At 37.5% G+C, this 576716-nt stretch overlaps 7 protein-coding genes and 1 non-coding gene across 17 annotated transcripts; 2 read left to right on the top strand and 6 right to left on the bottom strand.

The window, feature by feature from the left end:
- Window positions 1–13757: 13757 nt before the first annotated feature.
- Awat1 (acyl-CoA wax alcohol acyltransferase 1) lies at window positions 13758–19594 on the bottom strand. The gene is made up of 7 exons (XM_005339988.4): window positions 19519–19594; window positions 18502–18609; window positions 18180–18250; window positions 16875–17079; window positions 16184–16355; window positions 14142–14341; window positions 13758–13926 (listed from the first exon to the last, which is right to left on the bottom strand). Exons 1-7 carry the CDS (start codon window positions 19592–19594, stop codon window positions 13772–13774), a joined length of 987 nt encoding a protein of 328 aa, XP_005340045.2. The 3' UTR covers window positions 13758–13771.
- An 18047-nt stretch (window positions 19595–37641) lies between these two features.
- On the bottom strand, window positions 37642–56792 carry Dgat2l6 (diacylglycerol O-acyltransferase 2 like 6). Of its 2 annotated transcripts, XM_021719931.3 has the most exons (7): window positions 56664–56792; window positions 44194–44304; window positions 43740–43810; window positions 43178–43382; window positions 41443–41617; window positions 39056–39267; window positions 37642–38336 (listed from the first exon to the last, which is right to left on the bottom strand). In XM_021719931.3, exons 1-7 carry the CDS (start codon window positions 56746–56748, stop codon window positions 38182–38184), a joined length of 1014 nt encoding a protein of 337 aa, XP_021575606.2. In that variant the 5' UTR covers window positions 56749–56792; the 3' UTR covers window positions 37642–38181. The 2 variants fall into 2 exon arrangements, with proteins under 2 accessions (XP_021575606.2, XP_077890781.1); XM_078034655.1 differs by lacking the exon at window positions 44194–44304 and having other exon boundaries at window positions 56664–56771.
- Window positions 56793–68148: 11356 nt separating this feature from the next.
- On the bottom strand, window positions 68149–94865 carry Igbp1 (immunoglobulin binding protein 1). The gene is made up of 7 exons (XM_013365045.4): window positions 94625–94865; window positions 94036–94453; window positions 93391–93684; window positions 84863–85058; window positions 83003–83085; window positions 82098–82210; window positions 68149–68639 (listed from the first exon to the last, which is right to left on the bottom strand). Exons 2-7 carry the CDS (start codon window positions 94224–94226, stop codon window positions 68491–68493), a joined length of 1026 nt encoding a protein of 341 aa, XP_013220499.1. The 5' UTR covers window positions 94227–94453; window positions 94625–94865; the 3' UTR covers window positions 68149–68490.
- On the top strand, window positions 89978–90049 carry Trnaa-agc (transfer RNA alanine (anticodon AGC)). The gene has a single exon. It is a non-coding gene; the product is annotated as a tRNA-Ala (tRNA).
- Window positions 94866–133135: 38270 nt separating the features above from the next.
- On the bottom strand, window positions 133136–133457 carry LOC101958153 (protein dpy-30 homolog). Its single transcript, XM_040288534.2, has one exon. It carries the CDS (start codon window positions 133455–133457, stop codon window positions 133158–133160), a length of 300 nt encoding a protein of 99 aa, XP_040144468.2. The 3' UTR covers window positions 133136–133157.
- Window positions 133458–155364: 21907 nt separating this feature from the next.
- Otud6a (OTU deubiquitinase 6A) lies at window positions 155365–158146 on the bottom strand. The gene has a single exon (XM_005340169.3). The coding sequence runs from the start codon at window positions 158085–158087 to the stop codon at window positions 157212–157214; it is 876 nt and encodes a 291-aa protein (XP_005340226.1). The 5' UTR covers window positions 158088–158146; the 3' UTR covers window positions 155365–157211.
- Window positions 158147–199780: 41634 nt separating this feature from the next.
- On the top strand, window positions 199781–210430 carry Awat2 (acyl-CoA wax alcohol acyltransferase 2). The gene is made up of 7 exons (XM_005340168.4): window positions 199781–199924; window positions 207849–207959; window positions 208312–208382; window positions 208621–208825; window positions 209041–209215; window positions 209854–210053; window positions 210276–210430. Exons 1-7 carry the CDS (start codon window positions 199840–199842, stop codon window positions 210428–210430), a joined length of 1002 nt encoding a protein of 333 aa, XP_005340225.1. The 5' UTR covers window positions 199781–199839.
- Window positions 210431–212539: 2109 nt separating this feature from the next.
- Eda (ectodysplasin A) lies at window positions 212540–531427 on the bottom strand. Of its 9 annotated transcripts, XR_013431785.1 has the most exons (9): window positions 530813–531427; window positions 288084–288189; window positions 228240–228263; window positions 223754–223933; window positions 222270–222304; window positions 221252–221303; window positions 218308–218432; window positions 217526–217759; window positions 216365–216500 (listed from the first exon to the last, which is right to left on the bottom strand). XR_013431785.1 is itself a non-coding variant. In XM_040282098.2 (8 exons), exons 1-8 carry the CDS (start codon window positions 531206–531208, stop codon window positions 216249–216251), a joined length of 1167 nt encoding a protein of 388 aa, XP_040138032.1. In that variant the 5' UTR covers window positions 531209–531423; the 3' UTR covers window positions 212540–216248. The 9 variants fall into 9 exon arrangements, 8 of the variants coding, with proteins under 8 accessions (XP_040138032.1, XP_040138021.1, XP_077890776.1 ...); XM_040282098.2 differs by lacking the exon at window positions 217526–217759 and having other exon boundaries at window positions 212540–216500; window positions 218302–218423; window positions 530813–531423; XM_040282087.2 differs by lacking the exon at window positions 217526–217759 and having other exon boundaries at window positions 212540–216500; window positions 218302–218432; window positions 530813–531422.
- Between the last annotated feature and the right edge of the window lie 45289 nt (window positions 531428–576716).

Here is a 576716-nt window from a genome sequence, read left to right as displayed (position 1 = left end):
AATTAGTCCTATTCAGCACCTCTTATATCCCACTGTAAGGACTATTTACTATCTGACCAGTTTGTAAAGGCTAATCTGGATGGTGGTGGGGAGAGGTGGCATATCCGAACTTTCATTTTTCTCATATTTTCTATTCATTCATCCTACAATCTACAGATGGTTAGGCAAAGTTATTTGATTTCTCTGAGCTTAAGTTTCCTCACTGATAATCTTGTATTAGGAATATCTGCCTGACAGGACTATGGGGAAGAGTCAATAGAGCAATAAATGCAGAACCATCACTCACAGTCCCTGTGTGTGGAAGCCCCTTTTATACTGTTTTAAAATTTAATGTAGTTGAATGAGCAGCCAGAATTCTAGATTTGGATCTGGTTGCTTAGAAGTGATAATTTAAAATCCTAACAAAGAACGAATCCCTTGGGATTGTAAATTAGAACAGCCACTATGGAAATCTACTCCTTAGTATTTTTCTAAAAGAATTAAACCCAGTGCATTATAGCAATACATACGTACCCATGTTTATAGCAGTATAATTTATGATAGCCAAGTTATGAAACCAGCCTAGGTGTCCATCAATGAATGAATGGATAAAGATAATGTGGTGTATACACACAATGGAGCTTTGTTTAGCCATAAAGAAGAATGGAATTATATCATTTGCAGTAAAATGGATGGAACTGAAGAGTATGATGTTGAGTGAAATAAACCAGGCTCAGAAAGTCAAGGATCATATGTTTTCTCTCATATGTGGAAACTAGAGAGGAAGAAATAAAAAGGGACCTCATGACAATAGAAGGAAGATAGAATTGAGGAAGCGTATTAGGGGAAGGAGAAGGAGGAGGACAAGGGGAGGTACTGGGGAACAGATTTGATCAAATTATGTTACATGCATGTCTACATTTGTCACAATGATTCCTACTATCATGTATAATCATAATGTTCTGATAAAAAATGAAAAAAAATGAATCCTTGATTGTGAGAAGTGGAGGGCTGACAACTGACCAATTAGAGATGACTAAAGCAATGGTTTGGGAGGAAACAGATTAGGAATCTGGCATTGCACCAAGGGAGAAGAATATTAGAAAGAGGGACTTATAAAAATTGGGTTTTCAAACCAAATATTTGAATGGAAGAAAACATGAGGAAAGTAAACATGAATATCAAAATTATAATTTTTGAGAGGATAAGACACTTAGAAACACTTAATAAAAATTACTTGATTCCCTGCCAGTCTGGATTGATGCATACAAAAGATATTAGCCATGACATTGACTAAAGAAGCCAACCTCAAATAGCTTTTGTAACGAAGATCTGTCTATGTGCGCTTATACTTCTTTTTCATTTTGAGTTCCTATTTTCTCCCACATCTTTCCAAAATTTTCAGACTAACCCATAGAATGAGTTACTTGCTATAACCTACAGAGCCAATATTTCTCCAGTACGAGCTGAGATATGTAATCTCATGAAATCAAGTGCAAAAATACCTGAGTGCAACCCAAGAGCCTGTCTATCTAGGAAGCAGGCACCCTGGTGTATATTTGGTCACCAGAGCTTATGTATTTGGATCACTATGTGGAAAGAAGACAGATGATTCATCCTTGAGCTAAAATGTCAATAACTAAATGGTAGAAACTATCCAAGAGAAAGAGGTAAATGAAATACTTCTTGGGGGATGGCTAATTATTACTGTCAATTATGTACCACAATTTGGGGTCCCAATGATGTTCTTGGATCTACTCATGGGAAGGAGGAACCATGTGTACTTGGAAAACTCAAAAGAGAAAAATCAATTGATGTCCCCACAGGGATATCAGTCTGATACCACCTGTTCAATTTGTTACTTCTCACTGATTTCCATTCCTTTACTACACTAATACCCTCTATATTCAACATGAATAAAACATTATTTTTACCCTCTCTTAATCTTGCTAGATTTCCTTCTGGAGGCTAGCCATTGTTCTTTTTCTTTGAGGATTTAAGCTAGTTTGATTTGGAAAGTTTTTGTCTTTATTCACTTCGCTAGTGATGTTTCCCTAAACATATTTTCCAGGATAGTTATTGGTGCTACTAAGTTTTTAAGGCACTGAGTTAACAATGTTAAGCATGTTTCTTTACTGTAGGATTAATGTTCACTGTTAATTTCTAAGAGGAGAGAGTTATATATACTTAGTCTCTCCTATTGCTATAACCAAACACAAAAGACTGGGTAACTTATAAAGGAAAGAGGTTTATTTTGGTTCATGGTTCTAGAGACTGTGAAGTCCAAGAGTATGACACTGGCAAGGGTCTTATTCCTTTTTTCAACTCATAGCAGAACATGAAAGGGAAAACAGGGACATGAGACAGAGACAAAACACAAAGTGTAGGTTTGCTTTAATAACAACTTGCTCTCAAGGTACCTAATGCCTTCTAGAATTAACCCATTCCTTGAAGAAAGGCATTAATTATCTTTAATGCACTTAACACTTTATAAAGATCTCACCACCTGGCTGGGCATTGTGGCACACACCTGTAATCCCAGCAGCTCAGAAGGCTGAGACAGGAGGATTTTGAGTTCAAAGCCAGTCTCAGCAAAAGTGATGCACTAAGCAACTCCTTGAGATCCTGTCTCTAAATAAAATACAAAATAGAATTGGGGGTGTTGCTCAGTGGTAAGTGCCCCTGAATTCAATCCCTGGTACCAAAAAAAAAAATCCCACCACTTTTCAATACTGTTACATTGGAAATCAAATATTAACATGAATTTTGGAGGGGAAAAACTATATCCAAACCATAGCATATAGTATTCCCCAAACTTATTGACCAAAGAACATTTCCCCCAAGACATTTTCCAAGAACATTCTATGCCAAGATGTGTTTTAGGGGACACTACTCTAACAAGGGGAACCTGCTCTCTTGAAACCGTTTAGTCAAAGGGCAGGAGTTACCAAATGTTTCCTGTTCCCTTATATTTCTTTCTTTTCTTTTGGTGCTGGAGATTGAACCCAGAAGTGCTTTGCCAATAAGCCACTTCTTTAGCACTTTTTTTTTTAATTTTTAGACAGAGTCTCACTAAGTTATTGAGACTTTTGCCAAATTGCTGATGCTGTTTTTAAACTTGGGATCCTCCTGCCTCAGCCTCTCAAGTTGCTGGGATCACAGGCATGAGCCACAGCACTAGCCTCACCAAAAAACAAACAAACAAAACAAAACAAAACAAAACAAAACTTGCTGGAGGCAAATCTTCAGTGCAAAAGAATTTCCAATAATTTATTAGATGCTCTATCTTCAAAGAGGGGAGCCTAACTGCCAATTCCTTAAAGTGGACTCTGCATAGAGACTTCTTTCCAGAGTACAGTATGGAAAGCAGGGAGAAAAAGTGACTCTACAGTGGAGAAACCTAATAAACACTACTGCAGCCTGTGATCAAGGTCAACATCAGCAGTGATGCATCATGTTGATAGTATGTATCCCAGCTATGATGTGGTAAAAATGGCCCTTCTGTGGGCTTCCTTCTAAAACCCATAGCCCTAGTCTAATTGTGATAAAAACCAAATTCTAAAAGAAAGGCATCCTACAAATGTACTTGACCAGCACTCTTCAAAATTGTCAAGGTCATGAGCTGGGACTGTAACTCAGTGACAGAGCACTTGCCTAGCATGTGTGAAACACTAGGTTTGATTCTTAGCACCACATAAAAATAAACAAATAAAATAAAGACATTCTGTTCACCTACAACTACAAAAAAATTTAAAAATTGTCAAGGTCATAAAAAACAAGGAAAGTCTGAGAAATTACTACAGCCAAGAGGAGCCAAAGGAGACATAAGACCTAAAGAAAATGTGGTATCCCGGATGGGATCCTGGAGCCATAAAAGTGAGCCTGAATAAAGGAATAGTTCATAATGTATCAATATTGGATCTTTAAGTGAAACAAATACATCACAAAAATGTAATATGTTAAAGATGGGGGAAATTATGAGGCACATGGAAATTCTCTGTACTGTCCTTACATTTTTTCAATAAATCTGAAATTATTCCCAACAATAAAGTATATGAAAACATAAACAAAACTTTGCTTATGGAAAGAGACCAGTAACATATAAATACATACATGAATTTATTGAATATTATATAATATTGCATCATATGTTATATATTAATTAGCACTTTCACCTTTTAAGCTTTTAAGGTAGGGATATAATTAATCACCATCATCTTATTATTCTTTTTCTTTTCCTCCTCCTCCTTCTCCTCCTCCTTCTCTTATTTTTGCAGTACTGGGGATGAAACCCAGGGCCTCTCATATGCTAGGCAAGTGCTCTACTACTGAGCTACACCCTCAGTTCCTTCCTCTTTTCTTATAAATAAAATATTTAAGTAATGAGTTTTTCTCTTGGTACTTATTTGGCAGCAAGTTATGCATTTTTAAAATAAATTGTTTATTTTAGAATAATTTTATATTTACAAAAAAACCTGCAAAGATGATACACAAATTTACAGTATTCTTCTTCCTCAATTTCCTCTAATATGAATGTATTTTTTAAAGATACTGGGAATCAAACCCAGGGATGCTCTGCCACTGAGATATATTCTAAGCCTTTTTGATTTTTATTTTGAAACAGCATCTTGCTAAATTGCTGAGGCTGGCCTTGAACTTACCATTCTCTTGCCTCAGCCTGTTGAATAGCTGGGATTACAGATGGGGACCACCATGCCCAGCATATTAATACCTTATATAACCACAGCACATTTATCAAAACTGAGATATCAAGATTGATTCATTATTATTGATTAAACCCCAGACTTTATTCCAATTTCACCAGATCTTCCACTAATATCCTTTTTCTCTTCCAGGATGCAACTCAGGATACACATTGTATGTATTTGTCATGTTTCTTTAGTCCCTCTGGTCTGTAAGAGTTTCTTAGTCTTTCTCAGTTTTCCTGATTTTGAAGAGTACTACTCAGGTATTTTGTAAAATATTCCTCAATTTGGGCATCTCTCATGTTTTCATCATAATTGGTCTCATAACTAAGTTTATGGGATTGGAAAATTGGTGAAGTGCCCTTCTCACCATGAGACAGCAACATGACCTATCACTTGTGATATCAACCTTGATTGCTGTGTTAAGGTTGTGTTTTCCTGGCTTCTCCCCTATAAAGTTATAGTTTCCCAATTTCCCCTTCCCACACTCTGTTATTTGAAATTGGGCTGCTAAGTCTAGCCCATACTTGAGGGTGAAGAGGGGATTAAGCTCCACCTCCTGGAGGGGAAACTAGCCATATGTATTTGTAATTCATCTGTAAAGAAGACTTGTCTCTTAGCCACCATTTATTCATTTATTTAATAATTTATATCAATATAGATTCATATTATAACAACATTATTTTATTATAACATTTAATTATATAGAAAGTAATTTAATGTATTGTTATAACAATATTATAACATGCTATAATATATATGATAATTATAATAATATAATATATGATATAAATAATATAACTATAATATAATTAATTTTATAATTTATGACTATATTATAATTAAATTATATAATAATATGAATAAGTAATAAAATCATGGTGTTATTTACAAAAAGCATATTTATTATAACATTAATAATACATCATTTATATTATAATAATACTATGATAATATTGTTTATGATAAACCATAAACTCAATATAACATTATAATTATTTGTATTCTAATCCATACTTTGGATATACTATATTTTGGATTATAATATAATATTACATTATTATCTTATTGCTTAAATTGTTCCATCTTTAGCTATTGCAAGTTTTTCAGATTGCTCTTATATCCCTTTGACACACCCTTAATTTTGCTTTTTGGGCACTACTTTGCTCCATTTCTAGATGTTCCAGGTTCATTTTGAATTTCTGTACATTTGGGGGGAAGGGTACTCAGGGCACTCACCCACTGAGCCACACCCCCAGCCCTATTTTATATTTTATTTGGAGACAGAGTCTCACTGAGTTGCTTAGTGCCTCACTTTTGCTGAGGCTGGCTTTGAACTCGCAATCCTCCTGTCTCATCTTCCTGAGCCGCTGGGATTATAGGCATTTCCATACATTTTTAACATGCATAGCTACATTTTATTCATTTCTCCCATCATATTCTATATCCTCTAAATTTCTTTTATGAGCCAGCTGTCAGGAGAATATTTTTAATTCCCAGACAGTTAATGAGCTCTAATTTTATATTTACTGTTTATTTCTAAGTTTACTATAGTGTATCCTGTGACTATAGTAGAGATTCTTTTTTTATTTACCAAGTGTTTTATTTCCATCTACATAAATAATAATTATGAGTGGTGGGGCTGAGGGCTCCAGAGAGATTAACCAAGGTTCTGACCCAGAACAGCAGCCGATTTGGATTCCAGAGAGATTAACCAAGGTTCTGACCCAGTGATTGTCTGGAGTCGGGGGCCTGTTTGTGTGTTTCCACAGGGAGAACAGCAGCTGATTTGGATTCCGGAGAGATTAACTAAAATCCTGACCCAGTGATTGTCTGGAGTCGGGGGTCTGTTTTTGTGTTTCCACAGGGAGAACAGCAGCCGATTTGGATTCCAGAGAGATTAACTAAAGCGATTTCTACAGACCAAAAAGAAGATGATTTAGCTCAAATCCATAATAGCTGATATCCAAAACTCCAATTTGGCTATCCTTACATCTGCTACAGAACCAGGATGCTTTTTTCAATATCTATTTTATTATTGCCCTTTCCCATATCATGAAGTTCTATTTTATTTTTTTGAGCTCATACAGACCTAGGTTAATGTTTTGCTGATCAGTTCTATTTTTTTTTTGACTATAGAGTTTTTAAACATTGCAATAGAGATTTTACCTGTAAAAAGTTATAAGGCCTTTACTATTATGTTATGTGTTGTATGTATTATATTATGTGTGCACACTTGTGTTTTGTGTTATATGTTTGAATGTACGTATGTCCAATGTACGTATTTCCATATATCATATATGATGAGCGCTCATGAAAAGATGGATCCAAATATTTTTTTTTTATTCACGTGATTTAAATGGTTTAATTTAAATTGGGTAAATAACTGTTAAGAATTGTTTTAATATGTAAACAAAAAAGGAGGTTAACAGATCTGTTTGTTTACTCTCACCTTTCGTTTTCATTATATTTAATAATTCTCTTCACTATAATGTAAATTGTTAAGAAAATTGTTTTCTTTTAGTGCCTTCTGGAATGTTACCTAATTTTTTCTTTAGCCATTATTGCCAGAATTTCTATCTTCAGATGAAGATAATATAAATTGTTAAGAAAATTGTTTTCTTTTAGTGTCTTCTGGAATGTTACCTAATTTTTTCTTTAGCCATTATTGCCAGAATTTCTATCTTCATCCCAGTGCCGATGAAGATAATATAAATTGTTAAGAAAATTGTTTTCTTTTAGTGTCTTCTGGAATGTTACCTAATTTTTTCTTTAGTCATTATTGCCAGAATTCCTATCTTCATCCCTGTGCCAGTGAAGACAAAGATAAAACTAATCTACAGTTTCTGCAATAGCCATCACTGAACTGCTTACAGAACTTGCACTGAACTGCTTACAGAACTATGTGTCACTTGTATGCATTGTGAACTATCTGTTGGTGCAGCGACTTGTGGTAGTGTTGGGGTATTTTTGCTGATGATATCATCGGTGGTACAATTTTCCCAAAAGGAGCCGTCAATTGACTTGGTATATCTTCCTCCCTTCTGCTTGTCATGATCATTCAGCTAAAATTTGGGGGTCAACAGAGGTGAGGCAAAGAACCTCACCCCCCCCCCCCCCGCTGAGACCTCTCCACAGGTGTGGCTGTATACTGGACCGGTAGTCAATGACGGGTAAGATCCAATTACAATGGTACCAACCTAAGACAGGAGGCTGACGCCCTGAGGTCAGCTCATCCGAAGACGGGTAAGGACCATATGTAGTATTGGACAACCTAAGGCAGGCACGGTCCATAAGCCACATGCTTGTTGTTTAAACAGAGAGGGGGAGATGTTGAGAGCCACAGCCAAAGGGGCCCCAGCAAACTTCCAGCTGCCGGCTGATGATCCAGCTGCCAGCAAACTTCCAGTTGCCGGCTGATGATTGGCTCACAGTGGCCCCAGCAACATCTAGCTGATTGGCTCCTCTGCGGTGATGTTCATTGGGCTGTTTCCCTGCCCTTCAGACTGCCAGCTGATGATTGGCTCACAGCGGCCCCAGCAACATCTAGCTGATTGGCTCCTCCACGGAGCTGCTCATTGGGTGACTTCTTTGGCTCTGCCCACGCAACCCAGCCAATCGGCCTCAAGAGCAGGAGGATTGTGGGAGGTTGAGAGGCTGGTGTGGGGGAGAGAGGCTTGTGGAAGCTGGTGGTGGCAGTTGGGGTGGCTCAGTGGTAGAGTGCTCACCTAGCATGTGTGAGGCCCTGGGTTTGATCCTCAGCACCACATAAAGATAAATGAATAAATGAATTATGTCCATCTACAACTAAATATATATATTTAAAAATTGTGAGTGGTTCATATACATTTGTAAAGAAAGTATAATTCCTTGTCCTTATCCACTATATTCTTATCATTTGATAGCCTAGTTTACAGTGTTTGTTGTATTATTCATCTCCATAGTTTCTCATTTGCAGAGTTGGAGGTGGAACTGAGGGCCTTGTACATGCTAGGGAAGTGCTCTACCACTGAACTACACCCCCAGTCCTCCATACATTTTTGTCTTGAGACAGTGTCTTGCTGTGTTGCCTAGGTTGGTCTCCAATTCCTGGGCTCAAGTGATCCCTTCTTAGCTTCCAGAGTAGCTGTGACTGTCAACACTTGCCACCTTACACCACTCTCACACTTTTTTTTATTTTTAAAAAACTCTTTTCAAATTCAGCTTTCTTGTTTTTAATTTGTTCCTTTTAGATCTACGTGACAGTAGAGTGTATTTTGACATATATACATGTAGCATAACTTATTCTAATTAGGATCCCATTCTTCTGATTGTACATAACTTTTCTATGTGTGTGTGTGTATGTGTGTGTGTGTGTGTGTATATATATATATATATATATATATATATATATATATATATATATACATTTTTTTTTGGTATGAGGGATTGAACCAATGGGCACTTAACCACTGAGCCACATCCCCAGCCCATTTTGTTGTTGTTGTTGTTGTTTATTTTTGAGAAAAGGTCTTGGTAAATTGCTGAAGCTTTGAACTTGTGGTCCTCCTTTGTTAGCCTCCCAAGCTGCTGGGATTACAGGCATGTGCCTGGGCTTCCAGCCCACACCTTTTTAAAGTCATGTTTTTGTCCACTATATTTGCTATATTCCAAAAGCAGAGTGTTAAGGTTTCCATTTATGTTATATAGCAGATCCTTATTGTGTGAGAAATACATCCCAAGACATACATCCTGAGACTCTATGATTTCCATATGGTAAGAACCCAATTCCTTCCTGCCCTTACTGTGCTTAAACCATGCATAGAGAGTGACTAAACAAAGTTTAAATATTTTTATGGTTTAGGTCATCACTAGCTAAGTTACTTTCTTTAGAAAAAATTAGAAATTGCCAATATCATGGGTATTTGGGATTCATTCATTCAACAATTAATTCTTAAGCATCCACAATGAGTCAGGTACTGTGCTAAAGGGTGGGAATACAGAGATGAGCTACACACTTATAGTTCCTGTGTTCAAAGAGCTTCAGTTATAGAAGTTTGCTTGCAGATTGCTGAGGCTATATTATATCTTCAGTTTTCAAATATTTATGATAAGTTTAGATTTCTCCAGTCTTCTACCAGGTTTTCTTTTATGTAGCTTTTTTCCCATCTGATTTAGCTTATTAGACTTTTGTTATCTAGCACATTTTTGACCCAAATGTCCTGATTTTATCTCATTAATGCTTTTCTTCTATGAAATCTCTTATGAAGCTCCTTCTATTCCTTCCTGATAATACATGGAAATAGATATAGTGGCTCACATACCAGGCCCTACTCTAGACATTGGAAATGCTTCAATAATTATGGCATAGTTTTTGTTCTCAAAAAGCTCTCAGACTAGAAGGATAGACTGGCCTATGAGCAAATAATTATGCTATAATATAATATAATATAATGTATCCCATAGTAGATACAACACATTATAGAAGAATAAAGAAAGGATAATTTTGCTTGTTGAAGGCTTCACTGAGAAGGTGATATTCAATGTGGATTTATAATATTAGTACACTTTACCACATAGAGAGAACATGAGCAGAAAAAATGAGATGTGAATATGTTTAGAAAACGTGATATTGTCCAAAGTACTACTTCAGATCATGATGTCAGAGGTAAGTCTGAAAAGATTAATAGGGACCAGATTATAAGGGACTGTCAACGGCCTTCATGATGGCCCAATCAACATTATGACCCCTGTGTGTAGGGAGGTATTGAACTCTCTGATTGATTGCCTGGTTCTAAAACCATGGCAAGTACAGCTCTCCCCTCTATGGGAGCCCTCTGGACATCACTTAAGTTGTCTGCTCACTTTCTGCCTCCACCATTACCTAGTGGCCACTAGGGGGCACTATCCTGGCCAATCATTGGAAATGTTCCTTTCAAATTACATTCATTCCATGATTAATCCTTTGCTGGTGTTCACAAAGGAATTCACTGTGATATTTAGAGTATGGAGCAAATGTTTGAAGTATTAGGGTATCTCAAAAACATTACAGAGATGTGGAGAGAGGCAGAGGGAGACAGATTGCATTGTGGGGGAGAGGATGTGGATGAAGAGAAAAGATATGGGGACTGAATTTTTGAGGAGGAGAAACTGGCTGATGCTATTAAGAAAGCAAAGGCTTTAACTGCCATCCATCTGTTCTTTTACTTTTCTAGGAAGCAATGACCATGAAACCAGATAGCCTTGTTCCTATGTGTGCTCTTGGGACTTTTCTGGAAAATGCTTCTCTCATTTATCCTTCCTGGAAGAAACAACCAAAACAGGTGGCAATGATTCAAATCCAATTTCCATTTTAATCAGTTACCTTCTGAGCATTTCCTATGAAGTTTTGATTTGGTCTATGAATACAACAACTCCTAAAAAGGCATCTCCCAATCTGATAGGCTCCCAAACCAAATCAGCCACCTTTCCTGTAGTAACAGCATCTTTCTCTGCCATACTGAAGAGTTTGAACTTTATCCTATAGAGCAGTTTTTTTGAGACTATATCTATAGGAACTCTAAATGTTCCATGAGATTTTATTTGAAACAAGGGTTCCATTTTCAGATACACTGGGAAATAGTACATTATCCCTTTTGGAAAATCACAATGTCCATTAGTATAATAAAGACTATGAAATATAGCCTGAGGTTGTAGCTCAGTGGTAGAACACTTGCCTAGCACATGTGAGGCACTGGGTTTGATCCTCAGCACTGCACAAAAATAAATAAGTAAAATAAAGGGATTGTGTCCATCTACAGCTAAACAAATTTTAAAAGACTATTAAATACATTAATAAATATATCTAACTTTATTTAATCCATCAACCACCAAATTTAATCTTACCAATATTTTTTTGTGTGTGCATTAATCATTAATGACTAAGGAATGTTATTGGTACATACAGCACAATTTAGGATATTCTGGTAGAAGCATTTTAGGAACAATAATGTATTTTAAGCAGCAAAGTGACGTGTTGGATTTAAGTTTTAGCAAGATTACCCTGGAAGAAGTCTGCTGGATGGTGAGATTAGAGTGAAATTTACTAGAATAGAATAAAAATTGTCAAGGAATTTTGGTGAGGGCCTTGACTAGGTGGTGAAGCAGAGAAGGAGAAAGGGCACTGGTTTGATTAATATTTTGGGAGTGGGTACCAGGGATTGAACTCAGAGGCACTCAACCACTGAGCCACATCCCCAGACCTATTTTGTATTTTATTTAGAGACAGGGTCTCACTGGGTTAGCTTAGCACCTCGCTTTTGCTGAGGCTGGCTTTGAACTCACGATCCTCCTGTCTCAGCCTCTAGAGCCAATGGGATTATAGGCGTGTATCACCACACCCAACTGGTTTGATTAATATTAAGGTGGTAAATTTGACAGGACTTGACGATAAGATAGAAAGTTGGGAGGAGAGATGATTTACCTGGTATTGGGTACACTGAGAGTCAGGTGTTTGATCCCCAGCAATTTTGATCAAATTACTAAATTGGATATATTGGGCTATTGCTTACAAGGTAAAACTGGATTAGAAATACATATTTCAGGGGGCTGGGATTGTGGCTCAGCAGTAGAGCCTCGCCTAGCACAGGCGGGACCCAGGTTCGATCCTCAGCACCACATAAAAATAAAGGCATTGTGTTGTATCCATCTACACCTAAAAAATAAATATTTTAAAAATACATATTTCAGACCTGAGGCAATATAAAGTGAGAGAAGAGGGTGAGATCCCACCAAGGCCCAATATTAGAGAGTTAAGTGAAGAAAAAAAAGGCTAATAGTATAAATGGTCTCTGAGCATTTTGTCATTTGCATTTGCAATGTGCCTCATATGGTTGCCTTGTGAAGGAAGAGACATCTATGTTTTTATTTACTCTTTTTATATTGTAGAATGTAGCCTTTAGAAACTTTTTAACAGAATTTAGTAAGGACTAAAAACGTACATATCAAGTGGATGGTTGCAAATACCTTGAGATTATGAAGTCAAGGGATCATAATAAGGACAAGGTGACCTATGCACATGCCTATGCCAATTGAAAAATGATCCTGAGTAAGGTACCTTTTATCTATCCAAAAGGCATGCTTGGTAGTGATGCAGGCATAAAGTAAGACTTGGTATTTTTTTGGTACTGGGGATTGAATCCAGGGTTGCTTAACCATTGAGCCACATCCCCAGCCCTTTTTTATTTTCCATTTTGAGACAGAGTATCACTAAGTTGCTTAGGGCCTCACTAAATTGATTAATCTAGCTTTGAACTTGTGATCCTCCTGCCACAGCCTCCTGAGCCGCTGGGATTACAAGTATGTGCCTCCACTCCCAGGAAGACTTCATATTTGAGGACAGTAGATTCTCACACAAAAACTTGTACATGAATGTTTATACTAGCACTATATATAATAGCTAAAAAGGTGAAACAGCCCAGATTTCCATCAACTTCTGAATGGTAGTCAAAATGTGGTATATATGAACACTGGAATATTATTCAGCCATAAAATTTATGCAGTGACGTGGAGGAGTCTTGAAAAACAACCACAAAAGACACATATTGTATTGTTCTATTTATATGAAATGCTCAAAATTGGCAAGTTTATAGAGACAGAAAATAGATGACTGGTCATCAGGGGCTGGGGGGAGTGGGCATTGACTACTAATGTTTACTGGCTTTTTTGAGAATGCTGAAAAAATTCCCAAACTAGATAATGGTGGCAATTATACAACTCTGAATATACTAAACACTGCTGACCTTTGCACTTTTAAGCAAATAAACATATGATATGCAAATTATATCTCAATTTTAAAATTGTATTAAGATTTTTATAAATGGAATAGGGGCTGCATAGCCTTCATTTGAGTTCTTCAGAACCTGGGGTGTCAGGCTCAGAGAGGAGAGCCAGGAGAATAAAGTGAGGCTCCTCAGAGTCAACTCCTGAGAAGGCAGCACTGTGGCTAGGATTCCTAATGCCCTTCCCTAGCACACACAGCCTTCCTTCCATTTCTTATGTTAGCAGCAGGTGAGTCCCGTCTCCAAGGCAGGTGCTCTTACATGCACTCAGGTACATAGTCTCTTCAGTTACAAGAAAAGCAGCTTCTGTGCATCTGAGCAGCCATATTGGGTCTTATGCTGGTCAAAAAGTGTGTGCAGTGCATCCATATAGAGTGCGTGGTATTTGTCCACTATCTCCTGGCTTGGCTTTTCAATTTGGGGAAGTGGCAGAGGCTCACCAACTGCCAAGAGAAATGGGAAAAGAGAAGGGTGAATATGCTAGAATCTTCTCTTCCTTTCTCTCCTTTCCTGGGCCCCACCCTCTGGCACTCCAAGTCAACTCCCAGTTTTTCCACCACTACCACCAGAGGAAGCAGGTGGAGGCTGGGTGGTGGGGAGGCTGATGTAGAGGTTGCAAAAGAGGTGTAGTGACCTTGGAGCTGAGAGCAGAACTCACCCACTGTGACAATAGGCCGGCTGTATGGTAGGAGCCCAAGGGAGCCTTGACGGAAGCCTTGTCCATAGAAGACACAAAAATAGAAACCAAAGATACGGCGGAAGAAGCTCTGGAATTTGTACATCCTGCTGTCCTGATGGAATACCACCTGGTCATACACCTCAGTTTCTCCAAATGTGAAGGTTGGGACCAGATGAGCCCTGTAGGAAAAACCCAATTTACTTCCCAAACACAGACCAGGATGGGAGTCTCCCTGAAAGAACATTTATTCATAGCCAGGCTCCCATCTTTCTTGGGGGGTACTGTGGTATCCAGGGGCAATTTACCACTAAGCTACATCCCCAGTCCTTTATTCTTTTTTTGAGACGAGGTCTCAATAAGTTGCTAAGGTTCTTGCTAAGTTGCTGAGGCCTCAAACTTGAGTCCTACTACCCCAGCCTTTGAGTTGTTAGGACTACAGGTGTATGCACTGCACTTGATGGGCTCCCATCTATTATGATAAAATCCCAGTGACTTAAAACAATCCTGTTTGCACTACACATATTTATGTGTAGTGCAAACAGGACTTCAGGAAAAAAAAAGATATTTAGTATCTTTTTTTCCTGAAATTTTTGAGGCCAGAGAGAGTGTTTTCTTTGGGCTAGTATTACAAGGACAAGATATGGGGATGCAGGGAGGGAAGAGGAGTTTGGTAGAGATCCCCAGAGACCCACACTGTGAAAATCTTCTAGGAGGTGCCAAGGAGGGGAACACCTGACTCTTTCGGTTAGAAATCATAGAGAAGATGAGGGTACCTTTGCATAGATACACATATATGATATGTTCCTCACTCAAGGGGACTATGCATAAGATATTAGATTGTGGGATTAGAGCAGAGAAAAATTGTTTCCCTTCCAGAGAATATGATAATCTACCCTGAACAGTGCCCTAGGTAGAGAATCAGGCTCCTTAAGTTCCTTAAATGAGAGAAGAATAAAAAAAAAAAAAACACTCTTTGTTGTACACATCTTCGTGAGTTACTAATAGCAATCTCTCAGCACCTTGACATATGTTACCTTACTGGCTCCTCATAGCAAAGACAATGGAGGACACAGTGGGGGATCCAGGGCCCATTTTCAAAAGGGAAAGTTCATTCAGACAGTCGGGGTATGGCAGGACTTCAACTAGAATCCAGGACTCCCTGTTCAAGCTCAGAGCTCTCTCACCTGCATCCTATTCCAGTCTGATGGCAGGTTCTTGGGTAAGATCCTTAGATACACTTCCCTCTTCTCTTCAGTGTACAATAGGATAATCATCCCTCTCTCTGGGGAGCTGGATGCTAAACTAATGGAGGCACCCTATACCTTCAGCATCAGATTCCTTCTGTGTATCTCTTAAGTCAGAGTGGCTTACATGTCACTTATTATATGCCAGGCACATGGTAGGTGCTTTATGTGGATGAATTTTTTCAAAGCCCACAATCACCTATGGAACAGTGACAATGATTAGTAGTCACATTATGAAGATGAAAGCATGAAGCCTCAGAATGGTTAAGTAACCTACCCCAGGGTGCACTGTATGTCATGGAGTCAGGATATGATTTATTAATTATTATTATTTGCAGTGCTGTGGAAAGAACCCAGAGCCTTGTTCATACTAGGCAAGCTGTCTACTACTGAGCTACACACCAGCCTGTGCCACAAGTATTTTAAATCAGCTCCTACACACAAACTCACTCAACTGTAATGCCTTCTGCACTTCCCATTAATAGACAGATGAAGATTATATCTATCAGTCATTATAGAGATCACGTGGGTATCATCAGTATACTAAGGCAGCCCTAGCCCCTGACATTGAACCTGGGCTTATGGTTTGGTTTCTGGGAACTGGTCCAGCTAGCTCAGAAAGAGTGGATGACATAAACCTTTTGGAAATTCTACACCCATTTTCCTACTCATTTGTAAGTTCCTTGAGGGAAAGATTGTATGAGATTCATCTTGGAATAACCTACAGGGTCATGCTTCTCAGGCAGGGTGACCCACTCCTCTGAGGAGGACACCTACCCATGCTGGAGGGCTGTACGAACAAACCCCTTGCGCTTCTGGAGGATGAGAGTGGTGGTGTTGGGCACACTTTGCAGGGCCTCTCCCACTCCTCCCACTACAATGCCCACGAGGTTGCCAGTGCCATGGCTCAGCAGGTAGTCGATGGCTGGCTGGCTCACAGAGCACACACCTGGAGAGAATCAAGCAGAGACAGGAGCAAACTGATTAGGAGAGAAGAGGGCTGTGGGCACATTTCACTTTGAGGCAATATATCCATTTTGAAGGAGGCACTGGGTGGAAGCTGCAGCAGAAAGATTTTTAGTGGGATAACCAGAGGATTTGCAGAATCCCAACTTGGATTCTATTATTTTCGTGATAACAGCAGCTATTGTCTGTTGAGCACATACTCTGTGCCAGGCATTATATTGAATGCTTCACTTACAATTTAGTCACCATACCATGTCTGTGGTCAGATTATTACTATTAGCACCATTTTACAGATGAGGATACTGAGGTCAGCAGAGATTATCTAATTTGTGCAAGATCACACAGCAAGTAACAGAACCAGGAAGATTCAAACCCAGGTAGATTAGTTCCAGAAAATATGCTTTGGACTACTGTGCTGTGATTATGGGGAAAGGGGGCTTAAAAGGGATATTTCTAAGCATGAAAATGGATCAGAAGCTCCAGTGAGTGTTATCAGAAGCACCTTTGGCCATGAGATAATCCCTGATAAGGGGGATCTTGAAAAACCAGGACAGAGTGGCCAAATGAGGAGTGATGCCCGGGAAGGTCTTCGAGAAGCCTGTGGCCTCTGTGCAGAAGTTACAGAAGGCACCGAAGGTCAGGAGACCATGAGGGTGAACCCCCATGAGGTAGTTGTGCTGGGGTGGCAGGTCTTTAGTCTTCAGGATCTGTAGTCATGGAGAGAAATGCCAAAAGATTGGAATGAGCTCACATGGAAAAACCAAGGTGAAGACATTCAGGAATCTAGGTGCTTTCTGAAACAGCTTTCCAATAGATAGAGCATATATGGGTTTCATGAGGCCCAGGTGTTGGGCTTCTCTTTCCTGGGGCAACAGGGCAGAATCTAGGCCAGCTAGAACTCCCAAGTTTCTTGCCTGTGGCCATTAAGTACTCTCAGCCATCTATGTCAGTGTTCTTGATACATGCTGTCATTTTCTTTGAGTGCTGTAACCTGATGCAGGCCAGGAAGCTCTGTTCTAAAAATTGGGGCAGAATTCATGAATCTCTGTTCAAATAAATTCCTTTTTAAAAATTTTTTTATATTTGTAAATTTTTTATAGATGCCTTTACTTATTTTTATGTGGTGCTGAGGATCGAATCCAGTGCCTCATGCATGCTAGTCAAGTGCTCTGCCTCTGAGCTACAGCCTCAATCCTCAAATAAATTCTTTAGAATTAGAAAATAAATAAAAATAAAAATCAGAGCAGTCATCATCCTCTGCAAAGAGTGCCCAGAGAATGAGCAGAACAGTACATTTCTGGAACCTCTTCCTGGTATTGTCTCCCCACAAAACCTTTTAGTATTGACCTAGGTGACTTTTATTGAACCTTGAATACCCTGTATACATTTTGCCATCTCTGGGAAACCTTTTCTTAGTATCCTCCATCTGAACTACTTCTATGCCTTGTAGCAAACTGTGATTATATATGCATCTGTCTTTCCCATTAGATGTGAGCTCCTTGATGGCAGAGAATTGCATCCTATCTACTCCACTTTACCCCAAATAAGCGAGTCAGAAGAAGATTTAGATTCATGTTTGTTAAACTGAACTGAACTCTATTTGCCCTCCATCTGTGTCATCTGGCAGGTTATGCCAAAGGTGTCCAAAATATCCTAGCAGAGTGCAGAGGATCCTGAGGTTATCTAACATGGACTGAAACTCCTCTAAGATGCTTATCTTCCTTATGGACAACCCTAGTTATTTGGTATAAATAACAAATACTGGAATTTGGGAATCTGTATAGGACATTGAATAAGAGACACTTACTGTAATGGGGAAATAGTCCCTGATGTGAGTCCAGACACACCAGTTCCTTACCCAGGCTGAACGCCTGCCACCTGAGACAAAAATGCCAGAAGGAGATGATATCAGTATGTGCCACCCCATAACTCTCACTTACCCAGGCTTCCCAGGCAGCTTGGAAGGGTCATGGCTCTGCTAGAGAGGTGGGAAGGAAGAGACCTAGGAATGTCCTGGCTGGTGTCGCTCTTGTGGCTCTGAGAACTTGGAGGAAGGTATGATGTGCAGGAGTCAGCATGCAGGGGTATAGGTTAAGATGGAGCATTTCTTCTAGGTCCACTAGTCTTACCTTGCTCTGGGGTCTTCCAGTCCAAGAACAACCAGACAAAGTAAAATGCTGGCAGTGGCCACAAGGATGTAAACAGCAGGTAAATGAACAATGGCTGCAAGATCCAAACTGACGAGGGATCATGTCAGACCAAATTTGTAGTGCCCGCAGAACTTAACCATGTCTAGTCCCATTACCAGCTCTTTGTACTACCCATAATTCTGGGACTGGCCCTCAGCATATTCCAGGCTCTGACCATCCATCATCCATGGCTACCCATGCTTCAAAAATTTCTTCTATCATTTACCATATACAAGTCTTACTTCTCTTCCTATTCCTTGTCCCTTTCCCTCTACCTCCCTACTCAGTCACCATCCCATACTCCTGATCTCTTCTTGCCACCAGCTTTATTTTTTTTTACTTCCACCCCCATTAGGAAAACATTTTTTTCTTCTTGTCTCCCATCTCCCTTCCTACCCATCATCCATGAACCCTTGTTAAGCCACTAACCCACTCTCCCTTACATCTATACTATCTATCTCTCTATACCTGCTCCACCTAACATCTCCATCTCTCTGCTGTTTCCTACCCACCATTCTTGTCCTTTTGCTCATTTACCAGTCCTTCCATTCTCCTCCCTCATGCTACCACCCCTCTCCCAGAGTAGAAAATTCTGTGGTTCAAACACAGACTATACTTCTCTAACTCTGTAATACTAAGGGGTTCTCTGTCCCACTCCATATTATTGTAAGGGAGCACTCCCTGGGTCTCATTTCTCCTCTCTAGATAGGGAGGGTTAAGAAGTAACTGAAATTACTTGGATAACTCATGTCCATCATGACCCTGTGCCACCTCCTCCCCTTCTCTCACTAGGCCCTGGGGCTGTATCTGTTCCTTCTCCAGAGATTCCTTGACTCTACTCTCTAGTACCATCTCAACTGATCAAAAGTCTGGAAATGAGACTTCCCATGAAATCACCCAAGATCTGGCCCTGTCTTCTGACTTGGGCTTCTTGCTAGGTCCTAGGTCAGTACTTACAGATGGCAAGGTAGCTCAAGGGCCAGTGCAGAAGACTCAGACTCTGGAAGTGATTAGGCTGCTTAGAACAAGGCATGATGCCCAGGAGCCTAAGGGAGACAAAGATCCCAGAGCAGTGTTCCAAGGAAAGGTAGAAAGGTGAGTCTCTAGAAGCTCACTCAATAGTGAATGTATATAATGACTATGAGGAGTTGGTGCCTGCCCTCTCCCCTCCTTGTCCTACCTCACTCCCACCCACTGTAGGGGCAGGCTCTAGAGTACTGAGGACTGCCCCATCAGGTCAGGCCCTGCCCATTTGCCCTTTGACTCTCTTTCCTGAGATTATTAGGACATCAGACTGGAGAAAGGGGAGAATAACTGCCATCTTGTCCAATTGACCCAAAGACCCAAAAAGGGGAAAGCCCCTTCAAAGGGCACTCAGAGACCATAGGGGTTATGAGTTTAGGGAGATGATTGGTGGGGAAAAAGTTCTGAAGAAGTCATGGGGGTGAGGAACACCAGTGATTAGGTCTCTGCTGCCCTGAAGTAGTCCAGTTTTGGTATACCCTACCCCCATTACTTTTAATATAAAAATTTCCAAATATACACAAAACTAGACAATGCAACAAAATTTCATGTTCGTCTTCAGCAACTACTGTTCAATCCTAGCACTGAAAAAAAGAAAGAAAGACCAAAACACAAAACCTAAGGAAACAACAACATAAAAAATATATATTAAACTTTTGTCATACTGATTTCATCTATCTCCCCACCTCCAACCTTTTTGGGGGAGTATTTTGCACAATTCTAAACCATCAGATATTTTATACCTAAGTACTTCATTATGCATCTACAAAAATACAGATATTCTCTTCCATAATAATACCACAACTATCACCTTTAGCAAATCTTAACAGTTTCCTAAAGATTTAGATTTGCTAAAGGTGATAGTTTCCTAACAGCATCTATACCAAATCTGTGTTCAAATGTCTTTATAGTTCACTCTAAAGAAGGTTCATTGGTTATCTTTGGATGTTATGCATCTCTCTTTCTTGTTTTTTTTTCTCTTTCTCATTGTAAAATAGAACTTAGAGACAAAATAAAAATACTTACAACAAATGTATAGCTTAATAAATTATTTTTTAAATATTTATTTCTTAGTTGTAGTAGGACACAATACCTTTATTTTATTTATGTATTTTTATGTGGTGCTGAGGATCTAACCCAGGGCCTTGCATGTGCTAGGCGAGCACTCTACTGCTGAGCCACAACTTCAGCCCCTTAATAAATTATTATTAGATTAAAAAACCTTATAAGCTGGGTGTGGTGGCACACACCTGTAATCCCAGCTACTTGGGTGTCTGAGGCAAGATGATCACAAGTTTGAGGCCAGCCTCTACAATTTAGCAAGACTCTGTCTCAAAATCAAATTTTACATGGTGGCACATGCCTATAATCCTAGCAGCCTAGGAATCTGAGGCTGAAGGATCATGAGTTTAAAGCCAGCCTCAGCAATTTAGCAAGGTCCTAAGCAATTCAGCGAGACCCTGTCTCTAAATAAAATATAAACAAGGGCTGTGAATGTGGCTTAGCGGTTGAGTGTCCCTGGATTCAATCCCTGGTACTAAAAAAAAATATCAAATTTTAAAAAGGCTAGGGATGTGGCTGGGGTTGTAGCTCAGTGACTGAGTTCTTGCCACTGAGACACTGGGTTCAATCCTCAGCAGTTCCACATTAAAAAATAATAATAAAGTCAAAAATATTCTATCTACAACAACAAAAATAAATAAAAAGGCTAGGAGTGTAAATCAGTGGTAGAGTACTTGCCTAGCATGTGTGAGGCCCTGATTTCAATCCTCAGTACTACAAAGCAACAACAACAAAAACCTACCTAGTAATCACTGCTAAGTAAGGAAGTAGAAATTTCCTAACCACTCCAGAAAGTTCTCCATGTGCCCCATTCCATCACAACCATCTTCCTCCCAAAGTAATTTTTATCTTGACATTTAAAGTCATTATTTTCTTATTTTTCTGTGTTTTTTTCATATCCATATATACTTCCCTAATGGTTTGTTCTTGCCCATTTAAAAAAATTTACCTGTCCTTTAAATATTCTTTTTAATTTTGAAATAATTTTAGATTGATGAGAATGGTTGCAAAGGTAATATAGAGAATTCTCTGTACCTTTCACCAGCTTCCCCTTTATCTTAACACATTATGTGACTATGTTGTGTTTATTGCAACTAAGAAATCAATATGAGTGCATTTTTATTAACTAAACTCCCCAGATTTTATTTGAATTGCACCCGTTTTTTCACACATGTCCATTTTATGTTCCAGAACCCCATTGGGATTCAACATTGCATTTAACCATCATATCTTCTTAGTGTCTTCCAATCAGTGACAATTCCTTGTCTTTCTTCATTTTGGCACCTTTGAAGAGTTCAAGTCTGTTTTAATGTTCAGGTTCCCCCCTCCATCTGTTCCTTACCTTCAGAGTTAGCTGTTGAAGAACCCTCAACATTTGACCTTTAGAATTTCCCAGTCTGGATCCACATGTCCTTCTATATTTCCCGCAGATTGGCAACTGGATTCAAAGACTGGGTAGGATTTGGGTCTGATCCCTTTGGCAAGATCTTAATTTGCTTTTATTATAGAATGATTTCCTTTCCTAATATCCTTTTTTTCTTCATGACTTTGCCTTACTAAAGACTGTTTTTCTTTGGAGTAGATCAGTCTTCTAGGCCTCAGCACCAGATCCATGATCAGGGGTGGGTTATGGAGCCTGGTCCCTAGCTGAGTTCTGAATATAGGCCAAAGTAAATAAGAAGGACAAAATCCTCATTCATCTCTGATTCCGGTCACTTACCTTGTAACTTTATGCCCATTAAGGCAAATCAGGCTGTGTGTATATTTGTGTGTTGTTTTTTGCTTTTCACACCTGAAGATTGTATGAACCTAAATTAATTGGGACCATATCGTATTTGTCACTGTAACTGTTCTTACTACCTAGAAAATCCTAGGCCCTCCATGTTGAGTGAATAATCAGTGAGTATTTTAGTTTTGAGGGCTGTGATCAGATGGTTTCTTACATGTAATGAGATTACTGGAGTCCTATGAGAGAGTTTGTCCTGAGACTTCAGGGGACAATAGGCTGTACAGTAATAGAGGTCAAAGGGCTCATTACAAAAGGGGAGAAGAATGAATGAGAAAAAGGAAGCAGGTGTTGACGTTTGAGGCAGTGTGGCAAAAAAGAAAGCTCCTCATACTTTGCCTCTCTTACCCCCAAGTGCTTGCTGATTAGAAATCAGTCAGGCCCTAGAGCAAGCATTAGCACTCAGACATTGCAGCACCACTGCCCTGCTGATGTGTTGACATCCCTGTAGTTGAGGGCAGGGCCTTATCCCTGGCAATACAGGGAAACTTAGCACTCTGTCTTTCCGGGAGAGAATGTTGTGGGCCTGCACCAACTCCCTCTCCACACGCTCTCATCCTTGTAAATTGTCATCTCCAGGAAGCAAGCCTCCTTGGTTAAGTTTTAATAATGTGTGAATTATCAGTTTTTCCCCTCTATTTCCCCCTGCTCTCTCCCCAGAAAATGGAGGTAAGTTGTTGAGAAGTACTCAAGCTACAGAAAGTTGATCTAAATATGAATCACTCGGTTTAGCACCAGATTCCAGCCCTTGCTTTAGTATTTTAATGTTTAAAATGTCAAGGACCTCCATATAATAATTGTATTCTTATCTCAATTGAGGAATATATGATAAATCAAAGCTATTGTGTGTATATATCGTGACCATATTTGCATACATTCAGAAAATATTATTTATTCATTCTAGACAACCAGGTGGCAATTTCTAGAGTACTTGTAATCATTAAGATATTTCCCCACTCTCAGAAGTTTGCTATCTACCCACTAGGAACAATGGCTTATTGTTTTTTTTTTTTTTTCAAAATGGAAATTGGTTTCTTCTTTTTCCTGGTTGTGAAAATATCCAGATAAATCATGCAACTTTCAGAGGAAATTATAAAGGGAATAAAAGTCACTCATAATCTCACCACCCAGAAATAAACACTGTTAACTGTTATGTTGGTGTCCATCTTCCTTGACTTTTTTTTTCTTTACAGACATAGCCATATATATGGTATCACTGTTAAAGAGTTTGGGCTCTTGAACCTAACATGTCTGAACCTCAGCTCTGCCACTTAAGTAGACTATGGCAAATGACTTAACCTTAGTGCCTCAGTTTCTATGAAAAGCAAATACTATGCATATCATAAGATTTTTCACTTATATAAAATAATTCATATAAAACACTTTTTTGTGCTTTGCTTGCATACATGCTCATTCAAACTTCAATAAATGTTAGTCCTAATTAATTAAAACCTGATTCTTTATCCCATTTCATAATCTGCTTTTTCACTTAATGTTATACTGGTGCATTTTTCTGTCAAATTTATTCTATAGCATCATACATAGCATTTCATTGTACAGAGATGCCATAATCCATTTAACCAATCTCCTGTTGTGGAGGAAGCACAAAGATTTAGACAAGTCTCTTCCATACAAAGGATATATTTTTGAGTCTTTTAGTGGTAGGTAAAATATCATTGATCTGAGAATGTCCTTTACTTATAGGTCTTTCAGTAACACCACTCAATGTCCTCTCCCCCAGCAGTTTTTAGGAGTTTGGGGTAGAGAAATTAGAATGCATTCTTAAGCCTCCATGATCCTAAGTGGGGTACAGGGACCAGGGAGCCAAATCAGTAGAGTCCATCTTTCTCCAAGGAGAAGACTGGGTCTGAGAAGGACTTGACCCTCTTTTCCAAACATCTGGGGGAGCAGGTTTCATGATGTTCCCCCATATCCTACTAAACCTGGCAGGGATATTGATTAGATTCACCTCAGCATGAGCTGAGGAAATGTTCAAGTGCCAGCCAAGTCCAGTGCTGGGGTGTAGCCTGGAAATAGGGGCTAGTAAGTGATGGATAAATGAATTCAGTCTGTACCTAGGATAAACTATGGTAAGAGACCTGTGTTTTATCAGTGTGCTGGTTTCTGTGTTTTCAGGTTGTTTTCTTTTCCTTTTGAGAAAAAAGAAAATGAATCTAGTATTACCTGAACTAACGGTGAGAGTGTCTTGCAATTTCCTAGGCCAGAATATCTGGGGCATCCAGGGTCTTTCTTGGTATGTGGGTGTACCTGGCCATCCTGAATTGTGTCAAGGCAAATGAAGTAATAATCTTAGGAAACTTGAGGATGTAGAGTCCTGCTTGTTAACAAAGTATACTGATCTTTCCTGCTCCTTCTTCTTGTTTTTTTTTTTTTTGGTGTGTGTGTGGAGGTGGGGGTGCTGGGGGTAGAATCCAGGGCTCACACATGCTAGCCAAACACTCTACCACTGAACTACATCTCCAGCCCCTTTCATTTATTTTTATTGTTGTTTTTATTAACATAACCTCATAGAATTGTGCTAAACATAATCCTGGGTTGATGACATAAATTGCTTTATGGATGTCTTTTTTTCTATTATCTATCTATATTTATTGATCCATATTTTTCTAGTAAGAATTTCTCTCTTGAGCATTCACATGAAAAGTATTGTCTTGCCCCTAAATCACAGTTTAGTAGCTTGTTGTCTGGCCTTGGCCTTCACTTCCTTCTCTGAGGGCTGAATGTATCTCCTTGATGGCACAGCTTTAGAAATAGAATTCTTTGCTTTATCTTCAGTCACCAGCCTATAACTATTCATCAAAACAGCAACAAACTCTCAATTGAGTTGTGTCACAAGAGGATGTGGGCAACAATAGCTAAAGTAGGTCACAGAGAATGATGTATAGTGTCAACACTCTCCTAAGCCAATTCCTAGTCATGTGGAGATCTACATATTAAAAAAAAAAAAAAGTAAACTTAAGTCTTAAGATCTGGGTAGGTCAGCAAGGTGGGGAAGTAAAGGCAAAAACAAACCAAAACCAAAAGGCAAGTTCATTTTAAAAGGTGACAAAGTCAGTGGAAATCATCTAGGTCTAGTCCTGGATCAGAGGTTACTGGAGCTCTGTCAGTCACAGTGGTGCACACTTGTAATCCCAGCTTCTTGGGAGGCTGAGGCAGGAGGATCACAAGTTTGAGGACAGCCTGGGAATTTAGTGAGACCCTGTCTCAAAATAAAAGTAAAAAGGACTGGAGGTAGAGTACCCCTGGGTTCAATCCCCAGTATTCTTCTGCACCCCCCCACACACATACACAAAGGTTACTGGAGCTCAGAAGAGCAAGTGACCTTGATATCTCTGTTCATGAGAGTAGAATAATCAGATAGGAATCTTGCCTTGTACCCACCTGCTTTGGCATGCTGGGCCAGCCTGCTATGAAGTGTTGCTGGTCAACTTCCTCTTATTTCAAGTAACCCTGCCTGCCTCTGGCTATCTGCCTATTTCTTCTAAGCTTGTTTTGTATGATTAACAATTGGATGAATTCATTCAGTATGGTATGTGCAGAAATAGCCAAGTTGGGGGTGGCAGAGACTGAGGATTTGTTCAGTGCAGTGTGATAGTTGCAGGAATGAAAACCATAGTTTGCAAAGAAAGAGCCTGTCATGTGAGGGAATATGCCTAGGCAAATACTAACTAGGAAGCTGTTTTATTTTCCCTGAGGTGATTGGACTGTGAGGAATTAAGGGCAATTAGTCTTAAGAGGAAGTATATTGGCTGCAAACTCTCTGGGGCCTATGTACCCTCTAGGGACTTGTAGCTTACAATTCAGGAGTGCCCATTCAAGCACAGAGTCATTCATCTCAGACATTATATTCTTGACACAGTAATTTACTCCATTGGCCCTTTGATGCTTCTGAATTAGCTTAGTTTCCCACCCCTCCCACTCTTGATCCCAGAGAGACCACAAGTCATAAAGAATCATAAAAATCTTCATCTAATCTTGTGGGAGAAGCTAGCCGGTGTGACATGACTTTTTCAAAGCCCCACCTTTATCTTGTAAGATATAGTACACCTGCCAAAGTTATTATAGCTTCTGGGAGTGGGTGGAGAGGGCTGCCTTTCACTCTAGGATAGTGGGGAAGTACATCAGTAGATGCTCAATAATATTTGTCAAATGAATTTTCTTTCTCATAGTTTGTAGATTGTTTTTTAACTTTTGTTATTTGCATTCGGGGGTCTCTTTATTGTAGCATTTAGTCTTTGACCTTAACTGATATGGAAACTGGTACTAGAAGGGTACTGGTACTATCTTAAAATCTACATTTTCTAATAGCCAGGCAACATGCAGTTAGAGAAAAGCAAGTGGACAAAAGTAAAGAGTTTATTTTTTGCTCTACTTGTGAAAAGACATCATCAGAGATATGACATGATGGCACTGAAGTTTGTTTGTTTGTTTGTTTGTTTTTGTGTGTGTGTTTGCTAGCTTTGTCTTTTTGGGAATGATCAACTCTTAATAATTTGAAATACATATTTTTATGTGTTCTTTTTAGTTATTCATGGCAGAAGGGTCAATTTTGACATATGTATACAAACATGGAGTATACCTTATTCTAATTAGGAATTAGAACTGTGGACTTGTGCATGATATGGCAATTCATTGTGGTGTATTCATATATGTATATAGAAAACATGTCAGATTCATCCCACTGTCTTTCCTAGTCCTATCCCTGCCTTTCCTTCATTCTTCTTTGTCTAATCCTCTGAAGTTCTAATCTCCCCACCCCTTCCTTATGGTGGGTTAGCATCCACATATCAATGAGAACATTGGACCTTTGTTTTGGGGGGATTTGCTTATTTCACATAGCTTGATAGTCTCCAGACCCATCCATTTACTGGCAAATGTCATTAAAGCCATTCTTTTTATGGCTGAGTAATATTCCATTATGTATACATACCACATTTTATTTATCCATACATCTGTTGAAGTTTACTTTCTTTACAGATTTAAAATCCTCAACTTTATTTATTTATCTATTTATTTTAAAGAGAGAGAGAGAGAGAGAGAGAGAGAGAGAGAGAGAGAATTTTAATATTTATTTTTCAGTTCTCAGCAGATACAACATCTTTGTTTGTATGTGGTGCTAAGGATCAAACCCAGGCCGCACGCATGCCAGGCGAGCGTGCTACCGCTTGAGCCACATCCCCAGCCCCAAAATCCTCAACTTTAATGTGGTTGACTATCAGTTCTTTCTTTTGAAGTTTGCACTTTTTGTGTGTTGTTTAATAAATCCTTTCCTCTTGGAGGCTAGTGAAGATATTTTTCTACACTGTCTTACAAAGGTTTAATAATTTGATATTTTTAGCACAATAGTCATAACATTAGGGAAAATAAACGGCTACAAAAATAGGTTTTTATAAAAAAAAAAAAAGTAAGCATCCACAAAAGTTGGCCCAAGTGCTTCTCAGTTGGTAAATAGGGCTGAGCTAAGCCTCTTGGCTCCTCTCCAAGATCTTTTTCCCTTGTTTTTAGTCTTAGAGTCAAGTTTCCCATCATTGCCTTCCCTACTACTTCTGCCTCACATCATTTCTAGCTAAGATTGTGAAGTAAAGTACTAGTAGAAGGACTTAAGTAAAAGATACTTTATATCCAATCCATCCATTCAACAAATACTTCTTGTGTGCTGGCTGTGTTTCATGCAGTGTATGAAGTGCTGTGGTTACAGAAGTGAACTAAATAAAATCTCTGTCCTCATGATGTTTACATTGCAGGGAGGGAAGAGTACAACAAACAGATAAATGTATAATATACAATGCCAAGTGGTATTGAATTCTGCATGGTACAATAAATCAGAGTGAGGCGAACAGGAAATGGGTTGCAATTTTAGATAGGCTGGTTAGAGAAAGCATGTAGCTCTCAAGGCAAAGAATCATTGCAAACAGAGAAAGCAGTAGGTGCAAAGGCCCTGAATCAGGAGCACACATAACTTGTTCCAAGAGCAGCAAGTGGGACAGTGTGGCTGGAGTGTAGTGAGCAACATGTACAGAAAACAGTGGGAGTCAGAGAAGTGGTGGTAGGATTAGGCTTGGCAAGTCTTTGAAGAAATGATTTACCTTGGGTCAATGATGACTGCTTCCTGAGTAGAAATAAGGCCAAGGACTGGCTTTCTATTCTGTTTTCTCATCTCTTGTTTCTCTTTCCTTCACTGCCATTTAGTGTTTTGAAAATTCCTTTTGCACTGGTCATCTCCAGGGACTATTATTTATAAAATAAAGGCCAAATGTCCCACCCTCTAAAACCTTACCCATGTTGTTCCCTTTGCCTGGAATACCCACTCACCTCTTCTTTGCCCAGGTTCACATAACCAACTCAGTCAAGACAAGAAGTCAATTGTCTTAACTCCCTATTGTAATGATAAGAGCACGTTAGAACTAGATTGGTTTATATGAGTTAATATGTAGGTTCAATACACATGACAGAGATCCAAATGAAAATGTGGCTTAAATAAGATAAAGATTTATTTGGTGTCTGGCTACTATGGCAGCTCTGCTCAGGGACCCAGACACCTCCATCCTTAGGATGTTGTACTTATTTGCATAATCCAAGCTGGTTCATTTCCATGGCTACCTAGATTATTGTAATAGCTTTTCATTCTCTTTCTCCTCCTCCTCTGTACTGGGGATTGAACTCTGGGATGTTCTACCTATGAACTACATCCCCAGCCCTTTTTATTTTATTCTGATACAGGATCTCACTAAATTGCCCAAGCTGACTTCCAACATGTGATCCTCTTGCCTCAGCCCAAGTGGTTGTGCTACTGTGGCCAGAAGAGCAGCTTCATTTTTATTAATTTTTAAATTTATATATGACAACATAATGTATTACAATTCTTATTATACATATAGAGCACAATTTTTCATATCTCTGGTTGTATACAAAGTATGTTCACACCAATTCATGTCTTCATACATGTACTTTGGATAATAATGTCCATCATAATCCACCATCATTTCTAACCCCATGCCCCCTCCCTTCCCTTCCCACCCCTCTGCCCTATCTAGAATCCATCTATTCCTCCCATGCTCCCCCTCCCTAACCCACTATGAGTCATCCTTCTTATATCAGAGAAAACATTCAGCATATGGTTTTTTGGGATTGGCTAACTTCACTTAGCATTATCTTCTCTAACTCCATCCACGTAAATGCCATGATTTTATGCCCTTTTATTGCTGAGTAATATTCCATTGTGTATATATGCCACATTTTTAAAAATCCGTTCATCTATTGAAGGGCATCTAGGTTGGCTGCATAATTTAACTATTGTGAATTGTGCTGCTATAAACATTGATGTGACTGTGCCCCCGTAGTATGCTGTTTTTAAGACCTTTGGGTATGTTCTGAGCAGCATAGCAGCTTCTTAATGGCTCTCTCCTTCAGAATTTGCCCTTTTAAATTGTGTTCTTTACAAGGCAACTAGAGGAAGGCTTCCTAAGTTAGTTTTTGCCATTCCCCTGCTTGGAACCCTTCCAGGCATGAGGAGAATCTCTAAACAGGGATGTGGAGGGATTTCCAGGACACATTTAAGTGAAAAAAGCAAAAAAAGAATAGCATATATTTTATATGAATATATAGGAATAGTAAGGCTTCCTTTGTGCTAGAAGGGAATACCAAAAATACATATACATGTATATACATATATATATATATATATATATACACATACATATATTTGTATACACACAAATATACATATTTGTTTATACATATATGCATGTACACACACGTGCGTGCACACAAATGCTTCTAATTGCAAAAAAGTCTAGAAGGAAAAACTCACAAATTAGCAAAGGAGCAAAGGAACACCTTAGAAGGGTATAGTTGCAAGTGAGATTTTTCTGAACATACTGTTTTATATCAGCTAATAAGCATGGAGAGAATGATAGAAATAGAAAAACATTATTGTACAACTCTGATGAAACAATAGTGTGGGGAATGGTCATCAGTGACTGCTAAAACTATGAGGTAAAAGGTTGACATGGTATGTCACAATGAAAATATACAAATGGCACTGTCTGTACTTCTGATCAGAATCTTAGAACCACTAAAAGTAGGACAACTTAATGTGAAGTCCTACCTATAAAATACTCTTGTCTCCAAAATTGAACTTGACTCTAACCAACTCTAACCTCTAAGCTTTAGGCTAACTTCCAGTTTACAGGAAATAGGAGGAATTTAAAAAAAAAAAAACAATTTAAGAGACATCACAAGTAGGCAAACAGAAAAGTCCAGAGTATGGGACTTTTTATAGGGCAATGATCTAGTTTCTTCAAGAAATCACTGAGGGCTGGGGATGTGGCTCAAGTGGTAGCGCGCTCGCCTGGCATGCATGCGGCCGGGGTTTGATCCTCAGCACCACATACCAACAAAGATGTTGTGTCCGCCGAAAACTAAAAAATAAATATTAAAAAATTCTCTCTCTCTCTCTCTCTCTCTCTCTCTCTCTCTCTTTCTCTTTAAAAAAAGAAATCACTGATATGAAAAAGTGTAGAGAGAAGAACAAGAACTACTCTAGATTAAAATAATATATGGAACATCATAAACCAGACAGAACAATGGCATTTTTAAGTCGATGAGGACAATTTGACTATGAGTTGAATATTAGATCATACCAAGGAGTTATTATTAATTTTGTTAGGTGGAATAATAGCTTTATTTTTATGAAAGAAAGTGGGACTTTTATATTCTTGGCCATATTTTAACTACTTAATTAACTAATTAATTAATTGTACTTGGATGAAACCCAGAGGTTTTTTGAGCTATACCCTCAGTTCTTGTTTTTTTGTTTGTTTGTTTGTTTGTTTTGTTTTTGTTTTTGAGACAGGATACTGCTGAGTCCCTAAGGCTGGCCTTCAACTTGTGATCCTCCTGCCTCAACCTTCTGAGTTGTTTGGAATACACATCTGTATCACTGTGCCAGAATATTATTTTTTTAGTAATAAAAGAACATTATACCCTCCAATAATTACTCCTCTCATGTGGGAAAAATATTCAGTTATCCCCTTTACTGGATCTAGTCTCTATCTACCTCTCTCACCTCCTCTTCCATTCTTCCCCTGTTCATTCCACTTCAAGCAGTAACTAGGCCATTGTGCTGTTCCCTTAAAATGCCAAGTAGATTCTGCCACAGGGTTTTTGTCTGTATAGATCCCTCACCTTGGACTGTTCATCCCCTGATATTAGCATGATTGACTGCCTCATTTCAATCAGATCATTATTCAGGTAACACATTTCCAGGTGGGGGGGACTCCTTCACTCCTTCAGCTGACATGGAAATCATCATAACCAGCTGAATCCTTATTGGCCTGATTTTTCTTAATGTCAGTTGTCACTACGTGATGTTGTTATTTGTTTCCTTGGTTGCTTCCTTGACTGACTCCCCCAACTAGAATGCAATCTCTGGGAGGGCAGGGTTTTTGTTTTATTTGGCACTGTGATCCCAACATCTGCACCAGTCAGTACCTGCCACATAGTACAAACTCCAGAGCATCTGTTAAAATAAGGAAAGGACAGTATATCCATAGCTTGGAAGCACAATGTGATGTGTGTCAGACTGACGCATTTGCTGAACTGCTAATCCTCCAGGAATACCATGTGCTGTCATGACCTGTATATGTCATATGGTGTGAAAGATGTTGGGGATAAATATGAGGTATCTCCCTGACTCTGCTTGTCTTCAGGGAGGATTTGTTTGCACAGATGTTACCCGGCTCCCACCCTGGCAATTGGGTTTGTAAAAGGGGCGGAGTCCTCCTCCAGCTATCTGCTGGACTGCTTTGTTTTCTGACTCACCAGTTCCCTGTCTCAGGCCATCCCTAAGCTCTGTTTGTTGCCAGTTACTGAGGAAAATTGGTTCTTGAGAATCAAAACCTCTACCAGGTCTTGAAAGTCAGAGTTTAGGGCCTTAAAAGATCTTAGTTCTTCCTCAAACATTGTGCTTTGAGACTTGTAGTTTGTATTGTGGAAGCCCCGAAAGGGCATGTTCCCTGTGACAGTCTTGGGCCTAAGGGCAACAGTCAATCTAAAGATCCCTCCCAACCAGGAAGCTTCCTCTGCTACTTTCCCTCCGCCTCTCCTCACTGTCCATCTCAATACTTTCTTTTGTGCATCAACAGGATAGAAGTGAGTTTGGGTTTGTGGTACCTGAAGGAAATCAGCCCGTGAATGCCTGGGCAGAGACGCCATTCCATTATTTTTCAGCTCCACAAATACTTTTCTCTCTTTCTGTGATACTGGGAAATGGAACCTAAGGCCTCATGCATGCTAGGCAAATGCCCCACCGCTGAGCTACATCCCCTGCTTCAGTTCCACACATTCCAAGGGACTGTGACCACTGATTTTGCTGCATACTCAGATAATAGTGTTATGTTATTGGATTGGGGTATTGCTTTGGCTTAGAAACCATCAGGGTCAAAGAAGAAGAACATTGTAGGCCCCAAGGAGAGCCCCTCCATTTTCTCCTAGGGGAAGACACCACAGGGAACTGCAAGTGGAAGGACTTAAAATTCAAAGCCTGTTTTCTGAGGGCCCTTTCATTTTCTTCTACTACTTTTATGGTTTGATCATTCAAATGAAGTGGTTTAATCTAATTAGGATACATTTAGGTAAACAGTATGAGATGACATTCCTCTCCCCAAATAGTAGCTTATTTCCCCTATAGTATCATGCAATGAACAATCCACCCCCTCCCTGTTTGTGAGGCTTCTTTTCTCCTGTGTTTAGTGTGTGTGTGTGTGTGTGTGTGTGTGTGTGTGTATGCATGTACACATGCACACGTGCACACATCCATTTCTCTGTTCTGATCCATTGATATATACATATGTGTGTGTGTGTATATATATATATACATATATATGCATATTTTTGTATCAGTACTATTCACTATTTAATTTTAATGTTTGGACACTTATAATGTGTTTTGTTATCTAGTGAAGCTAGCTCCTCCTCATTATTGTGAGTTTTTAAAAAATGCCATTATTTTTTCTCCCATTTTTATTAGTATATTATAATTTTATAAAATAGTGAGTTTTTTGTTACATATCTGTATATGCATACAATATAAAATATAATTGAGTCAATTTCATTCCCCAGTACCTCCTCTTTCCCTCCCCTCCTGTCTTTCTCTGGTCCCCTTCTCCTATTCTACTGGTTTTCCTTCTATTTTCATAAGACCATCCCCACCATTTTTTTTCCTTCCTATCTTCCACATATGACAGAAAAGATATGACCTTTGATCTTCTGAGTTTGGCTTATTTCCCTTAAAATAATTCTCTTGATTTCCATCCATTTCCCTGCAAATGACATAATTTCATTCTTCTTTATTGCCTAGTTATTTTTTACTGTTTATTCTTTTCAATGAATTTTAGAATAACTTTCTCAAGTTCCAAACAAAATCCTACTAGTTTTTTAATTGGAAGCAAAAATACCTTTCAATTTAATTTGGAAATTAACATTGAGTTTTCTCACCCAGGAACATGGTATATCTTTCCCTTTATTCACACAATCCTTTATATATCTCAGCAAGTTTTTGTAGCACTTTTATATTTTCTACTTGGTTGCTATTGGTAAACAGAAAAATATATTTGTGTTGATTATCTTGTATTAAGCACTACTTGAATGAGATTTCTTATAAATTCTAACAATTTCACAATTTTCTCAGTTTATAATCTTAAGGGTTTTGTTTTTCTTTGTTTTATAGTACTGGAGATTGAACCCAGTACTTGTATCACCAAGCTACATCCCTAGACTGTTTTATCTTGAGACAGGGTCTCATTAAGTTGTTGAGGCTGACCTTGAACTTGCAATACTCCTGCTTCAGCCTCCCAAGTAGCTGGGATCACAGGAGTGAATCACCATGCCTAACTATCTCTTGCATTTTAAAAGTGAACAACTGTATTGTTTGCAAATAACTTATAGCCTATATTAGCTCCTGGGTGGAATCCAAGCATTAAGCTGTCATAAGGTAAACTTATATATTATTGGTGCAATATAATAATACATTATAATTTGTTCCTTAAAACTCATCTAACCCTGTGAAAATATCAAATTGACAGTGAAAATAAGGAAAAGGAAAATCCAAATATATTAATTTTAAAACCCTTATTAACTATGTAAAGCCAAATACTTAATAGAAATTCTGCATCATAAGATGTCTTAAAATGCACACCTATTGTGAATATATGAAAAAAAACATTGAATTTTTCACTTTAAAGAGGTAATTATATGGTTTGCAAACTATATCTCAACTTAGAAAAAAAGTCCTAAAGTTAGAATGAGATGTGATACATTTTTTTTCTGCTAAATATCACTCAAGTAAAAATAGGCATTCTTTGTTACCCTCAAAACCTTCCAAGAGCATTAAATTTTTTGAATGCTATGCTTTTGTTTTTCAGAAGCAAAAACGACAAGTAGCAACTTAACCTTGTAAAAGACATTAAAAACATCAGAGTAATAACTTGTCTATCTCACTGAAAAAAATAGTGCAAGAGAGACTATTACACAGCTTTTAATGAAAGTTCTATTGAATAAATCTCAGAATAATTTATAATTTTAACTAAATTCACAAGTCATAAATAATGACCATAGGGCTGGGTCTGGGGCTCAGTGGTAAGAGTGCTCGCCTGGCACATGTGAGGCACTGGGTTCGATCCTCAGCACCACATAAAAAATAAAATAAAATAAAGCTATTGTGTCCATCTACAACTAAAAAAATACATATAAAAATAATGACCATAAGAAAAAATTATAGAACTTATAAAATGGTATATGAAGAAAGAAATGGGATCAACTCTCTGGAAATTTACTATTGTCAATGAGATATGTAATGAAACATGGTAAATATTTGGAGCTGGGTAACTTCTATGGTAACTCTATCACTGATCCTTTCTTTTCCTATTTTAATCAAACCCCTTTAGGACTGAGCTCCTTTGAGAATCTAATAATTTAATCACTTGTGTTTTATAACTCGTCCTCGATTTGTATTTCTCAGCTTGTTGACTTGTGACAGTAATATATTACAGAGTCCAGTCTTGTTTCATTGATACTGGACATGAGTTTGCAAATAGTAGACTTTCTCTTTGCTGATTTTGGATAACTTTGCCAGAATTTCTTCATTGCTTTTGCTCTGGGACCTGCAGGTACCCCTCCCTCAACTCTGATGTTACCAGCATTCACTTATTTTCCTGTAGCTGTTAAGCAAGGTGCCTACTTTGTTCAAGATGAAATGTATTCCTTTGATATCTTGCTTTACCTATACTTATTTTTAATATATTTATTTGCAGCACTGGGGATTGAACCCAGGGGTGTACTACCCCTAAGTCACACCACTAGCCCTTTTTATTTTTTTTATTTTGAGACAGGGTCTCACCAAGTTGCTGAGGCTGACCTCAAACTTGTGATCTTTTTGCTGCAGTGTCCCAAGTCACTGAGATTGGAGACATGCACCACTATACCTGGCTTAAAATTGTTCTTTTAGTCATTGAGCTGTAAGAGTTATTTACATATGCTGTCTACTAGATTCATATCAAATACACGATTTATGAATATTTTATCCCATTCCATGGATTATCTTTTCACTTTCTTTTTAAATTTTTTTAGAGTTGTAGATGGACAGAATACCTTTATTTTATTTGTTTATTTTTATGTGGTGCTGAGAATTGAACCCAGTGTCTCACACATGGCAGGCAAGTGCTCTACCACTGAGCCCCAGCCCCTAGCCCTATCTTTTCACTTTCTTAACAATGTGCTTTGAAGTTCAAAGTGTCTCATTTTAGTGGAGCCAAACTTATCTATTTTTTCTTTTGTTGCTGTGCTTTTGGTGTCATATCTAGGAATCATTGCCTACTCAAGATCATGATATTTTATACCCATGTTTTCTTCCAAGAGTTTAATAGTTGTATCTTTCTCTTTAGGTATGGGATCCATCTTGAGTTAATATTTACATATGGTGTTAGGTTATGGCTCAACCTCAATTTCTTTCTCATGTGGATATCCAGTTATCCCAGCATCATTGATTAAAAAGATTATTCTTGCCCCCACCAGATTGTCTTGGCTCCCTTGGTGAAAATTAATTGACCATAAATGTATGGGTTTGTTTCTGTATTCTTGATTCCATTCTATTTGTATAAAAAATTTTGGGTGGGGGGGTACTGGGGATTGAACTCAGGGGTACTTGATTTCACTTGAACTTACACAGGACACTGATGTACAGTGCATGGTACTTGTCCACATTCTCCTTGTTAGGAATTTTAATCTTGGGGATTGTTGGAGGTTGCAGGGAGTTGCAAAAAGGAGTGGTTACATCCTAGCCCTATTTTGTATTTTATTTAGAGACAGGGTCTCACTGAATTGCTTAGAGCCTTACTTTTGCTGAGGCAAGCTTTGAACTCGTGATCCTCCTGCCTCAGCCTCCTGAGCCACTGGGATTACAGGTATGAGCCACCAAGCCCGGCATAAATAGTATTTTAATGAAGAATTTTCCCTGAGCCTTAACCCGGGAAAACCATGAGTAGAATCATGCCATTTTTGCCCTCGTTTATGACTAAATTTGGTGGAGCCCTGTAGGATCTCACTTAGGAATAAGAAGCAGAAAAATGGTTGTCTAGGAAATCAGGAATGGGATCTGTAGTGGCTCATGGAGAGAACTTAGGTTTGGAATTAGTAAGACCTGGATTTGAATGCTAGTTCTATCCAAAATTATATGGCTTTGTGTAAGTTTCTTAACCTCTAGGAACTTCAGCTACTATGAAATGGGGATGATGGCAATGTCAATCTCAGAGGGCATTAACATTAAGAGACAAAAGTTGTGAAAGTGATGACATGGTCCCTGGTCCCTAACAGTAGGTATTTGACATCAAGCAAATTTATAGCTGATTCATGGTCTTGTGGATCCCTCCCATCTGACTCAGAGTGGTTGTATGGGGTTAGGAAAGGTGGGCTATTCCATGGTAACCTGTGCCAGTTCCTGTGTTTCTGCTTCTGTCTCCTACACTTATAGCAGCTATAGTTCCATTCCCTCACCTCTTTTGTCAGGTGTGGTGTAAAGGGTGGATGATAAAGAAGAAGGAAATAGCTTTCTACACACCAACTTTCTGGTCAGAAGAATAAATTTTAGATTTGACGGATGCCCAGTAGTGAACTACAGTGTAATTAGGAAATAGTTGTATACTGTTTTATATATCTAGAACTTTATTTTTATAGAAGAAACACGTAGTTTCATGGTGGATCTGGAACTCTGTCATAGGTGAGGGAATCCTGTCTGCATGAGCCACAGTTCAGGCCCCTTGTTTACCTTGTGGCAGTCCCCAAATTGTAAGGAAAGAACCTGAGATGAAACAAGCTACCTTTCTTCTACACAAAGCTTCTCATTTTAACCCTAAATAGTAATGGTATTGCTAAGGTTTAGGAGGACAGGGCACAGTGTTTGTTGGCTTCTCGTTACTTCAATTAGTTGGTTAGAGTGACTCATAAGACTCTAAACAGGGTTGTTGCCCTAAAACTGTTTCCTTTCTCCATATTTGACTCTGTCACTTGGGAGGGGATACCATTTCTGGAACCCAGATTCAATAAGTACTTTTGGCTTGGTTGTCATCACTTCATATCCTTAAGATCCAGCTCCTCTCCACATTCTTCCTTTATTATTTTCTCTATTTGGATCCTTTGTGACTTTGTGGGTTTAGTAACAGGGAATCTGGCTTCTGTTATATGATTGTCAACTCCTGAGTCTCAGGAAGGCCATATTCAACTTTGTGTTGGTCAAACAACTTGCGCAGGGCACTGATGTAGAGTGCATGGTACTCGTCCACAGTCTCCTTGTTGGGCATTTTAATCTTGGGAATTGGCAGGGGTTCCCCAACTGTGGAGAAGGAAAAAAGAGAAGCATCAGAGTTCCCACCCCAAGTCACACTACCCTTCCCTCACTGGGGCCACATACTGACAGTATCTGGGCCCTTCCCCTTCCTTCATGCTTTTTTATTGTTGTTGATCTTTCTTTCTTTCTTACTTCCACCCTCCCTCCCTTCCTTCCTTCTCTCTCTCTCTCTCTCTCTCTCTCTCTCTCTCTCTCTCTCTCTCTCTCTCTCTCTCTCGGGATTGAGCCCAGGGATGCTTTATCACTGAGCTATATCCCCAGCCCCCCCCCCTTTTTAAATGTTACTGCTGAATTGCTGAGGCTGTCATTTAACTTGTAGTACTCCTGCCTGGGAGTGCAGGCATGCACCACTGCACCCTGTACTTTCTTCATTTTTCACCCCTCTACCCCTGCTCCAGCACTATATTGGCCCTCATGCTCTGGCCACCTAATATCAACCATATTGCAGAGAACCAGAGTAAACACAGGAGGGAGCTGAAGGAGTGTGTATGAATAATGATGTACTCATGACAGCTGTTGAACTCTCTCACCTGGGAATGGCCACAACTGTTATCTGCTTAATTGTCTTCCCCACCCTACTCTAAACCACACCTACTAGAATTCCTTTTGTCCCATCCTAGCTGTTAGTCTGATCTCCTAGGACTTGATGACTTGAGGTGGGGGGATCAAGGACCCACTCTGCCCAGGGAATGCAGGAAGCTCACCAACAGTGTTAATGGGCCGATTGAAAGGCAGTAAGCCCCAGGATCCACGAGTGAGGCCCCGGCCATGGAAGGTACACAAATTTATTCCCAGGACTTTTTTAAATGCTCCCTGGATGATTTTTTGAAAGAATCTTAACCATGTGCCTTCAGGGAACGTCTCCTGATTGTGAACTTCATTCTCACCGAAGGAATAGGAAGGGACAAGGTATGCCCTGCAAAGAGAAGGGCAGGGTATGAAATCCCGGAGGAAGCAAATCCTCCCCAAGCAAAATCTCCCCCGGGAAAACTCCATCCAAGATCAGAAATTTCTCCAATATCCTCATTATAGGTCAAAAATTTAAGCATTCAAGTATACCTGCCAGGTCCCACCCTCCCAAACGAACTGTGACAGAATGAAACTAATCTCGGACACCTAACTGCCTACAGTGAATCCAGCATCCAGAATGATCTTCCTAAATTGCATATGTGGACATATCACTGCTCTCACTGAAACTCTTCCAGAACTCCTCACTGTGTACTGTAGGGCTTAGCATGGCCTTTGTGCTCCAGCTCTCCCTACTTGGCTAGCTCCCCCTTTCCCTGCTCCTTCCTTGAGCCCTGTTTAGCCATACTAAGTGTGCAAAGTTCTCTCTCATCTATGTGTTCATGCTGCTCCCTCTGTCTTTTTGTGGCAAATTCCACTTTGCCTTTCAATTCTCAGTTCTGATATTGTCCCCTAGAAGAAATTTTCTTTAGCTACCTCCAATTCCCCACCCCCTACAGTGGCTTTGGTGCCCCTCATCTACTGCTGACCTGTCTCTTGTCCTCTCACTCCCTAGCCCTGCGTTACAGTCATCTCCTTTCCTGTCTGACTTCCCTAGGAGATGGCAAGCCCATCAAAAATGAGAATAGCATCATATTCACCTTTGAATCCCAAGGGCCTAACATGGTACCTGATATTTCATATATCCTCATGGAATGCTTGAATTCTTTCTCCCTTTTCATCTGACTCGAATCTCCTACTATTTAAATTCACAGTTCAGATGTCACTGAACTATGAAACCTCTATTCTGGTTTAAAGTCTTTCCATGGAATTGACGCTCCCATAGCAATTACTATACATCTCCCTTATGCACTTGGTTCATTCAACAAATATCTCTTGAGTTCTTTCTATGTGCCAGCATTGTTCTAGGCCCTCAGAATATATCAGTGAACACATTGGATCAAAAAAAAAATCTCTGACCTCATGGAACTTACTTTTTTACTTTTACTAAAATACCAGGTAAATAAAATAGATGATATATAAGAAGATGATAAATACAATAGGAAAACAGTAAAGCAGGAGAGTCAGGATAGAGCCATTTGAAAAGAGATGTTTCAGCAAAGGCTTGAAGGATGTACAGGAATGGACCAAGCAGCCATGTGGAGGAATAGTGCTCCAGGCGGAGGGGACATGAGGGCAAGACCCTAAGGCAAGAGTATATGTACTTGGGAAACAGCAAGGAGGCCAGTGGAGTTGTGAAGGCACAAACAAGGGGAGGAAGTAATGGGTGATAAGGTCAGGAAGGAGAGGTGGCTGAGGACTAGATGAGACTTAGTGTCTTTTAGACCCTTTTGAGGATTTTGGCTTTTGTTCCAAATAACATGGGAGCCACTGGAGCATTTTGAGTGTGAGATGATCTGACTTATATTGAACAAAATTATTCTGGCTATAGTTGTGAATGGACTCTTGGAAATAAGGGAGGGAGACAGAAGCAGGGAGAGTAGATAGAAGTATTATATGATGGTAATTTAAACTAGGTGGTTGTGTGAGATGGTAAATGATTCTGATTACATTTTGTAATGATATGTGTGTGGGTCTGTCTTCCACAATGGACTGTGGGTTTGTGAGGACCAGGTCTTATTTATTTCTAGAGTCTCAGTGCCTAGTCCTATGCCCTACACATAGTAGGTATTTGATAACTGCTGAATGAGTGAAAATATATATTTAAAAAATATATTTTTTCAAACCAGATTAGATGTTCTTCGGCTTTGTGCCTTATTCATCTTGGCAATCCTCGTAGCACCAGGGCTAGTGCCTTCCTTGACCTTTGGAGATTCTCAGGGTCTCCCAGTGAGTAGATGGATATAGAATGAAGCCCCACTTCCCTAGACCCCCAGCTTACCAGGCTAATGGGCATAAGGTGCAAGGTTTCCTATAATTCTTTCACCAACTTCAAGTGAGAAAGTTGTCCACTGTAATATGTCTGGAGGTTCAAACATCCCCAAGTCACAGTAGTAAAGGGGTAGAAGGAAACAGAGTGAAGAAGGCCCCCCCTAACAGGTTTCCCAGAGAGGACACCATTTTGGAGAGGGCTACAGAGGTCCTGTGTCATTATGAGAAGAGAGCCCACAACCCAGGGACCCACCCTGTCTTCAGAGCCAATTTCACAAAACCTTTGCGATTTTTTAGCAAGATGGTGGAGGCTCCTGGGCGGCACAAGAGGGCTTCTGCAGCTCCACCCACCACAATAGTCACAGCATTTCCTGAGCCTTTCTTGGTCAGCAAGTACTCCAGGGCCAACTCACTCACTGGGCATATACCTGTGAAACCAGAGTCAAGTGGTAGAAGAAACTTGGTGCAGGGTTTTTCCAGACTCTTTCTGTTGGAGACAGTTTTGTCTCCTGCTTATTGCTGTTCCCACCCTCTGTCTTTGGCCCCCATATCCTGGGCTAGACTTAGCCTGAGGTGGATCCTTAGGCCTACATGCTTAACTTGGGGGTCTGTGCTGATACAATTGGGACTATACTGAGTTCCTCTGCCTTCTTCCATCCAGAGCCTACTACATTCTAAATCAACATTCTTTGAAACCCATGAACTACAGCCATCTTCCACTCTTCTCAGGCTGACACCACTGAAGACCCTCCAGAGTTCTTTTCTCCATGGGTGATCAGGACTAGAGCCACCATCAACATGCTTCTTCCCTAAGGGAAACCTGCCAAAGGGGAGCCATTGGCTGGTGGTTTTAAAGAGTAGGCAGACCTGGCAGGCTATCTAAGCCAAACTGAAATGAACAGTGGAAGGTGGATGACACCTTGTTGTTCAATGTTAGCCAGAGTCTTTCATCACTTCTGAATCCTGTCTTTGCCCTTCACTCACCTTCTACTCTCTACTGCGATGACAAAAATTGACTCCAGGATCCAGCTTTGGAGAGAGATCCTGCACCAGGGTCATGTCAACCTCAGAGGGAAGCAGAAGCATCCCCTAGGATTCTAGTAATTCTACTTGTCCCCTTCAGATAAATGTATCTTACCTCTGGTGTCCAGAAGGATGAATATTCATCTAGAGAGGACATCTGTCAGGCTGCCCTGGCTTAAAGCCTGGTGTGGGGAAGTTGTCCTGATGACATCTTATGCAAGGGCAGAGGTGTTCCAAGGAGATAAAGTTCATGAACCAAAAGTATACTAGCTGGTATGAGAGACTCTAAAATGTTTTTAAGCTACCCTTGGATGAGAGCTGTATGGATGACTGGCCATAAGAAAGCAATTGACATCCCAGAAAAGAGTCTGGTGAATCATTTCTGATTTTTGTTTATGATTCTGTTTAATACTTGGCTTTCAACTTCTACTTTCCATTTTGGCATTGATCCTGAACTCAGCCTTCTGGTTCCCTCTGTGAAAGGAATCCTGGCAAATCATATGAATGCCTGTAACTTCCCCGGTTGCCCAACCAAATCCTGCCTCCCAGATCTCAGATGGAATCATATGCTTCACCACATACTCCTGACACTGGCCCAGTGTGTTCTAGATTCAATTTTTACCAAGTTCTTTTCTATGAGGGAATGACTGTCAGTGCTTATCAGTGTTGGAGCCCTGAGATACATTCTAAAATGGAATAATTGTACCAAAAAGAATTTCAGTTGTATGTATACATAGAAAATACTAATCAAAAGTAAATAAATGAAGGAATGTAAGGAAGATCATTAGAGGAGAAGAGGGAGAATGGGGGAGGGAGGAGGGAAAGAAAAGCAGGGGGAATGGGGATTTAAATCAAATCCCTTGCATATGTTATTTTGCCAAAATGAACCCAAGTGCTATGTATAATTTTAATGCTCAAATAAAAAATAAGCAAAATTTAAAAGTTGAATGATTTATTATACTCACCCATTGACATTACATATTCTCGCACAATTGGGATCCAGAAGATCCCTTCCAAGGTCGCTAAAACGGGAGTGATGGATGGGAAAATCTGAGCAAAACCACTGGCCTCAGTGGCAAAGTTGATGAAGACACCATAAGAGAAAATTCCATGGGGGTGGCTGCCAATGATGTAGTTGTGTTTGGGAGAAAGGTCATGTGTCTTCACCAGCTGTTAGAGGGAGAATGAGTCAGAGCATTGGCTAGGCAGAAGAAAGAGGGGATGGGTAGACTCAGACCCCAATGGGTAGCCTATGTTTCCTTCTAGGAGCCTCAAATCTTTGCTCCTTGGGATGCCATCATTGACATAGGCTTGCCAGGAATCGTAGTGGTCAAAGAGGCTAAACTGGGTTTTTCACTGTTCATCTGTTCCCCCACCTGCCCATCCATCTTGGGTCTCTGCTCTGCAGTATACCTCTGGGCCTTGACCTTCACTGATGGCCACCAGCACTCTTGAATAAATGGAACTGGATAGGGGGTCGGAGTCTGGGCATAAAGGACCAAGGGCATCCAGAAGAAAGATAGTCACCTTTACTGGGAAGTAATTTTTGAAATACTTCCAGAGGGTCCAGTTTCGTACCCAAGCTGAATGCCTACCACCTGTGGATAGAAAAGGGAAGGGAAGAGCAGTTGGAGACTTGTCAGTCCCTTTAGCTCTCCCACAGGTGAAGAGTTCTGTTGGAAGTACTCATGCCCTTAAAGGATTCCACACCTTAAAGCTCTAAGTACCATCCCTAACCCAACTCCCAAGACAGGAAGCCCCTATTCCTCTGGAGCCATCCAAAAAGTTTTTGGGACAACATCTCAAGGCTGGGGGCACCTTCTCAGAAACTCCAATCTCTTAAATCTTTCTGGGCAGCCTGGCAAAGCCCTCTGTCCCCTTCTTTCCCCACTGTATTTCCCCCTCCCCTTCATCCACTTCCTTCACCTTGAGGTTTTATCTGTGGCACAGGCAGGACCATCATTCTGCCCCCATCACTTACCTTGACTGTGAGTATTCCAATCATAAGCAAGCCAGGCTAAGGCAAGCACAGCCAAGTACCAGAATCTAGTGAACACCATGAAGTAGGGTATACTGATAATGGAAATAGTTCCTGAGGAGACACATGGGATCATGCACTTCAGTTTCTTTCCAGTTTCAGCACACCTCCCATAACTCCCATCTCCACTCCACACCAAAGGAGCAGCACAAAGTCAGAGTGGCCTCTTCTCTCCTTCTCCCCTTGTACTCTTGCCTAGCTCTTCTGTGGTCCAGGAAGACCTCTGAAATATTGGATCTGGAGCTCTCAATGGCTGAGATTTTAACAGCAGAACCATGAAGTGCTCAGAGCAGACCTTCATAAGGGGTCCAAGGACAGCAGTACTTTTTAGAAAATAGAATATCATGTTGGGCTGGTGGCTGATTATTCCCATTCTGGAACTTCAGGAAATTCTTTCTAAAATCTTGACCCTCCTTTCTTTCTTTTCTAAACCACTAAGTCTGCGCATTCCAGAGCTTGCCTGCAGTATACAGGCTATTTGATTCTGAGGGAAAAAATGCAGAATAGAAATTGCCTGACCATGTTCTGTTTTTTCCCTTTCACAATGTTATGAAAGTTCAAACGGGGAAAAAATTTATCTCTGTTAGCAAAGGAACACAGCAGGCTATGAAATGCAAACAATACTTCTTACAGTTCTGGGAAATGAATGCCATTTTATTTTTATGTAGTTTTTGCCATGTTGGGGATTGAACTCAGGTCCTTGTGCATTACATCTGATACAAGTGCTCTACCACTGAGCTACATTCCATTTTTAAATCTGCATTCATGGAAAAGATGGGCTAAATACACATATTGTGAATTAAAAAAAAAGACCTAGCTAAGGGAATGACATTTTTAACAAGCTGCCACATCATGGTAGATGAAATTTTCAGAGAAACAAAAGAAACTCGAGTTGCCAACAGGCTTGTCTCTTGCATTTGAGACATAAATGAAAATACCAGTAAAAAAGACACAGTGGGCATTTCTTTTAAAACTCAGGTTATGAACAGGGCATGGTGATGCCCACCTATATTCCCAGCAATTTTGGAGGCTGAGGCAGAAACATCATAAGTTTGAGGCCAGCCTTGGCAATTTAGCCAGACTCTGTCTCAATAATAATAATAAGGCTAGGGGTATGGATCAGTGGGAGAGCACTTGCCTACCGTGTGCTGGGCTCTGGGTTCCATCCAGTATTGCAAAAAAACAAAAACAAAAATTTCTAATTAAAGGTGGTCTAAATGTATCTTGCTTTGAAAAAAATTTTGTTGAAATCTTCAGTATTTATAATAGTGCCTGGCATATAGTAGGTCAACAAATATCTAGACTGGCTGAAAAATAAATAAATAAATAGATAAATAAATATTTTCTCTTTAAAGTCAACTTAAGTGATTAATGTTTAGTTAGCATGTGCAATGCTATTTAAATATGACATTATTTTAAAAGTGTAGCCAGATTGTGTGCCTTCTTACATATTTGGTTTATCTACCAGTCCTCAGGTAGCCTAGGTGCCCTTGCCTGGATAAACACCATCTTGTGGAATTTATTGGAACTGCAGGTGTGGCTCTGCAGGAAACCAGAAGTGCAATCTGAGAACAAGCCTTCCAGATCCAGCCTATTTGAATATCATCAGTGTAACGGGCGAGTTGACAAAAGTGGGATTGTAGGATATCGTGAAGATAAAGGGAAGATCGGTAATGTAGAAGAAGGAGACTGAGAGGCAGAGTAGAGGGATGGGTTAGGGGAGGCAATGCAGAATGAATTCTTTAAAAAATATGTTATCTGCATATATAAATATACCACAGGGAACCTCACCTTTATGCATTAGTAAAAAGAACCAATTAAATATAACTAAATAGCTAGGTGTGGTGGTGCATGTCTGTAATCCCAGTTACTCGGGAGGCTGAGGCAGGAGAATTGCAAGTTCAAGGCCAGCCTCTGCAGCTTAGGGAAACCCTAAGCAAGTTAGCAAGACCCTGTTTCAAAATAAAAAGTAAAAAGGACTGGGGATGTGGCTCAGTGGTTAAGAGGATGGAAAGGAAGTCTAGTAGAGTAGAGCTTCAAAATAGAATGGAGAGGGGAGGGAGAACCTGAGGAAAAGGGGAAGATCATGAACTGAAATTGAATTCCATGCATGTATGACTTTGTCAGGAGGAACCCAACTACTATGTACAACTATAAAGCTCTAATAAAAGATAAATAAATAAAAATAAAGAGAATAAACAGAGGCCCAAAGTAGAAAAGCTAAAGATCACAAAACAAGGAATTTCATGACATAAAGCAAAGGCATCTGGGGAAGGAGTGATGAAAAATAAGCACTTGTGTGTATGTGTGTGTGACACTCCCTTAGGCATGACATTGAGACCAGGAGACAGTTCCAACATCTTGTTCACAGTCAAGTGAATGAATGTGAAGAGGATTATCAAGAATGAATTTCAGGGCTGGGGATGTGGCTCAAGCGGTAGCGCGCTCGCCTGGCATGCGTGCGGCCTGGGTTCGATCCTCAGCACCACATACCAACAAAGGTGTTGTGTCCGCTGAAAACTAAAAAAAAAATATTTAAAAAAATTCTCTCTCTCTCTCTAAAAAAAGGAATGAATTTCATATACATAGGTTACTTTTTCAAAAAATTGCAGTGCTGGGGATTGATCCAGAGTCTCAGGTATTCTAGGCAAATACTCTATCACTGAGCCATATCCCTAGCCCCACAGGTTTCTAATTTAGTTTGTACTGAGGCTGACCAAGCCATTCTAAAAGATGTGCAGTTGTAGCTCATCATCATTCTAATTTGCATTTCCCTGATTGCTGATGATGCTTACCAGCTTTTTCTTTGCTTATCTGCCTTCTGTGTTTCCTCTTTAGTGAAACTTCTGTTCAAATCTTTTGCCCATTTTTCAATTGGGTTATTTGTTTTTTTACTATTGACTTTGGGAGGTGCTTATTCATTTTAAATACAAATCTGTTCTGGTATGTGATTTGCAAATATTTTCTCCCAGTCCTTGTCTATCTTTTATTTCTCTTAATGGGGGGGGGTCTCTTTCTTAGTGTGAAACCTTTTGACTTTGATGAATTTATTTTTTCCTTTTGTAAGTTGTGCTTGTGTATGTGTGTGCATGTGTGTGTGCATGCATGTGTGTGTGTGAGAGAGTGTGCATGTGGTACTGAGAACTGAATCCAAGACTGTTCTACCACTGAGCTGCATCCCCAGCCCTTTTATTTTTTTTGAGACAGGGTCTTATTAAGTTCCTGAGGGTAGCCAGAACATATGATCCTCCTGCCTCAGCCTCCTTCCTGGCTGGGATTATAGGGGTACACCAACATGCCCAGCTTTGGTGAATATTTTTGATGTGCTATTTGATTTGGTTCCTTCATATTTTGTTGAGAATTTTTGCTTCTTCTATTTTCTCATTAGGATTATGGACCTAGTAGTTTTCTTGCCTGCCTTTTATATCAGGGTAATGCTGGCCTTGTAAAATGAGTTTGGAAGTGTTCCCTCCTCTTTAGTTTTTTTGGAAGCATTTAAGAAATGTTGAGTGCCAGATACTGTGGAACACACTTGTAATCCTAGCTACTTGAAAAGCTGAAGCAGGAGGATCTCAAGTTTGAGGCCAGTCTTAGTAAGATCCTGTCTCCAAATTAAAAATAAATAAATAAAAAAGGGCTAGGGATGTAGCTTAGTGGTAAAGCACTCTTGGGTTCAGTCCCCAGTATTGCAAAAATTATTGATATTAATTCTTCTTTGAATGTTTGGTAGAATTCAGTCATGAAGCCATCTAGTTCTGGGCTTTAACTTGTTGGGAGATTTTTGATTATTGACACAATCTCCTTACTCATTATTGGTCTGTTCAGATTTTCTAATTCTTCATGATTCATTCTTGGTAGGTCATATATATCTAGGAATGTATCCATTTCTTCTACGTTTCCAATTTACTGGCATGTGATCATTCATACTAGTCTTATGATCCTCTGTATTTCTGTAGTATCAGTAGTCATGTATCCTCTTTCATGTTTTATTTTATTTGATATTATCTCTCTTTTTCTTGGTTAGTCTAATTAAAGGTTTGTCAAGGACTGGGGTTGTAACATAGTGATAGAGTACTTGTCTTGCATATGTGAGGCACTGGGTTAGATCCTCAGCACCACATAAAAATAAATAAAGATATTGTGGTCCATCTACAACTAAGAAAAAAAATTTTAAAAAGGTTTGTCAATGTTATCTTTTCAAAAAGCCAACTCTTGCATTTGTTGATCTTTTCCATTATTTTTTCTAGTCTCTATTTCATTTATTTATACTCTAATCCTTATTATTTCCTTCCTTTTGCTAACTTTGGACTTAGTTTATTGTTTTTATAGTTTTTGAACTAAAAATTAGTATGCTTGAGATCTTTCTTTTTTCTTTATGTGTTTATTGACATAAATGTTTTTATTGTATTTATTCAGAAGTATTTCACTCTTTGATGATATTAAAGGGGTACTGTGTTTTAAATTTCTACTTTCAGTCGATCCCCTATTTTGATGCTGTTCCTTTATTTTGAATACTATCTCCCTAACTTTCTGCTTATCAAAATTTCCTCAGCTTTCTAGACTTAGCTTAAAGTACACTAACTTGGTGATATCTTTGCTAATCCCCTGGATAGAATTAAAGCTTTCCTCCTCTGCATCCTTCTAACATGCTGTGTTCCTGTTTGTCCCTGTTCAATTTAGTCTGCTTGTGTAGCTAGTACCTCATGTCTGGCCCTTTCCCTGTTATACATAACTTTGAAAGTAGTCATTAGCTTGGGGCCAAGCACAGGCAGATGACTCATGATATGTATTTGTTACATTGAATTGTAGTACAGGGAGAAGTTCAATTTCAAAATTATCCAAGTGGCAGGTGAAAGTTAATAGGAAGAAAAACCACAAGTGCCCTTCTTCCAAATAAGGAAATGGCATCAGAGGTGTGTGTGTGTGTGTGTGTGTGTGTGTGTGTGTGTAAGGCCGTGGGTAACCAGTTATTTCCAGTATAAGCTGGAAATGAAGGGTGAAAACATTATGTTTTAGAGTAATGAATGAAAGTTTTGGCAACACCTGTCAAATGGAGTCAGTTGGCCCAACGCTTGCAGAAATCCAAGAATGCAGCTGGTTTGTCAAAGAGGATTTTCAGTGGCTTTAATGATTACTTATTGAAAAGCAATTAACTATAAGTGTAAGAAACTATAGTAGTAGAAGATAATGTAATAATTCAGCAAACATTGACTGGAACTGCCAGACACGTGGTGCTTATCTGTAATCCTGGTGGCTCAGGAGGCTGAGGCAGGAGGATCGAAAGTTCAAAGCCAAACACAGCAATTTAGTAAGGCCCTAAGCAATTTAGTGAGGCCTTGTCTCAAAATAAAAAATGAAAAGGGCTAGAGATGCAGTTCGGTAGTTAAGTGTCCCTATGTTCAATATCCAGTATAAAAAAAAAATACATTGACTGAGATTGCCTCATATGAAATTGCTGTGCTCAAAGTCATGGGGAGATCATTGGGGACTGGAAAAAAGAAGAAGGGAGTAAGCTTTGAAATAATGAAAATAATACAAATTTGCTCCTTGATCCTGTGTATTGAGCATTTGCTACGAGATAGCAGTCTATTCAGTACCTAAAGTGAAATTATCTTATCTAATCCTCACAATCCTGATAAGTAATTTTATTATTACCATTTCAAAGATGAATAAACTGAGGCTCAGAGAGGTCATATATCTTCACTGCAAACTTTGGAAAAAAGAAATTAGTTGGCATTTATTAAGCATTATGTACCAAGAGCTATTTTGAGCACCTTTGTGCATTAACTCATATTAATATATGTAGAAAACGAAGTTCCTGCTTTCAGGCACTCTAGGCTTCATGTGAATGTTAATATTTAAAGAAGAAGGGTAGGAGTTTGACTGATTGGTGGAGGATAGGCCTTCCATGCACAGGAAGTGCTTGAACAAATTCCTGGAGATGATAGAGTCCAAGGCCTTTGAGTAACAGTACAACCTGCAAAACTACAAGAAGCATGAGGAAGCCATAGAACAGGAAGTGAAGCTGAGAAAGAAGCTGTAGGCATTAGAGCTGAGGAGTAGTGAGTAAAGACTATTAAGCAGAGGAATGGCTTAATCATATCTGTATTTTGGGAAGACAACTTGGAATAACTGTGGGAACCATAGAAACTGTAGGCAGGGAGCTGGGGCTGTAGCTTACATGCCTAGCATGCACGAAGCACTAGGTTCAATTTCCAGGACTGAAAAAAAGGAAAAAAGAAAGAAAAACTATAGGGCTGGGGATGTGGCTCAAGCGGTAGCGCGCTCACCTGGAAAGCGCGGGGCGCTGGGTTCGATCCTCAGCACCACACACAAAGATGTTGTGTCTGCCGAAAACTAAAAAATAAATATTAAAAATTCTCTCTCTCTCTCTCTCAAAAAAAAAAAAAAAAACTGTAGCCAAGGAGATCAGCTAAGAGTTTTAGTGATTCAGGTGAGAAGCAATGGGAACCCAGAATAGGCTACTCTATATCAAACCAGTTTGAAAGATGCCAGGGGAAGTTAAAATTTCAGCCCAATGCAGTTGTAGGGAGGATGGAGAGGGAGCAGGGAAGGATGTCTTGACGGGGCCTATGGGGGATGCTGGGAATGCATTATAGTCCTTAATCTGCTTAATTTTCTAGGAACTAGTTATATTTTTTCTTCCTGAAGGTGCAACGAAATTAAAGTCTATGGTATCTACCTTGGAAGTGATTGTCATGCATCTGTGGGTCAAGTGCATGGTTGGCAGTCTCATGATGTGGTACTATGGTTTGAATGTGTCCCCAAAAATTCATGTGTTGGAAACTTCATCTCCAATGCAACAGTTTTGAGGGGTGGGAACTTTAAGTGTTTAATAGATTCATGCTGTCATTACAGGAGTGGCTTCCTGATAAAGGTGAGCATGGCTTCCTCTTGCACCTCCCTGTTGCGTGTACTCACTCTCATTTCTTGCTTTCTGCCTGCCATGGAATGATGTGGCAAAAAGACCCTCTCCAGATGCTGGCACCTTAATATTGGATTTTCCAGCCTCCAGAACTATGAGCTAAAAATACTTCTATTGTTGATAAGTTATCTAATCTGTGATACTCTGTTATAGCAGCAGAAACTAAGGTAAGGTGGTTGAACTCCGAGTAACATTAATTTCCATGATAGAAAGGAAGAAAACCACCATCTGTTGAGAATTTTCTCACTTCATTGATGATCAGGATATTTTTTTATGGTGGTGGTGGGGTTACTGGAGATTCAACTCAGAGGCACTTTACAACTGAGCCACATCTGCAGCCCTTTTTATCTTTTACTTTAAGACAGGGTCTCTCTAAGTTGTTTATGGCTTCTGTAAGTTGTTGGGGCTGGCCTCGAACTTGAGATCCTTCTTCCTCAGCCCCTTGAGCTGTTTGGATTATAGGTGTGCACCACTGTGCCCAGGTTAGGACATTCTTGAGAGACTGGCACTATGTATGCTTTGTTTCTACTATGGTGGAGTGCTCAAGATCACATAAAAAAATAACTGAGAGTTACTTGCACAAGGTCTTGTAGCAGTAGATGGCAGAACTCTGGCTGATCCCCAAGACTATATTCTATTTTTTTGTAGTATCAGAAACTAAAATTTAGAGGGCAGACTCCCCCATGTATATCAGAAGGATGTGTAAAGAGAAAAAAGAACAAGAGTTGAACTTAAAGATTTCTGCTTAGGAAGAAGGAATATGGACAGACCATCAATTTAGTTTCAAGTTCTTCAAATATAACCTATAACCCCCCCCAAAAAAATAGTGTCAAGCTAATTCATGTCCTATTTAACCACATCATTTCTTTCCTTTCCTGACTCTCCTGATCCACTCAACCATTTGTAATATTTTTTCCTTGACACCCTAATATCACTTTATCATGGCTCTTTCTTTTGCTTACCACAGCCTATCTGACATTATAGTGATTTGTGTATGTGTCCAGCACTGGCATATAAACTATGCACAATGTTAGAATGAATGATTCATTTATCTCTGTTACTAGATAGTAAAGAACATGTAATTAACTCATTTGTAGTCTCAGAAAAGGCAGCCCAAGGTCTTACTTATATTTAGTGCTCGCTCTATAACTATTGGAGAACAGATTTTAATCTCTGTAGACATCACACCTTGTAGATGACATAGCTAATTTGGTACTCGCCAAGACCCAGGATTCTTCTAATATCTAGAATAATTACTAAATGAACAGAATCAGGATGTTTAACATCTAAACTAGTAGAAAAAGCCAAATGGAATCATAATAAATCTAAAAGAAATCAAGAGCCAGGCATGGTGGCACATGCCTGTAATCCCAGCAGCTCAGGAGGCTAAAGCAAGAGGGTTGCAAGTTCAAAGCCAGCCTCAGCAATTTAACGAGGCTCCAAGCAACTTGCAAGACCCTGTCTCAAGTTAAAAAATAAAAAAGGCTGGGGGTGTAGCTCAGTGGTTAAGGGGCCCTGGGTTCAATCCTGGGTACCTAAATAAATAAATAAAGAGCACATGAAAAGATGTTTAGCATCACTAATCACTAGAAAAATGCAAGTCAAAACCACAATGAAGGGCTGGGGTTGTGGCTTAGTGGTAGTGGTAGAGCTCTTGCCTAGCATGTGTGAGGCACTGGGTTTGATCCCCAGCACCACATATAAATAAACAAATAAAATAAAGATATTGTGTCCATCTACAACTAAAAAACTATTTTAAAAAACACAAATATCATTTCATACCCATTAGCATGGTTATAGCTGCTTGTGGTGATATGTACCTGTAATCCAAGTGTCTTGGAGGCTAAAGCAGGAGGATCACAATTTCAAGGCCAGCCTTGGCAACTTAATGAGACCCTAAGCAACTTAGTGAGATCCCTGTCTCAAAAAACATAAAGGTCTGGGGATATAACTCAGTGGTAAAGTGCTCTTGGGTTCAATCTCCAGCACCAAAAAAAAAAGTGCTGCTGAGGATGTGGAGAATTAAAATTGAAAGCAGAAAATCAGAATCTTCAGGAGATTTTTATGTACCTATGTTTTTTTTTCCCCCTTCAATACTAGAAATTGAACCCAAGGACACTTCACCACTGAGCTACATCCCCAACCCTTTTTATTTTTTTTTTTTTAATTTTGAGCCAGAACCTTACTAAGTTGCTTAGGATCTCACTAAGTTGCTGAGCCTGGCCTTGAACTTGCAATCCTCCTGCCTCAGCCTCCTGAGTTGCTGGGATTACAGGCATGTGCCATCCCACTCAGTTTAAGCAGTCATGTTGAGAGCAGCATTATTTAAAGTAGCCAAGAGGCAGACGTATCTATCAATGGATGAATGCATAGACAATATTTAGTGTATGCATATAAGGTAATATTATTTAGCTTTATAAAGGAAGGAAATTCTCTACTTGGGAGGCTGAGGCAGGAGGATCTTGAATTTGAGGCCAACCTTAGCAACATAGCAAGAACCTGTCTTAAATTTTTTAAAATATTTTTTAGCTACACATGGACACAATATCTTTACTTTGTCTATTCATTTTAAGTGGTACTGAGGATTGAACCCAGTGCCTCACATGTGCAAGGCAAGCGATTTACCACTGAGTCACAACCCTAGCCCCTTAATTTTTTTTTTAAAAAGGAAATTCTGACATATGCTACCATATGGATGAATCTTAATAACATTATGCTAAGTGAAGTAAGTCAGTTAAAAAGATGAATACTGTATGATTCCACTTACATGTGGTACCTAGAATGGGCAAATTCATATACAGAAAGGAGAACAGTAGTTGCAAGTAGTGGAAGGAGAGGAAATTGGGTTATTAGTGTTTAACACATGCAGATTTTCAGTTTGAGAAAATGAAAAATTCAGGAGATGATTGATGGTGAATGTACTGAACATTACGGAACTGTAAACTTTAAAATGGTTAAAATGATAAATTTGCTGTTCTGTGTATTTTATCACAATAAAAAATAACCTTTAAAATGTAGGCAAAAGACAACATTCACATTTATAATTATGTAATTTCACTGATGACACAACCATGCCATCATGTGTCCCTAACATGCTCACTCCGGTCCTCCAGCTCTTCCAGGACCACTGGAAGCTGGAGAGATTTAGCATGAAGAAGGCTAATCCTCACCTTCTTGGTCCCTTACCTATTCAGTTGCCTGATAGTCCCTCAGTTCTTTCCCTGCCCAGAGACAGTGTCCTTTGAAAGGGGAAAAGGAATATAAGAAAAAGTACTTTAGAAAGTACTGATTTTTCTGGGAGAAAAATAAGACCATTTTAATAAGGAGAGCCACCCCAGAAGACCAAGATAATCTGGGCATTTGTGTTCAAGTATTATATTAAGGCCTTCGTGTGTAGAAGAGACCATGAGCCTAAAAGGATCCACAGCTCCTCCTCTCTCCTATTTTTAACTTTTATTTTGTTTTGAGGTGCTGGGGGTTGAACCTAGGGCAAGTCAGGCAAGTGCTCTGCCACTGAGCCACGCCCCCAGCCCTCAGCTCTTCCTCTCCTGACCTCTTTCCCTTGCTCTCTCGCCTCTATTTGTTCACTCTTTTGGGGTTCCAGACTTGAAATGATGGCTGCTAGTGCTATACCAAGTCTCTTAGGAAATTCCCTTGCCGCTCACTTTTCTAGCTGAGGACTGGAACTTAGCAAAGGGGTCTCTTTGAGGAAGTTAAGGTAGAATGCAAAGGAAAACAAAAAGAAACTGAAAAACTATAAACAAATAAGTTTACAAAAATTAACTTTCTTTTCTTTTTACAGCTAGAGTCAAACCATTGATGAGTTCAGGCATGATTCCATTTTACTGTCTATCTGTCTATCTATCATCTATCATCTATCTATTTTATTTTTGTGGCACTGGCAATTGAATCCAAGGGTGCTTCTACTATCGAGTTACATCCCCAGCCCTTTTTATCTTTTATTTTGAATTAGCATCTCCCTAAATTGCCAAAGCTAGCCTCAAACTTTTTATCCTCTTGCCTTAGCCTCCCAAGTAGAGAATTTCCTTTTTAATAAGGTATAATAAATCTTTATCTTTTGGGGATGCCATGGACCTCCCTGAAAACCTGGTGATGCTTATGGACTTCTTCTCTGAAAAATATTTTTAAATGCACAAAATAGGGCTGGGGTTATGGCTCAGTGGCAGAGCGCTTGCCTAACAAATGTGAGGCACTGGGTTCAATCCTCACCACTACATAAAAATAAATAAAGAAGGGGCTGGGGCTGGGGCTCAGTGGTAGAGCGGTCACCTAGCACATGTGAGGCCCTGGGTTTGATCCTCAGCACCACATAAAAATAAATAAATAAAATAAAGGTATTGTGTCCACCTACAACTAAAAAATAAATATTTAAATAAATAAATAAAGGTATTGTGTCTATCTACAACTAAAAAAAAACTTTTAAATGCACAAAATAAGGTTCACATACATACAAAAGTAGCCCATTATATTAAAATACAGTTATCACAATATTCCTTCAAAATATGATATTAGTAACCAATATGGATTTCTTGGTTTATGCATAAATAACAGATCTATCAGTCTTTCTAATAACTACTGGAATTTTGAAGCAGTCATGGGCATAAATGAAATTTCAAGATGCCTGTAACAACTTTAATATGAAATGCAAATCTCTGTGGTGTCTGCTGTTTACAAAGTCACAGGGGCTGCTGACACTTCTGGGGTTTATTGCCTACATTCATCATCAAAGGATATGCTCCATTTCCACTAGAGGTTAGTGAAAGGAAAAATGTATTTCTTTCAAGCCAAATTCAAAGTCTTGTAATTACCCTCAAATTCTTGGTCTGCAGACCCCTGGTTAAGATCCTCTGTTCTAAGGGGTCATATAGCCTCCCATGGATTGGAGCCAGCTGTTTTCTACCTGTTTATCCTTCAGAATGACATTATTTTTTCTCATCCTGTGTCCAGGCTTGGCCCTCTAATTGATATCCCACAAAGCCCTGGTTTCTAGCTGGCCAGAGCTTGTGTCTGTCAGCCCATCTGTTCCGCATTGATGACTATTGTGCCCTCAGTCCACCAAACAATTGGTCCTTTCTCAAAATTCTGTTCAATGAGTTACTAAGGTAGCCCTGGGTTTTTCACAATTCTCTCTCTCCAGTCTCATACTAGAAAATCACTTCATGTCTTCCTAGTAATATCAGCTTTGCAAACCACCACCACCTCTGTCCTATGCCCAAATGTGATTCTTTTCAGCCTGCTTAATAGGGGACAGCTCCTAAGAAGGCTGAAATACTCTTTAAACAAGAAAAGCCATAGCCTCACTCTTGGCCTTTGTGCCACCAGTCCAGTCCTTCCCCCCATGATGGGGCAGAACAATCAGATAATCACATCGGAACCCTCCTCATCTGGGGGTGTCTGACTTCTTGATGTGCTCCCAAAAGCTTCCCAGCCCTTGGAATTCACTCACCTAAAATAAAATAGACTGGAATCCACTGCATAACAGAGAGGGTTTGGAGGCCCTCCTGAAGATTTAGCCTGGAGAAAAAGGTCATGGTCACAGTGCTGTTCTGTTGTGGCAAGAAGCCCAACAGGAAGCTCTGAACTTCTTAAGCTGAGTTGATTATAGATGCTTTGCTATAATCTCTTATCACTTAACTGCAGGAGTTTTGTCAGCCTTGACCACACCTTTCCTCCAGTTCACTACTTATTTGAGGCCCCACCCCAACTTCCTACACATGTCTGGTTGCAGGTCAGACTATCTCATCTCTCCAATAGGTTTCCTTTCTCCATGTATGCCCAATTTAAATGTGGCAGAAATGGCCTTGGATGGCTTTATCTGTGGTGAGGTCATGTGTGATAAATGAGTGCACAAAGACCAGATTAGGCCTCAATCAAGGACTTCTGAAAAGAAGCCCACCATCTATCCCTGCTTCAAGAAAGGGACCTGGTAGTTGGGCATGGTGGTGCATGCCAATAATATCAGTAATTTGTGAGGCTGAGTCAAAAGTATTGCAAGTTAAAAGCCAGCCTTAGCAAGTTAGTGAGACCCTCGACCTCTTAGCAAAACCCTGTCTCCAAATTTGAAAAATGCTTGAGATGTAGGTCAGTGGTACAGTGCCCCTGGCTTCAATCCCTAGTACTGCAAAAATAAATATTTTTTTTTTTTTTTTTTTTTTTAAGACAAGGGACCCGGTAGTCATATTTGTTTCTGCCCTAGTGGCTGCTATGGTTCTTCTGCTGAGAGCTTCCTAGTCTACCTAAGACTGTTTTTCTGCACAAATAACTAGACTTCTCCGATCTCTCTTTGTGCCTCCATTCCCAGAGGCTATGTATCAGCAGCCAGATCCAGTATGGCTGAGTGGGAGGAGCATTGCACAGAGAGCAGACTAGCTTCCAGGCCTAGCTGCACCTGTGAAAATTCCCTTTGGAAATTGGTCTCTCTCTCTAACGCTCCCTGTGAGCATTTGCTGTTGAAAGGCAGCATAGAGGTTAGGATCATGGAGTCTAGAGCCAGACAGCTAGAGTTCAAATCTCAGCTCTGTCACTTACAAGTTGGTGAACCACTATGCCTTGATTTCCCCCATCTATAAAATGGGGATAATTACAATATTTACTTAACAGGGTTTTACTAAGGATTAAATGAGTGAATGAATGTAAAGTGCTTAGCACAGAGCATGGTACACAGGAGGCACTATATAAATTCATTTAATTTAATTCATGGCTAATGAAAAACTACTATGTTTCAGGTTAAAAGGCTTTATTCAGCACACAAGACTTTGGAAAATCAAAGATGGCTCCCAGGTCCCAGTCCTTTGGATTTACTTTTTTTTTTTTTTTGGTCTCTATTTATTGAGTGACTACTGTTTGCAAGGCACTGTTACATATTGAGGATTAAATGGGGGATGAAAACAGACATGGCTCCTTCCTTTATTGAACTTACAGCCTAGTGGAGGAGACAGACATTAAAACCAAAAAATGAAAGGGACTGTGGATGTAGCTCAGTGGTAGAGAGCCCTTGAGTTCCATGTCTAATATCAAGAACAAAACAAAGCAAAAATCACAACAAAATGTCTACACACTGGAGTTTGTGATGTGTCCTACAGAAGAGGCCAGTGTTCCCAGCCTAAGGCATTAAATAAAGACAGAACTAAAAAAAATTGTTAAATGTAACTGAAAGGGTTACTGAGAAAATCAAATGGAAAAGTAATATCAAGTGTTCTTTGAGTGCAAGGGACATTGATGCCTTATCCCTTTCCGGGAAAAATAATCACAGTTCTATCTTGTCATCTCCCACTCTGGTTTGGCCTCCCTGATTAGAATGATTAACATGACTCATCAAAATTGAGCTTAGAGAACTTTTTGGTATGTCAAGGTGTTCCATTCCCCCATGTACCTTAGAAGGCCACCTGACATGCCATGGCTTCCTCTCTTCCTCTTGTTTCTTTTCTCCCTCCTGGGCTAGCTGGGGTTCTCAAGCTGCTTCTTAGTGCTACATAGAGAGAGAGATGTGTTGGGATATGTCTGCTCAGAATTTTCAAGGGAGACAGGAAAGAGGTAAGAGAGGAAGACCTGGGTCTTCTAGGAGAAAGCAGATATGGAGGGGCCTGGAATACCCAGGACAGACCTACGATGTCAAGAGCTCCAAACTCCTTACAGAACAGGTTTCCCTTCCCCTCCACTTTCAGGGAGGCAAATGGGGGGAGATCTAGAAAGGGCTCAAGGTCACACTTGGAGCCAGAGGCAGGGCAGGGCCGGGCCAGACTGTTTTCTGTCTCTGTTTTCCTAATATTGGGCTCAGGGCTTGGTGCAGAGAAGATGCTCAAGTAATTTCTTGTGGAACCGATAAGGGAGATCAGAACTCCTGGTGCCCCAAACATGCTGGCTGAGCTGGAGCACTCTTAAGCCTGATGGACAAGTGTGACATAAGCAGCAGGGAAAATAGAGCAGGAAGAAGAGAAGCAGAACCACAGAGAAACCCTAAACCTCTAGCACTCAGGATTTTCCAATTTCATTTCTACCAACCAACCAAAACTTGACAAAGTAAGCAGAAATGAAAGAAAGGTGGCCATGAAGCACAAAGATCTGTCAATTTCATTTGCAACTGTTTGAGGATGACATGATTTGCATCTCGAAGAAACTCACAATTCAGCCAGGTTTGGTGGCGTACACCTATAATTCTGGACTCAGGAGGCTGAGGCAGGAGGATCAAAAGTTCTAGGCCACCCTTGGCAACTTAGCAAGATCTGTCTCAAAATTTTAAAAATAATAAAAAGGGCTGGGGATGTAGCTCAGTAGTAGAGCACCCCTGGATTCAATCCCCAGTACCAAAAAAGAAAACAAAGAAACCCACATACTAGTGTGGGAAGTAGATGGAAGAGATACACCTGCTCAGGGTACTGTGGAGTGCGAAGAAGAAAGAAGCACCCACCAGCTCCAGGGTAATCAGGGAAGACCCTGTGGAAGAGACAACACTGCAGTGGGGTGAAAAGGTCTACAGAAGGACAGTTCAAGAAAGATGGCAATGATTTGGTCAACTGGAAGGAATTGCAACTTGGGATAAGGTGGACCACAAAGAAATTTTGAAGGAGCAACAGCCAAACAAAAATAAGAAAGGAAGAAAGTAGAAGGAAAAGAAGACTAAAGGATCAGGGAGGGGGCTGGGGATGTGGCTCAAGCGGTAGCGCGCTCGCCTGGCATGCGTGCGGCCCGGGTTCGATCCTCAGCACCACATACCAACAAAGATGTTGTATCCGCCAAGAACTAAAAAAAATAAATAAGTATATATTTAAAAAAAGAATTAAAAAATAAAAATAAAAAATAAATATTAAAAATTTTCTCTCTCTCTCTCTCTCTCTCAAAAAAAAAAAAAGAAGATATCCTTAAAAAAAAAAAAAAAAGGATCAGGGAGCTCAAAATGCCTGGGAGAAGTAAGGGTAGCACTGAATAGAGAAACCCCAGGATTCTTCTTCCTGGATTCAAGGTCAGCCTTCTGAATGATTCATTTCCAGAAAACATTGAGTAGCTGAGGTTGTGCCATAATTTGTTTTCTTCTAATCTGTTCCCTCTGTCATACCCTTATTGGTCTAGATATTGTAATTTCAGCTCAATTGAAGAAGTTAGCCAGGTGTGGTGGAATATGCCTGTAATCCCAGCAACTCAGGAGGCTGAGGCAGAAGGATTGTGAGATCAAATCCAGCCTCAGCAACGGCAAGGTGCTAAGCAACTCAGTGAGACCCTGTCTCTAAATAAAATACAAAATAGGGCTGGGGATGTGACTCAGTGGTTGAGTGCCACTGAGTTCAATCCCCAGTACTGCCCCCCAACAAATAAAGTTAAAGGAGAATCTATTTAATGCCAGGTACCAGGCCAAGTACTATAGAAGGTCCATACATAATCTCTTCATTCAACACATTTTTATTGAGGCCCTATGCACCAGAAGTCTGGTATTGTATTAGGTTTACAATTGTGTGTGTTTTGGGTCATGGGCATAGGAAGATAAAGAAAGAAGTGTACACATCATCTATATAAGGATGGAGGTCATTAGAGAATTACAAAGGAAATGGAAGAGAAAGCTGTGTGACCTTGGAGGTCTAGGTATTGTAATTTCAGCTCAATTAAAAAAGTTTGGTTTCCTTGTCTTGTAAAAGAATCTATCATATTTGTTTGCTGCAAGGATTAGTGATAATGTCTGAGAAGCCTCTCAGCCTGTGCAAGGCCTACCCACTGGGAGTTATTTCATGGTACCAGTATTTAGCTGTGGGAATGGGATTGACAATGAACTCCAACAGGTTCAGGAGTGGGAAACATGCCATTTTCTTTGGGGCCCCAGCACACACAAAAGTCTCATTTCCACTCAATTTCATACCACATCAGATACAGTCTCTATACCCAACCAGGAAATGTCCTTTCCTCTTCTGGGCCTTAGCCCAAGGCAGTCTCTTAGCCTGACTGACTCCAATCCCTCCTTCAAGACTCAGTGAAAATGTCACTCCCTGAGACTCTGCTCTCTCCTCTAGGTTCTCAAGGTACATTATCTATATTTTTGGGAGAGCACATAACAGGGAATTAAGTCTATAGCCAACTTTAGGGCAACACATTATAGACAGGACACTTTGGGCATATTTTTTATAGGCAGGATATCCACATGATTCAGAATTTAAAAGGGTGAAAAGTCTTCTTCCCTGGCCTGGACCAACCCAACATTCCTACTCCAGGGATATATTTTTTTTTCTCTTTCAGGTTTATTTTATCTGTACTCAAGCAAACAAGGTCATTTATTTTGTTAAAAGAATAAAGAAGCAAGGAGCAAAATCAAGGAAACAATCTAAGTGTTCAAAATCTGGGTCTGATTAAGTAAGTGATTATATAACCACATTATAGACTAATCTGCAGTCATTAAAAGTCACTAAAATTACTGTAGGGCAGACTGAGAGTTAAAAGCCAAGCTTTAAAAGCAGAATCTAAAGCAGACTTCTACTGTGAATATGCTTGGTGAAAAAGTGGTCTCTTCAGTGAGAGACTGAAATGATCTATCAGTCTGAGAGAGAAATGACTGGTGCTTTAAGGTGAAGGGATTCTGAGTTTTCTTTTATGTAAAGTTGTTTGAATATGAAAAGAAAGAGGCTGGATTATTGTGAATCTGCCTGATGAAGAAGTGTGATTCATAATGGGACTCATTCATTTGGTCATTCATTCAGCAAACATTTGAATGCTTGCTTTGTCAGGAGGAAGAAACCAGAAACAATGCTGAGCTTTTCAGGATGAGCACCAAGAAGGTGATTGGGACACAAGAAACTCTGATGGAGAGAGAGGGCTAGGGTGGGATGAGTTCATTTTAAGACTGTTGAATTCGAGTTCTGTTTGTTCATTAAGAGAAATAGGATAGCAGATGGTAGGACCTCGGGGGGAAAAGGTCAGGTCTAGTGATTGCACACACATGATCAGGAAATCTGGAAGCAGGATGGAACTCACCCAGGGAGAATGTAGCCAAGGACAGGGGAGGAAAGATTAAATAAAGCAGGTGAGGAAGTCTATCTGAAAGTCTATCAATGCCTCTGTGCCTCTGAGACAAGGCACCAGGGTAGCAGAGGCCATATCTGCTGCTGAGTGTCAAAGGGCCTCAGAGTTCAGGCAGAAACCCTTCCTCCCAGCCTCTGTCCCCCATGCCCCACATACTCATGGTGTGAGTCTGGTTTTAGTTGTCCTAGAAGACCTGGTAGATGAAGGTAGGCTAGAAAATAAGCAGGGATTCCTGAGTGAGAGGTTGAGATAGAGAGCCGTAAAGATTTACTTGAACAAAGATCAGCTAGAGGAGAAAAATAAAATAACCCTGGAGGAGAAAAGAGATATTCCTGGAGCAGGAGGAATGTTGGGATGTTTCAGGCCAGGGTGAGAAGACGACTTTTCACCCTTTTGAACTCTGAATCATGTGGATATTCTGGCTACACAAATATATATACTGAAAGTGTCCTGTCCACAATGCATTGCCCTAAAGTTGCAGGTGGGTTTGGTACTGGGGCATCCCTGTAGAGCAAAGAATGACGGTGCAGGAAGTTTGGGTTTTCCCCTAGTGAGTGGGTCTCAGATGTGTCCCTGAAGGGCCCAGCAGACAAAGCTGATAGAATTGTTGCTCACAAAGTGGGCAGAGAAAGAGGACAGGTTATCTAACCCTAGAACACTGTGCCACCAGATTATATTCCACACTTTCATATGTACTTTGTGCCTCCTAGAGATGCAACATGGCCAACTGAAAGAGGCTCTTGGAGTTGGGCTGACCTGGAATCTAGACCCACTCAAAGCTTTGAAAATCACTTTGCTGAGCTTCAATTTCCTCATTTACAAATTTGGGCTATGGCAACATCTACCTTGGATAGTTGTGAGAATTAGAAATATCTTATGCAAAGATCCCAGTATATAGCAGGTGCTCAATATATAGCAAGGATTTAGACTCTTCACTATCACCTGCAAATGTCTGATGGGTAGCTGAAAGCAGAATTAAAGATTGGTGTCTCTGTGTCCATTTGCCTCTGTATCATTTAATCTAAGTCACCTTGGATCCCAGGAACAACAGGTCTGATCTACAAACACCTTGTGATGAATCCAGGCTACTCCCTAGGCAGCAACAACTTTCTTATCCCTGTTATTACACCACACGAAGCTGGCCTAAGAAATCACTCAGTTCTACTTTCTGAGGTATATGTTACCAGATAGGACAAGAAGCTGAAATCTCAGACTTTGCTCATTATCTTTTCTTATACATTTGCCAAGCGTGGTGTGGCAGACTGATTTGTAAAACCCAGTTCTCAGATTACACTACACACACTTCTCTCCTTTGCTGATCATTTCACCAGACAAAGAAAATCATACCCCAGACCCTTTGGCTGGTGGTGGTAGATAGAATATAGACTGAGAAAGCATTAGAAGAGCTGGGTTACAAAACTATGATTCCGGGCATCATCTCTTTTGATCTATAAATATTTCAGAAGATCTTTTAAAAAGATCAAAACTTGCCTTTAAAAATATAATCCCAAACTGTGGGCCAGGGTTGTGGCTCAGTGGTAGAGTGCTGAGTTTGATCCTGGGAACCACATAAAAATAAACAAAATAAAGGTATTGTGTCCATCTACAACTACAAACATATTTTATTAAAAAAAAAATATATATATACTGTTCCCAAGCTGAGAACAGTAGTGTACACCTGTAGCTCCAGCACTGAAGCAGGTTGATGGCAAGTTCTAGGTCAGCTTCAGAAATTTAGTGAGACCCTGTCTCAAAATAAGAAAGGGCTAGGGATGTGGCTCAGTGATTACGTACCCCTGAATTCAATCCCTTGTACCAAAAAAAAAAAAAAAAAGAGGAAATAAAAAAGAATCCCTTCCTCTATCCCCCTAGCTTACCAACAGCCTACTACTCTTATGGCTCATTCTCCTTCCTGTGGTCTTTTATAACTGTTCAAAGTGCTTTCACATATTTGATTTCACTTGATCCCACTTTAGCCTATGAAGAAAGTAGGACAGCTATTGGCTGTGTCATAGAGCTGCTACAATAGTGACAGAGCTGGGACTAGAGCCCATATCTCCTTGTTATGGAACATGAGTGAACTGTGCCGGGTTGAGTTGAGCCTTGGCTTCAGTGGGTTGAAAGGAATCTGTGAGGAAATGCTGTGTAGGTGTTGATGACAGCTGTTGTGCAAGGAGAGAGTGTTAACAATATGGTATTGCAGTAGGGTACTTGACAGAGATGGGGGCAAAGTGCCTGTAGGGCTCATGAGCTAAGTCCAGGACTTTCTGGAGTTCAGATAACAGAGAGGTGGCTTTGGTTTCAAAATTTCCCCTCTTTTGAAGTTGTTTATATTATACTATTATTATTATTTCCCCTCACCCCCACTAGTTGGGATTGAACACAGAAGTGCTCTATCACTGAGCTACATCCCCAACCTTTTTTAGTTTTTGTTTTGGAACAGGATCTCTCACCACATTGCTGAGGCTGGCCTCCAACTTGCAATCCTGCTTCAGCCCCCAAGTTGCTAGGATTACAGACTTGTGTGTGACTCCACCCCTGACCTCAAACTGTTATTTAAAACAGAAGTGCAGTCTTTGCTCAGGGTCACCCAGTTTGGGAGTGGCATATCTGGAGAACTGAGACTTTAAATCAGGACTCTTTAACTCCAGTTTTGGAGGCTTTAAAATGAAATTAAATAAATAAAGCCTCACATTCAACTTTTCCAAATCTAATTCTCACCTCCAGGCCAGAGCACAGAGTGCACATATTTTGACTAAACTCATATGTTTGCATGCTCTACTTAGCTCTGTGACTGAAGAATGTCACTGACTTCATGTCCCAGATCCAGTTTCTCCCTCTGGAAAATGGAGATATCATATATAACTAGCCTCAAGAATTGTGAGAATGTATTAGGCAGCATGTATAAAATCATAAATGCAGATATGCCAATAAGTATGCATAATAAGCAGCTTTGAAAGCTTCACACTAGCTATGAAGTTCTGTTGAAAGCTTTGAGGAATCCATGAAACCCAGCTCACTCTAGGACCCTGAAAGGACTAGCTCTGGTGGGAGTAGAGAAGGTGGTGCTTTTTTGGTTTCCAGCAGTCAGGCCTCTGGGCAGACGGAACTGGGGAGAATGGAGGGAGCCAGGCTTGCTCACAGCCTCCTCAGCATCAGAGCCCCCAGCTGAGGGGGCAGGGGCGGGGGAGCAGGGGCGGGGGAGCTGGCCTAACTGGTTTTCCTTTGGTGAGTCAGCTCCTGAGGAATTTGCAGAGCTCCTGTGGTGTAGAAGTGGTGGTTTTAGTTGGGATTTTTAAAGCACTCCCACTTGGCTTTAAGAGACATAACTAAAAGCACAAGCAATTGGAAGACACATGGAAAATGACGGAAGCATAGTCTTGCAGTGCGAACTTGAGGAAATCACTCAGCTTCTCTGAACTGTTTCTTCGAAAAATTGGAATAAGGCTACCGCCTTTGCAGGGTCATTGTATGAATCAGTCATTGAGCTGATACCAACAGGAAGCACTTCAGTTACCAGAGTTTATTATAAAGATTACCATTATTCATTGAATTCTCACAGCCCCATACATGCACCCAGGAAAAGATAGTTCTGAGTTGTTTTTGTTTTCTTCTTTCTTTCCTTTTCCTTCTTTGTGGTACTGGGGATTGAATGCTCTACCACCAAAACATACCCCCCAGTTCTTTTATTTAAAGTTTATTTTTGGGGGGGCTGGGGTTGTGGCTCAGTGGTAGAGTGCTCGCCTAGCATGTGTGAGGCCCTGGGTTTGATGCTCAACACCACATAAAAATAAATTAAATAAAGGCATGTGTCCAACAACAGCTAAAGAAATATTTTTAAAAATGTATTTTATGAGACAGGGTCTCACTAAGTTGTCCAGGCTGGTCCGGAATCTACTATGATCCTCCTGCTTCCTGAGTAGGTGGAATTTCAGGCATGCACCACCATGCCCCATTATAGCACATTCTTGAAATAACAAAGCTATAAGAGATGGAGACTAGATTTAGTTATCAGGATTCCAACCCACCTTGTCCAGTTTTCCTCTTTGGTATCAGAATGTGTGAAAGGGTTTAATTAAGATGGACCTTCTGGAAAGCCCAATCTTAAATGGACCAAAGGGTGATCCCAACCTGGCCCGGTTTGGAAATGAACTCAGGGGGAAATTTGAGAGCAAGAAATAGTCCATGGCTAAAGGCACACTGACAACTGGAAAAGAGCTGAAAACACTGTTTGCTTTGTAGATCCACAGGGGATTGAATCTGTGCTCTACCACTTTCAGGAGCTTGTGTGTGAGGGTGAGATGAGTCCTTTATTAAGCAGTATACAAATATATTACTGGTAGTCTTCTTGCTGTCACCACCCACGAAACACAACCTCCTCCTCATCACCTGACAGCACTCTACTTGCCATCCTATAAACAAAAGGGAACTGAATCTCCTTTTCAAACCCCTCTCCTAAGCTAGACTGCTGAAGCTAGAATAGGAGGGCTGAGTCATGTTCCTCTCCAAAGAAACTCTAAGTGTACCAAAGCCACAGAACAAAAGTATGTTTTCTATGCAGATCATTTGTTTCAACATATGGCTGCTTTTATAGGATATCAACCCCAGAGCTGAGGACACTCTTTTTTCTCTACCCGGAGTCAATACCTTTCAGTGTCATCTGTGCCCTTCCGGTCCTCCACACCCAGTTACCAGCAGGACTGAAGGTACCTCTCTAAGCAGCCCAAACCATCATGGTGCATTTACTAAGCTGCCAGTTTCAATGGCAAGAAGGGTCCAAATGGTCTAAGGCAGCTAATTTAAGAGCTGGAGTATAACCTGAGGCTGCTCTTTACCCTTTTGAACTTTTGAGCTCAAAAGTTCAAAAGGGTAAAGAGCTGGGTAATTCCCTGCCCAGAATAGACAAGATGACCAGGATCCCTTCATAAGCCAGGAGATCCATAGATGTACCTCCCTATCCCCACCCCCCACAAAAGAGAGCTGATACCCACATTTCTGCACAGCCTCATGTGAAAGAATGAATTTTATTACATTTAAGGGTTAGATCTGTTTCCATGAGAGGAAAGGCCCTGGCTTCATACACATGCAAGAATGACTTGTTTTTGTGGTTGTGGGAATTGAACCCAGGAGTGCTACCTATCTACCTTCCCTTTTTGAGACAGGGTCTAAGTTACCTGGTCTGGCCTCAAACTTGGTATCCTCCCATCTCAGCCTCTCATTTTGATTTTGTTTCTGGTACTGGGGATTGAACCCAGGGGCACTTTATCATTGTGTTACATCCAAAGTCCTTTTTATTTTGAGGCAGGATCTTGCCAAATTGCCGAGTTTGGCCTCAAACTCAGAAACCTCCTGCCTCAGCCTCTCTTCATTGCTGGGTTTACAGAAGTGCACCGCAACACCTGGCAGAGGATGACTCTTTATACTGCTTTATCTATAGGTAAATAAAGTAGGTAGGATTAAGATTCTAATCCTTATTTTTGAACTGTAGATTGAGCACAGGGGCACCTAATCACTGAACAACATACCCAGCCCTTTTGAGACAGGGTCTTGTTAAATTGCTCAGGATGGCTTTGAACTTGCAATGCTCCCATTTCACGTAATTAAGTTGCCGGGAATTACTGGTGTGTACTGCTACACCCAGCAACTCTGACCCTTTATGATCCATTCACCTACAGCTCTAATTCCTGAAAACAGTGCTATGTGGTACAGAAAGTCTTGTTTTGTTGTTGTGTTTTTGTGCCCTCTCCTAGTAGAATGTTAGATTATTTCACATCATGTACCCAGTGGGAAGGAGAAAGTTTGGGCAGCTCTGATGCTGGGAAATTCCCTGCCCAGAATAGACAAGATGACCAGGATCTCTTCATAAGCCAGAAGATCCACAGATGTACCTCCCTGTCCCCCTTCCCCCACAAAAAAAGGAGCTGATACCCACATTTCTGCACAGCCTCATGTAATAGAATGGATTTTATTATATTTAAGATAATTCATTACAGCATTGATTATACAGAGCCAATTCTCAGTGCTCTTTTCTGTCCACTTAAGAAATCGGAATACACCATGATGAGAATTAGTAATGTCAAAACAAGATCACTGGTCATTATCTAGGGTACAAATACACACTTAATTGTTTGACACTTTATTGAACGCAAAGCAAGATTCAGCATCTTTGCCTTCGTTGCACACAGCCGAAGCAGTAGCCCAGGGAAGGGAAGGCGGCACAGTTTTCCTTGGCAGAGAAGGCACGTGCCCCAAAGTCCTGTTGTGTCCTGGGAAGATTAGCCCATATTCTGTCGGTTGCCATAGCCCCTAGGATGGGTATCCTTCCAATCATCCCACTCCCTTGCTCTGTGGATTGTTTTCTCATCATCCTCTTCTTCCTTTTTTTCTTGATCTTCCTGTTGCTGAGCTGTCCTTTTGAATTCAGCTGAAGTGGGATTACAAGAAATGGGGAGGTAAGAAATTGAGGGAGAATGTTAATAAATGGTGTCAGGGGGCTCAATTCCGCTCTGAACACAACCTCAGACAAACAAAACAGGAATATAGCTAGCTGCCTGCCATGGGCCCAGAAGTGGGGAGAATACTTCTATTGCTCAATTACTTCTAATATATGCTAAATAACAGCAAGAAAAAGTCGTTTCCACAAGAAGCTGAAACTGAGGCTGGACACAGTGGTGCACACCTGTAATTCCAATAACTTAGGAGGCTGAGACAGGAGGACTGCAAGTTTGAGGCCAGCCTCAGCAACTTAGCAAGGCCTTAAGCAACTTAGCTAGACTCTATTCTCAAAATTTAAAATAAAAATGGCTGGGGATGTTGCTCAGTGGTTAAGCATCCCTGGTTCAATCCCTAATACAAAAATAAAAAGTAGAACTATAGACGCCCTGAACGAATTCTATTTTTTGAAAGAATTCTTGCTAAAATAGTCAATAACCCCTGTCGTCAAACAAAAATACCACCACCAACACCAATAAAACTCCAGCAATCCAAAAGCACTAAAGTAAAACATGTTTATGATTTGTGAAAGTCTAGGCTGCTCTGATGCTGGGTAATTCCCCGAACAGACAAGATGACCAGGATCTCTTCATAAGCCTGGACTTCAAAAGTCAGACTGCATGGGAATTTTTCTCCTTCCCTCATTTCTTTTTTATAGTTATACAATTTTGGACCCTCCAGAAAATACTGCCTATATGTTGTTTTACATATTCTTGGGAAAAGTTCTGAGATCCAAATGGCACTTATGCAGTGTACACCCAAAAGAAATTAAACTAATATACATCTCTCTTTTGAATTAGCTTTTTCGTTTGTGGGGTAAAGCGCCATTTTCCCGGCTACCCTGAGTTTGCCCATGAGAAATATTCTCTTGGCTATGACAAAGAATGAAATATGTGGGGATCTGATCTACTGGCTTAGAATAGAAATCTTGTGTTCTGTTCTTAACCTCTTCATTGTAAAATACCAGAAACCACAAAAATGTGTGTAAGAGTAAAGCTTTTATAAGGAGGTCTTACAACGTCCACTTGGTCAAGATATAGATTTTTTGTAGCCATCCCCAAAGTCTCCGTGTTCATCATATAAATCACAACCCCCCCCACACACAACAAAAATAACCATCATACTGCTATTCTACTAATAACTTCCGAGAGTTTATTATAACTTTATTACCCAAGTGTGCATCCCTATACACCAGTTGTCCATTTGTACTACATTCATTTTTTACTCAATGATTTTTAGTAGAGTTGTGCAACCATCATAGCAATCCAATTAAAAAAGAATTTCTATCATCCCCCAAAGATCTCTTATACCCAGTTACAGTTAATTGCCACTCCTTCTCTCGCTCTAGCCCCCAAAACCACTAATCTATTTTTTGCCTCAAATAGATATGCCTATCTTAGATATTTCATATAAACAGATGATGTCATCTGACTTCTTTCTCTTAACACAATGTTTTGGAGGTTAATCTTGGCTACTTAAAAATATTTTGAAAACTTTTTTTATCTTCAGATTACCCATCTTTCCCTTTCCAAGGTATCTATTTGAGGAAGCTGGGTGCATCTGATCTGTAGTTTCCCAGAGCCTGGATTTTGCTGAATGCACACACATGATAGTCTGAAGTTTTTTGGCACTTCCTGCAGATTGGCAACTGGATGTAAAGATTTGAGACATGTTAAATCCTTTTGGCATGATTATAAGAGGTGTTACATTCCTTCATCAGGAGGCATATAACATCTGTCTCCTTTGTTGGATTGTTATGGTTTGAATCTTTTCTTTATTCCACATTTTCTATTGGTGCCTTATAGTTGTACGTAATGATGGGATTTGGTGTTACATATGTCCCCCAAATGTTAAAGGCTGGGTCACCAGCCTGTGGTGCTATGGGATGTGGTGGAACCTTTAGGAAATGGGGCCTAGTGGGATGTCTTCAGGTCACGTTGTGGCATGCACTTCAAGGGGACAGTGAGACCCTGGCCCCTTCCTCTTTGTTTCCAGGACACCACAAGATGAGCAGCTCTGCTCCATCACATGTTCCCTGCCATAAGCTGCCTCACCACTGGCCCAAAAGCACAAGAGTCAACTATATGAACTGAAACCTCTGAAATCATGAGCCAAAATAAATTTCTACTCCTTTTCAATTGATCATTTCAGGTATTTTGTCTCAGCAACAGAAAGCTAACTGTGCCAATGCCTAGATCCATTACTTTACTGTGGTTTTAGAAAGGTGTTATTATTTAACATTTCTTTTCCACTGGCTAGAATTTTTTATTTTTTATTTTTTTTGGTACCAGGGATTGAACTCAGGGGCCCTCAACCACTGAGCCACACCCCAGCCCTATTTTGTATTTTATTTAGAGACAGGGTCTCACTGAGTTACTTAGTGTCTCACTGTAGCTATGAACTCTCAAAACTCTCAATCCTCCTGCTTCAGCCTCCTGAGCCAATGGGATTTACAGGCATGCACCACTGTGCCTGGCTGGAATTTTTTTAAAGAGAGACTTTCCCTCATTTATTACTACGTAATTACCCAGTAGGAAAGAAAAATACTTCTTTCATCTCCCACAACTCGAGAAAGTAAATGGGTTCCCTATCAGCCTCTAAATCTGAACAATCATTTTTTGTTTAAATTATGAACTCGTGGATTTAAACATATTGGATGGATTTCAACTGCATAATTTTTTTTTTTGATACTGGGAACTGAACCCAGGGGTGTTTTACCACTGAGCTACATCCCCAGTCCTTTTTATTTTTGGAGACAGGGTCTTGCTAAGTTGTCCAGGCTGGCCTCCAACTTGTGATCCTCCTGTAGCTTCCCCTATAGCTGGTATTACAAGTGTATACCACTGTGCCCAGCTATACTGAACTTGTTTTTGATGACCTGGGCAGTTTTGGGGGAATACTGCTCAGATGTTCTGAAGGATGTTCTTCAACTGGTATTGCCTGCTTTTTTCATAATTTGACTAGGGCTATGGGTTTGAAGGAGAATAACACAGAAATGAATTACTCTTCTCACCATATCCTACCAGGGGTAATATATACATATAAGGATCACTAATGATAATCCTTTTCTTTGTATATGTGTGTTGCTGGGGGTTGAACCTATGCTGCACACATGCTAGGCAAGAGTTCTACCTACCACTGAGCTATATCCCCAGCCCACTAATTATCTCTCTCTCTCTCTTTTTTTTTTCAGGGCTGAGACCTGAACTCAGGGCCTTGCACATGCTAGGCAAGTGCTCTGCCACTGAGGTAAAGCCCCAACCCCTGCACTAATAATCTTGATCACTTGATCAAGGCAGTGTCTGCAGGGTTCTCAATTGTAAATTTGCTCTTCTCCACACCTTATCCTCTGTAGTCTTTGGAACCAAAATGCTAAACATAGTTCACACTTAAGTAGTGAGCAGTTAGGCTCTACTTCCTTAAAGCAGGAATATCTATACAAATTATATGGAAGGGTTTTTTTTTTTCCTAGTAGGGGAAATTCATTTCTTTTCTTTCATTTAATCAATAGTAGATCTGTATCACTATGGACTATTTATTTTAGTCCAAATGAGATAATCTCACACTGTTATTTATTGTCCTGCTCAAACATTTTCAGTTTTGGCCACTGATAGTGCTTCCAGCGGCTCCTGTGTCCCTTTAACACCATCAATATTCTTTTCTTTTGAGCTCTTCTTTATTTTTTAGTACTATAAGATGCTCCAAGTTATCTTGTATATCCCTTAATCCAGGCCTAGAATCAGCCATTTCTCCAAGGAGCCCTAGTTCTTTTGTTGAAGAATAGTATTAGAAAACAGTCTTTGGAGTGCTGGGGTTGTAGATCAGTGGTAGACCACTTGCCTAGCATGTGTGAGGCACTGGGTTTGACCCTTAGCACTGCAAATAAATAGACAAATAAATAAATAGTCCATCAACAACTAAAAAATATTTTTAAAAAAGTATTTGAGGGGCTGGGGCTGGGGCTCAGTGGCAGAGCGCTGGCCTAGTACATGCAAGGACCTGGGTTCGCCCCTCAGCACCACATAAAAATAAACAAAATAAAGGTATTCTGAAAAAGAAAAAAAGTATTTGGAATACCTATCAACATACCAGTGATATTCTTCACAGAACTAGAAAAAAATAATCCTTAAATTTGTATGGAAACACACACACACAAAGACCAAAGCAATCTTGAGTAAAAAGAACAAAGCAGGAGGCATTATACTACCTGATTTGAAAATATACTGTAGTAAAGCAACAGTAATCAAAACAGCATAGTTTGGCATAAAAAACACATACATAGACCAAAGGAATAGAATACAGAATACTCTCTAAGTAAATCCACAAAGCTATAGCCAAATGATTTTTGCCAAAGCTGCTAAGAACATCCACTAGGGAAAAAGATGTTCGTTCCAATAAGTGATATTGGGTAAATTGTATATCCACATGCAGAAGAATTCAACTAGACACCTATCTCTCACCAGTTTCAAAAGTCAACTCAAAATAGATTAAACACTCAAATGTAAGACCTGAAACTATGAAATTACCAGTAGAAAATATAGGAGAAACAGTGAAATAGACAAGGACTTTTGGATAAGACCCTAAAAGCACAGGGGGAAAAAAAGCAAAAACAGACAAATGGGATTACATGGATCTAAAAAGCTTCCACATGGCAAAGGAAACAAGAGTGGAGAGACAACCTATAGAATGGGAGAAAATCTTTGCAAATTATACATCTGATAAGGGACTAATGTCCAGAGTATAGAAGGAACTCCAAAACAAAAAACCAAGATGAAACAAAACAACAATCCCTCACAAATAATCCAATGAAAAAATGGGCAACAGGCAGGTGTGGGTGGTGGGGGCATGCCTGTGATCCCAGTGGCTTGGGAGGTGGGGGCAAGAGAATTGCGAGTTCAAAGCCAACCTCAGCAACAGTGAGGCGCTGAGCAAGTCAGTGAGACCCTGTCTCTAATAAAATACAAAATAGGGCTGGGATATGGCTCAACGGTCGAGTGCCTCTGAGTTTAATCTCTGGTACCAAAAAAAAAAAAAAAAAAAAAAAAAAAAAAACGGGCAATAGGCTTAAGTAGACATTTCTCAAAAGACACACAAATGACCAATAAGTATATAAAAAATGCTAATATCACTAATCCTCAGGGAAGTGCAAATCAAAACTACAATGAAATATCACCCCGTTTCAGTAAGAATAACTTACCAAAAGATAAAAGATAATAAGTGCTGGTGAGAATGTGGAGAAAAGGAACCCTTGTTTGTACACTGTTTAACAATGTAAATTAATACAGCCATAGTGGAGAAGAGTGGGGAGGGTCCTTAAAAATTAAAAACAAAACAAAACAAACAAAAAACAGCTGCCATATGATCTAGCAATCCCACTACTGGGCACATATCCAAAGGAAATGAAATCAGTCACTGAAGAGACATCTACATGTTTATTGTAGAACTATTGACAATAGCTAAGAAAATGGAAACCAAATGTTCATTAACTGAGGAGTGGATAAAGATAAACACAACAGAATACTATTTGGTAATAAAAAGGATGGAATCTGCCATTTGTGACAACATGGATGGAATTGGAAATCCCTATGTTAATTGAAATAAATAAGGCACAGAAAGACAAGTGCTGCGTGATCCCATTCACATCTGAAATCTAAAAACATTGCTCGCACAGAGGGTGAGAATAGAAAGGTGGTTACCAGAGATGGTGAAGAGTGGGAGAGAGGGAGGGATGGGGAAAGGGTGATCAGTGGGTACTAAGTTACAGTTAGGAGAAAAAAAAATTCTGGTATTCTATTGCAGAGTAAGGTGACTAGATAATAATGTACAGTATATTTTAAAAGTTAGAAGAGGCCTGGGGTTTCGGTTCAGTTCAGTTGTAGAGCATTTGCATAGCATGTGCACTGCCCTGGGTTCAATCCCCAGCACTCCCCCCAAAAGCTAGGATTTTGAATGTTTTTAATCACAAAAAAAGGACAAATGTTTGAAGAGATATGCTTATCCTGATTTGAAAAATGTACAATGTATTCATGTTTTGAAACATCATGATACCCCATAAATATGCATAATTTTTGTGTCAATTTAAAAAATTAAGCATATTTTTAAAAGAAGAAATCAAGATTTGCATGTTAAAAAGTACTTATTGCTACTGTCAATTACCTTTTTTGTGTTTGGTACTGTCTGTGGCTGGAACCCAGGGCCTCACACTTAAAGCAGATGCTCTACTACTGAGTTATACCCCCCCCCCATTTTTCTTTCCTTTTTTTTTGGAGGGGGGGACAGTGCTGGGGATTAAATCCAGGACCTTGCTCATGCTATTTCTGCTGTACTACTGAGCTACACCCCCAGCCCCCAACTATCCTTTTTGAAGCCATACTAGCCAAGTGGAAACAGCACCAAAGTGCATACTGAGTCCTTTTGATATGACCTTAGTGGTAGTCTTTGAAGGTTTCTTCCCTATATATTATGATAACATGCTCCAAGTTTGTCTCATATATTTCTTGCCTAGTCATGGAATTACTATTTCTCTAAGATATCCTGATTTCTTTTAATAGGAATGGTATTTCAATACCACAATCTTGGTTATTAGGTATATTCATTGCTACTGTGTTATTCCCTGTTTGTAAGCCTTTTTAGTGGATAGAGCAAAGGTATGTGCATTTATATTTAAATACAATTTTTCATGAGTTTATATTCAGGATTATAGTTTTTTTTAACCCAACTCTTGTATTATATCTGTATCCTTCCATACTAAAAGTCCTAATTCTCAAAGACTGAAGATAAAATTAATACTCATTTACATTAGCTCACATTACGTAAACACTCATTTACATTAGCTCACATTAAATAACCTTGGAATAATTGCACTAACATTTCCACAAATATAATTACTGAGAACAGTTAAATTTTTCATATATGCTTTGTCTATTTCTTCATTTTTAAAAATGGCTGTACTATTCCTACATTATCTGAACATATAGGTATTATACACTCTACTCTCTCCCTTTTAACTCCCACTGTTAATTCTATAAGTAATTAAAGTATTTACTACTCACACTAGTCCTTGTCAATGTTTCTCACTACTGTGGCTGTCTGAATCTCATTCTCTAGCCAATTCCCCAGAAAGGGCCCATTGGAACAGTATTTCCTGAGTTCCTCTATGTTGATAAATGTCTATACCCTTTATACTCGAAAGTCAGGTAGATACAATTCCCTGGCTCACATTTTCTCCCTTTGAGTATCTTAAATATTTGCCACTGTTTTTTTGTGGCGTAAAGTGTGGTTGTTGAAAAGTTTGAAGGAATGTAAGATTCTTTCCTTTATAAGTACATCACCGTTTGAGTACTGGGGAGTGAACCCAGTGGTGCTCTACTACTGCGCTACATTCCCAGCCCTGTCCCTTCATTTTTTTTTTCTTTGTTGTCTTTAGTATATGTCATTCTATCTCAAACCCTGATTATGCTTCCTTAAAAATTTTTCCTTTTTATCTTAGTTAGGCATTTTCTGTTTATTCATTTTTGTTTAGAAATTGTCTTCCTTTTTTAAATGATTCTTTTCCAGAAGTTGTCACCACTTTTTATTTTTTGATAATGGGGATTGAGCTCAGGGGCATTCAACCACTGAGCCACATCCCCAGCTTTATTCTGTATTTTTATTAGGGATAGGGTTTCACTGAGTTTCTTAGTGCCTTCTCCATTGCTGAGGCTGGCTTTGAACTTGTGATCCTCCTGTCTATGCCTCCTGAGTCACTGGGATTACAGGTGTGTGCCACCATACCTAGCTGTCACATTTCTAATCCTGATTTATATCTCCTTTGATATCTGATATCCTTTTATTTTCTATCTTCTGACTCATTTAAATATATTATGATTCAGATTTGGTTCTTTTTGAGTACATATTTCTAGAGTGTTTTTAATTCTTTTCTCTCCTTAAAATAATTTTCTATGGGATTTGACCTTGAAAATTTTCTGTTTATTTATTTTACAACTTTGGTATATTTTATATATTATCAAATTCATCCACTTACAGTGTACAGTTCAATGATTTGAAGTATATTCAGAGTTGTACACCTTTACCCCACTCTTGTTCATTTTCATGTAAAATAAGTATTTTTCAACTTTTAGAAAGATGTGTGGTTCAGGGTGGCTAATCCAACTTCACAGAGGCTACATTTCTGCTGTTTTTACAGAAGCTAAAGAAATATGGTACCTTGCTTGATTAGAGCTCCTGATTCTAGTTCTCTTTCCCACTTTTACCTGGACTTTCTTCACTATTGCTCCTGTCCTGCTTTAATTTCAATTCTACTCCAAGCAATTTCTCTGCAGTGTGGGATCCTGTCCCAGAAAGGAAACCTGGTGGATTAATTTCAATAGATCTTAAGGACTATCTGCTCTGCAAGATTCAACAAGATTTGCCACTTAACAGCTGAAGAACTATAGTTACTTTAACCTTTTTGCTACATAGTAGTCTACTATGTGAATATATAAAATGTCTTCATCCTTTCTAGTATTTATGGGCATTTGAGTAGTGTTCACTCTGAGTTATTACAAAGAACAATGCTATAAACAGTCTTGTATAATATTGTAAACATATGGTCTTATTCCTCTCATGTACATAACGGGGAGTAAAATTATAAGGTCACTGAGGTATATGTACGTTCAACTCTTATGGATCACTATCACCTACCTTCATCACCCACTAGATTCCTTATCTTTCTTGTTTCCTCTATTTACTTTGGGCTTACTTTGTTCTTTTTTTTTCCTGATTTAGGAAGGTAGAATCTTACTAAGTAGTTGATTTTTTTCTTCCTTTTTTCTAACTTAAGGGTTGAGAAAGTTATATGTATTTCCTTCTGCACTACTTTAATCTCTATTCCACAAATGTTGATATTCTTCCCTCATTATCATTTAGTTCAAAGCATTTTCTATTTTTCCTTGTGATTTCTTTGACTCATGGGTGATTTAGGTGTAAGTCAATTTTTAAATATCTGAGTACTTTCTAGGTATATTATTGATTACTAATTTAATTCCAAAATCCCATTATAATCTGATTACTGTGACTTCACATATGCAAATTTACTGAGATTTATTGATGGCCCATTAATATGGTCTACCTTTGTTGAATGTACCATGTACATTTGAAAAGAAGGTGTACACTGCAGTTGTTGGATATAGTTGTTCTATAAATACTAAATATATTGAGGTGGCTGAGAGGTTAACCAGTTCTTCTTCTGTATCCTGAATTTTGTTCACTACATCTATGAATTACTGAAAAAAGAGGTACTAAAATCTCCAAACATAAAGGTAGATTTGTCTGTTTCTCCATTTAATTTTGTCAAATATTTTATTCATGTATTTTGAAACTTGCTATAGGTATAAACACCCTTATCATTGGTATATTCCTGATCAACTGCCCCTTTATCAGTATGAAATCTTTCTCCAGTAATACTTTTTGTCCTTAAGTCCACTGAACTGTACACTGTAATATATCTAATATTAACATAGCTACCACAGCTTTCTTATCTCCTGTTAGCATGGTGTATCTCTCTCATCTTTTTATTTTTGACTAACCTATGTCTTTGTATTTAGAAAAATATCTCTTATCAATAGTATGCAGTTGGACATGATAATCTATTCTTTAATTCTAATCTGAATGCTTATTCTATTTATATTTATGGTGTTCTGAATTTGGCCATTCTAATAGGTATGCAATAGTATCTCACCATGGTTTTAATTTGCATTTTCCTGATGTTATATGACATGGAACATCTTTTTATATACTTATTTTCCATGTGTATATCTTCTTTGGCGAGGTGTTTGTTAAGGACTTTGGCCCATTTTTGATGAGACTTTCATTTTCTTACTGTCCAGTTTTAAGCCTTCTTTGTACATTTTAGATAACAGTTTCTTATCAGAAATATCTTTAGCAAGTATTTTCTTCCAGTCTATGGCTTATTTTCTCATTGTCTTGATGCATCTTTAAAGTGGTTGTTTTAGGAAATACAATCTTCATCTCTAACTTTCCAGTCTACTCAGAATTAATATACCCTGTGGTAGGCAGCCTCAAAGATGGCGCCCAACAATCCAACTCTCCTAGAATTCAGGCTTTCCCACAATATATCAGGGTTGTTCTATGTGAACAAAGAACATGGAAGAAGTCATAGAACATCACTTCCAACATTAAGTTATAAAAGACACCAAGGCTTTTGATCTTGGCTCAATCTCTCTCTCAGTTTATTCTGGGGAAAGGAAGATGTTTAATTGTGAGCAACTCTGTAGAGAGACCTCCTGCTATCAACCATCATCAGTGAGCATGGCAACAGATCCTCCAGCCCCAGTCAAGTTTTCAGAAGACTGTAGCTCCAGCTGATAGCAACTTTATGAGGGGCCCTGAGCCAGAACCACTCAGGTGTTCCTGGATTCTTCATCCTTAGAAACTATGTGATACAATGAATGTTTATTATTTTAAGCTATTAAATATCAATTTGTTACACAGCAACAGTTAATATGTACCATATAAAACAGAAGAAATCTCACATATAGTCCCATTTACTGTTTGTATTTTTTTTTTGCTACCGCTGTCACATACATTACATCTGTTACATTATAAACCTAAAAAGACAATACAAAACAATTTTTTGCTACAAGAAGCCATATATACTTTTAAACAATTAGTTATGTAGGCAGGGAAGAGTAGTAGTTACCACTTAATTACCATTTCTGCCGCTCTTCACTCCTACTTGAATATCCAAGCTTTTATCTGATATCTTTCCCTTTAGCCTGAAGAACTATAACATTTCTTTAATGCCAGTTTTCTAGTGAAGAATCCTTTTAGTTTTAATTTACCTAAAAATGCCCTAATTTCATCTTTAGTTTTATGGATATTTTCAATGGATATAAAGTCATGGTTTGGCAGTTCCCCACCCCCAGGCACTTCACTGTCTCCCATTGTTTTTAATGGGAAGTCAGCAACAATGTATATCATTGTTTCCCTATACATATCATTGTTCTCCTATACAGAATGTATACTTTATCCCTGTTTGCTTTCAAAATTTCTTCTTTTGTTTTTTTAGCATTTTAACCATGATGTGCCTATGTATGATTTTCTTCATATTTAATAAACTGCTTGGGGCTTTTCAAGATTTCTGAATCTATAAATGTGTTTCACAGATTTGGGGAAATGTGCAGCAACCATCTATTTCTTCAAATATTTTTTCTGCCCCCATCTCCTTCTCCAATTGCATGTACATTAAACCTTTTTACATCGTTCCACAGGTCACCAAGTTACTGTTTACTTTTTTCAATCCTTTTTTTTCAGAGTAGATAATTCTGATTGATCTTTAAGCTGATACTTGATTCTGTCAGCCAGTCTGCTATCAAGCTGATTTAGACATTTTTACATTTCAGATATTATTTTTCAGTTCCAGAACTTTTTTTTTGGTCCTGGGGATTGAACCAGGGGAGCTTTACCACTGAGCTACATCCCCAGCCCTTTTTATTTTGAAACAGGGTCTCATTAAATTGCTGAGGCTGGCCTCAAATTTATGATCCTTCTGCTTCAGCCTCCCAAGTCACTGGGATTAAAGGCATGCACCACCAGGCCTTGCTTAGTTCCAGAATTTTTTGGTGTATAGTGTCTATTTCACTCCTGAAATTTCTTAGCTTTTCATTCATTATAAGCTTATTTCCCTCTCTGTCCTTTTTAACTCCCTGTCTTGATAAATTCCAACACCTGAGGTTGATATTCTTTGATTGCCTTTCCTCTTGAAAATGAGTCAATTTCCTGTTTTTTTTCCCATGTCTAGTAGCTTAAGACTGAATCCTAAACAATATGAATTGTACACAGGTGGTCCCTAACTGATGATGGTTCAACTTACAATGGTACAAAAGTGATATGCACATAACTGCAACTGTATTTCAAAATTTAAATTATGATCCCCCTCCCCAAGGCTAGCAATATACAGTATGATTCTCTTGATGCTGAGCAGCCAGTCACACAATCACCAGGGTAAACAACCCACATTCTACTGCTGTGTTGCTAAGCTGTGTTGTTTAGTAGGCTAGCTCTATTTTCCACTTTTCATGTTTTAAATTTATGATGGGTTTAACCAGAATGTAACCCTTTCTCAAGTTGAGGAATATCTGTATTATAAAGATTCTGAATTGTTTAATTCCTCTGAAGAGTACTGACTTAAATTTTACAAGGTGACTAACTTGTCTAGGACCAAAATGCCAAATGCCACCTCCCTTGGACTGTGAAATAGTTGAATTTTCCACTAGCTATTAAGGTGCTTGAAGTCCATTCTGTACATGAAGAGTTTAGGAGTTATCCACAGATTTCTTCAGGGTTTATATGCAGAATCAAGGAAACTTCACTTTGGTTTTCTCCTTTCTGGGATACCCTCCCCCTCACTTTTCAGATTCTTTAGTTACCCTGGACTCAGTTGTCTAATTCCTCAATGAACAAGAAAGCAGTTTCTATCCAGATTTTAGCTATTCCACATCACAGAAACTGCAAACTGCCCACAGATGAAGAGCTATGAAAAATATAGGAAACCCTTTCAAATGATCACTATTTTCTGTGCTAGAAAAGAACAGCACTATGGCTGGGATTTGGAAGGCCTGAATTTAAATCCTAGTTTGACCACTATCATATGGTAATTCAGTTTATAGAGACCATGTCCTCATCTTAAAATGGGGATAAGAATGTCTACTTCATGGGTTTGTAAAAAGAGGGTTAAATGCATTAAGAAAAACCGAGGCTCTGAGGGGCTGAATGATGTTCCATCTGTTAAGTGGCAAGTGTTGGGTTGGTCACCCCAGGTCTCTCCATCCTTATTCTGCTACACCATATGACTCTCACCTTTCTGAGGGCTACTCTCTCCATCTTTGGATGCCAAAGAGACTGTTCAAGTTGGGCACCAAGAATATATGAAGTCAAAGTCCCTGTTCTCAACAAATTCCAAGTACCAGAAGTGTTGTCTGCCTTCCAGTTTATGCCTGCTTCTGATCACTCTCCAGTGCCTTCAGGTAATTTTTAAAAAATATTTTGTTCAGTTTGTAATTGTTAATGTGTATGCAGGGCTGGCCTGATACAACCTGCTCTGCCATTATAAAAGATGAATTGCTGTCCATGGATTCTTGGTTTTTCTATCTTTTTGCTGTTTTTAATGTCTTGATACCTGGAGAAATTGACAAATTATACTGCTACTATCCCCATCCTCCCAGAATAATCTGCTATTTATTTTAATTATAAACATGACATTGCCTAAAATCTTTCTATTACTTAGAATCTTTGCCCAGATTACTCCTCAAAGGGCAACAACTTCTCAGAATTTCATTACCAGAGAGTAAGGGATCAGTAATGCAGCTATTTTCCCCTCACTCCTACATACCTGATGTTGCTTTGGCTATTCCTTGATCTGGTAATGCTCCATATTTTCGATGCTGCTCATACCAGTCACTTACTGTCATAGTTGCCAGACTTGGATAACCAGCTCCAAATACTCTGCAAAAATCACATTGCACTTAGAAAATAAAATAACAGCATTAATAAACCTTTTTACTTTAATGACAAGGTCGTGTCTGCTTCAATCTTATTCCCCTACCCAACTCTCTTCTGAGGACTCGTACAACCAACCATGAAGATACATAAAAAGAGGCATCCCAGAAGGCACACTGAAATCAAGAGCTTGCATGAGAAAATAAACAGCTCAGGATCATCTCCCAATAAGCCAATGCCCCACAGAGCAATGATCACACTGTGGAATGAGAATTTACAGTTGGAGGCCTCTGGAAGACCACCCTATGGAATAGCATCAATAACTCAGAATTAAATTATAGAAAAGTCCTTTTGAGAACTGCAGTTGAAGGCAGGAAAAATAGGAATGATGGAAAACTTCTAAAAATAATAATTCTCCATTAGATTCCTTTTTCTTCCTGCTTTATTTCCTTCTTTTTAAGTTCAATGTGAAGGAAATGACTGAGAAAGACACATAAAGAAAGTATCAAAGGCTGGGATTGTGGCTCAGTGGTAGAGCACATGGCTCGCATGTGTGAGGCACTGGGTTCAATCCTCAGCACTACATAAAAATAAAGGCATTGTGTCCATCTACAACTAAAAAATAATATTAAAAAAAAGAAAGTATCAAGAGAGTTAACATCCCTTTGATGAAAGAATGGCTTCCATAAGTGAAGACATGACTTTCCACAATGCCCATTCTGGGAATTACTCATGCACTGCCATGGAGCCATCAAAACAGAGGACTATAAAGGTAAACCACTTTCCAGTACTACCTACTTGGCTTGGGCCTTGTTCCGAGTAAGTACGAAGGGTTTCATTGGAGGCCTCTCCTGAAGAGACTCTGGGTGAGAAGTTGATGCCTAAGAAGAAAATAAATTTCAGAGGTGCATTTGCCACTTTACCCACCTATCATGCAGACTCTCAAGTCTTTTGGTGTTAGAAAAGCTCGGATTAAAAATTCACCCACTTTCTGTGTCAGTCTTAAAGATATAGCTCTCAAGGGGACTTGACTACCTTGCTAAAAAGAGAAAGTTGAGAACGTTCTCCAGAAATCTTCTTACCACTAGAAAAAAAAATTACTATATTTAAAAACACCACCTCCAGTCAGGCGTTGTGGTGCACACCTGTAACTCCGGCAACTTGGGAAACTGAGATAGGAGGATCGCAAGTGCAAAGCCAGCCTCAGCACTTAGCAACACCATGTCTCAAAAACAAAAGGGCTAGGGATATAGCTCAGTGGCAAAATACCCCTGGGTTCAATCTCCAGTACCAAATAAATAAATACCCCCCCCCAAAGGAGATTTCAAAGTCCCTTCCATGTTCCATCTAAATTCCTTGAGCTGAATTTGAAGCCCTTTTCCTCAGCTTGGCCTTCAGTGGAAATGCTGAATGAATTATTAAAGTCCCTTCTAAAACTCCTTCCAATATAATTATGCTAATATTTATCAAAAACCCCTAGGGTGTTTTGAAAATGGATGTTTACAAATGAAAGGGGAGAGGATAGGCAGAAGTTTTTGTGAAAAGGTATACAGAAATGTTTCAAGGAACCTTGGCTTTCTAGGGATACAAGGAAACAAAGAATGGTTAAAAAAAAATGGTGCTCATTTTGTTCTAGCTTCATAATCTCAAAAGCCAATCCCAATACTACACGAGAAAGCATAAAAAAATTAAATAATAAAAAAAACACCCACCAAACAAAGAGAGGGACAGGCAGGATCCAGAAGAGTCTAGCCTCAAAATGCTTGAAAACCACTCATTTGGATATGCCCAAAGGGCCTTATGGCCCCTTAGAATACTAACTGCTTATTCTTTGATCTTTTAATAGGAAGAACTAGGTTGATATTATCCTGAGGCAAGAGGTCCTGGGATAATTAGCACAAAACAAATTAGGAAGAGATTTTCTCTCAGGACTTAAGTAAATGCCTGTAACCAGCTGATAAATTCAACTCAATTCATGTTGCAGCTTGTACCAAAGAACAAGTGACAGCACAGCCTATCCTTTTGAAGCAGCAGCTCCAAAACAGGGTTAGGATCTTCAAAGACAGCCAAAGCTGAGTTATACCAGGTTTTCTTTACCATTATTCTGGGCATTCTATGCATGGAGATGTCCTAGCTCTGGTGTCTCCTATTTGGGGGAACTAAAGGTGTGAGAGTGCATCTCTGTGTAAGGTTAAGTTCTAATTCCTCCCCCAACCTAAACACACTCTCTGGTCTTTTGTTAAATTTTCCTCTTTTCTCTCTCTTCCCAGTTCTGTTTTTCTTTCCCATTCCCATCCTATTCTTTCCCTTTATCACAGTCAAGCAGATTTTAAAGGCCTCCCTTCCTATGCCTGCTTTAAGCAGCTATGACTTGCCACAGCCAAAAATCAATTTTCATTTCAGGGAAGTCTCTGTCCCCCATGCTATGTCATAAAATTATAAATAACTAGAAGTGTGTTACAGAGTAGAAAGCTCTGGGGAATGCTATTACAAGCTAAAGAGAAAGCTACCCTAGTGAACCACCAGCTTTTTTCTACTTATCCTATTAAGAACAATGATTTTACAGACTTACAAGGATTTTAATTGATTAATCTCTTGTAGAATATTCGACCTTCTCACAGCAGCATTTTGAGGTATGTGGTCAGTGACCAGGCTTACCTCTCTTGAAGAGTCTTTTTCTCTCAGGATCTTTATTTCCTGGTCAATGCTCTCAATCTCTTCTAAGCTGATACCAATCCACCTCCGAAGCTGAAGGAGGTTATATTCACGAACACGTTCATCATCTGCTTGACCACTTTCCACAGCAGATTTCAGTGTAGACAACCTATGCTCCACCTCCTTCTTCTGCTTGTATCTGTTTCACAGAAAAGCATTATACCCATGAACTTAAAAATAAAGAGGTATTCCTTCAAAAGAAGGCCACCCTAAGTTTTTACCTTTGCAAATGTCCAGGTAGTAAGTACACAGATTTCCATCTTGACAGGAATATAGATTCTATAACCCAGAGCCTGCCACCAGCCAGTTCCCTCAGACTACAAAGCAAGGAAGGGCCTAAAAGAGGCTGAGAAATAACATTCTGAAGCCAGAAAAATATAGATGTAACCTGATCTTGGCACGTCCTGCCATAATCTCTAGGGAGAGTGTACTTTAGTCATCTGATTATATCAACCCTGAATTGACTGTGTGCTTAGTGTCACACAGTGCTTCCCACAGGGTTTCCAATTGAGAGAAAAAAAAATCTTCAAAGAATCATAGAATGTTAGGGGTCATTTACTTGCTATTGATATAGGAATTCCTTGTAAAACAGCCTAATAAATGATCATCTCTTTTCTTCGAGGCAAAACATTACCAGCACTTCTGACTCATAATTATCTAATTCAAAGACTCATAAACACCTAGCTGCCTTTTTCAGAATATATTCTAGTGTATCTATCATTCATCCAACAAATATCTCCAGAGTGCCTATTGTGTGATCAGCACTGTTAGTGCTGGAGATACAGTTTATAAAAGAAATTCTTTGCTTTTGTGAAGCTTTCATTCTAGTGGGAGAAGACAGACAAAGAGAGAGATGATGAGTCAGGTCTAAGTACTGTGAAGCAGTAAAAACCAAGGTCAAGTGGATTGAGTGATGGTGTGAAAGTAGGAGTGCTATTATATACAAAGTGGTCAGGAGAGACATCTCTGAAAAGATGGCATCTGAGCAAAGCTTTCAAGCAAACAAGCAAGCAAGTCATACCGATATCTGAAAACCGTTCTAAGAAAAGAAAATCAAAGGCTCAGGAAGAGCACCTGGCCTGGCATGTTTGGGAAATAACAAGGTGGCCATTATGGATGGAATGTGAAAAAGAGTGATAGGAAATGAGGTCAGAGAGCAAGCAAGCCAGGGCATAATGTGTAGAACCTTGTAGGCCTTGATACCCCCAAATACCAAATACCATGGTATTTTGAGTGAGACGGGAAAGCCACTTGAGGCTTTAAATAGAATACATGACATGAATAAACAGAGAGACATGAAGACTTTTCTAAAAATATATGGGGCATTCTGGTGTTGTGTGGAGTCAGGGCTGGGAAACAAGGGTGGAATCACAGGGAAAGCGATTCAGAGAATACTGCCACAATCCAGGTGAGAGGATATAACTTGAAAGAGGGAGATGGAGAGGGTGAGATATAGATGTATTTAAAATGTAACTTGAGGAGCTGGGGTTGTGGCTCAGCAGTAGAGCGCTCACCTAGCATGCAGGAGGCACTGGGTTCAATCCTCAGTACCACATAAAAATAAAATAAAGGTTATTGTGACAACCTACAACTAAAAAACATAATTTAAAAAAATATATATATATATATAACTTGATATATTTATCAAATTATCACAGGGGTCCAGGATTCATGAAAAAAATCAACTCTGGAAACACTCTTTGTTATCAAAAATTTTAGGTTCTTCTGCTCTTTTTACCCAATAAACTGTCATTTTAAACAATTGTCACAGACCATGATAGCTAGACTACTAAATAAAATACTACAAAGGTCAATTCCTAGCTCATGAATGCTACTAGCGATATGATCTGAGAATGTTTAACCATTCCTACTGCTACCCCTACCTTCTTTCCTGGAGGTACCTATGTCACAGGAAACACACACACACACACACACACACACACACACACACACACAAAGACCTTAGAATGTATATAATCCAGGATAAAATCTGGGTTAGTCTAGTGTCCTCTGACTAAGGTTCTTTTGCTTCTTTTCCCATTCTCCTTATGTGTACAACCCCAAACTTTTTGCTCCCTTCCTTCTTTTCCACTTCCTTGCTTCTGTGATTTGGCTCTTTTTCATTTTTTAGATTTCTGGCTGCTTATCACCTGCTCTTTTAGACCAGTGTTTTAAAACCATTTTGTCTTGGCAATAGAATCCTATCTTCTAATGAGAGCTTATATGGAAACCCAATAATTTATGAGCAAATAAAATCTGCCTTAATGGAATCAGGAAAGTTCCCAACATTACTCAGACACTGTGGTGAAATCTTAGGGTCTTGAGGAACAGATTGAAAACCACTGTCCTAGACTTCATCACTGTTCTAGAGTTCCCATAGTGGGCCATATAACATAGAAGCAGTCCCTAAAACCTTAAAATTCCCTACCTGTGACCTTTGACTCTGGGAAACTTTCACCTTTCCCTTGTTGTTTCTAAGCTAGTGAACAGATCTAAGGAATTAAACATTTGTCAATGGATTAACTACAAACCCTTATTAACCAGTTTTAGCTTTTTGTTTATCCTCTGAAGAGACTTCGTCTCCTAATCATGCTTGCCAGATAGCCAGCCACTGTAGAATCCAATTTCCCTTTTCACCTTAAAATCTCTGCAGATCCACTCTTCCTCTTTTACTCTTGTAAATTTTACTCTCGTCATTGCCATTCCACTTTCCCTATCTAGTCCCCGAACACATTCCTCCAGGCTTCACTCTATCAATCACTTTCCCTGCCATTAGCAGCTATTATTTTTTTACTCTATTGGTGCCTTTTCCATTTTGGAAACACTTTCCCTCAACCCATTTTCTACCCTTTCAAATGATGCACTCTTTTCTATTGTACAGATTAGGACTAGGAATTTAACAGGATCAGGACTAGGAATTTAAAGACCTGAGTTTAAATCTTAGCCTGCCCATGTATGCGAGCTATGTAATTTTTGGCAAGTCAATTCTCAGAGCTCATTTCCACAGTTCCCAAATGGGGGTCTATTTCATGGGGTTGCTAAGAGGATCAAACAGAAAAATGCACACAAAAATGGGAAAAATACACATAAAAATGCTTTGTCACAAATTTTGTCAGTGATGAGGAAATTGAGGCTATAAGGGTAGAAAATGGTCAGCCCAGGTCTGATTCCAAATAATCTCTTTCTAATACACCGTATTGCTTCCATCTTTCTGAATACCATTCATATCTGTTCCTTTCTCTACAAATACTTTGATACAATTACTGAATGGGCACCAAGAGATACAATGATACAATTAGGATAGTAAAATACAATTACTTATGGTCTCTGAGCTTGTAGAGTTCCAAGTCTAGAGATTAAGTGTCATGCTGTGATAAGTAATATCAACTAAGTGCTATAGTATCAGCAGGAAAGGGAGGGAAAGGCTTCAAAGAGGACATTACATCTGTTCTCTTGGTAAGTTCTCCTTTATTTACCTTGTTGAGTCTTTTTCCTTTGATTACTCTTTCCCTCTTTTTCTTTATTCCTTAACTTGCCTCAAGGTTTTATCCTTGGCTTTTATTCTATTTGTTTTTCCTTGGAAAACTCATGCATAACAGAAACTCACCATAACAGAAGACTCCTAATTTTTTGCATCAGCCACAAAACAATCTCATAAATTTTAGTTGCACATTTCCAAGTCTATGGAAATGGCTATCCAGTTGTCATTTTAGGACCTAAATTCAGTAAATCCCAAACTAGAGTCATTACTTACCCAGCTTCTACTTCTTCAGTTCTGTCAAAAGAATGGAGGTGCTGTTAAACAACCAGACTCACACTCACTCCTCAAAGATGGGAATTAGAGAACATACGTGAAGAAACAGGTTTGAGAGAGGAAAGACATACCATTTAGATGTTTTATTTAGGTTGGCCTCATTGCCTGAAGTCATTGATGGGGAACTTATAGAAAGTAAAGAAGGATCTGAATAGTATGTATGTGTATGTGTGTTGCTGGGGATGAAATCCAGGGCCTCATGCATAGTAGGCAAGTGCTCTACGATTGTGCTACACCCCCAGCCCTGAATAATCTGTTTTCTAATCCTAACAATGCTTCTTATAAAAGTAGTACCTATGATATCTATAACTTCATTTTTATTACTTCATCCTATTTAGAATTCTTTTGTCTTTCTCATTTCCCTTTCAATACTTTGTACATATCTATTCCTTACGCAGAACTCTGTCCATACTATACTTAACTTCTTCCAAACCAGGCTATTATCTATTCCCTGTACCTGTAGATTAGCTTAATCTACCTGCTTTTGGGCTTTTGCTCACGTCATTTCTCTTGCTTGTCAACAGCAAATATTGCTTGAGCACCTTCTATGTGCCAGGCCCTGTGCTAGGCATGCCACAGTGAATGAGGAAAATGGCTTCTGCCCTCATGGAGTATACATGTATACATGTAGTAGGGGAGAGAGACAAAAACCCAGAAAGACAGAAATAACTGCATGTGAGATAAATGCCATGAAAGAAACAAACATGGAGCAAAGAGACAGAATGACAGACATTAACTTAGATGGTCTGGAAAGGCCTCTCCAAAAAGAGACATTTAAGACCAAAAAGAATGAGAATTTGCCATATAAAGAGCATTCCATGCAAAGAGAACAGGATGTACAAAAATTCAACAAAGGAATCATGTCTGTTAAAGAACTGAAAGGTGACTATTACAGCTAGAGTCTATTCAATGAGGGGAGAATGTACACAATGAGATGGGAGCGACAGGGACCAGATCATGCAGGGCCTTGTAGTTAGTAGTTCAGCTATTTCAGATGAGAGATTCCAGTGGCTTAGACTGAGGTATGCTAGTGAAGATGAAGAGAAATAGGCAATACCTTTTGTGGCTAGAATTGAAAGGCCTTGCTGATAGACTACATGAGGAAATTCAGAAAAAGGAGGAATTGAAGCTAACTCTTAGGGTTCTTGCTTACATACCTGGCTGAATGGTGGTGTACTTACTGAGATGGTGAAGACTGGGGCATGGGAGTACACTTGGGGGTCAAAAAGCCAAGGGTTTGGGCTTGGGCTGTAGCTCAGTGGTAGAGTGCTTGCCTAGCATGCACGAGGCCCTGGGTTTGATCCCCAGCACTGCAAGGAACAAAAAATAAATACATAAATAAATAAATAAAAGAAAAAGCCATGGGCTTGGGGTATAGCTCAGTGGTAGAGTGCTTGCCTATCATGCACAAGGCCCCCAGTTCAATCAATACCCAGTACTCCGGCGGGTAGTGGGGGAGCCAAGAGTTCAATTTTATCACATGTTAAATTTGAGATGTCTATGAAACACCCACAAAGTGTGCTGGAAGTATGGATCTGAAGGTCAAGAGGCGTCTGGGCTAGTGATACGAAAGTGGGAGCTATTAGCATAAAGATAGTGTTACTATCTCATCTTTCAGACACTAGAGTATTTGCCTAGTGCATATAAGGTCCAGCGCCAAAGGGGGGAAAAAAGAAAGAAAAGAAAAACGTCAAAGATCAAGCTTGTAGGCCAGAGAAATGCAGACCCAAATAATAAGATACCACTTTCTATTTGCCCAATTGGACTTTCTAAGTGCAGTGGGACATACTCTGAAATTCTGTTATTGTGGGCAGTAACAGTTACCCCATAAAGAACTTTAAAATATTCAAATATTTTAAATTTTGACCTAATCACTGGTCCTTCTAGAAATCTATCCAAAGGAAACAGAGATAGATGTGGCTAAAGATATTTGCATATAGTATTAAATAGCAAAAAAAATCATAGTCTAAATATTTGACAATAATAGTTTAAATAATCATGTTACAACTATGCGTGGAATATTACATAACCATTAAATGTCATGGTTTTGAAAAATATGGGGAAATGCTCACAATATAATATTAGGTTAAAAAAACAGGATAAAAGCTATATTTACAGTATTATTCCAAATTTATTAGCTAAAATAACTATATATCTGAAAGAAAATACATCAGAAGTTAACAATGACATCTATGAGTACTAGGATTAAGCTTATTTTTGATTTTTAATCTTGTTCAGTAAACTTTCTACAATGAGCATTGTTACTTTTACATTCAGGAAAAATCTGTCATTCCTATTTTCTTTTAATTTCCATTTTTAACCATCCTTCAAGACTCATCTTACATGCTGTTACATTCTGGAATTTTTTCCTCATTCCTCCAACTACATGAGAGCACTCCCTCATCTCTCTCCACAACACTATGTATCTATGGCATTTAGTCTTTTTTTTTTTTGGTATAATTATTGGATAAAAGAGTCACTGTTTAAACTACCTGGCATATGCCAATGGGCTGCTCCCCAATTTCTTACAAAAAATAGGATAATATTTTATCCTATTTTTTGTTAAGAATATCCCAGGTTATTATTCCTTTTTTTTTCTTACAAAAAACGAGATAATAACCTCCTGCCAAGCTCCACTTTGTTATCAGTCTATCCCACATCTCCAAAATATCATTCACTGTCACTCATTATCCCCTTATCAGAGTATATTATTCTTCATAGCCCTTACCAACTAAAATTACATTATTTACTGGCTTATTGACTGTCTCCATTAGAAAAATAGCTCTGTGATGGCACTGGAATTGTCTGGTTCTCCAGTATCTAGAACAGTTCCTGGCACAAAGGGCTCAATAAATATTTGTTGAATAAATTAATCAATTTTCAGCTATCTAGGCCAAGCCTCTTTTCTGAACTTCAGTCCACCAGATACCTCTACTTGGATGTCTTCTAGGTATCTTAAACTCAAAATATCTCCCCTGTTGTCTTCTATTCCCCATCTCAATGAATTCCAGAGCAACACCTAAATCAGAAACATGGACATCTTCCTTGCTGCTTCCTTTATCCTACCTCCTACGACCAATTAATCACCAGGTTTTTCTATAGATTTAACCCTCTTGAGTAAATATATCCCTTATATCCCTCTGCCAATGCCCTACTGAGTCATCACTTCTATGACCAACGTGGGTCTAATGTATTAGTTAAAATGCATATATGACCATGCAACTCTCTTAAAAAATTCTTCAGTTGATCCCAGTCCCCAAAGTAAGCTCTTTAGCTGACCTACCCAAAAAGGCAGCTAAAAACTTATGAAATATGCGCCAGATGTTGTGCTCTTCTATGTGTTTTATTTCACTTATGTTTAACCCTATGAAACAGGTATCATTAGTATTTAGATTTCACATAATAGGAAACTTGAGGCTCACATAGGTTAAGTAACTCACCCAAAATCCAATGACTAAAAATAAAGCTAGGACTTAAACCCAGATTTGTGACTCTGCAAACCTACCCTTAGCCACAAATATATAATCCTCACTGACTCCGAGTGCTTACTGTGTCACACTGTGCTAAGCTAAATACTCTGTCACTTCAATCCTCATACCTACTCTATGAGGAAGGACCTATTATTATCATCTCAATTTTGCAGAGGGGGAAATTAGGTAACTTGCCCCAATCAGAGTAATTAAATGATGGAGCTGAATTTAAACACTTTCCAAAGTTCTTAGGAACAAGGTTGCTCCTTCACTTTCCTCAGATCCCAAGCTTATTTGGTATGGATCCTAGATTTTCAGCATCATTCCTTTCCCCTTTTCTTCACTCCCCTTTTGTTATAAGCATCACTTATGCTTGTGGGTGCTGTTCCACCCTCACACATCCCCACCTTGACACTGTTTCTTTGGCTTAACAAATGTGGTTACCTCTGCTGGCTAATGCCCTTCTCTCCTCTTCTTCAGGATAATATTCTTATTAATCCTTAATAAACTCTGCACAGGAATCACCTTTTCCAGGGAGTCTTCTCTCTTTAATTCCCTCTTTGGCTAATGCCCTCCTGTCTGCTCTCACAGTACCTTATACATCTCTTTGTGACATCACTTTATATTGTTATTGTTTCTCTATTTCCTTCACCATATTTCAGATAATCAAAGACAAGAACCCCTCATACAGTTTGTATCCAAAATGCCTAGCATACTTTCTAGACGTTGTGAGCACCCATTCAATGTTAAAACAAACAACAAAAAAAACTAAGAGTAAGCAACTTTTTCAAAGTCACATCATGAGGTTGTGTTCAGGATGTTACACATCCGATCCAGTACTATTAGAATTGCTCAACAACAGAACATAGACTCCAACTCTGAGACACTGTGCCCTTCAGAGATATTTACCCCATACGAATATTATGCTATGATGTGGAAAAAGTTGGGAGCCACTGAAAAACTACATTGCTGCTCTCAGCAGTAGGGGTCTAATGGTTAGGTATGGTTACCTCAATAAAGGCAGAGGCTTCTCAAAAAAGCTTTAAAGTCTGCTCTCACCAGGATCTATGCTCAATAAAAACCAAAAGATTGACATACACCATTCTGTCCTCCACACACACAAAAGCACATGCACCCCCCAATAATGCTGCCATTGGGCAGTCCTCAAATTACAGCTATTGACCCACCTCTCTATTTTAGCCTGTCTTTGAGATGCCATAGCAACGAGGCTAGGATAGGCCATGGAGGAACTAGCAGTATTATTTTCAGCTGAGTTGTTCTTGGTTTTGGGCAGCTGAAACCGTGCCACATGATAGTAATGGCACTGGGTTAAGAAGTTTATAAAGTGTTCTCGAGCTTGCTGTAAATGCTCTAGACGCTTGCTGGGGTTCACTTGTTTCATGGTGAGGGCTCCTTGAAACGCTGGCACCATCAGGTACTTCAAGTCGGTGGAAGCAATCTCTTCCAAATCTTCATTTCGGCTGGAAAGAGCAAAGAGCAAAAGAGGCTGTGAAGCCTGGCCGAGCACTCAAACCATGGCCTTTGCTTCCCGGGGAAGAGGAGGGCTAGGAAATAGTGGGACAAAGGCGAGAGCAGCCAGTTTCTATATAAGGAGCCCAGCACTCACGCCCAAAGCCTAAGCAGTCAGCCGACAGAATCCAGAGTTAATCATCTCGGAAAAGAGGCGGACAATGTAAACATACACACGATCGCAGCGAGTAACAACTTAAGGGTCACAGTCGTAAAGGTCCTTTCCACCAAAGCGCAACGGCTCCACCCTTGGCAACCATTATTACTTTCGTTCTCAGCCGTTATTACCCTCTCCCCCATACCTGAACAAATCAAGCTGTGATAACATTTCGGTAGCCTTCTCAAGGAGGTCCAGTGCCTTTAACACCTTATCTTGAACCATCCGGGAACCGCTGGGTTCAATCGCTACTTCCACTTCATCCAGAAGCTTCCGGCTGGTTTCGAACAACTCGGGAAGCCGGGGCAGCTCTAACTCGTCTTCAGACGCAGCCATCTTGGGGGAGGGAGGAACCCGGAAGACCTCACTTCCGGGGTCAAAGGCAATCTTTGTAAAGGAGAATTCCGAGAGCCCTTACGACACCGGAAGTGGCGTCGCATTGGCCAGTCGCTTAATTGTTACAAAAACGTCAAGGGACTTCCGGGAGCCGCCGTTTGCCGGCCCTGGCAACGGAGTTTCCATAGAGCCATTTTGCCAGGCAGCGTGTTAAAAGTTGTAGGCATCTGTTAAAAATAAACACACAAACAAAACCCCAGGCGCTGTTTTAAGATCTGCTCCTCATGGCTGACACTGGGCTAGGGAGTTCGGTGGGCTCTGACGCCCAAGGGAGGCAAGGCTGAATTCAGAGAGTGGGTGAGAGCTAGGTTTAGGAAGCGGTCAGACGCGCGGCTTACCTCGCAAGTTGCTCCCCAAGTTGAGGAGTCCGGGCAGCCAGTTGCTCAGGTCGCCGTGCCACAATCACGGTTCGCCGGACCTGTGGCGTGAGTTTGAAGTCCAAGTGGCGCCCCCCTCCGGCTTCCGTCAACCACCAGATGGAACTCCGGTTCCTCCCAACCAATCCTCGTTCTGCCCTGTTCCACTTCACATGAACCCCCTCCTCCCCACACACTCCTACACGCTTGGGGTAGACACTGGAGCCTCTCTCCCTAGGACAGATAATTTGGTAACCTGCAACTCCAATCTCCCCACAGCCGGCTTCGTTTGGTGCCACTTAGTTCCCAGGTCAAATGTTACTTCCTTTGTGCAACCTTCTTTGACTCCCCCCCCCCCCACCCCCCACGAAGTCTGGGTTTCTTTGTGTGTATCCCTAAAGTAGCACCTACCACACTGTATAATAATTCGTGATTTACAAATCAGCCTCCCTTTGTTGGACCAGGACGCAAGAAAAGACCACTGACTCCAATTAAAATCAAATTAAAGCAAGCTTATTATTTGGACCGGCGGGCCTGCCTTTTCCCTCCCAAAACGGTGGGAACAAGACAGCAACCCCACCTTTCCTACAGCCCAGCTTTATAGTCCAGAAAGTTACACAAAAGGGGGGGTTACAGATAACAGAACTCTGACAAGCATCACACTAATGGTAGTTTACTTTTTTTTTTTTTTTTTTTTTACTGGCCCCAACATCAGAATGTATGAGGACCATTAGAGCCTCAGAGAGGGTCCTTGTCTGGCCAGGGAAGGCCAATATTTATGAGGTGTCACTAAAATTTCAGAGAGGGCTGCTATCTGGTCAGGGAGCCAGGCATGGGTGAGTTCAAGGCACAGGCATGCATTCCAAGCAGGTTCAGAATTTGCAGTAATTTATAGTAAAGCCGAAATTATCTTTTCATGGCTTTGTGGCAAGATGGCTCCCAATTTTAATAAAAGATCAGGTTGGGTCTATCACCTTATCAGAATGAGTCTTATGGGTCTTTGCACCCCTCTGGTTAGCCTGAGTACTTATTAAGTGCCCAGTGTCATTATATGAGTAGAAAAATAAGTGATCCGTTTGGAAAGCAGCCCAAATGCAGAACCACGCTGTTAAGAGGTTACTACTGATCACTTAAAAGTGGCTATTTTAAATTGAGATGCGTTGTAAGTGTAAACTACACAGCAGATTTCAAGAATATAAAATATCTTAATACTTTTCACATTGACAAGATGTTGAGGGGATAAATATTTTGGAGATATTGGGTTATTTAATTTTGGTACTGAGGATTGAACCCAGGGGCGCTCCACCACTGAGCTTCATCTCCAACACTTTTTAAACTTTTTATTTTAAGACACAGCTGGCTAAGTTGCCAGAGGTTTACCTGCAACTTGTGATCCTCCTGCCTCAGCCTCCCAAATTGATGGGATTACAGGCCTGTACCACTAATCCTAACTGAGTTAAAGATTCTTAACATTAATTTCATTTCTTTCATTTTTAAAAAAGTGCCTAGTAGAAAATTTTGGATAAATCCTGAGTTGTCCTAGGAGACTTAAGTGGTTAAAGGTGTAAGACTTATGATCTGAAGAGAAACCAAAGTATTAGGAGGCACACAGTTTGCTCCCTAACATTTTAAACTCAATACTGCTAGAAGAAAAGTTTTCATATGTAAACAACTAGAACAGTGTTGTATTTCACAGGCTGTTGGAAAACCAAGAAATGACAATTCATTCCATGCTAGGAGCAGTTCAGAAGGCTTCTTAGACATGACATGCCATTTGTTTTTGGATTTATTATTCTAATTTGTTAAATATGACAGCATAATGCATTATAATTCATATTACACATATAGAGCAAAATATTTCATATCTCTAGTTGTACACAAAGTAGAGTCATACCATTCATGTCTTCATACATGTAATTAGGGTAATGATGTCCATCTCATTCCACCATCTTTCCTACCCCCATGCCCCCTCATTTCCTCTCCCACCCCTTTGCCCTATCTAGAGTTCATCTAATCCTCCCATGCCCCCCATTATGAATCAACATTCTTATTTCAGAGAAAACATGTGGCATTCATTTTTTGGGGGGGATTGACTAACTTCACTTACCATTATATTCTCCAACTCCAACCATTTACCTGCCAATGCTATGATTTTATTCTCTTTTACTACTGAATAATACTCCATTGTGTATATATACACCACATTTTCTTTATCCATTCATCTGCTGAAGGGTATCTAGGCTGGTTCCACAGTTTAGCTATTGTGAATTGTGCGGTTATAAACATTGATGTGGCTGTGTCCCTGTAGTATGCTGTTTTTAAGTCCTTTGGGTATAGACTGAGGAGTGGGATAGCTGGGTCAAAGGTGGTTTCATTACCACGTTTCCAAGTATTCTTCATACTTCTTTCCATATTGGCTGCACCAATTTGCAGTCCCACCAGCAACGTATAAGTGTGTCTTTTTCCCCACATCCTTGCCAACACTTATTGTTGTTTGTATTCTTAATAGCTGCCATTCTGACTGGAGTAAGGTAAAATCTTAGAGTAGTTTTTTTTTAATTTGCATTTCTCTAATTGCTAGAGATGTTGAGCATTTTTTCATATATTTGTTGATTGATTGTGTATCATCTTCTGAGAAGTGTCTGTTCGGTTTCTTGGACCATTTATTGATTGGGTTATTTGGTTTTTTTGGTGTTAAGATTTTTGAGTTCTTTATATATCCTAGAGATTAGTGCTCTATCTAGTGCTGTGGTAAAAATTTGCTCCCAAAATGTAGGCTCTCTACTCACCTCACTGATTGTTTCTTTTGCTGATAAGAAGGTTTTGAGTTTGAGTCTACCCATCTATTGATTCTTGATTTTAATTTTTGTGCTATAGGAGTCTTATTAAGGAAGATTGAGCCTTATCTGAAATAATGGAGATTTGGGCCTAGTTTTTCTTCTATTAGGTGCTGCATCTCTGGTTTAATTCCTAGGTCATTGATCCACTTTGAGTTGGGTTTTGTCCCTGGTGAGAGATAGGGGTTTAATTTCATTTTGTTGCATATGGATTTCAAGTTTTCTCAGCACCATTTGTTGAAGAGGCTATCTTTTCTCCAATGTATGTTTTTGGTTTTTTTGTCTAATATAAGATAATTGTGATTATGTTCTCTATTCTGTACCATTGGTCTACAAGTCTATTTTGATGCCAATACCATGCTGTTTTTGTTACTTTAGCTCTATAGTATAGTTTAAGGTCTGGTATAGTGATGCCACCTGCTTCACTCTTCTTGCTGAGGATTGCTTTAGCTATTCTGGGTCTCTTATTTTTCCAGATAAATTTCATGCCTGCTTTTTCTATTTCTATGAGGCCTTGCACTTGTGAAGCCAGCAGTGTACTGCTGAGTCATAACTCCAGTCCCTAAGGTGTTCTTTCATTTCTTTCTTTTGTGTTATGTAGTTTTCATTGTAGAGGTCTTTCACCTCCTTTGTTGAATTGATCCCCATGTATTTTATTTTATTTTTGTGAGGCTATTGTTGGGGTAGTTTTTCTCATTTCCTTTCAGAGGTTTTGGATATAACATACCATTTTAAAATTTCAAAACTGGAAGGGAATCTCAAACATTAGAGGAAAAATAGATGGGAAAGGTGAAGGGACTTGCCTAACCAATTTGTGACAAACCTTAGAGTTCTCTGACTTCAATGGTTTCTACTCCATTGATCTTCAGCTGAATGGGATTTAGAATGATGAAGAAGATCTTTCATGTGGGACAGAATGAAGCCTTATGATAGAACAGTGTTTTTCAAGAGGGAGAGGAGTTTGGGGCCTCAGTGAAGTTTGAAAATTTCCCTTGGCAACCCTTAGTTTTCAAGCTGAGGAGGAAGAGAGGCTCTGGCGAATTACCCATTTGATTTTCTGGCACCTCTCGTCACTCTAGCAAACTAAACTTTCAGTGTTAGCTTTGGCCAGCAACACACAGAAGAAAGATGGTATTTGTGGAGGAGACTTGCAGACTCAGTAATTGTGAGACTAAAGATAATTTGATAATTTGCATTTACTTGGATTAAGAATGTCTTTTTTTTTTTTTTTTTTTTTTGTACCAGGGATTGAACCCTGGGTCACTTAATTACTAAGTTGCAGCCGCCCCTCCCCTTTAATATTCTTTTAAAATGTTTTAAAATTTTTAGTTGTAGATGGACATGATACCTTTATTTTATTTTATTTTTTTATGTGGTGCTGATAATCAAACCCAGTGCCTCACACATGCTAGGCAAGTGCTCTACCACTGAGCCACAACCCCAGCCCAAGGGAGCTTTTTAAAGAGGTGAATGAAAGGCTATATTCCATGAGTTCTCTGTTGGAGTTGCAATTCACTTGTTTATTTGGGAGAAAGTAATTTCTGAGATCTTCTGGCACCATCTCCAAAATTTGTATTACTTCATTCATACAGTGGGTGAGTGAATGCTCAAGGACAGATAACTCTACCTATGATGGGGAAGAAAGATAATCCTGTTTCCTGACATTAGGGAGAGCAGGGAGATTAGGGAGGAGCAAGGAGAGAAGAAGAGAAAGAAACATGTCCATTTTAAAAATCAGTTGCAGTGGCAGAGCAGCAAGGGCTACATTTCAAAGCATAAAGTGCACCATTGTAACAAGATTTGCCAAAGGCAAATCTCAGGGAAGTGGGAGCAAGTTGAAGTGGCTTATTGGGTGCTGCTAAATAGGAGGTTGTGAGCTAATAAACTTTGTTCATTTACTGGTGACAGCATGAACATTAATTCCTCAGGACTCTAAGCTAGTATTTAATATTTGAAAATTCACCTGTTGCCCCAGGCCTATTCCACATGTCCAGAAGATTTTAAGGGTTTTGTTTGTTTGCTTCTTTATTTGTTTTTGGGTTTTTTTGTTTTGTTTTCTACTGGGATTGAATCCAGAAATGCTGTATCACTGAGGGACATCCCTAGCCTTTTTATTTTTATTTTGAGGCAGGGTCTTGCCGCAGTCTGGCTGGGCACAAAATCACGAGCCACTCACAGCCTTGTAGATTCAAACAGCAATTCTTTATTCCCGAACTCCCATCAGCACTCTACACACTCGTTCTGGGAAAATTCACACTCTCCACTGGGCTCTGCATCCCAAAGGGAACTCAAGGAGTGGCGCCTGGAGGCAGCAGGATATGCCCTATTCCCAGCAGGATACACCTTAAACCTGGAGCTGCCCTAAACCCGGATCCGCCCTGGTCCTTGAGCAGGGTCACCTTTCTCAAACATTCATGCAATGTCACTGCAAATGACCTGGGTCCAAGGCAAGCCCATTTCCACAATGGAGAGTCCTCCCTCTAAGCAACATGGGGTAGGCTGACAAGGAAATTGCCATGCGTCATTCTTACTTGGCTATGGCTCTCAGCAGGGTCTCATTAAATTCTAGTGGCCTTGAACTCACTATCCTCTATCCTCAGCCTCCTAAGAGGCTGAGAATACAGGCCTACACCACTGCATCCAGAGGATTGTATATTTTTATAAAATTCATAAACAAGAGTTAAAAGGATTTTAAGAGAAGATGATATTTTCCTGATTTGTACCACTTTATGTCATGTGTTTATATGGCTTTAAGGCTTCTGTGGTTGAATGCTTCTGGGTTCAATCCCTGGTACTCAAAAAAAAAGGCTTTCAGTGTACTACTATTTCCATTTTTTGGTCATGGAAAAAGGCTCACAGTGTAAGGTCCTTGCTTAGCATCTGGAAAGGCATCTTAATTTACAGTCGCCATTTTAAGCAAAAGTTTCACTTTCCCAGAGGCCTTTCTGAGAAAGTCTCACCACTCCCTCATACCTTTCCCACCCTTGGGCTACCACCACTCTCTCACACCAACCCCACCCTTAACCTCCTGCATGAGGACCTGCCCCATAAAAGTCGTGGAAGCCGAGCCTATATTGCCTCTCTCCATCTATGGAGAGATGGCCTTTATTTATTTGTCAGCTCTGACAAATAGAGTCTCATGTGCATCTCTACCTGCTCTCTGTCTTTCACTTCTCACTCGCCCATCTCCCAGTTCCTCGCTTTCCTTTCCCACAGGCTCACAGAAACAGAAACAGTGATTTTACCTAAGACTCCCGAGATGGGAAATGCAGAGCAAGAATTCAATGTCAAGCCAATATGGACACAAATCCTTGCTCCTTCACTGTGTCACTGTCTATTGCTGGGAAGAAGGGGAGGAGGTAGGAACTGAGAGGGATGAAGTTCTTGGAGTCCAGGTTTTAAGGAACACTTGTCTGCCTGGACAAAATATTTTTTGTTTCTTTTTGCTCCTGCCAAAAATGTTTGTCTTACTTTTCCTGGAGGCAAGTTTGGATTGAGGTATACTATAGTCTGAAGGACCCCCCAAAATTTGCTGATGCAATCTCTGTGGTGGTAAGAAGACGTGGGACCTTTGGGGAAGTGATTGTTATGAGGGTTCTGAAGGAAAACGAGGAATGAGGGCCAGAAATGAAAGACGAGATGCACATGAGACTTTGTCAGAGCTGACAAAAAAAGGCCATCTTTCTACAGCAGAGAGAGGGAAAACAGGCTTGGGTTCCAGGACTTTTACGGGTAGACTCAGGAGGCAGAGCCAGGCGGGTCCTAATGCTGGCTGGCGGTTAGGGGCTGGGTTGGTATGAGGAAGCAATGAGTCTTTCTCAGAAATGCCCTTTGGGTGGGAAAGCAAAACTTTTTCCTTAAAATGACAGCTGTCACTTAAGATGGCTTTCCAGATGCTAAGCAAGGACCTTATAGGCTCCACCCTCTTTTTTAAAAGTTATTTTTTAGTTGTAATTGGACACAATACCTTTATTTTATTCATTTTTATGTGGTGCTGAGGATGGAGCCGAGGGCCTCGCATGTGCCAGGAGAGCACTCTACCACTGAGCCACAACCACGGCCCAGTTGCAGCCCTTTTTTTAATGTTTTATTTTGAGACAGTGTAGTGTAGGGACTCAGACCCAGGAAACAGATTCGGGGTTCAGCAGGTAGAAGAAGATGCCAGATGCAGTTAGAATAGTAGAGATGCTTTATTCAGAGGTGGTGACAGCCTCCAGCTTCAGCTTTTACCCTCAGCCAGGTCCATTTTTCCTTTCATTTTGCCCCACTTTGTCCCCATTAGACAATTTTTGCCTGAATCTTTTCCATAGGCTTCTTTTGCATGCAGGCCAAACAAAGAAGGCACACACTGCCAACAGGTTACATACAGAGGCACATGCTCACAAGTTAATGTTTATGACCTGGATCAGTGTTTCTGTCTTTGACTAACCATAACATAGCCAGTTCTCAGCCATGGCTACACGCTAACAATAACAGAGTCAGCAGAAGTTTCATTGAGGGAGCCTAATGACAGCCATTTTGGCCTCATTAAGTTGCTGAGGTTTGTCTTGAGCTTGCAATCCTCCTGCTTCAGACTCCCAAGTTGCTTGAATTACAGGTGTGTGCTATACCATGTCTTTATTGTTGACTAAGAGGGAAAAAAAATAAGCAGAATTTGAATTTTATCCTGAAATTTGTAAGCCATTTTCAAAATGACATCTCTGTGGGAGTTGCAAATTACTTTTTTTTTGAGAGAGAGAAAGAGAGAGAGAGAGAATTTTAATATTTATTTTTTAGTTATCGGTGGACACAACATCTTTGTTTGTATGTGGTGCTGAGGATCGAACCCGGGCCACACGCATGCCAGGCGAGCGCGCTACCACTTGAGCCACATCCCCAGCCCAAGTTGCAAATTGCTTTCAGAGTGAGTGTTATATAGAGGAACTGTCATTTAAAGTATTGTGGGGCTGGAATTGTGGCTCAGCAGTAGAGCGCTCGTCTAGCATGTGTGAGGTCTTGGGTTTGATCCTCAGCACCACATAAAAATAAACAAACAAGATAAAGATATTGTGTCCAACTACTTCTAAAAAATAAAAAAAAACGTATTGCATTTCATCTGTTTGAGATGATACCATGATTTAAAAGAAATTTTAAAAAGGAATAATAAACACCATTTGTTTGTTGTCTTTCTGTGCATAAACATTGAATTTGTTGGGTATAAAAGAGTTTTAAAAATCCTAGTTTAGGGGCAGTAGAAGGGCATTGGAAATCCAGTAAGTATAATGGTACTTAAAATTTGTGTAGTGGCAAACCACTTTTTTAAAAAAATTTATTTATTTTTTATTATTTTTTTTTATTGTTGGATGTTCAAAACATTACATAGTTCTTGATATATAATATTTCACATTTTGATTAAAGTGGGTTATGAACTCCCATTTTACCCCATATACAGCTTGCAGAATCACATCAGTTACACTTCCATTGATTTACATATTGATATACTCATGTCTGTTGTATTCTGCTGCCTTTCCTATCCTCTACTATCCCCCCTCCCCTCCCCTCTTCTCTCTCTCCCCCCACTACTGTAATTCATTCCTCCCCCTTGTATTATTTTTCCCTTTCCCCTCACTTCCTCTTGTATATAATTTTGTATAACCCTGAGGGTCTCCTTCCATTTCCATGCAATTTCCCTTCTCTCTCCCTTTCCCTCCCACCTCTCCTCCTTGTTTAATGATGGTCTTCTTCTCGTGCTCTTCTTCCCTACTCTGTTCTTAGTTACTCTCCTTATATCAAAGAAGACATTTGGCATTTGTTTTTTAGGGCTTGGCTAGCTTCGCTTAGCATAATCTGCTCTAATGCCATCCATTTCCCTCCAAATTCTATGATTTTGTCATTTCTTAATGCAGAGTAATACTCCATTGTGTATAAATACCACATTTTTTTTTATCCATTCATCTATTGAAGGGCATCTAGGTTGGTTCCACAGTCTTGCTATTGTGAATTGTGCTTCTATGAACATCGATGTAGCAGTGTCCCTGTAGCATGCTCTTTTTAGGTCTTTAGGTCTTCTTTAGACCGAGAAGGGGGATAGCTGGGTCAAATGGTGGTTCCATTCCCAGCTTTCCCAGGAATCTCCAAACTGCTTTTCAAATTGGCTGCACCAATTTGCAGTCCCACCAACAATGTACAAGTGTACCCTTTTCCCCACATCCTCGCCAGCACTTATTGTTGTTTGACTTTGTAATGGCTGCCAATCTTACTGGAGTGAGATGGTATCTTAGGGTGGTTTTGATTTGCATTTCTCTGACTGCTAGAGATGGTGAGCATTTTTTCATGTACTTGTTGATTGATTGTATGTCCTCCTCTGAGAAGTGTCTGTTCAAGTTTTTGGCCCATTTGTTGATTGGGTTATTTGTTATCTTATTGTCTAATTTTCTGAGTTCTTTATATATTCTGGATATTAGGGCTCTATCTGAAGTGTGAGGAGTAAAGATTTGTTCCCATGATGTAGGCTCCCTATTTACCTCTCTTATTGTTTCTTTTGCTGAGAAAAAAACTTTTTAGTTTGAGTAAGTCCCATTTGTTGATTCTAGATGTTAACTCTTGTGCTATGGGTGTCCTATTGAGGAATTTGGAGCCCGACCCCACAGCATGTAGGTCGTAGCCAACTTTCTCTTCTATCAGATGCCGTGTCTCTGATTTGATATCAAGCTCCTTGATCCATTTTGAGTTAACTTTTGTGCATGGCGAGAGAAAGGGATTCAGTTTAATTTTGTTGCATATGGATTTCCAGCTTTCCCAGCACCATTTGTTGAAGATGCTATCCTTCCTCCATTGCATGCTTTTAGCCCCTTTATCAAATATAAGAAAGTTGTAGTTTTGTGGGTTGGTTTCTGTGTCCTCTATTCTGTACCATTGGTCCACCCGCCTGTTTTGGTACCAGTACCATGCTGTTTTTGTTACTATTGCTCTGTAGTATAGTTTGAAATCTGGAATCGCTATACCACCTGATTCACACTTCCTGCTTAGTATTGTTTTTGCTATTCTGGGTCTTTTATTCTTCCATATGAATTTCATGATTGCTTTCTCTATTTCTACAAGAAATGCCGTTGGGATTTTGATTGGCATTGCATTAAACCTATAGAGAACTTTTGGTAATATCGCCATTTTGATGATGTTAGTTCTGCCTATCCATGAACAGGGTATATTTTTCCATCTTCTAAGGTCTTCTTCAATTTCTCTCTTTAGGGTTCTGTAGTTTTCATTGTATAAGTCTTTCACCTCTTTTGTTAGGTTGATTCCCAAGTATTTTATTCTTTTTGAGGATATTGTGAACGGAGTGGTTGTCCTCGTTTCCATTTCAGAGGATTTGTCGCTGATATACAGGAATGCCTTTGATTTATGTGTGTTGATTTTATAACCTGCCACTTTGCTGAATTCATTTATTAGCTCTAATAGTTTCTTTGTAGACCCTTTTGGGTCTGCTAGGTATAGAATCATGTCATCTGCAAATAGTGATAATTTAAGTTCTTCTTTTCCTATTTTTAGTGGCAAACCACTTTTTAAAACCAAATTTTAGAGAAGCCTATAATTTCTTTTTTTAAAATGGCATTGATTTTTAATTTTATTTATTTTTATTTCTTTATTAGTTACACATGAATTACAATGATCTTGACATATCATACATTTGAATCAAATTGGGTATAATTTCTCATTTTTCTGAGTGTACAGGTTGCAGAATCACATTGGTCATATAGTCATGTATATACATACAGCAATACTAGTGTCTATTTTATTCTGCTGCCCTTCCTATCCCCCCTTCCCCTCCCCTCCCATCACTTCTCTCTACCCAATCTAATGTGACACACTTCTTTTTTTCCCCCTCACATCATCATACATGTATTTTGTATAGCGATGAGGGTCTCCTTCATTTTCCGTGCAATTCCCCTTCTCCCTCTCTTTCCCTCCCACCTCTCTTCCCTATTTAGTGGTAATCTTCTACTCATGCTCTTCCTCCCTATCCCATTTTGAGTCACCCCTCTTATATTAGAGAAGACATTCAGCATTTGTTTTTAGGGATTGGCTAACTTCACTTAGCATAATCTGCTCTAATGCCATCCATTTCCCTGCAAATGCCATGATCTTGTTATTTTTAGTGCTGAGTAATATTCCATTGTGTATAAATGCCACATTTTTAATCCATTCATCTATTGAAGGGCATCTAGGTTGGTTCCACAGTCTAGCTATTGTGAATTGTGCTGTGTGAGAAGCCTATAATTTCTAAAAGGACTGATATGTTTGAAGAGGATATACAGATATATAGATGCCTGCCAACGCAGTGTTTGGGCCATTTTTTCTCAACCTGCTTACTGGCACCACAGATACCTCTGAAGGATTTGAGGCTAATCTAGGCCAGTCCTGTCATTTTGCTGATGAAGAAACTGAGGATCTGAGAAGGTAGGTGACTTGCTCAAGGTCATACAACTAATATTAAATGGACAACAGTATATAGATTGAGTTGAAAAGGAGAAAAAAATAGAGTCTAGGGGGATAATAGGAAGCATTTTATGTAATGGATGACTATAGAAATGAGATGACCTTTCAAGTATTTTGTGATGTGACTCCCTGATAGAGATGATGGCTATCCATTTGTCATGTTGGATCTTACCACAGATGTTGAGAGCCACAGCCGAAGGGGCCCCAGCAAACTTCCAGCTGCCAGCAAACTTCTAGCTGCCAACTGATTGGCTCCTCTGCGGTGATGCTTATTGGGTTGTTTCCCTGCCCTTTCAGACCATGGAGCTGCTCATTGGGGGACTTTTTTTGGCTCTGCCCACGCAACCCAGCCAATCGGCCTCAAGAGCAGGAGGAGTGGGGGAGGTTGAGAGGCTTGTGGGAAGCCGGTGGTGGCAGTTGGGCTCTGAGGGTTTTCCTGAAGAGCTGTGTGGTGCGGTGTGTGTGTGTTCTAAAAATAAAGTTCATTTCTTTTGACAAGTGGCTCCTGAATTGTGCCCAGTCAGACTGCGGCACATAGATTTGTTATCTTAGAAAACAAATGGTGTGATTTATGAGGAATGTTGCAAGGTAAGCCTTTTGCTGCCTTTCTGAATTGATGTGGTTGGAAGTTTAGACCTTCTTTGGCCAGCTTTAGAGAGTCCATTGCTGTTTGTTCTTAGATGGGTAATATTCTGATATTTGTACCCGTAATGCCAGCAGTAGTATGACATGAAATCAAATTGTGTACAGTGTAATGCCAAACGCCGCCAGGCTGTTACTTGCCAAAATATATTATTATTTACTCCTTAGTGTTCAAAATCTGTTCACAAAGTATTTGGCTTGTAGCAAGATGTTCATGAAAGAATCCAGTACAATGAAGATTGCCTTAAATGAAATAGTTCAATTTCTACTTCTATTTATCCAATTATAAGGAATGTGATACAGCACTCAAAAATATCCTTGACATCAGCATTTGGGCAGCAGTACCTCTGCTCCTGAGTAGCTGTGTTACTTGGAGAAGTCCGTCCTCCCTCTCCCTCCCTCCCTCCTTCCTTCCCTTCCTTCCTTCCTTTTCTTCTTCTTTCTATTTATTCCCTTTCTTCTCTTTCTTTTGGGATTGAACCCAGAGGCACTTAACAACCAAGCCACATCCCCAGCACTTTTTATATTTTATTAGACTGCTGAGTTGCTTAGGGCCTCACTAAGTTGCTGCAGCTGCCTTTGAACTTGTGATCCTCCTGCCTCAGCCTCCCAAGCCTCCGAGATTATAGGCATGCACCAATGGTGCTCAGCCTTTCCTTCTTTCTATATTTGTTATGCTACCTGAATGCTAGGCACAAGGAATTCAGAACAACACACTAGGTTTGAGCCCTTAAAGGGGCCAACAGTTCAATGGAAGAGGCAAGTGAACAAATAGTATTTTGACAAGTATTATAATAAAGGCATGTTTAGGGGCTGGGGTTGTGGCTCAGTGGTAGAGTGCTTGCCTAACATGTGTGAGGCACTGGGTTTGATCCCTGGCACCACATAAAAAATTAACAAATAAAATAAAGGTATTGTGTCCATCTACAAATAAAAAATATTTAAAAAATAAAGGCATATTTAAAGTGTTACAAGAATGGAGGGAAATATTTTGGACCTAAGGGGTATTCTGCTAAAGGTCAAACTCCCTAATAGGACTTACAGAATCTTTTCTGATCTGTCTGCTGATATCCTTTTCCTTTTGTTCCTTCATGGATCCTAAGCTGCACCCTTAGCAAACTTGCTTAGTTCTCCAAACCTATCATGTTCTCTTAGGCCTTCAAACATTTACATGGACTGTGCCTCTACCTGGAATGTCTTTCTCTCTTTTGTCTGCCTGGCTAATTTCTATTCATTACTCATGACAAGCTCAAAGACATTTCTTCTAGGAAGCATTTCTAGATCTTTTCCCTGCAGGTAAGTTTCCCTTTCCTTAGCTAAGGCATCCTATTTACCTCCTTATGATGGTACTGTGGTTATCTTTATCTCTCACTAGATCTGGATCTCCTCCAGGCCAGGGAAAGTGTCTTAATCTTTGTCTACTATAGCACAGTGTCTGGCACCTGTTAGGGACTCAGTGTTGAATGCATAACTTTGCATAATAATAATACCTAATCTTTTGGGCAGGATCTCTTCCCACCTGCAGAATATGCTAAATACTTCATATGCATTTTCTCAAATGCCATAAGAAATGGGTGCTATTATATTCCTGTTTTACAGAGGAGGACATTGTGAACCAGAAAGATTAAAGTAACTGGTCCAATAGTGTTACCTTCAGTTGGGATTTGAACCCAACCCTGTTGGATGCAGATCTGATTCCAAAGCCCATGCTCTTAACCACTCACTATATTCTACTACAGAACTGGGAGATATCATAGGCCAGTTGAAGGATAAAAGAGGAAAGGAATATGTACTAGGTATGTAGAAATTTTAAGGAAACATTAGAATTAGATAGGAAGTCAGTATAGATAGGTAAATTGAGTCAGGTCAGATGAGGCAGGCCAATTTTGAGTGAGTCTGGCAAGTTGGAGACTGTCTCCTGAAGGATTGAAATGTTAATTCCTTCAGAGCCCTTCCTCCACCCTTAGAACCTGCCCCTGCTCCAACCTGTCACTGGGGAAACCTGTCCCAGGAATTGCTCCTCCCTACAGGGAGCTATAAGATTGTTAATGTGTTTTGGGCTACTCTATCCTGCACTTTCCCCTTCAGCCCACCATTTTCCCACCTTTTTGGCCCTCCCACCGAGCATTCCAGGGCCTAGTTACCTACACAGGAGGGATAAAGATAAGGGGAAGAGGGCAGGTGAACAAAGGAAGCCTAAGATATATAAAAGGGCAGAACATCTCGTTTCTTGGGATACCATGATACCAGCTTCTCCTGGGAGAAGTCTATATTACCCCTTTTTAAATAAACCCTGCTTTATATGCTTGCTTTGGTGTGCTTCTCTAATATTATACTTCAACATGTGAGGACACAGAACTCACAGGCAGTATCAGTAAGACTGAATCATCAGGCTAGCCCATATTATGAAGGATGGACAGTCAGGAGAGTGCAGACTTGATATGCTATAAGAAATAGGGAGCATTTAGTTCAATTAAATATTTATTGAAGACCTTTTATATGCTAGGCACTGTGCTGGGATAGAAATATGCCTAGTCTTTCTCCTGAGGCTCTGTCAGCTAGATGAGGAATAGAGACAAACAAGTGATTTCAATATCATGTAGCAAATGCTGATATAGTGATACCTAGAGGGTATCATGGAGGAGAGTACCCAGGAGGGGAACAGAGCCAGGGGTTCATGGAAGGCCTGTCACAGGAGACTATACCTAAAGTGAGTCTTGAATGGTGACAGCATAGGCAGGGAATATGGAATATTTTAATTTTTAAAAAATATTTTTAGGGGCTGGGGATGTGGCTCAAGCAGTAGCATGCTCACCTGGCATGCGTGTGGCTCGGGTTCGATCCTCAGCACCACATACCAACAAAGATGTTGTGTCTGCCAATAACTAAAAAATAAATATTAAAAGATTCTCTCTCTCTCTAAAATAAAGGTGCAAAAAATTAAAAAAAAGATTCTCTCTCTCTCTCACTGTTTTAAAAATATTTTTTAATTGTAGATGGACATAATACCTTTATTTGTTTATTTTTATGTGGGCTGGGGATCAAACCCAGTGCCTCACACATGCTAGGAAAGGGCTCTACCACTGAGCCACAACCCAGCCCATGCATTTTAATATTATTGGAACTTAGAATTGAAGGCAGCAAGAAGTGGGTGATTAATTCATTCAACATATTTATTGAATGCTGTCTAGAAACAAGACACTGTTCTAGGCCTGCAGTGAATGGGGCAGACAAAATTCTTGCCTTTATGGATCATGAAAGGCAAGCTTGGGCTACAGTATGCCTCCTCTTTGTAGAACAGTTGTTTTCAAAGAGCTTAGATAAACAACAGCTCAACTGCTCCTCACAACAGTTTTAAATATCTATAGCAGATACACTGGTTCAGTTTATCTCCAAGTGTGGGGGCACACTGGTGACATGAAAGATGAATTTATGCAGTACATGGAGGAGCATTTAAAAAATTTAAATAGGTCTAAGAGAACCCCTAGCAGCCCTGTAGTATCAGAGATATAAAGCTTCACTGCCAGCTGCTCCCTGGGTGACTCCAGCCCTTCCCTATCTGTTGCCATGGAGATAAGTGGCTTCATTTCACCAATTTTCCTACCCCCACCCTCACGTGAGCCTCAGAAAGCCCCCTCCTCATCTATGTGGAAATAACTCCATGCTCCCCAACCTTCCTTCCAAGTCACATCTCTGTTCTTCAGACTGTCACCATAGAAACTGAATGCCCCTCTCCTCTAGTCATCTCCATGGTGACCCTCTCGCCTTACCCCAAGGATATCACCAGGTTCAATTCTACTAAAGGTCCAGAACACAGGGAGGGTCTGAAGGTGAGGGTGGCCCCCTGCAGTGGTAGCTTTTGTCTTCTCTGTCACTCCCAGCGGTGAAGGCTTAGCAGTTCCTCTCTTAATACAGGAGATAAGTATGATTTACAAAGTACTGATTAGGTACCCTGCACTGGGCTAGGTACCTTACAACATCAAACTCAGAATTGGCAGTTTTACAGAGTTGAAGGAAAAGCGGCCCACAGAAGTGAAGGCACTTGGCCTTGTTCCCCGTCCCTCAGCCCCTTATCACCCTCATGGAAACTGGGAACCAAGTGTATTTTATTTCTACCATCCTCCTTTGCTATGTGACCTTGGACAAGCAGCCTCATCTCATTTCTCTCAGCCTCATAAAATAGAATGTTGAACTAAGGGTCATCCTGCATATCCCCTTATTAAAGTCAGATCAGATTGAGGAACTGATTTTTCATGTATGAGTGCCAGCGGATCTGTTAAGTTTTGTTTCCTCCCCTGCCCCCCATTTTTTATTTTAGTGTTGGGATGAAACCCAGGGCTTCATTTAAGATATTCAAGTGCTCTACCACTGAGCTACATCCCCAGCCCTATTTGTTTGTTTGTTTGTTTTTGATACCAGGGATTGAACTCAGGGGCCCTCGGCCACTAAGCCACATCTCCAGCCCTATTCTGTATTTTATTTAGAGACAGGATCTCACTGAATTGCTTAGCACCTCACTTTTTCTGAGGCTGGCCTTGAATTTGTAATTCTCTGAGCTTCCGGGAATACAGGTGTGCACCACTGTACCCCGCCTAATTTGTTTTTTTAACTGACATGGTAGAGTTCTCCAAACCCTTTTGATTAACATTCTATTTATTGTTTGAATCTCTCATGATTTCTTCCTGGATTTTTTATTTTGAAATATTTCACAAGGGCCAGGGCTGGGGCTGGGGCTCAGTGGTTGAGTGCTTGCCTAGAATGTATGAGGCACTGGCTTGGATCCGTAGCACCACATAAAAATAAATGAATAAAATAAAGGTATTATGTCCATCTACAATTAACTTTTTTTTAAAAAAAGAACTTCCAAAATATTTCACATAAAGTTGATGAGAGGTCCTGTGTACTTTTCACCCTCCTGCCAATGCAGCCATCTTGTATAACTATAGTACAATATCAAAACCAGTCAACTGACATTGACAAAATCCACAGAGCTTATGCAGATTTCACCAGTTTTATATGCGTGTGTGTGTGTGTGTGTGTGTGTGTGTGTAGTTTTAAGCAGTTTTATCACATAGGGAGAGTTACGTATCTACAACTTCAGTCAAGATATGGAACTGTTCAATTATCATAAATATTCCTCATGTTGCTCTTTTACAACTACACTTGCCAAACTCCTTCCCCTTATTCCTAATCCCCAGAAACCAAAAACTGTTCTCCATCTCTATACTTGCTATATCCAGGTGTGGTGATTCACACCTATAATCCCAGTGACTTGAGAGGTTGAGGCAGGAGGATCACAAGTTTAATGCTGGCTTCAGCAACTTAGTGAGATACTGTTTTAAAATGAAATAAATAAATAAATAAAAATGCTGAGGATGTAGTTCAGGGGAAGAATGTCCCTGGGTTCAATCCCTAGTACCAAAACAAATGTGCTACAAAAGAAATCATATAGTGTGTAACATTTGACTTTTTCACTTAGTATAATTCCCTGAAGATTCACTTAAGTTACTGCATGTGCCAATATCTCCTTCCTTTCCCATGATATGGATGAAGGACATCTGGGTCATTTCAAGCTGCTATAAACATTCATGGTTTCATGTGAATAAAACATGTCTTTCACAGACAAAATATTTTAATTTCTTTGAAATACAATTTATAAATTTTTCTTCTTATGAATTTTGCCTAATCCTAGGTCTCAAAGATTTTCTCCTATTTTTTTTCTGCTAGTTTTATTTTTATTTTGAAGTCTGTGATCCATGCTGAGTTCATCTTTGTACAAGGCATGAGGTTTAGAACAAGGTTTATTATTATTATATATATTTTTTGTCTATGGTTGTCCAATTGCTCTAGCACCATTTGTTGGAGAGACTGTCCTTCCTCCATTGAATTGCTTTGGTACTTTTGTCAAAAATCAGTTGGGAAGATCTGTGTAGTTCTATTTCTGGGTTCCCTTTTCTGTTCTATTGGTCTATGTGTCTATTCCCATCAGTACCACAGAGCACAGCCTTTGAGACAGAATGCCTAGCACCACTTGCTATATTTGATGTTGCTAGGCAAATTACCCACCACGACTTCCCATTTTCTCAGTATATAAAACATGCCTCCAGAGCCAGCTCCCTCCCTGCCCCATGATCTAACCCCTTCTTCCTTCTCTGTTGTTCCTTTCCTATTGCTCTTTCCCTTCTTTACTCTTCTCCAGCCACAATGGCTTCATGCCTGCTTCTTGGTCTCATTACACATGCTTCCACCTTCAGGTCTGTTTCCTTATTGTGGACCCCACTACCCACAGAAGTCTTCATCATTACCTCCCTTTACCTCCTTCAAGTTTTTCTCAAATTCCATCTTCTTAGTAAGGCTTATTTAAAATGGAAAGCTTCTGTCTCTCCCCTTTCCTTGCTTTTTTTCCCCATAGCACTCATCAACATCGAACACATAATGTGATCTACTTATTTTGGTGCTAAGTGGCCTTGTGCTGAGTGCACACTCTATCACTACTGAGCTATGCCCCCAGCAATATATATATAATAGATAAGAGAAAATAGAGTAAGAAAGAGAGAAAGAGATGGATGGATAGATGGATGAATGAGTGAAGGAATGCAGTGATATATATATATATAATCTCCCCATTTTGCTGGTGAGAAAAATAAGACTTACATATTTCTGTTTCCCATCACTACAGTGTGAATTTAATGAGAACAGGATTTTTTTTTAAAGAGAGAGTGAGAGAGGAGAGAGAGAGAGAGAGAGAGAGAGAGAGAGAATTTTTAATATTTATTTATTTTTTAGTTCTCGGCGGACACAACATCTTTGTTGGTATGTGGTGCTGAGGATCGAACCCGGGCCGCACGCATGCCAGGCGAGCGCGCTACCGCTTGAGCCACATCCTCAGCCCAGAACAGGATTTTTTATTTTGTTCACTACAGTATTTCTAGTGCCTAGAGTACAGTACAATGTACCTTTATTGAATGAAGAAATGAATGAGCTGGGCATGGTGATGCACGCCTGTAATCTCAGTGATTCAGGAATCTGAGTCAGGAGGATTGCTGGTCTGAGGCCATTCTCCACAACTCAGTGAAGCCCTAAACAACCTAACAAGACCTTGTCTCAAAATAAAAGGACCAGGGATGTAGCTCAGTGGTAAAGTACCCCTGGATTAAATTCTCTGTACGAAAGAAGGAAAGAGAGAGGAAAGGGAAAGAAAATAGAGGAAGAAAGAGAGAAAGAGATGGATGGATAGATGGATGAATGAGTGAAGGATGCAGTGATCCAGGGTTCAGTTCACTTGGTTTGTGCCCTAAACTTACAACCCTAAACTTGCCTCTCTAAGGCTGACCACCAGGTGGCAGTTGGAGTCTGAACTTCTGCCTCATTTGCTCCCCCTTGCCTTCTCCCAGCCGCCTGTCAGTCTTGCCCCAGACTTTTTAAACTTTCTCTGCCTAAACATAGCCAGGGAATTTTGTGTGAGCTCTTGAAATAGGCAGCATGAGCATGAGCACCTGAAGCTTTTCATCTTTTTCTCCTTTCTAGGAGAAAAACAGTATCTTCTTTACTGCCCCATCCTGATCTCTGTCTCAAATGAAAGATGCCACAGATACTGCCCACTGGGCAGCCCCAAGGTAACTGCTAGCAGTTCCTAAGACATTAGGACACATGGCCCTAAGGAGAAAACATTTCCCAGTGTTACTGTGCCTCTCAATGGGGTAAAGAGTAAGTAATTTAGTACCATGGTTAAGCCTTTTGAGTCAGCCTGGGTTTGGACCTTCATTGTGCCATAAATTAACCTTGGATTCTAGGTGATGTGGGGCAACTGACCTAGATATTTATTTATTCTATAATTTTTTATAATTTTATTTTTATTTTTAGGTGGATACAATATATTTATTTTTTTATTTTTATGTGGTGCAGAGGATCGAACCCAGGGCCTCACATGTGCAAGGCAAGTGCTCTACTGCTGAGCCACAACCCCAGCCCCCCTAGATATTTAAGTCTCAGTTTTCTCAGCTGCAAAATGGGGATACTTATGATACCAAAATCCCAGAGTGGGTGTAAAGAGTCAATGGGATAATATGTACAATATAGTCAGAGTGCTTGGTACAGAACAAGGTTCAATTAAAGAAAACTCAGAGGAAAGGATGGGGATCAACAAGATTAGACCTGGCAAGAACAGGCCATGGAGTATAAGGATGGTGTCAAATAAGTGACTAGAAGGCTGAAGCCAAGAAAAGATGGGAGGTTAAGGAAACAAAAGAGATCACCTTTTAATTGTAGCTTATAGGACAGGTTGAACTATGCTAGACCATTAAACTAGAAAGAGCAATCCAGGAAGAAAGACTATAATAATAAAGAGAGGTATAGCCCGGTGGCCCATGCCTGTAATCCCAGAAGCTCGCAAGGCTGAGGCAGGAGGGTCATGAGTTCAAAGCCAGCCTCAGCAAAAACAAGGACTAAGCAACTCAGTGAGACCCTGTCTCTAAATAAAATACAAAATAAAGCTGAGGATGTAGCTCAGTCATTGAGTGTCCCTGAGTTCAATCCCCAGTAACCCCTCTCCCCAAAAAGAGAGGTGTAAAACAGTAACTACTTATAGTTATTCTAATAACTTTAAGTAGTTGAGTATGACTGAAATGCAAGTTTCTTGTGTGCCGAGTGACAAGACATTAAGATGACAGATCAGCAGGGGCCAGATCACAAAGGGCTTCATGTGCCAGGTAAAGGAGCCTGGGATTGACCTGATAGGTCGTAGAGAGTCATCAGAGATTTTTAGGCAGAGAAGTAGATGGTTAAAATTGATATCTTGGAGGCTGGTAGTAGATGAGCTGAGCATAGATTAGAGATGTTACAATGGGGATGGAGATGAAAGGATGAAGTCCACCAATATTTTTTCAGAGAATGAAATCTACAATATAATTTTTCAAGAGCTCTCCTGAAAAAGGAAGAGCCAGAGCCAGAGAAAGAAGTATGGTTGGACTGGGGCTGTAGCTCAGTGTCAGAGCAGCTGCCTAGCATGCGTGAGGCACTGAGTTTGACCCAGCACTACACGCACAAAATAAATAAATAAATAAATAAATAAATAAACAAATAAATAAATAAACAAATAAAATAGAGGCATTCTGTCCATCTACAACTATAATTTATTTTTAATGGATAAGACTTGAGGTTCTCCTATTCCCCATAGGACCTGGCACTAATTAATTGAGTGGAGGGAGGGGTGCCTACCACAATACTTGCCAAGCTTGTCCCAGTTTCGGCCTGGCTCTTGACCCTATGTATGACTCCCCTGTCCTTTCTAAGCCAGAGCCCAAGATACAGGGGCTGAGAAAGCTGGACTTTTTACTCAGAGCTTAGATTTCCTTTCCAATGGAGGGGTTTCCCTACAATAGCCCCAAATACTGAGGGAAATTTACAGGCTAGCCAGGGAAGGCATCCAAGTCTGTTAATTTCCTGATACCCCAAGATACAACTTCTGTTAGAAGAATCCAAGAACGTTCTTCTGTTTATTTCCTTCTCACTTTCAAAGGCCTTTACTTCCTCCCTGTCTTCTCTTTCTTATCTTTCCCTGGGGAAAACATTGGTCCTAGCTTTTATTCATCCTTAGGGACGCTTCCTGCCTTGGCATGGGCCTATTTAAAAGTACCCAAGGCATAGTTCACCGTTAGGGAGAAAATGAAGGCCCCAACAGCATGACCCAACCAAAACGTTGACCAGCTGTTGGCCTTGCCATCTCTGCAGCAGGAGAAATTTGTCCCTTGGTCCCAAGGTTGCCTCTGCCCCAACTGTTGGGGACCTTTGCCTTCTTGGCCCAGTCTGGCTCAGTCTGGCCCAGTGAAAATATGGGAGTTTCTGGTGGATAAGAAAGGGACAAATTGTTATACATGCATAATTTGGTTAAATGCTTTATATATGTCATCACACTGAATCTCCATAACAAACCTGTGAGGGAGGTATTGATATTACTGTTTAAAGATGAGGAAACTGAAGCTGCCTTTCCCTCCTTTCTTCCCCTTCATCTGGTGAGCTCCTGGGGCAGAAGGTGAGCAGCAAGACCTTCGGTTTGCTGTCCTTTTAGACAAGTGCCTTCCCCTCTCTGAGCCTTTTGTTGTTCTAGCTATAAAACAAGAGAGCTGTCAGAGAGAAATGGTCTCTGAAGTCTGTTCCAGCTCTAACATTCGAGGACTATATTAATTGTATTGTATTGTAGGATCGCCTGATTCATTCATGGATAGAAACAAATTTCCTGTTGCCATAGGGAACAGGGGCTTTTTGAACCAGAAAAAGATATACTTAAGGAAGCAAGATAAATAGTAGAAAGGGCACAGGCTTTGAGTCAGCCAGACTTGGGTTAAAATCCTGTGCACTGGGCAGGTCACTTCGCTTCTCCGAGCTTCTTTCATCATCTATGAGGCAGGAACAGCCACCCTTACATCTTCCAGTGAGGTAACATGTATGCCATTCCATGGGAGGTACTCGAAGCTTTTCTTTTATAGTGAATGGGGTACAGCTCATTCTCCTCAGCTCCACCCAACTCTTTCTCTAGCTCAAGAACACTCTTCTTTCTCCCTGACCTTACTAATGTCCAGGGTGAGTAATCCCTTCTGGGGCCTCAGCTTCCAAACTTTTCTGGCAAGAATCCTGTGGAGTGTGGAACAACTTGACCTCTCTCAGAACCTTCTAAAAATGCTGGGGGTGAGGTGCAGCTGAGGCCAGACCAAGGCTTCAACACCTGGACTTTTGGGGCAAACAGCTGGAAGTTCTGGTCTCTAAGGCCCTTCACCAGATTTAATGGCTCTGCTCCCTCATCCTGGCATCTAATCTCCTAGACCATAATCACCTGGCTAACCAGAGAACAATCCAGTTCTTGTGTTACCTCTACGCTCTGAACTTCTCAACTGCCTTCATAGTGACATGATTACTTACTGGGTATCCAAACTTAGCACTTTAGAGAGTCTAAATTTCTCAATTACATGGTTTGCTTGGCCTGGATCACCTTCAGATACTTCCTGTAGTGGGGATTAAACCCAGGGTTGCTCTACCACTGAACTACATTCCCAGCCCTTTTTGTTTTAATTTATTTTTAAGTTTTGAGACAGGATCTTGCTAAGTTGTTTAGGTTGGCCCTGAACTTGTGATAGTCCTGACTCAGCTGGGGCACCTTCTTAAGTTTCCTTTTGCTGTTGGACAGTCTTTGCTGGTTTGCCCCTACTATAGGAGCTCACCTTGGCAGGAATTCTCTTCAGTGAATTTGTGCCTTCCTCCCTAACCTGTGGCAGTTCCACTTGAGCCCTAGTGTCCTGCAGTTAATTGCAGCTGAGGAGTGGGATGGACATATCTGTCTCAGGTATTACACATGAGTCATAACTAGCTCCTGAGTACTTTCCAACTTTACCCCACCCCAAACCATCTTCTCCAGTTTAAACTCTCTGAAAACTACCTCTGTGCACTGGGCACACTCTCTAAAACCAACTCCCCCATCTCCAGCTTGGGGGGTTGCTAACTGGGATCCTGGGGTGACTAAGTGGAGTCCACTGGGAAGGGCCATGAGAAGACATCCAACCTGACTGACATTATCTTGGCATAGCCCACTCGACTTAAGTAGGAACCAACTGGCAACATTTCCAAGAGACTTCCTGGCTAGGCTTCTTGCCTTTTAGTACCTCAACATGGCCTGGAACTGTCTCCAGAATGTGACAGTTCACTGCCTCATGGCATCACCAGTTCTAAGTCTAGTTCCCACTTCTCCACTGTCTCTGTCCCTGAAATATTTCAATCTTCAGGGTAATCTTATCTTTGCCTGTCTAGTTTTTTGAGATTATACCCAGGCTGGAGGCTGTGAACCTGGGGGAATGGCAGGTAACCCCGCATTGGGAACATGGTATATGGGAAGAGCCTTTCAAAGGCACCACCTTCCCCAGGCCTTCAGGACAGCCTTTCTAGTGAAGCATCAGAGACTTCAAAGGAACAAACCCAGGAACTTAAATTCAGGAGGCTTCCCCTGCCTGGATGTCTCTATCAACATAAGGCTGACTTTAACCCCAGGGACCTTTTAAGGCCTATAGTTCTTGCAGAACTCTATAGTTTTAAGGCCTATAGTTCTCTGTGGGGCAATGGGATAACCTCCTGCCTGCAGAAGTTCAATGCCTTGGGCAGTTCTAACAAGCTGAGCAGCCTTCTCAAAGGTCTTGGTTGCTTCCTATGTCAGGTCTGGATCTTGCTACAATGGCCTGAAGGCCATGCCTGGCCATCTCACACACCTGGCCATTTCTAGCAATTTTCTCCACTGCTGGATGTTTTGCTAAGGGCAATTCGAATGTGCCAAACTTAGAGAAAGGCCAAAGTATGTATGAATCTTGGCAGTTGGGAGGGCTTCCAGGCCTGAAAAATGGGTGATCACAAGCTACCCTGTATGAGGCATGAGGGCCTCTGGGCTTAGCTTCATGGACCTTGCTGGTGATAACTGGCCTGTTAGCCTCTGCCCTGGCCTGAACACCCTGAGAAACAGCTTTTGTTTGGCTCTTGGCCTGCAGTTCCATAGCAATAAGATTAGCCCTGGGCCTGAGCAGGCAACTGGGGGCAAGGCTGTGAATGGGATTCTTTTGCAAAGTATGTCCAAAACCTGTTGGGAGGGGGACAAGAGAATCAGGAAATATATGTGGGAGGATGCACATGAGTAGGTCACAGGGGTTTCTGTACACAGAGTCGGTCATGTTGATCACTGAAAACTGAAGGGCCATATATGGGTCTTTGAGCCAGTGTGCAGCCAGAAAATGGAGATACACAGTCCCTCAGAAAGAACTACAAGAGACCTTTAGGAACATCTTTTTCCCCTCCTCCCTTCTTGAGTGGTAATTCAGCCTCTTCTTAGATAAGTCTGACTCCAAAGACAGATGGTTTTCTTTTTCTTTTTTTTGGGGGGGGGAGGGGGCGGGTGGGATACTGGGGATTGAACTCAGGAGCACTCAACCACTGAGCCACATCCCCAGCCCTATTATTTTTGTATTTTATTTAGAGACAGGGCCTCACTGTTGCTGAGGCTGGCTTTGAACTCACGATCTTCCTGCCTCAGCCTCCCAAGCCACTGGGATTATAGGTATATGCCACTGCACCTGGCCAGATACCTTTTTCTTTTCATGAAGTCTGGATCTGTTTCCAATCTTGAGTTCAAGCTCTGCCTTCAAGGAATGTGACTGGGAGTGGATTCTTTGTACACGTACATCTATTCTTTTGGATTCTGACAGAAGCTTGAAGACGAGAATCCCTTATTCTTTGACTCTTCTCCAGGCTAGACAGGCTTAACTCTTTCAATCCATCCTCATGGTATTAAACTATTACCAAATGTAACTTTGTATCTCAGTTTCTTTACCTGTAAAATGGGGTTTAAATAAGATAATATTCTAAAAAATATGCAAAAATTTTAGAACATTCTTTGGCATATTATAAGCACTCAATGAATGCAGTTATTATTAAACTCCTCAACTGAGCTCCTTGGAGTCAATAGGCTGTGTCTTATTAATCTGCATGCTCAGTACTTAGTTCAGTGCCTGGAATCAGGCAGGCATTTAATTCATATCAACAGATTTGGAGACAGTGACATCCTACTCACTCTTCCTCCATCCTACTTACTTTTCCCTGGACATATTCTAACTTGTTTCTCTTAACCTATGAGGCTCAGAACTGAGTACTATCTGATCATTTCAGGTTCAAGTGTGTTACTACTATAAAATCTCAAATCCTGCATCAAGGAATGACCTTCAAAGTCATTTGTCTACCCCTTTAGTTCACCTTCATCCCCATCACTCCCCCATCTGTCGGTGGATACCCCAGAAAGTTATTAAGCACTTCATAAATATCCCAGTGAGTCAAGCTCTGTGGAATCAGCAGCTCCTGTGCATACTGGAGCTCTGAGGCCTCAACACACATCAGGAAAGGAATTAAGGAGGCTTGGGTTAGTATCCTATCTGAGGTTGACATCTGTGCTCTAGGACATTTCCTTCCTGGTAATTTCCAAGTGAAGTTATCTTTTTAAATTTGTGGGTTTGTCAAAGGGGAAAAATGGCAGTTTTTGTATCTGCATGGAGTGAGCAGTGACAAGTGAGTGAGAGTAAAGAATGGCAAGCCACACTGACAGAGGAGAAAGAGAGAGGAGAGATTGAGCAGAGAGGACACACAGAGATAGAGACACAGAGAGGTGTGGGGTGGAAAAGAGATGAAAAGAGATATCGAGAGGGAACAAAGAGATTGAGACAAGTCATACAGAAATGGCAAGTCAGAGAGGAGGGGAGAGGGAGTGAGAGACAGATAGACAGAACCAAGTCAGCAAGAGGAAGTGTGACATTTAGTCTGTCTTTGGAACACAAGAGTGCTTTCTTGCCTGAGTGGTTATCCTGAAGCCTTTTGGAGCAGACCAGAATTCAGCAATTTCCCAGTGGGAAGAATTCCAGAGGTCAGTCAGTCCAGATCCTATAACTAATTAGTCAACTTTTGGTTTCCCTCCTATCAACTGTCCCTCCCTGTGTGATTCCATCAAGTCTTAGTCAGTGAGCACCCAGGAAGTCCCTTCTCCAGCTACTTATGACAGGAATATATATGCTAACATCTCTATTGATTTTGACCTATGAAGGACATGTGAATGTTTCAGACCAGGGTGATGCCAATGCACTTAGACCCACCACTCAGATAGGAAATGACTTATGCCTAAATTCTCAGGAATCTTGGATTCATTGTTACATCATTGTCTCAACAGACTCCTGGCTTGGCTTACAGCTCCCTGATTTTTCAAAAAATCTTTATTAAGCACCTGGCAGGGGTGGGGCTACAGTGAGCCCCACAGAAAAAGGAATCCAAGGCCAAGCCTGCTCTCACCAAGGGATACCTGAATGAAACAGCCTAGTGGTTCCTCAGGCATAAAGGGCATGTGATTAACCAGCGAACAGGTAACCAGGGCAGAAATGCAGAACTGACAAACACATCTATGTAATGCACAAGAATAAGGATAAGTGCATCCCTGACAGCAGAGAGTGAACAGGAGACTAGGCAGGGCAGAGCTAGTGAATTGGCTACTCTTCTAACTAATCAGGAAAGGTTCTCTGGAAAAGGTGGAATTTCAGTTTGCTGAGCATGTCTGCCCTCTCTGTAATGTGATTAAAATTGGTTTAGAAATTTGTGCTATATTTCAAGTGAGTGCTGTGCTTAAAATGTAATTGCATTTGGCCGTGTATTTGACATTCTTGAAATTAGAGCAGCTTGCATGCAATAAGGAAATTTGTCCAGAATGGAATTTGATTTTTAAGCCAATGCACAGAAGAGCAGTTGCAATCTGAGCCTCTGAAGGATGGTTCCTTCAGGGCTGCCTCTCTTTGTACTTCCTGTTCATTCTGGTACTCTTCTCTGGCGCTCAGCAGGAGGGAAGCTTCTTAACCCCCAACTTTAGAATCCACATTTTTGGTGGCAGTCAGAGCTGGAGTCATCTTGAATCCCCAGTTTAAGCCTCTGATTACATATGCCAGACTGAGGTAGTTAGGGACTTGGTCTTTGTCACCCAGGACTTAGGGCCCCTTCTCTGGGATCTGAAGCCCCCAAAGCTGGTGCTCTGTTCTTATGGCTTTTCTCTTCTTTGTCAGAATGCAAAAGAGCTGTCAGGATTGCTGGATAATTCTTCCTCTTTGTTCTTATGCAGGTCAAATGACTACTCAGAATTCTGTTGCTACCTCAATGGTAGTGAGAAAGAGAATGAAAGGGAGAGGGAGGAAGGGAGATAATACCTTTCAGAGTATCCTAAGACTTCTCAGACTGGACTCTGGATGGTTAGCTATGGTCCTTCCATTGAGGGTTACAGAGGAACAGCCTGCCTGTGTGACCCTGGTCTTAGGGATGAATGAGACTGCCAAGGGCATATAGTCAATCAACAAATATTTTGGGTACATACCATATACCAGGAGCTGGGGGTTGTATATATGAACAAAATAGGTACTATTCCTCTCTCAGGAGCTTCCAGTCTAGTAGAGAAATAATTTCATTAATTTTAAGAGTACAAAGTACTGAGGCAAAATGTAAGTATCCAGTCAAGTTTAGTGGTATGGAAGGCTTCCCTGCAGAGATGATATTTAAGGTGTAGGCCTGAAGGAAGAGAAATTGGCCAGGTGAAGGGATGGGGATAGGAAAGGACCAAAGAAGGAAGTCTGTGAAGGCTCAAGGCAGGAGGGAGCAGAGTTCAAAAAATTTCATGGACTAATTAGCTTCACACAGAAAAATTGTTCCTCAGGCCAGCTGTCTTGCAAATCACTTCTTTTGGTCACAAGAATACATACACACACACACACACACACACATACACACACACACACACACATATCCACAGAACATATGTAGAATGAATGAATATATATTATATAATATAAATCATTATATTACTAATTACTAAATATAATATATTGCAATTTTGGGCTGGGATTGTGGCTCAGTGGTAGAGTGCCTGCCTAGCTCGGGCGGGACCTGGGTTCAATCCTCAGCACCACATAGAAATAAAGGTATTGTGTTGTGTCCATCTACACCTAAAAAATAAATATTAAAAAAATATAGGGGGAAGGGCCGCGTGGGTGATGTTTGTGGGAGTTTTGAAATAAAGTTGGTTCCTGCTTAAAAAAAAAATATAGGGCTGGGGATGTGGCTCAAGTGGTAGCGCTCTGGCCTGGCATGGGTGGGGCCCGGGTTCGATCCTCAGCACCACATACAAACAAAGATGTTGTGTCCACCGAAAACTAAAAAAATAAATAAATAAAAATTCTCTCTCTCTCTAAAAAAAAAAAAACTTAAAAAATATATATTGCAATTTACTAAATATAAATCATTATATAAATGTTAATATAGTATATATTCATTCATATATATTATATATTATCTCCACTGGCAGGTGGGCTGAGAGCTTTACCTAACCTTTTTCTGGTCTTACATTTGTTTCATCAGCATGGCATCTAGAGGCCTCTGATTTGACACCTGTCCAAGGGATACAGCAGCCTTTCTGACTCTCCACTTTCCTTAGGTAAACATATTCAGCCAAGTTGAGGGATGGGAAGGAACACTTATAAGGCACATGCTGTAACAAGTGCATTCATAATTACCTCATAAAATTCTTACAATATATAATCAAGAGGTAGGTACTTCTTTGTTTTTGCAGATGGGGAAGCTGAGGAACAGAGCAGTGAAATTACTCTCTCAGGGTCTCAGTGCTAGAAAGTTGGGGTAGCCAGAACTCCAACCTAATCAGACTGTCAAAGTAAGCTTTTCCCAAAATTCAGCACAGCCTCTCTGCAACAGCTATGACATTTCTATAAAAGAGCAGTCCGCTGGGAACAGACACCACTGGGTCCTATCATTTCTCTACCCTGGGGCTAACCTTCCTGCCCAGCTGGGGCTGCCATCCCCATCCTTGTCATACCTGTGACAGGCCAGCTGGCAGAGGCTTTGGCTCCTCTAACTTCTAATTGGCCAAAGGCTTGATCCAGCACAGAGGTGCATTTTAAGGGAAAGCCTATTGAGAGATAGGCCTGTAGGGGTCACATTAGAGCCACTTTCAGCAGAACATGTTGTAGGGTATGAGAGCTACCACCCTTTTATGCATCTAGAACATTCTGTGAGAGGGATGATGGCCTGGAGCCTCGGATGCAGCTCCTCCTACCTTTGGGGAGACAGCTAGTTCTCAGAACCTTTCCTCTCCTTGGAATCCTTGTTTTTTTTTCCCCATGCATGGCTTATTTGGCTCTGTGTCCAGACTGCGTGCAATGAACGGATACCCACTCTTGAAAGTTAGCACAGTTCCTTCTGGGGAAGTATTTGTGCTTCCGTTATGAAAGAGAGCAAGAGAGTATGAGAAAATGAAGCACAATGTCCTGTCTCTTCTGTAGAATAAGCTAGCTTTTACTCTCCAAAGTCACTTCCCAAAGATACCAAGGGGGCTGGAGTGGGGTTTCCCTATTATTCATTATAAACCAGGACTTAAGTATTTTTCCCCTACCATCATTTTCCTTACTGGTTGGACCTGTTGTGGAAGGATCCTCAACCTGGGATTTGTCCTATCATCTACCACTCCAAAATGACAGAAAACCTGGTGTGTATGTGTGTATATGTGTCTGTTTGGTAGAGGGAAGGCTTAAGATAAATTCACCCTTTGCTAGTTTTGTTGAAAAAAATATGACCTCTTTGTTTTGAAGGGAGAAATTTGAAGAAAGTGCCAAGGAGGCCCTTACCAAGGCAAGGGGGTGGGGGCCAATAAGGAGATCCAGGGCCCAAGAAGTAGAGAGGCACCTGAAAGAGCAACTGGTTTATCCTTTCATTTCCCTTTCAGAATCACTAGGTTTCCCTTACCTATTTATGCTAATCAGACAGGCATTTTACAACTTGGCCATGGCACAATGAATGATAATCACAATGAAAACTACTACTGCAATAACACTCTTGTTATTTACATAATGATTTAGACCCATGAACCAACAGCATCAGTATCACCTGGAGCTTGTTACAAGCACAGAATCTCGGGGTCCTGAATTAGAATTTGCATTTTAAGAAAATCCATGAGTGATTCAATGCACATTAAAGGCAGGAACTAGAAAAATATATCCCACTTTGTAGGTAGTCTGGGTAGTAGAGAAGAGATCATAGCTGTAAAAGAGAAATGGAATTGCAGGGACTCGGAAGGCCAAGGCAGGGGATCACGAGTTCAAAGCCAGCCTCAGCAACTTAGCAAGGTACCAAGGAACTCAGTGAGACCCTGTCATTAAATAAAATACAAAAAAGGGCTGGGGATGTGCCTCAGTAGTTAAGTGCCCCTGAGTTCAATCCTTGGCACCAAAAAAAAAAAAAAAAAAAAAAAAAGAAAAGAAAAAAAAAGAAAAAAAAGAAAAGAAAAAAGAAAAGAAAGAAATGCAGATTTCTCCCCCAAATCCATTCCTTTTACTTATTTTTAGATGTGACCTGGTTACCAGAATGTTAAAGTGGCCTGTGAAAGCCCAGGGCTAGGAAAGCCAAGGGTTATGGAATGAAATCAGGATGCTGAACACAAGAGAACAAGTGTTTTATTTATAAAATTTAACTGGATATTTAAATATGCTCTGCTATAAAGTTGCCATCCAACCTCAGCTTGCACTCCTCCAGAGACAGGCAGCTCATCACCTTACAAGACATCTAATTTGACCTTTAGAAAGTTGATTCCTTATGTTGAGCATGAAACATGTCTTCCTATGGTTTCTAACCACTTTTGTTTCCTAGTTATGCCCCTTGGTCACTCCTTACACCCCATCTGCTCTTGATGCCTTTAACACCCTTCAGAGGTACAGAAACCACACTTGAGTCTTCTTTACTCCAAATTAAATCACCCCAGCTCCTCCATCTGTTTCTCATGGATCCTAGGCTCCAACTCTCTCTCCAACCTATCCGTGTCCCCCTTAACTGGAACATAGGGCAGGATTCAATTGCAAAGGTGCATACACAACAAGAGGCTAAGCAGCACCGTGGCCCCATGGCTAAAGGTAGGGCTCCAAGTGCCTGCCTAGGAGGCTCACCTTAGAATCTAAAGTCTTCAGTCAGATGAATAAAAAGGACTTTTGCTCATTTGAAAACATTTTTAGAATCTGATGCTTCTCATTAGAAGCAAAAGAAGGTAGGTTTTAAGCAGTTAGCTTGGGTTGTAGTACTACTTCCAAAGCTTCTCTTTTGTCAAGTCTTTCTTGAGTACTTCAGTCTCTTAATAAGTAGTATGATCTCCACATAGGGAGGGCCTAGCAATAGTTTTATGTCTATCTCCCCATAACTCCTATTTCCCCTTTCTTCGGTTACTTTGCTGGACGTAATTTCATACTGTGACTTTTCCTGTCAGTGACTGTCTTTACCAATCAAGGACCCTAGTCAAAACAGCAAAGAAGTGGTACAACTCTCAATTTAGCTCCCCTTTCTCATTCTGAGCTGATCACAAGACTTTTTTTCCACTTTCTGGGTGATTTTCATCAATCTGCTGAATTGCCTAATCTATTCTTCATAGATCATAATTTCAGTGGCCATGGGCTGCCCCCAACAATGAGGAATAATAAAAATAGTAATGCTTATAGCTAATATTTATTATTTGTTATGTTTTTTAATACTTTACATGTATCAACTTATTTGATTTTCACTTTTTTTCATATTATTCTCACTTTATAGTTTTAGTACACGTTTCATATCTTTAAACAATATTCAGATACGTTTTGAATGTTTTTGGACCTTGTATAAACAGCATCATGTTGAATATATACTTTCCTCATGACAGTTTTATGAAGTGGATACTATCTATTATTAGCCCCATTTTCAAGATGAGAAAATTAAGGCACAGAGATGTTAACTCATTTGACAAGAGTTGCACAGATAAAACATTCTGGTATTTATAATCTGGCTCCAAAGCCCACATGTTTACCCACTGTCATCCTAGAAGCAAAATTTCCTAGGTGTGGTACACAGAATAACACAGAATAATATTAATATGTACAATTAATGAGTTAATACATATAAAAAGTAATCTACATTCAAATGAAACAATAAAAATCAAAATAAAATGTCCCAGTTCCTTGGGAAAACTGTCCCTCCATGCTCTTTCTTTTGTTTTTTGTTTTTTTTTTTTAAGAGAGAGAGAGAGAAAGAGAGAATTTTTAATATTTGTTTTTTAGTTCTCGGCGGACACAACATCTTTGTTGGTATGTGGTGCTGAGGATCGAACCCGGGCCGCACGCATGCCAGGATGCTAGGTGAGCACGTGACCGCTTGAGCCACATCCCCAGTCCCCTCCATGCTCTTTCTTACAGGGTCAACCATCTTCCCTTCATTCTCTGAGGTTTATGGATCTCAGATGCCAGTTTATTTCTCAAAGTTAAGGGTTATCAGGCCAGGAAGGGTGGCACATGCCTATAATCCCAGTGGCTTGGGAGGCTGAGGCAGTCTCAGCAATTTAGTGAGGCTCTAAGCAACTTAGTGAGACCTTGTCTCTAAATACAAAATAAAAAGGGCTGGAGATGTGGCACCCGCCTGTAATCCCAGTGGCTTGGGAGTCTGAGCCAGTCTCAGCTACTTAGTGAGGCTCTAAGCAATTTAGTGAGACCTTATCTCTAAATACAAAATAAAAAGGGCTGGGGATGTGGCTTAGTGCCTCTGGGTTCAATCAAAAAAAAAAAAAGTTAGGGGTCATCAGAATTACCTTTAGAGTTTGTTAAAAATCCAGGCACAGGGACTGTACATCAAGAGAGGTGGGACCCAGAAATTAACAACTGCCATCATTTTAACTGATAAACACTGAGAAGTCCTCATTGGGGATTTTCTCCATTTTTCTTTTCTCATTCCTGGACGCCTCATCACTCAGCAAAAGTGTGGTCTCACTCTGCTTTCTTCTGCGCAGATCTCACTTCTCTTCAGATCTTAGAAGGTGCCTTTGTCTTGGACAAATCTGTACCATCCTGTTCTTGTCTCCTTGGAGAGGACTAAGTTCTTTCTTTTTCCTTCTCTTTCTCAGGTGTCTCTTCTCAGACCACAAATGCACTCTGCCCACAATAGAAGAACAATAAATAAACAAACTGATTTCTTTTTTCTTTTTTGCAGTACTGGGGATTGAACCTAGGAGCATCCAACTTCTGAGCTACATCCCCAGCCTTTTCTTTTAAATTTTTATTTTATAGTTTTAAAGATTAAACACAGGGGTGCTTTACTACTGAGCTACATTCCTACTCCTTTTTAAAATCTCTCCTCCCTTTATCACTTTGTTTTAAATTTTTTTGAGACAGGGTGTCACCAAGTTGTTGAGGCTGGCCTTGAACTTGCAATTCTTCTGCCTCAGCCTCCCTAGTCGTTGGGATTACAAGTGTGTGTTACTACACCCAACTAACTTCCTTGCTTTCTGCATGGATTACTGATCTCTTTTTATAAACTTCTTAAAAGAGTAGTTTATTTGAAAGACTAGTAACCTTCCTTGTTCAAGGTGTCCCCTAAGAACTCATGTGTGAGACAATGCAAGAAGGTTCAGGGGAGAAACGATTGGGCTGTAAAAGTCTTAATCCAATCAGTGAATTAATTCCCTGATAGGGATTAACTGAGTGGTAACTGAAGTGGTAGGGTGTGGCTGGAGGAGGTAGAAGTTGGGGGCATGGCTTTGGAGCATATATTTTATATCTGGAGAGTAGAAACTCACTCTTTCTGCTTTCTGATCTTCATGTGAGCAGCTTCCCTGTGCCACACTCTTCTGCCATGATGTTCTGCCTCACCTCAAGCCTGGTGGAATGGAGCCAGCCTCTTATGGACGAAGACCTCTGAAACTGTTAGCCCTCAAATAAACTTTTCCTCCTCTACAATAGTTCTGGTTGGATCCTTTAGTCACAGCAGCAAAAAAGCTGACTAAAACTGTATACCAGCTTCCTTACCTGTAAGATGAGGATTATACTAGTACATAACTCATTAGATTAGGGAAGATTAAATTTATTAATATATGCAAAAGGTTCACTATAATAATTAATATACATACATATGGTAGTCATTATTATTATAACTGTTCATAATATCCAACAACTTAAGGCTCCATAATCACCCTGAAATTCTGTAACATTCAACTCCAACTTCTCCCTTTTTTGTTTTTAATAGTATTTATTGAAATATAACACACCTACTTAGAAAAGTGCCCAATTTGTAATGGTCCAGCTCCATGAGTTTTCCCAAATCCATGCATCTTTATTACCAGTGCTCAGATCAAGAAATAAAAATTTCATGAGTATTCCCCAACTCTCACCCCATAAGCCCCTTAGTCCTGTCCCTTTGGTAAAAATTTATTTTTAACATGTATAGTTTTTATATAATACCTTAAAATGGATGAAGATAACAATTGCATTGTAAATTGCCTATTTGCTTGCCTACCTTGTTTTACAAGTTACTTTGTACTTTCACTTTTCTAATAAGTCTTTAAAATATGAAACTATTTTTTAGGAAAACATTGAAAATTTTAATTTTTTTTGGTTCTGGGGATTGAGCCCATGGATGTTTAATCACTGAGCCACATCACATCCCCAGCCCTTTTTAAAATTTTTTAAAAAAATTTTAAGCCAGGATCTCAGTAAATTGCTTAGGGCTTCACTAAATTGTTGAGGCTGGCTTTGAATTTGTGATCCTCTTACTCAGCCTCCTGAGCCATGAAAAAAATTAATTTTTGTATTATTAGTTTTATTAATTTTTAGGTTCTTTTTTGAACCAGGGACTGAACCCCAGGCTGCTTAACCACTGAGCCACATCCCTAGCCATTTTTATTTTTTATTTTGAGTTAGGGTCTTGCTAAAGTGCTTATGACCTCACTATATAAATGAGGCTGGCTTTGAACTTGCAATCCTCCTGTCTCAGCTTCCCAAATCGCTGGGACTACAGGCCTGTGCCACCAGGCCTGGCTAATTTTCAGTTTCAAGGGTGATTTTAACATTTTATCATGTTTGCTATTGTGTATAAAGTTAGCATACTACATCCCTGAAATGTCAAAAATTCTAATGTTTAAAGAAAGCCTATTTGAGGAAATCTTTATTTATTGAACAAATCAAAGATTATTGTTTTTCTCTTGAGAAAAAGGAAGTGTTTGCTATTTTAAATGTTTTTTTTTCTTAGTGAAAGAAAAGTATTTCATTTTCAGGAAAATGCTATAAAATCTTTTAATGAGTCTCTTATGGTATCTATGATGCTTTACACTGTTTTTTGTTTTCATTAAAATACAGAGTAAAAGAAAATGTACTATATGTTCCTTGCTGATAATCTGGAGAAATTAAATTCACCTACTATTCCACTAGAGGCAAAGCTTCTTTGAATATCTGGTGTCTATTCTTATGAAGCTTATTCCATTTAAATGAAGCTGTAAGAGTTCCTTTCTATCTTCAAAGATCAAGAAGGGGAATATACGGCTGGGGTTGTAACTCAGTGGTACAGTGCTTGCCTAGCACATGTGAGGCACTGGGTTTGATCCTCAGAACCACATAAAAACAAATAAACAAAATAAAGGCAAGTATCCATCTACAACTAAAAAACAAACAAACAAAAAATTTAAAGGGGGAATACAATAGTCTCCCCTTATCCATAATATCACTTTCTATGATTTCAGTTGCCCCTGGTCAACAAACACATGCAAATATTAAATGGAAAATTCCAGAAATAATTCACAAGTTCTAAATAACTTATTATATTATTATAATTGTTCTAATTCATTATTTGTTATTGTTAATATTTTAGGGTGCCTAATTTATAAATTAAATTTTGTCATAGATGTACATATATTGGAAAACATTATATAGGGTTTAGGCATCCGCTGAGGGATCTTGAAATATATTCCTCATGGATACTATATACCAAAGCTAGAAATCTGACCCGGCCCAAAGTAAAAAACAGAAACAGAACAACAACAACAACAAAAACAAAACAAGAAGTTACTGAATTTCAAAGCTTCTGCTATAATTTCTTTGTGTCAACAGGGTTTAATGTTTCTGTTTTTAAACAAAGCATTGCGGTAGAATTCAGTTCTCCATACTAATAGAAAGTTAGAAACAGAAACCACTTTGCAAAATAATGTAAAACTCAAAATCAATCATGGTCTGATTTCAGGAAAAAATGTTATCACTTTTAAAATGTGGATTTAGACTTGATTATCTGAGAACTGATACTTTCCTTGAAAGGGGTGGGATGTGTATATAACAAATACAGAATTCTAGCCAAATAGTTTTTTTACTGGAGAATTACAGGAAGAAGGATACAGAGCATTTTATACTCACAGATAGTGCCAGAGCCCTCCCTGCAATGGCCTACTGAAGTTCCTGTCTTAAAATCTATCCAGTGGATATTTCTGAATTTGGTGAAGGGTACTGTTGAGCATTGCTGAGTGACTGTCAACATACATTTGACTTGTTACAGACTTTATTAATTTTAATTATATATATTTAAATTTTAAACTACATTTATATTTTGAATAGGCAGTGCATTCACGCCCTGTCCCCTAGACACTGAGTTCATTTCCTATTAGTTTCTTGTGTATTTCTCCTAAGATAGTCTGTTCACTTTCTTTTATAACACACACACTTTTTTGTTTAGATCAGAGGTATTTTTAAAAAATTTAGTATTTAAAGTTGCATACAGGTATACTCTCTTTGATGGATAATTTGGTGGATTTTTTTTTCCAGTGCTGGGCTTTAACCCAGAGCCCTGAGCATGCTAGGCAAGTGCACTACCACTGAGCTACAGCTCCAGACCAATTTAAGGGAATTTCAATGGTCTATCTCAGAGAACCAGTTCCTTAATTACTCCATTCAGAAAGCAGGGAATCTCCTCTGATTCTGTCTTCACCCCTTACTCTCCAACATAAGTGCTAATTCCACTCCCAGTGTCCATCACCTTGTTCTTCTCTTTCCCTGCTGCTACTACTATCCTAGTCCAGATCAGCATCAACTGTCATGGATTAACAGAGAACCTCTCAATCTATCTTCTTGCCTCTAGCCTCTCCTTGCAATCCATTCTTTTCACCAAATGCCATTAGATTCATCATTCCAAAAGAATAGCTGTGATATCTCATTCATTTTGGCAAATTAATGGATCCTATTGTCTGCAGAGTAACATTCTACTTCCTCAGCACAGAGATTTGTTTTCCTCAAAAGGTGAGAAGCCAGGTGTGGTGGCACATACCTGTAGTCCCAGTGACTTGGGAGGTCAAAGCAGGAGGACTGCAAGTTCAAGGCCAGCCTCAGCAACTTAGCAAGGTCCTGTGCAATTTAGAGAGAGACTATTTCAAAATAAAAAATACAAAGGGCTGGAGATCTAGCTCAGTGATAAAGTGACTCTGGGTTAAATTCTCAGTACCAAAAAAGAAAAAAGTAAGCAAGCTGCAGAAATAACAATATATTTTATCTCAGGTATGAGGTGGTCACTGATACAGGGCCCTATGTGAAAGGAAGGTCATGCAGTTTTATACACAGGCTGGCCTTAGAATCAGAAATTGGATACTCCTATACTCACAGTGATGATTGCATTCTTGGGAATGGACAAGTACTAACTCAATGACCTCAGACTGACACAGGCCCTAGAATTCTCACTTAATAATCTTTAGAGAGGCCACCTCCAGTGTGGGGCAGGGTGTTCAAATACTGAGTATTCCTTCTTGTTTTCAAGGCAGCTAAGAACCCTAGATGAAGGGGCTTTGGGAACACAGAATCAGAACATGGGAAAATATGTTGCTACCCATTTATTTCCCCCCCTTTTTCTTTTTTCTTTTACTTTAAAATAATGGCATTATGACAGTTTATTTTGAAGGTCATTTTTCAATCAAACTTAAAGACAATCTGAGAAAAGATTGCACAGAATACACTCATTAAATAAGTATGGTGATTAAATCAAAATAAGGGAAATATGTTCCTTTCCATAACTCTAGAAATAAATTCTGTTGTCCTGAAGATTCTTATACTTCCAAAAAGGGGAAAAATCATGGCAATTAAAGCTATCTCTTAATCATGTAAAATCTACAGTAGCAACCATATTTTTCTGTTCTTCCCAATAAGTCAGTTTTGATCTTCAAATTGTGCCTTGTTTTTTAAAAGATAAGGTGCTAGAAATTCAGTGGGATTTGGTGGTCTTTCCTTTGCAAGCACAGCAAGTCCCTGTAATAAGATAGGCACCACCATCTGATCCAGGTAGGCATGAGTTGGCAAAGACTGTAAATCCACCTTCTGTTTTGATGACTTTTCTGCATTTATCTTCTCATTTTCTACTATCCTCTCAACATTGTCGATCAGATCATACTCAGAGTGAGGGTTTTCTGCAACCTGTGACTGTCCTTCCAGCATCTGCTTTGGCTCCATGGTGGACCCTGCAAACCACAGTCCCAGGATACCAGCCCACACCTAAGCTGTTGGTTCCTCTCCCCCCTTTTTTTTCAAACAAAATTCTGATTAAGATTCTCTCATCTCAACATCAATTTCAGAAGGTTATAATAACTTCATCCTGCTGATTTGATTTGGTGACTTCCCATGATGGCTGCAACAGAGCCTTCCTCAGTAATTGAAGCCTGTCCCCAACAGCTTCAGCAAGCTGGCCCCCAGATTCAAAAAGGCAACAAAATACATGCACTCATCTAATTCTGGTTCTGCTCTGATTGGACTGTCCCAGGCCTCAGGATCATCTTGAACCAATCACCATGACCAGGGAGAAGCTATGAACTGATTTGCAGGCCTGAAGGGGGAGGGTTTTGGAAGTAAAGTCCTTTTGCCCCCAAATGGTGACAAAGGAAGGTAACCAAGAGGAAATGGAGGGCTTTTGTGGAAGTGAAGGGAAATAGATGCAAACTGTCACTTCTGTGCATTTGTCTACTGGGGTCCCTTCTGCCTCGAATACCCTTCCCTTCAGTGCTGCCTACATACATCTAAACTGACCTTTCAAGGCTCCCCATTCCCTCTTATGCCTCCATGCTCCCTCCAGCCCCAAGCTAGCCCAGGGAATTCCCACTTAATTTCCTCATCTTCTTGCTGGACCACAGCTTACTGGTGGGCCTTGGGTTGGTGTCATTTGGATTTATGTTGGTCTCACCTCCAAAGCTAGGTCTCTTTGGAAAGCACCATCATGGTCTTAACTATTTGAAGGCTCCTTGCTCCACTTCTGTGGGCCCCTGCCTAGCAAACTGAACCTGTTATTGGACATGCTTGATATATTTTGTTGAAATGAATAGGATACTTAAGAGAATAAGCCATTTTCAAGCCCCCTTAAATATTTCAGAAGCACTATTTACACACTTGAGAAGAAGTTCTCTTCATTCTAGGCTGTTCATTAGAATAGGTCCCCTGAGCGGCTCTCCAGGACAAGCTGAAGTAGCAGTTTTGCACTAGGAAAAAGGACTAGAATCCACATAGTAGTTGTGGTATCTCCACTTCAGATGGCTTCTTCATCTCCATAAAACTAATGTGTTCTCAATCTCAAGACTGATCAGGGCCTAGGGGAGGGATTAACATTTATGTACTTCTAAAAAGAGGGACTCAACAGGATCAAAGGGGCCTAGAATACCTTTAAAAATGTTCCATCAACTCCCAGCCCACCCTTCTCCATGCCCCATGTTTGCCTGTTTACTCTCTAGCAACCCTTAAGGAAAAGAAACCTTTTTTGTTTTCTAATTTTTCATATTACCTGAGAAGCTTCTAAATTCCCATCAGATGTCTGAATGTCCTGAAAACATATTTGTGAGGTGGTGGTTGTCTAACCTGGACTTACATGCCTCCAATTACAGAGTGCTCACCTCCTTATGAAATGGTCCTTTATACCTTTGAATATCTCTGATTATCAGCACATTCTTTCTTATGCTGTTAGAGTCTGTAAACAAGTCAGGATGGCGCCTGGCATTTTGCCAGAGAAATGTTAGAGTCTGTAAACAAGTCTGGATGGCGCCTGGCAAAATGCCAGAGGGAGTGGTTTGTGAAGTAATGCTAGCAAGCCATTAAGTGTGGAGATTTCTTATTGGTTGACTGCTGTGTCTAGTTTATGTTAATTAAGATAAGCTGTGTGGAATGTATAAATACCTCTCCTGTCCTACAATAAACAGCTTCCACTCCTGCTGTATCAACGTACACAAGTTGTTCGTCACCCCCCGGTTATTTTGCTGCAGCCAGACTGCGGCATTATGCCAAACCAACATCGCATTGCTATTGTTTCCACCTTGTGCTATTGTGGCATCAGAAATAACATTTAGACAGGTCTTAAGTGTGTGTGAGTGTGAGTATGTGTGTGTGCATAAATGAGAGACAGAGAGCCTATAAAGATCAATTTATACCAGCGGTTAACAATTTTTTTAGAACTATTTCAAGCATGATAAACATATTTCAGGGATATATTTTTCTCATTTATAGTGAAGATGAGACTTGATGAGACTTGATGGTAAGGGTGTATTTGATAATTTCTGTAGGATAAGACCCACTGAAAAGGAAAGGAATCAAAAAGAGAAAGGAATATATTTTCTATTGATGAACCCAACCTAATTCTATCCTAAGATTGGGAGCCATCTCGTCATAAAGTTATAAAAAGTTCATTTCTGTTTTACTAAGATATCTAAGATATCTATTTGGCCTGACCATACTCTGAGGGCTAATTTTATTTGGAATTCCTGCCCATGCTCTAAACTCACCCGTGCCTGGCTTTCCTTGACCAGATAACAACCCTCCCTAAAACCTTAGTTAGCCCCTCATAAATTCTGATGTTGGAATCTCAATTTACTCCCTACCTTGAAATGTTAAGCCATGTAGATCATTAACCTGCTATCTGCCTTTGTATTATGCTTGCCAGAATCCTGTTAGTTGAAAGTTCCCAAGACACTCCCCTTTGTAACCTTTTGTGCTATAAAACCTTTTTCCTGGAGAGCTGGGATGCTGTTCTCTAGCCTGGCTTTGGGTGAGCCAGATTAGCTCTCTTGTGTACACAATATAAGCTTGCTTTAATTTAAAATTGGAGTCAGTGGTCTTGTCTTTGTGTTGCAGGTTCAACATTTGGGGCCCTTATGATATTCAGACCACCAAAATTCTGAAGCCAGACCTTTGCTCTGGGACTCCAAGCGGAGTGCTGCCCCAGGGGGTTCTCACCTTGAGACATTCCAAGGCCCCTAGGTATGCCTTTAGTTCATGGGATTGCTTGGGTGAACTGCCACACTAAAACAACTAGCAAGCATCCAGTGGAGGAGGCTTCCATAGGTAAATGGAGCCCCCACAACATCTAGTATTGGGTTTAAGAGAGATCTCTTCTGGGGACAGTGAGGTGTCTGGTGAAACACATGACAACTGTCTGGGTCAGTAGCAAAATGTCGCACTGTCCTGTGGTAAAGGTTTCATGAGGCATTTCTTTTGGGGACAGTGAGGTATCTGACAAGGCAAATACACACTCTTGTCTGGAGCATTAGCAAGATGTTGCACTGCTCCCTGGGTTTTGGCACCTGATTTTATATATATATATATATATATATATATATTTGCCTTTTTGTTGTGCCTCTTCTCTGGTATAAACTTAAGATAACTGAACAACAACAAATGGGTAATAAGGCAAGTAATCCTGATGCTCCTTTGACTTGTGTTTTAAGGAACTTTGACAAACTTTACCCCCCTTCATTAAGCAGGATTTTGAACTTTCTGTGAGATAGAATTGTAACGGTGATCTCTTCACCTTCTAAATGTATCCCTCATTGCTCTAAGATTTATTTTTTTTAAAAGTGTTTTTTTTTTCTCTCTTCTCCCCTCTCCCCCTCCCTAGCAGGATTTGGGAGACAGTGTTATCTTTTCTTCCCCTAATTGGCTGCTCTTGAGCACACCCACTGCAGGAGGGAGATGCCTGCTGGGGATCTGGGAAATGAACATCTCCCAAATTAACAAGTGAATCCTAATATGCCATCAGGGTGCCCTGGGAACCCCTACTGGAATGTAACTCTTGAAAAATTCATTTAAAATCCCTTGTCCCTCCTGATTGAGAGAGTCACAGACTTTGGGACTGGGGTCCCCTATTTTACTCCTTTGCTAGCAAAGCAATAAACCTTCTTTTTCCTTTTTCTCAAAACCATGTCCTCATTATTAAATTGGCATTAATTAGCTTTGAGGACAGGGACTGAACTTTTGGCTGCACATTTTGGCAACCCAGTTGGGACCCTGGAGCAGCCCCACTCCACTTTCTTGGGCAGGCCTGGCACTCTAAGCAAACTTTTTGAGAGATGACTACTGGAAAGTTAGTAGACAGGTAAGTGTGCCTGGGGTTGAACCAAACCAGAGGAGCTATTCTTGTAAGTAAAGGGAGGGACTGAGGGACTCCTAGCAGCTGCACAAAGCCCTTTTTGCTTTGGGGAACTCCTGCTTTCCTTCTCTGCACTGTAAGGATTGTTCCATCTTTGTCTACTTTGAGAAAAAAGAAACTGAATTCAGTAAAGTCGCCACACCAAGACCCTTGATTTTACACTTCTGGTTCCCCTTTGTGGGAGCATCTGTTTCCCTTGTGGGGACATCTGTAGCACCACTGGTGTAAGAGCTATGGTTAAGTGGGAGTTGGGAACTTGGGGAGATTTTTCCCTTAGCTGGTCTATTTTAAAGGTTCCTGTCTGTCAGCCATAGTTTGGAGATCCTCTGTGTCTGTCACTGCATTTTTTTTTTTGTTTGTATCTGTTTATGGCCCTTTAAGACATGGGCGATAGTGTGTTGACCTTATAAATTGTTTCTTGGGAATGATTTTGGCTGAATGGGCCACTTAGAGATGTAAATGTGTCTAAAAAGATGATGCTTTACTGTAACAATCCGGTCTTTGAATGGTTTTCTGAACTATTATACAATCTTACAGTTGAAAGTTGGTTTGTCAGAGGTAAAATAATTAATAAGGAGTCTTAATGGCCAAAAACTAAGTTGGATACAAAAAGTGCTGCCTCTAATCTAATGTGAGAACATAGCAGGACTCTCAGGAGGATTCCCTTCTCCCCCTGCATTGATTCCCTCCTGGATACTTCCCTTCCTTTGCTGATCAGAAACACTAGCAATTCCTATTGCAGAACTAAAAGAAAGACATGGGATAATTAGTAAGAAAACATCCAGGTTCCCTTTGTTCGCACAGTTAGCCTTCATAAGCCAGTTTAAAACTCCCATTACTGTTTCTGTGCTCAGATGTACTCAATCTATTTTTATATTGAGATATTTCAGAACTTTTGCCAGATGTTTGACCTTACCTTGAAAGATGTTATGCTATTACTTAGCCCAACTTTAGCCTCAAATGCACCAGGTATGCTGTTCCTGCTTCTCCTTAGGGAGCCAAGAGGTCAATTTTCTCTTGAATGTAAGTGCCAGCTTTTCTGTTCTCACCTCTTACCTTAGACCTCCTAGAAATATCTGAAAAGCCTGTTACCAAAAGGTTTACTCCCCCTGAGTTATGAACAGGCTTTGGAGCAAGATTTAACCTGTTTATCACTGAGAGAGGAAGAATAACCCTATAAATGGTCAGACAAGGATATGGATCTGCTCAACAGCCAGCGGCTTATCTCATTAATGAGCTTAACATTGCTTTGTTCTAAAAAACTAAGGTATCATAATTTTTATCCAAACCTGTCTGATTACCAAATAAAAAAAGGGTTAAAACACCTTAGGCATGAGGTTTCTGCTCAGAACAGCAGTTTTTTCCAGCTCCTTCCAGACCTCAACCAGGACTTAAATTGAATTGCAAATGGAAGAAGCAGACAAACTCAGTAAGAGACAGATCTGAGCACCAGAAAAAAAAAAGTAAAAGTGTCTTTTACCTGAACTTATATTAGACTAAACCAAAAAATCAAATTGTATGGTACTTGACTAATTACAGGCTGGTCATTTTTCTAGGACTCTTGTTTTTTCTTAAATTCCATATTTTTGAGCTCATGATTTTCATTCTATGCACCTAGGTTAATGTTTTTTTTTTCTGATCAGTCCGAATTTTTATTCAACTATGGAGTTTTTAAACATCTGTGATATTGCAATGAAGATTCACCTGTGAAAAGCTACAAGGCCTTTACTTTTGTATGTGTGCACACTGTGCATTGTGTTGTCTGTCCATAAGTGTATGGTGTGTGTGTGTCCATATGTCATCTACATGATATTAAGATTGGCAGATAAAAATGAGCACTCATAAATTTAAAAAATGAATCCAAATACCTTTAATTCACATGATTGAAAACAGTTCAATTTAAATTGGGTAAATAGATGAAAGTAAAGATGTGTTTAAACTTAACTTACAAGTCTCTCTAGGTGGTCAAAGAACTAATAAAGTGTTGATGTCTATAAAATGTCTAATATTCATTGTTTCTAGGACTTTTCTTCAACAAGGAAGAAATGGTTAATACTGTTAAATACATTTATCTGATATCTTAGTAAAAATAAGTAAAGTAGATCTTACATGGGATTACTCATAAATGTGTTTGTTACACATCTGATTAATTTACAAGGTTAAAATGCTGTTAAATAGGGGCTGGGGATGTGGCTCAGCAGTAGAGCGCTTGCCTTGCACATGTGAGGCCCTGGGTTTGATCCTCAGCACCACATAAAAATAAATACATAAATAAAATAAAGGTATTGTGTCCAATTACAATTAAAAATAAATATTAAGGGCTGGGGATGTGGCTCAGCGGTAGCGCGCTCGCCTGGCATGCGTGCGGCCCGGGTTCGATCCTCAGCACCACATACCAACAAAGATGTTGTGTCCGCCGAGAACTAAAAAATAAATATTAAAAATTCTCTCTCTCTCTCTCCTCTCTCACTCTCTCTTTAAAAATAAATAAATAAATAACTAAATATTAAAAACATGCTGTTAAATATAGCATCAAGTACTCTTTACTCCTTGAATTCCATTGGGTAACATTATTGATGTTTTCATAAATTGGTAAATGGAAAAAAAAGGAGTTAAAGTTGCTTTGTCATCACTGAAAAAAGGTTAATAAGAATTTAAAGTTCCAACAGGTATAATTCCTTATACTTGAACATTGTGTTTTCATGAAATGGTAGACAGATGTAATTCTATAATACAAAGGTTATAGAAGATTTCTATGTAAAAAGGCCCAAAAGTTTCAACTGTTCCAATTAAGAGTACTGTAAATAACAAAGTATTTATTTTTATTAAAATGAAGTAATTTATCTAAATTCAGAAATTCACAAGGATTATTTAAAAATGTGAATAAAAAAGGGGGTTAACAGATGGGAAGGAGGAATTAGAAGGTTCTAGGTATGGAGAACATATTTAATAAAAGAAAAAGAAAGCGTTTCTGGATTAGAAAGTCTCTGTGTGATGAAGTAAATAAGAGGGTTTAAGTAAGTGATAAAGAAGGTCTGTATAAATTGGTTATATGTATATGTGAAACAATATGTCAAAGCTATTTAAGATTTTTTTCCCTAAAGTCAAATGTTAATGTACTGATAGAAACCAAATAATCTATATGTAAAAAAGACAATGATTTCTTAAAACATTAATTTACCCATAATTTGTGTTTATTTTGTATTTTTTTGAGCAAGAAATCTTGAATGAATTAAGAATTATACAATTGTGGTTAAACAACAACTGTTATTTGATATATTGTTATATGTTATTTCTTTAAGAGCTAAACTTGATTAATATAAAAACATCAATGTAATTGTGGTAATATTACTCTTCTTTGTATATTAAATGTGTACTTATCTTCCAGGTATATAAGCCTTTAAGGTAGAAGATTTAAAAGAACATTATATCAAGCTGGTGTTCTCCAAACTATAAAATTGTATGGTAATTTTGGGCTTACAAGGATGACAAACTTTATTAGAGATTTATTTATATCATTTAATGTTCTATAACTGGACCTATTGTCAATAAGATATAGTTTTATGTTACTTTTTACACTGGGGTACAATTTAAATGTATTTTTTAAAAATATTTATTCTTTAATTGTAGTTGGACACATTACCTTTATTTCACTTATTTATTTTTATGTGGTGCTGAGGATCAAACCCAGGGTCTTGCATGGGTGAGTTGAGTGCTCTACCACCGAGCCACAACACCAGCTCAATTTAAATGTATTTTTAAGTTAATGGGAGCCTAATCTATATAAACATTAATATTGTAAAACACAAAAGTATTTTGCCACTTTTCCACAAAACATTAAAAGCTCTCAGTGTTTCTTTAATTCATGTTTTAAATGTAGTATCACATTATGTTAGCTAATATTCATGTGAACTCAAGCAACAATATATGTAAACTTTGTAAAATTTTATTTAAAAAACAAAGATTGATTTTAAACTAGACACTTTACCTAATATTTATAAAAAGCCTAGCCTTACTTGAGATAAATCTCTGCCTCCCACCTTACTACGGGTCAGAATGACTCCGAAGTAGACCAGACTTCAGTTCATTTAAAGTTGTGTTCAAAGTATTGATTTTTGTTGTTAAGATTACAAGGATCTCAAACAGGGCATATAATATATAACTCAGTCAAAATTCAAGATAGTTATTACACAAACTAAATATGTTTTTACTTATTGATTTTATTTTGTGTTTTCCTTATAAACTGTCTAAATGTTGCCTGTTAATGTTTTGCAGAGGTATTGCTTCAAGAACACACAACCTGGGTTAATTTAAGATAATAAGCCATGACCTATAGTACAGATAGGATAGTATAGACCCCAATTAATAGAAAGGGGTAAATGACTGTAAGGTTATAGACATTAAAGCCCAGTATTCTTATTAGTGAGACTGACTTGCTGGATGTTTAAGATCAAGACTTAAAAAATTAAAGTTAAATTAAAAGTGCGCCTCAACCCCCCCAATATTTGGTTCTTGCCCTCCAAGTCAGTCTGAACCCATGGAACAGGGAAGTTCTCTAAAGAACTCTGTAACTCTGGGCCATATAACCTCCCAATTAGGGAGATTAATGAGACCACTGGAGAACTGGAAAGCCAATCAGTGTACTTGTTATAAAGAGGAAGGTCATTGGAGAAAGGAGATATCCCTGATGCTTCCAAGGGAAGCCACATAGTCAGCAAGACCTGGAACCATTCTAGTTCAAATGGCACTAGCAGAGCTAAAAAGCTGCTTTCAAGTTCCCCCAAAAGTGACTCCCATGGGAACTCAGCTGACTATTAACAATAGATAGAAACAAAAGTCAGTTTGACCTGCTTCATCTTAGACACCTAGCAAAAACAGTTAAAGCCCAAACACAGCCATTCCTGGACTTTTAAAAGATAAATAATAGGGGCTGGGGCTATGGCTAGCACGTGAAAGGCTCTGGGTTTGATCCTCAGCACCACATATAAATAAATAAAATAAAGGTATTGTGTCCAACTACAACTAAAAAATAAATATTAAAAAAGATAAATAATAATAGTTAAATGTAACTTAAGATATACACCTTTTGTTAGCCCCCAAAAGAAGTTAGACTAGAGGCTACAAAAGAAAGACTCTTAGGAAGAAATGCCTAATAATGATCAAGTGAACCTGCCAAGTCAAAAGTTTTAGTCAATTTAAGGCCTATAGATCTTTCTAACCTACACAGGTAAGACTGCTATTTGCTAACATGATTATCTAGCCTGAAGTAACAGGAATAAAGGGATCTCTACTAGATACAGAGGTCATATCGGTAAAAAAAATTTACAAGATCAGATGACATAAAGTAGCTTAACTATATCTTATGGGGTTGGGCTTCTGTGACATTAAAAGTTAAAGTTGTGTTTACATTCCTGATAACTTTGAGGATATTAAAGATTTACATTCCCAAATAAAGGCCCTATTATGGGGATAGCTTTTCAGCCCTCATATCTCCTGAAAGACTATTGACTTCTATCATCTTCATGATATTCATTGACATGTTCCAGATGTTGCAATGTTTATTCAGTACTCATGTGTTGTTTTTTTGTTGTTGTTGTCATTGTTGTTTCTCTCTCATAGAAGCACCCATTCCTAGATGAGTTTACAACCTGTTCTTCCCCAACCAGACTTCGATTCAACCTGACTTCTAAAAGGGAACCACAAACTGCTTGCCTCATCTCACATTGCCCCCTCTCAGCTCCAAAGCAGCCAGAGCATCATCACCACTTTTCCTTACAGCAGTAAAATGTTGCTAAAATTAGATAGACAGTATATATAGGTAAATCTAGTCAGGTCAGATCAAGGAGGCCAATTTTGAGTGAGTCCAGGAAGTTGGAGGGCTAATCTTGTTTGGAATTCCTGCCCATGCTCTAAACTCACCCGTGCCTGGCTTTCCTTGACCAGATAACAACCCTCCCTAAAACCTTAGCAACCCCTCATAACTTCTGTTGTTGGAATCTCAATTTACTCCATACCTTGAAATGTTAAGCCATGTAGATCATTAACCTGCTATCTGCCTTTGTATTATGCTTTCCAGAATCCTGTTAGCTGTAAGTTCCCAAGACACTCCACTATGTAACATTTTGTGCTATAAAACCTTTTTCCTGGAGAGCTGGGCTGCTGTTCTCTAGTCTGGTTTTGGGTGAGACAGCTCCTGGCCAGCTAGCTCTCCCATGTCCACAATATAAGTTTGTTTTAATTTGATTTAAAATTGGAGTCATTGGTCTTTCCTTTGTGTCATGGGTTCAACACCATCTGAAAGTAGGTATAGTCCACAACCTCATTATTTCCATATGCAAAATAATTTAAAACAAACTAAAAATGAAAACTTCTAGAGAAAAATGTGCATCCTAAATCCCCTTTCCTCACACAAGGCCTATAATCCATTTTGTTACCTATCAAGGTTCTATCTTTTGCTCCAAGCGCTGGGTTTTCTTTTCTATTCTTTATAAAAAATAACTTCTAAATGGGGGAATAGGCAATCTGTTTTTAGTTTTGCTAGTGGAAATTTTTATGATGTTAAGCACCATGCAGAAGCTTGTAATTCTCAATATTTCAACTTCAATAGCAAAATGTTATCTCTGATTTACCCTCTAGGAGATGAGAAAATTGTCACCTTTACTCTTTCCCTCCTGATTTGTTCTCCAATTTTTGTCCCTATCTCTTTTAGATGGATTATGATTGTTTTTTCACTTCATAGATTTTCTTTCAAGAATTTTGCCTGTCAAGTCTCATCTCTAAAAGGCCCAGGCCCATTTTCACAAGTGAATGGATTATTTCAACTTTTAGGAGCAGCTAATTCTATGCTATTTAAATATTTTAGAGCAAAAAGAAAAATGTCTTAATTTTTAAAAGATTTTTACCCTATTTTTAGATAATATATAACTTGTTAAAAATTCAACAATTTAATGAATTAAAAAATGTGGCATAGACACAGAATAAAATACTATTCAGCCTTAAAAAAGAAGGAAATTTTGATATGTGCTACCGAAAGAGTTAAGGTTGTACCATCTCAAAATATGCTGAACTGGCTAAACATGGTGGCACATGCCTATAATCCCAGTGACTGAGGAGGCTGAGACAAGAGGATTATAATTTCTAGGCCAGCCTTAGTAACTTAGTGAGACCTTGTCTCAAAAAAATAAAAAGGATTGGGGATGTAGCTCAGTGGTAAAGTACCCCTGGGTTTAATCCCCAGTACCAAACCAAAATGCTAAATTGGAACATTGGTTATTTCAAGCTTAAATCACTCAAGGAATATAACTGCAGAAAGGACCATCAGGCTTGTATTTTTCCACAGGGACCAAGTCATAAAGACTCTTTTTGTATATTCTTTATCAGTTCTTCTGTTGATGTGTATGTAGCCTGATTTCATGTCTTAGCTATTGTACATAGTACCACAATAAACATGAGCATACAGGTGTCTCTTTGTTATACTGCTTTTATTTACTTTGGATGTGCTGAGAATTAGGATAGCTGGATCACACAGTAGTCCTATAGTTAGGTTTTTGAGGAAACTCCATACTGTTCTCCATAGTTTACTAATTACCTTTTCCACCTATGAGAGTTTCTTTTGCTCCTTACTAGCATTTGTTATTCTTTTTTTTTAAGAGAGAGAGAGAGAGAGAGAGAGAGAGAGAGAGAGAGAGAGAGAGAGAGAGAGAGAATTTTTTAATATTTAGTTTTCAGTGGACACAACATCTTTGTTTGTATGTGGTGCTGAGGATCGAATTTGGGCCGCACGCATGCCAGGCGAGCGCACTACCGCATAAAGACTCTTTTTGGAAGGAGTGTCCTCTCCCAAATGAGGGAAAATAGCCTTAATCACCAGTCTCGTAATTATAGCTGAAATGAACCAGAAAAATATAAACTCAGTCTGGTAACACTTTTCTTCAAGTAGTTTTTACACCACTTAGTGACATTCTTAGAATTTACCGTAGTCCAGAGATCCATTTGTCCTTTCATTCCTTCACAAATTTAGTGTTCTTTGTTTAAAAAGCATAAAAGCTCATGCTTTGGTCTTTTCTTCAGATTTCAGTCTCTTTTGAAGATCCCTATGTACATGTAAATTTAATTGTATGTTTCTCTCTTGCTAATCAGCATTGTATTAATTTGGTTACTAGTTCCAATCACATAGTTCACATAAGTACTAAGGGGGTTAGAGGGGATCCCTCTTTCTCCTACACTACAATACAGTTAAACCCTCAGAACATTGGGCTTAATTTAACACAGACACAAAAGGACAAATACTGTATAGTTCAATCTGTAAGAAGTACCTACAGTAGTCAAATTCACTGAAACAAAGTGGAATGTTGATTGCCAGGAGCTGGGGAAAAGGACAATTGAGGAACTAGTTATACATGGGACTGAAGTATAAGATCACTTGAACCCAGGATTCAAGATCAGGCTAGGAAACAGGCTACACAACTACAAAAAGGACAGAGAATTTCAATTTGGGAACATGAGAAAGTTTGGGAGATGGATGGTAGTGATGGTTGCACATAATGTGAATGGACTTAATGGCATTGGACTGTACACTTAAAAGCAGTTAATATGCAGAAAGAATGGCCACATTGCCACCTGTCCTAGAGCTTCCAAGCAGCAAGGGTAAAAAGGGAACCCTGGCAGCTTCTCCATTTGCACCATCTCAGGGGCCGTAACTTCACTTACAAAGAGAGGAGACTTCCATTTTTTTTTTTAGTTTTTTTTTGTTCTTATTAGTTATATATAACAGTAGAATGTATTTTGACATAATATACATATGTGGAGTATAACTTATCATTTTCTCTGGTTTTAAATGACATAGAATTACATTGGTCATGTAATCATATATGTGCAAAGGAAAGTAATGTCTGATTCATTATATTATCATTCCTATTCCCATTCCCCCTCCATTCATTCCTCTTTGTCTAATCTAAAGTATTTCTATTCTTCCCTAACTGCCCCCTTATTATGCGTTAGCATCCACATATCAGAGAGAACTTTTGGCCTTTAGGTTTTGGGGATTGGCTTATTTCACTTAGCCAAGAATCTCCAGTTCCATCCATTTACCAGCAAATGCCATCATTTTATTTCTCTTTATGACTGAGTAAAATTCCATGTGTATATATACCACACTTTCTTTATCCATTCATCTGTTGATGGGCAACTAGTCTAGTTCCATATTTAGCTATTGTGAATTCCTAATGCTGATTTTAGAAACTATAGGTGGGCTGAGCACAGCGGCACATGCCTGTAATACAAGCAACTCCAGAGTTTGAGGCAGGAAGATCATGGGTTCAAAACCAGCCTCAGGAACTTAGCAAAGCCATAAGCAACTTAGTGAAACTCTTCCCAAAATTAAAAAAATAAAATAAGAAGGGATGGGGAGTGGTTCATTGGTTAAGTGCCCCTGAATTCAACTCACAATACCCCCCAAAAAGGGGGTGATTTCTCCTATAGACACTGAGGACAAGCAGTCCCACAGTGAAAATGGAGGTTTTCTTCAAGAGGCTGCTGTCTATATCAAAACACATCAGAAGTGGGGCTGGGGTTGTGGCTCAGTGGTAGAGTGCTTGCCTAGCATGTGTTAAGGCACTGAGTTCAATCCTTAGCCCACATAAAAATAAATAAAAGTATTTTGTCCATCTACAACTAAAAAAAATTAAAAACATATCAGAAGGAAAGCAACAGACTATAATCCAATCAAAAGTAAAAACAATATTTAAAAGTGGTAAAATTTGTCATGTATATTTCACCACAATAAAAAAATTAAACTATATAGTGTAGAAAAGTAAAAGCTGGGGCTGGGGATGTGGCTCAATAGTAGAGCCCTTGTTTAGCATGTGCCAGATCCCGGGTTTGCATACACACACACACACACACACACACACACACACACACACACACACACACAAGTGAAGTCTCATTGTCTTTCTCCTTTCACCCACTCATTTCCACCCTTCTCCCTAGAGGTAATAATTTGGTATACTAAGATTTATTTAATTATTCTTTATTGAAGGTTTTTAGGTTATATCTAGATTTTTACTTTAATAAGCAATGCTATGATAAACATCCTTGAAATAATGTTTTATAATATGTATTATCTGTAGTATAGTACAGCAATAGCTATATGCATTTTATTTTGTAGGGGAAGTTTCAATGTATTTATGTATTCATTCATATGATTCAAGATATGAGAATTTGAGGAGATTATACAGGGGAAAGCTGCCTACCATTTTCCCCCCAGCAACCTGCTTCCTTTTGTCAAAAGCAATCAATTCTAATTTTCAATATCTATCCTATTCATGAGAAACTGTTTATATCTATAAAAACACAAATGATAGTAGTTTATGTACTTTAAATTTGATAGCTATTGCCAGATTACCCTCCAAAGAGTCTTTATTGACCATCAGTAATATTTGAGCATGCCTATTTCTGCATTCCCCTATCAATGCAGCATATTATTCACTTCACTTCTTTACCAATCTATCTGATGAAAAATGGTATCTCATTTAATTCCTATTTATTTAATCTGTACTATTATGAGTAAAACGATTTTTATTTAAGCTGGGAGACCTCACTTGCTCCCCTCTCCAGGCTTTTCTGCACAAGTCTTTCACCTCTACTCTCCAGCTAGAATGAACAGGAAGACACCCTGTGTTTATTCTCCTTCCTGCCTGCACTCTCTCTGAGCTCCTTGCCAAGCCTCCCTGACACAAGTCTGAGGAGGTACGTCCTTTTTCTGTGCTTCCTTCCATCACACATTGGTCATGTTGTTATCTATTTCATTAGATGATCTGCCATCTTCATTAGACAATGAGCAGAGATTGGATTTTTATCTTTCTAAGCTATTGTTTATCATTTTTCTCTTCAGTAAATATGGAATGAATGAATGAAGGGACAGCTAAGATCAGAGAAATAGAGCCATTCTGTATGAATGATCCAAAAAGATTCACTCTCTCATAAAAATGTAATATATGTGGAAGGTAGGACTTCAAATCAATAGTGAAAGGGTGGATTATTCAATAAATAATGTTGGTAACTCGTTACCTATCATAATTTGGGAAAATAAATTTATACCCTTAGAATTTATACCCTTAGCTTATACTCAAGTAATTTCCAGATGGATATGTTAAAGAGAAAGTATTTAAAAACTTGAGCTGGGTGCAGTGGTGCATGCCTGTAATCCCAGTGGTTTCAAAGGCTGAGGGAGGATCTCAAGTTCAAAACCTGCCTCAGCAACATAGTGAGGCCCTAAGAAAATTTGTGAAAACTGATCTCTAAATAAAAAATAAAAAAACAGGCTGAGGAGGTTTCTCAGTGATTACATGCCCCTGGGGTTCAATCTCTGGTACCAAAAAAAAAAAAAAAACCCAAATCAAACCCCCGCCCCCACAAAAAAAACCAACAACAAAATAAATACTTGACATAAAGTATACACACAAGTACTGATCCAGTTTCAAGTTGGGGAAGACATTTCTAAGCTGGACATTTCATAAATCATAAAGAAAAGGGTTAATAGATTCCATCACAATTTTAAACTTCAGCATATGTAAGATGATAAGAACAAAATTGAAAAGCTGGGCTGGGGTTGTGGCTCAGTGGTAGAGTGCTTGCCTCACTTGTGTGAGGCACTGGGTTTGATCCTCAGCATCACATAAAAAACAAATAAATAAAAAATAATGGTTACATATTTAAAAATATGTAAGGCTAACATGTATGGAAAAAACTATTTTTTTGAAAAACTATTTTTTAAAATATCCAAATGACAAGTGACCAGATTCATTCATATGGAAGGACCTATTATAAATCCCCCTATTCCTTGCAGACCTTAAAAGAGCATACTACAGGGATACTGCCACATAGATATTCATAGCAGCACAATTCACAATTGCTAGACTGTGGAACCAACCCAGATGCCCTTCAATAGATGAATAGATAAAAAAAATGTGGCATTTATACACCATGGAGTATTACGCAGCACTAAAAAATGACAAAATCATGGAATTTGCAGGGAAATGGATGGCACTAGAGCAGATTATGCTTAGTGAAGCTAGCCAATCCCTAAAAAACAAATACCAAATGTCTTCTTTGATATAATGAGAGCAACTATGAACAGAGCAGGGAGGAAGAGCAGGAAGAAAAGATTAACATTAAACAGAGTCATGAGATGGGAGGGAAAGGGAGAGAAAAGGGAAATTGCATGGAAATGAAGGGAGACCCTCATTGTTATACAAAATTACATATAAGAGGTTGTGAGGGGAATGGGAAAATAAACAAGGAGAGAAATGAATTACAGTAGATGGGGTAGAGAGAGAAGATGGGAGGGGAGGGGAGGGGGGATAGTAGAGGATAGGAAAGGTAGCAGAATACAACAGTTACTAATAGGGCATTATGTAAAATTGTGGATGTGTAACTGACGTGATTCTGCAATCTGCATTTGGGGTAAAAATTGGGAGTTCATAACCCACTTCAATCTAATGTATGAAATATGATATGTCAAGAGCTTTGTAATGTTGTGAATAACCAATAAAAAAAAGAAAATTAAGGAACATTTTAGGAACAAGCAATAAATTAAGAAATATTTGTTTCTGTATGAATCAAATGAAAATGCCAATAAATGCATACAGGGATATTCAATCTCATTAGTAATTGATGAAGGGTCAACTAATATTTTTTTCCACCTAGAAATTAGCAGAGATGATAATTTTCAATGTTAGCAACTACATAGGAAAAAAGATTGATTCAACATTTCTGGAGGGCAATTTCCAGTATTATTAAAAGCCTCTCCTTTTGACCTAGATCAATTCTAGAAATCTTATCAAAAGGAAATCATCAGAAAATACAGACAAAGAGTCACTACAAGGATATTACAGTGGCATATTTATAGTCGTGAGAAATTGAAAGCAATCTAAATGTCCAACAATAGAATTGGATAAATAAATTATGGCACATTCATAGGCTATAATGCAGGCATTAAAATCATCATATTGAAGACTGTTTAAGGACACAGGGAAATGATGATAATGTATTAAGTTTTTTTAAAAAGCAATTTCAATAGAATAGTAGAATGGTACTAATCTTGTTAAAATGTGTGAGTTGATTATGTTTGTGTAGAAAAATCCTGGAAGAAAAGATACTCTGGCCTTCAGAGTCCCTGTATGCATGCCACCCTGTCCTTAACAGGGGACATTGATGAGCCCTAGTAGAAGTTCTGGTGACAGTAGCTGGCCACAGACAGGCCTAGGAGAGAGTCTTCCTGCAATGCAAGACCTCCAGGAAGAGGCCAGGTGGCCCCAAAAGTCACCATAGACAAAAATCAAGGAGAGACTGTTATCAGAGCTGATATTGTCATGTTCTTGGACTCCTATATGGAGGTTAACGGTAGTTAAAATTCATTGGGCACTTATTAGACATTTTGTGTGCATTTTCATTCAATGCTAACATCCTCAAGAGATACAGCAAAGACAAATATTAATTGCTCCATATTATCAACAAGGAAACTGAAGTGCAGGTTGTGTCTTATTCAAGATCACAATGCTAGGAAGTGGGTGGATGAGCTGAGCTTGAAACCCAGATAGATGTCTGACTCCAGAGCCTACATCTACATACAGGAAGCACCTTATTTTGTTGCTCTGGCAATAAGGGATAAAGTATGATAATGAGTAAAAGAGCTAGGCTGGCAAGCATGCCTGTAATCCCAGCGACTCAGGAGGCTGAGGCAGAAGAATCACAAGTTCAAAGCCAGCCTCAGCAATTTAGTGAGGCTCTAAGCAACTTAGTGAGGCCCTGTCCCCCCCCCCAAAATAAATAAATAAATAAATAAAAAAGGGCTGGGTATGTAGCTCAATGGTAAAGCGCCCCCTAGGTTCAATCCCTGGTACATGAAAAAACAAACAACAAATGAGTGAAAGAAAAACATTAATGATGGGGCTAGGGTTGTAGTTTGCCTAGCATACGTGAGGCATTGGGTTTGATTCTCAGTACCATAAATAAATAAATTTTAAAAATAAACGTTCATCAACAACTAAAAAAGTATTTTTTTTAAAACAGTAATGAGTGAAAGTTATTTCCGGAAGAGGATCCCTTTTGAGAATAGTTCCCCACCTCTTTTATACATGAAATCGCCCATACAAGTTGCTGTCTTCAGTGACTGTAGTCACTGTTACAGAATGAAAGACTGCAAACTCCTCAATCCCTCATCCTTCCAGATCCCACAGTGAAGTTCCCTCTTGATTTGTGCCCTGGGCATGGTTATAATCTGGTCTAAATTAACACCTCTTCCTCCTGCTAAAGACAGACTCAGTCAGGGAAGTTGGGACAATTCCAGTAAAATCTTCATAGTTTCTAAGATAGGAACACTTATTTCTCTTGTATTAAGGGGCAATCATATAAAATTGAACTTTACTGTCTTTGATGACTTCTGTCAGAATTACTTGGGCAGCACTAGCACCACCCCTGTAGTAAGGCCCATATTATCCAGGCAGTGCCTTCTTCACAGCTAAGTCCTCATCCCCAGCCAGGTCCCTGTCCCCTGACAGGCTTTTTTTTTTTTTTTTTTTTTTTTTTTTTTTTTTTTTGAGAGAGAGAGAGAGAGAGAGAGAGAGAGAGAGAGAGAGAGAATTTTAATATTTATTTTTCAGTTCTCGGCGGACACAACATCTTTGTTGGTATGTGGTGCTGAGGATCGAACCCGGGTCGCACGCATGCCAGGCGAGTGCGCTACTGCTTGAGCCACATCCCCAGCCCAGGCAGGCTTTTCTTATACACACCTTTACCCCCTTCCCTTGCCAGGCCACATTTCTCAGCCAGTACCTACTCCTGTAGCAACCCTACATGAACACCCTACCCAGCCTGGTATCCCTCCTGGCCTATGACTCCTGAGAACAGGTAGGACCCTCTTTGGCAACTATGACCTCAATCATGCAGGAACTCTACCAAGCCATGGCTCTACTCTGGTGAGGTCCCCTTCACCCACATATCCCTGTCTCCAGGTGGGGTCCTTGGCCCCACATAATTCTCCTTTCTTAGCCTGTGTTCCCTTGCCCAGTCAGGTATCCCACCCATATCCTGTACCTCCCTCCTCAGCTATGCCCCTTCCTAAACCATGTGGGCCCTCCCTCAGTCAAGGATCTTTAGAGCCTGGCTGATCCCTTCCCTAGCAGGCCCTTCCTACCAGTTAGGCCCTCTATCCCAGCCTGCTCTATTAACCCATCTCCAGTCTTTTGTTGCTCTCAGCATTCAAACCTCTCCCACACCAGCTTCCCTTTCCTAGCCTAGCCTCTTTCTCCAGTTAGGCAAAATTTCCCTGCCAGGATCTTCTCACCACTCCCAAGGTCAGCTCCACCCCCTGTCTCTGCCAGTCTCCCTTCCTCAGATTGCTCTACCCTCTCAAGCCTCTGCTCCCTTTAAACACTTTGTACAGCCCTATCCCCAGGCTCCTTCCCTTGTCACCAGGGTCCTCACCAGCGTACGGCCTTTTCTCCAAATTCTGCTTGTTTTCCAGCTAGATCTCCTTTCCTACTCAGTATCCTTCCCTGGCCTGGGTTCTTTTTGAAAGCCTATGGTTCCTTCCTCAGCCAGGCACCCTTCAACCAGGCTTTGCCCCTGTAACTGTTAGGGACACTTTTCTCTGACTTCTTACTCTACTAGGTTTCCTTCCCTTGACCAGCTAATTTCTTCCTCTTTGAACATCTCCTTACCTGCACCCTATTTTATTTATTTATTGAGCTACACCCCTATCCCTTATTTTTAATTTTTTTTTGTGGTGCTGGAAATCAAACCCAGGGCCTTGTGCATGCAAGGCAAGCACTCTACAAATTGAGCTATATCCCCAGCCCTATTTTTTTTTTTTTAATTTTGATACACAGTCTTGCTAAGTTGCTATGGTTGTCCTCAAACTTGCCATTCTTCTGCCTCAGCCTCCTGAGTCACTGAGATTAACACCATCTTCCCACTTAGGCCTCCTCCTTTACCCTGTGTCCCTGTCCATAGCCTGTCCACTTCCTCTGACTCCCTACCCAGCTAGGTTCCCTTCCTGAGCCTATTCCTTCTGTTCCAGTTTCTTGCCTTGCCACTCCTCTGCTTGGCCCCTCTACCCATCTGGGTCTACATCTCCTAACATCCCCCTACCCTAGTTAGGCTCCCTTCTCCTTCCATGACTTTCTACACCATAGGGCCTTCTCCAGCCTATGTCCCTTGAATGCCTACACCCCTTTCCCCATCCAGACCTAATTCTCCTGCAAGGACCTCCTCTGCTGCCTATGCCTCCCTGCCTGGGCCAGCTTCCTCTTCTCTGCCAGGATCTCTTCCCAAATCATGTCCCATCCCAGATTATTCATTCCAACCTTTCAAGTCTGGTGTTTCCTCTACCAGCCAGGCTCCCTCCTCTGTCCTCCTCCAGACTGACCCTGTTCCCCAGATAATGCCTCTTCCCTAGGAAGATCCATTCTCTTACCATATCCCTTTCTCAGCAGGTGACCTTTCTGTGCTTGCAGCTTGCCCCAAGCATTTCCCCATTCAGTTGCCACAGACCCTTTCATGATCTGCTGTACCCTTCCAACCTGGCCTCTTGCCCCAAAGAAATGCCAACTCACCAGCCTATTTCTCTTTCCATGGTTAGGATCTTTCCCCCTGTCCAGCTCACTTTTCTGCCCAACTAGACCCCTTCCCCAGCAAGGTTCCCCTCTTCTGTCTATGTCTCCTTTCTGAGCTAGCTTTCCCTTCCCAGCCAGGCACTTTTTCCAAGCCCACCCAATCCTAGCCCTGACAAGACTCTACCCAGAATGCAGCCCAGTATCCAGCCAGCTTCCTTTTCCTCTGTAAAACTCCTTTCCCCCTTCCCTCTATAAAACTCACCCCAGCTGGGTCACCTGCCCCTACCAGAAGACCTTCACCAGCCTGTGTCCCTATCCATAACCTGGACCTCTTCCCTTGCCAGGCATCTTCCCTAGTCAGGCCTTTGCTGTAAGCGTGTGCTCCCAACACCACCAAGCTCTACCTCCTTGTCCATCAAAATCCTCAACAAGACTGAACGCCTCCCCTCCTTTCGTCCCAGATCCCATGCAGGTCTTCTTTAGCCAGGGCCTCCTCATCACTTATGCTTTATTCCTTAGCCTGTGCCCCGAGCTACACCCACATCCCCAGTTTTTTTTTCTGCAATGCCCTATTCAATCTCTTAGGCTGCCCCTATCTCCAACTTGTACTCACCTTCCTAACCTGTTCTCTTCTCCTGCCTGTGTCCCTTCTGAAGCTTGTCCCCCTTCCTCCCTGGCCCATAATCCACTCATCAGTGTTCCCATCCCTATAAATGGCTCTCTTCTCACAATGTATCTCAATACCAAGTTTTTTTGGGGATCTCTTCAGAGAGCTGACTAGCTGAAACTCTTCTGTTACTCTCATTTACACAGTGAGGTCTATCTGGCAGGATTTTCATATTTGTATTTTGGGAACACCCAAAAGATACCATAGCATTTTTAACCTTTATTTTATTTATCCATTATTATGTGGTACCGAGGATGGAACCCAGGGCCTCCCTGTTCTACTGCTGAGCCACAACCTCAGCCCCACCATAGCATTTTTTCCCTGCTGAAATATATCCCTAGAATGACTAGGTTTTGGAAGTGGGGGTTCTTATTCAAACACAGCAATGAGAACATCCTTAACTGAAACAGTTTAATTGTTTACTGAGTGAAACATCAACTCAGGACAGCCTTCCTTCCAGTCCATCATCACTATTGCAGGTACATTTCTCCTCCCAAAAGCCTCACCTGGTTTCCCTCTGCATCTGCTCCTTATTCCCCAGGTTACCATTACTTAAGTATGGATAAAACCCATGTGAACTAAGTTAGCCACACAAAAATAGAGTACCAGGTATTTTTAAAATTTAATTTATTTTTTAAACAAGTTGCCTAAATTAAAAAAAATTAACCTGTAATATTCCAGAACATTTAAAATGCACAGATAATTTAAGATTTCAACAACACCACTGAAATGCAGGTTCTGAAGATTAAATTCAAATTTACTGAAAATGATTTCACTTTTACTATTTTCTTGCAAATTCACAGCATCAACAAATCTCAATCAATAAACCTACATCATTTAACTTTTTTTTCCCTCATGGAAATTGTTGATATAACTAGATCAATTACTTTATACTTAAGATATTTTTAAAAATACTTTGTTTTAAAAAATATGAGAAGGCACTAAGTTCATTCTTTCACACTTCATACCAGTTCACATAACAGGTTGGATCTACCTGAATAAGATCGTAGCATTTAATATCTCTAAGAACAAAGAAAATTTACTGGAAGTTAAATTACCTGCTGGTTCATCTCTTTTTACTTCACACTGGTTGAAGAGATAATGAAATGGTTTAAACTACCTGAATAAAATCCAGGTAAATGGATGGAGTTGGAGAATATAATGCTAAGTGAAGATAGCCACTCCCAAAAAACCAAATGTCGAATGTTTTCTCTGTTTTAAGGATGCTGATTCGTAATGGGTTTGGGGGGTCATGGGATGAACTCTAGATGAACTCTAGATATAGCAAAGGGGAGAGAGGGGGCAAGGGGGTAAAAAAAAGATGGTGGAATGAGATGGACTTCACTACCATAAGTTCATGTATGAAGATGACACGAATGGTGTGAATATACTTTGTATACAAGCAGAGACAAAAATTTTGCTCTATAAGTGTAATATAAATTGTAATGCATTCTGCTGTCCTGTATAACAAATTAAAATTAAAAAAATAAAATACAAAAGGAAATTAAGATTAGATTTTTCACATCTTATAATGAGCCACACTGTCTATTAAATCTATCTAAATTAACTTTTTATATTTAACACATTTACATTTTAACAAATGCTATTATTTAGAATTTAGAAAACATTTCAGTAATAAAATTTTTCAGTCCCACAATTTTCAATGAAAAAAATTACTATTGGAACTCTAGTTCATAACCTGAGACATTGTGTCATAGCCCAACATAAACAAAACAAAACCTCAACCCAACAAGAACAGTTGGTGACCATTCCCCCCCCCCAAAACAGCAAAAGGTATTCACAAAGGAATGTGATCACATAAACTCCTTTATCTAAGTAACCCAGCAGACACATGGGAAAATCTGAAGATGAGGAACACTCTACTGAACTTATTTATCCCGAGTTAAGAACATGTCAAAACACAAGTTCATACACACATACACACATACACACACACGCACACACACACACACGTTGTAGTTGGACACAATGCCTTTTATTTATTTTTTAAAATAATTAAAAAATATTTAGTTGTAGGTAGTCACAGCACCTTTATTTATTTTTATGTTATGCTGAGGATCGAACCCAGCGCCTCACACATGCTAGGTGAGCACTCTACCACCAAGCTATAACCACAGCCCCAACAAGTTCCCATTTTTATCCAAAACTCTTTGAAACACTACCAACTCTCAGTAGGAGAGAGAACTAAAGATCTACATGGGCAAAAAGAGTTCAGAGCTTATCAAACTCCTGTCTCTCGTGTAGTAAAATCAGACATTCCCTCATCAGTCTCCCATCTCCCACTGCTTGAAGGAATCAATGAAGGAACCACAGGGAGGATAGAAGGCCAAGGGGTAAGCGGCAGTGGGAGGAACCTATTAAGTAAAACGAGGAGTGAAAAAAGAAAAAGAACCAAATGGAAAAAAAAAATGAGCCTACTGAGCAGATGAGGCAGCGGCTTCAGCTCTAGCGACTGCTCGGCAGCAATGGCATCCAGAGGGTTCTGTAGCATGTGAAAAGGCCTAGAAGAGTCGAGGAGCTGCACCACCGACAGCGCCAGCCTCGAGTGGCTTCACCGAATTGTAGTGCTCTCCAAGGTTGCAGGCATAGTGTAGATAGACCAAGATGAGTGGTTTCTTCTTGTACTCCTCCCCAATGACGATGATGGGTGAATCGGCCTGGATCACTTCGATGGGCATCTGCAGGATATGAGACAGGGCTCTCAGCTCCAGCTGGCCTCCCCATGATGCACTGCGTTTGATGTTTTCGCAGTAGCTCATGAAGTCGTCGAGGGTGTAGGTGCCACCCGTCTCTGGGTCGCTGAAGAAGGGCAAGAAGTCGTCGACATGTTTCTGCATATACTCAGCAGTGCGGCAGCGCAGGCTCTCCACCGTCATAGAAAACACCAGCTGATCTTGGATGGCACGGTACATACAGTGGCCGTCAGCAGGTATATCCTTCATCTCCAGATTCTTGGATTCAAGAATGGCAGCGACCTTCTTCTCCTCCTCACGACGGAAGCTGGCCATATGCTCCATCTCTGCTTTAGCGATTCTTTCCAGGCTATCTCTCTCCAAGGCTGCCCTTCTTTCCCGTCTTCTCTGTGCTCTGGAAACTCTGGGAGGTTGGTTCTCGAGATCCATCTTGGCCAGATCTTCAGTGATTGAATCAAGATCACTGTTGTCTGGGAAGTTCTCCTGGAACCTCTCCAACTCCTGCTGGTGCCTCTGCTCCATCTCGGCCTCAAGGCGGGCCACGTCCAGGAGCAACTGCTTTCTTTTCTTCTTGTCGCTCTTGGGGACGGAGTTTTTCATGCTCTGGATGCGAGCCTGTAGCTCTTTCTTCTCCCGGTGGTGGCGGCGTATCATCCGCTGGTGTTCACTCGGTAAGTCATCCATAGTGTCCTATGAATGGTAACCGTGTGAACTTGATGGTAGTCACAACCCCCTCAGCCTTCGAGAGCCTTGGCGTTGTGAGCCCGAACAGCTATTTGTGCTTACTTTTATTCACAATCCTCTCTGCTATTGGCCAGTCTCTCTAGGGCTACGCCCCTGAACACATCTCACACTGTGGTTGGCTGTTGGGGAACCCCTACATACATCTTCAGTAGAACCCGTGGCAACTCCTGCTTCCGGTTTTAACGGAATTCAAAGGTCGTTGGTAAGAAACCGCCTTTACGCAATACGGGCCGCAATTGGGCTTGAAGAGCTTTTCTGAGACTTCTACTGCTTATTTGGCTCCCAAGTTTGGACACAACACAGGCACAGGCCATGCTTGAATAACACATTATAAATTCTATGTCATTAGCTGAATGTATTCTGACCCTGGACTTGGCCTTGTCTCAGCCACATTGACCATTTAACCCTTAATCTTTGTGTATCAGAACAAAGACATTTCCTTACATTCCTTGGGACAATCTCTCCAATTTAAGGCTTAAATCCAACATACTCCATCTCAGTTTAAGAAGGCAACAGCCACTCTCCAAAGAGCTACTCACCGCAAATAAGCAGTTCTCTTTGAGGCATCAGAATTCACCTATTCTGAATTCCTCGTCTCTTAGTCCCTCAGCTCCTCAAATGGACTCTCTAGGATGTCCAGGAAGCACCATGGTCGGAGCTCATCAAACCACTTCTGATTATTTTGAATCTGTAAAAGTTCTGCAAAGAGAAAAAAAACTCAAATGCACTCTCATCCTGCCCCATCCTGTTCATTTGTATCTTGAATCCCCAAGCAGATCAGCTCTTTAGATAAAGCCTCCCCATTATTACAAATAAAGAAAGTGGACCTTTATCCAATTAGCTGCGTGTATCAAAATTTCATTTCTTTTTATTTATCTATTACACACTAGGTATGGAACCCCAGGCCTTACTTGTGCCAGGGGAGTGCTCTACCACTGAGCTACAATCCTACTCTTTTTAATTTTGTTTATTTTATATTTATTTATTAGTTGTTTTGTTCTGTTTTAGTTGTAAATGGGAATAATGCCTTAATTTTGTTTATTTTTATGTGGTGCTGAGGATAAATTCAGTGCCTCATGCATGCTAGGCAAGCCCTCTGCCACTGAGCTACAGCCCCAGCCCTATAAACTAGTTTTTGATACCGACCATTGAACCCAGGGGTGCTTAACCACTGAGGCACATCCCCAGCTGTTTTTTATATTTTGTTTAGAGAAGGGTCTCCATGAGTTGTTAGGTCCTTGCTAATTTGCTGAAGCTGGTTTTGCACTTGTATTCCTCTTGCCTCAGCCTCCTTAGCCTCTGGGATTACCGGTATGTGCCATTGCACCTAGCAACTCTTATTTTATTTATTTTTTTGCACCAGGGATTGAGCTCAGGGGCACTCGACCACTGTGCCACATTCCCAGCCCTATTTTGTGTTTTATTTAGAGACAGGGTCTCACTGAATTGTTTAGCCCCTTTGCTGAGGCTGGCTTTGAATTTGTAATCCTCCTGTCTCCACCTTTCAGCCGCTGGGATTACAGGTAAATGCCACTGTGGCTGCCCAGCTAATTTTGACCTGTTTTAAAAACTAAAATATTTATAGCTTTAGGTCTTATAGTTAAATCTGTGGTTTATTTTGACTTTATTGTTTGTGTTAGGTTTGAGAATTAGGTCGAATTTCATTCTTTTGCCTAGTGATGTCCATTTGTTCCCATACCATTTGTTGAAAAAGGTATGCTTCCTCCATTGAATTGGTTTTGCACTTTTTTCAAAACTCAGTTGGGCATATTTTTGTGGGTTATTTCTGGGCTCTCTGTTCCATTTATCTGTCCATTCCTCCACCAACACCATATAGTCTTGATTAGTGTAGCTATGTAATAAATCTAAAAAGCAGGTAAACTATTTCCTCCAATGTTCTTCTTTTCTTTTAAAATGTTTTAGTGACTCTAGTTTCTTTGTCTTTCTGTATAAATGTTACAATATTATATATGTGTAAAATCTGGCAGGACTTTCATAAGAATTATATTAAAGCTGTACATCAATTTGAGGAAAAAATGACATCTTTACTATGTTTACTATGTCCAATCCATGAACATCTATGCATTTATCACCATTTATTCAAATATTCCTAGATTTCTTTTGTTACCCACTTTATAGTTTTCATCATATAAATTCTGTGTGTATTTTATTAGATTTACTTATGAATTCTTTGTTTTTTGAGTGATTGTGAATGGTATTGTTTTTAATTTCATTGTCCACATATTAATTGCTAATAAGTAGAACTATAGTGGACTATTTTTTTTTTTTGGCACCAAGGATTGAACCCAGGGCTGCTTAACCACTGAGTCACGTCCCCAGTCCTTTTTATTTTATATTTTGAGACAATGATTCACTAAATTGCTTACGGCCTTGCTAAGTTGCTTATGGCCTCACTAAGTTTCTGAGGCTGGCCTCAAACTTGCTAGCCTTCTGCCTCAACCTCCTGAGTTGCTGAGATAATGCCCCACCATACCCAGCTTTATAGTGGATTTTGAATATTTGTGTTCTATGACTTTGCTTAAGTCACCTTTTTCCTAGAGGTGCTTTTGGTAGATTCCTTGGAACTTTCTACATAGACAATCCTATTAACTGTGAATAGGGTCATTTAATTTCATCCTTTCAAATCTGCATGCTTTTTATTCCCTTTCTTGCCTTATTTGACTAGTTGGAACTTGTAGCACTATTGTTGGAGAAGAGAGGTGAGGACAGACATCTTTAATTTGTTCCTGATCTTAGGGGGAAAATATTTCATGTTTCACTGTTAATTAAGTTATCAGCTGTGGAGTTTTTGTAGACACTCTTTAACAATTTGAGGACATTCCCTTCTATTTTTATTTTTTCTGAGATTTTTTGGCATGAATGGGTATTGAATTTTGTCCAAAAAATTGGCACTAATGATAAGTGTATGCTATTTTTCTTTAGCCTGTTACTATATAAATTCTTTGATTGTCAAGTATTAACGAGTCTTGCACTCCTGTATTATACCTCTGTTTGGTTATAGTTTATAATTCATTTTATGTGTTGTTAAATTGTTTTGCTAATATATTTTTAAGGATTTTGAGGGATATTGGTCTGTAGTTTTCTTTTTTGGTAGTATTTTGTTTAGTTGGGTATCAGAATTAGTAGCTTCATAAAATGAATTTGGAAGTGTTCCCTTTTCTATTATCTGAGAAGAGATTGCGTAAAATCTGTATTAATTCTTTAAATATTTGGTAGGATTATCCACCAAATCAATCTGGACTAAAAAAATTAGTTTTTGGAGGGAGTTTTTAAATTGTAAAATAATTTTCTTTAGTCAGGCTAATCAATTATGTAAAAAATATGTATTTCATACTGACTAGATTTTATAAATTTATGTTTTCTGAGGAATTACTTCATTTCTTGTATTTAGTTGAGAAAAGCTGGCCTCAAACTTGTAATACTCCTGCCTCATCCTCTCAAGTAGCTGGGATTACAGGTGTGCACTCTTGTGCCTAGCTGATGTTGATAATGTGTTACCTTTTCTCTCTCATTCCTTGTGATTTGTCAGTCTTGCAAGAGACTTTTCCAATTTCTTTGATCTTTTCAAAGAACATGATTGTGTTAGTAAACTTTTCATCTCTTTGACCAAAATACCTGACCTGAACTACAGAGAAGAGGAAAGATTTATTTTGGGTCACAGTTTCAGAGATTTCAGTCTGTGGTTGGCTGGGTCCAAGATAGAAATATGGTGGAAAGATAGGACACAGGAAAACTGCTCTGCTCATGGCAGCCAGGAAGCCAATTGTTGGGGGATAAGGAGAAGATAACCCTTCCAGGATATGCCCCTAGTTACCTACTTCTTTAAACCAGGTCCTACCTCTCATTATTTCATTGAGATATCAAGTGAATTAATCCACTGATGAGGTCAAACCTTCATGATCCAATCATTACCTAAAAGTCCCACCTGTGGAAATTGCTGCATTAGAGATCATGTTTTCAAAACATGAGTTTTGGGGGGGGGTCATTTCAGATCCAAACCATAACAAAGCTTGTTGTTTCATCCATTACCCCTATCACTTTTCTGTTTTAATTTATTATTTCTTCCTGCTTGCTTTGGGTTTACTTTGTACATCTTTTTATTTTTATTTTATTTCCTTTTTCTTATTCTTGAGATTAGAGCTTGAATCATTGATTTAAGACTTTCTCTGTTTTTCTAACATACGCATTTAGTGCAGTAAATTTTGTTCTCAGTACTACTTTAATTGTATCTCACAAGTTTTGATGAGCTGTATTTTCATTGACATTTAGTTTAATGCACGTATTGGTTTTCCTTGGAACTCTTTTGTCTATGGATTATTTAGAAGTGAGTTATTAGCTTCCAAGTGTGTGAAGGTTTTTCTTGTTTTCTTTCTGTTATTGATTTCTACTCTGATTTCTTTGTGGTTAGAGAACCCAATTCTATATGATCCCAATTCATTTAAATTTGCAGAGGTTTATTCATGGTCCAGAAGGTGGTTTATCTTGATATATATTCCATGGGTGCTTGAAGAGAAAGTACACTATATTATTGTTTGGTGGAATGTTCCACAGATGTTATTTAGATTGTGTTGGTTGATGGTGTTGTTGAATTCTACATATTTCTGATTTTCTACCTAATTATTATATTTATTATTGAGGCAGGAGTGTTGAAACCTCCAACTAAAATTGTGGCTTTTTTTCTATTTCTCTTTTCAGTTCTTTTAGGTTTTGCTTCAAGAATTTCCCATCTTGGTTGCAAATCCTACACATTTTAGGAATACTATGTTAGTCTGATGTATCCACCCTTTTATCATTAAATGAAGTCCCGTGACTACAATATTTTTGCTGTAAATCTACTTTACTGATATTAATAAATCTTTTTCTCTATTAAAATTTTACTTAACTTCATATTATTGTTATTTTGTCGTACTGGGGATTGAATCCAGGGTCTTGTGCATACTAGGCAAGCTCTCTACATCCCCTTCTATTTGTATTTTTTCCCCAGTATTGGGTATTGTACCTAGGGGCACTTTAACACTACACTACTCCCCCAGCCCTTTTTATTTTTTATTTTAAGACAGGGACCTGCTCTGTTTAGGACCTCACTCAGTTGCTGAGGCTGATCTTGAACTTGGCATTCTCCTACCTTAGCCTCCAGAGTAGTTGGAATTACAGACATGTGTCACTGCACCCATCTGTATTTTCATTTTTGAGACAGGATCTCTAAGTTGCTGAGACTGGCCTCAAACTTGTGATTCTTCTGCCTCAGCCTCCTGTGCAGCTTGGATTATAGGAGCGTGTCACTACATCTAGCCCTTATTTGAAATTAGTTTCTTGTAGACAACATATAGTCATACATTTTAATCTGCCCTGCAAATCTTTGTCTTTTAATTGGTGTGTATAATCATTTATATTTAAGGTAGTTATTGGTATGTCAGGACTATCATTTCTTTATTTTTTCTTTTCAGTTTATTCTCTGTTTCTTTTCCCCTTGCCTTTCTGTGGGTTACTTGAATATTTCTTTAATTTTGACATATTTGTAATATTTTCAAGTGTATCTGTTTGTATAACTTTTTAAGTGGCCACTCTATGTATTTTTTTTTTGTGTGTGTGTGTGTGTGTATGAAAGACAGAGAGAGAGAGAGAGAGAGAGAGAGAGAGAGAGAAGAATATCTTATCAAAGTCTATTGATGTCTTTTAAACAATTCAAGTGAAGTATAGAAGCTTATATTCTTTTACATCCCTTTACCCTTACCCATTTGTAATACAGTTTTCTTCAATATTCCCAACATACACTGCGAATCACATTAGTTTTCTAGTTTTGGCTTCAAACTTTAAAAACAATTTAGGTAATTCAAGGGAGAAGGAAAATATATTGTATTTACCCCAGAGTTCTGCTTTTCATATTCCTTCTTTCTTCCTGATTTTCCAAGACTTCTTTTTTTTTTTATCTTTTTCAGTTTAGACTACTTAATTTAGTCATTTATTTTCAAATCTCCTTTTGTAAAATTCTCTTGGTTTTCCTAGATCTATAAATATCTTGATTTCCCCTTCATTCTTTTTAAAAATATTTTTTAAGTTGTTGATGGACTTTTATTTTATTCTTTTATTTGGTGCTGAGAATCAAACCCAATGCCTCACACATGTGAGGCAAAAGGCCTACCATTGAGCCCCAGCCCCAGTCCTCCCCTTCATTCTTGAGGGAATATATATATATATTTTTTTTTTTGATAGAAAGAGCATTTGGGGTTTATGATCCTTTTCTTTTGGCTCTTGAAAAATGTGCCTCTTTTTGTGGCATCCATGGCTTCTGAGGAGAAGTCTAGTGTCTTTTGAATTGTATTTTCTTTATTGGTAAGGGATTGTTTCTCTCTGCTTTCAAGATTTTTTTCTGTCTTTAGTTTTGGACATTGTGATGTATGTTGTTGTAGATTTTTATGGGTTTATTGCATTTAGGTTTTGCTTAAATTCTTGATTCTATGGGTTTTTATATTCTGCTAAATTTAAGAAGTTTTCAACTATACTTTCTTCAAATATTTAAAAATCCTACCCTCTTTCTCCTGGGATTCTGAAGACAGGAACATTAAATCCTTTGCTGTTTTCCCACAGGTCCCTGAGGATATGTTCACCTTAATTTTTTTTAACAATTTTATTCTTTTCTTTATTTATTCATTGCATTTTAGTTTTTTGATACTGGGGATTGAACGATGGGGGTGCACTACAACTGAACTACATCCCCAGCCCTTTTTATTTTTCATTTTGAGACAGGGTCTTGATAAGTTGCTTAGGGCCTTGCTAACTTGCTGAGGTTGACGTCAAGCTTGTGATCCTCCAGAGTTGCAGGGATTATAGGCATATGCTACTACTATCATCTTTAAAATAAACTTTTAATAAACTTTGTTCTTTTGAGCAGTTGTAGGTCCTCAGTAAAACTCAGTGGAAAGTATAGAGTTCCCATATATCCTATGCCCTAAGGGGCCCCTCCAACTATTGACATGCTGCACAAACCACTGTCATACATTTGATAAAATCAATAAACCTTAATTGACATGTCACTTTCATCCCAAGTCAATAGTTTACCTAAGTGTTCATTCTTGGTATTGTACATTCTATGGATTTGGAGAAATGAATGATGACATAGATCTATTATGACTATTGTACAGTGTTTTCACTGCTCCCCAAATCTCTCTGCTCTTCCTATTCATCCTTCCTTCCCTTTTAACCTCTGGCAACCTCTTATCTTTTTTACCATCTTCATAGTTTTGCCTTTTCCAGGATGTCATATAGTTGGAATATATAGTATGAAGAATTGCAGATGGCTTTTACTCTATAGTAATATGCATTTAAGATTCCTCCATGTCTCTTCATGCTTTGATCGTTCATTTTTTTTTTTTAGTGCTGAACAACATTTCATTGGATGTACCACAATTGATTTAACCATTCATCTACTAAAGGACATCTTGGTTGGTTTCAAGTTTGGACAATTGTGAATATAGCTACTATAAACATCTGTGTTCAGGTTTTGTGTAAAATGTTTCAATACATTTTGGAAAATACCAAGGAGTACAATTGCTGGATCATATGATAAGAGTATGTTTAGTTTTGTAGGAAACTGACAAACTGTCTTTCTGAGTACCTGTATTGTTTATACTCCTCTCAGCAATAAATGAGAGTTACTCTTGCTCTATATTCATGAAAGCATTTGACCTTGTTTCATTTTGGAATTTTGCCATTCTAATTGGTGTGTAGTGATATATCATTGTTTAAACCTGTAATTCCGTAATCTCATATGACATTAAACATGTTTTCATATGCTTAGTTACCATTTGTATATCTTCCTTGATGAGGTGTCAATTCAGGCCTTGCACCCACTTTTTGATCAAGATTTTCATTTTCGAGTGTTTCATGTTTAAGAGTTTGAATATTTTAGATAAGAGTTTCTTTTTTTTTTAATCACATATGCCTTTGGCAAATATTTTCTCCCAGTCTGTGGCTTGCCTTCTTCTTCTGTTCATTTTTTTTTCAGTTTATTTTCTCTGTATTATTAAATTGGATAGATTAAATTGTTTTGTCTTCAAGTTCATTGATTCTTTTGAACCTGTCCTTTTTGATATTGTGCCTATCCAGTATTTTATTTTACTTATTATATTTTATGTCTTAAATTTATTTTATTTATTTATTTTTCATATGACAATTCCAGTTTAAATTTTTTGAGGAATCCCCATACCATTTTACATAATGTCTGTACCAGTTTACTTTCCCTCCAACAATGTATAAGACTTTCCTTTTCTTTGCATCTTCACTAATACTTTCTTCTTTCTTTTTGATAAAAGTCAGACTAACAGATGAGAGATTCATTTTTGGTAATTTATTTATTTATTTGTTCTTTTTAGATGTACATGACTATAGAGTATATTTTGACATACTATACAAACATGGAGTATAATCCAATGAACATTCTTCCCTCTCCTACCCTTATTGTGTGTTAGTATCTGCATATCAGAGAGAACATTTGGCCTTTGGATTTTGAGGATTGGCTTAATTCACTTAGCATGATAGTGTCCCGTTCCATCCATTTACTGGCAAATGCCATAATTTCATTCTATTTTATGGCTGAATAATATTCCATTGTGTATATATGCCACATTTTCTTTATTCATTCACCTGTTAAAGGGTACCTAGGTTGGTTCCATAGCTTGGCTATTGTGAGTTAAGCTGCTATAAACACTGATGTGGCTGCATCACTGTAGTATGCTGATTTGGTCCTTTGGGTAGGTACTGTGGCAAGCGGTGATTTGCATCATGGTCTTTTAAAAAATATTTATTTTTTTAGTTATAGTTGGATACAATATATTCATTTTGTTTTTACATGGTTCTGAGGATCAAACCCAGGGAGGGTCTCACACATGCTAGGCAAGTGTTCCACCTCTGAGCCATATCCTGAGCCCGGTCTTTTTAAAAAATTTTTATTTATTTATTTATTTTATTTTTTAATTTATTGATTTTTATTTTTTAAAATACATGACAGTAGAATGTATTACAATTCTTATTACACATATATACTACAATTTTTTATATCTCTGGTTGTATATAAAGTAGGTTGACACCCAATTCATGTCTTCATAATATACTTTGGATAATGATGTTCATCACATTCCACCATCCTTGCTAATCCCCTGCCTCCTCTCTTTCCCTCCCACCCCTCTTCCTTATCTAGAATTCATCTATTCTTCCCATGCTCCCCCTCCATACCCCACTATGAGTCAGCCTCCTTATATCAGAGAAAATATTCGGCATTTGTTTTTTTGGGATTGGCTAACTTCACTTAGCATTACCTTCTCCATTGCTGTCCATTTACCTGCAAATGCCATGATTTTATTCTCTTTTATTGCTGAGCAAAATTCCATTGTGTATATATGCCACATTTTTTTTATCCATTCATCCACTGAAGGGCATGGCATCTAGGTTGGCTCCACAGTTTAGCTATTGTGAATTGTGCTGCTATAAACATTGATGTGGCTGTGTCCCCATAGTATGCTGTTTTTAAGTCCTTTGGGTAAAAATCAAGGAGAGGGATAGCTGGGTCAAATGGTGGTTCCATTCCCAGATTTCCAAGGAATCTCTGTACTGATAGAATCATGGTCTTTCTGACTCTTTTGCAGCTGCATTTGCACCGGGAACTCCCTGTAAAAAAGTGAAGGTTGAAATGACCTACTTGCTCTGGTGACACCAGCCAGAGGAGAGTATATGCAAAGGCACCCAGCTGTATTAGTTGAGACCTTGAGCTCAGGCACCAGCTCCAAGTGATAGAAAATTCTGAGCATAACAAGATGACTCTAATGTCTTACCAGTCCTGCATCCTTCAGATTTCCTGCTTTACTAAAATTTTCTCACTAATAATCTTTTAAAACAGATTCACTTTTTAGTTATAGATGAACACACTATCTCTATTTTACTTTATGTGGTGCTGAGGATTGAACTCAGTGCCCCATGCATGCTAGGTGCGCACTCTACCTCTGATCTACAACCCCAGCCCTCATTAATAACCTTTTGAAAATGAAGCCTATATACTAAACATGCTGAGCTAGCTCTGGGTCACTTCTTCTCTATCAGAGAGCAGTGTCCCACCTGGCCCCACCTTTTTCTATGTGTGTCTGTCTTTTCTTCATTCTCCATTGTTTCTTGTCTCTTTACACCCCACCCCGCTGAATTAACATCCTCAGCAGTATACCAACGAGTGGGAAAACTGGGTCAAATGCTGGTTCCATTCCAAGTTTTCTGGGGAATCTCCATATTATTTTCCAGAGTGATTGCACCAATTTGCAGTCCCACCAGCAATATGTGAGTGTACCTTTTCCCCCACATCGTCAAAAACATTATTTTTAAAGAGAGAGAGAGAGAGAGAGAGAGAGAGAGAGAGAGAGAGAGAGAGAGAGAGAGATTTTTTAATATTTATTTTTAGTTTTCAGTGGACACAACATCTTTATTTTATTTTTATGTAGTGCTGAGGATCGAACCCAGCACTCCGTGTATGCCAGGCAAGCACACTACCACTTGAGCCATATCCCCAGCCCTCAACAACATATATTGTTACTTGTATTCTTGATAATTGCCATTAGACAGGAGTGAGATGAAATTTTAGTTTTTATTTGCATTTCTCTAATTGCTAGAAATGTTGAATATTTTTTCATGTATTTGTTGACCATCTTCTTCTGTGAAGCGCCTGTTCAGTTCCTTTGCCCATTTATTAATTGAGTTATTTGTGTGTGTGTGTGTGTGTGTGTGTGTGTGTGTGTGTGTGTGTGTGTGTAGTTTTATGAGTTCTTTATATATCCTGGTGATTAATGCTCTATCTGAGATTCAGGTGGCAAAGATTTTCTTCCATTCTGTAGGCTCTCTCTTCATGCTCCTTATTGTTTTCTTTGCCCTGAAGAAACTTTTTAGTTTGATACTATCCCACTTATTGATTTTTTAAAAATTTTACTTCTTGTACTGTAGGAGTCTTGTTGAGGATTTTGGTTCCTACATGATGGAGATTTGGGCCTGTATTTTCTTCTAGAAGGCACAGGGTCTCTGGTCTAATGCCTAGGTTCTTGATCCACTTTGAGTTGAATTTTGTGCATGGTGAGAGAGAAGGATTCAATTTTATTCTGTTACATTTGGATTTCCACTTTTCCTAGCACCATTTGTGAAAAGGCTATCTTTTCTCCAATGTATGTTTATAGCACCTTCTTCTAGTATGAGATAACTGTATTTATGTGGGTTTGTCTCTGTGTCTTCTATTCTGTTCCATTGGTCTTCATGTTTGTTTTGCTTCCAATACCATACTGTTTTTGTGATTACAGCTCTGTAGTATAATTTAAGATCTGGTATTGTGATGCCTCCTGCTTCACTTTTCTATTTGTATCTCTTTAATTTCTTTCTTTTGCCTAATTGCTCTGGCTGGAGTTATACGGACTATGTTGAATGGAGGACATTCTTATATTTTTCCAGTTCTTGGAATGCTTTCAGCTTTTCTCCATTTAGAATAATGTTGGCCTTGAGTTTAACATATATAGCTTTTACAAGATTGAGCTATGTTTCTACTATCCCTAGTCTTTCCAGTGTTTTGAGTGTGATTGGATGCTATATTTTGTCAAATGCTTTACTTGTATCTATTTGAGATAATCATGAGATTATTGTCTTTTTAATTCTGTTGATGTGATGAATTATATTTATTGATTTCCATATGTTGAACCAACCTTGCATCCCTGTGATCATCATCACCCCACTTGATCATTGTGCACTATCTTTTTAACATGTTTTTGTGTGTGATTTGTCAGTATTTTTTATAGTTTAATGTATTTTAATAGCAAACTTACAGGAGCAGCACAGAAGACAGACAATATTAAAAACATGTACTTGCATGTAGGACAACTCAGTTCAAAAATAATAGTGAATGGATGGAATCTACTGCATGACAAAAAAATTCTATAGACACCATTTAGTTACCATCAATAAGAAATTTACTTGTTTAAAGAAAATTCAGATGCTGGAATTGTCCAGAAAATTTAACAGTTTTATTTTTAATTGTTATAAAGTTGAGCTGAAACTTGTTCACTGAAACATTTTGACATGCATTAATGCCTTATATCCCCACATTTATATTAAAAATGTACACACAAATGAAAATGGAAAAATGACTAATACCTGATTTCTGTCCCCTATTTTCCAACTCGCAATCATATACTTAGGTACCTTTTGATCCCATGGAAAAAAAATAACATTCAGAACTACCAATAACAGGAAGGAGAGAAAAAGTTTTTTTGAGAATGAGATATTCCCCATCATAGTGAATTCTTAAGCATGGTCTCCACGTATGTAATGTGCTAGCTAATTTAATATCTTTTGGCATAACTGTTACATGTTTGGCATGGATAGCACACAGGTTGGTATCTTCAAAAAAGGCAACCAGATAGGCCTCACTTGCCTCCTCAAAGCACCAATAGCTGTGCTGTGGAAGCACAGATCTGTTTTGAAGTCCTGAGCAATTTCTCACACCAGAAGCTGGAAGGGGAATTTGTGAATCAGAAGTTCAGTGGACTTCTGATACCATCTAATTTCAGAGTGCCACAGTATCAGGTCTGTAATGATGAGGTTTCTTCATCCCTCCAGTAGAGGCTGCACTCTTGAGAGTGGCTTTTGTAGCCAGTTGTATCCTGGGTGCTTTACAACAGGTCAATTTGCTGGTAGTATGCTTTGCAGGAGCCATAGTAGAAAGACCTCCTTGCTTACTAAACCCCCTTCTCCCTCTCTGGAGCTTGTTGAGCTAGAGGTGGTGCTGTCATTAAAGAGTGAGGTGGTGCAGCAGTAGTTATAACACTGATTTGTCAGTACTTTATTTAAAAAATTTATATCTATGTTCATTAGGGATATTGGTCTGAACTTTTCTTTCCTTGATGTATCCTTTTCTGGTTTTTGAAAGGAAAGTGACTACGACACTCCAACACTCACACTTGGAGGGACCAAGAGATCTTTGTTGAAGCAGTGTCTGATTAACAGGGTAGGAAAAGAAAAGAGAGAGAGAGGGGTGGGGGAAGGAGGGAGAGGGAGAGGGAGAGAAAGAGAGAGATGCACCCTGGAAAGAGAGAGTTTTTATAGCCAAAATCTAATGGGATCTCTGGGTCTGCAAGCTTCCTTGTTGGTGTACAGTGATTGGTTCATACAGTAGTTGCTAAGGGTGTCTTCTGTCCTCAGGCAGACTGGGCAGGGGCCAGATGTGGGTTTCCATTGCACCAGACAGGTGGGGGCTGAGTGTTCAGCCTTGTGTGCAGTTGAATGTTCAGCCCTGAGGCAAACAAACTATAAGGAACCAGACAGTGGGGATGAGGTGGAGGTCAAGTGTTCAGTCCACCCTGCAGCTAACATTTATTCAGTCTGCTCTACAGCTAACAGTTTTGGTATCAGGTGATATTAGCTTCAAGTTTGGAAGGGTTTATTCCTTTTCTATTTCATAGAATAATCTGAGGCGGATTGGTGTTAGTTATTCTTTGAAGGTCTGGTAGAACTTGATTGTGAATCATCTGGTCCTGGGCTCTTCTTCCTTGGTAGGGTTCAATTTTATTGCTAGATATTGGTCTGGTTAAATTTTCTATATCCCCCTGATTCATTTTGGATAGGTCATATGACTCTAGAAATTTGTGAAGTCTTTAAGATTTTCTATTTTGTTGGAATATAAATTTTCAAAATAGTTTCTGATTAGCATTTGTATTTCAGTAGTATCCATAGTAATATTTGCTGCAGTCTGGCTGGGCACAATTCAGGAGCCACTTGTCAAAAGAAACTAACTTTATTTTTAGAACTACAAACGCCAAACAAAACAGCTCCTCAGGGAAAAAACCCTCAGAGCCCAACTGCCACCACCGGCTTCCACAAGCCTCTCCCCCCCACACCAGCCTCTCAACCTCCCACAATCCTCCTGCTCTTGAGGCCGATTGGCTGGGTTGCGTGGGCAGAGCCAAAGAAGTCCCCCAATGAGCAGCTCCGTGGAGGAGCCAATCAGCTAGATGTTGCTGGGGCCGCTGTGAGCCAATCATCAGCTGGCAGTCTGAAGGGCAGGGAAACAGCCCAATGAACATCACCGCAGAGGAGCCAATCAGCTAGATGTTGCTGGGGCCACTGTGAGCCAATCATCAGCCGGCAGCTGGAAGTTTGCTGGCAGCTGGATCATCAGCCGGCAGCTGGAAGTTTGCTGGCAGCTAGAAGTTTGCTGGGGCCCCTTTGGCTGTGGCTCTCAACAAATATTTCCTTTTTTCATCATGAATTTTAGTAATTTGAATTTTTTCTCTTAGTTCTTGTTAACTTGACTAAGGGTTTATCAATTTTATTGACTTTTTTGAAAAAAAATCCAACTTTTTGTTTTATTGTTTTTTAATCATTTCTTGTTAGTTTATCTATTTTTTTATAACTTTATTTATTTATTTATTTATTTATTTATTATTTGGTGCTGAGGATTGAACCCAGGGCCTCACACATGCGAGGTGAGTGCTCTATCAATGAGCTACAACCCCAGACCTTTGTTAGTTTATTTTAATGTCATTGATTTTTGGCTCTGATTTTTAAAATAATTTTAGAATTTTTTAAAAAATATTTATTTTTACTTGTAGTTGGACATAATACCTTTATTTTATTTATTCATTTTTATGTGGTGCTGAGGATCAAATCCAGGACCTCATACATGCTAGGTGAGCACTCTACCCCTGAACTACAACCCCAGTCCCTAATTTTAAGAGTTAAAAAAATTAAAATTTATTTTGTAGTTGTTGAAGATCTTTATTTTATTCATTTATTTATATGTGGTGCTGAGAATCGAACCCAGTGCCTCACATATGCTAGGCAAGTGCTCTACCACTGAGCCACAACCCCAGCCCAGTATCTATTTTAAAAATTTATTTTTAGTTGTAGATGCACACAATGCCTTTATTTTATTTTATTTTATTTTATTTTATTTTATTTTATTTTATTTTATGTGCTGCTGGGGCTCAAACTCAGTGTCTCACAAATGCTAGGCAAGCACTCTACCACTGAACTACAACCTCTTCCCTGGCTCTGATTTTAATTATTTCCTATCTTCTACCATTTTTGGTGTTGATTTTTTCTTCTTTTTCTAGGGCTTTGAGGTGTAATGTGACTTTTGATTCTTTTAATAAATGAGCTCAATGCAATGAACATTTCTCTTAGAACCACCTTCATACTCTCCCAGAGATTTTGATTATGTTGTGTCTCTATCACTTACCTTTAAGTATTTTTTCATCCCTGATTTCTTCTGCTTTCCATTGGTCATTCAATAGTGTATTATTTATGTCTCCAGGTGTTAGAGTAGCTTCTATTTTTTATTTTATCATTGATTTTTAATTTTGTTCCATTACGATCTGATATAATTCAAAGTATTGTCTCTCTTTTTTTTTTGGTATTTGCTAGGAGTTGTTTTGTGGCCTAAGATATGATCTATTTTAGAGAGCGATCCATGTGCTGCTGAGAAGAAAGTGTATACAGTCACTGATGAATGAGATATTGTATATATGTCTGTTAAGTCTAAATCATTAATTGCATTTTTTAGTTTTATAGTTTCTTTATTTAATTTTTTGGATGATCTATATAGTGATGAGAGAGACATGTTAAATTCACCCAGTATTATTGTGTTGTGGTCTATTTGATTCTTGAGATTGTGAAGGGTTTATTTGATTTATGTAGATGCTCCATTGTTTGGGACATAAATATTTATGATTGTTATTCTTGTTGTATGATTTCTTTAAGCAGTATAAACGGATCTTCTTTGTCGCTTCTGATTAACTTTGGCTTGAAGTCCACCTTATCTGATGTGAGGATAGAAACCCTGCTTGTTTTTGATACCCACATGAATGATATGTTTTTTCCTATCCTTTTATATTTAGTCTATGGGTGTCTTTGTCTATGAGGTGTCTCTCTTGGAGACAGCATGTTGTTGGATCTTGTTTTTAAATTCAATCTGCCAGTCTATTTCTATTGACTGATCAGTTTAGGCCATTTATATTCAATGTTATTGTTGAGAAATGATTTTTACTCTCTGTCATTTTGATTTATTTCTGCTTTTTCATTTGAATTAGTTTCTCCTTTGACTATTTTTCCAGTGTAGTTTTCCCTTTTGTTGGTTTTTAATTTTATTTTTCATTTCTTTTTATGAAATATTTTATTGAGTATGTTTTGTAGTACAGGCTTTCCAGTTGTCAATTCTGTTGACTTTTGTTTATCATGGAAGGTTTTTATTTCATCATCAGTATGAAGCTTAATTTTGCTGGGTATAGTATTCTTGGCTGAAATCCATTTTCTTTCAGAGCTTAGTATATATTATTGTAAGACCTCCTAGCTTTGTGGGTCTGTGTTGAGAAATCAGCTGAGATCCCAACTCGTTTCCCCTTACATATGACCTTCATTTTTCCTCTGGAAGTCATATTCTATCTTTTTTTAATGTGTTAGGCAATTTGTTTTTTAATTTATTTTTTATTTATATATGACAGCAGAATGCATTGCAATTCTTATTGCACACAATTTTTCATATCTCTGGTTGTATACATAGTATATTCACACCAATTTGTGTCTTCATACCTGTACTTTGGATAATAATGATTATCACATTTCACCATCATTAATAACCCCATATCCCCTTCCTTCCCCTTCAACCCCTCTGCCCTATCTAAAGTTAGTCTATTCCTCCCATGCTCCCTCTCCCTATCCCACTATGAATCAGCCTCCTTATATCAAAGAAAACATTTGGCATTTGGTTTTTTGGGATTGGCTAACTTCACTTAGCATTATCTTCTCTAACTCAATCCATTTACCTGCAGATGCCATGATTCTATTCTTTTATTGCGGAGTAATATTCCATTGTGTATATATGCCACGTTTTTATGCATTCATCTATTGAAGGGCATCTAGGTTAGTTCCATAGTTTAGCTATTGTGAATTATGCTGCTATAAACATTGATATGGCTGTGTCCCTGTAGAATGCATTTTCATAATAATGTACCTTGGTGTGGGTCTGTTGTAATTTTGTATATTTGGGGTCCTGTAACCCTCCTGAATTTGATTTTCCATTTCATTTTTAAGGTTTGGGAAATTTCCAGGTATTATTTCATTGAAAAGATTGTGTATTCCTTTGGTTTGTATCTCTAAGCCTTTGTCTATCCCAATAAATCATAAATTTGGTCTTTTCATGTTATCCCATATTTCTTGGAAGTTCTCTTCATCGCCTCTTACCATCTTTTCTTTATGATCCACCTTATTTCAACATTATGTATTTCATCTTCATTGCCTATACTCTGTCTTCCAAGTAGTCTAGTCTGCTGGTGATGCTTTCCTTTGAATTTTTAAATTTGGTATATTGATTCCTTCATTTTGATGATTTCTGCTTGATTTTTTTTCAGAATATCTTCTATATATTGAAGTGGTCTTTCACTTCCTGTATTTTCTATCTGATTTCACTCTCTAAATGATCCTTTATCTTGTGGATCAATGATGAAAATTCTAAACTCCTTCTCTGTCATTTCTTCCACTGTGGTGTTGATGGATTCTGTTATTGAGGTATCTTGGTTTGTTTAGGGAAACTTGTTCCCTTGCTTTTTCATGTTGTTAATATTTGTCTATACATCGAACTGTATGGATCTGAGGCAATAGAATTTCTACTGTTTGCACTTATAATGTCCCTAAAGGTTTCTAGTACTTCACCATTTAGGGAGAGACAAATAATAATAATAACAAATGCAAACAATATACAGCATCAAACCAAATGCTTCCTTCTATGATATCTACAATGTTAATTGTCACAATAAACAAAATGATTTGACCAGTTATTGCCCACAGTAAAAATAGTAAGTTTGCAAAAGGGTTTATCATTTCAAAGGGTGGACAGGGAGAGAACAGAATTGATGTAGGATGTGATGATTATGAGGGAGGAGGACAGAAAATAGAAGTAAAATATTAAAGGAAGAGTAAAAAAATATAGATAGGCTATTAGCAGAAGAAAAGAGAGAGAATCAAGGGAGACAGATAAGTGATATAAATTTTTTAAAAATAAAAAATGCAAACAGAACCAAAATATACTAATCTAATACCCTAGTCATCAAAATACTAAACCATGAAAAATAACTGGCTTCAAAAATGCTAGAAATAAGAAAAAACAAATATGCATATATGTAAGTGTCCATGAACCATTTAGGTCACAATTAAACAGAGCAAAGAAAAAAAGAAAATTAAAATTCAAAAAGATCTGAATGAGAATTTAAATAATTGTTTCTAACAACAGTAGAATGAATTAGAAAACTTTCCTATGTTCACTTATGAATACACAATCAGTGTAACTCCACATCATGTACAACCACAAGAGTGCGAAGTTATACTCCATGTATGTAAAACATGTCAAAATACATCCTACAGTCATAAATAACTAAAAAAAAATACAATTTTAAAAATTGTTTCTGTTGGAGTCCAAAAGATTCTCAGCTTCCTTTCTCAGCAGTGTTAGGTAGGGTGGGCTGAAGTGTGATGCCCCCTCCACCCTTAGGGTGGGGTTGCTAAGAGTGTGAGAGAAAATTCCATAGGTGAGGCTGCTGGAGGTGGGCTTTCCAGGTTCTTTGTTAAATAGTAATTGGTCTGAAGATTTTAAATCGGTGCATGTCCAGGGCCTAGCACTTGTTGGTTCATGCTGAAAGATTGTACCCCAGGGATCTCCTCTGGGTTCCACTCATGCAGTGGAGGAGCCAATTCTTTATCCCCCCCATCACCTGTGGACCCCATGTCTCATGGTCTCTTGGGTTTAGTCACCAAACTCAATCTCTCCCACCCCTACCCTTTCAAATTCCTGGCCAAGTGTGTCTCTCCCAGCAGGTCCTGCAAGCAACCAGATTGGAGGGGGATGGCAAGGGGGAGAGCCAAGTAGATTTCCATGACCAGCATTCCCCTGTTTAAACCCCTCTCCAAATTTGATTTTCTCTAGGTCACTTAGGTACACTCTATGTCTTGCAGTTGGGTTTTCCAGGCCTATATTTTGGGCCAAACTTGAGTTTCCCAGGAATTGGGTCCCCCAGCTGCCAGCTCCCATATCACAGCTGGAAAATTGTTCCTTCTTCTCTCCTCCTTAATCAAATGGGAGAGATATGGCTTCTTTCTTGCATAAGGATATTGTGCAGCATACCTTTTAGTTTATTTGGGTAGTGTATTTAATCTCTAATCTCTCTGTACCTAGACATGCCTCAGGCCTCCTAAAAATGTAGTTTCCTTAAATTCCCTTATCCCTCTACTTTGCTAACAGAGGAACGGCTCTGGCTGGTGCCTCTGGCAGTAACAGTGGCAGTGGTACTGAGGACTTCTTCCCTATTTTATCCAACCTCCTGAGTGCCCAATCTGTTTTGAATGACCGGTATTAAATCCCAGTAAAGTCTCTTTTTCTTCACCTACCTTGCTGAGAAGCTGCTTATCTGCTTTTTTGGTTTCACACCACAGAACAGCCAAGAAAGTAACCTTCTCTCTTCTGCCATCTTGAAAATCTATTCTTAAATTTTATATTATTTTTTCTTTTTTGTATTCATATGGGGATTTATTTATTATTTATTATTAGCTACACATGACCGTACAATGATCTTGACAATTTATACATTTGAATCAACTGGGGTATAATTTCTCATTTTTTCTGTTTGTACAGGTTGCAGAATCACATTGGTCATACAGTTACCTATATACATACAGAAATACTAATGTCTCTTTTATTCTGCTGCCCTTCTTTTTTTTTAAAGAGAGAGAGAGAATTTTTTAATATTTATTTTTTAACACAACATCTTTGTTTGTATGTGGTGCTGAGGATGGAACCCAGGCTGCATGCATGCCAGGCGAGCATGCTACCACTTGAGCCACATCCTCAGCTCCCTTCTTCTTTATATTATTTTTAAATAGTTTTTTAGTTGTAGATGGACACAGTACCTTTATTTTATTTATTTATTTTTATGTGGTGCTGAGGATTGAATCCAGTGCTTCACTCATGCCTCGAAAGTGCTCTATCATTGGACGACAACTCCAGCCCCCAAATTTTATTTTATTGTTTTTATGTCTTTATTTTATTTATTTTATGTGGTGCTGAGGTTTGAACCCAGGGTCTCACATGTTCTAGGTGAGCACTGTACAACTGAGCCACAACCCCAGCCCCAAAGGAATATTCAGGGTTTTGTTTGTTTGTTTGTTTTGTGGTGCTGGGGATTGAGCCCTAGGCCTTGTGCATGCAAAGCAAGCACTCTACCAACTGGACTATATCTCCAGACCAGACCCCAAATTTTATATTCTTAAATTTTAAAATTCCTAAATTTCCATTTGATTCTCCTTTATATCTTTTATTTTCCTCGCTAACAGTTTCAATTTCTTGTTCTCTTTCTAATTTCCTGTGTGTGTGTGTGTGTGTCTTTGGGTCTTTCTTTCCATAAGGAAAGACCTCAGAGATGTGTGTGTATATGTCACAGGGTCTCACACTTACTAGGAAAGCACTCTATCACCAAACTACTTATCCAGCCCTTTGTATTTTAATTTTTGAAAGAGGATCTCACAGTTGAGGATGGCCTTGGACTTGTGATCCTCCTGACTTAGCCTCTCAAGTAGCTGGTATTACAGATGTGCACCAACACACCCAGCTCTAATTTTCTTTTTCTATTTCTATCTTACCTGTAACTGTTTTTAAATGTGTTTTGAGCATGTTTGCTGCATACTGAAGACTTTTTATCATGGCTCCTTTAAAAATCTTCACCAGATAATTCTAACATCTCTGTCAGTCTGATACCTATCTATCTCATTTTTTTTTCATTTAGTTTAAGATCTTCTTGGTTCATGATATGATGAATTACATTTTATTGAAACATGGGTATTTTGGGTATTACATGATGAAACCTTGAATATCTTTTAAACCTTTTGTTTTAGCTGGCCTCCTCTGACACTGACACTGGTGGAGAAAAAAAATATGTCACTTCATTATTACCACACGGGAATAGAAGTCCAGGTTCCCCACCTGACTCTCATCCAAGGTTGGGGCCTCCTGATTACTACTGGACATGGAGGAGAGTTTCTGTTCCATATTAGCTCTCTACTGATACCCACCTACTTGGGATGGGTTGGGTGACTAGATATGGCTTCTTTCATTATTGTTTCCTCTGACACTCACTGGAATGTATTGGCTTCTTTACCACTGTGGAGTGTTCAAAGTCCTGACTCTTCACCATATCTTCTCTGACACTGCCTCAAATGGGTGAAGGGGAGCACCCCACTGTTTCTAGGTGTGGATGGACATTTGGCTCCCCATGTTGTTTCTATGGGTGAAGTATGTATATGCAGTTCTCATTATCTGCCAGGGAGATCAAAATATCTTGCTCCATTCTCTGGGATCACACTGGCAGGGGATTGTGGTTACTGAAAAATGTCTATATAACCTCAGGGAGTGGAAGACTCTTAGTCTTTGCTGGTGTGGATACAGGTAGGCCTACAGTGTTTTCTCTGGTTTGGGCTGGAGTAGGATAATTATTGTCTAAAAATCTTCTGTCTTGATAAGTTAGTCCTCTCCTATTTCTTTGACCAGAAATAACAGGTTTTTGATGGGACTTCCTTTGTCTGTGCCTATTAATGTTTTTTGCTTGCTAGCTTCTTCAACTCCACAGAGTAAATTCATGTAATTCCTCATATCCTGAGGACCATAGATGCCTTCTTTCCACTTTTTCGAATATTCTTAAGTTTGTTTTATATGTAATGTCTAGGATTTTAGTAGTAATAAGAAGAGAAATAGGACACAGTATGTCTAGTCCATCTTCCCTTATCTTAAATAAACAGAAATACTAAACACCCTCCCTTGCTGTCATTTACATGTTTTTAAGAAATAAAATACCGTGACTTAAAATGAATTAGAGCAATGAGAAGTTTAGAAAATTATTATGCTGATCCTGAAAGAGACATCTTTTGGACGTCAATATCATGATAACAACATTCATGTGGAGTCTTCTTAATTATTGCAATCAAGATAAATTTTTTAGATTCTGAAGAAGGGATGACAGGTCCTTGTGAATATCATGTCCCATTGCATGGGTTTGTTTGTGGTCCAAGGTGAAGCAAAACCAGCTTTGCAAATGTTGAACTTAATATTGTCTATCTTTTGTGTTAAAGAAACTATAGTTACTATAATATTGAATGTGCCTTTTCTAGCTCATCACTGAAGTCTACTCCTCCACCACACACTCACACATCTGGAGATTATGATCCAGCTGCCAGGCCAAAGACCTTGCCTTTTGATGTAATTTGTTTCCAGCAGTGGATGAGATGCATGCTCTTCAGGAATCTTTCTATGAATATAATTTCTCACAACTGAGGGATTTTTCTTTGTATGTTCTTTATTCTTTGTTTCTTTTAATTTTTAAAATTTGTTTTAATTATTTATATATGACAATAGAATGCATTTATTATATATAGATGGGATATAATTTCTTATTTTTCTGAGTGTACATGCTGTAGAATCACATTGCTCATGCAGTCACATACATACATACAGTAATAATGTCTGTTTCATTCTACTATCCTTCCTATTCCCACATCCCCTCCCCTCCTGACTCTTCACTTCCCTCTATCTAATCTAAGGTAATGCTATTCTTCTCTAGTGCCCCCTGCCTTATTGTGAATTAGCATCCACATATTAGAGAAAACATTTAGACTTTGGTTTTTGGGATTGGCTTGTTTCTCTTAGCATGATATTTTCCAACTCCATCCATTTACCAGCAAATGCCATAATTACATTCTTCTTTAAAGCTGAGTAATATTCCATTGGAATATATATATATATCACATTTTCTTTATCCATACATCTATTGAAGGATACCTAGGTTGGTTCCATAGTTTAGCAATTGTGAATTGAGCTACTATAAACATGGACATGGCTGCGTTACTATAGTATGCAGATTTTAAATCCTTTGAGTATAAACCAAGGAGTGGGATAGCTGGGTCAAATGGTGGTTCCATTCCATGTTTTCTGGGGAATTTCCATACTGCTTGCCATAGTGGTTGTACCAATTTGCAGTCCCACCAACAATGTATGAGTATACCTTTTTCCCCACATTCTCACCAACATTTATTGTTGCCTGTATTCTTGGTGATTACCATTCTAGCAGGAGTGAGAAGAAATCTTAGAGTAGTTTTGATTTGCATTTCTCTAATTCCTAGAGATGCTGAACACTTTTTCATATATTTGTTGATCAATTGTATTTCTTCTGTGAAGTGTTCAGTTCCTTAGCCTATTTAATGATTGGGTTATTTTGTGTGTGTGTGTGTGTGTGTGTGTGTGTGTGTGTGTGTGTGTGTGTGTGTGTGTGAAGTTTTTTTAGTTCTTTCTATATCCTGGAGATTAATGCTTTATTGGAGGTACATGTGGTGAAGGTTTTCTCCCAATCTGTAGGCTCTCTCCTCAATTATTTATCGTTTCCTTTTGAGAAGAAGCTTTTTAATTTGAATCTATCCCATTTATTGATTCTTGATTTTACTTCTTGTGCTTACTGTTAAGGAAGTCAGATCCTAGGCTGATGTGGTGAAGATTTGGGCTTACATTTTCTTCTGTTAGGCACAGTGTCTAGGCCTTTGATCCACTTTGAGTTGGTTTTTGTGCAGGGTGAGAGACAGAGTTTTAATTTAATTTTGCTACATATGGATTTCCAGTTTTGCCAGCACCATGTGTTGAATAGGCTATCTTTACTCCAATGAATACAACTGAGCTTTTGATAAGGATGTGACTACAGGGAATTCAAGGTTTACCTTTTCTAATAAGAAGTACTGGGAATGGCAATAGGCCACCTTGTTGATTTACAATAGGCTACTTTATTGATTGCCGCAGTCTGGCTGGGCACAATTCAGGAGCCACTTGTCAAAAGAAACAAACTTTATTTTTAGAACCACACATGCCAAACAAAACAGCTCCTCAGGAAATATCTTCAGAGCCCAACTGCCACCACTTGCTTCCCACAAGCCTCTCCACCTTCCCCACTCCTCCTGCTCTTGAGGCCGATTGGCTGGGTTGTGTGGGCAGAGCCAAAAAAGTCCCCCAATGAGCAGCTCTGTGGTCTGAAAGGGCAGGGAAAAGTTGTTGGGGCAGCTAGAAGTTGTTGGGGTTGCTGTGAGCCAATCAACAGCTGGCAGCTGGAAGTTTGCTGGCAGCTGGAAGTTTGCTGGGGCTCCTTCGGCTGTGGCTCTCAACATCTCCCCCTCTCTCTTTAAACAACAAGCATGTGGGTCAGGTACTGTGCCTGCCTTAGTTTGTCCAATAGTACATATGGTCCTTACCCGTCTTCAGATGAGCTGACCTCAGGGCGTCAGCCTCCTGTCTTAGGTTGGTACCATTGTAATTGGATCTTACCCGTCATTGACTACCGGTCCAGTATACAGCCACACCTGTGGATAGGTCTTTGTACCGGGGGGGGGGTGAGGTTCTTTGCCTCACCTCTGTTGGCCCCCAAATTTTAGCTGAAGGACCATGACAACCAGAAGGGAGGAAGATATATCAGCCAATTGATGGCTCATGTTGGAAAAATTGTACCACTGATGACATCATCAGCAAAAATGCCCCAACACTACCACAAGTCGCTGCACCAACAGATAGTTCACAATGCATACAGGTGAGTTCACAATGCATACAAGTGATACATAGTCCAGGCAAGTTCTGCAAGCAGTTCAGTGATGGCTATTGCAGAAGCTGTAGATTGGTTTTATCTTTGTCTTCACCAGCACTGGGATGAAGACAGGAATTCTGGCAATAATGGCTAAAGAAAAAATTATGTAGCATTCCAGAAGGCACTAAAAGAGAACAATTTTCTTAACAATTTACATTATCTTGAACAGAATTATTAAATATAATGAAAAGGAAAGTTGAAAGTAAACAAACAGATCTATTAACCTTCTTTTTTGTTCACATTTTAAAACAATCCTCAACATCTGTTTACCCAATTTAAATTAAACCATTTAAATCATGTGAATAAAAAAAAATATTTGGATCCAATTTTTTCATGAGCGCTCATCATATATGATATATGGATATATGTACATACAAACATACAACATAAAACACAAGTGTACACACATAATACATGCAACACATAACATAATAGTAAAGGCCTTATAACTTTTTACAGGTGAAATATCCATTGCAATGTTTAAAAACTCTATAGTCAAAAAATAGAACTGATCAGCAAAACATTAACCTAGGTCTGTATGAGCTCAAAAAACAAAATAGAACTTCATGATGTGGGAAAGGGTAATAATAAAATAGATATTGAAAACAGCATCCTGGTTCTGTCACAGATGTAAGGATAGCCAAACTGGAGTTTTGGATATCAGCTGTTATGGATTTGAGCCAAATCATCTTCTTTTTGGTCTGTAGAAATCGCTTTAGTTAATCTCTCTGGAATCCAAATCGGCTGCTGTTCTCCCTGTGGAAACACATAAACAGACCCCCGACTCCAGACAATCACTGGGTTAGGACCTTAGTTAATCTCTCTGGAATACAAATCAGCTTCTGTTCTCCCTGTGGAAACACACAAACAGACCCCCGACTCCAGATAATTACTGGGTCAGGACCTTTCCATTGTCCTGTTAGAATATCCTTCCAAAGTACCTTGGGATTATGTACATTTTTTGGACACATATGCCTTTCCGCAGCACTAAGCCCTGATGAATCCAAATTTAAAAAGTTTAGAGTAAAAAGTGTTATTTTAAGTTTATCTTTGGGGAATATATACCCCTTCCCAATTCCTTCTTTTTGCTTTAATAAGTACATTTTAATAGTTTGATGAGCTCTTTCTACTATGCCTTGTCCCTGTGGATTGTATGGGATTCCTGTTATATGAGTAATGCCAAATGTTGAGCAAAATTGTTTAAAAGAGGTAGAAGTATAACCAGGGGCATTATCTGTTTTTAACTGTTTTGGAACGCCCACAGTGGCAAAATTTTATAAGCAATGAGCTATAATATCTTTAGTTTTTTCTCCGGCATGAAGGAAGCCCATCAAAAATCCAGAAGTAGTATCAACTGTAACATGCAAATACTTTAATTTTCCAAATTCTGGCAAGTGTGTGACGTCCATCTGCCAAATATGGTTAGGTATCAATCCTCTAGGATTGACTCCAAGATTAACTTGTGGTAAAAAGGTCACACAATTTTGACATTGTTTTATTATTTGTCTAGCTTGTTCCTTAGTTACTTTAAAATGCTTTTGTAAAGTATTGGCATTGACATGGAATTTTATATGAAAATTTTTAGCTTCTTCTAGTGTAGAGAAAATATGTATGTCATGTGTAGTTTTATCTGCTAAATCATTGCCCAAACTAAGGGCTCCAGGCAATCCTGTGTGTGCCCTGATATGTCCTATAAAGAATGGATCTTTTGTATCCCAGATTAGACTTTGTATAGTGGAAAGCAAAGAGAAAACAGTAGAGGAAGGGGAAATCCTACCAGCATCTTCAAGGGATACTATAGCATTAACTATACACTGACTATCAGAAAATAAATTAAATATAGAATCTTTAAACATCACAAAAGCTTGTAATACTGCATTAAGCTCTACCTTTTGAGCTGATTGTTTGGGTACTAAAAATGTAAAAGTTTGATCAGGTGTAACTATTGCTGCTGTACCATTATTTGACCCATAAGTGAATATATTTGGAGCATTCATGATAGGTGTTTTCTTGTTATTTTTGGAAAAATTACAGGATACAATGACCAAAAAGACAATAAAGGATTAGATGGTAAGTGGTTATCAAATGAAACATTAGATTTGCACATGATTATTGCCCAAGTATTTAACTCATTAGCTAACTCATCAATTTGATTCATAGTATATGGAGTAATAATTTTATTGGGAGAAATTCCAAACACTCCCTTTGCTGCTTTTATTCCTTTGAGTATTAATTGTCCTACAGCCTCAGGATACCTAGTAAGAATAGTGTTAGGAGAATAAGATAAATGTATCCATAATAATGAACCTTCTTGCCAAAATATTCCTGTAGGAATATTTTTTGTTGGTAGTACAATAAATAATAAAGGCAAACTTATATCAATTCTATCCAAATGCATATTTTCCATATATGTTTCAATGATTTTTAATGCCTTTCTTGCTTTAGGCATTAGCATTTGGGGTGAATTTGGATCTGATGGACCTTTTAGGATATCAAATAAAGGTCCCAACTCTCCTGTTGGTATGCCTAGATAAGGCCTTATCCAATTTATGTCTCCTAGTAACGTTTGAAAGTCATTAAGTTATTTGAGTTGATCTACTTGTATTTGAATTTTTGGTGGATGGACCATGGCTGAGGATAATAGAACTCCTAAATAATTAATTGGAAAATTTAATTGTACTTTATCTATTGCTATCTCTAGGTTATAATTTTTTAATAAGTTTGTAAGTGTGGCATAACTTTCTAGCAATGTGTTTTTATCTTTGTGTGCTAATAATACATCATCCATATAGTGAAATATTTGTAGTTCAGGATTTTGATTTCTAAGTGACTGGATTACTTTGTTAACATAAATTTGACACATAGTTGGGCTGTTAGCCATCCCTTGAGGGAGTACTTTCCATTCATGTCTCTGATCAGGACCTTCATGATTCAGTGCATGGATAGTAAATGCAAAATGTGGACTATCCTCGGGATGAATTGGAATTGAAAAAAAACAATCTTTAATATCTATAGCTAAAAACATGCCAAGTTTTTGGCAAAGCAGACAATTGAGGAATCCCCGATTGAGCAGGTCCCATAATAACCATCTCATTATTAATGACTCTTAAATCTTGCATTAATCTCCATTTACCAGATTTCTTTTTGATGACAAAAATGGGAGTATTATGGGGAGATACAGAAGGTTGTATATGTCCTTCCACTAATTGTTGTTTGACCAGGTCATGGGCTCCTTGTATATTTTCTTTAGTCAGAGGCCACTGAGGAACCCATACTGGTCTTTCTGATTTCCAAGTAATTTTTATTGTCTCAGTGGCCCTTTCTTGTAAGGGACCAGCAAATCGTCAGAGGAAGAGACCACCAAGAGACTGCCTCATGTAAGAGCAAAGGGTTTATTTGGGGACCAGCATGCTGGGGCTCAGTGCTCACTTGAATAGAGCAAAGAGAGATAGAGTACTGAGAACACCTTAAGCAGAGCTTATATACTTTTCTTGGAGAGGGCAGGGAGAGAAGTTACATTTTGTAGTTTGGCAGTTGGGGACAGCTCATTCTGGGAACAAGATTAACAGTTCACAGTTGGGGATAGCACATTCTGGGAACAAGATTAGCAAACAGTTCTTAAGATTTCAACAGTGTTTTGTTACACATATAGAAAAACGGAGTGACAAGTACCTGTTTTATTAACCTTTCATTCCCCACTTCTTTTTCTGGCTACTTTTAATCATAAAAGTGATCATTGGGGGGTGTCACATTTTATGTCTGCTAGTGGGGTATATTGTTGTCTGATTACCATAAGTTTGACTTGTCCAATTTTGGGATTGGAGAAAGGAAACTACACGGTTGAGCAAACAGGGTCCTAGAGTTAGCAACAATATAAGAATTATTAAAGGACTGGCCAGGGCTGATAAAAGCGTAGTTAACCAGGGGGACTCTGTTAACCAAGACTTATACCACCCTTTTTGGGTCTCTCTCTCTCGCTGACACTCTTTAAGGCGTCTTTTTAATTTACTTATAGATTTTTTACAACTCCAGTATGGTCGGCATAAAAACAATATTTTTCCCTCAATGTAGCACAAAGGCCCTCTTCTCTCATGAAGAGGAGGTCCAACCCTCGCCTGTTCTGTAAAAGAACTTTAGAGAGAGAGGTTAAAGAATTCTACAAAGCTGTGATGGAGGTTTGTAAATATCTTTAAGTTTTGGTCTACTGTGTTTCTAATTGGGTCATTTTTTGTGTCCCATGGACCAGGGTAGTGGTCCTTGTGTCACCCCTGCCACAATTCCCATTCCTAATAAGATGGCTAAAGTGAGGGATACAGGTTCCTAGCGGAACCGGGTTGTATGTTCCCTTATTTGATCTTTAAATTAACCTACGTCATGATAGAGCACTTTGGGAAACATCTGCACCATTATATAATTAATTATATCTGTTGGCCATTTTATGAAAACATAAATAATGTTTAAGTATATAGAATTATACTGTTGTAGGGACGGACAAGGCAAGGCACCTAAGATAGCACTGAAGACAGGGAAACAGTCCTATTTGGTTGTAATCGGATTCAGAGGGCATTGTGTGTGTGGGGGGGAAGGGTTCAATCCATCCACTGTTAGGCCTAACTTAGCAGTTTCTGCCCCGGCATCTGGGTAATCTGTTATCCATTTCTGGGATAGCTTGCCTGTTCGATCAGTCTTGGGGGGTGTGAAGAGTTGATGTTCATCTTCTACTGATGTAGTTAAAGCCATGACTATAGGAGTTTTTACTGAAGGAGGATTCTCTTTTGTTCCTCTGTCATGAAGAGAGTCCCTAGGAGTTGTTGGCAATCATCCCAAGTAGGCTGGTGTGAAAACGCCGGCGAGTTCTTTGAGTTCTTTTAGCTGTGCCAGTTTCCTCCAGGGGAGGAGGGGCTGTGTGTGCCATGGGTGAGTCATCTGGAGGGCACTGGGCCGGCTTAGCTTCCTCCAATGGTGGAGAGGCTGAGTCAGCAGCAGGGGAATCACTTAGAGGGAGTTGGGGGTTGGGGGATGAGGGCAGGGGATAAGGAGGGGAGGAGAGTCCAGTAGAGTCAAATCTTGAGATTCAGGGAGAACACAGGGTGGAGGAGGAGCAGAGGGTTTGAGAGATAGAATCGTGGGGGGAAGAGTAGGAGCGGGGACAGGGACAAGAAAAGACTTCACCCATGGAGGAGGAAATTCACAGAGGTCCTGCCAAGTTAAGATATACAGCTGTTGATCTGGATGGCTATGTGGCTCCGGCTGAAAAACAATATTTCTGACTTTTCGAATTAGTGGGGAGTAGAAAGATCCTTCTGGAGGCCATCCAATTCCAAAGGCAGGCCATTCTGAGGCACAGAGAGTCTGCCAGGTCCGGCGTTTTACTGAAAAAGAAAGATTCTGAGCCCTTAAAGTAGACTTCAGTCCAGTGATCAAGGGTCAGGGACAGAGGCGTTGAATGGCTCTGTCCCATAATGAAAGTTACTTGAACAAAGACAGGGACAATACAAATGTGACACAAACACGGACACACACAGTAAACGTGTAAGTTCAGAGGCAAAGATTAAAAACAGACAGTGAATTCAACCTGAGAGAAAGAATTTCCGGCACGACCAGACGAGTTGGCAGCAGAATATACCAGATGAGGGCACTTCCAGATGAGGGCACTTCCGTCCCTCCCAGAGTCCTTCAAGGTGTCCCTTGAAAGACGTGGTCTGTGGCTTCAGGACACGTCTGTCCACCACTGCCAGGGGGAGCTCATGCTCTCCGCTGGCAACCACACTCTGCCAACCCAAACCGAAAAACCAGAAAGGCTCTGAGAGCTCATGCTCTCTGCTGAGCCAAAAACCAAACTCTGAGCGATCGCAAAGGAAAAACAAGAAGGAGAAGAAAGAGGAGGAGAAGAAGGAGGAGGAGAAGAAGGAGGAGGAGGAGGAGGAGGAGGAGAAGAGGAAGAAGAAGAAGAAGGAAGAAGGAAGAAGGAAGAAGAAGAAGAAAAAAAAAAGGCGCCTTACTTATCCCCTAAAGGAGTCTGTTGAGGTCTCCCTGTACGGCGATGCGCACTTCCCGGCCAATGCATCAAATGTAAGGGACCAGCGAAACATTGGAGGAAGAGACCACCAAGAGACTGCCTCATGCAACAGCAAAGGGTTTATTTGGGGACCAGCATGCTGGGGGGAGGAGTAGGAGCGGGGACAGGCACAAGAAAATGTCTCTCCATTCCTTGATCTATTTGTATTGGTGCTGCTATACCTTGTTCTTGTTTTTCTAATCTTTTTCCTTTCCTAAAACCTTGTCTAGTCATAATAGTGGGTGCATTTTGGTTGATGTTATTTGTTAATGTCAAACCTAATTGATCTAGGACATCTCGTCCCCATAAATTTACGGGAAGATGATCCAATACATATGGCTGTATAGTTCCTTCACATCCTTCAGGATCCTTCCAATCTAATACCATTGCACTTCTATGGGGATTAGTCACCACTCCTAGGCCTCGAAGCGTTTGAGTGGCTTGTTGTAATGGCCAATGTTTTGGCCATTCTTGAGGAGAGATGATGCTAAGGTCTGCACCTGTATCCAGTAGCCCATTAAATTTATGTCCTTGAATATTTAGTTTTAGCATGGGGCAAAAATCTAAATTTAAAGAAAGCATAGCCCAATCTACACTTGTGGAGCCTAATCCCTTGGAATCTCTTTATACAGTACGACTGGAAAATTTATCATGTAGGCTGGGTATTATTAGTAACTGTGCTATTCTATCTCCTGGCGAAATTACTGATATACCCTTTGGAGAACTGGCTATAATTTTTATTTCATCTTCATAATTGGGATCAATTACCCCAGGACTTATCATAAGTCCTTTTAGAGTAGAAGAGCTGTGTCCCAATAATAAGCCTACTGTTCCTTTGGGAAGAGGTCCTTTTACCCCTGTGGGAATGATTTGAACTCCCATCTCTGGAGTTAGTACTGCTCTGGTGGAGGCACAGATGTCCAACCCTGTGCTCCCTCTGGTTTGTCTGATGAGGGATCTAATGGACAATGTGTCCTGGGCACTACTCTGATGGGGTGGCTGGGTTCCTCCAGTGCTCCATATATTTGTGGTTTTGGGCCCTGGAGCATTGGGCCCCCCTGTCCATTTTTTGGCAATGGAGCCCAATGCCTTTCTCCACGATATTGTGGATAAACACCTGGTCCTTGTTCATTTTTTGATAATGGAGTACCCTCTATGGTGGTTTGAGAATGGCATTCATTAGCCCAATGTCTCCCTCTACAGCATCATGGGCAAATACCCGGTATTCTACTCCTTTGATACCTAGTTTTGTTAAACCCTCCTCCTATGGGGCAATTCCTTTTAAAATGCCCTGTTTGTTCACAATTGTAGCATGTTCTTGGCCTGGCATCTAAAGCCTGTCTTACTGCAGCTGCCACGATTTGCCCCTGTTCATTAATGTCTCTGGCATCTAAAGCCTGTTTTACTGCAGCTGCCATGTTTTGCCCTTGTTCATTAATGTCTCTGGCATCTAAAACCTATTGTACTGCAGCTGCCACACTTGCCCTTGTTCATTAATGTCTCTGCATAATTTAATATATGTGTTTAAATCTTCATGTTTCCATAGTCTAATGACTTCTCTGCACCAACGATTCGCTTGCTCATAAGCCAGTTGTTTTATTAATGGCATTGCTTGTTCTGTATTCCCAAAAACTCTGGTAGCTGTTTGAATAAGCCTATCTACAAATTCAGTGTAAGGTTCATTAGCTCCTTGTATTACCTTAGATAATTGACCTTGTAAACCTCCGTGTCCTTGTAAAGTTTTCCATGCCCTAACCACATCTGCAGCAATTTGTGCATATACACCAGGATCATATGCAATTTGTTGCTGCTGATCCTCATAAGGTCCCTTTCCTAACAACATATCTAGATTTCTCTGAGGATAACCAGCTGCTGCATTTTGCCTAGCCGTCTCCTTGCAAAATTCCTCATTGACAACCTTCCATAACAGGTATTGTCCTCCATTTAGCACAGCTTTACACATATTAGCCCAATCTGCTGGCGTCATGTTCAAGTTGGTAATGGATTCGACCATGCTTACAGTGAAGGGTGCTTGAGGACCATAGGTTGTTACAGCCTCTTTTAGCTGCTTCACTTTTTTGAAATTTAAAGCATGGTGAATTCGCTGCCCTCCTGCCTAAAATACAGGGCATGCTAATATTTGAGATCCTGTCTCAGGATCCCAACTATCAACTGCGGGGGTTGGGAGCCTCCCAGCATATGGAAGTGGTGCTGTTGGTTGGACATTTACGTCCTCTGGTGATAGAAAGGTGTTAGTAGCAGTCTTCTGTAGAGGTGGCGCTGTTGGTTGGACACTTACACTGTCTGGTGATAGAAAGGTGTTAGTAGCAGTCTCCTGATGGCTTTTTCTGCTCTAAACTTTATTCCTCTGTCTGACTTGTTCAAGAGACCTTCTCTTTTACTTGAATCTTTTCCTCTGTCTGACTAGCTCGAGAGACCTTTTCTTTTACTTGAATCTTTTCTTCTGTCTGACTAACTTGAGAGACCTTCTCTTTTACTTGAATCTTTTCCTCTGTCTGACTAACTTGAGAGACCTTCTCTTTTACTTGAATCAATATGTCTTCTCCTTCCTCTACCTTTGTCTGAACTGAAGGCTTTGGACTAAGCAAACAAGATACGAACGTCCACAATGGCAATGTGCCAACTGGCAGAGTCCCTGGGCTTTTCTTTTCTATTCTTTTTAAATTTTCACCATGATGGTTCCATTGTGTTATATTTAACAACTCCTCCTTAAAAAGCCATGGGCTACATTTTTGTATTGTATCAATGTATGCCCTGACTGTTCTTGATTTTACTGAGATGCCTCCTTCCTCTAACAATTTACTTATCACTCTTTCGGTTTGTTTTTTACTAATTTCTGATCCCATATTTCTACTATAATACAACTCAACAAGATGACGCCAAACAAAGCCGAGACAGAATGAAACAAAAATGGAACAACAAAAAATCATTATAGCCTTTCTATCCTCCTGAAATGTCCATCCATCCTTTCTCCGTAGCTGTTCCTCAGACACAAATAGTTTTTCCTCAGATGTGAGCAGTTTTTCTTCCGTCTCACTCATCTCCAGGGACAGGCAACTTAAAACAAAAGTGAAGCAAAGCAAAAGAAGAATCTTAAAATGGCTACCCATCCTCTCGCCCTGCCCTCAGGGGCGAGCAGTTTACCTTATCACTTACCCTCAGTTGGTGGTCCCCCCCCCAGTGCAGCTCACCAAAGTTAACGCTTATCTTGTAGGGGATTGTGATGATCAAATGTATGTGGGAAGCTCCACTTAGTACATGACAACAAGGAAGCCCGTAATAAATGGCTGTTCCTTCTCCCTACCATACCCCAGTTCCTACCTCCCAGCTTCTGCTTCCTATTTCATACCTCAACATTAGCCCTTTTCTACTCTATCACCTTATTCATCTTCCCCATTAGAGGACTTCAGAGGGTATAAGAGATGGCAATTTCCATAGTAATAAGCATCCCTAGTAGTTTAAAGTTTAATGGTCCCTTAGTATCTGTCTGGACTGTGTTCCTAACCCATATCAGAGGGAGGTTTCCAGTGAGCTCAAGGGCTGTTGAGAAATTGTCAAACATAAGCAATTATATCCAAGTTGTCCTAATTAGATACAATAGCACATGTTGTAATTTGGTCTCAAGAGCAGAATTATGAGGAAACCATTTCATCCTGTCCTGAGCTCACATCCCTTGGGCATTCCAAGAATTATCATCTCCCCAGAACATGCTGATGAGGGGTAATATCAACAGTCTATGAGCAATGGAATGTGAGCAAAGGGATAGAATAGATTGGGTAACAGGGAGCCAACCTCACTGAAGGCATTTTTAGATCAATGAGGATTTGCTCTTTCCTCATCTTCCTACCTATTCCTTAAGACTCTAAGGCCACAAGATTTTCCTGCTCTGCTAAGCCCTGTTTTTTTGTACTGACCCCAACCTTGTTCCTTATCCTGCTCCTAGCTCTGACCTGCTTTGCCCACTCATTGATTTAGCTATCACCTATCAGCTTTATAATATGTTGGGCCCTGTTCTGAGATAGCAGATATAATAATGAACAAAATAGGAATCTCTAACTTCAAAGAGTTTACAGCCAAATAGAAGACAGATGAAAATCAAATAAGTTCAAAACAGTATGCAAAATTGAAGCTGATTTGGACATGAGGTTCAACGATCTTGCTCTTGACTAGGATTCTAACACTTTTCATCCCTCTATTCCTCCTCATTGCTATTCTATATACTCAGAGCAGCTTTTCCTGTCCCCTTCTACATCTGCTAAAGGATCACATGAGCATACACAGGAGAGTTTGAGACTTGTAACTGTCTTCTCTAGCATGAGATTGGAGGTGAGGGAGAAATGACCACATAAAGGAGCTCTTTGGGAACAGGAAAGGTACATACTGCAGCAGAGGAGAGCAACAATAGCCAATCCCCCTACACTTTAGGGGCCCACTCTGGCACCTTTGAGCTGAGTTGGTACCCTCACCCCCTAAATCATGAATCTCCTCCTTTCTTTTCTTAGTAAGGCTTCCATCCATGATCATTTTCAATTTGATAAATGAGAGAAGGAACAAGTGATACTTGAGCCAAAATACTTAAAAGCCCTGCCCAGCAGAAGAGATGGGTGGGATGGGAAAGGGTTTCAGGCATACAAGAAAAATCTCTCAGCATAGTAAAGACTCTGTTGAGAGAATGTGAGTAAAGCATTAAGTTCAGGAGGTGGAGGCTCACTTGATTTCTGGGGCAGCTGAGAAATTGGGATTGACCTGAAAACCTTCAAGCCACTGAGTGGAATATGCTATCTATATGCGACATCCACAGTGTGCCTACTGCTTTGACCATGTGATCCTGGGTCATAGGGTTGTGGAATTTAATGAATAAACATTTTGAAATTCAGAGGAACAACAAAAAAATTTTTGTAAGTATATCCCATGCAATATTTGACTCTTGAAGCAATATTTTAGACTGAATATGTCCCAAATATTACATGGGATATACTTATACTAAAACATTCTTTATTGTTTATCTGAAATTCAGATTTAAATGGTGTCTTTTATTTTATCTGGCAACCTTTCTTAGGTGGGATGAAAACTACTATGTAAGGGAAAGACTGGTTTTGTTTTTGTCTCCTTGTAGGGGCCTAAAGTAGAACGAGTGGGGGTTAGGTCTAGGGTTGAGGATTTCACTGGGAGGGACCTCAGTGAAGGCCATGGGGAGTCCATCCCTAGGTGGCTTAGAATTAGAAAACTCTGAGAGCCCTTCTAGTTCTGACAATCTCTGAGCTTCAGAATGACCAGGAATTTTGTGATGATGTAGAGGGACAGGACCAAGAGCTGGATGTTCCTAAATGGCATTGACTGTATTTCTGTTTGGTGTTAGGATGGTGGGATGTATGCTGAAGCTGGGCACATGGTCTTCTCTGTGTGAATGTAATAGCAGAGCCTCTTAAATATTCTAAATGTTCACATTGCTAGGGGTTCTACTTTTGAATCTCTGGCACCCATTTTCCCAGGTCACACAGTTAGAGGGAAGATGGCCTGGGGCAGTGTCAGTTTAACTCTGGGCCTTCACTAGTGTCCCTCTGTACCCTTCTCACTCCTCTCTTAATCAGGGTGACAACAGTGACCTACATGTGGACACTATTTCACAGTTCACAAAGTGACCAACCATCTGTTACTACTCAATGTCTCTATTTCCAAGTGAGGAAACCAAGCCTCATAAAGTTGCCCCGTGCCACACAGGCAGGGCCTCCATCCGCTCATCCATTTTTATAATGAAGGTCAAAGAGTGTTTACTGCATTTCCTGTGTTAAGGGCAGGGCTATCCAAACAGTAAGACCCAGAACCATACAGAAAGTTTCCAGATTGGGGGATGAAGGGTCAGGGTCAGGAGACTGATATGTGAAAAGGTGGGAACCACACAATTCCTCAGGGCCAGAGGACCTCCTCGGGGTGGCTCATTCGTGGGAGTGAGAACTCAGGCCACAGACATTCTTCCGTTCCATCAGGCAGCACTTCCTTTCTTTTCAGCCTATTTAGCGTCACTTGTTGCATTGGCACTGGCCCCTGGCAGTGTCTTGGGGCCCTTGAACTTGGCCGTCAGCCCACCCCCAGCTAGGCTGAGGCAGCTTCTCCTTGGCAGGAAAGTGCAGATCATCTCTTGCTAGGCTTCCACAGTGCCTCACAGAATGTTCCTCTTCCTCTTCCCTGCCTCTAACTCCAATTCTTTTGTCAAATACAATCTTTCGTGGAATTCCAATTGTCAACAGATTTAAAGAAGAGCTGGTTCTCTGTTTCAAGAGCCGACTATAGAGTTAACAATCCTTTACTCAGCTTCCCTTGCAGTGCCCCCACCACAGTTGCACCTGTAACAAGTCTCTGGAAAGCCAGGGCCAGCAGAACATGCTTTAGAAAATGAGTAGCTGGCCTTACTAGTCATCCCAGGGCCTGCTTGTCTCATGAGCCCACAAATGGTGACCTAAAAGAACCTCATAATTTGCTCCACCTACCCTGTAAGAAGTGTTTCTCCTCCTGAGTTCCCCATCCCCACTGTTCACCCCCGGGGAATGAATCAGAATCCTGGCCATGTTCTGTGGCTCATCTCCCCTGCATCTGTATATCAAATCCCCAGACTGGACTGTTTCCTATCTGTCTGAGGTTTTTCTGTCCCTTGCCTGTGCTTTGTTCCCTAAGAGGGGATGGTTTCCGAAAATTTCCCTAACAAGAGTCTGGATCCTGATAAGGGGTGAGCCATCTTTGCAACAAACAATAAAGTTAGTTTAATGGGGGAGTGGGAGAGAGATCTAGGCCAGCAGGCCTTTTGTGCTGACAAAGGTCTCCATGAGCCATTATGGGGAATTACACCATGAGCCACTTACTCTGCATAGAGGTGGACCTGGTCCTTTAAGTAGGTGTTGGAGACAGACAAAGAGTGAATCATATACCAATCATAGGGGCAACTGGGTTCTGACAGCCCCCTGGTGCCTGAAAGTTGTCCTTATTAGGCATTTGATATAAATCATTATGCTTGCTCAGAAACTGATCTCCCCTCCTCAGGGCCCAAAGGATTAAGGCCAGAATCCTTGCCTTGGAGTCCACACTTTTGGAGATTGACCCTGCTGCCCTTTTCTGCCAGGACGACTTTCCTAGAACCAACATTCCAGCCAAGCAGGTGCCCTGCAACCAACAACCTCTATGTATTTTTAGCAGAATTGAGTAGCATAAGATTGGAAGGTACCCAAGCTGGGCCAGGGCCTATGGTGGATGTTCACCAACAGAACTCCCCTGTAGAGGCATTTGAGTCTCAGGAGAAATTTTAAGCAGGGCTTTTTAAAAAATAACTTTATTTTATTTGTTTATTCTTTCTTTTTATGTGGTGCTGAGGATCGAACCCAGGACCTCACATGTTCTAGGCAAGCACTCTACCACTGAGCCACAATCCTAGCCCCTTGAGCAGGGCTTTTGTTTCAGAGGAGACATCTTCTGTTACATACATCTAGAATCTGATTACTTCCCACCGTCTCCACTACTACCAAACTGGTCCTAGGCACCATCATCTCCTACAGAGGAGTAATTCCATAGCCCCTCAAAAGTCTCTTCTTTCTTCCCTGCCCCTTTTAAAACACAAACCAACCTTGTCTCTTCTCTGTTCAGAACCTTTCAGTGGCTCCCCATTTTGGTCAGGGTAAAAGGCCAAGTCCATACTTTGACCTAGAAGACCTTCTATAATCTAGATCCTACCAATCTCTCTGACTTCACCTACTTAGTTCCTTTAACTCAATTTGCTTATCTTTTTGATGCAAGGAGCTATGAAGTTCAGACAGCCATACTCCTTGCTTCCTCATGTCCATCAAGCCTGTACTCAAATGCCACCTTCTCAGTGTGGCTTTCTATGACCACTCCTTTTCACTATAAAGCTTTCTCTTTCTACCCAAACCCTTCCCACCACTCAGTATTCCAAGTACTCTACCTTATGCTGTTCAAAGTTTTCCCCCATAACATTGATCACCTCATAACATACTATATAATTTGGTAATTAATTAATTTCTAGCTGTCTTCCTTTACCACATTGCAAACTTCTCAAAGGCTTGGATTTGTTTTGGTTTATTTTCTTCACTGATGTAACCCAGCTGCCTACAACAGTGCCTGGCATATACTGAATCCTTAACAATTATATGTTCCATTAAGAAACCCTTCCAGGATGTCTATCCTCCAAATTCTTGACCCACAGCACATGCCTAGATGAACCTATATGCCTTCACATTCCCAAAATTCCATCATACACAAACACATGCTTGCAGATGCCACCAAATGAAGAGGATATGTAAACAAATGTGCTGACAACTAGAGACCTTTGTACATGCAGATTCACATGCAGTGGTCACATGAGCATATGTACATGTATTGGGAAATCATATTTTCAAAATAAATTTATTATGACCTTGAAGGAACTTTTTTTGCAACATTCTGTTATAAAACTTCAAACATACAGAATAGTTGAAAGAATAATATAGTGAACACCCACTGTCTAGATCATGCAGATAATATTTTACTATGTTTGATTTTATATCTAACGATCCCTCTATCCACCTAGGAATACATTTTATATGCATTTCAGGGTAAATTGCAGACATCAGGACTCTTCACTATTAAACATTTCAGCCTCAACAGGAGTTCAATATTGTTTACTTTTCTTTGTTGTTTTTTGGTACTGGAGATTGAACCCAGGGATGCCCTACCACTGAGCTCTATCTGTAACCCTTTTCATTTATTTATTTTATCACGAGAGAGAGAGAGAGAGAGTGTTACTAGTTACCCAGGATGACCTCAAACTTGCCATTCTCTTGCCTCAGCCTCCTGAGTTATTGAGATTACAAACATGCTCCACCATGCCTGACCCATGTTTGTTTACATTTAAGGTAAAATTTAAATTCAATGAAAGGCACAAACACTAAGTGTATATTCACTGAATTTTGACAAATGAGTTTTTTATCTGTGTAACACAAAGTCCTATCAAAAGAGATAATATCTTAGGCCCCAACTTCCTTAATAAGACTCCTATAGCTCAACAATTAAAATCAAAAGTCATAAATGGGATGGATTCAAACTAAATAGCTTCTTCTCAGCAAAAGGACCAATCAGTGAGGAGAATAGAGAGCCTATAATTTCTAACAAATTTTTACCACACATACATCAGATAGAGCATTAATCTCTAAGAAATATAAAGAATTCAAAAATCTGAACACCAAAAATCAAATAACTCAATCAATAACTGAACAGACACTTCTCAGAAGAACATGTACAATCAACAAATATATGAAAAAATGTCCAACATCTCTAGCAATTAAAGAAGTACAAATCAAAACTACTCTGAGATCTCATCTCAACTCCAGTCAGAATAACAGCTATCAAGAATACAAACAACAATAAGTGTGGCAAGGATGTGGGTGGAAAGGTACACTCATACACTGCTGGTGAGACTGCAAATTGGTGCAGCCAATATGGAAAGACATATGGAGAATCCTTGGGAATGGAACCACCATTTGACCCAGCTATCCCTCTCCTTGAACTATACCCAAAGGACTTAAAAACAGCATCCTACCAGGACACAGCCACATCAATGTTTATAGCAGCACAATTCACAATAGCTAAACTGTGGAACCAACCTAGATGCCCATCAATAGGTGTAATGAATAAAAAAATGTGGTATATATACACAGTGGAATATTATTCAGCAGTAAAAGAGAATAAAATCGTAACATTTGCAGGTAAATGGATCGCGTTGGAGAATATAATGCTAAGTGAAGTTAGCCAATCCCAAAAAACAAATGCCAAATGTTTTCTCTGATTTAAGGTTGGTGATTAATAATGTGGTGGTGGTGGTGGGGGTCATGGGAGGATTAGATGAACTCTAGATAGGGCAAAGGGGAGGGAGGGAAAGGGAGGGGCCGTGGGGGTAGGAAAGATGGTGGAATGAGATGGACATCATTACCCTAGGTACATGTATGAAGACACGAATGCTGTGACTATACTTTGTGTAACCAGAAATATGAAAAATTGTTTTCTATATGTGTAATATGAATTGTAATGCATTCTGCTATCATATATAACAAATTAAAATAAAAAAGAGATAATATTACTTTCATCCCCCAAACTTTCTTCAAGCTCCTTCTTAGGAAATCCCTTAGCAGAGAGCAACCATTGCTCTGATTTTTTTTCAAGATAGATGAATCTGTTTTGATTATTCTAGAACTTTATGTATATGGAATAATACAATATGTGCTAATTTATTCATTCATTCAATAAAAATTGTTCAGTACCTAATGTGTACCCAGAGACATACATGTCATGTTTCTTCCCTGTGAGTAATGTGTGTTCCTACACTGATCAAAAGGCCAAAGGCTTTTCGGGGTCTGACCTGTGACCTTCTCTCTTTAGCCCTCCAGGTACATTCTGAGTGACCACAGATACTTTGGCCTCAGAAACAAAGATGTAAATCCTGTGTCCCATCTGAGCCCTGGGTTCGTTCCAGCCCACCCTACCATTTCAGGCTGGCCCTGAAAACTTTTCAGCAGCCTCACTTCCACCTACTCACTTCCCATACCAGGACTTCATCCATGCTTCACTATCCAGGTGAGCAAAGAGATGTCACAACCTCAGTTCAGGCCAAGTTCAAGTGGGTAAAAGTGCAGGTGGGTGGGCAGATGGAAGGCACTGGCAAGCAGAGGCAGATGCAGTCCTGCAATCTTGTGGAGGGAGAGGTGTGGCAGGGGGTGGAGACTAGGCAGCGCTAGAGAAGAAAGCATGAAGAGAGGAAACATCGCTGGCCCCTGAGCAGTGAGGGCTGGTGACAGTCTAACACTTACCTGGAGCCACTGGGATCCTGGGCATAATGCTCTTGCCCTCCAAGAAGGACCTCAAGACCGCCATGGAGGTCTTTGCTATCTTCCAGTGGGCCCTCAGTGCCCTCCTTATCGGTGAGTCTTCAAGCTTCTGGAGGGTGACCAACCATCCTGGCTTACCTAGGAAGGAAGGATTGGGGGTTGTTAGGATGTTTAATGCCCAAATTGAGGTTGTCAAATACGGACAATTGGTCACCATGGTCTGTGTCCTGACCCACCTGGGCTGGGAGGCATGGCATTTGTGAAACCTGTGGGTATGTGTGAGTACCTACACATATGTGCCTGGGCAGGAAGGAATGCATGCCTGTGTACGTGTGCATATGTGCCTTTCTGCAGGTGTGTGTGGCACACCTGGGTCTACACTGTGGTGTGGAGGGAATGCTATAGATGATGGGGAGCAGTTCCATTGAGGCTGGCTAAGGAGGTGAGTTTGACTGTGACCTCAGGAAGTTGAGCAAACCCTATGTGAGTGGGAGTGGACCTGATGGTATGACAGGTTTTCAGGACCTCCTTGTCAGTGTCAGCTATCATTCTGTGTGTAGCTATTACTATGAATTTTTGTGAAGAAAATAGCTTCTACTTCATAAGATTGGCAGAGGCTAACATGAAATGATGGATGTGAAAATGTCTAGTACAAAGGAAGTATCTAATACATATGCATTAATTCCCTTCTCTGGTTCTTCCATATAAGCTATTCATGCTAAAAACTACACACACATAATGAGAGTTGGCACTCAGAGGGAGGCTCTGGAAACCTGTCGTCCAGAGGAACACATCCATTTATCCATCCATTTTTTTCCAACACCTGTGCCACAAACACTCTGTGAGGTTGATTGATATGCTGGCCACTGTGTTCTAGATGTTGAAATAAACCATCACTGTGGGAGGGAGGCTTGGAAAACAAAAACAAAATCTTGCCTGTCCAATGGTTCATGTGAGTAGTGGCTGGAGTCAAGGACATGAATTAAGTGATCCTGTAAGCTATCTGGGGAATGTACATAGGCCCTGAGAACTTGGGAGTTGGCACAGGGACCTGCCAACAAATGGGACATTTCTTACTGCAACTGATTACCAGGCTAGGAGCCAGGGAGCAAGGGGGCTCAGAGGCCTGCCTTGGGTGACTACCAGGACTCCCTAAGACTGGAAAGAGCAGTGTTAATTAACCTAGGAATGATGGCAGTTAGCGCTGGAAGAGACCAGAGAAGGGAATGCATATGTATTAGGTCCTTACTTTGTACCAGGTAATTTCACATCTGTTATTTCATGCCAGCCTCTGCCAATCTTGTGAAGTAGAAGCTATTCTTATACATAATAATTCATAATAATAGCTGCACACACGGAATGATAGCTGACACTTACATAAGACTAGCTAACATTTATGGCCCCCTTATTTCATGCCAGGCACTGTTCTAAGCACTTTATGTGGCTAATTAATCACCATTGTCCAGCTGAGAAAGCTGTAGTTTGTGCGTTCAGTCCAAGATTACATGGCTGGCAGGGGTGGAGGTGGGCTGGGAGTTGAGTTCCTGAGAACCTAAGTTTCTTTCTTAGGCAATTACATCTGCTGACTCACTGCTGATTGGATGTTTGGGGTGGAACCCAGAGTACACAAATGCAGAGGGGGAGATGGGAAGACATATGCCTTCTGCATATGAAAGAGTTCCTTACTAGAAAGAGGAAAGGCCCGCTCAGAATGGCCTCCTGCTGAAGACAAGGTCCCAGCTGGGCCTGTGCACTCTCTCCACTATGTAGCCTGGGCAAACACTGTCTTCAGTAAGGGCTGAGTTCCCCATCTGGCTGAATGGGCAACCCTTCTCACTGCCTCTGGCTGCCGGGGCTCAAAAATATCTGAAGTTAAAGTGCCAGGAAAAAGTACTGAGGAAGAGCAGTTTCCCTTCAGGGCTAGGGCATCTTCACTTGGTTAAAAAGGATCTTTGGATTTGGCTCCAGGAGTCCCAGAAACTTTAATCAGTAGCTTTGTGGCACCTGCCACCAGTTCTTCCCTGTGAAGCTGTTTTCATGCAGAAGCTTTGGGACATTGGGTTCTGTTCTAGGAGTCGCGTATCTCTTATCTGAAATGCTCAGGACCAGAAGTGTTTGAGAGTCTGGATTTTCTTGTTTTTTGGAATATGTGCATACACATAATGAGATATATTGGGGATGGGGCTCAAGACTAAACAAGAAATTGATTTATGTTTCATCTATAGTGATCTATGTTTCATCATCTGGTAGTAATTTTATACAATATTTTCCGAGCACCCAAATTTTACAACTGTCACATGAGATTACGTGTGGAATTTTCTACCTGTGATGTCATGGTCATTCTCAACTCGTTAGGATTTTGGCCAGGTGTACTGGTGCACACCTGTCATTCTAGCTACTGGGGAGGCTGAGGCAGGAGAATCATAAGTTCAAGGTCAAACTTGGCAACTTAATGAGGTCCTCTCTCAAAATAAAAAATAAAAAGGATTGGGAATGTAACTCAGTGGTAGAATGCTCAGTACCACAAAGAATGTTGAGGATTTTGGAACATTTTGAATTTGGGATTTTGGGGATTAGGGGTGCCCAACCTGTATTGTCTTTCTTGAATCGTTGTCCTAGCCCCAAACTTGTCTTGCTACCCATCACAGCAACTGTGTTCCCACAGAGAGCAGAGTCACCAAAGTCTAAGAGTTGACACTGAATTGGAGGAGAAGAATGACCATTTATTGAAGGCCACCCAGGCTTTGGCTTTGGCTTTGGCTCTGGGAGTCCCAGACCCCATAAAGAGGATGGAGGATTTAGGGTGCCATCTCTCCTTCCTCAATCTAATCCCCAGTCTCACTCCTCAGAATAACCACTCTTAGTGGAGTTGTCTGTGTGTATATGTGTGTGTGTGTGTGTGTGTGTGTGTGTGTGTGTGTGTGTGTGTAGGCAGAAATGATGGAGATTTTACATATTTATGTATAAATGTATGTGTATAAATATATGTATGCACCTCCCAACCAGCCTCTGAAAGGGAGTATAATATAGGTGTTGCAAATGAGACTGGGAGTCTGGAGCCAGACTGCTGATTTCAAATTCCAGCTCTATTACTTTCTGTGCAACCTTCAGCAAATTCTTCATTGTCTCTGAGTCTTGTTTTTCTCATTTGTAAAATGGGTATATAATTAAAATATATTAATCTGGATAGTCTTGGAATGCTGTAGTAACAAATTAACCCTGAAATCTCAGTGGCTTACATCAGAAAATGTTTCTTTTTCATGCTAAATGTCCAAAACAGGTGGGTGGGAGTCTCTGCCCACTGTGGACACTAATGTTCAGAAAACAGAGGCAGCTCCAGATGGGGATGCTACAAAACGTGGCTTCAGGGGTTACCACAGCATAAGAAGGAAAGTGAGTGCAGAACTCATGTGAACTTCTTACTCTCTCCAACCAGAAGTGATAGGTAAACAACAATGAGCGGTAGCCTTAGCCTTATTTTGAACTTCTTTAATTATGAATGAGGTTGAGCATCTTTGTGTATGCTTACAAGTGATTTCTATTTTTCTCTTAACTTCCCATTCATGACCTTTGTTTTTCCATTGAACTCAAGTCAACTCTTGAAAGGTAAAGAAGGGACAGATGTTGGGGATGGAGAGTGGGCAACATGTGAAGATGCCAGGATGAAGGGCAGAGCCAGTGCATTTAAGGGGCTGCCAGTGTTTAAGTGGAGTGGGAATAAGAGGCACAGAATTGGTGCTTGGTACATATTGAGTGAATAAATGAATGAGAGAGGAGTAAAGAGAAGACTGAAGAAGCAGGCAGGGAAAAGATTGTGTAGGGCATTGAAAACCATGGAGAGAACAGTGTTTGGTGACACATGTAATAATTCCAGTGACTGGGGAGGCTGAGGCAGGAGGATCTCAAGTTTAAGGCCAGCTTTGGAAATTTAGGAGACCTTGTCTCAAAACACACACACAAACACACACACACACACACACACACACACACAGAGAGAGAGAGAGAGAGAGAGAGAGAGAGAGAGAGAGGAATTTGGACTTTTTCCTGAATGCCATATGGAGCCAGGCTGGGGTTTGGCACAGGATGATGGCATCAGATTTGTTGTTTGGAGAGAACATTATAGTTCTGCATAGTAAATTGTAAATTGATCACAGAAAAGCAGGAGTGGAGGCAATGATGCCAGGTAGGAAGGAGACTTTTGAGACATGGTGATGATTTGGACAAGGCTAGTGATAGGCATGAAGAGGAAAGGAGAGATTCAAGAAACTGGAGTAGAATTGACCTGACTTGATGATCAGAAGATGTCAGTGAGATAAAGAGAGAAAGCAAGACTGAGGGGTTGGGTCCCAGGGTGAGCTGGCAGAGGGGTGAATGGAGCAGAGAAGGGTTAAGGAGGAGAGTGGCTGAAGGGCAGATGAGGATAGGGAAAAAACTCTCCCAGAGGTCTCTTAGAGTTAGGCTCTGGGGTGCACAGAGCGGTAGCATGGGGCAGGCAGAAGAGCTCTAGGTCCTGGCAGCAGAAGATGTGGGTTCCAGGGTTGACTCCTCCCATACCAGCTCACATGGGACAAGTGAGGCAAATGGGCCTTTGGAACCCTCCTAGCTCTTCACCTGATGTGGCGTTATATCCATTTGGAACCTAAAGGCCTCGAAAAGAAGACCCTTTTAATAAGTGTGAGGAAGACAGGGTAGATATTGGTATTTTAATTCCCATTTTGCAGATAAGGTTCAGCTTTGTCTTTGATCACATACATGGTAAGTGCAGATCCAGGATTCATACCAGAGTAGGGTGCTCTGCCCTAGGCCATGTTTCTGTCTGCAGCACTGCCTGGGTTTGAGCAAAGGCTAAGGGAAATTAGGAAGTGTCCTCTGTACTAGACCCATGCCTCTCTTTAATTTTTGAAGTCAATAGTTTTATGTGGCTTGTATCACAATTGCTAGCTACAACTGCTGGCCTTTGCTCTATGGTTAGTCTTAGTTCTTTTCCCCAGAGGCAGACACCTTATTTTAAAATTTTTTTTAGTTGTTGATAGACCTTTATTTATTTATTTATTTTTATGTGGTGTTGACAATCAAACCCAGGGCCTTGCATGTGCTAGGCAAGTGCTCTACCACTGAGCCACAATCCCAGCCCTGAGGCAGTCACTTTCAATTTTGTTAGCTTTTTTTTTTGTATTTACCTCCATATTTCTGAATTTTACTATTTGGAATTCCTAAATATTACTATTCTCTTTCTTTCTTTCCTTCCTTCCTCCATCTGTGTCTGTCTGGTCTCTCTCTCTTTCATATTATGATGGAACCCAGGGCCTTGCATATGCTGGGAAGTGCTCTACCACTGAACTAAAGCCCCAGCCCTAAATATTACTATTTTCTGATGTAACCATTTTAGATACTATCTATGACTTTCTAATATTGAAGATGACTTTCTAATATTTCTATATACCTAAGATTGACTTCTTAATATTGACTTCCTAATAGTGAAGATGAGAATTTGGCTCTATACAACATTGCTAGAATTTCCTCTTTCCCCTCCCTCCCCAAATTGTTATAGCACAGATATTGATTATGAAATGCCTGGTCATACCTAGGAAATCTTAGTCACAATCAAACTCTTTAGTGTACCAAGATTATGTTTCTGCTCTTGTGTGACTTCTTGTTTTCCTTGGAGTTCATAATTGACTCATTTTAAATTTCTTTTGTTATCTGTTAGACATCTATTATTTATAACTAATTCATCTCCAAATTCCCCACAGACATTTCAATCTCTCAAAATATTCAAACATATCAGGAGTCTTTTTTTAATCTTTATTTTTATTTATTTATTTTTATGTAGTGCTGAGGATCATACTCAGGGCCTCACATGTGCAAGGCAAGTGCTCTACCATGAGCCACAAGCCCAGTCCCCACATCAGTAATCTTTAAGTTCCCCCCAACTCTTCTTATTTCTTTGAACACATCGCTGCTGGAGCCCAGCATTTTCTTGTTACCATCTGGCCTAACACAGGTCTTTGAGGCAACTTGGGTGCAAAATTTAAGAAGGTCCTCACTCTCAGGGATATGCAAGTGTTGGGATAGTGCTTGCACATCCCTAAGAGTGACTGTCTTCTTAAATTTTGTGTCCTGAGGACTTTGCTCATTTCTTCCTAGCCCTGACCCTGCTTCATTGGATCAACATTTTCCTGGATCCTATGCCTTCCTCTTTCTGGGTTTACACCATAATTTTGGTGAAACAAATCCTCAAGGAGTTTTCTGAGAAAGGGATATGGGAGATAAATGATCTGAGATTGTGTATATCTGAAATTGTATTGTACTTTCACATCTGATGAATAATTTGGCTATACAGAGTATCCCAGCTGTGTGTCAGGTAAGTATAGAAGCTCCTTGAATCATTATGAGGTTATGTTCTGATAAAGCTATTGGAAGTTGAAAATATCTTAAATCAAAAATGAATTTAATACATCTAACCTACTGAACCTCATAGCACTGTAGAGTCTCAGTTGTTTATCTTTGTGATTATGTGACTGATTGGGAGCTATGGCTTGCTGCCACTGCCCAGCATGCAAGAGAGGATCATACCACATATTGCTAGCGCAGGAAAAGATCAAAATTCAAAAACTGGAGTTCAGTTTCTTTTGAATGCATATCACTTTTACATCATCATAATGTTGAAACACTGTAAGTAAAACCATTATAGTAAGTTTGGGACCGTCTACATTTGAATCTAGAATTTCTTTGGTTCAATTTTTCAGAGAGTAATTCTCCCATCATCTAGTTGTGTAGGGGAGGAGATGAGACTTGCAGTTCTAATTCCTTGAGATAAATTCAACCACTGATTTTTAAAGCCTGTGCATCATCCCTGCCTTTTGGGACACTGGGTCCCTCCAATTTCCAAGTCTTTGCCAGATTCTTCAGTGCAAGCAGGCTTGCTTCTTGTAGGTATTCCCCTCATAGGCACTTAGACTCCAGCTTTCTTTATTCTTTTTTAAAAACTTTTTTTAGTTGTAGATGGACACAATACCTTTATTTTAATTATTTATTTTTATGTAGTGCTGAGGATGGAATGTAGTGATTCACACATGCTAGGTAAGGGCTCCACTACTGAGCTACAGTTCCAGTCCCAGTTTTCTTTATTCTTAATTACCTTCTCTTTCATCTATTTTACAACATGCAAATATTTGCAGATAGTTTTCATCCACTGTTGGGCCTCTCTTAATTCTTTTTCTTCTTGTGGATCTATATTAAAAAACATTTTAGGGATAGTTTTCATGGGGCTCCAGCAAAAAGCCAAGACAAAAAGTTGTGTTCAATCTATTATGTTCAATTAGGAGTGTTTTCTGTCTTCTCTAACCTTAATTTTGACCCACTTTCCCACACAACCTTACCCACCGATGCTTTAAACACTGAGCCCAATAATAATACCAAGTGTGGCTCCCTATGACTCATCTCCAATAACTCTTTAGTACTCCAACATACATTATTCCTAGCTTCTTGGAGCTTAATGTAGCCTAGTACCTTCTTCTATCCCAGCTTTTGTTTTCCTTTGTTTCTTGTTTGCCATCTTGTATGCTTCCAACCTGCTGAAGTTGGGTCTTCACTTCCTTGGTGTCCCCTCCACTGAAGTCTTGCAGAGAAGATACAAAGAGGAAAACATGAGTTGGAGGAAAACTCTTCCAGGAGTCCCATCTTCTGATGGCTATAAGTGGCTCCCTGCCATTGACCCCACTGCAGACAGAGCCAAGCCCCAGCAAGGTCCTAGGGATGGAGGGCTTACTGTGTGAAGCATAGTTAGAGAGGAAAGGAAAACTCCTTGACTTCTAGACTTGAATCAGGTTCCCAATGTCAGAGAGCAGAAGGGGATTGGGGACCTGAGCATGCAAACCATGTACTAGGGTGAGGGAGTGAGGGTTGAGTGGGCCTGGGTGAGAGTATGTGTGACTTTGGTGGACAGAACTTGGGAGGGAGGGTAAGTGTGCGGGACTGTTCACAACTCATTATTTCTGGGCTGGGCTCCCTCCAGTGATTACTGTGCTCCTCATCAACCTCTACCTGGTGGTGTTCACACCATATTGGCCTGTCACTGTGCTCATTCTTACCTGGCTGGCTTTTGACTGGAAGACCCCTGAGAGAGGTAAGGGCCCTGTGCAACTGTGTTGCCATGTACCACATACACTTCCCTCTTCTCTCCTAATCCTGAGAGTCTTTGGCCAATTCCCTGGCAGCCCTTCAGCCTGTCTCTCCCTGGGCTAGAGAGGCTGAGGGAAGGGTTCCTTTTAAGGTGTCAGAAAATGCCCCAGTTAGAACTGGAGTGGGTTAGGGAAGGGGAAGCTCATGAAACAGAAGCTCAGCCTGTCCTAAATTGGCCCTGACATGCTTACCCAGGTTGTCACTTTTAAGAGGCCAGCAGCAGATAAGAGTACCCTGTGGCAGGGGAAGAGGACAGTGGGGTGGACAAAGTTGTGCTACATTGCTTCTGCTTTCAGGTGGTCGCCGGTTTGCCTGTGTGAGAAAGTGGTGCCTGTGGAAACACTATTGCAATTACTTCCCCATCAAGGTGAGTAGCCCCAGAGCCCCAGTGGGACCCCAGGCCAGTGCCAATTCCAGGGTCAGCAGCTGGGTCAGTTGTGATGGTGGGTACCATCCATATTGGGGCCTATGAGAGTGATGCCTGCTGGGGTTGTACATTGCCCAACCTACATAGCCATTCCCAGAAGCCCTTTCCTTCCAGGTCTCTGGCCAACAGGAGGCCATTGCCCTGGCTATAGCTCTCCTGATTCCACTTTCCTCTACAGCTTTTGAAGACTCATGATATTTCCCCCAGCCACAACTACATCCTTGCCTGCCACCCTCATGGGCTCATGTCCCATGCATGTTTTGGTAACTTTGCCACCGACAATAAAAACTTCACCAAGATGTTTCCTGGCATCACCCCTTATATTCTCACCCTGGGAGCCTTTTTCTGGGTGCCTTTCCTCAGAGAATACATAATGTCTACAGGTGAGTTGGATTCTAGGGCATAAGGTCAAAAAGAAAAAAATGGGGAGATGGGTGAGAGCAAGGCCAACTCCATGATCCTCTGATCCTGAACAGCTACACTAGGCTGGCCTAAAAGGAGGCTTCTAGCTCTTCCCCTCCCTTAAAGACAGATGGAGGGGGGATGTTTGGGGAATTGGAACATGGCCAAAGACCTCTTGACTTTTTCTGCCTGCCAGGGGCCTGCTCTGTGAGCCAATCCTCCATGGACTTTCTACTTACCCAGAAAGGCACAGGCAACATGCTCATTGTGGTGGTTGGTGGCCTGGCTGAGTGCAGATACAGCCTGCCAGGCTCTTCCACCCTGGTCTTGAAGAACCGGTGTGGTTTTGTGCGCATGGCCCTTCGGCATGGGTAAGGACAGCTCCAGTCCAGAAGCAGGGGTGGTGGGGATCCAAAAGCCCAACGGGGAAAGAGGGAAGGGTGCTGAGGAAGTGGTATCTAAAGAGGGAGGTGGGAATATACAATTTACTGTTACTAACCAGGGCCATAAAAACATATACAATTTGTATTTGTCATTGAAACAAAAAAGCAACCTTGTGTCCAGGTTGGAGTAGAGCAACAGCCAAGTCCTGGAGGCTTTTCTGCATATGGAGAAAGGGTAGATGGCCAGCCCTCAGCCTGTTCTCCCTCACATTATTAGCCTCTCATCTGGGCCAGTCCCTCTTAAAAAGGGGTCAGGCTGAAACCCCAGCTCAGAGAGAGCAAGCTTATCATGTGGGGTAAAGGGAAGGAAGCTGAATGAAATGGCCCTTGGGTTTTATGGAAATTCAGACTAGGGGGTTCCCAGGAGTACCTGGGCTTGCTTCCTTGAGGTTGCTGCTGCTTTGCCTCCATGGGAAGCCTGGGCTAGGCCATGGAGCCCCCACACTCAGCCTGGACCTAGGTGTAGCTGGACTGAGATCTGGGGAGGCCTGCAGACAGACTGAGGGACTGCCTTCAGCAAGATCCCTAACTTTCTGGGCATTAAAGAAGATGCTTTTTCCTTTCAGGGTGGCTCTAATCCCTGCCTATGTCTTTGGAGAGACAGACCTCTACAATCAGCACATTTTTACTCCTGGGGGCTTGGTCAACCGCTTTCAGAAATGGTTCCAGCGTGTAGTACATATCTACCCTTGTGCATTCTATGGGCGTGGCTTCACCAAGAATTCCTGGGGCCTTTTGCCCCATGCCCAGACTCTAACCACCGTTGGTGAGTATCCCTTTCTATTGGCAGCATCAGTCGAGGATGCAGGATCCAGTTCTGAGGGGAGCTTTGGCTCTGGCTGTGCTCAGAGACAGGGAGGCTGGCTAGGATGCATGGCAAGTTGGGGGCAAGGGTGGGGAGAAGCTGGGCTTGAGGCCTAGGGCACCTATTCTGAGGAATGAGCCATTCTGATACTTTTCCTGTTCCCTCTTCTGTCTCCCCTGGCAGTCGGGGAGCCTTTAGCACTGCCCAAGATTGAGAATCCGAGCAAGGACATTGTGGCTAAATACCACGCACTCTATATTGACGCCCTACGCAAACTGTTTGACCAGCATAAGACCAAGTTTGGCATCTCAGAGACTCAGGAGCTGGTGGTAGTTTGACAGACATCCCAGCAGCCTCGCAGTGTGGTTGGAAGGTGTGAAACCTGTGAAAACAGGAGGTCGAAAGTCTCCTATCGGACTCCTGCTCTCGATTTGATCAGTCCTCATTGCGGGGAGGGGTTGTCCATGGGGGTGTTCTCTGTACTGGTCCTTCCACTTTCATCTTTCTCCTTTTAGCTCTTTGATTTCCCCTGAGGGCCATGGGGAGTTAGCTCCAAGAGGCAGGGATGCCCTAGGGTAGAGGTGCCCTGAAGGCTCCCTTAGAAGGCATCAGAATTGAGGAAAACAATGGACACAATAAAAAGCTCATCTTCTGATATTACCCGAGCCCCAACTAGTCTGTTCAGAGGGCTGTAAGGTCCCGGCTCAAGTCTATCCTTCTTGAAATCTTCAACAGCCCCATCTTTTTGCATCAGCCTCTTGTAGGAGCAGGTGCCTTAAGAGCCAGTGGGCTTTGAGTTTAGGCTTTACTATCTTCAAGCCATGTGACCTTGAGGACAGTCTCCTCTGAGCCTCAGTTTTATCTGTAAAATGGGACCAATAATCCCTCCCCTACCTACCTCAAAGATTGGGAAGAGCAAACGATACTGGATGTGACTGAACTTTATAAACTGGAGAGCTATACCAGATTATTCTCCAACCATTTCCTGTCCTTGAGTTAACAATGCCCTCAATTTCATATCATCTCAATTTTAAAAGAAATTTAATAGTGTATGATCTTGTGTTGAAAGTTTAAGAAATGACTACCAACTGCCACTCTTATACATACTTGTTTTCCATCTCATAAAGCTATAGTAGAATGCGTCAGGCTCAGGCCTTATTTGTCATCTTTCCTTTAACAACTTGACGGTACTTGCCTGGCCCTATGACTCTGTCCTTTGAGTACCTGTTTTCCAGTAGCCAGAGTACTTTCCTTCCAAGTAGCAAGTCTCTCAGACTCTTGGCCCAGTGGCTACTGCAATGACAGGTAACAAAATTTGGTCCACAGGGCCCTTGTTCTATCCCTGTTGAGTGGAACACCTTTTGGTCCAATGATTTACCTGCATTGAATTTTTCAATTTGGTCTAGAATACCCTGTATATAGTGTGACACACATTTTGCCCTGGGTGCCTGCCTCATGTGATGATTTACACATGGTGTGGCAAAAAATGCTTCCACATTTTTGCTTTCTCTGGTACTTCTTGTGCCAGGGATTATGTGCTCCCTGAGTTATCACAAGGTGCTTTTGTTTTTTTTTTGGGTGTTGGGGATGGAACCCAGAACCTTGTACATGCTAAGGATGTGCTCTACCACTGATGTTTTGAAATAGTCTCCAGGTTTCCTGTAACTATTTTCCCTTTCAAAACAAAACAAACAAATAATCAAAAAATCCTTTTTAAGGCAGCCAGAGGACCATCTTGGGTTCCAACATATGGCCTATGCACATCTGGCCACTACAGATCAACCTGGGCTTCTGTGCTTACATATCACATTCTCCATCTACACATTGGAGACAAAGGCTACATTGGGTTGTGAAAAGTGACCAGAATGCTTTTGGGTTTTGGGCTCCATGTTTCTGAGTTCTCTTATCTGGTCCTCTTCCAGTGGGCCTCTTCCCTAGGACAAGCCTCCACAGGAAGAGCGTGGACCAAGAGGCAGAGGCAGCAAGGTAGAGGGGAAAGTGTCCTGCACTGGGAACTGACAAGGCTGAAACACCTACTAGGTGGGTGGCCTTCCACAAGCTGCTTAAAATCTTTGAGCATTGCTCTTCTCATCTACAAAATGAGGTGATACCTTAATGATGAGCTGAAGGCTGGATTCCTCCAAGCTATTTTGGGTCAAGGCCTGAAATATCTGTTAGTCTCACATGCTGGTGTCCTTGCCCCAGGACAATATTCCTTTTTGCACTACATCTAGCCTCCTGGGAATATGGTTCCAGTAGATCTAGGGTGATAGGGATGGGGGCATGTGGTTTGGAGCACAGAGAGGATGTGAGATGCTCCTGACAGGAAATTCAGACTATGTTCTTTCTTTTGTTCCCTCTGAAATGAGTGCTTTGGTCCCTTCTCTAGCTCATGAGTAGCATAATTTGCAAAGAAGCACCTAGCCCATAGGAAGTGCTCAAACTGATTTCAAGAACAGGAGGGGGAAAGCGCTTTATTTGCAAAGAATAAACCATTAATTTACACAAACTTACATCCCAGTTTATATACATTATATATAGTTTATATACACAGTATCTCACACTGGATGCTGACCCCCCAAAAGCAGCAATGGGCCTGCTCCAGGCCATTCTCACAACAAAGCCTACTCTCTCCTATCCCAGCTGGAGCTCTCTGAATAAAGAAATAACACACCCCAATGCCTCCTGGAGAGCCCTGAAATGGATTAAAAGAGAAAAAAAATTGGGTTCCTTCTCTGTACTGGCAAGGCCTATGGGAGCCCTGAGGCAAGGATGGGACCTGAGGCAGCACTAGGGTGGCCTAAGAACTTCCTGGTACTGGGCCAATCTGGAACCTTTTAGTACACAGGCAGGAGCTGGGCAAATGTGTGTGGGGGGGGGCAGAGCAGAGTTCTGATGAAGGCTGCCTCTCTCCTCTCCCTGCCTGGCCAGGCTCCTGAAGGGGGCCAAGCACGTCCAGCCTTGAGTAGGTGGGTGGAAGAAAGAAGGTGGCCCTGTACAACAGGGGTGGCTCTTCTCCTTCCTTTTCTCTGCTGAATCTGGAGGTCAGAGCTTGCTCATCATTGGGCAGATCATCTTCCCTCTCTGGGCCTCGGTTTCCACATGAGTAAGAGGGTGGAATGTAGGTTAGACTATATTCCCTCTAAAGGCCTTTTTAGTTTTAAATTTCTCTGAATCTTCTAGTTACAGAAGACATACACACTCACATGTGAGTGCATACAGGGTTCCTAGCCCTTTCCTGTTAAGCAAAAGAAATATGGCTCAGGATGGATGAAGTGGGGGAAATAAGGCAAATGCTACATTTTACAGGGAACCAGTAGCTGAGCAGCCTCCCACAGCTGCCTTTTGTACCAGCTTGGCTGTTGAAGCCAAGCAGCTGGCAGAAGCTCCTGACATGCAATTCTCTTGCAAACCTGTCATCTGCTTCCCCTCCAATGTCCTTGTCCCATTCTCCACACTAGCCTTAGCCTTCTGGTAAATTCCCATCATCATAATTCCAAACTGTAAATCTATCTCCACATCCTCCAACAGTAAACTGCTTCACTACTTCACCAATGACTAGACCACAGCAGGGTTCCCCAGCTATTTCTTATTTCCTTTACCATCACTCCCCCTCTAGGGAGGGTTCAGAAAGAATGTGGGGTCCAGTGGGAATCCTGTTTTTCCTACAATCCCTTCCATATCTGGAGAATGGGATGGGTGTCAGACTGTCCTTTAGGGGTACAATTCAGAAGTTTTTTCCTCCTTTCTCCTCATACCCACTTGGCTTTAGAATCAGCCTTCTCTCTAATCTTCCCTGAGAGATGCTGATGTTATCAAGGTCTCTGTGTTCTGGTAGAAAGAGATAAGGAGTCACTTAGTAGCTGTGAAGAGTCAGTGGGCTCCTGGTGGCTGGCTGTCTGTAAGGAGGACTTTGCCCACAGTAGGACTCCATTTGTGATGGCTGCTTGTTTTGTCAGATGGGTGAAAAGAACATCAGGAGCTACCCATTATGGGGTCCCAGAGGCTGCTGATATTCTTCTCAGCAGCCTCTATGGCTGATGGCTGTTTCCCAAAGAGATGTTTGACTCTTTGCTACAAGAGCCCCTAATAGTCAAGAGAACTGGGATTACTATCAAGTAATGAAAATGGGCATTTCTGGGTCTCTCCCTAAGACTCTCAAGGATCTTGGTTCCATATCATCACCTTTATTGGTTCTCTATAGACCCCAATTCCACACAGTTCTATGGTGTAAGGGAATAATTTTGGAGTCAGACCTAGCTGACTTAAACTGGGTGAAATCTTAGTCAAAGCACTTCACCTCTCTGAGCCTCATCTAAACAATGGCATTTGAGATATTCTCTGCTCTGTCTTCTTCAAAGGAAACAATAAAAGAGAAAGTACTTTCCAAACTTTGAGAGGTTCTGTCAGTTCCTAGTACAATGGCAGATTGTGTAAGGCACTTTAAAGGAGTTGAGCCTGTAGCTTGCCTTACCTCCGCCTCCGGTTGCAAGGCTGTCATTAGCAACTGGACAATAGAGGCCTGGTCCACCACTTCTTGCCCTGACCCTTGAAGGGGAGGCACATCTGAGAAAGAAATACCTGTTGTTCTTGGTAGATTCCAGTTGCCTGAAGGAATGTATTCCCATCTCCTCAGAAGAAAACAGATTTTAGGAACAAGAGGAGCAAACTGTACAAGGCTGACCCCACAGCGTTGGCCTGGACCTAGCACTTGGAAGCCAGGTTGTATCTAGGCAGGTAGAAATAAGGCCCTTGAATGGTCCTAGCATTTGACCTGGCAGGAAGCTTGGGGTTGGGCCAAGGAGCCTTTGGACCTGAGCTAGGGTACAGAACCCCGCCCAATGCCCAGATGCTGGCTTCTCCTGAGCCTGACTTCAGTGAAGCAGCAGGGGCTCTGGGGTGACTAAGCTCTAATAGGCCATTGGCTGCTGTGCTTTTGGATGAAGCCTGTCCTAATGATCACTTGGGTTGTGGCAACTTGGACAAAACTCCCCTGTCTTATCCCTACCTCTTGCCCTTTCTAGGCCAGGTAGTAAAACTCTGCTTTGCTGATGCCCAAGGGCAGTCTAGGGTTTGGGAATTCAGAAGGCTACTGTGGCAGCTGCCTGTTAAGAGTCACAAATATTAGAACTTGACTTAGGGATGTCTGGAGGTCATCCAGTCCAACCCCTTGCCCCCAGACACAGTTTGATTAGAATTAGATGAATACTACTTGTATTGTTTAGTAAATGGAAACTTCTCTTTGTGCCCAGGTAAGCTAAAGAATATCCCAGACTCACATAAGCACAGGTCCCAGGTTAGGCACCTGTCTCAGACAGAGGTAGGCTCTGTGGAGAAAGAAGACAGGAGTTCTAGTCAGATTGGGGCAGGTGCAATTGCGAGGGGAACCCTAGGGAGTTTTCTGAGCATGCAGCATAGCTGTAAACAAAGAGACATGTGGCCCCAAGTACGGATTCAGAGTCTTATGCAGGCAGGTTTGTGGCTGTTCCTGCAGTGGTTCCCTGGCAGAGCAAAGTTCCCGTCTCTGGAGCCCAGAAAGCTGCCACAGTGTGGCTCTCAGCCTGAGTGGGAAGGGCTCCTTGACCCTCTTGCAGGTCACAGTGCAGAGCAGCAAGAATGCTTCCACTGCCAAGGACACTTGCTTGGCAGGTTTTTTCCCTGGTCTCTGCCACCGGCACCTATCTTTTCCTTCCTGGCTCTTTCCTTAGGCTGTAGCCTAATGCCACCCTTGCCCCACCCCCAGCCAAGAGAGGAGCAGAAGCACCCTTGGGGTCACCCCCAGAGTCTGGAGTGCACCTTCACTTTCTCTGGTCCACTGCCCTGGATCCTCATTTTAGTGCAACAATGATAAATCTGACAACAGGGACCTCGGGGTTGAAGAGTCATGCCATAAGCCAGTCAATAAGGAGCCAAAGAAGGTTTCTGCTTCCTGTAAACCCTGGGGCTCCATCAACTGTCCTGTTAAATCAAAGTCATTCTGGAAAATCAAGCAGGCCTTATCATCCTGGAGTCACTGGGGAATAAATAGCACAGGGGCGTTTCTCTCTGTGGCTGCAACGCCAATATACCTCACTCCACAGCAGCACTTAGAGGTTCTGGGAGTCCCGGCTCCCAAACCTGGGGCAGGGACATGGGCAGGGGCAAAATGGGGGGAGTCTAGGATGCAGGGGCTTCGCCCAGCCTGATGGCCCCAAAGAAGGTGGTGTGCTTGCTCATATTGATAGAGATGTCAGCGTGCACCATTTTCACGGCGATCTTCTGCCGGGCCTTGAGGAGGCAAACACCTGCAGTATAGCAGGTGTTGTAGTTGGTCTTGCCTGTTTCGATGCTGCGGGTGCACTGCAGGAAGGGCTTCTCATCCACCACCACCTCATAGCTGGCAAAGTCAGTGAAGTTGATGTAGTAAACCTGGGTGAGAGGCAACAAGAAGGGATTGGGGAAGAGAGGAAAGAGAGGGTGGGGGCCCTCCCCTATAGTGACCAGACAGGACCCTCTGAGATGAGCTGCCAGTGTACCTTGTAGAGGGAGCAGTGCCACTTGAAGGCATGCTAGTGGGCCAATAGGAGAAGCAGGGTGATAGGTTCATGCACTGTCTTTCCCCTATTCCACGGGGCTCAGGCGGCTGAGCAGACCTTTCTTACAACAGCACACCTGTCACAAACTCTGTGAGGGTAAAATATTGTGCCTTGTTTGCCCCTTCAACACCTCCTCACCCCATCCCTGGTATGAAGCACAGTGACCTGTACACCTTAGGTGCTTAATCCGTGCTTGATTAATGTTCTAGATAAAAATTAACTTCCAAGTTCAAGCCCCAATGACTATGTGCTACGAAACTTAGAAGTCACTAATCCCCAGGGAGGTCATAGTAATGGTATTCCATTTTCTCAGCTCTTTAACAGAAGCCCCTACAGCTTGCAGCAGCCCCTCTCAGCACTAAACTCCTCTCCCTAATCACAGGACCCCTTGACACTCCCATTAGATGACTAAGGAAACAGATCCAGAAAGATGGTGAGCCATCCACCACATATGATATATCAAATTTGGAAGGGCAGAACCCAGGTACCTAAATTCACTCCCATGGCCAGGAGGAGACACTAACCTATGCTTGATGGCTTGGTGTCACAGGGATTTTCCTAGCCTGCATGGGCCTCTCTCAATTCTCCCCTACATTTAGAAAAGTAATTTTTTCCATCTGCATTACCCTTAGTCATCATGCCCCATCCCCTTTTGATTATTGGCCACCACCAAATGGCATGTAGTTTGTAAGACATTGGGGTCATACTCACATGCCCCATTGGGGTCGAGACCATCTGACACCCTAAATTGCTTTATGAAAGCTAGGAGCTGTGTATTCAGGTGCTATATTATTTCTTGGGTCAGGACCAAGCTATGCCAGGATGCTCAGTGTGCCCAGCGAATGCTTATTGACCCACCTTCTCTGGCCACTCTCCTGTGAGACCCATCTGTTGGCTCCGTAGTCCTTCTGTCCATCCGCCTGCTTGCTGCCCACCCCAGAGAAGCCCCAATCTCAAGGCTCATCTACTTCTAACTCTGTGGAGACCCCCCCCAGCGGGGGCACCCAATGGGGAATGGCAGTGGATGGGCACTGGCAGACCTGGGGAGTGGGCCCAGGGCAGGGAAAGGACAAAAAACAGAGGGAGAAAGGCCTGGGAGAATGACAGAAGGAAGGAGGCAGGAATAACAGAAACAGAAAGACAGAGACACAAATGGGAGAAAGAGGAAGGAAAGAGTCAGAAATGTTTTTGAGGTGGAGAGAAAGTCCGCAGGAGCACAATTCATTATAATGCCCAAGCTAGCAGTGTTGTGGGAAGCAGTTCTCAGCAGCCCTGGAACTGACTCTCAAAAACTATGCTGAGACCAAGTTCAAGTTTGGCAGTAGAACCAAACAGTTCAGAGGGAAAACAAGGGCCTGGGGCCCTGCAGGAGGGAATCAGATAGTAGGATGTGGGAGGGGCCTCTTTTCAGTTTTTCCATGATACATGGCTAGGAAAAAAAATGAAGCAGCCCCCCCATCTCATTCCTCCTTACAATGCCCTCCCCGGGGCAGTACCCTTTCACCCCCACCCAGCCTGCCAAAGCAGGAAGTTAGCCAATGGATAGTCTTGGCTGTCTCCATAGTGCCCCTATGTGGCCTGCACCGGATCTGCATTCTGGATATAAGAAGAGTTAGGCCTAAGACCGTACTCACTTCTACCTGACTATAGATGAAGTAGGTGCCGTCCACCAGTACCTCCAGCTCCCCGCTGCGGGGATGTAGCTTAAACACCTTGGGGTTCATAGTGATGCGAGACCAGTCATTGAGCACTCCACCTGAAAGATCTCAGTATGAGAAAAGGGCAGTCAGTCAGTACATGTCAGAATAATCTGAGCAATAGAAATAAATACCAAACAGTACACAATCCCCTACCCTGCCCCAGGTGACTAGGAAGGCCCAGAGGCCAAGCTTTAAGAAGAGCATTTGGAAGCAGGGAAGTAGTGCCGTTTATTAAAGGACTCCTGGGCCTGCCTCAGAGCCCCTGTGTTTTGCCTATCTTTCTTCATCCCTCCTTTCCTGACTCTTTTGTCTGAAAGAATATTTAACCAACACCTTCCAGTTAGAATTTGGAGTGCTGGTGGTAAGAGAAGAGTGGGCACTCTTCTTTTCTTTCTTTCTTTTTTTTTTTTTTATGGGGCCTGCACAGGCAAAATTCAGACACTGAGTGGCAGGCTAGGTCTTATTATTCAATTTTACTCTCCCAGCAATAGCTCCTGAATCCCTCTCCTGTTTCATAGGTTCATGGGATTTCTCCTCCTTAAGACAGTCCTTTTTATGGTTCCTCCACACCCACTCCTTTCTGGAAAGCCTCCCTGGGTCCTCAGGGAATTACTTAGCCCAATGAATGGTCTATCTGGAGAACATTTATGGATCAGAGGTGATTGAGACTCCATGTCAACTGGAGCTAGTGACCACCAGTAATCAAGCCCCATAGGTGCGAGGGATCTTTAAGAGAATGAGGGATAGACTACCAGGTTGCAGTAGACCAGCCAGAAGGATAGGGGAGGGTGTCTGGGAGTTGAGGCACCCTTGGCAAGGCATCTACCTCTTGGCTCTACCCCAGTCAGGGGGAGCCAGCACATGAGGGTAGAAGAAAACTTCCTTTTTTCATCCTGCAGAAAAAGGGATATTACTTCCTACTATGATAGGGTGGAGTGGAGGGAACCCAAGCTCATGGAGCCTTTTCCCCCTCTCAGCCATCCATTTTTCACCCAAGAAATTATGTTTTGAATATCCATCCTTGGTCAGTCTCAGGAGGCTGCCTCTCTGAGGTGTGAGGAAAGAGGCCTCTGGAATAGGTGGCCATGTTTCCTCAAGGTGATACATACATAGGATGGAGTTAGGAGGAGTTGCCCTGGCTCCATCTCTTCAGTGCACTACTCTGGATGATCTCCTGTCACCTCCGACTCCTTCACTTCTTCTGGTGGAACTAAAGGTCAGCATGGACAACTACTGGGGAGTGGCCAAGGGGGGCTGGAAACAGTCTTGCTATATGTTAGCAGAAACAAAATTAGTAGCTGCTGGCACAGAATAAATACTAAGGCCATCACTCCAGACACCCAAACAAATCTATTCCCTATGTGTCCCTGTCTTCCCTGGACAGATGGTAATCATGGCCCGCTCCAGACCCTGGGGCCCATGGCACCTGGTCCCCAGCAGGACTGCTAGGATTTTGGTGCCATTCCGCTCATTTTTGTGTGTGTGTGTGCTTATGAGGCTATTAAGTCAGACATCCAGGTGGCAGGCAAGGGGAGTAGCTAAGTCCAATCATTAAGGAAACACAGCACAACCAGTTCAGGGCTGACTGGGCTCTTAAAAGCTGTCCCCATATAGCAGGTTTCTTGGCCTTCATTTACCGTCTCCATACTCACAACCCCTCCCTTTCAGTCCAAGCTCTGCAAGCATCTGGCATCTTGGCTAGCTTGCTGTTTCCTAAGGCTCCTGGGGGTTCTTGCATTTTAGGCTTTGGGCACCCTGGGGACTGGACATTATTTCAAAGTGCTGTTCTTTAATGAATGTTCATGTCTCTTTGGGGAAGAAAATTAACCTAATCATTCAGTGGAGTGGACATACATATCACTGAAGGAGCATAACACAGTACAAAGAGCCAGGCAAACAGTTTCAAATCTCAGCTCCTAAAAAACTATGACATCTTGGCCAATTAATTAACCTCTCTGAGCTTTGCTTTCTGTCTCTGTAGAAAGGTGCTAATACCTACCTCATAGGGCAGTTGTGAGGGTCAAATGAAATAAAAAACAAAGAAAGCATGTTGAAAACTCTAAAGTACCACACAAACATAAGCCACATACATTATTATGGTATTATTCAATCCCTATAGGACTCTGTTTCCCCACCTCCCTCTCTCTCTTTCTCTGGTACCAGGTATTGAACCCAGGAGTGCTTAACCACAGAGCCACATCCCCAGCCCTTACATTTTATTTTATTTTATTTTTTTAATTTTGAGACAGGATCTTTTAAAGTTGCAGGGCATTGCTAAATTGCTGAGGTTGGCCCTGAACTTTCAGTCCTCCAGCCTTAGCTTTTGGAGTCCCTAGGATTACAGGCATGTGCCACCACACCCAGCTATTTCTCCATCTCTTAAATGCAGGGGTTACATTAAAGCAGTGTTCCTCAACCTCATTAAACATTTCTCCCTTTTGGTAGACACTAGCATCTCATACTCCCTAGGGATTCTAACATAATCCTCCTTCCCTGAGAAGCACCCCCACTCATTCTCTTTTTTAGAGTGATCACACAAGAAGAGCTCAATTTTATGTAGTTTTCCCATCTCGAATTTGTATTGTGAAAGTGTTTATCAAACTACACATATCTCTATGGCGACTCTGATAGACTCCATCCTTCAAGAATATCTGGGTGGATGATGTCTCAGTGAATTCTAAATGCAATTTAGGTGTAGCAATTGATCTTGGTGCAAGCCATTACTGTGGATAGCCAGTAGAGGGCATGATGGAGTAGAGAATGGCCTTCTATGCCAAGGGTACCTCATAGGCCTGGGAGGAACTAGGCTGGACAATTGTTTGGAGGCTGGGGATGAGGGAGGAGGGATGCTCCTTTCAGGGAGGCAGCCTACTTTGATTCTTACCATTCTTGACTTGAATTGCTGACCCTTGGCCCTGTAGATGCACCACAGCTGGCTGGGAGGATGAAAAAGATAGAGTAGTCACTGTAATAGTTTCTCACTCTGCCACGGTTCCCAGGTTTCTATCCCTCATTTCTAGTCTCCTTTTGTATCCCAATTCTTATTCCTCTCCCCCGTCTTGGGATGTTAGTGTCTACATTTCTACTAGAGGGCAATATAATTTTGTAGCTCTGCCACTTCCACGCTATATGACTTCAGCTAAATATAGTGCCTCTGAGCCTCATTTCCCCCAACTGTAAAATGGGGATTATTAGAATCTCTGGCTTCTCTCACAGGGAAAAATGGGGATTATAAGAATCTCTGGCCTCTCTCACGGGGACATCTGAGGATCAAATGAGGTGATGGATATAAAATGGCCCCACGAAGCCATCGTGCACTGTGGCCAAACAGTGTAGTGGCCAAACAGCTGTAGTGAGGGTGGTTGAGATGAGACAAAGCCAGGCAAGGCAGCAGAACCTGCCCACAGAGACAGATTAGGAAGCTCAAAGACTAGGGAGGAGCCCCTGGGGTCATTAAGGCAGAAGCCTAGGCTGGGCTTGGCCTGCAGGTAGTTGGCTAGTTTTCAAGGACACACTCTTAAACTCCTCAGCTCTGTCTCCTAGGCACTTTGAATGCCAACTAGGTGTCTGGGGTATGTGGGGAGTCGGAGGCCAAGGTGATCATTCCTGACTGTTGGCTCATTTCCATTCACTACTGAGTCTAGCTCTGGTGACCCTCTGTCTCCTGTGGAGTGAGGGGGGAAAAGTCTTGTCTAGACAGGTTCCCATAGCTAAAGGCAGGCCCTGGGGCAACGTGTTTCTATTCATAGACATGGGAGGGGTCTGTAAGTGAAAATCCTCAGAACCTCCAAGATGTCCTCACCAAATAAAGCTTCAGGAAATTTGGTAGGGAGCTGCCTGAAAGTCTGCTCTAAGCCTGTGGCCTTCCCTCTGCCCCAGGAAGACAGAAATTCCCAGCCAACCTGGTTTTCTCGACTTCCAGCTTTATCAGCAGCACCTGCAAAATAGGACAGGACAATAAGAGGGTGTACTCTTTCTACCCTTTCCCCACCCAGCAGCCAGTGGCACTGAACCTTGCTCCTTGGGGCCAGCCCTGTCTGAGCTTTCTTCTCCAAGTTTTAGAGCTGTGGGGAGAGTCAGAATGCAATGGGCATTCCTGAGAAGTGAGAAGATGCCCATTCTTTCTCCTTTCTGTCCTTGAACTTCATCTTTAGTTGACATGGCATCCAGCAGGGAAGCTGGCCTCTGCCAATACAGGCCTAAGGTAAGCCCCACTGAGCACCCGTGGAGAGTGATGAGAGGGTATCCCTGTCACTATGTAACGGAGACAACAGTACCTGCTTCTTTACTATTTTGCTGTCTGTTAATAGTCTTCATGGAGCCCATAACCATTTATAAAGATCTGGTTTCTTTAATTGTCTCTTCCTCCTCCAGGACATAAACTCTACAGGAACAGGGACCACTCAGCAATGTATTTCTCCGTACACAGAAAGTGCTCAATTAATATTTGTGGAATGATTGAATTAAAAAAACAACTTTGTCTCTTGTGGCCATGGTAACATTGCTTAGCCCTATTTGAATTCCAAGTTAAAGAATATGAGTCCTGCTGCTGAATTTTCAGACCTAGAGAAATTGGCTATAAAAAATCCATTTCTTTTAAACCCCAAGGTACAGGAAGTGAGCAGGAGAAAGAGATAACTACTGACCTAAGTCCAGTCTGACTCCTGTCAACTCCAATTAGGCAGGTCTGAGTCTGCAGCCATACCTTTTGGCTGCTCTTCTGGGCCCCAGGAAAAAGATGCAAAGGGATGAAATGGCATTTGGGCAGTATTGTGGGATAAGGATCTAGTGCAAGAAGCACTTTGTTGCAGAACAGGATGGCCATGATGCCTTGGTCTGCTGGATTCACAGTCTGAGCGACTCATAAATTTCCAGCTACTTAACCATCAGTGACTACTTCTCTACATCTATAGGAAAGGCACCTCAGAGTTCAAGGGATGAAACTACCCTCCAGCCTTCAACATCTCTCCCTATCGTCTGTTTTCATGCAAGCATCCATATGTGGAGCTAGATGCTGGGAATCAGAGCAGACCAACTCCATCCTCCACAGGAACCCCAATGAATTATGGCCCCTCTCTCTGGCTCATGTAAATTTACTAGTACACTATAGGGAGGCCTAAAGTCAAGGGATATTGTGACGGAAGATTTCACATGGGGCAAGAACAGGTAGCCTGTCATTGACAGGTTGGTACAAACAAGAAGGTAGAGTAGGCCAGACTCTTCTGGCTTGTCCAATTCCTAGCTCTACACTGGGAAAGGAGACCTGCATTTCTTATTGCACATCAATCCCATCACCACTATTTGAAACCATTCTCAGGATCACCCTCTCTTGCTCTGTAAAAGTATTGATAAGGTGCTTGGGGGGTGAAGAGACAGGAGAACTCACCAGAAGGTCCCTGGAGGCCAGGGGGACCTTGAGGACCGGGAGGACCTGGAGGACCAGGTGGTCCCATGACAGTTGTTCCTGGAATTCCAGGAATTCCTGGAATCCCTGGGGGTCCCTGAGGTCCTGGTGGTCCTGGAGGTCCTGGGGGACCATTGGGCCCAGGCGGCCCTGCCTTCTTTCCTGGAAAAAAAAATGAATCAGAGTTACATTTGTAGTTATTTACTACTGAGAGTGCACTGTCAGGAGTATATTGTCAGGAGTTCTAGAGACTTTCAATGACATAAAGTCAGCCCTCTGGCTGGGAGTTCCTGCTAAAGAGCTGGACACTTTTATCACGCATACCCTACCCCTTCTCTCAGTTGGATAGGAAAATACAGAAATAAATGGCCCTCAAGGAGCTCAGTCTAGTGGGGAAATAGTCACAGAATAGTAGGAGTGCTACATTAATGGTAAGGACCAAATGCTGAAGAGGTCAGGGGAGTCTTCAAAGAGAAGGTTACAATTCAGCTGAGTCCAAAGGACAACAACTACCAAGCAGTCAGACCTATGGGTCACTTTGTGGTTCTTTACAGAACTGGGCCATTGTTGAAGAGTGTGGGACTTTCATGTTAACTGCCTAGTTTGGTGGATTTGATGTGGATGACAAGAGGAAGCTGGACAGCCTGACCTCAGGAATGCCACTGGCTCTGGGAAGACACTTACTGGAGTCAGGATATGCAGGAGATGGGGGTGGGGATGGAGATGGGGGCAGTGCTAGCTGGGAATGAGAAATGGATGGGGAGGGAGGAAAGGAGGAGAGAAAGAGGGAGGGAGGGAGCTAAGAGTGATTGAGGATATTGAGAAACAACAGGAAGTAAGGGGAGGCAGAGTAGAGAGAACTGAGGAGAAGGCAGCAGGCATTGCTTTCTCAGCTGACCTCTCTAAACTCTATTTTTAAAGATCTCTGGGAAAGGAAATTCTGCAAACTCCCTTGGTAACATGTTCCAATGTTTATCACCCCTCACTGCTCACTGTTAGGAAGTTCTTTGGTAGATATAACTGAAATCCCTCCTATGGCAGCTTAAACTTTTATTCCATCCTTTGTGTAGACAGAGAAGAATAGTTAGCATCATTGACATAATAACCTTTATACACTCAAAGACATTAGGTTACCCATCAATCTCTATTTTTCGTATGCTAAATAATCCAACTTCCCAGAGTCTTTTCTCAGAGGCCCTATTCTCAAATGTATTATTCATTATAATCACTATAATGTCCTCACTATATTTCCAGAACAATCTCAGTTCTCCTATTTCATATTCTTGTCCTTCCAACATTTCCACCCGGATGTAGTCATGCTAAGTGAGACTTAAACCCAAGCCTCCAGCTCTTTCTGTTTACTTCTCTGCTCTGAGCAGCTCCACTTGAGGACTGCAGCTAGTCACTCAGAAGTCAGTGTCTTCTTCTTCCCTTTACCACCCTCTCACAATTTTGTGGAAGTCCCAGGAATGGAAGCCTTTTACAAGACTCCACCACAATATCTTCAGCTGAGGTAGTTTAATTTTAAAGACAACCCTATCTTTAAAATCTTCATACTGACTCCAACTCCCTGCTCATCAGACTCAGCCTGAAAAATCCTGTCCTGACTTATCAGGTCCTCCTTTGAAAATAATGCCTCATGTTCAAGAAACCAAATCCTCATGACAAAGCCACTCAAGAGGCCAACTGTCCATGTTTATCCACATCTGCATTTGGAATGAAAGAACAGATCACTGGGGAGCCTCTTCTCCAGGGAGTTAAAGAAAGGAAGGTGTGGAGAGCATCTCTCCCAGAGTCCCTGTAGCCTTAAAGACCTAGAGGTCTGAGCTTTAGAGTTTTCCCTGAACTTAGCAGCAGAAGATTGGATCTGCTCAGTTTCTACATCTAGTCAATTTTAAGATGCTGAACAGGAAAACCATCTCCCTTCAGATTTGGACAGCTTCCAAATCAGGCTTATTCGGCGCCCAAGTTTCAATTCTAGCTAGTGTAGTGAAAAGAAGTGGAATCTGTACTCCGGAGATAAGAATGTAAGCCCCAGCTCTGCCATAGTCACACTTTGGGCATATCCCTTCCTCTTCTTGAGCCTTAGTTTCTCCATCTGTGAAATGAGGAGGTTGGCCTCAATGATTTCTTTAAGTTTCTTCCTGAGACTAAGGTTCCCTAGGAGGACTGACCTACCCTTAGCAGCCAGGAAACTTTCCTAGCTTGGTTGTAAGGCTTGCTTCTCTTTCATTATTTTTGGGTGGAGTAGACACAGAGGATGGTGCATATTAGGCCATCCTGTATCCTAGCATTTTGGGGCCTAACAGAGATTTTTCCAGCTAGAGGGTGTTCTGTGGGTAGCAAAAACTTCAGCTTCAAGAATGTGAGTCTCCTGTAATTGCTTAATGTAATTTTGGAAGAATTACAGCCAGAAACTCCTCCAGTCCAAGAGAATAATGGTTGCAGTGTAAACAGAGAATGTTCACTTATGAAAATGTTAGAAGGCATTTGAGAAAAAGTTCCTGCTGTGATCTAGTTGTACAGCTGGTCTTCTCTGCCTCTCTGCAATCAGGCAAGTGTGCTTCTCATACTTGCATACTTATAGAAAGTTAGGCCTAGGGAAGAGCATGTTCAAAATGACCTCTGGACTAGAGGCTGACTTTAGATGATTGAATTCCTTCTTCAGATTTCCTAACAGAATATTTCATGATACAAAAGTCTAGAGACTTTCATGCTTAGAAAGTTACCCTGTGTAGTCCTAGAAGAATATGCATATTCCTTTCAAAGTTGAACTTCATCAAAGGGACAGTTCCCTAACATTTTAGCAAATCCCTAAATATTGAAATCACAACCAAAATGAGAGAGAGAGAGAGAGAGAGAGAGAGAGAGAGAGAGAGAATATGAGAATATGAATGAATTATAGAAGTAGGAAAATTCCATTAAAGTGTGAAAATTAAGGGAATAACTCAATTTAACTCTTCAGGCATGAGCCTATTCACTGTGTCCAAGGAAATCCATGTTAAATAGCTTCTAAATCACTTTCAGCTAAAGTAAATGCTTAAAGCTCATGCGCATTTTCTTCTCAATAATGTCCCATACACGAGGTAGCAGTGCTGGGCAATGATCCGAATTATAATTTCTGTCTTAAAGGGATGTGACAAGAGTTAAGAACTAAACACTTAAAGACCAAATTTGCTTTCTTAAAAGACAGTATGTTGGTGGGCTGGGGTTGTGGCTCAGTGGTAGAGTGATTGCTTAGCATGGGTGAGGCCATGGGTATGATCTTCAGTACCAAATAAAAATAAATAAGTAAAATAAAGGTATTGTATCCAACTACAACTAAAAAATAAATATTAAAAAAAAGTATGTTGGTGGTGAATGCACAGGTCCCACAGAGAAAGGTTTCTTCACTGATTCTAGTCTCCTGCTTTTTTCTAATCTTGCTCAGCTGAGGTCCTCTGGAGGCCTTAGTTTCGTTACAAAAGGAAAACAAATTTACCATGGGGTCCTGAGTACCTCAAAGCAGTCAGAAGTGGCAGACTGTACCTGAAGCCAGTCTTTTTGACTCAGTCTGAGGTTGATAACCTATTCTAGAAAGTTCCATAAATCTTAATAGAGTCATTTCACTTGAAGCATTTAAATGAAAAATCATTATTTTTACATTATCTATCATCCCCTCAGGCCAGAACCCAGAAACAAACTAATATACTAGTTTCATAGTTGTTTTTGAGTGTATCATATCACCTAGTCATTTCTTTGGATGCTTCTCTTCAAGTAAATGAGCACTTGTAGCAGCCCTTGGGCCGGTCTCATCTCAAGAATGATGGAGACTTATTGGCCCAGAAACAGTACAACAGAGCTACCCAACTAGAAGTTTTTTTGGAAAGATTGAAGGATCAGGGTAACACTATAGTCTAGTTTTCCCATCATAGAGAAAAGGATATAGAATCCCTACAAATAAGACATATCTTCCCTGAGTATCTGGGAAATTGAATAGGTTGAGATTTAGGCCAAAAACCAAAATATTGACGTTTTCCATAGGTAGTGTACCTTTTTCCTTATAAGCACTTCAGGTTTTCATTCAAATATGATCGCTGATTTGATAAAGGAGGGAATAACAGAGAAAAAGGAAAGGCAGGGGAAAGAGTAAGGAAGGATGAGGATATGCCAGATATGTAGTTCAGGGTAGCACACTTGCTCTAGCATGCACGAGGCCCTGTGTGAAGAAAGCAATAAGAAAAACAAAAACAATTTTTATATGTTGCTAGAGAATCAGTTTTATTTTTCATGGACCACTACTGAAGAACCATTTTTTTTTTGTTCTTTAAAAACTACAATGCTCATACACATCATAGGTGATTGAATAAATAATAGACAAACAATGTTGAAAGAAATTAACACAAAAATCCTACTCCCTTGATTTTTTTTCTTCTAACTTTAGAGAAGACATGACAAGACAATTTTTAAAATCAAGAGCTTAACTTACCCTTTTTCTTGTTTTTAACTGGACCTATTAGAAAAAAAAATGGAAAATTAAGTCACTAAAAATTAATAGAAAATATTTACTCTTTTAAGACAGGCCCTGCAAGCGACCTCCAAGCCTGCAAATTTAAGGGAGCCTGACTGCCAAGGGTCAGGTTCTTGACAAAGTATCTCCCAACTACAAAGCCTTCCCAGTTGGTTTTCTGACTGCTGAGACCACAAAGATGACAAGGAAGATTCTTTCCTAGAGAGAAAAATCTTTCAGCCTTAGTCTTTGGGGGAAGGGGATGGGTGCTTCTTTGTAGAGATGAAATGCCTAGAAACGCATAACTCAACAACCTTAGGACGGCATTCCATTAATTCTGCAAGTCCTGAGGTTGAAGAGTCACGCATCCAGGTGAGGACCTGATATGGCGTCTCATGTGGGGAAGCTGAAAAGGAAAAGGAGTTGTTTTCATGGAAGGAGCAAAACAGGAACAGTTTACTTTTTAGTCACTTTCTAATAGTGATTTAATTTGGTAGTTATTAAAATGGTGCAACCAGGGGCTGGGGTTGTGGCTCAGCACTTGTCTAGCATGCGTGAGGCACTGGGTTCTATCTTCAGCACCACATATAAATAAATAAATGAAACAAAGGTGTTGTGTCCGTCTACAACTAAAATAAAGAAATAGATAATACTGCAAACTTAACACACTCATATGGGGTCCACATGATCTCACACTGTCATTTACCATAACTTAATGGAAGCTTTAAAAGAAGTGTGAACAGTTTCATTGATAGTGAAATCACAAGCATTTTCTTGGGAATTACTCTTAAGGAAAATAATTTTAACCAACAGAGGACACTCAGAAAACCCAAGGCTTTTCTGAAATACAGGACAACCACTCCCTTGACATACACAGTGTAGGTGCCTCCCACTCATTTTTTCCCTCCCAGAGACCTCATTTTCTTCATTCTGTAGATGGATCTGGCTCTCTTTAGACACAGGTATAGGATAGCTGTTCCAAAATCCCACAAAAACAATATCGTACAACATTAATCCACTGTCAGGGCCCACCAGAGCTTACAAAAAGAACATCAAGGGTTCAAATATTATTTTATAGTTTATAACGCATATTTACATATATTTTTTATTCAATCAGCTTTATTTTAAAATAAATTTGATATTTAGATAATCATTTTTTTCTTATGTTATATTTTTTTTATTGGTTGTTCACAACATTACAAAGCTCTTGACATATCATATTTCATACATTAGATTCAAGTGGGTTATGAACTCCCATTTTTACCCCAAATGCAGATTGCAGAATCACGTCAGTTACACATCCACAATTTTTACATAATGCCATATTAGTGACTGTTGTATTCTGCTACCTTTCCTATCCTCTACTATCCCCCCTCCCCTCCCCTCCCATCTTCTCTCTCTACCCCATCTACTGTAATTCATTTCCCTCCTTGTTTATTATCCCATTCCCCTCACAACCTCTTATATGTAATTTTGTATAACAATGAGGATCTCCCTCCATTTCCATGCAATTTCCCTTTTCTCTCCCTTTCCCTCCCACCTCATGTCTCTGTTTAATGTTGATCTTTTCTTCCTGCTCTTCCTCCCTGCTCTGTTCTTAGTTACTCTCATTATATCAAAGAAGACATTTGGTATTTGTTTTTTAGGGATTGGCTAGCTTCACTAAGCATAATCTGCTCTAGTGCCATCCATTTCCCTGCAAATTCCATGATTTTGTCATTTTTTAGTGCTGCGTAATACTCCATGGTGTATAAATGCCACATTTTTTTATCTATTCATCTATTGAAGGGCATCTGGGTTGGTTCCACAGTCTAGCAATTGTGAATTGTGCTGCTATGAATATCGATGTGGTAGTATCCCTGTAGTATGCTATTCTCTCATTTGATCCTTGTAACAAGCCTGGAAAAATCTCTAGCAATGACAGCAGTCTCTACTAGAGGTCAGTAGAGTCTCTAACCTATAGGACTTCCAGTGTGGCCACGGTTGCATAAGCCCTTTAGAAAGAAAAACACAACAAAAATAAAGGAAAAGAAAGGTGGGCTGGATCTCATGATTATTAAAGGGAGATGAGTTTAGGAAAGGGATCAAGGGGTGGGAGATGGGAAGGCAGGGGAAAGTGCTGGAGGTGATAGTGTGCATGTAAATGTAGCAACAAATCCCATCATTTTGTACAACCATAATGCACCAATAAAAATGTGAAAAAAAATCAGTGTCTGTGTAGACTTCCCTGAAAAAGTAATTTCATGTGCAATGGTAGGTCCTGAGTGCAGGAGATGTTTTAGGTAGAATTGAGCAACCTACTGCACTGAAAGGCCATGAATCTCCATTCTCCTATCCTCTTTTTTCCCTCCTTCCCTCTCCTCCCAGTCCTTTGTTGTCTTCTTCTTCTTCTTCTTCTTTTTTTTTTTGCTACCCATCCTTTATGGTTTTTAACAAGATTGAGAGCTCTTGAGGATATGTATGATGGTTCTGCCAAGGAAGTACAACTATACAGATAATACTAAGAGGCAGCAACTCAAACTGAGAAGGGCCTCTTCCTTGAACAAGAAAGCTGATTGGGGAAAGATGTACACAGAAAGGGCCCGGCCCCAAATAGTCAGCAACCTCAGACCTGGAGAGCAACAGGATGGCAGCAACTGCAGCCACCTTGCCCTCATAGCCAAGATGTGCTAGTCATGGCCAAGGTTTTGGCTAAATCAACTGGAGGGTTAATGCTGTTCCATCAGACTTCAAAATAGGCTTTGAGGAAATCAGACCATCACTAGTCAACCAGACCTTACTGAACATGCCTACAGAATGGAGAACAGTATATACTGCAACACAACTCCATCCTCAAAGAAATTACAATTAGAAAAACACTAAAGATGGGGGACTTTAGGAATTATACTGGCTAACTGAGGGGGGCGGGAAACATTCCTGGAGAAAGTTTGATTTAAATACACTATTGGAAAAAAAATGCACTATTGAATAGAAGGAAAGTAAAGTTGTTTTTTTTAAATTTTCAAATTTCTATTATTTTTTTACTACACATACTTATTCATTACTTGTATATACTTGCATAAATAATACACAAAAAGAGAATCCAAAGAAAAAATAGCTTATTAAAGTGAAGCTGGGGGACAAAAAGACAGTGTAGGCAATAAATGATTGGGTCAGAAAGATGGGGGCTGATTCAGAAGGAAATGAAATGCTAATACCCCCAGAGCCCTTTCCCCTGCTGCAACCTGTTGTCAAGGTGACCTGCCTCCAGGGAATTGTTCCTCCCTACACCAGGCTGCTAATGAATGCCTCCAGGGCTGCTCCCTGCCTGAACCCCTGGGAGGCTTTGTTCTGCCCTCTGATTGCTCTACCTTTGGCCCACCTTTTGGTCTCTAGTCACAGAAGATGGGCAGGGGAGGCCAAGAGAAAAAAGGAATTCTAAAATCTATAAAAGGGGCAGGACACCCCTACTTCCTCGGATACCAGCTCTGGATCCCCTTTTCTGCAGAAAAGTCCATCTCTGTTCTATTCTTTAAATAAAACTTGCTTTCTTGGTGTTAAAATTTTTGAGTGCTTTATATATCCCAGAGATTAGTGCTCTAGCTGATGTGCAAGTGGTAAAAATTTGCTCCCAAAATGTAGGCTCTCTATTCACTTCACTGATTGTTTATTTTGCTGAAAAGAAGCTTTTGAGTTTGAATCCATTCCATTTATTGATTTTAATTGTTGCACTATAGGAGTCTTATTAAGGAAGTCAGGGCTTAATCCGACATGATGGAGATTTGGGCCTACTTTTTCTTCTATTAGGTGCAGGGTCTCTGGTTTAATTCCTAGGTGCTTGATCCACTTTGAGTTGAATTTTGTGCACAGTGAGAAAAAGGGATTTAATTTCATTTTGTTGCATGTGGATTTCCAGTTTTCCTAGCACCATTTGTTGAAGAGGCTCCAATCAATAAATGGGCCAAGGAACTGAATAGACACTTCTCAAAAAAATGATACACAATCAATCAACAAATATATGAAAAAAATGTTCAACATCTCTAGCAATTAGAGAAATGCAAATCATCTCACTTCAGTTAGAATGGCAGCTATTAAGAAAACAAACAATAAGTATTGGCCAGGATCTGGGGAAAAGGACACACTCTTACATAGGTGGTGGGACTGCAAATTGGTGCAACCAATCTGGAAAGCAGAATGGACATTCCTTGGAGAACTGGGAATGGAACCACCATTTGACCCAGCTATCCTACTCCTCAATTCATAACCAAAGGACTTAAAAACAGCATACTACAGTGACACAGCTACATCAATGTTTTTAGCAGCATAATTCACAATAGCTAAACTGTGGAACCAATCTAGATACCCTTCAGTAGATAAATGGATAAAGAAAATGTGATTGATATATATATATATACACAATGGAATATTACTCAGCATTAAAAGAGAATAAAATCAGGGCATTTGCAGGTAAATGGATGGACCTGGAGAATATCAAGCTAAGTGAAGTGAGCCAATCCCCAAAATCCAAATGCTGAATGTTTTCTCTGATATAAGGATGCTGATTCATAATGAGGATGGTGGGGGGGGGAGGGGATGAGCAGAATAGATGAACTTTAGGTAGGGCAAAGAGAAAAGGGGGGAGGTGGGGGCATGGGGGTAGGAAAGATGGTAAAATGAGATGAATATCATTATCCTAAGTACATGTATGAAAACAAATAGTGTGGACTCTACTTTGTGTTCAACCAGAGACATGAAAAATTGTGCTCTATCTGTGTAATATGAATTAAATTGCCTTCTGATGTCATTTATAACTAATTAGAATAAATAAAATAATTTAAAAAAAACAAACTTGCTTTCTATGCTTGCTTTGGTGTTTCTTAGGTGTTCGATTTTCACATCTGGGGAAATGGAACTTGGCTCTGATTGATTCTTATTACTGGTATCAAAAGTACCTGCAAATAACTACTATTTTTAGGCAAAATTAGAAATCTTCTGTGGATATCAATATGTATTTTTCAAAATGTGATCAAATTTAAAAGGTTGTTTAACAAACTTTTTCTATGTCAATAACTATATTTCTACATTGTTTTATAAATGTAGATGATTTGGCATTTAATCATCTTTGATGAACATTTAAGTTATTTCTAATTGCACTATTATAAACAATGCTATAGTGAATGTTTTTACACGTGTATGTTTTTATAAACTTGCCCCCACTTGTTTTAGAATGTATTCATTAGAAATGATACTGCTGGGCTGGGTACAGTGGCCCACACCTGTAATCTCAGTGGTTCGGGAGGCTGAGGCAGGAGGATTGCAAGCTCAAAGCCAGCTTTAGCAACTTGTTGAGGTCCTAAGCAACTCAGCAAGACCCTGTCTGTAAACAGAATATAAGAAAGGGCTGGGGATGTGGTTCAATGGTTAAGTGCCCCTGAGTTCAATCCCTGGTACCAAAAACAAAACCAAAACCAAAACAAAACAAAACAAAACAACAACAAAAAACAAAACAAAAGATAAAATGATACTGCTGGGTCAAAGGATGTGAGAATCTTTCAATGAAATATAATTATCCTAATAATCTTTTTCTATATGATTACTGCCTTCAGTGTAATGCTTAGTTAGACCCTCACTAATGTAACATTGTATAGGTATCTGTATTTGTCTTAGTGCTTTTATGGTTTCATTTTTGTTTTTAAATCAATGAGCAATCTGGTATGTATTTGGTATATAATGTGAGTTAGGAATCTAAGTAAAATTTTCTTTTTTCTCCCCTAAAATGGCCATGATGTGAAGAGTACTTAGAGAAACAGGCTGAAAGTCTTTTCTTCTACTTCATCTTGGGTCATAGGAAGGCACTCAGAGCTTCTGCTTAGTAAATATTTGCCATATCTCTTGGGGTAAAAACGAAGATGAAAAATACATATAGGATTGTCATTAGATTGCATTACATCTCCCACAGTTGATAATAAGTACATCATCTCAGCAATACAGGGGCTCCTTATTGTTCTAACATAGCTTACTATGACCAGTAAATCATTCTTATGAGTCTCAACATATATTTTTAAGGCCTGACTCTATCTGCCATGCCCACTGCTATCACTTGACACCACTATAGGTTTCCAGCTTCTAGTGAGAAAATGCTAGGAAGCTAGAGCTATCTCATACTAGAAGTGAGCATCTTGACACAGAGCAAAAGCAGTAACCCCTGCTGAGTTCTATAACCTTTTAGATATATTGATTTATTTTCTCTACATGCTTCAGAACTTTATTCTTACTCAGAGGACTACTAGTCTCATATGTTTGTTTCCATGGTAACAAGCTACATTTCTATATCATTCAAATTCCCCCTAATTATAACCACCATACTTTCTACATGCAAACCCCACAAATATATGAGAGTGGGACAGATAGCTGTGAATTACCTGGGACTACTTTGATAGGAGTAAAATTGAAATCAGACACATTTTGATCAACATGAGCAGGTAGTCTCCCTATCTGACATAAAGGAAAAGGTGTGTTCTAATAGAATCAGGGCCCTAGAGGCCACAAGCTGGTCTAGACAGATACTAGTCTTGACTCAACCACAAAATAACAATGAGGCAAGTGACTTTTCTTCTGAGTCTTCATCTGTTAAATTAGGGAACACTATATACTTCATTTCTATTCAAAGCCTAGCGTTCTAATGAAGACTGATGATGTAAAATCAACAATCTAGAATTCTATATCCATGAAATTATCCTTCAAAATGAAGTAGAAACAAAAAGTCTCAAACAAACCCATATGGAGGGAATTTGTTGTTGGTGTATCTGACTTGGAAGAAATGTTAACAGAAATTCTTCAGAAACAAGGAACATGATATAGGTCATAAACTTGGATCTACATAAAGAAGGAAAGTGAGTTAGAAAATGAATAAATGAAGGTAATATGAATTATTTTATTTTTTCTTAATAGATGATACTTTTGTTCAGGGTAATAATAGCAAAAAATTGTTCTATGGTTATGACCTTTGAATATGTGAAACAAATGAAAGCAGTGTTATTAGGGATAGAAGACATGGACTGGAAATATTCTGTAATAAGGTACTTGTACTACCTGTGAAGTGGTATAGTATTATTTGAAAGCAGATTAGGCCTGACACAGTGGTGAACACCTGTAATCCCAGTGATGCAGAAGGCTGAGGCAGGAGGACCACAAGTTTGAGGCCAGCCTAAGCCACTCAATGAGAACTTCAGCAACTTAGGGAGACCCTGTCTCAAATGTTTTTAAAAAATAATAAAATCAAAAGGACTTGGGATGTGGCTCAGTGGAAAAGTTCGCCTGGGTTCAATTACTACCACCAAAACTAAAATAAGAAGAAAGTTGATTTGGATTCATTGTAAATATATATTTCAAACAGTAGGGAAGTCTCTAAATTAAAAAAATATAATTGCTAAGAGACGAGGGAAAAATAGAATCACATAAAATGCTCAATTAAAACCAGAGAAGGCAGAATAAGAGTGGAAGTTAAAAAAAAAGAAAAAGGGCAATGAACAGAAAACAAATACGGTATGGTAGACATTAATCCAACTATATTAATAATTTCTTTAAATGTGAATACTCTAAATATACCAGTAAAAAGATAAAAAGTCTGTCAGAGCAGATTAAAAATATAAAGCACAACTATGTGTTGCCTGTAAGAAACCCTCTTTAAATATATAGGTAGATTAAAGGAATAAGAAAGACATATCATGCCAACAATAATCAAAAGAAAGCTAGCTCATTCTGAAATGTGCTTCACACAAAGCACACTTCAGATCAAGGAAATTATCAGGGATGTTCTATAATGATAGAAGATATTCCAAGAAGATACAACAGTTCTTAAAGTATATGCACCTAACAAAAGAGCATCAAGATATGTTAGAGAAAAACTGAGAGCACTGTGAGGAAAAATAGATGAGTCCACTATTATAGTTGGAGACTTAACTATGCCCACAGTATTTGCTTGATCAAGTAGGCAGAAAATAAGTGACTATACAGTTGAGCTGAATAGTGCCATCTATCAATAGATTTAATTGACATTTGTAGAATACTTCAGCCAGCAATAGCAGGGCACACATTCTTCTCAAGTTCATATGGAACACTCACCAAGACAGAACACATTCTGTGTCATAAAACATAGCTTAACACATTTAAAATAGATATTACACAAATTAGGTTCTCATATCACAATGGAATAAAACTAGAAACCAAGAACAGAAACATCACTGGAAAGTTTTGGAACTACAGAAGATTAAACAGCACACTTCTAAATACACTGGGTCAAAAAGTCTCAAAGGAAATTTTAAAAGACTTCAAACTAAATGAAAATTAAAACAAAACCTATAAAAATGTGTGGGATGCATCAAACGCAGTGCTAAGAGGAAAATTTATAATAATAAATTCACACATCAGGAGAGAGCTCTAAAATCAATATCTAAGCTTCTATCTCAGAAAACTAGAAAGGGAAACCCCAAACTAAGGAGAAGCAACTAAATAATAACAATTAGAGCAGAAAAAATGAAAATTAAAAACAAAAATAGAAGAAATCTATGAAATCTAAAGCTGTTTTTTAGAAAAGATCAATAAAGTTGATAAAATCCCTATTCAAGCTAAGAAAGAAAGATGGCACAAATTAGTAATATCAGAAATGAAAGAAGGAGTATTACAACTGATCCCACGGACATTAAAATGTTAATATAAGAATATTATGAACAACTCTATTCTCATAAATTTGATAACTTATATAAATGGACCAGTTCTTTGAAAGACATAATCTACGAAAACATACCGAAGAACTAGGTAATATTTATAAGCCTTATCTATTAAAATCAAATCAACATCTAATATTTTTCCAAAATAGAAAGCACCAGGCCCATATGATTTTGCTGGTAAGTTTTACCAAACATTCAAGGAAGAATTTATATCAATTTTCTATAATTGCTTCCAGAAAAGTAGATGCAAAAGGAATAATTTCTACCTCATTTTACAAGATCCATAAACCAGACATTATAAGAAAAAGAAACAAAGAAGAAAAGGAACTATAGACAGACACCTCTCTTCAAAATAGATGCAAAAATCTTCATTAAAATGTGAGTCAATCAAAACCAACAGTGTACTAAAAATTATACAGCATAATTGCTGTGGTTTAAATATGTCCTCGAAAAGTTCAATGTTGAAAAATTGGTCACCAATCTAACAGTATTGAGATATGGGACTTTTGGGAACGGATAATGTCATGAGGGCTCTTGTTAATGGATTAATGGGTTATAGTAGGAATGGCGTCTGTTACAAAATAAGCTCTTTCTGGCATGCTTGCTCTCTCTTGCCATGTGATGCCCTCTGCCATGCCATGACCCAGTTGGGAAGGCCCTCATCAGATGCTAGGCAAATGCTGGCACCACACTCCTGTACTTCCCAACATATAAAGTGCTGAGCCATAAAACCTCGATTTTTTGGTAAATTACTAGGATTCAGGTTTTTTTTTTTTATTGCATCAGAAAACGGACTAAGAAATAAACTAGGTGGGATTTATTCTTGGTATGCAAGGCTGGTTCAAAGTTCAAAAGTTAGCCAACATAATACACCTACAAATCAACAGGATAAAGAAGAAAATCACATAATCATTCTCAATAGATTAAGAGATAAGTTAAATAAGCCAATCCCCCAAAACCAAAGGCCGAATATTCTCTTGGATGTGTGGTTACAAACACATAATAAGGGGTGGGGGTGGAGGGAAGAATAGAAGTTCATTGGATTAGACAAAGGGGAATGAAGGGAAAGGAGGGGGTTAAAACTAGAAAAGACAATGGAATGAACCAGACATAACTTTGCTATGTTCATATATGAATACACGACCAGTGAAACTCCACATCATGTACAGCCACAAGAATCGTATCCTAATTAGAATAAGTTACACTCTATTTATGTATGATATGTCAAAATACAATCTACTGTTATGAACACCTAAAAAGAAGAAATTCAAAAAGCCTTTAACAAAATACAACATCCCTTCATGATAGAAACTATCAGCAAATTAGGAATTGAAGGGCATTTCTCTAATTTGATAAAGGACATCTATCCCAAACAAACAAATGAAAACAACCCTACAGGTAATATCATACATAATGGTGAGGAACTAAATGTTTTCTTCCTAAGATTGGGAACAAATCAGGGGTGTATACTCTCACCATTCCTACTCAACATCATATTGGAAATCCTATGTAATCCAATAAGACAAGAAAAGGAATTAAAAGTATCCAGAATGGGAAGGAAGAGATAAAATTGTCTTTGTTCACAGATGACATGATTGTCTACATAGAAAATCCCACAGAGACAAGTGTGGTAATACATGCCTATAAGCCCTGCTAGTTGGGAGGCTGAGGCAGAAAGATAGCAAATTGAAGGCCAACCTGGGCAACTTTGCAAAACTGTTTCTCAAAATTAAATAAAAATGGCTAGGGATGTAGTTCAGCACTATAGCACCCTAAGTCTGATCCCCAGTACCTCAAAACAACACAAACCAAAATGCCAAAGAGTAGACAAAAAGGCTCCTGGGGCTAAGTGGCAATTTTAAAGTTGCATGGTATAAGCATAATACATAAAAATCAAACAATTTCCAATATGTTCGAAATGAGCTATTGAAATTTCAAATAAAATTCCCAATAGAAAGAAAAAGGAAGAAATAATTAAGATATAAATTTAACAAAATATGAGTATCTATATGAGGAAAACTACAAAAGTTAGATGAAAAAAAGTAAAGGCCTAAGTAAATAGAAAGATATTTCATGCTCAGGAAAAGAAGCAAATATTGTTAAGATGTTACTTCTTCCTAACTTGGAATACAGATTCAATAAAATCCTAATCAAAATTCTATCAAGTTATGTTGTAGGTATCAAAAACTGATGCTGATGTTTGTTTAGAGAGAAAAAGATTCAGAGTACCCAACACAATATCAAGGAATAAGAACAAAGTGCGGGAAATGACATTATTTGATTCTAGACTAAACTATAAAGCTACAGCAATCTAGAGAGGGTGGTATTGATGAAATAATAGAATAATGAAACAGGACAGAGCACCTGAAAGTATACCTAAAGAAATAAAGTCAATAGACCTTTGACAAAGAAGCTAAGGCAATCCAATGGAAAAAGGATAGATTTTTTCCAATAAATGGTGATGGAACAAGTGGATATCCATATGCAAAAGCAACAAGAATGAAAACAAAACCCCCAAACCAAGCAAACATAATGAATCTAGACACAGACCTTACACCTTTCAAAAATTAATTCAAAATGGACACAGAACCAAATGTAAAACAAAATAGTATTAAATTCTTATGACACAATAAAGGAGAAATCTAGGCAACATAGGCCTGGCAATGAGTTTTTAGATAGAACACCAAAGATACAAACTGAAAGAAGGGAATTGTTAAGGTGGATTTCATTAAGATTAAAAACTTGTCTGAAGCCAGGCACAGTGGCACACGTCTATAATCCCAGCGGCTGAGAGGCTGGGTCAGGAGGCTGGCAAATTCAAAGCCAGCCTCAGCAAAGGGGCTAAGCAACTCAGTGAGGCCCTGTCTCTAAATAAAATACAAAATAGGGCTGGGGATGTGGCTCAGTGGTTGAGTGCCCCTGAGTTTGATCCCTGGTAACAACAACAACAACAACAACAACCCCCCACCCCAAACCAAAAAAAAACTTTTCTGAGAAATGCACTACTAAGTAGACAACAACAACAACAACAACAACAACAACAACAACAACAACAAAAGCCACAGAAAATGAAAAATATTTGTAAAACACATATAAGATAAAGGACTTTTATACATAATTTAAAAATCTTAAATCTCAACAACAAGAAAACAGATAACCTAATAAAGAAACAGGCAAATGTTTGAAAAGAAGACTTAACAATCAGAAAAAAAAACCACATCAAATTAAGAAATGGGACCAATATCTGAATAGACATTTCACCAAAGAAGATATGAAGATGGCATATAAGCATCTGAAAAGATGCTCAACATCATTTGTCAGGAAGGAACTGCAACTTATACATGGTGGGAATGTAGCCATTTTGGTTGGGATTTTTAATATTTTTTTTCTGGGGCTTGAACCTGGGGCACTCTACCAACTGAGCAACATCCCCAGTCTGTTTTATTTGTTTATTTATTCTTAAATTTTGAGACAGGTTCACATTAAGTTCCTGAGTGTTTTGCTAAGCTTCTGAGTCTGGCCTCAAACTTGAAATCATCCTGTCTGTCTCCCCAGTAGCTGGAATTACAGGTGCATGCCAATGTGCCAGGCTTCATAGTGATTTTGAAAAACAGTTTGGTAGTTTCTTATAAAGTTAAATATAGTATTACCCCATGACCCGTAAATCATGCTCCTAGATATTTGATCAAAGGAGGTGAAAATTTATGACTGCGTAAACCTGCATACAGATGTCTACAGTGATTTCACTCATAATTGGCAAAAATTGGAAGCAACTAAGATATGATTTGACAGGTGAATGATAATCTGTGGTATATCCATATAATGGATTTTTTTTATTACTCAGCAATAAAAATAAATGAGCTATCAAGCCACAAAAAGATAGAGGAATCTTAAAAGCATATTGCTAAGTGAAAGAAGCCAGTCTAAAAAGGTGTAATTCCAACCATATGACATATGGAAAGGCAAAACTATAGAGACAGTAAAAAGATCAGTGGTTGCCAAGGGTGGGAAGACAGAATATACGGGAACACTGTTTTTGCTTAATTTTTCCATGAATCAGAACTCCTTTAAGATGTCTATGAAATAAATGTATCAAACATCCACTAGTTTAAATAATGCCACAATGCAAACAGTTCTAAGTCCTGGCTCTATATTTGTGGCATCCCCTTCAACATACCTCTTGTCTCTGTACCTTTCTTCATGCTATTCATTTCCTCTGGATACAGTGCTGTTCTCCAGTCCTACTCTCTCAATGCCTACTCATCCTTTAAGACTTAGATTCAACCATTGATTCCTATGTGTTCTACAATACACTGCTGTACTTATCAAATTGTAATATTCTATTATGTGATTGTTCCACTTAGTAGACTATTAACTCCTTGGGGGCAAGGGTTGTGAATTATTCATCTCTGTATCTTCAGCTCCAAAAGCATTGCTTTTATAGTAGGTGCTCAATAAAATACTTATTCAATGAACAAACGAATGACTGAAGGATATGGTAAACTTGACATGTGAATCAAGATTTTTCAGACTTAAAGTTTACTGCAGTTTCCTCTGAATCATAGTCACATGAAAAATATCAATCATAATCATCTGAAAATGGCCCATCAGTAAAATGGCATAATTTTTTCAAATCATAGTTGTTTTGGACTAAATTAAGTGAAAGTGGCGTGCATAGAGTAGTTGGAACTCAATAAATGTTAATTTATTTTTTCTTTTGTGATACATCCATAATATTTGAGAGCTACACAAGGAAATTGGACATGGCTAACAGTACTTCAGTATCAGTTAGTAAAGGGATAAAAGGAAAAGTAAAGACAGTGGCAGACAGATGGGGAGATACAGGACTGCAGATTATTATTAAAACAAAAAGAAAATTAGGGCTGGGGCTGTATGTAGCTCAGTGATAGAGTGCTTGCTTTGCATGTGTGAGGCACTGGGTTTGATCCTCAGCACCACATAAAAATAAAATTAATAAACAAAGATATTGTGTCCATCTACAAATATATATATGAAGAAAATTACACTTTGAAAGTCTATTCCTTCAAATCTTGGCATCTTAATAGTTATTTCAGGGCCAGGCATGGTGGTGCATGCCTGTAATCCCAGCGGCTTGGGAAGCTGAGGCAGGAGGATCACAAGTTCAAAGCCAGCCTCAGCAACTTGACAAGGCCCTGTCTCTAAATAAAATAGGAAAAAGGGCTGGGGATGTGGCTCAGTGGTTATGCACCCCTGGGTGCATAAAAGGAATTTATTTCATATTCTATCTCATACCATCAGAATTGTAAACAGAGAGAATGCACAAATACGTGTGGTAAGCCTAATACATTTGAAGAAGATGGAAGCCATTAGCTTCAAAGAAGAGTGAGAATTTTGAATGAGAACCACATGGAATGCCCATGTTCAGAACCAAGATTACAGTTCCAACATCTGCTCTAAGTATGACAAAAAGTCCAGAAAAGGTAGGATTGTGCAAGTTGAATTCCACCCTACTCCATTCCATCCCAATCTCAAGTATTTCTGGTGTGAAAAGCTTGCATTCTTCATCCAAGAATTTCCTTTCTAGCCTTTGCAGTAGGGGCCCATCCCTGGGGCTTCAGGCTTCACAAACATGACTCAAGTTATGATCTGCTATGATACTTTTCTGGCTCAGTTTTGCTTGGTTTGGGAAAGACTCAAAAATACTACTGTGGTTAAGGCAATACTAAAACAGTCCCAACAACTGCTGACAACTCAGAAGCTTAATGGTCCCTCAAAGTTCCATGAGGTATAGGTTTCTTCATGTTGCCAAAATGTCAAGGATGTGTTCTTGCCAGGGAAGTATTTTGCAACACTGAGTCTTTGGTCACTTTAGTGGCTAAGATAAAGAAAGCCAGGACTAAAAGCAATAATCTCTGAAGAGGATCAGAATTATGAATGTGAGGTTGTGTAGTCTAATGCAGTTTTTCTTTGCACTATATTCGAGGAAGCACCAGGGTCCTGGGTGATAGTAATACATGTTCTTGGAAAAAGTGTTCCTTAGTAAAAATAAAAAAATAAGAAATACAGGGTTCTCAGATCTTCGAACACACATGGGAAATGTGACTCTCCAAAAAGGGGATATAAAATGCAGCATTTCCTAAACTTATTTGCTTCTGGAACCTTTTTCATGAAATACCTCTTGTTGAATTAATGTTCTGGATTATATTGTTTGGAAAATACTGGGGTTGTGGAAAGAGCATGAACTTTGTTATCCTTGAAGAACTGAGTTTGAATTCTACTTCTGACATTCAATGGCTGTATGATCTTGGAAAAGTTACTTTCCTTCTCTCAAACAAGTTTCTTTGTTTATGAAAAGTGGGATAATGGTATCTACATCAAAAGGGTTACTAGGAAAATTAGTTGAGATAATACACAGCACATAATGGCCAGCACACATAGGTACTCAATAAATAGCAGCTATAATCATCACATCCATTTGTCATCACCATCATTATCAAACTATATATCCAGCTGATAGGGCTGCCAAAACAACTTCAAAATGGCCCTGGTGTGAGGACTCAAATGCCACAATACTAATTGCTTTGGAAGTGAGTGTAAGGGGAAGAGAACTGAACTCATTGTCCAGAACTATAGCTCTATAACTTACTTGCCATCTGACCTTGGGTGAATCACTTTACCTGTCTACATTTCTCTCTCCTTCTACCAAATACAGGTAAGGATTAGGGGACCTCTTCCTCTAAAATTTTATGAACTTCAACTCTAAAATGCTATATAAGAGATTTATAAATTTACAGTTGAAGAAATGTGTGGTACAGGTTAAATCCAATTATAAAGGACGGTCCTGTATAACAAAGCTATTTTTATGTTCCAGCAGATGGCTGGCAGAAACAGTGCTTTGCCAATCTGGTTACAATGAATTCTGTAGAGTGAATAATTCTGTATAACAATTGCTTTCTCTGGTCCTTGACCCCATAATCGGCACTCTCCAACACTGCTCTAATCAACTAAAGAACTTGATTATGTGTTGTTTTTATCGTAGACAGAAAAGGGAGCTGAGCTAAGCTAATCTATAGAATTTCTAGTTGAGACAAAAGTCCAATTCCATTATTTTACAGTTGAGGAAACAGGACAAGAGGGGTTAAGTAACTTGTCAGGGGTCACACAGCTAGTAAGTGGCAGAGCTTTGAATGGGTGTTTGCTCTGGACGATTCATCATCTGCACAGTTAAGAGATTTCACTGCAAACTCACCCAGACCATATATAAAAGTATCAAATTATAGAAACATATTACAGAAACTCTACTGTTTGTGTGTCCCAACCTAACAAGATGTGAATTTATTGCCACCCTTTATCCATGCCTTCAAGCCCTCTTCATAGGATGGTCCCTCTAATTCCATGCTGCCTGAAGACACAACTTAAAGCATAATAACCCTTTCTGCAGAACTTCAGTTAGAGGCTTTCTGAAAGTCTACATAAATTACACCCATTTATCCCTTTAGATACATGCACAATTCCTTCCACAAAGGCCTCTGATTAGTCATGTATGTTTTTCTCATTATGAAACCATGTGGCCTTTTTAAAAAACTAGGTTAACAGAGATAGAAATCTTAAGTATTATGAATATCAAAGGTTAGTCTTCAGGTCCCTGTTTTTGCTTTTCTCTACACACTCTCTCATGAGTACATTTTGTTCCAGGACTTCAACCCTTATAGAGAATCATACTCCCTAAATCATAGCCCATGTCTCCGACTACAACTGTGACAGTTGCCACTTGAATGTATTCTTCCTGTCACCTGGAATTCAGATGGAATTCACCTTGTTACTGGTTTTTCAAAGCTGGCTACCTATTAGAATCACTTGGGGAGCTTCAAAAACTCTGAATGCCTGGACCCCACCCCTATGGATTCTGATGCAATTGGTCAGGGTTGAATGTGGGCATGAAGAATTTTTAACTGCTCCCCAGATAATTGTATATATGAGCAAGTTTGAGAATCACTGCTCTAGGTCAAGCCCTAAATGCCAATTTCTTAATTTCTGTTAATGGTAGCATGGTTTTGAATACTTTGGATATTCAGTCTTCCAGTTCTGGGGATCACTGAGATAATAGAAACAAAAACAGTTTTGGAAAGTGTGAAGTGCTAAGCAAATGAAAGGCATTATTTTATGCTGTATGCACATGAATTAAGTGGACTGCCTTAGTAGTTGAGATGTGTTGTCATTAAACATGTTAAAGTTTATAATGGTAATTTAAAATACTAAATTTCTTGCCCAGCAGAGCATAAGAGAGAGAACCTACTGATGGAACCTGACATGAGTCATCAGAGCTACCCTGTGTTTTTATTTTTATTATTTTTATTTCTTCTTTTTAGTATGAGCTACCCTATGTTACTGTGGACAGGTTAACCCCAACAATGGGCTGAAGAACCCCAGATGGCTGGCGTCATGTGCTGTTTCCATAAGTAATTCTGTCAGCCTTGCTAAGGGTCAATGGATGGTCCTCTGTCTCCCTTTCCCTGAGAAGGAGTGTAGCTATGACAGCTGGCCACAAACAGTGGTTAAACTGAGAACATTTATATGCAACATGGCTCTAGATTGGGACATGGAACAATTCAAGATGGCTAGCTGTTGTGCTGCTGTACATGTTGTATCTCTTTGTTCAAAGATGGAGCTCATCCTGAGTCACTCTGATTCTTATAATGGGACAAGCTGGGGAGTTCTGATGTTCAGTCTGTGTGTACTCTAATCATTTACATTAGTGGCTGCACTAGAGTACAGGTGCTGCTCAATATAGCCAACCAAAGCTGAATATAGTGGCACATGCCTAGAATCCCAGCTACTTGAGAGGGAGGATGACAAATTGGAGGTCAGTGTCAGCAACTTAGTGAGACTCTGTTTTAAGTAAGCAAGTAAATAGATAAACAGGGCTGGGGATAGCTAACTGATAGCATGCCCCTGGGTTCAATCCCCAGTTGTGGGGAAAAAAAAAACACCCAACTAAACTGAAAAAAAAAAAAAAAAGAAAACCAATCCATTTTTTCCCCAAGAAGGTTATACCTACCTGGTTTCATATGAGGTTATCCTTCAACACAGTAAATGTTTATCTTGCCTTTTCAATTTTCAGCATTGCCACCCCCATTCTCCATGCAGTATCTCTGTGGTAGCTGTGAGTTGGTCATTCTCTACAGATTGTACTCAGCAGAACTTTGTTCCAGGAAATACCTTTTCCCTTGCAGGGAGATTGAACACATTAATTGGAAGCCACTAGTGGAAAAGGCTTGGTCTTCAAAATTACAGAATTGCATTCAAGTACTAAATCCACCACTCGCTAAGTGCTGTATGACATTGAACAAACAGCTTCATCTCAGTGCCTCCTCATTTGTAAAATAGGAATACTATTACTTACCTTACAAAGTTAAAGTATTACACAGGATAACATAAAAGTACATACAAGATATTCTCTAGGTGCTAAATAAATACATATTCTTCTCTGAAAAATTCCATAACCATAGAAATTTCATTCATTCAAAACTCAAGCAAAAAGAAAGCTCCAATAATCAACACTTTTTAAATCTAATATGAATTGCTAATCAGAATGATGATTCCAGAACAGAGGTGTAGTTCACTGGGAAGAGCAATTGTCTATCATGTGCCAGGTACTAGGTTCAACCCTCAGTGCTGCAAAACAAACAAACAAAAAACCCAGAAATGATGATCCCAAGGCACAGCAAAATTTGGATATGGCCTTGAAGAATTTGGGAATGAAATGGATTAAATTGTGCTATGCACATATTACCAATATACCACTGTGAATTTCACTTTTATGTATATCTATAAAGCACCTATTAAAAGCATTATAGGGGCTGGGGCTACAGTTCTGTGGTGGAGGGCTTCCTAGCACTTGTGAGTCACTGGGTTCCATCCTTAGCACTGCATAAAAATATACAAAATAAAGACATGCTGTCCATCTTTAACCACAATTTTTTTAAAAGCAATAAGTAAATAGAAGACCAGTAGAGTAGAGAAAAGGGAACAGGGGGAAGGAGGAGGAAAGGGAAAGGGGAAGTACTAGGGACTGAAATGGAGAAAATTATATTGCATGCATAGATTATCAAAATGAATCTTACTATTATGTATAACTACAACGCACTAATAGAAACAATAAAAAGAATATAGAAAGGTTTTTTTCCAGTTAATTTTGTCAATTATATTCAACTCATAAATGTTTGCATTGAAAATTTACTAGTTCCATGCTTATAGTATAAAAATGTACAATGTAAGACCTGGTCGCCTTAGTGATCTCTATTTATGATAGTTTTTTTGTATTAGTTCTCTTGGGTTTTCTAGCCATATACTCATATCTGTAAGTGATTATAGTTATATAATTCCCCCATAGTTACATCTCTTAAGTTCTTTGCCTTATTGTATTGGCAATAACTTCAAGAACCACATTGAACATTAGCAGTTCTTTTTTTTTTCACTTGTTTTTTGATTGGTTCTTTTTAGTTATAATATGACAGTAGAATCCATTTTAACATAATTATAAAGGTATGGAATATATCTTGTTCTAATTCAGTCTCTAGTACCTCTCCTTTTCCTTTCTTCCCTCCACCTAATGCTCCCTTCCCTCTATTGATCTTTCTGCCATTTACCCATAGTTTTTTTTAGATTAATTTCTTGTGTATGTACACGATGTTGAGATTCACTGTGGTACATTCATATATGTACATAGGAAAGTTATGTCAGATTCATTTCACTGTCTTTACTTTTCCTATCCTCCCTCCCAACCTTTCATTCCACTTTTGTCTACTGCACTGAACTTCTATTATCCCCCTTCCCTTATTGTATGTTAGCATCCACATATCAGAGAAAACATTTGATCTTTGGTTTTGAGGGGATTGGTTTATTTCACTTAGCATGATAGACTCCAGATCCAACCCTTTACAGACAAATGTCATAAAGTAATTGCTCTTAATGGCTGAGTAATACTCCATTATGTATATATACATTTTCTTGATCCATTCATCTATTGACAGACATCTAGGCTGATTCTATAATTTGAAAATTGTGAATACTGCTGCTATAAACATTGAAACAGCTTTAGTACCAGGGTATGAAAATTTTAGTTCTTTTGTAAATACCAAGGAGTGGAGTATCTGGGTCATATGGTGTTTTCATTCCTAGGTTTTTTGAGGAGCCTTCATACTGCTTTTCAGAGTGGTTGCAGTAATTTGCAGTCCCACCAACAATGTATGAGTATACCTTTTCTCCATATCCTCACCAACATTTTGAGAGATGAAAATTAAAACTAAATTGAGATTTCATCTCATTCCAGTCAAAATAGCAATTATCAAGTATACAAGTAACAATAAACCATGCTAGTATTTTAAAAAGCCTTGTGATCACTTCTCATCTGTTTTTCATGTACTTTCATTTCAGGCACCAATTTCATCACTTCCAGAGCCATCAGAAGAGGCGTGGATAAAGGTGTGGACTGAGGGAAGAGAATAGATAGACTCAAAAAGATGAGAAACAAAGTCTGGGAGGTTTGTTCCTATAAAAGCTTTATGGTGAGGATGAAGCTTAAAGAGCTCTTTGGAGGGAGTCTGGTTGGAGGGAATGTAATGATTAAATATACAAATTGCAGATACTCAACTCAGATGGTGAATACCTAATTTCCTTACGTTCTTGACTGTGGGAAGGTCTTTGCCTTCCGTGTTTAGAAAATTAGCTCTTTGGGCCTTTTTTTTCTTACCATATTCACTTTCTGCAAAGACACAAACAGAAGTGAGGAGCATATTAAAACCCATGGGCTGTGACTGCAAGGCCTTGTTATAGGTGTCAGGAAGCACTGGATGTCATGCATTTTGGTTATTCCCAATAATTTGAGAAGTCAGTGTTCAAGAACTGCCCTACATCCAATTTTCTAAGGGAAAACAAAATTCTGGAAAGCTCATCCTTGTGAGCAAGTTTGGAATGGCTTCAAACTACATCCTTCTAATTGGTCCACTCTTTTGCTCTACCCTTTCCTTCTCTATTAATGTTCCCACATGTCTAATTTGCTGGGAGCATTTGGGTCAGTAACTTTCTTTGGGCACTTCAGTTTATTTCCTCTAAGCTCCAGGACTGTTATAAAAAGGTTTGTTGAAATCTAGGCTGTGATTCAGTGGGATCTGATACAAAGCCTAGATTTAGCATCTGGAAAATCCCAAGTTTCACCCATCTATACAAACAACTGGATGGAAGTGTCTGTGCTCTGTGAGGATTCTGTTCCTTCTGGCTCAGTGATTGCCCCTTCTGGAAGTGAGTAGTGAGGTTAACAAAAAACAGCAACAAACTAGATTTGCCTTTTTATAGAAATGTATAAAAAAGTTGAACACATTATTTAAGAAAACTATTTTTAAACAAACCCCATCCCCCCCATATTACCCCAACTGTCTACTGCGAGCTCTTCCCATTCCAAGGAATGAGGTCATGCTTTATGGGAGACATCTGCTTCTGAGGATATTACTGCCCTGAGCACAGAACATGACTTCATTAGAGGGAACAGTGGACCAGAGAGATTCAACAGGAGACTTGCATATGTGACAGTAAAAAAGAAAAAGAGCCAATTGAGAGTCTCCTCAAGTCTGTAGCTTCAGGATAGACCAAAGGCCTGGTGATTTCATTCTCATATGACTTCCTTTTGCCTTAAAACCATGAGCTATGTACAAAACCTTCCAGAAAACTGTAACTCATAGCAACACCACCTGTATTTGTAAATAGAGAAACTGTCTTCTCTCAAGGGGTTGGATGGATTACATTTTGGAAGAGGCCAGGTGTTTGAAACTTTGGGATAGCTACTGAATGCACACCCACACAGAGTAAGCTCTGTTTTAAGGAAGCATTGTTTCAAGCAGTGCTGCAGATGTATACAATGTCATCTTTCAGTTCTGAAAAGCAAATTCAGAACATTAGTAGGGATTTTGGCTTTCCAGGAAGATGGTTTCCAGAGCAGTTTTATAGGATTTTTGACATATGTTGTTTATAACCTTATTTTTTTAAATGAGCAAGTCCATAAATCTGTTACCTACTAACCAAGCTCTAGTCTAGTTGCATCTGTTCCCATTTTATTTGATATTGTAAAGAAGTTTCAATAGACAGCTAAATATTTTGGTGTTATTCATAGTCTTCTGCTCCTATTGACTAAGACTTTTCAAAGAAAACCCTTAAAATCACTAGCATTTAAAAGGCAATAATAGCTGGTTTAATTTACCAGGCTTTGCTTCTAAGGCCTCAAGATGCAGCTGTAATCACAGAAATGGAAGGGAATGTTAAGAGATCATGTGGCTAGGTCCCCTTAGACCTTGGGAAGTGCAGGCATTTGGAACATTAGGGAAGGCTGGTTAGCAACCTCTTACTGTAATGTGCTTTAATCCTGAATCCCACTCAGGGTTAATAAATTCTTCCTCGTATATATAGTTCTATGTGTTTCAAACAAAGTGTGCCTTGATGTTTTTAAAGGATTCCCTGGAAAGAATTTTAAAAATATACATTTCTGGGGCTGAGGTTGTGGCTCAGTGATAGAGCACTTGCTTGGCATGTGTGAGGCCCTGGGTTCGATCCTTAGCATCACGTAAAATAAATAAATAAATAAAGGTATTGTGTCCAAGTACAACTAAAAAAAAAATAAATAAATCTTATTTATTTATTTATTTATGGGCCTCATTTCAGAACTACAAAATAAAATTTTAGAGTAGAGTTAGGAAATCTATAATTACAAAGCAAGATCTTGGTGATGCTTATGATTTGAAACTGATGGCATTAACGTCACTGCACTAGGGTAATCTGGCAGGGTCAGGTGCCAGAGATAAGATGAGAACATAAATAATTATGGAGAATAGCAGATGAGGAAGAATAGTGCCATATCTCTGTGCACAGCATTTTACAAAGTGAATATGCAATTATGATAGTTTTAATTCTCACATGAACTCTGTTTTAATGTCCATTTTACAGAGAAAAAACCCCGGAAGCACAAGGAAAAGAAGATCACTCTTCTAGGATCTTCCAGCCAAAGGCAGGGTTAAGACTCAAACTTAGACTAGTGGATGCCTAATCTCTCATTTTTTGCTACTTATTACACCTCATAACAGTCACAGTGATCCATGGGCACTGAGTTCTAAAGAGAGACAAATGAGAGTTCAATAAGAAATCAATATCCAATTGAGGCAATATGATAAACTCATGTAGGGGCTAATATTACATCAGCATTACATTTAATACCTTTAATATATAAAATCCATACCTGCAAACAAATGCAAACAAAAATAATTGATCTAGCTCTCCCTCAACCACTCCTTGTTTATTTTTTCTCCCTCGTACCACCTATAGCTTGGTATGAGGCTCTCCAACAACTAAATTACATACCACAAGTTTGGCAAGTAAGAGATAAAGATATAAATAAATTGGAAGAGGATAAGAGGAATCAGAAGCTCATCTTAGACTGATGTTTTGCACCGGTCATGGGTGCAAACATGCAAAGCAGTCATTCTATGAACTTGGTCATTCAAGGCACTGTACTGCTTGCTGCACACACTCTCCTCCTAATGGGCAAGTCATGTCTTCCTCAGTTCAGGGATGTTGACTTTCCTTAGAAAAATAAGCTCTTTAGAATCAGATAGACCTGGATTTGAGCTGTCAATCCTACCATGTGGCCCTAGGCAATGTAACCTTTCAAAGCTTTGGTTTTCTTATCTGTAACATGAGAATAATACCATTCTTTTTTGAAGTTGTTGTAAGGAAAAAACCAAAATGACCCTAGCAGTAAATTGCCTGGAAGTATCTTACACACTATAGGAGCTTAATCAATGTTACTAGGTACCTAATCAGTGTCAATCTCTACTTCTGGCCCTTGAAGTTCCTTTAATAGTAGTATTAAAATAGAGTTTGTTTAAGGTTAAGGGTTTATTTGGAGAACCATTAATAAGAAGTTTCTCACTTTAAATTCAATATTTTAGTTAACCTCATGTTAGGGGGTTATATTTAAACTTCAGAATCAACCTGGACATATATGGGAATGTGAAATATGCTTGAAGTGGGATTATAAATAAATGGGGGGAATGAAAGGACTCCTCAATGAATGGTGTTGGGCCAAATGGCTATCAATTTTGGAAAAAGTAGAATAGCATTTCTTTATCAGACCATATACAAAAATGAATTACTAATACAGACTAAAGACCTACATTGGAGAAAAAAGTTTCATACTCTAGAAGCAGATATTGAAGAATATTATGATCGTAGTGTAGGATACATTTCTTAAACAAGATATAAAAGAAAACCCATAAGGGAAAGGCTTAATAAAGTTGACTACTTTAAAACAAGTTTTGGCAAATATATGGCCAAATGAAACATCTCATGCACTGTTGGTTCGAGTATAAACTGGTACAATTCTGAAGAACAGTTTGGCAATATCTGATAAAGTTGATGCTCTCTGTATCCTGTGACCTAGTAACAGTTGAGTAAGTAGAAAGTGAACACTGGATATAGGCTCAGATAAACTGGTTTACAAGTACATAAAGAGGCATACATGAGAATATTTACTGTGGCACTGATTATATTACAGAGAAATAGAAAACTTATTGTCCACCAACACTAACAGGAGAATGAGAATAAACATTTGTGTGAAATTCATACAACAGCAAACTCTGCAGAATTTAAAATAAATGAACTATATGTTTACCAATGTGAATGGATCTCCAAAATGATGTATATCCAAAATGTGATGTGTGAGAAAAGCAAACTGAAGAAACATAAAGACAACATTTATTATAATTTTTAAAATTCTTTCTATCTATCTATCTATCTATCTATCTATCTATCTATCTATCTATCTATCTATCTATCTATCTATCTTAGGCTTTGGTTCTGGGATAAGATGGTTTCTCCCCTGTAACTACAATGAAACATCCTAAAACAATTCAACAGTCATCAAGGGACTTTGAAAAGTAGAAAGAACAACAGGGACTAACTAGAACATCATGACTTGAGAGACTACATGAGAGTGAGTTCCGTGGGTGTTCTTTCTTTTGTATGTCCCAGTCTGGGTGCCAAAGAGGCCTGCAAATGTGGAATTACCAGCAAACACAGACAAAAATAGAAAAAAACTGCTATCTGGCTCTGGCCAAAGGATCAGGAAAGGGGGAGCCCAAAGGGATCATAGTAGGGAAACCCTTACTCAGTGGCAGAGGGCATCCATTCATTTCAAAGTAACTGCCAACAGTGGAATCTGGCCATATCAACCCATTCCTTGTTCCATGTCAGAGGGTAGAAGGCAGCCTTCTTTTCTTGTACCAACAGTGTCACCTGGACATGTGCTCCCAAACCTCCACCCAGACCCATGACCTCTGACTCTCCATCCAGCAGTAGAGGATAATCTAGGCTGCACTTCTGCTACATGGCAGAAGGCAACCTAGGCCTGGTTAACTCCTGAGTGAAGAAGGTGAACCAAGTTCAATGACTCCTGAACCTCCACTTAGTGGCAAAGTCTCATGCAGAATCTGTGGCAGTTGGACCTCTACCTCATGGCAGAAGGCAGCCCAATTAGGTAATGTCTTCCTCTGTAGGTAGCACAGAGATGGAGTGCAATGTTCATCATCTCCTCGTGGCTTGGAGAATAGTCAAAGGAACATGTTCTTTGCCTTGCAGGTGTGGCATTCCTGACCTTCTAACTAATGGCGCTGGGTGACTCATGGAAATACCTTCTGTCCCCAAAGGAAGCATGGGTAAGGGTCAAGCAGGATCTGAAGTAGAAACAGAACATGAAGCAGACCAGGATAATGGCATTGCAGGGACTCAGAAAACTAAATTATTATTGGAATTATAGCCCATAAAAGTAGGCCAGGACTGATACAACACACCTAAAATGTGCTAAAATAGAAGATATAAATAGAGTCAAAAGTATCCTAACATGATTCAAATGCTCCTTGATTTACAAAATGTGGTTACATCCTGATAAACCCATTTTAATTTGAAAATATCAGTTGAAAATGCATTTAATACATCTAAACACTCTGCCCCACAAAACACCACAGCTTAGCAACACAGTACACTGGAGAGTACTGGTTGCTTTCCCTTGTGATTGTGGCTGACTGGGAAGTGCAGCTTGCTGCTGCTGCCTAGCATCAAAAAAATCATACTATATATTGCTAGCCTGGGAAAAGATCAAAATCCAAAATTCAAAATATGATTTCTACTGAATGTGTATAGTTTTTGCACTATTGTAAAGTTAAAGAAATCCCAAGTTTAGCTATTATAATTTGGGGACCATCTGTTTTTTCAAAATGTCCAGGAGATAATAAATCTTTCATACCAAGAAATAGAGAATCACATCGTAGATGAGAAAAGAAAACCAACTGACGTGATACTGGGATGAATCAGATCTTTGGAACTATCTGACACAAGTTTTAAAAGAGACACAATAAAATTGCTTCAACAATCATTTACAAATTCCCTTGTAAGAAATGAAAAACAGAAAACCAAGAAAAATAAGTTCTAAAAAATAACAAATTGGAAATCACACACACACACACACACACACACACACACACATGTATGTGTGTATGTAATTCTTAACTAAACAAAATTTAAAACTCACCAAATGGGCTCAAATGTAGAATGTAGATAACCAAAGATAGAAACAGAAACAATGAACTTGAGGACACTTTAAGACTTTATTTAAAATCTGACAAGCACAGAGAAACTGGACTGACCATTGGGACCCAAGAAGCAACAGGGTAATGATTTCTCTGGGTTCTCTTTTTGCCTCCTGTTTTTGTCCATTTTGTGACTATAACAAAATAGCTGATAACCTACATGACTGAATAATCTATAAACAACAGAAGTTTTTTTGGCTGGTATGTTCAGTATCTAAGTGCCAGCATCTGGTGAGGGCAGTTGTGCTGCATCATCCAGAGGAATGTTATAAGCAAGAGTGTGTAACAGGCACTGGGGTTGTGGCTCAGTGGTGGAGCACTTGCCTAGCATGTATGAAGCACTCGGTTTGATCCTTAGCACCAAATAAAAATAAACAAAATAAAGGCATTATGCTCATCTACAACTAAAAAAAAATAGAAAAAAAAGAATATATGAGAGACAGAGAAAGGAGGCCATTATAACTAATCTATTCCCATGATAACTAAACCAGTCCCTTGATAATGGTCTTAATCTAGTTATAAGGGTGGTACCTTTATGACCTAAACACCTCTTAAAGATCCTTCCTCTTGACACAGTTTTCGTTTTGAATGGAATAATCAAGTCATAGCACCTCCGATATCCCAGAATGATAACTAAAGAAGCCAGCCACCTGGAAAAACCAATAGGAAAAAAGACATAAAAAGCCTTAATAAACTCTTGCTCTAGTGAGCTGAAGGACCAGGATAGGAGCAACTTGACATGGGAGGAAACTTTTAATCAAACACTCGGGGGGAAATCCTGCAACCCCAGTTCTATCCATACAAAGGCCTAGTGGGGAGCCTAGAATCCCACTCTCATAAGGCTGTAAAATGTCTGCCAGTCACCTGCTGGTGTAGATATTTGAGAAGGCCAAATAAAGAGCTAGGATTTTCATCAGCCTAGCATGGTCTAGTTACTGGCAGGTAGAATTTCTACACCCCCCCCCTCCGCCACCAAACAATAAGAAGCTCATTCCCCCTCAGGTACCAAATGCAACCAAGTATGGGACCTACATTTCTTTAGCTGTACCTTGCAATAAAGAGGTGGCAACCCCCTTTTCTCCTACTGGAACAGTGTCACAAAAAGTTCATTAAAGTAAAACGTTTAAATAAGATGAAGAACCTCAAAAAAAGTCAAGGATTCAATAAAAAAATCTACATTATACCAACAATTGACTGAAAAAAGATAATCAATGGAAATCAATAGTGAGACAACAGAGATGAGAGGATTGACATAATAAATATTTCAAAGTGGTCATCATAAGAATGATTCAATGAAAAATTATGAGCATGCTTGTAACAAAAGATAAAAAGCCTCACAAAGAAATAGAAAGTCTCAGCAAAAGAAAAATGGAGGTATAAATAACCAAATGGAAATATTAGAAGTGAGAAATAAAAAATGAAATAAAAAACTCAGTTGATGGGCTCAGTAGCAGTCTTATAATTAAACTTCTGAAAACTGAAGACAAAGAAAAATCTTTGAATGCAGCCAGAGAAAAATGAAAACTTAACTATAGGAGGAAAAGCAATTCAAATGGCAGTGAATTTCTCATGAGAAACTAGGAAGGCCATAAAGAAGCAGCATGCCATTTTTCAAGTACCAAAAGAAAAGAACTGTCAAATCCTGAATCTCATACTTAGTAAAATTATTGTTCAGGAATTAAAGGGAATTTAGGAAATTTTCAGATGAAGAAAAACTAGGAAAATTTGTTACCAGTAGACTTAACCTAAAAGAATAGCTAAAGGAAGTTCTAAAAAAGACATGAGAAATTGGGCTGGGGTTGTGCCTTAGTGGTAGAGTGCTTGCCTAGCATGCGTGAGATACTGGGTTTGATCCTCAGCACCATATAAAAATAAAATAAATATATTGTGTTTGATCCTCAGCACTACATAAAAATAAAATAAATATACTGTGTCTACCTTAAAAAAAACCCTAAAAATAAATATTAAAAAAAGACATGAGAAATGAAATGATAAAGAAGGAAACTTGGGTCAACAGGAAGGAAGAAGGAAAACAAAAGAGTAAAAATGTAGGTAAATATAAGATTTTCTTTCTTTTTAAAAAATATATATTTGTTAGTTATAGGTGGATACAATATCTTTATATTATTTTTATATAGTGCTGATGATCGAACCCAGTGCCTCACGCATGCTCAGTGAATGCTCTACCTCTGAGCCACCACAACCCCAGCCCGAAGTTTTTCTTTCTTATTTTCTGAATTGTGCTTGACAAATGAATCAAAGTTAAACAGTACCTTATGTGGTTCACAGTATATTTGTAGAAGGATTACTTAAGACAACTACAAACAGGGGAGACAGCAGAGATTTAAAGAACTGTAAGGTTTCTACAGTTTTTGCAAACTATAAAATGTTTACACCATCAGACTGATAAGTTATATACATGTATGTAATACTTAGAGGAAACACTAAACAATCTAGAAAAAGAGATACACTGAAAAGCACTATTAAAATAGAATTCTAAAGAAGGGTTTACCCCACAGGAAAGAAAAAAAGGAAGAAAAATCAGAATGAATGAACAGAAAACAACAACAAAACATTTGTTTGACAGAGTTAAGCCCTAATATATCAGTAATAATTACCATAATATAAATTATCTAAATATACCAATTAAAAGACAGAGATTGACAAGGTAGATTAAAAAATTACAATTATAAAAGAAACTCACTTCAAATATGATAAGTGCATAAAAATTATATTGATTTTTTTGTTCTGATTTTGTATTCTGTAATTCTGCTGTACTCAGTATTTTTTTAAATTTGTAGATGGATAGAATGCCTTTATTTTATTTTTTTATTTTTATGTGGTGCTGAGGATCAAACCCAGAGCCTGACCCATGCTAGGCAAGCACTCAACCACTGAACCACAACCCCAGCCTTCAGTATTAATTCTGGAGTTCTAGATTTATTGAAGGCCTCCACACAATGATATCTCCTACAAATAGAAATAGTTTTATTTCTTTTTCTTTAATTTTGTTTTTTACATATTTTTATTGATGCATTATAATTGTACACAATGGTGACATTTAGTATTATAATTTTTTACATGAACACAATATTATAATATAATTTGGCTGATTTCATTCTCCAGTATTTCCCCCTTGTCTCTCCTCCTCCCTCCCACTGGTCCCTTTTCTCCACTGATCTCCCTTCAGTCTTTTCCTACGCAGTCAGAAGCATATCATCAATACTATTTTTTTAATCATTATGCCTTTTATCATCAATACTATTTTTTTAATCATTATGCCTTTTATTTGTTTTTCTTAGTGCAGTGGGTAGCACTTTTACTACTATGTCAAATAAAACTAGAGGACAAATATCTGTACCTCATTCCAGTCATAGCAGGAAATCATTCAGTATTTTGCCATTAAATATGATGTCAGCTAGTTTCTTTTTATCTTTTCTTTTTAAAATTTGTTCTAATTAGTTATATATGATAGTACAATACATTTTGATACATTGTACACAAATGGAGCACAACTTCTCATTCCTCTGGCTATATATGGTGCATAGTCACACTGGTCATGTAATTAATTATACATGTATATAGGGTAATAATGTCCTTCTCATTCCACCATCCTTTCCACCCCCATACCCACTCCCCTCTGCCCAATCCAAAGTCCTCTATTTTTCTCACTGTCCCCCACCCCCGCCATTGTGAATTAGCATCCACATATCAGAGAAAACATTCGGCCTTTGTTTTTTGGGGGGGTTTGGCTTATTTTGATTAGCATGATATTCTCCAACTCCATCCATTTACCAGCAAATGCCATAATTTCATTCTTCTGTAAGGCTGGTAATATACCATTGTGCATATATACCGCATTTTCTTTATCCATTCTTCTATTGAAGGGCATTGACGTTGGTTTCATAGTTTAGCTATTGTGAATTGGGCAGCTATAAACATTGATGTGACCGTGCCACTGTAGTATGCTGATTTTAAGTCCTTTGGGTATAAACCAAGGAGTGGGATGGTTGGGTCAAATGGTGGTTCCATTCCAAGTTTTCTGAGGAACATCCATACTACTTTCCACAGTGGATGCACCAATTTACAGTCTCACCAGCAATGTAGTAGTAAACCTTTCTCCCCACATCCTCAACACTTATTATTGCTTGTTTTCTTGATTAATTGCCATTCTACTGGAATGAGAAGAAATCTTAGAGTAGTTTTGATTTGTATTTCTTTAATTGCTAGAGATGTTGAACATTTTTTCATATATTTGTTGATTGATTGCATTTCTTCTTCTGTGAAGCATCTGTTCAGTTCCTTAGCGCATTTATTGATCGGGTTATTTGTTGTTTTGGTGTTTAGTTTTTTGAGTTCTTTATATAACCTGGAGATTAGTGCTCTATCTGAGGTGCGTGTGGTAAAGATTTTCTCCCATTCTGTAGGCTCTCTCTTCATGTTATTGATTGTTTCTTTTGCTGAGAAGAAGTTTTTTAGTTTCAGTCCATCCCATTTATTGATTCTTGATTTTACTTCTTGTGCTTTAGGAGTCTTTTAAGGAAAACAGGTTCTAAGGTGACATGGGGAAGATTTGGGCCTATTTTTTCTTATATTACGCACAAGGTCTCTGTTGTAGTGCCTAAGTCTTTGATCCACTTTGAGTGAGTTTTGTGCAGGGTGAGAGATAGAAATTTAATTTCTTTCTTTTTTTGTAGATGATTTTAATCAATTTCAAGAAGTTCTATTTATAGATTGTTAAGGGTTTGGATCATGAATGGGTTTTTGATTTTGTCAAATTCTTTTTCAACATCAATTGATATATAGTTTTTCTTCTTTAGCTGGTAGATATCTGGAGCTAAATTTACTAGGTCCAAATTTTGGAATGAACTTGAATGGGCTGGAATAAGCCCTGTTCACCATGATGTACAATTATTTTATACATTGTATAATTTGATTTGCTAGTATGCCATTGAGAATATTTGCATTTAATTTGATAAGAGATTTTGGTCCTTGGTCATCTTTTGTGCTTTTTGTTATTATTGTTTTTTTGGTACAATAGATTGTACCCAGGGGTGCTTAACTACTGAGACACATACCTATCCCTTTTTATTTTTTAAGATAGGGTCTTGATAAGTTGCTTAGGGCCTCAATAAATTTCTGAGGTTGGCTTTGAACTTGCAATCCTCCTGCCTCAGCTGCTGGGCTTAGAGGTAAGCACTACTGTACCCAGCATTTGTGCTGTTTTATCTCATTCTGGTATCAGGGTAATACTGGACCCATGAAATAAGTCAGGAAATCTTCCTTTCTCTCCTATTTTCTAGAAGATGTTGTATAAAATTTTTGTTACTTCTTAAAATATTTGGTAGAATTCTCCAGTGATACCATCTAGGCTTGGAGATTTCCTTTTAGGTTTTTTTTTCTTTTTTTTTCTTTTTTACTATTTTCTATTCTTTGTATTTTCAAAAAAACTTCCTTTGTAATATTTTCTTGGACCAAAGGCTTATTCTCAGGCATATTATTTAGCTTATTCTCAGGCATATTATTTAATTTCTAAGTGTTTGTCGAATTTTGTTTTTTTTCCTATTGATTTCTAGTTTAATTATCATGATCAGAGAACACAGTCATTTGTATGACTTAAATTCTCTTAAATATGATAGAGTTTTTTTATGCTCAGGATGTACTTTATCTTGGTAAATGTTCCATGGGTACTCAAAAATCTATACTCTGGCTGTGTGTGTGTGTGTGTGTGTGTGTGTGTGTGTGTGTATGTGTGTGTTTGTACTTAGATTCCGTGGGTTAACTGTGTTGTTCAGTTTTATATACTTACTAATTGTCTCCCTATCAATTATATCAATTGATGTGAGTTGTTTAAGTTACCAACTGTATTTGTGGATTTGTCTGTTTCCTTGTTTCATGCATTTTGAGGCTGTTCTTTGGTACATACACATTTAGAATGACTATGGCCTTTTATTACTAGGTAATGTTTCTCTCTGCCTCTAGTAATTTTCTCTGCTTGTACATCTACATTAGCTGGTAGTGATAAAACTACTCTTATTTCTTTTTCATTAATTCCTGCATTGTATATATTTTTCCATTATTATTTTCAACCTACCTATTCTGTTGTATTTGAAATGAGCTCCTTGCAGACAGCATATAGTTTAGTAATATTTTATAATTTTCTCTGCTAACCTGTTTTTTAATTGGTATATTTAGGTAATTTATGTTTAATGCAATTACTTATTTGTTAGCACTTAATTCTGCCACTTTATGTTTAGTTTATCTCTTTCTCCTGTTTCCTCTTCCCTGCCTTCCTTTGGGTAATTTGAACATTTTTCAATAATTCTTTGTTTATAATGGTTTTGAGTATTTCACTCAAAATAGTTTATATAGTATTTCTTAATGGTTGCTCTAGGTATTACAATACATACATAGCTTATCACAGTCTATTGGAATGATGACTTGTCACTTCAAGTGAAGCATAGAAATCTTACTTATAATTCAAATCTCAGTACTGCAAACAAAACAAAAGCCAACCTAGACAACCAGACAAACAAAAACCCCCACCAAAACAAAAGGATAAAACACCATACCTTATTTCCATTTAGGTCCATTTTCACTCTTCATAATTATATTTTAATAATAATTTTATTGATATAATTCCTATATCACACATTTTGTTCATTTAATATATACAAGTCAACGATTTTTGAGTTGTGAAAACATCACCACAATCAATTTGGACCCTTTTCATTATCACCAAAAGAAACTCTGTATGCTACCCATCCAACTCATTTTCCTCCAACAATGACTCCCAACTCAAAGAACCACTAATCTGCTTTCTACCTAAGGACTTGCCTATTCTGGACATTTCATATCAGTGGAATCATACAATATGTTACTGGTGTCTTTCATTTAGCTTGTTTTCAAGGTTCATCTATATTATAGCACATATCAGTATTAATGTAGAATAAATTCCATTGTATAGATATACCACAATTTATTTGTCCATTCACCAACCAATGAATGTTTGGGTTGCTTCCATGTTTGGCTATTATAAATAGTGCTCTGAACAACTATGTACAATCATTTATTTGAATACCTGTTTCAAATGTTTGGGCATATACATGTAGGAGGGGAAGTGTTGAAGTAAGTAGTTCTTCAACATATATTGAACACCTCATCAAATAGTGTTATCATTTTTGCTTGAACCATCACAAAGGACTTAAACAGGATAGTCCCTTATATATATATCCACAGGATGGTCCATTATATATATAGCCATACTTTCACCACTGTGGTGTACTTCTTTCCCTCCTAAGACTTCTGTTATCATTTCTGTTTATAGAACTTTTTTTTAGATAATCTATAAGTATAGATTTTCTAACAACAAATATTCTTAGGTTTCTTCATATAAAATTTGCTTTATATTCCCTTAATTTCTGAAGAAATTCTCTGGCTATAGAATATGCAATTGGCAATTATTTTCTTTGAGGTCTTGAAATATGTACCATTTTCTTTTGGCCTAGATACTTTTAAAAAAATATTTATTTTTTAGTTGTAGTTGGACACGATACCTTTATTTTATTTATTTATTTTTATGTGGTGCTGAGGATTGAACCCAGTGCCTCGTACATGCTAGTGCTTTACCGCTGAGTCACAATCCCAGCACCTGCAAGGCTATATACTTTTAGATAAGAAATATGTTGATAGTCAAATTGATATTCTCCCATAAGCAATGCATCATTTTTATACTGGTTGATTTCAATTTTTCATTACCTTTAGTCTTCAAAAGTTTAATTATGATGTGTCTTGGCATGAATTTATTTGTGTTTATTACATGTGAGACTCACTCAGTTAACTGAATCTATGTATTCTGTGAAATTTGAGAAGTTTTCAGAATTGCTTTTTTTGTGTGTGGTACTGGGTATTGAACCCAGGGTCTCTCACATGCTAGGCAGGCACTCTACTATTGAGCCACATCCACATCCCTCAGGCTTTACTTCTTAAAAAAATTAAACAATATTTAATTGTGATAAAATAGACATAAAATTTACCATCTTTATACATACAGTTCAATAGTGTTAAGTACATTCACATTGTCATGTAGCCAATCTCCTAAACTTGTTTCATCTGGCAAAACTGAAACTAAACAATTCCCCATACACTCTAGCCCAAGTCCCTGGCAATCATCATTCTACTTTATGCATTTGACTACTCTAAGTACCTCATATAAGAGGAATCATACAGTCTTTTTATGACTGGCTTATATCACTTTGCATAATGCCCTTAAAGTTTATCCATGTGCATATGTCATCATTTCTTTCCAAGTCAGCCATTACTTTTTCAAGTACCTGTACTCTTCTCTCCTTTTTGACACTGATGATATGAATGCTGGATCTTTTGTTACTATCTCTTGGGTTCCCTGAGGCTCTGTACAATTTTTACATTCTATTTTGTTTCTGTTGCTCAGAATGAATAAATTCTATTGATCTGTCCTTATGTTCACCGATTGTATCTTCTGTTATCTCTACTTTATGATTGAGCCCATCCATTGGCTTTTTAAATTTCAGTTATATTATTCAGCTTTATAATTTCAAACTGCTTCTTTTATAACTTCTATTTCTTTGCTGAGATTTTGTAGGTCTTTATTTCAAGAGAGTCTGTAATGGTTATTAGATCATTTTTATCATTTTTTTATAACTCTTGTCAGATAAAATTTGATACAGTGAGTGTCTACTGACTGTCCTTTCTGATTCATGACTGATTTTTAACTATAATCTTGAACTTTTGGACCACTACATTATGAAACTCTCTATCCTCTCTTCTTTTTAAAGCAGGCAGTCCCTGTGTGCAGTATAATGTGAAGGTCAGGTATGTTTAGTTGTTGTTGTGCCCTGCTGACATGACCCAGGCAACAGTGGGGCACTGACTCATGCTTCCTTGTTGCAAATCAGTGAAGTGAAAATTCAGCAACCCCATGGCCCTTCTGACATTATCACAGTGAAAGTGGGGCAAAGACCCACATGACTTCTGGTTTCTGTGTCCTCTGAATGGAGGTATAAACTCACCCCCCAGCTGGGCTTTGGTGATACCAGGGTATGGGAGATGGAAAAGAAGAGCACTGACTAGTTCTACTTTTACCATCTTGTTAAACATTACTGATGCTCACTGGGGGTGGAAGGTCAGTTCCCCACTGGGCCTGGACAACACCAGGGCAGCAGAGATATAAGTGCTGACTTGCCTTGGTTCATGCTGCCTCTCAGTCTCCTTACTGGCAACTGAGTGTGAATGTTGAGCTTTCCACTGGGCCTGACACTAGGGGTGGAAAAAATAGGGTGCTTACATGCTTTGGAATGCACCCCTTATTTATTCTTTTTTTAAAAAAAAATATTTATTTTTTAGGTGTAGATGGACACAACACAATGCCTTTATTTTTATGTGGTGCTGAGGATAGAACCCGTGTCCTGCCAGTGCTAGGGGAGCGCTCTCCCGCTGAGCCACAATCCCAGCCCTATTTAGTCTTTTTGATGCTGGGTAGAGCTAGAAGCTCAGTACACCCCAGCCATTGGACTCCACTGACATGAAGATGGGGGTGGGGCATGAAGTCTAGTGGCAACTAACCTTGCCCTAGTGCAGAATCATTGATTTTCCTTGGTGCTGATGGGTGCGGAGCTTAGCTAGTCACTGGACCTAACACTACTCTGGCAGAATATGTACACCATTTGCTTTTGTCTGATGGAGGAGGAAGTTCAGCTGTCTGCTCAGTCCTGCCAACACTACCCTGGCAGTGGAATAGAAACTATCTGCTCTTAGAGGAAGGAATGGAGTAGAAGATTAATTTTTGGCTCAGCCCCATCAAAACTGCAGGGTGGTGGGGAAGTGTTTGCCTGGAGTAGTGCAGGTATTGCCAAAAAGTTTTCTGTTGTAAGGTGACCCTTTACCTGCTTTGTATCTTTCCATTGGATATGGGAAACAGGCTGTTCTTAGAGGGTTGATTTTTTTCTGTGCCTATTGGCAATTATGGGTTGGAGGTTTCTGTACTGCCCTCTCTGCATTATATGGAAGCAAAAGGAAACTCAGGGAGCCCACCACTGCATTGTTCCTCAAATCCCCAGGAAGCCTGCCTTCTTCTTTCCACCTTTCAGAGCATTCCTTTTTGTGTTACATCCAGAGCATTTTAGTTGTGAGAGAGAGGACCTAGAAAGAATAGGTTTTCTCCATCTTGGTGGAAATTAAAGTGCTTCTATTTTATTTATTAAGAAAAAAATCAGCAGGGCACACAAATAGATTTTTTCAGGGATATATTAGGGGACTTCTGACTAGTAATAATTTAAAGAAAAAATCATAATGAAAGAGCATATAGAAAAAATCAGATGGAGATTTACTAGGTTTATGGAAAGGCAAGCAAAATGCCTTTCCCAATTTCACTGGAAATTTGTGGAATGTTAAACTGATCACTCTTGGTATGACCCAAATTCTCTTTCTATACAATGCTCCTTTGTAGTTTTGTAAAGCTCTTTTTGTTTCTTGGGGGATAGATGTAAGTGGTAGGAGACTTTGGCTCCTTGTGCTTAAAACAAGATTTTACATTCACAATTACTGTCAAATAGAAGCAAGACTGGTGGGAGTAGAATCCCTTGGAGGGCTGTAATAGCAGATGCTCTAAGGCTCAAAAGTATCTGCAGTACCATTTTCCCCATACTCATACTCTCAACTTTAAGTACCAGCAACTTGTTGGGATTCTTGGTATAAAGCTACAGTTCCAAGTTAAAGGTTTCAGGAAAGAGACACATATCTTCACTTGATAACCCTTATCTTACATGCCATTTTCTGGCCCTTAAACCATCTCTTCTCCTTATAATCAACGCATTTCGAATGTTGCTGCATTACTAGCACCAGGCTGATTATAATGCTGGATATTATAAGGAAAAAAGAAAGTATCTGACCATGACCACACTAAGTCATTTGGAGGCGGTATAGTTAAAAGAGCTTTAGAGTGAGAAAAACAAAACAAAACAAAACAAAAACCCCCCAAACAAACCCTTTATTGATCTCAGCATCTGCCACTAACTAATTGTGTGGCCTTGTGCAAATTACTTAAACTTTCTGAACCATAGTGTATAGTTTGCTCATCTGTAAAACAAAAACAATAATACTGACTTCATAGGATTGTTGTAAGAATGCAATGGCACACAATACATAAAGTGAGGGCACAGAGTTGGTGTTCAATAAGTTTGAAAATGTTTCCAGGAAGTGACTGACCTCTAACAATTGTGCCTGTATTTAATTGATGTTTCTCCCATTTGACCATGTAATGGCTGCTTCCTGCTTTGCTCACGGCTTCAATTCAATCCCTGTAGTTATATGTATGTTACAGCTATGGGACAAAGAGCCATCATTCACTTGGAACAGAGAAAGAATGATATGGTCATCTCATCTTGATATTTATATTCATTATCTCTAGCTTCCAGAATAGAAGCCTAAGATGCACAAAGCAAGAAAAAAATCAAACAAACAATTTTTTTTGCAATGTAAACTAAATATTTCCTAACTCAATTCTGTTCTACCTTTGGTACATGTTTGCTTCAATAGTGCAAGATTGTTTTTTTGGCATAGGAATGGGGAAACTGAGCTCAAATTATGAGTCATAGCATAATGATACTGTATAATGTTACTAATAATGTCCTATTCTACCAACCTAAAAGAATCTAGTGATAGGGATGTACATCACCAAGACAGCTGGTTGGGAGTGGGTCTGTCTTGTTGCTTTATTAAGATTCTAAACTTGCATCAAAAATGTACTCTAAGTTCCTTCCACCAAGAGACAGTAAAGGAAGCTTCTACCCTCAAACCGGAGTGGAATCCTTATAGATAGAAAGGTCTTGCAGAAAAGTAGCTCTAAAGAACACCTGGTCTGCTCAAGACTCAGGCAAGACAAGGGTATCATGAATAGTTTTAAGTTGAGATCAAGTCTGGAAATGTCAAAAACACAAAATGAACACCTGCCAAAGGGGACAAAATAAGTTAAGGAAGACTTTATCTTTGCCCTTACATCTTCTTGCCACCTGTACCTCTGCTCAAAATACTTAACATCTCTAGCGCTGTTGTTGGAGTGTATATGTAAAATGAGATTATCCCTGCTTCGTGTACAGAAATGATTTGAGGATTAGAATGCCTGCCACATTGTATGGAACTAGTAGGAATGCAATAGATGATAGTTATTTTAGGTTATAGCTTGAGGCCTTTATTATAGCCCTTGGCTTATAGAACCAACTAGTTAAATTAGATATGGTAAGTAATTTTTATGAAAACATTTTGACCATTTAAAACTAATATAATCTTACGACTGAAAGAAACTCTAGAGGTTATCTAAGGATTTTGATTTAAATGTGTAACAGTTTTGTTATGGCAGAAATTTGACCTCTTCTAGTATTTACCTCAGACAAATTCTACTGCTGAGTTATTTTGTAACCAAGCTATTCAGAAAAGCACATGTTGCTAGAGCCTAACAGTTAATATCATAGCAAAATATTATGGACTAATTACTATAATAGATCTCTGTAGGCAAAATTCAATCAATTATTAAATAGGCCATACATAGGTTGGTTATAAGTTAAGGCATAGATACATCTATATAATCTCTGCTAACTGCAAGACAGGAAGGAATGGTTCTTACAGAAGGGTACAGAAGGGTCAAGGAGAGAAAATATTGACTCCATTTTCAATAGGGAGTCAGATAAGAGAGAAACTAAGATGGCAGAACTAGACTACCATTGTTTAGGAAGCTATGGCGCTCTAAAATCACCATAAAATGACAGAGCCACTTGAGTCATGACAGAACATCAAATCACATAGAGAGTGAAAAACTCACCCAGACTTTGTGAAGTTATAAAAGAAATAATGAAAAAATGAGGACTATAAGTGACAAAAGAAAAAAAATAAGTTGCACTTCATCAAAATTAAAAGCTTCTGTGCTGTAAAAGATACCAATAAGAAAGTAAAAATACTACCCACATAATAGGAGAAAATATTTGCAAATCATATATCTTATAAATGATTGGACCTAGATTATCTGAATAACTCAATAATAAAAGACAAATAACCCAATTGAAAACTGGGCAAAGGATATGAGTAGACATTTCCCTAAAGACAATATGCAAATAGTCAATAAGTACAAGAAAAGATGCTTGACATTATTACTCATCAGGGAAATGTAAATCAAAACTACAATGAGCTGGGCACCACCCACACCTGTAATTCCAGCAACTGGGAGGCTGAAGCAGAAGGATTGCAAGTTTTAGAGCAGGCTGAGTAACTCAGTGAGGCCCTAAGCAACTTAGTGAGACCCTGGGCTGAGGATGTGGCTGCATGGTTAAGCACCCCAGGGTTAAACCCCCAAAAAGAAATGAAAACATTTTTATGCAAAAAGCTTGTACCCAGATGTTCATTATTGGATTATTCCTAACAGCCCACAGTGGAAATAACCCAAGTGTCTATAAATTAATAATAAACAGATAAAATGGATAAAATATGGTATATATGTAAGTAGAATATTATTCAGCCATGAAAAGAATGAAGTACTGATGCATGCTATAACATGGATGAATTTGAACATATGCTAAGTGAAATAAAGCAACACATAAGCCTAAATATAATTTTGCCTATATGAGGTATCTAGAATAGGCAAAGTCATAGACATAGAATGTAGAAAAGAAAAGCTAGGAGGAAGGGGCTGTGGGGAGTCACTATTTGATGGAGACAGAATTTCTGATTGGTAGGATAAAAAAAACTTAAAATGATTAGTGGTGATGGTTGCAAAACATTATGAAAGTACTTAAAACTACTTAAATGGTTAAAATGACATTGTTATAAATATTCTATCACAGTAAAAATGAATTAAGTATTAATATATTCTACAACATGGAAGAACCTTAAAAACATTATGATCAGAGATAGAAGCCAGACACAAAAGACCACATATTGTGTCAGTCCATTGACATGAAATGTTCAGAATAGGCAAATTTATTGAGATACAAAGTAGATTAGATTAGTGGTTGCTTAGGGCTAGGGAAGGGAATGTGGGGGTTAGGGGATGATAATGAAAGGGTTTCTTTTTGAACTGATGAAAATGTTCTCTAATTTATTATGGTGATGGTTATACAACTCTCAGACTATACTAAAAACCATGAATTGATGTATTAAATGGGTGAAGTATATGGTATATGAATTATATCCCAATAAAATTGATTTCTTGTATTGGACTCCAAAAGCACAAGCAACTAAAGCAAAAATCAACAAATAGGATCATATCAAAGTAGAAATTTCTGCATAGCAAAGGAAACAATGGAATGAAGAGACAACCCACAGATTGGGAGATAATATTTGCAAACTACACATCTGATGAGGGGCTAATATCCAAAATATATAAGGTACTCTAACAACTCAGCAGCGAGAAAACAAATAATCCAATTTAAAAATGGGCAAAGAATTTCAATAGACATTTCTTAAAAGAAGACATACAAATGGCCAACAGATACTAAAAAAATGCTTGACAACTCTAATTATCAAGGCAATGCAAATTAAAACCATAAGAAAATCATGTCACACCTGTTAGAATGATTATTATAAAAAATACAAATACTGGGGCTGAGGTTGTGTCCCAGAGGTAGAGTGCTCACCTAGCATGCGTGAGACACTGGGTTCAATCCTCAGAACCACATAAAAATAAAATAAAGGTATCGTGTCCACCTATAACTAAAAATAAATATTTTAAAGAATACAAATACTGAGTGTTGGCAAAGGTATGGACAAAAAGGGATCTTCATATGCTGTTGGCAAGGATGCAAATTAGTGCAGACATTTTTGAAAACAGTATTGAAATTTCCTTATAAAACTACCAATATGAACCAGGCATGGTATCACATGCTTGTAATCCCAGCTACTCAGGAGCCTGAGGTGAGAGGACCGCAAATTCAAGGCTAGCCTGGTCAACTTGAGACCCTGTCTCTAAGTAAAATTATAAAAAGTGAAGGCTGAGGATGTATCTAAGTGATAGCACGTGTGAGGCCCTGGGTTCAATTCCAAGTACCACAATAAAACAAAACAAAAACCTAAACATATAATTAACATATGCTCTAGCAATTCCACTTCTGGATATTCACTCAACATAATTAAAATTGGTATGTTCAAGAGATATCTATATCCCCATGCTCATTTCAGCACCACTCACAATAGCCAAGATCTGGAAACAACTGAGATGTCAAATAAAAGATATTAGAATGGAGAAAGAAAATGTGGTGGTACACATACACGGAAATACTGTAGCCTTAAAAAGAAGGAAATTTTGACATTAATGACAAAATGGATGAAACTGGGAGACATTATGCTAGTGACACAAACCAGGCACAGAAAAATAAATACTGGGTGATCTCACTTATATGTGGAAACTAAAAAAAAGTAGAATTCAAAGAAACAAAGAGGAAAAGATTAGTTACCAGAATCTGGAGGAAAGGGAGAGAAAGAAAAGGTGATTCAAGTTAGGAACAAATTTTAGTGATCTGTATTGTTACTGTATAGTAACCATGGTTAATAAAAGTGTATTATGTTTCCAAACTGCTAACATAGATTTTTAACATTCTCACCACAAAAATGGTAAGTTGATATGATAGATATATTAATCAGCTTGACTGAATCTTTCTTTAATGTATATATAGATCAAAACATCACACTCTACCCCATAAATATATAAATTTATTGCCTGATTTCAAAAAGTCTGAAAAGAAAATAATAAAGATTATAACATTAATCATTATAATTAGGTGCCTTGTAATTTTACTGTTTGTTTATCATAAGTAATAATATTTTTCTGTTTAGTTTTTAGTAAAATGTTTTAATTTTTAAGAAATATTAAAAGAGATAATATTTTTTCTCAAATAAAATACATTTGTGTGTAAAGGTTGGCATTTTTGACTATACTGACAAAGGTCAAAGCAATTTTTGTCTGTATCTTCAAACTATAAGGAAAGTTAGGAAATAAATGTTCTTTTGAATATTGTATCTGCAAACATAATCATATCTGAAGAACCTCATATTTATACATTTAATTTACAAAGCACTTTCTGATATGCTTCTTCTTTTTTGTACTGTTGAGGATCAAACACAGGACCTCACACATTCTAGGCAAATGCTCTACCATCTGATATATTTTGGATATACTGATCTGGTCAATACCTTTGTGTTTCCACCAAAATGCTCTGTTTAACTTATCATTCTTTTAATAAGACCACACAATACTTTATAAAGTGAGCATATTTTTGCACAGCAGAAGCAAACAAAAACCATGTAAATATATAAAAGGGCTATTGATACCTAAGATTTTTGTAGACTGTCTATTTTTCTCTAACTCCAATTTATCTTTATGTATCCTCTGAAAAAGTTTACCATGTAATGTATACCCATGGCTTAATGAGAAGCATGATTAGCATAAAATAAACCTAGGATAATCTGCTCTAATGCCATCCATTTCCCTGCAAATTCTATGATTTTTGTCATTTTTAAATGCAGAGTAATACTCCATTGTGTATGAATGCCACATTTTTTTAATCCATTCATCTATTGAAGGGCATCTAGGTTGGTTCCACAGTCTTGCTATTGTGAATTGTGCTGCTATGAACATTGATGTAGCAGTGTCCCTGTAGTATGCTCTTTTTAGGTCTTTAGGGAATAGACCGAGAAGGGGAATAGCTGGGTCAAATGGTGGTTCCATTCCCAGCTTTCCAAGAAATCTCTATACTTCTTTCCAAATTGGCCTCACCAATTTGCAGTCCCACCAGCAATGTACAAGTGTACGCTTTTCCCCACATCCTCGCCAGCACTTGTTGTTGTTTGACTTCCTAATGGCTGCTAATCTTACTGGAGTAAGATGGTATCTTAGGGTGGTTTTGATTTGCATTTCTCTGACTGCTAGAGATGGTGAGCATTTTTTCATGTACTTGTTGATTGATTGTATGTCCTCCTCTGAGAAGTGTCTGTTCAGGTCCTTGGTCCATTTGTTGATTGGGCTATTTGTTATCTTATTGTCTAATTTTTTGAGTTCTTTGTATACTCTGGATATTAGGGCTCTATCTGAAGTGTGAGGGGTAAAAATTTGTTCCCAGGATGTAGGTTCTCTATTTACCTCTCTTATTGTTTCTTTTGCTGAGAAAAAACTTTTTAGTTTAAGTCCCATTTGTTTATTCTTGTTATTAACTCTTGTGCTATGGGTGTCCTATTGAGGAATTTGGAGCCCGACCCCACAGTATGTAGATCATAGCCAACTTTTTCTTCTATCAGACGCCATGTCTCTGATTTGATATCAAGCTCCTTGATCCACTTTGAGTTAACTTTTGTGCATGGCGAGAGAAAGGGATTTAGTTTCATTTTGTTGCATATGGATTTCCAGTTTTCCCAGCACCATTTGTTGAAGATGCTATCCTTCCTCCATTTCATGCTTTTAGCCCCTTTATCAAATATAAGAAAGTTGTAATTTTGTGGATTGGTCTCTGTGTCCTCTATTCTGTACCATTGGTCCACCCGCCTGTTTTGGTACCAGTACCATGCTGTTTATGTTACTATTGCTCTGTAGTGTAGTTTGAAGTCTGGTATTGCTATACCGCCTGATTCACACTTCCTGCTTAGCATTGTTTTTGCTATTCTGGGTCTTTTATTTTTCCATATGAATTTCATGATTGCTTTATCTATTTCTACAAGAAATACCGTTGGGATTTTGATTGGCATTGCATTAAACCTCTAGAGAACTTTTGGTAATATCGCCATTTTGATGATGTTAGTTCTGCCTATCCATGAACAGGGTATATTTTTCCATCTTCTAAGATCTTCAATTTCTCTCTTTAGGGTTCTGTAGTTTTCATTGTATAAGTCTTTCACCTCTTTTCTTAGGTTGATTCCCACGTATTTTATTTTATTTTTTTGAGGATATTGTGAATGGAGTGGTTGTCCGCTTTTCCATTTCAGAGGATTTGTCGCTGATATACAGGAATACCTTTGATTTATGTGTGTTGATTTTATATCCTGCCACTTTGCTGAATTCATTTATTAGCTCTTAATAGTTTCTTTGTAGACCCTTTTGGGTCTGCTAGGTATAGAATCATGTCATCTGCAAATAGTGATAATTTGAGTTCTTGTTTTCCTATTTTTATGCCTTTAATTTCTTTCGTCTAATTGCTCTGGTCAGTGTTTCGAGAACTATGCTGAACAGAAGTGGTGAGAGAGGGCATCCCTGTCTTGTTCCAGATTTTAGAGGGAATGCCTTCAATTTTTCTCCATTCAGAATGATGCTAGCCTGAGGCTTAGCATAGATTGCTTTTACAATATTGAGGTATGTTCCTGTTATCCCTAGTTTTTCTAGAGTTTTGCCGTACTTTGTCGAAGAGGATAGGAAAGGCAGCAGAATACAACAGATACTAGTATGGCAATATGTAAATCAATGGATGTGTAACCGATGTGATTCTGCAATCTGTATACGGGGTAAAAATGGGAGTTCATAACCCACTTGAATCAAAGTGTGAAATATGATATATCAAAAACTATGTAATGTTTTGAACAACCAACAATAAAAATTTAAAAAAATAAAAATACATGAATGCCCATAATTATGTACACCAATAAAATATGGAAAAAAATCAAAACATTAATGTAATTAAAAAATAAATAAAATAAAATAAAATAAACCTAGGAAGCGCTTGGTGCAAATGGGTTCTTGATAACAATTCTGTTAATAAGTATTTTCTGGAACATGTATATTATACTACGTTGGAATTACCCCTAGGAACTGCCAATCTGATAGGAGAAGACAAGACAAACATGACCAGGAGAGAAACAGACAAACTAACATTGAGGAGTAAATAGGGTTAGATTTAGAAGAAAAATTATAACAGACTTGAGGGTTGATAGAATGGCCTTGAACAATGACTTAATTTCAGAAAAAGCCTTGCTTAGAATGCATAGCTTAGTCTTGCATTTCCCCAAAGAAGGGAAAGGAAAGAGATTCTAATTAGAATAACAGTAAAAGAACAGTTTATATTTATTTTTCTCTTGTAGGTTTAAACCAAAGCAGGATCTAAGAACATATAGAATACCATTTAAAAATCCACTGGTATCTTTCCCAAGAATATGATGTTGAATGAAGAATTCATTTCACTGAAAGGAAAAGAAGGAAAAAATGACAAACTCTTCGGTGGCTATTCAACAAATGCTATCCAAAAATCTTTAAATTTGTCAATCAATAATGTGAACAAAGAAAATAGCTTCTGTAATTTTCATGGCACTTAGCCCAAAGCTTGAAAAAAATCACTATTTCTCTCTTAATGATTTTGATACAGAGCCTCAGGCAATTTGGAAAGAAGTTTCAAGTTCTTGCACATAATCCAAATCTGACCTTTGGATTCTGTTTTACCCCCCACCCTTACAGCTAACTCCATTAAATGACTTCCTAAGAATAGAAATAAACCTATGACTGAAGAGAAATGGATGCATCTTGTTTTCTCCAAATCGTTATACTCTCATCAGAAGCCTATTTTATACCCACTGGGAGAAATGATCAGGTACTTTGTAGGAGATCAATACACTGAAACAGTAATTTTTAGTTCTGGTTTTACAACATCACATTGGTTTCTAAATTTTTTCCAAGGGGTATCAGGAAATTCTTCAAACATTAATTTCAGTTTTATTTAGCTTTTAGTATAAACATGCCAAATGGCACTTCCTAGAGGGAGGGGAGAGATTAGCCCAGGAAAAGAAATCTAAACTCCAACTAACCATAGAGTATTGTAACTCCAGAGGTGGGAATCACTACTTTAGCTCTCTGTTTGACACAAACATTGAGCCATGACCTTCCATTACTTCTCTGGTATCAGAGAAAGCAAAGAACAGGGACAATTCTGACTCAGATTCTAATACTTTAAAAACACACACACCTAGAAAATCTACTTATGGTTAATAGTGCCTATGTCCGGGAACTGATATCACAGTGCTATTTTCCCTCTGTTATATCATAAATTTCTCTAATACTTAATTCTGTTTTAGAAGGAGCATGCATTATTTTGTATTCATTAAAATTTTTAATTAAAGCTACAGAAGCCCCAAAATAAAATAAATTAGAATTATTAAGCCTAAAAAGATAAACTAAATAGCTTTAACTCTGATAATAACTGGGAATATGTATAAAGAGCAGTGCTGTAGAATTCTCATGCAGGTTGAATAAATATTCCTTATCTGAAATGCTTGGGACCAGAAGCATTTCACATTTTGGATATTTTTTTTTCAGATTCTGGAATATCTGTATACACATAATGAGATATCTTGGGGATAGGACTGGAATCTAAACACAAAATTCATTTGTTTTATATACATTTTATACAAAAACCAGAAGGTAATTTTATACAGTATTTTATAATTTTGCAGCTGAAACTATGTTTGAGTACACTGAATCATTATATTTGTGGCATCATATAGGTGCTCAAATTGGAGAATTTTGGATCTCAGTTTTTTGGGTTAGGAATCCTCAACCTGTACCACCACTGTGGAATAAAAATATAATATAAGTTACAAATTTCTACCACATATATAATTTAAAATTTCTGTTAGCCATATTAAAAATAAAAAGAATCAGATGAAATTATTTTTAATATTTCACTTAACCCAATATATATAAAATACTTTAATTTGAGCATGTAATCTATATCTATTTATTTGATTTTTTTTTTGGTCCTTTGAATTTAACCCAGGGCACTTTAACACTGAGCTACTTCCCCAGCCCTTTTTATGTTTTATTTAGAGACAGACCCTCACTGAGTTGCTTAGCACCTTGATTTTGCTGAGGCTGGCTTTGAACCCCATGATCCTCCTGCCTCTGCCTCCTAAGTTGCTGGGATTACAGGCATGCAACACCACGCCTGGCCCTTGTTTTGTTTTTGGTGGTCAATTCCTTTCCTCTGCATCCCCTTGGCTGTCTTTCTGTATTGAGCTATGTGCAGGCAAATAATGAAGGTACTGGAAGGGCCAAAGAGACTGATTTTTGGTGTGTGTGTGTGTGTGTGTGTGTGTGTGTGTGTGAGAGAGAGAGAGAGAGAGAGAGAGAGAGAGAGAGAGAGAGAGAGAGAGAGAGAGAGATATCTCATCTGGGAGTGGGGGAAATATTAAAAATTCTGAAATAGGAGGTTTTATTTTCTAATGTCCCAGACTACATTTAAATTCATCACCATGGCCACAATAAGAAACACCTCTAGGAGTTAGGACTTAGCCTAGCTGGTTCTAATGAAAAAATGTGAATCTGAGCCTGTTAGTGGATCAACTACAAGGGAATAATTCCAAAGGAAAAAGAGCTGAGGAATTTAAGGTAAGGAAGGAGACAAATCAATAGGTAATTCAAAGCCTAAGCCAAGGGGCTGGCAATGAGAGAAAGGAGAAATATACAGGTATGTTGGGAGTTCATAACCCACTTGAATCAAACTGTGAAAGATGATGTATTAAGAACTGTGTAATGTTTTGAACGACCAACAATAAAGTAAAAAAAAAAAAAAAAAAAAAAAACCTGATCATTTCAATGTAGTTTATTTTTTAAAGAGATGAAATCTATCTGAAATTCAAGGAGAATCAAATTGCTGTATTTACAATAACTGAACATCCTCTCAGGAGATACTGTGAAGCTATAGTGAGAAACGCATTCCTTTTTCCATTTCCTTTTAAAGAAATCATATTTCTAAACAGATTAGGATCGAAACATAGTGAATTACCAAGTCAATCTTCTTCCTGCTCTTCTGGCACAATGTAAGATAATGATGTGCTGAATTTCATCTATAAAGATGACACTACTAACTTTCTGGCAGTAGGCCATGCCTATGACTTGTTTTGCTATATGGAGAATAGATCTGAACAATGCTACCTTCTTTCCAGTACCAGGTGACAAAGCATAGGTTGGTTAGACTCTTGACTGAGTACATGGAGTTCAGCACAGGTAGATCCTAAACAACTGACCTAATGCATCACAGCACTAGGTTCATTAAAAGGGCTATATCATAGGAACAGTGGTAAAATATGCAGCCAAGATTCATAAGCCTACAGCAAAACATTCTTGTTATTTTTTTCATTTTTACTTTTTTAAATTTATTTTTTAGTTTTACATAGACACAATACCTTTATTTTATTTATTTTTTATGTGCTACTGAGGATAGAACCCAGGCCTCACATGTGCCAGGCAAGTGCTTTACCACTGAGCTACAAGAGCAGGCTCATCCTTGCTTCTTTACCATCTCAAAAACAGCTCTCTCCATTTGTGAATGTGTTAACAACTTAGGATCTATGTCTTCTAAGTCAGCCAAGAGTCCTGAACAAGAAAGAAAGTAGGATCAAATAATGCTTCTAAATTATGTCAAGAGTCTAAATGTATTTTGCTCCCTTGAATCAGGGATTGGTAAGTAGAAGATCGGGGAATTAACTGCAAAAAGTAATAACCATTATGTGTCACTTATAACTTTCTTTTAGTAACAAGGAAGAATTGTGCCTGCTTTGCTAGCATTTATTTCTCATGTGTATGGAGGGTAAAGGCAAGGCATAGTGAAGTGAGAAAGATGTGAAGATAATTTGGATTAAAATGCCATTTATTAAGTACCTGAGGGAGCATTTGAAAATATGCCCCCTCAGGCTATTCCAGGCTCTTGTCACATTTTCTCTGCCCAATAGCTCTGATTTCACTCAGTTCTTATTCCAAGTCTCCAATGCCAAGAGGAGAGTCAGAAAACCTAAGGGATTGGTTAGCCTTTGTCCTTGCTGTTCTTTTGTTAGAAATGAACTTTCTACTGCTCTTCATCAAAGTCCCATTCATCTTCCAAAATACAATTCAAATGTCACCTCATTCATTCATTTATGCATACCTTAATATGTGCCAGCCATTGTGTATTTCTCCTCAGAGATATATTTAATGTATTAGGCCATTCTGTGGTTCCCTCCTCCATACTTCCATGGCAATCTTATCATACCTCCATATCACTACTTATAACCTTTGTGAATTATTTACAAGATTTTCTTTTAATTAAAACTTTGGGTTCCAGAACTGAGGAACGATATTATACTTTTTGTGTGTGTCCCTGGATATACTATAACACAGTGCCTTGTGAATAGCAAATGCTTAAAAATCTCTAGCTCTTACTCTGTTTTCTTCCTCCCTTTTATTTTGCTATTTTCTACTTTGTTTGGTTTATTCCTGAACCCTTCTGCTCCAGCCACTCTACTAAAACTGCTCTCCCCAACGTTGTCAACAACATCCTTTTTATTGAGTTCAATGGAGGGATGAAGAATACTCTTTCCTCTGGGTTTATGTTGGGAAGATGCAAACCTAAGAGCTCTGATTAGCTATCTTTTCCACATTATAGGGATAACATGCCTAAAGAATGAGCCCAAGTCAAAGGATAGTGGAGCTGAGAAAGTCTTGATGACATCATTTCAGCCCAAGGTTAAGCCATGTTTTAAAGCCAACTTCACTAGGGACTTGGCAGTTAAATGAGTCAAAAATCCCACCACTTCCTTTTTTAAAAAATTTAAAAAATTTAAGCCAGTTTAGGCAGCTGTCACTTGCAACTGCAAAAGTTCTAACATAGTTAATGATCTTCATATCTATATTTCCAGCCCAGGTTTCTTTTCTGAGTTTCAGATGCATATCTCAGACTGCTTATAAGTTTTCTCTTATTGAATTTTCCAGAGGTACCTGGAACTCAACCTGTCTAAAACCATATATATTCCTCCCCTGATCATTATCTCAGTGAATAGAACACCATGTTGTCAGAAACCTAGGTGGATTCTTGAATTCTCTTTTTCTCCCTTCAGTCAAATAACCAAGTCCTTTTATTTTCCACTTATTAGGTACATCTGTCTACTTTGGTCTCCATTGCTGCTACCCTAGATTAACCACCATCATTCCCTTTGTGTCATGTTGCAGCAGCCTTCCAACTGCTTTTGTTTCTCTCATGCCCCATTCACTCCATTTTTTTCTTCCTATTTTCTCTACTATTTAATTTTTTACATATTACAGTAGCACATGATTGTTGTAATAAGATAGACAATATAGAACTACATAAAGAACCACATAATAGTTACCTCTTCCCACCCAATTGCCATCTGAAGCAATCAGTAATTATCATTTGATGCTTCTTTCCAAGGTTATTTTTATATTTATATATTAACATTGTAGGGATCACTCCCTACATTAATGAAAATGGAATCATACACATTATTCTGAAATTTGCCTTTTTAAAACCTAACAATAAAACATAGACATTCCTTCAGATCCATATGTAGATCTCTCATTCATTTTAATAGCTGCATAATATTTACTAGTTTGACTATGTCATAATTTGACCATTTCCTTACTTGTAGGTATTAGAGTTATCCTTCTGTGTGCCCCTACAACAGTGCTATACTATACATCCTTATATACACAACCTCAACTCTGTATTCTTATTTTTATAAGATAGATTCCTCACCTGTAAATGCTATATCAAATGTATCCTAATGTTTAATTCTACTAGAGTTGGATTAATATCCAAAATGATTATAACAATTTATATCCTCTCCAGCAATATATATGAATTTTTCTATCTCCTAATTAGCATACAACATTATTATATTATAAATTTTTTGCTAATGTATTTCAGTATTGGCAGAAAAATACATATCGTGCTCATTTTATTTATATTTTAAAATAAATTTTTTATCTATTTCTTTATTTTAAATTGGTAGAACATACATGAAATTCAAAAGTTAAAAAACATGAAAATTAAGTCATTTCCCTCCCACCCCAGCCTCCAAATTCAGTTTCTTCCCCAGAGCAACCAACACTACCAGTTACAGGTTTTCATGATCCATTAAATCAGGTCCTAAATAATGAGCATTTATTTCCAATCCTGTGCTATTACCACTTGTACAGCAAGATTATCTTTGTTGACAAATGATTTTCCATGTGTGAGTATATCTATAAATAGAAGTGAAATTGCTGGTTCAGATCATGTGCATTTAGCATTTAAAGGTATCAGCCATATAATTTATTCTTGACATTGATCTTGTGCTTCCCCATTGCCTTTAGGATAGTATCTAAGCTCCATAAAATGGATTTCAAGTCCAGCATGATTTGAACCCTGTTGGCCAGTTCATTTATCATCACTTTTTTTTTAGATCTCTGTACTCTAACCATATAAACTTCTTTCCATTATTTAAATGAGCCAAACTCTCTTCTTATTCTAAGCCTTTTAACATGTATATTCTCTGTAGGTATTTCCAGGGGCACTCTTCCCTCTGATATTCATTTGGCTCACTAAATCTGGCATCTTTCATGTTGCAGCTTAGATGTTACCCGTTAGGTGACCTTCCCTGACATCCCAAGTGTAGAATGGATAACATGTGCCTCATAGCACCATGTATCTACCCCACTGTAACACTCACAAAATCATCCATTGTGAGTTTGATGAGGTTGGGTCTAATCATGTTCACCACTGTGTCCCTAATGTCTGGAGAAGTCATCAATAAACAGTGATTCAAAATCAGGTAGTACTTAGTAACATTCATTGAATAAATGAATGAATGCAAAACAAAAAACAAAGCAGCTGTGGTAGTTCCTTGCCTTTCAGACCAAAGAGACTGAGCAGGTCAAGAAGTAAAATCCAAAGTAAGGCAGAGTTGCATAGTAATACACTATAGAGCTGAAAGGTATCTTCTAGCTAGACACCAATAATTGCTTATGATATTTTGAGAAGCCATACATGAGGGAGTTAACACTTCACTACTTAGCCAACAGATTAAGATTCTTAGCCTTCACTTCTTGAAATCATTTGCATGCTCTTAATCCTTACTGAGCCTTCTCGTGGATGCTAATGAAAAGGCTCATTGACCATCCAAATTGAAAACCTGAGTATTTAATCATTCAGACATCATCTATCAGGAATAGTTAGCAACAAATTATATCAGAATTGAAAGGAAACAATTAGACCATCTTTTCCAGTAGTTCAACATCTTTTTCTTATCCTAATGCATCTGAGGGATATGATATATTCTCATCAGTAACAGCACCTACCTTACTAAAGTTTCCTTAGTGGGATGTAGAATGGTCAGAATTTTTAGGGGCATGTATATTTTGAAAAATACTCCTTATATGGATTTGAATATCTTACCCCATAGTTGAGAATCACTAATTCTAGTGTAACCCTTTTTAAAAAATTATGATGAGAGAAGTGAAATAAGATTGTTGTTATAATTAGTAATGGCAGGGCTGGGATTAGAATCCATGTCTTCTGGCTTAGAGTTCAGCACTCTCCTTAATACTGAGAAACAAACAGCTAGAAGAAGCTTGAAATAGAGACAGAGTGGAAGTACCTTTAGAGAATCTCAGATCAACTGGGTCTTTCATCTCCTTTAGGTAAGTAAGAGATACTGCCAAAAGGCCTTACCTTTATGACACTTTTATAATTGAGATGGCATGTTCCCATTTTTACCTTACCTGATTCTGTATTTTTTGCCTTCTTATTTATTTACTTTTTTGATAGGGTTATGTTATGTTGCCTATGGTGGTCCTGAGTTCCTAGGCACAAGTGATCATCCCACCTCAGCCTTCCTAGTGACTGGTGAAACAGGTCTGTACCATCACACCCAGCTCAGCTCTTGCTTGTAATGTTGTTCCAATGAGTATAATTTTTGTAACTAAAAAACCATAAATATTGATAAGCAGCTTAAACTTTCACTAACCTCTATTCCTAGTTCAATTTAGGCCTTAGGTACTAAGAAACAGGAGATTGGTAGCTATATCAATAAAAGGCCTACCACAATGTCTTACTAGATATTCTAAAATAGTTGTTATTTTGTTTTTTGGTGCTGGAGATTGAACCCAGGGGCTTTACCATGAGATACATCCCTAGTCTCTTCAACTTTTTTTTTTTGAGACAGGGTCTCTCTACGTTTTTGAGACTGTCCTCAAGCTTGTGATCCTCTTGCCTCAGTCTCTTGAGTTGCTGGAAGTGTGCCACTGTGCATGGCTAAAATACTTGGTATTCTAAAAATGCTTGTGAACCATGTGTCAGTGTTGATAGCCTGTTGAGAACATTTACTGCAGGGCTAGTTCCATCAATGAAAGTATGGCTTTGAAAGGTATTTTGGTGTATAAGCAAGCGAAGACATTTTGGCTTACTTATTGTCTTATTTGATAGAAAGTCACTTTCTAGAGTGATCTCCTCTGGGCATTTAAGCTGTTGGCATCCATGACCCTCAGGCAATCTTGAGGATTCTACATCTGAAATAAAAAATCATCCTCAAGTCTACACACATGGTAAACTTTCAAAAGCTTTAATGTTGTATTGTTAAAAAGCCACAGAAAATCTATCAGTTCTCAAAATGATTTTAGTCTCTCATTTGGTAATAGCACAGTGATGTCTCACTGAAAAGCAATAAATAGAGGAGCAATACTAGAATGAGGGCAATCTTAATTCTAGCTAACATTTGTACAGACAGAACACATTTTCTTTGACACCATAGCCTTTCATGTTCATTGTATCAATTTAATAGTAGTTATCCCCCATTCCATTGTTATTTTTAAGAAATAGGGACAAAGGGTATATTTCAATCTTATTTATCTCTTTACACTTTTAAAATGGTAGAAAAGAATACTAAGTTTTTTGATCTGTCCAAAAGTAAAGAGAACTGTGAAGAAAAAATTCTGAGAGATACTAAAAAGGGACACTTATATAAGCCAGCAAGAAAGAGTAAGAGACTACACAGAGAGATGTGCAGATGTGACCATTTGTTGTGATGAGGTAGGCCATAGTTTGAGGCTTGAAGTCTTCTTGCTATGGGTTTATATAGCACCAGAAGGAACAAAAATAGTTAATCTGCTGAAAGAGAACATAAGTGTAGAAATTATAATGGTTGACCATATATTAATGAATATATGAGTGCCTCCAGATGTCTGGGACACCATACTATTTGTTCTTTTTTTATATAATAATAGCAATTAATGATTACTGGAGTACTTTGGCATACTAATATTTTCTAATATTTTGATTAATACAACAATCTCATGAGGTAAGCCACATTAATTATCCCTATTTTATAGACAAAGAAACTGATACTCAGAGGGATATGACTTCTCCAAAGTCACATGAGTGGTAAGGTGGCAAGGGCATCAGGACTAGGATCCATATATTGCAACTTGGTCCAGTACCTTTTCTATTATACAGTGTTGCACTTTTATTCCCTTATTAGGATAGAAACACTGGAGACAGGTGAGTGTGGAGAGATAAAAATATTTTGATTGACTTTTGAAGATGTTCTACAGGAAAAGATCAGATGCTTTTACAATAATTGTAAAATATGGAAACTACCTTCTTGGGAATTCGGGATTCATGTTATCTGATTCCAAGACCTTATGACCTCCCGAATATGTTCTACATTTCATGGAGTAGCCTGAAGGAGAGACCAAGCAGGCCACTTAGAGCTGATATTACTTCAGAAATATATCACTAGGATGGACCTCAGCAGGAAATCTTGCCACAGTTTTCTGGAATTGTTGTGACTGAGCACAATGTGAAGAGGAGATCATGCTTTTCTTGCATAATAATTACCAAAAGGCCTCATATAATTAGCAACTATCAATTCTGACCAACCCAAGACAAGAGCCATGAATTTAAGGTAGATGTGTAGTAAAGAAACAAAAATTCATACACTGTCATTTATTTTTTTTAATTAACGAAAAAGATTTTAAAAAGAAATAGAAATTCACTTGTTTTCTAGGAGTTGAAGTTATAAAGTGCCAAGATTTATAATGGAGGGGAACTAACCCTGTGTTTGTGACTCCTGTTTAGATGGTTAATGCCTTCATTTATAGAGTAATTTGAAAGGAGAAACTGAAATGAATTCCATCATTCTTGAATGGTGGGTCAGAAAGATTGGATACACCCTGGATATAGCCACTGACCTTTTTTTTGTGAAGGCTAGTTAGACTGCCTATGCTATGCTTCCTATCAACTAGTTAAATAAATAGTCCATTGAAAAAAAGAAATGGCCTTCTGCAGCCAGATTTATTCTGGGTGAACCCATACAAGTTCCTGATAGTCACCATATCCTTTCCTCTTTCTTTATTAATTAGCCATTTCATGTTTTTTCTCCCAGGCATTAGTAGAGATTATTAAGCTTTTTTTTTTTTTTTTTTTTTTTGCTATGGGGATTGAACTCAGGGGCATTCAACCACTGAGCCACATCCCTAGCCCTATTTTATATTTTATTAGAGACAGGGTCTCACTGAGTTGTCAGTGCCTCACTTTTGCTGAGGCTGGCTTTGAACTCACAATCCTCCTGCCTCAGCCTCCTGAGCAGCTGGGATTACAGGTGTGAACCACTGTGCCTGGCAGAGATTGTTAAGATTAATAACTATAGTTTTTAGATATAAAATCTAGACCCCACATTTGTTTGTTTAGTCATTCATTTGATAAATGTCTGAGTGTCTTCTATTCACAGGTTCATATTAGGTAAAATGCCAGGAACCAATTCAACACCCCACCTTTGTGCTGGAAGCTGGAAGTTTGCTGGGGAAGAAATGAACTTTATTTTTAGAACACACACACCAAACCACACAGCTCCTCAGGAAAAACCTTCAGAGCCCAACTGCCACTACCGGCTTCCCACAAGCCTCTCAACCTCCCCCACTCCTCCTGCTCTTGAGGCTGATTGGCTGGGTCTCCTGGGCAGAGCCAAAAAAAGTCCCCCAATGAGCAGCTCTGTGGTCTGAAAGGGTGGGGAAACAGCTCAATGAGCATCACCACAGAGGAGCCAATCAGTTGGCAGCTAGAAGTTCGCTGGGGCCACTGTGAGCCAATCATCAGCTGGCAGCTGGAAGTTTGCTGGGGCCCCTTTCAGCTGTGGCTCTCAACATCTTTGCTTCATTCTTACCTGTTGCCTATAAATGTCTGCTCCTTTACTAAGCTGTAAGTATCTCTGAGGCCTTAGTCATCTTTGTGTTCCTTCTGTTACTGTCTAGAAGGCTTGTTATCAATAAAATAGTGAAGGAACTGAAGTGGAATCAAAGGACAGTAACAGATAAAAAAATACATGAAACTAGAACTGACTTTTCCTGTTCTCTTTTAAACGTGTTTCTATTTTTGACCTTTGAAAAACGTTTTCTTCCTGAAACCATTTCTTAACTCTTCAAGACAAATGATATTTTCTTTGACACTTGTAATGAAACTTGAGATGGACAGCTAAATTTTTATTATAACATATCAAGTAACTTGTGGATTTAGAATTACTGCCTGGTAGACTCCCTCAACTCCTTGGCATATATTTTGTTTGTTTGTTCGTTTTTTTGGGGGAACTTACTTACTCCTTTCTGATTTACTATCACCTTCTCTTACTCTGTTCAGAACAGTTTACAATCTAACTCACTTCTTCAATGAGAAGCCCTTTATTTGAATACAAGTCAGCTCACTGTCTTGAGACAGTGATGTACAATGTAAACATACATCCAATGGGCTAATAGGCAAATTTAATGGGCGTAATTAAATTCTTACTTCTTTCCTCATATTCCTCTATACTTCTCCTTTTCTCTTCTTCCAAATGTCAGAAATGGCAATTCTACTCATTTAGTTCCTTAAATCCAAAACCCTGGGGTCATTCTAAACTCTTCTCTGCCTCTCATATCTTTTTTTCTAATCCATCTGAAAATCCTGTCATCCATTCCTTCAAAAATCTCTCTAGAATCCAATCACATTTCTTACCACTCAACCACCTCTACCCTGGTCTAAACTACCATCATCTTGTACCTGGATTACTCTCTCCCTAATGACTCTCTGTGCTTCTGTCCTTCTGGAACCTCTTTTCAATAAAGTAGTCAGAAGAACTCTGTTAAAACAAGTCAAATCCTGTCACTCTTTCGTTCAAAGTCCTCTAGTGGTTCCACATCTGATGCAGAATAAAAGGCCAGACTCCTTATGGCCCATAAGATTAGAGGTTACATTTTGGCCTCTGACCTTACATCCCTCCCTCTCCCTCTTGCTTTCTCTAATCTTTCTGGAACATATCATTCCTGGGTTTCAGAGCTTTTGCATTTTGTTTCTTCTTCCCCAAGAAATCCACATGGCTTGGACATTCATTTCACTCAAGTCTCTTCTCCTATGTTCCCTTATCACAGAGCCCATCCTTGATCCCCTTACAGCATACCCCATTGCTCTCTTATCCTTTTTCTTGGCTGTATTTTTCTTCATGGTACTTATCATCACCAACTTTGTTTATTGTTTGTCTATGCACTAGAAGTAAAGCTCCTTGGGGGAAAAAGAAGTATTTATTGAAAGCCTATTATATGCCAGGTCTTTTTCAAGGCAGTGGGGATATAAAAGTTAATCAAACACAAATCAAACTCAAATGGCATTTCTATTCTACTGTATATATGGTGCTGAATTTACTCAACAAATATTTGAAGAATATATTGAATAAATATAGCATATATTCAGGATATATGAATCCTGAATATATGCTATATTTAAAAGAAGAGGAAATTTGGATTGGCTCATTCAATTTTAACTCATTGGGCCACTCATCACAAATAAGAAATAGTAACATAGCCTCCCATGTGAAAGGCTGAACAACCAATCAAATCCCAGGATCCTCAGGCATTCTATATCACTAACTCTTAAGGTGTGTTTGGATTCCTCCCAGCTATACTCAGTAATGAAAAATACATGGATGGCATGATAAACTTGTCATTGGCACAGAGTGACCACAAAGTAGATATTCAGATCAGGAGGGAAGCAGATAAGAAGTGCTAAAAATTAATGAGAGACTTTGGTCTTGACCAGAGAGAGAGAAACTGTTTTGTATCAAGACAGAATAAATACTCTAAGGAAGATTAGTATTAGAGATGTTGGTAGCCAGGTTTAGATAAAGTGATTAGTGGAAAAGGAGGAAATTGTCTTCTTAAAGAGAAAATGTGAAAGGTTAGATGAAGAGGTAAACCTTAGAAACCCTTTGACTTTCCACTTGGAGAGAGATGAATGACAATCCTGACTGTAAAAGACAAGCTCACTCTTATCTCTTTCTCCTCAGCAACCAGGAATTATGAAGGATTTGATGGTATGGGGAAGAGCCTCTGGTGAAAAACCAAAGATGGAGTGATTTACATGCAACAGAAGATGGGATAATTATGAGATGAAAGGGATAATGACTGTCAGTCCCCAGGTTCTATTTAGCAAGAGGCTTCTAAGAAACTGGCTACAAGTTGTTAAAAAATGGTTACTTTTTGTTTCTTGGACTTGAAATTGAACATCAATTGTATGTAAATTGTCTGCTCTAGAGTACAGCCCTATTGGTTAAGTTCTCCATTAAAAGACCTATTGCCGCTGACACCTTCACTGACTAGAAAACCCTACCTGTCTTATTGTTCTGTCTTCTTATTACAGGATCTTTATTCTGAGTTCTTTTTCAGATTTCATCCAGTTCTGCTTCTTGCCTCTGCTGACAAAGTCCTGGCCCCATCTCTTCAACAACTCCCACCTTCTGGAACTGCTTCACCACTGGCCCTTACTCACATTGACAAATGTCAGCTTAAAAATCTCATTTTCATCTTTACAAAATCATATTGCTTTGTAACCCCCTACAGACACATATCATTGGCAGATGTAGCCAGACACATGCTGTCTTTGAATCCAGATGGCTATGCAGCAGCCCAGAGCTATGCATTCTATAAACCCTTGTGCCAAAGGGGTAGCATTCTGTCACATGATAATTTTGAAATAAGAGGATTCAAAGAACCTGCCCAGGAGCTAGCTCAGCATTTGGTTATGTCCCACCAAATGCACTGCTAGTTAACTCAAAACTATTACACCACACTGCTTTGGTGAAGGGGCAGTGAACATCACCAACTTACATTACAAACACCAATAGTGAGCCAGATACGAAGCCAGATTCTGAGGTTATAGAAAGAGAAATGAATCCTTATCCTGAAGGAACTTAAAGACTAGTTCTAGAAGCTTTAGATTTGGACACAGTAGCAGATATAAACATTGATATGATTATTATTGGAATAAAGCAATTATGTAAGTGTCAGCATGGTGAAACACTCAATTCCAAAAATATGACCAAATCCTTTTGGTGGCCCTAGAAGATGTGGGATGTCCCCAGGACAGAGGAGGTCCTTATGGAGGGTGATACTGAGAGACACAAATGCTGCTTTGGTTCTCAGACATGCTGAGAAAGTGCTGAAGGTATTTGGAGTTGGAGGAGGGAGGATCCTTGTATATATCAGTTCTATGTCAAAGATATTTTGGTACATTAGGCTGGAGAAATTTTCTGTGACCTTGGATCTGTGGACAATATATGAGATGATGAAGGGTGTTTTTATTAAGAGATAACTCAGAAGTGACAAAGGATCATCTAAGTAGACTTACCATCTGCTCCTTCACTGCTTTTGCTTCTTTTATTGCGGCGAACACGCCTACTTTCCTCATCAGAGTATGACTTTTCATCAGGGAAGAAGAAATTCAGCAGGGCCATCTGTGCAAATAACAAGTAAATGAGTGAAAGGTTGACCCTAGTCAGCCATAGCCAACATTAAAAGAAAAAAAAAAAAAACAAACAAACAAAAGCACAAAAAGCAACTAGTTTTCATTGGAAGGTCTGCCTTTACTTTAAAGTCAACATGTCTGAAGCCTGACCCTATCTTGTCCTGCATTATACAAATGCTTTTAATTTTGATACCATTATTGTTTGAACCACAAAGGCATAAAATTTTAGTTAATTTCTGAATCCCCTCTCTTCTTCCCTGAATATCTAGTGAGTGATACAACAGGTCACAAGTGTCCAAGGGTTCAGAGGGCCTAGCCCCAAATTTCTAACTCTCCTCATGTATACTAATAATGATGCTTGCCCAGAACTAGACTTGAGTTTGCTACTCCTCTTTGGACCTCATTATTGTAGACCTCTGATTTTGTCATATTCCTGTTTATGCTGTACTTTGGTTTGGTACTGAGATACCCTGTATGTCAACACTCTGTGGGAATTACTCATAACAAAGTGAAAAATTATTTTCTTCTTTTTCCTAGACTCCTACAACACTAGTAGTCTAAAAAATAATTTTGATCATGTAAATAAGTAGATTATTTACCCTATTTAATAATTTTTAAGGAAAAGTTTACTTGCCCTCCTCCACTACTAAGTTGTCATACAATAATATATCCTAATAAAATATGATGGTTAGAAAAGGAAAGATTAATTTTGGTACTTGTTCCTCTACTGTTTTGTAATCACTGTCTCTCATAATAAAACAAAGTTTCATTTGTGAATTATTCTAATCCTGACTCAACAACTTACTAGCTGTGTAATCTTAGACAAGTCATATAAGCTTTAATTTCCTCATGTGAGAATAGGGATAATAGTTCCTTTCTCATAAAGCAGTTGTAGGATTAGCACAGCACTTATCAGCATGTAACATGCACTCACTAAATGTTCACTATTACTATTATAAAAATTAATCATCAAAATAGATAGGTTAGTTTGAAACTGAAAAAAAGAATGAACTGAAATAAAATGAATCTGCATTTTATTCTAGTGTCAGAAAGAACAATTCCAGAGTTTCATGTCTCTTGCATCTCTTACTAGTTGTAAAAAATGAGTTGAACCCCAGAAAGCCTTAACATTCTATACAAACTTTGTTTAAAGCCCTGTGATTTACTGTTTATATGAAACATTTATATCCAATGGCCTTAAGGTGCAGGGTTAGCATCTTGGAGGGTACATTAATATGTTAAATATCAAATTAATAGGTGAATATACAGGTAATCTCTAATTGATCAATAGGATTGCATTTTAAAATGTATTTAGATTAAACCATATGAAACTGCCACTTCTTTATGTCAAAAATGGTTGAATATCAGCAATTTTACATGGTTCAACTGAGCAGGATTTCTGAGTCACTTGTTTGGAATGTAAAATGCATTTTCCCACAGAATCAACATAATAATGTCTGGCTAGATCCACAGAAAGTTACTTAGTCCGCAATATAAATAAACTAATGTACTAATAATACCATAAAATCAGACTGTTATTTTACAATAAAATCTCAATCATTTGCAACTCTATAAGTCATTCTGGATAGAAGAGTTTTCTTGAAGACTTTTGAATGCTGAAACTTACTTCAACTATATTGAATAGAAATTAGTCTTAATTTAGGGCTCACTGAATATGTGGAAGATTATTTGCCCATACCCTAAATGGCCCCAGTCCACTATAATTGAGGGGGTTCATTATTATTACAACTACAATAATGCTTTGCTAGAGAGGAGATTAAGGTTCTCTGAGAGTAAGAAGGGAAGCACCCAATACAGACCAGGAGTAGATGAGGCTTCTTGGCAGAGGTACTACCTGTTTGATCCTGAAAGATGTCAAGGATTCAGGATAAATGCAAAATTGAAAAGGAATTTCAGGCAAAGGGAGAATTGTGTTTTAAAGACCCAGAGTAAAAACAGAGAATAGCAGTTTTTGCGACTACAAATAGTTTAGAATAAGTGCTAGGAGGTGGGGAGGAATTGTGAGAAATGAACCAAGGGTTGTTCAGTATCTTATGGAATTAGATCATGTTAAGGGAATTTAGACTTGGTCCTATGGCAGTGATCATCCAAAGGATTTTTTTCCTTTTCTAAAATTCTGTACCTCATGAAAATTTGAGGTAAAATTTACATATAATAAAATTCATGAATTTTAACCATACAGTTTGAAGAGATTTGACAAATGTATATATCTTTGTAACTACCACCCATTCAAGATACAGAACATTTCTATCACATCAGAATTTTCCTTTGTGTACCCTCTAGTCATTCTCCAGTACCTGTCCCAGGCAACCACAGTTTTTTGTTTCCATCATCATATCTTAATTTTTCTCATTCTAGACTAGCATCTCACAAAATAATTTTTATACATATGAATATGATTCTTCCTTCAACATAATGTCTGAAGTCATTAACACTGTTGCATGTATCAGTAGTCCATTCTTTTTAGTGATGAACAATATTTTATTGTATGCCTCTATCATTTTTTAAAATGCATTCACTCATTGATGAGCATTTGGGTTATTTCCAGTTTGGTCTAGAATAAATAAAACTGATATGAACCTCCATGTACAGGTCTTTGTGTAGATATGTTTTAATTTTTCTTGAGTAAACACCTATAATGTAAACTCTGGGTTACATGATATGTGTCTACTATAAGATAGTATGAAAATATTTTTTTCAGAGTAACTGTACCAATTTATATACCAATCAGCAACATACAAGAGTCCTAATACTTTGCATCTTCACCAACACTTGGTATTATCAGTAATTTTAATTTTAGCCATTCTGGTGGATATAAATTAGTGTTTCACTGTGGTTGGTTTTGAATTCTTAAACTTCTTTTTAATGTTATCTCGCTGTAAACTATCAGATTTCACTTCCCTTACCTGTAACATCTTTTGTGGTCCCTTCAAATTTGCTGCTTATAATTTGCTATAGGCTTGATATCTAGTTAAAACTCACCAGATTCATGTACAAACAGAATAAAAAGGCAGTGAGAGTGAATTTGAATGGCTTTTACAATAAGTAAGATGCATATTCTCTGGTGGCTTAGAGACCATTCATTTACTACTTGATTCCTAGGTGCAATATGAATACATGAATTTATCATCTAACCAAGTTCTATGTGGGTAAAGGATAATGTTATTCCTAGGGAAAAGGGATTTAAAAATGTAAATGGAGAACCTCCATGCTACACCAAGTACAACTCCAGAGGTTCCTTCATAGTCTGTGGGCTCCTTCATGAGTGCGGTTCCTATAAGAGGTCTGGCAGGACCTTATGCACCTCATGTCCTGGTGGTGATAGTGAGACAAGATGCTCATGTAGTTACTGTTCCAAAGTATCTGATGACAGGTTGTGAGAACTCAAGTTCCCAGAACAAGAAGGATGAGGGAGAAACAAACTTCTGCAGACAGCAGAAAAAACTCCAGCTTCCATGTGTAGTAGGAATATCTCAAAATTCCCTCAAGAGACGCTGTTGATGGGTACAAGATATCCATAAGTCAAGTGTTCATTAGAAGGGGAATGCCTGTATATAAAAATGCTTTGAATGGTTTCTATTTTCTCAATAAAATACAGAGAAAAACAATACAATATACTGCTTCAAAGGAAAGAGATTCCCTATTCACAGTGCTTTGAGTCTCAGAGGTAGGTGGATAAACTATCCTCTATATAGTATAATGGTAAAGACAAAAATCAATTGCTGTTCATACAAGGAGTCTAGGATTCTAGCTCTAGTTTTGCATTCATTAGCATGGCCTCCAGAGGCAAGTTGCAGAATATGAACAAAACAGCCTTCTCTTTTAGAATATTGCTTTCCTATTGCACAAGGGAGGAGGCATCAGGAATGTTGGCCACAGCCAGGAATTTTGCTCAAGGGGGGAAAAAATCTAATTCTTTACACTTTATTAAGTGATTACACCCTTGTTTCTTATGGTAAAATTACATGGTAAACAGCACCTGCAGATTACAGGGATCTCAGCTGGAAACAATTCATTAGCAGTGAGACATGAGGGATACATCCATTATTGCTATTTGACTCTCCAGATATTACTACAAACATATTTTCCCTAATATCTAAACCCACAAAATTATTGGGTACTTTTTATATGACATAGAAAGAATCTAATTCATTTCTATTTCATGGTTAATGAACTTGATTGTTCTAGATGATTCATACGACATGACTCACAAGCCTCTTAAGAGAAGGGGCCATACATCATCCATAATTTTATACCTTGTGCCAAGCACACAGTAGGCCCCTAATTTATACATGTCTATTAAAAGAATAACTGAACTACCCCAGTTCATTTATGCTTTTATAACAAAATACCCGAGACTGGGTAATTTATAAAGCACAGAAATATATTTTCTCATAGTTATGGAGGCTGGGAAGTCCCCCAAGGTTCTGGCACATTTGGTTGTCTGGTGAGGGCTGTTTTCTACTTCCAAGATGGTGCCTTATTGCTGTGCCCTCTAGAGGAAGAAATGCTATCTTCTCACATGGTGGAAGGTGGAAGGACAAGAGAGCTGAATACTTTAGGAAGCCTCTTTTATGAAGAACTTTATCCTATTAATGAGGGAGGAGCCCTCATAGCCTATGTACCCCTTAAAGGCCCTTATTCTTAATACTTCCTTATTGGCAACATCTGAATTTGAAGGGGACACATTCAAACTATAGTACATATTATCACCAATCCATTCCTTAAAGTCAGAATTTTATCTGACCCTGATTGGACCTATTTTTGGAGACCATCATATAGAATTAGGCTTAAGGACTCAATATGCCATAGGCAGGAAACAAATCAATGAAATCCAAAGACTGAGAAACCCTATAATTCAGTGGTATTCAAACTTTGGTGTGCTCAGAATCACTAAGCACGTGTAAGAAAATGTAGAATCCCAGACTTTCCCACAAATTAGACTGATGAAGCCTGAAGTTGGACGGAATCTGACTTTTCAACTTGTCTACTAGTGGATTCTGACACAGGCAGTCCTTGAATCACACTTTAAGAAACCGCTATATTGTTAATTTTTTCAATCAGTTTATTACTACAGATCAGGAAGGCTAAGACCTGTTTTTTCTTTCCTGGTAAAATAGGTCTCCTGCATAGTCAGTGTTTTCACCTTTTCTTCTGTTATTCTTGGAGTTAATCTGTTTGTAGAAATTGGTACTTCATCTCTCTCAATAGGAGGCAAGTACATACCAGTACCAGATCTTGTAAAATCATCAAACTGCCTATTTTGAAAGAAGTTTCACTTTTAATATTTATCAATAACTGATCTATTTTTCTTATTTCAACCACTACCATCACCACCATCAACTATCAACAATCATCTTGGACCTTCAAATAAAATAGAAGCATTTAGGCCCTGAAATATTCAACAAAATCTCCAAGTGATCCTACTAAAGCAAGATATGAGCATGAGTGAAGTAGGGTTGTCTAAATGCTTATTAATATGTCATGGATATAAAATGAATACAAAAGGTGGCACTGAACACACTTCTAATCTTATTAAGAACCCTTAATTCAACATGTCTGATTGTCAACAAGAGGTCTGTAGAAAGGGTTCATTCAAAAGGTTATCATCTGAACAAACACTGAGTGCTTACCATATGGAGAGTGCTGAACTAGACACCATCTTTCACACACATAGATGAACATGAAAATAATACAGTGCTTCCATGTAGTGCGAAGATAGCACTACATAATAAGAGACAGTAAGGTTTCAAACATAGCAATGAGAAGCACAGTGTGTGTTGGTTGCTGAACAGAGAGTGCGTTTCTGGGAGTGAACAAACAAGAACATTCAATGATGATCACAGCATCCCATGAGAACTGCCACTGGCAGAATGGGGGTAGAAGTAGCAGCAATCAGCAAAAATTCCAAATGAACTTGGCACCTTGAATATCTCTCATGTGAGTACCAGGGCTTGCTATCCTCTATTGTTGATATTGTTGAGAGATTTCTAAAATTATGTAGAAAAGCTCAACATGGAAGCTAAATACAACCAACATTTTCCATCATATCCAGAGCTAAAAGCAGTCACTGAATCCTGCTTCCTAGGCAATTTAACTTAAAAATCATTGTATAACAATGCAAGTGATGGTAAAGTAGAAAACAAAATAAGAAATATAAAAATAAAAAAGAACAGTATCTTTGTTTGAGGAGTTGGTAATTGTATCAGTATGAAACTGTACCAATCTTTGGCTTTTCTCAATGTGCATTTTTGGGCTGTATAAATCATGTAACATTTATCAAATAATACCTCCTATAACTTAATATTAATTTTCTTCCCTTTATAGGTAAGCTCCTCCAAGGTACATATACTTTTAGATTCAGAGTTGGTATGGACTTGTCCTATGGATAAGGGTGAAATCTGTTTAAGATACATAGCAAAAGGCAAGGCAAATTATCATAAATACATAACTTCTAATGCAAAGAGGTGAAATGGACCTCTCTTCCAACTTTCTGTTTCCTGAACATACAAAATAGAACTAGAAAAACAAAAGCTTACTGAATTCTCATCAGTGAATAATACTAGTTGTGTCTAGGTTTTGCATAAATTTTGAAAATTCACAACCACTACAGATGTCACATTTACCTCATTGATCTGTTTTATTGTTGGTGCCAGAGTCATGTTTAATGTGAAATGGCAAGAGAGGACCACCACTACTGAGATTCTGGAAGTCAGCTGGTCTATCAGCATTAAAGTGATGTTCATTGCTGACATGTGAAGAGATGCAATGACAGAAAGATACCCAACCATCTTTGGTATGATGAGTTTTATGGCATAACCACAAGCAGGGGTGGCATAAGAAATACTCTAAAAGATGCAGAAAAGCATAGCTTCAAATAACATGACATAGCTGTGGGCTGCTGGGAAAAACAGCAGCAGAGACCAGCTTGGAATGCAGCAATGTGGAATTTGGAAACTCTTTTTGAGCAAAGGCTTTCAGCTGACCACAAGTTGAATACAGAAATACAGACAGTGACAGGCTATACAAATAGCAGCTGAAGCCACAAATCAAAAAGCAGTTTGTATATATGTCAGAAAGAAAGGACTCTTGGTTGAAGATTTAGGATTTGCTTCCCTTGAGTATGGGCGAAATCAGTTGTGATATCTTTGAATAAGATGAAGGGCAGAAATATATACTAGATGTCACTGCTCTGCCTTGGGAGTGTCTGCTTAGTTTGCAACCTTCATACTTTTAAAGTGAAAGGTGCTTTGGAGAAAAACATACTTCCACTTATAATACCTGCAAATCATTAAATTCTATCATTTCTGAATAGAAATAACTTAAAAAATTAGTTGAGCTTTGGATTTCCAAAACATTAGTACAGATAAAAATCTATAAATTCTTAAAAGGATCTTGAAAATTTTTATTAACAATGCCATAGTTTACCTTTATGAACCGAACCGATGTCGGCTGGAAGAGCACTATGAGCAAAATGAGACTGCCTGTACAGTCCATTTAGTTTAAATAGGATTCCCTGCCCCACCCCTGTCCAACATTTTACTGTCCATAGCATTCCACAAAATCCATTCCATTTTCAGTGGAGACCTAAACAGCAATATTCAAGATTTGATATGGAGGAAGGATAAAACTGAGGTAGTTAGTGAAGAGAGAGTGGCAACAGTCAGGATTTGTTGGAGGAGACTAAGATAGAAGGAAGAAGCAAATTGAAAAACAAATGACTATTGATTCTGAAAGGGAAAAAGTGTTCCAAACATTGTAGAAAATTAAACAGTGGGAATTTTAGGGAAAGATGAATCATATTCAGTTAAAGTAGATACTGAAATAAATTGTAGACAAGAGTTCAATGGTTATAATTAAGGTCCAGATGATATAAGAAAGGCTAGAAACAATGGTACGAAACATTGGAAGGTGGATGACAAGGAAATGAACACAGATATGTGGCCAGCAGATTGTTAACTCCAAGACTGGCTCACAGGAATATCAGTATAGAAAATGAATCACAGTAACCAGTTTATAAGTTCAAAGGGAGAGGTTAAGCAGGATAGAATGTAAGATACAAGTATACTAAGGGCAGGCAGATTAATCAGAGATGATATAATCAGCAGAGATTCCACCTGTAATAAATGAACTAAATGTGAGTAATGGGAAAAACAGTAAGGGGCCTGGGACATAAGTGCAGAATTTTAAAAAACCTGAAACACTAGAATCACCAAGGGTATACAAAGACTAGCAAGAAAACTGTGAGGCTGGGAAGAGCATTTTACTGTAAGATTAGATAAATTCTAAGTTGCAATGCTGTCCTTAGTTAACTTGGCATTTTAGTGCCTTTTGTGTCCAAGTGTGGCCCAGGGCTTCCCTTGAGATAAACACCAAATAACTATTTCTGTGATATAATGGCAGACTAGTTCTGTTTCAAGAGCCTTAAATGGAGAGAAAAAAAAATTTCAATATGGCTCTTGATTAGAATTCAGTACTAGAGTGTTTCTATGGAAATGTTATTTTCTCAGAGGAAAATTCCTAACTCTTGCTTATGACCATGACAGTGAGTAAAGAAAGCCTCATGCTGAGTATGGTCTCATAAATCTTTTCCATAGTATCTCAGCAGTTACCCACTCAAAAAGAAATTAAGATAAAATATAAACAAATGAAATGAAGTATGGCAAATAACCTATTCATTAAAGTCAATTTTATGCATATCCATTGTTTGATTGTTAGTGTTAGGACTAAAGCCATCTTTCCATAGAGCAATGGAGAATTAGATTTCATTACTATCTACTAATCTCTTTCCCTGAGTTTTAACCCTAATGAATCCTCTAATTTCTACTAAAGGATAAACAATGTAGATTTGTCCAGTTCTTAGCTAATTGCTCCTAATTACAACTATTTCCAAAAAATTCACAGAATGCTTTAAAATTTAAACAAGAATATAGACATCTGGATCAAGGTAGCTGACTACCAAACAATTTTAGTTCTTCTTGCCTAAAACATTAAAATGACAAACAAATAGAAAAAGACATAATAAAGAGAATAATAAAGGGAATTAGCAGAAAAGAGATTTTAATACATTTCTGAAAGGCAGAAAGTAGATAGGATACTGCCTGATAAAAATGAGCAGAGAAAGTGACAGAAGGGGCTTATAGTTTGGGAGGATGATGCTCTGTCCTGGAGGACCACAGAGAAATTTGAAAATTGGAAATGCCAAATAAGGGAGAGGGTGAGAATGAAATGTTAGAAATTCATTGAAAAATCTGTGTATTGAATAATCATCTTCCTCCCCTGTGAATAGAACCCTTAGTATACAGACATTTATTCTGGGAAAAAACAATCAGAAGGTTTTTGTTATAGTTTGGATCTAAAACTTCCCCCAAAGGCTTGTGTGTTGAAGGCTTGGTCCGCAGCTGGTAGTTCTACTGAAGGTGGGGCCTAGTTGGAAGAGTGCCTTACTTGGGGCCTGCCTTTGAAGGGTACGTTGTGTCCTTGGACCCTTCATTTGTTGTTCTCTGCTTCCCAATTCCTGGCTGCTGTAAGGTGAACAGCTTTGTTCCACCACTTTCTGTGGCCATGATGTTCTATCTCCACCTATGGTCCACAAAAAATGGAGCCAGTTGACCATGGACTGAAATCTTTGAAAGCAGGGGTTAAAATAAATCTTTTCCACCTCTTAGTTAATTTTCTCAAGTATTTTGTCATGGTGATGAAAAGCTAATATGGTCTTTCTCTAAAGAGATTGAATAAATTGTGTAAGAACTAAGACATATGAGCATTAATGGCCTTTATATTCTGGAATTTGAGGGGCCTCCAACATAATGACTCTATGTACATGGGTAGGGCTTATTAATTTATAGGTCTTATGTTTGGGGTAGCCAGTCATTTGGTTCAACTCCTAGATAGATTATGAAATTTCAGAAAATCAAAGATAAATAAGATGTTAACAGCTTCCAGAGGGGAAATAAAATCAAGGTAAAGGAATAAGAGTTGGTGGGCTGGGTGCAGTGGTGCACACTTGTAATCCTAGCAACTCAGGAGGCTGAGACAGGAGGGCAAGAGGACCACAAGTTCAAGGCCAATCTTGGCAACTTAGAGAGATCCTGTCTTGAAAATAAAAAAAAAATGACTGGTGATGTGGCTCAGTGGTTAAGCACTCCTACGTTTAATCCCTGATACCAAAAAAGTAAAAAAGGGTTGGAATGATTGGCCATCTTATTGGCAACACTGCTTATAATAACAATGGAGGAATCACTTCAAAGTTCTGAGTGAAAATTATTTTGAACCTATAATTTGGTTTCTAACTAAATATCAATCCAGTCTGTTAGCAAAGTAAGCATATTTTTTAAGATTGCAAAAATTCAAACTTTACCTCCCACACCTTTCGCCTACAAAGTTACTTAAGGATATACTCCAGAAAAATGAGAGCATAAACAAAGATAGACATACTTACTGTATTTTGGAAAATGGACTTAAATGCAAAGTCTAAAAACATAAGTCCAAGGATATATTGCACAGGAGGCCTAAGGAACAGTAAGTCCAAATGGAAGCAAAGAAGACTCCAAAAGGAAGGCATCCAAGAAGAGAGGGAGAAGGTCTCACAATTTTATCTTTAAGAAATTAGAATGATTGAATCATGTCACAGAAAATGCAAGAAGAATAAAGTATTAGAAAATTCAGAAAATATAAATTAAGAATATAATGTTCTCATAACACTTGATAAAGAGAGAAAATATTTAAATGGTTACCAATAGTACAAACACTGCATACTGATTTTCAACTTTTAGAATTAACTGATATATAAAAGTGTAGGATACATAATTACAAAGATAGCTGTAGATAAAGAACATCCCTCTTGGCAGTGTAAAAAGTAAAAGTATAAATGACAAGAGTTGGTAGACTAAAAGAGTAAGAGATAAAGAGAAGAGTAGGGAACTAATATCTTCCTCTTATAGAGTAAAGAGGCTGTCTATACTTTATGGAACAAGAAATAAAGGCCTAAGTATATTCTTCAAACAAACAGAGGACCTAAAAAGTACAATAACTACATCGGGACAAGAGGGAGTATGAGTGAGATAAATAAAGCCTCATTTATCACATCAAAAAGTTAATGAAGCCTAGAACATATAAATCAAAAAATAGAATTACCAGCGGCAATTACCAGAAGAACTAAACAGAAACGATTAATAGAGTTAAATGTAATTTCAGAGGATTAGGAGAGCAAGAGTTGGAACAGTGAAACACTGCTTATATTATAAGCTTTTATGTACATAGTTCATATTTTTAAAACCACATACATGTATTACTTCATAAGATATAAAAATAAAAATATTACGGCTATTTCAAAATCAACCAGGAACCTTGAAACAGATATCTAAACTCAAACCAGTGTCTGAGACCTTCACCTGAAAAAGAGTGTTGGCAAGAAGCCACCTAAGCATAGCTCCTATCTCTATTATCTAACTGTCTTCTTGCTCTCCATTCCTGCCTCAAAGATTATGCCCTTTCTCTTATAACCACTGAAACAACACAAATGCTGGATTAAGGTGTGACCAACTTTATTTTCAGTCACAGAGATAATTTTTATGCCTTTGTACAATAATCTCCACATACTTAAGTGTACAACTTGTTTTGGCATATGTATGTATACTTGTGAAATCATCATCATAATCAAAATAATGATCCCCATCACCCCTCAAAGTTTCTTCATATTCCTTTGTAATGCCTTCTCACTTTAGAAAACAGTTTGTTTCTAAAATGAAGAATGCCATCTTCATTCCTAGGCAACTAATGATTTGCTTTCTCTCACTATAGGTGAGTTTTTATTTTCTAGAATTTCATATAAATAGATAACACAGTATGTTCTTTTTGTCTGGCTTCTTTAAGTAAGCATAATTATTTTGCAATTTGTTCATGTTACTACATGTATCAGTTCCTGGAGTCAGAGTTGCTGGGATTATAGGCACGTGCCACTATGCTCCGTTTGCTGATGATTTTTATATTAAAAACACCATGTCTTGATTTATGTAACTTTCTAATAAGCCTTGAAATCAGGTAGCACAAGTCTTTTAACCCTGTTATTTTTTTGTTTTTCAAGTTGTTTTGATAGTTTAGGTAATTTGCCCTTCTACACAAATTTTAGAATCAGTGAATCAACTTCTACAAAAATACAATTAGGATGACGTCAAACCTATAGATCTGAGAAAAATGGCATCTTCACATATAGTATATTTTTGATGCTGTTAAGAATGCTATTAGGGACTCCAAGATGGCCGCAAATAGAGTGCATCACACCCCGTGTACCACGTCACTGCGCAGGTGAATAACGAGTTAGAGCAACAAAAAGCTATCTTGTTAGGAATTTACAGCAAAATAGGGGTGCACCGAAACCTAGCGGAAGGATTTCTAGCACCGAGGACCAGTAATTGAATCACTAACACGAGCCAACTGTGCAACCGGAGTTCCAGGCTGACTGATCCGCCGCCCCTCGTGCGGCCCGACCCGTGGCTACAGACGGCAGGGTGCCGACAAGAAACGACCAGCAAGCAGAGAGAAACAGTGCTACGGATTCTGTGGAATCCTGCCAGCTGTGCCCTCACTGAGCTTCGGGCTGAGTTGTGGGGAAAGGTAGAGACACCTGACCTTCAACTCCCCCTCCCATCAGTGGCAAGAAACCTGTCTAGCCAGCGCTGGGGGAGGGGCAAGCGGAAAAATAGGGTGCTGGGGTTCCCAATAGCCACCCTCCACACCCAGCAAACTGCAGGCCCAGAGGACAGTTTGAACTGCCGAGAGGCATCCCACAGGGGAAGGCCGGGCTAGCAGGAGAAACCAGGGCTAGCAGGAGAAGCCAGGGCTAGCAGGAGAAGCCAGGGGATGAGAGGCCAGGCCCTCGCAACTGGGCGGCTAGAGATTGCCTGCCTACCGGCGACCGACCACCCGCCAGCTGCCCGCACGACTGGGCGGCTGGAGACTGCCCGACGGCCAGAGACTGCCCGCCCACCAGCGACAGCACGTCCACTACCCGCGCGACTGGGTGGCTAGAGACCGCCCTCCTGCTGGCTACCGCTCGCCCGCTGCCCGCGCAACTGGGTGGCTGGAGACCACCCACCTGCCGGTGACTGCACACCTGCTGCCCGCGCGACTGGGCGGCTAGAGACCGCCCGCCTGCCGGCGACTGACCGACTGCCCACCAGCGGCCCCCGCGATTGGGCAGCTGGAGACCGCCCGCCCGCTGGCGACTGCGTGGCTAGACCCCGAGGTGCGGCCCAGCAGGTATGGCGCAGAGACTCTAGGAAGAGGTCTATAGCCAGGCCTTCATGAAGTAGTTAACCGGGAGCTGAAACCAACCAGAGACAGACCAGTCCCACCGCTCCCTTCAGACACCCGGCAAGGAGCCTGGGGCCCGCCATAGCAGAGAGGTAACGTCACTGGAGTTCAGCCGTTGGAACTCCTTCCCAGCGGAATCCACTTTAGCATAGTCTACCAACACAAAGGAGAGACCACAGAGATATGCAAAACCAAAACAAATTTATAGGAGAGAGGAGAAACACAGCAATCAAACAGAGCTGGAAAGTAATGTGAACAACAAGAAAAAACAAGGGAAAAAAGGATTACAAACAATGCAGGACAACTTAAATCTACAGGAGGATCTAGAAGCATCAGAAACATGAATAGGGAAAGAACTCAAGGCATACCTAACTCAGATGAAATAAAATATTAGAGAAGACATGAGACAGCAAGTCCAAGCAATGAAAGTATATTTTGAAAACGAATTAAACAAACAAATTCAAATGGCAAAGAACGAGCTTTACCAGGAGATAGAGATCTTAAAAACAAATCAAAGAGTAATCCAAGAAATGCAGGAAACTATAAACCAAATTAAAAACTCCAACGAGAATATGACAAATAGACTAGATCAAGTAGAAGTCAGAACATCAGATAATGAAGACAAAGTTTATCAACTTGAAAAGAATATAGTCAACACAGAAAAGATGCTTAAATCTCATAAGCAATCTATTCAGGAGATATGAGATGTCATAAAAAAACCCAAATTTGAGAGTCATTGGGATAGAAGAAGGCATAGAGGTTCAAACCAAAGGAATGGACAACCTATTAAATGAAATAATTCTAGAAAACTTCCCAGAGATGAAAGATCGAATGGATTGCCAAATCCTGGAAGCCTACAGGACCCCAAACATTAAAAACCGTAATAGACCAACTCCAAGACATATAATTATGAAGATAGCCAACATACAGAACAAGGAGAGAATATTAGAAGCTACGAGAGAAAAGAGGTAGATTACATTCAGGGGTAAACCAATTAGGTTAACGACTGATTTTTCATCACAGACTTTGAAAGCGAGAAGATCCTGGAACAATGTATTTCAAACGCAGAAAAACAATGGATTCCAACCAAGAATACTGTATCCAGCAAAATTAAGCTTCAGATTTAACAATGAAATTAAAATATTTCATGATAAACAAAAGATAAAAGAATTTGCAGCCAGAAAACCAGCACTGCAAAGCATTTTGAGCAAAATACTACAAAAAGAGGAACTGAAAAATAGTGCCCAAAACTAACAGCGGGAGGAATCACAGTAAAGGGGGAGGAAAATAACCAAAGAGTAAAAACTAGCCAAACTAAAATAAATAAACATGACTGGAAGTACAAACCATATTTCAATGCAACCTTAAATGTTAAAGGCCTAAATTCACCAATCAAGAGACACAGGCTAGTAACCTGGATCAAAAAAACAAATCCAACAATATGCTGCCTTCAGGAGACTCATGATAGGAAAAGACATACACAGGCTGAAGGTAAAAGGTTGGGAAAAATCATACCACTCACATGTCCCTCGGAAGCAAGCAAGAGTGGTCATACTCATATCGAATAAAATCAACTTCAAACCTAAGTTAATCAAAAGGGATAAAGAAGGACACTATATACTGTTAAAAGGAATCATCCACCAACAAGACATAACAATTATCAATTTGTATGCACCAAACAATGGTGCTGCAACCTTCATAAACCAAACTCTCCTCAAGTTCAAGAGTCAAGTAGACCACAACACAATAATTATGGGTGACTTCAACACACCGCTCTCGCCATTAGACAGATCGTCTAGACAAAAGTTGAATAAAGAAACTATAGAACTCAATAGCACAATCAATAACCTAGACTTAACCAACATATATAGAATATATCAACCATCATCAAGTGGATACACCTTCTTCTCAGCAGCACATGGATCCTACTCAAAGATAGACCATATATTATGTCATAGGGAAACTCTTAGTAAATATAAAGGTGTGGAGATAATACCATGCACCATATCTGATCATAATGGAATGAAACTGGAAATCAATGATAAAAGAAGGAAGGAAAAATCCTACACCACATGGAAAATGAACAATATGTTATTGAATGATCAAAGGGTTACAGAAGACATAAAGGAGGAGATAAAAAAATTCTTAGAGACAAATGACAATACAGACACAACATACCAGAATCTATGGGACACAATGAAAGCAGTTTTAAGAGGGAAATTCATTTCCTGGAGTTCTTTCCTCAAAAAAAGAAAAAACCAACAAATAAATGAACTCACACTACACCTCAAAACCCTAGAAAAGGAAGAGCAAAACAACAGCAAATGTAGTAGAAGACAAGAAATAATTAAAATCAGAGCAGAAATCAACAAAATTGAAACAAAAAAAAACATTGAAAAATTGATAAAACTAGAAGTTGGTTCTTTGAAAAAATAAATAAGATCGACAGGCCCTTAGCCATGCTAACGAAAAGAAGAGAGAGAACTCAAATTACTAACATATGGGATGAAAAAGGCAATATCACAACAGACACTACAGAAATACAGAAGATAATTAGAAAGTATTTTGAAACCCTATATTCCAATAAAAAAGAAGATAGTGAAGATATCGATAAATTCCTTAAGTCATACGATCTGCCCAGATTGAGTCAGGAAGACACACACAATTTAAACAGACCAATAACAAAGGAAGAAATAGAAGAAGCCATCAAAAGACTACCAACCAAGAAAAGCCCTGGACCGGATGGGTATACAGCAGAGTTTTACAAAACCTTCAAAGAATTAATACCAATACTTTTCAAGCTATTTCAAGAAATAGAAAAAGTTGGAGCTCTCCCAAATTTATTCTATGAGGCCAACATCACCCTGATCCCGAAACCAGACAAAGACACTTCAAAGAGAGAAAACCTCAGACCAATATTTCTAATGAACTTGGATGCAAAAATTCTCAATAAAATCCTGGCAAATCGAATACAAAAGCATATAAAAAATATTGTGCACCATGATCAAGAAGGATTCATCCCTGGGATGCAAGGCTGGTTCAATATACAGAAATCAATAAATGCTATTCACCACATCAATAGACTTAAAGAACCATATGATCATCTTGATAGATGCAGAAAAAGCATTCCACAAAGTACAGCATCCCTTTATGTTCAAAACACTAGAAAAACTAGGGATAACAGGAATTTACCTCAACATTGTAAAAGCTATATATGCTAAACCTCAGGCTAGCATCATCCTAAACGGAGAAAAACTGAAGGCATTCCCTCTAAAATTTGGAAAAAGACAGGGATGCCCTCTATCACCACTTCTATTCAATTTAGTTCTTGAAATACTAGCCAGAGCAATTAGACCGACAAAAGAAATTAAAGGCATAAAAATAGGAAAAGAAGAACTTAAATTATTGCTATTTGCAGATGACATGATAATATATTTAACAGACCCAAAAGGGTCTACAAAGAAACTGCTAGAGTTAATAAATGAATTCAGCAAAGTGGCAGGATATAAAATCAACACGCATAAATCAAAGGCATTCTTGTATATCAGCAACAAAATTTCTGAAATGGAAATGAGGAAAACCACTCCATTCACAATATCTTCAAAGAAAATAAGATACTTGGGAATCAACCTAAGAAAAGAGGTGAAAGATTTATACAATGAAAACTACAGAACCCTAAAGAGAGAGATAGAAGAAGATCTTAGAAGATGGAAAAATATACCCTGTTCATGGATAGGCAGAACTAACATCATCAAAATGGCGATATTACCCAAAGTTCTCTACAGGTTTAATGCGATGCCAATCAAAATCCCAATGGTATTTCTTGTAGAAATAGATAAAGCAATCATGAAATTCATATGGAAAAATAAAAGACCCAGAATAGCAAAAGCAATTCTAAGCAGGAAGTGTGAATCTGGAGGTATAGCGATACCAGATTTCAAACTGTACTACAGAGCAATAGTAACAAAAACAGCATAGTACTGGTACCAAAACAGGCAGGTGGACCAATGGTACAGAATAGAGGACACAGAAACCAACCCACAAAACTACAACTTTCTTATATTTGATAAAGGGGCTAAAAGCATGCAATGGAGGAAGGATAACATCTTCAACAAATGGTGCTGGGAAAACTGGAAATCCATATGCAACAAAATGAAACTGAATCCCTTTCTCTCGCCATGCACAAAAGTTAACTCAAAATGGATCAAGGAACTAGATATCAAATCAGAAACACTGTGTCTGATAAAAGAAAAAGTTGACTCCGATCTACATATTGTGGGGTCGGGCTCCAAATTCCTTAATAGGACGCCCATAGCCCAAGAGTTAATAACAAGAATAAACAAATGGTACTTACTTAAACTAAAAAGTTTTTTCTCAGCAAGAGAAACAATAAGAGAGGTAAATAGAGAGCCTACATCCTGGGAACAAATTTTCACCCCTCACACTTCAGATAGAGCCCTAATATCCTGAATATACAAAGAACTCAAAAAATCAAACAATAAGAAAACAAATAACCCATTCAACAAATGGGCCAAGGACCTGAACAGACACTTCTCAGAGGAGGACATACAATCAATCAACAAGTACATGAAAAAATGCTCACCATCTCTAGCAGTCAGAGAAATGCAAATCAAGATCACCCTAAGATACCATCTTACTCCAATAAGATTGGCAGCCATTATGAAGTCAAACAACAATAAGTGCTGGCGAGGATGTGGGGAAAAGGGTACACTTGTACATTGCTGGTGGGACTGCAAATTGGTGAGGCCAATTTGGAAAGCAGTATGGAGATTCCTGGGAAGTCTGGGAATGGATCCACCATTTGACCCAGCTATCACCCTTCTCGGACTATTCCCTGAGGATCTTAAAAGAGCGTACTACAGGGATACTGCCACATTAATGTTCATAGCAGCACAATTCACAATAGCTAGACTGTGGAACCAACCTAGATGCTCTTCAATGGATGAATGGATAAAAAAAAAAATGTGGCATTTATACACAATGGAGTATTATGCAGCACTAAAAAATGACAAAATCATGGAATTTGCAGGGAAATGGATGGCATTAGAGCAGATTATGCTAAGGGAAGCTAGCTAATCCTTAAAAAACAAATGCAAATGTCTTCCTTGATATAAAGAGAGCAACTAAGAACAGAACAGGGAGGAAGAGATGAGGAAAAAATTAACATTAAACAGAGACGAGTGGGGGGAGAGAAAGGGAGAGAGAAGGGAAATCATATGGAAATGGTAGGAGACCCTCAATGTTACACAAAATTACATATAAGAGGTTGTGAGGGGAAAGGGGGAGGGACAAGGGAGAGAATTGAACAACAGCAGATGAGGTAGAGAGAGAAGATGGGAGGGGAGGGGAGCGGGGATAGTAGAGGATAGGAAAGGTAGCAGAATACAACAGTCACTAATATGGCATTATGGAAAAATGTGAATGTATAACCGATGTGATTCTGCAATCTGTATTTGGGGTAAAAATGGGAGTTCATAACCCACTTGAGTCAAGTGTATGAAAGATGATATGTCATGAGCTTTGTAATGTTTTGAACAACCAATAAAAAAAAGGAATGCTATTAGCTGGCTGTAGTGGCCCACACCTATAATCCCAGAAATTCAGGAAGCTGAGGTTGGAGGATCATAAGTTCAAGTAAGCCTCAGCAATTAGAGAGGCCCTAAAGTAACTTAGAAAGATCATGTCTCAAAATAGAAAATGAAAAGGAATGAGGATGTGGCTCAGTGGTAAAGCACCCCTGGTTCAACAAACAAACAAACAAACAAATCAATGTTACTGTTCAAAACCAGCATGGTATTGACAACAAAATAGACATGAAGACAAATGGAATAGAAGAAAAATCCACAAACCTATAGCCATCTAATATTTGATGTAGGTGCCAAAGATTTATCTTGGAGAAAAGATAGCCTTTTTAACAAGTAGTGCTGGAAAACTGGATAGCTATATGTAGAAAATGAAATTAGACCCATATCTCTCAGCCTGCACAAAACTCAAACTGGAATGAAACAATGAGTTTGGAATTACACCAAAAACTTTAAAACTGCTAGAAGAAAATACATGAAAAAAAAAAGAAAATATAGGATCAACACTATCATATAGGAACTGGCACTGACTTCCTTACAAGATCCCCATGGTGCAATAAACAAAAGCAAGAATCAATAAATAAGATTCCATCAATTAAAAAGCTTTTTCAGTGCTAAGAAAATGATTAAGAGCATGGTGGTGCATATCTGTAATCCCAGTCATGCAGGAAGCTGAGGCAGGAGGATCCCAAGTTCAAAGGCAGTCTAAGCATTTTAGCGAGACCCTAAGCAAGTTAGAGAGACTTTGTATAAAGATAAAAAATAAAAGGGGCTGGGATAAAAAATAAAAGGGGATATAGTTCAGGGGTTAAGTTTCCTCGGGTTCAATCTCTGGTACAAAAAAAAAAAAAAAAGAGGGAATTGGGCTGGTCCAGCAGGATCCAGAGATACAAATGACTTCCCTCTTTACTGCATCACTGTGAGTTGATTTCATTCTCAAATTTGTTTCAGCCAGGCATGATGGCACACACCTGTAATTCTAGAGGCTAAGTCAGGAGAATAGCAAATTCAAAGCCAGTCTCAGCAACTTAGCAAGGCCCTAAAAAAGTTAGTGAGTCTCTCTCTCTAAATAAAAAAGGAAAAGGGTTGGAGATGTGGCTCAGTGTTTAAGTTCTTAAGTTTCCCTGGGTACAGTCTCTGGTACAAAAAAAAAAAGTGTGAAGAGAGATCCTACAGAATAGGAGAAAACTTGTCCAACTATTCCTGCAGTAGTGGATTAATATGCAGAATATAAAAATAACTAGAAAAACTTAACACCAAAAAACAAATAATCAAATAATCCAATCAATAAATGGCAAAAAGAATGAAACAGAAATTTCTCAAAAGAGGAAACACAAAAGGCCAATAAATATATGAAACAATGTTCAGTATCTCTTGCAATCAGGGAAACACAAGTCATAACTACACTAAAACTTCATCTTACTCCAGACAGAATGACCATGATCAAGAGTACAGGTAACAATAAATATTGGCGAGGATGTGGGGTAAAATGTACATGCATACATTGTTGGTGGGACTGCAGTGTAGTACAACCACTCTGGAAAGCAGTATGTAAATTCCTCAAAAGCTGGGGATAGAACCACCCCAGTCCTTGGTATTTTCTCCCCAAATCTAAAATTGATACTACAACAACATAGCCACATCAATGTTTATAGCAGCACAATTCACAATAGCTAAATTATGGAATGAACCCAGATGCCCATCAATAGATGAATAGATTTAAAAATTGTGATATACAACAAGGGGGAAGGGAAATAATAGAAATTCAGTGGATTAGACAAAGGCAAATAAAGGGAATGCAGGGGCATGGGAATAGGAAAGACAGTGGAATGAATCTAAAATAATATCCTATGTTCATATATGAACACACCACAAGTGAAACTCCACATCATGTAAAACCAAAAGAATAGGATCCTAATTAGTATGGTATACTCTATATATGTATAATATGTCAAAATATACTCTACTGTTATGTGTATCTAAAAAGAACAAATAAGAAAAGAAATTATTGGGCTGGGATTGTGGTTCAGTGATAGATGCTTGCCTAGCACGTGTGAGGCACTGGATTCGATTCTCAGCACCATAAATAAATAAATGTCCATCAATAACTAATAAAAATATTAAAAAAGAAATTGTTGTATACACACACACACACAAACACACACACAAAGGATTGAAATTTTGGCATTTACTGGTAAATGGATGGAAATGGAGACTATCATGCTAAGTGAAATTAGCCAAACTCAAAAAATCAAAGGTCAATGTTTTCTCTCATATGTAGAAGCTAGTGTAAAATTAAAGAAAGTGGGAGGGAAGGACATGATAACATAAAGAACCAATCAAATACCAATTAGTAGACAAGTGAAAGGAAGTCTAGCATAGAATAGAAGGAGAATAGGAGAAGAGAGGAAGGACCGGAAGGAAAAGCGGGAGGGAAATGGGGGGAATCATGAACTGAAATTAAATTCCATGCATGTATGAGTTTGTTGGAATGAACCCATCTACTATGTGTAACTATAAAGCTCTAATAATGATAATAAGAAGAATGGTATCATTGGAAAATTTTAATTTATGACTGTTTATTGCTAGTATATAGAAACAATTGATTTTTAAATAGTGATATTATGGCCTATGAACTAGTTAAATTAACTTACTAGTTCTTTCACTTACTTTGTAAATTTTGTATGGAATTTATAAAGATGATCATGTTGTCTGCATATAAAGATGGTTTTGTTACCTTTCAAAACCAGTTGCCTCTTGTTTATTTTTTCTTTCCTTATTGCATTGCTAGAACTTCTCCAGAACAATGTTGATTAGAAGCAATGAGAGTAGATATCCTTGCCTTATTACTTGATTTTAGAAAAGTACTTAATCTTTCCTTAAGTATGAGGTTAACTATAGGACTTCTGTAGATGTCCCTTATCAGAATGAGGAAACTCTCCTATACTAATTAAATGAGAGTTTTTATCATGAATTGGTGTTGGATTCTGTTAAACTTTGTACCAATTGATATAATTACATGGTTCTTCTTTCTGAATCTTTTAGTAGAGTAAATTACATTATTTTCTCCAATTAAAAGAAATTAGGCCATAACTGATATATAAGTTGAAATCAACCTAGTGAGCACCTGCCTAGTTCTATATTCCAATGCCTCAACTAGAACTTCTAGGATAGGAGATCAGAATCTTTTTTAGGTGCGTGGACAATGATCTTTTTTTATGTCTGTCGACCTTTTGATCCATTCATCCATTAGTTTATCCACTGTTTACTAGGTACTTGCCTTTAAAATATTGTGCAAGGCCCTGGGTATCTAAATAACTCTGTAGATGCTCTTCTGAGGCTTGAAATCTATCTAGTAAGGAGTTAAGCATTTAATTAATTAATCACATTTGTGGGGTTAATACCACAGTAAGTTCACAGAGGAATTTTTCTTTAGGGTAGGGAAGTTGGGCAGGATGACAGTTGATATGCCCTTTCAGAAGTAAGCAGGAGTCTTCTGGGCAGAGGTGAGAGAGAAGGGCAATCCAGAAAAGTAGTCATGACTTAGAGCAGTGCTTTTATTCTCTCTACTTTTCAATGCCCCACCCTCCACCACAGCAGGATGGGTGAGGATAGTCTTTTATTGGATTTTTTTTAATCTACAGGGAATATATGTGTGTACACATAAATTTTTTTCCTTTAAGTTGAATCTACACTCCAGGATGATGCATATCCTCAACTCTAGTAGACCAAGGAATGTGTGTGAAGCTCTGTGTGAAGGAATGGAGGGTCAGTGGCAAACAATCAGCAACTAGGAGTAGCACCTTGGGGTAGCTGTCTAACTCAGAATCATGTCAATTGGGCATTAGACATGCAATTAGAAATATTCTGGCTTCAAAGCCTGTATGTTTGCCTAAGGACCTAAATTATCATTTGCTCATTCTCTGATTACCCCAGCTCCATGATGAGCCAAGTTCTACCTAGCACTGCCAAAAAAACAGCAAGAAAGCTTTTAATAGCTTTAAACAAGTTTTCAAATTTCTTTGGCAATTCAAGTCAGATGTACAGTATCTTGCTGGGGTCTTGAATTGACATTGAACTGGGACCATGTGGAGCCAAGTTCTAAGCAATAAGTAATTATGTTAGTACTAAAATCCTTGGGTACTTGCCAGTCACAATTTTCATTTTGACTTGTACTAATGGTTACTGTTGAAATGGTAATCAGAGACCTAATCTCTTATCAGCTGGTACCTAGTTGTGTGGAAAGTGCTGCCATATCCTGCCTGAGAATTGATTGGAAATGGTTTGTGTTATTCCTTGCCAATAAAGGTCAAATTCTATTACAACAAGTACTAAAACCAACAGTGGAAACTTATAGAATGAAGAGATTTCTAAGTGTATGTTGGTAGCACATTTATTTGTAGTAACATTCAATACAACAGAACTAAAGTTAACCAAAGGATTTGATTCACCAAGTAGATTTTTTTTTTCTTTTTGTAAAGGATATTAGGCTACCAAAACTTTTCTTTTTTTTAATTTTGAACTTTAAATTTTTTTGCACTGGGAATTGAACCCCCAGCCCTTTTTATTTTTATTTACTTATTTTTGAGTCAGGGTTTTGTTAAGTTGCCCAGCCTGACCTGATCTTGCGATTCACCTGCCTCAGCCTCTCAAGTCACTGGGATTATAGGAGTCAACCATTGCATCCAGCTTACCAAAACTTTTCTATGAATTCCTACAAATGCTTTTCTACTATTTACAAATATAACCTATATCCACCTGTTTTCCAAGGAAGTATCCTTGATTTTAAATTATTTGCTATGTATCTTCCCCAGCCAAATGGACTTTAAAATTTTTATTTTTTGTACTTTGCATTATTAAAATAGTAATTTTGTTTTCAAAAATAAAAATATGATAATCATCTCTTCATTCAAAAAATCTTTGCCTCAATATCCTTATGTGTCCACTCATAGTTATCACCACCTTTCACTTCTACCCCTTCCCAGAGATTTATCATGAATATGAATAGATTTTCTCAAATGGTTCTAAGTCCACCCACCTACTACACAGAAAAAAAATGTGCATTTATATAAACTTTCAAATCATTCATTCAATAAGCACTGTGATATCATACCATGAATGCAAATGACTCTCAGCTTTGAAATGGGAATGCAAATGTCATTAAGGTATGACTCTTGTCTTCTGCACAGCCATGGTTTAGCATGATGACTTGACCAGGAGCAAATATTAGATTACTTTTACAAATTGACTTGGGTAGTGCTGAGACTACAACCCAAAGAGATGACATCTGAATTTGCTCCTGAGAATTTGGTAGGTCACTAGATAGAGTTGGAACTGAAGAGTATCCTAAGCAGAGGGAATAGTACGTATAAATATATTTTCTCATTTGTAAGAATGGAATAACAATTCACGCAAAGGGTTGCAATGAAGAACACATATAAAAGTGTCTTGGTGCAGTGTAGATGTTCAATTAATATTAGTTGTACTCTTTCCCATTCACATTTAAAATAAAATTGTTTGTCCAATATTTTCACCTAATTTGACCCTGGAAGAATGATATGTAGATTGGAGAAAGATGGGATCAGGATTTAAGGGGGAAAGATAAATTTAAAGCTTGGTAGAGACAGAGGTAATATGGCAGTAGTCAGTCTATTCATAGAAATAGGACCCAAGTTAGCATTAAAGGACAAACAAAATCATATGCAGAGGTTGGGGTGTGTAGCTTAGTGGTAGAGTGCTTGCTTCACATGCATGTGACCCTAGGTTCCATCCCCACTACCTGGAGTGGGTGGAGACCAGAATCAAGTAATATTTGGAAGAAATTATGTATCTGTAACAGGAAAAGGAATGAAAATCACTGAAGATATTATGCTGCATATGTATTCTGTATACACTTAATTCTTTCTCACTGTGATTTCCATGTTTAGATGGTAAGGATATAAAGTGGAATGTTTGTGTGTATGGGGGGGCAGTGTGAAGATAGTGAGGGAGAGGATAATAAAGTAAAATCTTGGACACATCCAGAAAAACAATTATCTTATAGCCATCTTGCTTACTAATAAAATTCCTTGCATTTTCTGCAAAATAATCACATAGGATTGATTCTCTGCTACATGTGACTTAGTATTCACTTTAGGAGATACTTCCTTTGCCTAAGTTGTAGCTAATTAATACAGAAGCACAAAATCCACACATTTATAAAAAGGTAGCTGCCTGAATTTTAAATACCTTTCCCCAATATAAATAAAGTCTAACACTTTATAAATATTTGCTCCTTCAATTCCAATAAGGGTACAGTTAGTAAAACTAAAACTATAGTCTAATATATAACAACCAATCAAAAGTGGGCAAAGAATACCATATTGAAAAGGGGAAAAATAAAAAGTTTACATGGAGAAACCTGATGTACATGACATTGGCCCCATGACCAAGGTTAACATTGATCATAAGTCTGGTTGATAGTATGTATCTTTGCTATTATTTATTCAGAATGGTATTTTCCTCTGTTGTTTTACCTTCAAAAGACTAATTTCACAGTCTAATCATGAGACAAGCATCAGATAAATCCCAACTGAGGTACACTGTACAAAATATCTAAGCAGTATGCCTCAAAACTGTCAAAGTAACCAAAAACAAGGAAAATTAAGAAAACTGCTATAGTTGAAACTAATAAGACCTTATTACTAAATGTACTATGGCATCCTGGATGGGACCTTTTTACAGAAAAAGGACATTAGGTTAAAACTAATGAAATGTGAGTATGAATTTTAATTAATAATAATCTGTCAGTATTAATTCATTTGACGTAATATATGCATCATACTAATGAAATAGGGGACCGGAGGATGGAGGACATGAGAAGTCTGTTGTATTTCCACAACTTTTCTGTAAATCTAAAACTACTCCAAATTTTAAAAATAATATATTTTTTAAAATGTTGGGGACCAGTGTAGTTCAGTGGTAGAGCACTTGCCTCGGACCAAACCCTAGAACAGCAAAAGACAAAACAAATAAAATGTTGCAATGAGCTATTATTGACTCTTCCCCAAACAGTTGACAAGGAAGTAGAAAATGTATGATAAAACCAAAGAACTTGTCAGTGCCATAATGAAAAAAAAAAACAAAAAACCACAACCCCCCAAAAAATACTACTTCCAGAATGGGATCATCCTATGAAGATTCCCAACACAAAGGAAAAGGAGAAAAATATGCATGCAAAAGAAGCTGCTTTGCTGCAGTGACATGCAAAATCTTATCTGGCAAGGTTAAACAGCAATGCTCTGGAATGTCATGATAGCACAATAGGAATTAGCTAAATAACTTAGCCTGCAGTTACCCACAGACTGATTTGTTTTCTGAAGAACCACATTCCAAAGTTTACACAAATCATGAAGCCTACAAAGATTTATTTTTAGTGTTTTTAAATTGAACTTTTCTCGACATGAAATACAATCTGAAAGTTTATTATTGGAGATTCCAAACACAAACAGTATGACTTGTGGTTTGTTTACAATCTGAAGAAAAACCCAAGATTTTCTCAGTTCCAGATTTGTTCCCTTATTTTGATGTTTTACAATTAAAATCACAGCAAACCTAAAAGGTTCTTGTATAACCACTACTGAAATTAAACTTTGAAAGGCTCACCAAAGCTAATGAAGACAAAATTATGTATACCTGTGTACTAGGCTGGACTTGAAACATACTGCATTTATGTAAAATGTAGAACCGTTGAAGAGGGTTGGGGAGGAGGCAGCTCAATGGCATCAAATGATTATTCCATACCACATACTTGTTAATCTGGATGAGACTAGGGTTATAAGTAGCTGCCAGTGTCTCCTTGAGAAACAAGTTGGCAGTCTTATGGTTCTGAGTTTCCCTAAAATATTTATTCTGTTATTCCTTTGGGTAATTATAGCTTATTAGCCCTAGTTATATTCTCATGTTGCATAGTAAATTATTCTCCTCTCTCCTTGGTGTTTACACCCTTCAGACAGTTGTGTCCCCACCCCTTCCCCCTTAGTCATCACTTAGCTAAATTGTATAGACAAAATTCTTTTAATCTTTGCTCATAAATCAATCCCTCTGGCCCCTTAATCATTTTTGTTACTCTTCTCTGAACTCTCTCCAATTAATCTATATCTTTTCAGTTAATGAGTTTGGAGAAGCTGAATAGCCCAGGTGTGATCCTAGCAAGATTTGGTGTCTAATGTGTTTGTAAATGCACCCAAGGATCTTTTGTAGTGGGGACAAAAACGTAGTAAATGAACAGTGACTTTTCTGCCTTATTTTGTAGGATTCCAGATGGATAATTATTGATCATGTATGGGTTTTCCTCACCAATGACCATTTCTCAAGTTCCAATTCCTGCTAGACTACCAAATTTATTACATAGTTCCTGCTGCTTAGCAGTCGCAAATACATCTAGGATTTGTCAGAAATAAATGTATTTAGATTGAATCCAACCAGTTGCTTTCAAAAGAACCTTATGTTTAATTCTTCCAGAGATTTTTTTCAAGCCAGTCTGTGTGTATAGATACCACCAGAGTTGATTGCCTTCACAGGAGAAATGAAGATGGAGTTTAGAAATGGTTTTGACAAAACTGAAAGGAAATTAACTCACTTGACTGCTAAAGGAGTGAAGGTTCTCTTTGTAGGAAACAGGTAATACATTTCTTAGAGAACTGTCACTTCACAGTGAGGCAGATTATTTCAGAATAACGATTTCTTTGCAGAGAGTTCAAGTTACCTTTCACTTTCATTAGGAATTCAGCTTCCTTTAGCAGAAAGGATGGATTTGTCTACTCTTGATCTTGGAAAATAAAGTCAGTTTGGGGATAATTCATCCTCATAACCACTTTTCATCACTAATTACCTTTTATTTCCTTTCTGATCCCTTTGCCTTTTTAAATGTAGTTACACTTATGAGAGGGTATACAGCTAGTTAAATTAATGCTTCCTAAGCCTTCACAGGAGAAATGAAGATGGAGTTTACAAATGGTTTTGACAAAACTGAAAGGAAATTAACTCACTTGACTGGAAGTGAGTTATTTACAGACCTTTGTAAATTACCAGACAATACAGAACAAGATATATATGAAAAGACAATCTCAAAATGTATCTCATGTTGCATAGAGGACTATGATATTTTACTGGAAGTAAAATACAAGACATATGAAAACTTGAGACTGACTTAAAAATATTAAAAGTGCAATTATGAAAAAAAAAATTGAAAACCTAAGTGGCAGGGGAACTTGGAATAAAGGTTGATTAATATGAGCTAGTTAAAGTGGGATGACATGGTAAGGTGAAATGAAAAGTAAAATTGGTCCATTTTTTTTCTTCTGGCATGTAGCTTCTGAAAAAGAAACGGGTTCAAATAACAAATAAAGACAAGTTTTGGGATTATTTGTGGATTGTATCTATCCATGATATTTCGTTAGCTGTTAACACAAAAGTTAGGAATTGGGTGTTACTAAGCTTAGTGTGGTTCTGAAATATTCTTAGTTTTGAACTCAAATACCTTAATCTACAAGATCATATGTAAATGGTAACACAATTCAATAGGGAGTGGTAATGCATTTTCTGTGAGTAGAAATCTCACTTGATTTGTAAGCATAGTTTGAAGAGGTACATAAGGATGTGGCCAATGGGAAATTGATGGATGAAATTTATATGGGTTTTCAAGAGGGTTTTCTTTTTCAAAGTGACACCCCAAAGATGATTACTTAAAAATAAAAATGAATTAATGCAAAGGTTGTGATACTAAGAGAGCAATTTGAAGAGTAGTTAACAAGGGAGATTACTCTAGATAAAAAATATAAATGTTGATACTGATGACTATATCTATTGAGCTCCTGTTATGTACCAGGCACCATACTGGGCACTTGGACATGGTGCTCCTCAAACTTTTCAATGAAAGTACTCATAAAACAGAAGAGACAAATGCTACTCATGGCAGAGGAACATATCGAAACAGAAAAATTCTTTGGTTTATCTTAAAAATTCATATCACTTTTATATTCTACTTTATAAGAAAGTTTTACATAAAAATATCATGCTTGGGCTTGGTTATGGCTCAGTGGTAGAGCACTTTCCAAGCAAGTGTGAGGCACTGGGTTTGATTCTCAGCACCACATAAAAATAAATAAATAATGGGCCATTGACAACTAAAAAAATATTTTAAAAAATCATGCTTTACATAACTTACTATGGATAGACACAGGCATAGAAGGGAAATGGCTCATATTTACTCTGTGGCCTCTCTGTAATCCTTTAGCTTGCATAACTGATCTCATTTAAGCCTCATACTAGCTGAAGTAGTTATTATTCACATTTTATAGATGTGGAACTTACAGCCTGCAATTGATAACAAACTCAAATACCTGCCCTCAGAGTCTGTACTTATGCTATTATGCATCACTACTGAGACCAAAAACATAAATTGGAAAAGAAGTTGAAGACTAGTTTGTTCAACAACTTCATTTTACTTGTGATAAAACAAGCCCAGGAGAAGCAATAACAAGGAAGTCACACAAATTAGTAGCTAAACTGGGATCAGAGTCTCTAAGTCTTCAGACTGATGGGTCTTCTCTGTCCTTCCCTCAACCCACACAAGTTAGGTATTGCTGTTAAGAGCTCCGATGGCACCCTGCACTTCTGCTCATGTCCACACTTAAGTTTTCATTTTAATATTGCTTATTTAGTTATCTAACTACTCTACCAGACCAGAAAAGACCTAGGAGGAAGAGGACTATGTCTGTTTTGCTCGTTATTGTATCTTCAGTTCCTAGCAAAGTGACTAGTGCAGAGAAAGCCCTTAGAAAATAGTTTTTACAGAAGAAAAAAAAGAAAATAGTTTTTTGCATACACATATACCTGTTGTGGTGGTTTTTATTTTTTCTTTCTATTTTTTTGCAGTACTGAGGATAGAACTCAGGACCTTGTGCATGGTAGGCAAATGCTTGACCACTGAGCTATAATCTAGCTCCTTGTGATGCTTTTTAAATTCACTATACCACACAGTCCATTTAAACATTTTTGCTAGTGACCTAGAAAAATATGGGCTGATAACTGTAGTTGACATTAAGTTCTCTCCATATACAAGAGGGGAAGACTACAAGAAGAAACACCTAATGAGACTTACAGGAGAATAAAAAGGTAAAATTTCATAAGAATGAATAAGGTAACATTTAGCAGGATGATAATTTAAAACATTTTAAGGGTAACATGTCTCAGTTTCTTTCTTTCTTTCTTTCTTTCTTTCTTTCTTTCTTTCTTTCTTTCTTTCTTTCTTTCTTTCATTTATTCATTTTTTAAATTGTGAGACAGGGTCTCACTAAGTTGCTTAGGACTTCGCTAAATTTCAGAGGCTGACCTTGAACTTGTGATCCTCCTAAATCAGACTCCTAAGTCACTGGGATTCCAGGTATATGCCACCATGCCTGGATTTTCCACTTCTATTTTTAATATAGACATATCTAAGAATCCTATAAAACTACTCCATGAAGATCCTGCATCATTCCGAAAGGTCACTGGAAAGAAAGGCAAGAGATACTTTCCTCCTCTTCTGAAATGAAACCCACTGCTGAAAAACAGTGAGAATCTGAAAAGATTAGCAGAACATTGGAAATATTTAGTGGACATCTACATCTAATTAAGGTGATGGAAGGAATAAGTATTTTACAAGCAGAGACTAAAAGAGTCAGGACTCATCAATCTGGCAGAATAATGCCTGAGGAGGATTATTACTCATATTTAAAAATAATATATAGAGATTTTCTGGATTTTTAGTCAGAAAGCCTATACCCAAGCTCTGACTCTACTAGCTATGTGACATTGATAAGGCCACTTAACCTTTCTGAACCTCAGTATTTTCTTCCAAAATGTGAGTAGATACACTGTAGTATGGTTCTACTACTGGTCATGGTCAAGTGAGTTCCTGTCAGATCAACCCTCTTTCAGATAACAACCATATTCTCTGGATAAAATAGAAAATAAAAAGAAACCACCTGAAGGTACTGGAGAACAAACAAAAACAGGCAGATGTAAGATATGAGAGGGAGAACTGATATTTAAAAGAAGGAAAACTGGGTGAATTTCTCATTTTAAAAAATGACTTTTAGTATCTGATGGGGTGCCTGAAATTCTAATAGAAATCTGCATTCTCACTGCCATGAAGAACCAGAGGATAGAATTGAAAGGCAATCCCAGTCATTGGAAAATGAGGAGGAAATGCTGAAAAGGAGACAGCCAGAGGAGTCCCCAGATTTTTATAAAAATTCTACCTAAATCAGGCTGATTTGTGAGTCGTGTATGTGCTGGGCAGTCTACAAGCAGTTCAGCTGGACAGAAAAATACCAAATGTAGATGTGATCTGCCTCCCACTGCAGTTGAGGTAGGGTATACAATTTGAGTTAAATGCTTGCTTTTAAAAAAAATGTACTCTCTGGAGGAACACAACAGAATTCAGAGCATTTATAACATAATCTTTATAGTATACACTATGCAATCTAAAGTATTCAGTATACATTTTTTAATAGTATTTTGGATCCAATCCAGTATATTATATGCTTTTGATTTTTTTTCCTTTTTTTCTTTTATTCTTTCTTTCATTCTCCTCCCCTTCCCCTCCACCACTCCTCTTCCCCCCTTCTCCTTCTCCTCTTCTTCCTACTCCTCCTTCCCTTTTTTTGTACTACATATTGAACCCAGTGATCCTCAAACTCTCAGCCACATCCCCAGCCCTTTTTCTTTTTTATTTTGAAACAAGTTCTCACTAAGTTGCTTAGGGCCTCCTTAATTTGCTGAGGCTGGCTTTGAACTTATGATCCTCCTGACTCAGCCTCCTGAGCTGCTGGGATTATAGGCATGCACCATAACCCCTGGCTTGTATGTTTTTTCTCATTTAATGTATGATAAAGCTGGAAAATGTAACCCATTCTCAAAAGATAAGACAATCAACAGAAACTAACTCTGTAGCAATACATACACTGAAACAAGACTTGAAGGTACCAATTTTAACTATGCTCAGGGATACAAAGGAAAATATACCTATCATGAATGAAAAGATAGGAAATCTCAACAAAAAACCCAGTAACTATAAAAAAGAACTAAATGAAAAATTCAAAACAGAAAAATCCAATATCTGAAATAAAATTAACTCTATTGACTTAGCAGAATAGAAAAGACAAAACAGTCAGTGAATTTGAAAGATCTATAGAAATTATCCAATCTGGACCACAGAGATAAAATAAAGACTGAAAAAAGTAGAACCTTAGGGACCTGTGAGATGATAGCAGAAGGTTTAACACATATGTAATTAGAATCTTAGGAGAAGAGAAAGAAAATGAGGCAGAGATACTTGAAGAAAGGTTACATTTTCCCTATGTTTGATCAAGGATAAAATAGATTCAAAGATTCAAGAAGTACAGTAAATCTTTAACAAGATTAAAAAAAACTCCCACCCCAACCTATGCACATTATAGACAACCTGCTGAAAACCAAAGTTGAAAACTGTGAGTAATGCTATCTACCTTACAATCCCCTTAAATGAAGAACAAATAATGGGCTATAGAACTGCCCAGTATGGAGTAGGGACTCAATACCTTGAATTATTCACTTAACAGAGATACGCAATAATGATAAAATTTTGTGTGTGCCAAAAATACATTTTAATGTATCCAAAGTTTGTGAATTCATTGTCAACCTTATACTCAGAAAAGTGTAGAAAGCTTAAAGGCAAGGTATGTGTGTGTGTGTGTGTGTGTGTGTGTGTATATACACACACACACACATTTGCAGACAAGAGAAAAATCCATAGTCATTTAATAGGGAATACTAGAATGCTTGGACCATATCCTTGATCCTTTTAGGTGACTTCTGAAATTACAAAACAGTGCTTGATATTTCTATAAGAGAGTTTATTTCATTGGATGGATGATGGATGATAGATGGATGATTAGACACAGAGCAGTAATCCACTTCGACAAAATAAATATTGACTTGCTCTTTTAAAAATGTGGTTGACTTTCTTCTTCAAACATACAAAAGAAAAGAGTAAGCACATTAAAAGTTCATTCTGATAGCAAAAATAATGTTTTGTAGAAGGTATAAATAAATAGGGCTTTAATTATCATTATTGGTGCATTACTAATTTAACTTACCTTAAAACTGGTATCGAAAGAGGAATAAAGGCAAGGGAGGCAGGGGAAAAACACTAGGGGGAAAAGCTTCATAGACAGGGTAATTATGCTGTGAATTTTGCATCACTGAAGATTATGATCGAAGCAGTTATTGACACAGAAAACTGCCAGTATAGAAAGCATGACAGAATCTCAGAGTTAGAAGGGACTTTAGAACTCATGTTTTCTAAATTGTCTCCCAATGAGAGAATCACCTTAACAAATCAGTCTGAAAAATGGTCTAGTTTCTGCTTCAATCAACAAGGAAGGAGTTTCCTATTTTAATAGTGAAATCCAGCTAAAATTGTAAGATAATTTGTCCTGAACTCAGAAAAAAATCCCTTTTTTTGGCACAGAGGATTGAACCCAGGGGTGCTTAACCATTGAGCCAGGTCCCCAGCCATTTAAAAAAATATTTTATTTAGAGACAGGGTCTCACTTAGTTGCTTAGGACTTCACTAAATTGCCGAGGGCTGGCTTTGAACTCAGGATTCTCCTGCCTCAGCCTCCAGAGCTGCTGGGATTATAGGCGTGCACCACTGTGCCTGGCTAAAAATGTTTTCTGTCCTCCCTCCACTTGGTCACAAGTAGCCTCTCATCCTTTGAATTTATCCTATGACTAAAGACCAGTACCATGTCCCACTAGAATCTTTTATTTGCCAGACTAAAAAAATCTCATTCTTCATTGGACATGGTTAGACTTGGTTAGAAGCAGCCTAGCCAATATCCTTGTATATGGCAGCTGTGAAGTCACAATTGTTAGCTATAATTCAAGCCTTTCTTAATCCTTCTGAAATGAGTTTGGCATGCATATATTAGATATTGTTTCCAGTTCTATATGATCCTAAATTTTAATACATATACCTTCAATATATTTGTCCAAGTTACTGATAACAATGTTGACTAGAATAGAGCTCTATGGTAAACTAGGGGGAAACTCCCTACAGGTTGAAAAAACACAGAGTTCAAATAACTGTAAATCCCCCTACTGCTATTAGACTTCTCCTGTCTTTTTTTCTACAAGAATAATACAAAATATAGGGTAACTGTCTTACTGGATCCCTATTTTATGGTGTCTTTTCTTAAGTCTAATTTAGTAATTCTATCAAGAAATGTCACATAAATATTCTTTCCTTAGTGACTTATTGTTAGAGAACCAGCTTGGAGGTCCTGGTGCTCATTATTTTCTTTAATGAATGTCTAGGAACAATCTCATAGAAAATATATTTTTAGAATTATGCTGGGAGTAACTGTCAAATTTACAGATCCATAGTTTCAGCAAATGACTCTCAGCCTTCCATTTTGAGAAAGTCATTTGTCTATCTCTTGCCTTTTGGAAATTATCTTTACATGATGTTCCAAAAATGTGGAGTACACACTGAGTATTCCTCATGCTTAGGACCAGAAGCATTTCAGATTTTGTTTTGATTTTGGAATATTTACATATACATACAGAAATATCTTGGGAATGAGACCCAAACCTAAACAACAACAAAAAATCCATTTGTTTCCTATACATCTTATACACATAGCATGAAGGTAATTTAATATGTTTTTAGTGTGCCTATGTTTAAATTGCAACCTATCACATGAACTCAGATATTGAGAGTTTTCCATTTGTGGCATCATATTGGCTTCAAAAAGTTTAAGATTTCAGATTTTCAGATGAGGCATGATCATATTACAATATTTTCATGATTACTTTTGCCTAGATTCTTTTGGTTCCCTTAGATCTAGTTCTTCTGGGGCTGGAGACTCAAAAGGAATAGATAGATATATTTTTCTAGTTCTATATCTCCCTTGACCTTCAAATTCCTTATTAGTCATTTTCTGTTCACCGTTTCTATTTGATAACCATTTCTATTGATAGAGATATCTTAGTGAAGAGTTCTGCCAGTTCTCATTTTTAATAGGATGCCAAGCAGGCCTCTCTCTCCCTCATTCTTACCTCAAACTAATTATATGTGTACATCTAGTAGTTATTAGCATTTTCTTTTGCAAGGCTTTGACCTTGATGATTCTATTCTTTGAATCATGTCCTTTTCTAAAAATGTACTTGTTTCTATGCTCTTCTTTTTATCATGTCACATCTGAGCTTATCAAAAAACTTCTTGTGCTGTCATATGGATCAATGATGCCATGGGTTGGGGATAGGGCAGGAAGAATGCCCCCTTTGGATGGGGTTTAAAATCACATATGCTTTTTTGCAAATTGTACTGTGTGTCCCTGTGATTTCTGGAGTGAGTACTATTACCATATCTGTCCTAGTGTGTGCTGGGGCATAAGAAAGGTTGAGTATGACAGTTTCAGATACTCCCTTTCCTTCTCTATTGTCCAGAAATTAGGAGTATTCTATTATGAGAATGTTTCATCATTTTAAAAACAGAATGCCAGGACAAAGAAGTCATATCTTTCTTTCATTCCCCTAATTTTTGAAATAAGGCTTTACACAGCCTATAATAATGTGGAATGATCAACAGCATTTCCTTCCTTCATTATTACAAACTCAAAGATTGTGCACTTCTTTTCTCCCAAGGTTCCTATGATCACTATCTCCCCAGCAAGTTCTTTCTATTCAGAATTGTGACTGGACTAGCAGTTCCTTCCCTGAATTATTCTACATCCTGAGCAGTGAAGCTATAATCAAAGCAACAATTTTAACTTTGCCATAAACTCAGTTGAATATCTTCTATGTTCCATACTATGGGTAGAAATACAGAAAGGGTATTACTTTTAGCTAAAAGTGTTCTTATTTTTTATACATAGTGTAGCGATTTTACTCTATCAAACTGTGATTTTGTGTGTGTGTGTGTGTGTGTGTGTGTGTGTGTTTGCCAATAAACCTGACTTTATGGTGCTGCTGTCAATTTGCACTGATCATTGGGAAAACAGACAGCACCACTGTAATATATCCCATCATCTTAGCTCTCAGGAGGGAACAATACAAAGACATTCCAAAAACCACAGCATTCTGTGTCACCACTCCCAATTCAAAAGCTTCACAAAAATCCAATTCGAATGGCAGATGTGTCAGTGTGATATCCAGAGGAGAGAAGAAGAAGGCAGACACTTGCAAATTTAACTTCAGGAAAATACTTTCACACCATCACATCAATGTGATATTTTAAAAATTACTTTTTTAAAAAGGGAATTATTCTGTTGCTTTTTGCCCTTGTGCTTAAAAGACTTGTTACTGTTTATGATTTGGGGTAGCCCTTCTGGGGGGTTGAAAGGAGTTGGACCTTATTATGCAAATAAAAGTAAAAATGTAACTTTGTACTCTATAAGATCAAGCAGCAGAATGACTATTAAGGACAGTACATTGAATAAGATGTTTTCAAGCCAGACAATCTTGAACAAAGCAGTGAATAGATAAATAAAAGAATAAGTCAGAAAATGAGGATGGTTAGTTAGTTAGGAGAGAAATCTGGTGTGAGAAGAAAGCACTTGAAGAGTTTCAAGTGTGGGTGATCAGAGAAATATTGTCACCAGCAACAGGACTTTAGTTGGCAATTGCTAGGGTGTACTCTTTACTCAAAAATCAACAAAAGAGATGATATCATGTGCATGTATAAACATGTAAGAACAAGTCACACTATTAAATATAATTATAATGCACCAAAATATTAAGAGAAAGTTAAATAAAAGACCATAGAGAAACTTGTTTCATCAATAACTTGGCAGAAGTTGGTTAGATGGCTCTATCTAGATTGGTGGTAGAAGCAAATATGTGAACTTGGATAAAATTATAGATTCAATGACATGTATTTATTGCATGTCTTTTATGTGCCAAATATTGTGTTAGGCATATATGGACTGATAGTAGTGAAAAAAAAAAAAAACAGGAGAGTCTCCTCCCTCATGGAGCTTCTAGTACAGTGAATCCGAGCCCCCCCCCCACACAAGTAGACTGGGGAGGGCTAGGATGGGTCCATATCAACAGGCTTAGTAAAAGTGATCAAGGCAAAATCAAGTTCTAACATCATACTGTGTACATATTCCAAAATTCCTCGCACAGTAGCAATCTTAAATTTTCAGTGAGTGAGAGCTATCTAATGAGAAATGATGCCAAGAAGAGAACAGTCAAAAGCCACAATCAAAGAAGTGGTTGAACTTTTTACACTATGTATAAAAAATAAGAATACTTTTAGCTAAAAAGTCAAAGAAGTGGTTGAACTTTTAAGCCTAGTGAAGTGACAGAAAGAAAAAAAATGCAGCTAAAAAAGTGAGGAGATTCATTTCAAATACTTTTTTAAAAATTCAGAGGAAAAACTGGACAGTAGAAGTAGTAATTGATGTAAAAGATTCTATTTTCCAAAAATATTATTGATAGCATTGTGTAAATATATAAGTTAAGTCTTAAGTCTATAAGCATAACATCTTATAGTCCCAGCATTGAAGAGACCAGGTAAAGGCAGTCAAAGATAATGGGAAGCTGAATAATACACCCTATGCTTAAGTCCATGGCTCCCCAATCATCTTAACCAGTGCCACCCTCATCAATCAGTTGGCTGGTTCTTTTACTGAACCTTTGATTATTCTTGACAAGGATAAAGTATGTCTTGCAAAAGGAAGCCTTTTTCTGGAAGTGCTGCTTCAAAGCAGAAAAGCAAATGTTTAGGAGATTTGTTTTCATCTCCTCAAAAATATGTGTGTGTGTGTGTGTGTGTGTGTGTGTGTGTGTGTGTGTGTGTGTGTAGAGAAGGAGGAAGAGGAGTGTAAAGAAACTTCAGAAGAGAAAATGTGAGAATCAATATGTGGTATGCCAGTGCTGTTGATTTTTACATGTAGGCTTCAAAATGCCAAGAACCATGCCTTCAGAAGCAAATTGCTTCAGACTGGGTTCAGCATGTAAGCATTCAATAAACATTTCTTGATGGGAATAATTCAAAGGATATATAACAAAAGAGCCAAGATGTAAGCTCAACCAGCCTTCCTTTTATTAATGAATACAAATTAAAGCATTTAGAGGAGGCTGGACTAGATGATCTCAGAGGACCCTTTCATCTCTAAAGCACTTTGAATATAAGTAGTTTTCTTCAGAGTATTGAAATGGCTAGATGCATACATGGAAGTGGCATGCCAACAAAGCATTCTATTTGGTCCTGGAAAGAGACTTACAAATAGACAAATAAAAATGAAGTAAGATCCTAAGGGATTATAAGCTCACTAAGTCTTTCTTGTTAGCACATCTTACAATTGTAAATTTGTCTGAGTTAAGAGTGACTTAAGATTCCTCTTTTACCCAGAATAAAATGACCTCAATCTCTTCCAAAGGAACACAGAAAGCTGATCTTGAAGGTACAACACCTGCTTAAAAATGATTCAGAAGAGTAAACGATTGCTACTCCATGGGAAGAGATGCCTTCTCAGGAGAAGGGAAACTGCCAAGATTCTCAGCAGGGTCTTAAGTTACCAGCTCCAGTAATTACTGGATTTTACTCCAAGATCCTGCAATGGTTACTTACTGGGCAAAGTGATGGCTAATATTGACATTCCTTCAGAGTAAAATAAAAATAAACCTAGAAATGTAGATGAAATCCTTTAAAGAAGCAATTAAAACATCAACAGTTGTTAAACTGCCAGATCAAATAACTCTGAATATCAAACAGAATTTTTTTTAATGTTATAGCTTTAGAGGAAAAGGAACTCTGTCTTTGCCCCAACATGCAATATTTAAAATTGGGAGCAGCTTGTTGTTTCTTTACAGACTGTTCCCCATGGTTCAGCATGTGGCTTTGTCTCTAGCAGGAATGTATCAGGAAAGGGGTCAAACAGAACAAAAGCAAGTGAGGAAGACAAAGAATCAGTAGCCAAAGTCTATACCATTTCTTTGGAACCAGGGTGTTGTTATGTGATTTGGTGTGAACTATAAAATCTTCAGAGAGCTTTGATAATAGGGAGCCCCTAAAGCTCCATGTTTAGAGTATTTACAATATTGGTTTGGCCAGATTCTGCTACAAGGCATAGATATGCAGTAAGAAGGGCTGTAACCTATGAAATGGGGGGAAATGTTCCCCATGAAATGGGGAGAAGAGAATATGGCAGAATCCAAACAATTAATGTTAAGATTCCCAGTTCTCTATTTGTGACATCACAATTCTGTATTCAATTCTGGTAAATACTGGTCATAGGTACCATACACTAGCCAAACCCATAATTTTACAGCTTTTTAATGTCCTGGTCAAATAAAAAGTCAGGACATTAATCTATAAGATTACATCTGATTTCATTTTACATATGGATTATTCAACACTTATGTGCTAGACATTGTTGGAAGCAGAAGAAAGAATAATAAGATATTTATGCCCTCTAAGAGTACCCTGGTAGGGGAGAGATGACACGCAAAAGTAAATTTGGTATGGTAAGACTCTCTAAAAAATTCATTAAAAGGTGCTCAAGTATCATGGAAATTGTCTTTCTACTAGGACCCTGTCCAGAAGCTGAGCTTTTCATTTCTTTTCTTCAATATCCACTGGGGTTAATTTCACCTTAAACTTCCATATACCCTCACCTGGACCTATATTACCCTTTAATCCTTCCTTTCCCTTTCTCTTGCCTAGTAAGTACAATTGCCCTTGTTCTCCTTGTTCTATTTGTGGACCCCAAATGACCATAATCATGACTGATAGCTATAAGAGCACTGTTAGTGAGCTAACTGTATCAAGGATAAAGAAAGCCATCCTTTCTGAAGTGAAATTAGACATAAAATCTGGGTTATCAACTTCTAATATCCATTGAAAGTAGCCAGAAGTGCTCTTCAGAAAGATTCTGTCAAAGCTTCCATCTATCTTCTCAATCCATAATTAACTACACTATTCTTATGCTTTAGCATTCAAAGTGCTGTTTCTTGTTCAATTTTGTTTTTGCTTTAATTATTAGTACTGAGGCTGCATTGTAATATTTGATTTATGAACTGCATATAGAGTATTTCAGTGCTATCTCAGACTGTGAGCTAACATGGAAACTTCCCTACCATGATAACCTAATTTATATTGTAAAACATGCAAGTCCCAAACAATCAATGAAGAAATGATCATTTGGAATAAAATCATTCCATACACTGAAGCTTTGCCTGTGAAACTGCCTATAGGATCCTGTTAGTGCTAAATGAACAGGGACTACCAAAGTTATTTCTACAGTAACTGTTAAGTATACCACGTTTTCCAATAGATTACTAATATAACTTTGGACAAAGTTTTAAAATTTGGAACAATTTTTCTCTCTAAATACAATGATACTATACTGCTTTATCAAGATAGGCCTGCTCTAGAGTAGGCTAAAAAATACAGCACTATAGCATAAGCAGGCGGAGATAAAAGACACTAACTGGAAAGTTATTATTTCTTACTCTTGCTTAAGTGATTTCTCCAGGCTCCAGAATCTTACTTGTAAAAGCCACTCAGCAGAGAACCGGATCTCCAGTGAAAGCTCATTTCACCATACCACACTGATTGACCAAAATAACTTTTATATGACAAATACATTCCTACCAAAGAACTACCATGACAACTAAACCACTGGCTTGTGTGATTAGAGTATAGAGGATTGATGAATTACATATGCCATATACAATACACAACTGCCATACAGACACCTCATGGTTCTGAGTTTGCAGCCAAGATGTTAGGAGAAAGGCAAGTGAGGGTTCTATGTCTTAAGCATGTTACATAGATTAACTTGTTTAATACTCATGGCAGCCTCATTTGAATATTTATGATGAAACTGAGGCACAGAGAATTGAAGAAACTTGCCCAAGGTAACACAGCTATTTGGTGGCTGAAGTTTGATTTGAATCCAGGCCATCTGCATGTGATGTCTGAGAGTTCAACTGCCATACTTTGCAAAACTACTGCTGCTGATTATAAGAATGATGATAACTAGCTAGGCATGGTGGTGCATGCCTGTAATCTCAGTGGCTTAGGAGGCTAAGCAGGAGGATTGCAAGTTTGAGGCCAGCCTCAGCAACTTAATGAGGCTCTCAAAATTAAAAAAAAAAAGCACTGGGGATATAGCTCAGTAGTATAGTGTCCTTGGGTTCAATCCCCAGTACAAAAATAAAAAAAGAATGATATAAAGGTAATAACAGCAGCAAACACCAATATAATGCTCATTTTTTCAAGGCACTATTCCAAAAACCTTTTTAAAAATCTTTTTAGTTGTAGATGGACACAATACCTTTATTTATTTTTATATGGTGCTGAGGATCAAACCCAGGGCCTCACAGGTGCAAGAGACACGCTCTGCCACTGAGCCAGAACCCCAGCCCCAAAAAACCTTTTTGTAAATTTTTATTTTTAGTTGTAGATGGACACAATATCTTTATTTTATTTACTTATTTTTTATGTGGTTCTGAGGATTGAACCCAGTGCCTCATGCATGCGAGGAAAGCGTTCTACTACTGAGCTGCAACCCCAGCCCCTATTCCAAATACCTTCTACATATCAACTCTCTAATCTTTGCAACAACCTTATGGAGTAGAATTATATTATCCCCGTTTTTCAGATGAGGAAAACATTGGCACATAGAGGTTGAAATTTTGTTTAAGGTCACACTACCAGGAAGTAAAAGAACTGTGATTCAAGTCTAGACAGTCTGGATTTATTATACTACCTCTGTAACAAAGATAGCTAGAAACAGGAGAAAGTAAACTCCTAGCAGTTTAGAAAAATGATTCAGACCCAACCATTTCCTTGCTCTGAAATCTTACAAGATATATTACCTCTCTTAGCTTCACTATCTATAAAACAGAGAACATTTTTTACTCACAGAGTTAGAATAAGGATTAAATAAGAATGTATGCAAAAGTACTTTGGAGAATGTAAAATAATATATAATTCCATGCAATTATTGAATAGAAAAGGTAGGAATGGTTAAAAATTATATGTATCTCGACTATTTATACTGTAATAATCACTGATTATATACTGTACATTTATATATATCATCTATAGACACATATACTGCAATAATTGGAACTTCAATATTCAAACAAGAATTAAGATATCCTTATATACAACATAGTTTTTTGGAATTCTGGGGATGTGGGTGTAACTCAGTGATAAAATAATTTGTATGGCATGCACAAGGCTCTCGGTTTGATCCTCAGCACTGAAAAACAAACTGATCAACCTAGAATTCTGGATTATGTTACTAGGAAGAGTATATTTCTGATAACGTCTCAGTTCTGGTACAACAGACTGGAGGTCACCGGTTAAGGACAGTTCATTACCAAACAGCTGAAGACTGCTTCAAATGGTAATCTGAGTGATGTCAGTTTCTAGAATTAATATGGACCATTTGATAAGGCCATCACAAAAAATCTAGTCTATCAGATGTATCATTGTGCATCTCTTATAGAACTAGCTCCATCCCTGTGATGAGCAGAAGTGTTGTAATAGAATGCAAGTGATTCTTAATATCTTCCTTCAATACATTCCTGTGAGGTTTACTGGATGGTATGATCTCACATTAAAACAACCAACCACCAGAACTCAACAATTCTATTCTTAATACACAATATAGCTCCTCTTCAGGACTATACTTCATAATATAGGAAAACTCTTAAAAATTATAGAAAGACCTATAAGCCAGCCCTGCTCTTCCAAATCAGTAATTTTTAGAGCTTCTTAGAATACAATTTGAAAAACAAAATCACTGCTTTATTATCTCTTTTTACTTTATTTTGCCAAGTCACAGGGAAGAAAATATCTCAGTAATTATAAAGAGAAGTAGCAGCAAGAGAACTCTGTCTCCACCTGAGCCAGGCTCAAGGTACATCAGGCAACAAAGTAGCATTTGCTATTCTGACTGCTGAAAACGAAGATGGGGAAAAGCTGAAGAAACATGTGAATTGTTACTTTGCACAGAAAATTTGTTCAACAGGCACAGAAACCAGGGAACTACCAATTTTATTTTTTTCATTAAAAATTATTTTAATACATGAAAATGCTTACTTTATATACTGAGATTTTAAAATATAAATATATTCACAAGAAGAAATTTTCTAAGAATATGTTTAATAGATATTTTTAGAAGCCAAAGAACTTTATGTTCAAACATAAACAGAACTGTTTATAATGAATATGAACCTAAACAGAAACTAAGTTACTAAAGTGTATAAAAAAGTGGATTTTATGTGTTTTTATCACAACTGTGTGTGTATGTGTGTGTGTGTGTGTGTGTGTGTGTGTGTGTGTGTGTGTGTGTGTGTTTAAAGCAGAACTTACAGTTGACATTACTTGGGTGGGGAGGACCAGAGACCTGTCGCCATGCCTGCTCCTCCAAATCAGTAGTTTCTAGAGTTTCTCAGAACACATTTTGAAATACAAAAACCATTGCTGTATTATCTCATGTTGTTCAAAATGCTTATTAAATATGATCCTGCACTTAGTTTTCACTCCCACATTCATGTCCAGTCTGAAAGCACATCAGTAAAATTTAATCTACATTTCTATCTCCTGGGGAGTCAAAATAATTAAGACTGTGGTATTATACAGATCTGCTTGACAGATATATTTTAATTGCCTTTTATAGCTCAATGGCTTAAGCATCTATATTTTAGTGCCTCCCAGTGTTTCTGTCTATGCTGAATAAGTGGGCAATAGGATCAAACTCTGACACACTGTACTAGAAGCAGGATGGGATAAATCTTTGGCCCTCTCTTATCTCCCAGAGGATGACTTAACAAGAAAGGGGCAAGGCGATGTCTATGTTACCAGAAGGGACTCATTTGAAGAAAACCTTTTTGTCTTTAAACACCTCTCTCTCTCAAGATACAAACCAAGTGCCGATATAGAAAAGAGAGAGGAAAGCATTCCCTGGTTCACTGAGGTAACTAACTGTTGAGAACAAATAGCTACTGCCAGTAGTTTAAGTAAAAGTAATACCCTTGAGGATTAAATGGAAGAGTACACTTAATTTTAATAAATCTTTGGAACCATGAGATCCTACACTTTAAAACTCAAAATTTCTTCCATTTTTTTCTCTTATATTTCACTCTAAAAAGCAGAGTGGAGATTTACAAGTGAAGAAAAGGTACATTTACATTCAGAATTTCCTTTCCTTTCAGGTTTCAAGGTTTGAGCTTAAATACTTCTGGCTAAAGAAAGAAAAATCAGGCAGTTTTTATGGTACCAGTTGAATGCTTGCATTTATTGTCTTGGTGGGCAGGGGGAGGGGTATGCATCAAGGTTTCTAGAAGCCTTGAATTCCTATTGTAGAAAAGATAAGGATAGGTAAAATGAAAGGGGAAAGACATAGGTTTGTTCTAATCTTTCTCTACTTCAGATCCCAAAAGCAATAAAAAGCTGAGGTTCCTTTGATTTTAATCCATTGCCTATCCTGGCAAGGCCAAGTTCATTTACCTTAGGAAAAAATCCCATTACTTCAAAGCAAGAATGAAAAATGTATGTATTAAATGTTAAAGTAATAGGAACTTAAGGAGAAAACCCCTTAATTTTTTTCTTTTAAAAAGTGTTAGTTATAAAAGGGAGTAAGTATAAGAAAATGAAAGTAAATTGCCTAAAATCAGCTTGATTTCATATTTTTGCCAAACTTATTCCAAAGAAGAGAAAGTGAGAGGTCAAAGGCATGAATAAATTGAAGGAACAAAAGTGGCAGCAGGGTTTGCTGCAAAAGGACATGAAACTGGGAGCTGGAAGATTTGATTTCTAGTCCTGTCTCAACTAGGAATTTGACGTGGCTCACTTAGGCAAATGTCTTAACCTCCCTCTCCTTCATCTCAATATTTAGTACAAAATGGGAATACTGCATTAAACAGTCTCTAAAGTCCTCCCAACTTTAATATTTCATTACTTGTGAAATAATATAGCGTATGTTATGGATTGAATTGTGATCTTCCCATAAAAAAATTTATATGTTAAAGTTCTAACCCCCAACACCTTACAATGTTTCTGTATTTGAAGACAGGGCCTTTAGAGGGGTAACTGGGTTAAAATGAAGCTGACAGGGTGGGTATGAATCCAATCTGACTGGGGTCCTTATCAGAAGAGGAGATTAGGATACCCAGAGAGACATGAGGAATGTGTACCCACAAAGGAAAGACCTCATGAAGAAGATGGCCCTCTGCAAACCAAGGAGGGAATCCTTAGAAGAAAACAACCCCAGTGCCAGACTTTAAGCCTCTAGAACTGTGATAAAATAAATCTCTTTTGTTTAAGCCAGAGAGTTTGTGTTTTTTTCTTATGGGAGCCCTAGCAAACTAATAAGTGCATCACTTATGTAAAACCTGAAATAATTTATTCCAAAGGGGTTAGACTTTTATATCTTATAAAGAATAGTACTCAGCATGATTTTGCTGGAAGTTCAAATTGCCTGGCTCCTCATTTCAGAAAGTGTAGGTCACCTGAACTAGCTATAGAACAAATGACAATTGCCATTGTGGTAATCTGTAACCTATAAAGTAAAGTCTAGGAGCACAACGAAAAAGACCCAAGATGAAAGTAGTTTATCAAAACAGAATTTATGCAAAGTAAGATCTTATCCATTTACAGTCAAAATGGCATTTCTGTTTGGTTTCAGGATGGTGTTAATGAGTCTAAAATCAGAGTTAGTATCTTGGTTTGTCACTTGGCATTTTTTAATAGCTACAGACTGGAGTAGGAAGATGATGATCAGGTTAAATGCATCAGTGTGTGTGTGTGTGTGTGTGTGTGTGTGTGTGTGTGTGTGTGTGTGTAAGTTTAGGAAGGTTGCAAAGAAGTGGTGGGGGAAGGGGGAGTATGGATGTCACTCATACCACTAAACTTAAAAGTATTTTTACCCAAACATGGATGTTGGTGAAGTAGAGTTTTATTTCTGGAAACTATTATTCCTGAAATTTCAATTGGACAATAAATAGTACCTCAAAGTAGCTGATTAACCACCCTCAGAATAATTCTGGAAAAATAAAATTCTAGAAATCTGGAGGTAGAGGGAATCTTAGACATCATCAAGGCTGTCTTGTTTTACAATGTGCAAAACTGAAGTCCAGAGAGAGGATGTGACCTGCCAAGGTAACACAGGAAATTAGTAGTAGAGCTGAGTTTGGAACTGAAAAGGAACTTTCTTTCAGACAGCTTTAAATTAACATGCAACTGATTTCTTTACTAATGTCTCATGCATATATAAATAGAAACTTTTAAGAGGATTGTACATTTTAAAGGTTTCCATCATCCAAAATCCCAATAGAGCTAGAAGTAACTCATTATTTCTGATTATTCTATATTTTATTTGTAACATAAATTGATTTGAAGTTAAATACCAGCATGACATGATAGAAAGGAAACTCAGCTGGGCATCAAGGAACCAAGGAATTTATGTTTGTGGAAGAGTAACTTCATCTATCTTAGATTTAGCTTTCTTATTTGTTAAATGTGGGTCTAGAGGAGTGAATAGTGGCTGTGCAAAAGACTATGTCCATGCTCTAACCCTAAAACCTGTGAATGTGGCCTTGTTTGGAAAAAAAATAGTCTTTACAAATTATTATTTCTAATTAATAGCTAGATAGAGGACTCACTGTCATTTAAAGGAGTATATATATTATTATGATTGTTTTTATGTAATGCCAGGGATTTTTTTTTAGTACTAGGGATTGAACCTAGGAGTGCTCTGCCACTGAGCTACATCTATAGCCCATTTTACCTTTTGAGACAGGTTCTTGATAAATTGCTGAGGCTGGCCTGGAACTTGGGATCCTCCTGCTTCAATCTCCTGAGTTGCTGTGATTACAGGTGTGCACCACCATGCCCAGCTAAAAGTATAATTAAATTAATGATGCAGGGCATGGTAGCATATATCTGTCATCCCAGCATCTTGGGAGGCTGAGGCAGGAGGATCAAGTTCAAGGCCAGCCTCAGCAACTTAACAAGACCCTGTCTCAAAATAAAAAGCAAAGAGGGTTAGAGATGTAGCTCAGTGGTAGAGAGCCTCTGGGTTCAATCCCTAGTACCACAATAAATAAATAACCCCAAGATTGGATCATCCTGGATTTAGGATAGGCCCCAAATCCAAAGACAGGTGTCCTTATAAGAAACAAGCCAAGAGAGATTTAAGATACACAGAAACAGCTAAGAAATCAAGGTGAAGACACAGGCAAAAGAAGCCAGAGTACTGGGTTTACAATCCAACAGATTATCCATCAAGAATCACCAACAGCAGCTAGGAGATAAGCACAACAGATTCTCCCTCTGAGCTTCCAGAAAGAACTATATTTGTCAAGATCTTGAATTTGGACCTCTTGCCTCTGAAGTATAAGTTAAAATTTTTTTTGCTTGTTTTAAGCCACCCAAGTTTGTAGTAATTTTTAATGGCACCCTTAAAACTAGTAAAGGGTGTGAGAATTGGATTAGCTATTAAAGAGTGTAAGAATTGAATTAGCTGTGAAGATCCAGGTATGTACCAAAAATGAATAAAATAGACCTCAATATGAAACAAAACTGTAACTATAATGATCAATGGAAAGGAAACAAGCATCATTATATCAGAGAAAAATATTGCCAGAAAATCCCATGAACTATCCTCAGTTCATGCCCGTCGTTAACATGTGGGAATGTGTTAGAAAGATAGCCAGAGTTTCTGACTTTCAAGGAAAGTTTGAAGCTTAACCTTTTATTTGAACTCTCTGAATCTCAAAAAACAAAAAAAAATTGAGGGGGAACTCTTTTTAAAAAACTAAATATTTTAAGCTATGGTAAACTGATCTCTCAACTTCCTTTCTGGCTTTAATCTTCTGTTTTTCAATTGATTTGTCCTGACATTTAAAGACATTATTAGAATTGGAAGACTTTTTGGTTCCCAGATCTGTTCAGACAATAGTAGTGTGATCATAGAGTAAGTGTGGCATTTGATTAGTTCACGTCTAAAAGAGAAGCCTTGGCTGGGTGTGGTGGTACACACCTATAATCCCAGCTACATGGGAGAATGAGGCTGGAGTATGGCAATTTAGAGGTGAGACTCAGCAAGTAACTTCGTGAGACCTTGTCTCAAAATAAAACATGAAAAGGGCTGGGGATGTAGCTCAGTGGGAGAGTACCCCTATTTTCAATCCCTAGTTCTAGGAAAGAGAGAGACAGACAAATAGACAGATGGACACAGACCGACTAACCATGGCAAACATTTCTTTTCTGGGGATTTTAAACACTGATGAGACAAACTTTTCCGATTAAAATAAACCTCAGGCAGCATGCTCTCTCTATATAATTTCTATTCACTAACGCTTTTGGGGAATGAAAAAGAATTTTAAAAAGAATATAGTATTAGTTCATATCTAACAAGAGACATTTACACCTGAAACTATCCTGTTAAAAAAAGAGGTATTCAAAAAATGTAGTTTTTTGCAATACCTACTTTTGCAAGTATTTACCCAACATGTGTGCATGTGGCCTATAACTGCAGATGGTGAAGTTAAATACTTTCTGAAATGTTATATGTACCCCTCAAAAATTTGTAGTCAGACAGTATTTTACCAAGTTCATTACTTGTATTCTTGAAAAGCAGGTAAGTTTAATAAGCTTAAAACTTAGTTTCTGAAGACTATAAATTTTTTTTCTATCTTTTTGCAACAACCCACACACCTCATGTACTCATGAAGAATAAGGATGATGATGCCAAGAATAGTAAATTAGAAAAATTAACCTTTTCAATATATGGTGCTGGAAAAACTGAATGGCCACATACAAAAGAATCAAGTGGGACACCTGTCTTACATCATACACAAAAGTAACTTAGAGTAAATCATAGAGAAGTAAATGTAAGAGCTAACTTTATGAACCTGTTAAAAGAAAATAGAAATAAATTTTCAGGACTTTGACTTAGGCAATGGATTCCTAGACATGACAATAAGAGCACAAGCAATAGATAGATTAATTAGGCTTCACAAAAGATAAGATCTGTTGTGTTTCAGATAACAGACAAAAATGAAATGAAAACCCACAGAATGGGAGAAAATATTTAGTTATATATTTGATAGGAGATTTGTATCCAAAATATATAAAGAACCCATATAAATCAATAATCAATATGACAAACCAATTAAGCTATGCATGGAAGTACATGCCTATAATCCCAGCTACTTGGTTGGGGGGGGGGCTGAAGCAGAAGAATCACAAGAAATAGACCCACCTCAATAACTTAAAAGAGAACCTATTTCAAATAAAATAAAAAGGGCTGGGGATGAAGCTGAGTCATAGAATACCAATATATTCAACCCCCATTACCACAATAAAAAATACATAAATAATTAAAATTGGCCACTGGATTCGAATAGATGTTTCTCTAATAAAAGATGTGCAAACAGCCAATAAGCACATCAAAAGATGTTCAACTTCACTAATAATTAGGTAATGTGAATCAAAGTTAAAATGAGACACCATGCCAAGTGGAAGATTATTATTAAAACAAAATAGCAAATAGTGTTGGTATGGAGAATAGTATGGAGAAATTGTTACCTTGTGTATTGCTGATGGGAATGTAAAATGGTGTATACTGTATACAGAATTAGTACATGATCTATCAACTCTAATTCTGGGTAAGTACCAAAGAAATAGAAAGCAGGAACTTAAAACAAATATTCGTACAGCCACATTTATAGCAACATTATTTACAATAGCCAAAGATGGAAGCAACCCAAGTGTCCATCAACAAATTAATGGATAAACAAAGTATGGTGTATGTTTTAGTCAGCTATTTCACTGCTGTGACTAAAAGGATCTGACCAGAACAATTTTAGTGGAGGAAAAGTTTATTTGAGGGCTCATGGTTTCAGAGGTCTTAGTCCGCAGAAAGCTGGCTCCAGTCCTCAGGTCTTGAGATGAGGCTGAACATCATGGTGGACAAGTGTGGCAGAGGGAAGCAGCTCATATCATGGTGGTCAGAAAGTGGAGACAGACTCCACTCACCAAATACAAATATATACCCAAAGCTATACCCCAACTCCCACCTCCTCCAGCCACACCCTACCACTTTAATTACCACTCAGTTAATCCCTATCAGAGGAGTAATTCACTTGAGTGACAACTCTCACAACCTAATCATTTCTTTTCTGAACCTTCTTGCATTGTGTCATGCGTGAGCTTTTAGGGGATACCTCACATCAAAACCGTAACAGTGTACTATATATAGAATATTATTCAACCTTATTTATTTATAATAATTATATCCTTTCAATATATTGACCTCATTAACATTATATAATGACATTGTCTTTTTTCAGTTAACATCTGTTTTCTCTCATATAAATATAGCTAGCTACTCTTGGTTTTTTTTGGTATCCATTTGCATAGAATACTTTTTACTATTTAGTCAATTTCAATCTGCATATGTCCTGTAAGCTTGAGTTGCTTGAAGGCAACGTATCATTGGGTCACCCCCTTCCCCAGGACTGGACCCAGGGGTTGAACTACATCCCCAATCTGCTTTATCAAATTTCTGAGAAAAGGTCTCATTAAGTTGTCCAGGCTCCCCTTGAATTTACAATCTTCCTGTCTCAGCCTCCCAAGAAGCTGAGAGATTACAGACATGCACCACCATGCCTAGCCATTGGGCCATTAAAAAAAAAACATTTTGCTACTGTCTTTTGATTGGATAATTAAAACTATTTACATTTAAGTTAATTAATAAAAAAATTTTGTGGTAGTGGGGATTGAACCCAGGGCCTGAACTCAAGGCAACCCAAAACAGATGTGGGTCCAATGTACAGAAGACAGAAGCTTCAAAAAGTCTTTCTGCTTTATTCTTATAAAATTAAGTAATTTTATTTTCATACAAAAAGGATTCAAACTGAGTTCTCTCCCCCCTCCATTAGAGAAGAATCTTACTTAAAGGTCACATTTATGTTCACATGGCATGCTAGGAAATGTACTCTGAGACAATATATCAGGACCCATTTTTCATTTTCTCAAATAAGGTTACTTTCTCTGTAGAGGAGTTTATCTTAATGATGTACAAATTTCTCTCCCAGGGGAACCATTTCAAGTACACTTGAAATTGACATACATATTTAAAAAATAACATAAATTCCAGCTAAGTCCTATGTTGCACACCTGTAATCCCAGTGACTCAGGAGGCTGAAGGAGAAGGACCACAAATTTGATGTCAACCTTGGCAACTTACTGAGACCATGCCTCAAACAAACCAGAAAGGGCTAGGGAAGTAACTCAGTAGTAAAGCAGTAATTTACTCCTGGGTTCAATCCCCAGGATGGATGGATGGATGGAGATATATATATATGAAATTTCATTTCACAGTTGACTTTTGTAAACAGTAAAATGGTTTATGAAATAACATTACATGTATTTACAAAAGGTAAAAAATTATATCCATAATTAATTAAAACTAATTTCCAAATTGGGTACTATAGTACATACCTGTAATCCCAGGTACTCAGAAAGCTAAGATACGAGGATTGCAAGTTTGAGGTCAGCCTGCGAAACTTAGACCCTGCTTCAAAATAAAATAAAAAGTTTGGGGATACAGCTCAGTGGTAGAGAGATTGACAGCATGTATAAGGCCTTGGGTTCAATTCTAATTATCACCTTTAAAAAATACTGAAAAAAAAACCCAAAATTTATTTCCACAGCTGATTTATACATAATCTAATTTTTAAAAATTGCAATCAATACCCCATCAACTTAAAATTACAATGCACAAAGACTCAAAAATAAGACAAAATAATGATATAATAAATTAGAGTTTGTAATGGATCCAGTGGGGATTGCTGAATGAACATTATTTTCTATTGTGAAGGTTTATAATATTTAGTTTTATCTCTCTTTTTTGCTATTACTCTTCTTTTCTGACTGATAAATGAGGCTCATTCTCAGAGCCAGCCTGTTGCAACACTAATTTGAAAAGCTTACTTGTCATTTATTTATGTCTCAGAATACTTAGAAATACATGGTTTCCAGAAGCCTGGGCTCAGAAGTAAAATGCACATAGACAAGCATATGCATATGCAAACACATTCAATCACACTCATTTGTAAATCTATTTACCCACCTAAAACAATTGCTTATTTTTCCTGAAATATTTTTAACAGATTGATAAGCCTCCTAAAAAGAACTTTTAGTATAAGAGCTGGCCTGCAATTTGGTAGAGAGCTTACAAAAAGGAATGCTGAAAATATCTCACCTGTTCTGAAATAGGGGCATGAGGACATTGAAGACAGTTAACCACTTGTGGGTGTTTGTGGGATGAGTCCCCAGTACCCCTATGAATAATCCTCTGATCTGAGACTTGATAGTGGTGATGGCACTGGAAAGGTGATTGTGGGACGAAGAGAAGAAAAATAAAAAAGGAAATCTCACAAACTGAGGTTCTTTATAACATCAAGTTGGGTAATTAAGCTAGAAATGTATGAAGTACAGGTTTACTTTTTCCTTTGTAAGTTGATCTACAAATACTGGAGTGTGTTCCTAGTACCTATTGAAAGAAATATGTAAACTGGTACTATTGCTATTCAGGGAACCTGTTTACTATTTTGAATGCAATGGAGAAACATGCTCTTTTGCACACAATCATCTGCACTAAGAGTTGAGAAAAACATTTTTTAGGACTGTGTAGTTGATCAAAGACATCTAAGATTGTTTATGTGAGGATAAAACACTCCTCAAAACTATACAAACCCTTAGAAGGGCTATGGTTTCATCTTCTTTTCCTATTCAGAAATAAATTCAACCCCTCAACAAAAAAAAGAAAAAAAAATATTCAAGAAAACAGAATAAAAGGAATCCCAATTTGCTTTCTATCAATATATCATGGGGAAAACTGGGAGCCATTGGCTACCAATATCTCTACATGGAACTTTCCTGGAGCCCTGGAGAATCTGGAAAAAAAAAAGGACCACAGAGACAAGTGCCTGTTGTCCACGTGGCCAATCCAGATGTGGAGCCCAGTCAACTATAAACACCCCAAAGGTTTCTAAAACAAATGTGTCCACCTTGGGGCAATAGTGATGTTGGTGGTAGTGACTTGCCAAATGCGACACTGGCCATATGGTGTTTTAAACTCCTGATGTGAGAAACTGTAGTCCTATCATGGTTTCTGACACTGAAGACAATATTGTCCTGGCAACTTATTGAGAATGGAAAACTAGTTGAAATGTGAAAATGGGAGAGGTGGCTGGAAATACAGGAGGCATGAGGGCTTGTAAGAAATACATCAGAAGGAATACCAAGTTCCTTTGTAATGATGCTTTCTAGTCTGTCAAGGAAGTCCTTTATTTTTTGAGAAATGCAGATCATGCTTGATAACTGAGATGGGTAAGAGATTATATCTTTATAGAAAAGTTAAGGTTGTGATCTTTAGTAACCACTTTGACATAACATCACCACCATTGCATATTTCTGACATTAAAAACAGTTGCAAACACTAAGAATAAAGACTGAATATGCACTTCCACTAAATATTTTCACTGAATTAAGTTGGAAAATACTTTGGAGGGACTGGATACTTCTTTGACCTAATGAGCATGGGCTATTTCTATGTACTTCAAGTTCGGTGAGAATAAACCCTAGGGTCCCTGTTATTCCTATAGCCCTTGAACTCCAAAGTAAAGTGAAACTTTAACTGGAGGACAAATCAGCCATCAGACTTATACCTTCATAGGCTATGTTTATACCAAGACAGACTTCAAACAGCAGGAGAATATGAATTGAAGCAGTCATGAATGCACACTTGCTATTGAGATGCTCTACCCACACTTGCAGAATAGCCTGGAATAAAATCTCTGGAAAGCATCAAAGCGTGTGCAGCAACTGATCAACCCTTATATTCTCAGATTGCACAGTCACAGGTCACACTCTGGTCATGAAGGGAGGACCCTTTATGTCTCAGAATCCTGGCCTACTTGTTTCAATCTGTAGAGCATGCAAAAGTTTAAGGACTGTAAGGCTTGGGAGAACTCCTAATGGTATAATATAAAGGGTTTTTGAAAAATGAACAGATTCCAAATTAATCTTAAGGAGAAACAATTGCTTCAATCCCAAATTAAAAAAAAAAAAACTCTTTAGGAATTATGACTATGAAATAAAGAGAGCTCAAAAAAAAAAAAACCAAAAAACCCCTGCAGAATAAATGGATCTGGATGAATGAGGGAGGGGGCAAGAGGAGGGCCCAACCCCAAAGATCTAGTGGAGGCACAGAGCTAAGTAACTATGGTAACAGGGATGAGAAGGGAGCCCTGATGTGCTGATGGGGATGGAACTAATGGCCAATTCACTTATTGAATACTCAGTTATTTCTTTTTAATTTTAGGGAAAATAACAATGAAATCTCCCATGTGTCTGAAACCACCTTGAAGTGCTAGTGGCCTTGGAAGGATCATCATTGCCCTCCATGCTAAAGAGAACTCTTTACCCTTTCATCAAAGTCAAATATCTAGTAAGAGATCTGTGGAGATAGTTGGTGAGAAAGGTGCATTGGGAAAGAAACCCCTCCATTCATGAATTGCTCACAATCAATACCTGAATGACTTTATAAAAATTTCAGGATGGGCTGGGGTTGTGGCTCAGCAGTAGAGTACTTGTCTTACACACGCAGGACCCTGGGTTTGATCCTCAGCACCACATAAAAAAAATAAATGAGTGAAATAAAGATACAAAAAAACCTTTCAGGATAAAAAAGGAGGATTAGCTTGTAGCCAAACTGGTTACTGTCTTTGTCTTTTTTTTTTTTTTTTTTTTTTGTGGAGACAGGGCACATAGGGTGGTATCAAGTACCAGGTTGTGCCAGGTTTTGTCATCATTCCTAGCTAGCTGTCCTCTCTTAAGAGACAAGGCTTCTTTAATGCAAAGATGAAGAAGTTAAAGTTTTACATGGGGAAGTTAAGAGTTGTCTAAATGCCAATCAGGAAACTAAGTTTCTACAATTGGGCCTTAACCAATAGGTAAAGTCAAGAAAGCAAAGCCCAATATTCAAAGTCCTTATGGAGAAGTGGCAAAACATTGTGACTCCCTGTCACTCTATATTTGATATATAGGAAAATTTCTTTAAAGAATAAAAAAGATTATAGCATGTATATAAGCTAAGCAGGTTTGAGTCCAGTGAAGTGATGTCCCCTGGCAAAGGCCCAATGGAACAGGTGAAACCCAGTAATTGATTCATGGTAACTTGGCTGTTTCTGTTCCCTGTTAAGTTACAGCAAAGGACATGTTAGGACAAGCCAACTTCCAGAATGTATTCCTAATGTTAAGTCCAAAAGATAGCCCTACACTTCAAGCCTGAGGCAAAGATTTCTATGTTCCCAAAACCACTGGACTAACTTACCAGCCATTGTCTTCCACTGAAATGTTGAAATAGAAGGACAGAGGTAAGTGTGGCTCAGCCCTTCTCTCTTTTACAGATACAAGACCTCTTGGCACAAAATAATTCTCTTCTATAACATTGGGAATCAGCAGTCACTGTTAGAATAAGCTGCTGAACTAAAATAAAAATTGGGCGCAAGAAGAGTAACCTACGTAGTACTGACTTTTAAAGCAGTGAATGAGGAACCAGGATCCTCTATGGGAGTGTATCATGTGAATACACCATGGTGGGAATCAGAAGGTATATTGGGGGAGAACACATTCTAGATGCATCCAGAAGCCGCCTTATCTGGAGAGAATGCATGTTCAATGGAAAAGACAATTTCAGACATTTCAGACAGAAATGAATGTTTCCCTGGAACTTTTTAGCACCTTCCTGTTCACCACAGTCCCATGTGCATATTCCTAAGCCTGCTACTATATACATGCAAGAAGATCTTCATGAACTTGGTTTCTGATAAGGGAGGCCAACCCAAATGCTATAAATCAGCTATTCAGGCAGAAAGAAACAAGATATTCTTTTCCTGCCTCTAATGCCACATTCTGAGGCTCCTCTAGCAGTCAGTCAGAAAGCATATTCACTTTTCTCTTATTTTTGTCCATTAACAACAGTGTAGTGGGAACTGTTACATCACTAATTGTGTCTTTCAAGTCACCAGGAGGTCATATTACTATACAGTTAGAAGTTCCTGGCAGTGAAGGAAACATGTTTTGTATTTCTTTTTGCTAAGCATCTCCTTCTCTGGGATGAGCTGTCTCCTAGTCAAAGTCTGGTTCAGTTGACTCTTGCCATATGTTGGAGAGCTACGTTTTCCAAATTGCAGGATGATTACAGGTCAAGAGAATGGTAGAAATATTCTTCAGTAGCTGAAAAGATGAATGAAAATTTAAGTATGCTTCCTTGCCAACCTGAGGGTCCATTCAAGATGATATAGAGTTTGGCTTTTCATCTGAGTGCTACACATGTAATTCCTCATTGAGCATGTCATCTGGACCTATGTTTTCTATGAATGGCTTGGCTGGTCCCATCCCCCTCCTAAAAACCTTCTCCAAACAATAATCAGATAGAAAACAAATCTGCTACAAATTTTGTTTTTTTAAAATGAAAAAGTACAAGGGGCTAGGATTGTGGCTCAATAGTACCGTGCTTGCCTAGCATGCATGAGGCACCACGTTCGATTCTCAGCACTACATTCAAATAAATAAAATAAAGGTCCATTAACAATTTAAAAATATTTTAAAAAACGAAAGGTACAATAAATTTGTTTTTTTCCTTTGCTTACAATAATTTTCACTTTTCTTCTATTGTCTGAAGAAGAGTTTGCTTGCCAAGAAAGCTAAGAACACCAACACACTGGACACTAGACTACAGATTTATTACAGTTTGATGGTTATATAGGCACAGAGGAAAAAGAAGCCATACAGACACACAGTGGTAGGTAGAGAAGGCTATTCTGCAGCCCAGGTCAGTCAGCTATCTTCCTCCAACCTTCTTGGCCTTACTCCCAGTCTATTGAGGAACTTCTGCAGGCAAATCTTTTAGCTTGCTATTTTTTTATGCTGTAAAGGGTTGTGGATGAGACACAAACCAACTAAAGGTAAAAGAATAGTAAGTAGTCCTTGAGTTTTTGTGTCATTTCTTCTTGGCAGGCCCAAGGGCAGGCAGAGAAGGAGCAGTAACTCTGGGACCTGCTCAGAGCCTTAGGCAGGCCTAGACAGTTACTGATCCACTAGGCCCTGGCTGCCCACACCAGCTCCATTTGAGGACATCTGTTTTCTTTCTGGTTTGGATCTCTACCCTCTCCTACAGAGCAGCCTATTCCAATGAAAAATGGCAGGAGCTTCAGGGCAATTCAATCAGAGTCCTGAGGACTCTGGGGAGGCACTGGTCACTTATTGTACCAAGCAGTCTTCCTCATTTTCCCCTTAAAGAAAGAGTGATACTTCTTGTTCTGTTCTGAAGAACAGCAAAGGGAACTCATAGCACTCAGAAAGAGTGGAATAAATACTCAGTTTTCATCTGTTGTTATTGTTCTTTTTTTCCATATTCTTGTGACTACAGATGAACATTTCCTCCATAGAGGTAGTGGCAGCGGAGGCAGCATCAATACTGGGAAGTAGGTACTTAAAACTCAGGAGAACAAATTTTCTCTCCAATTGGAGAAACTGATGTCTCAAGAAGATGAGTGGAACACTATCATTTCTTTCCTTTTTTTTTTTGTCTTATACCTGCTTGGCCTTGGATGCAAGCAAAGTAGTGAGAAGTATATGTCAGAACCAGGTAAATCAAGTCCTATCATTGATGGAGAATCACAAAGAGGAGTCACAGAGAACAGGAAAGGACTGAGAGATTATGTGGCAGGAGGTGGGTAGAGACCCAGAAAGCAATCCTATAAAGTTGGTTATCAATCCATGCACTCATCCCCAATCTTCACATGTATGGATCTGATCCTAAACATCATATAAAAGACTGAGCACTAAACTAAGCAGTAAGACCACTGTGTAGGTTCCGGACTAGCCACTAAGTGGCGCAGATGTGGAAAAGATCTGAATAGTATCATGAAAGCTTTGAAAAAGAAAAATCAAAGTAGAATGGCCAAAGCAGTTTTGAAAAAGAACAAAGTCAGAGGACTCACAGTATCTGATTTCAAGACTTTCTATAAAACTAGGGAATCAGTCTCTGTTATTGGTGACAGGATGAACACATAGACTGAGGGAACAAAGAAAGCATCCAGAAATAGAACTATATATATATGGTCGATTGCTTTTTGACAAAGTGCCAATGTAATTCAATAGGGAAAGGATAGTCTTTTTCAATAAATTGTGAACAACTGATCTCTATACGTAAAAAATACTGATCCTCAACTCACGTGTTGGACCATATACAAAAATTAAATCAAAATGGATTGAAGACTTAAAAAACAATCTCTATAACCTTGAGTTTGACAAAGTTTCTTAGATATAACACCAAAAGCATATCTATAAGTGAACAAAGCTGATAAATGGACTTCATCAAATTTTCTGCTGGTTGAAAGACTCTGTTGAGAAAACAAGGATGGGCATGGTAACACACACCTGTAACCCCAGTGACTGGGATAGCTAAGGCAAGAGGAAAACAAATTCAAGGTCAGTCTCAGCAATTTAATAAGATCTTATCTCAAAATGAAATAAAAAATTATTGGGATGTAGCTCAGTGGCAGAGCACCTCGAGTTTAATCCAAAGTACCAAAAACAAAACAAATAATATCAATAACAACAACAACAAAAAGCACTATAAGACAAACCACAGAACGAGGGAAAATATTTACAATCTACATGCTTTGTAAACTACTTCTGTCTAGAAAATATGATGACTTCCAAAAGATAGTAATAAAGAATATTAAAACAAAAAAAACAATAGGCAACAGATAAACTAATAGTACACCACACTAAAAAATGATGCTTAGCTTCAACAGTCATTAAAGAAATGCAAATTTCAATGGGATATATATATATATATATATATATATCTGGGGATTTAACCCAGGGTGCTTTGCAACTATTTTAATTTTTTATGTTAGACAAGGTCTCTCACTAAATTGTTTAGGGCCTTGCTAAATTGCTGAGGCTGGCCTCAAACTTGTGATCCTCCTATTTCAGTCTCCCTAATCTCTAGGATCATAGGCATGAGCCACTGCACCTGGCTGCACTATCAATTTTTACAATGTCTATTTAAAGAAAAAAATTAACAATGCATTTCCCAGACAACAATGCCAGGAAGCAGAAACTTTTTTGTACATTGCTTATGGATATGCAAAATGGTATAGTCATATTGGAAAACATTTTGACATTTTCTTTTAAAGTTAAACATATATTTCGAAATACAACACAGAAGTGCTAATTTCTACATATTTACAAGAGCAATAAGTTATGTTTACAGAAAATACTATAAATGCATGGGTACAAAAGCTTTATTCATAACCATTAAAAACTGGACACAAGGGCTGTGGATGTGGTTCAAGTGGTAGCGCGCTCGGCTGGCATGGGTGCGGCCCGGGTTCGATCCTCAGCACCACACACAAACAAAGATGTTGTGTCCGCCGAAAACTAAAAAATAAATCTTAAAAAAATTCTCTCTCTCTCTCTTTTTCTCTCTCTTAAAAAAAAAAAACTGGACACAAGCCGGGTGTGATGGTACATGCCTCCAACAACTCAGAAGGCTGAGGCAGAAGGACTGCAAGTTCAAGGTCAGTCTCAGCAATTTAGCAAAGCCCTAAGCAAGTTTGTGAGACCCTGTCTCAAAATAAAAACATAAAAATGAAAAGGGCTAGAGATTTAGCTCAGTGGCAAAGCACCCCTAGGTTCAAATCTCCACTACAAAAAAAATTATATTAAATATGCTTGTGTTCCCCAAGTAAAATCCTTCTAAAATGCAAAGCTTAAGAGAACACTTTACAAGCTGGTATTGTAAAAAAAAAAAAAAAAAAAAAAAAAAAAAAAGGAAACAAAAACCCCAAAACTAAACAAACAAAAACTGGAAACAACCTAAATGTCCTTTAACTGATAAATGGGTAAACATACTGTACTATGTCCATAAAACGGAATTCCATTCAGCAATCAAAAGCGATAAACAAGCTGGGCATGGTGGCTCACGCCTGTAATCTCAGCAGCTTGGGAGGCTGAGACAGGAGGATTTCGAGTTCAATGCCAGCCTCAGCAACTTAGGAAGGCACATACCAACTCAGGGAGACCCTATCTCTAAATAAAATTCAAAAAAGGGCTTGGGATGTGGCTCAGTAGTTGAGCACCCCTGGGTTCAATCCTCAGTACCAAAAAATAGGCGGGGGGGGGCGGATAAATAGCTAGCATATGTAACAACATGGATGGACCTCAAATGCATTATGCTGAATGAAGGAAGCCATATGAAAAAAAACTACATACTCTATGACTATATTTTTAGAATATTCAAGAAAAGGCAAAACTATAGGGGAAGAAAACCAGATCAAGGGTTACCAAAGGCTAAGGTTAGAGAGAACAGTAGTCTAAAAAAGGGTTTGGAGGAATAGTTTGGGAATGATGGAATGGTTTTATATGATGACTGAAGTATTGGTTATGTGTCCATATGTTTACCCAAACTATCCTAATTATAAAGTTAAAAGAGGCAATATTGTCTGAATATAAATTATACCAATAAACCAGACTTTAAAAAAAGATTAACAGTGAAATAGAAAAGGATCAATAAAATTAGTTCCACTGAAGCACTTAACTCCAACATTAATATATGGAAAGAAGTGAATAACTGGGCACACTGGTGCATACTGTATTACCAGTGTCTTGCAAGCTTGAGGCAGAAGGATCAAGAGTTCAAAGCCAGTCTCAGCAATTTAGCAAGGCCCTTAGCAAATTAGAGAGACTCTGACTCAAAATGAAAAGAACTGGTGATGTAACTCAGTGGTAAAGCACCCCTGGGTTCAATCCTCTCCCTCAAAAACAAAACAAAACAAAACAAAAAAACAACAACAACAAAAAAAACAAACCAAAACAAACCCACTGAATAGATTTTTTAAAAATAATGAAAAAAGGTCAGAGAAGCAAGGTTAATTCAGTAATGGCTTAGTATAGTGAAGTAAAATACCAATGAGATGCTACTTGGGGACTGAACCAAGTAGAGATTGAATCCAGAAGTGCTTAACCACTGAGCCACATCCCCGGGGTCCTTTTAATTTTCTATTTTGAGACAAAGTGTCACTAAGTTGCTTAAGGCTTTACTAAATTACTGAGGTTGACTTTGAACTCATGATCTTCCTGCTTCAGCTTCCTGAACCAATAGGATTGTAGGCATATGCCACCATGCCCAGCAAACTGTTAGTACTTGCATGCATATAACAATCTTAGTTCCAGATTTTGGTACTTTGTTCCATTTTAATCTCTAATATACAGTTGTGCAATATTTAAGCTAGTACACATTTATTTCCTTCTCTTTCACTTTGCTCAGAATGTATGTAAACACACACACATACATACACATAGATTGTTTCTTCATTATTTTTATTCAAGTTTTTTTCTGTTTTGTTTGGCTTTTAGCCTTAACTTTATAATTTGAGGCTTTTCAAACCATCTCCTAATTCTTGCCTACATGGTCATATTGAACAAAGAATTAATTTTAAAAAGCTGACTGAAAGTATGGTTGGAGCCTGTCAATGGGCTGATCAAATATTTTTATAATTTAATTTTTTATTTTATTTTTTGCAGTACTGAAGCTCTGTATCACTGACTGACATATTAAGCTATGTTTATCTTTTATTTCAAGGGTCTCACTAAATTGCCCAGGCTGATCTTAAACATGTAATCCTCCTGCCTCAGCCTCCCAAGTAGCTGGGATTACAGACCTGGGCCACCACACCTGGCAGGTAGATCATATTTTAGGATCCTTAGAAGCAAGCTGATTATTTGCTGGAGAAGGCACAAATATGGGAGTCTTTTCTCTGACCATTTAATTTCTTAATAATCCCCACTCTGTATGAGAAGCAAGAAATGATGGAGGCACACAATTTAATGCATGCCAAGTTGAGGGCAGAACAGTATCCTGTTTATCATCTGTTAACAATGAAGAATTTGACCTAATTTTTCTTCAGAGAATAAAGCTCCACTTTTTGTTATTTGTTCTTTTTAGATATACATGACAGTAGAATACGTTTTGACATATCATACATATATGGAGAATAATTAATTCTAATTAGGATCCCATTCTTGTGGTTGCACATGATGTGGAGTTTCACTGTGGCATATTCATATATGAACACAGGAAAGTTATGTCCAATTCATTCTATTGTCTTTCCTATTCCCATCCCCTCTCCTATCCCTTCATTCCCTTGTTTACTCCATGGAACTTCTATTTTTTCCCTCCCCCCTTTATTGTGTATCAGTATCCACATACTGGAGAGAGCATTCAGCCTTTGGTTTTTTGGGATCAGCTTACTTCACTTAGCATGATATTCTCCAGCTCCATCCATTTACCAGCAAATGCCATAATTTCATTCTTTCTTTATGGCTGAGTAATATTCCATGGTGTGTGTGTGTGTGTGTGTGTGTGTGTGTATCACATTTTCTTAATCTGTTAATCTGTTGAGGGCCATTTAGGTTGGTGAATTGAACTTAGTATTGTGAATTGAACTACAAAGCTCCACTTTCTTTCATTTTGGTGGTGCTACTGGTTTTGTACAGAGTGTTAAGGTGGAGGAAATTGAGACTCCAATCATTGTATATGGATTTTCAATAAATGCAATTGTTTTCTGTGCAGCAGATCACCCAGCTTTGTCTGGGATTTAGTGCTTGAAAGTAAAAAAAAAATCTCTCTGAGGTTTTGTAGGGCAAATTTGCTCCTTCTAGCAAATACTCCATTGGGTAGGCTTTTAGGTTGTAGTTATTTTATGTTGCTAACTCAGGTGCCACTCTGTGGTGGTTGTAAAATATGCCTTTTTACCATCCTTCCTTCAATAGGTGAAATGTAATTTCCCTACTAATTGTGAGCTGAACTTAATGATTTGCTTCTAATTAATAAAATAATATAAAACTGATGTTGTGTAACTTTGGAGACTAAATCATTAAAGGCACTATGGCTCCATCCATCCTTGCTTTGTCTCTTGCATCACTTATTCTGGAGGAAGCCAGGTGCCATTAAAAAGGCACCCAAAAAGCCTGTGCACAGGCCCATGTGATGAGGGACTGAGGCCTCCTGCAAATACCAATGTGTAGAAGCTACCTTGGAGGAAAATTTTATAGCTCCAGTTGAAACTTCAGATGACTACAGCCTTCTTTTTTTTGGTACCAGGATTGAACTCAGAGGCATTCAACCACTGAGCCATACCCCCAGTCCTATTTTGTATTTTATTTAGAGACAGGGTCTCCCTGAGTTGCTTAGGGCCTTGCTAAGTTGCTGAGGCTGGCTTTGAACTCACAATCCTCCTGTCTTGGCCTCCTGAGCTGCTGAAATTACAGTCGAGCCACTGTACCTGGCCAACTATAGCCTTCTTTTTTTTTTTAAAGAGAGAGAGAGTGAGAGAGAAAGAGAGAATTTTTAATATTTATTTTTTAGTTATGGGCGGACACAACATCTTTGTTGGTATGTGGTGCTGAGGATCGAACCCGGGCTGCACGCATGCCAGGCGAGCGCGCTACCGCTTGAGCCACATCCCCAGGCCCAACTATAGCCTTCTTGACTGCAACCTCAAGAGAAACCCTGAGCCAGCAATATTCAATTAAGCTACTCTTTGATTCTTAAATATCAGAAACATTGTGAAATAGTGCTCATCATCTTAAGGCACTAAGATTTGGAGTAATTTGTTAATACAAAAAAGGATAACTAATACTTGATCTGATGTAACTTCTTTATATTTTCTTCAAAATGTAAAACTCTTTCACAAATTGATGTTTCTTCTATTCTTTGTCCTTACACATTCTTACTATTTTTACCTCATATCTCACAAATTCCTACTAAATGTCACAAACATGTGGTTAACCATTTCCTCCTTATGAAACTCCATTTATACAGATTGTAGAGTTTCTTAGTATATCCTCCCTGTTTCTTTAACTATGATGTTTTCTACATCTTTGTTTTCAGGTTATATTCTATAAAATTTGTCTCAGTTACTTATTCTATCTTCGACTATAATCTATTTGGTTTCCAATTTTGAATTTTTTAATTTCTAGATATTTTAATTTGGTTATTTTTCAAATTTGCCTTGACACATTTAACAGTCTCCTATAACTCTGTTATCCCTAAAAGTCCTTGTTTTATTTAAATAGTTACATATCTGATCATTTCTGTTGTCTTTGTAGGTCCACTCCTGTAGTCTGATATTTCTGCTTAGTTAAAAATTTTGTGATTTCTGATTGTGTGTTCATATTTCTGGGAATTTTATCTAGAGGAATTCTCTGAATCCTGTGTTTAAACAAGTTCCTTAAAAATGATCTGCACTAGTATCAGGTATTTGAAAATCACTACCAATCTGGGACATCTTTAAAGTTTGCCTTTGAGTTTCTTATGTGCACAAGAACTGTGAATTCTGGTCCCAATTCTTTTAGAGTGTGGGCTCCTGTTTAGGAAATCTCCTGTTGAGATTTTTTTCCTCACTCCAACGACAGCTGACTATTCTGAGTTAGTCAGGTTTTTCCACTTTTCCCCCTAGTTCACCCATTATGCTTGTTACACTTTGGAAACCCTGACTTTGTTTAGAGATTTCTCAACTGACCTACTACTCTTCTCAAGTTTCAGACTTTATTTCCTGCTCTCCAAAACATGAGCGACCCATTCATTAAAAGTGGGCTCAAGGTCATCAGAGATCAGCAGATAACTCCAGGCAAATGCTAACACAGTTCACTAACCCTTGATTTACTGCTCTATATTTGTGATATCTTACTATTTCTGGCTTTCAGAGATATTCCTGTTTTGAGCTAGTTCAACCACATATTTTAAGAAGGTGTTTTTTTTTTTTAAATAACTATTCTATATTTGAAGAGTTTCTGTAGATCTGTGACCTACCAAACCCCAAAATTTCCTAATCTCTATGCAGGAGGAAATACAAAGACTTGCCTTTATCATGTATCAAAATCATCTGAAGTGCTTATTAAAAAATATATATATGTGTGTGTGTGTGTGTGTGTGTGTGTGTGTGTGTGTGTGTATTCCTCTCCTTTCTGATTTAGCAGATAATGGGGTGTGGCTGGGAATTTGTATTACTAATAAGTTTTCAGATGATGAGGATAATAGGAACCTAGTTTTATATTTCAAATATTAGAAATAAGAAAGTTTCTAAAATTAGCCAGAATAAGTGAAAAGATGTTAGTGAAACCCTTCCATTTGAAATATTTACAAGATTTACATCACTATTCACCCATTGAGGATTTTCAGTTCTAAGTGGCTGTCATACCAATCTATACAATGAACAGTGGTTTTAGATCTAATCAAATAAATGAAGGCTGAGAAAAACACATGTAACACAGGTAAACACATCCAATCATTGTTGGCAAGCTATAATGTGTGATTAGGCAAGTTTTTATTTCATTGTCCTTTCAATAGAACCTAGTTTGATAAGATTTAGAAAATTTTAAATGCAGAAGCACAAAAGAGAATAAAAGAGATACTTATAGTAAGAAGGTAAAAGGGAAGAAATTGAGCAGGGTGAGAAGACCTGATGTGTACTTGCTTCCATGTAAGAAGGCTAACCATTCAAAAGACTTCCTATCTGCCATAGGAAACAATTACAAACCAAGCTTACGATGCAGTAATGTGATTAATCCATTCAAAACAGTCATTGGACACTTAATATAGGCTTGGTACTCGTTAAGGTATAATCACAAAAGAGGATGTGGCATAATCTTAGCTCTTTTTTTACAGCATAGCATCTGTAATAAAACATATTACAAATATGAAGAGTTTATTAAAAAATGGGCAGCAAACTATATGACAAACCCAAAGTAAACATCATTCTGAGTACAGAAAAACTGAAAACTTTTCCTTTAAAACCAGGAACAACACAAGGATGTCTGCTCTCACCATTTCCATTCAATATAGTATTCAAAACAAACAAACAAACAAACAAACAACAACAGCAACAAAACACAGTTCTCAAAACTGTAGCCAGAGCAATCAGGCAAGAGAAAGAAATTAAAGGATATGAATAATAAAAAAGAAGTCAGCTAGGTGCCAGCAGCTTGGGAGCATGAGATAGGAGGATAGTAAGTTCAAAGCCAGCCTCAGCAACTTTGTGAGACCCTATCTCAAAATAAAAAAGAAAAGTGCTGTGGATGTGTCTCAGTGGTTAAACACTTCTGCCTCCAATCCCTGGTACAAAAAGAAAGTCAAATCATCTCTGTTTGCTGATGACATGATCCTGTAACTAGAAAACCCAAAAAAATTCCACCAGAGTACTTCTAGAGCTGATAAATGAATTCAGCAAAGTAGCAAGATATAAGATCAACACTCATAAATCAATAGCTTTCCTATACAGCAACAGTGATTAAGCCAAAAAAGAAATCAGGAAAACCATAGCTTTTAAAATAACCTCAAAAATAAAATACTTGGGAATTAATCTAATCAAGGAGGTAAAAGATATCTACAATAAAAACTATAAAACACTAAAAAAACAAATTGAAGAAGACCTCAGAAAGATTGAAAGACCTCTCATGTTCTTAATTTATATTGTCAAAATGGCCATACTACCAAAAGCAATATTCCATGAAATCCCTACCAAAGTGCCAATGACATTTTTCATAGAACTAGAAAAAAAAACAGTCCTTAAATTCATTTGGAAGATTTGCCAAAGCAAAGAAAAGTGATGCAGGAGGCATCAAAATATCTCACCTCAAAATCTATTACAGAGCTATAGTAACAAAACCAGCACGGCACTGGCATCAAAATAGACACAAAGACCAATGGAATAGAAGACACAGAGATAAATCCTCATAGTTTTAGCCATCTAATACTTGACAAATGTGCCAAAAATATTAGAGAAAAGATAGCCTTTTAAAAAAAATTTAGCTTTTTTAGTTTTTTTCTTGTTTATTTTTTTATTATTAGTCGTTCAAAACATTACAAAGCTCTTGACATATCATATTTCATACATTTGATTCAAGCAGATTATGAACTCCCATTTTTACCCCATATACAGATTGCAGATTCACATTGGTTCCACATCCACTTTTTTACATACTGCCATACTAGTGTCTGTTGTATTCTGCTGCCCTTCCTATCCTCTACTATCCCCCCTCCCCTCCCCTCCCATCTTCTCTCTCTACCCCATCTACTGTAATTCATTTCTCTCTCATTTTTTCTCCTTTCCCCTCACTTCCTCTTATATGTAATTTTGTATAACAATGAGGTTCTCCTTCCTTTACCATGCAATTTCCCTTCTCTCTCTCTTTCCCTCCCCCCTCTCGACCCTGTTTAATGGTGATCTTCTTCTCATGCTCTTCCTCCCTATTCTGTTCTTAGTTGCTCTCCTTATATCAAAGATGACATTTGGAGCTCCAGTGTCACAATCAGTTAGTGCGCGGTACTTATAGCTTTTTAGTTTTAAGTGGACACAATATCCTTATTTTACATTTATGTAATGCTGAGGATCGAACTCAGTACCTCAAGCATGCTAGGCGAGCACTCTTCCACTGAGCCACAACCCCAGCCCAAAAGATGGCCTTTTAAACAGATGGTAGGGGGAAAACTAGATAGCTATATATAGAAAAATGAAACTAGATCCCTGTCTCTCACCTGCCCAAAACTCAAATAGAAATGTTTCAAAGATGCAGGAATTAGACTAGACACCTTGCAACTGCTAAAAGAAAACAGGGAAAAAACTCTCATATAGGTATGGGCACCAACAATCCCTAAAGCTCAAGAAATAAAACTAAGAATCAATAAATTGGATGACATCAAATTAAAAACTTCTGCATAGCAAAGGAAATGATTAAGAGTATGAACAGAGAACCTACATAATAGGAGGAAATATTTGCCAGACATTCTTTTGATTGGGAATTAATATCCATAATATATTAAAAAACTCAAAAAACTCAATGTCAAAAAAAATCCAATTGACAAATGGACAAAGAACTAAAGAAAAATTTCTCAAAAGAAGAAATATAAATGGCCAACAAATATAAGAAAAAATATTCAACATCCCTAGCAATTAGGGAAATGCAAATTAAAACTACATTGAAATTTTATCTCACTCCTGTCAGAATGGCAATGATCAAGAATACAAACAATAAAAAACAACTTTGGCAAATATGTGGAGGAAAAGGTGTACTGATACATTGTTGGTGGAACTGCAAATTGGTGTAACCACTCTGGAAAGCAGTGTGAAGATTCTTCAAAAAGTAGGAATGGAACCGCCATATGACCCAGCTGTCCCACTTTTCTGTATCTACCAAAAAGACTAAAATCAGCATAATGTAGTGGTATAGTCACTTCAATGTTTATAGCTGCACAATTCATAACATTCAAGTTATGGAATCAGCTCAAATGTCCATCATTAGATAAAAGGATCATGAAAATGTGGTATACACACACACACACACACACACACACACACAAAATGAAGTTTTACTCAGTGAGAAAGAAGAATGAGTTCATGGCATTTGCTGATAAATGAATGAAACTGGAGGACATCATGCTAAAAGAAGTAAGCCAGACTCATAAAATAAAGGGTCAAATGTTTTTCTCGTATGTATAAGCTAGAACAAAATGAGGGAAAGAAGGCAATGGAGGATGGAATATCATTAAATACATAGGGAAGATCAGTAGGAGGAGGAGGAGAGGGAGGGAGGGAGGAAGAGAAAGGGGAGAAAATATGGAATGAATTTAACAAAATCATGGTATAGACACATATAAATATACCAAATGGAATTTCACCTTTATATATATGCAGAAAGTAACAGTTGAAAATAAATAAAGGAGTGAAAGAAAGATCAGTAGAGGAGAAGAGGGAAAATAAGGGGAGGGAGGAGGGAAAAAAGTAGGGAAATGGGGATTGTAATCTAACTCTCTGCAAATATGATTTTGGCAAAATTAACCCAACTACTATATATAATTATAATGATCTAATGAAAAATTAGGTAGCAAAAATACATAGTAAAACTATTATAAGAGTGTGTTGAGCTGGGCACAGTGGTGTACATCTGTTATCCCAGTGGCTTGGGAGGCTGAGGTAGGAGGATTGGGAGTTCAAAGCCAGCATCAGCTAAAGCAAGGCACTAAGCAACTCAGTGAGACCCTGTCTCTAAATAAAACACAAAACAGGGCTGGGGATGTGGCTCAGTGGTTGAGTGTCCTGAGTTCAATCCCCGGTACCCCAAAAAATGTATTGAAGTGTTATTTTATGTCTAAATGTATATATTTAGCTATATATTACTGGTATAGATTTTGCAATGTTTTGATAAAACCCTTTTAAAATTTTATAATTTGTTGTCATTTCTTTTCTTGTTCTAACAATGTATTTTTGTAATCCCCACCTCAGAAAGAGGTTCCTAGTTGACTTAGGAAAGTCAGACATATAAACAAATAATTCCATTAAGATTTTACAGATGCTGGGGTCAGGGTGTAGCTCAGTGGCAGAGTGCTTGCCTACCATGTGTGAGGCACTGGGTTCAATCCTTAGCACCATGTAAAAAATAAACAAAATGAAGGCATGATGTCCATCTACAACTACAACAAAAAATTTAAAAAATATTTTACAGAGGGAGCAATGGAGCAATAAATGATAGGAATGATATCAGGAAAAGCTTCAAAGAGGAAGTAGTACTTTCTCAGAGCCTCTAGGTAGTTGGATGATAAGGTAGAACAGGCATTCTATGTAGTGTGTGCAAAGGCACAGAGGCATAAAATCTCAAATTCAATGTGGCTAAAGAATAAATGGAATTTTCCTGGGATGAGTCTAGAAAGTTAGGCAAAGGCCAAAGAATAGAGGGTTGGGGGATACTACCCTAAAGATAAGTTTTTATATATATTGAAGCTATAGGAGATGGAAATATTTTAAGAAAAAATAACATGATCCTTCTGAATGATAGTATGGAGCATATATTAGAAGCAGATGAGACTGCAGGAAAACAGTTAATATTGATGAAACAAAAAACCTTGAAATAAGGCACTAGCAGTAAGGATGTAAGTAAAATATGGAATCAAGACATGGTATGCACATAGACTACATAGTACTTGATTTCTAAAGAACTAAATGAGTCAGAGAAAGGAAGAGCTAAGGGTAGTTCCTAGGTTTCTGGATCAGAGAGTTAGCCTCTGAACTGAAGGGAATTTGAGAAGATGACAGGGGCTCAAGTCATACCATTTACTTTAGATCTCTTAAGGGGAAAAATCCAGTTTCCCAGGTACCCTCTGAGGTAGGCCAATTCTAACAAGCCACAGAGGTACTGTACAATGTCATTCTATCCTTCAGACTATAAGGCCACATTTGTATGATGAACCAACAGACCAAGGCACTGGCCATCTGTTTTGTAGGATTGTCTTAACAACCAATGGGACTCATTCCATGATGGATTCAGCTATAGTAATTAATATTGATTACAAAGATGGCAAAATGAACAGTTTGGCCATTCCTGTCATAGATCAGTATGTAGGTCAAGTATAGATATGGTTTTATTCACACCTTCACATCATTAGTCATTATCTCTGCAAATTATAAACACAGTTACAAGTGTGACTAAAACACTTTGGAACTAAAAATACACACTATTTCAGTAGGATGAGCAGAGTAAGTATTCAATAAATATACATTATGGTTAAAAAAAGAAAAAATATACACCATTTAAATTTACATGTAAGCCATGTCCCAGTAGATCTATGTTTATTATTTGTTGTCAACCCTGATTGCTTTTTTAAGAAACTAGCTCCTATGTACAACAATTGCCTCTACAAAAGTCAATGTATTGCTACAACTAAAGTGTTAGTTCATTTGTTTCTCTAGTGTTAGAAAATGTTTTCTGAGTTTCCTAACAGCAAGGAATCTTGGCTAGTTTGCAGAGCATGGAAAGCTAAACAATGGCAGAGTGAGACAATAAACTAACAGTATGATACCAGACAACCTATAGGTTAACTGTCAAATGAGAACTATAGACAGAAAGTACTAGGAGTTTACAGAGCGGAAAATCTTTGTGGGTTGAAGTGGTTAAGCTTCACAGAGGAGTTGAGAATTGCTGTAGGAGTTGAATAACAGAAATAAACTGGGCAGGAAAAATAGATGGAATACAAAATTTTGAAGGTATGAGTGTAGAATTGAGGAGCAAGTGGAATGAACATGGTATGTTTCATGGACAATGATGATTAGTTAATCAACACACTGCTGCTTTGTAGTGTGTTGATTAGCCATTCATAGCAGTGTGTTGATAGCCAATCATACCACCCCTTCATATCCCAAATATTTAAGATATTTAAGATATGTTAAAGTATCAGGAGGGTATTCAAAAGCTTAAATCAATTTATCACTGGGAGTAGAAAATATCTCACCTTGAAGACAACATTCCCAAAGCTTTATATCATCATTGTTCCCAGAGTTAACTATGCCTTTGAAAAAAAAATGATTAGAAACAATTATTCTCCTTGAATCTCAGAACTGCACTACCAATAAGGATGGAAATAATGTCCCAAGTAATGTACAAGCAAATATGCTTATTTGTGTATATTACAGTATTCTACATGCTAAACAGAGTTTGAAGAGAATCTCCATCTTTAATGGCTTATAAACTAAATCATATTTAACATTTAAATCTTAATATAACATAATAGATGAAATGCCAATATGAGTACTACTGACAAATGTAAATAGGAATAGAGATTGACAGTCCTTCAAAGGAAAGTGAGGTTGCTGTAGTCTAAGAGTCACACATGACAGCTGCAACGAAGTGGAAAGTCAGTTAGATTCATGGAATCTCAGATTCAGTTGTCTCTAAGAATCATATATGGGACATTTGTTAAAATGCAAATTTCTGAGGTACATCCCCTAATTCAGTATGTCTATATCAATGCACAGGAATTTGCACATTTAATAATTCTAAACTATTTCAACACAGGTATACCTCAGGATATACTTGTGAAACATTGAATAACAGCTTAAAAAACAGGATTTGAATAGGCTTCATGGGTATTACAGATGAAGCGTGAAATTGGGATTCCATAGGGACAGTAAAGTAAGTGAGGTGTCTGGAAGCAAAGCAGAGGGAATGGTAGGAGATAAAAATTTTAAATAAAGTTAGTAGGAAGAAAAATTATGAAGTATCTCAACTATCATGCCAGAAAGTTTGCATGACCCAGTAAATGGCACAGAGCCAATGAAGCTTAATTGGGTAAGATGGAATTGACTAGTCTGATCCCTGAATTCTTATAATAAGGCCAATGCCAAAGAAACTGGACCTAGGCTTGTCATTAAACTAGTGTCAATTCACAATCCAATTTCAAATGGCCTGAGGTAAAATGAAAATAATCAAGACAATGTAGTAAGCCTTTCATAAAGATACTTTTTACTTTAAAATATTTTGACACATAATTGTACAGATTTATGAAGTATACTGTAATAGTTTGAAACATGTATACATATATAATAGCTAAACCATGGTAATTAGCATTTCTATCTCCTTAACATTTGTCATTTCTTTATGTTTGGAGCCTGTGAAATCTTCTCTTCTAGTTCTTTAAGTTATAGTTACCCTTCTGTATTATAAAACATTAGAATTTACTCCTTTTATCTAACTGTATTTTGGTACTTGTTATCTGAACTCCCTCTATCACTCCTCCTCTCTACCTTTCCTTGCATCTGATAATCACTACTGTACTATTTTTTTACTTACTTTTGGATGTTAAAATGTTCTTTTATATTTAATTTGTAAAATGTCCTCAGTTTGCAAAATAAATAGTAGGGAGTTGAGCATATAAAGGCATATTCAACATCACTTTCCACTAGGGAAATATGCAACTAGAAATACTATAACATAACAGGCACAGTGGCACATGCCTGCAATCCTAGCAATTTGGGGGGCTGAGGCGGGAGGATGGCAAACTTAAGAACATTCTAAGCAACTCATCAAGACCCTGGTTGGGGATGCCAGGCAGTGATAAAGCATCTCTGGGCTCAATTCCCAATACACAGAAACCAATAGCAAACAAAAAACACTAATCATCTATCACAATGGCTAAAATTAAAAGTAAAAATGACTGTCAAGTGCTGTCAAGGATGTGGAAAAAGTGCAATTCTAAGACATTACTTGTGGGGATGTAAATGGCACAGCCATTCTGGAAAACAGTTTCTCAGCTTCTTTTAAAGTAAAACATATACTCATCCTAAGACCCAGAAATCCCACTCATAAGCACTTAAGCCAGAGAAATGAAAACTTATGTTCACACCAACATAAATACATGGATGTTTTTAGTGGCTCTATTCATGATAGTAAAAAACTGGAAAAAAGCCACAAATATCCTTTAATGTGTAAGTGGATAAACTGTGGTATATCCATATAAAGAAATACTATTCAGCAGAAGCAGAATGAGCTACTGATAAATGCAACAAGTTAGATGAATCTCAAAGGCATTATGCTGAATAAAATAAGCCAGTCTCAAAGGTTATATCCTATATTTATTCATTTAAACATGTGTGTGTGTGTGTGTGTGTCTGTGTGTGTGTATCTTGAAGAGACAAAAATACAATATTGATCCTAGGGACAAGAGAAGAGAGGAAAGTATGACTATGAAAAGGTAGTAGAAAGCATATATATATATTGATGGGACTGTTCTATATCCTAATTGTGGCTGCAGTTAAATGAATTTATATGTTAAAACTCATTAAGTGGTAAACTTACCATACTTTAAATTGTACATTTTAGTGTATGTTAATTTTTAAAAAATTAAAAGTAGGGATTCATTTATCAGTTTTCCCAATATTTCACAAATTACATTTGTCGAAATATCTGGTATGTGCACCTGAGGTCACCGAGGTGCAGATATCCTTAAAAATCTTACTCCTTATAGCTAGGAAAGTACTTGCAGTATTTCTGGCTTAGATCTCTGAATGAACACCAATAACCCTTTTCATAACTCTGGATTCCACCTCATTCTTCTGAACTTAAGCCTTATTCCAGAAGGTGATTTTCATATCAATCAATCAAGCCCCCAAAAGTTCCAATTGTGGCTGTCTCTCCATGTGAAGACAGCCTGCATTCTCCCTTGAGTGCATATTCCTTGCTTTAATCCAAAGGGATCTTTCTCTTGAGTTAGCTCCCCATTTCCCTTGAATATGTATCTACTTTCCTAAATAAACCTCTGTCTATGCCTTTGGAGAAAAAAGTTCTTAATCCTCTACTTCATCAGCATGTGAATAAATTACTTTAGTCTTTGCCACTCTCACATAGTCCAAATTTCCAGCTCTCTTCCTTCAATCTTGCAGTGAAGATTAGTTAAGAATGAGGGAACAATAAAATTTAGAGCTGGTATTAATGGGGGTTCGAAAGCACTTTTTGTAGAATCCGAGGAAACCAAGATTTCCTTTCAGCATATCCAAGGGGTCAGTTAAACATTTCTGAGGATTCCCCAGGTAACAGAATCCCCTAAATATTCCTGAGGGTTGTTTTCTTGATAACGTGAGAAAATCTGTATTGCTTCTTCTTAATAATAAGCCAAGGCAGGGGGCAGTACATATGCTGTTATACACATGCAGTTCTTTCTGAACTTGTTTATTCCTCTTTTGGGTGGTTAATGTAATTAATAATAACATAAACAATGACATGAATAAAAATACAACTTTTATTTTCCTATTTCTCTTTATCCTTGTTTTCAAGGATTGCTATTTAAAAACTGTTCAAGAATTTCTTCCCCAAGTCTCATCACTGGTAAACTAGAAATGTTTGAATTTCCCAAATCTTTACTTCTGTGTTGGATATCTATTTTCTGCTAGCCAATGGACCCAGAACAACAAACATTATCTCACTGTTTCTAGGCTCAGAAATTCAAGAGCAGCTTAGCTAAGTAGTTCTGGCCTTAGGGTCTCTCATAAAGTTGTAATCAAGATGTCAACTAGGGCTATAGTCATGTGAAGGATTAGCTGGGGCTGGAGGATTCTTTAACATGGTTCATTCACAAGGCTGTGACAAAAAGCCTCACTTATTTGCTGGCTGTTGCTAGGAAGCCTCATTTCTAGAACTTTCCACTGGTTGAGTGCCCTTGTTTTGTCAGCTAGTTTGCCCTAGAACAAGTGTCCAAGAGAGAACAAATTGTAAGGCTCAATATTATTTTATTTATAACCTAACCTTGGGATTCATACTTCATCACATCCACAACGTCCTACTGGTTACACAGACCAGCCTTATTCATTCTGGGAGGAAACAACAACAAGGGTGTTAATATTAGAAAACATGGATTAACAGGAATCATCTTAGAGACTGTTGCCACTCCAAACCAAAGAAAATGTTTTGTAACTTCTAGAACTATTCAGATTTGATCAAGGCAAAAGGCTAACCTATTAACCCTGGCAAAAGAAGGCCAAGGCAGAAACAGAAACAAGGTTGCCAATTGTCCTTCCTCATTAGGATGCTGAGTATTTGACAGATAAAGCCTTCATAGATAAGGCTGCAGCACTAATTATTCACTGGGAGATGAAAATACTTCACAGAAAAGAATAAGTATACTGAAAATCTACAAATGAACAGAGACCAATTCACTGATTTTTCTAAACAGACGAATGTATGAAAAATGTATCCAACAATCGGATCTGTTAAGAAAACCATCACTAAAACCGATTGTAACAAAACTAGACGTGAAAGGTCATCCATAATTAAACTGTCATAAGCAAAGTCTGTTTTAAATTAAAGATACAAACTGAAAAAAAAAATTCCCTGCTCAACTGTGTTTGAACTAAAGCTCCCTGATAGATGAATGTGCTTGAATGTCTGGAGTTTCTAAAAGAATAACTATAGTTGAATATACTCTGCATGCTATTTTATGAGTCCCATGAAAAGCCAAGTTTACGAGGTTACCAACTGGTGATAATTACTTATTTTCCTTTCCCTCATTTCCTTCTTCTCAACTCATCAAGACTTTAATTACACATTCCACAAGAATCAAATTTAAGCCTGAAGAGGAGAAATGTACTTTTGCTGAGGTCACTCCTGGGAAACAATGAGTGGAACTGGGCTGTAGCTGATGCCAATTATGTCAGGTGGCGGTGAGAAAGAACTCGTTGGTCATCATTACAGCAGGTTTCATCATCCTCATTTCATGCCATTTTATGTAGGATTGAATAAATTGTGCTTGTGGGACTTTGGAGACAAAAGCAGATGTGGAGTGTTCTAAACAAATGTCTGTAGAAGGAGAACATATGCAAGTGGTGGCCAAAGTGTGCAGTGATTCAACCTAAAACTGATGAGGGATGAGGCTTTGCTTTGCAGAATTTATTCTGCTAGGCCCAAGAGGATTTTGACAATTTGGTAGGCTGCTAGATTCGTTTTTCCCAATGGTTCTCAAATCTGAGGTTGAAGAGATAATCACACAATGTCTAAGAATTTCCCTGCCAATGCACCAGAAATTCAAACAACTTTAATTCTACTAGAAAAGCAACACAACAGCAGCCGTTAGAATGAAAGCTCATTTTCCCACCACTCCTATAAAATACGCTAATTAAAACTCCATTTGGATTTTTCACAAGTCAGAAACTAATGATACCAATCAATAAGTTTCTTTCAGAGCCTACCTTTCAATGGATATGAGAATGTTTGACATTTCTCTAAATTTTCCATGTCAATGGGTCAAAATCAGGCCAGACATCGATTTTTATGTTTTTATTAGTACGTGTTGGTTATACATAATATTGGCATTCATTTGGACATATCATATATGCATGGAATATAATTTGCTCCACTTCAGTCTCCAAAGCTTCTTATTTCCCTCCCTATCTCCCCTGTTGTCTTTCCTCTACTGACCTTTCTTCAGGTATCCCCTGTGAGGGTCCATGCTGGCCCCTCATGTATCTCTATGCCACATTTTCATTTTGCACTGGACCTCAAAAATTACGCAGCTGAGTTTGATGTGGTGGTACACACCTGTAATCCCAGCAACTGAGGCAGGAAGATTGAAAGCTCAAGACCAGCCTGAGCAACTTGAAACTCTGTCTCAAAATAAACTAAGAAAAAAAGAGCTGGGAGTGTTTACAGATATACAAAAAGGTGAAATTCACTGTGGTATATTTATATATGTATATAATATAATTTGGTCAAATTAATCCCACTGGTCCTCCTTTTTCCCATCCCTTGTCCTCCCTCCCTCTCAATACCCTTCCTCTGCTTCACTCATCTCTCTTCTATTTTCATGTGTTTCCCCCAAACCCCCTTATATTGCTCTAGTTTCCACATACTAGAGAAAACACTTGACCCTTGACTTTCTAAGTCTGGCTCATTTCACTTAGCACGATGTTCTCTGGTTCCATCCATTTACCAGCAAATGCCTTAGTATTTATGGCTGAGTAAAACTCCATTGTGTATATACACCACATTTTCTTATTCTTTTTTTCTGGTACCAGAGATTGAACCAAGGGGTGCTTAACCATTTGGCCACATCCACAGCCCTTTTTAAATTTTTTTTTATTTTGAGGTGGGTCTCACAAAATTGTTTGGAGCTTCACTAAATTGCAGAGGCTGGCCTTGAACTTTCTATCCTTCTGCCTCAGCCTCCCAAACTGCTGGGATTACAAGCATGCATCACTGCACCCAGTTTATCACATATTCTTTATTCATACATCTATTTTTGGAGGGAGGGTTCTGGGGATTGAACCCAGGGGGCTCTGAGCCACATCCCCAGCCTCCCCCCCCTTTTTTTAAAATGTTGAGACAGGGTCTTGGTAAGTTGCTTAAAGCCTTGCTAAATTGCTGAGGCTGCCTCAGAACTCATTGCTTTTAAGACTCATCTTGAAAAGTTTATTTCTATAATACTATAATTTACTATAATTTAATAATGTACTTCTTACTGGGTTTACAGGGATGCACCTCCACACCCAGCTTTCCATTCATTTATTGATGGGTACCTGGGTTGATTCCATAATGTGGCTACTGTGAATTAGGCTGCTATGAATATTGATGTCTGTATCACTACAGTATGCTGATTTTAGTTCTTTAGAATAAATATCATGGAGTAGGATAGCTGGGGTCATATGGTGGTTCCATTCCTAGTCTTTTGAGGAATCTCCATAGTGCTTTCCAATACTTTGAACTAATTTGTGGTCCCATCAACTATGTATGAGTGCCCCTTTTCCCCACATCCCCAGAAACATTTATTATTATTTGTATTCTCATAGAGATCTGTGGTTTTTTTTTAATTTTTAGATGTCAATGGACTTTATTTCATTTATTTATATGAGGTGCTGAGAATCTAACTCAGTGCCTCACACATGCCAGGCAAACGATCTACCACCGAGCCACAATCCCAGCCTGAGATCTGTTCTTAATGCCTAAGAACTATGAAAATATAGGTTAAAAATTCATAGTAATCTACATTTCTTTCTCAGCATATGTCTCCTGTTTTTTTCTTCAATTGGATTATCTCAGTTATATTCTGCATTAATTTAATGAAGCTTTTACAATCCCATTTCATATATAAGGTCCTTTACAGTTTATAATGTACCTATCTTGGAAAGCTTTATAATACCCATTTTATAGATAAGGCAACTGACTTACCCAGATAATGAAGAGGGAAGGCAGAATGGAAAAAAATGATCTCTTAATTAAACATGTATTGTTCTTTACTCTGTACTGAACTGACTCAGGAAATTTTGTATAATGAAATGAAAGGTATGGTAGCCATTACTAAAAAGGGTAATGGACATATAGACGAGAATAAAAACAACTTGCAATTTATGCCATTGCCATACTATTTTGATTGCATTAGGGATATTTTTAAAATAAATTTTTGCTTTTCTTGTCATAAAAAGTTACCATGTGAGATGATAGATGTGTTAATCTGTTTCATTTAAACATTTCACTGTCTATACATATCCCATAATACCATGTTGTAAACCTCAAATATACACAAATTTTATTTTAAATAAGTGAGAAATTTAAAAGGATACACCAGGTGCTGTAGCACACACTTATAATCCTAGCTGCTCAGAAGGCTGAGTGAGAAGGAGGAGCCCAAGTTTGAGACAGCCTTAGCAAATTAGCGACACCATAAACAACTTAGCACGGCCCTGTCTCAAAATAAAAAATAAGAAAAAGGGGATAGGGATATGGCTCAGTGGTAAAGCACCTCTGTGGTTCAATCCCCAGTATTAAAAAAAGGATGCCCTGTTAAAATCTGAGTCTCTACAGAAGAATAAAACTAGCAAACCTGGAGTGTTGGAGGATTGCTTCAATAGTTTGAGGAAATTCCACTTTATTTTTAAGTTTAAATTATATTTCTTTGTCCATTTATTTTCATCAAATGTAGATTACTAACCCATAAACTCCTTAAAGGTAACTTTCTTCATATTTATCTTTTTTTATTGATTGTTCAAAACATTACAAAGCTCTTGATATATCATATTTCATACATTAGATTCAAGTGGGTTATGAACTCCCAATTTTACCCCAAATACAGATTGCAGAATCACATCGGTTACACATCCACATTTTTACATAATGCCCTATTAGTAACTGTTGTATTCTGCTACCTTTCCTATCCTCTACTATCCTCCCTCCCCTCCCCTCCCCTCCCATCTTCTCTCTCTACCCCATCTACTGTAATTCATTTCTCTCCTTGTTTATTTTCCCGTTCCCCTCACAACCTCTTATGTGTAATTTTGTATAACAATGAGGGTCTTCATCCATTACCATGCAATTTCCCTTTTCTCTCCCTTTCCCTCCCACCTAATGTATCTGTTTAATGTTGATCTTTTCTTCCTCTCTTCCTCCCTGCTCTGTTCTTACTTGTTCTCATTATATCAAAGAAGACATTTGGTATTTGTTTTTTAGGGATTGGCTAGCTTCACTAAGCATAATCTGCTCTAGTGCCATCCATTTCCCTGCAAATTCCATGATTATGACAAATTCATATTTATCTTTATATATCTTACCTTATAATCTCTAGCCTTGCCCAGGTTGTTGCTTAGTAAACAAGAAATAAATTGACTTTGTAAAATAGATATAAAAATATTTTTGTTTTTTCAAAGTCAGGAAAGAAGGAGCTTCCAGGAGTAGTGGCACATGCCTGTCATCCCAGTGACTTGGGAGGCTCAGGCAGGAGGATCTCATGTTTGAGGCCAGCCTCAGAAACTCAGAGAGATGCTCAGCAACTTATCCAGGCCTTGTCTCTAAGGGGGGGGGGATGCTGGGGGATGTAGCTCAGTGGTAAATTGCCTCTGGGTTCAGTCCATACTACCTCCCCCCCACACACACACAAAAAAAAACATAGAGAAGCAGGGGCTGAGAGTGCAGCCCAGTGGTAGAGTACATGCCTTTAAAAAAGTCAAAGAAGCCAATGACAAGCCTAAAGGAACTCTGGAAAACTTATCCTTTCCCTTCCTCTAGGTAAGACTACACTTAGCCCATTCAAGAATAAAAGACAATCATCTATATCCATCGTTACTAAAAGATCTCCTAGGTAGGAGATGTCACAAGACCCTTTTGTCACAGACTCATTGCTTTTAAGATTCATCTTGAAAAGTTTATTTCTATAATACTATAATTTACTATAATTTAATAATGTACTGCTTATTCAGCTTTCAGTGGAGATAATAAAGTAGAATTACTCTGCCTGAAGAAAAAAATGAATTTCTTTAGTGTTTCTTCAATGATTCTGTGCCAACTGTCCTAAATCTCTCCAAGTTCACCATATCCTTCAAGACAAATTTTGGAACACAAATCTTGGCACTCTAGTAAGAATTTCTGAAATTCTCTTGCTATTTTCCTACACATTTTCATTAGCAACAAGGATAATCCATTGACATTCCTTTTGCTCAATTAAACTCCTAGATATATCAATTTGTTTTGTTATGAAGAAAATATAAACATGTTAAAATGCAAGAAAAATATAAGCTCACAATCCCCACACTAAATTCCTTTTATTGTCCATATACATAATTTTCCTCCTTGGCATAAGACAATATTATTGCTATGCTTTGAAAGTGTTCCTCCAAAATTCAGTTTCAATTCAAGATTGAAACTTAAAGGTCAATGTGATGGTATTAAGATGTTGAACCTTTAAGAAGTTATTATGGCTGTCTCTCCCTCTGGAAAGCTCACATTCAGAATGCATACTCCTTGCTTTGCCCCAAAGGCATTTCTCTGGAGATTGCCTTCATTCTCCCTTGAATATGTATCTACTTTCCTAAATAAACCTCTGTATATGCCTTTGGGGGGGGGGAAAGGCAACAATTAGGCCAAGAGGGCTCCTCCCTTGTTAATGGGATTTAGGCTCTTATAGAAAGGCTTCATGAGCTGGGTGCAGTCCCACTAAGTCTGGAGGCTGAGACAGAAGGATCACAAGTTCAAGGCCAGCCTGAGCAACTTAGCAAGACCCTCTCTCAAAATTAAAAGTTACTGGGGATATAGCTCAGGGCTCAATCCCCAGTAGAGTGTGTGTGGTGGTGGGGAGAAAGGCTTCATGTATTTGGATACCTTGATCTTCTGTCACGTGAGGGTACAACATTCCTCATCTCCAGAGCATATGGTAACAAGGTTCCATCTTAGAAGCAGGCAGCAGTGCTCACCAGACAGCTGAATCTATTGGCATCTCAATCATGGAACTTCCAACCTCCAGAACTTTGAGAAAATAAATACCTATTCTTTATGAGTTACTCAGTCAACAATATTTTGTTATAGCAGTATAAGTGGACTAATATAATTATATTCTTTATTTTTCACTTAAGAAAAACATTTAAGTTTTTGTGTATTATTCCTATTATAAATGAAAAATATTGCATTGAATTTAATAAAATACTTTACGTGATCATTTTCTTATTGTTTAACATTTAGGTTATATCCTACATTCTTTTCAACATTTCAATCATTTCATCCATCTATTTAACAAATATATATTGGTCTCTTGCTATATGCCGGGGCACTGTTCTATGTTTGGGAGACACAAATATAAACAAGACAAGCAAGAACCCTGCTTTCATTCTAGTGGGGGAGAGCTGACAGATAATAAACAAGAAAATTAGTTAAACATGATAATTTCTATGAAGGAAACAAAAAGATTGGGTTTGGAGACCTCTCTGAGGAGGTAGCATGTGAGCCAAAACCTGAAAGAAGAGTGTTCTCTCTTGCCAGCCATGTATATGCTTGAGTTTTCCAGGCAGATAAAAAGAGCATGTGCAAAGCCTGAATTGAAGTTTGAAGAAGCTTGGTGAGTTTGAAGAAAGGAAAGAAAACACCAATCAGTTAGAACACAGTTGAATTCATAGAAACTTTGCACTTGGTGATATTCTAGAGGTAGGAAGGATCTTAGACTTGTTGGAAGACAGATTGGAAATCATTCTACCACAGAGAATGGCTGCTGGAGAACTGGAGGCAAGGGAGCAATAAGTAAACACAATAGATTAAATGCCGCCACATCTCTCCTTTTTTTTTAAATAACATTTGTTAATATACTGTAGCAGTGCTTGTAGAGAGGAGGCCCATTCTAATTCTGAAATAATTTTGGGCTTATAACCAATTTGATCACATGTTGCTCCCTAACTTTAGCTGATAATCCCATTCTTCAACTAATTTACACCATCTGGCTGATCACCTATTCTTGATGCCAGAGTTGGCTTCTTCTCCCTATTGTCTCTCTCCAACACACACACACACACACACACACACACACACACACACACACGTTTTCATTAGTAGCACACATATGTAGAATACTGAACAAAGGGAATTTGATTCCCTCTCTAAAATTTTAAGGGGAAAACATATATGGAAGGTAATAAAGAGCATATAGACAAGTAAGTATTTAACAGAATATTTTCAAAAGGAATAACATATTGCTCTTCTGACTAGACAGAAGAATTAAGTGCATATTGTGTGTATGGTCTAATGCTTTTAGATGGAGTTAGGAAAGTTGTGTGTTTTTTTTTAATAAATTATTTAGCTAGTGTCATGTGGTAAGGTGAACATGTGGGGATTCAAGAGATACCTGGATTAATGAAGGAAGGAGGCTGGGGGATTTAGGGTAGGATACTTTAAGTCCAAGTTATAGATGTTGGAAAGGTTCAACTGTGGGCATAGGTTACAAAGATGAAGGGGATAAATAAATGCATTTTTCTAATAGGGAAAATAGATGATGAATAGAAGCAAATGAAAAGGAACAAGCATGTCTTAAGTGGCCTGTAAGTGGATTTGAAGCCATTTGAACCTAATCTTTATAAACAAAAGTAACTTTCTGCCTCTTTGTTACCATACTATTGAAAACAGCTGGATGGAAATTAAACAATTCAACAGAATTGGGATAGTGTGATTTAAAATGTAGGCTGGAATTTATCTCATTTAAAATGTAGATTTAGTTTGGTTGAAAAATTTATATTTTATATCTTAGCCTATATGGATAGGAGCATTTCCATTATTTGCATTTAATTTTTTTGTTGTTGTTATGGATACTTTCAAGAAATTAAACTAACAAAATGCCATTTTGAAGATGAACAAATCTGAGTTGGCAAAAAACAAAAACCAAATGAGAATTTTGAGAATCTGAAAGTCATTCTGAAAGGAATAATCACTTAATGGTTACAAAAGGAAGAAAGGCAGTTTTGAGGGAAAATACAAGTTATATGATGTAAAGATCATTTGGTAGCTGACCTCAAAGGCAGTGTGCTTTTCTAAGGGCAACTCAGCATGATATTGAACCTGCAGTGTGTCTGACCACCCAAAATGCAAGGCAGGATCCTCTACCAGAGTAAACAGTGTACCACTAAGTTGCTGTGGCCTTACTGAAAGGGAAAGCCTATTCTTTTCCAAAGAGTAGATTCACATTCAACATGAAGAGTTGTGTGGCAGCTACAACTCAGAGATCCTCTTCACAGTGTTGAGACATGGTGGCAGAGAAAACAGTGAATACAAAGATAAGTCTCACAGAATACAACATCATTAATGCCTGAAATGTGTCACCATTGTTGAGCTTTAAAAGGGAAAGGTCAGCCTAAAGACAGAATGGTTAAGATCATATTGGGATCAGTTCCTGAGTCCTCAGGTCCCCATGAGAATTTAATTAGAACAACAACATCTGGAATCCATCCAGCACTTGGTCTTACTACAGCATATTCAAAAAGGTATGGTAAAAGGGACAATTAATTCCCTAAATTCCACTAATTCCTTTGGATGACCCCTTTGCTTTAAAAGAGCCTCAATTCCTAGTCAGTATATCTAGGACTATTCATAAATCACAAGGACAGACACTTTGAATTGTAGGCATTGACTTTCAATTGAGTTACTTGTCACCCAGACTACTCTCTATAGAATGTTATAGAGTGAGTGGAAATTAGAATAGAAACATGGTCTTAAAAGAGAGCTCTGCAACAATTGTAGAAAATCATTACAAGTCCATTTATTTTTACTGTTCCTATGAACCTCCATATAATGTTGGTTCATAAGTCCCTTAAGCAGTGCCCAGTAACACAGCTGATCATCAATGTAATGAAAAGTCACCACGAACAATTAAAATAGAGGAATCTAAAATAAAAGGCAGAAGATATGTTTCATGGCAGTGGTACAGTGGTTGTGTGGCAGCACCAGAATTTGATTGTAGAGATAATAAATGGAGAATTGAACTGGGCCGCAACTCTAATTGTTTTATTCAACTGTGTACTCACCTTATGACTGATCTACACTTTATTTTCTTAGCTTGCCATTGAGGCATATGAGACACATTATCAAACTTCCTAAAAATATGGCAGGTTTTCAATTAGAGCATTAAGAGAGTAGCTTATCCAGCTAATAAATTTTGGAGAGTATTCTAAAACAAAATTTTCTAAACTGCTCTGTCAAAACAGACAAACAAACAAAACCCAGTATCTCATAAGATTTTAATATGTAACCCATAATGAAAGGATTTTTCTTCAAGTAAGTTGGGAACAATGGGTAAAATAAAGGTGAACAGTTTATTTTTACTGCCACTTGTATGCTAATATGTATTATGAAGAGGAATGCAGTATGTAGTGTTCCCCAAACTTCTTTGATTATGGAAACCTTTACTCCCTCAAGCCAAACTATTCATATCTTTGTTACCCTAAAGTTCCAAAGAACAAAATTTGGGAAAAGCTACTCTGTAAACATACATTCAAGGCCTCAGAATAATATCCTATCCAGGCCGACATTTGGGAAAATACTTCAACAACTATCCAATTAGCTACTGGTCATTTCTGCAAGTTTATTTCATGCAAAACATGATTCAACTATCAAGCATTTCCATGAGATACCTAAAAGATACACCGCTAAGAATTATAGTTCTAATCTTTCAAGTGGCTAGAAGTCACTCCAGTGGTTTGCTATAACTTAATTACTTAACTGATAGAATCAGAAATGGAAACACCTGAGACATTATGATAACACCTGCTCCTGAAACCATTATGAAAGCAATCTTTATGACATTTTCCCCTAAGATCTAGTAACATTACTTTTTTAAAATTTTTTTCATTAATTTCTTCAAAGGCAATCACATATGTTACCTTATGAAAATGTTTATGCAAGCTAATTTTTTTTTCAGTTTTGTGCCTAATTGGTGTGCCCCTGTCATCCCAGCTTCTAGTACTTCTTATACTTGGAGCTTTAACCGCTATAATGATAACACAGAAAACCTGTGGCTAACTTGTATAATAAATCATCCTCTCATCAATAGACAGTATTCTGGCATTTAGAAAAAATAAAATTTTGCTCTATACAGCTTTGCAGCTTCCACAGGAACAAGAATCATATTAGCACAGGTTATGGTTTTGATATTTTGATATTAGGCATTCCCAAAAGCTCATGTGTGAGACAATGCAAGAAAATTTAGAGGTGAAATGATTGAGAGCCTTAATTTAATCACTTCATTGATCTGCTGATAGGGATTAACTGGGTGTTAACTAGAGGCAGGCTGGGTGTGGCTGGAGGAGGTGGGTTGGTGCAGGCATGCCTTTGAGGGGAGTTCTCTCTGCTACTTCGTGGCCATGCCCTGAGCATCTTTCCTCCATATGTTCCACCACACCTTGGGCATACAGCAATGGAGTCAGCCATCTATGGACTGAGACCTCTGAAACTGTGAGACCCAAATAAATTTTTCCTCCTCTAAAATTGTTCTTGTCAGGTCTTTTCATCACAGAATTGGAAAAGCTGACGAAAACAGCACACCTACAGGTGTGAACATGAACGACTTTTTGTCTTTGTGAGGAAACAAGGGGCCCTTCTGGTTTTGAATAATTCAATTAAAATTTGCAGCAAATTCAAGAAGTCATTTGTTGACAGAAACCATTTTGCCAATGTCAATTCATGGCACATCACACACTGAATATTTTTAGATAAATAGAAATAATACTTTGGGAAGAAGCAAGATGAAAAGACAGGAAGAAAGAATACAGGGATAAAAGGAGCAAGAAGACTGAGACTAATGGAAATATTTGCCTCTTATTGTCAGTAAGAAACTGATCAAAAAGCCTGCTCAAAATACATTAGGCAATACTGTTGAATGTAGAAAATGAAGTAATGGCAAGCTATAACACAGGGTCATTGCAAACTAAAATGTTTTGCTAAAAAGGATGTGTTTTTAGGGAACTCATGAAAAGAAAAATGTGGTTTGATGTTAATGGCACCCACATATAAATGATGGAACTATTTTTTAAAAAAATCATTAAAGTTAGGAGGGGAGAGAAAAAAGAAATTACTAGTGAGCACTGAAGAAAGGGCAGGACAAGGTAAAGAAGGCAGATAATGTTACTAGATCTTGGGGGAAAATGTCATAAAGATTGCTTTCATAATGGTTTCAGGAGCAGGTGCTATCATAATGTCTCAGGTGTTTCCATTTCTGATTCTATCAGTTAAGTAATTGAGTTATAGCAAATCACTGGATGAGGCCCAAGTAACCAAGAGCTCACATATATCTTTGCAAACAACCATCTGTGATGGTCATCATTTATTCTTAAATATAGCCACAGAATTTTAATTTCAACAACACATTTTCCCCATGAATGCTCTAGTTCTTGTTTTTATATTTTTTGAAACCTATCATTGAAAGCAGTAACAGAAAATGGGCCATTTTTGACATAATAAAAATTGAAAAATTATCAACAGTGAACATCCAAATACCTGATATCAGATGGTGATGAAGTGTAAAATGTCTCTGAGCAAGAAACTCCAGCAACAGAATGGCTTTAACATAACATAAAACCCAAACTATGGATAGGAGATCTTCACCTATCCACTTAACGAATATTTACCAAGTTCCTTTTTATGCATGGCATCATTCTGGAAACTAGGGATTTACTGTGAGCAAGACAAACAAGGTTTATGCCCTCATGGTGTTTAGATTTGTGTGAAGAAATAAAAAAGCAAACAAAATTATAGAATACAATTTATCTAAAGGAAATAAACAAGGTGATAGTAATGGGAATGGAGATGAAGGGATGTACATTGGCTGTTTTGAACATGATAGTTAAAGAGGGTCTTTCTGAAGTGATGTCATTTGATCTATGAATGATAAAAATAACACTGTTGGGCTGGGACATAGCTCAGTGGCAAAGTGTCTGCCTCATATTCGCAAAGCCCTGGGTTTGACCCCTAGTTCCAAAAAAGACAAAAAAAAAAAAAACCACCAAAAAAAAATTAAGATAAAAAATAGCACTGTTATTTGAAGATCTAGGAGAAGGATCTTCTAGGCAGAACAAATAAAGAGCTATGGGTTCCTAGGCAGAACAAATAAAGAGCTATGGAGTAGCATATCATACTGGACAAAATGGTATAACAATCTAAATGTGAAAAAAAGATTGTTTCATTAACAGGTGAATGATAAACCACAATAACAAGAAACGTGATTACCATTTAATGACTTTCTCATCTTCAACAGAATCATAGAAAGCGGATATAACTCATTTAGTCTAATCTTCCATGCTACATATTCTACATACATAGTCACGATCTACAGCAACACCTTCAGTGTTGAAGGCATCCCAGTCCATCCTGAGGCATCTCAGATCCCCCCCAAAATCTTCTTACACTGACCTAAATTTTCTTTTAAAAATTTTATTAGTACATTATAGCTACACATAATAGTGAGTTTCATTTTGACATATTCATAAATGCATCTAATATAATTTGCTCCATTTCAATCCCCAGTAGTAACCCCTTCCCTCTCTCCTCTTAGCCACCATTAACTTTAGTTCTGCCCTTTCAAAAGTAAATATTATATTACCTCTCAGTATTTTTTCCTAGAACTGGGTTCTTCAAATATTGTTTTGGGCTTCCAGATCATCTAGAATCTATGCTTCCTCCAGACACATCATAGTTTCTTAGTAAATTATTTTAATACCAAACTATTTCTGGACATACCTACAAAACTTTGAAGGTAAAGAGTTAGGTCCCAGCTGGGGCTTGGTTGCTTAAACCTGTAATCCCAGTGACTCAGGTAGCTGAGGCAGGAGAATGGCAAGTTTGAAGCCAGCCTCAGCAACTTAGTGAGACCCTGTCTCAAAAGAGCTTGGGGATGTAACTCAGTAGTAAAACATTCCTAGATCCAATCCCCAGTATCATAATTTAAAAAGATAGGTCCCCACTTTTAAAAAAATTCATTTATTTATATGTGGTGCTGAGAATTGAATCCAGTGCCTCATACATGCTAGGCAAGTGCTCTACCACTGAGCCACAATCCTAGCCCCTAGGTCCCCAATTTTTTTTACAACAGTTATATATATTCACCAAATATGTTCAATTGATTTATTTTAAAGAGAAAGGATTATGAAGATGAAGGATGGTGATGACTGCACAACAGTGTGAAAATATTTCATAATGTTCTACACTTCAAACAGCTAAGATAAATTTTTTGTTGTGTGTATTTTATTATAATAAAAACTTTTGAAAAACTCCAATGGGCATGCAGAAGAATGAATGCATGGTAAATTGCCACCTTATTGTTATTTATTTATTTTTATGTGGTATTGAGGATTGAACCCAGTGCCTCACACATGCTAGGTAAGCACACTAGCACTGAGCCACAACCCCAGGCCCCAATACCACTTGCTGGCATAGCTGACTGTATGCTTTATTTTAATAAATGCAGGTGTACTATGTATACACCAGGATCTTGGCATTGAAATTTGAATTGCTGTCATATTCTGTGCTAATATTAAAGTTAATTATTGTCTGAGTTCATTTTGTGTTGCTATAACAAAATATCACAAACTGGATAATTTATAAAGAAAAGAAATTTATTTCCCACAGTTCTGGAGGCTGAGAAGCCCAAGACTTAGGGACTGGCATGTGGTGAAGGCCTTCTCTTTCTGCAACATCCAATTGCAGAAGGTGGAAGGGCAAGAAAGCATAGGAGTGAGAGAACAAAAGATCAATCTTGCAGCTTCATGTCCTTTTATAGTTGGCCTTAATCCATTTAAAAGAGTGAAGTCCTCATGAACAAAAGATGTCCCATTAGATCCTACTTTCCTAACACTATTACACTGGGGATTAAGTTTCTGAAAAGTTTTTTTGGGGATAACACCTTCAAATCTTAGCAATTACCAAATTTATAAATTCAGGTACTTTTAAATTATGACAGTTTAAAATCTTAGTCATGAAAACTAAGATATATGGTATTTGAATATAATTTGGGAAATTCAAATACTCTCATTATTGATAGCTACTCTGTTTTATTTTAAAAAATAGAAATAGACTGTGTGAGAGATAAACAGAGAGGGAGAGGGGAGATGCTACTCATGGAAATAAGAAATTTTATAGATTCAGGTTGTCTAAATCAGATAAAGGAAGCTGATCTAGGAGGTTTTACTACAGGTAGACAATGCTACAGGTATTTTGATGCAGGGAACCAGGTCTTTTTACTGCATCTGTTCTGCCTTTTTTAAAATGAAGTAATGGTTCCTGAGGTAACTCTAAATAAGGGAAATAAAATAGTGTTTAAAATTTACTTTTTTCTTTGAGAAAAAAATCATATGCAGTATGTAATTTTGCCTAACTCCTCTGAATCAACCACTTTTTCTGTGATGTCATCTTTTACTATAAGTGCAATTTTCATGGGAAAATGTAGCAACACGCTAACATTTTGGTATTTTTTTTACCTTTGTTGAGGTGTGCAAACAAAATGAAACTTCATAATTTAGAGGGACAAGTTGTATACATTATCATGTCAAAGCGGGACAATGCAAAGCATATTTGTAGAATACTAATCACCATCAGCCTGGGAAACTCCTTTAGTACAGAGCTTCTCTTCTCAAGTAGCCAGATGTTTTTACCCAAGCCTGAAAGCACAGATGGTGTACAGCTGTCAGACAGCTGTCTTTGTTGAAGTTCTTTAAAAATTTTCAGCATCTATCTATTAAATGGAAAAAAATCTTAAAGGTTGAAAGAAAAAGGAAACAGGAATATGCCATTGAAAATTAGCTGAAAAGTTTGAAAGTAATAAAATAGTGGTTTGTGTTCTCAAAGAAGCTGTATACTTCTAATATTTATTTTGCTTCATTCCCTTTCCTCCTTTCATAAATATTTATGTTTCTGTCAGAACTATACTAGGTGCTGGGGATTCAAAGATTAAATAATCCCTACTCTTTAGGATGTCACAGTTTATTAAAGGAGATAGTTATGAAAATAAACATGTACAATACAGTATGCTCCATTCTATAATAGCAGAAAATACTGTCTAATGGTGGTACAAAGGACAAAATGGCTAGCTGCGCTTTGGCTGCCAAAGAAGGCCTTACAGAGTGGAAATATATGAGCTTAGTCTTCAGAAAAATAGAAATTAAGTTTGTTGTGGGGTGGTGGATTTGTCACAGAACTAGTAGGTACAAAGGTAGAGACCTAAAGCAGCATGGCCCCACTCACTCAATAATTAGAGATGCACATAACTGTGTCTCAGAAAAATGATAAGGGGAACAACAGGAGTCACAGTCAGGGAGGGGTTAGAACACAGAGCAGTAGTACTGAGAACTGTGGTATATGTTTGCAACAGCAGACATTGTCAATGAAAAAGAGGAATAATTAAGAACACATAAAAGGCTTACTAAATGGTGCTCTAAGGGTGCAAATGAGGTCTTTGGAAACCATAATTTTATAGTATTAGCAATCTGCACAGTTGTGTCATTTGCTCCAGCAGCACTCAGTCATTGTGGTAAGAGGAACACACAGTTCCCTAATCTGGAGAATAAGACCATTAGAAACTAAAAATGAATCTTAATTAGAAATATAACAAATACAGCTCCAAAGTCATTCTAAAATTCCAAAAATATATTTTTAAGGGTACCATAAGCTCTAAATACTTAAGCTCAAAATGAATAAATTGGACAAAAGGAAGTAGAGTATCTATTTGTGATTTTTGTTTTGCTTTATACATCTCAAAGGACTTTAACACGGTTATTCTCAATTTATCCCCCCCCCAGTGAGGAAGATAGTGAAGGTATTATCCCTTTAATTCCCAGTACCAGGTGCATACTTCTATCAGGCAATTACCATCCAATACTGTAATCACAGGCATATATGTCCCTTACCAGACTGTGAACTGTTTCAGAGCAAGGAACATGCCTTACTCAGCTTTGTAGCCTTGGCACAGCATCTTGTTCAATGTCCACTCATAGAAGATGCATAAAAACCTTTTGTTAGATGAATACATTTACAGATGAGGGAAGTGATGCACAGAGTAAATGGTTTTTCCAAGCCAGCACAATTAATTTCTGATATAGAATACAAGTCCACTGATGCAGACCAGGGGTCTCAACTTCTCTAAGGCAATGTTTGGCTTATTCTAAGACAAAGAAATCTTTAGAAATAAAACTATGTATTTTAAAAATAAGGAATAACATCAAAGCTCCTAAAAATAGAATTACAGAGTAAAAAAGAAATGGATATCGCTGCTACATCTTCATTTTATATATAACAGCAAAAAGAAAGATGATAAACTTAATAAGACATATGAGATTATTAATACTGATACTTGTTCAAGTGCTAGTAATTTTTTAAAGAAATTGAACATTTTTTCATCATATCCCTTGTGTTCAGAGGGTAAATTTCTACTTTGCTATCTACTGAAGGCAGTGGGTTTTATTTTAGAGATGAAAATTATAATAAAGAGCCTGACTACACTATTCATAAATAATTTATGACAGCTTTCAAGCCAAGCCCCACTTTTTGTCCCATATCAGGCAGGGCAAACTGATAGAAGACCTGGACATTCCTTCCCATGGTGCTGGCCTGCAAATTCAACCAATGCAAGCCACAGCAAGCTTATGAAACTTCACTGTGGGCCCCACCACAAAACCACAATTAAAACCAAAGCCACTCCCTTTGCTCAAGCCATTTCAAATTGACTTGGGAGCCATCCCCGATTGCCTCAGGAAACCTCATTATGTCAGTAATACACGGTATCATACTTTTTCATGCATGTGTGGCATCACCAGTGTTGACACTGAAACCGCATTTTGGGTAGTGAATTGATCCTGTCCTTTACAGGGTGACCACAAAAAAAAAAAAAAAAAAAAAAAAAACTGGCATGGTAACATGTCAAGGCAAAAACCATGACATAGGGGCCTTTTTTTCCCTCTTGTTTTTATTAACTAGCTCTCTGCTCTCTGCTAGGCAAGATTACTTTTAACTGTGCTGCTATCTTCTGGTCTGCTTGTACTAAGTTGAGTTGTGTTGTTCATTTGCTAAGTCCTACTAAGCCTCTCTTATAGATTTAACCTAACTCAAAAATTTTGGTAATCGATATTTAGGAGCAGGAATATGAATCTGAGGGCCTCTTTAAGGTAGCCTTGCATTGTGTATATTGACTCAGACCAATATGATTGTTTCAGATAAATCATGAGTTTGAATCTAGAATAAGGCATGATTGAGCTCAAGAGGATGACCTACACTATGTCTATTGATATGTTTTAAGTCTTGTTTTTTGTGTGTGTTGTTGTTGTTTGACACTAGGGATTGAACCCAGGACCCTTAACTACTGAATCACATCACAAGTCCTATTATTTATTTATTTATATTTTGAAACAGGTCTTACCAAATTTCTGAGGCTGGTCTCAAACTTGGAATCCTCCTGTCTCAGCCTTCCAAGTTGCTGGAATTACAGGTGTGCACCACTGCGTCTAGCTTAATGAAATCTCTCTCCTTATTTTACAGTGTTCTCAGGGCGAAATACTACATTCTGTATAAGATAGAAGTCCACTGTGAAGAAGAACAGTTACTTTGTAATATGTTGTAACATACTCTTCCAAAATTAAGTGATTCATTAGGACCCTGTGCCTTTGCTATAGCTTATGTCAACTCCAGATCCTCAGAGTTATGTAGAGAAACACCTTTGGCACAAGCTCTTATAAAAGGACACCCTGAATGTTTTACTTCCATCTCTTTTAATGTCCAGAGAAAACTACCACCCCAAGGGTCAAGAAAGTTCTGAACTCAGCTAAGTGGTTTGGCTTATCAAAATTTCAAGGGGTTAAATCAAAGCTGACTTAGACTGAGGGACCTTAAATGCAGTAAGTAACAATCACCATAAGTAGGCCCTTAACCTTGATGACACAGAATTAGAAACTTTCTGGAGGAAGCTGCTTATAAATGTAAGCAGGGTAGAGGACTCCCTCTTCCTTAAGTACACCAAATAATTGCAAAAATAAAACAAGAAACATTGATATGGAGAAAGAAATGAAAACTAAAGCAGAAGTCCATAATTTACTCCCAACTAGAAATCCAAGTTAATAAAGAAAATGTGGTATATACACACAATGGAATATTACTCAGCCATAAAGAAGAACGAAATCATGGAATTTGCCGGTAAATAGATGCTATTCCCTCTGCTTAGAACTCTCTTACATATCCCCCTATCTTTCTAGATAATTTCTGCCTCATCATAAATCCTCCTTCATTGTCAGGACTGAATCAAGGCACTGTATGATATGCTTTCTTGGCATAATATTCGTCTTTTGTAGCATGTAACATAGTGGTGATTTTTGCATTTATTGATGAATTTTACACTTATTGGTGATTTTTTTCTCACCAAATAAATTATTGTACACTCCACAAATGTGGGGTTGTCTTTTTTGTCTTCCCACATCATTGTATTTTCATCACATAGAAGGATGTTTTACATATATTAAGGACTTAAAATATTTATTAGATGAATAAATATATACTGCCAACCAAATACAAAAGAGCCCTATCTAGGTTGATAATCCCAATATTACATATGCTCCCCTCTTCATAGAATGAGTTGAGACTATTCATTTAGGAAATACTGTCATCATAGGAATGTCCTAACACAGCAACTTCCCCATTATACAAAAAGAAACACTGAAACACAGAGTGATTAGATGACCACTCCAAAGCACAATATGGTCTAAAATCCAGGTATTTTGATTATTTATCCAGAGTTCCTTCTTCTACATTCCAAAAGGTAGGATGGTACACTAGAAAAATCATATATTACCCAACTAAGGTAATCTGGCATCAAATTCTTCCTTATTTACAATATGGTAATGGGTAATTCTTACCTTCTCCAAGGCTGTTTCTCTGTGTATATACTGAGGATAATGCTAATAATATAGTTTTTTTTTTTTTGAGACAAAGAGAAAGAGCCCATAGCATAATATCTGGAACATAGTAGGTAGTCAATAAATGGTGGATATGATGTAACCAAAACTCACTCTGTTCATCTTAAATTTTGAAATTTTAGATATTAGATCTTCATATCATGCGTTACATACTAAAGTCACATTCATAAATGTAAATAAATTATTATTTGTCATTTGTACAGCTTTAAAGTCCTTTCACACATACAGCATGTCCTGATCAGTATTGTCTGTGTTAGATTATAACCACAGCTTAAGTTCAATCAGCATCTAGGACACGTGGTTGCTTAATTAAAGCATTTTTGTTGGAGCTGATTTAATAGAACATTTGCAATTGCTACAGGAATTTTGACTATCACAAGAGGCAAACCAACATGGAAGCTCCTACCTGAGAAATAGTAATTTTTTTTAGTTTTATATTGTCTTGCCTTTCTGAGCAGAGAATGTAATTTTATATATATATATGATGTTTATCTTGCAGTAGTCTTTGGAAAGCAAAAGTGAAGATATACCCAGGTTTACAAATAGCCAGTCAAATAGTATATCAATTTATGTTTGATTGAAAATAAGATGAAGGTTAATATCTTTCTTATCCATTCACTCATCTAAGAGGTATCTGAGTAATTTTCTTGTGTCAAGCACTATCTTTTGAGCAAAAGTAGACATGGTGCCTTTGACCCAGTGGGAGAGACTGACTACACATGACTACTCTGTGTAGGGAAAACTAGCATGTACCTTAATTTCAACGTTACCTCTTGTAGTTTTATTTCATACAGAACAGAACTTGACATTAAGTAACTTGGTCTAGGACACAGCTCAGGGGAATTAAGATGTTTCAGAAGGCCTTTGTCAAAAGGAAGCCTTACCTCCAAGCAGTCCCAGAACACAAAGGGCAAGGTCACAAGGCTGATAAGAAAAAAAGCTGTTGAACCAAGAGCAGAAATATGGAGCTTGGTTCTAAAACAAACTAAAAGTGCCACTTTATGATCCTGGGCAGAAAACTTAACCTTTGGTCTTCAGTTTCCTCATCTATTAATGTTGCAGGCTAAAAAAAATACTCCATGACAACATTATAAATAAAGCTCTAGGGTGTTTTAGATTTCTATGCCAATTAGTAGACATTTACTGTGAACTTTTTAATTCTACATAATATTAATAACTACATATTTATTTTGGCAACAGATTTAATTAAATTATTTCCAAATAATTCAGAGTTTATAAAGAGTTCTAAGAGGCTATTTAGTAATATGAAGATCATTCTCACCAGTCAATCATGTTAGATGACTGTCTATCCTATTTCATGTGGGTTTTCCCAGGAGTAAAATTCAGCTATCTCCTTTGTTTGGCTGATCTACTATTTAATAAACCTCATTATTGGGCATTTCTTCCTTATGTGTAACCTAACACTCCCAATGTAGTTTAAGCATATTTCTTTTAGTTTTTACTGGAGAGAAGGAGAACTAGTGGTTGAGATCCTCTTGTGATAATATTTCATGGATGTATGAGACAATGATTAAATTACAATCTCAGCCTTCTCAGCAGACTGAATAACTGTTTCCAACACTGACTTTTATGATCCCTTGAGTTGTATATCTCAAAAGAAACAACTAGAAATCTTATTTATTTTCTATCAAAGAAATATTATAAAATAAATAACATCCTTTCTCAAATATAAATTAGGATAGTAGTGAATAAAAGCAATAGAAACTCAGTGATGTTAGGTATCATGCATGATGTGTGAACAATTTTTCTGAAACAAGTTTTGAAAAAATATTAACCAGTGAATCATCTTTTTCAAATGCTAAAAAAGACAAGATGCATCATAATACAGAGAATGTTCACAGAAGAACTGGTATAGATACAGCTCAGAAAACTTAGTATCTGTATCAGTTACACATAATTATTTCAGCCACCCACATAAATCTTCACATACCAAAGGATAAAAACAGTAACAACTGAATTTTGTCTTTGATCACTTAGGTTTACTTGCTTCAGGTCTCTAAGTACAGGTGGTTGGTTTTCAGTCATGTAGGATTTTATATTTGTAGGTCTGCCTCCTGTCTACAAGGTTATCATGATAACCAGGGATAGAATAAGGAAATAAAAATAATTTAAACACAAAATTTTCAGGTACATATGAGATCAGAGGCAAGGATTCTGACATTGTAAAGTTTTTTACTTTAGTGTTTTGTGGCTTTTATGCATAATTTTCTTTTGATCTTAATGAATTTAGGTGAAACTGTGAAGAAACAGCACAGATATTGCTAGATAGCTATTGGCAAGTACATGTTACAGCCTGACAATGAGTTTAAATGAGCCAAATGTTTGTAGTTACAAAACTGTTCCTATTGTCTCTGGAGAAATGACTTGCCTAAAGACATACAGTTGATTGTAAGTCTAATACAATACTCTTTAGAAAGAATTTTTAATGTTTAAAAGTTACAAAAAGGCAAAAAAGTGAATACTTATATTCTACTATTCATCTAAAGGAATAAAATATTGCCAACACAGTTGAATTCTTTTTGTGTATCTTTCCCTGATCACCTTGTCCTTTCTTGCCCAACAGTTAAACATCATCTTAAATTTCATGTTCACCATGTTCATGTACTTCTATATATACTTCTAAGTAAGTATATACAATTCTAATAATATGTTCAATTGTTGAAGACAGTTCTGAACTTTATATAAATTATTCCATTATTTAAATATATAATAACTATATAACAATATTTACTTCTACCTCTTTTTTTGGTTCAACACCATGATATCTATTTTTACTGATCTGTATAGTTCTAGTCCACTTTCCTCTACTGTATATTATTGCACTGTATAAATATACATAATTTATTTATTCATTCCATGCTCATGGATATTTAAATTACTTCAAATTTTTACTATTATAAACAATGTGCTTGAAAATGTATTAATGAGTGGGGTGAGGTGGCACATGCCTATAATCCCAGCTACTCAAGAAGCTGAGCAGGAGGACCACAATTTCAAGGCCAGCCTGGGAAACTTAGTAAGACTCTGGGTCAAAATAAAATAAGGAGGTTTGGGTTTTTAGCTCAGTGGTAGAGTGCGTGCCTAGCATGGGTGAGGCCCTGGGTTCAATCCCTAGTATCCAACACATGAAAATCAAGTGCTTGTCTTCTGATTTATCATGAGAGAATCTCTCCAGAAGTTAAAAAAAAAGTTCTAAGAATCTCTCAAGAAGTACAAAGTACTCAGTTATGGGTTATATATGTCATCAACTTTAATAGATATTGCCATTATGTTCTCCAAAGTGGATATACCTATTTACACTCTGGCCAGCCATGTAGAAAATGATTTAATATTCTACATTCTAGTAAAAAATTGGAACTGTCAGACTTGGTGATTTATGTAAATTTGACAGGTGTGAAATGTTAACTTGCATTTCCTGATTACTAGTGAGAATGCTAATCTTGTCATGTTTATTGATCATTCATATTTCTTCTGAGAACAGCTTATCCAAATCTTTTTTTTTTTTTCTAATGGGTCTTTAGGAACTGATTTAGAAGTTCTTTATACATTCTGAGGAACAATTCTTTTTAAGTTATTTGTGTCACAAATATCTTCTCTTGGTTTTTGAGTTGTCTTTTCACATTTTAATGGTGTCTTTGGATGAACAGAAATTTAAAATTTTAATGTATCAAATAAACTAACTTTTTATATTATGAGTGATCCTGAATTAATCTATAGAATTTCCTTAGTCCAAAGTCATAAATACATTTGCAGATACCTTTGCCTAAAACTTAAATTGTATTGTTTTAATGCTATTTTCATCACTTCAATTATCTGTTTCAATGAATGTACTGTACACAGGAAATGGGTTTTTTATTTTACTTAGATGTCAGCCCTACTCTGGCCAAAAGGGGACATATCATAAGTATGGCTGAACAAGGCACTCCTTGGATCTAATTTGGAACTATGTATGACATCCAAAATGTGAAAAAGAGTGTTCATAATATGTTCAGGTACAACATGGTTTTTGCATCAGTAAATGTGCATGGGTTACAGAAAATATGGGATTTTATCAGTCTCTTTAAGAATAACTTTTCAAATGTGCTTTGTTTTATGGAACAGCAAAAGCTCAGGTGGCTGGGGATGTAGCACAGTAGTAGGTAGAGCACTTGCCTACAGTCTGGTAGGTTAGGACCTGGGTTTCATCCTCAGCAATGGAAACACACACACACACACACACACACACACACACACACACACACACACACACTCATTCATTCATTCATTCATAGAAGGTATCCTACAGAAAGAAAACTTATTTTCCTAAAATGTAGAGAAATCCACTAGTAATTTAAATTTTAAAATGGAGTGTGGAATAGATTGAGATGGTTAGTATCACAACATACCACTGTATCAATGGCTGATGCAAAATTTTCTTTCGGCTCTTCCTTATTCTTTACCAGATTCCAGCCTGTCTTAAAATATAATAAAGTTTGTTTCATGCCTGGGGACCCACTTATTCCACATACTCCACAGATAGCACCTCAAACTTTTTATAGGTCCATTTTCCATTACTATAACAAAATATCTGAGGTTAAGTTCATTATAAACAGGTTTGTTTAAGTCACTGTTGGGAAAGCTGAAAGTCCAAGATCAGAAGGCACCCAATTGTTCAGGCCCCCTTGGGTGAATCACACCATGAAAAATAGCACCATGGTGGAAATGCTTACAGGAGGGACAGATGACACGGTAATGCAGGAAGCCAAAGAGAGGCTAGACTGATCCATTCTAAGGGCATGCCCCCAAGGATTAACAACCTCACTAAGCCCCATCTCTCAATGGTTCTACCACTATTGAACACAGTCATACTGAGGACCAAGCTCCAAACACATGAACCTTTAAAAGAAAAACCACATCCAAACTACAGCAATTCATTATTATATCATTTAGTGATTTAAACCAATATTATGGCCCACCAGAAGGACCTCAAGTACTCTAGCTTAAAAATGCTAATGAAGTATCAGAATAAGTTTGTAATAATTTAGGGAATCCTATAGAAGGGAAATAACTTCAGATTTAACAAAGTAGCAATACAATATACATGTTACTTTTAATTTTATACCATTTTTATTACTTCTTACATGACAGCATATTTTGAAATATTACACAAACATAGAATAAGTAGAACTTGTTCCAATTAAAATCCCATTATTGTGGTTGTACATGATATGGAGTTACAGAAAAAGAAAGAATGAAAAAAAATACTCAGTTATAGAAATGAAAAGAATTGGCACAAAAAAGTGTGTGGACTTTTTTTTTCCAACCATGCAATAGATCTAGAAATAGATATATGATTAAAACCTATAAAAATTTGAAAAAAAATTATACTTGTTCCTTGGCCCAGAAATTTCACTTCTGAGAATTTATCCAGAGGAAATAATTAAGGATGTGTACAAAGATTTAGCTACAATTATGTTTATTGTAGCATTTTATGTAAGAAGAAAACTCAGGAAAAAAGTTTTGATGTCTAATAGTAAAGGATTATTAAATATGTCATGGAGCATCCATGCTATAGAATTCTATGTCACCCATTCTTCATAGAAATAGAAAAGGTAATCAAGAAATCACATGGAAAAATAAGATGCCCCAAAGAGCCAAAGTGATTCTTAGCAAGAAAAGTAAATCAGGAGGCATCACAATACCAGATCTTAAATTATACTACAGAGCTGTGGTAATAAAAACAGCATGGTATTAGCACCAAAAACAAACATGAAGACCAATGGAACATAATAGAAGATACAGAAACAACCCCATATACATACAATCATCTTATACTAGACCAAGGTACCATAAACATACATTGGAGGAAAGACAGCTTCTTCAACAAATGGTGCTGGAAAAACTGTAATTCTATATATAGCAGAATGAAATTTAACCCCCTTTTCCTCACCCTGCACAAAACTGAACTCAAAGTTGATCAAGGACTTAGGCATTATAACAGAGACTGTGCACCTATTAGAAGAGAATACAGGCCCGACTTTCCATCATGGCAGCTTAAAAACTGACTTCCTCAACAAGCAGACGAAGCAAAATCAAGAATCAATAAATGTGATGGTATCAAACTAAAAAAAAAAACTGCTTCACAGCAAAGAAACAATCAAGAATGTGAAGAGAAAGCTAACAGAATGGGAAAAAATCTTTGCTACCTGCACCTCAGATAAAGGGTTAATTTCAAGGACATACAAAGAACTAAAAAATTGTGCTGTATACATGTAATAAGAATTGTCCTGCATTCCACTGTCATTTACTTTTTTAAAAAATCAATAAAAAGTGAAAAAACAAGAACTCAAAAAGCTTAATACCCAAAACAAACAAACAAACAGCCCCAAATAACCCAATCAATAAATGGGCAAAGGAATTAACAGGCACTTCACATAAGAAGAAATAGAAATAGTCAACAAATATATGAAGAAAAAAAAGTTCAACATCTCTAGCAATTAGAGAAATGCAAATTAAAACTACTTTAAGATTTCATCTCACTCCAGTTAAAATGACAATTATCAAGAATACAGACAACAATAAATGTTGGCAAGGATGTGGGGGAAAAGGTACACTCATACATTGCTTGTGGGACTGCTAATTGGTGTAACCACTCTGGAAAGCATTATGGAGATTCCTCACAAAACTTGGAATGGAACCACCATTTTACACAGTAAACCACTCCTTGGTTTATACACAAAGGACTTAAAATCAACATATTATAGAGACACAGCCACATCAATATTTATAGCAGCTCAATTCACAATAGCTAAACTATGGAATCAACCTAGGTACCCTACAACAGATTAATGTATAAAGAGAATGTGGTATATATACACAATGGAATATTACTCAAGTCATAAAAATAATGCCTTTATGACTTCTGCCAGTAAATGAACGATCTAGAGACTATCATGCTAAGTGAAATAAGCCAATCTCAAAAAAAACAAAGGCTTAATATTCTCTCCAATATGTGGATGCTATACATAATAAAGGCAGGAGGGAAAAATAGAAGTTATGTGGAGTAGACAAAGGGGAATGAAGGGAAGGGATTGGGGATGAGAATAAGAAAGACAGTAGAATGAATTGGACATAACTTTCCTATATTCATATATGAATATACCATCAGTGAAACTCCACACCAATACAACCACAAGGATGGGATCTTAGTTAGAATAAGTTATACTCCCTGTATGTATAATATGTCAAAATATACTCTACTATCATGCATATATAAAAAGGATGAATTTTTTAAAAAGACTTCTATGTTACCTCCCTTCTGAGTTATACATTCAATGCTATATTCAACAGCTCTTCTTCTCTATCCAAGGGTGTGTTTCTGATCTTCTCCCTACTATATACACACAAATCTAATCCTTATCTCAGTACCTAGCACCATCTTCTATCAAGTTCTCCAAGCCAGTCACCCAAAAATCATCCTTGAACTGGATGTGGTGGTGCATGCCAGTAATCCCAGCAGCTCAGGAGGTGGAGGCAGGAGGATTGCAAGTTCAAAGCCAGCTTCAGCAACTTATCAAGGTGCTAAGCAACTCAGTGAGACCCTGTCTCTAAATAAAATGCAAAATAGGGCTGAGGATGTGGCTCAGTGGTTGAGCCCCAGAGTTCAATCCCCAGTAGCCCCCCCCAAAAAAAAATCCTTGAGTGTTCCTCATAACATCACATCTAATTATTACCCATTTCTATTTATTTCACTCCCCAAATATCTACAGAATCTAATTTTCAGGACCTTGATTCTCAACAATCTAATCTGAGCCAACATCATTTCAACTCATTTACTGCAATATCCTCCTTACTGGTCTCCTCAATTCCAGTCTAGTCCTTCAAAGCATTCTCTATATCACAGCCAGAGGGATTTTTAAAAAAATTTGTAACTACCTGGTAAAATATAAAAGTCTGTATATAAACTTATAGCATTGTATCAATGTAAGCCTCCTGGTTTTGATTATTTTAATTTGGTTATTAGAGATGTTATCATTGGGGGAGTTATGGGTAAAAAGTTATGCTGGAACTCTTTGTACTGTTTTTGAAATATCTTATGAATTTAAACTATTTCCAAACATATTTTAAACTAATTTAAATGAAAAACTGATGGAAATATCCTAGAAGGCTGAGGAGGACTCAACCAAACTCAACTATTAACAATTCTAGCATATTCATCAATCTCACACATAGGCTGAATAATAGCAATTATTTCATTAAATCCTACTTTAACAATATTTAACTTAACTGTTTATATTATACTTACAATCAACATATTTATGTTACTTCATTATAACAAAAAAACTCAATTAGTCTTTTTATTCAACCAATAGCACTAACTGTGCAATAGTATTTAAAGTCCTTCAATGGCTTCTTACCATTATTAAGCTAAAGATTAAAATTCTCACTACTATAGTATATAACGTCCTTAGTCACACCTTTTTTTAAAAAAAAATATTCCTCTCCTTTTTCTGTCTGCTTGCCATATCAGTATTTTAATCTTTTGATTATATTTTTGCTTTTTTTATGCTACTCTTTCTTCTGTTCAGAATCTTTCCTTTGCATCTCCTTCTTTGCCTAGTTAACTACTGTTCACCCACAGATGTCAGCTCAAGTATTTCTATGTGAAAAGAATTCAATAAATATTTGTTGACTGGATAAATGCAACAAGGACAAGTTCAAATAATGAAATTCCAACCTAGATAGATGTAAAGATGTTTTAGCAGAAACTACTGGTAGTCTCTACCCAATAGTCAATCCCTTTTCTCTACCCCACCCCTTGCTCTTTCCTGAATGCTGAAAATCACCTCGTATGAGAGACTAAAAACCCAAAACACTAAATTTTCCAAATTCTTTTTAAGTAGGGTATGGGCAAGTGTTCTGATATTAAAAAGTGGTATTGTCTTCCAAGCAGCTATGCTTCTAAGAAAGATTTTCCTAACTTGTGCATAAAACAGTTGACATAGCAGGTCTGGGATTAGTATCCTTAGAAAGGTCTGCCTACAAGTCTGGCACCTGGGAATTTTGGTTTTGGACATGATTCCTGCATTCCCTAATTGGTAAGGATGGCCTACTGTGCCTGGACTGTTTTGTACAAATAATGTGCTTTATGTGGAACACCTGCATTCCTTCTGGGAGAGCTGAAATGTGGATATGTGGTGGGGAAAGTGTGCCTACATGATGAGCCCTCAGTGAAAACTCTGGGTGCTGAGTCTCCAATGGGCTTCCACGGGTACAAATACTGCACACATGTTGCTGCAATTCTGTTGCTGTGGGAATTAAGTGTGCCCTCTCCACTAGGAGAGGACTCTTGGAAGATTATGCCTCCATTCCTTTAGACTGACCCATGTGTTTTCCCTTTGCAGATTTTACTTTCCATTTCTTTGCTATAATAAATCATAGCCATGAGTATGACTATGCTGATAAGTTGTCCTAGTGAATCTCTGCACCTGGGAGTGGTCTTGGAGAGGAGCACTGACATACTACTGACATATTAACTATGGATACAATTGTGTAAGGACATAATACCTGAAGGTGCAGCAAAAAAAATTCAATCATTAGGGAACAAATTTAAAAACTAAAGGCAAGATGCAAGAGATGATAAAAGAAAGATGGAAAGTGCCTGCATCCTTTATGGCATAACCTTGTCTAGGAACTTCTCAACCCAAGAACTATCTGACTGGTGAATTATAGGATAAAATAAAAACCTTTTTAAAAAGCCATTTAGAGCTGGGCATAGTGGTGCATGCCTATAATCTGAGCACCTGTGGGGGGCTGAGGCAGAAAGTTTATAGATAATTCAAAGCCAGCCTCAGTGACTTAGAGAGGCCCTAACAACTTAGTGAGACCCTGTCTAGATAGATAGATAGATAGATAGATAGATAGATAGATAGATAGATAGATAGATAGATAGATAGATAGATAGATAAAAATAAAAAAGGGCTAGGGATGTGGCTCAGTGGTTAAGTGCCCCTGGGTTGAATCCCTGGTACAAAAAAAAAGCCATTTAGAGTTGTATATTATTATTTTTAGACAAAAAAAATCTTATCTAAGCTGGGCATGGTGGCATATGCTTCTAATCCCATTAGATTCAGGAGGCTGAGGCAGGAGTATCACAAGTTTGTGGCTTGCAGTTTAGCAAGGCCCTAAGCAACATAGGGAGACTGTGTCCCAAAATAAAATATAAAAATGGTTGTGAATGTGGCTCAGGGGTTAAACACCCTTAGGTTCAATCTCCAGTACCCCTCAATCACAAAAAATGAATCTTACCTAATAATAATGATACGGTGTGATGGAATGCAGACTGCAAAATAAAACTTATAGAAGATTTCTACCATCTTAATTCCCTTTTAATCTACAGGTATGCCTTTATTTGTGATAAAAATACTATTTGCCTAATTATTTGCATTATAATTTCATGAATACAACTTTAATTTGTTTTACTTTCAAGTGAATATCATATTTATTTTCCCCATCTGATTCCTGTTATGATGATTAAGTATATAGATTTTTGCAGCCAGGTTTCTTGAGAACAAAGCTCAACTCTGTCACAAGCTGGGTTCCTTAGACATGACACTTTACCTTCCTGTACCCCAGATGTTTTTCTTTTAATTTATAAAACTGTAATAATATAGTTCCCACAAAACTGTGGTTTGTGAGTATTATGCAATTAACACAAGCAAAGCACTTTAAAAGTAGCTTGGCATCAACATATAAATATTTTGTCAAGTATTTTTTCTTATTGCTATGTCCAGGCCTTCCCAAAATACCACTAAATTCTATCAAGTTCTTAGGTATGATGCATTTTCCAAATTTGTACATTCAAATTTTGTTTAAAAAATTATCATGGATTGATATTTGTTGAAGCCTAGTGATGGGTACATATATGCAGTATCCATTAAACTAATGTATTTATGTATATGTTTTCTATCACAAAAAGCTTAAAGAATACACATCTTCCCTCCCATAAGTGAAATATATGCATATGTGCCCTTACAAGGGCAATATTTTATCCAATGAAAAGCAAAACTGTATTTCACTTATCATAATTGCTTCAATTTGCCTGTTTTGAGGGGTGTTATATGTGAAAACATTACACAAATTTAAAGCATTTGTGAAGTAAACAAATAAGTCATGAGAAAACTATAGGCTGTCAAAACTTACAATTCATCCAAGAATTCTAAAAGGTTCCTTGAACTTGCAGGTAAATAGCATCAGTGGTATACATGATGGTGTGGAGCAGATCATCTACAAGCTTTGCTCTACTTACTCCACAAAGACAGACACTGGTTCATGTGAAACATATTATTCTGTAAAAACACATGAAGCTGAGAACAATAACAACAAAAGATGGTTGCCAAGTGATTAAGCCTTTGTTTTGTTATACTTTTGGGCCCAAATGATCCTACTAAATATACAAGGTATGTTGTATATATTGAAGGACTCCAAACAGAAGGCTGTTTCAGTCACTGACTTGGTCATGCACTGGATATTCCTCTTGATTAATGTGCTATCAACCGAATTAAGATTAAATAAACTATGTAGCTAAGCAACTTAACATGTAAAAGTAAGATATGAACACATTTTGTCTGTCTCACACATAGATTTTGACAAAAGAGGACTTAAATTGTTTTCTCATGGCATAGTTTCTGTATTAAATTACTAGATTTTTAAAATATATTTTCATTCACCAAATTCATATAAATACTCACAAATATGATATATTAGGGATTGTTGAGGATTGGATAATTTAATTATGTCCTCAATATGTGCTGATAGAATTAATTTAGTAAATATCTAGAAGGTTTTAAAACATGACTGAGAATCAGAAACCTAAGTTCATGTTAGATTCAAGATTATTATTTTTGACACTTAAATTAAATTAAAAAGTGCCTCCAAATTAAAAAGTGCCTCTCTGCCTTGATTTTTCCTTTTCATTTAGGAAAGATTTGGCATCTGCCACTTGGGATGGCAAACTATTTTAGTAGAGCCAGTCTGCTTTCTAAAGCTATCACAAGATACTATGTAAGTACAACCTGAAAAGTACATGGTCTTTAAAAAGAATGAATACAGAAAAAAGGGAAAGAAAGCCAAGGAGGGATACAGAAAGAACATTAATAAAACAGCAGAGGGCAAGATAGGATGGCATAGTACCACTGAGAGCAAGGAACAATTTTGAAAAGGTACATCAAAAATATGAAGAATAAGAATTGAATAGGGCCAATGGGTTTGGAATTTAGCCCAAAATGACTTTGATAATGGTTTTAATAGAATGGTGACAGTAGATGGAGAGGAAATAGAGACAGCTGGTCCTGAACATTCATTTGCCCCAAGGAATCTAAGATGACTTCATCACCAAAAATCTCTGCTGATTTCATAAATCCTCTTGTTTGGTCATTGTGCTACTACCTCTGTCTGCTAAGAAATAAGAACAGATTGTATTCCCCACCCTAAGCCACCAAACATCTCTTCTGTCATACAAACTGATCCATGATTTTTGAACTCCTCCAGGTAACCATCCCTATTTAATCATATGAGAAATAATTCAGTGATTTGCTTAAAAGTTTTAATTCCAATGACTCTACTGTATTCACCTCTAGCCACAGTAGTTTTAATTTTAATGGAAGTTATATCTGACATACATTGATATTAATTCCTTAATCTATAAAAATTAATTGATCAAAAAATAATTTTATACTTCATACTTATGGAAGTAAGACTCAGATTCTGAAGAAAATGGTAATTTTGTGATGTGGTAAATGAATGATCCACAGAAAATAATTAGTGAATATAGTCTCAATTAATTCTATATAAGAAGTAACCCTATAGTACACATGAAGAAAGGAAAAAATATCCCATATCAGTTACTTAAATCTCCTTTCCTTTTGAGTAAATGTATACATATTGTTTTGTTCTAGGAATAGCTTTAGAGTTGGGGTAAATTGTATTTTAGATGCTTTATCAAGTTTTTCAGTCCCTCAGTCCTTGGTTCGTTTCAAACTTCAAAGATCTTTTTGTCAGTTAATTCACAACAGAGAAGCCAGCCACCCTATGTTCTATGTGCCTGCTCCCTAGCCTAGGTCTGTGATTTCTTTCAGTATGTTTTAAATAGACTATATCCCTAAGACACTTCGATGAACAAATCCTCCAGGAATAAAGCTCCTCCATAATGAAATTGGCTCCTCGTAAAACAAATACCACTATATAATCACACAAAACAGTACTAATGTGCCTCGCAGTTGAATACAGTTGCTAAGCTACACATTTGTGTGGCCACGCAAGACCAAAATAACTTCTAGGCAAAGCTCCTTAACCCCTCCCTTCCCTTAAGTCCAAGTTTCCTTAGTAGCTGTTAATGTTTTCTAGAATATTTAATGTAATTTTTCTAAACATAATTGATAACAAACACTCAATTTTTCAGGGGACAAAAAAAATCAAATTCTACCAGTGACTAATTGAACTCTACTCTTCCCTCACCTATCCAGTCTTTATCATGATGGTATTCTTCATGTACAATCCTTTTTCTTTAACAAGCGAAAGGAATGGTCCTGATACTAGCTTTCTCTATCTCTAACCATTCTAGTCCATATTTGGCATTCTTAGTGGAAAATAAGCCAGGAGTTGACTTGGTTGTAAGTGCTTCTGGGAACAAAGTGAGCATTGCACATTCTTTCAAGATTTAGCACCTGCCTTAACCCCCATGTATTTTCCCTCTAAACTCCCTCCTCACTCCATTATTAATTTACAAATATAATCCTCCCCTCTCTGTGCTAAATTGCTGCTTCTGGCTTTGAACTCATAATTCTCCTGCCTTAGCCTCCAAACCTCTGGGATGTGCCACTGCACCTGGATACTTGCCTTTTATTTTTTAATCACAGAATTTCTGTATAACAAATACAATTACATATCTAGTATACTGATCATAAAGGTAAACTTTGTTTTAAGTGACTTTAGGCCACTTAGGAGAGCAATACTAAGTAAAAAGTGAACACAAGACAATTCATCTAATTAGAAGTCTTCACTAAGACATTAAAAAAATGATTAACTTTAACGTAATAAGAATACCTCCAGAGTAACAGTTGGAAAACTTTTTCTGTAAAGGTCCAGTTGGTAAATATTTGGGGCTTTATGAGTAACAGTCTCTGTTGTAACTACCCAACTCTAAAGTTGTACTGCAAAAGTAGTAATAGACAATAGGCAAATGATTGAGGATGGTGGTGTTTTAATAAGACTACTTGGGTTGATGAGGTTATGGAGAAATTGGGACTCTCATGAACTGCTGGTGGTTGTATAACAAAACGTTAATCAGAGTTACTATATAACTCAGAAATTCTACTTAAAGTTGTATACTCAAGACAAGTAAATGCATATGTCCACCCCCCAAATTTGTACATGAATATTCACTGAACTATTATTAATAATGGCCAAAAAGATGGAAATGACCAAAATGTTCATTGACTAACGAATAGATAAATAAAATTTATGAAATTTATAGCCATAGAAATAAATTAAGTAGTGATATATGCTACAATACAAATGAATCTTGTAAATATAATGATAAGTGAAGGAGGTCAGGCCCACAGCATGGTATATTATATGATTACATCTACATGAAATGCCCATCACTGGAGAATCTAGAGAGATAGAAAGTGGGACTGGGGACATTCAGGGAAAATGGGGAGTGACTGTTAATGGGCATGGAGTTTCTTGTTAGAGTGATAAAAATGTTCTAAAATTGATTATGGTAATGGATGTACAACTCCATGAATGTGTTAAAAATAACTGAATTGCAAAACTTAAATAGGTGAATTGTATGGTTTGTGAATTATATCTCAACACATCTGCCAATAAATTTTTATCTACAAAAACAGGCAGTGGACTAGATTTGGCCTTGGAATAAATAAGTGCTCTAAGAGATATTGTGTGTATGTGGGTGTATGTAAATGTGTGTGTGTGTGTGTGTGTGTGTGTGTGTGTGTGTGTGTTTGTATGGGATTTAAAATATTATAAGGATTAAGGGTTAGGTATAGAATTCTTTTTGAGAAATGCACAATGCACACACACATATATAAATTTATATATATGTGTATATACATACACATATACATAGAGAGATAGCTAAATCTTATTTACGAAAAGAAGTAGCCATAAGCTTTGTTTCTGTCTTTAAACCACAAATACTAAAGTGACCGGCAAAGCCCTACGAAAAAAAAAGTTGGCATTCCATGTTTTATCAGTTGGTAGTCAAGTTCCACCATAGCCATATAATCCCTTTCTACCACTTCATGACATATTCTTAAGTAACCACAATGACATCAGAGAATTCACAAAGAGAGAAGATAGAAGGCATTCACATATTGAGTATAGCAGAGGTCAGTAAACTGTGGCCAATCATGTAAGTTGTCTGTTTTTATTCTGAGACAAAATTTATAACATAAAACTAACCATATTTAGTGTACAATTTTGATTATCCACATAGTACTTTCCAAATGTCATTCAACTATCGCCTATATCTAATTCTAAAACATTTTTAAATATGCTGCTTAGTTGTTGATAAAACTTTATTTATATGTGGTGCTGATGATAAACCCAATGCCTCACACATGCTAAGCAAGCTGTCTACCACTGAGAGGCCACCAAAACATTTTTATCACTCCCAAAGGAGACCTCATGCCCACTAAGTAGCCATTCTCTATTCCTAATTGACCCCCACTTACTCTCTTGAAACCACTAATATGCTCTATCTATGGATTTACCTATTCTGAATATTTCATATACGTGAAATCATACAACATGTGACCCTTTTTGTCTGGCTTCTTTTGCTTGGAATGGTTTTAGTGTTTATTCATATCACAGCTATGTATCAGTACTTCATTCCTTTTCATTATGGAATAATGCTACTTTGTATGGGTATGCTTCATTTTGATTATCCACTGATCCAGTGACAGACATTTGGATCATTTCCACCTTTTGGTAATTATGAATACTACAAATATCTTTGTACAATTATTTGCTTGAATATCTGCTTTCAATTCTTAGGGATATATACATTAGAGTAGAATTGCTGGATCATATGGCAAATTGCAAAACTGTTTTCCACTATATCTTTATCATTTTACATTCTAACCAGCAAAATGAAAGGACTCCAATTCCTCTGAAACTTTCTCAACACTTGTTATTTTCCATATTTCTTAATTAAGGATATCCTATTGGGGTGTGGAGTGACTTTTATTTGCACTTCCCTAATGACTAATGATGGGGAGCACCTTTTCCTTCACTTTTTGGACATCTCTATATATTCTTTGCATAAATGTCCCTGCCTATTTTTGTAAATATAAATTTTACTAGAAAATGCACTGCTTACTTATTCATATACTGTCTATGACAATATATCCAATATATCAACAGACCTGAATAATTGTGACAGAAGTCTATAGTCCACAAAGCCCAAACTATTTACCTCCCTGACCCTTTACAGAAAATATTTTTGAACCCCCAAGATGAATATTTGGGCCCCCAAATTGCAGGAAACATTTTTACTCCATCATTCTAAGGTTAATTGGTTTGCCCCATTTCATGGCTAATAAAACCATGGACAAGAAGATTCAAGCTCACACAAAGAGGAATCCATCTACAAGAATTCTTGCCTATCAGAGGTGCATGTAAAATTCCTTCCCTAAACAAGAAAAGGTATAAACTTGTGTTCCTATACTGCATATCTGACATCTAAATGCCCTGACTAGAATTCAAAAGTAAAGGAAGATAGATGGACAGACCTCTTGACACTTTGAATAAACCAATTATTATTGTATTTAACAGCCAGCATACAAATCTAATGAACATTTCAATTGTTGAAAACCACACTGTATAATCATGGTTTACCATGAGAACTTTTAGAAGGTTTATTTAGCACGTGCGTTAAGAAAGGAAAATGAAGGGCACTCAGACTGTCTAAATATATTAAGGAGGAGACATTTAACAAGCACTTCCTGGCACTCAGACTCTTACACCTTTAGTGGTATGAAATTTAGATCACTATTTATCACTGTTCAGGAGTCTGGCTCATCTTTTGCCTCCAGTTATTTTCTCCACAATCAATAACATTAGAAACCAATAGGAAAACCATACTTCCTGTCATTTGTCTGTAGCTATAGAGATTCTTGCTTTGGCTCACCAGCTTCAATTCAAATGTTTAATGAAGTCTCAACTGTATTTAGGGAGCCTCTACTTGTCAGCATTTCTACAATCCCAGCATATTAACTTTGACTTTTGTATTACACTGCTATAATCAAATGAAAATACCACTGGGAAAAACTTGTACATTCCAAGATTACACAAAAGGTTTGAATTAGAAGATAAACCTTATAAACTCTACTAAATATGGTCATTATATAGAGTTGACATGAATAGGAATTTAGACTTTGTTATAAAAAAACAGCAGTGTCTCTTATGACAGGAGTCATAAATCACACAAAGAGGAATCTATCTACAAGAATGCTTGAATACTGGAGGTGCATGTAAAATTCCTTCCCTAAACAAGAAAAGATATAAGCTTGTGTTGACATACTGCATATTCAACCTCCACATGCATTTTTAGCAAAACTTTTTCTGAAATGCTAATTTATCTTCAATGTTGTTTTATGTTTAAATTTATAATTTTGTAATTTATACTTCAGTTTATAATTTTAATAAATTGGGAGGCAATTTCATGAAACTCTTTCCCCATAAAATTTATATAGTATCACAAAATAATGCAGCCTCACGTGGTTCATGATTCTGGTGAAACCACATGACATTCACAAAGATGACAGGGACACTTAAAAGATCATAGAAGAAAATACCATCAGAGATGAAAAAGGACTATCAGAGACATTAGACAATTTTTGTGAGTTAATACTTATCTAAAGGATATTAGCTAGTTTTTTTTTTATTCCTAACCACAACTTGTAAAGCCCAAGGGTTAGATATACTCAATCTACTGTGACAATTTCTAACCCCCCAAATTAGAAACTACATATAATTACCTTAATCAGAGTCTGATCCACTCAATAATTTTAAAGAAATAGATGAGAAATCAAAGTTATCCTTTATAAAGTTGTAACCTGCCTTGGGTTCTGGCCACCCTGCCAAAGAATGGAGGAACTGTCAATAAAGTACTCACTCACTCATCCCCAACATTTATTAAATGTTTCCAAAGAACCACAGATGAGCAAGTTTAACCTCCATACTAGTAGACTTTATGCAACTTATCTAAAAATTGAACCACAGTTAACAGAAACCATTGCTTTAAACGATTGGAGAAAATACTTATAGTTTATTTGTAAAGGAAAATAATCTCTAACTAAAGTACATTTGAATTTTTTCAGGAGATCAACATGCCTAAGGAAAAGAAGTTAGCAAGAAAATACCAAAGGGCTGGGATTGTGGATCAATAGTAGAGGACTTGCCTAGCATGTTCAAGGCCCTGGGTTCAATCCTCAGCACAACATACATACATACATGCATAAAATAAAGGTTTTAAAAAAGTAAAATACTAAAATACTTCAGGGGTTCTGCCAATACTTAATTTAAAAACAATTTTAAAATATTTTAATTGTTTTAAAAGCTTCAATAAAAATTAAGAACTACACACATACCTGAATATGCCATATACTAAATATATAATGTTGAGGAGTGCCTACTCATTAACTTGTTTTATCAGGCCAACTAGTATATGCTCAACTTTCAGAATAAGTTTTCTACTGCCATTTCTATGCATGTAATAAAATGCTTCTGGATGGACTAATGATTAGAAAGGTCACAGTTCCCCTTTTATTTATGGCTATGAATTTCTGCTCATATAAACTTTTAAAACAAGTACAAAACCACAGGATATGTGCCTAAGCCTTACCTCACATAAAATTGAGACTGTGCATATCAGTTTGTCTATGCCTTTTCATATTAAAATAATTGTAAAATAACAAGTGGAAACATTGATACATTGCATTATAATTTATGTACCTGTATTAGATATTTTTTTTAAAAAATACATTTGTTAAATTTGAGCACTTGTCAGATATTGTATTGATTCAACTTTAAAATAAAAGCTTCCTGTTAGTATTCTCTTAAGCATGAGAATTAGTTAATTAAATAATGATCTATGATTAGAAAATGAGCTATTAAGATGTGTTGCCATTTAGAATTATCTGTATGAGTCAAGATTTTTTTCATAGTATGTCTCAAAACCAAACTACAGAAATGTAACAGATGTTGAGAAATACAATAGATACAGTATATAATTATAATCTAGTTTAAATTCTATAACAAATTGATAAAAGGGTTTATAAAGTAAATTATATCAATTAGGCACATGATTATATAGGTAATGGGGTAAATTTGGTAAGCAATGCTACAAATAACTTACAATGTGATGTTCTAAGTTAATTGTATAAGCTTAAAAGGAACATAAGACTATTTCCAGAAGACATCAAATTTGCATTCCTTATCCTAAAAAGATTCTATTAACACTAGGAATTTTTTAGAAAGGTAAAAGAAGGATACTATACTTCTCAGACATACTATTATATAAATATTCAAGATATAATATGGAATATTGTATGTAGCACAAAGGCCATATGTTAAGGTAGAATTGAAAGTAAAATGATCAGAGGGATTAGTGTAGGTAGAGAAGGGTAAGTTGCTATATGATAATAATAAAATGAAGAATGAAAGAGATCTGTTTAGTTTTGAAAAACAATGACTGAGATGGGACATTATCAAAGTCATACTACATCATAAACAACATGGGAATGGGGAACATAAACATGTCCGTCAAAAACACTGCAAGAATAGTTCTATCTGAAATGTCAGGGATTTAAGTTCAGAAAGACTAGCAAAAAGAAAAGAACACTTCTCATGGTGGGCAGTAAACCTAAAAGAATCTTTACAAAGGTTCAGAATACACACATCGATGATTTTTAAAGGTTTAGGTTTATGGATAATGGAGCCATAATATTTTATGGGAAGAACTAGGGTGTATAAAGCTTTATTCTGAGTGTGGAAGATTGGTGATAGCAGAATCAGTTATGCTACTCCATAACAGATTCCCTAACACCTATGTTCAACAGAGAACAGTAATTTGAGGGCTGCATTGCAGAGGGACAAAGGTTTCCACTTAGTTTGGAAAAGGAACAAAGGGAACAACTGAGTGATTAGATTGATCTATTACATTTATATATTTAATATACATTTGTATATTTAACCTTTCAAAGATGATAAGATTTGCAGGTTCAGGGAAATCTCTGTAGTAGAAGTTTCTTTGAGTTACTAGTAAAAATATATAATTTAAAACAGTTTGAGTTCTAGTTAAGATGGAGTAGCAGCTGAAAAAAACATGACAAAATTTTAAAAAATAGTTTCTTCAAAAAAGACAAAAATATATAAAACAAAGGTTATCAAGATCTTACACATAAGGTAATAAACAAGAATCATCTCTGAGAGACTGGAAACAAATGAATTGATTCCAGGGGATGCCCAAGATTATTGCTGTGAGAGTTTCCAGGCTGCACTGTAGGAAAGAACAACCCAGGTAGAAGTTGGCAGACTCTGAGTTAAGACACAGAGCTGAGTCTGAGAAGATAAAGGTTATTTAAAGTTCACAGGACAGAGTACTAGAGAGGAGAACAGAAAATAAATCCTACAGATATGTAAGGATTCCCACTTGAGTTTCAACACAGTACCAATTAGTGCATGTGTGTGAGAAAACTACCCTAAGTCCACAGGGAAAAAAATCCAAAAGGATTATCAGGAACAACATTCACTGATCACGCAGTGCCAAATAATAACAGCCTTTATGTCAGCCAGAATGAAAAAACTCATAGTTCACAAGGCATTGAATGGAGTGCCCAATAGGCCTTGGGAGTGGGGAATAATTAGCACTAGACTGAACTCTGCTCTGTACCCATCTAATCTTAAAACCAATACTAGGAAGGATTAAACTGTTTCCTAGTAACTTAACTGCATCCTAGAATGGAGCTAAAGATGGAATAAAAATACCCATCACCTAAAAAACCAAAAACTTCTGTACATTAAAGGACACTATAAATAAAGTGAAAATAACATATATACACACGCAAAGGCTCCAGCAAAAATAAATAAATAAATAAATAAATAAATAAAAACAAACTATTAGAATAAATGAATTCAGCACATTACAGGATACAAAATCAACAGAAAAAAATCAATAGCACTGCTGCAGGATAATAGCAAATTATATAAAATAGAAATCAAAAGGGCAATCCCATTTATAATAGTTAACAAAAAATACCTTAGGAATAATTTAACTCAAGAGGTAAAAGATCTTTAAAGTGAAAGTTATAAACATTGATGAAAGAAACTGAAGAGGACACAAAAAATAGAGACATCCTGTATTCATGGATTAGAAGAACCAATATTATTAAAATATCCACATTACCCTAGAGATTTAGGCATCCATTGTGATACTTATCAAAATACTAATAACATTCTTCACAGAACTAGAAAAAAAAACAAATCTAAAATTGATACTGAATCACAAAAGTCTTGAATAGCCAAAGACATTTTAAGTAAAAAGAACAAAGCAGGAGGCATTATACTACCCATTTTGAAAGCACACTACAAAGCCATAGTAATCAAAATAGCATGGCATTGGCATAAAAACCAGATACAAATACTAATGGAAAAGAATAGAGAGCCTAGAAGTAAACCCATGTATCTACAACCAACTGATTTTTGACAAAGGTACAAAGAACATGCATTGGGAGAAGGGATGAACTTTTTAATTCATGGCATTCTGAAAAAATGGCTATCCAGATATCCACATTACAAGGAATGGAACTGGACCCCTATCTCTCATCAGTTACAAAGATCAATTAAAAAATGGATTAAAGACTTACATGTAAGACCTAACAAAATTATGAAGCTACAGGAAGAAAACATAGTGGAAATATTTCAGGACATTGGTATATGCAATGATGGTTTTTTGTTGTTGTTGTTTGTTTGTTTTTTTGGACAAGATCCCAAAAGTTCAGGAAACAGAAGCAAAAACAGGCAAATGAGATTGCACCTAACTAAAAATCTTTGGCACAGCAAAGGAAACACTCAAAAGAATACAGAGACAACCTACAGAATGGGAAAAAATGTATCTGCAATGTATACATCTGGCAAAAGATTGACATGAAGATCATATAAAGAACTCCAATAATTCAATACCAAAACTCTAAATAACCTAATTTTAAAATGGACAAAATTTAAATATATATTTTTCAAAAGAGAACGCAGAAATGGCCACAGGTTTATGAAAAAATGCTCAACATCATTAATCATCAGAGATATGCAAACTAAATCTGCAATGACATATCACCTCACCCCAGTCAGAATGGCCAGTATCAAAAAGGCTAAAGGTAACAAGTACTGGTGAGGATGTGGAGAAAAAGGAACACATGTATACATACTGTTTTGGGCAGGGCACATTACTGCAGCCAGTATGGAAAAAAGTGTGTAAGGTCCTGAAAAAATTAGAACCACAATTCCACTACTAGGTATACATCCAAAGCAAATAATATCGGTATATTGAAGAGACATCTGCACTCCTATGTTCACTGTAGCACTATTCATGATAGCCCAGAAAGGGAAACAACTAAGTGTCCATCAACTAATGAATGGATGAAAAACATGTGGTATATATAAACACAATGGAATTCTATTCAGCCATAAAAGGACTGAAGCCCTGTCACTGTGACAGCATGGATACACTGGAGATTATTATGTTAAGTAAAATAAGTTAGGCACAGAAAGATAATACTGCATGAGTTCAATCTTATGTGGAATCTAAGAAAGTTGATCTCAGAAGCTGAGAGTAGAATGATGGCAAGCAGAGAGTGGGGACATTAGGGATGGGGATGGATTTAAAAAGGTTGACTAATGGGTACTAAATTATAGTTAGACAGGAGCAAGAAGTTCTGGTGTGCTAATGCACAGCTGTGTGACCACAGAAAACTATAATAAACTATACGTTTCAAAAAGCTACAAGAAATGATTTTTGAAAGTTTTTATCATAAAAAATGATAAAAGTTTGAGGAGAGAAATATGTTTAAGCTGATTTAAACATTATATAATGTGTACATGTATTAAACATTACATGGTACCCCATTAATATGTACAACTTTTACATGTTTGTGTGCTGGTTAATCTTTTAAAAAAATAAATAAAAGAGTGAAGAGACAACACACAAAATGGGAGAAAACATTTTAAAATAATCTCTCTGATAAAGAATTAATTCTAGGATATATAAATAACTTTTACAACTCAACACAATCAAAAAACCACCAAAATAAACAAAATGGACAAATGACTTAAATAGATGGTATGCAAATGGCCAGAAAATACACAAAGATGTTCCATATGACTAATCATTAAGGGAAAAAAAATCAAACCACAAGGAGATATCACTTCATACCAATTAGGATAGCTATTTTTTAAAATCCTAGAAAGTAATTAGATAATATGAGAATGTGCAGAAATCAGAACATTTGTACATTGTTGTTGGGGCTACAAATTGGTAAATTCACTAAGGAAAAGAGTATAGTGGTTACTTAAGTAGTAAAACATACAATTACACAGGATTGAGCCATTTCATTTCTAAGTATATAACCAAAAGAACTGAAAACAGGGTCTCAATTAGACTTGTGTACACCAATGTTTGTAGCAACAACAGATGGATGGATAAACAAAATATGGTACTTACATACAATGGAATTATTCACCCTTAAAACGGAATGAAATTCTAATATATAATACAACATGGATATTTACCTTGAAAACATGCTAAATGAAAGAAGCTAGTAGCACAAAACTGCATGATTTATTTTATGTGAAATGTCAATCATTGAGAAATCTATAGAGATATAAATTAGATTAGTAGTTGAAGTTCCTGGAATGGGAATATGAGGATGATTGCCTAATGGGTAAAGGAATTTTGGGGGTGATACAAAAATCTATAATTAGATAGTGGTAATGATTGCACAACATTTTGTACATATTGAAAGTCACTAAATGGGACACTTTAAAATGATTAAAATGGTGAATTTTATGTGACTTTACCTCAAAAACAAAATTATCAAATTGAAGCTAACGTATAAAATTAATCATAAGATGAGTGATAAGTATGTTTTATTTCAGGTATGCAGACTGGTTTGACATTTGAAGATCAATAATCTACCAAATCAACATGATAATTCACTGAATCTTAGCCAAAAGGTCAAAAAGCAATAAATAAGAACATCATATGGTCATATCCACTGACATATAAAAAGTGTATGACAAAATCCAGCAGCCATGCAGGAAAACCCTCTCAGGAGTTTGGAATACAAAGGAAGTAACTCAACTTCATAAAGAGGATCCACAGAGTTCCTACAGCTAACATTTTACAGTGTAGTATTAGGAGGATAATTCACACATAGATCAGTATAACAGACGAGAGAACCTGGAACTGAACTCTTAAAAATACCTGATTAATTTTTAAAACAATTGCTTTATTCAGCCATTATTTACATATGTGAAAATTCACTCTCTTTATTGGGTTTTTGTTTTGTTTTGTTTTGTTTTTATGTCTGTGGTACTGCTAATTAAATCCAGGGCCTCGAGCATGCTAGGCAAGTATTTCACCACTGAACAATATCCCCAGTCCTTCTTAAATTTTATTTTGAGACAAAGACTTGCAAAGTTGCCCAGGCTGGTCCCAAACTTGGGATCCTCTTGCCTCAGCCTCCCAAGTAGCTGGGATTACAGGTATACACTTCCATACCCAGCCTAAAATTCACCCTTTCAAGTGGCAGTTTGTATATATAGTTGTAAACCATCACCTGTATATAACTTTGGCATATATTGACCACCTTAAAAGAAACCTCATGTCAATTAGTAATAACTCCATATTTCCTTCTCACTAACATTTGCAACCACCAATCTATATTTTGTCTTGATGGATTTTCCTATTCTGGACATTTCATAAAAATGGAATTAAATAACATGAGGCCTTCTGTATCTATATTCTTTAAATTAGATCATTTTCAAGATTAATCAAAAATAGAGCATGCATAAATGCTTCATTCCTTTTTATGCTCTAATTGACTTTTGACAAAGTAATACAAGCAATTCAATGGAATAAGCATAGTTTTATCAACAAATGATACTGGAGAAGTTGAATATGTGGATAGAGAAATATCAATGTTGAGCTAACTTTCACCCTTATACAAAATTAAATCAAAATGGATCATGGCCTTAAATATAATATATAAAATTATGACTTAAAAAAATAGGAGCAAATTTTCAGAATCTAAGACTGGGCAAACAGTTCTTGAATTTGGCACCAAAAACATGACCTTTTTTTTTTTTCAGTTGAACCTTGCCCTATTTATCTTTTTGCTCTTCAAAATATCCTTTTAAATGATGAAAATATAAGCTACAAACTAGAAGAAAATACTTGTAAAATACATATCCCAAAGGACTAGTAAATTGAATATATAAAGAGCCCTCCAAATTCCATAGTTTAAAAAAATCCAAGTTGAAAATGGGAAACATAAAAAGCTATTTCATTATATACAGATGGCAAATGATTTAAAAGATATTTTACCTCATTAGTCAACTGCAACATCAAACTACAATGATATAGCACTATATATCTATTTGAATGACTAAAATAAATATTAACAACAATGCCTAATGTTACCAAGGATGTGAATAAATTGGACCATTCATACACTGCTTGTGGGAAGGTAAAAATGTTACAACCAGTCTGAACAGTAATTTGGAAGTTTCTTTTAAAACAAAGCATGTACTATTATATAACATGGCAATTGCACTCTTGAGAAATAATCCCAGAGAAACAGAAATTTATATTCCTGAAACAACCTATGTACAAATGTTCATATAAGCCTAATTCATTATAGCAAAACTGGAAAAAAGATAAAATGTTCCTCAACTTGTGAACAATTAAACATACTGTGAATAAATAAAAGAAATGAATCATTGATACACATAACAACTTGAGTGGATGTTCAGGCAATCACTGCCAGCTGAAAAGATTCTCAAAAGGACATATACTATAAGATTTCTTTTATATGAAAAGTGAGAAAATTACAGAGATAGAGAACAGATTAGCAGTTGCCATGAGTTAGGCATAAAGGCAGGGTGGTAAGTGCAACACAACAAAGGGCAACACAATAAAGCTCCATGGTGAGGAGACTTTCTTATATCTTGACTGTGTCAATGTTAATATCCTGGTTATATTATACCTCATTCTTTTTTTTTTTTTTTGGTGTGTGTGTGGGGGGCGGTACCAGGGGACACTTTACCACTGAGCCACATCCCCAGCCCTTTATTGTATTTTATTTAGAGACAGGGTCTCACAGAGTTGCATAGGACCTTGCTAAATTGCTGAGGCTGGTGTTGAATTCATGAGCCTCCTGCCTCAGCCTCCTAAACTGCTGGGATTACAGGCATGCAACACTACACCCAGCCTTATACTACATTCTTACAAGATGTTACTCTTGGAGAAATGGTGTAATGAGTACACATCCCTATATTATTTATTATATAAGCATACCAATCAATGATAAACTCAAAGAGTTTTTTCTAATTTTAAAAAAGAATGAAATAAAGATTTTCTCAGAGATATTAAAAACTGAAAGAATTCATTATGAGCATACCTACAGTACAAGAAATGTTATAGCATATACTTCAGGAAAAAGCAAAATGATACCAGATGGAAATGAGTTGATACAAAGGAATGATGAGTACTGAAAATGTTAACTACATGGGTAAACATATGTTTTTTTGTTATTCTTTTTATTATTGGGTAAAGCAAACACTAAAATAGTAGAAAAGATACAAATCGGATAATTCGACAAAGGCCTTCCAATCATAATGACACATTAATCCAAAAGAAGGCAGAAAATGAGGGAAAGGGAACAATGATACATGGACAAAAAACAGGGGGAAAACGACAAGGTGACAGACTTAAATCTAACCATGCTATAACATTAAATGTAAATGGTTTATTCATCTCAGTTAAAGGACAGAGACCGTCAGACAGAGATTGTCAGCCCCAATTATATACCACTAACAAGAAATACTCTTTAGATGTAAAAATACAGTAGGTTAAAAGCAAAAGGATGAAAAAAATACATGCAATGGTATTACAAATAAAAAGAAAAATGGAATATTTTATCAGTCATGTGATGTAGAATTTAGAGCCATAATATAACTGAGAGAAAAGGTCAATTAATAAAGAAGGCATTTTAATTCTAAATATTTACATGTCCAAAAACAAAACATCACAAGACCTACAGACAAATCTGACAGAATTTAAAAGATAAATAGACAAATGTGAAATAATACAGATTTCCTTATTCTTTCCTCTCTAGTTGATAAGATTAGTAGACAGAAAATCAGTAAGGACAAAAAGACTTTGCAAACATTATTAACCAAAGTGATCTAATTGATATTTATAGAACACTCAACTCATCATTGAAGAGTACATGTACTTTCCAACTGCCCATGGAACATTTACAAAGATAGAAAATACACTAGGACATAAAATAAGTCTCAGTAAATTTAAAAAACTCAAATCACACAAAGAATGTTCCTTCAGAAGAATGGAATTAAATTAGAATTCAGTAACAGAAATCTGGAAAAACATCAAGTATTTGAAAACTAAATACATTTCTAACTATTCAATGGGTCAAAGAGGAAAAAATCAAAAAGGAATTTAGAAAAAAGATTTTGAAATGAATGATGATGAATACATATAGTCATAATAATTAAGGGGAAATTTATGGTACTAACTTCCTATGTTAGGAAAGAACTAGAAGGTCTAGGGTGTAGCTTAGTTGTAGAGCATTTACCTAGTATGCCTAAGGCCCTGGGTTCCATCCTCAGGACCCAAACAAAAACAAAAAAAACAAAACAAAAAAAGCAAAAAATGAGAAAATACTAAAATCAATAACCTCAGCTTCCTACAGTGAGAAAAGAAAAAATGAACAACAAATAAAATCCATATAAAAGATATTTTTAGAAATTGACAATTTGATTCTAAAATTTATAAGACAACAAAGCTCCTAGATAAGTCAAAACAATTTTGAGAGAGAATAATGCTAGAGAACTTACATACATTTTCAGGACTTGATCTGCAGTAATAATAATCAAGATAGTATATTGCATACAGAAAATTGATAAAACATAATAAAACACAAAATAAATCTGGTCTTATGTTGTCAATATATTTTCAACAAATACTAAGGCAATACTTTGGGGAAATAACATTTCATTCAACAAATGAAGTTGGAAAAAGCACTCTCATGTACAAACTAGATAAATACACCTTGACCCTTACCACATATGGTATTAAAAAAATAAGAGATTATGAATCATAGACTAAACATAGGAGCTAAAACTATGAAGCCTCAAGTTGAAACTACAGGAGAAATTTTAAGTGTACTTAAGTTTACCAATGATTTTAAAAATATAGCACAAAATCCACAAAGCATAAGGGGGGGGGAACTATTAAATTGAATTTCATGGACATTAAAAATGTTTGCCCTTCTGAAGATCCCATTGTGAAAAGGTAAAGCCAAGCCACAGATGGAAGAAATATTTGCATATTATATACGACAAATAACTTGTATCTAGAATATATAAGGAAATATTAGAAATCAATGATACAATTATAAAGAACTTAATAAAATGGGCAAAATTTATAAACAGACACTTCACCAAAGAGTATATTTGGGACTAGGAGTGTAACTCAGTAGCAAAATATTCACATAGCATACACAAGGCCATGGGTTCCAACTCTATCCCTATAAAGGAGGGGGGCAGGGATAGGGAGAGGGATGGGGGAGGAGGGGGGAGACAATCCACTACTTAACAGAAATAAAAGTATATACACAGAAAAACACATGCCAACAAATATTCAGAACATTTATTTACAATAGAGAAAAAGTAAAAGCAAGGCAAATTATCTATCAACAGTTGAAAGAAAAAGAAATTGTCATACCTTTATACAATATACTAATATTCAACAATAAAGTAATGAACTATGTGCATACCCGATAGCATGAATAATGCTGAAAAATAATGCTGAAAGGAGAAAGTCAGACAAAAGCATGTATACACAACTCTATAATATGCAAACTAAATGATAGAGGACAAACTGACCAGGAAGTGAAATGAGGTAACACAAAGGAGCCCAAGAAAACTTTGGGGGATGATGTTTAGCGTATGCCAATTTTATATCTCAATGGAAGTATTTTTTTAAAAAAAATTTTAAAGAAAGTATTTTAAAACAATAATAAGATATTATTAATACTATCACAATATTATTAGTAATTATGCTACTACTTTTAAGGATTTTGAAGTATCTAATGTCAACCTCGAGATAAGGTGGCTCGGGTTGGGGTTGCAGCTCAGTGGTAGAGTGCTTGACTAGTATATACAAGGCACTGGTTTAAACCCTCAGCACCACATAAAAATAAATAAATAAAATAAAGATATTGTGTCCCTCTGCAAATAAAAATATATTTTTTAAAAATGATAAGGTTGCTCTACCTAACCAAAGGGCCAGAAAAATCTCAAGTTAGCAAGAGCAAAAAAATTTAAATAATCATGTACTTACTCCATCCAAATACCACGTATAAAACAGTGACCCCACTCCCATCATTTTCATCAAAGGCCAAATTAAGGATCCAGACTCTGCCCTTATCCAGCTCTAAGTAGGCACCTCTAGTATTTTTCACTGAAGTACAGTCAGAGACGTGTGAATGGGGAGCTGGGGCCATCACCCTTGCCTGATAGTAAGGAGGCCTACTCACTTGGTGAAAATAGGGATCATTCTGGGAGCAAGGACCATCTCCTCCACCTAACAATATGGAAGTTACCTGTCCTGCCTGGATGGTACCAATGGAAGCCTACTGAGGAGCCTAAACTCTCACTTCTGACACATAACAATAGAAAAACATCCTCTGCCTGATTAGAGTATCAAAGACAGTTGAGTGGGACACCTAGGATATCCACACCCAACTGGCAGAAAAAAAGCAGTATCCCTCTTCCCTTTCAGGAGCAATGTCAGAGGCCTACTAAAATAGAAGATTAAAATAATATCCATATTATAGGATAATACTGAAAATATTCAGGATTCAATTGAAAATAATTTGTCACATCAAGAACCAGGAAAAGGTCAATCTTAGGGAGAAAAGATACTCAATAAGATGCTAATACTGAATTGAAGCAGATAGAATTAACTGACTAGGATTTTAAATAAGCACCACATCATTCTTCAAGAAGCAAGAATGAATATGATTAAAACAAATGAGAAAAAGTATTGGCAAAGGAAAAGAATGAAGATCAAATGGCAAGTTTAGAACTGAAAAATAAAATTGTCTAATGGAAACCTCAATGAAAGAGATCAATAGCTAATCAATGATATAAATACAGAAACAAAATAGGCAAATTATTAAGAAAACTATGTCAAATTCATACCATGGAATAATACTCAGCCATGAAGAGGAAGGAACTATTGGTACAGGCAAAAACTTGGATGGATCTCAAGAATGTTATGCTTAGTTAAAGAAAAAGCCAATTCCAAAAAGTCAGAGCTTTAGAGGTGGAAAATTGATTAATGGTTGCCAAGGATAAGGAACGGTAAAAGATGGGTAGGGGTGAATTCATCTGCAAGGGACAGAGGGAGATATTTGTGGTGATGGAATATTTCTCTATCTTGATTGGTTACAAAAATATATACATGAGGTAAAATGGCATAAAATTATATAAACACATTTTACCAACATCAGTTTTCTGGTTTTTACATTGCATTCTGGTTATAAGCTCAGGCTAGAGAAAAATTCTAGAGTGGAAAACAAAAGTATTATACTGCATAGTAGTCCAAACTACATAATGCATGTTTTAGTCTGCTTCCTGTTGCTATAACAAAATACTGGAGACCAGGTAATTTATAAAGAATAGAGGTTTATTTGCCCAAATTGTGGAGGCTGGGAAGTCCAAGAGCATGGCACTAGTATCTACTTGGCATCTGGTAAGAGCATTTTTGTTGCATGGGAACATGGCAGAGGATATCACAAGAGAAGACAGAGCAAGTGTGTTACCTTGAGTCTCCCTTCCTCTTCTTATAAAGCCACTGGTACAAATATGGGAGTCCCACTCTGATAAACACATCTAATTTGAATTACTTCCAAAAGGCCCCATCTCCAAATACCACTGACATATACATTTGGGAATTAATTTTCTAACACATAAACTTTGGGGGGGCATATTGATGCCATAACAGTTACTATCATATCACTGACTACCAGAAAGAAATGGAATTGAGGATCACTCTATTTCAACCACAGATTACTCATCACTACAGAAAGGTCATTCTAATTCCATCCATGTGTTACCCACCACTAGAAAACTGGTATTTTCAAACTAGAAAATATGATCTTGTGTATAACAAGGTAGATAGAACCTATATAAAATAAAGCTGGCATACAGTAGACCCTCAGTATATATTTGTTGAATGAATATATGAAATAAATAAATGATAATGGGTAAGCTAGCTCCTTTCCTATCTAAATTACTGCATATTCTCTTTCAACCTCTGAAAAGTTTTTTTTTTTTAATTGGGGGGAACATGGGTAGGGGAGGCCAAATTTTTGGCTGTTTAGTGATAAATGATTGTTCTTCTTCTTAGGGTGGGGTGTTCATAGAATATTATTTCCTTCAGAAATGAAACAGTCTACAAAATCATTATTCCAAAGCATCAATTTCTAATTGTTAAGTGGTACTATGCCTATGACAATTTGATTTGCGGATGTTATCAAAATCATTTTAAGTTAAAGTGACTTCAAATTAATTTTGGTTTGAGAATTTCATGCTAACCATTGAGAAGATTATAAATACCCAGGGATGCCACCCTAGATGACAAGGTGTCAAAGTGATTGAGATGCCATTCAGAGACTGTTATTCTTTAGATAAACAAAATAATCTCAGCTTCAGTCATTTTTGACAGAGTCCCTTTATAAAAATATGAGAGAGGAGATTATCTGATAAAGGTTTCATTTGGGTAGCATCAATAAATAAAGGAAAGTGGTAGAAGTAAGAGGTATTTTTCAAAAATACAACTAAAACAAAGAAAAAACTATAAACAGTTTTCCTTGTTGTTTTATTTTATTATGTAAGATCTTAATAAGGAATTTCTAATATCATAGAGGGCCTTAAGAATAAGGAATGGCCAGGCACAGTGGCACACACCTGTAAACCCAGTGACTTTGGAGGTTGAGATAGAAGGATCTAAAGTTCAAGGCCAATCTCAGCACCTTAGTGAGAGCCTACCTCAAATTAAAAAATAGAATGAGCTGGGGATGTAGCTCAGTGGTGGAGGACCTTTGGGTTCAATCCCCAGTACTGCAGGAAAAAAATAAGTAAATAAAAGAATAAGGAATGAATAAGGGTGGTATTTGTGGAAGAAAATTAAGACAAGGATACATGATCTACAACTTTGAATGGTTAGACCAAATAGTGGCAGAGAAGATGGGTGGAAAGTTAAGTAACCTTTCTTTTGGTCTAATCTCATTGTCGCCTTTTCAGTTCAAAAGTATCCTTTCTGGGGCTGGAGATACACCTCATTTGGTAGAGTGTTTACCTTGCATGCACAGGGCCCTGGGTTCAATCCCCAGCACCACACACACATACAAAATAGTATCCTTTCTCTCCATCTCTCCTTTTCTAGCTAGCTCATCTCTTGTCCCTATTATATCTACTGATACCTAATCAAGACTTATTATAGCAGTGTCTCCCCATAGACTCTAGCAGGTCAATTTTAGTCTGGTTTTCTAAAGCAAAGTTCAATGCAGTTAACAGATGAAATGCAATTAGAAGTCTAAAGCCTCAAATCTCATTGGTTTACTTTAAATCTTACACTTGATACTCACTCATCATCATATCCTTTTTAGCCACAGGGCACTAATGCTAACTGATGCATCAGACAGAAAACTCCAAACCATGCTGCTCTGGTTAAATTTGCATAATATCTCCCAAATACCAGTGCTCACAAGCATTATAACACTTGAAACATCTCTAGTGCTAGGTCCAAACATAACACATCAAGCTGCTGATTGTTTTTATTCAGTAAGTGAGGCTACTTAAATGTTTAGTAATTTACCTTCATTATACTGCCAAAGTTGGGGTCACATAAGGAAGCAGTTGCAGCATTCTGTAGGCATAATACATAGTTTACCTCTCAATCTGGACACTTCAGCTACACTGCCATATTTTCAAATTGATAAATCTGATTATCTTTAGAGAGCATACCACTTACTCCCTTCAGAAAATATTTTTCATTCACCAATAAACACCTCATCAGAGGCATTTGAATGCCCAACAAATGTATGTTCTTGTAATAGACAAATGTGAAAGCAAACAATGGAAAGCAAATTTCTCTCTTTCTGAAAGGTCAGCCTAAAATAGATATACTGACACGGTTACATGCAAAACAGAAAAAACTACTAAAGCCAAGGGGCTTCTAGGAAATCTCCTTTGATCCCACCAAGGCCTGGCTGCTCTATTTCTAAAAAAATATTTTTATGTCTTAAATGCATTCATGCAAGGGCATCAGGAATTGTATCCTTCCAATCATCTTTGTAAACTTTATCCTCAATCATGTGTTCCAAAACCCTTCAGACCAGAAACTTCCTCCTGAAGCCCAATTCAAGGCCATAAGATAGTAGTATCACAACTGTATTTTTCACAGATCACAGAAAATCCAAAATCATTCTCATTTTTTTTCTGAGCACAAGGTGAAATGAGGGTATTTTTAACTAACATGAAAAGTAGTTCCTTTGTTCTAAACTTCCCATACAAAGAAATAAGCACTCTGCCTTCGATCACTTTGAAGAATACTTTCTTTACTGTGACATTTAAAAGACCAAGAGTTTTAGTTATTGACCTTGCTGAGTTCTAATGACATCAACTTTTATTAATTTCATACTCAACAGAGTGTGAAAGAAAAATCATATTTCCTCCTCCTTCTTTCTCATTTCCACCCAGTTCAGGTGGCTTAATGAATATATTGATTAGCCACTAATTGTCCACTGCCTTAAAATTAATTTGAAAAGTAAATTTGGAAAAAAAAATTATATTTGGATCCAGGGTGATTATGATGCCTGGGCTGTCGACAGTCCACATATTTGAATTATGCACACAATATACTAAGTGTCACAAAATGTTATATTTAGCCAGATGGAGACACAGATTTCACACTGTGGAGTGCAGTGCTTCCTATAGGAACAATGTCCCTGTGGATAGTCAATAAATCTTTTCATAAATAAAGACTTTTTCACAGAGGGAAGTGAACCTGAGAAGGGAAGGGCTGGTTGGAGGCTTCAGTGAGTGTTTTGGGAGGGAAGGCTTACTAGAGATAAAAGGGAATGTCTGCAATTTTTCCAGCAGAGGGAATTGGGGACAGATAGAAATAGTCACTAATCACTCTGGAATAAAGGAGACTGGGCAGCCACTTCAAACCTTTGGCATCTAGACTATCATTCACTAAAAACTAACTCCCATTTGTAAAACATAGTCACATTCCCCAGTCATAACCAACATGTTTTGTTTTCAAAAATAAGGGTCATGGGGGCAAGGATTGTAGCTCGTGGTGAAGCACTTGCCTAGCATATGAGAGGTACTGGGCTTGATCCTCAGCACCATAAATAAATAAATAAATAAATAAATGTATATGTCCATGTACATTAATTTTCTTTAAAAAAGTAAGAGTCAGAGATTATATCCCAAATGCATATACTCACACTCACCTTTTAAGTAACTTATCCAGCACCCTCAACTACCCAGAATTAGAAAACAGAAGAGAGCCAAAAATATATATTCTAAGAATGATCAAGCATTAAGGCTTATGTTCGTTATTCATAAAAAAATAACATTAGATTTAGGGTTACGATTCTCAGCAGAGGACTCCCTATGTTCCAATGCAATGCATAGTCACTCTTAAGGCTGTGTCTAAAAGTACCAAGTGTATTTATCTGGTTTCCAGGGGCACAACTGATTAGGAGTAAGGGAGCTGCCAGATATATCAAGTAGTAACAGCTGACAGCAGTGGAAGAGATTAAAGAACTATAAAAAGCAGATATGAAATTTTAAAAGCATAGCAGTCTGGGGACATTTAGTGTAGGGGCAAACAGTCCTATTCATATCAAATGTCCCTAGTGGAACAATTGAATAAAGCAAAGAAAAAAATTGATGATCATAATTATGACAGAACTCTAACCTTGTCCTGATTTTGTTATCTGGTAATATACCAAGAGCTCCACATAGAAGCAGTGTGATACAGAGGAGGAAAACTCAAGGCACTTAATAGTTTTACATACATCAGTTAATCATTAAAGCCCCAGATTTTTTATCTGTAAAATGTTGATACTAGTATTTTCCCTGCAAGAGTGTCATGAGGACAAAATAAGATACTGCATATAAAAGCATTTCATAAAATATAAATTGCTAAATAAAAGGTAACTCTCCATTTCTTTTGTTCTACTTGCTCCAAAATGTGACTATAAAAACCCAAAGTGGTCATCTCAGCTTTTTCATCACCTTCTAGGTGTTCTTGGATATACCTTGCCTCCTCTTTTATTTGCAAAGGATTTTGGTACCATCACTCTAGCTATACCTGAATGCTACCTTCATTGTTCCCTTTCTATTCATACATCTTTCTAATCTCCCCTCTATCTTTCCTTCCTTTGCCACCCCCTTTGATGTATCCTAGTCATCACAGAGTCATCTCTAAGTGGTTCTCCTGCATCCAACCCACCCCACTACTCATTTGAGCTTTCCTATACCTACTCTAAACACAGCTTTGTGTATGTCATCCCCTGGATCAAAAGTTTTCACTGGCTTCCCAGTGCTCTCAGGATAAAATCCAAACTCACTAAAGTGCCATACACACACACACACACACACACACACACACACACACACACACACACAAACCCTATGGGGTCAATTTCTCACAGGTCTTAAGAAAAGCTATATTTCTGAGAAATTGGTTCATTTTCAGCTTATAGAAACCTGAAAATCTTTTAACTAACATTTCCCTTCTTTATCTGTGTGTTAAGAAGCTCAGAGCCAAACTTAGGGCACAACTATAAAAATGCTATATATTTGGTGTACTAATCTTTTCCTGGGCTCTTTAATTTTTAATGATTTTATTAGTGCATTCTAGTTACAAATAATGGGGTTCATTTTGACATAAGTACACATGCAGGACACATAATTTGCTTTATATTATTTTCCTAATACTTCCTCTTTACCTCTCCCTGTTCAACATTCTCTGTTCTACTGGTCTTCCTTCTATTTGTTTTTTTATTAGTGCTTTTTATATATACATACACAGCATAATTCAGTCAATTTCATTCCATAGTTGGTCCCTTTTCCTGACAGATCTCTTTTGTTTCTTACGTTTATTTTCTCCTTATACCCATTTCTCTGTCAGTTTATCATGTTATTGTGTGTATTTTTGTGTAAATCAACTCAAATCCTTGTTAAAGTGAAGCAGGGTACAAGATAATATTGTGAGACCAAAAGAAACATAGGATATATGACATCAGGTATAAAAGAGCCTGCTTAGTAAGAGAAGGGGCAGGAACGGGGATGAGAATGAGGATTGTTACTGAAGTGAAGATATGTATTAGTTCCATTGTAAGGAAGGTAGAGAGCCCTTTGGGGGAACATTTACTATAAAAATTTGTGATGAGATAACATGGAAACAAATGAAGCATTTATAATATCAAATTTGTTCCTGATATCATCTCTGTAATGGCAAGTTCTACAGCTACCCTTTTGTCTTAAAATATTCTGCCCACCAAAAATTTAATGAAGTGAAAGCTAAGCAAAATATGATGATGATGTACATTTGTACTGCTCTGCTGCTTACAAAGCTCTTTCACATGCAGAATATCATTGAATTGTTCCCACCACATTGGACTGTTCTTTTCTTTGCTATAGAAGCCATTTACATTGATAAGGAGCTGTTCCAAATAGCATTCTCCAGATCTGGGTCTTTAAAAATGTGGTATTTGCTGAACTACAAAATTCATAGTATATTTCTGCCCACCCCAATCCTCCTCTGCTGGCATTTTCTCTTTTTTCTAAGCCATCAAGCTCTACAATACCAAGTCAGTCTCATCTCTACCCATTTTTACCTTGAACCTCTTTTCAGACACACTGTCCAATCTTTGTTTCTTTATCCCCACTCGCCAGTCCCCAAAGAACAGGCTTCCACTTCTTTGCATGCCTGGGCCACTCCCTTTCCAATCCCCACCTTTCCAAGAAGGCACTTGTTTTTGAAGCATTTCAGCTATGAAGACCACCCACCAAGGGGCTCACTTATTGTTCTCATTCCATATTGTATCATACCAAGTTGTATCTTTAGATTGTAAGCTCCTCAGAGAAAGGATTTTCTCCTTTGTTTAGTTCAATCAACCTATTGTAAAGCACTGTGTATATTTAACAGACTATCACTAATGCGGTTCTTCCTGGGTTTCACTGGAATTATCCATTGAGTCATGTGACTTCACTTTGGCATCATTTTTCTTTCCCTGAATTATTTGGGGCTCTCTTCCAGATTTTTTTAAAGGTAAAAAAATAGCACTTTCTGTTTTCAGGAGTGCTGTCAGCTACACATCTGAATGTACATGCTGCATCCTGCTTTATTTTATTTCTTACAGATAACAGTATCAAATTAAATATCCTTCAAGAGGCTGCTATAAAGGTAAAACACAAAGCCATTTTCCTTCTGGCTAATCTACAGATGATCTTATTCAGTCTGCTGCACAGAAAAGTGATATTGGTCCACTTGGAATTGAGTATATCCTAGTATATCCTAGCTCATCAGTTACAATGCTGTAACTGGGGAACAATGCTGGTTTGAAAATATAAAGTCATTGATTTCTCTAGAACAAACAAGGGAATGAAACCTTAAAATACACAAAGCTACTGAATAATAAATCCTATTCTTTAATTAATGCAAATATATAATGACTTGAAATAACTTTAAAGATCAAAAAGCATTAGAGGATAAACAGATCAGACAGTACATCAATTCTTGTGTGGAAGCAGAAGTCAGATATAATCCAAAATCCCCAACCTCAGTGATTATTTTCCTAAGTATCCATATGGAAACAAAAAAAATGTGGTCTCTTATCTATTTTTTAACTTCTGTCTTTTTTTTTATTAAAACAAACGTGTCTAAGTTTGCACGTAAACATTTGCTCAAAAAAATGTTTGCTGATTATAAATACTGTTCCTAGGACCAAACAACAGTGAAAAAGTCTAAATGGGGACAATGAAAGAGAGAAAAGCAAGCACACTAGGATAATCCATAAAGTGGTAACACCTTAACCCTCAATCTTCTTTTCTCTAGTGCAATCTAGTCATGTTGAAGCCAGATTTAAAATTAGGTAGTCAGTGTAGTTAGGTAAATCGGGTCTAATACGGAGTGAAATCTAAAATGGAGGCCATGCTGAGAATGATTCCGGGAAATGCAGGACAACTCATGGAATGTTAATGAAGTCCGAAAAGGCCCTAGGCCAAAGTCCACCTCAAAGAAGTGTTAATGAACAGCCCCCAGCAAACTTGAAGGTGCTGACTCAGAAGTCCTTCCTGCCCAGATTACTTCTTTGGCCCACCTGTGTCCCACCCCTCGGGCCTTCCAACCTACATTCCATCACTGAAAGAACTATGAAAAGGGGAGACAACTGCACTTCCACGGATTCCACCTCTTGGGTCCCCTTCTTCCTCCGGGAGAAGTCTTTTCTGCTGTCCTTTAATAAACTTCTAATTTCTACTCTGACCTTGCCTCGGCGTGCTTCTTTGGTGTTATTCTTCAACATTGGGGAAGCAAGGACTCACCGGTCAACAGCGGGAACAATGTCATGGGAGCATTTCAGTATAATTTCAGAATAAACCCTGCTTCTGAGTGATATACAATAGAAAGGCAGACAAATCACTATAGCCAAAAGAAGCTGATAAGTTCATATCTGTAGCCATATAAGAGAGATTGAATCCATATGGAGATCTTTGTAGAAGTATGTTAAACTTATTTTTCCATCAATACCTGGCAAGGCAAACAAATTAGGACAGGTGTAGATTCCATCCTCACTGTCTTTTAGTGAACATTTCAGAGGTGCATGGCTAATAGAAAATAAAATATTATCTGACAGGTAAAGTCGGGATAACTAAAATTTGGATTATTAAAATGACATCTTGACACAATATCCACAATTGCTTCATTATGAAAGTTCAGGTTTCTGTTCACAATGCTTTACAGTGCCCCTCTGGGCAGAATTAAATGTGTAAGATTTTCTTTCTCGAGAACATGTTACTGCTAAGGAGCTGTCCCAGTATTTGATGGGATGAACTTAAAATATCTTTTTAGTTATAAAGAAAAAGATATGGACTACATTAAGTCCTTAATGTATGCCAGATGATAACTTTTACCTCCTAAAAGAAACACACTGTGTTAAAATGATTAAATGCTGAGCACTCAGGAACATGCAATCAATATTATTTTTTAGAGATTTCAACTAATGCTCAATCTTGAAATTAAGTTGACTAAACCAACATGAACTGTGAGCTACCACCAACCATGATGAGCCAGTACCTCCTTTAATTACTAAATTGTTTATGATGATCCCTTTAATTGCTAAAGAGATATAGTTTAACAAGTTTCTTCTTAGTCCAACATCATCTACTAGGGCTCTCTCATGGACTACATTCAGACAAATGAGAAAATCAAAAGGACAAGAAGACTTTAAACACTGATAAAAAGCAAAGGGACACATGGTCAATATAGCTAAGGGCCCATAACTAATTGATCTCCCCTTAACCAACCCTCCATTTCTTTGGTTTTAGAAGAATTTTTTTTTTAGTAATTGGTGTACTTCTAGGAATTACATTCCAGATGAATGGGGCCAGAAAGGAAGCTCACCTGACTAACTGTTGCAAACAGTAAGTCAATGAGTCATGAACACAGCAGTAAAGAGGAAAGGTTATAAAAGTAAACCTCTCATACTTCCTCCCTGGTTTTGTCTCTTCTTTCTCTCCCAAAATACATACAAAATCATATCTTTGTATTATAAACTAGCTGGTAGGGAATTAAAACCAGAAAAAATCACTTTTGCTTGAATGGGTTTATTTGAGCATCCAAGAGATGATGGAACTCTGTAATGAGATTTTACTTGAATAAAAGAAAAAAATGCCTTGACAGTGAAAGTCCTATATACAGAAATGACTTAGAAGGAGGTTACAAAATTTAATTCCCAAAGGCCCTTTCAAAATAAGTTATTCATCTTTCCAGAAAGGTTTAGGTAGAGTGGAGCCTAGAGGGAGGAAGATGGATGAGACCTATCCAAACTCATACAGTACTGTAACTCTAAAAAAGGCCTCAAATCTGCTGTACTCCACAGATGGAATAAGATAAATGTGCCACTTATAATTACTAACCTGATCTATCCACAGATGCTGACTTTTGCCATTTGATGCTCATAAAGCACTACTTGGTAGTTCCTCTAATGTATAAAGAATGCAATTATAAATCTTTTGGATGGGCATACCTGGGACAAAATTAGAGTAAGGAAGAAATATCCTGGTTAATAGGAAAAATACACATTATATGTTCATTAAAGAGTTTATAGTCACTTCTTAAGGAGAAAGATAAACTATAAATGATTTTTTTAAACTTCACCCATTCTTTTGACAGAATTGCTAGCTCTCTCCCACCCCACCAACCACCACCCCCCCAAAAAAATAGAAAAAGAAACTACAGTGAGAGGAACATTTTCTATAAGGATACACTGGAAGTCATATTAAGCTTTGAAAAAACAATGGTTGGCAGAGACTAATATCTTACTGAACCTTATGTCAAAAGGGAGTTATCTATGTTACTTGTATATAGGTTAATGTTCTTAGAGAATCTAGAGATTCTTCACTTGTCTCTGGGCCTCAAGAGGTCTATATAAAATCCTGCCCTACAGCTAGAGAGACTGATCAAGTCAGAACAAGCACCCCAGTCCCACTTCAGAGCCATTTCTACCTGCTTTAAATCTGTGTCTCAACTCCTAGCCAACTGCTTTCTTTGTCTTGCCACTCTATCCAATGACCCTTGTTCTGGGTCAGTATTACATTTCTTTGATTAGCCTCTTATCTAAACACTCCTTTATTTTCTTATCTAACAATCACTAACATGGATACTATGGTTTGTTTTGATTTATGGTACTGAAGATTGAACCCAGGAGCACTCTACCACTGAGCTACATCCCCAGCTCTTTTTATTTTGAGAAAGGGACTTACTAGTTGCCAAGGCTGGTCTTCAAACTTGCAATCCTCCTGCCTCAGCCTCCTCAGTAACTGATAATTGTAAGTGTGTACCACCTTACCATGTACACTATTTTAAGCACTTTATAAATATCAACACATTTCATTATCAAAACAACCATATGAGGGAAGTTCTAGTATCCTCATTTCATAAATGAGAAAAGGCAACTTATATGTTGGAGCAGAGATTATAACAAGGATTCTCAAAAGTCCATGATTTTAGTCACTATGCTATGATATCTTCACAAAGGAAACAGTCAAATATCAGCTATCATTTTGCTGATAATTCTAAAGACACCCTGCGTTCCTTTTTAAGTATAATAATATTAAAGTTATAATTCTTTAAAGGCAACCTGAAACATATCCTCACTTTGTTTACATGATGCATACTTGTGCATGTTATATGCCTAGTTCTTAGCAATAAAGGTTCACTTTCCCCTGGGACACTAGCTAGAATAGTACTTCGCAATAACTCTTATTTCTCATCCGTTTACCTAATCAACCCTCTTTTATAAACAATTGTGTGGCCTTTATTTCCAAAGATTTTTCTATTATGGGTTTAACAGGTGTTTTCCTGGATCCCATGAACCTACCAGCAAAATTTAAGTACCTGGATCACAATGAAGGCATAAAGAACAGTAAACTCTCCCTAACCCCAGTCCTGCAACTCCAGGTTTTCCAACTGTCTCCTGATCCAGGCAGGATTTCATCTAAGTCTGCTACTAACCACCCACAGGAGTGGTCAGAGCAACTTCCTGCCTTCAGCCTCTTCTTAGGGACTAAGGCTTTCCTGCACTTGCCTCCTTACAGCAATGACAGCTGCTGAATTAACAATTGTAAGCCTGTCAATTCCAGGGCTCTGCCAGTCTCACATGAGCGCCTACTATTCCAAATCACTCTTTCCTGTTAATCATAACAACTACCCTTCCAACACTCTATTTTTGGGCTGTCCAGTTAACTCAAGGTAGGAAGGAAAATAGTCTTAATTCTTTCTTTTCCTCTATCCCCACCCAACCCAACAGCAAGCCCTGTTGACTCTATCTTCAAATTATAACAAAATTCATACGTTTTTCTCCATCACTACTATTCTAATCTATTATATAACCCTTGAACAAAAGCAATAGCTTCCTAACTAGTCTCTCTGCTTCCACTCTTGACCTTCTTCAATCCATTTTCCACTCTATAGACAGTAATCTTGTTAAAGCACAATATCATCCATTGTGCTCTTGCTTAAAATCCTCCAATGGCTTCGCATTCTATTCAGAATAAAACCCAAATTTCTTACCATGGAATATAAATCTCACTCTGCATATCTGGCCTCTGCCAATGTTTCATACTACCCACACTTACTATTGATCTTAACAAAGGCCAATCTCTTCCTCATTTCAGGGTCTTTGATGTTGCCTTGTTCTCTATTTGAAACACTGTTTCTCTCCTGGCTCTTTTGTGAAGAAAGATCCCTCTCCTCTATAAATCTCAGTTTAAATGTTATTATCATCTCAAATAGGACTTCTAATAATTTTAAGTATCCTTTTCAATCTTCTTATCTTTATCTCAGCACCCTAATTATATCCTTCCTCATTTTCTTTACCACTTAACACTTTTTAAGCTATTTTTGAAATTTGTTACCTGCCACCCCCAGTAGGACTGTAAACTCTAGGAGGGCAGGGATTATATCCATCTATAACTAACTCCAGTGACTAGAACATCAGAACCTACTTGTAGGCAAGAAGAAGTAGCTTATTCATCACAGTGCATGGAACAAGTTTCTGATGGAGTTTTAGACCTCTTAATGAAGCTCAGCCTTTCCTGAGGTTGCCCTCCCTCTGCTGTTATGGACATTAAATCCCTTCTAGCTGGGCAGCACCAGTACCAAATGTTTCTTCCCTAGAAGCCAGGAAAACACAACCCATTTGTCTTCCCACCAGAGGCTGGCATCTCTCTTCAACTGCTTTATTTTTATTCTGGTGCAGGAATATGGGGTGGAGGGGTCCTTTCATCAAAGCAAACCTGCACTTTTCCTATCTGCATACTCTTGTAGGTGTTATGACTCCTCTTCCCTCCCTCCAAAGCACTTCTGTTTCAACCCCAAGCCAGGTTTTCTATGTCCAAGTTTTCCATCTGTACCTTTCCCTTATACTCTGAAAAAGAGCATGCTAGAAGTCACTGTTCTATAGGAGAAAAAAAATCAAAGAATAATACGTTCACAGAAATCTACCTAGTCTCTTAATACAATCACACCCAGGTCTCTAGGAAAACACAACAGTAAAAAAGTATATGTTAGGTTGGGAGGGGTACCTAGACCTCAGAGTTTTGAGCCCTAATCTCTGTAGAAACTTTTCCTAAATTACCATCCTTAGAAGATCTGGGTGTGATTTCACTAATAGAGCAGACCATTTTTCTTAAAAGGCCTACATGCAATATTTCCATGGTAACCTGGAGCAAACATAACTATTGCTTAGTGTTCACATAAAGGAGAAGCAGCTACAATGCAAACAAAGGGAGAAAGAGAAAGGGTGGGGGGAAATGAGGAAACAAAATGGACAGAATGATAACAACTGAAAAGGAGGAAATAAGAGGAGGCATCAAGGAGAAGGGGAGGCAGAGGAAGGGATAGGGGCAAGGAGAGAGGGAGAAAAACAGGGAGAATGAAAGAAAGGGGAAGAGTAGAGGATTTTGATTTTCACAATTTAGTTTTTCTGGGACACTCAATATTTTGGAACAAGGATGAGATAAGTCAATTCCATTAGTGAACCTTTTAGTATTTTATTTGTAGGGTCTCTTCTTTCTTAATGAGCATCTTTGATGCTCCATAGCACAGAAGATTTAAACTAAAAAGATTCTGGAGCTCAAAGTCATTTATTTGTTTTGTCCTTTGTGATAGCTATAATTAAAGGTTAATTAATGGAAGAAGGGAGGCAGAATCATTAGCTGGCAAGATCACCAATCCCAAATAGCATCAACTACAAGAACTGTCTTTTTTTACCAAAAGTTCATTTTTTCTATTTTCCACAAAGGATCTAGTTTTTTTAAATATATTTTTTAGTTTTAGGTGGACACAGTATCTTTATTTTATTTTTATGTGGTGCAGAGGATCGAATCCAGTGCCCCATGCATGCTAGGCAAGAACTCTACCACTGGGCCACAACCTCGGCCCCAAGGACATCATTTTTGAAAGTTTAATCTCCTAGAAAAATGGCATTTATTAATTAACCAATCTCTTGATTTTCTCAATCAAAAATATATAGCTGCCCATCAGAACTTGTGATCAGTGTGAGATAATGAGTGTTATTGCAACTTGATAGAATTTCAAGGTAAAATATGGGAACTGGACATATTAATTAGTATGTGAACACTGCTCAAAGATCCTCATTGCTGCTCTTCACTGACTGTAGATGAATTAAGCCAGATTCAAAGAACCCCATGTAGCTCTCCAAATGAATTTTTTTAGAGAGAGAGGAGAGAGAATTATTTAATATTTATTTTTCAGTTTTTGGCGAAAACAACATGGTTGTTTATATGTGGTGCTGAGGATCGAACCCGGGCCACACGCATGCCAGGCGAGCACGCTACCGCTTGAGCCACACCCCCAGACCCCTCCAAATGAAATTTTTAAAAAAAGTTTAAGAAATATATCTTCTCTTTATTTGAAAAATAATCTAGAAGTCCAAAGCAGAGAGGAAGAGGAGCTAGTAGCAGGGAAAGTGCTATGAGGAAAACACTTACGCAGCGGAGGGGAGAAGAAGGGACAGGGGAAGAGAGAGGCTCTAGAGTACCACAACCTGGAGGATGATAGCTAGTGCCCTTAATGAGTTAGTAAACTTCAAGGTTTTTTGTCTAAAAATGGGAATGTTACTACCTATTTTAAAGCACCATCATGAGGATCAGGCCAGAATAACATAGGAATCTAGCAGCATTACCCTCCCTCCACTTACTACTCTAAACCACAATGTCTTTTTGTTTAGCTAAGACAGCTTTTTATGACAAACACATCCTGATGGGTAAAACCAATGGATAGATACCATTAGGAAGCTAACCCATAGCTAGGTTCTTGCATTCTTTCACCAAGTCTCATCTCACATGCAACCCTGATCACTTGTTTCCCTGTTAATCATCTGTTTTCAGAAACACACTGTAATATCTTTATAAGAACACCTTTAAGAGTTTGTGCAGTAGAGCTATGCATTATATAGCAGTGTTATGAACAAAGAGCTCAGTTCTAATTTCAATGATAAGCCTTATAGGAAATAATGTGCTTCAGGGTCAAAAAGTCTGGGTCAGAATTCCAAATCTGTCCCTTGGCTTACTATGTAATCTTAGAAGAGATAATTCACCTTTAAAAATTAGTTATACATGGACACAATATCTTTATTTTGTTTGTCTATTTTTATGTGGTGCTGAGGATCAAACCCAGTGCTTCATGTATGCAAGGCAAGCACTCTGCCACTGAGCCACAACCCCAGCCTGGTAATTTACCTTTCTGAGCCTCAGTTTTTACCTTTATAAAATTGGAAAATAATCCCCACCTCAAAATGTTTCTGTAGGGATTAAATGAGATAATGTATGTAAAAGGTTGAACACAATGCCTGGTACATACATATTTAATAACAGGTTGTCAGTTTTGTTACATCACCTTGCTATGCTGAAGAGTATTACAGTAAAACAAGAATGCACTGCTCTCCTGATGTACAACATCATATAGGGAAGGCTTGAAGGTTAAAGGTAGAGTTTTTAAGTCAACAGAAGACATTCCCCTGTTTTCTTCATCAGACATTACTCATACCACATCACCTGTGTCCAAATAAGTAATTAAATTTCTCTTATAACACTAAACAGATTCTGGGAACATTATATAACAGTCTCTAAATCTGGTGTCTCATAAAATGTCTCCATCTCACGTAGCATGAAGTTTAAGTTCATTGATTCAGACCAGATGGAAATGCAACACATTTCCAAAATTAGCCACCTTAACTATTTCCAGATCTTTACAAAATAGAAACAGGCCATGGATATTCTGCTAGTGCCTGGGTATTGAACACATCCACCTACCTAGGTTGAATTACCCCAAGACTCCATGTGGGAAGTTAAATCTATTTTTGGTTTTACCTCAATTTTTAAATCACATGATTGTACAGAATTACTGGCACAATTTTCATTTGGATGATGGCAGAAGAGGCTTTAGGTACAGAAAAGCTAACAGGTACCATGGTGTGACACCAAGAACACTTAAGGGAAGTCAAAGGTAGACTTGTTACATGATCTTACTATCTTAGGGAACCAGCCCTATGGGCCAGACTTTGTTCATATGCTAAGTAAGTAAATTTTTATAAGTGATGTCTTCAAACTTTTGAAGTCTACCATCTTAAGTGCAAATATTAGTACAAATAAATGACAAAGAGTTCATACACAGAAAACTACTATGTAATGTCTAATATTTACCAGTAACTATTAGGTATTATGGTCTAGTCATCGTTTCTATTTATACTATAAAGAATGCCTTGGGAAATTTACCCAAATGATATTTGGGAAATAAGGAGAGTTTAAGTAGTAGTAATAATAGTGATGGCAGTGGTGATGGTGGTTAGTAGTGGCTAAATCTTATTATAGCATCCTATCAGCCATATCCTGTCATGAACATTTAATAGGGATTAACTTGTTTAATCATTAAAACAACACTAGAAGAAAATATTCTTATTATCTCCACTCTGTAGGGAAGAAAGATAAGACACAGAAAATTGGAGTGACTTGCCTTAACCATCAAATGCCAGAATTCCATCCAACCTAGAGTTTCAGATCTTCATCAGGAAAAATAAAAGGAAAAGAAAAGCACTGGGTTGAGAATCTCAATTCCAGCATATACTAAGAGGGACCAGATTTATCCTCCCTAGCTTAACCAGCTAGAAAGCAGAAAAATACAAGGCAATATTTCTTTTAGACATTAGACCACAAGTAGCACAAGACCATGAGCCCCAAGAAAAAGAGAAACAAACAAGGCAAGCCCAATGGTGCCCCTGAATACTATTTGGAGACAGTTTTTGGGCGACAGAACAAGAAGAAATTCAGACCTGAATGGTTTCACTGAGTGGAACAGACAGTATGGAGTTCAGATAGACCAAGAAAAAGAATGATTAGAAAAGAATAAAAGGAATGACTTCCAAGGTAGTGGCATGTAGTAGTGGAAAGACTTTCAATCCAGTTAAACACCAAAATTGGTAAAAATTATTTAAAACCACAATTATTAAAAGTTTCAAGAAATGGTCCTAAGGGCATACAGCAAATGAGCAACATTAAGAATATTTACTAAACTTTCCTAAGAGCAATAGCAGTCTGTTTAAGGCACTATCCATCCTATGTTCCCCACTCCCCACCTGCTTCCATTTCCCTAGCTTAGTGTGACAGAAATTTTACTCTGGGCAATTAAAGCCAAGAACACAGCTTGCAGCCTAGGATTATGGCATCATGTGGTATAAGGCAGAATGCCAAAATTTCTCACCCTCCCCCAATCCTGTGTTTCAGAAGCTCTAATCCAGGTGGGCATAGCTAAGGGATCTGGTACCCACTTTCTCTACCCAGCTATCATTTGTAGGGCAGATGTTCTGGCGGTGCATGTCTAGCCAACACTACTGGGTCCCAAATATCATTAAATCATATCAGTCACATGCAAGGGTCTGTACCAGGAGAAAAAAGCCAGGAAGTTCAAAAGTTGACACCCTCATTAGTAAGGCAAAGGTGTAACTTTGAAAAAAGGAGGCCACTGCCTCAGACTCCAGTTCTGGAGAAATGATGCAGATATTTTCCCCAGGAGAAGGGAGCATAAAAGGCCATAAGAACAGAGGACTGGGGCTGGGGTTGGGGCTCAGTGGTAGAATGCTTGCCTAGTACACTTGAGGCACTGAGTTCGATCCTCAGCACCACATAAAAATGAAATAAAGATATTGTGTCCACCTACAACTAAAAATAAATATTAAAAAAAGAACAGAGGACTCCATAATTCTCCCCTTAGGGAAATGATTCTACTTACAACAGAGCATGAGGAAGATTAAGCCTCAGAGACCTCTGGAAAACAATGGAATTTTGGTGAGTACATAAGAAGAGTGGTTGCTCCATGACACCAACAAGCTGAAACATAGATCAACTAGATGCTTAACAGAGAGAACCAAGGAAAGACACATCTATAAAAGAAGGCCTCCTGGGGTCAGAATGAAACTCAAATACTCATCTCAAAACCACCTGTCAAAAATAGCCTAAATGTAATTTGATCAGATGGACTTAGGTCATTTTTAAAAACAATAGAACAATTAGTTGGTAAATAATGATAGCTAAATACATGATATCACTTAAGACAAACAGAATGACCAGAGAAAGAGGACAATCAAATACAGCCCTGCCCAAACCACTGCTATCACACTGCAACTACAAACAGGCCAAACCTAATGCCTTCTGAGAAGACATCTGTGGGAAAATACACTTTCCTTAACTAATACATTCAAGTTCACTAAACAAATTATCAGTGACAACAACAAAGTCTGAACTCAGGGGAAGTAGTGATGGTGGTGGTTTGCCGCAGTCCGGCTGCAGCAAAATAACGGGGGAGGGGGGGGCACATAAGCAACTTGTGTAGATTGATGCAGCAGGAGTGGGAGCTGTTTATTGTAGGACAGGAGGGGTATATATACATTCCACAGAGCTTATCTTAATTAACATAAACTAGGTACAGCAGTCAACCAATAAGGAATCTCCACACTTAACGGCTCCCTGGCATTACTTCACAAACCACTCCCTCTGCAAAATGCCAGGCACCATCTTGACTTGTTTACAGACTCTAACAGTGGTTATCAGTATCTAGATTGCTGTAATATATTATCTAAGTTGTTCAGTTTTTAATAAAAGATTGCAAGACACACAAAGAATTGCTAAAGTGGGATTCATATGTAACTTCTAAAAATTGGCAAGATAAAGTATCTTTGTTCTCAATGGATGCTCAGCTAATGGATGTAGCAGACAAAGTTTTCAAAGTTGATTTAATATGTTAAAAAATTACAGCACCAAGGCACTGTGGCACAGGAGGCTGAGGCAGGAGGATCAGGAGTTCAAAGCCAGCCTCAGCAATGATGAGCACTAAGCAATTCAGTGAGACCCTGTCTCTAAATAAAATACAACGTAGGGCTGGGGATGTGGCTCATTGGTCGAATGACTCTGAGTTCAATCCCTATCACAAAAGAAGAAGAAGAAAAAACCCACTAAAGCACACTTTGGTTAAAGAAAAGGAAGCTATGATGATAATGCCTCATCAAATTAACAATCTCAATAAATAAATAATTATATATATTATATATGATATAGTTCCTTGATAAATATATAGAGGGGGGTCTCAACAGTAGATTTGACAGGCAGAAGAAAGGATGAGAAAATTCCAAAGATCAGCAGATTATTCAATTCAAAGAATAGGGTAGGGGGACAAAGAAAAATTAACACAACCTTAGAGCACTGTAGGACTCCATTAAGCACATCAACATACAAATAATACCAGAAGGAGAAAAAAAGGAAGAAAAAAATATTAGAAGAAATAAGGTTGGAAATTTCCAAATTTGGTGAAAAACATTAACCTATATACACGATAATCTTAACAAACTCCAAGTAAGCTAAAGAGAATGATACCTACACCCAGACACATCAAAGTAAAAATGTTGAAAGACAATCTTGAAAGTAGCAAGAAAAAGAATAATTAGAAAAGAATAAAAGGAATGACTTCCAAGGTAGTGGCATGTAGTAGTGGAAAGACTTTTCTTTTATAGAAAAGACTAGAACTATCTAGCAATAGTGTCAATATCTCACTGAAATTAATTAGCAAGAGAAAAACCAACTTATCACATGCAGAGGAACCAAATAAGTTTAACAGGTGACTTCCCATTAGAGACAGTAGAGGCCAAAGACAGTAGAATGATATTTTCAAAGTAATGAAAGGAAAACAAACAAAAAGCAGTCAACCAAGAATCCTCCCAAGAAAAAACAATCTTTCATATGTGAAGGTGAAATAGACATTCCAAGAAAAACAGAGATAGGATTGTATTGCTTGCATACCTGCTTTATAAGAAATACTTCAGGAAATTCTTCAAGATAAAAGAAAGTGACCCTTGATGGTAATCTGATCCTACACAAAAAGCAAAAACTTATAAAGGTAATTGTGTAATTTATTATAAAAGATTATGAATGTATACTTCTCCTTTCTTCCTAAGAAGAACTAATTTAATTATATGAAACAACCTGTTTATAATTGAACTATTGGGCATATAATATATAAAAATATATTAATTTGACAATAATAGCACTTGGGACGTGGGTGAGAACAAACTATAATGAGGTAAGGAAATGATACCAGATGGTAACTTGAATCTGCAGGGGAAAAATGAAAAGAACCAGAAATGGCAATAGGAAGGTTAATATAACAAACTCTATAAATATGTACTTGCTCTCCTTTATTCTCTCAGCTTTTTCAAATATATATTATATAAGGTAATAAATATAAAAAATATATTGCTGTATTTGTAATATATGTAGATGTAATAGATATAACAATAATAGCACACAAAGGGGAGAAAAGACTATAACTACCTAGCAATAGTGTCAATATCTCACTGAAATTAAGTTAATAGAAATATGAAATCAATTATGACAAATTAAGATGTATACAGTAAGCCCCAAAGCAATGCCTGGGAAAGTAACTAAAGAATATAGTGAAAAAATTATACAAGAAATAATAATATTACATAAAAATGTTATTTAAGTGAAAAGAAAGCAGGACAAAATAAAAAGTAAAGTGGTAGATATAAATCCAACAGTATCAATAAAAACGTTAATACAGTCATCATTTTATGGGGGATATTTTGTGGCACTATACAAACATTAAAACATGCAGCAGAATTTACTTTTAAACATACAGAGTTCTCAGTGGATTCAGAGACTGAGGCAAGAGGATTGCAAGTTCAAAGCCAGTCTTAGCAACTTAGCAAGACCCTGTCTCTAAAATAAAATTAAAAATTAAAAAAAAAACCAAGTATGACTGGATTAAGAGACCATCACACTGTATTTAAAAAACAAGATTAAACATATGATGTGCATATGCAATACACTTCAGTTTCAAAGATACATATTGTGGTAGAGCGCTTGTCTCGCATGTGTGGGGCGCTAGGTTTGATCCTCAGTATTACATAAATAAATGAAATAAAGGTATTTTGACAATCTACAACTAAAAAAACGTCTTAAGAAAAGATACAAGAGAGAAGGAAAATTGCATGGAAATGGAAGGAGACCCTCAGGGTTATACAAAATTACATACAAGAGGAAGTGAGGGGAAAGGGAAAAATAACACAAGGGGGAGAAATGAATTACAGTAGAGGGGGTAGAGAGAGAGAAGAGGGGAGGGCAGGGGAGGGGAGAGGGGATAGTAGAGGATAGGAAAGGCAGCAGAATACAACAGACACTAGTATGGCAATATGTAAATCAATGGAAGTATAACTGATGTGATGCTGCAATATGTATACGGGGTAAAAATGGGAGTTCATAACCCACTTGAATCAAAGTGTGAAATATGATATATCAAGAACTATGTAATGTTTTGAACAACCAACAATAAAAAAAGAAAGAAAAATCATAAAAAAAAATAAAAAAATAAAAACAATGAAAGTTGGATTATGGAAATCCAAAAAAAAAAAGAAAGAAAGAAAAGATACATATTGGTTGAGAGTTAAAGAATGGGAAGTCATAGCGTGTAAATAGCAATCATAAGAAAGTTGGAATAACAATATAAAAATAAAATCGATTTTAAGACAAAAAAATTACTGAGATAGATAGGGACATTATATAATGATAAAGGGTAATCTATCAGGAAGATATAAAATTATAAATCATATATATACAAAAACTCCAAAGTACATGAAGTGAAATCTAACAGAATTGGAGAAAAGTGTTTGACAGTGATGGCTGAAGACTTCAATACCTCATTTTCAATAATGAATAGGATAACTAAAAGAGGAAGACTATTAAAGATACAGAAGACTTGAACAAAACTGTAAATCCAATTGACCTAGACATAAATATAATTCTCCACCCAAGAACAAAACATATTCTTCTCAAGTGCAGATAGAATGTACTCCAGTTTAGACCATAGTCTAAGTCATAAAATATGCCTAAATAAATTCAAAAGGACATAAATTGTACTAAGTATGTATTCTGACCACAATGCAATTAAATTAGCAATCAATAATGGAAACGAATTTGGGAAATTAAAAATATGCTGAAATTAAACAGCATGCTCCTAGATAATCAAAGGTTCAATGAATAAATCACAATGGAAATTAGAAAATACTTTGAGATGGATAAAAATGAAGACATGACATATAAAAAATTAGGGGAAATACTTTGGAGTTATATGGTCAAATTATATAATATTGTGTGTATGTAGAAATATTTAACAATGAAACCCACCATTATGTACAATGATAATGGACCAATAAAATATGGGGAAAAATGTGGGATGCAGCTAAAATAGTGCTTAGAGGGGAATTTATATTTATAAATGTCTATGATAAAAAGGAAGGATCTCAAATCAATAACCCTCTATCTTTTTTTTAAATTTTCTTTAGTTGTAGATGGACACATACCTTTATTTTATTTTTATGTGGTGCTGAGGATCGAACCCAGTGCCTCACATGTGCTAGGCAAGTGCTCTGTCACTGAGCCACCACCCTAGCCCCAATAATAACCCTCTATCTTAACATCACAGAAAAAGTGAACCTATACCCAAAGCAAACAGAAGATAGGAAATAATAAGGATATGAACAGAGATCAATAAAATTGTGAATAGAAAAAATAAAATAAATAAAACCAAAAGTAAGGTCTTTGAAACAATCTATAAAATTGAAAAACAGTTAGTTAGACTAACCAAGCAAAACAGAGGGAAAAACCAAAGTACAATCAGGATACAAATAGGGGACATCACCACTGATGTTACAGAAATAAAAAAAAATAAAGCTTCTGGAGATTAAATTATGATATTTCAATTGAAAACAATACTGGATGAAATTATTTTAACAGATTAAAAATTGCAGAATCAATCAGGAAACTTGAAGACTAAGTAACAGAAACCAAAATGCAGCACAAAGAGAAAAAAGAAGTAAAAACAAAAGAAAAACAACATTAGATTTGAACAAGGAGATGTAGAAAAAAATTGATGAAATAATCACCAAAATTTTTCTAATTTCTTGAAAATGATAACCTGATCATTCAGGAAAGTCAACAAACCTCAAATAACAAATACAAACAAAACCACACTAAAACACACCATATCTAATTGCTTTAAACCAGTGATAAACAGAAAATGCTAAAAAAGCATCAAAATTAAAAGAATATTATATAGAGGAACAAAGGTAAGAATGATTGTAGACATATCTCCAGAAACTACTCTATTTAGAAGACACTGAAATAACACCTTTGAAGTAATAAAAAGAAAAATCTGTCTACTTGCAATCATTTACCCAGTGAAGTTGTCTTTCAAAAATGATGCTCAACAAAACCCTCCCAGACACAGAAATTTGAAAGACTTTATTATCAGCAGAATTAACAAGAAATTTTAAATGAAATTCTTCAAGTAGAAAATGATACTAGAAACAAACCTAATCAAAGTTTGTTACATAAAGAAATGAAGAGTACTATGAATGGCAAAAATAAAAGGCAGCTTATTATTTTTTAAAAATTTCCTTAAAAGTTAAATAACAGTTTAAAGCAACCATAATAACAATGTATTAAAGGGTTTATAGTATGTATAGAAATAAAATGTATGACACTATCATAAAGAATGGGAACTGCAAAATAAAACTATATTACCGGCTGAGGGTGTAATTCTGTGGTAGAATGCTTGCCTAGCACATGTTAGGCCCCAGGCTCAATTATCAGCACCACCAAAAACCATATGGTTTTTATGCTACACACAAAATTGTATACAATTATTTTAAAGTAGATGGTGATAAGTATATCCTGGTGTAACCACTAAAAATAAATAGGCTAATAGTAGAGATGAAATGAAATCATAAACATTCAATTCCTCCAAAAGAAAGAAAAAGAAGAACCAAGTACTAGAAAGCAGATGGAGCAAATAGAATACAAATGGCAAAATGGTTCATTTAAACCCAAACATAACTAATTACACTCTACGAAAATTATCTAAATATCCAAATTTTAACAGATTGTATAAAAACAAGTTAACTGTATGTTGCCTATAAGAAAACAATTTTAAATAAATTATAAGTTCCTGTTCTGGTAAAGATGGAGTAAACTCACTGCAGTGTCTCTCTCCAGCAGATAAACTAAATATGCTGGGCAAAATACAATAATAAATTACCTGAAAATTTTGAAAAGTAACTAAAAGGAGGTAGACTGTAAAAGATTTAAAACTTAGAGAAAGATCCACCATCAAAGTGTGTGTCTCATTTCTTTCTTTCTTTTTTTCTTTTTTCCCAGTGCTGTTGATTAAAACCAGGGTCTCACGAATGCCATGCAAGTGTTCTACTACTGAGTCATTTCTCGAACCTCCATATTTTTTTTCTCTTGCACATTTCCCACGAGGGTGGATTCCAGTTGCATAGTTGAATAGAATAACAGTGGCATGATTTGTGAAAAGTCCAATAGAAATGCTGTATTCCCAGCCAGAATAATTACGAAAAGATATTTCTTGGAGCCAAAGGATGTATGGGATAATCTTGCTGGTTTTTTCCTCCTATTTTCTCTAGTTTTACCCACTAAGTAAGTTCTAGACATAGAATTGCTTAGCAATGATGGCTGTGTATGCAGATAAAATTCTAAGGAACATCCTGTCTTTCTAGACATAGTGACCAGTAAAGAGTGTACCATGGCTTCATGAGTGGACTCATGAAGAAAATTTTGGAGTGGACAGAACTAGAGAATGTGATCCTCTAATTCTGTATATGAAAGCACACAAGTCTTATGCTCATACTTAAATGTGCATGTGCAGGACAGATCCAGAGGATCACACAAAAACTTGGAAGAATGAACTAAGACTTCAACAACCATCCAACACTGGAACACCTGAATGTTACATGCACAGAAGGAAAATAAAATAGCAAACTAACAACTTAGAAAAGTGAACTGAAAGTAGAACTCCCATTTGTGTAAGGCAAGGTATAACTTGTGTTCTGAATCTATGATTACTTTCTAAAATATTCTCTAGAGAATTATGTGACCAATACATTATGTAACATTCACAATACCCAGTATACAATCCCAAAGTATTCAACATATAAAGAACCCAACAAATGTGACCAGTTCACAAATGAAAAGCCAAACAGCAGATTCCATATTCTATATGACCCAGATGTTAAAATTACCAAAAACTTGAAAGCAACTTGTGGCAAACAGACTCTAAGTCAACCTATCAATGATTCCTCACCTCCTGGTAGCCACAGCTTTCTATGATCTCTCCCCTTTTGTGTGGGTAGAACTTGACTTGCTTCTTTTTTAGGACATTACTTGCCTCTGACCAACAAAACTGTGACAAAGATAATGGGATGTTACTCTCTTAATTAGGTTACATTATATGGCAAAAATAATGGAATATCACTCCAGTGATTGTTATGTTACATAAGACTGTTTAAAATATCATGTTGTGGGGCTACAATTGTGGCTCAATGGTAGAACACTTGCCTAGCATGTGTGAGGCACTGGGTTCAATCCTCAGCACCACATAAAAATAAATAAACTAACTAACTAACTAACTAACTAACTAACTAACAATTATAGTTGGAGATTTTAACACTCCTCTCTCAGCAATCAGTAAAACAAATAGGCAGAAAATCAGTAAGGATATAAAACTCCATCTACAACTAAAAAATGTCTACAAGTCATGTTGTACATGATAAATACACACTGATTTTTATCTGTCAATTGTAAAAAATAATAAAATAGAAATATTTAAAATAAGAACTTCACAAAAAACATTTAGCAGACTGAGAAAGAAATTACTTGCTGGCCTTGATGAAGCAAGCTGCTATGATGTGAACTGCCCAAGGAAAGGGTCATGGGGCAGGGAACTACAGGCAGTTTCTAATAGCTGGGGACTTCAGTCCTCTAACTGCAAAGAAATGACTTCCGCCAATGGCCATGGAATTTTGGAAGAGAATCCTGAACTTCAGGTGAGAATGCAATCCATTCTTAATTGCAGCCTTATGAGATTCCAAGCAGCTAGACTACACCCAGACTCCTGACCCATGGAAACTGAGAGATAATAGGTGTGTATTGTTTTACACAGCTATGTGCAACTTGTTATGTAGCAATAGAAAAGTAATACACAGAATTATGTTGCATGTGGTAAAGATAAGTACACTTAAAATGAATGGAAGAGTATAGTTTCAGCAAAAAACCGAAACCATAAAAAGAACCAAATACAATTTTAGATTTGAATAATATATAATCTGAATTTTAAGATACATCATTAGAAATCATCCAGTAATAATAATAGAAAGGAAAATGTTGAAAAAACTAAATGCTCAGAGACTTGTGGAACAACATCCAACGTTCTAGCATTCATGTCATTGGAATCTGAGGAGGAGAGGAGAAATGAGAGCAGAAAATAAATTTAAAGGTATAATGACAGAAAACTTGTCAAATTTGATTAAAGACATATTGACAGGTCCAAGAAATTCAGCAAATCCCAAACATAATAAAACACAAAGAAAACTATGGCTAAACATATTATAAGCAAAGTGCTTAAAAACAAAGATTGTTTAATCTTCTAAGCATCTTTTTAAAAAAAGTATATATTACATGTAGATAAACAATTAAGGAACTGTGAGATTTCTTATAAGAAATCATGGGAGTCAGAAGACAGTAGAAAAGCGTATTTAAGTGCTGAACAAGTAGGACTGTCAATCAAGACTTTGACATAGAGTGAAATGAGCTTCAGAAATGAAGGTTGAAATAATGACATTTTCACATAAAGGAAAACTAAAAGAATTGATATCAGCTATCTTCTCTCAAGGAAATTCTTCTGAAATTCTTCTAGGTAAAGGGCAATGATATCAAAGAAAAATTTAGATCTTTAGGAACAGTGGAAGTGCCAGCAGAAATAGTAATTATCTCATTATTACTAAAAATTACATTGATGTTCTTTAAAATATGTGTAACTAAGAAGGAAAATGTATGATATGGTATGTGGAATGTTCGATGTATGTAAATATAATATATATAATAATTATAAACCAGGCATGGTGGCACATGCATGTAATCTCAGCTATTCAGGAGGCTAAAGCAGGAGGATGACAAAGAGGAGGCCAGCTAGGGAAACTTATGAAGACTTTATCTCAAAAAAAAAAAAAAGGTTAGGGATATAGCTCAGTGGTAAATCACCCTTGGGTTCAATCTCCCATACTATAAAAAAAATAATAATAAAATAAAGTTAAGTGGATCCATTAGGTTGTAAGACTTATTCATATTACTCAAAGTGATACAATATTAACTCAAAGTAGATTGTGCAATATCTGGTATGTGGATTGTAACCCATGGAGCAGGCACCAAAGTACAAATATGACATATAGCAAAACCACCAAAAGATAAGCTAAGTGGACTATTAAAAACTCTTTAATATTCAAAAAGAAAGCAGAAAATGGGAAATACAAGGACAAAAACTAGAGGAGTATGTTAGTAAGCTTTTCATTGTTGTGACAAAATACCTGAGAAAATCAACTTGGAGGAAAGATTTATTTTGGCACATATTTTCAGAGGTTTCAATCCATAGTCAATTGGATCCAGCACTGTGAGCTTGTTGGGAAGCATACATCATGGCAGGGAGGGGATGGTAGAGCAAAGCTGCTCACCAATGCCAGACAAAAAATAGGTAGAGAGAGATTGAGAGACAGAGGGATAGAGGAAAGGAGGGGGAGAGTGCTCACAGAATGGACCATGGACAAGGTAACTGTCCTAAGGGCACACCATTCAAGACTCATTCCTTCTAAGTAGATCCTACTTCCTACAGTTTCCACAACCTCCCAATGGCCCATTCAACTATGAATCCATCAATGCATTAGTCCAATGATGTGGTTAGAGCCTTCATGAGCCAATCACTTTCCCAAACCCTACTGCTCGGTGTTGCTGCATTGGGGACGAAGATTTCAACATGTGAGCCTTTGGGGGACATTCTAGATCCAAAGCATAATAAGGGGAAAGGCAGAAAACAGATAATGGCAGAATAAAATCCAACTATATCAATAATTGCATTCAATGTAAATTGCCCACATACATCTTTAAAAATACTAATGTTGTCACACTGCTTTAAAAAAACTATATGATGTCTTTAAGAAACCCACTTTAAATATGAAGACCTATATGAGTTAAGTAAAGGAATGAAAATAGCATTAAAACTCTAATCCAAATAAAGTTGTAGTGATTAAGATAATATAAGACAAAGAAAACTTCAGAACTAGATATGTTACTAGGAATAATTAGGGATGACTACATAATGATATAAAGGTCAATTCACCAAGAAGTCCTAATGATCCTGATTATGTATGCACCTAACAGAGCTTCAGAATGCATGAAGTAAAAACTGATACAACTGAAAAGGATAAGTAGGGAAATTGACAATTATACTTGGAGATTTTAACACTCTTCTCTCAGTAATCAATAAAACAAGTAGGTAGGAAATCAGTAAGGATATAAAACTGCACAACACTAATAACCAATTTCACCTAATTGACATTTATAGAACACTCCATCCTACAAGGGCAGAATATACTATTTACAAGTGCAGAGAAAAAAATTCACCAAGTTATGCCATATTCTGGTCCATAAATCAAAACTTAAAAAGTTTTTTTCTTAATTTATAGTAAAAAATGACATAAAATGTACCATCTTAGCCATTTTAAGTGTACATTTCAAAGGTGTTAGGTATATTCATATAACTGTGAAACAGATCTCTACAACTTTTTCATCTTGCAAAACTGAAATGCTATACTCATTAAATGATGACTACCCTCTTCTCACTACCACCAGTCCCTGGTAATTACCATTCTACTTTCTGGTTTTATGAATTTAACTACTTTAGATAACTCATATAAATTGACTCATACAATCTTTGCCTTGTTTCATTTAGAATAATGTCTTCAAGGTCCATCCATGTTGTAGCATGTTCTTCCTTTTTGAATTTGAATAATATTCCATTGTATGTATATAACACATTTTGTTCACTCATTCATTCATTAATGCACATTTGGGGCTGCTTTTATCTTTTGATGCTTCTATAAACATGAGTGTACAAATACTCCATCAAGATTCTATTTTTAATTCTTTTGAATAATTACCCAGAAGTGGGACTGATGGATCACATGGTAGTTCTATCTTTAATTTGTTGAGAAAATTCCTTCCTGCCTTCCATAGTGGTTGCACCATTTTTACAATGCCACCACTGTTATTTTCTGTGGTTTTAAACTGTAGCCATCCTAATAAGTGACAAAATTTGTATGATTTGTAAAATCATACAAATGATTTGTATAATCATACAAATTATACTGTTAACCACAATGAAATTAAACCAGAAATCAATAATATAAAAATAATTCCCAAATCCCCAAATATCTAGAAAATTTAAAATATATATCTATATAACCTATGAGGCGAAAAAAAATTTTCAAGACAAATTTTAAAATATTTTGAACTCAACAAAAATTCAACATATGAAATTTTCTGGGATGTAAAGCAGTGCTCACAGGGAAAATGACATAGTCAAATGCTTATATTAAAAGAGAATAGAGCTAGGAGCAGTGGTGCATGCCTATAATCTCAGAGGCTCAGGAGTCTGAGAGAGGATGATTATGAATTCAAAGCCAGCTTCAGCAAAAGTGAGGTGCTAAGCAACGTAGTGAGAACCTGTCTCTAAATAAAATACAAAATAGGGAGTCTGGGGTTATAGCTCAGCAGTAGAGCACTTGCCTCACACATGTGAGGCACTGGGTTTGATCCTCAGGACCACATTAAAAAATCAAAAAAATAAATAAAGTAAAAATATTAATCTCTAGGATACATAAAGAACTCAAAAAGCTAAGCACACACACACAAAAAAAATAACCCATTCAATAAATGGGCCAAGGACCTGAACAGACACTTCTCAGAAGAGGATATACAATCAATCAACAAATATATGAAGAAATGTTCATCATCTCTAGCAATTAGAGAAATGCAAATCAAAACTACTCTAAGATACCATCTCACTTCAGTCAGAATGGCAGCTATTATGAAGACAAACAACAATCAGTGTTGTCGAGGATGTGGGGGAAAAGGTACACATACACTGCTGGTGGGACTGAAATTGGTGCAGCTAGTATGGAAAGCAGTATGGAGATTTCTTGGCAATCTGGGAATGGAACCTCCATTTGACCCAGCTATCCCTCTCTTCAGTTTATACCCAAAAGACTTAAAAACAACATACTACAGTGACACAGCCACATCAATGTTTATAGCAGCACAATTCACAATAGCTAAACTTCGGAGCCAACCTAGATGCCCTTCAGTGAATGAATGGATAAAAAAATGTGGCATAATATACCCAATGGAATTTTACTCAGCAACAAAAGAGAACAAAATCAGGGCATTTGCAGGTAAATGGATGGCATTGGAGAATATAATGCTAAGTGAAGTTACTAATCCCAAAAAACAAATGCTGAATGTTCTCTCTGATAAAAGGAGGCAGACTCATAGTGGGGTATGGAGGGGGGAGCATGGGAAGAATAGATGAATTCTAGATAGGGTAGAGGGGTGGGAGGGAAAGGGAGGGGGCAGGGGATTAGCAAGGATGGTGGAATATTATAGACATCATTATCTAAAGTACATGTATGAAGACAGGAATTGGTGTCAACATACTTTATATACAACCAGAGATATGAAAAATTGTGTTGTATATGTGTAATAAGAATTGTAATGCATTCTGCTGTCCTTTTTTTTTAAAAAAAAATCAATAAAAAATGAAAATAAAAAATTTAAAAAAAATAGGGCTGGGGATCTGATTCAGTGGTCAAGTGCCCCTAGTTCAATTCCCAGTATCCCCCACCCCATGAGAGAGAGAGAGAGAGAGAGAGAGAGAGAGAGAGAGAGAGAGAGAGAGAGAGACACACACACACACACACACACACAAGGAGAGAGAATGAATATGAATAGAGGCCGGGAACTGGTATATGCTTGTAATCCAGGCTACTTGGGAAGCTGAAGCAGGAAGATTCCAAGTTCAAGGTTAGCTTTGATGTGTTTGAGGCCAGCCTCAGCAACTTAGTGAGAACTTGCCTCAAAATTAAACAATAAAAAGAGCTGAGGATCCAGCTCAGTGATAAAGTACCTGAGTTCAATCCCCAATACCAGAAGTATAACAAAAGAGTACAGAAAACTAAAACTTGTAAGCTAAGATTCCAACTTAAAACAATAAAGAAGAGCAAATAAAACCCAAGATAAGGAGAAGAATAGAGATAAAACAGAAATCAATAGATTTATTTCTCAGTTATTTATCTTTTTTAAATATTTATTTTTTAGTTGTAAGTAAACATAATACCTTTACTTCATTTTTTTATGTGGTGCTGAGGATCAAACCCGGTACTCCACACATGCTAGATGAGCACTCTGAGCCATAACCCCAGCCCCATATTTATCTGTTTTTAATCAAACCAAAAAATGTTCCTATGAAAAGATTTAAAAATTAATAAGCCTATAGTCAGATTGATTGGAAAACAGGAGAGAAGATACAAAATATCAGCATTAGAAAGAAAAAAAGGCATCATTTTTGACCCCCCCAGAAATTAAGAAGATAATGAGAGAATATTACAAATAACTCTGTCCATAAATTTGACAATTTAAACAAAATTAATGAATTCTTTGAAAGGCACAAACTATCAAAGCTCACTGTAGACAAAATGGATAATCCAAATGGTCCCACACCTATTTTAAAATTTTGTTCATTGTTAGAAACTTACCAAGAAGAAAAACTCCAAGCCCTAATTATTTCACTAATGAATTCTATCAAACATTTAAGGAAGAAATAATACCAATTTCTCATAAACTTCTAGAAAATAAAAGAGAATGGAAAACTTCCCAACTCATTTTATATGAGGTATTATACTAATAACAAAACACAACTAAACATTACAAGAAAGAAATAAAGATTACTATCTCTGTTGAATATAGATGCAAAAATCTTTAATAAAACATTTAAAATTAATTAATATGGCTGGGTATGGTGGTACACACCTGTAAATCCCAGTGACTCGGGAGTCTGAGGCAGGAGGATCCCAAGTTTGAGACCAGCCCCAGCAACTTAGCGAGGCCCTATGTAACTTAGAGAGATCCTGTCTCCAAATAAAAAATAAAAATGCTGAGGATATGGCTTAGTTGTTAAAAGCCCCTGGGTTCAATCCCTGCTACCAAAATAAAGAAAGCAAAGATTATCATCTCAATAGATACAAAAATCGGCATTTGACAAAATTCAATGTGTGTGTATATACTTGATAAAAACTTTCAATAAAAGGAAAATTCTTCAATCTGATGAAGAACATCTATGAAAAATCTTTAGCTAGCATGATACTCACTGATAAGAGATTTAATGCTTTTCCCCTAAGATCAAGAACAGAACAAGCATGCTGAATCTCAACACTCCTGGTCAACATCTGTACCAGTGCTTAGGGGAAATTCGTGGCAATAAATAATCATAGGAAAGAAGAAAGGTCTGAATTCAATAACCTAAATGTCCAGCTTAATAAAAATAGAAAAGAAATAACAAGATGAGGTCAAAGTAAGCAAAAGGAAAGGAAATCTTAAAAATTCAGAAAAGTCAAAACCAAAAGCTGGTTCTTTGAAAAGATCAATGCAATTGATAAACCTTTAATATTAAAACCAAGAAAAACAGGAAGAGGACAAAAATCACTAATATCAAGAATGAAAGCTGGGTGCAGTGGTACAGGCCCGTAATCTCAGCTACTCAGAAGGCTAAGGTTCAAGTATTACAAGTTCAAGGCCAGCCCAGGCAACTTAGCAAGACCCTGTCCCAAAATTAAAAAAAAAAAAAATTTAAAAGGCTAAGAATGTGGTTCAGTGACAGAATGTGCCTGGGTTCCATTACTACCACACACATACCAAAAGAATGCAAGTGTGGTTAACAAATACTCATCAAAAAGACAAAAATAGGGGCTGGGTATAGCTTAGTTGTAGATCACTTGCCCAGCATGTACAATGCCCTGGATTCAATACCTAGCACCAAAAAAAAAAAAAAAAAAAAGACAAATATGGGTTATTATGAACAACTCTATGCACATAAATCTGACATTTAAATAAAATGGACCAATTATTTGAAAGATAGAAAATAACAAAATCCATTCAAGAGGAAATAGATATCCTGCACAATTCTGTATTTATTCAGTAAATAGGATTTATAGTTATAAACCTTTCCAACAAAGAAAATTCCAGATTCTCATGGTTTCATTGGAGAATCCAACCAAATATTTAAAGAGGAACTAAGGTATAACAAAAATTCACCAATTTTAAGTAAACAAATTGATGAAGTTTGACATATCTGAGTATCGTCCCAATATAAAAGAAGGGAATTGGTATCCCAGAGTAAATACTTATTCAGTAGCATTGCCTTAGAACAAATAAATGAAGGGAAGGAACAAAATGTAATAAATGTTTTCATTATGGTTCAATGATCAAAAGTCACAAAATGAGCCTGGTATGGTAGTATACAGCTGTAATCGCAGCTATTCTTTTTCTTTTCTTATTCAGGATTGATAGTAATTTTTTCTTAAACTTTTTAGTTGTAGATGGACATAATACCTTTATTTTATTTATTTATTTTTATGTGATGCTGAGGATCAAATCCAGTGCATCATGCATGCTAGGCAAGGTCTCCTACTTCTGAGCTACAATCACAGCCCAATCACAGCTATTCTTGAGGCTAAATAAAGTAGGAGGATCCCAAGTTCCTGGCCAGCTTGGGCAATTTAGCAAAACCTTCTCTTAAAATAAAAATTTTAAGCTGGGTGTGGTGGTGCACATCTGTAATCCCAGTAGCTCAGGAGGCAGAGGCAGGAGGATCGCAAGATCAAAGACAGCCTAGGCAATTTAGCAAGGCCCTGAGTAACATAGTGAGGCTGTGTCTTAAAATTAAAAAAAATAAAAAGGGGTGGGAGTACTGGGTAGAGTGGCACATGGCAGTAATCCCAGTGGCTCAGGAGGCTGAGGCGGGAGGATCACAGGTTTGAAGCTAGCCTCAACAATTTAGCAAGGCTGTAAGCAACCTAGTGACACCCTGTCTCAAAATAAGAAATAAAGAGTGTTGGGGATATGGCTCATTACATAATTGCCCCTGGTACCAAAAAAAAGGTGGGGGGCAGAGGCTTGGACTGTGGCTCAGTGGTTAAGTACCCTTGGGTTCAATCCCTGGTATTATAATAATAATAATAATAATAATAATAACAACAACAATAATTTTTAAATAAAATTTGAATAAAGGGCTGGAATTATTGCTTAGTGGGACAGCATTTGCTTAGCTTGTACATAGCCTGGGTTCAATCCCAAACATCATAAAAAAAAGAAGTCACACATGTAGACCATTTTATTTACTAAAGCACTCACATCATCACAAGGAAATTTCCCTTCCTGCCTATATCAGGACTGGGGATGGAACCCAGGGGTATTCTACCACTGAGCTATACCCCCAACCCTTTTTTGTTTTGAGACACTGTGTCACTAAGGTACCCAGGCTGGCTTTGAATTTGCAATCCTTCTGCCTTAGCTGCCCAAGTAGCTGGGATTATAGGCATGTGACAGCATACCTAAACCCACACTTTCAAGCATCTATTAAGTGCATAAGACTGAACTATGGTCCCTGCTCCAGGGAACAGTGTGATTGTGAAAGTAAAACTTGTATTGTTAAATGGAGCCAAACTGAAGTAGAGTTTGCCCTAAAGACTGGAGAGGATTTAAAAAGCAAGAATATAAAGCTTTTCATCATAGCTACTATTGCACAGTAGTAAGACAAAATGCTTACTGTCCCCAAAACTCGGGAGCTCATTCATTCTTACATCTCTGTTTTTGTAAGTGACACTTGTCTCTGCCTATACTAACACTCTTTCCCTTCTTTTTCACCAAGAAATAGCATTTCATGTTTGATTCTCAAGACTCATTTCCAGGACGGATTCACTGATTAATTCACTTGTTCATTCAGAAGTATTTCTTGAGCACTCAGTACATCTAGGTTTTATGGACATGGCAGTGAAACAAACAAAATATCCATCTTCAAAGAGTTCTCTCATTCTAAAGAGAGAACATAAATAAGCAAATTGCCAAATGGAAAGTTAGTGATAAAAAATATAAAGGCATATAAAGCAAGATAAAATGTCAAACATGGATGATATGCAGGAATGTGTTACATGATATAAAGGGTGGGCTGAGAAGAAATTTTGTGATTTAAAGAAAGAACCAAAGGAGATGAGGAAAAAACTATATGGCATACATCTGTGGAGAGGTGAGAGACACATTCTAGACAGAAGAATCAAAGTACATAGAACCCAAGCTTAGAACATGCTTGATCTGTTTATCTAGTATGAAGAGTAAAGGATAAAGTGGTAGAAAATGTTGCTAGAGAGGTATAGCTTTTATGTAGGTCATGTTAAAGGCTGTTGATTTTATTTTCAGCCAATGGGAACAAAAAAGTACACTGTTTTTTATTTTAAATGATCATTTTTGCTGCTGTGTGAAGATTTGAATGAAATAGGATAAAAGAGTAGAAGCAGAGTGACAAGTTAGGAGACTTCTGAAATAATCTAGTTCAGAGATGATGGTGGTTTCTATTGTGGCACTAGTAGTATAAAGGCTAAGAAGAAGAATGGAAATATTCAGAGGGGTTATTTTATAGATAGAGGAGTATGAAAGAATGAGAAGGAAAATTTGGTTACATTTGCTGGAGCAAAGGGCTGAGTTGTGGCTTCATGGTAGAACACTTGCCTAGCATGTGAGAGGCCTTGGGTTCCATCTCCAGTACCCATTTAAAAAACTGTTAGAGCAGTTTATTTTTGTAGGCAAGAAGAGATGGAATCTCATGTACAGGAGGAAATGCTGGCTTTAGATAAAAGCATGGACAGTTCATCTATAGTAAGCAGGGAAAATTGGCACAGATGCAGGTAGATGAATAGATAAGGGAGCATGAACTATTGAAGGTTCACTACTCATTGCTTTTGCTTTTCTTGGTGGGAAAAACATGGAACTGAGAATTAAAGAGAGAGATGTGATGGAGACTTAAGGACATGAAATGGTCATCTGATGATACTAGGATACAATTACTTCATTAAATTCTAAGCATGGCTGCATCAGTTTCCATCTGTTTGAGTTCATTTTACTTATTTTTTGTATGGTTTTCTTTTTTTTTTTTTTTGGTGGTTGTTGCTTTTTCACAGTACTGGAGATTGAACCCAGTGGCATTCCACCACTGAGTTATATCCATCCCCACTCCTTGTTATTTTTTAAGGCAGTTCTCACTATGCTGTGGTAACTGGCCTCCAATTTGTGATCCCCCTGTCTTGGCCTCCCAAGTTACTAGGATTATAGTTGTGCAACACTGCACCTAGATGTATATGTTCTTAAGTGGTCTTTCCTCATTAACCCTCATCTCACCCAATGGATATACTGTGTATTAGAAGTTTACTACGAAAAGGATAATAGATATAAACCATTCATTTATTTATGTGGGGAGGGGACCACTACTCCAAGCCATAAAGATGTGTTTTACCTATTATTTCTGTTATGTCTCTCACATCTGGTCTCTTCTCTCCATCCCCACTGACACTGCCCTAGCTCTTTCTTACCTGGGATACTGTACCAGCCTCCCAATTCTTCCTTCTACCTTTTTATCTCACCTCTCTCCAATCCATTCTCCACATCACCACCAACTTTATAGCTTATGTGATTCCCATGCCTCATTATTACTCTTCTTCCTGACAACATTTCCACTTGAATCTGTCCCTCCATCCTCTTTTCTTACCTCACACCTTACACTACAGTCATACAAACTATATTTGATCCCTAAATACATCATATTCTACAATTGCCTGTGCCATTGTACATTCTATTTCCTATATCTGGAATGCATATCTTCTCCTTCTCTACACAATGTTTTACTAATTGTTAGAGACTTAGCTCACACATCATCTTCTTCATCTCACCCTAGGGTGAAGTAACCTCTCTTTGGTACTCACATGCCTCCCCTGTAATACTTATCTTACCATATTAAATGGGTTCAGGTGTCTTTTTCTCCCACTGACACTATTTCTCTCCTTTTATCACAAACAGCACAGTGCCTGGTACATAGAACTGAAACAAATGTTTATTGAATGAGTTGACTGTGGAATAGAGGGGTTACAAATAATAATAAACCAAAACCATAAGTTGACATAAAAGACACAAAACAAAAATGCTTAGCACACCCAAATACGATATACTTCTATGAGATGCTTTAGGAATAGGGAAAACAGAAGAGACCATCCAAGCAATCTTAATTAAGTAGATTTACATTTGGATAAAGATGATGAAATGAGACCTGAAAGAAAAAGCACAGAACAGAAAATACCCCAAGTATATACACAACAGATAGAATAAAATCTCTGTTATTAGGGAGGATGTTGACCCTAGAATATAATTATCTGTAAATATCTACTCAAAATAGCATAAGTGTCCTAAGTTACTTTATATTAAGACAATAAAAATAAGAACAAATACTATTGTGTACATGACTTTGTAGTTTACAAAGCACTTACATATTTTCTCATATAATTTCATAACATTTCTGCAAGGTGGGTATTACTGTCCTCCTTTTACAGATGAGGAATCTGAGGTTCAGTGAACCACTAATCAAAGGTCACATACTCAGAGAATAAGAGGCAGAATGGAGGTTCTAACCTAGGGATGTCTGAATATAAATCTATTGTTCTATCTATTATACAGCCTGTGTTGATGTACACCAAAGTGAAGCCAATAAGTTGTTGAAAATCTTTTCTTTCTTCTTTTTTTAGACAGGGTCTTACTATGTTGCCCAAGCTAACTTCAAACTCTTGGGTTCAAGAAATCCTCCTGCCTCAGCCTCCCTAGTAGTTAGGACTACAGATGTATATCACTACACAAGGCTTAGACATTCATATATTTATTTTTGCATTTTCTATCTCTTTTCCTCTTGGTCCTTCAATCTGAATATTTTTAATTGACCTATGTTCCAGCTCACCAATGCTCTCTTGAATTGTAGGCTTAATCTGCATTCAAACCTATATACCAAGTTCTTCCTTTTAGTTCCTGTAATTTTCTACTCCAGAATTTGCTTTCTCTCATACTGCTATAGACTGAATGTGTTCTCCCCAAGTTCATAGTTTGAAATCCTAATGCCTAACACAATGGTAGTAGGAGTCAAGGACCTTTAGGAAGCAATAAGGTCATAAGGGCATAGCCTTTGTGAATGAGATTAATACCTTTGTCAAAGAGATCCAAGAGATCTCCCTTCTAGACAAAGACACAAGTTGGAGGACGGTCAACTACAAAGCAGAAAGAGCCTTTACTAAATTGAAAATCTGCTGTCATGTTGGTCTCAGACTTATAGTCTCTGTAACCTTGATACGATATTTTTTTGTTGTTGTTTCAGCCATGTACCCCGTGGTACATTGTTATGGCTGCCCTAACAAACTCATATACCGGTAAGCCTAATAATTTTTGATGAATGGCAGACAATGTATGTTAAAAGTTGGAGGAGCTCTGGATGATATTATTTCCCTCAAGAGATTTACTTTGCTTCTTGTAGGTGGTGAGGGACAGATCAACTTAATCCTGCCTAAAATTGAGCTGATTCGAAGCTCAATTTAGGCTTTGTGAGGAATGGTGTTTTTTCTAGTACATCCTTACTCCTAGAGTTTAGCCCTTTGGGGATCCCAACTGAAAACTTGAGATAATTACCAGGGTCCCTCCTCTTTGGCAGGCTCTGGACTCTAATTTGTCTCTCCAGCATTGTGAAACTGCTGAAAGCTCTGTTTAGCTACTGAGCTTTGTATCTGCCACTTTCTGTACTTCCTTGCCCTGTACCACTTATAAATAAGCAAATATCCTAAGGGATAAGTAGTGTAAAATACTGAATAAACTCATTATATTTTCCTTTTCTCTGGCATCTTGGACCCTCAAGTTTTGATTATCAGGATATATCTTAATTCTAACTTCTGTCTCTACAACGCTGTGAATTCACTGAACCTTCTGCTCAACATTTTTGTCTTGTTTACTATCTTCAGTTCAGCTTCTCAGCCTCTCTATGCATACTATTTTCATTGGAAAATGCCTTGAAGGGACATGTAGCAAAAAATGTTAGGCTCCTTAATATATTTCTTTTGGGGGGCTTTGACTCTTTTTTGCTTTGGTAGCCCTATGATTCTTTCAATTAGGCATTTTTTGGGTAATTTTATCCAGCATTCTTATTCTTCTTGAGGGATAGTTGGTATGAAACCAGTTCCTATAACAACTGTGTTAAAGCTATAAGTCCCCACTGTTGTGATTTCTAATTCTATTGACATGCCTAACTTTGGTTCATTCATTCATTCATTCTAACATGTGGTGAGCAGATGGTATGTGTGAACAACTCTACAAGATTCTAGGAAAACAAACATATCTTGTCTTTAAGAAACTCACAATAGAATGGGTAAAGGGCTAAAACCACAAACAGAAATGGTGAAAATACAACGTTAAGCATTTAAGCTAGTGGTGTGTAGAAGATGCTTTAGAGGAAAATGGAAATGGAAGTAATTATCTTTGTCTAGTGCAAGGGTCAAAAATGCTCAGAATAGAAGACATTTGCAGTTAAGTCAGTAATAGGCCAAATGAATAAAAGGTTGGAGAAAGAAGAAAGCACTTCAAGAGAAGATAATATTATGTGTATAAGGTATGGCTGTGAGCATAGGGAATTCCTATTAGTTTGGTATTGTTGGAACTAGATGAGTGATACAAAATAGTAGAACATAAAAGAGGAAATTCAGGCAGAGTTCTGATTATAAAGGGCTTTGCCCCTTTCCTACAAGTTTTTGTTTAGATAGTTAATACATATTGGCTTTCACATAGGTAGAAGTCCAGATTTCATACATTATAAGAGCAGAAATTTGGGGCTTTTTCAGTTGATGGTTTGTAAACTCAAAGTGGCATTATCATGCATGCAAAGATTACTAAACAATGAAGTTAAGTCTTTAAAATTGACTTACTAGTTTATAGAAAAGTGAAATAAAACTTCCAAAACACTGTTGTAGATACTAGGTGGCCAAGAATTGAAATTTTGAATATCTAGGGCTCATTTTTCTAAGTTCAGTTATCTATTAGAAAGTTCAACAACAATCAGTAAGATTTCTAACTTTTCACAGAGGCAATTTGTCCACTTTTTTCCTCAATGACATTTCCAACGAGAAAAATCTATTAAATGCCTACTTCCTTGAAAAACTGAATATCCAGTAGTTCTGATAGCATTTATCCCTTTTGTGGACTTAAAATCCAAGATGCTAGACAACACTGATAACCATCCCACAAAGATACCAAGACAGCAGTATAAAACACTGAACATCTACATAAATTGACAGGGAGAAGTGTTTACATGATCTATGCCTCAGGGAGCTGTCATTTCTGTGACACTTAGGTCAGTAGAGTTTAATGAAGTAGGTAAGATTTCTAGCTCTTTCAAGATGACAGCAGATAAAGGATTTGGCAGACAAAGAGGAGGGCATTCCTGACACATTGTACAATGTGGATTCAGTCTAAGGAAGAGGGTCCTGCACAAAGGAAAGCCAAAATATGCTTCTGTATGAAAAGCAAAATCATGAATTGGGCTAGAGGAAGAGACAAGAAAATGGCTGTAGGTCATGAAAACCTGGAGAAGGGTCAACTGCAGCTCAAGCCCAAGGACTCAGTTCATTTCATCTATATTTCTGCTGGCAAGCATACAGTTCTATAGTGGAACATAAAGCACCCCAGCTACCATTAATCAAATCCATTAATCAAGCACCCCAACCACCACTATTCCCTCAAGGAACTCAATAATACTTTACAAGCATAAAATAAACAAATCATATCTTGGAATCAACTTGCCAATGAAACAAAAGAGATAAAAACAAGTACCTAGCCACTGCACATCATCATTTCATGATATCAAGAAGGAAAACCCTAGATGTTGAGCCATTCCAACTAGATTTGTAACAGCAGCATATAAATTATCCAAGTTACAAATTGGTCACAACACTAGTGCTGGTCCTCTAAAATAATCTAGACCATTTGAATGTTAGAATTAGCAAGATCCTAGTTCCAAACATCTGCAAAAGCCTAGCAACGATTTCGATTTGTATTCCTATTCTCCCCAGGGGAGGGGGTGGAGAACTAAAAAAAAAAAATAGATGGAGGATAGCAAGAAAGGTTAAATCCCTGAAGAAAACACATATCCTTAAGATTACATAATACTGCCCAGAAGTAACTGAACTATAGCAGAAAAATTTCAAACACATTTCAACATGCCTCTAATTAAGATAGTTCTGGGAGGTTCCAGAATTATAGCTATCAAACATGAAACCTAAAGAATTTACCAAGATTAAAAAGATTACCAACTTTACCTCATAGAAGAATATACTGGAAGAAACAGGTTACTTAGAATACAGTCCTAATAATGTCACTTTGCTGGACTTCATACAATTGCTCTATTATTTTAGGCACAGTCATTAGTGATAAGTATCTGAATGACAATAAGATGGGCACTGCAAAAAATATAATATTAGCTATGATTACTGTTCAGAAAGTTCAAACAAAATGTCTAATAAACTTCATTTTTCACCAGAGAAGTATGCTGATGTACTATAATCATAAACTTATTTTAAAATACAGCAAGAAATACAGGTAGGACATATGATAATGTGAAATGCCTAACAAGAAAAAATTTTTGTAGCATGTAGAAGCAAGCTGGGTACCCACACAAGGTATGTATTTTGAAATATTTATGGATGGTTAACCAGAAAGGCTAATTTAACACCTACACATCAATTGCATGGAGACATAGCTGTGAAATATTTGCATTTACTACTAAGAGGACCATCAGCAGCACTGCATTAAGAATGTCAGTTGCAATTAAATTAGGTGAAATTTCACAATTTAAAAGATATGCAATCTCCTTCCCTGAGAACTTTAATTTACATAAACTGACTGGAAGGCTCTCAAAAATGAATTTTTGACTATAAAATCACAAAGGAGAAAAATAGGCATCAAAAGAGAAAACAGTGAAAGTATTCTACAAACTCAGATTTTTAAAATGTATAACAATAATAGCAATGGTGTTATTTATTGATTGCTTACTCTGTGTAGGGAATTATGCTACATACTTAATATGCAGCATCTCATTTAATCCTAACAACCCTATGAAGTTGGTCTTATCAGTAATAATAGTATTATTTCCATTTTATAGATGAGGAAATGGAAGCTCAGTGGTTAAATAACTGATTCCAAATCACAAACCTAGGCAAAGCTATATAAAGGTGACTCTCAAACACAAACCTGACTCTTCTTTTGGTATAGATAGCTCTGCTAATATAATGAAGTATACATAACCAATGATAAATACAAAAGAGTGACATATTCTTGCAACATCACCAAAAAGGCCAAGGTTCAGAATGACCTGAGCCTTGGAAAATTATATATTATGAAGATAACAGAAAGAGACTTCAAAATGCAATCAGTAACAAAAATGTAATGTTAGAATGTTAGGTGACAAAGAGAAAGAAAAATCACTCAGTTACTACTTTGTTTCCATGTGCCCTCTGTTCAGAAAATTAAAAGGACAAGAAAGGGTAAAAGAAACATTAGTAGAAGGAAACTGAAAATAGAGGCACAAGAAGAGATTAAGAAGCACTTGTCCTAATATAAATTCCAGGATACTGGAAAGACCTTGGGTGAATATTTCCAAACTACTGTCTAGACAGAATTGTGAATAATGAGAAAGGGGCATGAGTCTGGAGAGAGGCACACGTACTTTTGATTTTTAAAAAAATATATCAGGTCTGCAAGCAGGTGAATGTAACTGCAATTCCAGGCAAATTTGATAGAACACATTATTAAAAAGACTCCCAATCTGAGCAGGATGATGTTTTTCCCTGTTATTCTCAGCTAAACACAACTATAAAACCTGAAAATGTCATAAGAGACAACCAAAGGTGAACTCTGAAGGGTGATAAGAAGAAACTGAGCTTCTGATCACCAAAGAATGGAGAAAGAGCATATCAACGTGAGTTCTCATTTCCCCCTACCCCAAAGAAAAAGAACATCCAGACTTGGTTCTAAGGAATCTCTCCCTTAGCAACAGAGGTCAGCCCAGGTAGGTTCATTCATCTCTTGAATCAAACAGTAGTCCTCTGACAAGATTGGGTGAGCACGGGGTCTCTACCACAGAGAATGAGAGTATTAACTGGAAGCCCAGCCAGAAAAAGTAGCCAGGTGAAGGCCCTTCTCCCCTTCTTCTCCATCCCTGAGACTGTAAGAATATACTGATAAAGGGATGGGGTTGTGGCTCAGTGGCAGAGCACCAGCCTAGCACATGTGAGGTACTGGGTTCAATACTCAACAACACATAAAAATAAATAAATAAAATAAAGGTATATAGAAAAGAATGTTTTGATACAAGACCTTTCCTTAAAAACTGTCAAAAGGAAGATCTTTAAACACTAAAGAATTCTAAGAGCACCAGGAAGGAAAAGAAACAAAAGAAAGAGTAGAAATATAGGTATATACAATAAACTATCCCTTTTCTCCTGAGTTTTGTAAATCTTATTTGAAACAAAATTGTAACACTTAATACTCAAGACAATGTCATTTCAAAACAAGAAAAAAGAACCTAAATGTAAGTAAGGTTTACAAACTTCAAGGTGGAAAAACGTCAATACTAGTAGACTGTTATAAATTGTATGTGTGTACATATGTATACAAACATATGTATACATGCATATATGCATATATTATATATATATATATTAATGCCCAGAGTGATTGCTACAAATACTACATAAAGAGATACACTCATACATGTCAAAATACACTCTGCTGTCAGCTATATATTAAAAGAACAATTTTTTAAATGAAAAAAGAGACACTCAAAACCACCATAAAGCAGGCACAATGTCACATGCCTGTAATCCCAGCAGCTCAGGAGGCTTAGGCATGAGGGTCAAAAGTTCAAAACCAGCCTCAGCCTCAGCAAGACCCTGTCTCTAAATAATTTTTTTAAAAGGGCCCAGGACGTGGCTCAGTGGTTGAGTGCCTCAGGGTTCAGTCCCTGGTACTGAAAATTTTAGAAGACACTATAAATAAATCAAGCTATATTTCAAGTAACTCAGGAAGACAAAAAGAGACAGAAGAATAGAACAAAATATAGGAGATAATCTGAGATCTAGGGCTAAACAGAGAATTCTTAGATATAACACAATTATCATTTTCCATCACAATGAACCTCACCAAAATTAAAAATTTATATACTCTGTGAAAACCTATGCATATATAATAATAAAAAAACAAGTTAATAGGCTGGGAGGAAATATTTGCAAACCACATATGTGTAATAGGACTTGTATCTAGATTGTTTAAAGAACTTTCAAAATTCATCAGTAAATAAACAATCAGATTAGAAAATGAACAAAGGCATGAAGAGACATTTAACCAAAGAGCATATAGAGATGTCAAGTAAGTACATAAAAACATATTTAATATGAGTAGCTATAAATGAAATTAAAATTGAAATCACAATGAGATATTACTATATGCTCATCCAAATGTGTAAAATTAAAAATAGTGACAGCATTAAATGCTGGCAAAAATGTGAAGAAAAAGGATTATTCATACATTGCTGGTGAGAAAGTAAAATTTGCTAGTGGGAATATAAAATAGTATAGCCACTCTGGAAATCAGTTTGATAGTTTATTTGTAGGGGGGATCAAAAACAACTAAACATGCGATCACCATACAAACAGTAGCTGTTCACTTGGGCATTTATCCCAGAAAAAATACCTTATGTCCACACAAAAACCTGTACATGAGTGTTCATAGCAGCTTTATTTGTAACTGCCAAAAACTAGAATCAGCCCTGATATCCTTCAACAGGTGGCTAAACTATCTGTGGTTCATCGATATCATGGAATACTATCCAGTAATACAACGGAACAAACTATTAATACACATAACAACCTGGATGAATCTCAAAGGGACTATACTGATAAAAAAGTAAACATCAAAAGTTTGCATACTGTCTTATTCCATTAATATGATTTTAGAAATAATAACATTAATAACATTTTAGAAATGACAAAATATTGAAAATAGGAGATTAACAGTTGCCAGGGTTTAGAGACAGAGTGAAAGGATCATGCACAAGAGAAATACATGTGCTTATAAAAGGACAATGTACAAAGGATCTTTGTGGTGTTGGAATTGTTCTATATCTTGACTGTGATAATGGATACACAAACAAATGCAGATGATAAAATTATACAGATCTAAATATACACACGTAAGCACACACATGCACAAGCAAATCTTAAGAAAACCAAATAAGATGGGTTTTCTTATTATGCTCTAGTTTTGTAAAATGTTACCATTAGGGGAAACTGGATAAGTGTACAAGGGAGCTATTATTTTTTACAATTACACGTGAATCTACAATTATCTGTATAACAACTACAATTAAAAATTCTGGGGGAACTGGGGTTGTGGCTCAGAGGTAGAGCGCTCATCTAGCATGTGTGAGGCACTGGGCTTGATCCTCAACACCACATAATATAAAAGAAAGATATTGTGTCCATCTGTAACTAAAAAATAAATATTAAAAAACTGGGGGGCAGACAAAAAAAAAGAAAAAAAAAGGAAACAAACAGGTTAACACCAGAAGCTAGTATGGGTTTCTTAAGGAAAAAAGGTCATCCTCTCCCTACCTACTTCCCTCTTATCCGCCCTCCCTTTCAGGTGAAAGTAATAGCTGTTTTTATATCTGGTTCTAATAAAGCATTTAATGCTGTCTCAAAATTCCCTTTCAGAAAGTCACAATTAATGTGCCACATTAGAGCTGAGAAAACTGGTTATAATTTCAAAGACCATATTCTGAACATTTTTTTACAGATAAAATGTCAATCAATGGTCCCTAGCCAAAAGGCCCACCCCCTTTGAGATTCCCATTGATGAGTAGAATAGCAAGAATGTTGATTGAATCTGCAGATGGCCTGAAGCACACAGAGGTAGCTAATTGTGTTAATCATCTTTCCATTGCTGTGACAAAATACTTGATGAAGAAACTTAAAAGGAGGAAAAATCTATCTTGGTTCATAATTTCAGTCCATGATTTGGGCCTTTAGGTAAGGCAGAACATCACAATGGGGAACAGGTAGTTAAGAAGCTACTCACCTCGTGGTCTCCAAGAAGAGACAACCAGGAAGGAACTGGGGTCCCACTAACCCCTTCAATGGCATCCTCCCAGTAATCTAACTTTCTCCCACTAGGCTCCACCTCCTAAAGTCTCCACCACTTCCCAATAGTTCCATCAACCAGAACCAAGCCATATGAGCTTCTGGAGGTCATTTGAGATCCAAACCATCACTAATATTTGGATGGTCAGAATCAGGAATTAACAGACCACTGATTGGAATATAACAATAAAATCTGGCATGAACAAATTAAAAGCCCTTCTTAAATTTCCAAAATTATAAAGTGATACCATATACATGTGAAGAATTTTGAGCTGACAGAAAGCTCAATGAATCACCATGACATCAGATTTCGTTTCTTATCACTGCTTCTGCTAAATTGGTACCTTTGCTATTCTTCAAACACATTTAGACTGAGGACCTTTGCACATGCTTTCTTCTCTACTTGGCTTATTCTTTTAATTATCCACTTTCACCTTCAGTTCCTCCAGGTCTTACTTTCATAAGAAAGGCCTTTATTGACCATATAAGTGACACAGAAATACCATAATCACTCTCTCTATCCATTTCCTTGCTCCAATTTTCTTGTGTATTTACTTTTGACATATTTTAGATCTACTGTCCATCAGTTTGTGGTGTGTCCCTCCATTCCACTCCTGCTCACATCTGAATGAAAACAGGGAACAGGAACTATTTTCTTCCTAGCCACATGCAGATGCAAATTGTTTCTTGAAACATACAAATTGCAGTGTACTCTATGAAAAAGAGTACACTAAATTACAAATACAAAAAAAAAATGAGCTATAAGGCCCTAGAAAGCCCCTACAAGTGAGGGGCCTTGGGACTTAAGTTTAATTAGCTTCATAGTAAATCTACTTCTAATCATTGTTATAGCTCTCATTCCTGTACAGCTCCTCAAGAAATACTTACTGAATTAATAAATGCACAACAATCTAGAATTTTTAAAAGGCAAATATCACCTAAAAGCTGCAATAAACACATAAATCCAGATCAACATATGATCATTAGACTCAGGTCAGACCACACTGAAAATATTTTCCTCATTTTATCAATAGGAAACACCTCCTGATCCCAAAAAGCTTGGTTGGTTGGAGACCATGTGCTATGTCCTTCCTTTAATGTAGCATCATGACCTTGTTTATCTCTCACACTAGGTTTTAAATTCCATGAAGTCAGAGACCATATCTTTTTCTTTCACTGTTGTATTCTTAAACACTAGCTGTGCCCATTACATAGCAATTGGTGAAATTTTGTTTAATAAAGGATAAATCAGACAACATCCAAACAAGGACAGACTAATGATAACTGCAGTGGCACACACCTGTATTCCCAGCCACTTGGGAGGCTGAGGCAGGAGGATGGCAAGTTTGAGGCCAGCCTGGGCAACTTAGTGAGATCCTGTCTCAAAATAAATATAAAAAAAGCTGGGGATGTAGCTCAGAGGTACAGCACCCCTAGGTCCAATCCCCATTATTGAAAACACCCCACAAGAGCAGACTAGAGAGTGAAGAGATTCAATACCATGTTTTTCTATTCAGTTTTGTATATCAGACAAATTCAAAGAAAAGATCTGTTCTATACTCTCAAGGAGCTCACAAGTCAGAGGATGTGTAAAAATACAGTTACAAAATTATGACTATAATACACAGTGGAAAGAACAACAAAGCAACAAAGGAAGAGTTGAAATAACATGTTTAGCATCTACATGGGGAGTTGGAGACAATTCAAGGGGACATGGTCATCTCTGTCTCCCATCTGAATGGCTGTCATGTGGAAGAGAATTTATGACTACAGTATTAAACAAGGAAGATTTTTAGAACAACTAGATCAGCCTACAAATGACATGAGCTATCTCTGGTGAGGGCAAGTTCTCCTTTACTGACACATTTCAAACCTAGGATGACTTCACCATGGTAGAGATATTATAGAGGTGATTCACAAAGGAGATGAAGACTTTAGCTGTGACCTTTACATTTGTTCTAACCCAGAGATTCTAATACTAAAATTAATTCTGATACTAAAATTAATCCTTTCAAATAAGAATCCATCTGTTCAGCTTTGTCTTAAGATCAATACTTAACAGAAATTATACCTCTTAATGTAGTACACATTAGACATTAATCTCATACCCCCAATTCCTTGTTTTGCAATAGTTTGAATTACTGTTACATACCACAATGTGCACAAGATGAATAAATTTATTCTTTGAAATCACATCTGCATTTTTCTGGACATGACTAAGAAGAGGTTCCTCCATTACCCCATTGAAATCACCCATATCAGAGTCAGGGCTTGTTTTCTCAGATACCTTCAGAAATTATGCATTATTCCCTCCCTTGTTCTCACCTTGATTGTGGAACAGTGAACCTTTATTACTTAAAGGTTCACTGTTCCATATTTATAAATTTATAAAATATTAATAAATTTCCAGATTTATTACTTAAGAACTACCTATTGTTTCCCCAAAACAGAGTTAACAAATTTGTTACACCTACTCAATTATGCTCCTGATTACTTTCTTGTAGCTTCATTGATGGTTTTAATTTAAATCTCAAAGACTATATTCCACATGTAAATTCTAAAATGTTACTCCATTTAAGTGCAGCTCAAAAGGTTGTGGGAGGGAGTATTTGAAGGTGGGGGGGAGAGAGAGAGAAAGAGAGAGGGAGGGGGAGGGGTGTAAAGAAAAAGTGAATATGTTTGTCATATCATATTAACTAAGGCCAATTCCTTTCCCACCAAAGGGATTAGGTGGATGGGGATGGGGGAAAGGCAAAGGTGACAGGGATGGCATTCAACACTCTGCTTCTCTGTCTGCTTAACCACACTGGCTAAGCATCAGGTATTCCACACGTATGCCAAAATCAACCAGATCTCCAGAAGATGGTTTAGGTGGGTTAAAGTGAAATGTGGACCATATGACATACTGGAAAACACTTCATAAAAGTGCTATAATACACTGTAATAATAATATTTCCACCTAATTCCTCCTAGTCAAACTTCATTCTCTTCCAAGTCACCCAGTTCTCAGTTATAGTACCTATGGTCATATTCCCCTGCTCTATTACTGTTTTTCAACTTCTCCCCTGTAAATAAACACGAAGACACAACCAGCAACACCTAATATTTATTGAATGCTTTTATCATTACACTGACACACATTTCCTCACCTGATCTTTATAAAAATCCTTTGTAGAAGGTGCTACAAAACTCATTTTCCAGAAGGGGAAACTAAGGGTAAACAGAATCAAGTAAAATGGTCAATTCAAAAGGAAAGTGACAGGCCTTGGCTGTTTTATTCCAAAGCACATGTGCTTAACCACATAACCACTTTCCTTACAACTTCTCCATGGTCAGAGCACTAGAAAACTATCAGTAGTCAACTATTAGACTTTTTAAAAGTCTTACATCTTGAATGCTCTCTTGTGTTGATTGCCTTCTCATTGTTCCCTCTTCTAAGTTTGTTCCTCTACAACACTGTTACTGTGCCTAATCAAGTCATTTTCACTTATCTTTAAGAGTCAAGTCACCCAGCTCTTTCCCTCAGACTTAAAATAGTCATTGATGCTTTTCTGCTTAAATTTTAAACAATCCACATAATTTTTCATTTCTTATGTGTTTCCTAACTCAGCTCTTATGTTAAGTACACTTATTCTGTTCTGTCTCTCCTTTTTTCTACTCTTTCTTGTCCAAGCTGTTCCATATACTTAAATAAATTCCCACTGTTCTACCAAGAAAAAAATGAGATAAAATCATGGCTTAAAGAAGGCGACTAAAATTATTATAATAAATATGTATATTAAATATTTGGGCTTTAGATCAGGAAACATGAAGGTCATCAAAGATGAAAATCAGTGTCTGACTTTGAAGATATTATAATCAGATCAATATATGAAGTTTTAAGAGTAGTTTAAAACGAACCCTAGAAGAGTCAAGAGACAGAAGACTTTTTGCATGGGATGTCTGGGACAGTCTAGAGAAATTAACTTTTTCCAAGGCAAAACCACCTAAATATTCATAAATGGCAATCTTTCTATCTATTATAATGGTAACCATTTACATCTTAACATAATGTACCAAGATAATTCTGTCACCTAAAGTGTAGTAAAAAGTGGCTCAATCCTTAATGCTTCCCTCCTACTCTTTATGAGATCTCCTTTATAAATTTGCCCTGAACCATTCAAGAAAATGTAACAGTATCTAAATTCCAATAAAAACTGATCCTGTCTTCATACTACTATTTCCTTTATAATATAGTTCAGGTCAGCATAGGTCAATTGCTCTAATCCCTATAACTTTTTCCCATGATGCCTTCTCCCTGCCTCCTAGAAGGCAGAGAAAGACAGCAATGCTGAGGAAGCAACACACTTTGATTTCCAGGTTAGACCATTTTCATTTATGGATATCATTAGTGTAGCTTGGGACAGAAAGTCTTTCATCACCTGGACTTCAGAGAGAAAGATCAACGTTACAATTCTATTAGAAGTCGATGGTCTGCAAGCTAGTTTACCAAAAATAGATTGGAATAGCAAATATGGAAAATGTTGGTGCTTATAAATTAACCAGTCAAATCTAGGTATAAAGGTATAAGAATAAATTGTTTGATAATGAACGATTACAGATGTCATCTAACTTTTCCAGAAAATCAGTCTCTAAGCAAATGGATTACTGATGATACTAGCATGTGAATATTCAGAACTGAAGAAAACAATTATTAAATCAGTGTTAAGAACTTTGATATCAGATATGCTTCATCTCAAAAATGGCTTCTTTGACCTGGCCATCATTTAATGAAATAGCTTCTTGAAAGAAAAGCCTTTAACAATCTCAGTCTATATTAACAGAAGTCTAATAACTGGATTAAAGAAAGGTTGGGCTGAAAAAATAATCTCTAAAGTATGAGGGTTCCATTCTGCATGGTACACTTTGAAGGAGGAAATAAGCAACTGGGATTCAGTTCCAAGTACAGTTTCCAGAATAATGATAAACCTGAAAATCATTCATACAAAAAAAGAATGAAAAAACTGGGGATATCTGACACACAGATAAAATTAAGAGGAATAACAAAAGCTATGTCAAATATTAAAAGCATTGATCTAAAAAAATAAGGAAAAGAGTTATTTCTATTAAGCTTGAGGGGGAGGAAATGTCTATTTTCATTAGAGTGAAATTTCTCTCTGCAAAATGAAAAGAATGAATTGAATAATCTCTGAATTCCTCCCCTTCTAACAGCCCATGCTTTTTTGTTTTGCTTTGTTTGTTTGTATGGTTTTAAAGAATCAGATTTTAGCTCAACATCTTTTTTTGCTAGCTACTAAATGTATCAAATAATGGAAAGTACTGCCTCAAGGAAAGAGTAAACTGACCATCCTCAAAGATATTCTGGCAGAATTCAGAACAATCTTTCAGGAATACTCTGGAAGGTATACTCACAATACACAAGAGTCACTATATAAGCTATGACTTGTTTTGGGGGGGAGGGTAATGGGACTGAACCCATGGCTCATACATACTAGACAAGCACTCTATCACTGAGCTATATGCCCAGTCCTCACATAATATATTTAAAAACACAATTCTGGAATCAGACCTACATATGAAACATACATCTGCCAATTCTCAGCATTGTAAACATAATTAGTTTCCTTTTTTCATGTTTTCTCACTTATAAAAATGCAAATAACAATAGGACATATTTCTAGGAGTTGTTGTAAGGGTTAAAGAAATGATGCAGGTAAGTGTTTATCACTATTCCTGTCATATAATGAAAATGCAATAAATGCCTGCTATCAGTGTTACTGAATAAGATTTGATAACCTTCAAAGTATCTTTCAATTGTAAGAGCCTCTGATTGCATAAACATACTTTGGTAATACCACCAAAACAGATATAACTTTCCTTCCTGCTACAATTCTAAGCCTCTTCATCTATTGGAATCTATTTCTTACCATCACAACACTTTACTGGTTAACAGGGTATTCTTTTCATGGTAAAATATTTGGCTTGATTGATTGATTGTGTATCACCTTCTGAGAAGGGTCTGTTCAGGTCCTTGACCCACTTATTGATTGGGTTATTTGTATTTTTGGTGCTTAGCTTTTTGAGTTCTTTATATACCCTAGAGATTAGTGCTCCATCTGATGTGTGAGGGGTAAAAATTTGCTCCCAGGATGTAGGCTCTCTATTCACCTCACAGATGGTTTCTTTTGCTGAGAAGAAACTTTTTAGTTTTAATACATCCTATTTATGGATTCTTGATTTTAATTCTTGTGCCAAAGGAGTCTTATTAAGGACGTTGGGGCCCAATCCCATGATGAAGATTAGGGCCTACTTTTTCTTCTATTAGATGCAGAGTCTCTGGTTTAATTCCTAGGTCCTTGATCCATTTTGAGTTGAGTTTTGTACATGACAAGAGATAGAGGTTTAATTTCATTTTGTTGCAAATGGATTTCCAGTTTTCCCAGTACCATTTGTTGAAGAATCTATCTTTTCTCCAATGAGTGTTTTTGTTCCCTTTTTCTAATATAAGATAATTATAATTTTGTGGGTTAGTCTCTGTGTCCTCTATTCTGTACCACTGGTCTAGCTGGAGGCCTACTCCATTCCAGCCAAAAAGGAAATATTACATAGCAGAAGTCTACGGGGTGATAGCAATATGTTAGTAAAGGGGACATTACTACATCATACATATATAACAAGGATTATGAGAGAATAACTTGAAAAAACTGTATATATACAATGTGGATAACTAAGATAAAAGGGGAAGATGCCTAGAATTACAAATATTACAAAATTCTCTTCAAGTAGGAAAATAGAATATGGATAGACTAAAACCAATGAGATTGAATTTTTTAAAAATTGTTCACAAATATAAGCCTAGGCACAGATAACTTCACTGATGGGATTCTAGTAAAACTTTAAAGAACAATTAAAAACTACCTTTCCCAAATTCTTTAAAGAATTATTAAGAAGATAAAATACTCCCCAATGCATTCTATGAGGTCAATATTACCCTAATATCAGAACCAGACAAAGAAATCACAAGAAAATTACAGACCAATGTTTCTTATGAATATGGTCATAAAAGTCCTCAATAAAATGCTATAAAACTAAATCCAGCAATACATTAAAATTATACACCATGACCAAGTAGATTTTATCCCATTGCAAGGTTGGTTAAATATCAGAAAACCAATAAAAGAATACACCATATGAATAAAGAAAGATCCATGAACATATTAATAGATATATAAAAGTGTTAACAAAATTCAATACCTTCTTTCATGAATAAAAAAAAATAAAAATAGAAATGGAAGGAAATATCTTCAACTGGATAAAGGGTACCCAGGAAAGACCCATATCTAACATCATACTAAATGATAAATGACTGGATGCTTCCCCCTAACAAGACAAGGATGTCTGCTCTCACTATTTCTATTCCACATCTTGTTACTAGTTATAAAATAAGGCAGTAAAAAGAAATAAAAGCTAGAGGAAGAGCTAAAAGTATCTCTATTTGCAAAGGACAGGATAATATACAGAGAAACACATCTGCACAATTTTTTGAAAAATCTACTAAAGCTAAGAAGTGAGTTTCCCAAGTTTGAAGGGTCTAAGGACAATATAAAAGGTTGTGACTCAGTGGTAGAGTGCTTGCCTGGCACATGTATGGCACTGGGTTTGATCCTCAGCAAAACATAAAAATAAAAATAAATTTAAAATGAAGGTATTTTGTCCATCTACAACTTTAAAAATAGCTGTATTTCTATGTTTGCAATAAATAATCAGAAATTAATGTTTTTTAAAAAATCCATGTATTGGGATATAGCTCAGTGGTAGACCACATGCTTACATGTTGTGCACTGGATTCACTTCTTAGCACAACCAAGAAAAAAAAACATTTAAAATAGTATAAAATATAAAATACTGATGAATAATATTAACAAAAAGTGCAAAATTTATACTGAAAACTACAAAACATTTTTTAAAGACAGCAGAGCTAGATAAATGAAGACATCCCATGTTCTTTGATTAGAAGACAATATTGTTAAAAAATGGCAATACCTCAGAAATTGATCTACAGATTCAACACAACCTATCAAAATCTCATCCAGTAGGATAAACTGTTAAAGGCCAATTTGGTTAATGGTGTTGATCATGCCTTCAATATATTTACTTTCCCTTTTATTAATTATTTACAGAGCAGCACAATTCTCTGACCAGAATTGTGGATTTGTTGACTTCTTTCTGTAGGTTTTTTCTACTTCATGCATTTTAGAGCTCTGTTATTGGATGCATAAATATTTATTATTGTTATGTCATTTTTATTATTTGGCTTCTTTATCCTTGATGATTTTCCTTGTTCTGATATCTTCTTTGTCCAAAATTAATAGAGCTACTCTTGTTTTCTTTTCATTAGTGTTAGCATGCTAAACCTTTCTTCATTCCTTTACAGTTTTTATTGTGGTAAAAAACATAACATTAAATTTAATATCTTAAACACAAAAAAATTCATCCAGGATTCTTTGTGGAACCCAACAAACTAATCTTAAAATTCATATGGAAATTCAAGGGATAGAAGAGCCAAAGCAATCTTGGTAAGAGTAACAAAAAGGATACACACTTCCTTATTTCAAAACTGAATATAAAGCCCCAAGTAATCAAGACAGTGTGATATTGTCATTAACTATACACAAAGAAATCAACAATAATATAGATTTTAGATAGATATATATATATATATAGATTAGAACTGAGAGTCTAGAAAAAAAGCTCTTATATTTACAATCAACTGAATTTTTTTAAAAAGTACCAAGACAATTCAATGGGGGGATTAATCTTCAAAAAAATGGTGATGGAGAACCTGGATATCCACATTCCAAAGAATGAATCTGGATGCCTTCCTCATATCACAGAGAAAAACTAAATAAAAATTGGATCAAAGATCTAACCTAAGTGTAAGAGCTAAAACCATGAAACTCTTATCTGTGCATATATAAATACACACACATATTTTACAACTCAATAATATAAAGATAAATAACTCAAATTACAAATTTCCTGAAGGAAGATATCTGAATAGCCAATGAATACACGAAAAGATGTTCAACGGCATTAGTATTTAGGGAAATGAAAATCAAGCCCACAATTGAAATAGCACTTTGGATTCACTATGATGGATTTAATAAATAAAAAAAAAGATGTAATGTAATTGGAGCATTATACATTGCTTGGGAGATGTGATATGGTACAGGAATTTTGGAAAATAATCTGGCAACTACTCAAAAACTAAAACACAAAATTGCCATATGACTTAGCAATTGTCCTCAAGAAATGAAATTAAAACACACATCCGCATAAGAACATGTACACACATGTTCGCAGAAGCATTATTCAAAAGAGCTCAAAAGTAGATACAACCCAAATGTCCAATTACTGATGGAGGATAGATGGATGGATGAGTAAAATGTGGTATATCCATGTAACAGAAAATCATTCAACCATAAAAATATTTATTCATGTTACAATATGGATGAACCTTATAAATACTGTTCTAGGTACAAAAGTCAATCATAAAAGTTCATATATTATATAATATTATGTAAATGAAATGTCCAGTATAGTCAAATATACAGAGACAGGAAGTTTCTATATGGTTCATAGGGGCTGGATAGGAGGAGGGTTAAGGACAAAGGGGGAGAGACTCTCTATGAACATGGAATTTCTTTTTGGTGCTCTAAGATTATGGTAATGATTGTGTACTTACAGAAAAATAAATGCCACTTCACATAAGAATGTTCTTTTTATCTTTTTATTAATTTTTATTTATATATGACAGCAGAATGCATTACAATTCTTATTACACATATAGAGCACATTTTTTCATATATCTGGTGGTATACAAAGTATATTCACACCAATTCGTGTCTTCATACATGTACTTTGGATAATAATGTTCATCACATTCCACCATCCTTGCTAATCCCCTGCCCCTTTCCTTCCCCTCCCACCCCTCTGCCCTATCTAGAGTTCAACTATTCCTCCCATGCTCCTCCTCCCTACTCCACTATAAATCAGCCTCATTATATCAGAGAAAACATTTGGCATTGGTTTTTTGGGGGATTGGCTAACTTCACTTAGCCTTATATTCTCTAACTCCATCCATTTACCAGCAAATGGCATGATTTTATTCTCTTTTATTGCTGAGTAATATTCCATTGTGTATATATGCCACATTTTTTTCCATTCATCTATTGAAGGGCATCTAGGTTGGTTCCACAGTTTAGCTATTATGAATTGTGCTGCTATAAACACTGATGTGGCTGTGTCCCTGTAGTATGCTGTTTTTAATTCCTCTGAGTATAGACCGAGGAATGGGATAGCTGGGTCAAATGGTGGTTCCATTCTCAGTTTTCCAAGAAATCTCCATAACTGCTTTCCATATTGGCTGCACCAATGTACAGTGCCACCAGCAGTATATGACTGTACCTCTTCCCCCACATCCTTGCCAACACTTATTGTTGTTTGTCTTCATTACAGCTGCCATTCTGACTGGAGTGAGATGAAATCTTACAGTAATTTTGATTTGCATTTCTCTAATTGCTAGCAATGATGAACATTTTTTTTCATATATTTGTTGATTGATTGTATATCCTCTTCTGAGAAGTGTCTGTTCAGGTCCTTGACCCACTTATTGATTGGGTTATTTCTTTGTTTGGGTTTTTGTTTTTGTTTTTTTGATGTTTAGCTTTTTGAGTTCTTTATATACCCTAGAGATTAGTGCTCTATCTGAAGTGTGAGGGACAAAGATTTGCTCCCAAGATGTAGGGTCTCTATTCACCTCACAGATTGTTTCTTTTGCTGAGAAGAAACTTTTTAGTTTTAATACATCCCATTTATGGATTCTTGATTTTAATTCTTGTGCCAAAGGAGTCTTATTAAGAAAGTTGGAGCCTAATACTACATGATGAAGATTAGATGCAGAGTCTCTACTTTTATTCCTAGGTCCTTGATCCATTTTGAGTTGAGTTCTATGCATGGTGAGAGATAGGGGTTTAATTTCATCTTGTTACATATGGGTTTCCAGTTTTCCCAGCACCATTTGTTGAAGAAGCTATCTTTTCTCCAATGTTTGTTTTTGGTGTCTTTGTCTAATATAAGATAATTGTAATTTTGTGGGTTAGTCTCTGTGTCCTCTATTCTGTACCATTGGTCTACCAGTCTATTTTGGTGCCAATACAATGCTGTTGCTGTTACTATTGCTCGAAGTATAGTTTAAGGTCTGGTATAGTGATGCCACCTGTTTCACTCTTCCTGCTAAGGATTGCTTTAGCTATTCTGGGTCTCTTATTTTTCCAGATGAATTTCATGATTGCTTTTTCTATTTCTATGAGGAATGCCATTGGGATTTTGATCAGAATTGCATTAAATCTATATAGTGCTTTTGGTAGTATGGTCATTTTGATAGTATTAATTCTGCCTATCCAAGAGCAAGGTGGATCTTTTCATCTTCTAAGGTCTTCTTTGATTTCTTTCATTAGGGTTCTGTAATTTTCATCATATAGATCTTTCACCTTTTTTGTTGATTCCCAAGTTTTTTTTTTTGAGGCTATTGAAAATATGTAGTTTTCCTCGTTTCCCTTTCAGGGATTTGTCACTGATGTACAGAAATGCCTTTGATTTATGGGTATTTATTTTCTTTCCTGTTAATAAATTCCTTTGCTGAATTTATTTACTAGTTCTAGAAGTTTTCTGGTGGAAATTTTAGGTCTTCTAGGTATAGAATCATATCATCAGCAAATAGTGCCAATTTGAGTTCTTCTTTTCCTATGTGTATCCCTTTAATTTATTTCATCTGTCTAATTGCTCTGGCCAGTGTTTCAAGAACTATGATAAATAGAAGTGGTGAAAGAGGGCATCCCTGTCTTGTTCCAGTTTTTAGAGGGAATGCCAAGCATGTTCCTGATAAATAGATTTTAAAGTTATTGTTCATTAAAATGTTATTTGTGCTAACATGTATTGGGTTTATTATTACTAATTTAAAATCAATTAGTAAAATTTTTATACAGATTTTAAGGAATTTGTAATGCTGAATAATGTACTACATTTGCATAAGATACCACATTCCCCTCAACTGTCTTCAGTTTGTCTACATACCTTATGGGGTTTAGCCACTGTGGCTCTGCACTCGCAACTATTAAAAACCCTCTTCTGCCTTTATGAAAAGGGTAAACTCTACACCAAAATATTTAAGTGGCAGTGTTATAAGCCTATTTATCTTATTTTTAAAATAAAGGTGATTCTAAGATATTTTGCCTAAGTTCTTAATTTTTATTATCTATTTCACTGTAACACAAATTGCACAATATGTTACCAGATCACCTGAGATGCTTGTTCTAGATGCCAAGGTTAATCAAAGTTTTGAAATGATTTTTTCCAAATTATCTAGTTCCTAAATCTATTCATTCAAATACTTATTCTACTAGTTTTCATGCCATAAAAGCCCAGATAATATCAGCTAATAAAATAAAATACAACATCTGAATAAATGTTCCCATGAAATGATTTGCTGTAATATTGCTACCACACAAAAGATATTTGCTAACAGGCTCCAAGGGAGGACAAAAATTTAGTTGAATAATTTATTTTGAATATAGAAGCTGCCTAGTATCAGTACATTTAAAATTAAATTTTAGTTTTCTCTGTTATTGAGAAACACATCAGTTGTAAATGGTTCCATTTTAGGAAATTTTCTTGGTTCTCTCTCTCCCTGGGTAGTCTCTGAAAAGATTTTTTGGAAGATACAAGTTTTCAGAATAAAGTTAAACAAGTAATGAATACTGCCAGACTATTTGTCACTTCTATGTTTTGGTTCCCATACATAAATGAAACTCAACAAAACAGAGATGTTTAAAGTCAAAATCTTCAAAAATTGCCTTCCCATCTTCACTCCCAAAGCTAAAAAACTCCAACTTCACATCCAATCTCCTTCAGGCTACGGTTCTCTCAGCATTCTGTTGGGCAGAGATACACAGCTATACAGCATCTAATAAAATTCCAGGCCACAGTCACTGAATAAATGAGCAAAGCTAAACAAATGGCATTCTTTATCAAATAAACACTAACATGATTGAGCATACAGCATTTCAATCAGTCAACATCTGTTCTATAATCGTATTTCCTATGTTATAAATGTAGTGTGAATGAACAATTCATTTTTATGGATTTACTGCCTCATGCTGCCTCACCAATGCATTTCAATTCTAGTTAGAGGAACTGAAACAGAAAAGTACATATTGAATGCAGGAAAAGCTTGATTGTAACTCAGGAATGGGTTATTCAAGTTGTCCAACTAGTTAAAGGTTTACCACTTCATGTAAAAAAAAACATTTTTAATTTAATCTCCTGGATGGAAACATGAACACTTATTACTCATTGCTTATCTTAATCAGCAGACTATGGGGGGTGATCACAATTTAATAGTTTTTTGATGAATTTGGGTCATTATTATGAACATCAATTACTGTGCTGTTACAACACATTGATGCCCTCAAGGTCTATTTAAGCAATACAGGGCTATTAGTCCCACACTGCTATAAGTCCTTGGCCTGTTTTTTTTTTTTTTGCAGGGGGGGGGGTAGGGGGAGGGTTCTGCCTCCTTCCTTTGAGTAAGCTGTTGCCCACTCCTGCCATCTTCTATGAGCCTTTTTTTTTAACATTTCTAAATTGCCTCCCCATCGCTGTTGGCTAGGAAATCCAATAACCATGATTTGAGTGTAAGGATGAGTAAATAAATTGTGAGAGGATTTGATGATCTTATCCTATAAAGTGCATTAGTTTAGTGCATAGATTTTATGACATATACCTTATTAACATGAAGTTTTTTTTCCCTTTATCCAGACTCTTAGGTGAAAGGTTACTGGACCACCAATTGCAGGTATATGCTACCATATTTGATAAACCTTCCCCCTTATGATACTATACTCAGAACAATTTTGTGATCTGGTACAAAGTCCTCAAGCAGTTGAAACTTGGCTTGGGTAAGACAAATTTACCTCTTCTGCAATTACAGATAAAAAGTATAGTCTTTCTAAGCTTGAACATTTAGGATACCTAAGAAATAAACTGCATAGAGATTTAATATTTTGGGAGCATGACTCAGAAATCTGAAAATTCATATAAAACTAAGTACATAAATAGGAGAACAAATTCAATTCAATTCAATCAGTGAATGCTTATTGAGCATCTACCATGTTCAAGGCATTGTACTAGCACCATAGGGAATATAAAAATGAGTGAGACACAGTTCGTGCTTTAAGACTTTAATATCTAGTAAGCAAGATTAGATATAAATGACTAAGATGAAAGGCAAAGAAATGTAAGAAAAGTATAAACAAGATATTATGGGAGTTCAAAGAAATGAGAGCTTAGATTGGGGAGAAGGATCAGAAAGTCACAGACTGTTCCATGGAATACATGTCATTCATGATGAGACTTCTTAGTTGGACAGATTGTTAAGAAAATGGCGGGGGCGCTGGGGTTGTAGCTCCATGGTAGAGTGCCTGCCTCACATGCAAGAGGCACTGGGCTAAATCCTCAGCACCACATAGAAATAAATAAATAAAAATAAAGATATTGTATCCATCTACAACTAAAAAAAAAGATTTAAAAAATGGGGGTGAAAGGCAGCAATAGCAGACATCTCAGGTTGAGGAAACAGCAAGAATTTATCCCACAAATATTTACTGAGCATTTATTACATGTGAGGTACTGCTGTAGTCACTGGAAATAGGGCAGTAAACAAAAAGGATTAAAAAATCCTTGCCATCAGCTGGTAGCAGTGATGCCTGCCTATAATTCCAGACACTTGGTAAGCAAGGTAGGGGGATCACAAGTTTGAGGCTAGCAACTTTGGAAGGCCCTAAGTAACTTAGCAAGATCCTGTCTACAAATTAAAAAAAAAAAAACCTAAAAGTTCTGGGAGTATAGCTTATTGGTTAAGCACTCCTTGATTCAATCCTCAATACACAAAAAAGTCTCTGCTGTCATGGACCTGATATGATAGTAGATCTAGAGAGAGGTAATTAAAAAAGTGACAATAATAACAGCAGCTATCAAATTTGAGCAACTAACACATGTGTTTGGCACTGCATAAATGCTTTACATATAAATTCATTTAATCCTCAAACAACTCTATGAAGTAGATTTAGGTTATCACTATTTTACAGATAGATAACTAAGACAAGATATTCAGTGAACTGTCCAAATGTATAATGAGACAGAGAGTCATGATTCAAATGGAATAGAGGGTGTCCATCTGCAGACTCTATGTTCTTAACAATTGTGCTATATCAAACAAGCATGATCTGTAATAATTTAGATGTTGATAAACACTAAATTCAAAAAGTAGCAAACTACTTTATCTGGAACCTATAAAGGGACAGCAAAGGAAACAGGTAATTAAACAGAGGAGGATCATATTATGAGGACCATGAATGTAAGACAGAGAGTCTGCCTACTGAATTAAGTAAAATTAGAAACCACTGAAGATACGTGACAGAACATATGTCTGTCTCACTTTATGAAAGATGAAGTGGAGGGAAGAGAAAGGCTGGGAGGAGAGTATGAATTCTACTACTGAATATTTATCAAGACTATTGACACAACCCAGGCAAAAATTAATTAAGGCACAGAACATATATTATGGGAGTTCCATGAAATGAGAGATTAAACACACACACACACACACACACACACACACACACACACATACACACAGTAAATGAAAAGCTTATTCCTCCAGTCCTCCAGTTTACGCCAAATCCTTTGATTGATTGGGGGGCATTGGGTATTGAACTCAAGGGCACTCGACTACTAAGCCACATCACCAGCCCTATTTTGTATTTTATTTAGAGACATGGTCTCACTGAGTTGCTTAGTGCCTTGCTTTTGCTGAGGCTGGCTTTGAATTATCAATCCTCCTGACTCAACTTCCAGAGTTGCTGGGATTTCAGGTGTACACCACCGCGCCTAGCTAGGCCAAAACCTTTAAGTCATTCTTGACTCCTGTTTCCTCCTACATTCCTCTTAAAGTCCAATCAATGGCAAATCCAGAATCCAACAATCTTTTACCATCGCTAGCTTGGACCAAGCCATCAATTCTCACCTGGCTTACTACAGAGCCTCCATACTCACTTTCTTTTTCTACCCTTCCCCTGCTACAATCTAGCAATCAGAGTTTTCCTGCTAATAAGTCAAATTAAGACGTTCCTTTGTCCAAAACCCTTCCTTGGCTTCCTGTTTCACTCATAGCACAAAGTCCTTACAATGACCTACAAAACCCTACATGATCTAGTCCTCTCCCCTTACCTCTCTGACCTCACCTCCTAATACTCTTCCTTTTACTCATCCTGCTTCAGAGACACTTTGTTATTTCTGGAACAGTCTCCTCCATCCCAAATTCTTTACAGTTGCTAGACCTTCTGCCTGGAATGTTCTTCCTTTCCCATGTCTGCCTGGAGAGATTCTAACTACCATCAAAGCTTTGCTCAAATGTTAGCTTCTCAGTTAGCTTTCTTGTACTATTTCATTTATAACTATGCCCACATACACACCCTATCCTACCTTTCCCTATTTTTTCTCCATGTAACTTTATCATCTGACAGTCTATATATTTTACTTATCTGCTTTTTGTATATTTCTCCACTAGAATATCAGTTCTTTGATGACCATGTTCTTTGTCTGTTGTGATAATAGCTATACCTTTGAAGCCATGCATAGAGCCTAGCACATGGAAGTTCTCCATAAGTATTTGTTAAGTGGATGATTCAATCAATTTAGGAAAAGTAATGTGAAAAACTCAGGTACAGAGAAGAATGAGAATTTATGTAACAGGGTAACAGAATATATGGAAAAAAGAGAAAGGATTAAAATGTCTCCATGGTGTCTAGACTCTAGGAATGGTAGTAGTATTATCAGAAAGAGAATAGTTAGGGGGCATTGATTTGGAAGGTGGAAATCATTTTTTTAGACATTACAAATACATGGTATGAGATCAAATAATATAAGTCAGGAGCTTAAGATATAAGTCAAGACTAGAGATAATGGTTGGGGTTATTAAGAAAAAAGATAATAGTGTTGAAGGGGATAGGTCAGAACCTAGAAAAATGCTACTTTGGGGGGTTCAAGGAAGAGTATCAGTTAGGAAGGTAGAAAGCAAACTAAATAATGCCATATCATTAAGCCAGGGCAGAAGAATTTCAAAGTGATGGTGATAAAGTAATAGTAAATGTTACAGGAGAAGTCAAGAAGGTTCTTGAAACCCAGAACAAAGTCGATTTGGCAAATGGGAAGTCACTGGTGACCTTTGTGAGATTTTTTTTTTCTTTTTTTGCAGTGCTATTAGCTGAAGTGAAAGAGGCAGGGGCCAAATTCCAAGGCACTTAGGAAGGTGTCACAACATGAAGGCAGAAGGTATACACTTCTTTCAATAAGCTTACCAGATTGAAAATGCTCATATCCTTTTGCTTGGTAATCCCACACCTTGGAATATATCTTTAAAAATGGCTCACCAAAGAATTACAGTAAACAGAGCATGAATGCAAGAGGGCACATATTGTCTGGTTGTCAGTAATAGCAAAAAATACCTGTAAACTACTTGAAAAGTCTAACCACAAGAAAAAAGTTTGGTGATTTATGATACATTAAAACAATAAAGTATTTTTGAATATTATAAAGATATAAAGAAAACAGGGGTTGCTTGATATGTTAAATAGAAAAAACAAAAATATTTATGGTACATACCATTCATTCATCCATACAAAATGAAATATGAAACCACTAATATGACATACACAATACTAGATATACAGAGATAAATAAAACAGACAGGCCTTCTATCCTCATACTACTATAGTTTGTGATTCAAACTATGAACAAATTATATATTAATATAAGCAGAAACAGTGTACCCCAAAATGGCAAAATCTGTGGATTATGATGGTAGAATTATGGTTTATTTTTCTGAAATACTTTTGAGTAAAAATTAGCTGTTCCCAATTAATAGAGAAAATCAAATATTTAGAACAATAAAAGGAAAAAGACAGTTGAGAAGGCAGTTTGAAGGAACTGCTGAGTTTAAGGTAATTTTGGTGCTGGAATCCAGGAACTTATGCATGCTAGGCAAGCATCTACCACTTAGCTATACCCCCAGATGGAAGAAATACTTTTTTAGAAGAAGAAACCTGAGGGTGTCTGAAGACAAAAGGAATACCAGAGATTGAAAATCCACACATCTTTCTTACTGCAACAGCTAATTTAATGTATTCATTCCAAGAGCTCTTCAAATTCCTTGGAGAATGGACTTTGAATAGCCTAGAATAGCTGTCCTAGAGCTGACATTTAAACGTGTCTCTTGTGAACACTAATATAAAGATCCCTTCCTCCACCTAAGAAAAAGATTGATTCAGACAATAAATTTCATAGTAAAGCTACTGATCCTAGAGGAAATAGTTACTGAACAATATTAGTTTTCATTAAAGCCTCAGACTATAGAATGTATTTACCTCGCCCCAGTAACTTGGCTTCTAAATGATATTTTTGAATAGGGTAAAAATTGCCTGGGTGTGGGGTGATTTTTATTGGCATTTAAAAGGATGATAAATTAATAAAAGTGTGGTATAACATATCTAATATGCTGACTTCTCAGTTCTTTAACCTCATCTCCAGTGACATTCCTCTTCCCATTCTATATCGGCCACCCACTTCCCATACCTTGGAAGTTTACATTACTCTTTACCACTCTATCTCCAAAATCACTAATTCAAATATCATAATCTCTGATTACAACTTTCCAGATTGCTGGTTCTACTACTCTATCACCATTCTTTCAGGTTACCAAGACACCAGTTCATTGATTCCTCTTCGTGTACTTTCTCCCTATTTATCAGATTTTTCTTCAGTTCCCTCCTTATTCAGCTTGGGTTCATAATGCATCACTGCTGTGAAATCACAAAATTCCCTGCTATATATGTTGATGTTATTGATAATAAAGCTGTTTGGTAATATGGAATCAAATTCCAATCACCTACTATATACTTTCTCTATGCTTAAATGGAATAGTAGCCAGTTATCAGGCCAAGTAGCACAACAAGGATATTGGATGGGTTTTTTTAATATTTTTTCTATGTTTTTTTAAAGAGAGAGAGAGAGAGAGAGAGAATTTTTAATATTTATTTATTTATTTTAGTTCTTGGCGGACACAACATCTTTGTTGGTATGTGGTGCTGAGGATCGAACCCGGGCCGCACGCATGCCAGGCGAGCGCGCTATCGCTTGAGCCACATCCCTAGCCCTGGTTTTTTTAAAAAATATTTTAATTATTATTTTTTTACATGACAGTAGAGTATATTTTGAAATACTATATATACACTGAATAAGTATAACTTGGTCCAATTAGGATCCCATTATTGTGGTTGTACATGATGTAGAGTAACACTGATGGTGTATTTATATATGAGGATAGGAAAGATATGTCTGATTCATTCTACCGTCTTTCCTATTTCATCCCTGCTATCTTCCCTTCATTGCCCTTTGTCTACTCCAATGAACTTCTTATCTCCCCCAAACTTGTTGTGAATTAGCATCCACATAACAGAGAGAAGATTCTGCCTTTGGTTTGGGGGGACTGGCTTATTTCACTTAGTATGATAGCCTCCAGTTCCATCCATTTACCAGCAAGTGCCATAATTTCATTCTTCTTTAAGATTGAGTAGTATTTAATTTTTTATATATGCCACATTTTCTTTATCCATTCATATGTTGAAGGGCACCTAGGTTGGTTACATAGCTTGGCTATTGTGAATTGACCTGCTATATACACTGAAGTGGGGAGGACATACAAGATAGTAAACTAGAGGGTGGGTACATTCCTTTGTTGCTCTGTGACTTGGGATTCAAGCAGACAAAATACTATTTCTCTGTGAGGCAGCTATTGTTGCCCACAGATCCCCTGCTGTTTATACCCCATTCCTCCATGGTCTGTCAGAATATTGCCTGCCTTTTGAGCACAGATCACTCATTGACTGTCACCTATCATCCATCATTTGCCCATTTGCCCACCTCTTGCCTGTCTATTGCTCATTGCCCAACATCCACCCACCAATTGCCAGCCGTTAGCCTGCAGACCATCTGCAGATTGTCAGCAGATTACATGATTTCCACTGCCCAGATGCTGCCTGGAAATCCACTGTCACAGTACCCACAGGTTTGGTTACATGCAGCCACCACCATCTTGGGACACCAGCCAGGGTCTGCAGGTTTGCCATTGCCATCTCAGGGTGCAGCCACCTCAATCTGGGGACACCAGCCAGTGCCTGGAGTTATATTGTTGGAGTACTTGCAGATCTCGTTGTACCTGAGGTCTTCCTGCTGGGATTGCTAGTGGTTTCCATCTGGCTGCCTCTTTTCAGGGTCCCTTCTTTGTGTGAGTGCATCCCTGGTGGTCCCTCTGCAAGTTGAAACAGCATTGCCATCTTGGGACTGCAGCAAGGCAAAGCCTGGGGAAGCTGAAGCCCAGGTCTATCAGATTGCAGCTGAGTTTGCATGGGCCATTCTGGGTCTGGCAAGCCTGTGGAAAGCTAGAAACTAGGAGAAGCTCCCTGAGGGGAGCACAGGTTGGAGAAACTGGAGAAAACTGGGCTCTCTCCAGCTCATTGAACCCTGAAGTATGTAGGCCCTAAGGGGCCAGCTACAACCGGTGGTAAGACTGGAAGGTGTGAGGGCATCTTACTATAAGCTTGCCCACCCAACTGGTCTGGCACCCACTGGACTGGAGCTAACATCAAATTTCAGACAAATCCACCTATCTGCAGAGAAGGGAAACTGAGGAAAATTTTGAAAGCAAACTGAAGCAATCATTCAATTTTCCATTGAGACTTTCATTATTTATTTATTTGTATTTTGCCTTCTCTCACAGACCTCTATCATCTTTGAATCCAAATATATATTATGAAGTGGCTGCATCACTGTAATATGCTGATTTTAAGTCCTTTGTATATAAACCAGTGAGTGGAATAAAAGGGTCAAATGGTGATTCCATTCCAAGTTTTCTGAGGAATCACCAGACTGCTTCCAGAGTGGTTGCACCAATTTGCTGTCCTACCAGCAATGTATGAGTATACCTCTTTCCCCACATCCTTGCCAACATTTATTATTACTTGTATTCTTGATAATTGCTATTCTGACTGGAATGAGATGGAATCTCAGTATAGTTTTGATCTGTACTTCTCTAATTACTAAAGATGTTGAACATTTTTTCATATATTTTTTGACCATTCATATTTCTTCTTCTATCAAGTGTCTATTCAGTTCCTTAGCCCATGTATTGATTGGGCTGAATTTGCTAGTGGTTGCCATATGGCTGCCTCTTCGCAGTTTTGTTTTTTAGTTCTTTGAATATCCTGGAGATTAATGCTCTGAGTTGCTAGTGGTAAAGATTTTCTCCCATTCTGTAGGCTCTCTGTTCACATTCTTGATTGTTTCCTTTGCTGTGAAGAAGTGTTTTAGTTTGATATCACCCCATTTATTGATTAATTTTTTAAATTTTTATTCTAATTTGTTATATATGACAGCAGAATGCATTACAATTCATATTACACTTATAAAGCACAACTTTTCACATCTCTGCTTGTATGCAAAGTATATTCACACCATTCGTGTTATCTTCATACATATACTTAGAGTAGTGATGTCCATCTCATTCCACCATCTTTTTTTCACCCCCTGCCCCCTTCCTCCCCTTTGCCCTATCTAGAGTTTGTCTAATCTTCCCATGCTCCCCCCTCTCAACCCCGCTATGAATCAGCCTCCTTCTATCAGAGAACAATAAAAGGAGCCAGAGCCAATAGACCCTACCAAACCAGCAGCCTCAGGTCCCCCTGCTGATAAAAGTGTTCCAAGAAAGCCACTCTGTAAAATTTATAAAAGGTGACTATGCCATGAGATGTACACACATCAACATGGAGACATAAGAACCATGAACAAACAAAGAAACATGATACCACACAATGATTCTCCAGTAACTGACTTCAAAGAAAGATCAATTGAAGCACTGTCTAAAAGGAGTTAAAAATAATGATCTGAAGGAAACTCAGTGAGAGACAAGAAAATACAAATAGAAAAGTCAATGAAACCAGGAAAACAATTCATGATCTGAATAAGAAATTCGGCAAAGGAAAAGACATCATAAAAAAGAACCAAACAAAAATCTTAAAGCAAAGAATTCAATCAGTGAAATAAAAATACAAAAAAAGGGCTTAATCAGCCAACTAGATCAAGAAAAATAAAGAATCTTTGAACATGAAAATAGTCTTTTTAAATGACTCAGAGGGAAAAAAAAGAATGAAAGAGAGCCTACAGAACTTAGAGGACACCATTAGGTGAATAAATATTTGTATTCTGGGAGTTTTAGAAAGAAGGGAGAGAGAGAAAGAAAGGGACAGAAAGCTCAATTAATGAAATAATTGTTGAAAACTTCCCAAGTCTTAGGAGATCATATACATGAATCTCAAAAGTCCCCAAATAGATACAATTCAAAGAATTTTTCTCTGAGGCATATTATTACCAAATTATCAAAAGCAAAAGAGTGAATATTAAAATCCCAAAGAGAAAAGCATTAAATCATATATAAGGGAATCCCCACTTGACTATCAGTGTATTTCCCAAAAGAAACCTTGGAGACTGGGAGAGAACAGGATGACATAGTCAAAGTACTGAACGGAAAAAAAAAAAATTAGCCAAGAATACTATACCTAGCATGCTGTCCTTCAGAAATGGAGAAATAAAATCTTTCCCAGACAAGGAAAAGCTGAAAGAAGTCATCACCACTAGACCTGCCCTATAAGAAATGTTGTAAGAGAGGATATCAAGCAGAAACAAAAGGACAACAATTACTATCATGAATGCATATGAAAATATAAAACTCACTAGTAGAGGTAACCACACGGTCAAATCCAAATCTCAAATACTCCTATAATACAATGGCAATGTGTAAATCATATACTCTATGATAACACACTGCCAGTGTATAATAGATGCACATTTTGTTAGGGAATTTACAACATAAAATATGTAAATTATGAAATCATAAACAAATTAAGGGGTTTAGAGATTTTATGTAATAAAAGTTGTTATCTACTTATAATATTTGATTGTAAGTATATAAGATGTATTATATAAACCTCATGGTATCCACAAACCAAAACCGGTAGCAGATATACAAACAATAAAGAGAAATGAATCAAAGCTTAACACTACAGAAAATTACCAAATCACAAAGGGTGACAACAACAAAGGAGCATAGAGCTCCAAAACAACCAGAAAAGAAATAAAATAATAGTAGTAAGTATCTTTAATGATTTTGAATGTAAATGAGTTAAATTTTCTAATTGAAAGAGAGTGGGGGCTGAGATTGTGGCTCACTGGTAGATTGCTCACCTAGTGCTGGTGAGGCATGGGGTTCAACCCTCAGCACCACATAAAAATAAATAAATTTAAAATAAAGGCATTGTGTCCATCAACAACTAAAAAAAAATTTTAAAATTAGAAAAAAGACAGAGTGACCTGGGTTTATACCCAAAGGACTTAAAATCAGCAAACCACAGTAATGCTGGCACATCAATGTTCATAGCAGTTCAATTCACAGTACTTTGAACTATGAAACTAATCTAGGTGTCCCTTGATAGATGAATGGATAAAGAAAATGTGATATATATTTTTTTTTCAATGAAATATTACTCAGCTTTAGAGAATAATGAAATTATTGCATTTGCCAGTAAATGGATGGAGTTGGAAAAAATCATGTTAGGTGAAATAAGCCAATACCAAAAAACCAAAGGCCAAATATTTTCTCTAATATGCAGATGCTAATTCACAATAAGGGCAGGGGCACTAGAGAAGAATGGAGTTACCTTAGATTAGGTAGAGGGAAGTGAAGGGAGGGGAGGGATATAGAGATAGGAAGGATAGTAGAAAGAAACAGACATTATCACTTTATGTATATATGTGACTGCATGTCCAATATGATTCTACAATATGTACACTCAGAAAAATGACAAATTATATCCCATCTGTGTATGATATATCAAAGTACATAAATGCATTCTACTGCTATGTATAACTAATTAAGACAAATAATTTTTTAAAAGACAGAGTGGTTGAATGGATATAAAAAAATAAGAATCTGGGGTAGGGATATATAGCTCAGTTGGTAGAGTTCTTGCCTCACATGCACAAGGCCCTGTGTTCAATCCCCAGCATTACACACACAAAAATAAGATCCAACCATATACTGCCTACAGAAGAACAACTTAAACTGTAAAGATACACATAGCTATCTTTGTATATATTTGTGAAGGGATGATAAATATATTCCATGCAAGTGGTAAGCAAAAGAGAGCAGTGGTAGCTATAATTAGATCTGATGAAATAGACTTCAAGCCAAAACTCTTACAAGAGATGAAGAAAGCTCTTAGTTAATGATAAAAATGTCAAACAATCTAGAAAAAATTATTTTAAATGTATATGCACCCAATATTGGAACATCTAAATACATTAAAGAAAATATCACTGGACATGAAGGGAGAAACAGACAGCAATACCATAATAATCAGGGATACCAATACCCCACTGTCAATAAAAAGATAGGTCAACTAGATAGAAAATTAAGCAAATCCTTAATTTTAATTGAAGCACTGACCAAACAGACTTAACCAACATATTAACAGAACTTTCCATCAACAGCAGCAGAATACACAATTTTTTTCTACCATACTTGAAACATTCTCCAGGCCAGACCATAAATTAGGCCACAAAACAAGTCTGAATCCATTTAATATGACTGAAAAACATATCTGCTATTATCTCAGACCACAATGGGATGAAACTAGCCATAAATAACAGGAGGAATCCTGGAAAATTCCTGAACAAGTGGAAACTAAATATGCTCCTGAACCACCAAAAGAAGAAATCAAATAAGAAATTAAAAAGGAAATTTTTAAATATCCTGAGACAAACCACAATGGAAACTCAAAATATCAAAATTTAAGAGATGCAACAAAAATAGTTCTCAGAGGGATGTTTATAGGAATAAAGGCCTACATTGAAAAAGAAAAAGGCTAAATAATCTAACATTATGCCTCAATGAACTAGAAAAAGAACAATAACCTAAACCCAAAATTAGCAGAAGGAAGAAATAAATAAAGATCAGAATGGAAATAAGTCAAATTGAAATCACAAAAACCATAGAAAGACTAAATAAAACTAAGATCCAGTTTTCTGAAAAAAATGAAATTGACACTTTAAGAAAAAAGAAAAAGAACAAAATAAATGAAATTTAGAAAAAAAAACAAAGTGAAGAAGTAATACACCAGAAATCTCAGAAATAAATAAGGATTCTAAGGGACTTTTATGAACAGTTATTTGCCAACAAATTGGATAACTTGGAAGAAATAGTATAAAAATATAACCAAGCACAGTTGAATCAGGAAGGGCTAAACAGGTAAATAATAGAGATTGAAGAATTAATGCACCTCACAACAAAGAAAAGTCCAGGACCAGATGCCTTCATATTGAATCCCACTAAATATTCAAATATGAATGAATATCTACATTTCTTAAACAGTACCAAAGAATAGAGCTATAATAAATATTTGAAATGCTTTTTATAACCACATCAGCTTGATACCTAACAGGAAAACACATCACACGAACATAAACTATAGGCCAATCCCTCTGTCGAAAATTGATGCAAAAAAACCTTCAATAAAATATTAAGAAACCAAATCTAACAACATCAAAAACATATATATACACATCTTGACCAAATGAGATGTATCCCTGGCATGTAAGTCTGCTTTAACATATGCAAATCAATCAAGGTCATATATCACAATAACAGAATAAAAGATAAAACCCATATGACCATCTCAATTGATAGATAAGAAACATTCAACAAAGCCCAGCATCCTTTTTTGAAAAAAACTCTTGACAGTTTATATAAAGAAGGAAAACTCCTCAACATAATAAAGGCCATTTATGAAAAATTCATGGCTAATGTTATAATCAGTGAGGAAAAACTGAAAGCTCTTCCACTAAGGTAGAGTACAAGGAAAGAGTGCCTACTCTCACCACTTCTATTAAACATATTACTGGAAGTCCTTGAAAGATCAAACAAGAAAAAGAAATTAAAATCATCCAAATCATAAAGGAAGATGTAAAACCATCTCTACTTTTACAAAAGACCACAAGAACCAATGTCTCATGGATCAGTCAACATTTGGTCCATATGTTCCCACACAAAGTGATGCTTGTGCCCTGAGTACTTTGCACAACTATATGTAAAAACATATATGTGATCCTATATGTAAAAACAAACAAACAAAACCAAAGATTCCACAAAAATCGTGTTAGAACTAGTAAACAAATTTAGCAAAGTTGTAGGATACAAAATCAGTAGCATTGGGTTAAATATAAAGCTCAGTAGTAGAGAGCTTGCCTAGCACTAGGAAGCCCTGGGTTCCATCCTCAATACCACCCAAACAAATCAGTAGAAGTTTTATACACACATAATGACATAACTGAAAAAATAATAAAGAAAATTACTATATACAGAGTTATGAAAATTGTGGTATATATCTGTAATAAGAATTGTAATGAAAAAAACAAAGTACATGTATAAAGACATGGCATGAACATACTTTATATACAAAGATATGAAAAACTGTGCTCTATATGTGTAACAAGAATTATAATGCATTCTGCTGTCGTATATTTAAAAAAATAAAATCAATTAAAAAAGGAAAAAAAAGAAAATGACTCTAGTTATAATACATCAAAATAACAGTGTATGTTAGTTAGCTTTCCATTACGACAATAAAATCCCTGAGAAAAATGACTTTACATGGAGAAAAGATTTATCTTAGCTCATGGTCATCTGGCTTGATTGCTTGGTCATTTGTACTGAGGCAGAATATTATGGCAGGGAATGCATGTTGAAGCAAAGCTGCTCACCTCATGGCATCCAGGAAGCAAAAAAATACAGGAAGGTGATGTATGTCTCTGATGACCTAACTTCCTTCAAATAGTCCCCACCCCCTAACCATTTCACAATAGTGCCACAGGCTTGGAACTGAGCCTTTAACTCCAGGGCCTTTGGGGAACAGTCAAAATGCAAACTACAGGAGCTAGGGGTAGAGTTTGGTGGTAGACTGCTTGATTAGCATGTAGTAGTTACCAAGTTCATATCCCAGAAGAGCAAAAGAAAAGAAGGCACCCAAAAAATAGCACTTAGGAATAGATTTAACCAAGAAAGTAAGACATTTATAATGAAAACTATAAAAAAATTAATGAAAAAAATTGAAGAAGATAACAAATAAATGGAAAGATACCACATGCTCTTGGATAGGAAGAATCAATATTGTTCAAATGTACATACTACCAAAGCAACATACAGATTCAATGCAACTACTATCCAAATCCTAATGGATTCTTTGAATAACAAAAACAATACTAAAACTCATGTGGAAACATAAAAGACCCTGAATAGCCAAAATAATTTGAGAAAGAAAACAAAATTAGAGGCATCACTCTTCTTGATTTAAAATATTACAAATCTATAGTAACTAAAACAGTATAGTACTGGCATAAAAATAGACACATAGACCAATGAAAGAGAAAATAGAGCCCATAAAAAAATCCAAACATCAGCCAGGCATGATGGTGCATCCTCATAATCCCAGCAGCTTGGGAGGCGGAGACAGGAGGATCACAAAGTTCAAAGGCAGCCACAGCAAAAGTAAGGCACTCCCAGCGCCTGAGATGTTGAGACAGAAGAATCGTGAATTCAAAGGCATCCTCACAATGCAAGGCACTAAGCAACTCAGTGAGACCCTGTCTCTAAATAAAATACAAAATAGGGTTGGGGATGTGGCTCAGTGGTGGAGGGCTCCTGAGTTCAGTCCCCGGTACAAGACCCCCCCCCCAAAAAAAAAATCCAAACATTAACTAATTTTTAACAGAAGTACCAAAAGGACTCAGTAGGTAAAGGATAAGTCCCTTCAATAAATTGTGTTTGGAAAACTGGACTTCCACATATGAAAGATTGAAATTGGACCCTTACACCATACACAAAAAATCAACTCAAAATGGATCAAAGACTTAAATATAAGACCAGAAACTAAAAAAAAAAGGAGAAAATCTGGATATTGGCCTTAATAATGATTTTTTTGCATGTCACACCAAAGTTCAGTCTACAAATACAAAAAAAAAAAAATAAGACTACCTCAAACTAAAAATCTTCTACATAACATAAGAAATACTTAACAAGATGAAATGGCACCTTACAGATTAGAAGTGGTTAATATCCAAAATTTAATTTTAAAACTAGCTAGGGTACCGGGGATATAGCTCAGTAATAGAGCACTTACCTAGCATACTTGAGGCCAAGAGTTCCATCCCCAGCGTGTGCGCACGCACACACACACACACACAAAAAAAAAAAATAGCCAGGGGTAGTGGCTATTATTAATCTTTAATTCCAAACACTTGGGAGGCTGGGAGGCTGAGACAGACGGATCACAGGTTAAAGGCCAGCCTCGGAATTTTACCAAGACCCTCAACAATTTAGACAGGGTCTATCCTGTGTCAAAACTAAAATTTAAAAAGGACTAGGAGTGTAGCTCAGTAGTAAAGCACTCCTGGCTTCAATCTCCAGGACTGAAAACAACCTCATACAACTCAATAGTACACAAACAATTTGATTATAAGAGAGCAAAAGACCTGAACAGACATTTCTAAACAGAAGACAAAAGTTGCTTACATGTATCTGAAAATGTACTCAATAACATTAATTACCAGTCAAAGGCAAATCAAAATTACTATGAGATACCATTTCATTCCCATTAGAATGGTGATTATCAAAAAAATCAAATGACAGCCTGATGATGCATGCCTTTAATCCCAGTGACCTGGAAGGTTGAGGCAAGAGGATCACAAGTTTGAGGACAGCATCAACAAATTAGCAAGGCCCTAAGCAGCTTAGTGAGACCCTGGTCTCAATTTTTTAAAAAAGTATTGGGGATGTAACTCAGTGGATGTAACTCAGCACCCTGAGTTCAATCCCCAGTACAAAAAAATTTATGTGTGTGTGTGTATGTATGTGTGTGTGTGTGTGTGTGTATCAAATGATGAACAATGGTGAGAGTGTGGAGAAAAAGGAACACTTGTACACTATTGGTAAAATGCAGGCTGGTACAACCACCATGAAATACACTATGAAATTTAAAATGGAACTACCATATGACCAGGCAATCATTCTTCTAGGCTTATGAACAAAGGAAATGAAATCACAGCCTAGTAAAAATATCTGAACTCTCATACTCCTTGCAGCATTGATCACAAGGCTAAGATATGGAAACAACCTAAGTATTCAATAACAGATGAATGGATAAAGAAACCATGTCAGATATATATTTAATTCAACCTTATAAATATATAATAATTCAATCGTATAAATATATAATAATATATTATTATAAATTCAACCTTAAAAATAATAAGATTTTGCCATCTGACACAACATGGATGAACCTAGATAACCTTATGTTAAGTTAAATAAGCCAGAAACCCAAAGGAAAAAATATTACATGATCTTGCTTATATGTGGAATCTTAAAAATTCAAATATACAGAGAGAGAACACAATAGTGGCCTCAGGAACAGTTAAGGATATGTAGGTCATCAAATACAAAGTAGTGGATATAGAGAATGTACAAGTATAGAGAGCTAATGTACAACATGAGGACTATAGGTAGTAAAATTATAACGTATTTGGGATTCATGAAGAATGAACAGATTTTAGTTTCTCTTGTCACAAAAACAAAAAAAAATAAGTATCTATATGAAATGATGGATGTCAATTTGCTTTACTATAATAACCATTTCATTATATATACATATCCTATAACATCATGTTGTATACTTTAACTATATGCAATATAATTTATTTTTAAACAAAGGACTAGTAGTGGTCAGGAGCTATGGCACATGTCTATAATCACAGCTATTTGGGAGGCAGAGGCAGGAGGATCATAAGTTCAAGGCCAGCCTCACCAAATTAGTGAGACTCTGCCTCAAAATAAAAAATGAAAAGGGCTGAGGTTGTAGTTAAGTGGTACAGCATCCCTGGGTTCAATCCCCAGTAAGGGAAAAGAGAAGAAAGAAAAAGATGATTAGTGATTGATGGCCTCTCAATTCTTAGTGCTTCCCAATCAACTGTGAAGAACTCTGACAGCCTGTGAAAAAAACTAAGACAATACTCAACACCTGAGACTATTCAAAGCTACAACTAGGACTGAGTGAGTAGAGAAATGTGGAGTTATTCCTAACATATTAACATGTTTTCCAAATTTCAAAACAACCTTTACCTTGTAAAATGTATTTCAATGGAAAAAACACCTTGGACACATTTATTAAATCTATTACCTGCACACAATTTATAGTCAATGGAATGATTCTGAATGCACCAGCTTGCTGAAAAAAAAGAAAGGAGATGAGAAAGAAAATAGATACTGACATATCCATACCTAGGATTTTAAACTTGGCTGTGCATCAGAATCTCCTAGGGAGGTTTTAAAAATCATATTCCTCTCCCTGCCCAGGCCTACTCAATCAGAATCTCTGGGATTCAGGCCCGGAAATCTGTATCCTTAAAGCTTCTCATGTGATTCTGATGCATTGCCAGATTTGGGAACCAAAGTTAAACCATTGAGATCATCCACTGCCTTCAACCCTGTAAGAATTTCTGTAGTACAGAATAGCAAAAGAAATTTATTGCTAAAAATAGGCTTCTCATGACTCGGAGGTTATGTTTTGGTAAAATTTACTATAAAATTGGGTTGTATTTTAAATGCTTTATGAATACTTTATAAGGCACTGGTGGCCCTTGCATAATGATTGCATATGCTACATCTATGTTCATTTTACAGGACTTAGAGCATAAATTTTAAGTACTTTAAATGATTATAGATTTATATAGTTCCTATGTCTTTGCTTTTATGTCACACTGTTGATTACATTTTATGATTTACTTGATGCTGAGTCTTTGGTCAACAGCATGACTCCCAATTATAATATTGTTCCATTTTATAACATAGCTTCCAGGAACACTGTTACTCTGGTGAAAATCACCTTTCACAAAAGGTACATTCTTGAAAAGTGGTATAAACTGAGTTTTTATTAGTCAACTCATTTCAAATCTGCCAAGGACCTGCTCCACCTAAAAGGAACTCTTTAGTAAAGAAACAAATACTTTTAGAAAATCAAAGTTCATCCTTCTTTTATCTGCTCTCAAAACATTAATTTGATACATGGAGAGATGCTAAAACAGGGCACACTAATATTTAAGTAGAAGCTAGTTTAGGCTACAATGCAAGCGCTATTTTTCTTGATTATCAAACTGCAGACTGGACACTTTGAAGTCAAAAAAGTAATCACTGAATTTCCAGACCAAAGAGGTTATCTTTTGTAGTGCTATGGATGTGGATGGCAAGTCAGTTTCTTTGTACTCAAAATGATTTAAAAGGATCAGAGTACAGAGAAAATGATTACCCAACGTTCCTGTAAGTAAGCGAAGATGGCAGCTGTGAGATTCTGCCTCTTTTAGAATTAGGAATACAAGCATAGGTTTATCTGCTTAACCTTAAATGATGAAGACTTCTCAGCTGCAACAGTACACTGGGTGCTTGAACCAAATTGAGAACCAAGGGTCATTTGCTCTAAAGAATACTGCTCAAATTAGCATTTTCAAAGGGCACAAGAGAAGAGAGATTAAATCAGAAAAGGCATACAAAAATACTTTGTAAACTCTCAGGTACTACCAGATGAAAGAAGCAAAGTTCTCAGCAGGGAGTGAGGATGGGGGGCAGTGTTCTTAAGAGTTTGAGGAGAAAGAAAGACAAAATCTAGAAAAGAAAGAGAATGAATGAATTGGGAAAGCAATAGAAAGGTCTAATTTGAGTTCTGTGGTTATGAATTTAAGTAAGACCAGGCAGTGTGCTCATGTGTTTTTGCCCAATCCACTTTCATGGCATGGGTACAAGAATCAAGGTGGCAATTTTCCAAAGTGATCAGAAAGAAGTGAGAGGGCCAAGAAAATTGAGCTATATGCATGCAAGTGGCTTGGATAAAGAGAAGGCATGTTAATCAGCTTTTTATCAATGTGACAATACCTGAAATAATCAATTTAAAGAAGGAAAGGTTTATTTTGGATCACAGTTTCAGGTTTCAGTCCATGGTTGCTTGATCTGGGCCTGTGTCAAGGCAGAATACAATGTAGGGGAGTGTGAAGTAGAAGAAGCTGGTCACCTCATAGAGGATGGAAGGTAAAGAAAAAGACAGGAAGGGACAGGACCTCAGTAACCCCTTTAAGGATACACCCCCAACTTTTTAATATTAGACCCAACCTCTTAAAGTATCCACCACCTCCCAATGGAGCCAAGATGAGAATGCTTTTAATACCCAGGCCTTTGCAGGGACATTCCAGATCCAAACCACAGCAGCCTAGTAATAGCATTTGAACACTTTCTGTGCACAGAATACTGCACAGATGGAACTGGAGAGATCATCTGTAGAACTAGATTTCTACAAGTCATGCTGAGCCACCTGAGAAGCACCAACAAAGCATATATCTGGCAAATGATGGGCTCGGGAAACTAGAGAGGAAGACAAGGGTAATTGTGCCTAAACTGGCAATAGGTTTGATGTTGGGCAAGAAGACAGTGAATAATGGAATAGATTATCACTTAATGTTTGTGAGTGGAGAGGCAGAATGGGATTCTAGGACAGGATCAGTATTGGAAATATGAATCATAGGACAGAGGGATGGATATTTTGTTGTATATGTGTTTAGATTGTCTCCCCTTCATCCCCTTACCTTTTGCAGCATAACTTAAATGGTAAAGTACAACATATACATATATACATATATTTTTTAAATAATGGTGAAGAACCTTCTTAAGATATCCCTTTCTCCCACATGCACACAACTGGCAGAAAATGTGATTTTAAAAAATCCTTTAAATTTTCAGGCACAGTGGTGCACATCTGTAATCCCAACAATTTGGGAATCTGAGGCCAGGAGGATTTCAAGTTCAAGCCAGCCTCAGCAAAAGCAAAATGCTAAGCAACTCACTGAGACCCTATCTCTAAACAAAATACAAAATAGGGCTAGAGATGTGGCTCATTGGCCAAGTACCCCTAAGTTCAATCCCCAGTATCCCCCAAAAAATCCTTTAAATTTATCCAAAAGTGAAAATCAAAGGCAGGTATTTTGTTGATAAGGAAATAATGCAGTAAGAAGAACGAAAAAACTGGGGATGTGAAAACCTGGCTTCTAGTCCAACCTGCATAATAGTAGCTTCACTACAACATCTGAATAGAACATGACACCTTCTCTGTATAGTCATAACGTCTATGCATAGGAATGGATTTCTGGGGGCAAGGTTCTTTAGTGTCTTGTTTGCTACCATATCTCTAGAATTAAGCCTAGCACAGAGCAGGAGTCTATGAATATTTTGTTAAGCAACTGAATATGGGAAAGTAGTTTTATCCCTTAGAGTGGTATCCAAAATCAAGTACAGACTTTCTTCTTAATAATTATTCATATGGAAAGTTGCTCCTAAGATTCTAGTGATATAAAATTCTCTAACATTGTGACACACATTTTAAACACTATATCTTATTTCCTTCTTATATGTGTGGACTGGCAGTAGTTCAACAGGACAGTTGGAAGGTTTAAGCAGCTAATTCTAAAATTATTCCCTGGACCAGTTCCATGGAGGCCAGAGGCAAAAGGTCAAAGACAAGAATGGTGATCTTTTAAACAGTGAAGCTACTTTCTGTTGGAAGTATTTAAGCAGGAAGGCCACTAAAAATGGCAAGATGAAGGACTATGTATTCAATGTATGAAATACACTGAGAAACTTAGAAGCTCTTCTGTATATTTTTTTACCTGTGCCAAAAAATATGCCCCTGGTATCCCTAGTGATCCCTCTACCTTTTCTATTTGTCTTTATCCCCAGTTAATATTATCTATTATAATTTCTATTTTTTTTGATCCAACCAGCCTTTTATATTTATAGATATATTTTTACTTTTATTTTTTTAATTTGGGGGATTTATACTGCATGTATTAGCTCCTCAAAATCTTTGTCAAATGGCTCAATGAATGAACCTCATTGCAACTCTATTATATTGAATCTGCCACTTTCTCATTATCCTTCAGTCTCCTCCCTCCTTATCCAGCATTTTAGTGGTCTACCATTATGAGCACTTCTTCACCTATTTCCCCATGTCAGTAATCGAGTCTAGCAAATCCTCAACCCTGAATAAATTTAACCAATTGCCTGATATGAATTTAAAACTTAGAAGGTGAGTGTTGCTAGAGGAAATCAGACAATTGTGCTGATAGGTTGCGCTAAAATTCATAATCACAGACCTTAAACAGGTACTAAATGCTGCCAGTAAGAATATACTATTTTTCTCTATTAAACTTGCTCTGCAGAACAAGTAATTTATATCTTTTTTCTCTCCTCAAATCTCTCAGGCCATTCTTTTCTGCCCTCTGTCCTGATGATCTTACTCCATATTTCATTAAAAGAGAATCGCAAGAGGTGGGCATTCCCTGCTTCCTGCTGCCAAATCTATCAGTTGACCTTCATCCGCACATTTTCTTATCTTCTTTTCTCCTGTTACAATGGATGAACTGCTCCTCTGCCTCTCAATGCCAAATTTCCTGTTTGTGCTCTATATCCCTTTATCCACTTTTTCAAAAACTCCCTTTTTGGTCATCCCATCTCTCTCCTAAATCATCAGTCTCTCCTTCTATATAGATTATCATGCATTTACAAATATACTCTAGCATCTCCCATTGTAAACTTTTCACACCACCATGCCAATAAGACTGCTCTTATCAAATAAATGCCCTTTAAGTTGCAAAAACTCAATTATCCTCTGCCTCTCATTTTATAGTACCTCTCAGAAGCAAATTTAGCCAAACTAAAGTTTTGATGTCCACATCCTCCTTGCCCCCAAACAGGTTTCTCCAAAAATGTCCTCATATCAATAACGGAAGCTTATATAACTAGTTACCAAAGTCAGAATGCCTTTCCTCTCCACTGTGTCCAATATAAACCTCAAATCTCTTGACATCAGTACAACCACATTAGTCCAGCGGCACTATCATCTCTGCCTGGAAAAAAAATACCTTCCAATTGGTCATCTATTTTCTATTCCATTTTCCCCTTCTCCACACATCAACTATAGTAATATTTTTAAAATCTACATCAGCTCTAATTATTTCTATGTGTAATATCTTCCAATGGCTTCCCACTTTACTTAGATCAAAATCCAAATTCCTTATCCACACCAAACTTCCATTCACTCACACTGGGCTCCAATCATACAGGTATCCTCTTTGACTTAAACATACCAAACTCTACTCTGTATTAAGGATCTGCACTTAGAATCTAAACTGCTACTAACTATGCAAAGGAAGACATGGATCCTCCTACCTTGATAATCTCATCTGGCATAGCTGTATTCATTCCTCACTGCTTCCCAATCTCACTATTCTTCTTGTAGTTACTCCAGTATTCCAAGATATTCTTACTTTTTGACATTCACACATGCTTTCCCACTACCTGGTATGGTAATCACTCTCTCAACTGCCTTCTGATCCTATGTCTCAGTATCCATGCAACATCCTCAGTGATGTGGAATGTGTTCATTCTAATTAAGGCAGGTCCTTCTGTTATTCTCTCACAGCACCCTTCACAGCCCTTTGAAAACATATCTTTACTTACATATTGGTTATATATACAATTAGACTATAAGTTACATCAGGATCTGAAACACTGTTTTGTTTGCTGCAATAATGTATGCAGCATCTAATACACAATGCCTGGCATAAAATAGCAACCCAAAAAATGTCGTTCAAATGAAAGAATAAACAAACATCCATAATTTCCTATTGCTCTTCTCAGGATCCTATGAAATAGGAAAGATGTTATTATCCCATATTGTGGGACAGAAAGGTTCAACAATTTGCTCAAAATCACAAGGTAAGTAGTAGGACCAAAGTTTCTTACTCCAAATCCAATGCTCTTATACTACACTACCTAAATAAAAAGGAAGTGTTCTTTATTGTATGAACATAAATAATATAATGAACTCATTAAGCCACATTTTCCATAATGATGTGGCAACTCTTCATTTTAAAGAAATTCTCTAAGATAAGTACTACCTCTTTCTATATGCTCAAAAAAGGGAGCTATATTTTACATGCTACAAGGTCACAAAGGAAACAAGTATTTGCTTACTTCATAGCATACAATGATTCTACTGGTAAGCTTGCTATAATCCAATAAAAGTGAAGAAATAACAACTATACCTTATAAATCGGTCAGTCACTAGGTATCTAGTCCCCAGATAACCAACACAATTGCAGCATTTTCACAAATTAATAGAGTTGCCATTCTCCTATTGACTCTTACACTTGCACTGAATAAACTATGCTATCATTTTTAATGCTTCACATTTATATGCACTCAAAATTCATTGAAATCATTTCACGAACTATCTAAAATTTATTACCTAACATTCTATTTCATAAGAATCTAAAAGTATAGTTATCTCTTCATATTGCCATGTGTGCTTTTGTTTTGTTTTGTTTGTGGTACTGGGAAGTGAACCCAGGGGCATTCTCCCATTAAGCTACATCCCCAGCCCTTTATTTTTTTTATTTTGAGACAAGTTTCCCAGGCTGACTTTGAAATTTTTATCCTCCTGCCTCAATTTCCTGAGTAGCTGGGACTGCCATATGTGTTTTGATGCTTTGTATACATAATAATAGCGATTATTTTTTAGGGTTGACAACATGCTAGGCACTATTCTAGGTGGAAATACAGTGGTTAAGAAGTTATAGTCCATCCTCTCACTGGGGCTTACATTCCATAGCTTCCCCAGGTTATTCACTGGGTTTTAGATTTTCTCCAATAACATTTTTACAAAGGTTGAAAACAGGAGAGGGGTGTATCTGAGTCATAGAGTGCTTGCCTAGCATGTGTGAAGCACTGGTTTGATCTTCTTAAAAAACACCAACTTAAAAAAAAAGACAGGAGAAACAAAATTCAGTGAAGGTGTCATCAATAATTCTGTGTATGTCTAGCTTTCACTTATCTCTTAGGTACTGTCCTCAAAATCATTTTACTTCCCTACTGCCATCTTCCAATTTCAGGTAACAGAAGAGGTTTTGGAAACAGGACCAATTCCCAGTCCTGGCTATGTCACTTATAGGCTTTGAGACCACTGGCAAGTTAACCTCTCTAAACTTCAGTTTCTTCTTCTATGAAGTCTTTATACAGCAGCAAAATAATATTTCAAAACTCAAATCTAAGCCAAGCATAGTGGCACATGACTGTAATCTCAGTGACTTAGAAGCCTGAAACAGGAGGATCACAAGTTTGAGGTGAGCCTGAGCAATTTAGCCTGACCCTGTCTCAAAATTAAAAAAAAATAAGGAGTTACCAGATTTGGCAAATAAGAATACAAAATTCCCAGTTAAATTTAAATTTCAGATAAACATCTGTTTTTAGTTTATTAGTATGTTTCAAATATTATATGAGATATACTTATGATAAAATTACTTATTATTTACTTGAAATTCAAATGTAACTGGGCATCGAGTATTTTATCTGCAGCCCTACTTAAATGTGCCATCTTCCTCCCACACCGGAGCCTTCACACATGCTGTTCTTGTTCCTTGAGATATTCTTTCCTCATTTTCCTACTAACAGACCTGTTGCAAGGAATAAATGAGGCAAGATTTATAAAATGTCACAGTACTTAACACAAAGAAAATAAAACAAGTTGTATAATAACAATTCAAAGATTTCTACACTTGGTTTATCTTTTATATTATAATAATTTTCACAACATCAGTGCTTAAATCATTTTGGTAACTCTCCTGGAAAATTTGTTAAATAGTTGTGTGTGTATCATATTATATATATATATATATATATATATATATATATATATATATATTTATGTATAATATATATATATTTATGTATAATATATATATTTATGTATATACACATACATGTACACATGTACATATATATATATATATATACAATATTTCAGGTTGCCAAATATGTTTAAATATGCTATTTCAATTTGGTTTTACAATAATACTGCAGTTTGAACATTAGTAGAATCACTGTATTTACAAATGAAGAAATAACCAAGTAAGTCTCAAGTCACTCAACTGGCAGTTAAAGCAATAATCAAACTCAGGTCTTTCAGTGTCAATAGCTAAAATTTTGTGGCTATGTGGCATTGTCTCCATACCCATTTTCAGTCTGTGATATACCTGCACCACAACTGCAACTACTATTATCACCAGTAATAATATCAATAGTAATCAACAATAACAAAGTAATAATGACAACAAGTAATGTGTTTTGAAAACTTTCAGTGAGCCAAGAACTCTTAAGTGCTTTTCCGTGTATATTTTATTCTCATAATCACCCTATGGACAGCATTTTATCAATCACACTTTTCCAATAAACACCGAGCCTTAGTTTCCTTAAATAACTTATTAAAGGACACAATATTAGTATCAGAACAAGGATCCAAAACCACACAGTTCAGCTCTATTAGTTTTGGATCTTGTTTTCTTAAGGATGAAATGTACCATCTCTAGATGGAAAGTACATGGGGGACCTGATGCAACTCTTGCTGCATACACTGCATACATCCAAGGAAAACCTAACATTTTTCTATGAAGATGGCACCAATGGCCCAGAAATACACCTCTCCATGTCAACTTATGACAAAGGTAATGACTTTGATGAACCAGCAACATTTTCTTCCCTAATTGCCTGTAAACAAATGTATGAGTTTATAAAAATCAGTGGCTTAGCTTATAAATAAACTGGTTTAACACTTAGGACTAGAATTACATGATTTTTGTTGGAAACCTTAAAATCTATCATCCACAATGTGCTTGTCCATTTTTCTGACTCATAGTTTTCTGCTATTGTCATGTGTATAAGTACACACACACACACACACACACACACACACACACACACACCCTCATATCTCTACCAAACACCCACCCCAGCATACATCTTACCAAATGTGAAAAACAACAAATAGCATAATTTCTATTGCACTTTATAATTGCTAGTGTATATTATAAATATGCATAGGTTTATAATTTAGAAAATTTTACATTTCTCAGAAAAAAACATTTGCTATCAGCTTTGGAACTTCCATTTTGCCATGTTAAAACAACAGAACAGGACACTGTGATAATGTAAAGGTTTACTAGTTATGTATTCGAAAACAACAACAGAAGAAAACAGAGTCAAAAAATTTGTATTAGCTGTTCTCACACTCACGAGAAGGCCTGTAATTTGACAAGAAAACTAAATCAAATCCATGTTGCTTTAGATGAAATGCTTGGGAGTCTAGATAAACTTGGGTTTAAATCTCAGTTCTCCCACTCACCATCTGTTATTTAATCTCTCAGAGTCTGTTTCCTCATCTGTAGAATGGGGATAATATCTACTTTGCAGGGAAATTGTGAAGACTGAATTAGAATATATGTAAATCTCTAAGTTCAATGGTTGGCACTTGGCACATGGTAGAACCTCAACAATACAAATCCCTCTAATCTTCTTGCCAGGCCTGGTGTTAGCGCATCATGGTGACTCAGACTTTCTTCCTTTCAGAATGAAAAAGCCGCCTGCCAAATGCATGCTCTCCTGCCCCTACTTCACCCTAAACTCCTCATTTTCTCCTCTGGCACCCCAGAAGCTGTGTTCATCCAGCCTTGTCTCTGGGGTGGAAACAAGGGAGTCAGTCTCAACAGATTATGAGGGGAAGAAGGTTATACTAAGTTCTTATGTGACCTCCAATTGAGGGCCACTGAATTCAAGGTAACTCCACAACCACACTGACCTGTCTCTTCCACCTAAACAGGGACCCATTTTAAACAGTATCAGTTTTAATCACTATTTCATTTATTTATAGGAGCTCTATAATTAAAAAGGATATTTTAAATAGTTATCATTTCTTACACACTCTGGACAAGGCACTACGCTAAATGCTTTACATATTTATATTTTATTCTTACAATAGTCTTCTGAAAGACGTTATATTTCTCCTTAATTCAACAGTAAAAATTATTGTTTTTAACCAAGTACCTTATTAATTGGTCTTAATAAAAGGTAACAGGAAACAAACAAGACAAAAATTTATGCCCACATGAAGCTTACTTTCTACCAGGCAGAAATATCATGAGAAAAGATGAATAATCCACAAATTTTCACCTAGTAAGTAACAAGGACTCAAAAACAAGTCTATGAATAAAATAGAAAGCCCAGAAATAAACTGTGATCAAGTGATTTTTGACAAGGGTACCAAGACCACTCAATGAATTATATTAGATGAACTGTATATCAACATATTAAAAATGAAGTTGGCAGAGGGGTGGCAGGGGAAGGGAGGGGCAGGAGGGTAGCAATGATGGTGGAATGTGATGGACATTATTATCCAAAGTACATGTATAAAGACATGAATTGGTGTGAACACACTTTATATACAAACAGAGACATGAAAAATTGTGTTCTATATGTTTAATAAGAATTGTGATGCATTCTGGTGTCATGTATTTAAAAAATAAAAGCAATTTTAAAAATAAATAAATAAAATTAAAATAAATAAAATTAAAATGAATTTGGGCTGAGCACAGTGGCACACACCTGTAATCCCAGCGGCTCAGGAGGCTGAGATGGGAGGATCATGAGTTCAAAGCCAGCCTCAGCAAAAGCAAGGCACTAAGCAACTCAGCGAGACCCTGTCTCTAAATAAAATATAAAATAGAGCTGGGGATGTGGCTCATTGGCCAAGTGCCCCTGAGCTCAATGCCCAGTACCATCCCCCACCCCAAAAAAAGAAGAAGTTGGACTATTGCTTTATTATATACAAAAATTGCCTTGAGGGCTGAGGCTGTAGCTCAGTGGTAGAGAGCTTGCCTCACAGGTATGAGGCCCTGGGTTTGATCCTCAGCCACATAAAAATAAATAAATAAATAAGGAAGGAAGGAAGGAAGGAAGGAAGGAAGGAAGGAAGGAAGGAAGGAAGGAAGGAAGGAAGGAAGGAAGAAATTGTGTCCCTCTACAATGAATACATATATATCAAGATATACATATACATATATACTAATTGTCTTGAAATTATACAAATACCTAAATGTAAGACCTAAACTATAAAACACTTAGAAGAAAATATAAGAGGAAAAACTTCATGACATTAGATTTTGCAATGATTTCTTGACGTGAAACCAAAACTACAGGAAACAAAAGAAAAAACAGATAAATTATTCTACATTAACATCTACATTTAAAAAATAACTGGGTAAATGGGAGAAAGATCTGTAGAGGCAGAAATCTCAGAACACAGAGGGAGAACTGAGTCGGGGCAGGGATAGGGAAGGAGTAGTACTGGGGATTTAATGAGAACAAGATATATTCCATGCTTTTATAATTATGTCAAAATGGATTATACTGTTATATATAACTAAAAAGAGCCAATAAATTAAAAAAAATATTTTTGTGTATCAAAGGACACTAATAACAGTGAAAAGACAACATACATAATGGGAAAAATATTTGCAAATCACATATTTGATAGGAGATTAATATCCAGAATACATAAACAACTCCTATATCTCAACAACAATAAAACAGCCTAATTTTTAAAATAGATAAATGAGCTAAGCATGGTGGCTCAGCTCTTCAGGAGGCTGAGGCAGGAGGATCACAAGTTTGAGGCCAGCCTGGGCAACAACACAGCAAGTCCCTATCTCAAACTAAAAGTAAAAAGGGACGGTAATGTAGCTCAGTGATACAATACCCCTGGGTTCACTCCCTAGTACCTACACACACACACACACACACACACACACACACACATACACAAAAGGAAAATGACTTGGCATTTCTCCAAAGAAGATATTCAAATGACCAATAAACACACAAAAAAAACATGAATCTTTAGTCTTTGGGGGAAATCAAATCAAATCCACAATGAAATATCATTTGACCCTTAGCAGGATGGCTATAATAAAGATTTTACTTAGATAGATAATCACAATTGTTAGCATGGATATAGAGAAACTAGACTCCTCATACACTGCTAATAGAAATGCAAAAATGGTTCAATAACTGTGGAATATAGTTTAGAATTACCATATAACCCAGCAATTCCACTCCAGATGTGTAGCCAAATGAATTAAAAACAGGAGTTCAAACAAAAATTTGTGTACCTATGTTCATAACAACATTATTCACAATAGGCAACAGGTGGAACCAACCCAAGTGTCCATCAACAGATGAATGGATAAACAAAATGTATATACATACACACAAATATCATTCAGCCTTAAAAACAAATAAAATTCTATCCAGACATGGTACCACATGCGTGTAATCCCAGCTACTTGGGAGGCTGAGGCAGGAGGATCAGAATTCAAAGCCAACCTGGGAAATTCAGTAAAATTCTGCTTCAAATAAAATATGTTTTGAAAAGGACTATGGATATAGCTCAGCGGTACAGTGCTTACCAAGCATGTAATGGGCCTTGGGTTCAATCCTCACAACTGCCAAAAAAAGGTGAAGGGATCAAATTTTGACACATACTTTGACATGAGTGAACATTGAAAACATTATGCTAAGTTACATAAGGCAGTCACAAAAGAACAAATACTGTATGATTCCACTTATATGAGGTACTTAAGAGTAGTCAAAATTATAAAGAAAAGCCAGGCATGGTGGATCATGCCTGTAATTCTAATAACTCAGAAGGCTGAGACAGGAAGATTGCAAGCTCAAGGGTAGCCTGAGTAAAAGAGAAAGACCCAGTCTCAAGAAATGTTTTTTAAAAGTTGAGATGTAGCTCAATGGTAGAGACCATTGATAATGATCTCAGTTGATTCAATTCTCTTAAGTGCAAAAACCTCATAAAGACAAAATGTATATTAAGGTTGGGAGAAGACAGTGAAGACTTTCAGTTTGGGAGGATGAACACATTCTGGAAGTTGATGGAAGCAATGATTGCACAACACTATGAATGTACTTAATGCCACTGAATTGTACAACTAAAATGGCAAATTTATGCATATTTTGCCACAGTAAAAAAATAAACAAGAAAAAAGTAAGTCAGCCTGTTTTTTTTTTTTTTTACCTTATTATAGAGCTTAGGAGTTGCTGCTAAGTCTGACCTACAGAAAGATTTGTTCAGAACGCTCATGATTATGTAGAATTATGGTGAAGTCATAAAAAGCACACAGAGCTCTTGACATCATCACAATGCTACTTGAGACAATCATTTACATAGTTATCAAGCCCCAAACACATTACTAAAGACAAATTTTTTAAGAGAGAGAGAGAGAGAGAGAGAGAGAGAGAGAGAGAGAGAGAGAGAGAGAGAGAGAGAGTTTTTTAATATTTATTTTTTTCAGTTTTCAGTGGACACAACATCTTTATTTTCTTATGTGGTGCTGAGGATCAAACCCAGCGCCCCATGCATGCCAGGCGAGCCACATCCCCAGCCCCCAAAAGACAAATTTTAAATGAGCACAGCTAAGTAAAAAACCTTACTACAAATGGGAAAATGGCTAACTCTGCTGTAAATGATTACCAGAAAGTTATTTTTACAATAACTTCCAAAAACCATGGTTAAAACCTGTTACACGAATTTTCTTAATCTAGAAAACATTTGGATTCATGAACTTCTTTTGGTTGTATATTAGAGACGCATCATTTGGAAATACTAGCCTGACTCTGGGAGAATATAATTATTTCTTTCTTCTTTTTAAAAATTCATTGGCAATGTCTCAAAATGGGGGTAAAGGGAACAATAGGGTTTTGTTTGTTTTTGCAGTACTAGAGATTGAACCCAGGACCTCATACATACTAGGCAAGCATTCTTCACTGAGCTAGAACCCTAGCCCTGAGCTATTCTATTTCTTACGTAGGAAACAGAATGTAAATTATGAATCTGATATAACTTTCCTATGTACATATAGAGGTACACAGTGAATCTCCACATCATGTACACCCACAAGACTGGGATCCTAATTGGAATAAGATATATCCCATGTTTGTATAAATATATCAAAATGGATTCTGCTGTAATGTACAACTAAAAAGAACAAATATAAATTAAAAAAACAAAATTTAAAAAAAGAGTTGTCAGGTAATTTTGTTGATTTTTTGAATGAGAGGCAGAGCCTAAAGTATTAAGACAATGAAAAATTTTTAAACTAAATACTTTTTGATATCTGTAAACTTCATGGGCAAATATTATCTAATATTGGAAATATGATAGAATTCAGGTGCCCATGAGAAGGTTCTCTAGGCATTTATACTATTAGTGGCTTTATTTCCTCTTAAGTGACCAAGCATCACCCCCTTTTCTTCTTCACTGTCTCTTCAGTACAGCACAATAATGATTAAAGTAGTATAATTTATGGGTGCAAGTGGCACATACCCTGCAACTCAGAAGGCTAAAGCAAGAGGATTGAAAATTAAATGCCAGCTTATGCCACTTAGCAAGACCTTGTCTCAAAATAAAAATAAATAAAGAGGTTTGGGGTTGTTGCTTGCCTAGTATGTGTGAGGCACTTGGTTTGTTCTTCAGCACCATATAAAAATAAATTAAATAAAGGTATTGTGTCCATCTACAACTAATAAATAAACAAAGAGCTGGAGTGTGGATCAGTGATTGAGTGCCCCTAAGTTAAATCCCTAGAACCAAATAAAGAAGCAAACTATTACTGCTAGCTAACCTTTAGTGAACACTTACTATACACCAAGCAGTCTGCTATGGTTTCATGTTAATTGCTTCTTTAATTCTCACAACAACTTTATAGTGTAGACATCTTATAGGAGACTTACAGTAAAAGGTATGACTGGGATTCAAATCCTAACTCTAGGTGATAAAGTCCATATATCTAACTGCCATGTGGACTACCTCTACAAAATCCTCTACCTAGACTGCAAAATCTCCTTATGACTGTATGTCCTGACCTTAGTCTGCAGACTTTATACCCACAGCTCAGTTACAGAAACCAACCTCATTAATTAAGCAGTTGGAGGTAGTATAACTGATGTGCACCTTTCCCAAGGCTCATTCCTTTAGTCCAGATCTTAGAAGAAACTTGAGAGTCCATCTTTTCTCTCTAATTCCTTATTTTGACTCCACACCAAATAAAATGATCAACTCTGTAAGGAATAAAACCTTCCATTTGTTAATGGAAGGTACTGTGAAAATAGAACTCTCTAAATAGATTTGTACCTTAGTCATTTCTTAAATATATCCTTCTTTACATTGCTGTATACCTATGGACTACTTGGAAGTACATATTTTTTCTATTTTTATATTTTCATATGATTTTATTGTTATTGAGACATAATATTTGTACATATTTATGAGGTACATATGATGTTTTAATTTATGTATATATTGGGTTATGATCAACTCAGGGCAGTTAGTATATTCTTCACCTTAAACTTTTATCATTTCCTTACTCTTTTTCTTTCCATTCACATTGGTTATTCATCTAAATAAAATTATTAGGAGTTCCTGAATACTTTGGAATTCATCTGCTTGAAGGCAGAAGGCTGGACAAGAAATTCTTTTTAGTTTAACTACTGTGCAATTTTCTAGGGCAATGGTAAAATAAAATTGATGGTTTAAAAAGTCTGCTTGTCCTGACCTTCCAATCCTTGTCCCACCTGCAACAATGGAACACCCCACTGGAGCATGAGGGAGAAAGTGAGATGGCATGTCTGACAGAGCATAATTAATCTTCTTTTGTTCACCTTATATAAATCCAGGTCCCACCAATACAGAATTCTCTCAATAAATGATAGATGCAATAACAAAAAGCTCTACTAACAGGAAATACCACTTTCCTTGAATATTATTTTGTCTATGAATTAATAATAAAGTATCAAACTCTTATTCTTTCCTTCAAAAAGTTTTGAGAACTGGGGCTGGGGTTGTGGCTCAGTGGTAGATCATTTGCCTAACGTGTGAAGCATAGGGTTAGATACTCAGCACCACATAAATAAATAAAATAAAGGTATTGTGTCCATCTACAACTAAAACAATATATATTAAAAAAAGGTTTGAGAACCATAAAACAAACAAGCCACAAACAATTTTGAGCACCTACTGTATGCACAACATTGTTTTAGACATTGAAAATGAAAATTTATATAAGTCAAGGTTCAAGCTGGGCATGGTGGTACACAGGTGTGATCCCAGCAACTTGGGAGGCTGAGGCAGGAAGGTCACAAGAGTGAGGCTGGCCTCAAAAACTTATCAAGACCATATCTCAGAAGAAAAAATAAAAAGGGCCAGGGAATAGCTCAGTGGTAAAGTAGCCCTGGTTTTAATCCTCAATACCAAGAAAAAAAAAGGTAACATTTAAATAAGTTTATAGAGTGTGGTGTATTTTATTAGTATGGTGTATTATAGTTAAGTATAGTGCCACAAGTAAGCACAGGATTCTGTTGAAACATGAAAGAGCATCTATTTCTGATTTAGCTGAGAGTAGTCAAAGAAGTTTTTTAATGTGACACTTAAAATGAACTTTGGGGAAAAAAAATAAAAGTTAAACTAAACTGATGTGGTGATGACATTTGAAGTAGTGGATGTTGAAATGAGAGGAGAGACTGAAGAAACAATAAAAAGGTAAAATCTATAGGACTTGATGTTAGAATGTAGGTGGGGAAGGAGTCACAAGCAGCAATCTAGAACGACTCCCACATTTCTGGCTTGAGTAAGTGAACTGACAATAGCTACTCAAATGAACATGGGAAGAGAAGCAAGTTTGGGGTGGGGAGGAGATTAATGCAGTTCATGATAAACTGATTTCTAAGAGTTTTACAATAGAAATTGTTCTGAAGTTCAGTGAGTATAAAGCACAGGAAAATGTATAAAGTTCAAAATCATTCTCATATAGATGACAGCTAAAGTCATGAGTATTTTTTAATGTTCACATTTTATTTGTAAAGCTTGTTTTTTGTATAGAAAGTGCCATGAGTTTTTAAGAGATCAAACTGAGGAATGTATCAAATAACAAGAGAAAAGAGCTAATCGTGTAGATCTAGGAAACATTTAGAAGAGGAGCAGAAAAGATCTTCTGAAAGAACCTTGGAAGAAACAACCAGAAAAGTGGAGGGAAATATGCCCATTGGCATAGAAACTGAAAGAACAGAGAGATTAAAGAATAAAGAACTGTAACACAGAAAATGAGAGGAAATATTGGCAAGTATTCTCTTTAGTATGCAGAATATATTAAGAACACTTACAATTCAATAATAAAAATATACATAATGTGATTTAGAAATGGGAAAAGATTTTAATGGACCTTTCTCCCATACAAGTAGTCAATAATCACAAGAAAATATGCAAAATATCATTATCTTTAGGGAAATGCAAATCAATTAGATATCACTTTGGTTATAATCCAAAGGACACATAATAACAAGTGTTGATAAGGATGTGAAAAAATTGGAACCAGTGATGGAAATGAAAAAATAGTTTGGTTTAGCCACTATGGAAAATAGTTTAGTGGTTCTGTAATAAATTAAACATATAACATGACCCAGAATTCTACTCCTAGTTATACATCACAAAGAACTGAAAATAGGTATTTAGGACTTGGAGTATGGCTCAGTAGTAGAGCACTTGCTAAGGATGTGTGAAGCCCTGGGATCCCTAGCACTGCAAAAAAAAAAGGTGGGGGGAGGTGGGCAGGGGAGAAAAGAAAGAAAGAACACAAACAGATATTTTTTAAAAAATACATCCCCATGATTATAGCAGCATTATTCTCAACAGCCCAAAGAAAGAAATAATCCAAATTTCCATCATTAGATAAATGAATACACAAAATGAGGCACATACATACCATTGAATATTATTCAGTCATAAAAAAGGAATAAAATTGAAATGTGATGCATGCTACGACATGGATGAACTTTGAAAATATCATGCTAAGTAAAAGAAGACACATACAAAAGGCCAGATATTATGTAATCCCATTTATATGAAGTATATATATATATATAAGTATATATATATAAGTATATATATATAAGTATATATATATAAGTATATTTATATAAGTATATATATATATAAGTATATATATAGTGGCTAAACCAAACTATTTTTTCATTTCCATCACTGGTTCCAATTTTTTCACATCCTTATTAACACTTGTTATTATATGTCCTTTGGATTATAACCAAAGTGATATCTAATTGATTTGCACTTCCCTAAAGATAATGGTATTTTGCATATTTTCTTGTGCTTATTGACTACTTGTATGGGAGAAAGGTCCATTAAAATCAGGTAAATCTATATAGGTAGTAGATTAATAGTTAAAAGTAGATTGGTGGGGCTGGGGTTGTGGCTCAGTGGTAGAGTACTCGCTTAGCGCAGGTTGAGGCACTGGGTTCAATCCTCAGCACCACATAAAAATAAATGAATAAAAATAAAGGCATTGTGTCCACCTACATCTAAAAATATTTTTAAAAAGTAGACTGGTGTTTGAGAGTGCTGGGGGAAGGAATAATTATGGTTTAACTGCTCATGGGTGCAGGGTTTCTTTTTGGGGCAATGAAAATGTTCCTAAATTAGGTAGTGGTAATATTGTACAACTCTGTGAATACATAAGAATCAATTAATCATACACTTTCAAAGGATGGATTTTATATGTGAATTATATCTCAATTATGAAATTTTAATCATTAAAGTCAATAAATATTCACTGAGGAACATTAATAAATGAAAAAAGTTATTACTACTAAATTCATCAAATGTTTTTCTCTGCTTATTATCAATTTTTCATAATAGAAAAAAAGAATAAAGGAACAGACAGTATCAATCATAACAGAGAAGCAAAATATGATTAGAACAAAAAGTCCCACTAAATTTTGCAATGTGGAAGTCACTGGTGACCTTACATAGTACAGATCCCAGTGAGGAAGATAAAGAAACCAATCTACTGGAAGACGAAGAATCAATAAGTGGTTAAAATGTAAAGACATCAAGTTTACTCAATTAGTTTCAAAATGGAAAATAGCATAACATTAGAATCATGTTGGGTCAAAGAACCCCCCCCAACATATATATATTTTGGTGTGCGCATGACTGTATGAATGAAAGACATTTGAGAGACACTAACAATAAAGGAGAAGAAGAAAATGACCAAGAGAAAGGACTATGAAAAACAGAGGGAAAAGGATTCAAAGTCCAAGTGAAAGTGCTGGTCTTGAAGCAAAGGAACGCACTCTCTCTATGCAAATAATAGTAAAAACAAGAGTGGGTATAAGTGAAGTTCAATCTGTAAGTGTCAGTATGAACTGATAGTCTTGATTTGTTCAATGAGGTAGGAACCAAATTTAACAGCTGAAAGTGTGAATATGTATTAGAGCAGGAGCCTTGAGAACCAAAGTGAAAATATGAAATTGTTACTGAGATCAGAAGATTGAGTTAATCAGGTTCAAAGAGAGAAAGATGGCTAAGTAGTAACAAAACACCCAACAGAAGCTGGAACCTGAATTGGTAGTGGCTCTAATCTATTATTCTCTTCAATCCTACTCAATAGTCTTTCATGTTAGAATTGATAAAGTCAAATGGGAGGGCTTATCCTGGTCTGGGTTTTTATTGAGGCAGGGAGGCAAGGAGGCAAGGAGACATGGAGACAAGGAGTCAAGGGACTTGAGGGTAAGCAAAAGTGTGATTGGAGCGATGGGTTACAGGATATAGACCAGTAAAATAAGATGTCAGGCTAGTCCCAAAAAAGAACAGAAGCTGGTTGACCTTATTTCACATGACACTGCTCTTTAGTTTCATGGTGGTTATAAGACAAGGTTCTCATCATTTTGGCTTTTATTGTGGGATATAAGAACCTACATTTCCAATGTCACCAAGATGTCATCTAATAATGAAAAGGGACTCCTCCAAAAGGAAACTACATTGCTATTAGGGAATGGAATGGCAAATGAATAATAATTTCATATGATGTGGTGGCATACTATTCCAAGAAGTATCATAAGATTATAAACTGTTAAGGATCAAATAGGGTCAGTCCATAGGCTCTAAGCCTTTACCCACATCCACCCTCCATTCTAATGTCTCCAAGTCTTTGTTTATGCTTCTCACTCTGCCCAGAATACTCATTCCCAATTTCAACCTTTGTTTCTAGCTTTTTAACTGCTGTGACTAAAAGATCTGACCAGAACAACTTTAAAGGAGGAAGAGTTTATTTGAGGGCTCACTGTTTCCAGAGGTCTTAGTCCATAGAAAGCTGGCTCCATTCCTCGGGGCTCAAGGTGAAGCAGATCATCATGGTGGGGAGGGTGGCAGAGGGAAGCAGCTCATGTGATGATCAGGAAGCAGAGAGAGAGAGAGAGGTCTCCACTGGCCAAATACAAATATATACCCCCAAGCCATGCTCCAATTCCTACTCCCTACCACTTCAGTTACCACTCATTAATCTCTATCACTGGATTAATTCACTGATTGGGTTAAGGCTTTCATGACCCAATCATTTCTCCTCTGAACCTTCTTGCATTGTCTCACATGTGAGCTTTTGGAGGACACCTCACATCCAAACCATAACATACCCTGTCTCTAATATCAGGAGCTCATTTTTATCTTGCTATCTCCTATAATGCCAGGTACAGTGTCTGGCAATGTCACAAATGCAGATTTAGTTCAGAGGAAATAGAAAAAAATCACTAAGGGAAAAATGATCAGGGAAGGCTTTACAGGAAAAGTGTGACATTTAAGCTGTCCTTAAAGATAAGGAATATGCTATCATCAAAAAGATAATTTTAACAGGGGAAATGACATGTGACAATGAATGGAGGAATAGGCAGTAACTCAATATATATAAAACTAAGGGTTCCTATTATAACAGTACATAATCCTGGCAAACCAACGATGATCTGTGTCTTTTTAAATATATTTTTATTGGTGCATTATAATTACATATAATAGTGAGATTTGTTGTTGCATTCTCAAACATGCACACAATATAACAATATAATTATTGATGTGGGTCTTGAATTTAGCATTTGGACCAAATGTATTAAGCCACTAATTCTCAGAGGTTAGAGGAGAGACAGGGAAAATATAGGGAAAAAGCAATGGAGCTTCTATTCAGTTGTAATGATAAAACTGCTAATGTTAAAAAGTACCAACTTAGGGCTGGGGTTATGGCTCAGTGGTAGGGCACTCGTCTGGCATGTGTGAGGCATTGGGTTTGATCCTCAGCATCATATAAAAAAATAAATAAACAAAATAAAGATATTGTGTCCATGTAAAACTAAAAAAAATGTTTTAAAAAGTACCAACTTTAATCTCCAACATTTTGCAATGAAGCAACTGAGAGCCAAAAAGATTAAATTACCTACCTAAGGAGACACAACTTAACTAGGGAGAATAAGTTCAAAACTACAATTAGAACCACTGTCTCTCAATTTCCACTCTAGTTCTCCTTCTACCACATACAGAAAGAAACTGTCAGATAGCCAGACTGAGAGAGAGCATTCATAAATACAAAAAGGAAATACAACATAAAGGCATGTGGCTTGAAGAAATATAGTACCATTATCAATCCCTGTGAATTTATCCCAACAGACAGAGCAAGTATATGGAAAATATAAAGTAACAATGAGAATAAGTTTTACACAACTGAGACAGGCAGATTTATTGATAAATCCTCTAAGAAATAACTGTATAGATTTATACTTTTCACATATATTTGTATTTGATCTTCAGAGAAACACTGAAGGAGACAGGAAAGTTATTATCTTTCCCTTTTTTACAAATAAGGACATTGAAATATGCTAATTGGTTAAGAGCCAGAATTCATCCCATTACTTTTTCCACAACCTTCAAAACACAGAAAATCTCCAAAATACACCAAAACAAGCATGAGACACACTAGTTTACAGGTAAAAGCTAGATTTATTCAAGTGAATAAGTAAGTAAAGTCAAGGGCTGAGTGGAAAATGGGTTAACTGGGAATGTGAACAGGTAGGTTATGAAATAATAGTACTATATGCTCCCACATTTTTAATTGTGAATACTATTTCTTCAGAGTAATTATTTGTTGAACTCAATAATTTAGTGGCAGGAATTTTAATCTACACATGCACTGTCTGTGATTAGTAAATATACCTTTATTAAGTCAACATCCTCAGGTTACAAACCATGTTTCACAAGCCCTGCTAGAAATAGGAAAAACACTGAAATTGCTCTTCCTGGGATGATGTCAAACAGCAAACTTATATTACCTTCATGGCCGTGACATATAACAGTGCATCTTTTAGTGGAAACATTCCTAGTGTTTAACACTTAATTGCAAACACAGACAAACAGAAATCATTCTCTCCATCCCCTCCCCCCACCCTCTCTCTCTCTCTCTGTGTCTCTCTCTCTCTCACACACACACACACACACACATAACCACAAACCTGGCTTTTGCCTAGGCCTTTGTTATTTGAAACACTGACCCATTTTTTGTGATATAAGATGCAGAAGACCTTAAGGTCTTACTCATATTGACACACACACACACACACACACACACACACACACACATATACATATATATAATATTTTAATTTAAGTTGAAAAATATTTAATATTTAAAAATATTTAGAAATATTTTATTTTTAAAAAAATTTAAAAATATTTTTAATTGTAGATTGGCCCAATACATATTTATCTTTATTGTGGTGCTGAGGATCGAACCCTGTGCCTCACACATGCCAGACGAGTGCACTACACTGAGCCATAATCTCAGTCCCTCATATTGATTCATTTCTACTGAGATATTAAGAATGCAAAGAAGGTTAGAGATCTCTGATATCTAATAGGAGTTAGTGAGAAACGTGTAACCTAAAATGAAACTTGAGTATGGAGCCTCTTAAAACCTGGCAAATCAATTGGAATTTGAAGGCCAAAAAATTGAGGTACCTTCAGACAGCAGGGAGAAATGAATACCAATGACATTGTAAAGGCAAGGACTTGATACATTGAGGAAATCAATAAGTATAATAGTATGTCAAAGTGGAATATGAATATCTGCAACATGGAATGCTTTTAAAGATTTGAAGGAGAACAATGAGTTAGGGGAGGACGCTCCAGAGTCCAATATACTTCCTGTAAGAATACCTGGCTTTAAGCAGGTCTCTAAAGAAGCCATAAGAAAGAATTTTATTAATAATTACTTTAAAGTAGTATGATGTCTTCCCCCACATTCAATGTGTACAACAGTGTTTTAGAATCCAATATGGGGGGAAATATCAGATTCAATTAGGTATTTAACAAAAGGACAGATTACTGTTACAGGTGTAGGAGATACAAGGAAGTGTAAAGTCTTGGTCTCTGCCTTCGAAAATATTACCATCTTAGTTAAGGTAACAAGATAATCTACAGCAAAGTGGTGCCAAATGAGGAGTTTAGAAAAGTGATGAGACAGATTAATGGGTCAGGAAGAATTTACCAAGTGGTTAAGGTTTAAGTTGAGTTTTGAAGGACTTGGAGAGCTCCAAGAGACAGGTTGGAAGGGAGGATATTCAACTTTGGGAAACAGGTCTGTCAGTGTACCAATCTGGATGAAACAGGACTAAATAGAGAGAAACTAAAAGAATGGCAGAACAGTGCAAATATGAATTCACAGAGAATCGGAAGGCCAGTTTAAGAAGTTTGAGTTGGTTGCAGTGGCACACACTTATAATCCTAACTTTTGGGGAACAAGGAAGGAGGACTGCAACTTTGTGAAGAGCCTGGGCAAAAGGCTGGAGGTGCAGCTCAGTGGTAGAACACTTGCCTAGCATGTGTGAGGTCTGGGGTTCAATCCCCAGTACTGGGGTGGAGGAGGGAAAGCAAAAAGAGAAAAAGAAAAAATGAATTTTGAACTTAAGTGGGGTGGTAGCACAGATCTGCAGTCCTAATTACTTGAGATGCTGAGGCAGAAGGACTGCTTGAGCCTAGGAGTTTCAGGCCTGTCTAAGCAACATAGCAAGAGCCTGACTCCACAAAGAATATTGAATTTCATTCTATTGGGGACATAGCAAAGATTTCTGAGGAGGGGGATGACATGACTCCGTGGCTCTTAGAAACAATAGTCTAGCTGAGGTGTGTTTATGAAGTAAAGAACAAAGCAATTCTCAGCTATATAGCCACTGCAGGTCAGAGATAATAAGGATCTGTGAAAGAATCTGATTTCCTTGGTTGAGAGAGAACTTAAAGATTATCTAAGCTAAACAATGAGAGTGGTATCAGTAGAAACAGAAAGAAAGGGGGTGGTGTAAGAGAACATTAAAAAATCAACATCACAAACCAGGCATGGCAGCACCACCTGTAATCCTGGTGACTTGAGGGGCTGAGGAAGGAGGATCATGAGTTCAAGGCCAGCCTCGGCAATTTAGCAAGACTTTGTCTTGAAATAAAAAATAAAAGGGCTGGCAGTATAGTTCAGTAGTAGAGTGTCCCTGGGTTCAATTCCCAGTACAGTGGAGGAAAAAATAAACCAACTTTCTTATGTAAGAAACTCTTCCCCATCTTAACCATCTAGACAATTTAGCAAAAGTGTTCTAGAATCATCCACTGCTTCTAGGCACAGAGCCTTTTGGACTGATCTAAAACTCTTAGCAATGTTCAAGCTTTTACTGCCCTTGTAGACCATTGGTGTGGCTGGATGAAATAAGAATAACGATCCACAAACCACAGAATAAAATTCAAAAGTAATCTCCTTTAAAAAATCAATTTCATTGTGGCTGTCTGGTTTCAACCCCTGCTATCTGCCATCACTCCAATAAAAATTACTCTTCATCTCTGAAGTGCAGGCCCATTGACAGGTGGATGTACATGGAGAAAATTACTCAGCAACCTATTATTTTAAAGTGGTTTCAGCAGCTAGCAGCAGGGAAGTCCCTAGGATGTCATAAAAGACAGGGAACCACCCTCTCTCTTGGCTACTCCAAGCATACAGCACTATCATCTGGCTGAAGAACTGACAACAGAAATCTATTTCCTCTCTCCCCAAAAGACACAGAGTTTATGAATTGAGTTTCCAAGTAGTATTCCACAGAAATGTTTACTAAGCATAAACTACCACTCAAATTCATGGGTCAATGGTCTTCAAAGGTAGGTCCGGTAATTACAGATAATAAAGACTTAATAATCTGTAAAAGGGAAACTGAAATTAGATGCATGGAAAGAATCTTATCTTGTTTATACTCTTCTTTTACTTCTTCCTTTAGAGCAGTAGTTCTCAAATGAAGTTGAGAAATAGCATCATCTGAGAAGACTTTATTCCAAACTATATATGCCCATGATCCCATTGTAAATACTCTGATGATGTATGTCTGGGTATAACCAGAGACATGTGTTTTTGAAAAAGTTCTCCAGCCAAGACTAATATGTACCCCTAGTAAAGAACTACTTTCAGCCAGGTGCAGTGGCACATGCCTATAATCCCAGCAGTTTAGGAGCTATGCCAGGAGGATAAAATGTTTAAGGTAGCCTCAGCAACTTAGTGAGACTCTGTCTCAAAATAAAAAACAAAATGGCTGGAGCTGTAGTTCAATGGTAAAGCACCCCTGGGTTCAATCCTCAGTACCAAAAGAAAAAAAAAACAAACTCTTTCACAGATGATTTGTATGATATGATATATATTTTAACCCTACAACTCTGAAAATAATTCTTGGTAGTATATGAGAATTGGGTATTTCCATCAGAAAGAGAGGAAGAGGGGAAGAAAGAGAAAAGTAGGGAGAGAGGGAAAGAAAGATGAAAAGAAAAAGAGAAAGGGAAACAATTTTGAGCTAAGATTCTCAATTCCTGCTCACTCTAGTTCAAGTAGCCACCGGACACTTTATCATTCCATTTTGTGTTTTTTGTGTTGTTATAGTAGAATACCACAGACTGGGTAATTTATAAAGAAATTAAAATTTATTTATCATAGCTCTGATGGCTGGAAAGTACAAAAGCATGGTTCCTGCATCTGACAAGAACCTTTATGTTGCATCATCCCATTATGCAACGTGGAAGGTCAAGAGCACGTAAAACAAAAAGACAATGGGAGCCCATCTTATCCCTAATTAGGAGCCCACTCTCAATATACCTAACCCACTCCTATGATAATTATGTTAATTCATTCAAGAGAGCAGAGCCCTCATTTCCTAATCATCTCATAAAGGTCCCACTTTGAAATAATGTCAGAATGGCAACTTCAACATGAGTTTTAGAGGGGACATTCAAACTATAGTAGACCACATAGATACTCTAGGCTCTAATGACTCTACGCTACTCACAATTCCATAAATCACAGATCTGTAATCTGGAGTACACACCAGAAAAACTGGTAGGGCTTTTTCAAATTATACACTAATAGACTACCATCCCTGAAGCATCTGATCGAGTTGATTGTGGTTTGGGACTCTAGATACATCTATTAGAGGGAGAAAATTCTGGATAATTGGAATGAACGGTCTTAAAGATTCTCTTCTATATCTCTCCTGTAAGGATAGGTACCACTCATAAACAACCAACACATTTTACACATTTATTCATAATTTTCTATGTGCCAGACACTTTTTTAAAACAACAGCTTTATTTAGGTATAATTCATATACCAACAATTTTTTTAGGTACACAAATCAGTGGTCTTTTAGTAAATTTACTGAATTGTGTAACTTCATGATAACTCTTACGTTATTTTCTTTCCTTCAGGTTCCAATGATAACCACCCTGACTGTGGTAAATCAGTTTTAGAATATTTTCATTCTCCCCCATTAAGTGCCCTCATTCCCATCACTCACCACAGACATCCACTTACCTAATTTTGTATCTATATATTTGCCTATTCCGGACATTTCAAACAAATGGAATCATACAATTTGTTTTTTATTACTGGCTTCTTTCACTTAACATAATATTTTTTAGGTTTATCCATGTTGTAACAGGTATATATACTTCATTTCTTTTTATGGTTGAAAAATATTCCATTGTATAGAATAATATACACACTTTGTTTATATATTCATCAGACATTTCAGTTGTTTCCACTTTGGGACTATTATGAATAATACTGCTATGAACATTCATATAGAGGTTCTTGTGTGAAAATGTGTTTTCAATTCCTTTGGGTATATGCCTAGGAATGGAATTGCTGGGTCATAGTAATTCGATGTTAACTTATTAAGGAACAAACTATTTTCCAAAACAGCTACATCATTTTACATTCCCACCAGCAATGTAAGAGGGTTCTCATTTCTCCACATCTCCACTTCTTATTGTCTTTTTCCTTATGGTAATTCTAGAAGATGTGAAATGGTATTTCATTCTAGTTTCAATTTTTTGAGGAAATTATATAATGTTTTCCATAATGGCTGACTAATGTTCATTGCCACCAACAGTGTGGAATGATTCCTTTTTCTTACATTCTTACTAGTACTTACTATCTTTACTCTTCTTGAGATTAGGCATTCTTACCAGAGTCAAACCTTGTAGTTTGACTTCCATATCCCTGATGATTACTGATACTAAACACTCACTTACCACTTATATGTCTTTTGAGCAAAATCTATTTGGTCTACTACCATTTTATTTTTTGCAGTGCTAAGGATTGAACCCAGAATGTGCACATATTAGACAAGTACTTTACCACTGAGCTACATCACCAACCCTTTTTTAAGTTTTATTTTGAGACAGGGTCACACTAAGATGCCCAGGCTGGCCTTGAATTTGCAATCCTACTACCTTAGCCTCCCAAGTAGCTGGGATTAGAGGTATGCACCACTGTGCCCAATTACTGCACATTTCTTAAGTTTATCTATTTGAATGTGGATATTCACTTTTCCTAGCACCATTTGTTGAATAGGATATTTCCTCTCAATAAACTGTCTTGGTACTTTTTTCAAAATTCAATTGAGTGCTGGGATTGTAGCTTAATCATAGAGCACTTGCCTAGCACATGTGAAGCACTGGGTTCAATCCTCAGCACCATATAAATAAATAAATAAAATAAAGGTATTATGTCCATCTACAACAAAAAATATTTTTAAAAAAATTCAATTAATTGCCATGTGTGGTGGCTCACACCTCTAATCTCAACTACATTGGAAGCTGAAGCAGGAGGATCACAAGTTTGTAGCCAGCCTAGGCAAAATAAAATTTTAAAAGGCCATGGGAATATCCCAGTGGCAAAGCACTTGCCTAGCATATATGAGGCCCAGTGGGTTCAATCCCCACTACTGAGCATCATAATAACAATACATCAATTAATTATAATGTAAGATTTATTTCTTTCTGGATACTCAATTCTGTTCCATTGATCTATATGCCTATTCTTATGCTGGTACCATACTATCTTTTTTTAAGAGAGAGAGAGAGAGAGAGAGAGAGAGAGAGAGAGAGAGAGAGAGAGAATTTTTTAATATTTATTTTTTAGTTTTCGGTGGACACAACATCTTTATTTTATTTTTATGTGGTGCTGAGGATCGAACCCAGCGCCTCACGCATGCCAGGCGAGCACATTACTGCTTGAGCCACCTCCTCAGCCCCATACTATCTTAATAACTGTAGCTTTGTTAAAACTGAGTTGCTGTTTCCTGAAAACGTCATGTTCTATTTCACCTCCAGGTGATTACACATGATGTTCCTACTGCCTAAAACAGTCTTATCCTGCTTAATTCTTACTTATTTTCCAGGATCAAGCTCAGAAATGGTTTGTCAAGAAAATCTTTCCTTGATTTCAAATGTTTGGGTTAGGTACTCTAGACCATCCTATTATTAACCCTATCATTGCACCACCAATTTGTATTGTACTTGAAGGTTTACAATCCTCCATGATTGCAGGAGTCCCCTCTAACCCATTCAACAGTCACATCTCCACTGCTTTGTACAGTGCATGATACATAAAGATGATCATCATATATTTGTTGAAGAAATCAGCTGATTCTGTTTCTAATAACGAATGCATAAGTAATTTGAACTAAATTTCCTGCTGAAAACCACAAGAAAATTGGGGTAAGATATAAATTACATGTCATATCATCATTAAAAGGCAATGCAGCCAAGAAGAGTGGCACATACCTGTAATCCCAGCTGCTGGGGAAGCTGAGGCAGGAGGACTACTTGAACCCAGTAGTTTGAGGCCTGCCTCAGCAACATAGCGAAACCCCATCTCAAAACAAGCAAACAGAAAGCAATGCAGTATTATGGAGCCAAGATGTTGAATAAAAAGAAAACACCAAGAAGTTGTTTTTCTGTTACAGTCACTGGCTGATTATAGAAGAGCCAGCTGAGATAGCAAAGCTTTTGACAGATTCATAAAGCTAAGAGTACAGAAATTGTAATTCAGGACACATTGAGGAAGGGGAACGCTAGAAAACCCCTTAAGCTTTGAGTTCTAATTTAGAAGGGATAGAAGGGATAGATGCTAAAAAGAAGGGTAAATCAACCTTCATTTGGCCTGAAGCCCACTTCATAGTATCTCAATCTCAAGCATGAACCCTTTCTGGATAAAAATAAGTGAGGCCTCAAACAATCTCTACTATAATTTTTCATATACAATATTTGTTATTATCAAAACTAATAAGACATATTAAGAAACAGCCAAAGTAATAGAAGAACAAGATATGCAATATATAATAGAAACACACTCTCAAGGATTGGGATAATTGTTATCACATGGAGATTATTACATAATTATGATTAATACTTTCAAAAAGAAAAGATTTGGGGGCTTGGGTTTTGGCTCAGAGGTAGAGCACTCACCTGGCACATGCAAGGCGCTGGGTTTGATCCTCAGCACCACATAAAAATAAATAAATAAAATAAAGGTACTGTGTCCAACTACATCTATAAAAACTATTTTAAAAAAAGATGGTGGAATGAGATAGATATTATTACCCTAAGTACATGTATGAAGACACCAATGGTGTGAAGATGCTTTGTATCCAACCAGATATAAGAAAACTTGTGCTCTATATATGTAATAAGAATTATAATGCATTCTGCTGTCATATATAACAAATTAGAATAAAAAATAAATTAAAAAATATTTGATTCTGAGTTTTGACAAAGAACTGAGCACTATTCTAAAAAAAATAACCAGGGGCTAGGATGTAGCTCTGTGGTAAAGTCTTGCCTAGATTCAATCCCCAGCACCACAAATAAAGGAACCAAAGAAAATAAAAATATATGTGATAAACATGGTGGCACATGCCTATAATCTCAGCTTCTTGGGAAGCTAAGGCAGAAGAATCACAAGTTTAAGACCAGCCTTGGCAACATTACGAGATCCTGTTAACCCCCCTCAAAAAATATATATGCGCATATATACACATATAGATACACACATATATGTACGTGTATACATATATACGTATGTGTGTGTGTGTGTGTGTGTGTGTGTGTGTGTGTGTGTGGGTGGGTGGCAGATGATACTCAGAACTCAATGGGTGAGTTTAATAGATTATACAAAGGTGAAAAAAGAATTAATGAATTATAAGGTAGATCAGAAAAATATCTAGAATAAGTACAGAGAGGAAAAGAATATCAAAATATAAAAAAAAGTATGAAAGAGATATAACAGATGCTGAGAAAATACCTACAAGTTTGCTATAGGCTAAATGTGTCTCCCCAAAATGCATATGTTGAAACCAAATTATCAGTATGGTGATATTAGGAAGTGAGGCCTTTGGGAGGTGATTAAATTATGAATACATTCTCTTCATGAATGAGATTAGCTTCCTTACAAAATAGTCCCAAGGGAACACTTTCATCCCTTACATCATGTAAGGATACAGCAAAAAAGTACTATTCTATAAACTAGGAAGTAGACCCTCACAAAACACCAAATCTGTCAGTGCCTTGATCTTGAAATTCCCAACCTCTGAAACTGTCAGCAATAAATACCTACTGTTTATAAGTCACTGAGTTTATAGTATTTTGTTAGAGCAGCCCAAATAGACCAAACTAAGACAAAATAGTAACTGAATTTTTTAAAATAAAGAGAATAAGGTACTAAGGGGGGCTGAGGTAGGAGAATCTCAAGTTCAAGGTGAGTCTCAGCAACTTAGTGAGACCCTATCTCAAAATAAAAAAATAAAAATGTTAAGTACAAAGGGCTGGGAACATGGCTTGTGGTAGAACAACCCTGGTTTAATCCCCAGTACTTATAAAAAGTCGATTTTCTTCAAAGAAGCAAATATAAAATTTTCAGCTATTTCCCAGCAGGAATAATGGAAGCCAGTAGGCAATAACATGGTATCTTCAAACTTCTGAAAGAAAAAAAAAACTACTAACCTAGAAAAATTATCAATAGTAGACACATACTAAAGGACATGTTAAAGGGTGTTATCAGAGCAGAAGGACATTATCCCAAATAGAAACTTGGGAAGGAATTAAGGAATGAAAAGTAATTTAAAAAGTAAACATAGGAGAAATGTAAATGAATTTGATTATAAAACAACAATAATGTCTTTTGTGGACTAAATGGCTGTATGATTTAATGGTTTATTTCACTTAGCATAATGTCTTCTAGATTCATCCATATTGTCACAAAAGGCAGGGTTTCCTTTTTAAGGCTTAATATTATTGTATTGTGTGTATATACCACATTTGTTATCCATTCATCCATTGGTGGACATATATCTTGCCTATTGTAAATAGCACTACAACGAACATGGGAGTGCAGATGTCTCTTCCATACATTTCATTTGTTTTGTATATATACCTAGAAGTAGAATTGTTGGATCATATGATGACTGTACTAATTTATATTCCTACCAAGAGTGTGTGAGGGCTCCCCTTATTTTTATCTCTTCACCAACACTGGTGATCTTCCTTTTTTTGTTTTGTTTTGTTTTTGGTGGAGGGCAGGTACTAGGATATGGAAACCAGAGCCTTGCACATGCTAGTCAAGTGCTCTAACTTTTTTTGTTTTGTTTTGTTTTGTTTTGAGACAGGGTCTCTAATGTGCTCAGGTTGGCCTTGAATTTGTGAACCTCCTACCACAGCCTCCCGAGTCACTGGGGTTGTAAGTGTCTACCACTGCACCTGGCTCTTCCATCTTTTTTTTAATGGTCATTATAACAACTATTAGGTGATACCTCATTGTGGTTTTGATTTACATTTCCCTGATAATTAGTGACACTGAGCATTATTTTCATATGATTATTGTATGTCTTCTTTTAAGAAATGTTTATTCAGGCCCTTTGCACACATTCTAATTGGGTTATTTGTTTTCTTGGTATTGAGTTGTTTGAACTTTTATATTTTGGATATTAATCCCTTATGTTTATGCAAATATATTCTATTCTATATGTTGTCTCTTCACTTTGTTGATTGTTTTCTTTGATGTGCAGAAGCTTTCCGTTTGATGTAATCTCATTTTTCTATTTTTGCTCTTGTTGTCTGTGCTTTTGGGGTTGTATCCAAAAAATCACTGCCCAGACTGATGTCACGGAGCTTTTCCCCTATGCTTTCTTCTAGTAGTTTTATGGTTTCAAGTCATACTTTAATCTATTTTGAGTTGATTTTTATATTGTGTAAGATAAGGATCTAACTTCATGATTTTGAATGTGGATAGCCAGTTTTCCCTGTAGCATTTATTGAAGAAATTGTCCTTTCCCCATTGTGTGTTCTTGGCACCTTTGTAAAAAAAAATCAATTGACCATAAATGCATCGATTTATTTCCAGGCTCTCTATTGTGTTCCATCGATCTATGTGTCTGTTTTTATGCCAGTACCACGCTGTTTGATGTCTGTAGCTTTGTAGTACATTTTGAAGTCAGGTAGTGTGGTGTTTTCAGCTTTGCTTTTTTGTTGTTGTTATTATTGCTGTTTTATGTTGCTTAGGGTTTAGTTTTGGGGTTTTAGGTTTTTAGTTTTGTTTAGTTTGCTTAATATTACTTTGGTTATTTGAGATATTTTGTGCTTATATACAAATTTTAGCACTGTTTTTTTCAATTTCTATGACAAATATCATTTGATGGAAATTGCACTGAATTGGCAAATCTCTCTGGGTAATATAGACATTTTAACAATATTAATTCTTCCAATCTATGAACACAAACAATCTTTCCATTTGTTTGTGTCTTCTTCAATTTCTTTTATCAATGTTTTATGAGTTTTCAGTATACAGGTCTATCATCTCCTTAGTTAAATTTTATTTCTAAGTATTCTTTGGCATATATGTCTTAAATTCCTGAATCTAGTGAGATATCAAATATAGTATTTAATCCCTCCCCAGGGCAAAATGACTTCACTACTTCTACCAAACATTTAAGGAAGAAACATTATCAAAATTACATAAGCTTTTATAGTCAAAACATTAAAAACAAACATTTTTAGCTACTGTAAGGACAACATAACCTTGATATCCAAACTTGATAATAAAAGAAAATTGTATGCTAAACTTACTCATAAATATAGATGCAAGGATCCTAAATTTCATTTCTTTTGGATATATACCTAGTAGTAGAATTGTTGGATCACATGATGGCTGTACTAATTTATATTCCCACCAAGAGTGTGCAAAATGTTAGCAAAACAAATTCAGCCATATATAAACTGAATAAGACATTAGGAATAAATAGGGTTTTTCCTAGGGTGCAAGTTTAATTCCACATTAATACATTAAAGGAGAAAAATCATATGTTATCTCAATACATGCAAGAAAACCATGATTTTACAATGATACAGGAGATCATGAATAAAGCAAAACTCTTAGTAAGCTAGGGTTAGAAGAGAACTTTTTAAATTGATAAAGGTTACCTTAAAATAACTAATAAGAACAATAAAACTACAAGAATCATTAAGTAACAGTGAAATGTTAAGATTTCTCTCCAAAACTGAAAAGAGAAAAAGGAAGCCTTGATATCACTACTTTTAAAAAAAAATTTTTATACCTTTATTTTATTTATTTATTTATACATGGTACTGAGGATCGAACCCAGGGCCTCACATGTACTAGGTGAGCACTCCACTGCTAAGCCACAACCCCAGCATCCCGATATCACTACTTTTTAAAAAGGGTACAGAGGATTGAACCCATGGGCCTGTTACCACTGTGCTACATCCACAGCCCTGATTTTTTTTTTTTTTAATTTTGAGACGGTCTCACTAAGTTGCTGAAGCTATTCTTGAACTTGAGATCCTTTTGCCTCAGTCTTCCCATGTGCTGGGATTTCAGGTGTGTGCCACTGCACCCAGCTTTGCTATCCTACATCTATTTACCATTATTCCAATAGTTCAATAAGGTAAGAAAGCCACTAAAATAAGGTAAGAAATGAATTTCTTAAAATATATAATTTGGAAAGGAAAATAATAAATTTTTTAATTATCATTTTTCACAAGCCATTTGATAGTATTTTGGAAAATTCAAAAGAACATACAGATATAAGAGTAATAAAAGAATTCATCAAGTCTCTGTATACAAAGTCAATATATAAAAATAAACTAGATTTCTAAACATCAGAAATAATCAATTAAAATTAGATTAAAATTATATATACCCCCAGGTTGAGTTTTCTATGAAGCAGAATGAAAGACATAGAATATCACATAGGGCTTTTATTAGGAAGAGTTTATGGGATCAACACATATGTAAGAGAAGGGAAAATATTAGTCCCCAAAAAGCCATAGCCAACTTCATAGTTAGTTCTTGACTAGATATGGCCCTCTGAAGATTTCCCAATTTGACAGAAAGGGAAAGGAATTTATATGAACATTACTTTGTCATTGAATGCAAATTGCCCTGGAAGAGGCTTCTCCCTGGGTGAAACAGTTTTCCTCAACCAAGGAATACTCAAAAGAGCACTCTTTACTGAGACTGGACTTCAACAATTGAGGGAATGAGTCCTTAATTCTTAAAATAGGATTTGGATTGTGGATCACAATATCCACCATAGATAACATCTATAATGGCATAAAAATAAACAAAAAACTTAGAATAAGTATATTCAAACTTAGAATAAGTATATACCTAACCTCTACAGAAATGTAAATTAAAAAAGTATTATCAAGAAAAAATAAAGAAAAGCTACAAAAATCCCAACAGGTTTATTTTTTGTGTTTCTGTATGGGACATGCTGACAAGCTGATTCTACAATACCCATGGAAATGCAAAGGGCCAAGGGTCAAGAATATTCAATATATTGCGGGGGGGGGGGGACCAGGAATTGTACTCAGGGGCACTTGGCCACTGAGCCACAACCCCAGCCCTATTTTGTATTTTATTTAGAGACAGGGTCTCACTGAGTTGCTTAATGCCTAGCTTTTGCTGAGGCTGGTTTTGAACTTACAAATCCTTCTGACTCAGCCTCTTGAGCCATTGGGATTATAGGCATGCACCACCATGCCCAGCTTTTCGATATATTTTTTTAAGATTTTTTGAAAGATGGACACAATATCTTTATTTTGTTTATTTATTTATTTTTATGTGGTGCTGAGGATCAAACCCAGTACCTCACATGTGTGAGGCAAGTGCTCTACTGCTGAGCTATAACCCCAACCCCTTCAAAATACTTTTAAAGAAAGGAAACAAGATGAATGGACTTGCTTTTCCAAATATCAAGAGTTTATTATAGCATCCAGTGATAAAGACTGTGGTATTTGTGTGCTGCTGTTTGTCCCTTAAGGTTTTATGTACTGGAGACTTTATATGCAGTGTGGCAGTATGGAGATGGTGGAATCTTTAACAGTTGAGACCTAGTGTGAATTAGGTCATTGTTGGTGCTGCTTTCAGGAGGGATTATTGTTTTTCTTGAAGACTGAGTTAGTTCTCACCAGAGTAGTTTATTATGCAGTGATGCAACCTCATGCACACTTCTCTGCCATGTTATGACTCGTCCAAGGGGCCTCCACCAGAGCCAAGCAGATGCTGGTACAATGCTCTTGAATTTACAAGACTGTGAGCTAAATAAACCTCTTTTCTTTATTTATTCAAAATTTATTTTTTCTTTTATTTATTCAAAAAAATCCAACGTTGGGCTGGGGGTGTGGCTCAGTGGTAGAGTACTAGCCTAGCACATGCAAGGCCCTGGGTTTGATCCTCAGCACCAATAAAAATAAATAAATAAAATAAAGGTATGATATCCAACTACAATTAAAAAATAAATATTTTAAAAAATCTAACTTCAGTTATTTTATTATAGTGACATAAACTGGATTAATGACCAACAGAAGACAACAAATCTTTCTAAAACCACCTTGCATGTATGCAGACACTTTAATTATAACAAAGGTGAAAATGTAGAGAAGTAGAGAAAAATCTTTATTTATATGGAAAGAAGTGGAGCTTGATTTCTATGTCTCATCATACACAAAAATTGGTCCTAGGTGGATTGTAGCTCTGAATTTGAGTGGCAAAAGGAGGATAAAGCTTCTAGAGGATAATACAGGAGACTGACTATGTATACATGATATCAAGTTAGAAATATATTTCTTAAATAAAACAGCAACAAACCCTAATCACAAAAAAATACTGAAAAACATTGACAATTAAAATTAAAGACTTTCGTTCATCAAAGTATACCACAAAGAAAGATAAGCCACAGATTTGGGAATGGTTTGGCAACATAAAAAATACAAAAAATGGTTCATAGCCAGGCCATATAAAGAATTCCTACAAATATATAAGAAACTATCTATAAGAAATGGGCAGACAACTTGACAGAAAAACAAGCAAAAATTATACACACACTTCATAGAACATAAGCAAAAAAATTATACACACACTTCATAGAACATATTCAAAGGAATAACAAAAATATGAAAAAGAGCACAACCTCAATAGTCTTCTGAGAAATGTCAATTAAAATCATGAAATATTACCACAAATCCACCCGCTAAGTCTGGCTGAAAATTTGTGATCCTCTTGACTCAGCCTCCCAAGTTATTGGGATTATAGGAGCATGCCACCATGCCTGGCACACCTAGTTATTTTCGTGATCAATCAGCCTTAACATAAGTATATCAAATCTGGATATACTAATGGTTTATCTAGTTATAACAACAAATGTTTTGTAGAATGTTAAGGCTGACTTTTATGACATCACCTCAGGTAATTAGGAAACAAATCTCAAATACTGAATAAGTACTGAATAAGGTACTGAATAAGTTCTTATTGTTTTAACCATAGTTTAGACTATCACTTGGGGCAATGAGTTGAATGAGATACTACCTTTAATTATCTCCCTCCTAAAATAATTTCCTGGCATTAAAAGGTATCTAATACTAATTTTGTATCTGGCACATCAGACTTTCTATTTACTGAATTGGATTATTAAATTACACCAACATGTTAACCATACTCATCTCTCACTTGATTTGGAAGACTTTGATCATTTCTCTCTCCAGACGAAAAACAACAACTAGGATACACCTCCATCTTTTTGATCAACTTAATTTGGTTTCTGGGGACTTTTATCAGCTGTTAGGTTTTTCTTGAGAAATAGCCACCAAACTTTTCTGTCTGATTATAGGTGAAAATTCACTTTTGATCTTTTACATGGAAAAGATAAGGGTTGTGTTTTGTTGTTGTTGACTCACTTTCTGAGGCTGCCCACTACATTCTTGACCCCTGAGTAGCACAATCACAACTGGACCAACTACTCTGTAGAATGAGCCAGTGATGTATTATTTTTTTATACTGTTTATTGTCTGATTCAGATACTAATAAGATGTCTCTAGCCCTTAAGATTACCTCCACCAAGTATCCAAATAAATCTATAGCTACTCAGCTGCTCCAGCTACAGGAGACAATTATGATTCCAAAAAGTCTGAGGTGACTCTCTCACTTTTTATCATCAGTAACCATACCCTTACTTGGAAGACTTTCTTAATATTTTCCTTGGAGAAACTTTGTTGTTCTTGCTACTTTATATCCTCACTGCACTGACTTCCTTATGTATCTAGTTTTAAAAGCCTTTAAATCAAGTTATGACATTTACAGTGGTTTCTATGATCCATTTTTTGAGTCATAACTGAGAGTCTAGAGCCCATCATCTCCTAAGCATAGATAGGTTTACTTTTGCCTAACTGCAATGACCTTATGCAATGAAGTCCCTCAGACTGTTATGCTCACTAGATCTTGTGAGATATTCCTGTCATTTATTCTTGTCAGCTTGCCTTCATTCCTTGCAGATAAACTGGTGAGAAACCTGAATACATTGCCCATTGGAGGGTGCATAGTTTTATCTTTCTTCCTTTCTATCCAACAGTGCTGTAATAGCAGCTGTTTGGGTTGAAAAACTAAAATATAAAAATATGACCTACGTGGCCAAATCCCACAAGGCTGTTTACTTCCTTATTTATGAATCAGAATCTGTCAGCACAACTTAGAATTTTGACTGTCAGCAGATACTGCAATTAAATGTCCCTCCAAAGCCAGCAGAGGGTGCACCAGAGCACCAGAACTTTTACCCAGGATGTAGTAGTACTAATTTAATAGTCAATCAACTTTTCCTTTATTTATTTATTCATGCATTTATTTATCATATACTAAAACCAATATCCTCTAAAGACACTGAAATTGGATCTAAGCTGGAATTCTTCCAGAGTATACTCTTAAGTCTCCTGAAAGTGAAGATTAGGATGAATAAGGACTACAGGGTTAAACTTAGTCTGGTCAAAATGTAGGTAGAGTAAAACAAAATGACACAAATCTGTGCCCTCTGCTTTGTAAAAGTTCTACTACGGAGCCCCACCCTATTCTGTCTCTCTGCAAAAAAAAAAAAAGGCTCAGTATGTAGAATGCTACATGGGAATGGGCACTGAACTGCAAATTAGGAGAGCAACTCCATCCTAGTTTTGACTCTAGCTATGTGATCTCGGGCAAGTCACTTTCCTCTTAGAGCCTATGTTCTTCAAGGGAATCAAATAAAATGGACTTAGGTGGCCCCTTACAACTCTTAAGAACCTCCAATTCAAAATTGATGTCAACAAACCTAGAGAGCCAGTATCCTTGCTTCTACTGCTCAGAAAGATGAAAACAGTAAAGGACACAAAACACAGTTTTGTTTTAAACCTAGACAAAAGTATTTTAGGGCTACCCAAAGGGCAGGCAACTAAAATGTCATGGCAAACCTGTGAGAGTCTCATGCCATCACAGAAGCCCTAGAGTACAGCTGTCTACTAATCCTCAGTCTATAAACATGGCTCTGTCCATCCTGAATGCCAAAAAGTCTTGGCCACCATTTGACTAAGAAAGATGAATTCCTTCATCTTTTCCCAGAATATCAATGTTCTGCTGCTAAGTATTTCTATTGGGCATGGAGAAGGAGGTAAATAAAGGAACCAGAATCCTGGCTAATTATCATTTACGTACAGTGTTTAAAGTTTCAAGTATGAGAAGCATGTCTGCTGATTCTTTTTTTGATAATCTGTTATATAAGTTGGAGTGTGCTAGCAAGACATTTTAAGGCTCAGGGCAAGTTTACAAGGCACATTGTAAAAAAGAAAAATGACAGTCACAACATCACAGTAAGTTTCATGAATGTGATGCCACTATCAATCATACAACTTTGGATGGAAAGACAAAGTAGCACAAATAAGGTTTAAGAATTGTGACAATGATTTTGGATATAGTAGTAAGTATAGAAGGCTGAGGTCCCTCAACTTGAGGAACTTATTTGCACAACTTGCAGTCTTCTCCAATAAGTACAAATTCACTATTTTCCTTTAACCAGCTCCAAAGGATCACTGGATGCTTCTTCTAAGTTTCACATGTAAGACAAAATATGGCAATCAAGATAATAGTTATATTAACTGCACTAAATTTACTTGAATAAAGAGCTAGGAGAAAGTAGAAACGAAACACCAAAGTTAATGGTATGCTAATAGAGGCACAAACACCCATAAAAATTGAAAAAAAAAAAAAACCTGCACTTGGGAGACTACTCCTGAGTTCCATTGGTAGATTCCTGTTCTTAAGCTAGCAGTAACGAAAGCGCTTCCCTCCCACCTTCCAAAAAGCAACCCCCCCATCCAAATAATAAAAAATAAGTCAGAACCGGCATGCAAAGGGTGAGTTTTATTTCCATAGATTTTTTAAACTGCTGTTCAGAAGTTGTCTAGCAAGACGGCATATTTCTACCAGAATTCCTCAGGGGCGCTGATCCTCACTAGAACGCCGAGGACAATCAGTCTCAAATTGCAGGTAAGTGTGAACAAGCCCACGTTCTGGTCAGCGCACAAGGACCCCGCGCTGAAAGTGCGGTTAAAAGTTGTTTCAACGGGCGTGGAGCAGTTATTTCAGCTGTTTACAACTCCAACTCCAAAGAAGAGTTTGCTAGTGCTGGCATCAATTCTGGACGCGAAAAAACAAGCACCGCGGGCAGAGAATCTCAGCAAGAGCAGAAGGGCCAAGCTGCTCGCCGTTAGTCGGCTAGGGGGGCAGCGCGGGCACCTCCTCGCCGAGCCCGGGCGGGAGCGTCGCCAACTTTTCCCAAGGCAGCACATAGCCCCGGGCGGCAGGCGCAGGCTAGAGTTTCCAAGTCAAGGGGACCTGAGAGAGTCTGAGCGAGCTGACCCAGCGACCCAGGACAGACAACCTGCCCTGGACAACCTCTCTCCGGCTCGTCTGCTCCCTCCCTGGTCCTGCCCTCTAACTTGGTTCCAAGTGGCAGAGTACCCTCCGGGCCTTGCGGTGGAGGGCCCCCGCCCTACTCACCAGGGAAGGGGGCCTCCACCGTCACCGCCGCCCCTACTAGGTGACTCACCTGGTGCCGGTCCTGGGAGTCAGGGGCAAGTGTGGTTTCTCCCGGTTCCAACGGCTGCTGTTGAGGTGACGGGTGCCCAAAGTGGCGGGTGATGGGACCGTCAGGGTCCAGGCCACCGGGGCTGCTCAGGGTGCCAGAGGTGCCAGAGGTGCCCGGGCCGCCAAGGCGGGACTCAGCTCCGCGTTCCCGCCGCAACTCTGACCGCAACTCTAGGTAGCAGCACAACGTCAGCAGGTGGAGGGCCAGCGAGAGGCCAAAGAAACCCAGGAAGAGCCGGCAGCTGTTCCCTTCGCCCGCCCGGGCAGGGGCCCCGCGACAGCCGCAGCCTGGGTTCCCCCGCTCCCGTGGCGCTGCCGCAGGCAGGGGTTCCCTGCGCTCTACCTCAGGGTAGCCCATGGCCTCCGGAGACACCCACTCTCTGAGGCCCGGGAGCCGCTGCGTCTGCCTCTGCCGTTCACAACCCCTGACAGGCGACTACTGTCCTGCCATCGGCTGGGGGCTGCAGGGACCCGTGCCTGCGCGACGGTGGCTGGGCGGGACGGAACAGGGAGCAGCCGCATGTGCAGCTCCACTCCGAGGGGTGGGAAAGGGAGGAGGAGGGGCGGGAGAGAGGGGCGGCTCCGCCCGCCGAGGGAATGAGGGAGGAGGTCCCGGTCGACCCCGCCCCATCCCTCAAGGGGCTGCCAGGACGCCCAACCACTGAGCCCGCCAAGCCTCGGCGCCCCGCCCCTTGCCGTTCTACCCGGGCCTCTGGCCGCGGGGCGGGGCCTGGGGGCGTGAGAGTTCGCCTCTCCCTGAGGGCCCCACCCAGCTCTTCCCGCTTGCCCCATACCAGTTGGTGATTCCTGCTGTCGCTCATCTCTGGACTCCGCCCCGGTTTAACCCTTTAGCGCCAGTACGGGGGAGGGAAGGGGGGCTGAGAAGAATTTTGGAACCTTGGAAGGAAGGTACAGCAAAGAAAAGGAGGCAGGAACTAGCATTAATAGAAATGTTTGCAATTAACTGCAGTTGTTAATAACATCATCCAGTACTTATCTGTTGCTTTCAATCTTCAAAGCGTTTAACAGACGTTAAACTAATTAAAACAGTTCTGGGTTTGGAATGAAACCATGCCTGCTGTGTTTGCAATCCAATGGCTCGCCAGAAGAAAAGGAGACCTAGGAGCCTGGGAGCCAAAGGAACTGGAAATCAAGCAGCCTCCCTCCTGGAGTGTGTCTGGGGGCTCCATCTAAGTCATGGAGAAGGCTACTTGTGCCAAGTGGAACTGAAGTGATATTGACCTTTGAAAGGCAAAAACTGCCTCTGAGAATTTCTTGATACACCAATTAATTTAACAAATATATATTGATCCCTTTCACAAAGCAGAAGGTGCTGCATGAGAAAATCCACAATCAGAATAGTTTCTCCTCTTCCACTACTGGGGAACTTTTAAGTGGAGAACATGTGTCTTCAAGGAGCAAATGGGGCAACTGAGGGGCACAGTAAGGTGGATTTTTACAAGGGTGGTCCACAGAATGGCCAGACAGTATTGGCATCTCTGTTTGCAGGCAACTGTTCTGGCCTCTCCACCCCTCCCATCCTTCCCCTGGAGTACTCCCTGGGGGAAGTTCAACAAGTCAGCCAAATGTTCCAGATGTACACTGCTGCAACTGCAGCATCTTCAACAGCTGCACCAATCAGAAACGGGTTCAGAGGGGAAAAAAAGTGGCACATGTCAGAACAATAGACCCTGAAATGAAGGATGGAAAGGATTATTTAAGTCAAGAGTCACAATTGACAAGAGTTACTAGTCTCAGATTTTAGAGAGCTAAATGATTGTAGCAGAGGAATCATGCATGGTGTTTTAGCCGCTATGTGCTCTCATTCGTATTTTATTGAGGAATGAATAATTAGCAATTTTATTGACTTGAAGCAGACATCCTGAGTGCTATCAAGGAGGTTTAGTGATGCCCTGGAGCACTTATGGGTAGGCCTAAGATCTAGGCCGATGAGAGAGAAGAAAAATATAGAGGGTAATAGAAAAGAAGACAAAAGAAAAGAACCAAAACAAAACCAAAAGCATGCAGCGGGAAGGTCAGTACAGAGAGCACAGAGGTCATAAGCCTTAAACAGTTTAGCCACAGACAACTTTTCTTCCCTAGCCTTTGTGAATTGTCTCAGTGCTTCAAAAACATCTTTTTGTCCTCTCTTTAACCTTGATCCATGAAATAGAAAGTTTACAAAGAATATCATCATCATAATACAGATAAGGGGAAAGGAAGACTTTTAACAGCTGCTCTCAAGTCCTGCTTGTCCAGACCAGGAATTCTAGATGCTAGGAAAACTGCCAGGCTGATTTACCTTAATTATCACAGTCCAGGATTATTGGAAAGGATGTTAGACCAGTCAGGAATCCTGACTCTGCCACTAGTTTGCTGGGTCTTTCTTAGCAAGTCACCATGCTTTGGGAAGGGCCTTAGTTTCTCCAAATGAAAAATGAAGACTTTGAACAGCTATTAAATCGTATTTTATCTGTCTCATCACTGCCTATGACGACTTTGTTACATTCTTGGTTTAAAGAGGCCACCCCTTCTTCTTCCATAATGAAAGGGGAACAAATGACATCCATCTTCTGGTGGTAGTGGTGGTGGTAATGATGTTCAGGGGCCATACTGGTCTCAGCTTATCATGTTCTACCAGGCTTTTAACAGCTTGACTGAGACCCTAGTTTACACTGTTGCCCTCAAAACCTTGGAAATTAATTGCACCTGACCTAAGACCTCACTTTGGTGCCCCACTGAAAGAACATTTGACTTGATCTGCAATAGCAATAGTTCAGTGGAGCAATCCAGTGAGGTTTTTATGTGGTTTTTCTTTTTTCCTCTGCCTTTTTTTTTTTTTTTTTTTTTTTTTTTTAGTGAGAGGGCGGACTGCCAGGTATCAAACTCCCTTGTGCATGCTAGGCAAGTAGTCTACTACTGAGATACATCCCCAGACAATGGTTATTCTTTTAAGTGTCTTAAAGTGTTGCCTCAATTACCTTCTATGTTTCCACAAGCCTTATCCCCTACAACACAGGTCTCATAATGACAGCCTACAGGCCACATGTAGCAAACAGACATGTTGTATTCGGTGCAATATTGGCTAATGCTTTGAATTTAAAAAACCACCTGGACATGGTGGTGCACACCTGTAATCACATGGACTCTGGAGGCTGAGGCAAAAGGATTGAAAATTCAAAGCCAGCCTCAACAACTTAGTGAGGCCCTGTCTCAAAATAAAAACTAAAAATGCCAGGAGTGTAGATCAGTGGTTAAGCATTCCTAGGTTCAATCCCTAGTACTAAAAAAAAAAAAAAAAAAAAAAAAAAAAAAAAAAAAAATCAGTTGTCAACATTTAGAAATCTGGAGATTTCACATTTTTTAAAATATAGATTCCTGCTTTTCTATTTAAAAACAAAACAAAAGACCTGCTAACACTGGATCCACATTAGCCATATGGCTATGTTTAGCTAGAACTGCCCCCTTAGACAAACATGAGCAATCAAGTTCCACACAGCCATTCCTATCTTTTATCTCTGGTCTCCAGTACTGTCCTTATTACTCATTTACTTTACCTGTCTGACACCATGTACTACAGGAGACAAAATATCAGCTCCTAAACACACCTATAATCTGCCTCTCCAGCATTGTTTTCAACCATCCTACAAAGAAATCATGCTCCCATAAAACTAAATTTGTTGTTACTTCTTACGCTTCAGCACATTTGCATAACTAGTTCCTTTACCTAAATGCCCCCACCTTAGAAACCTGATAAATTCTTCATGAATCAACTCACATGTTTTTAGTATGGCACTATAACTCAGTCCAAATACATTTTTCCTTTATGCATTCATTGCATCCTAAATATGATTCAATGATACCAGTTATCACATCATATTTTGAATGTTTCACATAGTTTTCTCTCCACTAAACTGTGATCCTCCTACCCCCTTTTTTAAAGGCAATACTGGGGATTGAACCCAGGGATACTTTACCACTGAGCTACATCTCCAGCACTTTTTATTTTTTATTTTGAGACAGTACTTCACTAAGTTGATGAGGCTGGCCTTAAACATGTGATCCTCCTGCCTCAACCTCCTGAGCAGCTGAGAGTATAGGTAAGCACCATCACAATCAGCAACAGAGAGTGTCTTGATGGTAACAAAAAGAAGAAAAAAGATTTTTCCATTATGTTATTCCCAGGGCCTAGCATAGCATCTGCCACACAGTAGGCGCCAGAATTGTTTATCAGATGAATAGGGCATGAAGTTAGACACAGTGACTTAGACTACCTAGAATTCCAAAACAAGAATTGAATCAAAGGATGCCTGTCAGTACCACTTATGAAGCACTCCTGGGTGCCAAGCTACATAACATATTATGGAAAGATAAAAAGGAAATAGAACTAAATTATAATTGTGCAATTACTCTTTTATTTGTGCTACTGTGGGAGTTGCAGATAATTCAGAAAAGTAAATAATCCAGAAATTCAAATATAATTGGTTTGCAGTACCTCATCTGGCTTTTCTTTCCCATCAAGTATTCTTTCCTACTCTTGTTTGTATGGGCCTAATATTAAAATAATATTAGTTGACACCCCTGAATAATAAATATTTAAAATAAATTCACAAGTGGGGTGGAGTGGCACAGGCTTGTAATTCCATCTACTTGGGAGCCTGAGATGGGAGGAACATTGGAGCCCATGATTTGGTGATCAGCCTGGGCAACATTGTGAGACCCTGTCTTGAAAAAAATAAAAGAAGGGCACATGCCTATAATCCCAGCTACTCAGGAGGATGGAGTAGGAGAATTGGAAGTTAGAGGCCAGCCTGGGTAAATTAGTGAAACCCTATCTCAAAATAAATAAAAAGGCCCAGGGTATAGTTCAGTGGTAAAATACCTCTGGGTTCAATCCCTAGTACAAGGAAAAAAAACAGGTAACAACCCCTGAATACCCACCAACTGAGTAGAAGATGCTACGGATTTGGGGGGGGGGCTGGTATTAAATACCTCTTAGTTACAGTTAATCTACAGAATAAATAGGCTTAGAGGAAAGAGAGGCGACTCTCTGATCCACTTAGTGATAAGCAGATAGTGGGTGAAATGCAGACTCCTGGACTTAGATACTGGTTTGAATCTCAGCTTTTTCACTTACTTACCAGCTGTATGATTTAGGACAAGTGATTTTTGCTTGTCTTGCAGAGCCTCGGTTTTCTCCTCTGTAAGGAGATGTTAGATAGCTATGCTTAAATGAGATGTATAAGGGAGGGAAGACTTTCACTCTACCCTCTTAGGGCTCAAAATAATAGAATCTACAAAATAAACTGACAGAAGACAGGTTAATAGGAAAAAATGTATGGAAAATTTATTATGTATACAAAGGCATCACATGAAAGAAAAGTGAGCTCCCCAAAACACAGTAAGATCCAGAAGCTAATCTACTCTCTTCATGGGGGACAGGGAAGAGAGATGCAGGCAATTAAGAGTAAATGATTTTAAGGAAAGATAAATTGACCCTCAGAATAGGTGACAGTCTTTTTGTCTAGGCATGGTGTTGAGCTCCAGCCTCTTCTCCTGTGATAGGAGTCTAATCTTCTCTGTTTGATGAGATTACCAGGGGAAGGGGTTCATAACAATTGAGTTCCTTTTGAAGGATCTGTCTTTTGGCAGTTAAGAGAAGTTCAGAGAAAGCCCCTGCCTATGCTGTTCTCCCTGTACCCTCACTTTGAAATCCAAAGTGACATATTTGGTGATGGTATATCTTGACCTCCTTCAGATGCTAAATGTCAGTGTTTGGTATATAATAAATGCAAATAGATTACAGGTATGGTGGTGCATGCCTGTAATCTCAACTTTTGCAGAGGCTTAGGATATGATCACATATTTAAGGCAGCCTGAATAACTTAGTGAGACCCTATCTCAAAACAAAAACAAATAAAAAATAAAAAGAGCTGGGGATGTAGCTCAGTGATAAAGTGCTCCTGGGTCCAATTTAAATTTATAAAGTGGGGGGGGGGGCTGGGATTGTGGCTCAGCGGTAGAGCGCTCACCTAGCACGAGTGAGACGCTGGGTTTGATCCTCAACACCACATAAAAATAAATAAATAAAATAAATATATTGTGTTCAACTACAACTAAAAAAAGAATTTAAAAAATCTTCCTTTGACCAATTTCCCACTGCTCTGTTCCTTCACTTTGCTGTATTTTTCTTCTTAGGACCTATTGCCATGATGTATCACATATTTATTTGTTGATTAGGAGAATTCTCTGCAGCCATGACTAAAATATAAGTCCCATGTGGGGAGAGATTTTGGTCTGTTTTTGTTCAGTGCTTTATCTATAGGATCAAGAACAGTGCCTTACACATAATAGGATTTCACAAAATGCTTGTTGACAAAATGAATGCATTATTGTCCTAGTAGAGTAAAGAGGAAGGAGGACTGGTCAGATGTTTTATTGGATAGTCAAGGACTTTTAGTCCAGCATATTAAAGCAGGAAGGAACAGCCCTCTTGTTTTACATGGCAACTTCCCCAGAAAGAGATGCTCAGGGTCACACAGATAACTAGAAGATAAGGGAAGGAAGAAAAGGAATGTTGGTTGAATATTTATCCCCTAGTTGTCAACTTTTCTCATCCTTTCTCATTAACTTCTATATGAGTTTAATATTATCTATGTTTCACCTATGAGAAAACAAAGACTCAGAGAGGCTAAATGACTGGTCCAAATTCACACAATTAAGTGGTAGATGTGATTTTGATCTAGGTTTATCTAGCTCAACAATTCAATGCTCTGTCCTCAAACTTACCAGCCAGCTATTAGCAGATAGATCTCAAATGCAGCTTCACAGAACTAGCCATAGAGAGAACATGAGTCCTGGAGTGGCAGAGTGATAAAACAACTGAAAGTCAAGAGTTCTCTCTCCTGCCTGCCTGCTGCTGCCAACTGCCCTTTTACTCTGACTTCAAGGTCACTGTACATACTATGATTAGATGAATGCACTTAAATCTGGGTCCTATCAGGTCATTCTCTTCTACAGTACTCCTTAATAACTTCCCATTGACCACAGAACAGTCTTACGCCTTAGCCTAACATCCAAGGTCCTCCAATTTAACCCCAGACTGCTTTTCCATCTGTACTGCTGCTAGGCCTCTGCAAAGCACTGAAGCACTGCCTCTCAATAACTGGGGTTTTACTGTTCATAAAACAGATGTCTATATCCCTGCCTCTTTGCCCTTTGTTGACATTACTCCCCCACCCCTTTTCCAATTTCCTTTCCTCTTGGTCTCTTTCCTTTCTCCTCCTCTTTGCATAGTTGAAATCAGCAGTCTTCCTTTATAAATTCATTTTTCTATTATTATTACTGTTGTTGTTACGTTGTGGTGCTGGGGATTGAATCCAAGGCCTCCAATATGATAGGCAAGCACTTTACCACTGAGCTTCATTCCCAGCCCATGTTTTTTAATTTTACTTTGAGACAGGGTCTCACTATGCTGCCCAGGATGTCTTTGAACTTGTGATCCTCTTGGATAACCTCAGCTATCCAGTAGCTGGGATTATGGACATGCATCATCATGCCTGGCTTAATTATTATTATTTTAATTGTACATGTTTATGGGGAACAGTGTAATGATTTGAAACATGTATACAATATGTAATGATCAAATCTGGATAGTTAGCATTTTCATTTCCTTAAACATTCTCCAAAGGCCTAGCTCAAGTTCCCCATCCCGGCACTGTCTGCCCACAACACTCTCCACCAGGACACTCTGCCTGTACAACTCATCTAGCACTCAGAACATGCCACTAATGATTGCTAGTTCTTCCCCCACTCTGTGTGAGGGTCTCATTTCCCCAGCTTATCACCAATTCTCCTTGAAGGACAGGACCTTGTCTTAACCCCCACAGGGCCTACCTCAAGCCGGGGCTTACCAAATCTTTGTTAATGGATTAAAGATTCTGCACAGATGAATTTTAAACAGGGTTTTGAAGGCAGAAGGGGTCTGAGTTTGACAGAGAGAAGACAGCTGCTCTAGGTGGAAAGCTAAGTAAAATAAAATGCTGAGCACATTTATATAAGCAAGGCTGCCAGGAGTATTTAGAATTTTTTTAAACACAAAGGGGGAAGAACAGCAGACCTCTTGCTTGCTGTAGGAAACAACTACAGCCATGACTGGCATAGAAATGTTTGCAGAAATCCATAAAGCAATGATAAGGAAGATAGAAATTCTTCTTGCTATAAGGGAGCAAGATGGCACAACATGGAATATTCATTTTGCAATAAAGTCTTTGGCTACTCGCGGGTGGCTGAGCATATGGGGAGGCTCTCACTTTATGAGAGGAATTTTTCATTAAAAATAAAAAACCTTGTTGCTGGCAGAATGACATTTGCATTAGTGTCCCCTGCAATGTGTCTTGGCCCCACCATTTGGGCCAATGAGTAGTCTGTGAACATATACTACATATTACACAGAGCTAGGCTCCTTATAACATCAGGATCACAGGTTCCATTCTGGTGGAGCAAGACTTTAAGAGAATCTTTGGCAGTGATTTTACAGGTTCTGGCATCCTCCAGACAACTACGTGTGGTAGGTGGAGTGGCCTTTTGATCTCCTTTAACAGAGGAAGAAAATGAAGCTCAGAGGAAGTAGAATGACTCACCCAAAGTCACACAGTTAGTGTACCTGACTCTTAGTACCACATTTATATTTGCCTAGTGGATCTGGCTAAAGAACATATTAATTGTGTCCATAATCTGCCTTTCCTGGTCATGAGGAATAAGGAACAAACAGTAAGGATCTGAGCCTCAGAGTCAGGTACTCTTCAGGGTCTGATTTGGGTTCTACAAGGGTTTGAAAGAATCTGGAGTAATAATAACTACCCCAAACTCACCAACTAGATTATATCAAGGGGATACTATTTACTTTGAATATTTAAAGTATCAAATCCATCCAATAAGCATCCACAGAGTATAGGCTATATTCTAGGCACCTCTCTAGGTACTGGGGATATATACCATACAGGAGACAAAATAAGGAATATAATGTATAATTAAAATGCCTTTTTTGAAAAATAAGAACTCTTATTTTTCACAAACACAGTATCACAGAAAATGGCCTTTAAATGACCTTGTCCCTTTTCCTACTTCATCTCTGAGCTGGGCCAGAGTCACTGGCACACTCCTAGGGGTGGGGAAGTTCCTTGCCACAAGCCCTAAGAGTTTTAGAGTCTCCAAACTTTGAACAAAAGATACAAATTGCCACAATTCAAAGACTTTCCTTAAAAGGACTAGCATCCACAAGCTAAGAAATGCTATGTAAATAGACTATTATTAGAATTTAAGCATTCTTCTTATCTTCTTTTAGTATCTTTATTTTGTATTTATTTTTATGTGGTGCTGAGGATTGAACCCAGTGCCTCACATATGCAAGGTAAGCACTCTACCACTGAGCCACAACCCCAGCCCAGCATTCTTCTTACCTTATTAGCATTTGCAGAGTGAAAACACAGGAAAGAACTCTATAGGGTAACAGTTTAGCTCCTGGGAAAATGGAATTTATGGAAGCCTAGGCCTAAGGAGAAGAGCCCTGCCTGAAGATAAGCTCCAAGCTCCAAGTTCGTCTCTCTCTCTCTCTCTCTCTCTCTCTCTCTCTCTCTATATATATATATATATATATATATATATATATATATATATATATATGTATATATATATATACATATATATATATATACATGTATATATATACATGTATATATATATATATATATATATATATATATATATATACACACACACACACACACACACACACATATATGATTTTTGTGCTGGAGATTGAGCCCAGTGGTGCTCTACCACAAAGCTATATACCAACATTTTTAATTTCTTAATTTGAGACAGGATCTCACTAAGTTGCCCAGTCTCACCTTAAACTTGTGATCCTCTTGCCTCAGCCTCCCAAGTAGGAAGCAGCTGAAATTATAATCCCAAACCCTATAGGCAAACACCACTGCATCTGGCTATATAAAGAGATTTTTAAATAAATCAAATTTTAGAAGGAATAAGAGAAGGTGTGGGAAGATTTGTAAAATGTTGCCCAAATGTAAGATTTTAAGGCAATAGCTATGCTGTATTAAGTACCTACTGTGTTAGGCACTGTGCTAGGTGAAGTTACATATTTATCTCCTCCGGTCTTCAGGAACAACCTTAAAGATAAATTGCTAGCCAGGAGCAGTGGCACAAGCCTGTAAACCCAGCAACTCAGGAGGCTGAGTCAGGAGGATCACGAGTTCAAAGCCAGCCTCTGCAATTCAGTGAGGCTCTAAGCAACTTCGTGAGAACATTTTTCTAAATAAGATATTTTTTAAAAAAGGGCTGGAGATGTGGCTCAGTGGTTAAGCACCCCTGGGTTCAAACCCCCCTACAAAAAAAAAAAAAAGAAAAAGGTAAATTGCTTATTTTTCTATATGTTAAAAAAAGAGGAAAAAAGAAGTACTGCATCTAACATCCTTCGACTAGTAAATTGTAGAACTGTGATTCAAATCAAGATTTGTCCTGATTGAAAATTCCATATTCTTTCCATTATGTTATTATGAACAGTTTAATTTGCACATTCAAAAATCCAAGAATAAAATATTTTCTGTAATGGTTAACCTAGAATCTGTTAAATGGTAGTACTCTTTCCTCATCCCAATGTGATCTTTTTTGTTTTCTTTTGTTTTTATTGTTGCTTTGATTTTTGGAGACAGGGTCTCACTAAGTTATCCAGGCAGGTCTGAAACTCATGATCCTCTTGCCTCAGCCTCTCAAGTATCTGGGACTACAGGTGTGTGCTACTATGCTGAGGCCCAATATGATCTTACAGTCCAATGAGTAGGAATGAGACTGCAGTCAAGCCAAATTAGATCTTGAAAGTCACAAAAGTAAACACATTCTAGCAACAAAAAAATAGAGACCCAGGAGATTACATGAGATAGAGCCAGAAGAAATAGTGGTGTGCTTGTTGGTAGAGGAGGTCTACTAATTGCTCCTACAGAAAATAGCTACTGGTAATCTAGCTCAGTGGTAGAGTGCTTGCCCAGCATGCACACAAGGGCCTGGGTTTGATCCCCAGCTCAGAGAGGAAAAGAAATAGTCTTGGTTAAAATTTCCCAGATGGTGCTGTATTGATTCTTTCATTTGTCCATTCATTGCTTCATCCATTCATCCATCCACATTTCAAAGAGTTTTTGAGTACCAATTATAGGCATTCGCAGCTCACAGAACTTCTGTGAACTTAGTGAGCTAATGAACAAATACCCAGGAGACGAAATCCAGCATACTGAAGACCTACAGAGGTTATGATCACCATCTTAACCCTTGTGTTCATGCAAGTTTAGCTCAATTTAGGGATTTTGTTTTTCCTATGGGAACCTATATCCAATTAATGCTAGGGATGTAGGTTTTCCTAAACTGAAATGTACTTTTCAGCAATAGCCACAGAAGAATATGCTTCCACTAATTCTGTTCCAAGGAGACAGGAAGTGAAGCTTTACCCAGCAACAGAAAACAGGTCCATAGAAGCAGGAGGTGAGACACTAAACCCACGCCAGAGGGAAAGTTGCCCTTAGAAAATTGCCAAATTACTAGGAAAAGCAGTTGGCTGCTAAGAGAAGAGCTGGCAGCCCAGAGACATTACATGCCCTAAGTGTTACTAACACACACCAAAACATGGGGCCTCAGGCTCAGAAGCCTTAGTCCTGCATCTCCAGGTGTAATGTCCCAAATTTAGGAAAATTGTGCTTTGTTTAACTCCCAGAGTTCCAAAGTCCACTCACATTTTCTTTTTCTCAGCTCCTATATTTGACTCAAGAGGTCAGAACTGGAAGGCTTTTTGGAGACCACCTAGTCCAACCCAAGTATTTTTTAAAAGAAATGGAAGCTACAAAAGGTCAAGAATCATGCTTTTAAATTAATTAATAACACGGACTAGAACCAACTGCTCCTCCTTCTTTTATCCCTCCCTAGGCTCTGTCTTATATATCTGTACTGGGACTGAACCCAGTGATGCTTTACTACTGAGCTACATCTTAGGACCTTTTTAGTTTTTATTTTGAGATGGGGTCTCCCTAAGTTGCTGAAGGTCTTGCTAAGTTTACCAGGCTGGTTTCAAACTTGCAATCCTCCTGCCTCAGCCTCCTGAGTGTCTGGGATTATAGGTGTGTGCTACTGTGCCCAGCTCTACCCAAAAATCTTAAAGCATTTTCAAAATGCATGAGTTGCTTTTGTTTTACTTCTGCTGAGCCAAAAGTATGAAATAGGAAATAGACTAGGGATCACTGACCTAGCTTCTCACTCCTAGTCCCATTTCCTACCAACCTCTAATGATTTTCCTTGTTTGTACTTTGCCTTGAACTTTTCCTCCATTTTATCCAGTCTCATTCCCATACCCAACAAGCTGAACACAAATCTTATTCTTCTATTAAACAAAAATAAACCATGATTTTATTTTTCTCCTCTTTTATTGGTATATTATAGTTTTACACAGCAATGGAATAAATCTTCATTTTACTTCAACTCTTTTCAGAATCCTATCACCAAAAGGCCTGTGCAACTGACCCTGATTCTTTAACTAATAACACTTATTTTTTGAAGAAACAGCTGCCCCCTAAACTTACTCTTAAATTTTTGAAATTTAAGTAAGAAATTTAATTTCTAGTGCAAATGGTTTCTACATAAAATTGCAGTTTGTGAAAGGTCAAAACTCACTGGCAAACTACCACTTGACTTATGAGAAGCCTCATCCTTCAAAAGTGGATGATCAGACATACTCTGGACAAATCAGGGAGCTTCTGTCTGCAGATTCTAATGGGGCCAAAAACTTGCTGTTGAAATAAATTGTTTCTTCCAAAAATGCCTTTTGGGGAAGGTGGAAAACAGAATTCTGAGAAGAGCTGGCTGGAGGAAGAATTAGTTGAAGTTATAGCTAATATATTTATCATTTTGAATTCTTCCCCTTAAAAAAAAGTTAAATTGAAAATATCATGGTGAACAGTTAAATGCTTCCAGTTGAGACAAAGGACCAAAGGAGAGGCCCTTTTGGGCCCTACAAGCCCTGATGGAAAGGCAAGCGAGTGTTAAAGGATACGTTTTTCAAGGTAAAATCATGTCTCATGCAAATATAAAAGAAACACATATGGAAATTTTTATCTCATTAGTTAATAATGTAAAGAGTAAGATGTTACACCCAGTTCTAAGCAGAATTCAAAAAACATATTCACAGGTAATTAGGAAGTGCTGGCATGAATTTCCAAATTAACGCAAAGCTGGTCAATATTTATGAGAAAATAATCCACTACATGACACCAGACAAATTCCCTTTGCATTTCTATGGATAAGGTCATGTTACATTATTGTCAGTTTTCCACAACTTATAAATTGTTAAATGGTTCAAAGCCAATGAAAGTACAGATAACCCCAAACAGTGCACAAGTCGGAACATCCAGAAATCTTTTTTGCCCAGTCTTACCCAATTTTCCCTGACACCAGAAAGAATTGTTGCAATCAGACTGCTTTTAGGTCAGCAGGCCCCATAACCCTTGGGGCCCAGGTTAGGGAGCTAGCCTAGGAGTTGGCTTGAGAAAACTGCTAGGAGTGTAATTTGATACTTAAAAGAGAATTAGCAATGCCCAACATGGATTAAAGAAACTAAGGGTGGCTTTTCCAAAGCCTCAGGAGCTAGGAAATCTGACAAGTGGAGAGATCCACCCATGAGACTGAAAACAGCTGGTGATGGCCTGAGAAGTTTTTGTAAAGGAAAACACATGTCTCCCTTTGCTACTCTATCTTACAGAGCCCAGCTCAGGACATCTGGTTGAAATACAACACCTTGATTCATGCCTGGCAACAAAGTACAAGTAAATACAATCCCCAGGAACAGGCTCACTGGGAAACTTCAGGAACACATTAGGGAAGATTGTGAAGAATTCTGCCAATTTTTCAAGCACTTCACATATTATATAGCTGATTTTCTATCAAGTGCATGTTCACCTTTGGGTTTTATTTGTGTCTGAAAGCCAGTAGAGGTCCAGAAACCAAAAGCAAGCCAGAGAGTTTTCAGTGATGGTTTTCTTCAGCTCTACTCTGTATTGACTAGCTAGGCCATACCTGGCATCTTGGCTTTTTTTTTTTTTTTTTTTTTTTTTTTTTTGGTGGGAGTGGGTATGCTAGGAATGGAACACAGGAGCACTGTACCACTGAGTCCTACTCCCAGGCTTTTGACTTTTTATTTTGAGGCAGGGTCTACTTATATTGTCCAGGCTGGATTCAAACTTGCCATCCTCCTGCCTCAGCCTGATAAGTAGTTGAGATTAAGGTCGTGCACCACTTTGACTGGCCTGGCATGTCTTATGTAGTGTGGAACAGAAGCAAATGTCAAGGGGTAACTTGTAGCCTTTTGTAGCTGACCCCCTTTTTCCCCCTCTTTTCCAGCAACAACCCACCCCATTAGGCGAACAGAAAAGACATGAAATGGACAATTCACACACACACACACACACACACACACACACACACACACACACACACATGTTTATTTTTTGTTTGTTTTTTGGCGTTATCCCCCTGCCCAGTAATGGAGATTGAATCCACAGACACTCTGCCACTGAGTTTCATCTCCATCTTTTTTTATATAATTTTTAAAAATCTTTTTATCTTGAGGCAGTGTCTCACTAAGTTGCCCAGACTGACCTCGAAGTTGCAATCCTCCTGCCTCAATTTCCCAAGTAGCTGAGATTATAGCTATGTGCCACCATGCTAGTTACAGTTTTTTAAAAACACTGGACTAGTCATTGGGAAACATCAGTTGTGATCCCAGATCTGAGATTTCTTCAGCTTCTTTGATGTGATTTACCACATTTAACCATACTGAAACTAAAGAACAATAATGAGATACCATTTTATTTATACTTGTTAAAGTAGCAAAAATATTAAGCACTTATTGGGTTGGCTTGGAGGGAAAGAATGAAAAGATATCCCCATACTGTTCCAGTAGTAGGATAAATTAGGACAATTCTTTTGAAAGATGATTTGGTAATGTGTATCAGAAATTATAAACTATATTCATGTCCTTTTCCATAGGAATTTTACTCCTGGAAATTTATCATTAAGGTCATCATTCAAAAAAGGAAGAAAAAAAAACTATATATACATATATATATATCTTTCCAGAGGACATAATATTACTTCTTTTTTATTTAAATGCCTATTTGAATAGATGACATAGCAATAATAAAGAATATTTTAAAATCATAAACTCTATAATCCCATTACATGAAGTTTTCCCTTTCTGAATGTTAACTATATATATATATATCATATATATGTATAGAATATAAATAAATATATATTGCATATATATGCAAATATAGTTTATGATATCATTAAGCATAATCTCAAAAACCCCAGTATTAATCAAATGTCCAACAAAATCAAAATTGTTTAGTGAATTAATACACATAGATTGAATGGAATATTATTTAGGAAATGAAAACCATAATTCTGAGGATTGCAATAAACATAGAAAAGTCTAAACACAACAATATTGAGACAAAAATAGAACACACAATTGTATAGACATTGTCATTGCAACTCTATAAAAACAGTATCTCCAGGTATAAATTATAAGACAGATACACGAAAACAATTTGGTTCAGTGGTGGGATTATAGATTTAAAATAGTGCTCCTTTTTTTTTTTTTACTTTAATGGAGTGTAATTGCTAAAATAAGTTAAAAATTTTTAAAACAAATATATTAAACAAGGGCTGGTCTGACATCTTAGGTGTTTAGGAGATCAGACTCTTTTCTCCCACTGCTGCCCTTCCAGGTCTACCAGCACCTTCTATCTGCTTCTAATCCTGGAGGAGAGAAAGGGAGAAAAAGGGGGGCATTGCCAAAGGAGAAGTACTCAAGAAAATGTGCCGGTGATAGCCAGGAGACTTACTGCTGATGACTGCTTCTGCTTATTATGCTGAGGAAGTTGAGCATTTCAAAGGACTAGGATACCCTCTGCACCTTCATTTAGGTTTATTTAGCAATAGAAAACATTTGCTTCCAGTAACTGTGAAAATAAATATTTCCTTTCCAGAGGACATAATATTACTTCTTTTTTATTTAAATGCTTATTTGAATAGATGACATAGCAATAATAAAGAACATTTTAAAACCATAAAATCTGTAATCCCATCACATGAAAAGTTTTCCCTTTTTGAATGTTAACTTCAATGGGCATAAATTATTTTCACATATTTTCAATTGCAGTATACATATTTTAGATTCTATATTTCCTCTTCCCATTTTATCATGAGCACTTCATTTCTACAGTTTTCATAGTTAATTTAATGACTGCATATTCTGTGTTGCTGATGGATCATCAATTACTAAACTGTGTCCCTAATATTGATCATCCTAGGTTGTTTCCAATCTTTTGCTAAGCCTTCATTTCATTCTGATGGAAAGGACCATTGCCTGACTGATTAAGGTGAAAATCTTCCAACCATTTTGTGAAAGCCTATACTTGCCTTCCCAATAGTCTAGACAGGAGTTGTACATTAAGATGGAGGGGGGTAGGGGGGGGACTGAGGTTGATGCTCAGTGGTAGAGTGCTCGCCTAGCACTTGTGAGGCTCTAGGCTTGATCTTCAGCATTACATAAAAGACATAAATGTATTTTTTAAAAAAGATGGAGGGCCCTCATGGCAGGGGCAGGAGGTGGAGCTAACACGCAGGTTTGAGAGAGAGAGTTTGTACCAGATGATCTCAGAAATGACTATCTTCCCAATTAACAAATGAATTAAAACTCCCAACAGAGAACACGTGGAATGTAGACTTTGAATCACCTCTTTAAAAGTCCCCTGTGCAATGGCAAGACACTAAGCAACTCAGTGAGACCCTGTCTCTAATAAAATACAAAATAGGGCTGGGGATGTGGCTCAGTGGTCGAGTGGCCCTGAATTCAATACCCAGTGCCCCCCTCCCCCCAAAAAAGCCCCCTCTTACTGCTTATGGGCAGAATCACAGCCTCTGGAACAGGAGTCCCTGTGTTTCTCCTTTGCTTGAAAAGCAATAAAACTTATTTTCCCTTTTTCTCAAAACCATGTCTTCATGTTTGGATTGACATCAAGGACAAGAATTGAGCTTTCAGTAACATTCCTGGGCTAGAGATAGGTTTAGGAAGACGAAAGTTCACACCTAGCTATAGCTCTTACTAGCGCATGATTGGTGCACCCTTTCTTAACTGCAACTCCTCATGTATAAATGAAAAATTGGACTAGATGATGTTACAGGTCCTTTCTAATTCTAATTCAGACTTTATTTACCCACTGGTATGCTCTGCAATCTTTTTTTTTAAATACTGATTTTTTTAGTTATAGGTGGACACAATGTCTTTATTTTATATTTATGTGGTGCTGAGGACCAAACCCAGTGTGCCTCATGCATGCTAGGCGAGTGCTCTACCTCTGAGCCACAATCCCAGTCCCATGCTCTGCAATCTTGTTGGCTTAATCAGTCCAAATGTTATTCACTTCCCAAAGCCCCTGATCCACTTTTGTCTCCCTCAGTTTCAGGAAATGAAACTACTTGACTTCCCCTACTTGACCTAGACTCTCAAATCATCGCCATAGAACAGGAGCTACCTCAACTTGCTTCTGTGCATGGATCTCCTATGTCAGAGAAAGCAATTTTTCTCACTCTCAGATTTTAATCGCAGATCTTTTTACTTCTGTAGAAACTGTGCTCCATTAATTACACCCTGTCAACAATATTTTCTATTTCTCTTCTGCTTTCTTCCTCCGTCTAGACACACACTCAAATATAACTCATGTTAAAAACCTTCCCTGGATCCAACCACCACTTCAAGATTTTATCCTTCCCTTTCCTTTTGTCACCAAACTAAAATCGAATCATCTTTACCCAGGTATTTATTTTCTCTCCAAGTCACCAATAACTATCTAATGGTACTTATTCCTTTAAATTAGTCTTCTCTGGATTTTCTGGGGCCCCTTTTCCCATTCCTAAAGTATAGGCTATTCTAATACATCTAGAAAGTAGAATATAAGAGTATACACATGCTAGTTGAAAGGTATATATGAAAAACCTGGAAGGAAGAAATGCCTGGTTGATTTAGATGACTGAATTTTTTTTTGGGGGGGGCACTGGGGATGGAACCCAGGGACACTCTACTACTGAGCTACATCCCCAGTATTTTTACTTTTTATTTTGAGACAGGGTCTCTCTAAGTTGCTGAGTATTTCACTAAGTTGATGAAGCTGACCTCAAACTTGTAATCCTCCTGTTTCAGCCTCCCATCTCTGAGACTATAGGTATGTGCCACGGTTTGACTAGGTGATTAGATTTTTGTAGATTGTTTTCTTTTTTTATACTTTCTGAATTTTTTGTAATAATGTTACATTACTTTCATAATGAAAAGTAGTTTTTACTAGAGGAAAACATAGGGGAAACACTTCAAGGCAACATTTTCCTGAACAAGACTCCAATATGTCATGAAATAAAAACAAGAATTGAAAAATGGGATTACATCAAATTAAATAGCTTTTGCACAGCAAAGGAAGTAACCAACAGAGAGAAGAGACAACCTACAGAATGGGAGCAAATCTTAACCAGCTATTCATATGACAAAGGATTTATGCCGAGAATATATAAAGAACTCAGAAAAGTTAACCAAAGAACAAGTAATCTATTAATAAATGAAAAAAATCATCTGGACACTTTTCAAAAGAAGAACAAATGGCCAATAAGTACATGAGAAAATGATCACTGTTTTAGCCATCAGAAAAATGCAAATTGAAATTTCACTGAGATTCCATCTCACCCAGGTTAGAATAGTTATCATAAAAACATGCTGGTAAGGATATAGTGAAAAGGACTCCTTATACACTGATGGTGGAAATGCAAATTAGTACAAACACTATGGAAAACAGTATGGAGGGCCCTCAAACTAGAAGTAGTCTACCATATAATCCAGCTATATCACTCCTGGGTATATACCCAAAGGAAAGTGTTGGAGTTTAGATATGGTGTCCCCTAAAAGCTCACATGTGAGACAATGCAAGAAGGTTTGGAGGAGACATGATTGGGTCATAGCCTTTTATCTAATCAGCAAATTAATCCCTGATGAGATTAACTGAGTGGCAACTGGAGGCAGGTGGGGTATGGCTAGAGGAAGTGGTTCATTGGGGGCTGGCTATGGGGTATATATTTTGTACCTGGAGTGTGGAGTCTCTTTCTGCCTTCTGATCATTCTGTGAGCTGTTTCCCTCTGCCACACTCTTCCACCATGACGTTCTGCCTCTCGTTGAGCCCCAAGGAATGTAACGTGCTGTCTGTGGATTGAGATCTCTGAAGCCATGAGTCCCCAAATAAATTTTTCATCCTCTACAATTGTTCTGGTCAAATCCTTCAGTGATAGCAGCAAAAAAGCTGACTAAAACAGAAAGGAAGTCAACATATAAAAGAGATACCTGCATAGCCATGTTTGTGACAGCATTATTCCCAATCAGCCTAGGTGCCTGCCAACAGATTAATGGAGTTAAAAAATTATACACACACACACACACAATGCTGTTTCAGCTACAAAGAATGAAATCAGTCCACTTGCAGGAAAATGGATAGTTATCATATTAAGCAAAATTAGCCAAAGAAAAAATAAGTATCATATGTTTTCTGTTATCTGTGGAAACTAAAATAAATGTGAAATAAAATAAATAAGATGAACTGAAAATAGAATACAGACTATTAGGTTAGGGAAGGGGAAGAGGGGAGTAAGAAGAGAAGGAAGGGAAAAAAGTGGGTAATAGGGAGGGTGAATATGATCTAACTACTATACATGCAGTATGGAAATGTCAGTGAAATTATTAATTTGTTGAATAAATATGATTAAATAATTATAATTTAAAAAGAAAAAGTACTATAATTCACCAATAAAATATGGGGAAAATATAAAAAGTAGTTTTAAGAAGAAATAAAATATATGGGGATGCTATCCCCAATTTTACCCTTAGTCCCTGTGTTCTCTCTTGCCCTTCTTACTTTGGTGATTTCATTGATTCCCATGCACTCAATTATAACTTCAATATGAATTACTTCTATATCTATCTCTTTAGTTTATATTGCTCTCCTGAAATTGCAGCCACCTGCTGGGAAGTGCCATCTGGATGTACTTGCTACTACCTCACGTTTAAGACCATCTCTTCATTCTGAGACATTAGCATGAAGACTTGATATATCCATAACATTGGCCATTTTTTTCACCGCTCTAAAGTTAAGTCCTTTGTACCTGGGGACAAATTATCATACCTTAACTGGGTAACTGCCACAACCTTCTGATTGGCATGCTCACTTTCTTTCTTGTTGTGCCCATACGTCAATGTGTGTGATTTGCTTGAAATTTAAGTATATAATGGTGCAACCCTGCTTAAATCCCAGGATGACACTAAATCTTGACCTGAGCTCCATCTCTGAGCTCATCTCCTTTCCCCAATAATATCCTTTACTTTGACTCTTTCTCTTCTAATCCTCCAATCCTACCCAACTTCTCTCCTGCTTCAGGTCGGCTGCACCTACTATTCCCTCTGCCTGTACTGCCATTCAATCTCCCCAATCCTTTCACCCTCTTTACATGACAGATGGTCTGTCCACATGAGGGTCTGTCTTAGTTTATTCAGGCAACTACAAAAATATCTTAGATGATAACATTTATAGAGGTTGATAACGCCAAAGTGCCAGTAGTTTTGGTGTCTGGTGAGGACCAGTTTCTCATAGATGGTGCCTTTTTGCTGCATTCAAAAGTAAGGGGAAGAGGTAAGGCAGCTACCTGGGGCGTCTTTTATCAGGGCACTAATCCCATTCCTGAGAGCTCTACCTTCATCCACCTAGTCACTTCCCCAAAGTCCTATTTCTCAATACCATTACATTAGCGATTGTGTTTAAACCTATGAATATTGGGGCAGGGGACACAAACAATCAGACCATGCCACAGATTATACCTTCTTCCTTCTCATCTTTCAGCATCCAGCCTTAGTATCACCTCCTTAGAGAAGCCTCTCAAAATCATTCTATCAAAAGGAGGTCAACCATGTTATTATCTGTTACAGTGCACTGTCCATTTCCTTCAGAACACTTATCAACATTTGTAATTTAAATTATTTGTTTGCTTTCTGGCTTACTGCCAGTCTCCATTGAACTGAAAGTCCCATGAGAGTGGAGAGCATTTTTATGTTGTCCATTGTTATGTAACCTAGAGCTTGAAACAGTGTTTGACATGTAATAGGCCCTCAATAAATATATGTCAAATGATTTCTTCCTGGATTTTACTAAGTACATAAAATGCCCCAGATACTTAACTATTTAATTTCTTTGGAAACATTTTTTAGTGATACTGAATCAGCCTCCTAAATAGCTGGTATTTCAAGTATTTGCCACCATGCCTGGCTATAGATGTTTTAAGTGGAAATATTAAAAATTAAACTTTGAATTTTGAACTAATTGTAGACTCACTGGCATTTGTAAAAGTAATACAGTGGTCTCGTTTACCTTTCACCCAGTTTTCCTCATTGGTAACATCTTGCAGTATTATAGTTCACTATCACAACCAATATATTGACATTGATATAATCCACAAATTTATTCAGATTTCTGTTTTAATCAGACTGAATTGTGTGGGGGTTTTTTGTGTGTGCATGTATAATTTACTTTTACGTATGTTTATCACATGTATACCTTCTTATATTCATCACAGTAGTAAAAATACAGAACAGCTTTAAGATCTCTTATGTTGTCCTTTTAAAAGCATATCCAACTTCTTCCCACACACCTCTTCCCCCATCCCATCTTTAACCTTTTTTTTAAAAAATTTTCTTAGTTATAGACAGACACAATACCTTTATTTTGTTTATTTATGTTTATGTGGTGCTAAGACTCGAACCCAGTATCTCACACATGCAAAGCAAGTGTTCTACCTCAGAGCTACAACCTCGGCCCCAACTTTAACATTTGATGACAACCAATCTGTCCAATCTGTTCCCCATTTCTATAATTTTGTTATTTCAAGAATGTTATACATCGGGCTGGGGTTGTGGCTCCGTGGTAGAGCGCTTACCTAGCACATGTGAGGCACTGAGCTTGATCCTGAGCACCACATAAAATAAATAAATAAAATAAAGGAATTATGTCCATCTATAACTAAAAAACTTTAAAAATTCCCCCCCCAAAAGAATGTTATATAAATGAAATCAGACAGCAGATAACCTTATGGGGGTTAACTTTTCTTTTCCTTCCTTCCTTCCTTCCTTCCTTCCTTCCTTCCTTCCTTCCTTCCTTCCTTCCTTCCTTCCTTCCTTCCTTCCTTCCTTCCTTCTTTCTTTCTTTTTTGGTAGGGGATACTGGAGATTGAATCCAGGAGTGCTTTTACCACTTAGCTATATCCTCAGCCCTTTTAGTTTTTAATTTGAGACAGAATCTTGCCAAATTGCTGAGTTTGGCCTGTGATCCTCCATCCACACAACCTATCATGTTACTGGGATTACAGGTGTATGCCACTACACTTGGCTTATTTTGTTCCTTTTTATTGCTAAGTGGTACTCTGAGTTATGGGTGTACCATGATTTGTTTAACCACAACCTGTTTTAGGCTATCTGGATTGTTTCCAGTTTTTGACTGTAACAAATAAAACTGCTGTGAATACACAAATTTTTGTGTGAATATCAATTTTCATTTCTCTGTGATAAATGAACAGGAATGTGATTGCTGAGTCATATCATAGTTGTATGTTTAGTTTTGTAAGAACTATTTTCCAGAGTGGTTTTCACATTTCATATACCCTCCAGCTCTTCATACTGTCACTTTTGTTTTACTCATTCTGACAGATGTGTAATGATATTTCACTGTGCCCACAAAACGACTAATAATGTTGACATAGTTTCATTAATTTATTTGCTATCTATATATCTTCTTGGTCATCTTATATCTTTTGTCCATTTTCTAATCACCTTGCCTATAACTGCTGAGTTTTGAAAGCTCTTTGTAAAATACTAGATTTAAGTCCCATTTCAAATATGTGGTTTTAAAATATTTTCTCAAGGTATATAACTTGTCTTTTCATTTTCTTAACATGGTCTTTCACAGAGCAAAAGTTTTTAACTTTGATAAAGTTCAGTTTATCTTTTTTTTCCTTTTATGCAATACATTTTTGGTGCAAAGTTTAAGAATTCTGCCTAGTCCTATATTCCACAGATTTTCTCTTTGTTTTCCCTAAAATTTTATAGTTTTATATGCTATATTTAAGTCTGTAATCCATCTTAAGTAAATTTTATATACAGTATGAGGATTAGATAGAGGTTCATTTTTCTGCCTATGGATGTTCAATTGCTCCAACTCCATTTATTGAAGTTTATGCTTTTTCAGGTGAGTTGGTCTTGCACCTTTGTCAAAAATCAGGTGAGCATACTTATGTGGGTCTATTTCTAGGTTCTCTGTTCTACTGATCTATGCATGTCTATCCCTGTTCCAATGACATTGTTTTGGTTACTGTGACTAAATATATGATATATACATGTACATACATATATATACACACATATATGTATATGACCAATATACAAGACTACTGTCATAAAAAATATGCATTATATGTACAATGTTATAATATGCATTATATGTATATATAAAACCAGTATACAAGGCTACTATATATATACATAAATATATATGTGTACATATATTCAAATATTATATATTATGTATATATATATATATATATATACATACAATCAATACAGTATTTGTATATTGGGTAGAGTGATTCCTCCAACAGTATCCTTTTTTTAAGAATAAAAATATTTGTTATACTGATTTCTTCTATTGTATTATTTTTTAATTTGTTCTAATTAGTTATACATGGCCATAGAATGCACTTTGACACATAATACTTAAATGGAGTATAACTCCAAAGTATAGACTTAAAGATTTCATTCTTTCTTTTTTTCACATATAGGTACTTATCTAATTTTTTCTAGAATCATTTATTGAATAGAATATCATGCTGGGCCTGGTGGTCTATGCCTGTAATCCCAGTGACTCGGAAGGCTGAGACAGGAGGATTGCAAATTTGAGGATATCCTCAGCAACTTGGTGAGGCGCTAAGAAACTTAGTGAAATCATTTCTCAAAGTAAAAACCAAAATAAAAATAAAAAGGGCTGTGGATGTAGCTCAGTGGTAAAGCACCCCTGGGTTCAATCCCTGATACCAAAGGTAAACCAAAACCAAACCAAAACAAAACGTAAAGAAAAGAAAAAGAAAGACTATCCTTTCTCTAATAAATTGCTTTTTCACCTCCATCAGAAATCAGTTGTTGTGCTGAGGATGTGGCTAAGTGGTAGAGCTCTTGCCTGGCATGTGTGAGGTCTTGGGTTCTATTCCCAGCACTGCCAAAAACAAATCAGGTGTCCATATATGTGAAAGTCTGTTTCAGGAACTTTCTATTCTGTTCCAATGAGCTACTTATCTATATTTGCACCATTATCAGGCTGTATATGTTACTGCATCTTTAAAGGAAGTCTTGATCAGGTAGTATTAGCTCTCTAACTTTGCTCTTCTTTAAGTTATTTAAGCTATTCTATGTTATTTGCATTTCTATCTGAAGTTTCAGCTTGTCAATTTCCACAGAAGCTTGCAGGGATTTTTTTTTTGGCCCATACACATTTAATGTATGTATTAAAATGGTTGGATTTACATATATTTTTGCTGTTTTTTTCCATTTTTCAATGTTCACATTAGGTATTATAGTTATACATAATAGTGTAGTTCATTTTGACATAATCATACATACATGGAATAATTTTTTTCCATTTTAGTCCCCCATGCTTCCTCTTTTTCTTCCCTCCTTCCTTCCCCCCCCCTTGCCCTCTGTTGGTCCTTCCTGCTATAAATTTATTGTTTTAAATTGGTGCTTTATAAACATACATAAGGGTGAAGTTCACTGTAGTATATTCACACATGTGCATAGGATAATTTGGTCAGTTTCGTTCCACAGATTTTCCCTTTTCCCATCCTTCCTCCCTCCTTTATCCCCTTCCTCTGCTCTATTGATCTCCCTTCTATTTTCCTGGGATTTTCGCCCATACTTTTCCCCCCTTAATCTAGTCTAGCTTCTGCATATGAGAGAAAATATTTGGCTCTTGACTTTCTGAGTCAGACTTATTTCACTTAGCATGATCATCTCCATTTCCATCCATTTACCAGGAAATGCCATAAATTATTATTCTTCGTGCCTGAATAAAACTTCTGTGTATGTGTGATATGTGTGTATGTATGTGTATATATATATATATATATATATATATATATATATATATATATATATATATATATATATATATATATATCTCACATTTTCTTTATCCACATCTGTTGAGAGGCACTTTCACTAGTTCTGCAACTTGGCTATTGTCAGTTGTGTTGCTATAAACATTGATGTGGCTGTATTCCTGCAGTATGCTGATTTTAGTTCTTTTGGGTAAATAACAAGGAATGTGACAGCTGGGTCATATTGTGATTCCATTCCTAGTTTTTTTGAGGAATCTTCATATTACTTTCCTGAGTGTTTGTTACTAATTTGCAGTCTTACCAACAATGTATGAGTCTACCTTCCCCCATCATTTTTTGGCCATCATTTATTTTTATTTGTATTCATGATGATTGCCATTCTCACTGGGATGAAATGAAATCTTAAGGTGATTTTTATTTGCATTTTTCTGATAACTAGGGATGTTGAACTTTTTTCATGTATTTTTTGTTCATTTATATTTTCTCTTTTGAGATAAGTCTATTTAGTTCTTTTGCCCATTTATTGTTTGGGTTATTTGGGGGTTTTTGTGTTAACATTTTTTAATTCTTCATGTATTTTGGACATTAATACCTAGTCAGAGAAGCAGATTTTCTCCCATTCTGTAGTCTCTCTCTTCATGCTCTTAATTATTTCCTTTGCTGTGCTGAAGCTTTTAAATTTGATGCTATCCTAGTTATTGATTCTTGATTTCTTGAACTTCAGGGGAATCTGGTGCCTGTGCCAATACGTTGGAGTCTTGAGCCTATATTTTCTACTAGCAGTTGCAGAGTTTCTGAACTAATACCTAGATATTTTATCCATTTTGAGTTGACTTTTGTGCAGGATGAGTAATAAGGATTATTTCATTCTCTACATATAGATATCCAGTTTCCCAGCACCATTTTAAAAATGTCTATCTTTTCTGCCACATAGGTTTTTAGCACCTTTGTTGAATATCAGATGACTGTATCTATGTGGGTTTGTCTCTATCTTCTATTCTATTCTATTAGTCTTCCTGTCTGTTTTGATACCAATACCATGCATTTTTTGTTATTAAAGCTCTGTCATATAATTTGAGATCAGATATTGTGATGCCTCCAGCATCACATGTTGTTCAGATTTCTCTGGCTATTCTGAGTTTTTTATTCTTCAATACAAATTTTAGGACAGTTTTTTTCTAGTTCTGTGAAGAATTCCATTTATATTTTATGGGGATTGCATTGAATTTGTATAAGGCTTTTTTGTTGTTGTTAGTATAGCCACTTGGCAATACTACCTATTAATTCTGCCTATCCAAGAACATGAGAGGTCTTTCCATCTTCATAGGTCTTCTTAATTTTTTAGTGTTCTATAATTTTCATCATAGAGGTCTTTTACCTCCTTGATTAGATTTGTTCCCAAGTATTTTATTTTTGAGGTTATTTGCAAATGAGATAGTTTCCCTGATTTCTTTCTCAACAGATTCATTATTAGAGTGTAGGAAAGCTATCAATTTGGCATGTTGATCTTGTATTCTGCTACCTTGCTGAATTCGCTTATCAGCTCTACAATTTTTGTGATTGGGCCATCATTAAACAAAGATAATTTGACTTCTTTTTTTTCTATCTGTATCCTTTAATTTCCTTCTCTTACCTGATTGCTCTGGCTATAATTTCAAGAACTATATTACATAGGAGTGATGAGAGTAGATATCTTTGCCTTGGTCTTGATTTTAAAAGAAATGCTTTTAGTTTTTCTCCATTCAGTATGATGTTGTTTGGGGGTTTATCATATATTGCTTTTATAATTTTGAAGCAAGTTTCTTCTATACATAGTTTCTCCAGAATTTTTAACATGAATGGGTGCTGGATTTTGTCAAAGGATTTTTCTGCATTTATGGAGGTGATCATGGGATTCTTTTCCTTAATTATATTTATGTAGTGAATTACATTTATTGATGTGTGTATGTTGAGCCAACCCTGCATTCCTGGGTAAAAACCATCATGGTGTACTATCATCTTAATGTGTTTTTAATGCAGTTTGTTAATACTTTCTTAAGGATTTTTGTAACTATGTTCTTCACTGGTATTGGTCTATAGCCTTCTTTACTTGATGTATTCTGGTTTTGGTATTAGGTTGATACTGGCTTCATAGAATGAATTTAGGATGTTCCCTCCCTTTCTATTTTATGTAATAATTTGAGGACTATTGGTGTTATTTCTTCTTTAAAAGTCTGATAGAACTTGGCTGACAATCCATCTGTTCCTCAGCTTTTGTTTATTGAAAGGCTTTAAATTGTTGCTCCAGTATCATTGTTCAATGTTGACTTGTTTAGGTTTTCTATATCCTCATGGTTCAATTAGGGTAGGCTATATATGTCTAGACATTTGTCAATATCTTCTAGATTTTCCAGTTTATTAGCATTTTAACTTTTAAAATAGTTTCTAATGATTTTCAATTTCACAATTTTCTTTGTTGACATCTCTGTTTCCATCTCTAATTTTGTTGATTTGTGTCTTCTTTCTTTCAGTTAGTTTGGCTGTTTGTTTATCAATCTTGTTTATCTTTTCAAAGATAAATAACTCTTTATTGTATTGAAACCTTTTATTGGTTTTTATTCTCAATTTCATTCATTTTGGCTTTGGTCTTAATTATTCCTATCTTCTACTGGTTTTGGAATTAATTTGTTATTCATTTTCTAGGGCCCAGTGATGTTATGTTAGATTATATATTTGGAATCTTTAATTTTTTAAAGTGGTACTCAATGCTATAAACCTTCATATACCTTCATATTGTCTTTAAAGATTTTAATATGTTATATGTCACTTCTCATTTGTTTCAAAGAATATTTGGCTTTCTTCCCTTATTTCTTCTATGAATAATTCCTTCTTCAAAAGTGTATTATATAATCTTCAGGGGTTAAAATTATTTTTGATTTTTATTCTTTTATTGATGTCTAATTTCATTCCATTATGATCTGAAAGGATACCAGGGATTATCTGTATTTTTTTAGAAGTTTCCATGTGTAATTGAGAAGAAAGTGAAGTCAGATCTTTTTTAAAAAAAAAAAATTTTAGTTGTAGTTGGACACAATACCTTTATTTAATTTATTTATTTATATGTGGTGCTGAGGATTGAACCCAGAGTCTTGCACATGCTAGGTGAGCACTCTACTGCTGAGTCACAACCCCAGCCCTGAAGTCAGTTCTTGATGGATGAAATATTCTATAGATGTCTGTTAGTTCCATTTGATTAGTAGTGTTTTTAGTTCTGAACAGTATTGAGTTAGTTTACGTCTAGATGACCTATCTATTGATGATGTATTGAAATCACCGGTATTATTATATTAGGGTCTATTTGATTCTTTATATTGAGTGGGGTTGTCTTTGGCACATAAGTACATAGACATTTGGGGCATAAATATTTTTAATCATTGTACCTTGTTGTTGGATGATTCCTTTAAGCATTATGAAATGACATTGTGTCTTCTGAATAATTTTTTTTTAATTTAAAATCTACTTTGTCTGATATGAGAGTAGCTACCATTACCTGTTTTTGATCTCTATTTGCATGGTATATCTATTTCCACCCTTTCACCTTCATTCTGTGAATGTCTTTGTCTGTTGAGTCTACTGCAAATAACATATGAGTGGATCTTGTTTTTTAGTCCACTCTGTCAACATATGTCTTTTGATTAGAGAGCTTAGACAATTTACATTCAGTGTTATTAAAGAGAAATGATTTTATTTTGTGCCATTTTGATTTATTTCTAATGCTTAATTCAGACTTCATTCTCCTTTAATTGACTATTTGTTGTGAGATTCATCCATATCCTGGCTGTCATATTTATTTTTCATTTCTTCATCTGCAGTAATTTCGATTAAGATTGAATCTCAATCTATACCTCAATATAGAGAGAATTAACATATCTTAAAAATGTTGAGCTTTCTTAAACATGAGCATGTTATATCCCCTCAGTTATTTGATTCTTCTTCAATTTTGCCTAGCAGTAATCTGTAGTTTTTGCTATACAATCCTTCACATCTTTTATCAGATTTATTCCTTTAGTATTTTTGATTACTTGTTGGATTAATTACACTTAAGTATTTTGTTGTCATTGCAAGTGTTTTCTTATCTTAATTATTGATGTTTTTATTGCTAGTATGTAGAAATACAATTCATATATATATATATATCTTGTACCCTGCAATTTTGCTAAACAAAATTAACAGTTTAAAAGAAATTTTATGAAAATTCCATCAGATTTTTTATATACATGTTCTTGTCTGTAAATAAAGGCAGTTTTACTTCTTGTTTTCCAATCTTTTTCTTGCCTGATGTCACTGGTATGAATATTCAATTCGATGTTGAAAAGAAGGGTGAAAATGGACATTGTTGTTTCTGTTATTGATATTTTATGAAAAAGCTTAATAATAGTTGTAGGGTTTTTTAAGCTCTTCTTTATCAGGTTGAGTGAGCTCCCTTCTGGTCCTCCTTTGCTGAGAATTTATATCCGAAACAGGTGTCAAATTAATCATGTGCTCTTCCCGCATTCATTATGATTTTATTTTAGTTTGTTAATATAGTGATTTACATTGACTGATTTTCAGATACTAAGCCAACACTATATTCTTGGGATAAACCTCACCTTGTCATGGGAAGATATATATATATATATATTTCATTTGCTGAAATTTTGTTCAGGAAATTTTTGAGTCAAGGAAATACTGGCCTCATAGAAAAGATTTTGGTATTGGGGTGATGAATTAGGAAACATTTCCTCCTCTTCTGTTTTCTGGAAGAATTGATGTTGTTTCTTCTTTAAAATTTTGGTAGAATTCACTAATGGGACCTGGAATTTTCTTAGTGGAAAGATTTTTTTCTTTGGGTTTTGTTTGTTTGTGCTAGGATTTTAAACCAAGGACTCACACATGCCAGGCAGGCACTTTACCCCAGCCACATCCCCCAACCCCATTCCAGTGGGAAGGTTTTTAGCTAAGAATTCATTTTCACTATTAGATGTAGGATTATAAAGATTATCTAATTTTATTTCTGTGAGCTTTGGTAATTTCTTTATTTCACAGAATTTATCCATTTCATCTAAATTGCCAAACTTCTAGGTATCTAGTTGTTATAATATCCCACTAGCATCCTTTAATATTTTTGATATTAGTACTGGGTGTTGTCTCTCTGTTTTGTTGGTCAGTTTAGCTAGAGGCTTGTCAATTTTATTAATTTTTTGTCAAAAACTAGATTTTGGTTTCATTGATTTTTGTCTATTGTTTCCTTTTTTTCTATGCCATTGATTTCCATTCAGATCCTTATTATCATTTATTTATTATATCCTTTCTTCTGTTCCTTTTGCATTAAATTTGCTCTTCTTTTTCTAGATTCTTTTTTAAAAGAATATTTTAAAAAAGATTTTAGATGCTGATGAACCTTTATTTTATTCATTTATTTTTATGTGATGCTGAGAATCAAACCCAGTGTCTCACACATGTTAGGCAAGCGCTCTACCACTGAGCCACAACCCCAGCCCATCAAAGAATATTTTTAATTGTAGATGGACACAATATCTGTATTTATTTTTATGTGGTGCTGTGCATGGAACCCAGTGTCTCACATGTGCTAGGCAAGTGCTCTACCACTGAACTATAATCCCAGCCTCTCTGTTTTCAGATTCTTAAGGTGAAGTTGAGGTCATTGACATTAGGCCTTTTGTTCTTGTCTAATGTAGATATTTTAGTGTTATCAATTTCCCCTTTCTTACTACTTTAGCAGCATCCTACAAATTTTGTCATATTTTCATTTAGATCAGAATATGTTTTAATTAACCTTTAGATTTCTTCTTTAATTCATGGGTTATCTAGAAGGATATTATTTTGTTTTCAAATATATAAAGAATGTCTAGTTATGTTTTCATTATTAATTATTTTTCTATTACAGTGAAAATGCATACTTTGTATGACTTGAATTCTTTTAATTTTCTTAAGGTTTCTTTTATTGCCTTGAGTAAAATCTATCTTGATAAATGTTCCAAGTATGTTTGAAAAGAATGAATATTCTTCTGTCATTGGTTGGGATGCTCCATAAATGTCCATTAGGTGAAGTTGATTGACAGTTGTCTATTCCATTTGGGATATTATAAAAAATACCTTAGACGAGGTAATTTATAAACAACAAAAGTTTATTGCTTTCAGTTCTGAAGGTTGGGAAACCAAAACAAACTTTAAAGTAGATTTAATGTCTTACGAGCACCTGTTCCTCATAGATGGCATCTTCTGTGTGTTCTCATATGGAAGGCCAAAGAGAATCCTTCAAATCTCTTTCATAAGGGCATTAATCACATTCATGAGATTGGAACCCTGAAGACCTAATCATCTCCCAAAGACCTCAGCTCTTAATACTATCACATTGGGGATTTTCAACATACATGTTTTGAGGAAACACAAACATTCAGATCACAGAAATAGTGTTGTTCAAATCTTCTATATCCTTACTGATTTTCTACTTGTTCTATCATATATTAAGAAAGGGGTATTTAAATCTCAAGTCAGAAACATGGATTTGTCTATTCTCCTTGTAGTTCTATCAGCTTCTGCTTCATATTTTGAAGATCTTTTATTAAATGTATAAACATTTAAGACTGTTACTTCTTCCTGAGGAATTGAACCTTTTATCATCATGCAATGACCTTCCATATTCCTAATAATACCCCTTGCTCTGAAATCTACTTTGGTGTTAATAGCCAGGTAGATACCTTTTGGCAAGAATTACTATGTTTTTATTTCCCCCACTCTTTAGATTTTTAACCTGTTTATATTTTTTAAACTTTTTTAAAAAAATAGTTGTTGACGGACCTTTATTTTATTTATTTATATGCGGTGCTGAGAATTGAACCCAGACTCACACATGCAAGGCAAGTGCTCTACCACTGAGCCACATCCCCAGCCCCAATCTGTTTATATTTTTATATTTAAAGCATATTTCTTGTAGATAGCAAATATAATTGGGACTTGCTTTCTATCCTATTTGACAATCTCTGCCTTTTCACTGCTGGGTTGAGATCATTTTCATTTAATGTAATTTTGGATATGCTAGACTTAAATCTATCATCTTAATATTTGTTTTCTATTTCTTCCACATGAATTTTGTTCCCTCCTTCCTCTTTTTAGGCTTTTTTGGGACACTCTGATTACTCTTTCTTATTGTGTTTTGTCTTCACTTTTACATTATTGGCTATAACTCTTTATTTTGCTATTTTAATGGTTGCTTGCCCTTCAAATATTAATGTGTAATAGTAAAATATTACAAACAAACTCATGTCCATAAATTTAACACCTTAGATGTGGACCAATTCCTTGACAGATACAAATCATCAAAACTCACTACCAAACACATAGAGAACATGAATAGTTTAATATCCATTAAAGAAATGTAATTTATAGTTAAAATGCTTCAAAACCCAAATGGTTTCACTCACAAATCCTACCAAACATATAAGGAAGAAATAATATCAGTTGTACATAATCTTCCGAAAACAAAAGAGGAAATAGAACTTTCCAACTTATTGTATGAAACCACTGTTACTCTAATACGAAAGCCAGACAAAGATACTAAGTGGAAAGAGAACTACAGACCAATATTTCTCATGAACATAAAATGAGACCAATCTGCATGATTGTGTATTTTTCTCTGGCCAAATTCAATTATAAAGGAGAGTGAGAGTAATAGTTTAAGTTAGTAAGGATGAAATACTGTTGGGGAGGGTGACAAGTCATGAATTGGAAAGGAAGCAATAGTTGAAGAATGGGATTCATGAGATTAAGAAAAGTAAGAAATAATAGTTTCTTTTGATGATAAGTTCAGTGGTATGACAATGTAGGTTAGTGGTTCAAATTAGGTGGAGTAGAAGATATGAGAAGAGAAGAAGTAAAAAAAAAATCTAAGAGAAAGGTAATCTATGTGGATACTAGAATAACCAAGATACTAAAATAACCCAAATAACCTGAATAGCATTAGGCAGAGTGACAATGAGCTAGGCACTATAATCTTCACAGAGTAAGGGTGAGTGGTGTGAGATTAGCAGCTGACTGTCTTGAGAACAGATAGTGGTTAATAGAATCTGATGACTTGAGATTCAAGGCTAAGGGTTATTATTGAGAAGGGATGGAGAATGTTCTGGATGCAAAAATCAGGAAGACCTCTCCCCATCTCCAAGCACTAGGTGATAGAAGCAACAGAGTCTCTGCATAGCACAATTGAGAAGGATTTTTTAAAAGATGAGGGTAACTAACAGAGAAGCAGTTGTGAATACAGGGGAATCTGGTAATGACTGACCATGAATTCTCTGGAGCACAGTGGAAAATTTTCAGAAGTTGGGGAAAGTGGGGAGATGGAATCACTAAAGGAATATGCAGAGTTGTCTATGTATACTCAAAGATGAGGGGATACTTAGGAACCCTAGGACAATTTAGGGTGACCAATATAAATAGTTAAAAGTCACTAATTATTCATCATCAGAAGCAGAGCCAAGGGTGAGTGTGTAATGTGTGCACACAAATGTGTGTGAGTGTGTGTGTGTGTGTGTGTGTGTGTGTGTGTGTGTGTGTACAGTATGAGTGAGAGACAGAGACTTTACAAGGAATTTTCCTCCTCAACTGTGAGGTTTTGTGAGGGCTCGCTAAGCGAGTCCCAAATTCTTAGGGCTGGCAGTCAGGAAGGGAAGGTCCTAGGCAGTTTAAAACCCCAAGGGCACAGTCTGAAACTATTGTCATCAGGCACTAAAGAAGGAAAGATCAGCTGGGTGCCTCGGTACACACCTGTAATCCCAGCATTTTGGGAAGATGAGGTAGGAGCATCGCAAGTTCAAAGCCAGCCTCAGCAACTTAGCAAGGTCCTATCTCAAAAAATAAATAAATAAAAATAAAAAAGACTGGGGATGCAGCTCAGTGGCAATGCACCTTAAGTTCAATTCTCAGTACAAAAAGAGAGAGAGAGAGAGAGAGAGAAAAAAAAAACAAAACAGGAAAGCTCATGAGCCAAATAGAACTCTGTGGACATAGGGGCCAAAGAAATTATTTACAGGTGGAATTTTTTTTTTTTTTTCTTTTTTTTTTTTTTTTTTTATTGATTGTTCAAAACATTACAGAGCTCAAGACATATCATCTTTCATACATTCGACTCAATTGAGATTTGAACTCCCCAAATACATAATACAGACTCACTTCTGTTACATACTCACGTTTTTACATAATGGCATATTAGTGACTGTTGTATTCTGCTACCTTTCCTAACCCCTACTATCCCCCCTCCCCTCCCCTCCCCTCCCATCTTCCCTCTCTACCTCCTCTGCTGTTGTTCAGTTCTCTCCCCTTTTTTCCCCCCACCCCCTTTCCCCTCATAACCTCTTATAATTTTGTGTATCACTGAAGGTCTCCTACCATTTCCATGTTTTCCCTTCTCTCTTCCTTTCTCTCCCCCCATTCGTCTTAGTTTACTGGTAGTCTTTTCCTCATGCTCTTCCTTCCTGTTCTATTCTTAGTGGCTCTCTTTATATCAAAGAAGACATTTGACATTTGTTTTTTAGGGCTTGGCTAGCTTCACTTAGCATAATCTGCTCTAATGCCATCCATTTCCCTGCAAATTCTATGATTTTGTCGTTTCTTAGTGCTGCATAATACTCCATTGTGTATAGCTGCCACAATTTTTTTATCCATTCGTCTATTGAAGGGCATCTAGGTTGGTTCCACAGTCTAGCTATTGTGAATTGTGCTGCTATAATCATTGATGTGGCCGTATCCGTATAGTGTGCTCTTTTAAGGGCCTCAGGGAATAGTCCAAGAAGGGCAATAGCTGGGTCAAATGGTGGATCCATTCCCAGCTTTCCCAGGAATCTCCATACTGCTTTCCAAATTGGCCTCACCATTTTGCAGTCCCACCAGCAGTGAACAAGTGTGCCCTTTTCCCCACATCCTCGCCAACACTTATTGTTGTTTGACTTCATAATGGCTGCCAATCTTACAGGAGTGAAATGGTATCTTAGGGTGGTTTTGATTTGCATTTCTCTGATTGCTAGAGATGGTGAGCATTTTCTCATGTGCTTGTGGATTGATTGTATGTCCTCCTCTGAGAAGTGTCTGTTCAGGTCCTTGGCCCATTTGTTGATTGGATTATTTGTTATCTTATTGTTTAATTTTTTGAGTTCTTTGTACATTCTGGATATTTACAGGTGGAATTTCTTCTGTCTCTCAGGCAAATCTCAGCTCTGCCTTACAGCTTTTTGGTGAATTTACCCAGGTCTCTCCAGGACATAATTTCTTACTTAAAGTCAACTGATTGGGGGCTGTACTTATACCTGCAAATTATCTTCATGACAACACTTAGATTTGTGTTTGAATAACTGAGGACTGTAGCCTAGGCAAGTTGGTACATCAAAAAATATCACCATATGGGCTGGGGTTGTGGCTCAGTGCTAGAGCATTTGCCTAACATGCATGAAGCACTGGATTCTATCCCCAGCACCACATAAACAAACAAACAAAAAAACAACTAAATAAACAAAATAAAGGTATTGTGTCCATCTGCAACTAAAAATATTTTTTAAAAATTACCACAGTTGAGTCTTGCTCTTTCATTTAACCCGATATTTTCTGTCTGTGATTGGAGTATTTAGGCCATTTTCATATAATGTGATTATTGATAGTATTGGCTTTAAATATATCTTTTTTGAGGGGGGTACCAGTGATTGAACCTAGGGGCACTTAACCACTGAGCCACATCCTCAGCCCCTTTTATATTTTATTCAGAGATAGAGTCTCACTGAGTTGATTAGGGCCTCACTATGTTGCTGAGGCTGGCTTTGAATTTGTGATCTTCCTGCCTTAGCCTGCCAACCTGCTGGAATTACAGGTGTGTGCCATTGCACCCAGCCTTAAATAGATTATCTTATTTGTTTTCTATGTTTCCCATACAGTTTTGATTCCACTTCTGACTCTCCCTACCTTCTTTTAGACTATTTTTCATGATTTCATTTAACCTTCTTTGCCAGCCTATTAGCCATAATCTTGTTTTGTCATTTTAGGTGTTATCAATGTCTACCTTTAAGTGATATTGTACAAACTCACAATTAGTATAAGAACATTTGTTTTTTTCCCACTTCTGCATATCAAACCCAGGGACTCACACATGATAGGCAAACTCTGCACCACTGAGAAACATCCCCAGCCCAAGAAATTTAAAACAGGAAATTTTAATTTTCTCCCCCTGATATTGGTGTTATTTTCACACATTTTTCTTTTAATTGTGCTATAATCCCCATGAGACTTTGTTATTATTGTTTAAATGATTATCACTTATAATTAAATAATAAGAAAAATATCTTATACATTTATACATGTAGTTTTCATTTTCTGTGCTATTCATTCCTTTTGGCTCATTCCACTGATTCATTCCATATTTCCATTTGGTATTATTCTCCTTTTACCACAAGGACTTCCATATGCCATCTTGTAGCCAAGCTCTGTTGATGATTTTTTTTTTGCCTATTTTATGTCAGAAAAGTCTTTATTCTTAGTTTTTTTGAAAGATATTTCCACTGGGCAAAGATTTCTCCACTGACAGTTCCTTTTCCTTTTGGTCCTTTAAAGATGTTGCTCCACTGTCCTCTTGCATGCATTTTTGCCCTCTCATTCTTTGTTTCTTTGAATGTATTGTGTCTTTTCCCCTTTGGCTGTGTTAACAGTTTTCTGCTTTGTTTACTTTATTCCCTCTAGTGCTTTTAATATTTTCTCTTGGGGTATGCCCGAGTCCATCCCGCCACTACAAACACCCACCAGAGCTCAGGCCCAGCCCAGACATACCTCGCTGACCTCCCTGGGAACCAGGGACCAGGGTAAGCTTGGGTTCTCCACCACCACCATCACCTGGGAGTCCAGGTCTAACCCACTTCCATCTTAAGACAATGCAGCCATCTCCATAACCTTCCCCATGCAGTACTCTACCTTGGGACAATAGACAGGGTGTAGAAACAGCTGCATCTTGGAGAAGATATCCCAAAGCCAGTGTAAGGCCCACCCTTTCAGCCCCATCCCTGAAACACGTTGTATCCATCTTGGGGCACCCCCACTGCTATCTTGAGTTACTCCCTGCTATTGCTGCCACCACCTATTGTTGCAGTAACATCCATCCTGGGACACTGTCAGCGTCTGTAAGTCTGACACCAAGGTGAGATACAGATAATCTGCACAGATACTACAAGATTATAGGGTAGAAACTGTAATACCTCAGATCTACACTGTAAGAAAGGAAGTCACATAGACAACATGAAAAAAAAACGGAGGAAAGTGCCTCAAACAAGGACACTATAATAACAGAACCCATGGACAACAAAGTTGATGAAATGTCAGAGAAGGAGTTCAGAAGGTTCATAATTAAAATAACCCATATGAGCAAATACAGGCAAAATTTATCACTCCAACAAAGAGATAAAAGAGCAAATACAGGCAACCATTAATGACACCAATAAATAGATAAGGGAGCAAATACAGGCATCCATTGATTATACCAACAAAGAGATAAGGGAGCAAATACAGGTAGCAAAAGATTACTTCAAGAAAGAGATAGATATTCTGGGAAAAAAACCAATCAGAAATCCTTGAAATGAAGGAAACAATAAACCAAATACAAAGCCCAATAGAAAGCATCACCAAGACACTAGATCACTTGGAAGATAGAACGTCAGATAATGAAGACAAAGTATACAACCTGTAAAATAAAGTTGACTTCACAGTGAATATGATAAGGAACTATGAGCAGAACATTAAATAATTATGGGATAGCATGAAAATATCAAATCTATGAGTTATTGGGATAGAGGAAGGCACAGACATTCAAACCAAAGGAATGCACAATCCCTTCAGTGGGACAATATCACAAAATTTTCCAAACATGAAGAATGAATTGGAAAATCAAATACAAGAGGCTTACAGGACACCAAATGTACAAAATTACAACCTATCTACACCAAGGCACATTATAAAGATAATGCCTAGTATACAGAATAAGGATAGAATCTTAAAAGCCACAAGAGAGAGAAATCAGATCATATATATATGGGAGCAAATACAGGCATCCATTGATTATACCAACAAAGAGATAAGGGAGCAAATATAGGTAGTAAAAGATTTGTATCTCAGCAGATTTTCAACCTAGACCCTCAAAGCCAGGAGATCATGGAACAACATATACCAAGCTCTGAAAGAAAATGGACCAACCAAGAATCTTTTTTACAGCAAAATTAAGCTTTAGATTTGATGAAGAAGTAAAAACCTTTCATGATAAACAAAAGTTAAAAGAATTTACAATTGGAAAACCTGCATTACAGAACATCCTTGGCAAAATATTCCATGAAGAGGAATTGAAAACCAAAAATGAAAATCAGCAAAAGGAGGTATTACACCAAAGGAAAAACTAATTAAAGGAGAAACCAAGTCAAGTTAAATACCAAAAATAAACAAAGATGCCTGGGAATACAAATCATGTCTCAATAATAACACTGAATATTAATGGCCTAAACTCACCAATCAAAAGACATAGACTGGCAGATTGGATTTTAAAAAAGGACCCAACAATATATTGTTTCTAAGAGACTCATCTCATAGGAAAACACATCCATAGACTGAAGGTGACAGGTTGGGAAAAATCACATGGACTGCAGAAGCAAGCAGGGGTTACTATCTTCATATCAAATATAGTAGACTTCAAGCTAAAGTTAATCAAAAGGGATAAAGAAGGTCACTACATACTGCTCAAGAGAACCATGACACTAACAAGACTTAACAATTATAAATATATATGCCCCAAACAATGAAGCATCTATGTTCATCAAACAAACTCTTCTCCAGTTCAAGAGTCAAATAGACCACAACACAATAATTCTAGGTAACTTTAACACACCTCTTTCACCACTGGATAGATCTTCCAAACAAAAGCTGAATAAATAAAATATAAAACTCAATAATACAATCAATAACTTAGATTTAACTGACATATATAGAATATTTCATCCTTCAATAAGAAAAATACATTTTCTTCTCAGCAGCACATGAATCCTTCCCTAAAATAGACCATATATTATGCCACAAAGCAACTCTTAAGAAATATAAAAAAAGTAGAGATACTACCCTGAATTCTATCAGATCATAATGGAATGAAATTAGAAATCAATGATAAAATAAGAAATAAAACTATTCCAACACCCAGAGACTAAATAATATGCTACTGAATGAAAAATGGGTTGCAAAAGACATCAAGGATGAGATTAACAGATTCTTAGAGGTGAATGAGAACACAGATACAACATATCAAAATCTCTGGGACACTATGAAGGCAGTACTAAGAAGAAAGTTCATTACATGGAGTTCATTCCTTAAAAGAAGAAAAAGTCAACAAATAAATGACTTAACATTACATTTCAAAGCCCTAGGAAAAGAAAAATAAATCAACACCAAAAGCAGTAGAAGACAGGAAATAATTAAAATTAGAGCTGAAATCAATGAAATTGAAACAAAAGAAAAAATTGAAAAAATTGACAAAACAAAAAGTTGATTCTTTGAAAAAATGAATAAAATTGACAGATTCTTAGCCATGCTAATGAAGAGGAGGAGAGAGAAAACTCAAATTACTAACATGCATGATAAATAAGGAAATATCACAACAGACAATACAGAAATACCGAAGCTAATTAGAAATTATTTTGAAAACTTGTACTTCAATAAAATAGAAAATATAAAAGGCACTGACAAGTTTCTAGAGTCATATGATTTGCCTAAATTTAATCAAGATGATATACATAATTTAAACAGGTCAATTTCAAGTGATGAAATAGAAGATGCCATCAGAAGCCCACCAACCAAGAAAAGCCCAGGACCAGATAGATACACAACCTCGTTCTATAAGACCTTTAAAGAAGAACTAGTACCAATATTCTTCAACTTATTTCAGGAAATAGAAAAAGAGAGAGCACTTTCAACTTCATTCTATGAGGCCAATATCACCCTGATTCCCAAACCAGGCAAAGACACATTAAAAAAAAAAAAAAACTTCAGACTAATATCTCTAATGAACATAGATGCAAAAATTCTCAATAAAATTCTGGCAAATTGAATACAAAAACATATCAAAAAGATAGTGCACCATGATCAAGTGGGGTTCATCCCAGGGATGCAAGGTTGGTTCAACATATGGAAATCAATAAATGTAATTCATCATATCAATAGACTTAAAGATAAGAACCACATGATCATCTCAATATATGTAGAAAAAGCATTCAACAAAATACAGCACACCTTCATGTTCAAAACACTAGAAAAACTAGGAATAACAGGAACATATCTCAATATAATAAAAGCTATCTAAGTACGCCCCAGACCAACATCATTCTAAATAGAGAAAAATTGAAAGCATTCCCTCTAAAAACTGGAACAAGACAGGAATGCCCTCTTTCACCACTTATGTAACATGGTTCTTGAAACACTGGCTAGAGCAATTAGACAGACAATAGAAATTAAAGGGATATGAATAGGTAAAAAAGAACTCAAATTAGCACTATTTACCAACAATATGATTCTATACCTAGAAGAACAACCCAAAAATTCCACCAGAAAACTTATAGAACTAGTAAATGAATTCAGCAAAGTCACAGAGTATAAAATCAACACCCATAAATCAAAGGCATTTATGTATATCAGTGACAAATCCTCTGAAAGGGAAATGAGGAAAACTACCCTATTTACAATAGCCTCAAAAAATAAAATACTTGGGAATCAACAAAACAGGTGAAAGACCTCTATAATGAAAACTACAGAACGCTAAAGAAAGAAATCAAGGAAGACCTTAAAAGATGGAAAGATCTACCTTGTTCTTATAAAGGCAGAATTAATATTATCAAAATTACCATACTACCAAAAGTACTATACAGATTTAATGCAATTCTGATCAAAATCTCAATGACATTCCTCATAGAAATAGAAAAAGCAGTCATGAAATTCATCTGGAAAAATAAGAGACCTAAAATACCTAAAGCAATCCTTATCAAGAAGAGTAAAGCAGGTGGGCACCACTCTACCAGACCCTAAAACATACTATAAAGCAATAGTAATGAAAACATCATGGTATTGGCACCAAAATAGACTGGTAGACCAATGGTACAGAATACAGTACACGGAGACTAACCCACACATTACAGTTATCTTATATTAGACAAAGGCACCTAAAACATACATTGGAAGAAAGATAGCCTCCTCAACAAATGGTGCTGGGAAAACTGGAAATCCATATGCAACAAAATGAAACTAAACCCCTATCCCTCACCATGCACAAAACACAACTCAAAGTGGATCAAGCACCTAGAAATTAGACCAGAGACACTGCACCTAATAGAAGAAAACGTAGGATCAAATCTCCATCATGTCAGATTAGGCCCCAACTTACTTAATAAGACTCCTATAGAACAAGAATTAATATCAAGAATCAATAAATGGGATGGGTTCAAACTAAAAAGCTTCTTCTCAGCAAAAGAAACAGTGAGCTGAATACAGAGACTACGATTTGGTAACAATTTTTTACCACATGCATGTCAGATAGAGCACTGATCTCTAGGATATATAAAGAACTAAAAAATCTTAACACTATAAAACAAATAACCCAATCAATAAATGGGCCAAGGAACTGAACACACACTTCTCAGAAGATGATTTACAATCAATCAAATATATGAAAAAATGTTCAGCATCTGTAGCAATTAGAGAAATGCAAATCAAAACTACTCTAAGATTTAATCTCACTCCAGTCAGAATGGCAGCTATTAAAAACACAAACAACAATAAATGTTGGTGATGATGTGGGGAAAAAGGCACACTCATACATTGCTGGTGGGACTGCAAATTGATGCTACCAAAGCAGTAAGGAGAATCCTTGGAAAACTGGGAATGGAACCACCATTTGACTCAGCTATACCCAAAGGACTTAAAAACAGCATACTACAGCCACATTAATGTTTATAGCAGCACAGTTCACAATAGCTACACAGTGGAACCAACCTAGATATCCTTCTGTATATGAATGGATAAAGAAAATGTGATACACACACACACACACACACACACATACATACATACACACACAATGGAATATCACTCAGCAACAAAAGAATAAAACCATGGCATTTGCAGGTAAATGGATGGAGTTGGAGAATACAATGCTAAATTAGCCAATCCCAAAAATCCAAATGCCAAATGTTTTCTCTGACATAAGAATGCTGATTCATTATGTGGTGGTGGTGGGGGGCATGGTAGGATTAGATGAACTCTAGATAGGGCAAAGGGGAAAAGGGGAGGGAGGGAAAAGAAGGGGGTATGGGAATTGGAAAGACAGTGGAATGAGATGGACATCATTACCCTAATTACATGTAATTAGTCACAGGAATGGTGTGACTCTGTGTACAACCAGAGATATGAAAAATTGTGTTCTATATGTGTAGTATTAATTATAATGCATTCTTCTGTCATATATAACAAATTAAAATTTAAAAAATAAATAAAAAGAATACATTAGGAAATAAAATCCAAAAGAAACTTTGAAATAATAATAAAAATATATTTTCTCTTTATCAATGATTTTGATCAATTCAATTATGCTATGCCTTGGCTTAGTTTACTTAATGTTTTCAAAGCACTTCAAGCTTCTTGAATCTATAGGTTTCTATTTTTCATATTTTTAAAAATTGGCCATTATACCTTCAAGTATTTTTCTGCTTCCTCTCCTTTCAGAGACTCCAATTACATATGTATTGCTTAAAATTGACCCATGGGCCAGGCACAATGAGGCACACTTGTAATCCCAGCAAATCAGGAAGGTGAGGCAGCAGGATCTAAGTTTGTGGTCATCCTCACTCAGCAACTTACTGAGAACTTGTTTCAAAACAATTAAATTTCATAAAAATTTTATTTTTTAAAAAATAAAAATTCATAAAAATTTTATTTAAAAAAAAATAAAAATAAAAAAGGGCTGGAGATGTAGCTCAGTGGGAGAGTGCCCCTGGGTTCAAATCTCATTACCAAAAAACAAAAACAAAAACAAAAACAGAAAAAAGAAAATGAAAACAAATTGACCTGTAGCTCATTGATTAATTTTTTGGAACTCTCATTTCTCCATGTGTTTTATTTTAGATATCTCTTATTTCTATGCCTTCATGTTTCTTTCACAACGTCACATTTGACTTTAATCCTATCAAGTGTACTTTCCATCTTATACATTATAGTTTCCATCTCCAGAAGTTTGATTTGGGTCTTTTTGATATTTTTTCTATCTCAAATTCATTCTCTGAACATATGTAATACAGTTATCATTATTAATATAATAAATATTTTAATGTGTCCCCTGATAATTGTAACATCTGTGTCAGTTCTAGGACAGTTTCAATTGATTGATTTTTCTCCTCATTATGGGTTGTGTTTTCCTGCTTGTTTGCATGCCTGGAAACATTTGATTGGATGCCAGATATTGTGAATTTCACCTCGTTTTGTGCTGGATATTTTCATATCCCTATAAATATTTTTAAGGCTTTCTATGTGATATATTTATGTTGCTTGGAAAAAAGTTTGATGCTTAGCAGCCTGGCTTTCATGATTTGAATCTGGAATAGTATTCAATCTAGAGTTAATTATTTCTAATTACTGAAGCAAGGCTTTCCTGAGTACTCTACCCAGTGCTTTGTGATTATGGGTTATTCTCATTCTGACTGGTGGGAATAGGCACTATTACTGGCCCCATGTGAGTGCTGCATTTTTTTCTAACCCTTTCTCACTGGCTTAGGATATTTTTCCTCATGTATGTGTGCTAATCTGTGCTCTGCTGAATACTGAAACTCCTTTAGGTCTCCAGGGCCCTCTTTTTGTAAAGCTTTCTCCTCTTTAGAATTCTGATGTATGAACTCTAGTCACTTTAGTGTTTCTGGACTCTCACTCCATCTTTTCAACTCAGGGAGCGTGCTGGGATCCACCTGGGTTCCCTTTCATTGTGTTATGGCTTTAAAACTCTCTTGGAAGCTGGGCGCAATGGCACATGCCTATAATCCCAGCAACTTGGAAGGCTGAGGCAGGAGGATTGCAGGTTCAAAGCCAGCCTCAGTAACTTGGCGAGATCCTGCCTCAAAATAAAAACATAAAATTGCTGAGAATGTGGCTCAGTGGTTAGGCTCCCCTGAGTTCAATCCCTGGTACCAAAACAAAATAAAACAAAAACAAACAAACAACAACAACCAAAAATAAAGCTCTCTTGCAGCAGTAAACTTAGGCCATCATCGGGCTCACCTTTGTTTATATTTTGTCAGGAATCATTTTTGTGGCCTAAAAGCTAGTGTCTCAAATATCACATATCCTTATTTCACGTATTATATACTTACTTTATATTTTTAGTGGGGGATCATTTCCAGTAGAAGGCATATTGGTATATTTGGCACCTGTTTCCCCATCTTGCCTGGAATCAGAAGTATTATATTACTTAATATTTTTATATAAAATCTTTATGGAGATATAATTTCCACACCATGCAATCTTCCATTTAAAGCACAAATATCAATATTTTAGTATATTCACAGAGGTGTACAACCATTACCATAACCTATTTTAGAATATTCTCATAAATCCCCAAAGAAATTCCATACCCATTAACAATCATTCTCCATTTCCCCTGACTATTCTCTTCCCCAGCCCTATTAATCTACTTCATGTCTCTCTAGTTATGCCTATACTAGTCATTTCATGTAATTGGGCTCATACACTCTGTGGTCTTTTTGACTGGCTTCTTTCACATGGCATAATACTTTCAAGATTTATCTGTGTTATCATATGTATCAATACTTCATTATTTTCATATTGCCAAATAACATTCCCTTGCATGAATACATCCCCATTATCTGTTAGTTTATCAGTTGATGGACATTTGCTTGTTTCTCTTTTCTGGACATTATGAATAGTGCTGCTGTAAATATTTATATGCATATTTTTGTGTGAACATCTTTGATTCTCTTGAGTATACACTTAGGAATGGAATTTCTGGGCCATATGGAAACTCTATCTTACTCTTTAAGACTATCTTCTTTAATCTTTATGTTATTTCGAGGAAGGCATTATCATTAGCATTTTACAGAGCTGGAGTTCATTTAGGTTAAGTAATTCATCCAAAGTCACACTATCAGAAAGTAATAGAATTCAAAACCTGTTTTCTTGGGAACTAGTGACTTTCCTACACTGTTGATGAGAAAATAGGTTGTTACAATTGTTTTGAAAAGATATCTAGTTACATACCTTCAAAATTTAAATGTACACACTTAAAGATGCAGTAATTTCACATGTAAAATTTTACCTAAAGAAATACTATGACTTCTACCAAAATATCTGTCCCAAGATATGTATTATAAATTTATCATAATAAAAAAAACTTCATAAATAAATTTATCATAAT

This window comes from Ictidomys tridecemlineatus, chromosome X (assembly GCF_052094955.1).
Source record: "Ictidomys tridecemlineatus isolate mIctTri1 chromosome X, mIctTri1.hap1, whole genome shotgun sequence".
Taxonomy (NCBI): Eukaryota; Metazoa; Chordata; class Mammalia; order Rodentia; family Sciuridae; genus Ictidomys; species Ictidomys tridecemlineatus.
This window is presented reverse-complemented; position numbering and strand designations above follow the sequence as displayed.

Coding starts and splice junctions, on each gene's coding strand:
- Awat1 (XM_005339988.4), bottom strand. CDS start 19,594: ATGCCTTGTTCTAAGCAGCCTAATCACTTCCAGAGTCTGAGTCTTCTG. Junction 16,356..16,874: donor GGATTATCTCATGGCCAAAG/GTGCTTCTGATA, acceptor GATTCTCTCCAG/GTGTGTGCTCTGTGAGCCAG. Junction 13,927..14,141: donor CCGGCCTATTGTCACAGTGG/GTGAGTTCTGCT, acceptor TTCTCTTGGCAG/TTGGTGAGCCTCTGCCACTT.
- Dgat2l6 (XM_021719931.3), bottom strand. CDS start 56,748: ATGACCTTTTTCTCCAGGCTAAATCTTCAGGAGGGCCTCCAAACCCTC. Junction 44,305..56,663: donor TCCAGTCTATTTTATTTTAG/GTGAGTGAATTC, acceptor GTGTCTCCTCAG/GAACTATTTCCATTATCAGT. Junction 43,811..44,193: donor TTGGAATACTCACAGTCAAG/GTAAGTGATGGG, acceptor TTCTATCCACAG/GTGGTAGGCATTCAGCTTGG.
- Igbp1 (XM_013365045.4), bottom strand. CDS start 94,226: ATGGCTGCGTCTGAAGACGAGTTAGAGCTGCCCCGGCTTCCCGAGTTG. Junction 83,086..84,862: donor AAAAAGACTCTTCAAGAGAG/GTAAGCCTGGTC, acceptor TTTTCTTCTTAG/GCATCAACTTCTCACCCAGA. Junction 68,640..82,097: donor AATAGCCAAAGCAACATCAG/GTATGTAGGAGT, acceptor ATCCCACTTCAG/CTGAATTCAAAAGGACAGCT.
- LOC101958153 (XM_040288534.2), bottom strand. CDS start 133,457: ATGGAGCCAAAGCAGATGCTGGAAGGACAGTCACAGGTTGCAGAAAAC.
- Otud6a (XM_005340169.3), bottom strand. CDS start 158,087: ATGGATGACTTACCGAGTGAACACCAGCGGATGATACGCCGCCACCAC.
- Awat2 (XM_005340168.4), top strand. CDS start 199,840: ATGCTCTTGCCCTCCAAGAAGGACCTCAAGACCGCCATGGAGGTCTTT. Junction 209,216..209,853: donor CGCATGGCCCTTCGGCATGG/GTAAGGACAGCT, acceptor TTTTCCTTTCAG/GGTGGCTCTAATCCCTGCCT. Junction 210,054..210,275: donor CCAGACTCTAACCACCGTTG/GTGAGTATCCCT, acceptor CTCCCCTGGCAG/TCGGGGAGCCTTTAGCACTG.
- Eda (XM_040282087.2), bottom strand. CDS start 531,208: ATGGGCTACCCTGAGGTAGAGCGCAGGGAACCCCTGCCTGCGGCAGCG. Junction 223,934..228,239: donor AGTTAAAAACAAGAAAAAGG/GTAAGTTAAGCT, acceptor TTTTTTTTCCAG/GAAAGAAGGCAGGGCCGCCT. Junction 216,501..218,301: donor TCATCTATAGTCAGGTAGAA/GTGAGTACGGTC, acceptor CCTCTCACCCAG/GTTTACTACATCAACTTCAC.